General features: G+C 45.4%; 10 protein-coding genes, 1 long non-coding RNA gene and 2 pseudogenes across 16 annotated transcripts; 9 read left to right on the forward strand and 4 right to left on the reverse strand.

Moving 5' to 3' along the window:
• Window positions 1-9,217: 9,217 nt before the first annotated feature.
• LOC142872908 (uncharacterized) lies at window positions 9,218-17,506 on the reverse strand. The gene is made up of 2 exons (XR_012920998.1): window positions 17,422-17,506; window positions 9,218-9,409 (listed from the first exon to the last, which is right to left on the reverse strand). It is a non-coding gene; the product is annotated as an uncharacterized LOC142872908 (long non-coding RNA).
• A 174-nt stretch (window positions 17,507-17,680) lies between these two features.
• Window positions 17,681-140,922, forward strand: CTDSPL (CTD small phosphatase like). The gene is given in 8 exon segments (XM_020285516.2): window positions 17,681-17,735; window positions 17,738-17,998; window positions 105,547-105,701; window positions 121,323-121,424; window positions 124,948-125,004; window positions 128,485-128,577; window positions 132,256-132,441; window positions 137,209-140,922. Coding segments are annotated over 8 exon segments (1,020 nt in total). The 5' UTR covers window positions 17,681-17,695; the 3' UTR covers window positions 137,335-140,922.
• Window positions 140,923-146,165: 5,243 nt separating this feature from the next.
• On the forward strand, window positions 146,166-166,043 carry VILL (villin like). Of its 2 annotated transcripts, XM_020285483.2 has the most exons (20): window positions 146,166-146,221; window positions 151,001-151,067; window positions 151,224-151,298; window positions 151,636-151,841; window positions 153,056-153,164; window positions 154,504-154,614; window positions 154,922-155,121; window positions 155,498-155,576; window positions 155,676-155,774; window positions 156,374-156,512; window positions 157,924-158,024; window positions 160,408-160,545; window positions 160,650-160,808; window positions 161,332-161,511; window positions 162,300-162,445; window positions 163,273-163,417; window positions 164,652-164,837; window positions 165,043-165,111; window positions 165,267-165,530; window positions 165,791-166,043. In XM_020285483.2, the coding sequence occupies exons 2-20, from the start codon at window positions 151,002-151,004 to the stop codon at window positions 165,902-165,904; spliced, it is 2,586 nt and encodes an 861-aa protein (XP_020141072.2). In that variant the 5' UTR covers window positions 146,166-146,221; window position 151,001; the 3' UTR covers window positions 165,905-166,043. The 2 variants fall into 2 exon arrangements, with proteins under 2 accessions (XP_020141072.2, XP_075862492.1); XM_076006377.1 differs by lacking the exons at window positions 146,166-146,221; window positions 151,001-151,067; window positions 151,224-151,298; window positions 151,636-151,841; window positions 160,650-160,808 and having other exon boundaries at window positions 151,978-153,164.
• A 273-nt stretch (window positions 166,044-166,316) lies between these two features.
• PLCD1 (phospholipase C delta 1) lies at window positions 166,317-189,871 on the reverse strand. 2 transcript variants are annotated; one of them, XM_012756384.2, is made up of 15 exons: window positions 189,734-189,871; window positions 181,483-181,647; window positions 177,821-178,049; window positions 170,751-170,880; window positions 170,408-170,639; window positions 169,251-169,452; window positions 169,018-169,162; window positions 168,791-168,940; window positions 168,542-168,700; window positions 168,150-168,309; window positions 167,840-167,956; window positions 167,264-167,442; window positions 167,048-167,180; window positions 166,823-166,972; window positions 166,317-166,676 (listed from the first exon to the last, which is right to left on the reverse strand). In XM_012756384.2, exons 1-15 carry the CDS (start codon window positions 189,765-189,767, stop codon window positions 166,591-166,593), a joined length of 2,271 nt encoding a protein of 756 aa, XP_012611838.2. In that variant the 5' UTR covers window positions 189,768-189,871; the 3' UTR covers window positions 166,317-166,590. The 2 variants fall into 2 exon arrangements, with proteins under 2 accessions (XP_012611838.2, XP_012611836.2); XM_012756382.3 differs by lacking the exon at window positions 189,734-189,871 and adding an exon at window positions 185,043-185,199.
• Window positions 189,872-198,623: 8,752 nt separating this feature from the next.
• DLEC1 (DLEC1 cilia and flagella associated protein) lies at window positions 198,624-273,994 on the forward strand. Its single transcript, XM_020285457.2, has 37 exons — window positions 198,624-199,231; window positions 205,026-205,176; window positions 212,038-212,148; window positions 213,334-213,533; window positions 213,756-213,970; window positions 215,179-215,257; window positions 232,425-232,512; window positions 233,156-233,329; window positions 234,119-234,255; window positions 235,950-236,042; window positions 240,294-240,384; window positions 241,111-241,273; window positions 242,425-242,617; window positions 243,423-243,481; window positions 243,981-244,149; window positions 244,947-245,040; window positions 245,270-245,400; window positions 245,514-245,672; window positions 248,708-248,847; window positions 259,360-259,513; window positions 260,161-260,271; window positions 261,247-261,377; window positions 261,881-262,063; window positions 263,311-263,381; window positions 263,855-264,006; window positions 265,715-265,833; window positions 266,322-266,392; window positions 267,843-268,042; window positions 268,146-268,262; window positions 268,358-268,483; window positions 268,591-268,685; window positions 268,901-268,985; window positions 269,165-269,383; window positions 271,868-272,029; window positions 272,983-273,136; window positions 273,454-273,577; window positions 273,671-273,994. Exons 1-37 carry the CDS (start codon window positions 198,704-198,706, stop codon window positions 273,792-273,794), a joined length of 5,373 nt encoding a protein of 1,790 aa, XP_020141046.2. The 5' UTR covers window positions 198,624-198,703; the 3' UTR covers window positions 273,795-273,994.
• An 87-nt stretch (window positions 273,995-274,081) lies between these two features.
• Window positions 274,082-285,188, reverse strand: ACAA1 (acetyl-CoA acyltransferase 1). The gene is made up of 12 exons (XM_012756388.2): window positions 284,912-285,188; window positions 284,639-284,732; window positions 283,934-283,991; window positions 281,941-282,020; window positions 281,607-281,649; window positions 279,606-279,704; window positions 278,505-278,585; window positions 277,188-277,378; window positions 276,856-277,035; window positions 276,502-276,557; window positions 276,240-276,385; window positions 274,082-274,486 (listed from the first exon to the last, which is right to left on the reverse strand). The coding sequence occupies exons 1-12, from the start codon at window positions 285,098-285,100 to the stop codon at window positions 274,411-274,413; spliced, it is 1,293 nt and encodes a 430-aa protein (XP_012611842.1). The 5' UTR covers window positions 285,101-285,188; the 3' UTR covers window positions 274,082-274,410.
• Window positions 285,189-286,628: 1,440 nt separating this feature from the next.
• MYD88 (MYD88 innate immune signal transduction adaptor) lies at window positions 286,629-291,244 on the forward strand. The gene is made up of 5 exons (XM_012756389.3): window positions 286,629-287,039; window positions 287,905-288,039; window positions 288,405-288,585; window positions 288,773-288,864; window positions 289,118-291,244. The coding sequence occupies exons 1-5, from the start codon at window positions 286,712-286,714 to the stop codon at window positions 289,270-289,272; spliced, it is 891 nt and encodes a 296-aa protein (XP_012611843.1). The 5' UTR covers window positions 286,629-286,711; the 3' UTR covers window positions 289,273-291,244.
• A 26,878-nt stretch (window positions 291,245-318,122) lies between these two features.
• On the forward strand, window positions 318,123-413,774 carry OXSR1 (oxidative stress responsive kinase 1). 3 transcript variants are annotated; one of them, XM_012756391.3, is made up of 18 exons: window positions 318,123-318,525; window positions 330,448-330,560; window positions 336,463-336,571; window positions 346,971-347,112; window positions 364,986-365,041; window positions 373,038-373,147; window positions 375,407-375,508; window positions 379,672-379,805; window positions 384,505-384,553; window positions 385,226-385,291; window positions 392,792-392,914; window positions 400,151-400,186; window positions 403,119-403,265; window positions 404,722-404,786; window positions 407,291-407,343; window positions 409,219-409,287; window positions 410,182-410,246; window positions 410,629-413,765. In XM_012756391.3, the coding sequence occupies exons 1-18, from the start codon at window positions 318,456-318,458 to the stop codon at window positions 410,701-410,703; spliced, it is 1,584 nt and encodes a 527-aa protein (XP_012611845.1). In that variant the 5' UTR covers window positions 318,123-318,455; the 3' UTR covers window positions 410,704-413,765. The 3 variants fall into 3 exon arrangements, with proteins under 3 accessions (XP_012611845.1, XP_075862529.1, XP_075862537.1); XM_076006414.1 differs by lacking the exon at window positions 409,219-409,287 and having other exon boundaries at window positions 410,629-413,766; XM_076006422.1 differs by lacking the exons at window positions 318,123-318,525; window positions 330,448-330,560 and adding an exon at window positions 338,706-338,842 and having other exon boundaries at window positions 410,629-413,774.
• LOC142872911 (E3 ubiquitin-protein ligase RBX1 pseudogene) lies at window positions 353,110-353,525 on the reverse strand (annotated as a pseudogene).
• Window positions 413,775-414,087: 313 nt separating the features above from the next.
• On the forward strand, window positions 414,088-414,683 carry LOC105866818 (TLE family member 5 pseudogene; annotated as a pseudogene).
• Window positions 414,684-432,726: 18,043 nt separating this feature from the next.
• SLC22A13 (solute carrier family 22 member 13) lies at window positions 432,727-446,310 on the forward strand. Its single transcript, XM_020285455.2, has 10 exons — window positions 432,727-433,179; window positions 440,433-440,536; window positions 440,756-440,910; window positions 441,035-441,203; window positions 441,416-441,536; window positions 441,614-441,708; window positions 441,934-442,148; window positions 442,325-442,433; window positions 442,935-443,150; window positions 443,396-446,310. Exons 1-10 carry the CDS (start codon window positions 432,802-432,804, stop codon window positions 443,487-443,489), a joined length of 1,656 nt encoding a protein of 551 aa, XP_020141044.2. The 5' UTR covers window positions 432,727-432,801; the 3' UTR covers window positions 443,490-446,310.
• Window positions 446,311-467,167: 20,857 nt separating this feature from the next.
• SLC22A14 (solute carrier family 22 member 14) lies at window positions 467,168-480,921 on the forward strand. Its single transcript, XM_076006429.1, has 10 exons — window positions 467,168-467,665; window positions 468,386-468,489; window positions 468,688-468,842; window positions 470,034-470,202; window positions 474,948-475,068; window positions 475,308-475,405; window positions 475,659-475,923; window positions 477,925-478,028; window positions 478,686-478,886; window positions 480,567-480,921. Exons 1-10 carry the CDS (start codon window positions 467,249-467,251, stop codon window positions 480,733-480,735), a joined length of 1,803 nt encoding a protein of 600 aa, XP_075862544.1. The 5' UTR covers window positions 467,168-467,248; the 3' UTR covers window positions 480,736-480,921.
• Window positions 480,922-504,765: 23,844 nt separating this feature from the next.
• Window positions 504,766-551,436, forward strand: XYLB (xylulokinase). Of its 2 annotated transcripts, XM_012756408.2 has the most exons (19): window positions 504,766-504,914; window positions 506,879-506,961; window positions 512,759-512,828; window positions 518,290-518,370; window positions 520,887-520,973; window positions 521,945-522,073; window positions 523,026-523,091; window positions 524,428-524,500; window positions 526,654-526,772; window positions 530,049-530,130; window positions 531,899-531,939; window positions 532,542-532,657; window positions 533,828-533,943; window positions 534,637-534,710; window positions 537,543-537,639; window positions 542,216-542,274; window positions 543,735-543,822; window positions 546,568-546,662; window positions 551,037-551,436. In XM_012756408.2, exons 1-19 carry the CDS (start codon window positions 504,858-504,860, stop codon window positions 551,112-551,114), a joined length of 1,611 nt encoding a protein of 536 aa, XP_012611862.2. In that variant the 5' UTR covers window positions 504,766-504,857; the 3' UTR covers window positions 551,115-551,436. The 2 variants fall into 2 exon arrangements, with proteins under 2 accessions (XP_012611862.2, XP_075862547.1); XM_076006432.1 differs by lacking the exon at window positions 520,887-520,973 and having other exon boundaries at window positions 504,772-504,914.
• The last annotated feature ends 15,099 nt before the right edge of the window (window positions 551,437-566,535 follow it).

Below are 566,535 nucleotides of genomic sequence, written 5' to 3' on the forward strand. Positions count from 1 at the left end.
GCGCGGTGGCTCACGCCTGTAATCCTAGCACTCTGGGAGGCCGAGGCGGGCGGATTGCTCGAGGTCAGGAGTTTGAAACCAGCCTGAGCAAGAGCGAGACCCCCGTCTCTACTATAAATAGAAACAAATTAATTGGCTAACTAATATATATAGAAAAAATTAGCCGGGCATGGTGGCACATGCCTGTAGTCCCAGCTACTCGGGAGGCTGAGGCAGGAGGATTGCTTGAGCCCAGGAGTTTGAGGTTGCTGTGAGCTAGGCTGACACCATGGCACTCACTCTAGCCTGGGCAACAAAGCGAGACACTGTCTCAAAAAAAAAAAACAAACAAAAAAAAAACCTACTCCTCAGAGTCTTGGAAAGAGAGATAGGAGAGGGAAAAAAAAGAGAAAAAGGTAGAAGGAGAGAGTAAGAATTTGCCTTCCTACCTTGTCCCCATCTGCCCAGTTTCTTAACCATTCACCTTACCTCCTCCACCCCCCCCCAACTGACCACGGTTATTTGTTCCTTATGAGTCCATTCAGATTTTTTTAATGTACTTACAAGCAAAGATAGAGTATAGATTTTTTGTTTTTTTCTTTTATATGCAAAAGGTAACCTACTATACACACTATTCTGCACCTAGTGTTTTTCCCTCTTCATTCATAGATGGCATCCTTATTCTTTTTATAGCCGTATAATACTCCATTGTTCTAATGATGGATAAACCATTATTTATGTACTCAGTCCCTTTTTGATGGACATTTAGGTTCTTTCCAATCTCTTATTATTACTGCAATAACTAACCCCGTGCATTGTCATTTTGTCTGCATGCAAATACACTTTAGGACAAATTTCTAGAAATGGAACTATAAAGATAACTGGTACTATGCATTTGTAATTTTTAACAAATCTTGCCAAGTTGCCCTCTGTAAGGGCTGTGCTGGTTCTACTTGATGTATTTGCAACGGTTTTCTGAAGATGGAACGTGCTTTGATGGTTTCTTATTTCCTATCTCTGCATATTCCTTTACTGAACAAATATTACCCAGTAACAGCTAGGTCCCAAGTGCTTTTCTGAGGCCCTGGAGACACAGCCATGAACAAAGCAGACACAGATCCCTTCCCTAACACTGCTATGGTGAGACAGAGAAGTGGAGGACTAAGGGTGGCCTGAGATACACTTTCCTGCTCATTTACAGCCAGAGCCACCAACTCAGATGCCACACAGGGAAGTTAAACGTGTGAAGAAGGCCAGCAGTGAGAGGTCAGGGAGCATCGGGGACCTGCCTACAGGTGGCTGTTGCTTCTCTGCTCTCCACTGTGAGGTCATGTGGAAAGAAAAGGCCCATGCGACAGAGCTTCCCAATTTTCAAGAGAAACCGGAAATCCAGATTTTCTTGTGATGTCTCTCCATTTTAAATGTTGGAAACTCATTAAAAAAAAAAAATTTTTTTTTTTTTTTGAGACATAGTCTCACTCTATTGCCCGGGCTAGAGTGCCAAGGCGTCAGCCTAGCTCACAGCAACCTCAAACTCCTGGGCTAAAGGGATCCTCCTGTCTCAGCCTCCAAGGTAGCTGGGACTACAGGCATGCGCCACCATGCCCAGCTAATTTTTTCTATATATTTTTATATAGAGAAAATATATTATTTACATTTCTATATATTTTTAGTTGGCCAATTAATTTCTTTCTATTTTTAGTAGAGACAGGGTCTCGCTCTTGCTCAGGCTGGTTTCGAACTCCTGACCTTGAGCGATCCTCCCGCCTCGGCCTCCCAGAGTGCTAGGATTACAGGCGTGAGCCACCGTCCCTGGCATTCATTCAAAATTTTGAGAACACTTTTTGAGGACAGTTTGTTTTTTGTTTTTTTTACTGATGTTAGACAAGTTGATACCACAGTTTATATGGGAAAATAAACATGCAGGAATATCTAGGAAAATACTGAGGGGAAAAAAAACTGTAATGGGGGTTGGAGAGTAACCCTAGTACACATGAAAACATACATACTATAGGGAGAAGGAGAAGGAGGCAGGCCAGCAGAAAGTAAAATAAAATTAGATTTTAAAAACATACTATAAAGCCTCTATAATTAAAACAGCGTGGTATTGATGCATGAATAGACCAGCACAATGGAATAAAAAGCCCAGAAATCAACCTAACTACATATCGAAAATTAATATACAATGAAGGTGGCATCTCAAATCACTAGGGTAAAGATTGACTGTTTAATAAATGGTACTAGGACAATGGGTAGCCATGGAACAAAGATAAAACCAGATCCTTATTTGACACCACCAAGGGAATAAACTCCAAGTGAGTCAGAGGTCTAACTGTAAAAGATGAACCCATACAGATAATAGAAGAAAACATGGATGGAGTCCTACATAACCTGGGGCATGGAGAAAGGCTTTCTAACTATGACTTAAAATCTGGTGGCAATAAAAGAACAGACTGATAAATTTGACTATATAAAACTAAAAAATGTTTTCTTAGCAAAAAAACAAAAAACAACACCATAAGCAAAGTCAAAAGACAAATGAAAAAATGGGGGAAAATATTTGCAATCTGTCACAGATAAAGGGCCAATATCCTTAACATAGAAAAAAATTTAAAAAATGGGACAGGTGAGTTTTTTTTTAAAAGCCAATCAAAAAAATAGGCAAAAGACATAACAGATAATTCACTAGAAAAATATATTAAAATGGACTTAAACATATGAAAATATGTTCAATTCATATCATAAGAGAAATACAAATTTAAGCTATGCTGAGATACCATTTCTTTCCCAGCAGGTTAGCAAAAATGTTTAATGTAACAGCACGTTGAATGGTCAGGCTGAGGGAAAGTGGCACTCTCAGACATTGCTGGTAGAAATGCAAATGGAGACAACCTTTCTGGGACGAAATTGTTTTTCTTTTGACTCAATTTTCCAGGAATTTACCCTTAAGATGTTTTTCCAACAACAGAAAAAGTACGTATTGCAGCATTGTTTGTAATACCAAATTCTGGAAACAAACTAAATGCCATACATGGAAGCCTAGTTGAATAAACTATGGAAAATCCACATAATGGAATACTGCACAGTGGTTAAAAAAAGAATTAGGAAGATCTCTATGAACTGCGTAGAGTGATTTGCAGGCCATACTGGAGAAATGAAAATAGAAAGGTACAAATGAGTATCTATTGTATGCTACCATTTCTGCAAAAAATGAAAAATAATAATATATACATGTGTCTGCTATTTTTATAGAATAAAAAAAAAACAGGAAGGAAAAAGCAGACACTAATGAGAGTGATTACCTAAAAGTGGTAGGGCCCAAGCCCGGCAGGGAGGATGGTGGAGCGGGGGTGCAGTACAAAGGCCAGTCACCCTTCTGTGATGATACCTTTCTGCATAGTTTGGACTTCTGGAACCATCTTAGTGTTTCACTAAAATACAACAAGGGCTGGGTGCAGTGGCTCACACTTGTAATTCCAGCACTTTGGAAGGCTGAGACAGGAGGATCTCTTGAGGTCAGGAGTTTGGAACCAGCCTGGGCGATATAGGGAGATCTAGTCTCTACAAAAAGAAAAAAAAAATTAGCTGGGCATGGTGGTATACACCTGTATTTCTAGCTACTCAGGAGGCTGAGGCAGAAGGAACGCTTGAGCCCAGGAATTTGAGGTTACAGTGAGCTATGAGCATGCTACTGCACTCTAGCCTGGGTGACAGAGTGAGACCTTGTCTCTAAAAAAATGAAAATTAAAAAATAAATCAACAAGGGTGGGGTAAACACTAAAATAGAATACCAACACAAAAGTAAAATGACCCTAATTTGGAGGTGAAGGAACCAACCCAAGTAACATTTGAATAAAGTATTTTGACAAAAGGCAAAGAGAAGTATAAACAAATATTGGACTCTACTTATTGGGTTGAGTTTTTTGCAGTGGAATGGGTTAATGATTCTGAAGCTACTTTCTGGGCATGCTAAGACTGAGTACTACATATAAATAATATATTGTGGATAATAAGAGTCAAGTTTTACTATATATAAATAATATACTGTGGATAACGAGAGAAGGCAGTTACAAATATGGCAAGAGAGGAGACTGTGCTGAACCACGTGGTATTAGATAGGGATTTGAGGTGTCCCTATAAACTCATAGTTTTAGTAGCTTGAATATAGATAGATGATATGATAGGTTGATCGATAATATAGATGCAGATAGATAAATTAATACAGATAGGTGATAGATAAATAGATCAATTTGTATAGCTGTGTCCACCAAGGGAGCCTAGAATCAATGACACTGCAGTAGCACAGCACATCCAGCACCCAGATGTTGGTTTCTGAATACTATTCTCCACTAAAAAGAATCAAGGATCCTTAGAGAAATAACTGATACCAGGGCTGGTGCAAGGAAAAGACAATGTGAGCCTGGAGTATCTTGCTATACCAAAGAGTAAGGAAGAGCTTAAAGAATAATTTAGGGGACATATCACAGGCACACAAAGATCAACGTGAACAAACTCCCACTGACCAAACTGGGAATATCTGATAGCAATAACTGATCAAGGCAGGAATCATCAACCGATGCTAAAGCTAGAGCGTAAATGTTTGATGAGAATAAGGGTTTTTACATCATCTCAAAGTACCCCCCCCATGCACGCACAAAATGTTTTTTAATTACAAAGGGAAACAAACAAAGGGATAACATTTACAGTGAAGAAACCTTAGAGACTCTGCCTTAACCAAGCGATCAAAGTTAACATTACCAATAGTGCCACAAAGCAATATCACCTGCCTCCTCATGTGATGCCTTGGTCCTCACAACATCCCTCCTGGAGTGTCCTTGCCAAAAATGCATAATCTGAATCTAACTGTGAGGAAACAACAGCCAACCCCATATTAAGGAGTATTTCCCAAAATAAGTGGCATGGACTCCTCAAAACAGTCAAGATCGTGAAAGACAAAGAAAGAGGAATTGTTTCAGATATAAGGAAACTGAAGAAACAGGACAACATAATCTTAAATTGGACCCTAGACCAGAAAACATAAATTTTTCCTTTCGCTATCAAAGACAGAACAGGCCAATTGGTGAAATGAGAATAGGGTCTGTAGATTAGATAATAATACTGTATGCATGTTGATTTCTTGATTTGATCATTGTATTGTGGTTGGTTATATAAGAGACTATCCTTGTTTGTTAGGAAATTTTGAACTGTTGAGGGTAAGTCTGCAGCTTCCTCTCAAATGGTTCAAATAATAACATAGGAGAATAAAAAGTTAACACTTGGGGATTCTAGTTAAAAGGTATGTAGGAATTCTTTATTCTTACAATGTTTCTGTAAGTCTGTAATTATTTTAAAAAAGAAAGAAAACCCATTGTGAGAGTCTGTACTATACAGGCAAAACCAAAAAAACAACAAGAACAATAACAAACCGTGTCTGTGAGAGCATGGGCTGGTGGGGTGGACTTCACTGCCAGTTTGCAGTCTGATTTAGAGCTGTTTTCTTGAGTTGATTCTGAGTGAGGTCTTGCTGATAACCACTGTTGCCAGGGCTGGAGAATGCTTTGCTGCATCTGGAACTTTTAAACCAGCTTAGCACCAGCGAGGAAGCAGAGACAGCCCTTATATAAATAACCAATTTGACAACAAAGCAGTTTAAATCTGCCGGCAGCCCCAGTCCTCCTCGGAGATGACTGCAGGGCCGTGGTCCAGACAGTCCTCCCCCACGGAAGTCCTGCACTTCATTAGCTGCCTTGGAGAGGTGCGAGAGATCTGGCTTCCTGGTTTCTGGTCTCAGCCATTCACAGCGCTAGAGGCTACCTAATCATCTTTCAGAACCTCACTGTTGAAGGAAAAAAAATGTTTGTATAAATAAAAGGGAAAAAAAAAAAGAAACTTTAAAGTTGAATGAATGAAGTTATGGAGGAAGAAAAATGCGTGTCAATATTGGAAAGGGAGATGTTGTTCTTGGCATATCAAGCTTTCCTGTGCAGGAAGGAGAAAGTAGTGAGCAGCAGGGCCTTCTAAAGGGGCCCCTGTGCAGCATATAAGAGGGTCACATCTAGGGTGCCGCCCAATCTGCCAGAGCCAGGATGTGTTAAAGCAGTTTACAGACTGATCTGAGGCCCATTCATGCTACTTCTCCCTTCCCAGACTGCCATCACTCTTTACTGCTTATTAATAAGTCCAAAGGCCAAGGGGAGCACAGGCCAGCACAAAGCACGAAGCACTAAGCTCAGAGGAGGAGTTTCCCTGATGATCTGGGCCTTAAGAGGCTGGAAAGAGTTATTCAAGGTAAAGAGCAGGGAACAGCATTCTTGGCAGAGGGACAAGCATATGCAAAGGAGAGGCATGATAGATATGACATAACTTTGGGCCTGTGTCTTAATCTCTTGCCATTTCCTCTGATCGCTTCATCTCTCTCTCTGGGAACAGTCCAACAGATATGCAGTTAGGAGTCGTGAATTTAGCTGCCTGAGGACATGGCAGCCCAGTGAACACAGATCTAGTAGATACTGGGTTTCAGGACTCACTATCCCGAATGCAGGAAGTGTCTGTCTCAGCCCCTGATCATGTGCTACTCGCCCCAGATAAACACATTTCCACCCAGGCTGAGGAGGTTTTATTAATTATTATGTTTATTCCAGAGCAATTTTCTGGATTGCTGTCAATGCCATCCCTTCTTCAGAAAATCAAGGAGAATCATTTTCTGACCCCTGCCGTATTAAGCACAGTGTGCAACAGTGGTGGGAGCTTAAAGTCAAGATCTGGATTCTCCTTGTTAAGGATTTGCCCTATAACCTTGACCCAGACACTAGCCAGTCATTGCCAGCTCAGCTTCATGACTGAGCAAGTCACTCAACCACACCGGGCCTGCTTCCTCATCTGTAGAATGGTACTATTCATTTCTGTCCCACAGAGAGGTTGTGATGACCGGTGAAGACAGACCCCTGTGACAGGGCTGGACGCATCTCCCGGTGCCTTAGTCTCTGCCCAAAGCAGGAGGCAGGTGTGGGGTCTTCTCTACACCTCTGGAAACACTTTCCCCGTCCACAGCTGGTGGGACCGGGGCAGGCCCACCTCTGACAGTTGTGGGGTGAGAGAACAGCAGAGGCCAATTCTCTATGCCATGGGGCTTTTCCTCATTCCACCCAATCTACACCAGGAAACTGCAACAAAACCTGAGGCAGAAAGACCAGGTTTGAATTTTAAAAGATCAGATTCCTTGGGGTGCTGCAGGGGAGCATGACGGCACAGCGAGAGCCGGGTTGGGCTCCCGGTCCCCAGCCTGCCCCCCATCTCTCCCCGGCACACTGGCCCCACACTTGTGCCCATGGGATAGGAAATCCCAGGGTCCCAGGTGTCCAAAGGGTGTTCTAGAACAGGGCAGGTGGATGCACAGACTTCAGGTAGCCACTTGCCCTTGTGTCCTACAAAGTCCTCATCCCATGGAGAAGGGAACAGCTGGACAAGGGCTGGAATGAGGACTTCTAAAGCCCCAGGCCCAGGGCAAAAAGCCCCTCTTCTTCGGGTCTAGCAACAACACTGGGGTAGGATTGGACATCTAAACAGCCCCCACGTTGACCAGCCAGTGAGCCATGAGGTGGCCTGGCATGAGGAGCTGCCCAGAGAGGATGACTGTGGCAGACTGTAATGTCCAAGACTGGCCACCACAACCTTTCCACTCACAGGCTCTTCTGTCACTGTGCCACACCTCTGCAAGGGGTGGAGTCTGCTTCTCCTGCCCCTGAACCTAAATGGGACTTTGTGATTGCCTTGTTATACTCCCAGATCCCAAGAGAAGGGGGTGTGCCATGCTCTGGGAGGGGGGGGCACACGGGGAAGCTTTGGGGTTGGTGAGAAAGCTAAGGGAGAAAGGGGGGCTATGGCGACAGCCTTTATTGTGGTGTCTATGGAAAGAAACAGATGAGATGGGGCAAGCAGGTTCAGGATTAGCCAGTTTAAATAATTGCAGTGAGCTCTAGGGTACAGGAACTGGCCACAGTTGTCTGGTATCTGGCCCTGGGGTGACTAGGGCAGGGGAATGGTGGCCCTGGAGTGGAAGAGCTTGGTAAAGGCACAGGTGGCTGGGAGCACAGGCTCTGTGATTGGTCGGTTTGCATATGAAAGACACCCTCACAGGTGAGTTGTGTGCTATCTCTAGGAATCAGCTCCCCCTGAAGGGGGGCAGTAGGTCCAAGGTCAACAAGGGCCCAAGATGTCAGAACATCAGCAGGGGTCCTCAAACTACAGCCCGTGGCCAGCTGAGGACATTTATCCAGCCCTCTGGGTGTTTTTGCTGCCGCTGCCTGTCCTGCTTAGCAGCCGACTCCTCTGGGCCCACAGTGCGCATGTGTGGAATGTGCGCCGCGCTCTCCAACGGTCTGAAGGACGATGAACTGGCCCTCTGTTTAAAAAGTTTGAGTACCCCTGCATCAGAGTATAGAAAATAAACAGCCCGACAACCCAGAGGCCTCAGCTGACAGCCAGCATCAACTACGACCTGAGAAAAAATGAGAAAGTGAGCCTTCGGGGGATTCCGGCTCCCGGACTTCTAGCAGCCCAGGTAGCACCATGCAAAGCAGAGATGAACTGTCCCCACCATGCCCTGCCCGAATTACAGATTCATAAGCATATAAATATTTTTGTTTTAGAGTCACTAAGTTTTGGGGGTAATTGTTTATATAACCACAGTAACTTGACAAAATGGTAATGAACTAAGCCAAACAGATTCTCTCTCTCTCTCTCCTGAATTTAAACTGGGATAATTAGTGAGCTGCTAACAGGAGGACGGGTGGTTAGACTCAAAGAGAAGCAGCGATGGAAGATGCGGCTGAGTCATGTTCTTGACAAATGACTTGTCTGGAGTAACAGGCGTTCTGTCTGAAGTGGCCTTGGTCACTGAATGGCCCAGTTTCCTGAGGTCAGCTGGTCATCGCTGAGGCCTGCCAGGCGGTGGGTTTCTCCATGGTCTGAGCTGAGTTCCTGTGAGGCCTTGGGTGGGCAGAGACCCCCGTCCAGCTCCCTCATGCCGGCCCTTCCCCAACACGGTCTCCATTCCCTGCAGCCGAGGGAGGCTCTCACCCCCGGGGACACATGGCCCCCAGCCAGAGCTTGGTGTGCACAGTCAGCAGGCAGGATGGGTGACACCCACTCCCCTTCATTTCTCCTACCAAGAGCCATCAGGGACTCACAGACACAATAAATTTTAAAAAGCCTTGTGAATTCTCAAGATCTCTCCAAATCCATGTCGCTAATATCTTTATTTCTCCAAAACATTTTCTTTTAATGTTTTAAAAATAATTTTGAATGGAATGTCCAGAAATTTTGCTCCCTTGGTCCCGTCTATAAGCTCAGACCAGGACAGGGGCTGCATTCCGCTTTGCACTCATTCCAGGGCCTTCCGGGCAACAGACCGTCATTGGCATGTTCCTGCCTGGAAAAGTAAGGCCCAGAGAAAGGATGTCACTTGCCTGTTGCCTCCTCAGCCCAGGGTCCCTGCAGGCCTCCTTCTCCACCCACCCCGGCCCGGCACTCAAGTGTGGGTCACAGGGAGTGTCTCCCACGGCCAGGGTGGGATCAGAGGCAGACTGGGTAGACAATGGCAGTTCCTTGGTGCTAAGAGCCCCTTTTAGGAAGTGGGTTTAGCAGTGTATGTGGGGAGAGGGACCGTGCGTATCGGGCCACCTGAGTGCGTGTGCTAAGGGCAATTAAGGAGGAATGTGTGCATGTGTGTGGAGGGCGGGGAGAGTGGAATCAGGAGACAGACTGATTTACGGTGGTGTTATTTTTTTTCTGTATTCTCGCCTACCCCGGTCCCCAGCCCTCTCTTGATCCAGGCGTCTGGGAAATTTGTGTAAAAAGTAGAAATTGCCTGCAAACACTCCCTTGCTCTCATCTGTGATCACGTTTATGGGGGAGGCTCTGAGAACCTGTCCAAGAGCAAGAGGGGCGCCGAAGGGTAGGGTGGTGCTTGTCAGGGTGGGACCTACAGGGCCAGGGAGGGAGGGACAGGCAGTGCCAACGTGGAGAAACCGGCCTGGGCAGAGACAGCCTCATCACGTGTGTGCCTGTGTGCTGGCATGTATGTGAGCCCATGTACAAATGAGCATGTAGCTGCATGCTACATGTACGTCTGTGACCAGACCTACTGGCAGAATAGCTCCTCGGCCTGGCCAGGGCCCCGCCCGTGCCGGTGGTGCCAGCAAGAGGTGCAGCTACAGCAGCCTCCTGTCACAGCTGACGCTGAAGGTAGCAGGCTTCCCAGATGGGACTGCACACACACGCACGTGGACCTCTCTAACATACACACAGGCACGCGGTTTAGCACACGTAGTTTGGCTCTTCCTCTTTGCCAGCAGCCAGGGGTGACGGGTGGCACAGAACTCATGCCACAGGCTGTCCCCATGTCTGGGTCTGTCTGCCTCAGCTCTGACACAGCCTCTGCAGGCACAGGCCAGGGAATAAAGGGGGTACCTGTGCCTGGGGAGCCTGGGTGAGAGAGGCCATGGATGCCAGCAGCCAAGCAAGGTAGCCCCCACCAGCCTGGCCAGGTGACACCTGGTACCTAACATATAGGAAACTCATCAAAGGGAAAATCCACATGGGGACTAAAAGTGCGGGGTCCCACCTCAAAGGGCTCAATGGCTCCAGAGTCACCAAACCAACTTGAGACTCTGTGACCCCTGCCCTTTCGGGAGCCAGCACCAGTGGGCTGAGGGCACACAGGGCTGTCCTGCCCCCTCCGCTCCAGGGCATTCCTTTGTAACAGGGTTTCAGGGTGCCCTGTCCTCCCCCCGACCAGGGCTCTCAGGGAAGACCTGAGACAGGGCTATGTCTTCTTTTTGTACCCAAGTTCTCTGGGTAGGGCAGATCTGTAATTTGGAGGTACAGGGGAAGTGGCAGGGGTGTCCTTCTCCAGGAAGGCTTCTTGGGTTTCTTAGTACCCTGAGAATGTTCCAGCTCAGCCCCAAGGCCCCAGAGTCTATCTTAGACCAGACTGTGTCTTGCTTTCAAATTACCCAAACGCTTCCTGACACTTATGGCAGCTGTCCTTTTCTCTCTGTGCTCAAGACCCCAGCTGACTGCCCTTCCCTCCTTCACCAGCAGCCACTCCACCTTTTCATCTCCCTCGCCAAGACTGGCTTCCATGTGGGGCACGTCAATCCAGTTCCCCTGCTTTCTACCCCCTCCAGACAGGAACACGGGCCCTCACATTCCTGGGTGATTTTCTGCTAATGCCCTGGGGAAAGCTGAACAAGAGTACAAATCATGACAGCTAGATAAAGTGAGAGACATTACCGAGCCCTCTCAGGCTATAGTGTACCCCAAGGAGCTGGCAGGGAGTGAGGCCTTCCATGTCCAGTTGGACACATGGGAAGGACCTTACCACATGGTGGCCACCAGGGGGCGGGCTACACCTGCTGGACCACCGACCCACTGGGGGGCCTTATTCTGGGGAGTGTCTGCAGGTGGGAAGGATGGTGTACACAGGCCCCACCTGGGGACAGGTAGAGAACATCCCTGGCAATGAGGGCAGAGGGAGAAGACTGCTAGGAAGCCCCAGTTGTCTGTGGACATAGGCATTTGATTGGAAGAATCCAGGTGAGATGGGGAGAGACAGCCTTGGTAAGGAAGGGTCAGGATGTTGAGGAAGGAAGAAGGGGTGTAGAGGGCAAAAGAATGAGCTGTTGGGGACCCTTTACAGATGATGTCTTGGGGCAACCAGAGTGGGGAAGACAAGGTACCTGGGGTTGTGAGGACATCCTCCACTTTTCCTAATAACTTGATCCTCTTGGTCATGGGGAGAGGCAGCTGGAGTTCACATCCTTGCACTAGGGACCTTGACCTCCCTGCTTCTGATGTGCCACTTGCAGACCACTCTAGCCCAGGCATGTAACCGTGATTTGGTTGCATGAATCAACATAGTCCCCACTGTTGCTTAAGCTGGTTTGAGTTTTGACTTCAACCTACCCATCTGAAGTAGTTTCTTAAGGCATACCTGTTTCTTGCTCAAGAAGTAACAATGGCTTCAGATTACCCTCAGGTTCAATTCCCAACCCAGCCTCTCCTCCACACTACGTCCTGCTGCTCCTCAGATGCAGCCCGCTCTGGGACACTATGGATGGAAACGTCCTCTCACTCAGAGAACCGAGGGCTCTGAAAATGACTTTGTTAGCATCATCTCCTCTGTGGGGACTCCCTGGACTGCCAGAATAAATTAGTTCTACTCTGTGCCACCCTCTGATTATTCCTCTGCCTCCTCCACTAGGCTGTGAGCCCCTTAAGGGCACTTTGTCTACTGCATTTGGCCCAGGCCCGGCACACTGAAGGCACCTAATACATACCTGGTATGGGTGTGGCACGGCCTGCCTGGGCTAGCACAGGCCTCTTTGGAGCTGATTTGAGGCTCTGGGCCTGGTTCCCAGTAGGAGGGAAGAGCTGCTGCCCAAGGTGACCCCAAGAGCCAGGCCTGTGAACAGGCTCAGGTTTGTATCCACTTGACTAACCACCAGGAATCTCTGCCCACATCCTAATTCTGCTCTTTTACTAATCGATCTGCTGTCTTAAGGCCCAGCTCTGAAAGAAGGTGCTGGGAAGACTGAGCCAGAGGCACGTGAAGCTAGAGACAGAGACACAGACCAAGAGATGAGTCTGAGTAATGGACACCCAGAACTTGAGACTGAGATGCATACAGAGAGGAGGCAGAGCAGAACAAGAAACAGAGCTTGGAGGGGGAGATTCAAAGATGGAAAGCAGGGCAGGAGCATGACGGGGAATGACAGATCCAGACAGCATCTCACAGGGCCCTCCACTCTGCCTGGGCCCCCAAGCTAAGAAAGTTGGGGGGGGCATTTCCTTCTTGCTCACCCCTTACTCCTCAAGCCCAACCCATAGGCAAGACTTGTCCATCCTCCTTTCAAAATGTGTCTGGAATCTCACTAGCTCTCTCCATCCCCACAACTACCATCACCTCCTTTCTGTATTAATGCAACATCTTCTATGGCTTCTCTGCTTCCTGCACTGCCTCAGACCCAATCTGTTAGTCAGCAGGAATTTTCTAAACACGTATCTGATTATGTCATTCCCATGGCCCCCAAAATAGAGCCCAGATGCCTTTCCTGGTTTCTAAGGCTTTGTGTGATCCGAGCGCTGCTCAGCACCAGAGCTCTAAGCCCCAGCCATTGCAGACTTTTCCCAGAGCTTGCTCTTCTTGCTTCTAAGCCTGGGAACATGCTGCTGCTCCTTCTACCTGGAACACCCATTCTGTACTGCCCCTCCCCAGTTCCCTTTTCCTCAAATCAGCATGGCACTTGGATCTCAATGCCCAGTGCTCCTTCCTCAGGGCCAGCCTCTCCCTATCTTCAACCTCCACCCAGCACTCCCAGAGCAGTCTTCCCCAGCTCCCACCTTTGAGTCCAAGTGTTCCCTCCCACACCGGAGCTCTACCAGAGACTCCAGCCTCGGTTGCCCTTACCAGTTCCTTCCATCTTCTTCTCTGCTCCTGTCCTCGGCCCCTTGGAGTTGTGCTTCCCAGGCTCGGGTCCCCCTACCCTTGGCACCCCAATCTCTGCTCCCTTGCTCTTTGCAGCACTTTCTTTCTAGAGTCATAGTCTTTCTTTTATTTTCCATTTGCCTTTTCTAAAAAAAAAAAAAAAATCTTATCCACTACTTTTCTATTTAAATAAAAAATAATTTAAAGAAAACCATTAAACCTGTCCTTGTACAGGTGGTACATGGACACTACATGATGGGAGTTTTGAAAATACAATTTCCACCACACTTTGGTCCTCTGTCCTGATTCCCTTGGACCCCTATTTTACTGTTTCTGGACATCCCTCTCTGGGGCTTGATGTCCTTTGGTCTCTAATGGCTGGCACCTGTCCTCAGGTCACCAGGGCTACTTTGCTCACATTCCCAGAGAGCCTCAAAGTACCTTGAGGCTTAAGGACCCCCAGGACAGCCCTTAGCTATGCCTGACTTGTGTGAGATAATAGCTCCATTCACGAATCCTTTTTTTTTTTTTTTTTTTGAGACAAAATCTCACTTTGTTGCCCAGGCTAGAGTAAGTGCTGTGGCGTCAGCCTAGCTCACAGCAACCTCAATCTCCTGGGCTCAAGCAATCCTCCTGCCTCAGCCTCCCAAGTAGCTGGGACTACAGGCATTCGCCACCATGCCCGACTAATTTTTTGTATATATATTTTTAGTTGGTCAATTAATTTCTTTCTATTTTTGGTAGAGGCAGGGTCTCACTCAGGCTGGTTTTTGAACTCCTGACCTTGAGCAATCCGCCCCCTCAGCCTCCCAGAGTGCTAGGATTATAGGCGTGAGCCACCACGCCCAGCCTAATCCTCATTTTGGACAACTCTAAGATCCCCAGTGTCTAGAACAGAACCTTGCACATAAAAGGCACTCATTAAATGTTGAATGAACACATGTAGCCAAATATATCAATCTTATCCTTTGTAATTTGTGAAGTTTCTGTCACTCTTAGTTAGGCCTTTCTCATCCAAGGTCAAAAAGCCCTTACCCATATTTGTTTTTTAATATTTATCTGATCTATCTTGAATATGCTGTAAAGACTGAGGTGCAGATATATTTTCATGGCTAATCAGTTGTCCCAACAATTCTTGAATCTTTCCTTCATCTGTAAAACCAAGATGCTGTGTTATCTAAGACTTTTTCAGTGAGGTATTATGTAATCATTTATAATGGTAGTTATAGTGATTATGTTATCACATGGAGAAACACTAACCTTGTAATTTTAACTATTTCTTATAGCTACATAAAAATTATGTCAGCATAAAGGCAAGGACTGGGAGAAATGGAGGAAATTAGAGATTGATTTAAGAATGGTGATAGGGGCTGGGCGTGGTAGCTCACGCCTATAATCCTAACACTCTTGGCCTCTGGGAAGGCAGGAAGATCACTTGAGCTCAGGAGTTGGAGACTAGCCTGTGCAAGGGTGAGACCCTCTCTCTACTAAAAATAGTAAAAATTAGCCAGGTGTGGTGGTGCATCTGTAGTCCCAGGTACTTGGGAGGCTGAGGCAGGAGGATCGCTTGAGCCCAGGAGTCTGAGGTTGCTGTGAGCCAGGCTGACGCCACGGCACTCTAGCCTGAGCAACAGAGTAAGACTCTGTCTCAATAAAAAAAAAAAGGTGATGGGGTATGGGTGATATATTTCTATTAATATTTATGAAATAAATAATAAATTGAACATTTGAATGAGTCAAATATTTTATTTCTATTAATATCTATGAAATAAATAAATTGAACATTTAAATAAACAGCATATGGGAGGAACAAGGACATAAAAGATAACAGGCTGCTTTGAGCCTTAGCTAAGTGAACAAAACCTCTGGAAGTATCCCCTCATCCCTCCAAAAAGAGATCCAGCCCTCAAGCATGTGAATCAATGAGTACAAATGCTCTCATCACCTGTCATCAGTCTTCACTGCTGGACTATTTGGGATGCTTCATCAAACAGGCAGCAGAGATGCTGACCTCTGCCGTTATTTACCAAAAACTGTAGGAGAACCATATCCCCAGGCCCTCCCTACACAGCTATGTCTGGAAGATCCTTCTCTGACCCCTCAGAATTCAGAGAACATTGAGTTCACCAGGCCCCAGGCCAGCCCTCATACCAAATGTGAAGAGCATTAGAAGCTGGAACAAGAGAAGTCCTGGGTGCCATGAGGCCCTAATCTGGTCCATACTTGGGAGGATTAGGGAAGGCATGCTCTGGGAGCCCGGGCTACTTACAGTAGGAATTGGCTTCCTAACCAAAATGGCACTTCACTTCAACCTTCAGCCCCAGGCGACTCACTAAGGTCCCATAGGTGCCCTTAGGAAAGCAGCTACTCAATCGTGAGCACACCCCAACGGCAAGCGGCACCACCAAGACTAATGCCACTCGAGGTCCTCAATGCTGGGGCAAAATGCTCACCTCTCGTCTAATACCCACTTTTTACAGCGGTTCCCCTGAAGCTGGCTTTCCCACCTGCCTCAGCCACAGGAGCCCTCTCCCAGGGCTGTCTCCCACTCCTGGCTCCCCCAGGTACAGAGACTTCCGGAAGTATTCTTTAAAACTTTGGGGAGGCAGGCGACCTGGCCGCATCCAGCCCGGAGTTTTCATAGGATGCAGAGAAGTGAGGAAAGTCCCAGCCTAGCCTCCAGAAACCCACGCTGGTGTGAGGGGGCCGGACCTGCCCGCCAGGCCCGAAGTGCGCGCGCACCCCGGCGGGCGGAGGCAGAGCGCACTTCGCCGCAGGCCGCCCACTGAGCCCTGCCCACCTACGCCACGCTCCGCTGGCCCTCCCAAACCCACCTGATTGGTGGAGAGCGCGCGCGAGCGCTCCCGCCCCGCCCTAGGACCCGCCTCCCCGCGGCACTGCCCCGCCCCCTGGTTTACAGAGCTGCGAAAGTGGCTCGCAAGTTGCAACCGGAGGGCGCGGGTGCCAAAGGGCTCCGACTCTTCGAGGCTGAGGCGGCACTTTTCCGTCTCGCCCACGCGCTGGCTGTCGCCCCAGGCCTGACAGTGGCCAGCTGCACTGCACAAGCACAGTCTAAGCCCGGCTCTGCCCGCCACTTGCCTCTTCCGCTCCTCTGCCCTCAAAGCATTCCCCGGCCCCCTTGCTGCAGAGCACCCGGAAATGCCCATTGCACAGGCTCCCCTCGGCGTCGACAGCCTCACGTGCCAGGTGGTTGGCCCAGCTCCGCGGCCCGCCGGCCCGCATGCTCTGGGGCTGAGTGCTGATGCGGGCACCGCCGGCACCCGCACGCCCCGAGCCTCCGGCCCACTTCGCAGAGTCCCCCTAGCACAGACCACTCCTCCTTCCAGCTCACTCCTAAGCCCCTCAAACCAGAACCCCTCCGCCACCCCGCGCACCCCTAGGTCCCTCCGAACATACCCAACACTCCCCGGCTCTTCATCCCACCGGGGCCCCGCCCGGACCATTCCGTGGGCCGCCTCGGTGTAGGGACCACTCCTTAGCAGCCCCCCACCTCCACACACCGCTGCCCTCCGCGCCCACAAACCAGACTCCTCGGTTCCGGCGCCGGGACACCCCTCACCCCGCACCTCCCCCAAGACACCCTCACAGCACCCACCCCACAGGTCTACTCCCTTCTGCCTCCTCCCGGTAACTTCCCTCCTCAGGCCCCCTCCTCACTCCTGCCTCCATGCGATCCCTCCTTGGCCCCCACACTGCACACCCCTCCAAATCCTATCCCTACACCTGCGGGTGCCTGCTCAGCCCTCCCCGACGCGCCTCACCCCACCCATCTGCCCCAGACTCCTCCCCACATCCCTCACACCCCAGCCCCCCCACCCCTCACATGTACCTCCGGAACCCCTCCGGCGGCCCCTACACGCCAAGCCTTCACCCCAGTCAACTGCTCAGGACCCCCTCCGCCACGCGGACGCCCCCCACCGCCCTCCGCTCACCGCCTCCGCGTCGGCCCCGCACCCCTCTCCCCCCGGGCGAGCGGGCAGCGCCGGCGGCGGCGGAGGCCTGTCCCCGGGCCGGGACACACCCACCCGCCAGCCCTCCTTCTTTCCCTCCCTCCTTCCCTCCCTGTCTCCCGCCCTCCCGCCCTCGCTCGTCGCTCGTCGCTCGCTCCTTCCCCCTCGCCAGCCCGCCCGCTCCCGCTTCCAGCGGCGCCGGGCCTCCCGCTCCGCCTCCCCGTGCGCGGCTCTCCCGGGCGCGGCTCCGGGGTTCATGGTGACGAGGCGGCGGCCGCTCGAGCCTAGCGGCGGCGGCGGCGGGAGCTGGGGCGCGGGCCCGGGCCGCCTCTCCCAGAGCGCGGGGCCGGGTGGCGGGCGCTCCCAGGCGGCGGCTGCGAGCGCCCCCCCGCGCCGCGCCCCCGCGCCCCCCGCGCCGCGCCCCCGTGCGCCTGGCTTGCGGGGGGCCGGGCCTGCGGGCGGCCGCCGCGCCGCGCACCCATGGACGGCCCGGCCATCATCACCCAGGTGACCAACCCCAAGGAGGACGAGGGCCGGGCGCCAGGCGCAGGCGAGAAAGGTGAGGGGGGAGCGCGGGACGGGCGGGCGGGCGGCTGCGGGCCGGGGGCGTGTGCACACCCCGCGCTGCTGGAGTTCGCTGCCATGCGCCGGCACGGGCCTGGGGGAGGGGTGCACCCGGCCAGGAGGGTGCGTGGGTGTGGGGTGCGCCTGGAGGAGAGAGGCTGCGAGTGTGCGTGTGCTGACTGAGCAAGTGTGAGTGTGCATGCGCTGATGGAGAGGTTGTGAGTGAGTGTGTGTGCTCCTGACGAGGGTTAGCTCACTAGGAGGTTGTGAGTGAGCTCAACGAGGAGGTTGTGAGTTTGTGTATGCACTCCCGGCAGCGGAGAAGTGAGCGTGTGTGCACCTGAGAGATTGTGAGTGTATTGTGCATCTGAAAGATTGTGCGTGCACATATATGTTGCGCGTGCACAAGTCGACAGAGATTAAGAGTCTGTGTGCACCTAACAGGGAGGTTGTGAGTGTGTGTTCTCCTGACAGGCTGTAAGTTTGTTGTGTGTACCTTATATAGAGGTCTGTATGTACCTGATCGAGGGGTTGTGGAGTGTGTGTGCATGGGTGTGAACCTGCAGAGAGGTCGTATTTCTGTTCATTCCTGAAAGAGTTTGTGTGTGTGCACCTCCCTGCTGGCGGATGGAATGTGTTGTACCCCTTCACTGGGAGGGGGTATACGTATGTGTGTTCTCACACACAGTGAGGCTTTGTGTGCATCTATGCACCTAACCACTAACCTGTGTGTACAGATGTGTGTGCCTGCCTGTGCACACGACAGAGGCCATGTGTCTGGGTATATTTAGTTGGTTGTGCAATTGCTGGGGGGAGGGGAGCAGCAGTGCTGAGCCATCCCCCTTCTCCACTCTGAGCTGTTTCAGGGCTACCAGCCTATAAGGCCTGGCCCTCCCTGGGCCCAAATGGGCACTTGGGGAGCTCTTATGGTGCCAGGAGTGCCCCTTCCCACAGACCTGGCCAAGGGCTCAGCCAGGCCAGCACTGTGCTGCTGTACCTGGTTTGATTTGGGTACATTTTGATCCCAGTCCCCCTCTTCTGTTTCCGTTTTGCTCTTTTTTCTTGGTATCTCTGCCCCCTCAGAGGCTTGGTATCGCCTTCTCTTGCATGCCCTGCCTTCTGTGCCTCTAGTGTCCTGAGGTTTGGACAGACTGTTTAGAAGGGCCAAGAAATATGTCTTGTTTTGTACTGGTGACTAAAGCTTGCTTCTTTTCCCCTCATGTGTCCCGAAAACACCTGGACCAATGTCAGGTGCAGCCCATCAGGACCCCTGCCCCCTTTCAAAGCCTGACCTGGCCACAGCAGACTTTGGGAAAGAGGTTTCTTTCCATGTGCTACCACCCTTGCTGTACCAGTGGGCGAGGTGTGCACCCCCTACTAGGAAGCTGGGCAGGGGTGAGCGAAGTACTCTGTTCCCCAAGCAGTGGCCACTGGGCAAGCCCACCAGGAAAATGGAAGGAATCACCAGAGAGGTACCCTTGGGTTGGGGATTTGTCAACCCATTTGAACTTTTGTAAACCATAAACATTGTATGTGTCGGTGGACTGGATTTCTTTTATGTAAAATAAAGAATTCAAAATCTTCCAGGCATATTTCTATACCTTACACATGGTCTAAAAAGTCCTGCAAGAGGATGCTCCAGGTGAATCCCTGTGTCTTCCCAGGGCCCAAACGGGCAGCGCAGAGGTGGTCTGGCCTTCCTGCCATATGACTGTCAGTTCTTGGGGCCCCCGGCTGGGTGTATCCCCCCAGGGAGGGTTTGGTTGGAGTCACCAAGGAGGTTTGCTGCCTGTGCTCCTTATCAGCTGTGGATTGAGTGCTTTGTGTGATGCTTTGCCAGAGAGAATCCACAGCTCTTGTCAGGAGAGGTGTGGCATAAAGCAGGGAAATATTTGTCAGAGCCTCAGCCCTCCTGCTGCCACCCCCCACCCCAGGAGCAGGAGCTTTGCCAACTTTCCCTTTTCCTCTAGCTGCCAGGATTTTTAAAGCAGCGTCAATGTGTTCAAAATCCAAAACATGTACAAATACTCAAGGATACACTTGTTCTATTCAACTTGTTTACATTGCTTTTCATGACAATCTTTTATTATCTTTAACAGCCTATGTTGTTTGTTTTCCAGTGTCAGATTGGTTGGTTGTTAACTGATTAGGCCTGGGAATTCCTTACCTGCTGCCATGGGGTGGGGTGCCTCGCTAATAGGTCCTTCTTGCTGAATCATTGAAATCCTACTCATTTTAGGTTTTCACTTTCAAAAATGGAAACGATTTTGGTTATGTATAGTGTGGCAATAAACGTTAGAGCCAGATTTTGGAGCAGCTTCTTCAGATTCATAAACCACTAAACAGGTTCAGCAGCGTTTCTAGCTTAAGCATGTTGATGTCTTCAGGTAGGCACATCAAATTATGTAAAAAATATATTTTGCATAATTTTAATTTGAGATAGACAACCATTTTGTTTTTAAAATATTAGGCCTGGAATTTTTTAAGTTTTTGTGGTAGGAAAGAGACTGTTGATTTTATTTATTTATTTATTTATTTATTTTTTGAGGCAGTCTCACTTTGTTGCCTGGGCTAGAGTGCTGGGGCGTCAGCCTAGCTCACAGCAACCTCAAACTCCTGGCCTCAAGTGATCCTTCTGCCTCAGCCTGCCGAGTAGCTGGGACTACAGGCATGTGCCATTATGCCTGGCTAATTTTTTCTATATATTTTTAGTTGGCTAATTAATTTCTTTCTAGTTTTAGTAGAGACAGGGTCTTGCTCTTGCTCAGGCTGGTTTCGAACTCCTGACCTTGAGCAATCCTCCCGCCTTGGCCTCCCAGAGTGCTCGGATTACAGGTGTGAGCCCCCATGCCTGGCCAAAAACTGTTGATTTTAAATGTTAACTTTTATCATTTATTCTGTAAGATAGGAATAATAAGGACTGCCTCTTAGGTTTGATGCAAGGGTTATTTATTTATTTATTTATTTATTTTTTTTTTGAGACAGAATCTCACTTTGTTGCCTAGGCTAGAGTGAGTGCCATGGCGTCAGCCTAGCTCACAGCAACCTCAAACTCCTGGCTCAAGCAATCCTTCTGCCTCAGCCTCCCAAGTAGCTGGGACTACAGGCATGCGCCACCATGCCCGGCTAATTTTTTCTATATATATTAGTTGGCCAATTAATTTCTTTCTATTTATAGTAGAGACGGGGTCTCGCTCTTGCTCAGGCTGGTTTCGAACTCCTGACCTCGAGCAATCCGCCCGCCTCGGCCTCCCAGAGAGCTAGGATTACAGGCGTGAGCCACCGCGCCCGGCAGATGCAAGGGTTAAAAGAGATGATATATGTTAAGGACTCTGCCTAGTTCACTAGTGTGTCACTATTCCATAAACCTTTCTTCAGGTGTATATTTACAAAGGAAGTACTAAGCACGGGCTGTGGTGTGAGTTGAATTACTTGTTAATACATTGCCACGTGGTGGTGCAAACACTCAGAGATGACTGTCACTGTCAGCCTGGCCTGTCATGAAGATTTATTTCTTACACTTGTGTTTGATTTGATTGATAGTATAAAGATAAAGAGACAAATTTCCCTGTAAGTTTAACTCAGCCCACTTTGTGATTTGGAAACTTCCTCTTATAAATCAATAAGAACAAGTCAGACAATATAGTAGAAAAGTGGACAAGAGATATGAATAAGGAAATCATAGAAGAGGAAATCTGAATGGCCAACAAATGTGTGAAGTGACACTCAGCTTCTTGTGAAACGCTTTTATGCATCAGATTTGTTATACATCTAAATGACTGCCAGTATTCAAAGTAGATAAATGTTTGAGAAATGGCTACTTTTAATACACTTTTGTGAGGGAATAAAGTGAGTACAGACATTTTAGAGAGAGCTGAATCAGTTAAGAATGCATTTGGCTGCAAGTAACAGAAAACCATACTCACTGCATCTTAAATCAATGGTTTATTCTCACATACTAGGCAGTCTGGAGTGGGCTACTGGTGGCTTTGGTTTAGCAGCTCATTGATATTAGGGCCAGGATCATAGTGATTCTCTTGGCTTTCCCTCATGTTGTAACATGGCTGCCGCCGCACCAGACACCACAGACAGCTTCATGGCAGGAAAAAGAGACAATGCCAGTCATGTCTATCCCTTTTATCTGGAAAGCAAAAACATTCCTAGGGACCGCCCCTCAGTGTTTTGCAGATGTTTAATTGGCCAGAACTGGGTTACCTGGACACCCCTACCTTGCAAACTATAATGAGTGAGTTTCTAGCTTTTTCAGCCTTTGTCGTGGGAGGCAGGATTGGGGAAGATTGGGAATAGGTAGGAACAGGTGTTCAGCCAATCAACAGTGTTGACCACACCTTGAATGCTATTGTTTCATTTCTAAGTTTCTCTCATAGAGAAATAACCTCATTTGTGCTCAGAGAAACATGTACAAGGATGTTCACTGCTAGCTACGTTGCTTGCAGTAGCAAAATTTAGAACTATCCTAAGTGTCAACAGAGGAATGGTTAGACTGTGGTACATCAATACTGATTCTGCAAGGCAGTTGAAAAGAATGAATTAAATTAGATCTAAACATACCGACATGTAAATTTCCAAGACATTTTAAAGGGGGGAAAAGAATTTGAAGAATGATATAAACAGTATGGTCTTTTCTTTGTAAAAAAAAATCACATATACACAAACTGTATATATGTGTAGAAATACACAAAAAATAATCTGGAAGGAAATAAATTGACAACAGTGATTATCTCTGGGGAGAGGACTGGGGTGGGAAGTGAGGGAACTTTGCCTTGTTTAAATATTAATGAAATATGCTTGTGTTTCACAGAGGAATTTTTTTAACTAAAAAAAGAAATGTCCCATAGCTCTTTGGAGAGAAATAAATAATTTGAGGGAATTGAACAATAATAAAGCTAAAAAACCTCAATTAATATACAGTATTACCAAGGACATATCAATGCTAGCTAAACAGTTAATTATTTTGTAAGCTAATACATGTACCTGATGAGATTTTTGCAGGCGAGTTTGTTTGGGCAGATATTTTGGCTCAAGATGCTAGCTATGTTTCCCCTAAATGTTTGCAACATTTAACATTAACTCAGAAACTTTAACCTTTGGGCTGCTAACAAAATTATAGGCAAGGGAAGCCTCTTAGAAGCAATAATTATTTCAGATGACAACATATTTGAAATAGATTCAGTTTGATTAACTTTCTTAGATTAAACCTTTTATTTGAAGATAACTGTATATTTACATGCAGTTGTAAGAATCCCAGCTCTTTTGGAGGCTGAGGCAGGAGAATCCCTTGAGGCCAGGAGTTTGAGGCTGGAGTGAGCTATAATCCTGCCACTGTACTCTAGCCTAGGCCATAGAGCAAGACCCAGTCAGAGAGAAAGAGAGAAAGAGAGAGAGAGAGAGAGAAGAGGAGGGGAGGGGAGGGGAGGAGAGGAGAGGGAGAAGGGAGGAAGGGAGGGAGGGGAAGAAAAGAAAAGAAAGAAAGAAAGAAACAAACAAACAGAAAAATTCCATCACAAGAGGTTCCCTCCCATCTCTGCCCCCTCCTTAGCCCAACCACTAATCTGTTCTCTGTTTCTAAAATTTTGTCATTTTAGGAATGTTATCTAAGTGGAATCAATCAGTATGTGATCTTTTGGAATTTCTTTCTTCATTCAATGTAATTCTCTAGAGATTCATCCAGGTTGTTTGTTCCTTGTATTAATAGTTTGTTCTTTTTTATTGCTCAATAGTATTCCATGACATGGATATACCATAGTTTGTTTAACTATTCACCCTTTGAAGGACATTTGGATTATTTTCAGACTTGGAGTATTATGAATAAAGCTGCAATAAACATTGGCATACACATTTTTGTGTAAATCTAAGTCTTCATTTCTCTGGGATAAATGCCCAGGAGTGCAACTGCTGGATCATATGGTAGTTGTATATTTACTTTTTTATGAAACTATTTAATACCAAATTGTTTTCTTGAGTGACTGTACCATTTTACATTCCTACCAACAATGTATAAGTGATCCAATTTCTCCACATTCTCACCAGCATTAGGTATTGTCACTATTTTTTCAAATTTTTATTTTGAAATAATTATAAACTCACAAAAAGTTGCAAAAATAATAGAGAAATCCATGTATTTATCATCTATTGTCTCCAATGGCAGCATCTTATAGAATTGTATTACATTATCAAAACCAGGAAATTGAGAATGGCACAATATAATTAATTTGACTTAAGGATCTTGCTCAAATTTCAGCAGTTTTTACATGAACTCATTTTTTGTACATCTTTGCATATAGCTTTATGCATTTTAACACATGTTTAGATTCATATAGCCACTATCCAATCAAGCTACAGAACTGTTCTGTTACCAGGAAGGAATTCCCTATTACCCCTTCTTTTACATTTTCTTTTTTTATTGATACATAATATTTGTACATATGTATGGGGTGCATGTGATATTTTGTTACATGCATAGAATGTGAAATGATCAAGACAGAGAATTTAGGGTATCTATCACCTTGAGTATTTATCATTTCACTGTTTTTTATATTAACTATTCTGATAGATGTGTAATGATGGCCCATTATGGTTTTAATCTGCATTTCCATGATGGCTAATGATGTTGAACATCTTTTTATGTGCTTATTTTCCTTTTATGTATCTTCTTTGGTGAGATGTCCCTTCATGTCTTTTACCCATGTTCTAATCAGAGTTTTTCTTTTTTTTTACTGTCAAGTTTTGAGAATTCTTTACATATTGTAGATATTAGTCCTTTTTCAGATGTGTGGTTTGTAGATATTTCTCCTAGTCTATAGCTTGTCTTTTCATCCTCTTAACAGAGTCTTTTGCAGAGCAAAAGTTTTAAACTTTGATAAGATACAATTTATAAATATTTCCTTTTATTGATTGTGTGTGGGTCTGTTTCCAGGTTCTTTATTTTGTTCCACTGATCTATGTGTCTGTCCTTCTGCCTGTACCATACAGTCTGTATTACTGTAGCTAAATAGTAAATCTTAAAATAGAGTAGACTGATCCCTCCAACTTTTGTTCTTTTTCAAAATTGTTTCAACTGTTCTAATCTGTTGCCTCGCCATATAAATTTTACAGTAATCTTATCTACAAACAAAAATCTTCTTGAGCTATTGATAGGTATTAAATTAAAACTGTGTATCAATTTGGGAAGAATTGACATTTTTACTCTATTAAGTCTTCTAATCCATGAACATAATATGTCTCTCCATTTATTTAGATGTTCTTTGATTCTGTCTTCAGGGTTGTAGGGTTTTCAGCATACAAGTCCTATTAATGCTTTATTAGATTTACCTCTAAGTGTTCTTTTTAAAAATATTTTATTTTTTAATTGACACATAATAATTGTACATATTCATGGGATGCATGGTGATGCTTCAGTACATACAATGCCTAGATGATCAGGCCAAGTGGTGGCACATGCTTGTAATTCCACCTACTCAGGAGGCTGAGGTAGGAGGATCACTTGAGCCCGGGAATTTGGCCAGCATAGCAATACCACATCTCTAAAAAAAAAAAAGTTATAGAGCTGTTTAAATTATCTTTTTCAAATTGGGTGAATTGTAGTAATTGCTTTTTGAGATTTGATCCTTCTCATCTAAGTTGTCAAATTTATGTGTATAAAGTTGTTTAGAATATTATTCCCTTATTATCTTTTTGATGCCTGCAGAATCTATGGTTACGTGCCCTGTCCTGATATTGGTAATTTGTGTCCCTGTATCTTATTTTTTTTGTTGGTCTTGTCAGAGATTTCTCAACTTTCTTGATCTTTACAAAGAACTAGCTCTTTGTTTCATTGATTTGTTTTTTTAAATTGCTTTTCTGTTTTCAGCTTTATTGATTTTTATTCTTACCTTTATTTCCTTCCTTCTGCTTGATTTGGGTTTATTTTGCTCTTCTTTTTCTAGGTTCTTGGAGGGGAGTTTGGATGATTGACTTGAGACTTTCCTTCTTGCATACATTTAGTGCTACAAATCTCTCTCTCAGCATTGCCTGAGCTGTGTTCCACAAACTTTGATATGTTGTAGTTTCTTTTTCATTGAGTTCAATATGTTTTCCAAATAAGCTTTATTTTTTAGAGCAGTTTTAGGTTCATGGCCAATTGAGCAGAAAGTACAAAGTTCCCATGTATTCCCTCACCCCATATATGCAGAGCTTCCCCCACCATCAACATCCCACACTAAGTGGTATATTTATTACAATTGATGAACCTACGTTGACATGTCATTATCACCAATGTCCAAAGTATGCATTGGGATTCACACTTGGTGTTTTATATTCTATAGGTTTCCAGGGGTCCTCAAACTTTTTAAACAGGGGCCCAGTTCACTGTCCCTCAGACCATTGGAGGGCCGGACTATAGTTTAAAAAAAACTATGAACAAATTCCTATGCACATTGCACATATCTTATTTTGAAGTGAAAAAAGAAACGGGCAAAAACACCCACATGTGGCCCGCAGGCCGTAGTTTGAGGACGGCTGGTTTAGACAAATGTACAGTGACATGTACCTACCATTATAGCATCATACAGAATAATTTCACTGCCCTAAACATCCTCTGTGCTCCACTAATTCATCCCTCCCTCACCCTAATCTCTGACCATCACTATCTGTTCACTGTCTCCATAGTTTTGTCTTTTCTAGAATGGCATATAACTGGAATCATACAGTATTAGCTTTTTCATATTAGCTTCCTTTACTTAGTACTATGCATTTACACTTCCTCCATGTCTTTTCATGGCTTGATAACACATTTTTTGGAGGTGTATAATATTCCATAGTCTGGATGTGCCATAGTTTTTTTATTCACTCATCTACTGACGGACATCTTGGTTGCTTTTAAGTCTTAACATTTATGAGTAAAGCCGATATAAGCATCTGTGTACAGATGCTTTGTGTAGTTTTCAACTCATATGGGTAAATACCAAAAGGCATGATTGCTGAATCTTATGATAAGGTATTTAGTTTCGTGAGAAACTGCCAAACTGTCTTCCAAAGTGGCTATACCATCTTTAGTTTTCAGAACTTTAGTTATGGTGCATCTTGGCATGGATTTCTTTGAATTTATCCTGTTTTCAGTTCATTTAGCTTTTGGGGTTTATGTCTTGCCAAATTTGGGGAGTTTTTAGCCATTATTTCCTTGAGTACTTTTTCCACCCTGTCCTTTCTCTTCTCCAGTGACACAAATGTTAAATCTTTTGTTATAGCTCCACAGGTTTATCAATACTGACTGTTCCTTGTTTTTCAGTCTTTTCTCCTCTCTGTCACGTGAATTGGATAATTTCTGTTGTTCTGTCTTTAAATTCATTGATTTTTCCTTACTTCCTCCATTCTGGTATTAAGCCCACTGAGATTTTTATTTTAACTATTATATTTTTTAGTTCTAAATTTTTCATTTGATTTTTCTTTATGTCTTTTACTTCTTTGCTGAGACTATTTCTTTGCTGAGACTGTTTTCTTCATTTGTTTTAAACATGCCCCGAAGTGCATGTCGAAGCATTTTTATCCTGGCTGCTTTAAGAGCTTCATCAGCTAAGTGTATGTAGCATTTTGGTGTTGGCATCTATTGATTGGTGTTTTTCTTTTTTAATTCATTCAGTTTGAGACTTCCTGGCTCTTGGTATAACGTGCGAATTACAGTTGAAACCTAGACATTGTGGTGTTGTGTTATGAGACTCTGCGTCTTATTTAATTGACTTTCTCTGACATGCCTTTATCAGGGAAGGAGAGGCACCATCTTGTTACCATTAGGTGGGGGTCGATGTCAAGGCTCCCCACTTGGCCTCTTTTGAACTACCCCTGGCAGAGAGGGAGTTTCAGCTCCCACCTGGTATCTGCTAGGCTGCAGTGGGAGTGGTCTCATTACCACTGGGTGTGGTGAAAGCCCTGACTCTTCCTATATCTCCTCTGACACCACCCTGTGGGTGGGGAAGCACCTCACTACGCTGGGTGAGAGGGTGGAAGTCCAAGCCGGCCATGCTGGTAGAGGGGGGTTCATTACTAGCTTTCAGGGATGAGTGTCCCTGCTTCCTACTTGGCCTTCGTTGGTAGCACTCCAGCAGGGGTAGTGGGGTATCTCATTTTGCACCCTTATGAGAATGGAATTCTAGGCACCCATTAGATTTTTGGTGGCATGGTTAGAGGTGGTGCCACAGTGGGGTAGGGAGCAGGGAGAGAGAGCGAGAGAGACTGTAGTAGAGTAGCTGTTGTCTGTCTTGCTGGACTAGACTGCGTCTTTTCTGGTCCTTTGGTTACAGAGTAGGCCTTTGGTACAACTCTGCAATTGTTGGTTTTCTCCCATAGCTAGCTTCTTTGCCTCCAAGTCTAGGATCTATGGGGCAAAAAGAAAACCCAGAGAAATCACTACCATAATGTTCCTCAGGTCCCAGTGTCCCTAAATGATCTGTTTTCTTCTCCCCACCTTTCAGAGTCTTTTTATGTTTTATATATAATGTCTAGGGTTTGTAGTTGTGCTTAGTGGGGAGAATAGGAAGAAGTATGTCTGCTTCATCTTCCTGGAGGCAGAAGTCCCCTGATTCACTTTTAGACCTATCCATATTAAGTATGTTGTTAAGGAAGACTAGAGTTGGAAAGTTGTCATTTTAAAGGTTTAGTTCAACATTGTGCTAATGACCAATGTAAAAGTCAAATTCAGTTAGTGCGTTGAGAATCTTTATTTTCCCCTAAAAAGAGAAATGATAACGAATTCAGTGTGAAATCAAGTCTGGATCAGTGACAACTATTACTTAACAAACCTTAACAGGATACTTTCATAAGCTTAACACCCAAATTTCAGCTTCAAGATCATGAATATCCTCATTTAAATCTATTTTTTATCTAATATTCTGTTTGGTTAGCAAGTGTGTATAGCCTCATATCTTTCCATTCGTTTCTCAGTTACAAAAGCATCCATTTGAGTAAACAGAAATATCTTCTTGGGGCAAGCACAAAGGAGCTTGTCTATGGATTTAGCACTCTTGGCGACCAGACAGGGCTTGCTGGCCAGTGACTGGAAAAGTCTGCTTCCAGTCTAGACTGCCCTGGAAGTGGGTCTGTGGGCTCCAAAAACTTGCCCCAGGCTGAACTTGACTGGGGCATTCCAGACTGGGGAGGAACCCCTTTTGGAATGGCAGGCCTGGGTTTTCAGAAGGGACCACATAGCTTCAAGTTTAATTCTGAGGTAAATGGCTTTTTCCCTTTTGGTGACACTGGGGGTGTGGGAAGAGGGATGCATGAACATGCCAGTGGGCTCACCAGGCCTTTCAGCCCATAACTGGCAGAGGTCAGGAAACAGTCTGGCCACAAATAAGTCTGGGTTTAAATATATACACAAATACACAAACGCACACGGGTTTTTTTGTTTTTGTTTTTTCCTCATTTGCTTTGACAGTAATAATATGGTGCCAAGGCCTGTAGCATCTAGATACTGAAAAGGGGAGGATTCTCTCGGGCAATGTTGAAGATTTAATATATACATTAGAACTTACTTTCTAGATCTTGAATCCTGACTCAGTAGACATTTAAAGTTCAATGTTTTTAATGACCTTTCTTTTAAAAATTCACTTAAATAGTTCTTTCTTTACTTTGATCCCTTAACATACATTTTCCTGTTTTTTAAAAACTGAGGATGCATATTCAGCGCTTTAGTTAAAATAAAACTAAGCAAATATTTGTCCTTATGGCTCTGAAATAGTAACATGCAATGGAGCAAAGTCTCGGGAACTGCTTGTGGCACTGGGTTGGGATGTGGACATTTTTGTATTTGGGATCAGGACTGAAAACACTGGTGATATAGTCCTCTGAATAAACAGTGGTCTTTATGGATGCTAAGGATTATGTAATCACCTAAGTAATAGCTCATTTTGGTTCTGAGTAGCTGCTTCAAGTTAAAAACTGAAAGCTTTCTTTGTAATTATAATTCGTATTAAGGCTATTTGCCAAAATGTTTTAAAATCCTGCTACTTAAATCACTTTAAAAATTGAAGAGAAGTGGCTTCATATTTAATGACTGATGCTGTTCTTACCTTTCAAAATTAGTACTTAACCTAAGCTTTTAATGTTTCGGGGTGTCTTGTAGAACAGACTGCACCACCTTGTCAACTTGGCTTGAATAAATGTAGCCTTTTAGTACCACTAAGAATGCATACTGTACTTTAAATTGTATGTAATCTCTCTCTCTGTATTCTGGTCAAGATTTAGCTTTTATGCTTAGCATATCAGAAATTTGTTTTAAGTATTTGGCTCACTTATGTGCAAATCAGAAACCATTGACTTTAATTCCAAGACTTCAGTCAGAGCCATATTTTCTTTCCCCTTTTCGAGTAAATAGCTGAACATAATCATTTTTGTTTTGGTTAGAACAATACATTTCATGGTCAGACTGTAAATTAGTAAAACCTCTATGGAAAACTGTATGGAGATTTCTCAAAGAGCTAAAAATAGAACTACCATTCAATCCAGCAATCCCAGTGCTGGGTATCTACCCTACAGAAAACAAATCATTGTATTAAAAAGATACCTGCACTTTTTTATTGCAGCACTATTCAGAGTAGCAGTGTCATGAAATCGCCATTAAGTGTCCATTAGCGGATGATTAGACACTTGAAAATGCGGAATGCTACTTAGCCATGTAAAAGAATAAAATGTCATTTGCAGCAGCATGGAATAACTCAGAATCAGAAAGTTAAATGCCATATGTTCTTATTTAGAAGTGGGAACTAAAAATGGGTACACGTGGACATACAGAGTAGAATAATAGACACTGGAGACTGCAAAAACTGGAAGAGTGGGTTGAAATACATATAACATTAAATTTATCATCTTAACCATTTTTAAGAATACAGTTCAGGGGAGGGGTAGCAAGGGCAATATATGTAACCTTAACAATATTTGTACCCCCATAATATGATGAAATAAAAAAAAAGAATACAATTCATTGGGTTAAGTACATTCATATTGTGATACAACCATCACCACCATCCATCTCTAGAACTCTTTTCATATTGCAAAAGCAAAACTACCCACTAAATAATAATTCCTGGCCAGGCATGGTGGCTTATGCCTATAATCCTAGCACTCTGGGAGGCTGAGGCAGGAGGATCGCTTGAGCTCAGGAGTTGGAGACCAGCCTGAGCAAGAGTGAGACCCCGTCCCTACAACCAAATAGAAAAATTAGCTGGGCACAGTGGTGCGCACCTGTAGTCCCAGCTACTCTGGAGACTGAGACAGGAGGATCACTTGAGCCCAGGAGTTTGAGGTTGTAGTGAGCTATAATGAAGCCGCTGCGTTTTACCAGGGATGACAGAGCCAGACCCTGTCTTTAAAACAAACAAACAGGCCAGGCGTGGTGGCTCATGCCTGTAATCCTAGCACTCTGGGAGGCCCAGGTGGGAGGATCGCTTGAGGTCAGAAGTTCGAGATCAGCCTGAGCAAGAGCAAGACCCCATCTCTACTAAAAATAGAAAGAAATTAATTGGACAACTAAAAATATATAGAACAAATTAGCCAGGCATGGTGGCGCATGCCTGAAGTCCCAGCTACTCGGGAGGCTGAGGCAGGAGTTTGAGGTTGCTGTGAGCTAGGCTGACGCCACTCTAGCCCTGGCAACAGAGTGAGACTCTGTCTCAAAAAAATACATACTAAATAAATAAATATAAAACAAACAAACAAAAAACAATTCCCCATTCCCTCCTCCCCCAGCCCCTGGCAACCACCATTCTATTATACTATATGTCTCTATGAATTTGACTACTCTAGCTACGTCATATAAGTGGAATGATACAACATTTGTCTTTTTGGGACTGGCTTATTTCACTTGGCATAATGCCCTAAAGGTTCATCCACGGTGTAGCATTTGTCAGAATTTCCTTTCTTTTTAAGGCTGAATGGTATTTCATTGTATGTATATGTCACGTTTGCTTATCCATTCGTTGGTCAACAGACACTTGAGTTGCTTCCACATTTTAGCTACTGTGAATTATGCTGCAGTGAACATGGGTGTACAAATACCTGTTTGAGTCCCTGCTTTTAGTTCCTAGGGGTATATATTAAGAAGGAGAATTGCTGGGTAATATGGTAATTCTATTTGTAATGTTTTGAGGAACCTCCATATTCTTTTCCATAGTTTACACACTAACAGTGCTCAAGGGTCTCAGTGTCTTCACATCTTTGCCACATTTGTTATCTTGTGTTTTTTGATAGAAGCCATCCTAATGGGTGTGAAGTGTTAGCGATGTATTTTGGAGAGCAGAAATTTATAATTTCGATGAAGTCAGTTTTTCAGTTTTTTTCTTTTATAGATCATGGTTATGGTGTCATACTTAAGAAATCTTTGTGAACTCAAAGTTATAAAGATTTTCTCCTGTTTTCTCTAGAAGCTTTTTATTTGGGGAAAGAAGGGAGATTTATATTTAGTCCATTTTGGATTAACTTTTGGATATGGTACAAGGTATGGATTGAGGTTTGTTTGCATATATGGATGTCTAATTATTTCTGCATCATTTATTGAAAAGACCATTCTTCCTATATTGTATTGCCTTTGAACTTTATTAAAAATCAGTTGACTATATATGTGGTGCTATTTCTGCACTCCATTCTCCCCTTAAATTTTGATCACTTTCCTTAATGTGGAGCAATGTTAAGTTTAGTATAGTCTGAGGCTTCTCTGAGAAGTAAATTTTTGGTCGTGATTTAAGCAGAAGAGAAGATTAAGGCATTTTATAGTCTGTCAGGACAGATTTATTCTGCATTTTGCAATGAGGGGGACTGTGAAAGGCAAGACCTAGCATTTTCTCTAGTCTTTATTTTAGGAAATTACCCAAACAGATTTTGTATAGCATATCTTTTTTCAGGTTTAAAATTGAGACTGAGAATTTCTTCTATTCTTGAGTATCCTTCTGCAGAAAGTTAATACAAAAGTATAAGATAATTAAGCATTTGAGTTTAAACTATAATTATACAATAATATAAACATAATGACTGTCTTGATGAGGTCTAAGAGAATGGAGGAATTGAATATCACTAGAGCCAAAATGTACTGAAGCCTCCACTCTGCAGAGAGAGCCTGGGTTCCTGAGGGCATGTGGGACACCCTTCGGACCATCCACCAATATCTACAGAAAAAAAGGAAGTGGTTACATTACCTGAAACAAAAAAATGGAAGAACTAGGCCCATTCTCTCAGTGGCTTGAGTGTTATCACCATCAGGTGAAACTTTCCTGAGAATGGAATCCTTATTCAGGAGTTATAACCTAGTTCATATAAAAGTCACAATTCTGTTGGCCGCGAATTTCAAGACATGGCCGAAGTCTCAGAGGTGGCAGAGGCTTGGCAAGTGGCTAACATTCTTTTCTACCTGTCTTCCTGCCTTGTCAGGGCTCTCATTCCAGTTCCTCCTCCATGGGGCTGCTGGATGTAGATCTCTAAAGCATAGCCCTGATCATGCCAATGTCTGATTAAAGGTGTTTCTCAGGGACTCCAAAATAAAAACATAAGTTTCACAGTCTGTAGGCCTTCATGGTCTGGTCCAAGACCACCTCTTCAGCCTCCTGTCCAAGAGTCACCTTTGGTGCCGTAATGAACCACTAGTTGAGCCCACACATGCTGTGTTTTTTCACTCCATTGTGCTTGTACTGGTTCCTCTTACTGGGATGGCTTTTCCCTGATGGATTCTTAGTTATCCTCTAATATCCAGCTTAAGTGTCACCTTCTCTTGACACCTTTCTGTACTGCTTGTGCAGGATGCAGTAAGTAGATCATAATACTTAAGATAATGGGCTTAGGTTTGAATCCCAGCTATATCACTTAAGAGTTGTGTGAACTCTGACAAGTTACTTCATCTCTCTGAGCCTTCATTTCATGGTAGTAAATACCTTACAGGGTTAATATGAGGATGAATTAATGTTTTATATATATAGTGTACATGTCAAAATAGATGAGCATTTAATAAACATTGTTCATTATTAATATTATCTCTAATTCATTTATTCATTAAACATTTATTGAGCACCACTGTGTGCTATTCAGTTGTTCCAGGTGTTTGGGATGCACATATAAATGAGACCTTGCCATTGTATTTGAGTTGCTTAAGCACAGTTCTTTAAGAAATGTGCAAAGTGCTATGGAAGCTATCATTTATTTTGTGACTACTGTATGCCTAGTATTTTACCTGTGTATCTCATTTCATCTTCCAACAACCTTAAGATATAGGTATTATTGTCCTCATTTTACAGCAGAGGAAACTGAGTCTCAGAGAGGTTAAGTAAGTTGCCTATGATGTAGATATGTACTTTTCAAAGAGTAGATCAAAATCCTAGCTCTTGGGAGGCCGAGGCGGGCGGATTGCTCAAGGTCAGGAGTTCAAAACCAGCCTGAGCAAGAGCGAGACCCCGTCTCTACTATAAATACGAAGAAATTAATTGGCCAACTGATATATATATAAAAAATTAGCCGGGCATGGTGGCGCATGCCTGTAATCCCAGCTACTCGGGAGGCTGAGGCAGAAGGATCACTCAAGCCCAGGAGTTTGAGGTTGCTGTGAGCTAGGCTGACGCCATGGCACTCACTCTAGCCTGGACAACAAAGTGAGACTCTGTCTCAAAAAAAAAAAAAAAAAAAAAGAATAGAAATCAATGCAATATACACAGGTTCAATCCAGCCTAAAAAAAAAAAAAAAAAACAAAGAGTAGATCAAAGAGATAAACCTAGTCTGTTTGACTCCCGTGTTAAGAGGAGACTTAGGAAGTATTTGGAGACTATCACAAGTCCATTCAAATTTACATCTTGAAAGATAGAAACCAGATTTTTCCAAAAGATGCCTCTTTCTGCTTCTGCCATAGATGGCATACTTAAGAGGATAAATTCTAGCCTCACCCAAGATAATGGGCTACATTTTCTTATAGTGCGTATTATTCTGTTATTTTTGTACAAGTTCTGTTTCCATGAGTCTTTTCCAAGAGTTGTTAACCCTTGACCCTTTTCATATTCTTGTGTATTAGCATGGTAGAAGTGAGAGAAGTTAAAATTTATAGTAAAGGTCAAGAATCCAATAGTATTGATGTTTAAAATTCTAGAAGTGGTGATAGGCCTCACTCTTACCACTTATAACTATTTCTAAGTGTGTAGCTAAATAAAAGTGGAGTTTTGAGTTGTTTTTAGAAGCAAAAATGTGCAAAGGAGGCTCTTAAAGATGCTTATATCCCATTGTATTGGTCAGAGTTCTTAGTTGCAAACCACAGAATCCACTTAAACTATTTTAGATAGAAGGGAGTTTGCCAAAAGATTTTAGTGGCTTGCAGACCCCTGGTATGGCCAAAAAATCAGACTGGGCTGTTTCACAGTCAGGAAAAATGCTCAGCTACACCATGGAGCTATTCTACTGAAATATACTGCAGCCTTTACCTGCTCATGATTCAACTTAAACTTGGTGTTCATTTACTAGAAACTACTAGATATAAAAGGAGGCCAGTGTTACAGGCCCACTTGATTCTCTCTATGTTTTTAGCTATATAGCTAAATAAATTGATAAGCTACATATAATTTATCTAGGATTTTGTTTATATGATCTCTTCTAACTAGATCTTATTTACAGATTTACATCTATAAATAGGCTGAAATCTGGTTAAAGAGATTATATAAAAAACAAATCCTAGATAGATAAATTGAGGCATGTCCAGACAATGAAATTAAAAGGAATAAACTAGAATCACATCTATTAACATGGCTAAACCTAAAAATGTAATGTTGAACAAAAACCTCCAATTCCATAATAGCACAGACAGTGTGATACCATATATGTAAAGTTTAAAAACATGCGAAAATAGATTCTGTATAATGTATGAGTGGGGAAACTAAAAAGGCATGCTTAGGAATTATGAATAACAGGAATGATGGATAACAAATTTATAATAGTTATTTCTGGAGAAGAAGGAAAGGGAGTGGGATCAGGGAGGACTACAGAGGGAGTTTCAGTTATATCTTTAATGTTTTGCTTTTTACAAATGGTTTTCTTGAGACAAATACAGCAAAATGTTAAGGAGATGTGCTAGAGCTGGGTATTTGAGTAGTCCAATATATAGGTTTTTTTTTATACTTATTCATACTATGTTTAAATATTTAATAATGAAAAAATTGATATTAAACTCTAGTTATTAGGACTGAAATTTTAATATGTTCCCTCCTTTACATAGAGATGAACTCAGAAGAAGAGGTAAAGATGCAGTTATATAGCATTTAGTTGTTTCTGCCCCCAGTAGGAGAGCGGTCAGGAAGATAGCCAAGAAAGTTGGTAACTGAGCGTCCCAAAAGAGATTCAAGTGATCCTCAGTGCTAGCTCAGCCTGTGCCAGTATGCAGGCTGGAGCCATGTCAGACCCCAGTATTAATATGGTTTACTCAGGTGACCTTCTGAAGAGTGTTGTGAGTGCTTGGTCTGGAGCCATGTTGGCTTTGTGTAGCGTTCTAGCCACAAGATGGTTTAAAAATGTTCTATTTGAAAATGCGTAGCCAAATAAATGGTATGGGTCTTATCAAAGGAATGATTTGCTTGATTTGCCAATTCTACCCTGTTATTGTGGGACTTTATTTTGGGAATAAAGAAACTGAAATGTTTAGGCAAGTGACACTACTTTCTATTGAGCAAAGTAAAATCATACTGGAAAGACAACAAAGAAATATGTGAAATGCAAAATCAGAAAGAGTCAGCTTAAATCCAGTTGAGAAAAGTATTTGAAGACCTGTGGCATCCTGAGCACAAAGGCCCCCACTAAAGCTTTAAACTGGTGGGATTTCCTCTTGGACTGGAGCTCTGGTTCCCCAGTGGTCTAGGATGGTTCCAGCACTGTTTTTTTTGGGCAGGAATTTTTCTCCTGGAGTCCTCAGATCCCCAAGTGGTCCATGAACAGAATTCGGGAAGTCTATGAACTTGGATGGGAAAAGGATTACATCTTTTTTTTTTTTTTTTTTTTTTTTGAGACAGAGTCTCACTTTTGTTGCCCAGGCTAGAGTGCCGTGGCGTCAGCCTAGCTCACAGCAACCTCAAACTCCTGGGCTCAAGCGATCCTCCTGCCTCAGCCTCCCGAGTACCTGGGACTACAGGCATGCCACCACCATGCCCGGCTAATTTTTTGTATATATACTTTTAGTTGGTCAATTAATTTCTTTCTATTTTTAGTAGAGATGGTGTCTCGCTCAGGCTGGTTTCGAACTCCCGACCTTGAGCAATCCGCCCTCCTCGGCCTCCCAGAGTGCTAGGATTACAGGCGTGAGCCACCGCGCCCAGCCAAGGATTACATCTTAATTTTCATTGACCTCTAACTAAAATTTAGCATTTTTTTTTTCACTTATCAAGGTAGGCAACAAACCACTATAGTATTTAACAGTGCCAGTGATTTTATCATCATGTTCAAAAGAGATTGGCCTGTGATTTTCTTCTCTTTAAATGTCCTTGTGAGGGCTTGGTATTAAGGTTATGCTGGCCTCAGTGAACAGGTTGGGAAATTTTATTCTTTGGAAGAATTTGTGTAAGGCCAGTGTTATTTCTTCCTTAAATATTTAGTAGGACACTCTGGTGAAGCCCGTTGAGGCCTGGAGTTTCTTTGTGAGAGGGTCTTCAAACATAGGTTTAATTTACTTAATAGATATAGTACTGCTCAGATATTCTACTTCTTGTATCAGTTTTGGGAAATTTCTTCTTCCTAGCAATTTGTCCATTTCATCTACATTTTCAAAATCATGGGAGAAACTTGTTTAAAATATCCTTTTTAGCCGGGCGCAGCGGCTCACGCCCATAGTCCTAGCACTCTGGTAGGCCGAGGCAGGCGGATTGCTCGAGGTCAGGAGTTCGAAACCAGCCTGAGCAAGAGTGAGACCCTGTCTCTACTATAAGTAGAAAGAAATTAATTGGATAACAGATATATATAGAAAAAATTAGCTGGGCATGGTGGCGCATACCTGTAGTCTCAGCTACTTGGGAGGCTGAGGCAGTAGGATCAGTTGAACCCAGGAGTTTGAGGTTGCTGTGAGCTAGGCTGATGCCATGGCACTCACTCTAGCCTGGGCAACAAAGCGAGACTCTGTCTAAAAAAATATATATATATATTCTTTTTAGAATGTCTGTAGAATCTTTAATGGTATCCTCTTTTCCATTCTTGATATTAGTTAGGTATAAACTATAAATAATAACAAAACTCATGGTTTTTAAGGGTTTAGGGAAATGATCACCATTGGCAGGAATCCAAATTAGTACAACTTTTCTAGAAGACTGTTTTACAGTATAGATAAAATATAAAGTGTGAGTATATTTTAATCTAATAACCACTTTTAAGTAATCTGCCATAAATAGTCTTACAGATACAGAAATGTTCAACACAGTATTATCTGTAATAGCACAAAAAAAAAAAAGGAAGCAAGCCAATAGAGGATAAGGAAGTAATTATTTACATTCTCTAGAATGCCTTCTAGCTACAAAACATAGGGTATTGACATGTTAACATGGAAGGGGCTAGGGACCTATTGTTGGTTAGTTAGTAAAAGCAAGTGACAGAAGAAAATATATATTCATAGTATAGCCTCTTCTATGTTAAAGTGTTTACTTCTATATGTGAATGTGTACATATAGACTAATTTGGAAGCATGGTTATCAAAATTCTAATAGCAGGTGTCTATGGGTGGTAGGATGTTGGGTAATAGTTTTGTTTTTTGCTCTCCTGTAATTTTTAAAATGTTTGCATGAGCATGCATCATTCCTACAAAAATAGCAAAACTTTATAAAGATCTTTGCAGTAGCAAGAAGATGAGAGGGTGGTAGGGGAAGGGAGTGTCAAAACATTTTTGTTGCCTTGTGGGGAACAGCCAGGGAGGGAGAGTTTGGAGTGCAAGAAAGAGGGGGTAACCAATTGAATAAAGCCCTTAGAAAGATGGAGGGCCCGGACCCAGACACAGAAGTCAGCCTTAAAAAGGCAAGACAACATTTCTTCCCAGAAAGGAAGAAAAGATGATTGAAGATATGGAGAACTTCAGAGCTGGAGAGAAGGAAAAATTATATTCATAACTCATGACTTCTAATTTCTTGGTGAAATCAGAGGGAAAACCATTTGCCAAGAGTGGGGAAAATGAGGGTAGAAAGGGGGTCTGAGGAAAGTGGTGAGAATCTCCAATAGAACTGACAGTAGGAGAGGGATTTAATGGAGTGTGAGTTGCTGAGCTGACCAGGGGACCTTCCTGGAGCTGTAAGCCCTGCATTTATGAGGGAGCCCAACAGCATGGCTGGGCAGTCTTTCTATAGAGGGACTCGTGATTGGTACAGGGTTAGACGGTGGCACAGCAGGCTTGGCAGAGCTTCAGAGGATGAGAGAATTCAGTATATTGATGAGGGCGATTTAAATGATTAGATCCCAAGATGCTTATGGGAAAAGTGAATTAGAAAGAGTCTCAAGGAGTGGATAAGTAAGTAGTTGGAATATGGATATCTAGGAAGCCAAAGGATAGGAGTTCATGGTCAAAGTGAGGTTTTTTTCAGAGTTTGACATGCTATAGGAGTTCTGGGGAACACAGAGTTTGCTGGGTGCCCACGGGAATAAAGAACTGGTCACAGAAGTTGTGGAGGTCAGAGGGTCGTGGTGCTGGCAGGTTCAGTGTTCTTCCTCATGGATGGGAGCATTTCTCAGGGAGGTGACAGGTGTTCTTTTGGAGAAGATTTTTATGTAGGTACTCAGAGATTGCCTTCAACAGTGGAAAGAAGATTAACTCCTCGGAGAATGCTTGATGAAGAGAGAGGTGGTAGAGTCCGGGTCCGAGCCACCGTGGGATAGCAGGGAGTTTGCTGGCCCTGTCTCTCAAGGTCAGGACCCTGGACTCAAGGCTGAAGGGCAAAGCTAGGTTTGTAGTACAGGAGGATGGCAGGAAGAATGGTCTGGAAAAGAAGGAATGCTCTGCAAAAGCATCTTAGCAAAGGGACAATGGGTGTGGGGTACGGATGAGTAGGCAAAAAAATATGAGAAAGGACGTTCTAAGGAGAGACAGACCAGTGAGAGAAAGGGCTGAGCCGCAGAGGGGTGGAGATTTGTATGCAGGTTTTCCAAAGGAAATGCTGAACTGTGTATTTCTTTTGCTTATCACAAAGCAGTATCTGCTCACTACAGAGAGAACCAGACAAGCAAAAACAAGTAAACAAAAGAAGTGTAAGAACTGCCCACAATCTCAGGGTCACAGAGCTTTTCCTGTTGTAATGTTCCTCCCCTCTAGTTCCCACTGCCACAGCTTCAGGTCAAGGCTACATCATCTCTAGAATAAGCTCGTCCTCTCTGGCTCATAAATGTCTCTCCCTAGCTGAGCCCCAGGCCTACCCCAACCCCCTCCCATTCTTCCCTTCCTGTATGAGCTACCACAGTCATCTTCCCAAAACACCACTTTCCTTAGTCACTTCTCTTTTTAGGTTCTATCATATTCCACATTCCCTCCCTGGCTCTCAAGGGCATTGGGAACCTGGAGCCATCTTACCTAACCACCGTGTTTGCAAACCTTCACCTTTACTTAGATATGCCTTCACCCTTTCCTCCTGACTCAGGTCCCCCTCTGCCTCACTTCTGCGTCTCTGTCCCCATCACTAGGGTGCCTGCCCCATCAGGATGACTACCCCTGTCCAAATTCTCCCAGTTGTCAAGACCCCACACCCCACTCCAGACTATGATGATCTTTTCCTTTCCAGGAACTCATCTGACTACTCCTTTTAGGACTTACATCAGTTCTGTTTCAGTAAATGCTTGGGGAGGAAGCACAGGATTTACAGCTAAGTGAAACCCAGTCCCCTGATCTTACTAATGAGGAGCCTGAGATTCAGGGAGGCCAAGGGACATCCCCAAAGTCAACCAGGAAACTATTAGTAGAGCTGGATACTAGAACCCTGATTCTCAGACCTGAATGCTACTTGTTGAATTGAAAATTGCTTTCCGAATACATCTTTTCTCTGATGCCTGGCCACGAAGCCCCAGAGACTCAAAGAAAGCAATGGTTATCAGTATTTCGAGTACATCAGAATAACCTGGGGAGATTTCTAAAAGTCCAGACTCCTAAGCTCAATAGGGGAGAACTCTGACTCAGTAGGTCTAAGATAGGACCTGGGTATCCACAAAACATAGCCTCCCCGGATGATCCTGATATAGGGAGCTTTCAGATCATCCTTTGAGAAAATCTGCTTTAGAGCCCATTCTTTGGTTTTGCCTTCTTTTGAGCTCTCTGATACTGGCTCTGTCGACACTGATAAAGTTTTCTGAAGCTTTCTCATCATCTCAGGAGCAGGTTTGGACTACCCCATCTCCAGATTTCCATCCAGAATGTCAGAACAATGGCTCAGTGCTGCAGCCTGTGTACCTTCTCAAGTTCACACTGGCCTGGGCCTCAGCTGCTGTCTTTCTCGTTAATAGGGGGCCTGGTAGTCAAATTATTTTCCAAAGTAGTTTTAGGCATCCCGTGGCAAAATATTGAGTATAGTAGAATTCTCGTGGGAAACACTCCATCTGCCAAGGTGTTTGTGAGCACCTCCTGAAGCGTGGCTGCCTACCCTCTGTGGCCTGCCAACTGTCTATGCCACAGGTAAACCAAACCCAAACTGTCTGCACCCAAGTAAACCAAACCCAAACATGTGCCTAGAGCTTGCCAAATCCTAGCACACGGAGCCCTGGGCCAAGATTAGGAGGAGGAGAGGCAGTTTGAACGGTGATTAGGGCAAGGCTCTGGAGCACACTGCCTGGGTTTGTACCCCAGCTCCACAATTTCTAGCTGTGCAACCTTTTACATGTTTCCTGATCTTTAAAATGAGAATAAAAACTATAAAATGATTATAATTATACTATAAAGATAAAAATAATTCCTACCTCGCAGAATGGTTGTAAAGATAACAAATTAATGCATATAAAGCACTCAAAACCATCCCTGTTTGGCACACAGTTAGTAAGTGTTCAATAAGAGCTTGCTGTTATTATAGTTATTTCATAAAAACTGGGATGAAATAATTAGACTCTAAAGAGATGACTCACTGCTCTACCCAGTTATCAGTCTGAAAGTTACCAGTCCCCTCCTTGTAGCATGAGCATCGATCAGAGGAATGACTAGCAATGTAGTAATAGCTCTTGCAAATGCTGCCTGGACCTCGGAAGACAATTAAGAATGCTAGGTATTGCCCAGCAATAAAGTCAAGCCTTGCATAGTTTAAGAAATGTACAGCAGTTCTGCGTTTTGGTGTGTTGATAAGGTGGCAGTTATATAACAGGCTGCAACCACGCAGATGAGCAGAGCCAACGGTGGGGGAGAGAGTGTTCCTAAAAGATGGGTGAGTGTTGGAGTGAAGGGTGTGACAGATGAAAGACATGGCAGCAGCTGCAGTCTTCATCAAGTTTGGGGCTGGGAGATGCACGCATGCCCTGTGCCATTAAGGGTGTTGGCCTGACAGCAGGAAAAACATCTCTTGACATTTACTGTCAGGCCAACACCAATGGAGGAATGAAAGTTTGCTTTATATTTGCCATATTACCAATGTTTTCTTACTCCTTGGTAATGTTTTTAAGCTTAAAGTAAGATTGCATCAGTCTCTAACATGACAGAAATTAATCTCTGAAATTACATGTTTTATCAGACATCTGTAAAAGGCTCAACTTAGCCCGTTGCCAAAGCATCACTTTCCTGTATCACATTGCCAAGTTAACCTTCCTTGGTGCTCAGACATTGCAGTGCCATTCTCTAGCTTCCAAGTATGAGGAGCCCTAGAGGAGTGTTGGGAAAGCAGGTTCTAGTAGCATATTACAGTTTTGGGGTGGGAGATCCTAGTCCATGAGCACTTAGCAAGAGATCCCATGTGCTAACCACTAAAATACTTAGACTGCCCTGTTTGAGTCATACAATATCTCTTTTTTTTTTTTTTTGAGACAGTTTCGCTTTGTTACCCAGGCTAGAGTGAGTGCCATGGCGTCAGCCTAGCTCACAGCAACCTCAAACTGCTGGGCTCAAGCAATCCTTCTGCCTCAGCCTCCCAAGTAGCTGGGACTACAGGCATGCGCCACCATGCCCGGCTAATTTTTTCTATATATATTAGTTAGCCAATTAATTTCTTTCTATTTATAGTAGAGACGGGGTGTCGCTCTTGCTCAGGCTGGTTTCGAACTCCTGACCTTGAGCAATCCGCCCGCCTCAGCCTCCCAGAGTGCTAGGATTATAGGCGTGAGCCACCACGCCCGGCCCAATATCTCATTAAAAGGGGACTGACTAGTTTAAATAGATTGCTTGGTGTTTTCACAACATAAGACTCAAACTTTTGGAGACCAGAAAGCCAGTTTGTTTCTGATCTCTGGGTCTTTTAAAATAAGCAATTTTTAAATATTTATAAGTGAGAGCAAAATTTGGAACAAATATTTTCTTTTTTATTACTGCCGGTCCAACCAATGTGGGAGATCAGAATGCTAGCTTGATGAGGCTGAGTGGTAGGCAGTAGGCAGGAGGCCTTAGCTAGCTATAACTTTTATTTATTCATGTTGTACCTCTTCAGTGGAGGGCATGGACCACACTGAGCCATAGAGGAAGGACAATGACATAACACAGTCTCACTGAGCACATACATGGAAGACATTAATTTGAATACCAAACTGTTTGAAATTTCATAATAAAGTTTTTAATAAGTGACTTAGTGGCTGGGAGTGGTAGCTCATGCCTAAGTACTCTGGGAGGCTGAGCTGGGAGGATCGCTTGAGCTTAGGAGTTCAAGACCAGCCTGAGCAAGAGCGAGACCCCATCTCTACTAAAAATAGAAAAATGAGCGTAGTGATGTGCACCTGTAGTCCCAGCTACTTGGGAGGCTGAGGCAAGTGGATTGCTTGAGCCCAGGAGTTTGAGTTTGCTGTGCTGTGAGCTATGATGACGTCAGTGCACTCTACCCCGGGTGCAAGAGCGAGTCTCAAAAAGAAAAAGTGACTTAGCATATTTGAGAAAAAGATGTCAGAAAATAAAAATATAACTAAACAATTATAAAATGTAATAGAAGGAGTAGAAAATGAAATTGGGGAGTTTGCAAAAGATAGAATGAAAAGATAAAGGGATAGAAAATAGGAGAGAAATAATAAATAAAAAATTTAAATGGTACATCCAAGAAGTTCAGTATCTGGTTAATAGGAGTTCTACGGAGAAAGAACACAGTGAATATAGAAAAGGAAGTTATCAAAGAAATAATACAAGAAAATTTTCAGAACTGAAAGTTAAGGCATTCTATTTTGAAAGGTACTTTCAATCTAGAGCCTGTACATTGAATGAAAAAAAAATTACCTATACCTAGGTACATTATGATCAATATCCAAAATTCCAGAAATAGTGAATTATAGAAGCTTTTAGAAAGGAAAACTTGTCATAGACAAATAAGTGAAAATCAGAATGATATCAGATTTCTTTACATCAGTACTGGAAAGTAGAAGACAGAATAAAGTCAACAAAATTTTGAAGGAAAATTATATTCCATGTGGAATTTTATACTCAGCTGTATTTTCAATCAAGTGTAAAGATAGAACAAAGACATTTTAAAATCTGCAAGAACTCAGAATTTTACTTCCTGTGGATCCTTTTCAAGGAAACAACCAGAATAAGTACTTCAGCAGAATGAGGATAAGTCAAAAGCAGGGAAAAACAGAACCTCGGGAAGCAGGGAACCAACACAGGAAAACAGGCAGGAGAAGCTCAGTGGTATGTAAAATGGGCCCAGCTACTTAGGAATTCCCAAATTATATGATATACTTGGTCATCTGGAAAATAATACATACATACATATATATATATATATATATATTAAGGTAAAATATTTGGAAAAATTTGAATATAGGTACAAAGAAAATTAAATGAAATAAAGAAGAAGTATTAAGGGAAAAATTATACATGGAAAAATAAAACTCTGGCTTTTTGATGAATAGTTCTTTATTATCTTAATAGTATAAGGGAAGGAGAAATGTGGTAGATGATGTAAAAGCTAAAATATAAATGATTATGACAGTAAGTTAATAGTGAAGGATAAAATAAAAGTCAAGAAATGACAATATTAGCATACTGTTTGGTTAAAAAAAAGCTGAAAGTGTTTGCCTCAAGGTATAGTGCCTTTTATCTTTTTTGCTTGAGCAATTTGATTTAAATCCATCAATAGAAAACTGAAGCCTGCATTGTCCAGCAAGCTTCTGCCACCACAAGCATCCCCAGCATGGTGGGTGACAGCACAGGGTCACAGCCACTATCAGATCCAGGCTCTCTGCCTCGAGGTTCCTCCCCACAGGACACCCTCCCTGTCTATTGGCAGGTAACTGGGCTGTCTCCTGCCAGAGTCATACCAAGTTTCATATGAGGTTATGAGGCTGAGCGCAGGGGTGTATATCTCATAACAGGAAGGGAGGAAAGAGGAAGGAAGGAGAAAAATCACCTTCATAGATGGATTTAGAAAATGGTTTGCCACTTTGTTATTGAGACAACTCCAGGGAAATTCCATCCGAGAGGCACCAGCCAGCTAAATATGATATCAAATGACAGCTCCACTTCACCTTCTGAAGCTTGACTCAATAGTGTATCTCTTTGCCAGCCCCAAGGGTAGATTTAAGCAGTAGGCATACTGGTCTCTCCCATTCCTACCCTGTTCCAAATTGGAGTTGGGATATGGTGGTACTAAGGGTTCCAGGCTGACCTAACCCAGGGATCAGTCTAGAGAACATAGAATGGGCCGGATTTCCCTCCACCTCTCCTGCTCCCTTGGAGGGTGACCGTCTCTGCATCCATCACCACTGCTGACTCCCAGCACCTTACCATAAATCTGGGGCCTATTCCAGACAAGACAAACCCATGTCTGGGCTCACTGATTATGACTGGACCACCCAGAACATGGTGGTACTCAAGCAGCCATTCACCTCTCTATACCCTGCTTCTGTTGACCCGCACTGTCTGAAAGAAGTGACTGTAAAGGGAAGAGCCTTCCTACTCCTACACACAGGTGTGCAGGACACCAGGCCAGCCGCAGGCGAGGACACAGCTGTTTGTGTAGCCTGGTCAGTATCAAAGCCCAGGCTACCGCCTTCTACTCCAGACTTGGCGTGCCATTTTCTAGTGGAAACTGCAGTACTGAACTCTTCATTAGGGAGGGCCTCTTGCACTTTGAATTAGTTGTCACTTAATCTGTTAATGGAAGCATTTTCCTTTGAAAAGGACATCCTTTATTTTTCAATAGTTAGTCACTTTTTAAAAATTTTGTTTGTTTTCTTATAGAAGTAATACGTGCTTACAACAGATTGGAACAACACAAAAGTATTTTAAAAGAAGATTGTCTCCCCATCCTATCGATCGAGAGAAAGGATGGTGTATTTGTCTGAACAACTTTGTATAACATAAATATGTATGTCTACATGCAGGTATACAAAATATATATGTATTTACATGTATACCTTCACAAACAGCTATGACTATGCATGTATAGTTTAACAGAAAAATGAGATCAAGGCAACATGTTTTTTCTGTTGACATATATTATAGACATCTTTTCCTATCAGAACTTACAGATCTGCTTTATTTGTAAGAATATTCTTTGTACAGATGGACCTTAATTCATCTAATCAGTCCCTTATTGATGAACATTTAGATTTTCCCAGGCTTTTGATATTTTATCAGTGCTGCAATAATACCCTTAACTCTGAAGTTGTAGAGACTTAGTTCAGATTCTAATACCCAATTCACTTACTTTGTGACCTTTAACAAGTTATTTAAACTCTCTGTGCCTCAGTTTCCTGATTTGTAAAATGGGAATCAAATTGTTCTCACAGTGTTCCTATCGGGGAAAAAGCTAAATATATTGTAATACATAAATAAAGATAATAAATATAATGCACTTAGTGTATTATAATAATGATAGCTAACATTTATTGGGTACTTTACTATCAGCCAGGCATTGTGTGGATAAACAAATAAATACCACCTTGTTTCAAGCCTTTTAGTCTTATAACATATTTTTTAATATTGTAAAGCAAGTGCTCCATCATCATCATCATCATCATCATCATCATCATCATCATTAAAATAGCATTAGCTATTCCTATGCATTTACTCCTCCAGGTAGATTTTAAAATCAACTTTCCACCTACCTCCCATCAATGTGACAAGTTTTTTGAAAAAAAAAATCCAGTTGGAATTCTAAAGGGTATCTAAGGTTGCCAGAGTAGAAAGACCCTTGGACTTGAGTCAAAGAGAAATGTTTGCTCTCCTGGTGTCCCTCCAAAGCCACGTGATCATAAGCAGTTCATTTAAAGTCTGAGCAACTGCAGCTTCCCTACCTGTAAAATGGGAGGGATAATCCTTACGGGAGGTGGAAAATAGTTTAAGAAAGCCCTGGAACAGTGCTTGACACTTAATAAATGTGCTTGCTTCTGAGACAAGTGTTTTTATTGTATCTCCTGGTCCTTTGTCACCATTTTCAGTGGCAGTCCTAAGATGATCTTCAGTAAAAAGAGTTGGTGTAAGAGCAAGAGCAGCAGTGAACATGCAGGATGAAGCATAAGGCCCCCACTTCCTGTGCAAGGCAAGCTGAACATTTACGACCAGTGAAGATTAGCCAAGAGGGAGGAAAGGGAATTGGGACAAACATAGACTGTTCCATTGTGCCGGTATGTGCCACCAACCGTGGAGTGGACTTCCTGCTGCAGGACACAGCTGACCTTTGGAGAGTCACTGTCTGGGTGAGGCTGCCCTTTAGCAGGACAGAACACAGCTGTTGTTTAGATGTCAGAGGCTGGTTAATAACTGCGTTTGGCTGTCAGCTCAGGATGTTAATGGCTTCTAGGTTTAAGGAAGGCCAGAAAAACAGTATGAAGGGAATCTTTGTATTACCAAGCAGGTTCTTTAGTAATCCTTCTTTGAACAAAAATTAACACTTCACCACAGCTTTAGAAAGTATTAAGAGAACTCATAAAAGTCAGAGCAGATGTACAGGAGATCACACTTCCAGAGTTCTCTGGGGAACTATTTCTGGACTAACAAGTCCAACAAATGTGTTAATTCAGGTTGAGATTTCTAATGCAAATATTGACTCAGTCTCAACCTTTGCAGTTCATTCTCCAACTTGAATGTATCCTTTCAGAATACCTTACCTATCTATTTTCTTTTTTTGTGCCTAATAATTTGCCCACCTTTCATTTTGAAGGTGGTTGGCAGGTGGTTTTCTTAAGGGTGAGTTCTGCATTCTTTCTCTAGGTCTCAGTAATGTTTAGAGGAGTAAATATAACTATTCCTTCATTTTCTTAGTGGCATAATTGTGGGAAAGGAGGGAGAAAAGATAGGCAAGATAGTTTAAGCCAAGAGATCTTAGCAGAATGTTAATTATCCTGAGTGTTAGATCAGATTACATAAAAGTAACTTCTTGCCCACTCTTCAATATTAAAGAAAAAACTGATGATAAATTATTTTATTGATGTTTTTCCCCTAGCCCACATAATATTTTTAATTACTGTTACTTTTAAAACATGTGTTTTAAGGTTTGTATGAATTGATATGCAAACTGCTACATGGCTAACTGACTATTAGTTGGTTAAAATAAAATGTTTTGAATAAAAGATATGACAGGAGATATATATGTGTGTGTGTGTGTGTGTATGTGTGTCTATATTTATTTCACTTTCATTCTTGAAGGATATTTTCACTGAATATAGAATTCTGGGTTGATATTTTTTCCCACAGATGCTGTTATACTATCTTTTGGCATCCTTGGTTTCTGATGAAAAGTTAGTGGTCGCTTGGAATCATTGTTACCTTTATGTAATAATGCATAATTTTTCTCTGGCTGCTTTAAAGATTTTATTTTCTTTATCTTTGGTTTTCTTTGTACTTAGCCTGCTTGGAGTTTATTGAGCTGCTTGAATCTGTAAATTTGATGAATTTTTGGCAATTCTTTCTTTAAATATTTTTCTATCCCATTCTCTTTCTTTTCTCCTTCTGGGTCTACAGTTAAGTCTGTTTGATCTAGTCTTATAGGTCTGAGGTTCTATTCATTTATTTCCAATATTTTTCCTCTATATTCTTCAAATTGAATAATTTCTGAGTCTATCTTCAAGTTCACTGATGCTTTCTTTTATTGCTGTTCTGTTAAGCTCATCCAGTGATTTAAAAAATTTTTTTGTATATTTTTTAAATTCTAGAGCTTTCAGTTGGTTCTTTTATAGTTTCTATTTATCTCTGAAGGTTTTCTGCATATTTCATATATTCCTTTATGCCATTGACTATAATTATAATAGCTACTTTAAAAATTCTTATCTGCGAATTGCAACATCTGGGTTATCTTGGGATCTCTATAGATTGTCTTTTTCTTACAGATAGGTTGCATTTTTCTATTTCTTTATATATTGATTAATTTTGGATTGTATTTTGGACATTGTGCATATTACCTTGTAGGGACTCTGAATTCTATTATATTCTGCTGTAGAGGTTTTTTGGGGAGTAGGAGGTTCCTGTTTATCTTCTTTTTTGCCTTAGCAGCAATTAGCTTGGTTTAACTAAAACCACAACCTCTGTGTCTTGGGTACCACCCCAGTTCTTGGTTATCATTTTATCCCTAGCTAGGTTGCGTGCATGGTTCAGGGGTCAGCCCAGAGATTTGGGCAGTTTTTACACAGAATTTGTGGCTCTCCCTTTCTGGCTCTATACTTACTGGATTCTTCCTTTACTCTGTCCCCCAGGAACTGCATGCTTTCCGTGAGAGCTTTAGCCACCCAGCATGGCACTGTCTGCAACCTGCCACCAGGCTAGAAGCCATAAAATTGAAAAACATGTCTAGATCTTTTTTCATCTTCCAAGTGTCACCCCCTCCTCCAAAATCTACCTACTTTCTATCTTTCTATAGTGACTTCAGATAGTTTTTTTCACATTTTGTCTTTAGTTTATAGTTGTTTTCTCCAGGGGAGACAATCCAGGAAGGCAAACCTAGTCTGTGGTGGAGGTGGGGGCGGGAATCAAAATAGTACTTTCCTAAAGAGGAGTAAGGGTTTACTCAGGTGTGTGTGTCAAAAGTCAGTGAATGCACGCTTAGGATTTGGGCACATCACAGGATATAAATTTTACCTCAAAAGAAAAAATTAACATTGAACTGTAGCTAATGACAAGCACGCTGAATTATTTAAGGGAAGTAAAATAATATCTGTAATTCACTTTGAAATACATCAGAAAAATTAGGTAGATTAGATGGATGGAAGAATGGATGTGTGTATAGGTAAGTGGTAAAGCAAGGATAGTAAAATGTTAATGGTAGAATCCAGGTGGCCTCAAACACACTTTGTTGTATGTTTGAAAATTTTCAGAATGTTGAGAAAAATGAGGAAAAAGCGTACTTTTTAACTCCATGTGCACAGAATTTCCGAAATGCAGTTAGTTGAGCCTTCGTTGGGATCTGCTTTTATAAACAGACAAGAAAAATGTGTTATGAACATATTTGTTCTCAGTTTCTTGAGAGCTACTATAAGCAAAGGACTGTGGAATAATTAATATGAATCAAATATTTTCCCTGCCTTCTGGAAACTTGCAATCTAATGAAGGATATAAAACTAATATATATATATAGATGATTGAATACAGAATATGATGCATCCTCCAAGAGAGATACAACCAAGCTGATGTGTGTGTTCAGGAAAGTGAGAACATACAAAGTTTGAGGGACCGTGGAGACTGCATGGAGGAGGGAGTATTTTAGAATAACAGGACAGGGGAGAGGGTATCCCAGGTGCAGAAAGGAGCCTGTGTTAGATGTTTGGAGTGATGTGAAATAAAGCTAGAAAAGTAAGACCAGGGCCTTGAAGACCGGGTTTGGGTTTTATTCAATAGATAGGTAGGAGATGTGTCTTTTAGCGAGGGCAGGAGGTGAATGCTTTAACATTCACTTATTTACCTGGTACCTAGAAATGCAGGACTCCCAGGTGGGAGCTCGTCCCCTCATCCCCTGCACCTCACTCCCCCTCACTGGGATGCTGTATTCCAATCACACCAACTTGGTGGGGTACCCAGGCTTGGGCTTTAGCTGGAAGGAGTTAGACTAGAGAATCTCCACAATCCTTCCAGTTCCGGCATTCTGTGATCCGATGGCAGCTTGTTTCTCCGGCCGGGCGCGGTGGCTCACGCCTGTAATCCTAGCTCTTTGGGAGGCTGAGGGGGGCGGATTGCTCGAGGTCAGGAGTTCGAAACCAGCCTGAGCAAGAGCGAGACCCCGTCTCTACTATAAATACAAAGAAATTAATTGGCCAACTAATATATATAGCCGAGTATGGTGGCGTATGGCTGTAGTCCCAGCTACTTGGGAGGCTGAGGCAGCAGGATTGCTTGAGCCCAGGAGTTTGAGGTTGCTGTGAGCTAGGCTGATGCCATGGCACTCACTCTAGCCTGGGCAACAAAGCGAGACTCTGTCTCAAAAAAAAAGAAAAGAAAAAGTTGTTTCTCAAACAGATTAAATATTTCCTCTTGCAATGTTATTTTGCTTTACTAGCCAAAGCTTTCTTCGTAAGGTCTGGATTGTGCTGTTAGGTGTCCAGTATTACAGGCTCCATATGCGGAGTGTCACAGCTCACGTGCTACTTCTGTGTGGCAATGTTGCCTTTCACAGACTGGAACATTTCAAACTATTGAACTTTCACGTAATAAAAAAATGACTATTGTTTAACTACCTGGGGTTATAGGGGAAAGCTTATATAGTTTCTCTTACGTGGAGATCCAGTAGTTCTGCACATGTTACAAATGCATCTGAATAATTCCAACTAAAAATGAATTGCTCTTCACAGAATACTTATATCATCCTTCTAATTCCTGAATGCAAGTAAGTGGGATCTTAAAATTGTGTGAGACGGCACAATTTCTTTTTTTTTTTTTTTTTTTGAGACAGAGTCTCACTTTGTTGCCCAGGCTAGAGTGAGTGCCGTGGCGTCAGCCTAGCTCACAGCAACCTCAAACTCCTGGGCTCGAGTGATCCTTCTGCCTCAACCTCCCGGGTAGCTGGGACTACAGGCATGCGCCACCATGCCCGGCTAATTTTTTTTATATATATATATCAGTTGGCCAATTAATTTCTTTCTATTTATAGTAGAGACAGGGTCTCGCTCAGGCTGGTTTTGAACTCCTGACCTCGAGCAATCCGCCCGCCTCGGCCTCCCAAGAGCTAGGATTACAGGTGTGAGCCACCGCGCCCGGCCACAATTTCTTTTCTTGAAAAGAAAATCTCTTACTGTGTGAGTTTTTGGTAATTGTTTTATTGTTATTATATAATGTAATAGATGTTTTGATCTTTGTCCCAGAAATGAAAGCTCCAAACAATGTATTGAATCATTGGGTGAGTGATGAAAAATTAACTCTTCATCTCTAAGCATCCAGGTTTAGGTAGGCATCTGCTTGTGTCAGGAGTGAAGGCAAGATGCTGGAAATATTGTTATTTTCAGACCACTAGGGTCAAGCATTTGATGTGAGAAAGGAATGATATGCTAAAAAAGTTGTGTGATTTGGGGACATAAATTTTTTGAGGGGAAAAACAGAAAGAAGAATAGCCCAGAGCCCTCCATGAATAAGTTTGCCATTGCTGTTGTGTTTAATAACTGCCTTAGACTCGGTTTCAGAGACTCAAGTTTGACTCTTTACGGAATGCTCATTATACAGAAGAGAGATCTGTTGCAGAGAAAGTGTGTTTCTTATCTTTCATTCACTTTTCATTATTAGGAAGAGATCATGTCCTGACCACATAAAAACCATTTGAACCCAAAGGCACAACTCTCCAAGTGTCTCATATATTTGTTCTCTGAGAACTGGGCAAAGATGGTCAGTATTCACATTTATTGATGGAATGAGTCCAGAATAATTTCAGAAGCAACCACGGTCTTCTACCAAGAGAGTCTTCTCTTAGAGAACCACAGAGGGAAGGGTGTCAGATCAGAGCTTCCTCAAAGAGGCAAGGATGTATCTCTAGACCCAAGTCCCAAAGAAGGGAGGAAGGTGCTTCTTTGCCTCCGTCGGAAAATGAAGAGTACTGCATTAGAGGCTTTCTTCTACTTTAAGAATATTGCACTGAAATATGCACCATGTGGTTGTTAGCAGACAGCATGTTTTGAAACCATGTATCTTGTCAAATAATAATAACAATATTAGGTTGAGCAGTATGAAATTGCTGTCCTGCAGGTAAAGAGAGTTCAAATACTAGCAATATCATACGGTTTAACCTAACAATAACAATAATAACATTACTTCTGCTACAGTAGTAGCAGGAGCACAGTAGTAGTAGGAGTAATGCTGGGGCACCACCGATGCTCCAAAAGAAGCAAGAGTGAGAAGGCTGAGACTCAGAGAGGTTTAGCAGACATTGAGTGTTTACTGTAAGTGCCATGCCAAGAGCTTTACACACAGGACCTCACTTATTCCAGTTATATTAAATACGTTACTCATTGCTGTCTTGACCCACATTCCATTTGGTGGTTCAGCAAATATTTACTGAGGACTTGCTATGTGCTAAGTAACATACAACAATGACTAGGACAGAGTTCTTGCCCTCATAGGCTTGATTATATAGTGGGGAGGGCAGACAATAACAAGTGAACCAAAAAAATTAATTAATTACAGATCCTGGTAGGTCCAGGAAAGCAATAAACAGGGAACTGTGATAGAAAGTATAGGGTAGGCCGGCCGCGGTGGCTCACACCTGTAATCCTAGCATTCTGGGAGGCCGAGGTGGGCGGATTGCTGGAGGTCAGGAGTTCAAAACCAGCCTGAGCAAGAGCGACACCCCGTCTCTACTATAAATACAAAGAAATTAATTAGCCAACTAATATATATAGAAAAAATTAGCCAAGCCGGGCATGGTGGCGCATGCCTGTAGTCCCAGCTACTCGGGAAGCTGAGGCAGCAGGATTGCTTGAGCCCAGGAGTTTGAGGTTGCTGTGAGCTAGGCTGACGCCACGGCACTCACTCTAGCCTGGGCAACAAAGCGAGACTCTGTCTCAAAAAAAAAAAAGAAAGAAAGTATCAGGGTAGGCCTAGTTTTATATGTGGTCTTCATACCTGAGAAGCTTCATGCCTCAGGGGGAGGTACCATTAAGGAGCATTCTAGGCCAAGAAAGCAGCAGGTGCTAAAGTCTTACTGTAGGAAAATGCTTGGCATGATCCAGGAGCCAGTGAGATCCCAGTGAGTGAGTGAGGAAGAAAGTAATTTGAGATGAACCGGGGAAGGAAGCAGGTGCAGGTCACATAGGGAGAGCCATGCAGGCCCTTCTGTTTCAGGCACGTAGAATTTGAGATGTCTGTGGGACTTCCAGGGAGAAGTGCTCAGTAGGCAGTGAGATCCTGGGCTGGAACCGAGAAGATCAATCTTAGCATGAGATATAAATTTAAGACCTCAGCATATAGGTGGTATTTAAACTCATGGGAATGTGGAGCTCACCTAGGGATAGAAAGTAAACAGTCCTGAAGAATGCCACCATTTAAATTATAAAGTGACTCTTCACACCTTCGGCAGCCAGTCCATCCCAAAGCCAGAGACCCTGCTCCTTGGGACATCTGTCCTTGCAGGCCAAGGGGTCATGCTGTGGTGTGTAGTCCTGAACCACTCTCACCCACTACTAGGATCTAAGGGGGAACATGCAGGAACTGCCAGTTCATGACCTGAACACTGACCGTCCTGTGGTGTGATCCAAACACAGGAACCAATCAGGCTGCTTCCTCTGGAGTTTGGCCTTGACAGACACTGTGCTGGCAGTGGGCCATGAGAAGGCGGAGCCCAGAAGGTGTGAGGACAAGCTCAAGCAGAAGGCACGAGGGTCAGAGAAGATAGTGGAAAAGAAATTGAGGAGGCCGGACACCACAGGTGCTCCAAAAGAAGCAAGAATGAGAAGACTGAGACTCAAAGAGGTTTAGCAGCTTGGCCAGAATCTTTCACCACAGGGAAATATTGCCTTCTGTGGAAATGAGAGTTTGTGCTGCCTTTGAACTGTAGCATTGAATCATACCTCTGGTTAGAACCAAGCAAGTTAGTTCGTGTTGTTGACGCCACTCTGGAGAGGAAGGCTTGAGTGTGAGCAAGGAGGATGTGGAGCTGGGGATTGTGTGGTAGAGAATGTTATACATCTACGCAGAGCGTGGGTGTTGCTTGGGGGACGTCTTAATGGGAGGTGGAAGACAGTAAAGTCAGGATAAAGGAATGCCTGATATGAAGGAGGTACACAACCCCTGATGTTCTTCACAACTAGAATCAGCAGTTCTTCAAATCAGCTTTGAAGTTTTGGATAACATTTATTGGGATTAGTAAGGGTCAATTTTTGACAATGAAAAAAATGTTTAGCTTCTATTGATATGAAGGTTTGAGGAAACAAAGGGAAAGTATGTTCATGACAAGTTGTGACATTGCTTTAAAAAACGTATTTGTAAGGATTTTTTTAATGGTTTTAAAAGGAACTATAGGAATCTTATAAAATACAGAAAATCTTATAACATAGAAAACTATAGGGATAAAACAGTCATCCCTAATACCATAACTTAAAGATATTAACCATTATTAGCTTTTTAAGATTGTTCTTCTTGCCTTTTGAATTTCTCTTGTTTATATATATATATATATATATATATATGCATAAATATCATAAGGGAATCATAGGAACTACCCCAGATATAGCTTGGTATGCCAGCTATTTTTTATATACCATGAAAATGTTCCCATGTTGTTAAAAACCATTAGAAAACATCATATTTAATGACTGTAGAAGATTCATTCTAGTTTGTGGCCGTAGGATCACTTTTTTTTTAATGATACTTCACATAAGACATTTAGATTTTTTTTTTCCCACTGTTTTCCTATTATAAAAATGGCAGTATCCTTTGTTTCAGGAGGTACACTTCTGTGTCTGGGAAGGAAAAGAAATGTGCGAGTTTGCCAGGGTGCCTTATGCCCCTAACTGAACCTGGTCAGCCCCCTTCTCAGGGCCTCTGACTTTCTTTTTTTTTTTTTTTTTTTTTTTTTTTTTGAGACAGAGTCTTACTTTGTTGCCCAGGCTAGAGTGTGTGCTGTGGCATCAGCCTAGCTCACAGCAACCTCAAACTCCTGAGATCAAGCAATCTTTCTGCCTCAGCCTCCCGAGTAGCTGGGACTACAGGCACGCATCACCATGCCTGGCTAATTTTTTCTATATATATTAGTTGGCCAATTAATTTCTTTCTATTTATAGTAGAGACAGGGTCTCACTCTTGCTCAGGCTGGTTTTGAACTCCTGATCTCGAGCAATCCGCCCGTCTCGGCCTCCCAGAGTGCTAGGATTACAGGTGACTTTCTAAGTATGTTCCAAAGGGACCTGGGTCCAGTCAAATGAACAAGAAGGAAGTACTCAGATCCACTGATCCTACCAGGGGTCACTCTGGCCTCTGTGTCTGTGCCATTCTTCCCAGGGGTACAGGCAGGCTCTGGGAGTAGGAGTCCACCTCAGTGGACATCCCTTCTGCCCCCAGTCACCCTATTAAGCCAAAGGAGCCCTTCCCTCATTCTCTCTTCCTCACAAAGAGGGAAACCTCTTTCTGAGTTCCTATTTGTCTGTAGTGTAGGGCACTAAAACAAAGGAGCATTTAGTGGCTTGGACCGTGCTTGGCCTAGCAATAATAATAATAGTGGCCAGTACTGATTGGGCATTTGCTATGGTGTGTCATACAGCATCTTGTTTCATTTGCAGACCTCTTGTTCTGAGGTAGTGTCGCCCAATGGAAATAAGCAAGGTAGACTGTAGAGTTGTATAGATCTTGGTTAGAGTTGCAGGTCTGCCATTCACCAGCAGCTCCAATGGCTTAGGCAGGGTTATCAGTCAGAAAGGCATTCAGCTGCAAAACTCAGAAAACCCAACCCAGAGTGGCTTAAATAAGTAGGTAGTTATCTTTCTTGCATAATGAGAATTCTGGAAAGAGCCAATCCAGGGCTCCTATGGTGCCATGAGGGATCCAGTCTTTCATCTTCCTACTGTACTGTTGTTGGCATGTGGCTTGCGTCCTCATGGTTGCAAGATGGCCGCTGCCTCTGAGGCCTCTTCTCTGAGTGGTCCAGGCAGGAGGAAGAAGTAGAGAAGGAGGAAGGGGTGATCTTTGTGTATCAGGAGAGAAAAAGCTTTTTTCTGGAAACTCTCTGCTCATGTCTCGTTGGCCAGAACTGTGTCACATGGTCACCTAGCTGTAAGCCAGGGGACAGTTTTAGCTGGGCACATTGCCATCCCTAAAGAAATCAGAGTTCTGTTAGAAAGGAAAAAGAGGCAATGTTTGATGGGTCAGCAGCCATCAGTGTCTGTATCAGCAAGTCATTTCATCTCTTTGAAGCTCAGTTTCCTCTGGTGGTACTATCTCCCCATGCTAGTCAGGCTCTTTCAGCTTACAAGAGGTATACCAAGCTTGCGCCAGGGGTGAAAGTTGGCATGGGCTCACAGCAGCATTCACTGTGGGGCTCTGTACTTCCCAGGAGGCCCATTGGCACCTCATTGTTCAGGATATACTGGAAGCTCTGGGGACCCTCCATCGTGCCATCCTGTTAGACTTGGGCATCCGTGGCTCTCCACCCTAGAAATTCCTCCAGGAGTGTCAGTGGTCTCTGCCCACTGCTTCCTCTTGCTTCTAAGCCTCTCTCTACAGTCTCACCCCAACTACTGTCTCTGCTGCCACTGCTGCTTCTCACATCCAAGCCCCTCAGAAGAGACAGCTTCCTTGGGATGGTCAGTGGCCACCCGTTGAGAAACATTGTAGTTGGTCAGAGTCTTACACCAGCCTGTCCCAGGGGTCACAAGTCGCCTGCTAGCCACAGGACACATTTTGGCTGTTTTCCTCCAACACAGGCTTGTGGCAAGTGCTCACTGGATCTCATATCCTCCCCAGTAAATTACCTCGCAGAGTTTCAGGTGCACAGTATTGCACAACTCTAGGGGGCACCATCTACGTTGAAACCTATGTGAATTGTGCTCCAGGAGATGCCAGTCCCTTGAAGCTGAGCAACAGGGTGGTGCTGGTCCTAGGTGGGCCATTAGAGAGCCAAGCACAAGCCTGGGCAACTGGTATAGTAACCCTACGGGCACAGTGGAGCGTGGGTTCTGTGAAAAGATGGAAGAAAGGACTTGGGGAAGGGCCGCCGGTCTGAGTGCTGGCATTCCTGAGGCAGACCATGCTTGTCGTTAGAAAAGGAGGCTGCTGTGAGCTTCCCCCTTCATTCCAAGCTGCTAGGAGGTGAGGGGCAGTTGTCAGGACAAATGAGGGAATGTGTGCGCACATACTTTGAAACAGTGACTCATTGGAGGAGCCTTCATGTTGCTGTTATTACAGCTGCTGCTGCTGCAAAACAGCTTTGAACCCTGAGGTGTGAGGCTGATTTTGGAAGCAGGGGCAGGGAGTAGGGGAGAGATTTTGGCAACACAGGATGTGAGAGCTTGCATTCAGTGACTGGGGATGGGGACACGAGGAGGACTGAGGAATAAGGCTCCTCTGTCTCTTCAATAGTGATTTTAGGTTATCTGTGTAATTTGGGGGCCCCCAGAGTCAAACACAAGAGACAGGAAGGGATGGCCTTGCCGTCATAAGGGTTATCACAAGCACGTCCGGATCAACAGAGTCAGCACACCCTGTCACATCCCCACCAGACACTCTCAGTTTGGGCCATGAGGTGGCTTCCTAGTACTAGGCACAAGTTGAGAGCCTCTTGGGAACAGAAGTCCAGCAGTTCCTCTCTCTTGTCCACCTTGCATTTGTCATCCTCCCCAAGGAAGCTGCAGTGGGCCAGGCCGCTGCCACTGCTGGGGCAGAGTTCCTGCCAAGTCCACGTGCACTTGCTGCTTGCTGGTGCCAGGTCCCCAAGCCAGCCTTCCCTGCCACCGCCAGTAGGTTACTGGTGTATTCAAGCTGCCCATGCGGGGGCTGTAGCAGTTTAAGCAGAAAATAACCAGATGGCACTGCCTCCCTCACAGAGTCCCTGCCACGTGCTCTTGAGGCTTCAGGACTTATTCAGCCCACCCAGGGCTGGAAGGCTGCATAGTAAATCTCCTTACCATGAAGAATTCCATAGAATAGAGTTGCCTTCATGGATTGGCTGCCTGTCAGACTGCCAGGGGAATAGCCTTCCGCTGAAACATTGAACTTGATCATGTGACATTTTGCATCTTAAGCAGAGAAGAAAGCCTGATTGCTGAGAAGAGTCAAGCTGGTTATGGTTCTTCCTTTGGCTATTATTTAGCACTAGTTCCCTTGGGGAGTGGGTCCACACTTGGTCCTTTCTCAGGCACCCAGGAGAAGGAGGAGCGGTGCGCTCGATGAGCCATCAGAGGAAAGGACCCACCTGGTGAATGGAAAACCCCCCGGTACTGATTTCACCCGAGCTGGGAAAGAACCTTGCAGCGTGAAGAGCTTTGCAGAGGCAGAACTAGCTCACCAGGAGGTGGTGACTCAGTGGAGCAAAGTCGGGGGGGCTCTGTCCGGGGCCAGAGGTCCCCTGCTGAAGCCCTGGTCAGAGAACTAGCACACCCAGGCTCCCAAGGATCAGCACCTGTGGATCCCAGACCCCGAGACTACGCCCTGGGAATGGCACAGCTTGCCCTTGCCTTGGCGCTCAGCCTGTGGCTCTCTGCTCAGCCTCCTTTTTATAGAGGAAATGTCTCTGTGGCCATGAGTCCCTTCCTTCCCACATGGCCAGGACACATCTCCTCCTGCATTATTCGGACCTGATCCAAGTCTTCTGCTACTTCCTTCTCTGATCTGGGAAAGTCGTTTTTCTGCCCGTCCTCGCCTCTGAACTGCAATATTAAACAGCCTCCTAGCTAGGCTTCCTGCCTCTGGTTCTCCTCCTCATCATCCTGTACATCTTTCCCGTGTAACTTGCCAAAACATGACGCAGTCTAATCGCTCCTCTGTTCAGAAGCCTTCAGTGCCTCTTCACTGCCTACAGGAAACAAGAAGGTGGAAGAACCTTCCTCTGTGATTTGGCTCCCACCTGCCTCTCTGAGTCTTCTTATACTTTGTTCTGCCCACAGCTCCAAGCACAGGGACTCAAGAAGCATTTAGAGTTGGATTGAATGAATACAAGAATTAGGAAGCTGAACGAGAGTTCTCTGGTGTTTTTAATTTTGTAGTTATAGAGCTATCATGCTAATATCTGCATGAGATTAATCATTGACAGTTTTCACAGTTTCCTTGATGCTAGCCTGTTATCCAAAGAACAGAGAAGCTTGCCTTGCTTCATGAAGGAAGCAAGGTTTATAGAATATATAAAGGAAATGGATAATCAAATAATGTTTTGATCTTTCATTTTGAATTTGTAGCTCAGATAATGCGTACAGAAAGGATCTCAATGATTCATTCTTTTTTTAGCCAGTCTAGTTTAAAAAGGCTTGGAAGAACATGTGATTTTTAAAATATCCTGGAGTATTTTTCCAGGCCTGGGGAACTCGTGGGTCAATGCACAGCTATTTCTGTATGTGAGAAGGGTGGGAGAGTGCTCCGTCAGTTCACTGAAGGCCAGGGCCCAGTTATCTGAACTGGGCGCTTGGGTGGAAGGGCTTCCCTCCTCCCTCGTGCTATAGCTGGGCTTCACTATAGAGCTGCAGACATGTTCTCCAGACCCACTTATGTTTGCATACCTATCCCTGCTGCAAGGTGTTTATTCTGAGCTGTGGTCCCTTTAAATTGGGAAAACCTTGACTCTCGTGTCCAGCGTGTGGCACGCAGGTATGAACAGCACGGGCATTGGAGACTGCCGTGGCGGAGTGGCTTTGGAACACACCATCCATAAAGGAGAAATGAACAAATTCCAGCTGATTTGAAAGCCTGATGTTTTTCCAGGTTTGGATCGTGATAGGAAAAGGTGTCCTCAAATCAAATGGGGAGGAGAGGAGTGCGGTCTGGCACTCAGGGATTGAGTCCGCAGCCTAGCTCTGCAACTCATCTATTGATTTTTCTGGGCCAGGCTTTTGCCCCCACAGAGGCGCAGAACATTTCAAAATCAGGAGATTGAGCTAGTTAGTTCTTGTGCCGGATGTTTTCTGTTTGACCCTCTGGATAGATCTACTCTCCACCTTCCTCCGATCTACTCTTTACTCTGTGCCCTGGAAGCCAACTAGCGGGGACTGTATGAATGGGCTCCCTCGCTTCCTGGCCCCCTATTGTGTTCTTTGCCCAGTGGGGAGCACTGGCAGGAGATGGGAGGAAGTATTGATTCTCCAGGCCCCACCCTGTGGCATCACTGAAGGTCTGGGCTCCTGGCAAGCAGCCCTCTCCACAGGGCACTCTGTGTCAGGGGTCCAGGAGCCTCCTCCCTCACCCTTTCAGGCCTGCGGGTGCAAGTAGGGCCCGGCGCACTGCACTTTGGTCCCCTCTATAAATGGTCTCCTTATTCTACTCTCCTCAAATTGCCCATTTTGAAAGTGCCATCTGTTTCCTGCCAGAAGCCTGGTGGATAAGGTTCCTAAGACCTTTTCCAGCTCCAAAATAAGATGACCACAAGCAGGGGAGGAGCCAGCCCTTTGGGGCTCCCATTTTTCACTGTGCCTCTCTGAATGTTTCCCCAAGATCCTGGGAGGGGGAGACTGGTAGAAATATGCTCTCTGGAGTGCAGAGTCCCTCGGATGAGAGCCACTGGTGCCCGGATAGGCACAGACTGCTGGAGTCCAGACTCCCAAAGTGCACAGGCGGTATGCTGCCCGCTGTGTTCGAGGGGAGAGGGCAAGGGACGATCTCACCAACTGGGGCTGGACTGTCACTCCCACCCCTTACTGCCTTTGTGACTTGTAGAACAGGGCCCTCTGAGCCTTACCCTCCCTCCCAAACCAAAGCTGGTAACACCCATCTAGCCCACACACAGTGGTACGGGGTGCAAATGAAGGCGTCTGTGTGAACCTGCTTTGTTGAATATAAGGTATGGGACTAAACAGAGTTATAATCATAAACAGCTTTTACTGCAGCAGGGGTCACAGGTAGGGCACAGAGCCCCGTGGGGACATTACCCCTGCTCCTGTCCCTGCTAAAAACTCCACTTCCTTTTACTCTTTCCTGGTATGTGCACTTGCTGAGATATCTACGGATGGCTCCCAGTATGTCAATTTTAGGATCAAAGCATGACCTCAGAGACACCAAAATTACAAAATCATGCCATCAAATAGCAGCGGCCACCTTCCGACATCTCTGGAATTTGGGTTCTGACCTTGAGGGTCTTAGGTGGCCGTTTATGGCCCTTCTAAAAGCAGCTGCTTCAAAATGGGTCTAAGGGAGGATGAAGGGAATTAAGGATTTTTAAAAATCTATACAGTCTCAATTATTAAAGTTATCACAGAGACTTCTTGACATACAAGAAGAATACATTCTTGAAAACCACATATGTCAAGTGCAATTTTCTCTTTAAGAAAAAATAAAGGGACTTAAAGAACTTGAGTGCTATTCACTGGACACTGTTGACGTTATGTTGGCCCATGTGCATACAGTGCACGTGTAGGGGGTGAGGGGAGGAGCTGAGGGAGAAAGGAATGAAGGAGTGACAGGCTGAGAGAGGACACCCCATTAAGTGCCTGGGGGGTACGCACCATGGGGTATTTATTACACAGCTAGGAACCGTGTGTGTGGCGGTGTGGGTGAATCTTAAGAATACGGTGCTTAGTGAAAAAAATAAGAATGAGATGCACAAGCTAATATTTCCTGAAGTTAAAAATAGGTGCTCAGAGAAATACAGTGCACATTTTGTGAGCACTCCTGCAAACAGATACACTTTAGGCACATTAGAAGGGAATGGAAGTGGGCTTCGGGGATAAGAGGAAATAAAAGCATGTATATATACAGGGCATTTGCCTAGATGATGTTAATAGTGTGCCAGGAACTATTGAGTATGGTAAATACAACCCTGTGTTCCTGAGGTGCAAAGCAAACAAACAGAAGGTCCCCAGGTGAGTGTGTGTTTAAGAAATTTGAAAACGTCTACAGTTTAGTTTGTATGGTCTTCCCTATAACCTTTCATGTTGCAGCCAAACCACAAGTGGTTAATAGAACAAAATGCCCTTTGTAGGGTCAGAACACAAAACACAGCACAAACACTGCCTAGAAACCACATGAAAGAAGGGATGCTGTGAGCCGCCCTTCAGGCTCACTTCTGGAAACTCACCGCCCAATAGCGCCCACAAAGTGGGCCCATGTCCATCGCGCAGCAGGCAAGGGTATTCCAAATGTACTTCCCTTTTGTTTAAAAAAAACGCCTAATAGAAAGTGAAAGCTATGACAGATGTATGGAAACCTATAAGAAGAGGCAGCATAAAATATTTTGGATGATATACCCTCTTTTCTCTTTTTGGTATGTTTATGGTTTCATCATGGATAAATTTTTTGCATAAATGATACCACATCTCTACCTAATCACATTTTACATAAATCACATGTTTACATCCTCATCTCAATTATACTTTCCTGATGTTGCAGTTAACTGTATTTTTCCATTTTGCTACATTGACCCTGTCACTATCATTTTGAATGGCTGAATAATATTTTAATGACTAAGTATACCAACATTTATTAGCCATTCCCTCTTTGTACGACATTTAGGCTGCTTTCTGAATATGTCACTTGTAAGTAAAACAGAAAGGAAGGTATCCATGCTGCATATATGGCTTCTTCATATTTTGAATTAATCCCATAGGATAGACTCAGGAAATGGAATTACTGGGTAAAGAAGTATACAGAAACATCTATGACATGATTCTTGGTACAAATTACTAAATTGCTTTCCAAAAGGCTAGTAGTAATTTGCACTTCCACTAGCATTATTAGTTACAACAACATTGTGTTCTCAATTGCCAGTTTAGTAGCTAATGGACAGTGTTTTTATTTTTACATTTCTTTGATTAATATTGACATTTTTCCAAGTTTGTTAGAGATTATTATTTCTGTTTATATCACTATTGGGGTGGTCTTGGGTTATTCTTTTCAGTTTATCTGTAGACTTTATCCAATATTGATATTTAGTCTTTGTCATAATTGCCACAACTATTTCATCTGCCCTTTTAAAAATATTTGAGTTTTGCTCCAACTATTTTGTTTTTCTTTAAAGAAACTGATACCGATCCGTTGGTGTTTCTCTTTGTTTTGTTAGCTACATAAAAATCAAGATACCCTTTTGGCTAAATTCAAGAAAGAAATTTCACAGTGTGGCATCATAAAAAATGCATCCAATTGAGGGCTTTGCAAGAGGACAAAGTCTGGTTCCAATCCCTGCCCCCTTGATGTCCTGGCTGAGCAAACCACTGAAGCTGTCTGAGCCTCGCTGAATTCATTTACACCATGGAAATCATGATACCCAACTTCCAGGTGTGGGACTTCAATTGTGATCAAACACTGGCGTAGTTGGTTGCCCAGTAAACCTGGGTGTTCTTCCCATTCCTCGCCTTCCAGATCCTAATGCTGAGCAGGTCTCTCAGGATGGCTGAGTGGCTAGTTCAGAGAAATGGGCTGCAGGGCTCACCCCAAATGGCCTGTGGCCTGCCCAGCACTGCCCTGAGGGTGGCCATTTCCTTCCAGGTAGAAGGCCCAGGGACATGGCAGTGACTGTGCTCCTTGGCAGTAAGTATCTCCGAACAGTGAAGTTGTTGTTCTGGCCTATCTGGTAACCAACCCGCTTCCTGTTTTCCCTGGTGTGGTGGCGTTCTCTTAGTCAGCAGCAGCAGGGAAAGAAACAGTCCTGGATGGGTAACCTCAGTTCTCTAATCCTCCCGCAGCGGGAAAGCCTGGCTCTGATCACAGGCCGTTTGACCTTGAGGTTGGCCGTGACGCTAAGAGCGAAGGGACAGCAAGTCACCATTGCTGTAATTCAGGGTTGTGGTGCCCATGAGCTAATGCTAATGGATTGCAAATATATGCTGATTAAACATTAAACTTTTATTTCCCACAAAGCGAATGCATCACACATTCTTGTCCTCCTCACATTCTAAGAAGGATGGTTAAGGCATGAGCACTGGACCCAGACCGCCTGGATTCACATCCCAGCTCCATGGCACTTATTAGCTGTGTGACTTTGGGCAAGTGACTTAACGCCTCTAGGCTTCAGTTTTCTAATCTGTAGAACAGGGAGAATACTAGTAACTACCTCAGAGTGAGAGGTTCCATCAGGTAATGTGAGTGGAGTATTAGCAGCGTTCCAGGACACATAGCAACCACACAGTAATTAGCATAAGGTCTGAAGATTTTGCTTACACGGTTCTCAGAGGCTGGATTGCATTCTTTTTTTTTTTTTTTTTTTTTGAGACAGAGTCTCACTTTGTTGCCTAGGCTAGAGTGAGTGCCATGGCGTCAGCCTAGCTCACAGCAACCTCAAACTCCTGGCTCAAGCAATCCTTCTGCCTCAGCCTCCCAAGTAGCTGGGACTACAGGCATGCGCCACCATGCTCGGCTAATTTTTTCTATATATATTAGTTGGCCAATTAATTTCTTTCTATTTATAGTAGAGACGGGGTCTCGCTCTTGCTCAGGCTGGTTTCAAACTCCTGACCTGGAGCAATCCGCCCGCCTCGGCCTCCCAGAGAGCTAGGATTACAGGCGTGAGCCACCGCGCCCGGCCTGGATTGCATTCTTTTGGTCAGAGATCTGGAAGTTCATTTTAAAGGTAACTTGGTGAAATTTCTTAGCTCATTAGAAATAGTATTTATGAGGAATCTGCATTAAGAGTATATTAGGCCGGATGCAGTGGCTCACGCCTGCAATCCTAGCACTCTGGGAGGCCGAGGCGGGAGGAGTGCTCAAGGACAGGAGTGTGAAGCATGTCTGAGCAAGAGCGAGACCCCGTCTCTACTAAAAATAAAAAGAAATTAATTGCCCAACTAAAAATATATAGAAAAAATTAGTCAGGCATGGTGGTGCATGCCTGTAGTCCCAGCTACTTGGGAGGCTAAGGCAGGAGGATTGCTTGAGCCCAGGAGTTTGAGGTTGTTGTGAGCTAGGCTGATGCCACGGAACTCTAGCCCGGGCAACAAAATGAGATTCTGACTCAAAAAAAAAAAAAAAAAGTATATTAGATGTATTTCTAAAAACTTGTCAAATATTATAAAATAAACATTTTCTTTTTATCTGCTTTGATTTTTAAAATTCAGGGCAATCTTCCCATGAACAATTTTGCTGGCTGCTGAAATAAATGCCCCTTTGTCGCAGGGAAGCACCTAGAGGCTGAATTACTCCATTCCATAGGGTAGGGGCCAGGGGACAGCGGTGGTGAGAAGTGTGAGCTCACCACATGTGAATGTGGTCCTTGCTGTCCGGGGGGAGCAAGGACCTGGGTTACAGCTCTTCTCAAGCGCTGGCAGTTCCAAGGTTGAGGCTCCTGCCCTGCTGTGGGAAGTCAGGTGCCTGCCCCTGCTTTAGGATTGTAAATGGATTTGTTGGAGGATGTCCTCCCATATTTGAAGGGTGCTAACAGAGATGCAGACCTTAAAGTGAGCACGTACGGTCATTTAAGCCACTTAATGCCCTTTGCATTCCTTGCTTCCTTCAAAACATCCCTCACAGAAGATTGACTTGTTTTACTGCTGTACTCAGGAAATCAAAGTGGAGGGTGAGCCCTAGATGTGATTACAGTGACCGCTGCATTTGCTTTTCCAGTGTGGTTTGCCAAGGTGACTGAAGGCTAAGTTAGAGGATAGTACTCTTCAGGTTTTACAAATGGGGCAAGATCACACCTTTGAGTAACAACTTGCAGTGCATTTGGAGCTTCAGAACCGAGTCAGGGGTGCCTGGTGGTGACTTCCCTTTTGTTACTCAGCGAGAATTGGGAGAGAATTCAGAGCAGAGCCAGCAAGGTGTGGGAGGGCAGAGCCTTGCGGGAAGTAGAGCTCTGTAGCTGGTACAGAGAAGGCTGAGGGATGAGGGAGTAAGGAAGGTGTCTCAATCTAGATTAGCTACAAAATAGCTGTTTCCAATTCCACTGAACATCCAACAAGAAGAACCTTTGGGAAATAACAGATCTCATTAGGAAAAAATGTTTTACAATTGTAGTAGGTCTCCAGGACAGATTTTTGGATTCTCTTACTGGGAAGGGCAAGAAGAGGGGTAAGCAGGTAGAATGAGGAAGCTGTCTAAACACCTGCGTGGCAGGTGTAACCCTCCCTACAGTAGATGAAGTGAGGAGAGGATTCTGATATGCTTACCAGTCGAAAACTGTCATTAGGAAAACCTCTTCAGTTAATTACAGATTGACACACTCATCTGTGATTTTAAAAGCATCTTGGTGTATGGTATCTTGGAGGGACTGAGGGGACCTAACCTCCTTTCACTGCCCTCAAGGTGGGGTCCAGAAGTGACGCAGGTATCCCAGCAGGGAGTGAGTGAGATTGGCATGGCTGCCCTGGAGGAGAGGGGACAAGCTTCTCCTTGCAGTGAGCCCTGGCCACTCCTCCCTTCCAGGCAGGTGTTTTCAGGAGTGAAGTGTGAGATCTGGAATAGGGTCCAGCCTTTGTTGGTTTGAATTCAGGAGTCTCTGGTTAAGAGCGAGGTTCAGTAAACCATGTAGGTGTTAGGCAGCAGGCTACCCAGGCATCAGATGACCGACCGCACGAGGCAGAGAAGCCCTGCGTGTTCAGGATGGGAAGAAAGGGAGGCCGGGCGTGGTGGCTCACGCTTATAATCCTAGCGCTCTGGGAGGCAGAGGCCAAGGGAGGATTGCTCGAGGTCAGAAGTTTGAGACCAGCCTGAGCAATAGCAAGACCCCATCTCTACTAAAAATTGAAAGAAATTAATTGACCAACTAAAAAAAAAAATATATATATATATATATACAAAAAAATTAGCTGGGCATGGTGGCACATGCCTGTAGTCCCAGCTACTCCGGGAGGCTGAGGCAGGAGGATCTCTTGAGCCCAGGAGTCTGAGGTTGCTGTGAGCTAGGCTGATGCCACGGCACTCACTCTAGCCTGGGCAACAAAGTGAGACTCTGTCTCAAAAAAAAAAAAAAAAAAAAAAAAGGGAAAGGATGTTAGCTGAGGCCAAGTGTGACTGTGTGTGCGTGCGTGTGTGTGTGTGTGTGTGTGTGTGTGTGTGTGTGTGTGTGTGTGTGTGGCGCTAGGGACAGGGGAGTGAGCCCTGTCTTTAGTAATAATGTGGGCAGAAATGTATTGGGAATTCAGTTATCATTTTGAAGGGAGACTGACACTATAAACAAGGGGACCTTGACTCTAAGGATTTTGTGACAGCCTGGTATGTTAGTAATTTTCCTATTCCACTAATATTTATTGAACGTGAGTTCAATAAATATTCATTAGGCACTATATGCTAAACCCTCACAAGGCTAGTTTGTTATTTCCAGAGAGCTTAAGCAGTTTGATTAGAAACTTGATAAGTGTGTAAGTGAAAAACAGTATTTTAAAACTTTAGTCTCACTACCTTATATGCCTTCTAAGTGAACAAACAGTGCAAGACCCAGTGGGCCATATCCTCTATACTCAGGCTGGCTGCCTAGAATATTTTGGACTAAAATCTGAAGGTAGCAGGGGCTAAATCCCTGCTTTGCTTTTTTCCTTGAAAGCAGCGGAGGAATGTTGTTTGGTTTTTTTAGAAGATTGTCTTGCTTTTAAGTGGAAATGAAAACTGGGGAGACCCTGCAGTCTGGAAATGCTTATTAATCTGTTTTTTTTTGAGACAGAGTCTCACTTTGTTGCCCAGGCTAGAGTGAGTGCTGTGGCATCAGCCTAGCTCACAGCAACCTCAAACTCCCGGGCTCAAGCAATCCTTCTGCCTCAGCCTCCCGAGTAACTGGGACTACAGACATGCGCCACCATGCCCGGCTAATTTTTTTTTTCTATATATATTAGTTGGCCAATTAATTTCTTTCTATTTATAGTAGAGACGGGGTCTCGCTCTTGCTCAGGCTAGTTTCAAACTCCTGAGCAATCTGCCCACCTCAGCCTCCCAGAGAGCTAGGATTACAGGTGTGAGCCACCGCGCCCGGCCTATTAATCTGTTTATTCTGATTTCAAATCAGAATTTTGGTGACCTGGTCCTACTGCTTCATGTTATAGATGAAGAAACGGAGATCCAAAGAGGGGAAGATCCTTGTCAGGAATTACACAGAGAGTGAGGATGTTGCTCCAGGAATCCAGGAACAGTGATCTCCCTCTGATAAATCTGTTTGTGGGCTTTCTATTACATTGCTGTGTTTTCGATTCTTTTGCCAAAAATGACACTTTCTTCATTATTGTTGCTCTATAATAAGTTTCGGTATCTAGCAGAACAAGTGTATTATTGGTCCTTTGCATTTCCACATAAAGTTTTAAATCAGCTTCTCTGTTTCCAGTTTCCACAAAATGAATAGACAAAAACTGTTTTGGTTTTCATTGAGACTGCATGAAATCTACAGATGAGTTTGGGGAGAATTGACATCTTTACAGTATAGAATCTTCAAAACCATGAACATGGTATAGCCCTCAATTTATTTAAGGACTTTTAAAATTTCTCCAAACAATATTTTAGAATTTTCTGTGTAGAGGTCTTACATATCTTTTGATTTTCTCCTATATATTTTATATTTTGATGTTACTGTAAATGACAACTTAAAATTTTTTCCTTTTCTAAATATTATATTTTAAAATCTTATATCTCCCAACTAGTTGTTGATTCTATAAATTTATCTGAAGATTTTTTTGGATTTGCTGTGCATATAATATCATCAAAATTTCTGTGAATGAGAATTTTTTCCTTATTCCTATTTTTTCCCAGTATGATATTGAATAGAGGCAGTGATGTACCATGATGAGTGCTATAGATATTTGTAAATATCATTTATCAGGTTTATGAAGCTCCTAGCTAGTTCTACTTTATAAGGAGTTTTATCATAAATGGATGTTGAATTTTATCAAATTATTTTCCTAAATGTATGGATATGATCATTTGATGTTCCCCTTTTATCCTGTTAATATGACTGCATTCTTGCAATAAAATTAATTTTCCAGTGATATATTATCATTTTCATATATTTCTGGATTTGTTTTTCTAATATTTTATTCAGGATTTTTGCTCATGAGAAGGATTTTTTACTACAATTTTACTTTTTTATAATGTCCTTATCAGATTTTTGTGACATGGTTTAGTTAGATTTGTAAAATGAGTTGGGAAGTGCCTTTTTTGTTCTCTGGAAGAGTTTAGATTAATATAAGATTGGTGTTGTTTCTGTCTTAAGAATTTGTTTAACATTGGTATTACCATTTTTTAAATGTTTGGATATTTTCTGTCAGTATTTTGGTGACAATCTAGTGCCTTCTCACTTTTAGTATGCTCCTTAAGAAATCAGTTATCAATCTTATTGTTACTCCTTTGATGATAAACTGTTCCCCACCCCCACCCCCACCCCACCATTTTCTCTTTGTCTTTGGTGCTGGGCAGTTTACTATGATATGCCTAGATATAGTTTTGTTTTTATTTATCCTTTGTGTGGGGGTCATCCATTTAAGATCTTGAATCTGTGCTTGATGTCTTCAGTTTTGAAAATTCTTTGAACTCTCTAAGCATGTATTTTTTTAAAATTTCACATCCGATGACACCTTTATCTGTAGCTCTTGTGAGCCATTCCTATTATGTCTTCTGCTCCATTAATTCTCTTTCTTCTCTCCTGTGACTCTAATTGCATATCTATTAGTTTTTCTAACTGTATCCCCTACATATCTTACCCTCTCATCTTTATTTTCTATTCTTATATCTTCGTTTCAAATTAGATATTTTCTTTTGACCTATCATGTAATTCACTAATTTTCTCTACAAGCAGTGTTTAAACTGCTGTTAAACGCCCATATTGAATTCTTGGATTTTAGGTATTTTAAGCTCTGGAATTGCTGTGTTCTTTTTGTTTTGTTTCGCATTCTCTGAGAAACTTCTCGATTTTATCTCTTACTTCTTGGAACTCTCTAAGCATATTTTTTTTTTTAATTTCACATCTGATGACACCTTTATTTGTGGCCCTTGTGAGCAATTCCTATTACCTGTTGTTTTACTTCATATTGTCTTATAACCTCATGTGCCTAGTCATTTTTTATTGAGTTTCAGACATCATAGATGAAAACTTACAGAAATAATCTGAGGCCTTGGATGATGTTATCTTTCCTTTGGGAGAATTTATACTTGCTTCTGGCACGCACCTGGGCCCCCAGCGATCTGGTACCTCTGCCTTCCAGAAGTGGCAGGCATTCCTACAGAACGAATATTCCTAAATACAAGGCTCATTTCTTTGAGTTTCTTTCTTATCTGGAATCTTGGCCCCATTATTCTTCTTTACCTACGAATTGTCCATAACTTTAAGCAGAATGTTTTTAAATATTTTTCTAGTTTTTCTCATTGTTCTCTATAGGAGAGGTTAGTCTGAATTACCTAGGCCAGGCGTCCTCAAACTACGGCCTGCGGGCCACATGCAGGTGTTTTTGCCTGTTTGTTTTTTTTACTTCAAAATAAGATATGTGCAGTGTGCATAGGAATTTGTTCATAGTTTTTTTAAAACTATAGTCCGGCCGTCCAATGGTCTGAGGGACAGTGAACTAGCCCCCTGTTTAAAAAGTTTGAGGACCCTTGACCTAGGCTAATGTTATTTCAGTGGTTTTTAAATGTGTTGCTTTTATTCTCATGGTACTTGCTGTGAACTGTGTCCCCCAAAAAGTATGTGAAAGTCCTAACCCCCAGTACCTCAAAATGTGACCTTATTCGGATATAGGGTCATTGCAAATGTAAGTAGTTAAGGTAAAGTCATACTGGAGTAGGGTGGGCCCTTACTCTAATATAACTGGTGTCCTTATAAGAAAAGAAGAGACACAGAGACAGAGGTACATGGGGAGGAGATGGCTGTGTTACAATGGAGGCAGAGATCAGAGTGATGCATCTACAAGCCAAGGAACACCAAGGATTGCTGGCAAACACCAGAAGTTAGGAAGTGGCTAGGAAGAGGCCTGGCCCTACCAACAGCTTGATTTTACACTTCCAGTCTTCAGAACTGTGAGACGATACATTTCTGTTGTTTTAAGCTACCCAGTTTGTGGTACTTTGATACGGCAGCCCTAGAAAACAAATATAGTGCTTTATAGTGTACAAAGTACTTTTCCTATAAACCGCCTTGTTTGTCTGCACAACTCTCTTGGCAGGGAGGCAGGAGTACAGGGGGTGCAAGATGGGATCAGAGTTAGAGAAACAGAGGCCCAAGAGGAGGCATCAACATTCTGGGTTCCATGAGTCACTGGCTAAGTTCGGATAGTACCTGGGTGTCTTGCTGTTTTCTACTCCACCGAGATGCTACAGTTTTTCTCCAACTTCCTATCTTTCTAGAGTCCAAGGTATAAGGAAGTTCCCAGTGACCTTCTGCTGGTGCCCATTGCTTTGTGGGTGAAAAGGACAGACTAATTCCTGGAATGGGTAGTACACACATTCATCTGTTCAGCAGACACTTAACTGAGCACCAAGGTCCTATGCCCAGGTGAGGGTTGGGGCATAGTACAAGGAAGGACAAATGCAAGAGGTACAGAATAAGGATTCAGTCCCTTCCCTCAGGAGCTCACAGTTGAGTAACAGAGAAGAGACATGTTCTCACTTACATGTTTCTAGCTTTTAAGATAAAACTTAGTTAGGGGTATGAATAATCTTGCTAATGTAAAGTGAACTTTCCTTCTGGTTTATATACAAATGAAAAGTAAGGAGGCATTTATATATCCTGTTTAATATTTATGACACATCTTTTGCCCTAAAGTGTTAGACACTTACATTGTAATTATTTAGAAAATTATCTGCTGATAAGTTGTCCTAAATTATATCCCAATATAGATGAATAGATTTAGACCTGATTAGTTTGATGCCATCTAGTTGAAAATGTAGCCTTACAGCAAATGCCAGACCACAATGTACCGATGTAGTTTCACTATTAAATGTTTCCATTTAGTACACAGTGTCACTGAGTCATCAAATTTTTATTTAGAACTTTCAGAGGGGTATAAAGGAAGCATCATGCAGTTCCCACTGTTAGCCACAGCCATAGTAGAAGCAATGAAACCTTCATTCTTTGGTTCATTCAACTTTAATTTGAGTGTCCAGGCACTGGGGATATGGTATTGAATAATACATGAATGAGCAAAGTGTAACATTTATTGCTATTATGTTTGACAGCAGACATTGGAGAAAAGAGCCAGATGAGCCAAGGGCCCAAGGGCATGGTAGGAATTAGGGAAGAGAAGTATGGGTTAGAATTTTCAGGGAAGAATTTCCCAACTTTCATAGAACTAGTACTTAAAAGGTAGGAACGTGTAGGGGATAAAGGAAGGTCTGTGGGAATACTGACTAAGTGAGGGGAGTGAGGAGCAGATGCAGAGGCAGGGAAGAAACTGGAAATATACAGAAGGGTGCCACAGGGGGCCACATGCTAAATATACCCAGTTACATGCATAGTTGCTCGTTCAATAAGAGAACAGGCCTCAGTACCTCAACCTAAGTTACATTCTCCTGCCTCTAACCAACTCTGTTATCATGCAGATCATTTCTCCACGTCTTTATTAAGGAACTCAAAAATCTGTGTTTCAGGGATTTCCTCGAAGTCTAAATTTTAGGGTCCCTGTTGCCTGTCTCATCAAGCCAAGGCCTTTGCCAGCTTTGGAAGTCTCTGTGTCTGCTCCAGACAAGCTGGGGTCCTTGGGGCCTCCTGTGAAATAGCCCCTAAGCCTTCTTGCATTTAGTGTATTTCGTGGAGCCCCTAGTCTGCCTGTAGGATTGTCACCTGAACTGACATTTCCAGAGAACTCTACTTTCATTCTGTCCTTCCAGTCACGTTCTGTTTTCATACCAGTTGGTTCTCATAGTAGTTCTCCTCCCATGTTTTCTTGATATTATATGATCACAGACTTCATCTGGGTAGAGCAAAACTCATATATATTGCCTTACAGTAAGGGATTGTATTCTTTAACTGGGGTAGAGTTTTGTTTTTTCTTTCTTTCCAATAGAGGCTTAAATAAAGGACAATGCCTGGAGCTTGGAAACAATTTGATTCATTCACAGAGCAGACATTGAGGACTGTGTGTGATCCGGGCCCTCTGCTGGAAGCTGGGTCCAAGTCAGGAAGAAAACGTTATTTCCCCTCCTCCCCCTCTTCTGTTCTAGAAGGGGAAACGGGTCCCACAGTGTGATAAGAGTAGATGCTAAGGGATGTTGTAGGGAGTAGCATTTGTCTTTAATTGTAATAGAGTGTGTGGCAATGGGATTATTTATCATTAAAAAGATTATATGTCATGTAATAATTAGGTTCTGTGTCATTGTGGTTTTCGGATGGCTCTGAGAATCCCTTGTGGGCCGAGTGGGTCCTCCACGGTTCCTCTGGCCCCCAACCCCAGCACACATGGCAGCTCCTCTCAGCTTTTAGTGTTTTGCATTAGGTGACCTTGGAAGAGTTATTTTTTAAAGTAAATGCTATCCATTAATAGCATTGTAAAGTTTGGAAGCTGTGCTTTACTATAGAAGACACTTCAACCATGGACTGTCTTAGGAAACTGTGTTGAGGGCACCCCTCACCTTGGGACATTCGGAACAGAATCCTCAACAGAGAATCTAAAACTTTCCCTTCTCTAGGAAAACAGTATTGGGATTTTGCCTCAGGTTAATTGTTAACACAACGTGACAGAAGAACAGGATCTCTGAATATATTTTCACCTCCATCTTTATTTTAAAAGTGAAGTGTGAGGTAGAAACCAGAATAGGAAATAGATGGGGCGAGTGTTGAGGGTCATTTCCGGGAAGGAAATTATTTAATGACGGTAGGTTATTTCTCATCCTGAACCAGGTCCTGGAGAAGTTGAGGACTTGGTGGAAGGCTGTAGTCCCCAGAGCTGGAGAGTTGGCTAGCAAGTAGAAGGTTCGGCGGGGATGGCATGGGAGAGGGGGCCTGGGCTCCCCTTCCTGAAAACAATGGTGTCTCCATGGGCATCCGGAGGCTTCTGCGGGGTTCTAGGAGCTGTGCTTGGCAAGGCCCTGAGAGAGACAGAGAAGGAAGTTTGGTTTGCCCTAGTGAGCCAAGCGAAGATGCCACAGGCTAGTTGGAGAGGGGTGCTGGCTAGCGTCAGGAGGCCAGAGAGCTCCTTTATAAAGATGGGGAGCTGTGGAAGCCCTGGGGTGGTTCCTTCTGCTGGAGGCTTGCGTTGGTTCCTATGGCTGCTGTATAAAACCACCACAAACCAAATGGCTTAAAACAACACAAATTTATTCTCTTACGATTCTGTAGGTCAGAAGTCAAATCATTCTCACTGGGTTAAAGTGACAGTGTTGGCAGGGCTGGTTCCTTCTGGGGGCTCTTGGGAAGGATCTGTTTCCTTACCTTTTCCAGCTTCTGGAGGTCACCTGCATTCTTTGGTCCATGACCCTTTCCTCACCTCACTCCAGCCTCTTACTTCCACCTCACATCTCCTGCTTCCTTCTTTGACCTTCTTGGTTCCCTCTCATAAGAACTCTTGTGATTATTACATTTAGGGCCCATCTAGATAGTCCAGGATAATCTCCCCGTCTCAAGATCCTTAAATTAATCAAATATGCAAGTTCCCTTCGCCATAGCCGGTAACTTTCACAGGTTCTGGGGATCAAGATATGGCTATCTTTGGGGAAAAAGCATTATTCAGCTTACCGTAGGGCAGAAGGAATTGTTCAGAGGAACAATTTCTAGATGAAAGATGGGGATTCATGATCCCGACTTGAGGTCTTTGAGGATATGCAAGGGTACCCTGTCTTAGGGGCTGAGCTGGCCTGGCCTGTTGCCAGAGGTGACATCCCCAAGACCTTCCTTCCAGCAGATGGAATGTGCCCTGGTGTGCACCAGGTCTTGGTGAGACTGAGCACTGTGTGGGCAGCTTTCTCCAGAGTTGAGTTGTTTGGTGCTGGAAGCGGGAGTGTGAGCTACTGCAGCTGCTTAAGAAGGAAACAGTTCTCCAACTTTTAAAGGGCCACTTTGGTGTGCTCTGCACACAGTTCTGCAGCTGTTTCCCCACGGTTCAGCTGTGTTTCCCCAGGCTGTGGGACATCTGGCCTGATGGTTTGTATAACATCAGGGTGGGGGGCTGGAGAGGCACTGCCAGGTGCCCTGAAGGAGGAATGTGGACCCCTTCTTCACTTGAGCCTGCAGGTGGCTAAGGGCCAGGCACTGATGACGTTTTCAATGTGGAGACATCCTCCTAAAGAGTAGGATTTTCAAAACGTGGGTCTTTTGTTAGGGAAGAATAGCATCTGGTTTATGATCCTGCTTCCACTTTCACCTAATTACTGCAGTGCTTTTGGTAACTTTAGGGCTGCAGCCCCCAATCCCCAGGCCGCGGATCCCTGCTGGTCTGTGGCCTGTTAGGAACCCGGCCACACAGCAGGAGGCCAGCGAAGCTTCATCTGTATTTACAGCCAATCCCCATTGTTCGCATCACCGCATAAGCTCCGCCTCCTGTCAGATCTTAGGCAGCATTAGACTCTCATAGGAGCTCAAAGGCTACTGTAAACTGCGCGTGCTTTCGATCTATGTTGCGGGCTCCTTATGAGAATCTGATGCCTGATCCCAGGTGGAGCTGAGACGGTGATGCTAGCGCCGGGGAGTGGCTGCAAATACAGATCGTTAGCAGAGACGTTTGACTGCACAATAAACGTAATGCCCTTGAATCATCCCGAAACTATCTCTCTGCACCTTCTGTCTGTGAAAAAATTGTCTTCCATGAAACCGGGCCCTGGTACCAAAAAGGTTGGGGACTGCTGCTTTAGGGGATTAAACGTGGGTGTATTTCACTCGCAGTGTGGCACGGGGCTAGCGATTTGGTCTGATTAGCTCACTCACGTGTCAGATGATCTATTTCATCCCAGTTCTGATCTTTTCCTTTCCCTTAAACTACCATTGAGACCTACTTCCCTCTGTACTTCCTCAGCCCTGTGGGCCAGGATCCAGCCTATCCTGCGTCCTCAGTACCACCTGTAGGTTCGAACCAGTGCCTGTTGGGCCTCCGGGCCTCAGTAAGCCGCAAGCCAGTGCCTTCATCACAGGAGAAAGAAAGAGAGGGAGCCAGGAGAGGAAGAGCAGAAAAACAGCCACCTGTTTTTCACCGCTTCCACCTGTGCCCATTACAGTTTTCTGAGACTTTCTTAGTTGTTGTTTTATCTTTTTTTCACAACATCTTCTGGAGGTGGGCAGCACCAGGCCGTCCTTTTTCCCAGATAACAAAGTTTAGCCTCCGAATGGCTAAATGACTTGCTTGAGGAGTAGGCTGTTGGAGACTGGATGCTGTCCGGAACTCTTGCCACTGTTCCCATCTGAAGAGTGGCCCTGGCTGTGCTTGGCAGACCTGCCCAGCAGCGCCCCTGTCTCCTCCACCATCAGGACAGGGACCCAAGGGTTACAAGGGACCAGTGTCTGCTCTGCCAGACTTGTTTGACTCATGTCATAGTCAGCACCTCCAAGTTTAGAGACTATGATAGGTCACTGGGTGTGTGTCTCTCTCTTCCCACTAGTTTGGGAGCTCCCTGAGGACAGGAACATTTCCTTAGTTAACTGTTTCCTCTCTCTTGCTGCCTAGTTCAGCACCTGGCAGATAGTTGCTGAGAGAAAACAATCCCAACCCCCACCATCCACCACCACACACTCCCTGCTTGCAGCTTTGGTGCTGATGTTGAACTGTGATGACTTTTTGAGGTCTATGAGCCCTCACCCTATGGTAAGGGGACAGACCTCCTATAAGGGAGCAGTTGTCACCACTGCTGGTCATCCTGGGATAAGGATGGAGAACTGTTTCTTCTCTCTGTGCCCTATTGTCTTCGGCCTTGCCTCTGCGGAGTCAGGTGTGCTTGAGGATTTCTTCCCAAGTCATGGGGAAGGAAGACCTCTGCTTGGTAGCTGGAGACAGCCCCAAAGAATACCCACGAAGAGGAGCCTGGGGGCAGCCCCTGTAAGTTGCCCTCTGAGTTTGATTCCTGAATGCTGCCCTCAGCCTGGAGGCTTGCAGCGCTGTACAGCGTGAAGGCAGGGGCCGTGCCCAGACTGATCCTGTGTGGTCTGGAAAGCAGTACCCTCGGGTCCCAGACACAAGGGCAGCAATGACCATAAGATTCCCAAAGGGAAGGTGGATGTCAGGACAACAGTTGGTCCAGGAACTACAGCTGCTGCATCCCATGGAGAGATTCTTCCTCTTCTGCCCAGGGTGGGAAGATCAGGATGTTATTTTATTAAAGTAGCTAGCAGGACCTGGCTTCGTCATAAAATGGATAGCACATTGGACACTGAAAGGAGCTAGCAGGCTTCTTTATATTAGATGCCAGATAAATCTTTGCTAAATAGATTGCCATTCTTTTTCTTTGCAAATGTGCCCCTGTTGAGTTATAGGTTAGATCAGTCCTTATGGGCTATCATGGGCATCTCATCAGTGCTTATCAGATGGTATTTATGGGAAATAGCATCCCAGGTTCCAAACAACTGACCAGCAAGTGAAGCTTGTAAACACAGCCTACTCACCAGCAGGGGCCTTGCCACTCCCTGGCCTGAAGCATTAAGAACATTTTTTCTGTGTGAGGGTTACCTTCAAGGTAGCAGCCCAGCCCAGGCTCCAAGCCCACAGGCCTGGCAGGAATAATCCGGCCTGTGGATATCTGATAAGCCAGGGCTGTGTTTCCATCGTGGACAGTAAGGGGTGAGTTCGCTGAGCATCCTTTGCTACCCTGTGTTATTTTATCTTGTGTAACATTACAGCAACCCAACCTGAGCCATGTGGAATCAGGGGCTATAAGCAGGAAAAGGGGCTAACCACACCTACGTTTCAGAAAAGATCACTCTGGAATTGGGGGAGAGAGAGACTTGGAATCAGTCAGACAATTGCAAAGATCGAAGGTCCCAAGAAAGGAGGGATGGTGGCATGGGCCAGGGTGATTGCTGAGCAGATGGGGAGAAGAGCCTGGGCCTAGCGTCTGCCCAGCTGTGGGGGCTGCAGGAGGAAAGCTGAGGGTGGTGTCTGCATTTCTGGTGTTCTTGGAATGACATTGAAGTAGTCAGCTGGAGACAGGAGATTTGAGCTCTTCCTTTGGGAAACCTTGAAAATGCTATGAAGACTTCCGGAGAACCGCCATCCCAACTGATAGTTCTAGTGTGTTCTTAAAATACCTGATCTCCTTGGCAGAGTGGAACTCTGTGTAGGAAGAATCACATGGTACTTCTTTTTTTTTTTTTTTTTTTTTTTTTTTTTTTTGAGACAGAGTCTCGCTTTGTTGCCCAGGCTGGAGTGAGTGCCGTGGCGTCAGCCTAGCTCACAGCAACCTCAAACTCCTGGGCTCGAGTGATCCTTCTGCCTCAGCCTCCCAGGTAGCTGGGACTACAGGCATGCGCCACCATGCCCGGCTAATTTTTTATATATATATCAGTTGGCCAATTAATTTCTTTCTATTTATAGTAGAGACGGGGTCTCGCTCTTGCTCAGGCTGGTTTTGAACTCCTGACCTTGAGCAATCCGCCCGCCTCGGCCTCCCAAGAGCTAGGATTACAGGCGTGAGCCACAGCGCCCGGCCCACATGGTACTTCTTATTCCATGTTCAGTCCCCAACCTGTGGTGTCTATTTTGAAATATGTGGTTTATGCAATTTTATCTAGAGAGGTTTCTTGGGGTCATTTTTTAATATTTTCCCATTTATAAAGATATTATATCCTAGAAAATTCCTGGTTAAGAAACAGATGACTTTATAACATTTCTTTAAAACCATTTTTATCAAGCCATACTCTTAGGGGAATTCAAATTGTACAATTAAAAACTACAGGCTGTTGACAGTGACATTTTAACATGCGTATTTCCATCTGAATTATTAAACTGTTAGCTAGTTAATCCAAACAAGCCTTCTAAGTATTCCTTGCTTTTCTCTATTTTTTTAAATGAAACAACACACTTACAAACAATACAAAATTCAAACAATATCAAGTCATTCATTTAGGCTATCAGAAAACTATGATAGCAGGAAGGGAATAACAGGAACATAGGATTTGATGACATTTTCAAAATTAATCTGAAAACATCTGTGCGTATGCGTTAGAGCTGATGCCTGTTTGAATCTGACTGTCACAAGCATAAACTCTTCTATTTTACTCTTTTCTTGTTAAAGTGAAACAGAAGAGTTTCTGTGTTTGAAAACTGGGAACAAGGACAACAGGCTTCTTGCCGTATGGCATTCAAACTAGTCCAAGGTGAGATTTTCTTTGTCCTGAATTCTCGAGGTAGGAATTCAGAGTTCATTATGATTCATACTAAAGCTTTTTCCATGATTTTGCCTAAAGAGAGAAGACTACTCTGTGTCTTGCTTATATGAGGAAAATGAACTTCTCTAGGCCTGCCATTTGCTCTTTTGTTTCTTATGGTTTGCTGTCCCACGATTGAAGACTTGTTTATCCATGTGAAAAGGAAATCAAAGGGTCATGAAATGCAGAGTTCATATTTGAGAGACGGAAAAACAGTGTGATGTGTACAATGCCAAAAGCTTTTACTTTCGCTTGGAGACTCCCTTGTCATATAATTGCCAACTTTTCTAGCAAGAGTGTACAAGAGGGCACCCTAAGAAATTATCCTGGGGGGTAACATGTAAAATGTCCTGAGGCTTATATTGATCTTCCCAATGCCACAACAGAAAAATAATGACAAAAGTAAATATTTGGGGCCAGGTTTATTTTGGTCAGCCAAGTTCCAGTCTGGATTCTAAAATTAGGGATTCTGTGGTATGCACGTGGTTCGGGGCATCCGCCAGAGAACTTTGTCTCAGGGATGTGCATTTCTCTTATTTGTTGTTGCTTGCTTGGTAATGTACATGTAAACCTTCTCTCACGTCTGTCTGTCTGTGCAGACCCACTGTCTGCCGATGGTAGGAAGGCTCTACCCAGCTAATCTTGCTAGGCTCTCACTCCCTGCACTCACCAGCATGTCCTCTCCTTAGATGAGGATCTGAGTCTGCCGTCTGTTCTTCATACACTGCAAGACAAGTCCTCCAAGAGCACATCTCTCATCCTGCCCCTGACCCTTTTCAAAACATTCACTGATCACCACCACTGCTATCTCCACTGCCTTTAGGCTAAGGTCTTCCCCACCAGGTGGTACCTCTTCTACCACCAGCCCAATTGGCTTCCTTGTTGTCTTCCAAACACACTGTAACTTTCCATTTCTCCCATGTAAACATCCGTCCCTATCCCCTCTCTTCATCCTTCCCTGCTCAGCTGCAGTCCCACCTCCACGGGCAGACTGCCCTGCTCAAGGGAAGCCTTGGTTGACCACACCGAATATTTGCCTGCACCATCCATCGTTGTCTCTTTCCTTCAATGTTCAATGCAAAGGAGGCACTCAGGAGACTCTTCTGTTTAGCCCTCCCTTTGCAGCATAGGTTTCCCCTTCCTGGAAGCTGTCCTTACCCTGTAAGAGGTATGCCCTCTCAGCAGTGGTTCCTGGGCTTGTCTTTGTCCTCCATGCAGACTCATCCAGCCCTTCCTTGAATGCAGCAATGGTGGCAATTACCCTTCACATCCCACTGGGGTACGTTGGAGGGGGTGGGGCCTGCATTCACAGGGCCTTGCCTTCACCTACCTTCTCAGGTAGAACAGGAATAAATACGGCTGGCTTCATGGGCTAGCAACCTGTGCCCTGTAGAGGTCTTACCCTTAGTTTAATACTGCGCTGTTATCATCCTGAAATTCTTACTTTTTAAACAAGGGGCCCTGTGTTTTCATTTTACACTGGGTCCTGCAAATTACATATCCAGTCCTGGGAAAAGAGCAGATGCTGACAGACAGGTAAGGGTGCAGTGATGTCATAGGAGGGTGCTGGGTTGGGTTCGTGCAGAGTCCAGGGGAGGATGTGTGACAGAGCATGGGAGAAGGGGAGGTGGAGAGATGAACCAGGTGTGAAGCACGTTTCGCTCAGGAGTGACAGTTCTCCAACACAGAAAGCCAGGAGTGATCCTCAGGGGTGGTGACGCCACAGGTCCTGATTTGGCCCTACGTAGCCTTATTTAATTTCTGTCACAAGCCTGCCATTTTATGGAATATTCTAACCACAACCTTCCCATGTCACCTAGAGGAAAAGGCAAGTCCTTCCAGTGGCCTGCAGCCCTACCTGACCTGGCCCTTGACCTCGGACCACCTTTTCTACCACTGCACCTCACTCCGCTGCAGCCACACTGGCCCCCTCCCTGTTCTGGAACATGCCAAGAATGCCCCACCTCGGGGCATTGCCATCTGCTTCTCAGCCTAGAATGCTCTTCCCTGGAAGACTCACCCTCACCTCCTCTAGATGTCACTTTTGTCAGTGTAGTCTTCCCTGAACACCCTATTTAAAATAACACACATCTCACCACTCTTGAACCTCTTCCCTGCTTTGCTTTGATGCACCACACTCCTCAAAATGTGACATACTCCATATTTTACATGTCTGTCTATCTCTTCCCATTGGAGCGTGAGCTCAGTGAGAGCAGGGATGTTTGTAACTGTTCTCTACTCTATTCGCCAGTACTTGGAACACCACCTGACACATAGTAGACACTAAATAAGCAAGTGTTGGATGGGTCCACTGCCCTTTTGGGGCTGCTAGTCCTGCTACTTGGGGTGACCAGAGGAGGACTGGTGGTAGCGGGGGAGAGGCCTTTGAGGCCATGGGAAAGTTACAGAGGAGACCACAGACCAGCTGATGAAAGGAAATTAAAAGGTACCACACAACTAAGTGGAGCTAAGACTAGAAGTGCCCAAATGAGCAGAGCAGCAGGAGCTAGGAGGAGATCATCCTCAGAGCCATGCCAGGGAACTGAGAGCAATGCTATGGTGGGTGATAAGATCATAGGTTTCCAGCCCACACAAGAAACACTGTTATGGTTTTCATTCCTGTCCCCATCAGAAACCACATGTCAATGCTATCAAATAAATTATTTATTAAGGAATTAATTTTTCTTTTGGCTTAGGTGATGTCAGTTCTTTGAGAAAGACTATTGAGGATTCTTGAGGCATGATTTGAGGTGATTATTCCTTTATTCGGCTTTGAACCAATTTTTGGAGTGACTAGATAGCAGAATGTAGATATGATCACATTTTCATGTTAGAACCAGCATAGCAGTAAAATATTCTGGGTCAACTACCTTACAGTTTTAATGAATAATTCTAAACATCATGGGAAGAAGTTTGACCCAATCATGGCAATTTTTTTGTGGAATTTTATTAGTGAATTGTGGCCTTTGTCTACAGATAAGTAAGAATAAGAAGCAACTACATGCATTATCTAGAGGATACTTGCAGTGTCCAGTGTTAGGCAGTGGTGAGCCGGGAGTGAACCATCCCCTCAACCACCCTGCTCTGGCTTGGATCACTTATAGGCCAGAGGGAGTGGGAAAGATATCCCATGGGGTGTTAATCATAATGACAGAGGGCAAAAACTATAAGCTTTGTAATCCAACAACCCGGGAGTTCAAATTCCAATTCTATCAGTTGCTGTGCCCAAGGATGTTTGGGCAAGGTCTGGGTGCTTCACTTCTTGGCCAATGGTACAGGTTGAGCATCCCTGATACAAAAATTCAAAATCAGAAATGCTCTGAAATCCAAAACTTTTTGAGCGTCGACACGACGCCACAAGTGGGCAATTCCACACTTCACTTCATGTGATAGATCAAAGTCAAAACTTTGTTTCATGCACACAATTATTTAAAATATTGTATGGGACCAGGTGCAGTGGCTCACACCTGTAATCCTAGCACTCTGGGAGGCCAAGACAGGAGGATTGCTTGAGGCCAAGAGTTTGAGACCAGCCTGAGCTAGAGTGAGACCCCTTCTCTACAGAAAATAGGAAAAAATTAGCCAGACATGGTAGCACGCACCTATAGTCCCAGCTAGTCGGGAGGCGGAGTTAGGAGAAATGCTTGAGCCCAGGAGTTTGAGGTTGCAGTGAGCTGTGATGATACCACTGCACTCTAGCCTGGGGGTGCAGAGCAAAACTCTGTCTCAAAAAAATATATATGTATATATACCATATACATATATATGTATATATATGAAATATATATTCATATACAGTATGAATTTACTTTCAGGCTATGTATATAAGGTGTATATGAAACATAAATGAACTTTGCGTTTAGACTTGGGTTTCATCCTGAAGATATGTCATTATGTATCTGCACATATTCTAAAATCCAAAAATATCCAAAATTTGAACAATTTCTGGTTAGTGCCAAACATTTTAGAGAAAGGATACTCAGTGTATCTGTACGTGGTGAAGTGTGCATAAGGTTGGGCAGGTGAGCCATTGGCACCATGCAGCAGGCATTTTGTCATCAGTAATTGTGCCTTCCCTACAGGGCCACTCTTTTTTTTTTTTAATTGTAGTAAAAAACATATAACGTGAAATCTGCCCTCTTAACAAATTTTTAAGTGAACAGTACAGTCTTGTTAACTACATGCATATTGTTTTACAGCAGATCTCTAGAACTTTTTCATCTTGCATGACTGAAACTCTATACCCGTTGAACAGCAACTTCCTATTTCCCTCTCCCACCATTCTACTTTATGCTTCTGTGAGTTTTACTACTTGAGATACATCATGTGAGTGAAATCATGCAGTGTTTGTCCTTCTCTGACTGGCTTATTTTTTTTAATGCCGAATTGTGTGTATATATTAATACCATATTTTCTTTATCCATTCATCCATTGCTGGACATTTAGGTTGCTCCAACCTTTTGGCTATTGTGAATAATGCTGCAATGAATATGGAATGCAAATAACTCTTCAAGATCCTGTTTTCACTTATTTTGGATAAATACCCAGAAGTAGAATTGCTGGATCATATGTTAGTTCTACTTTTAATTTTTTGAGTAACTTCCATACTGTTTTCCATAGCTGCTGTACCATTTTATATTCCTACCAGCAGTACACACGGGTTTCATTGCAGTTTCATTCATTTGCATTTTCCCATCACCATTTTTTAGGAGATTATCCTTTCCCCATTGTGTAGTCACCACATGCTAGGAAAACTTGTTTTTGTTTTTCGATTTTTATGTAACAGACATCTTAATAGGTTGAAAGTGGTATCTTATTATGGTTTTGATTTATCTTTCTCTGATGATTAATTATGTGTTAAGTATCTTTTCATATACCTGTTGGCCATTTATATGTCTTTGGAGAAGTATCTGTTCAAGTCCTTTGCCCGTTTTTTAATCAAGTTATTTGGGGTTTTTTGCTATGGGTTGTAAGATTTCCTTATATATTTTGAATATTAACCCCTTGTCAGATACATGTTTTGCAAATATTTTCTCTCAGTCTGTACGTTGCCTTTTAACTTTGTTGATTATTTCCTTTGCTGCAAAGAAGCTTTTTAGTTTGATGTAGTACCGCTTATCTATTTTTGCTTTTTTGTTGCTTATGGTTTTTGTGTCATATTCAACAAATCATTGCTAAGACCAGTGTTATAAAGCTTTCCCCCATGTTTTTTTCTAGATGTTTTCTTCTAAGTGTTTTATAGTTTCAGGTCTTATGTTTAAGTCTTTAATCCATTTTGAATTGATTTTTGTGTACAGTGTGAGATAAGAGTCCAGTTTCAGTTATTTGTATTTTCTCATCACCACTTGTTGAAGAGACTGTCCTTTCCCCATTATGTAGTCATGGCACCCTTGTCAAAGATTATTAGAGCTTATGTGCCTGGGCTCTCTATTCTGTTCTACTGGTCTACATGTCTGTCTTTATGCCAGTACCATACTGTTTTAATTACTATAGCTTTGTAATAAGTTTTGAAGTCAGGAAGTGTGAGGCCTCCAGCTTTGTTCTTTCTCATGATTATTTTGGCTATTCAGGGTCCTTTGACTCCATATGAATTTTAAGATTATTTTTTCTATTCCTCAAAAAAAAAAATGCCACTGGGATTTTGAGATAGAGATTATACTGAATCTGTAGATTGCTTAGGATAGTTTGGACATTTTAACAATATTAAGTCTTCCTCTTGATGAACACGGAATGTCCTTCCATTTATTTAGATCTTCTTTAATTTCTTTCAGTAGTGGTTTTTAGTTTTCAGTGTACAAGTCTTTTACTTCCTTAGTCAAGTTTATTCCTAAGTATTTTATTCTTTTTCATGCTCTTATAAATGAGTTTCTTTTTTCTTTCCTTTTTGGATTGTTCCTTGTTAATGTATAGAAACACAACTGATTTTTGTATGTTGATTTTGTAACTTGGCTAAATTCATTTATTCCCAATACTTTTTTTGTGGAATCTTTATGGTTTTCTACATATAAGATCATGTCATTTGCAATAATTTTATTTCTTCCTTTCTTATTTGGATGCCTTTTCTTTCTTTTTCTTGGCTAAGGCTAGACTTATTACTAGGACTTATTAGTATGTAACATGTTGAGTAGAAGTGGCAAGAATGGGCATCCTTGCCTTGCTTCTGATCTTAGAGCCATATGTGAGCTTCCAGTTTATCCCCATTGGTTATGGTGTTAGCTGTGGGCCTTTATTATGTTGAGGTAGTTTCCCTCTATTCCTAGTTTGTTGAGTGTTTTTATCATGAAAAGCTATTGAATTCTGTCACAAATGTTTTTTCTGCCTCTATTGAAATGACCATGGGGTTTTTATTCTTCTGTTAAGGTAGTATATTGTGTTGATTGATTTTTGTATATTGATTGAGCCATCCTTCCATCCCATGGATAAATCCCACTTGGTCATGGTGTGGTCCTTTCAATGTGCTATTGAATGCAGTTTCCTAGTATTTGGTTGAGAACTTTTGCATCTGTATTCATTGGGAATTGATATGGTTTAGATGTTTGGCCCCTCCAAATCTCATGTTGAAATTGGATCCCCAGTATTGGAGGTGGAACCTGGTTGGAAGTGTTTTGGTCATGGAGGTGGATCCCTCATGAATGGCTTGGTGCCCTCCCAGTAATAATGAGTGAGTTCTTGATTTATTAGTTCACAGGAGAGCTGATTGTTTAAAGGAGTCTAGCACCACCTCCTCCCTATCTTGTTCCTTGTCTCACCATGTGACACACCTGCCCCTTTTGCCTTCTGTCAATTGGAAGCTCCCTGAAACCCTAACCATTATCAGATGTTGGTGCCATGTTTGTACCATCTGTAGAATCGTGAGCCACATAAACCTCTTTTCATTATAAATTACCCAGACTCAGGTATTTCCTTTATAGCAACTCAAAACAGACTAATACAGGTATATTGGCCTATAGTTTTCTTTTCTTATAGTGTCTTTGTCTGGCTTTGGTATCAGGGTAATGCTAGCCTCATAGAATGAGTTAGGAAGTGTTCCCTCCTCTTCAATTTTTGGAAAAGTTTAAAAAGAATGAGCATTCATTCTTCTTTAGGTGCTTTTTAGAATCTGCAGTGAAGCCGTCTGGTCCTGAGTTTTCTTTGTTGGAAGGTTTTTTTCATTATTGATTTAATTTCCTTGCTAGTTATAATTCTGTTCACATTTTCTGTTTCTTCATGATTCAGTCTTAATAGGTTATATATGTTTAAGAACGTATCTGTTCTGAGTTATCCAATTTCTTGGCACGTAGTTGTTCCTGGTAGTCTTTTATAATCTTTTTTATTTTTATGTTATCAGTTGTAATGTCCTCTCTTTCATTGCTACTTTGAGCCTTTTTTTTTCTTATTCTAGCTAAAAGTTTTCAATTGTGTTGATCTTTTCAAAAAAGCCTACTCAGTTTCATTGATTTCTTTTTTTCTTTTTCTACTCTCCATTTCATTAATTTCTACTTTCACATTTATTATTTCCTTTCTTCTACTAACTTTGGGCTTAGTTAGGTTGGGTTTAACTTTGGGTTAAAGTTAGGTTGGCTTTAACTTTGGGTTAAAGTTAGGTTGTTTACTTTGGTATCTTTCTTATTTTTTAATGTAGGCATTTACTGCTGTAAACAGGTCTCTTAGTACAGATTGAACATCCCTAATCCAAAAATCCACAATCCGAAATGCTCCCAAACCTGAAACTTTTTGTGAGCACCAACGTGATCCTCAAAGGAAATGCTCATGGAACATTTCTGATTTCAGTTTGCAGATTAGGGGTGCTCAACTGTTATAATGCAAATACTCCAAAATCTGAAAAAAAATCCAAAATCTGAAACACTTCTGGTCCTGAGCATTTCTTTTCTTTACTTTTTTTTTTTTCTTTTTTGAGACACAGTCTCACTCTGTTGCCCGGGCTAAAGTGCCATGGTGACAGCCTAGCTCACAGCAACCTCAAACTCCTGGGCTCAAGCAATCCTTCTGCCTCAGCCTCCCGATTAGCTGGGACTACAGGCGTGTGCCACCATGTCTGGCTAACTTCTTTCTATTTTTAGTAGAGACGAGGTCTCGCTCTTGCTCAGGCTGGTCTTGAACTCCTGAGCTCAAACAATCCGCCCACCTCAGCATCCCAGAGTGCTAGGATTACAGACGGGAGCCACCGCACCTGGCCCCAAGCATTTCTGATAAGGGATACTCAATCTATATTGCTTTTCTTGCATCCCATAAGTGTTGGTAATGTTGTGGTTTTGTTTTAGGTTGTTTTAAGATATTTTCAAATTTTCCATTTGATTTCTACTTTGACCCATTGGCTGTTCAAGAATGTGTTGTTTAATTTCCACATATTTGTGAATTTTCCAGTTCTCCTTCTATGGATTCTAGTTTCATTCCATTTGGTCAGGAAAGATACTTGATATGATTTCAATGTTCTTAAATTTTTTAAGGCTTGTTTTGTGACTTACCACGTGATCCACCCTGGAGGATGTTCTGCAGATGCTTGAGAAGACTGTGTATTCTACCGCTGTTGGGTGAAATGTTCTGTATGTGTCTCTTAGATCCATTTGGGTCTCAGTAGAGTCATTCAAGTTTTCTGTTTCTTTATTGGTCTTCTGTCTGGATGTTCTATCCATTATTGAAAATGAGGCTTTGAAATCTATTATTGTGTTGCTTTTTCTCTCTTCAGTTCTATCAGTGTTTGCTTCGTATATTTTGATGCTCTGATGTTTGTATATCTGCCTAGGGAGTTGACCCTTTAAATCATTGTATAATGTCCTTTGTCTCTTGTGACAGCTTCTGACTTAAAGTCTATTTTGTCTGATGTAAATATGGCCACCCCGCTCTGTTTGGTACCATTTGCATGGGATATCTTTTTCTGTCCTCTTTCACTTTTAGTCTATGCATACCCTTAAATCTAAGGAGACTCTTTTAGACAGCATATAATTGGATCTTGCTTTTTTCTACCTTCAGCCACTTTATGTCTTTTGGTTGGGGAGTTTAGTCCATTTATGCTTAGAGTAATTATTGATAGGAAAGGATTTAATATTACCATTTTGGTAATTGTTTTCTATCTTGTAGTTCTTTTCCCTTCTTTCCTCACTTTCTGTCTTCCTTTGTGCTTCATTAATTTTTTATAGTGACATGCTTTGCTGTTCACTTTAAAAGATATTTACTAGAAGGAAATATAAGTAGATAGTAAATATATTACAGTGAGAAGGAACCTTTAAAATGAAAAGATTGTTAGATTTGACTTCCTAAAATCTTAAAACTTCTGCACATCCTTAACCACTATAAACAAAAGTCCTTTCCCATTTTCTTTTGTTTATCTCCTATAGGTATTTTCTTTGTGGTTACCATGGGGATTACATGAAACATTTTGTAATAATAGTAATCTATTTTAGGCTAATAAACAAGGCTACTTTTAATCTTGGCACAGTTTGGGGGCCTAAGATATAACAAATAGATTTTTTTTTTTTTACTTTTTCATTTTAACCTTTATTTAATTGCTTTAAATAGAATCAACTAGAATAAGTGAATATATATTTTATGAGTCCAATGCAACTAAATCCCAGTGGTATTTTTTTAGAACTTGATAAAGTGACTCTGACATTCATCTGAAAGTATAAAGGGTTAGACTAGCCAAAAAATTTTTGAAATAAAAATAAAGGGGGACTAGTACTATTAAATATAAAACAACAAATCTACAGTAGCAAAGCTGTGTTTTACTGGCACAAGCAGGGGAATGGAATCAAATCGAATAGTATAGAATAGAATAAAACAGAATGCCCAAATCAGTGTATGAGGATGAATTGGTTAATAAATATGAGGATGTTTGATTAAACTTTTAGAGGGAAAGGATAGATCCATATATCCTACTGTGTACCAGAACAAACCCCAAATAGCAAAATGTTTGTTTTAAAAGATGTTTACTAGAAGAAAATACAAGTGGATAATAAGTGTATCATATTAGATTAGAAGGAACCATTAAAACGAAAAGATTGTTAGATTTGACTTCCTAAAAACTTAAAACTTCTACACATCCATAACTGCTATAAACAAAAGTAAAAGGCCTAAAAAGCTGAGACATATTTCCAACATACAGAACAGTCAAAGGGTTACATCTCTGATGTATGACCAGTGAACTCTTAAAAATTAGAGGAAAAAAACAGAAAAATATGCAAAAGTGTATATATAAATACAGTTCTCAAAAGAAGTATTGATAGAAATGGCCCAAAAGCATACAAGAGATTGTAGAACTTGGATGCCAATCGAAGAAATGCAAATTGAAGCAACAGTGAGTCTCAGTTTTCACCTTTCAGATTGGTGAAGGCCGTTTAAATCTCTGTCTTGGCATCGGTGTTCCTGTGGGCACAGCTTTAGTGGAACGCCCTGTGGGTGGGAGTACACGTTGGCACTGCCTTCCTAAGTGGCAGATTGTCCCTAGGTATCAAGTGGAATGACATTTTTTCCAAAGACTTTGGTCCCAACCATTACACTTCTAGGAATTTCTTCTAAGGGGATAATCCAATGTGCACATAAATATTATGTACACTGATGCTCACTGCAGTATTATTTTGGGTGTTATAAATTTTTACTTAAAATAATGCATGATACAGAATTATTATTTTAATACATGATACAAAATTCAAAGAATACAAAAGGGAATAGAAGGAAAAATCGTTCTCCTTCCTCTCCCTCCCATTCTGTCCTCTATTTTTCCAATTTCTCTCCTACAGGGCAACCAGTTACTTATAAATATTTCCAGAAATACTCTTTGCACACATAAGAATATACACATACATGTGTTTTTTATTTTGTTCATATTTTGTGTTTAGGGGTTTTGGTAGCATGCTAGATGCACATAGCATGCTACTGTCTGTACCTTGTTTTTCTCATATATTGTATCTCCGTGTGTGCTCCATTATCAGTAGGCAATATAGTGCACAGGGTGAGAGCACAGACCACCTGGGTTTGAACAAGCTCTACTATTTACTAGCTATGTTATCCTGGGCAAGTTTCTTAATTTCTCTGGGTCTTTGTTTCTTCATCTATAAAATGAGTCTAATAATAGTTCCTGCCTCCTAGGCATAGGATTACCATAAGTTTTTTTTTGTTTGTTTTTTCTTTTGAGACAGAGTCTCACTCTCTTGCTTAGGCTAGAGTGCCGTGGTGTCAGACTAGCTCACACCAAGCAACCTCAAACTCCTGGGCTCAAGCCCTCCTCCTGCCCCAGCCTCCCAGGTAGCTGAGACTACAGGCACGCACCACCATGCCCGGCTAATTTTTTTCTGTTTTTAGTTGTTTGGCGAATTTCTTTCTATTTATAGTAGAGATGGGATCTCACTTTTGCTCAGTCTGGTCTTGAACTCCTGAGCTCAAGCAATCCTCTTGCGTCAGCCTCCCAGAGTGCTAGGATTACAGGCATGAGCCACCGTGTCCAGCCTACATAAGTATTAAATGAGTAAATGTATGTAAAGTATATAGAACAGTGCCTGGCACATCTTACATAAAATAGGTGTTAATGATTATGAGCACATGTGGAGCTGCATCCTTCTTTATAACAGCTGTATAATATTCTACACTGTAGATATATTTTGCTTTACCAGTCCTGTCCTGATGGACTAGATCGTTCCCAGCATCGCTATTACAAACAAACTGCAGTATTTCTTTCTTTCTTTCTTTTTTTTTTTTTTTGAGACAGAGTCTCACTTTGTTGCCCAGGCTAGAGTGAGTGCCGGGGTGTCAGCCTAGCTCACAGCAACCTCAATCTCTTGGGCTCAAGCGATCCTCCTGCCTCAGCCTCCCAAGTAGCTGGGACTGCAGGCATGCGCCACCATGCCCGGTTAATGTTTTGTATATATATTTTTAGTTGGTCAATTAATTTCTTTCTATTTTTAGTAGAGACAGGCTCTTGCTCAGGCTGGTTTTGAACTCCTGACCTTGGCAATCCACCCGCCTCAGCCTCCCAGAGTGCTAAGATTATAGGCATGAGCCACCACACCCGGCCAAATTGCAGTATTTCTTATGACATGTATTTTTTAAGGAAACAACATAAATGTCCAGAGTTAGTTATACAGTGGAATATAATAGAACCAGTCAGAATAAGGTTGTAGAAGGACATTTGATGATATGTGAAAATGCTCACGTTTTATTAAGTAGATATGAACATTTTGAATATTTACTAGATTTTTCCCATAATAAACATGATTTAGATTGTAAGACATTTAGAAAGGATAGAAAAGTATAAAGAAAAATAATAAGCACTGTAGCTATGCTTAAAATGTTGGTGTATTTTACACAATCTCTCCTGAAAACTTGTACTAATTATTTTGTAGGAAGCAGGAGTTACCATCTTAGCTGAAAATTTGTGGAATTTGGAGTGAAGGCAGGCAGCACAGGGCCTCAGATTCAGAGTTTCTCTCTGGAAATAAGACCCAAATCCAGGAGAGGGGCCCAGGAGAGGCAGAGGGGTGGCAGGAGAGCTGGGAGCTCCAGCTTCTGTGAATTGGGTTCCCCAGATGGGGGGGTTGGCCATAAGTGGGTGATGTAGGTAAAAACTACTTGGAGGAGGGAGGCTGGCTATTGACAAGAGGGTTCCCAGGAAAGTGGTATAGTTTGAGCTGAGCATTTCTTGAGGGATCACAGGAGCTATTCCTATTGAATGTATCAGTCAGTTTCATTGTTTTGTGTTTCTGTCCACACATTCATCATTTCATAAGCATTTATTTTATTTTTATTTATTTTTTTTGAGACAGAGTATCACTCTGTTGCCTGGGCTAGAGTGCCGTGGTGTCAGCCTAGCTCACAGCAACCTCAAACTCCTGGGCTCAAGCGATCCTCCTGCCTCAGCCTCCCGAGTAGCTGGGACTACAGACATGCGTCACCATGCCCTGCTAATTTTTTCTATATATTTTTAGTTGGCCAATTAATTTTGTTCTATTTTTAGTAGAGACAGTGTCTGGCTCTTGCTCAGGCTGGTTTCGGACTCCTGACCTTGAGCGATCCTCCCGCCTCGGCCTCCCAGAGAGCTAGGATTACAGGCGTGAGCCACCACTGCGCCCGGCCTCATAAGCATTTATTACAGGCCTGTTTTATACCAGCATGTTTCTAGGTGCTAGGGACTGAGACATGAGCAAGATAAGTATGGTCCCTGTACCCCTGAAGAAACTTGAACAGACACACATCCCAGAGTTACAGACACACGGTGTACATACAGGGGTCTGAGATGCTTCATTTAATAGTGACCATAAACACTTAGCTATGTATCTTCATAAGGATCGTCTCTGTGGCTGCTCAGTATTCTTTCTAGTTGGTATGTGCTGATTTAGTTAACCATTCCTACTCTGTTGAGCATTCATGGTCTTTGACACGTTACTCAACTGCTTTTCAAATGGACGGTTCCAGTTTATAGATTTACCAGCAACGTGTGAATGAATGGGCCTTTGCTATATCACAACCTTACTTTTTTTTTATCATTTCTGTTCATTTAATAGGCACAAAACTGGGCCTTGTTGTTTAAGCCTTCTTTTTGTTTGATTACTGTTAAATTTTAACCTCTACTTCCTCTGAAGTGCATTAGCTGTTTGAATCCTTTGTTCCATGACTTATTTTGGCTCTTGATGTGTAAAACAGACTCTATAGAGTGATGGTTAAGAGTTTAGATTCTAGACTCACAAAAACCTGGTTTATCTCCACCCTGCTACTTAGGAGCTATGTGGCCTTGGTCACAGGGACTTAGGGAAGTGCTGAGACAAGGAAGGGCATTCCCAGCAGAGGGGCCATCCTGGGAAGCTGAATTACTGAGAGGTCAATGGTCTGGGGTACATTCAGGGCATGGTGGGACAAACCCCTGTGTCTGGCTTCATCCAGTAAGGCATCTGTGAGTATTATTTGTTCATTCTGGAGTTTTCAAATTTGTGGAATTTGGAGTGGAGGCAGGCAGCACAGGGCCTCAGATTCAGAGTTTCTCCCTGGAAATAAGACCCAAATCCAGGAGAGTGGCCCAGGAGAGGCAGAGGGGTGGCAGGAGAGCTGGGAGCTCCAGTGTCAGGCCATTCTGGCTTTTAACCCCAGCACCTTTGATGCATAGTTAAGACCATGTACTGCAAGTTTCCATTTTCTCATCAGAAAATAGAGTGGTCATGGCAGCACTGCATACTGTAAAGACCAGTGATGATTTATGCCAGGGGGCTCACACAAACGAGACACTCAACAAACGTGGGCTGTTTCGAGCCAACAGTGGATGGGGAAACACATCTGCCATCGTGCAAGATGAGGTCAGAATTCTTCCTGCCCAGTGTTTCGCCTTCAGCCTTGCTCCTTCCCTTGGTTTCTCACTAATGGAGGGACTGTCGCCAGCACAGGCTGCAGTGGGAAAATGAGCTTACAAAGATAGGTTTCTTTTATGGAGTTTCTAGGAGAATTCCCTGGGGAAATTTATCGCATGGAAATAGAGTAAGGGCTGATTGGATATCTCAAAAGGTAAAGTCTCTTAGTGACTAAGTCTTTTTTTTTTTCTAGGAGAAAAAGGATGTTTAGATTTTCAGCAGCCACATCTGCCTTTGAACTCTGTGCAGTCTGTGCCCCGGCCTCTCCCCACTCTCAACACTCCCCCTTTTATTCAAACAGAGGAAAGTTGTGTTTGTTGACCACTCTTTCAGGGTGGGAAAGGAATGTAATGTATGCATAGACCGCCCAGAATTTCCTGTTAGACACCCATTCCAAACCACGGGGCCCTGGGATGCATTCCAGAGATTGCAGCCCAAGTCTAGAAGAGAAGAAATGGTGCATTCATTTAAATGCCGGCCTTTGAGAAGAAGGACCCCTTTCCCCCCTTAGAAAAAGGTGTTTAGCTTTTTCCATAAGAACGTAATTGTGAATTCAGCTGTATGGCCTCTTCAGGGTTGTAATGGCTCTGACATTCCCATGTGTGAAGAAATAGCGTTAACCTGGGTGATTTCAGTGTTCAGTTTTGTAGCCTCAACAGCATTGATGTCCCCATGCTTGGTACAGGGCCTATTTTTAATGTTCTGCTGTAAATACCTGGACAGTATAAATCTGCTATTTATTGCTTTCCTAATTCTGCTCTTGTGGCAAGAAAAGAAGCTAATTTTTCGAGGGCAAGTTTTTGGTGCTTTGACACATTAACAGTAGACTTGGTGTATTGTCAGAGAAAACCAGAGCTGGGCAGTTGTTAAAACAGCAAAAACAGATTTTATTCAAGACGATTGCAGTAGGGGGAGAGAGACCGCAATATGGAACCAGGCTTTATTCAGAATACAGCATGGGCAGTGAGAACTTACAGCCAAGGAGTAGGGTGTGGGGGTCAGTGGATAGAAAGTTACTAAGAGGAAACATCAGGAGTAAGGAGGGGGAATTCTGGCTAAACCAACTCCCATGGTTTGGATATGGTTTGTCCTCGCCAGCGCTCATGTTGAAGTTTAATTGCAGCAGAGTTGAGGGGTAGGGCCTAATGGGAGGTGTTTGGGTCATAGGAGCAGATCCCTAATGCATAAATTAATGCCATTTAGCAGGAGTGAGTCCTTGCTCTTTCAGGATGGGATTAGTTTCCCTTCAGAGTGGGTTATTAGGAAGCAAGACTCCTCCTTGTGTTTGCTCTCTTTTTACATGCACCTGCTTCTCCTTCTGCTTTCCACCATGAGTTGAAGCAGCAGGAGACCCTCACCAGATGAGCTGCCTGGTTTTGGACTTCTCAACTGCCAGAATTGTGAACTAAATAAACTTCTTTTTTTATATAAATTACCCAGTCTCAAGTATTCTGTTACAGCAACACAAAGCAGACTAAGACACCACCTAACAGATTCTTTTTTTTAGAGACAGAGTCTCACTTTGTTGCCCAGGCTAGAGTGAGTGCCGTGGCGTCAGCCTAGCTCACAGCAACCTCAATCTCCTGGGCTCAAGCAATCCTTCTGCCTCAGCCTCCCGAGTAGCTGGGGATACAGGCATGCACCACCATGCCCGGCTAATTTTTTCTATATATATTAGTTGGCCAATTAATTTCTTTCTATTTATAGTAGAGACAGGGTCTCACTCTTGCTCAAGCTGGTTTCGAACTCCTGACCTCAAGCAATCCTCCTGCCTCAGCCTCCCAGAGAGCTAGGATTACAGGCATGAGCCACCGCGCCCAGCCTAACAGGATTCTTGATGAAGACAGGCCAGCGTAGATCATACCTTACCTGGGATGTGGTGGAGAATGAGGAATCCAATTAAATATCAAGAGTACTCAGATATGGAGGATGAGAGATTCTTGTGAAACTGACTTAGCAGAGTTCTTGCTAAATTTGGATTTTACAGGGAAGTGCACAGATGGACCTAGGAGAAGGCTCAGGAGTCTGACTAAAGTTTGGTCATGCAAAGAATCTGTCAGTGTTAAGTCAGTTTTCTTCTGAAAATTACATCTTGCTGGGTCTCCCGTGATCCGGCCCCTGTGCTGGCACATTTATACCATGAGAGGCTGGCTTGGAGCCGTAGAAATTAAAGGCAAGCTTTCTTTGTTTTCTGTAGATACCAAGATGCAATTTCTTCATTTGGGAAGAAACTTGAATGATTAGGGATGGATTTGTAGTGAGTAGCAAACATTTCCACCTACATTCCAGCTACTTCAGATCCTGAACTACTTTTTTGATTGTGTAGGGAGGGGAGTGGGGCACAGGGAGTTTTAGATCATACCAATGATAAGGACAGATGAAAGCTCTGTGCGTGGTGGGTGGGGGGTATGCTCAGGAAAGCAAGTATGTGAGGCTCTGAATAAGTACAGACCCCAGAGATTGGGTCCTGAAGTCAGGTTAAGAATGGTTCCAAAGCCTCCCCACATCTTGACTCTAAAGCAGATCAAAAGGAAAAAATCATAGAAGGTTGGTGGTTATGTGGAATGGGCACATATCACACGAACTAAGAAATGCTGTTTGGGGTCAACATTTCAATTTCTAGATACTAAGGGGAACCAGTTAGGTCAGCAAGTATAAGAGGATAATCAGAAATGCACCCTCAGGCTGGACACAGGAGCTCTGTAAGCCTAGCATTTTGGGAGGCCAAGGTGAGAGCATCACTTGAGGCTAGGCGTTGGACATTAGCCTGAGCAACATAGTGAGACCCCCATCTCTACAAAAAAAATTAAAAATTAGCTGGGCATGGTGTTATGCGCCTGTAGTCCAAGCTTCTCGGGAAGCTGAGGTAGGATTGCTTCAGCCCAGGAGTTTGAGGTTGCAGTGAGCTATGATGATGCCACAGCACTCTAGTCCAGGCTATAGAACAAGACCTTATCTCAAGCAGAAATGCCCCCTCAGCCTGTGCATACAAACTGGTTGTGGAGCCACTTGAGCTTCTGTTGGCATAAACACAGTTTAATAGCTCTGTTCACATGCTCTTTAGAGAAGTCCTCTTGGACCACTAAAGGGCCGAACCCCACTGTCAGCCTCAGTGGACTTTGCCTGGACATTTAGTGTTTTTTAATTACAATACTTTCTTCCCAACTATATTTAATATGCAATTTCCTTGAAAAGGCGTCGAGTCCTAGGGTTTGTTTTAAGCCTCACATGTGAAGCTGCTTTTTTGTTTGTTTAGTTTCTATCATTGGCATTATTATTATACAGAGAAACCTTTACTGGATAGGAGGTAAAGTTTTAAGGAGCTCCTTAATGTTCTAAGTTTAGAATTCGCATAATCACAAACAAAATAGGTCTGCCTACGTATTTTCTCATAAAGCCAGGTTGTTTGTTTGGGAACGGATGTTTGGATACAAGCTATATTTTCAGTGTTCATAGTGAGACGCTGAACTGTACCTAAACCAAATGTAATTTTTTGTTACATTTTAAGTTACTGGTAGATTTCCTCTCTTACACAAATATACCTATTTTTCTATATCCATACAACAGTCCTATGGGGCAGGTATTATTATTCTCATATTACTGTTGCTGCTTAGGTGAAGTCATACCAGCTAACAAGTGGCACAGCTGGGACTTGACCCCAAATGTAACTCCACAGCCCATATTTTTTCCATGTATCTTATATTTAAAGTCAATTCCTAAATAAGAAATTCCACTCTAGGCTCTTAAATGGCCCAGGTGTTTGACTTGCAAATACTTTGGATCTTTGCTGCAGGTTAATAGCCTGCATTGGTCATAATTTAAAATTTAAACTCAGTGATTCCAATTACAGAGGTGAAATGGTGACATTCATGGTCCAGCTCTGATCCTGCCCCTTCCCTTTTCCATACAATCAGATCCAAACTCCTCACCATGGTTTACAAGGCCCTTGCTGTCATCACCCATCTCACACTTCTCGCCCCTTCTGTAAGTTCTCGAATGTTCCGTGCTCTCTGTCACATCCAGCCCTTTGCACATTGCTGTTTCTCACTTCCCTGGTCCCCCTACCTCAACAATTTTATGAAACTCTGAGCCCAGCTTAGAAGACACTTCTAAGAAGCCGTTTTTGTAGCCCTCTTCATGGTCCCCAGTCTAGCCTATGTGCCCTTCTTTGGGCTTGCCCTGCCCCATCCTAACAAGACTCATTCTGTACCAGAGTGCTTATTCAAATGTCTCTCCCACTACACGTGAGCTTCACGAGGTCGGCACACCCTGCTGTGTCGTTCGTCCGTGTTTCTGCGCTGCCTAGCATAGGAGCTTATGTTTTCAGAGATAATCCTTTCCATTGCAAATAACATAAACCCAATTATATTGGCTTAGGAGTAAAGGGGAATTTGTGTCTTACATAACTGGAAATTCCAGAAGGGTCTGGTTTTAATAAAACCAAATCTTCAGACAGTGTCACCAGAGATCTGTCCCTCTCCGTAGCTCAGCTACTTTTCTCTCGGTTTCGGCTTCCGGCTCAGAGAGGTGCTTCTCACTAGGTACCATCTTAGGGAATGTAGCGAAAAAGAGGACTCACTCCTGCTAAATGGCATTAATTTATGCATTAGGGATCTGCTCCTCTGACCCAAACACCTCCCATTAGGCCCTACCCCTCAACTCTGCTGCAATTAAACTTCAACATGAGCGCTGGTGAGGACAAACCATATCCAAACCATGGGAGTTGGTTTAGCCAGAATTCCCCCTTACTCCTGATGTTTCCTCTTAGTAACTTTCTATCCACTGACCCCCACACCCTACTCCTTGGTAAGTTCTCACTGCCCATGCTGTATTCTGAAGTAAGCCTGGTTCCATATTGCGGTCTCTCTCCCCCTACTGCAATCGTCTTGAATAAAATCTGTTTTTGCTGTTTTAACAACTGCCCAATAGCTGTCACATGAATCCAGGGACAGACTCTCCTTGGCCTTGGGTGGGTTACGAGCCCATCCTTAAGCCAGTCGTGTGGCTCTGATTGGCGAGGCTTTGATAATGGACTGAACTTTGGTGGGGTAAGAGTGGTTCCTCAGAGGAAAATTGAGGAACTTTTACCAGAAAGAAGGGTGATAGATTCTGGCAGACAAAAAGTTACATTCCCCAACTGGTGCTTTGAAGATACAGGTTCTTGCTACAGCACTCTGCCCGGCACTCTGCCCCGAGAGACCAGGAGGGTATTTGGGAGGCCTCCCTTTAGAGAGGAAGGCAGCTGTCTAGGTGTCCAAATTAAGCCTCCTCATTCATAGGCCCTCTGTAAGCCAGCTGCTGGCAGATGGGAGGTCCCTAGTCCTGGGGGGAGAAAGAGAGAAATGCATATGAGTAGGCCTTTATTTGCTGGGCTATAATGATACCAAGTCCAGGGGCCTAGGCAGAAGCATTACCTCCAGGGCATATCAGAGCCAGGAAAACAGAGCCAGGTACCTGTTTTCCTCAGTGTAACACCACTCCTCCAGTGACACACAGGGACCAGGGGTGAGGCCCATGCCCAACATCTCTAGCTCTTCACAACTGTCCCTGGGATTTCTGCTCCACCCAGGTCTGCTCAGGGAAATGGAGGAAGTTAAGTCTTAGGATCACTTCATGTGCCTCTGCCAAGGATCTCCCTTTACTCAGCCTATGGGGTATCTATACCCATGTCCCAACCATTTGTGTGTGCCGGGACCAGCCAGGGGGATGTCTTCATTAGCAGGGTGGTCCTTCTGCCAGGGCTGCACTGAGCCGCCTTGGGGAAATGGCAGCATGTAACAACCTATTAAGGGAGCTGGCAGGGAAGACTACACTGGGCCTGTTAGCCTCCCCTTAAGGTCCTCTTCTGCTCCTCCTTGCACGGTCCTCCTCAATGTTCCTTTCTGGTGTACAACTTGGGGCAGAGTCCCTGGGATCAGTTGCAGACTGGGCAAGGCATGATGCTTAGCAGAGGAGAGAGCTAAGCTGCAGCCCCAGAGGTAGCTGAGTATGCGGGTGGGGAGGAGGGAAAGTGTATGCTTCCTCCCCTCCACTTGAAAGCATTGTGCTTTTTCTAAAAGAAAACAGCCCCAGCAGAGCTCATCTGGACACTCAGCTCCTCCCATTTCCTTCCCCATCTCTGTATCCAATTTTTAGAGCAATTGAGTAGAATCACTTCCTGAGATTTTTTTTCTAGTTTTGCTTTTTCCATTGCAGTTTATGTAACCAAATCTGATACAGTAAGTTAAATCTCCTAGTTGTCAGATGCCAGGGGAAAAAAAGTATGCCAACAGAATCCATCCAACCTCTGATCTAGGGTTTACCTGTAGAACCCCTACTTCTTTATGAAGCAAAAGCTTTTAAGAGAATAATGACAATAATAAAATCTAGCATTTATGGACTGCTTACCCTGTGCTAGGCACTGTTCTGAGGACTTTATAATAATTCATTTAATTCTCACAACAAACCTATAAGATGTGTACCTCTGTTTTCCCCATTTTACAGGTAAGGAAACTGAGGCAAAAAGAAAATAGTCATATGCTTACCCACATCCCATATTATTGCTGGTTGAGCCAGCATTCAAGTTGGCATTCAAGCCCACACTTGTAAACCACCACACATTCTACTATACCAACTTGATGGGCGTTACTTAGGTGGGTCATGTGAGGAATTAATTTTGGATGCAAAATTGGCTGCAGAGAGGCAAGTCAAAAAGCTGTTGTAGTGGTCCAGGGGCAAAATGATGAGGACCTCAGCCAGGATAGGGCAGGGGCAAGGGCTTGCTGGGGCCAGATGTCGGAACTGGTTAGGATTTGAGAACCAGCAAGGCAATGAGAGAGGAGGAGAGGTGCCTAAATTAGACTGGTTCCCCTTGTGCAGAGGAGAGGGGGGAGCCCCATTTAGACATGCAGAGGGTGGGCATCCAGAGGAGATGTCCAGCAGAGAGGTGGATAAGTTGGCCTGAAAGTTAGGAGAGGTATGAGCTGAAGACATAGCTCAGTCATACACACGTTCATTTGGGAATTCAGTGACCAGGGAACAAATCATCTCCACTGGGGCTGTGGCAAAGGCTTCCTGAGAGAGGTTGGCTTTGAGCCAGGCCCTGAAGGACAGGAATGCCTTGACAAGTGGGGGTGCGGGGGGAGGAGGAGGGAGGGAGGGATGTCAGTGTGATGAGGGGTCTACCATGGAGGAAACTGGGGAGTAGGGTGGGCAGGTGCTGGGTATGGACAGGATCGGAAAGGTTGTCAGAGAGAGGCAACAAGAAACTCTGAAATGACTTGTGATGACTTCTTCCTCCTAAGTTTGATAAACAATGAAAACTTTTATGAAATGTCTTAGACCGATACTCAAAGTTGCTCCAAAGTAATTTCTTAAAACCAGTGTAACGAGGAGATGTATGCATTAAACTGTCTTTAATATCGTAAAAGGCCTCGTTCCTGGCTAGCCGGGCCACCGGGAGACCTCTCATGTGTGTCTCATCAGTGGAAACATTTAAAGGGGCAAGCAAGGAAAGGTGGTGAGAGGCAAAGTCCTGGTGGAGAACAGAGAAGCATCTGGACTGTGCTTGTGTGTGCAGGGAAGGTGAGTGGTTGGGCCAGGCTGCCAGATGTGAAAACCGATGGGAGAATCATGCCAGGGAAGGGACACTTGTTTGGTACCATCTTTTCACACGGGCCTCCTCTGGTGTTGAGGTTGGTAGGTATGTTCTCTCTTGAGGACATTGTAGGCAGGAGTGGCTGTGGGCCGTGGCAGTAGCCACATTGACTTCCTGCAAGGCTTAGAGCACCTCTGGCGCATGGTTTGCTTCACAGGCTTGGCGTGAAGAAGCAGAGGAGTAAGTCTGAATGTTTAGGATCAGAGGTAGGATATGGTTTCTCCTGAGTTTCACACAGTTGCCGCAAGTTGAACAAGACTATTTACTTTCCCCCCCCCCCATTGTCAGAGCAATATATACATTACCATAAAGCACTGGGAAAATGTAGAAGAAATGTGAACACCCATGGTCTGACAATGACTGTTAACATTTTGGCATGTTTATAGCCACTGTTTTCTCAATTATCATCTTTCTTTGTTTGCTTACTTATGATTAAATCAGATATACTATTCTATGTCTGGCTTTTTTTATCTATTTTATCATGTAAACACTTGTCCATTAAACTATGGATTTTAATTTCATTTATCAACCAAAACTCTTTTACCAGATGATGAGCAAATCAAGGGCCTTCCGGATTGTAGCTGGGGGAGAGGTAGCGGCCGGGCTGGAAGGCAGTAGGGTCACTGGACCAGAGGGTGCACGACTTGAGCCCTGTTCAGGAACAAGTGAACACGGAGGGTCGTGAGGCTAATAATGCTGGTCCTGAGGAAATCCTTCTACTTCCTAGTCTGGCCTGATTTTAGAGTCCCAGACCAACCCAAGAGTGATTAGAAAATTTGAAAGTCCCTGAGCCTCCCAGAGGTTCCTGCAGGCCCTAGAGCTAACCTTATTTAACAGGAAAAGGCATAGAACCTCCCACAACTGTGGAAGTGAGGCTGCCTGGGCTACTTCATCTCCTCCTACAAAGAAGGGAGAACCTGAGTAAGCTGCCATTACCCTCTGCCAGGGGCGTGGGGGCCTCCCAGTGACTCAACTAACCAACTTACCGACTCCCACAGCTCTGTCTGTAGCTTCTATATAGTAAGTCATCATATGGTGGAAATTATAAGTAGCTTCCTAGTTGCAGGTTTAGGAATATTTTTAGTATATACGTTAGTTTGTTAATGAGTTAGCTAGTTAGTTATGGGGAAGATTTGTGTGATCCAAGGATGAAAATGGGATCTGGGAAGGTACTTTTTGCAGGCTGCTCAGTGTCTCCGAGACGTGAACAAACATCGAATTTACTTGCAGAGAAATGTGCTATCAGCAAGGGAAAAGTTAGATTTCTTTCTTCCCCTGGATAAATTACTTGAGTGTGGCATAAAAATTAAAACACCCAGAGTAACAGTAAAACAGTTTAGCCAATCTTTTATATTAAGTGCAAGTTTATTGCAATGCTTTTCTCCCCGTTGGCATGCTCCCTCCTTCTTAAGCTGACTTAAATTGTTTCAAGATTGTCTTCAGCATGGCACATGGGGAAATCACACACTTTGGAAGCAGGCCCACTTGGGTTTGAATCCTGGCACAAGCAATTACTGGTTTTATTTTCTCAGCAGTAGAATGGAAGCAATAACACCTATCTCCTTGGGTAGCCGTGAGGATTATGTGAGATGAGGTTTGTGAAGTGTTGGAACCTAGGGGGTTGGCCCTGGAAAACAGTGATCATGGTGTCCTCCCACCACTGCCACTTGGAAGGTCCCCATGCTTCGTAGTCCCCATGGCTGGTCTGGCCTGGCCTGCCTTTGGGACCTGAATGAGATGACTGGTGCTCTGTGACAGGTATCCAAGGATTCATGGGAAAGATAAAAACAGCCAGCTTTCCCAGGGACTTACTGTTCTAAAGCTCATCTTTTGTGAGTAAGGATCTTAAATTCATCCTTACTGGGCCATTTGCCCAAACCTAGGCTAGAAACCATCCATATCTATGGAGTTGCTGGAAAAACAGCTTTCCTTTTTTTTTTTTTGAGACAGGGTCTAGTTCTGTTTACCAGGCTAGAGTGCAGTGGCGTCATCATAGCTCACAGCAACCTCAAACTCCTAGGCTTGAGTGATCCTGCGACCTCAGCCTCCCAAGTAGCTGGGATTATAGGCGTGCACCACTGCCCCTGGCTAATTGTTCTATTAAAAACAGCATTTCAATCCTTTTTCAGAATTTCCATCTAAATACGTTTGGTTTTGCTGCTGGCAGAAGAGAACCCCAAAACTTTTAGCAAAGGTTCTGTGATCTCTTGGGAGGAAAGGTACTATACACATCACTTATAAGTACACAAAAAGAGAAATTGTGCCAGAATTGCTTTTTGAGAGAGATAAACTTGAATAGTTATCACGGGGACTTAAATCATTTCCTGCATTGGCAATTTTCCCATTAACCCTAAACACGGTCCCTTGCTGGTGCTCGGAGCACTGCTGACCCACCCAGACGTGGTATGTGGTGGGACAGCCTTGGCTGCATTCCCAGGCAAAGCTCCTACCCCTCTAAGTCGTCAGTCCTTCCCTGAGGGGTGTTTTTCATCTACACCGATTTTTGCCTTTTATTTCTGACTTGTGGCAGCTTGTCTTGAAGCCTGGATAAACAGAAAGGAACCGTCACTCCCTCCAGTGCCTTCGTTTGTGCCCTGGATTCATGAAGACGGGGCTGTGCCCCGGCTTGCCCTGCCTGGGCGGAAGCACGTGCTCTCGTCCCACATCTCCTGCTGCTGTGTTTGAAGTGGAATGGAAGCCTTCATCCCTGAGCTCTGTGGGTCCCCCATCAACTTCTCGACAACTGGAGTTTAAGAAGGGGCTTCCTCTGTGCCCTTGCATATCTTACCTCTTAACCCATGAAGTTAGACATGTCCAGAGTGAGCAGGGAGTGTCCAAGAACCCACATTCAGAGCAACTCTTTCTTGGTACTTGTGATGGAGGGATGCTTCCCAGGGAGTGTCAAGTCTGATTTGTGCCTGAGAAGATGTTTATTTTGCAGTCGTGTGCAGCGTGGGGCGGGAATACCATCTGCTGGATCCAGGAATGTAGGTGGTGACTGACCCTGGGGACGGGTCAGTTGATGATCGAGCAGCCCCTGCTGGGCCGAGGTCAGAGGGGTTCTGTCCAGCCAGTGGGATTAGACTCCATGGACCAGCTGGCCCCTAGGATTTGCATGGGATTAACATTCCTTCAGAGTAACTTCCAGGGGGCCCCTCATCCTCTCCTCCTGAGCAGCCCCCACCCCCACCCCCAATCAGGCATCTGGGAGGCAATCACACGTTCAGATTTTACATTGTGTTACAACTACCAGGACTTGCTGCAGTTGGCCACAGTGTGCTCTGTTTCTCTTTCCAGCCTCACAGTGCAACGTCAGCTTAAAGAAGCAGAGGAGCCGCAGCATCCTCAGTTCCTTCTTCTGCTGCTTCCGTGATTACAATGTGGAGGCCCCTCTGCCCAGCAGCCCCGGTGTGCTTCCCCCGCTGGTGGAGGAGAATGGTGGGCTCCAGAAGGTCAGTGCTGATGGGGGACCGTGCGCTCCCCGAGACCACCAGCATGTGTGTCCCATCCCTGACGAACATCCCTGATAAGAGCATGTGACAGTATGTGTGCAGACATTTACTTAAAGATTTGAAATCACAAAAAAATGTAATCTTTCAACATGGCGCCTACTGTCCAAAAAAAAAAAAAAAAATGTAATCTTTTGGGATAAAAGGCTCTCCCAGTCATTCCCATTTAACAACGAAAGAACATGTCTGATGGGAGTTGTAAGAGTCACTTCACTTTTTCATGACATTCTCTCTTGGGAAGTTGAATGCGTGAAATGGTTAAAGAACCCGTAGCAGATACAGAAACGGAAAGACAAAAAGCGAAACAGAGACGTGGAGGAAAGCTGACAATAAATATCATTGAGGTTAACTACCTTGTTGAATAAAAAACACATATTACATATTCTTTTGTGTGTATCAGATTTTAAAAAGTCACAAAAAGTTTTTGTCACAAGAGATCAAAAGCCAAAATCCACCCACATGCTGTCTAACAAACACACCTGAAACAAAGTGACTCAGAACAGTTAAAAGTATAAGAAAAGATGAACAAACAGATATAATACAGGTATAAGAAAGAAAACAGGGGTTACAATGTTAATTTCAGTTAAAATACAATTTCAGTTAAAAATCACTGAAAAAGGCAAAGAGGATTATTCATCATGAAGATAGTTGAGATAGAAGACACAAAAGTCATAAAACTTTATGTCCCAAATAACATGAGCAAAAAACGTGAACAGGTAATTCACAGAATAAGAAATACTGTTCATAAAACACATGAAAAAATATGAAAAATGTTGCACATATCAACATATGAAAAAATGTTCAACATGACTAGTAATCATAGAAATGTGAACTAAATAATGAGATACCCTTTTCCATCTGTCAAATTATCAAAGATATTTTTAAAGATAATATTTGGGTTTGGCATATGGTAGTGGGAGAGAAGTAGAGGATGTAAATAGGTTATTGGGCAAGAATGTTAACCGCTTACATCTTTCTGGAGGAAAATTTGGCAATATGATCTAAAACCTTAAAAATAGCCCCATTTGTTGATGCATGCAATTCTACTTTATGAACATAATTATGAATGTGCAAAGATTCAACCATGAATGCCATCCAGCATAGACTATAATATTGCCAAATTATAAGTACCATGATGTTCAGCAATAGGTAATTAGTTTAAAAAACAGTAGAATAACCATGCAGTCAAGTAGCATATAGCCCTTCAAAATGACTTGTCATAAATATTACTAATATAAAGAAATGTTCACAATATGTCATTTAATAAAAAAAGCAGGCTAAAATATCACAGGTGAGTATATTCATAAGTATGTACATAATCTTTCTCTTCATCTCACATATACATACACACACATACACACGCATAAGCATTTATAAGACCAGAAGAACATATGCCAAAATATGAAGATGTTATCTCATACTAGTAGGATTATATATAGGATTTTCTCCTTTCCTGTGTGCTTTTTTTCCTTTCCTAGTTTTCATAAAATAAATTTAAATTACTTCTATGATTAAAAAATAGTTATTTTAAAAGTACCTATGAATATAAAGAAGGGAATTCTGGGAAGACGGCAGCCTGAGCATGTGGCTCTGATGGTGAAAATTCTCTCTCTGGATGAACCCGTGTGGCCTGCTGGTGGAGATGGGAAAGTGCATCAAGGCCCCCTATTTTCCTGACATCTCCAGGGAAGAGAGCAATCACAGGATTCACTCCTTCTGGAACTCAGGGAGAAGCAGGGAACCAACATAAGAGAATGCTTGTCTCTCCTAGAGTCCTCAGACTAAAACTTGAAATTTATAGTCGCGTGAGGTCAACCAGCCGGCAGGAACCTATGGACTCCCGGGGAAAGGGCCTGCACTGCCCACTTGATGTGTGTGGTCCTTGCAGGGGCTGCCCTGGGAAGCTGGATTGCTTTTAGTTCTTGTGCCCTAAAGGAGCCAGTCATTTAGAGGCTTTCTTCATCTCTTTGTGGTTTGTCAACATTTGGGCTCTGCAGGGCCATGAGAACAGAACTCCTTGCTGGGCCTTTCTGTATGCCCTTACTTGCCACTTCCAGAGAGCTTGATGGACTGAACTGCACAGACCTCAGGGAGCACACATCCTTGTGTGAGCAAAGGAAAATGCAGCCTCAGCCAAGAAAGTCCAAGTTGAAAAACTGGAATGAGTCCCCTACTTAGGTAAAACTAATGGACGAGATTGACGAGAACTTTAACAGATGATGCAGCAAATGAATTATGAGTACCAAAGTAACGTTTGGAACTTTAAAAAAAAACAAAAAAAAACCTCATGATTTCTAAATATATATGTAGTAAACAAACAGAAAAAGGAGAGAGAACAAGAATGGTCACTACTGAGAACGGAATTCATGTTCTGGAAAAGCAAGTGGAAGAAATATCTTACAGTTCACAAAGATGCTAATTGTGAGATGAGGAAAAGGGATCTGGGAGACCCATTGTGCAAATAGAAAGAGACAAAGTGTAGAAGACGTTTTTCTTGGGCTGAAAGCAAAGTTTGCATCCACAGATTGACAGTGCTCTCCAATCTGCAGCAGGATTAGTGGGGCAGGGAGGGGGCACAGGCCTAGATACTTGCTACTGAGATTCTGAAATCTAACCTTACAAGCTACCAAAATAAGTTATTTTCAAAGAAAACAATTATATTAGTATCAGACTTCTCATCAGCAGTATTAAAGCCAGAAGACTATGAGAAAATGTTTACAGCTACTGAGAGGAAAAAAAATTAGAAACCAAAAATTCTACATGTGACCAAGATACCGCTTATCTATTGAGGAAAAAGTAGTACATTTTCAGATATGTAATGATTCAGAGAGGAGGCAAAAAATAAAAAACTGGGTGAGATTTAATACTCAGTTATTAATATACTTATTAAAATGCAGAAATATGACTTGTTAGGAATAGAACTGTAACAATTGGAAAATAGATCCTCAAAATTCACAGAGGGATAAAGGAGAAATAAAGAGAAATGTGAACAGGCCATCAAAATTAAGGTAAGGGAAAAGGAACAAATAACAGATAACAAATAGTAAACATAACAAAGAAGTAGGCATAAGACCAAGTTTAAATGAATCAGATTCTCCTAATAAAAGACCAAGACTATATCAGATTGGCTTGACAAATTCAGCTGTATGCTGTTTCCAAGAATATACCTGCCATCAGATAGGAATGATTTTTGGCGGCAAGTAAAAGAAAACTGACAGACAATAGCTTAAACAAACAGGGGATCATTTTTCTCTATAAAGAGCCTGCGCCAGGCAGTTGCCGGGATTGGTTTAGATGCATGGTGCTGCCACTGGGAACCCAGCCTCTTTCCGTTCTGGTGTCTTCTCATCTCTCTGCTCCAGCACACTTGGAGTATTTGCCTTCATCCTCATGCTTGTTTGTGATCTCAAAGTCTCAAGTTTCAAACATCTTATCTACGTTTAAGGGGAAAAGACCAGGAGGGGCGGCAATAGCCATATGTGTCCTTCTTATGGAAAGTAAGTGCTTTCACAGAAAACCCCAAGAGATTTCTGCTTACACCTTATTGGCCAGAACTCTGTCACAAGCTACCCTGCAGCAACAAGGGAGGCATGAAAGGGAAGAATGTAGCCCAGCGTATTCCTGCTCTCATCAAAATCAGAGCTCTTTCTCCAAGGAGGAGAGAGAAATGACTGATAAGGAGATGTACTCGTCAGTATGAGTTCTGTTATGCTTCAGTAACAACCTCAAAACCTCAGAGGCTTAAAACAACAAAAGTTTATTTTTCACTCATGCTACTTGTTTATAATGGATTGGCTGAGCCTTCTGTTCCATGGCATTATCCAATAGAAATATAATGTGAGTCCCATATAGAACTTAAATTTTTTTTTTGTTTTTGTTTTTGAGACAGAATCTCATTCTGTTGCCCAGGCTAGAGTGAGTGCCATGGCATCAGCCTAGCTCACAGCAACCTCAATCTCCCGGGCTCAAGCGATCGTACTGCCTCAGCCTCCCGAGTAGCTGGGACTACAGGCATGCACCACCATGCCCGGCTAATTTTTTTTTTCTATATACATTAGTTGGCCAATTAATTTCTTTCTATTTATAGTAGAGACGGGGTCTAGCTCTTGCTCAGGCTAGTTTCAAACTCCTGACCTCGAGCAATCCGCCCACCTCAGCCTCCCAGAGTGCTAGGATTACAGGTGTGAGCCACTACACCCAGCTAGAACTTAAATTTTTCTAGTAGCCACATTTATAAAAATATTTTTAAGATAGGTAAAATTAATTTTAATAATATAGTTTATTTAACCAACTATATGCAACATATCAAAAGAAAAAATGTTAATGAGATAATTTACATTCTTTTTATCTAACTAGTTCCTCAAAGTCTTATGTGTATTTTGCATTTATAGCACATCTTAATTCACACTAGCCGCATTTCATGTGCTCAATAGCCACATATGACTAAGTAGCTGCTGTATGGGATGATATAACTATTGTATCCTTATCCATGGACCTAGACTGAGGAAGGCCCCATCTCTTTGCTTCCATGATTGTCACAGCAGAAAACAGGCAATGTGATAAACCACACTGGTTCTTTTTATTATTATTATTATTATTATTTTAAAGACAGGCTCTCACTCTGTCACCCAAGCAGGAAATCAGTGGTATGATCATAGTTCACTTCAGCCAGAACTCCTGGGCTTAAGAGATTCTCCCATCTCAGCTAGCTAATTTTAAAAAACTTTTTTAGAGATGGGATCTCACTATGTTACCCAGGCTGGTCTCAAATTCCTGGGCTCAGGCAATCCTCCTGTCTCAGCCTCCGAGTCGCTAGAATTACAGGTGTGAGCCACTGTGCTCAGCTGACACTGGCTCTTAAAGTTTTCACTCAGAAGTAACATGCCTCATTTTAACTTATATTTTATCAGCCAAAGTAAGTCACATGACCACACCTAACTTCAAGGGGCATGGAAGTGTAATCCTACCATGTATCCAGAAAGAAAACTGGGATTATTTGGTAAACAGTGCTAATGACAATTAGAGTAGGCAAATAATAGTTTCTGACACAACATCTAGCATACAGTGGAAATAGAAGGTGGAAAATAAAGAGATGGGCAAAATATGCAAGGCAGATCAAACAGAAAGCAAGAGTGGCAATAGTAATATCAGGCAAAGCAAAATTCAGGATAGGTCAAAAGCATTAAATAGGTTAAAGAAGGACGTTTCATAATGACAAAATATATGAAGTATATAATAGCCCATAAACCTTTATATATAATCATAATGCAGCCAAACAAGAAAAAACTATTTAAACATGATAAAAAGCTGTCTTCTAAAAATAAATAGCAAGCAACATAGAAAAATCATTGTTAGTTTCTGGCTAATAGAATAAGAGAAGAAAATGAAACAATTGAGATAAATACGGAAAAGACACAAAACTAGTCTTATTGGAAACATTATTGTTTACATAGAAAACCCAAAAGACCCTACAGAAAATTTATCAGAATCCTTAAAAGATTTTGATTTGGTGGCTTATGGAGGAATGCACTGTTTCTAGAAAGAAAGACTTAAGTTCATAAGGAACAAAATGTCAAAGAATAGCTAAGAAATTTTTAGAAAGAAAATAATGAAAGACAACTTGCCTTGCCAGATATTAAATCTTACTCTACACTGTTGTGGAAAAATATATCAGTGGAATATGTATGATGAGATTCTGCTGTAATCTGTATCCCAGCCCCAGACTCTGATACCTCCTCTCAGTGTGCTAGCCTCATACCCTCCCTTCCCCAATTTAAAAATCGCTTTTTAAAGAGAGAATTGCTGTTAGTGAAAGGAACACAGTTTGTATCCTAGGCCTGTAGAGGAAGAAAAAAGAGAGGAGAATTGCTGCTGCTTAAAAGTTACTTAAAAATAGTACCTATGTAGGTGATATGAGGAAATAGCATTGCACTCCTGGAAGGTTTCCTGCAGTGCTCAGCTGTATCTGTCAGGGAATAAAGGCCTTTAAAGGCAATTCCTCTTGGAATTGGTGTTCATGCCTGGACTTCCTTCTGTCAACATTTGTCAAAATGGCTTTTTAAAGAATTAAGTTAACTTTGAGTTAAGTTTGTTAATCTGCGGTGGGGATGATGCATTATTTGCGTAACACTGAACTGTGCCATCTGTGTGACCAGTTCCCAGAAAAAGAGCCATGTCAGAGTGGGGCAGCTAATTCCCAGAGGGGACCCTCTGCCCCTTGCATTCAGCTTGATCAGGACACACAGAACACAAAGCCCAGGCCCATCAGATGAGAAGCAGATTCTAGGCCCAACTCTACTGCTGAGTCCTTGAGTATCCCTGCCTCTCCGAACTCAGCATGCTAGAGGAAGAGGGGACACCATGGACTGAATGGGACAGGTGACCTCTAGGGTTCCATCCATGCTGCATATTTACTTTGCCCTGGACAAATGAGGATTTGGAGCCTTCCAGTTAAAGCTGTTTCTGCAACAGTGGCTTGGGGTAGCAGCCATTGCCACCATCACAGCTATAGCCGGGGCCTATAGGCCAGTAGCCTCCAGAGCCTAGGAGGAGTCAGCACCCAGAAGACTCCCATGATCTAAGGGTGAGGACAACGTAAAGGGTTTGCTGGATTCTCACAAATACATGCATACCCCACGTATATACACACACATTTGTATGTGTAAGCCTCTAGGGCAATTTCCAAGCCCAAATATCTTTCTAGATTAGCACCTTTGCTTGCTCATAGTCACTGTTTTGTCAAGCCCTTCAGATGTGTTGTGGTTTCTTGCATTGGTGATGTGCTCATCTCATCACACGTGTGGCTCTGAAGGTACACACGTGTGTAGGGCCTGTCTGCACTCCTACTAGAGCCATGCTTCTCAACCGGCATAGTTTTGCCCTGCTGGGAGCATTTGGTAATGTCTGAGGACATTTCTGATTGTCACTACTGGGGGGTGAGGGGTTCTACTGGCATCTAGTGAGTAGAGACCAGGGATGCGGTTAAACATCCTACAATGAGCCAGGTGCAGTGGCTCACACCTGTAGTCCCAGCTACTGAGGAGGCTGAGGCTGGAGGATTGCTCGAGGCCAGCCTAGGCAACGTAGTGAGACCCTGTCTCTAAAAAATAAAAAATAAATCCAGCAACACACAGGACAGCCCTCACAACAAAGAGTTATCAGGCTCAAAATGTCACTAATGCTCTTGTTGAGAAAACTTACTCTAAAGTAACCAAGCAGGCTTATGAGCTTCTAGTTAAAATCTCTCCCACCAAGAATAGTGACCTGATCCGAGGTCCAAATGTATTGGGAATGATATTGTTTAAGAGCTTCTGAAATGAATTTCTCTGGGCAAGTCCTTGAAAACTGGGATGTGATTTGATGGTACCATCTGTTGGAGAGCAGCCTAGCTGCCTTGAACAATGGCAGAAGGCTGTTCAGAATCTCCTGTAAAAGGAGAGAGCCATTGACTCATCTCAAGAGGTAATGGTAGTCGCTGTGGCACTGCAGAGGTGTGACGACTAGAAGCTGGAGATAATCAAGAAGCTGCTAATGATTCCTGGTGTCAGAGCAGAGCTCGGAAAGGTGCCAGCCACCTGCCTTTGCCAACCATCAGGCTTGGCCCCTTCTCATGAGACCTTATCACTGTGACCTCCCCTCAATAACAAAGGACCCATCTTTTCACAAATCCTTCACTGTGCAAGGCATGAAGCAGTGCGTCTCCTTATCAGGCCATCTGAAAGAGAAGAGGAAACACAAGCTGGAAATGCTCAGTGGAAATAGATTTGTTTTCTTATTAGCATTTCTTAACAACGCCAAAATGAAGTGTTTCCATCAACCATCTTTGGAATGGCTGGCATTTGGGGCTGAGAGGAATGGTCGAGGCCCTTTCTTGGGGCCTGAGTTTTCCTAACGCTGCCTGTGAATACACATTCTGTTCCCCTTAAAGGATAAAGCTTCCCCCAGAGTCTGTGACCTGGGAGGGAACTCCTTGTACCTTGCCAAGGGTCCTCACCTAGAGGAGGACCTGGAATGCCCAGGGGGTTTCTTGGGATCTGGTGGAGCTTGTCTCTCTGTTCCTACATATTATATTGACTTAGTCTTTTTAGGGAAAAACTTGCTTTAAAAGAAGAAACAAACCAGTTAGTAGAGAAAATGAAGGATTAAAGTATGAGCTTTCCATACTTGTTTTTAAATTAAGGAGCACATTCCTGGGAGTCAGGGAAGCACTGTTTAAATAAACAGGATGGTTAATGAGCCTCAGGAACCCAGCCTGGTGGGGTGGGGGTGGGGTGGGGGGGACTGTCTGGTAGACAGAGTGGAGCTCGGTGCCCTAACTAGGGAAAATCTCTGGGTTCCTCCTGTTCATTAAACACCACCAAGGTACAGAGAACAGGAACTCACACAGCTGCTGTTCTCAAGAGTGCTTTGAAGTTTCTTTTGGGAATATATGGTCTTCTCTTCCAACCTGACAATGATTTTTTTGTTTGTTTGTTTCTTTTTCCTCAGGGTGACCAGAGGCAGGTCATTCCCATACCAAGTGTATGTATATTTATCCAATTTTATTGAAACATTCATAGACTCTTGTGGCTTTGGGCCTACTAATAACAAAAGGTTTTTTAAATGTTCTTGCTTATGTTGAATTTTATCGTGTGGTATAAACAGCTCTGTTCTATGACAAAGAAAAATGAAGCTACGTTTCAAACTGTGAGCAGGAATTTCTATACAGAGACAGTTTCCTTTCTCAGGAACAGAAGGACAGCTAGTATCTATTAACCAGATTCTCCTCTCTCCTTTCTCTCTGGGAAGGGCCTTCCAAGCTTTCTAAGGTGAGGTAGCTTGGAGCCCTGACCCCCACCCCAACACCTTAGCCCCAACTCCATGAATTGGGGAGAACATACTTTTGCCCAGACATGGTTCTTGGCAGTAGGTTGCACCCCAGTGGAACTGGGCCCACATAGTCCCAGGTGACCAGACCACTTCCAACTTAACAGCATTAATAGCTTGGCTATTAGCTCTGACATCAGAGAAATCACCCTAATTATTAATATATTCCCTGAACTTACAGGACCCACCCCACAGGCCAGCTGTGTTGCAACCCTACCCCAGCTGAGCACTCCCCTGGGCCTCTCCACTTCTGTTGTCAGCCCTGGAATTTTGGAGAGAAGCTGCGCCAGCATTCCACCCCAGCACGGGCATGCACCGGCCACCCCTCAGCCATTCGCTGCCCCCACTGTCCCTTCTCTTCCTCCTGCTTTGCCAGCAGAGCCACCCAGCCTGAGGCCGGTCAGCAAGAAGCACAATGATGACTGACTCACAAAAGAAGTTTGCAGGCAAGGCGTCTATATCAAACAGTCCTGCGTCCTTAGAGAAGGGTTTAGGTTTCAAAACATGTCCATAAATTGATTATTTTAGTCTGTAAAGATCATCTGATTCAGAATACCCAATTCAAATCTGTTCATCTGTTTTTCCTTGGATTTTTTTTCACATATTTTCTGGGAACATCCAAGAGACAGAGCACTCTTACGTTAAAAAGAATGGATTTTATAAGTGGATTTCAAAGGCTTACAAATTACCCAGAAAGTTTTAGATGAGTTCGTTTTTCTCAAAACTGTAACTCTCCATTGAGTAACAGGTTGCAACAGTTTGTCGAGTAATTCTCACTTTGCCCACATGCTTGGGGTTGGGTTTTGTTTGGGAAAACTGGCTTTGATCAAAAAGATTGATCAACACAATTTTTTATCCAGTATTTGAGGGAGATACCTAGTGGAGTTAATACCAGGGGACTCTTTTTAACTTTTGTACAAAGTGGTTTCATATATTTTTCCTGCAAAGGTACCTACATTAAACAGATGGCAGGTAGTATCTCTCTCCCTGCTACTACTATTTTTTCTCGAAGATAGTTCACAGCCATCTGTAAAGTTGAGTGCCAAATGAAAGCAGCTTTAAGTATAAAAATCCCACTGAAGAAACTGACCCTTTTCCCACAAATCTACACTCAGCCATATACAGAATTCCAGAATAAAACAAATAAGGACAAGAAGATCCCTTGTGTAATTTATCCCCACATTAGATCAATGAATTGCTGACTGTATCCTTCATGAGGGATGCTGGGTCAGGCTGCAGGAACCTTTGAACTATCTTGCCAAAACCCAGAGCCTATTTAAAGTCACCTGCCCTTTTGAATGATGACCTCCAGAAAAGCAGTTACACTGAGGTGCACATTAGGACTCCCACTGCCCTTTAGCATGCAGTACTGAATGAACCCCAGTCTACCTGGGGGCCTGCTCAGCCCTGGAATTCAAGTCTTGGGATCCCCTGCAGTATCTGTACCTGCCAGAAAGGGCCCCAGGTCACATAAGCTGTGGTCCTGCACATTCTGGACCACAGGGGGACCCAGTCTGTTGCTGGGAGCCCTGAGAGCCCAGGATGCTGCAGCACAAGGCCAGAAATCCAGGTTTGTGCTAAGCCTCCAAACCAGGTTCCACAACCCCCTGAGAGCTTTCTTGGGGCCCTGAAGGTCAAGAGCAGGGGTCCTCAAACAGGGAGCTTTTTTAAACAGGGGGCCAGTTCACTGTCCCTCAGACCGTTGGAGAGTGCGTACTGTGGGCCCGGGACAAGTTGGCTGCTAAGCAGGACAGGCAGCAGTGGTAAAAACACCAAGAGAGCCGCATAAAGGTGCTAGGCAGCCTGCATGTGGCCCGTGGGCTGTAGTTTGAGGACACCTGGTCTAGAGTGTCTCTGAGCCTATTAGTGCCCAGAGAAGCTTCAGCTGGGGTCCCCGTCTCTACTTGTCACCTTACACCCCCTTCTTTTCATTTGCATGCTGCTCTGTTCATATGTGCGGGTTTGATCTTTTAATTTTTTTGGTCTTGGAATTTTTTTATTGAATTCAAGCTCATGGTTAATTAAAAAATACTGAAAGATTAAAGTAGAAAGAAAAAAAATCCCTCAACTTAATCCTACTACCTACAATAACCACTTTTAATATATATTGTATCCATCCAGAAATGTCCCAAACACAAGCATATTTACACAAATGAAGTTGTACCCACTATTCTGTAAATTGCTTATAGCTTTTAACAAGACATCCTGAACATCTTTCCAAATATTAATTTGTATGTATCTGCCTCATTGTTTAATATGCCCTCGATGGCATTTTCTTTGTTTCCACTTCTATGCTATTATAAATATTTTCCTTACGAGTATCCATGTACCTGTGTTTTTATAGACTTGTATGATAGTTCTGTGTGATCAGTTTTATATATGAAATGCTAGGTCAAAGGATATATTTTACATAGTTGGCACATTAAAGCCAAATTGTCCTCCAAAAGCCTATGCTAATTCACATTCCCACAAAGAGTCTATGAGATTGCCCCTTACCCTTACTTAAATGGTTACCAAATATCTTAACCTTTGCTAATCTGAAAGTAAAGAATGATATCAGCTTATTGCTTTGATTTGAATTTCTTTATGAATGAATTTGAACAGATCTTCACAAATTCATTGGCTATATGTCTTTCTTTTCTATTCATTTCTTCTAGTTTTTTTTTTACGGTGCTGTTCATTTTTTTTTAATATTAAGGAAATCAGTACTTTCCCCCAAATTTATTATATATTTTTTTGGCCTTGTTTATAATCCCTCTGGCCACAAAGAAATTTTAATTTTATATAGGTAAATATTAATCTCACCCATCATGGCTCCTGGATTTTACATTTTCTTCTAGTATTTTAATGGTTTCATCATTACATTTAAATCTTTGAATTTGGAATTTATACTGGAGTAAGACATGAAGTAGCAATCTATCTTTTTTTTTTTTTCCAAATGGCTGCTCAGTTGTCCAAGCACCATTTATTGAGTAATCATCCTTTGCATACCTATTGGAAATGACATCTTTATCTGTACTGTTAAAATCCCACTTAGTAACTAGCCTATGTCTCTCAGGTATGGGTTGGGGATTTAAGGGCCTTCTTTACGGGAAAGCTTCATGGGATGTTTGGTGAGAGTCAGGTATTAAAGGGTGAGGAAAAGATGCAGAGGGACAGAAAGCTTAGAAACCACAGAAGTTTGGGTGGCCATGGCTTCAGGGGAGCACTTGAATGCTTTGGCCCCGGGAAGGAATGCCACTGGGGCTGTGACCCGAGTCCTGCTGTTGCCTCACTCTTGCTTAGATCACACGCCACACTGGTGCTCACAAACACAAGGCTGGCAGTGCAGTGAGCCATAAAAATGTTGGAAGGGGAGAGGAGGATTTGTTTTCTAACACTTAGGTTTCTGTGCTATTTGCCTAAGGCTTTTAATAAAGTAGTAGTCCACTTCTTTTCACTAAAACTTTACAAAGAACATATAAGCCAAACAACTATTCTGGTTAAACCCAGTGTGGAGTTTCCCTTGCTTCCCGCCTAAGTGCTCCGAGATCTCTGCCCTGAACTCTGAGGCTTGGGGGGCGGCGTGCAAACCCTGAGCCTGAGAAATCTTAAGAAAACAATAATCTGATGTACCAAGAAGAGGTACTTCATCTATGAGATGTATGAAGGTTTGTGGGGTGGGTACTCCAGAGGAAATAACCTTGGTGCCGGCTATTCATGGCTGCCGTTTCACTGCCAGGGACAGGAAATTTCAAGATTTACTCCCAGGAAGAGAACTGAAATGAACACTATTTCCAGACCGTTAGATGGCAAAGCCGTGGTCCCCTCCCCCCTCCGTCCTGCAGTGCTCTCTGTGTGTATTTGAGCAAGTGATTTTGTATACAAAAGGCCTTTCTTTACATAACTGGTATTTCTCTTGTTCTTTAGCTTATGATGGCCTCAGAGAAAATTTGGTTCAGGACATTTTTTAGTTAATGAGTCGAGCATCACCTGAACAGATCAATTGAAGTGACAACGCACTGTGAATTGCCACTGTAGAGCATCCTTGCATTTCCAAGGGCACAGCTGTCCAGAAGATTTCTTACCAGTGAGCTGAAGAATTTGCATTAATCTAAAGCCAAACTCTCAGGGAAGCTGTGTGCACTTAGGAAATGATGGAGGATTAATGGAACCCTCCCAGCCCATTGCTCCCCAGCTTGGCCTTGTTCCCTGTAGCACAAATGCAAAATCAATAGCTTGTTTAATATGAGTCTCACCTTTCTTGATCTTTTCTCTCTTAGATAGTACAGTGAGAGGTTTTATTTCCTGTTAACTCAGAGAATGCTTGTAAAGTGTGGGTTAAATATGCTAAGAAAGTCATTTTCATTCTTGGGTTTGGAAAATAACTGAGCCAGTTTTAGCAGATCTTTGGTGTTTTCAGATACTCTAGGGATAGGATTTCTAGATCCTTATTTTCCAGGCTAGCAAGTAAATTAATAAGTTAAAATGTTGTTTTAGTAGTATATAAGTTCATAGGGGAAGGACTGGATAGAAGAAACACACTAAAGGAAAAAGAGGGACATTGAGAAGGAACACTTGTGTTTTTCTCTCACATGTCTGTGTTCTTTATAGTGAGAATGTGGTTTTATTACATAATCGTGTAATAAAAATTAAATTAAAACAAGTTTTATTCTGGTCACAAGCATGCTTTCTGCTCTTTCGCAAGCTAGCAACAGAAATAACCCAAATCCTCTCCATTATGTTTACTTGAAGAGCTCATCATACCCTCCCTTTTTAAAACACTTTTAGATACAAAACTTCTTCTTGCGAGTTTAATTTTTAAAAAATAACCCGCTGACTCACTGGCTTATAATGAAGGATAGAGTCCTTTTGAGGTCCCCGAATTCCATGCCCATCTCCAAGGCACACCCCATGTGCCCCTCAGTGCTACAGGATTAGGGAGGACTGCTTGGGCAGCTTTAGTTAGAGCTAAGAGTCGGGAGGCCTTAGGCTTTTTCTTCTGGATGATATTAGAAAAGGATAAAACACCCGTGCTCACTAGAGAGAATGTCTCTGTAGTTAGAAATGCTCATGTCCCCACACATAGCCCTTCCTGGACAGCCCTGGACAGTCCCTTTCTGCCAGCGTGATCATTGTTCTTATAAATTTACCTAACTTGTTGACTGCCTATGTTACATTCACTGTTGAACCAGCTAAAGTCCAAAATTAACTTTTGATCATTGATTAACTTTCAGTTTAAACAGGAAAAAAAAAAGAAATAGCCACTTAAAAGGGAATACCTCTTGGTTTCATTTTTTTCTTTTTAATTGGATAAACTAAATTGTCTATTTTCAGTGGCTGGGGACGGATTGTTTTGCATCAAATATTAAACAGAGTTTGACCTTCTTGCAGGACACAAAATTAACTAAGTTAACATTGGACGTTGACTATATCACAGAGTAAACTAAAATACTTCAAATCATTTCTGGAATGAGACAAGGCCCAAAGAAATAAATACTCTAGATTGAGTGAGGTTGGCTGAAGATACCTAGCATTTTATAAACTCTTTATGACTTCTTTATCACAAGATTAGAGTCAGCTACTGTAAAGGCATATAAATAGGTTTTCTGGTTAACACACAGCATGTGGATTAAAGTATAACTTTCAGAGGCAAAGAATCCAAGGAATAAAACGCCACATTTACTCATTTTTATACCACAGTGGGGCAGGCACTGTACCTAAAACCAGTTTTATTTCTATTTCCTAGTATTGGGGGTAACCTTATGTTGCATTTTGCTGGTGGATCTGTATTTCTCTTCAAGTTTTTTTTTGTTTTGTTTTGAGACAGAGTCTCGCTTAATTGCCCGGGCTAGAGTGAGTGCCGTGGCGTCAGCCTCGCTCACAGCAACCTCAAACTCCTGGGCTCAAGCAATCCTCCTGCCTCAGCCTCCCCAGTAGCAGGGACTACAGGCATGTGCCCCCATGCCTGGCTAATTTTTTCTATATATATCAGATGGCCAATTAATGTCTTTCTATTTATAGTAGAGATGGGGTCTCACTCTTGCTCCGGGTGGTTTCGAACCTCCTGACCTCGAGCGATCCGCCCGCCTCGGCCTCCCAGAGTGCTAGGATTACAGGCGTGAGCCATCGCACCCGGCCATCTCTTCAAGTTTTTTAAAATCTCAGTCATGGAAAAAAAATATATAACTGTGGTTCCAACATCGCTCTAAAATGTACTTACAGGCCACGGTGGATGTCAGGCAAAATATAACCTCAGGAAAGGGGCCCTTGTAGTTAGAGTATCTGTTACAATTAAACACTCATCCTTAGTGTAATCCTTTTTAATAACAATAATAGCCACCAATATATGTGCCAGGCAAAATGTTGAGAGTTTTACTGCCATTATAACTAATAACGGCAACCTTTCATGGTAGGAATTATTATCCCAATTTATCACCAAGAAAGTGACAGAGCTAATATTCAAACCCAGGTGTGTGTGGTTCCAAAGCCCATAGTTGCCCTTCAGATAATGGAATGGCACAGTATTTGTTTGATAAAACTTCTCTACTTCAGTTGCAAACCACTTATTTCTATTGTTCTTAATAAAATTCCATGATGTACTTGACCAAGCGTTTAAATGTTTGCTTTCATGTATACCTTCATTAACACAGTATATATAATGTAATAATAAGGGAATTGGTTTGTCTTTTACATATTGATTTTTTTTTCCCCTTTTAGCCACCAGCTAAATACCTCCTTCCAGAGGTGACGGTGCTTGACTATGGAAAGAAATGTGTGGTCATTGATTTAGATGAAACATTGGTGCACAGTTCATTTAAGGTAAATCAGCACAAAAAAAAACAATCTGTGATCTTTGTGATTTGATCACCATTGTATTAGGAAAGGAAAAAATTAAAAGGATGAAAGCTTGTCGATGTTCGCGTAGGACTTCACTCTTCATGAAGAAATCCCAACAACAGCTGCTTATTAACCCAGGTGAACATTAACGAAAGTTGTTGAATATTAACATAATTAATTTGGAAAAGAAAATGCTGGGCTGCCATTATCACCGAGACCCCATTCTTGGGAGATTTGAGGTTTCCAGCACTCTCCCCTATAGAAATAGTTTTCCAGTGGCACAAGGCAATCCATGTCCCAGGGCACTATTTGTGTTTGTCAGGTTAACCAGAGTGCTGTGTGTTTTATAGAGAGAGGCAGGGGAGGCACTATTGGAGCCTGTCAAGCGACCTGCTATCCTGGAGGTTTTCCCAGATCAATTTTTGAAAGATGTCCAACCCTGAAGAAGACTTCAGAGTTAACGGCATCTGAATGGAGTCAGCCATTTATTTTGACCATTTTCATGACCAGAGGTTGCTGGGGTTTTTTTTCTAAGCTTCACAGCTAAATGAATACCCCCCTACACGACTTCCCTCATGAAGGGTGTGGAGCTGCAGGGATGATGTCAGATACTCTTCCTTCCTGTTCCCTTCCCTGCTCTCCATCCCTTGGCCAGAAAATAGCAAAAATGGCAAGTTACCAAGGGGCCTCCATGCAGGAACAGCTGTGCCTACACTATTAAGGAATGAGTTAATTAACCATTTTTTGCAGGTAGAATCAATTGTTTAAAAGAGGCAAATGATGAAAAGTTTGGAAATACGGGGTTGGCATGTTGGGAGAAGAAGCGGGTGTTTAGAGTTCTGGTCCTATTTTCTTTGAATTTCTGAAGATGGAAATGCTCCACTATCACTGGTCAGTTAAACCACCTTCCTCTTTTTACCACAGCCTGGGACACCCCCTCCCCTTTACTTCCCTGAGAGACATGAAAGGCACCATCCGTGATGGGGCATGTGTCTCTCATGAACCATAGTCATTCCGCCTTAACACCTTTCTATCAGAAACACCCTTCCTGTGCCTACTTGGCACAAACAGAGACCTTCTAATAGGATAAGGCCAGGACATTATCTTTGAGTCCTTTGGAGAGTGGAAGAGGGACCACTCTTAGCTCTTTTTTTTTTGGAGACAGAGTCTCACTCTGTTGCCTGGGCTACAGTGCCGTGGCATCAGCCTAGCTCACAGCAACCTCAAACTCCTGGGCTCAAGCAATCCTCCTGCCTCAGCCTCCTGAGTAGCTGGGACTACAGGCATGTGCCACCATGCCTGGCTAATTTTTTTATGTATATTTTTAGTTGTCCAATTAATTTCTTTCTATATTTTTTGTAGAGATGGGGGTCTCGATCTTGCTCAGGCTGGTCTCGAACTCCTGAGCCCAAACAGTCCGGCCACCCCTGCCTCCTGGAGTGCTAGGATTACAGGTGTGAGCCACCACGCCCGGCCACCCTTACCTCTTGCAGTGAGAAATGGCTTCATTCTAGCCACTGGGACACGCAGGGATCACCTTGTTCCCCTGCATTTGAGGGCTGGGCCCTTCCGGGGTTAGTCCAGGAGTTGTGGTGGCCTTAATGTCCCAGCTTAGCCCTGGACAGCACTGGAAGCCTTTTCTCCCTCATGGGCAAGTTGCTCATGACTTTTTTAAGTCCCTCTGGAAGAAAGCCCCTCAGAAGAGCAAGGGTCAGTTGCCATCACAGCATAGAGAACTTACTCCCAGGCAGCCCTGGGAATGTGGGCTACCCTGGCCAGACTTTCCAAATTTATGGAGGTTCCTGGCTCCAAAGGCAGAGCCTTGGCAGCCCCAGGCTCTAGAGCCTGTTCAGAGGGTATTGATGCCACAGTTGATGTGAACAGCATTTCCTCATTTCTTCCCTCCCCTGTCCTGCCTACACTCGCAAGCAGAATATTATTTATTGTGTGGTTTTTAATGTTGTTGGCATTGCAAGGACCTTTCAGAATCTGAAAGCTGGGAACCTACTCCCTTCAAAAGTGTACATCACACAGGTTCCTGGGTCCCAGCTTAAGAACCCTCACTCTAACAGAGACTCCTGTACAGCAAAAGATGAGAGGAGATTAAGGGCAAGTGCTTGCGGAAGCTGGGGAATGGTTTTTCTCTTTTAATATACTCTATGGAATATGGTTTCACAATCTAATGCCATGTGAGAGTCTCTTCCTTAAGCCTTCCTTTGTTTTTAGCATGATTCCATATTTTAGTTGTGAAATTATGAAATATTGAACTCATCCTTGGCCTTCCAACCCTGGGGGGTAAAAATACTGTAATCTTAGGCCTCAGATGCTCTACTGAGTGCTCAGTAATGGTGCTACAGCCTAGTATTTTCCACATCTTTTTCAGTTTACATACCAAAGGAGGGTATTTGTGTGTACAGGGATGGGCTTAAAGGCAGACCCCACTCAGTCTGACCAGAGATTCTACACCCCACACCCCTGCCCAGTGGCCAACACACACACACACACACACACACACACCCCTTCTCCTTCCCTCTGTCTCTTTCCTCTTGTGCCAAGGGTTTGCAGGCTACTGACTTTTGGTGGCCTGTTCATGTAAGTAGATTTCCACCTGATTTGTGGAATTCCATTCAGAACTGTGTATAAGTTCATCACTGAGAACATAGTGACCGTTGCAGAATCATGTTTGAGTTTTAAATGTCATTAATGCTTTCAAAGAGTTGTTTTAAATATCCAGAAATTTGTGGGTTTGCTGGATGTGGTGTTCCTTAGAGCAGAGCAGTCTAGGGGGGGGCACTGGTTCTTCCCCACCTCTGACCCCAAACCCCAAGGCAGGAGGCGGTGCCAGGTCTCCAGGCAGAGCCCGAAATCGCTGATTCTCAGGACTGGGGGGGGGGGGGAGCTTTGAGCACTCTTCAGACCCATGGCTATAGCGATGGGAGAGAGGAGAGACAGGTCCAGAGGGGGGAAGAGCCTGCCCAACACTGTGGCCTGTGGCCTCTGATTTCACCCCATGACCCCGTATCCTGCTTGGCACTGCTTTGGATCCACGCTCCAAGCAGCCCATCACAGCCGCCACCTGTGGGTCCAGGTGCAAATTGTTTTCCCCGCAAGCAGCACTGTGCTCTGGCCAGTAGGAGGCTCTCCTCCTCCCCCTGGTGGCCAGCAGTGGCTCCCTGGTCATCCCGGTAGGGATCTGGGCAGGAGCTGGCGTTTCTGAGGAGCCCCGTTCTGTAGCCAGCCTGTGCCACCCTTTGTGGTTGAGGCCAAGCAGGTGATAAAGAGGTTGGCCCAAGATGCTGAAAATGTAATGACATTCAGGACAGAAAATAATATGCTTTCCCGCTTGTGCTTATTTTAAGGAACCAAGCCATGCTTCAACATCCTCCTCCTGAACTGTTTTTTCCAATAATCAAAACATTGGTCCAGGCAAGCTTTTTTCTTGCTAAAATTTCCAATTTTATTTTGTTCTTTCAGACATGCTAATTATAGTTTCTTTTCTCTCTAGCCTATTAGTAATGCTGATTTTATTGTTCCGGTTGAAATCGATGGAACTATACATCAGGTAAGAAATCAAGGCTAAGTCTGAGTCTCAATTAGGATTTTTTAGTAATTACATTTCCTATGAACTTTGTTTCTAAATTTTCGTTTCAATAATGTGCTACTGAAAAAGGAAGCATACTTGGTTTAATATACAGTGGTTCTCTGCTTTTATTCAGTCAGATTATTTTATACTGAGTTTACAAAGAAAACTATAATCCATTCATAAATATTAGATGCAGTTGCAAGTTCAAATAGTTTTTTGATTTGATGCAGACTTTCAGAAGTTCCCATATCCCCAAACCCCCTCTGGCCTAGCTTGATGGTCTAATTAACTTCCTCATGTAATTGCTTTCGGCTACTCTCCTAGCAGGCAACAGGAAAAGCCACAAGTCACCACTTATGGTGGATTCTCGGGAAAAGGTGTCCATTTCCAAGGCCAGCTGCTTGGGACTGATCTTGTCACTCCTGCATCGTTTTCTCCAGTGACTTTTTTAGCAAATACCCAACCCAAAAGAACAAGGGGGAAGGGCGTGGATCCACAGGCTGCTATGAATAAAGATGCCGTAGTCAGTTGGCATGCATCTTCATTCTTTCTGGGTTGTTTTTTTTTTTTTTCCTTATCTGCATAAAGCTCTTCCGGAAATAGCTTCATTTATGAGCATATTGGAAACACTGTAGGAAAACCAGGCTTAGAGGTTGAAGGAGGGGAACTTTTGTCAGGTTTTTCACAGGGTGATCTAACCATCTTCTTTGTCAACTCCAAGGTCTTAAAAGGGAGAGTATCTGGCCTGATATCCCAGGAAGGAAAATCTTTCTTGGTACTTAAGCCACAACAGGATGTCTTTCCTTAGTGATGTCAGTCGTCTCTTTGGTTCTTGAGTGTAGGGCATCAGAACTAGTGAGGCCTTGGAAATCAGCTGGTCCAGCCACCTCATCGTCCAGATGGGGAAACTGAGGCTTATCCAGGGAAAGGGTTGGTTTAAGGTCACACAATGGAAAGAACAAAATGGAGACTTTCAGTCTCCTGCCTCTTTTGCTGATACTCAAGTCCCTTCCCTCCCCTCTCCTTGCTTTCTCAAGCCTGTTCTCTGGCAGGTCCTGCCATGAAATAGTCCCTGGGGAAGGGCAGCTTATGTCTAGGGTCGCCATACCTCATGATTTTAAAAGCATCATGGAACCAACACAGCAGGCACTTGGGCATTTAACAGTTGCAAAAGCATCAACTGAATTAACTCCGCATCTGAGAAGCAATTGAGGCTTCTGCATTTATTATCTTGGCTTGTGTTACAAAGTGCTCACCATGAGACAAAGGAGAGGCTGCCCAGTGGCATGGCAAGAATTAGGAGAGAAATTAATCCTTCATACCACGTGACTGTGAGCGTGACCAGCCTGCCGCTGCCGGCCCATTTTTGCAGGAGCCACCCCAGCTCCCCCAGCCTCCTTCTTGACTGTGCCGTGATAGCCCCGGGTCCTCTCCTGAGGGCATGAAGCCACGAGTACCAAGAGCAGGAGGACCAAGGCCCTGGCGAAGGCCGTGGCCTCGTTCAAGTAATCCAGGATAGGCTGTGCAGGTCCCAATGGGCCTATTCTTGGTTACTTGCACGGGGACGCGGGCCTGGACGCCGGCATCCGGGCCCAGGACCCTCCTCTCTGCCAGAGGCACCAACGCCAGAGTTCCCAAATCAGTCTCCTGCCCTTTGCATGTAGCAACGCTTGCTTCCCAAGCACTACGCCCAGGGAGACAGGACCACAGGTTGCACCCGTTCACTGGCATCCAGGAGCCCCGTGGGCAGAGTAGGGCCTGCAGCTGCTGCTGTCTGACCCCACCCCAGCCTCCCAGCCCCTCAGAGCTGGGTGGGCACCCCTAGGCCAGCCCTGCCTCAGCCACACACCTGTGCCCGTGCTCTTCCAGTCAGCCCCGAGTTCCCCACTGAGTCCTGGTCCTCTTGAACACCTGCTTCTGGCACCTTGAAAATGACTTGGTCCTGTGTGGAGTCCTCTGCCAGCACCTGTCCTTCGAGTGGCGCAGGGCCCCCGTCTCCCCTCCGTATTCCTGCAGTCTGTCTGACCTGCTCCACCTGCCATTCAAGGCCCTAGCGGCCCCCTTTGCCCCCACGCTTCCTCTCCCAGCCCCCCTCCCCGCTCCCACCCCTGCCTCTGATGTGCTGGGCACACAGGCTCCGGCATTCTCTAGCACCTCCAGCGTTTGCAGGCCTCCAGGCCCCAGGCTCGCACTGTTTCCTCCGCCTGCAACCTCACTTCTTCTCATCCTGATCCACCTGGTGAACTCCTGTTTACCCTTCAAGGTCCAGGCCAGATGTTACCTTCTGTCATTCCCTCCCCTTGAGAAGGGAGTTAATTGTCCTTATTTTATCCTTCTACTATGACTTTCATTCTGCCGTGTTTGTTTTGATATATTTTTGCATATGTCTGTTGTAGACTGTGAGCTCTTCAAGGGCAAGGCCTGTGTTCGATTCGTCTTTGTAACTGCAGCAGGCTGAGCACTCAGCTGGGGCTCAGGAAATATGTTGAATTGAATTTTAAAGAGTTTGATTTATTTTAGAGAAGTGGCTAATTTCAAATGGAAGTTATTCCAGTTTGAATTAGTTCCTCCCTCCTCCCACTTCCTCTGTCCTCTCTCCCCAGCTTTGCCTTCTCTCCCATCTTCCTTGTTTCCTCAGATTCGTTCGGGCTGCCTCGTCAGGAGCCCGCGTGTGGGCTGTAGCCTGGCCTCCTTACAGCCCGCCCCGGCCTCACCAAAAGGGTACACAGAGCCCAGCTATTCTAGAAAAGGCTTCTTTTTGGCCACACTATGCTCAGAGCTCCTCCCCCCTCCCTGCGGGCTTCCTTCTGGGCCCCAGGAGTAGGATGGTTTCACATCCCCTGAAGTGTGTGTTTCTGTACCAAGCCCAGGTAGAGTAACCTTCATGGTGCCAAGTAGACGGCATCCCAAGCTGACAAGGGAGGCTCTTCCTACAGCTTTGCTGAGCTTGTGCTTCGCCCCAGGCCTTCCCAGTGAGGGAGGTGTTCCATCCAGAATAGAAGGTGGCAGCCGGAGCAATCCCAGGCCTGCTGGGCAGCGGGCCAGGCCTGGACCTCCCAAAGGACAACACCCAGACCGGGGCCTGTACCCACATAGGCCCTAACCCTCAGCAGGTGCCAAGAAACACGTGTGGAATGAATGCATCATTTCACACAGACACAGTACAATCCCTCCACTCGCTGTTTCTGAAAACTCTCAAGACCCTTGATGCCATGTCAGCTTCCCTTTCTTCTTTGGGAGGGACATCTGCACCGAACTCAGACCCGGAACCCAGTCTGAGGAGTGATGCATCTGACTGTACAGCCCCTCACCCGGTCTGGGCCTCTGCATGCCACACATAGACCTAGGGGCGGGAGGCAGGAGCCTTTGTGGCGTTTCTTCCCACAGTGGGCACTTGGGCCCTGGGCCGTCCCCAGCAACTGCCATGACTGACCAGCCTACTGTTTCCTGCCTTTGCAGGTGTACGTGCTGAAGCGGCCGCATGTGGACGAGTTCCTCCAGAGGATGGGGCAGCTCTTTGAGTGTGTGCTCTTTACTGCCAGCTTGGCCAAGGTGAGTCCTGCTTCCCAGCCCCAAACTCCCAAGCCTGGCACTCCCAGGCCCTCTACCCACCCCCAGGCTGTCATGCAGCCCTTTGTTTTGGTGGGGGAAGCTATTTCTATGGTGACAGGTTCCCAGCCCAGATGGGATGGATGCAGGCCATGTGCACAGTGCCAGCCTGAGAGGCTTCTGGGTTACCATGGTGACAGGGAGCACTTAGAACAAATGCTCCATGAAGTTGCTATATGCAGCTACCTGAAGCTGGCTGTCCACACACCAGGAAATCACAAACCTGTCTGGTGTAACTGAGAAAGGATGGCGCGCCTCTCACGTGTTGACTAGCAACCAAATGCTAGAGGTCCCTGTGTCCTTTGGTTTAGCTTACACAGGTTTGACAGGCAGACAAGTGAGAGATGAGTGTGAAACGTTCACCCACACATGGGTTGAATGAGAGGTCTGACCGCCCTGATGTGTCATGTCATCTCAGGAAAATTACTACATTTTTCTCACCTCAGTTTTTTCTTCCATAAATTGTCGCTAATTCCATCTACTTTGTGGGGTGGATCAAATGACATAATGGATGGACAGGGCTTAGCACAGTGCCTGACTCATTCAGCAAGTGTTCGTTGAGCTCTTGCTGGGTTCCACATACTGTGCTGGGCACTGTCACATGGCAAGTACCCCTCATGTCCATTGTTCAGTATCATAATTATTAATGGCAATAAAATCATGCAGACATCTTTTGGTGCTAAAGCTTGGTAGGAATCTCTGACCCAGCCTCTGCACTGGCTCTGATCGCATAGAGTAGTTTCTTTGTCCTCACCACTGTTTGAGGAAACTAGCAGGTTCCCAGGCCCCCAGTATGGTTTAGTGGCCCCTTCACAGGTGTGACAGGGTGCCTGTGCCGTGTACAGGGCAGGCAGGACAGGCCCTTGCTCCTCCCTGGAGGTCCTTGCCCTGACCATCTTCCAAACTCTGACTCAGATGGGGCCAATGCTATCCATTTGTTGGTGGCCCTGCCAGCATCTCCATGGGCACCTCAGGGACTCTGAGTGGCACCAAAGATGAGTTCTGTGGGGCCTTCCTGACTCCAGGAAGTCACACAGCAGCTCCTCCCCCACATCCTGCCTCTGGATGGTTCCCTGGTGCCCCCACTCCCTTCTCTTCCTGTGCATGTTTCCCACTGCTTTGCTGGCCTGGGCGTCCCTGGTTAGGACCCTCTGTCTGTAATAACCAAGGTGAGAGAGAGCTCCACCTGCATGAAATTCTGCCAGTGGCCCCAGAGCATGAGCCGGTGGAGAAGGGAATACGAATCCTGGCTTTAGTTTTGCCTGCCAAAAAGATAACAAGGCCTCAGGAAAAACACCATCTTCCCCAGTGGGTAATCTTTCAGGTGAGTGGCGCCAATACTAATTGTGTCTGTAGCTTTGATGGTTCTTCTCACAGTGCTCTGGGGTGCGGAGGAGACTGAAGTAATAACCAAAGAAATAACAAACGGGAAGATAGCACCGGTGGAGGTGGACTGAGAGTTGGTTTTTTTTTTGTTTTTTTTTGTTTTTTTTTTTTTTTGGCAAAATTGAAAGCACTCTTCCTTGGCATTGTCCCCAGCATTTGCTTAAACATCCTTGTTCGGTTTCTCTTCCTGGACTGTTCCCACCTGCCCCTCCATCTGTCTCTCCAACCTTTCTCTTGCTGCTACTCCAGCCTAGCTGAGGCGGATCAGCTCCTGAGAGCAGCCTTCCACGCTCTCTCCTCCCTGGTGTACAAGTTCTACTGAAGGGTGGTCACTGTCCCAGTCCTTGGCTCTGGGCTCAGCTCCCAGCCAATAATGGCACTGGTGCAGTGGACCTCCTTGCCCACCGCCCCCCTGCCGGAACTTCAGCTGACTGTCAGAGCCTTTCTGTATCTGCTTCCTCATCATACATTCCTTCATTCTCCTGGCAAATATTTACTTAGTACCTACTATGTATCAGGCATGGTACTAGGTACGGGGGATATGGCAGAGGAGAGAAGAGACAAAGTCCCCGCCCCCGTGAGGCTTACGTTCATCGTGTCCATCTCGGAGGCCTGGAGGCCCCAGACTGAGACACTTTCTTGAAAGATGGGTGCTACCACCAGTGTTAAAAATTATGAAGAAACAAATTATCTTTTTCCATCCAGAGTCAGCCCTCTACAGTCCTCCCCTGGGGCCCTTAGCTAGCCTCATCCGCAGAAAACGGTAGTGCCTCGTGCTGTCACCCCACTTGGAAGTATAGTAGTAACACAGCTGCTCCTGTATTCCTTCAGGAAGTCCTTGGAGACAAAGGACTTTCCGCTGCGATCGTGGCCACAGCTCACAGCCCTTAGCCCGTCCTGCAGCTGCGCGGGCACCTGCCCTGCCCTGGAGCTGCCGTGCGTTCCGCGGCTGGCCCTCCCGGCACCACCAGCCCCGGGTGCTCTCTGCCCCCCTGCCGGATTCACTGGGGCCCTGGTGATGCCTGCTGTGCCCTTCACCTTGGCCATGTACAGAGGCCTGGCCTTGCATCGGGCTTGGAACTGCCACTGCTGCCTCCAGGCACAGCCTCTCAGTATAGCCCCCTCTTTTAGTTATCTTCATTTTCTAAGGATGTTTTCTTAGGAATACCTTTATTTCTCTATCCAGTTCACACTGCTTGGGGGGAGATTCCCCAGGCCATGAGAGACAGCCAAGCGGGATGGATCCCAAGTATGAGCTGGGCTCAAACTCCCAAGCTCCTGGGTGCCAAGTCCGTGAGAGCGAGTGGCAAGGCACCATCCGTGACAGCTGGGGCTGTTCTGGCATGACTAACCAGGAGACCTCTAGGGGGCAGTGTGGGCTCATGCCACGCCAGGCAAGATCCAACCAGCTCATTCGTGTGTGATGAAATTAACATTTCCTGAGCCCCTGCTATGAGGTAGGCACTCTGTGAGGTGCTAGAGATATAGGGGTGAACAGGACAGGCAAGGCCTGGTCTTGACAGAGGAAATAAAGCAATCCCACATGGTGCTATGCTCCGGAAAGGAAGTTACTGTGAGGCAGTAAAGTAGCCAGAAAGGAGGATGGAGGCGGACTCCAGATAGGTAGGAATGGGAGCCAAGACCTGGAAAACAAGAAGACAGGAACGTTCATGCAGAGAGCTGGGGAGAGAATGTTCTATGCAGGTCCTGACCGTGTTGGAAGCCAGCATGGCTCCAGGGGTTCGAGATGGCAGAGATCATTCCGCGGTGGTTGTACAGAACATGGCAGTTGAGGATCATGGGCCTTACTCCAAGTGCAGTGGGTAGACAGCGGAGAGTCTTAATCAGGGGAGTGATGCGATTAGATGTATGTTTTGCAGTGGCCACTCTGACAGCTTTGAGATAAACGGTCTGGGAAGGAGGCTTAATGGGAAAAGGGAACCTCCTTAGGAGGTTCATGCAGCCATCCTAGGCCTGGACCAAAGGCGGCAGCGATATAAATAGAGAGATGTGGGTGGATTCAGGGTATTTTGGGAGATGAAACTGACAAGAACTACTGATGGATTGGATGTGAGACAGTGCCGTCTTATATACAGAGAGGAAAATAACCAGGATCCGATAACACATCCAATTATTAAATCGCTTTATAGGAGGTAATCTGGATCTTGCTGCAGTAGGTCAGGGTTTCTGGGCTCTTTCGGGCACGCAGCCTTCACTGTGGCACCTGCTTTCCAGTATGCAGACCCTGTGGCTGACCTCCTAGACCGCTGGGGTGTGTTCCGGGCCCGGCTCTTCAGAGAGTCCTGTGTTTTTCACCGTGGGAACTACGTGAAGGACCTGAGTCGCCTTGGACGGGAGCTGAGCAAAGTGATCATCGTCGACAATTCCCCTGCCTCGTACATCTTCCACCCCGAGAATGCAGTAAGTAGCCCCAAAGAAAGAGAAATGCGGGGCTCCATCCAAGCGTTGTCTTGCCAGGCAAGCACCACTTTTGAGCGCCTACAGATGAAGGTCCCTGGGCCATTTCCTTGGTGAAATCCTAACTTTTCCACTTAGCAGTTGCATGTCACGGACCCTGTTCTTTAACCTCAGTGAGCCTCGGTTGCATCGTCTGTCAAATGGGAATTGTAGGAATGTTGATCTCATGGGATTGTTGGAGGATTCAGGGTAGCAATACACGGAAAGCACTTAGAAAAGTGCTTGAGAGTGGCAAGTGCTCAGTAAGCCCCTACCTTCTTCTTAGCTTTCTTAGCATTGTTACTGAGAAAGGCTCTGCCGGCCATTAACCTCCTGGAGCTGGCTGCTGCCCAGGACTTCATGAACCCTGTAGACTCAGGAGGCCTTGGTGACCTCCTCGGCAGAAGTATTTCTTAAATAAGGAGGAATAAAACACTTCAATAAGAGCCGGGCGCGGTGGCTCACGCCTGTAAGCCTAGCTCTCTGGGAGGCCAAGGCAGGCGGATTGCTCAAGGTCAGGAGTTCGAAACCAGCCTGAGCAAGAGCGAGACCCCGTCTCTACTATAAATAGAAAGAAATTAATTGGCCAACTAATATATATACAAAAAATTAGCCGGGCACAGTGGCGCATGCCTGTAGTCCCAGCTACTTGGGAGGCTGAGGCAGGAGGATCGCTTGAGCCCAGGAGTTTGAGGTTGCTGTGAGCTAGGCTGACGCCACGGCACTCACTCTAGGCTAGGCAACAAAGGGAGATTCTGTCTCAAAAAAAAAACAAAAAAAAAAACACTTCAATAAGGACTTCACATAAGGCTGCCAAGCTTTGCCACCTTATAACAATGTCTACTTTTTTTTTTTTGAGACAGAGTCTCGCTTTGTTGCCCAGGCTAGAGTGAGTGCCGTGGCATCAGCCTAGCTCACAGCAACCTCAAACTCCTGGGCTCAAGCGATCCTGCTGCCTCAGCCTCCCGAGTAGCTGGGACTACAGGCATGCGCCACCATGCCCGGCTAATTTTTTTTCTGTATATATTAGTTGGCCAATTAATTTCTTTCGGTTTATAGTAGAGACGGGGTCTCACTCAGGCTGGTTTCGAACTCCTGACCTCGAGCAATCCACCCACCCCGGCCTCCCAGAGTGCTAGGATTACAGGCATGAGCCACTGTTCCCGGCCTCATAATGATGTCTAAAAACCACACATTGGGAACATTTCCTACATAAAGCTCCCTGGAGTATGGCAGCTCTCAGTGCCTACTCACTGGGTGCAGCACAACTCTCCAGGCAAGAGGGCCATGACCTCCTTCCTCCCATCTGACATTTCCAGGGGAGAGAGCCCAGCCAGGCTGGCTGGTGACTGCAGAGCCCGCAGCAATAGCCATCACACCCTCAGGCAGGTTTCTCTGGAGAGGAAGCATCCTCAGCACAGACATGTCAGACTCAACAAAAGCCTACAAAATCCTTTCCTTGAATTCAGAAAGCTGTAGCTTCACCTGTAACAACAACAGAAAAGAATTCAAACTATTCCATTGGCTAGTGTTATAATCATCATTTGAATAAACACTCAAGATGTATCATAGGTAAACATGTTCATTTTACTGGATAAATCAAATTCAACAGGATGCATATGGTAATGTGTCCCTAAGAGATATGGATGACTTTTTAACATAATCACGATTCTACAATCACATCTAACAAAACTAATGGTTTCTTACATCGTTATATATCCAGCCTGGGTTCGTATTATCCCTACCTATCATCTCAAAATGTTTTCTTACGTTTGGGTTGTTTGCATCAGGATCCAAACAAGGTCCATGCATTGCTTTGGTTTAAATGGCTCTTAATTCTTTTGTAATCTTAACGCTTCTCCTTTTCCTCCCCTCTTCTCTTTTATGCCATTTATTTGTTGAAGAAGCCCTGGTTATTTGTCTTACAGAAATTTCCTACATTCTGGATTTGTCTTGTTGCTGCCTTGTGGTGGTGTTTAATATGTTTCTCTAGCCACCCTATGTCCTTTAAAACAAGTAATTAGGCCGGACGCGGTGGCTCACGCCTGTAATCCTAGCTCTCTGGGAGGAGGGCGGATTGCTCAAGGTCAGGAGTTCGAAACCAGCCTGAGCAAGAGCGAGACCCTGTCTCTACTATAAATAGAAAGAAATTAATTGGCCAACTAATATATATACAAAAAATTAGCCGGGCATGGTGGCGAATGCCTGTAGTCCCAGCTACTTGGGAGGCTGAGGCAGGAGGATTGCTTGAGCCAGGAGTTTGAGGTTGCTGTGAGCTAGGCTGACGCCATGGCACTCACTCTAGCCTAGGCAACAAAGCGAGACTCTGTCTCAAAAACAAACAAACAAACAAAAAAAAACCAAGTAATTAGAGCTCTACTACTTGACTAGATTCAGGTTCAATTTTTTTTTAAGATTCATGGATTTTTTATAGTTCTAATCCAATCCATTTATTATTCTTTCGGATGCTCAAATTTTCACCTTTTACCAATGGAGACCCCTTCAAATAACAGTAGTTTTTGATTGGGGAGCTTTGCCACCTCAAAGGTTGAATATTCCTTATCCAAAATGCTTAGAACCAGAAGTGTTTTGGATTTGGGATTTTTTTAGGATTTAAGAATATTTGCATACACATAATGGGCTATCTTGGGGATGGAACCCAAGTCTAAACACAGAACTCATTTATGTTTCATGTATAACTTACACACATAGCCTGAAGGTAATTCTGTACAATATTTTTAATAATTAGGTGGATGCTGAATAAACTGTGTGTTGCTCACCTGCACTTTGACTGCAACCACTCACATGAGATTGGGTGTGGAATTTTCCACTGTGGTGTCATGTTGGCAGTCAAAAAGTTTTAGACTTGGAGTATTTCAGAGTTCAGATGTTCAGATGAGGGATGCTCAACATGTAGCTTCCTTGCTTTATGGTCATAAAGATGTTCCAGGCTTGGCCGGGCCTGGTGGCTCACGTCTGTAATCCTAGCACTCCAGGAGGCCAAGGCGGGTAGATCGCTCAAGGTCAGGAGTTCGAAATCAGCCTGAGCAAGAACGAGACCCCGTCTCTACTAAAAATAGAAAGCAATTAATTGGCCAACTAAAAATATATAGAAAAAATTAGCCGGGCATGGTGGCGCATGCCTGTAGTCCCAGCTACTTGGGAGGCTGAGGCAGTGGGATCACTTGAGCCCAGGAGTTTGAGGTTGCTGTGAGCTAAGCTGATAGCCATGGCACTCTAGCCCAGGCAACAGAGCAAAATTCTATCTCAAAAAATAAAAAAGATGTTCCAGGTTCATCTTACATATTTTTTGCCTCAGCCCTGGAATCAGCCATTGTTCTATAGAGTCTGGTTTCTATTAGTGGAAATGGTATTTAGAGACCACAATTTGGGTGGACTTTCATTGCTACTGGGATGTCCTTTACTCCTAGTCCATACTACAGGTCTGAGCTAAAAATTTTTAGAAAGAAAACTTAATCATCAGTTCATATTGGTGTTTCCAATTCAGCATTAAGGTTAACAGTTTTTATTTACTTCTTTGTTTTTGTATTTATTTCTCTTTCTCTTATGCTAAAACTCTTGATTCCTAAAGATATTAACATAAGTACATATTTGATTTATTCTATATGTTTAATAATTTAAAAATAGAAGTACTAATATTATCATTAATAATAAGACAACTGAATGCAGTTTAGAGTTCTTTAGAGAGATGTACAATCAGAACACCATGTTTGTAAATCACTTGAAATAATTCTCTGGTGTGTCACCAACTTTATTTTGAAGATATATTTATATTTATTCTGAATCTATACCCTTAGGTTCATTTTTTTATTGCTTTATTTCTTAATGGTTTGACTTTATTTTAATTATACAACACATTTACACAACACATCAAAACTATCCAGGGTAGATTTAGAGAAGTCTGTATTCTTTTCTGCCTTCTCCCTATTCTCTAGGGATTAGTTATGTTTTTACTATCCTTACATTGTTTAATTTTCAAAATTGTATGATTTATGTTCTAAGCTGTTTTTAGATTTGTAAAAGGGCCTAAATGTTACTTGTAAACTTTTTTGTTGTCCTCAAATTTCTTTTTAAATGTCTTTGTACCCCGGCTGCCACCCATTATCACCCTTCCCTGCTCTTCTGCCTAAGACTAAGGAGAAATCCTGTCTGTGCCAATAGCTTCAGAATGTCCTGACATTTTACACTTCTGCTTTTAACTGATCACTACTAAGCATAAGAAGGAAAATTTAACACTTCTCTTTACCATGCAGCATTACACAGTGACCCCCAAGTGGAAGCTCTTCTGTGCCCCGCATGTCAGCTCCCCAGTGTCAGTGGTTGGCATGTAACCACTGGCTCCGAAGTGCAAGGAGCTAATTTGGTGCAGGAGAAAGAGCTCTTTGAAATTAGCAAGTGGCGAGGCTAGTTCAACTGTATTCTGCACTCTGGCCACCCTTTCTGTGGCAGGAACATAAAAGAGGCAGATGCGCACAAACTGGCTACACTTAATTTTGCCTCCCTGAGACATCTCTCAAAACACATAGTTTTGGATTGGCCTTGGTTGGGACAGGGGAGCAAACAAAATAATGATGATGAGACGGTGATAGTCGCTAGATCCCAGTCCTCCTCAGCAAAGAAACTGTTAGAAATGCGGGGACCCAATCGGGTTAGGAAGCGGCCCCAGCCCTGGATGCAGTCCCACTGCCTCCCTCATGCGCTGTCTTCCAGGTGCCTGTGCAGTCCTGGTTCGATGACATGACGGACACAGAGCTGCTGGACCTCATCCCCTTCTTTGAGGGCCTGAGCCGGGAGGACGACGTGTACAGCATGCTGCACAGACTCTGCAATAGGTAGCCCTGGCCTGGGCCCGCGTCCCGCCTGTGCACTCTGGAACTTCTGGCCTCGGGGGACCTGGCTGCCCTCAGCTCCCCAGGAGCCGACCGACCGTGAGGATTTTCCGCGCTCCAGGCCACAGGGTGATTGTGGCCATGCCTACCTGTTTTGTTTTTTAGAAACAGAAACAACTATTTTAAAAAAAAATGAACTCTTTTAACAGATTTCATAAAGGGACATGCATTTTACTGGATTTGCTTTTCTTAAAACATACCAAAAAGAAAAAAATGGAAAAAAAAAAAAAGCTTGGTATCTATCAGACTTCCTTCCAACTGTCCACCCCTCCAAGCAGACCAACTGTCCCCTTCTATTCCAGCTCAGAGCAGCTGACCCAACTCAGAATCTCTTTCCTACAGGATGAAGTGCCTTTTGAATGTTATTTTAAGCTGAGAGTTAATTTTTCTACATATTTCCAGACATCTTTTAGTCTTTTATTGTCTTAGATACTCTAAGATGAACACGACAATTTTCTAGAACCTGGTAGTGTGTGTGTGTGTGGTGGGGGCAGGGGTGGTAAGGGAGTGAGTCATAGGAGCCTGTCTCCCAACAGGTGGGACTTTTCTCTGACGACCTGTGGCATGCTGCAGGGTCAGGCTCCTGATAGGAGTGTTTTGTGACTATGTCATTGTCTCCATGCATTTCTGACCCAGTTTGGAATGTATCTGCAATTGTGCGGCTCAACACTTTAGGAAACAATAGATTCTTTTATATTATTTTAGACGGTGACAAATTCGTCTGGAGGTCACATTCTCCCCTTGAAAAGTGACGTCATGTCACTTCTCTCACATACCACTGCCATACTTCTGTTTTTTGTTGTTTTGGGTAGAGCAGTTATAAGAAACCCTACAACCCTTGGATATGTCTTTAAAAATCTGTTTATTGAGTTTTAAATCTTTCCTTTCCAAAAGCTGGATATACATGGAGCTGTTTGGGAGTTTTCTTTGCTGCTACCACGCTGCCACCAAATGGAATTGACCAGCGGCTGTTACACTGTTCTTTGCCACTGTGCCTATGATCAGAATATGCTCACTGCTAAGCTACAAACTCGGACAGGGTCAGAAACATAGGTGTCCCACCCCACTGCAGACTGCACCAGCTGCACCCGTTCCTCGGCACTGGCCACTGAAGCGTACAAAGGCAAAAGGGCCAAAGCACCACACAGGAGTGGCATTGATGTTCAGCTGCAGTCCACATCAGATCCTGCTTGACGAGCTGACGGTCTGTTCTCTCTTGAGAACACGTGGCCTCAACCAGCCACCAGGCCCATACGGCCCAAGTCCATCTCTCAGTCTTCTCCTTTGAAGCACAGCCTGCTTCTGAGCCAAGGGTTGGGGAAGCCTGTCTAGATGTGGGACTCCTTGCCCCAAACCAGCAAGAGGGGCGGCTCCCTCCTCTGGGCCTGGGCTCTCTTTGCAGCCTTTCCCAGTTTGGTGTTTAAGCAGTGCCATGTTCCTTGTTTGACAACAAGACAGTCTGTAAAGTATTGCTCTTAAAAATAATTTAGAAGAACCCTTTTGTGTTGGCACCATTGCCTTAGTCCTCTGTGGGTTGGTCCTCAGCCAGAGTTCTGGTGGGAGCGACCGGCACTTAACAAGACTGGAGATTGGGGGGGGGGGGGGGTCCAGAGTAAAATTTCTTATTTTTGCTTTCATTCACAAAGTAATGAAACCAGCTGCCAATCACGTCCTCCCAGCAGCACTTCGGTCTGTGGACTGCTGTGCATTCAGAAGGGAAGTAAGTATTCAGGGGGTAACCAGGTCTCCCAGCATTCTGAGTGTTCTGAACCCAGTAATCCCCATGCCAATTCAAATAGTAACAGCCCCTTGCTAGGCATCACCACAGATGATGACAGTGACATGGTAGATCTGCACGTGCCACAAACCTTTATTTGGAAAACCAGTCATTAAATGAACCCGCTGCCTTAAATGTCTTGAATGTTGCGTTCAAGTGTCTGTCGTGCTGATACCCACACAGAACCAGGCCCTGATGACAGCCTTAGACCCTCGCCGTTCCCCCCTCTTTGTTGGCATCGTAGGGCCTTAGTCGGAAGAGGGGGCAGAGAGGATTGTAATTCCAAAATATTTCAGGGGAAATGAATCTGGGAATAGTGCTCCACTTCTGACAGATGGAGTGAAGACAGTTGGCAGGCTTGAGCCAGACACTTCACCTAGTAGTTCCTGAAACTGTGAGCACCAGTGCACTAATCCAGTGTGGGGCTGTTGAGGACAGAGCCCAGTTCCTGCCACCACAGACACAGAATGTCTTGGGAGGGCGAGCAAAAGCCCTCTAGGGGTTCTGGAATCTGTGCACCTTATTTGACTACACTCCAAAATTCCGTTTTTATTTTAACCCTTGAATCTGCTCTATGTACATAATCAAAATATATCTATATATATTTTTAATCATCTACATGTAAATGAAGCAATAGAATTCTAACATAAGGCCAAGAAATGAGGTGAATGTTTGGGGTTTGTGTTTTTTAAGGTAAATACGGGTATTGTTTTTAATTATTACCTTTTATTAAATTGTGGGCTTTAAAACCTAATGAAACCTTTTTAGCTACTTCTCTGTGCCATATATATTTTCCATGTTACCAAAACACCCCCAACTCTTTAGCCAAAAGAGAAGCCTGACCTCCTGAGTTTCCTCGGTCCTTTCTGTACCAGGTTAAAATGTAGTCTGCTGGACAAGTATTTCTTTGCATTAAGATCTGGGGCAGGATGCCTTGGGTTCGTGGACTCCAGCCCACTATGTGTTGTGACTTCTCTGGCCAGGTCTCAAGTGGAGGTGCCCAGGCACTCCTGATGTCCTTAATGCTCTGTCTTCCATTTGCTTTGGAATCTTATGTGTTGGTCTGTGGTTTCACGCCTTAGCTGTTTGTAAACAATGCATTTGTATACTAAAAAGGGACACGGCCTGTCACAGTTGATGGCTGGTGGGGGGAAGCTCCTTTGATATGGTGCAATTTTGATGAGATGACTTTGGGGACATGAGGATGCCCTAATGGCACTGACTTGTCATGGTTGCAGCATTCGAATTTTTGGTGTCAAAAAGAAATCTGTAAGTCTATATATAACCTGGCAACATTTTACAACCCTGTATTTTTAAAAATGGCTTTCTATTAAAATCCAGAACCACACAGCCCTATGGTCAAACACTCCTGACGTTTGTGCCTCCGCTTTTAAAAGGTGCTGTGCTGGACAGCTGGCATGCCAGGGTTCAAGAAGAGTGGATGGCTTGAAGTGTACTTGCAGTTACCTGTGCAGAATTGGCTGGCTGCCTCTGTTCCTATTTTACTGTAAATTTGATTGTGTCTGTTCCTGTTCCATTCTCCCAGGAGCTTCTCTGCAGACTGACACCCCCCGAGTAGTGGGGATGCTGGTGTCTGGGTAGTTATGGATTTCTGTTGGACATTTGAATGTGATAAACAATCCAGCATTACTTGGGAAATGCTACATGTGGAATGTGCACGTTTCCAGGGGCAAGTATTGTCAATCAAGAGGTTTGCAATGATTTCCTTCCTGCCAAAAATAAACATGCGAAACAGCATTCTCTTGTGGATGGACTGCTTCTCTAGCCCCCTCACGCCAGTACTTTGGATGTCCTGGTGTCCCCACTTCTGGGGAGCAAGGCTGGGTGGGAGCGGGGCTGTAGGACCCCAGAAGCTACAGACCTTGACCCCAGGGAGAGCTAGAAAATTATCCTGCCCCGATTGCCTGTCCCCTAAAACATACCAACTCTTGGGCTCTCTGGCTTCCTCTCCCCAGACAGAAGCAGCATGGCTCACTGGACCCCCCCAAGGATGCCAGCCCTACCAACAGGCTTAAAAATGCTGTCTGAGAGAACCGGAGCCCCCCACTCCACCCCATAGAGCCACGGGCATTGTGCATGGTGCCTCAACCCCTGCCTGCACCCATGGGTACACCAGCCGAGATGCTGTGCTTACCAGGTGAAGCATGGCATGGAATGGGAAAAAGAGTAAGGATGGAGCAGACAGTTTGCTCACAGAGACATTTTGTCAGCATTGCCCCCAGCCTAGCCCTTTACATGCAGATGAGAGAGGCAAGTCCTCTTCTGCTAGGGACTCCTGGCAAGGACTTAGACACAGCCATACCACTGTCAGCACTGGGTGTCTTCCTAATGAAACCTAATTCAGATAACAAAGAACACCAACGTCAACAATCTGATCAGATAGATCTTATCCCCTTTTTTTTTTTTTTTTTTTTTTTTTTTTTTTTTTTTGAGGCAGAGTCTCACTCTGTTGCCCAGGCTAGAGTGCCATGGCATCAACCTAGCTCACAGCAACCTCGAACTCCTGGGCTCTAGTGATCCTTCTGCCTCAGCCTCCCAAGTAGCTTGGACTACAGGCATGTGCCACCATGCCCAGCTAATTTTTTCTACTTTTGGTAGAGACGGTGTCTCGCTATTGGCTCAGGCTGGTCTTGAACTCCTGAGCTCAAATGATCCACCCTCCTTGGCCTCCCAGAGTGCTAGGATTACAGGCGTGAGCCACCGCACCTGGCCATTCTTATCCCCATTTTATGGATGAGAAAACTTGAGGCCAGTGAGACAAAGCTCTGTAGTGTCTGCTCTATCATGAGATACAGGGTTCTGCCAGGCATGTTTATTTATCCCAAACAACACAGCATGTGTATCAGCCCAGGGGACCTAATATTTATCCAAATACCCCACAGCTAGTCAGTGCTGTGCCCCTAGGTTCCTTCTCTTCCCAGTGGAGCAGCTGGCCAGCCAGTCACTACAGCTTCCTCCCCTGGTTCTGACTCCTATGCTGAGTCCACTCTGTTCCCCAGCCCTCTCCTTCCTTCCTTTCACCCTCTCTGGCATCAACCGCATGCCCCCGACTGCTTCCCACCTTTGCACAGAAGCAAACAGATAAATGGCTGAGAACTATGGCAGCCCTGAGGCCGAAGCATCCTCAGGAGTGTCCACTGATCCCCTAAATAGTGGGAAGGAAAAACAGGTCGTCAAGCGGGCACTTATTTGGGACTTGGACATACTGAGATTTCCTTTCCCAATGTTTTTTTGGTTTGAGCACAAATCATCTCTCTGTTATTTTTTGTTTGTTTTTTTGAGATAGAGTCTCACACTGTTGCCCAGGCTAGAGTGCCGTGGCATCAGCCTAGCTCACAGCAACCTCACACTCCTGGACTCAAGCAATCCTGCTGCCTCAGCCTCCCGAGTAGCTGGGACTACAGGCATGCGCCATGGTGCCCAGCTAATTTTTTCTATATATTTATAGTTGTCCAGCTAATTTCTTTCTATTTTTTAGTAGAGACGGGGTCTTGCTCTTGTTCAGGTTGGTCTTGAACTCCTGAGCTCAAACCATCCATCCGCCTCAGCCTCCCAGAATGCTAGGACTACAGGTGTGACCACCATGCCCAGCATCATGTCTCTGTATTACAGGACTAAGGAATGAGCAGGAAGCCTGGGAGGGTGGGAAGGAATGGCTGGGAAAAGCCAGCCTGGGACCAATGGCACATTAGCTGACAGTCTGTGGAACTCATGGATATGGTGTGCACTGGGCTTGTGGCAGTCCCTGGAGTAACCTGGGCTGCTTGCATGGTAGGCCCCCTGTGCCAAGGCCATCAGCCTGACCTCTGAGAGCTGACTGGACACCCTCAGGCCATAATGAGGACATGGTCCCAGAACTTTCTACCCCAAACCTCCATTACAGCGCCATTTCCTGGCTCAGTGACTGTCAGCTCTGGTTGCACTCGCAAAAATACAGACCTGTGAAGTCCACCCCAGACCATTCAAATTCAAATCTCTGAGGGTGAGGGACCTGCATCATGTTTTTAAGTGCCCCAGATGACTGGAAAGAGCAGGCAGGGCTGAGAACCCCTGCTCTGCCTGGCTGCGGAGGAAAGGCCAGTCCCCTGAAACTTCCAGGCCTGATGCCTGGCAAAGGAGCTATGGGTGTGGCTTTGGAGGAAATGGCACGCATTGCTTTACCCGAAGGATCAGACATAGGGTTCAATGGTAAAAATTCAAGGAATCCAGACAAGTGTGGAGAAAACCCCTCCTGGGCACCAGGAGCCTTTTCCAAGGCAGGGGTGAGGTTGCAGGGTGAGGAGGGGGACCTGACAAGAGCTCTGCATGGGTGACAGTGGCTGCTTTCCCACAGAGGTGGGGGGCAGAGCCCCCACTGCACATTGAAGCCCAGGGTCCCACTGCCCACTGGGAACCAAACCCAGCCTGGCACCACCACCCCCAGCAGGGGTGGGAGACTGTCCTGACCCAAGCTGTGCCCCGATGGGTGGGTGTGCTACAGGGTGGGCCCACACACCCCTGCCACAGTGGGCAAGGCAGTGACACCGCCTCTTTGCAGGGGCCTAGGGTTGGTCTTTGGTCTGTCCTGTCTCCCTGCAGTTCCCGCTGGCACCGTAGTGGCTGTGTCACTGTTCTTCCTGTGGCCTGAAGCCCAGAGAGCGACCACCAGATGTAGGGGCCCATTCGGGCCCATGGCTGCTCCCCTCCAGGAAGAGGGGCCAGGGAGTATCCAGACAGTGGGCTCCAGGATCTGAGTCAGCAATTCCCTCTGCCTACCACTTGGGAGGGTCGTCCCCGTCCCCCACCGCAGGGCCCAGACTGCCCTAAAGAGGCAAAATCCTGCACCTGCCTGGGAGAGACTCATGGGAGCCCAAGCCCAGGGGAGCTGGAGGGGCGGGGTCCACTTGGGGCCACTCCTCAGCCTGGGTCAATATTGACACAGAGCAGGCTGGGCGTGGGAGATAAGGCTGGCAGGAACAACTGCAGAGTCTGAAGCCCTGGGAACCTGCCAGGTAGGGGCAGACAGCGGATCGCAGGGGCCTGGGAGGGGAATGGGGAGCCCGTGTTTACTGGGCGCGGTTTCAGTTTTGTAAGATGAAAGAGTTCCGGAGATGGACGGCGGCGATGGTCGTACAACAGTATGAATGTCCTTAATACCCCAGAACTGTACTCTTAAAAATGGTCCCGATGGTAAATTTTAAGTGTCTTTTGCCACAATAAAAAAATTGGGGGAAAAACAAAAAGATGCCTTTGGCCACTGTGGGAGGACAGACGGGACAGACGCAGGACCAGCAGGCCGAGAGCTGAGAGCCGAGAGGGAGGCTCGAACTGCCAGCTGGTGGGAGGCTGGTCCAGGGCAGGGGCGGAGTCGGGAGGGGCTGGCCAGGCTCAGGATCACACATGAAGCAGCCAGCGGCTGGCCAGCTGCAGTCGGGGAAAGAGAGAAACCCAGGACGACCCCAGATTTAAGGCTGGAGCAACCCACTGGCCGTTCATGCTGAAGGAGCTCCTGGGGCCCAAGAACGGTGATCTGAGAGAGGCCTGAGGGGGATGCCACGTGTGAGGCCAGTCATGCCAGGAGAGGGGCGACCAGACAGCCGGCGAGGTGTGGGGCTGGCTCAGGGAGACTGGAACTTGGCAGGAAACTGGACGCAGACAGGCCTGAGCTCTGCCCGCTGACATTTAGAGGCCCCCAAAGAGACAGATGAGGCTGGGGAGATGGTGGCAGAACTGACTACCAGCTTTGGGGAGAGAGAGGGGGTGCCGATGACCTAGGAAAGTGCCAGCTCCAGGGAAGGCGGGAACAGAGCGAAATAGAGTGGCCCATGTGGAGTATGGGAGCCGAGGAAGTGGGGAGAAGTGAGTCTGCAGAACTTTGCTGGGCACGGGGACAAAAGGAGACGGGAAACAAGCATGCACAGGTGAAGCCAAATATACGCCCATGGTCACAGACAGGGACAGACACACTGTCGTCACACGTGGGAATCAGACGGGCCCGCCATGACACAGGCACACCCAGGGACCTAAACCACGGCTGTTAAACACAGCCACACACTGGCTGCAGGTCTGCTGGGCACAGATGGCCCCAGAGTTCCCGGAGTCCCCCTACCCTGTGACAAGGACCTCTACGGGGTGAAGACTGGGCACAGGGAAAGGGGCCTGGCCGGCGGGCAGGTTCAGCAGCGTGTCCTTGGAGGGGCTGCCCACCCTGGCTGGGACTGAGGCCTGTGGCCTAACGTAAGGGGAGGCTGTGCCCTGGAATTTCTGGAAGGTTCTACTTCCAGCAGCTCCTCCACCTCACAGTCACAGAGAAAGTGGCAGTCGGGGTGGCAGCCGAGATGTGGGAGCGGTGTCTTCCCTGCCAGAGCTAGGCTGGTCTTCAGCACTGTGATAGTGGTTAAAAAAAAAAAAAAAGAAAAGAAAGAAAGAGGAAAAAAGAAAAAAAAAAAGAGCTGGGCTGGCCTCTCCCACGATGGGTATCAGGGCTCCCTGGGGAGGGCTGTACCAGGCAGTGAGCCAAGTTTGGGGGCAGGGACAGCAGAGATGCCTAGAGGGCGCCCTGGCCACCTTCCGCCACCTCCTGAAGCTGCCTCAGCCCCACAGAGCCTGACCCCACCACCCAGCCTGGGTCCTACTTCCTCCTCAAGTTTGCTGGAGTGGCCTGGCCCTCTGGGCCCAGGGAGAGTCCCCCGCCCAGCAGGTGAGGAGGCAGGGGCCCGGCAAGGCTCCCAGAGAAGGAAATCACACACACCCTCCTTAGCCCAACCAGGTCTCCATCGTCTGCCACTGGTACCCAAGAGGTGAGGCCTGGCCGACTCAGCCCCGGCCTTGGCAGGGCACTGGCTCCCAGCCGCCTCAGTCAATATTTGTAGACTGACTAATTGATTGACCAAGTTTGAATGCCCAGCCTGCTGAGTGCTAAGCAGCGGGGTGTGTCCTGCTGGGCAGGAGCTGGGATTGAGTTACAGTGGAGGGGGGCAGTGGGCAGAGCCTGGCCCCGTGCCAGGCCCAGCACTGCGGGCAGGAAGGGGGAAGGCGTGGGAGCGGTTTGCAGCAGGTAGGCCTGGGGGGGGGGGGCTCCCGGAGCCGGCAGGGAGGGGTGAAGGGGGGTGCTCGAGTCAAGGGTGTAGGTAGAGACAGGGTCCGGGGCTCAGGGGCGCAGAGCAGCAGCGGAGGAACTGGGGAGGCCTCGGAGCAGCCCAACAGGTGAGAACACTGACGGGGGCAGGGCAACCGTGGCCCTGGCAGCCCAGGTGGAAGAAAGTGGCAGATTTTTCACTTGGGTGGGGATCTCCGTGGCCCACAGAGTCGATGTGCCTGCCCCCACCCCCACCTCGCCCCCTTCCCCCTTTCCCCCTCCAGCAGGCGCCCTTCCCCCTTTCCTACAAGTTGAGCGAAGTGACCTCGGGGCCTGCAGGTACGCAAGGAGGAAGGAAGGGCACTCCTGGCGGAGAGAAAGGGGCGCCAGAGGAGGGAGGCTGCACCTAGGGAAAGGAGAGGGCCTCGGGAGAAAGAAGGGGTGTCTGGAGGAGAAAGAGAGCACCCTGGGGTGAGGGGAGAGGGGAATTCAGGGCAGAGAAGGGGAGATCAGGGGAGGGAAGCGCTGGGGGGAAAAGGGGCACCCAGGAAAGGAGGGGGTGCCTGGAGAGAGAAGGGGGGGAAAGAAGAGAGTACGGGGTGAGGGGAGGGGAAATCAGAGCAGAGAAGGGGGAGGGAGGGGTACCAGTGGGGACAGCCACAGGGAGGGAAGGGGACCTCAGAGGAGGAACTGGGCATCTGGAAGAGAAAGGGGGCGCTGCATGGAGGGAGCACAACCCAGGGAAGAGAAGGGAGCTTCCAGGGGGAGGGTCCCCACGTGGGGAAATGGTGGAAGAGAGTCCCCCAGGGAAAGAGGGCAGGGGGGTGGGGGTTAGAGGAGGAGGTGCTCTGGAGACAGGGGCCATCCTGGGGGAGAAAGGGACCACAAGGGGAAAAGCAGGGGGTGCTGGGAGAGAAAGGGACCACAAGGGGAAAAGCAGGGGGTGCTAGGGGAGAGGGGGACACTCCCCCCACACCTTTGAGCATTCCTTCCCTGACCTCCCCCAGAGCCCAGGTGGAAGACAGTGAACACAGTGACACGGGGTGGGGCCTCAGGCCCTGGCAGCCTGACAGTTTGGCTCCCCAGGCTGGAGCTGCCTTCTGGGAAGGCTCCCAGCACCCTGGGGGGATGCTGCCCCTCCCAGCTCTGACTTCCTGGCTGCCAGTTTGACTTTCTTGTCTCACCTGGGGCCCTGGCTGCCACTGTTCTGAAGCCTGCCAAGAGTCTTCCTGTCTCTCTGTCAGTGTGTTACACTGTACCATGAGCTACATCTCAAAGATCCTGTCTACACCTCTGCTCGCTGCCTGCCTGGGCCCCTGGGCACTGTGCCTCAGTGGCCTGCAGCAGGGTCACTATTGCATGTCGCTGTGCTCACCACTCGGTGTCCTTATGCTTTCTGTTGCTTGAGGTCACCTATCATGGCCACTGTATCTGCCTGTCACTCACAGCACAGTCACACCAACAGGCCATCATCACTGCTTCCACAGTTCTCAGTGCAGTCAGAATGCACGAGTGACTCCCCGCTCCATTCATTTGCACTCAGTCCAGTTCGTGGGTCACACTCTTCATTCATTCAACGGCGACTTGCTGGGTGCCAGGCCGCTGGGATCTGGCAGTAAACAGAAGGACAAACCCCTGCCTTCAGGAATCTTCTGCTCTGATGAGGGTGACCAGTGCCAACACCATACTTGGTTTCCATAGAGTGTCAGATGCAGCTGTGTGCTGTCGGGAATGCAGCTTTAAACCCCTAGAAGGACCGCCCCTCTGCCTGGCCTGCCCCACAGCCTCCTGACCAGGATGACTGGGACTCAGCTCGGGGCAGCCCCCTTCCCCACTCCCCCCACTTCCATGGCCGCCTTGTTGGGTGTCACCCATAGTGTACCGTGAGCTCACCAGGGCCAGACCCAGGGGTCCTGGGGTAAAGGCACCCTATGGCACCCATAGCACCTATGGCCTTGCCTCTGATTCTGTATCGCTCCTCTCACTTGTTCCCCCAGGTCACACAATGGCAGCAGAGCCAAGGGTGTTCCTCCTGTTCATAAGACATAGCAGAAGTGGAGGGGGTGGGAGTTCACACCACACTAGGGCCAAAGAAGGGATGTCTGGGCCTGTTGAGCAAAGTAGCAATGAGAAGAGAAAGTTGCAGCTGGCGGGATTTAGGTTAGATGTAGAAAGAACCTCCAAGGATGAAAGAGCAGCGAATCACACACGGGTTTTCTGAAGGAGTGGTGCAGGGAAGCCTGGGGCAGTTGAGAGTGAACCATTGAGATGTAAGGAAATCGACAGAATAGAGAGCCCCCTTCTTCCCCCAGATGCCTCTTGTTCCACGTTTCTCTCCCTCCTCTGCACACTCAGAACCCACAGCACAAACTCATGCAAGCTAAATCGCTGTTTGCAGAGCCTGTGGCTGCTTGCAGATCCTTGCATGTGTGAAGAGTTCAGCCCTGTTTCAGGAATTTGTGGAGAGTGCATATTTCCGATTCGCGCAGCGCGCTCATGTCCGCTGAGCCTGCCTTGTGCCGCAGGCCGTCGGTCTTCAGAGACAGTCCTGCGTGCAGAGTCTGTCTGGGCTTTGCAGAACCTTTGTCTTGTCTGCAGAGCCTGTTTCTGCCCCGAGCCTGTGTCTATTTTCAGAGTCTAGGTCTCTTTAAACCATCTGTCCCTTCTTCCCTGTGTATAAGATTTGTTTTTACTGCAGAAGCTGCCCTGAGTGCAGAGCCCATCCCTGTCTACAGAGCTTGTCTGGTGTCCCTGTCTGGGATACCTCTTTCTGCCTAAAGACACTGTTTAGAAAGCTTTGAAGCTGTCTCTGTTGACAGTACCTGCCCCTGTCCGCAGAACCTGTTTCCTTTGCAATCCCTGTCTCTGTCTCCGGGCTATGTCTCTGATGGTAGTGATTTTTCCTATTTTAGAGCCAGGTTCTGTCTGCGGAATCTGAGCCCTTCGTGTAGCATCTATGACATTTCTCAGGGCCTTTGCCTGTTTGCACAGACTATCTGAATTTCCCTGGGTAGAAACTGTGTTTGCACGGTTTGTTCCTACGAAGAGTTTGTCACTGTCAGGGGAGCGCCTGTGTCTTTCTGCAGAGCCTATGCCTGTCTGCACACTCTATCCTATTTCCATGTATACAGAGCATTTACCTATTTTCAGAACTCGCCTTCTTGTATAAAGCCTGTCCCTATTTGCAGAACCTGGGGCTCCCCACAGAACCCAGCCCTGTTCCAAGATCCTACCCATGTCTGGAGCATCTGTGCTGATTTCTCTGCCAGCTCTTTTCAGCAGATCCTGTCCCTCTCTGGAGAAGCTGTCACTGTTAACAGAGCCTGTCTATCTGCAGAACCTGTGTAGGCTCGTAAAACCTCTCCCTATTTGCAAAGCCTCTGCCTATGGAGCCTTCGTCTAAAGGGCCTTTTTTCAGCACTTGAATCCCTTTGCAGAGCTCACGATTGTTTCCTCAGCCTGTTCCCACCTTCCTGCATGCAGGAATTGAGTTTGTCTCAAAGGCTGTCCTGCATGCAGAGCCTGACCGTGTCTAGAGAGGTTCTGCCTGTGTCAAGAGCCTGACCCTGTCTGGGAAGCATTTCTCCGGCTGAACACGCCGCACCTGTTGGCTGAGCCTTGCCTATCTATGTACCTGTCCATATCTGTTCCTTGTACAAAGAATTCCTGTATAAGAGTGTGTCCCTTATACAAAGAGTTCCTGTCTTAAGGGTTTAACCCCATCTTCTTTTGCAGAGGCTTTCCCAGTCTGCAAAGCTCCTCCAATGCAGAACCTGTGAATGTTGTAGAGCCTTTGTGTTCACAATCTTTGCTTCTGTTTGCCTGTCCCATCTGAATCTCCCTGGGTAGAGTCTATGTCTGTTTGAATAGACTGTCCTCCTACACATAGAGGAGCCCCTGTCTCTAGAACTTACTGCTGCCAAAAGAATATGTAACTGTTGCAATACGTTGCAATCCCTTCTTCTGTCTGAGGAAGCTGTCCCTGTTTGCAAAGCCTATGCCTGTTTGCAGAGCCTTTTTCTGTCTAAATAGCCTATCCCTGACTGCAGATCCACTGTCTTTCTGCACAGCCTGTTTCTAACTCCCTGTTTGCAGAGGTTGTTGCTGTGTTCAAAGCCTGGCCCTATCCAGAGAGCTCAGCCCAGCTTTAAGAGTGTACCCACAGACATGGCTGGGCGAGGTGGCTCATGCCTGTAATCCTAGCACTCTGGGAGGCCGAGCGGGCGGATTGCTCAAGGTCAGGAGTTCAAAACCAGCCTGAGTGAGACCCCATCTCTACTATAAAAAAAAAATAGAAAAAAATTAATTGGCCAACTAATATATATAGAAAAAATTAGCCGGGCATGGTGGTGCATGCCTGTAGTCCCAGCTACTACTCGGGAGGCTGAGGCAGGAGGATTGCTTGAGCCCAGGATTTTGAGGTTGCTGTGAGCTAGGCTGACGCCATGGCACTCTAGCCTGGGCAACAGAGTGAGACTCTGTCTCAAGAAAAAAAACAGAGTGTACCCCCCCACAGACAAATGAGGCCCCTGTTTGCAGAGCCTCTATGTGCTAGTCTGTAGTACTTGTCCCGCTTGCTGACATGTGTGCGTTTACAGAGCCACCTCCTGAAAGTCGTTTGATGAAGGGGCTTTGGAGAGCGGAAGGTGGGGAGAGTTCTGGCTTGGAGCGCAGGGTGCAAGCGGTCAGGGCTTGGCCTCCAGCCTGAGAACTCTGGCTCTTGTTCCCTGTGTCCCCCCTCATTCCTGCCTGGCCTAGGATGGACGCCGGCAAGGGCCTGCCAGCCATCAAGAGCCATAGGGAACTCCACATATGGATCATTGAGGTGAGAGGCATGACCAGACAGCAGAGTTGGTGACATGGAAGAGTGTGGGGTCTCTGACACCAGCTTCCTCCCACACCCAACTCAAAGCTCTGGGTGTCACAGGTGGCGGGGGAAGGGGGGTGTCCCGAGTTATCCCTAGACACTCTCCTTTCCAAGAACCTGAAGATGGTGCCAGTACCAGAGAAGGCTTATGGGAACTTTTTCGAAGAACACTGCTATATCATCCTTCATGTGAGTCACCTGGGGAGTCCGTGTGAGCAGGTGACATGGCCCAGGGCTGGGGAGACTGACAGCACAGACAGAAACTCTGCCCTGGGATGAGGCAGGTTGAGAGCCCCAGAATCACATCCGCCCCCGGGCACAGCCATTAAGGATTCTTCGCCCTGCCCTTCCCCCTCACCCCCTCCTGTCCTTGGAAGCACCTTCCCAAGGTCTCCTCCTCTGGGCCCTTGGTACATTCTCTACCTGGACCTGGCTCTTCGTCTACGCCTTAGCCCCCGGTCCCTCACCCCCCCCCCGGGTCCCCTGTCCCCCGCCCCCCACCCACACGCAGACGCGTGGGCCCTAGGTCCCCCAGGGCCCGAAGCCAACGCAGGCGGCGTCCAGCGACCTGCACTTCTGGGTCGGGAAGGAGGCGGGAGCGGAAGCGCAGGGCGCTGCGGGCGCCTTCGTGCAGCGCCTGCAGGAGGCGCTAGGAGGCCAGGCCGTGCAGCACCGCGAGGCGCAGGGCCACGAGTCCCACTGTTTCCTCAGCTACTTTCGCAAGGGGATCATGTGAGTGGCGGGCCGGGGAGGATGGTGGGGTGGAAGAGGGGGAAACAGTGGGCGCCTAGGCTGGTGCAGCCTTGGGGTGTCCATCTTCCTCATCCGCTGATTGGGGATGGGGGCGGACGACGCCTTTATACCCCACGATCCACCCATTTAAGTACAGATCCATTTCAGTGACTTTTAACAGACGTGTGCAACCATCACCACAATTTTAGAACATTGTCATCACCCTAAAAAGAAGCCCCACACCTTTTAGCAGTCACTTGGCATTTCCCTCCAACACTCCCTGCCCTGCCTCAGGCAACCAGGCATGTACTTCCTGTCTGCATTTGCCCGTTCTGAGCATGCAGTGGAAATGGAATCCTCTAAGTGGTCATTCCTGGCTGGCTCTTTCCGCTTACCATACTGTTTTCAATGTTCATCCACGGGGCAGCATGTATTATTACTTTATTTTTTATTGCCAAATAATATTCCACTGTATTGTTATGCCGCATTTTATTTATCCAGTCATCATTTAATGGACTTTGGGTTGTTTCTGCTTTTTGGCTGCTAGGAATCATGCTTCTATGAACATTTGTGTACATGTTTTTATGTGGACATGTGTTTTCATTTCTCTTGAAACCTGGGAGTGGACACCATTGTTGTTTTGAGTTTGCTTTTATGTGCTGGTAGAAATGTTCTGTAGGTTGCTTCAAGTGTTTTGTAAAATTAATAATTGCAATATATTTAGGAATATAGGAAACTGCCAATATTCAACCATTTCCATTTCATACAGTTGTACCTAATACATGCATATAGTATATACATGAACACATGCACACAAGTTTATGTACACATGCAGAAACACATACCACTCCCATGTGTGTCCACCCATAGATGGGCATATGTGAATAGTCATGTCCATCTACACACATATATGCTATTGCCCACTTCCATGCATTTACATCTAGACTTACATGGATAAACATGTACACTATGCCCATGAATGTATACACATGTACATGTATATGCATGTGTCCATATCACTACACAAGGATAAACAAATGCACACTCATGCCTCATGTGTGTACCCATGTACTTGTACATACATATGTTCACACAGACTCAAGTGAATGTATTCAACAGACAGACATCCCCCACATACATACATGTACGTGCTCACATCTGCGCTCATTCGTGCACATTCTGTGTGCTTACATAGGACCCCATTCCCTCCTCAGCTACAGAAAGGGAGGGCTGGCCTCAGACCTCAAGCATGTGGAAACCAACGTGTTTAACATCCAGCGACTGCTGCACATCAGAGGGAGGAAGCACGTGTCTGCCACCGAGGTGAGGGCTGCCAGGGGAGCCTCTTGACCCGAGGTGAGGGCTGCCAGGGGAGCCTCTTGACCCGAGGTGAGGGCTGCCAGGGGAGCCTCATGACCTCTGGACTCAGCTGGGAGTGGGTGTACTGAGGTAGAAGGAAGTGTGAAAATTGGCAGGGGGTCAGGGAGCTGCCAGCATTCATTCCCAGATGGCTTTGTTGGATGAGAAGAGAGGGCGCCAGACGGACTTCTAGCTTCTAGCCCCACCTCTGCCACTACTCCCAGACCCTCGGTTTCCTCATCTGTCTCATGGGCATAGCATACTAAGAATTTGGGCAGAGGAAGCAGGCAAGAAGGCACATGTGGATGATCCTTGTCAGCAGCACCATGGGAGGTGGTGTGATGTGGGGACAGCCTCACACTCACACGCATTGTCATTGTGCGTGCACAGAGTGTGTGCATATGGGTGCATATGCATAGTGGAGCTTAGGGCTACTTTAGTCCATGTAGTGCCCTTTCTTCTACTGCCAGGAAGTTAAAGGAAAATACAGGCCGTGTTAGAACAAGACATTTTGCTGCCATCTGGCTGGAATTTAGTGTAATGAACATTCAGGTGGACGATGTCTACAATGAGAGTGGCCACCCTTGAGTTATGCGTGTTACAGTATGCACAGTATGTGGCAGCCCTATGACACACAGAGAGTCCCACACAGGCTCTGCACTGTCACCCACAGACCCAGTGACCATCATCTCTGATCACCCAGGGACACAGTTCAGCCCCAGGCTTTGCCTATTATCCTGGCATAATAATCATTTAAAGTACCCCCTTTTGCTCTCAACAGTGGCTCAGTTTGGATAACTGTCCTTGTCCATAGGTGTACACTCTCCCTCACACAGGCACACATATGCAGTCATCATGAGCGCACACACTTGCTCCCATCTGACATGCTCCTACATATGTGCATGTGTACATGAAGACACACACAACACAGATAAACAGATACATATACCCCACATGTATACATGTACAACTACAGACACGCACCGAGTGAAAAGTGTCACAGTCACTTTTCACTATGTGACTAGTGAAAAGTCACATAGTAGACCTGTGGGATGCAGCATTACCTACAGCCACACGTGCCTAGAGATGCACATAACCACACCCACAGAGTGACCCCCAAAGTCACATATGGTTCCACAGATGCATGCCTGCATGCCATGACAGGTAGTGTCAGTCACACATACATTCAGTTGCACGTAGCTTCATGCGCACAAGTGACACATTCCCTATGCTCCCCTCCAGCCGGGCGCTGGTGGTGTGACTGACACCTTGTCTCCCTCCCTGCCTCTCCTGGCTCTGGCAGGTGGAGCTCTCCTGGAACAGCTTTAATAAGGGTGACATCTTCCTGTTGGACCTAGGCAGGGTGATGATCCAGTGGAATGGGCCCAAGACCAGCATTTCTGAGAAGTCTCGGGTCAGTGTCTGTCCCAGAAACTGGGGGGTGCAGGGCTTGGGGGGTGGTCTTCCAGGTGCCTATCTTCCCACCACCCCAAGAGGTGGACTTGGCTCCCTGCCATTACCCAAGAAGCACCTACTATATACAGGCTGAGTTCAAACCCTGCACTGGTAGTGTCCCCTGGATGCCAGCATGAGGGGACACTACCAGTGTCCCCATGCCCCAGGCTCTGGGAGCTGAGCAGTGACAGGAGGGCTCTCGCTGGGCTGTGTCAGGAGTGAGGGGAATGCTGGTATAGCCCTGACTGCCAAGTCCTCTCCTGCAGGGGCTGACCCTGACCCGCAGCCTTCAGGAAAGGGAACGTGGTGGTCGTGCGCGGATTGGTGTGGTGCATGATGAGGCCGAAGCCACTGATCTCATGCAGATCATGGAGGCTGTGCTGGGCTGCAGAGCAGGTAGCGTGCGTGCCGCCATGCCCAACAAGAGTATTACCCAGCTGCAGAAGGCCAACGTCCGCCTCTACCAGTGAGCAGAAGCGGGGGCGGGCAGGGTAGGTGGGACAGGCCGGGATTGTACGTCCATGATTACTGCAATAACACAGTCCCTCTAGAAAGCCCTTCAGAAAAGGCTGGTGGGTTTCTGGGACAGGCCATGTGGACCTTGGACCCAGCTTGTATTCTGGCGTGGTGTGTGGCTGCCTTGCTGAGAAACCCATTGTACAGACAGGGGGACTGTGGCCTTGCCTAAGGCTCCACAGCAAGGCTGCTGTAAAGTCAAGACCAAGGCTAGGGAGCCAGCCCCCATGCCTCCATCTTGCGGTGGGAGGGTTGGTATAAAGGGGCTGGAGTGGAGCCAGGTCAGGGAGGGCTGGGTTGGCCACACCTGGGTGCCTGTCCCTCAGTGTCTATGAGAAGGGTGAGGACCTGGTGGTCCAGGAGTTGGCGACCCGCCCACTGACCCAGGACCTACTGCAAGAGGAGGTGAGGAAGGCCTGGCCCCAGCTGCCCCCATCTGCCTCCACCCTACACCCCCCAGTCCAGACTGGACCACCTGCTGACTAACCCCACCTTTGCTCCCAGGACTGCTGCATCCTGGACCAGGGTGGCTTTAAGATCTATGTGTGGCAGGGACGCAAGTCCAGCCCCCAGGACAAAAAGGCTGCCTTCACCTGGGCTGCGGTGAGGCCCTGGGCCCCTCCCTGTCTGAGAGGGACGTAGCACTGCCCTGGGGTCTGAACAGCAGGTAGCCCTGCCTTGATCTGGTTGGGGGGGTGGCCTGCCCTAATATTTGGTAGGGAGGACTCTGCCCTGGGGTCTCAGAGAGGAAACAGCCCTGTGCTGGAGTTCCAGCTGGGAAACATCCCTACCCTGGGGGCTCAAGGGAAGTAGCCCTGCCCCAGGGGCCTTGACTGAGAACGAAGTCCAGGTGGCATCTAGGAAACCATTGTAAAAGGGGATCGTGGCCCTGCATTCGGGGCGGGGAGCCTACTGAGCATCCCTTCCCTTCTGGTGGTGGGGGAAAAGACGGGGCTCTGCCTGGGATCTGTGGGGTCGTCACAGCCAGCCTTTCCTGAGGTCCGGACTAAGGGGACCCTGCCTACCCTCAGGGACCTCAGAGAAGTCAGTAGCGACAGAGTCAATTCGTTAAGTGGGTCGTGAGCTCTGTTAATTAAGGCTTCTCAGACCTGGGCTGTCCCCGCAGCCCGAGCGGAGGTCCCCAGGGGGCGGAGCGGAGCAGTGGGCTCTGGGTGGCAGGCCTGACGGAGCCGCCGCCCCAGGGCTTCATCCGGGCCAAGGGCTACCCGACCTACACCAACGTGGAAGTGGTGAACGACGGCGCCGAGTCGGCCGCCTTCCAGCAGCTCTTCCGGACGTGGTCTACGCAGCGGGGCAAGAGCAAGAACCCGGGCGGGACGAGTGAGCAGGCGGGGCGGGGCGGGGCCGGCGGGGCGGGACGGGATAGGTAAGAGGGCGTGTCGGTGGGGGCAGGGCCGGCGGGGCGGGACGGGATAGGTAAGAGGGCGTGTCGGTGGGGGCGGGGCCGGCGGGCGGGACGGGATAGGTAAGAGGGCGTGTCGGTGGGGGCGGGGCCGGCGGGCGGGACGGGATAGGTAAGAGGGCGTGTCGGTGGGGGCGGGGCCGGCGGGCGGGACGGGATAGGTAAGAGGGCGTGTCGGTGGGGGCGGGGCCGGCGGGCGGGACGGGATAGGTAAGAGGGCGTGTCGGTGGGGGCGGGGCCGGCGGGCGGGACGGGATAGGTAAGAGGGCGTGTCGGTGGGGGCGGGGCCGGCGGGCGGGACGGGATAGGTAAGAGGGCGTGTCGGTGGGGGCGGGGCCGGCGGGCGGGACGGGATAGGTAAGAGGGCGTGTCGGTGGGGGCGGGGCCGGCGGGGCGGGACGGGATAGGTAAGAGGGCGTGTCGGTGGGGGCGGGGCCGGCGGGGCCGGACGGGATAGGTAAGAGGGCGTGTCGGTGGGGGCGGGGCCGGCGGGCGGGACGGGATAGGTAAGAGGGCGTGTCGGTGGGGGCGGGGCCGGCGGGGCGGGACGGGATAGGTAAGAGGGCGTGCCGGTGGGGGCGGGGCCGGCGGGCGGGACGGGATAGGTAAGAGGGCGTGTCGGTGGGGGCGGGGCCGGCGGGCGGGACGGGATAGGTAAGAGGGCGTGTCGGTGGGGGCGGGGCCGGCGGGACGGGACGGGATAGGTAAGAGGGCGTGTCGGTAGGGGCGGGGCCGGCGGGGCGGGATGGTAAGAGGGCGTGCCGGTAGGGGCGGGACGGGTAGGGGCGTGTCCGGCGGGGGCGGGATAGGTAAGAGGGCGTGTCCGGCCGGGCGGGATAAGTAAGAGGGCGTGTGGGGCGGGGCGGGATAGGTAAGAGGGCGTGTCTGGCGGGGCGGGATAGGTAAGAGGGCGTGTCTGGCGGGGCGGGATAGGTAAGAGGGCGTGTGGGGCGGGGCGGGATAGTAAGAGGGCGTGTCGGTGAGGGCGGGGCCGGAGGGGCAGGGCGGGATGATAAGAGGGCGTGTCGGTGGGGGCGGGACGGGTAGGGGCGGGGCCGGCAGGGAGGGATAGGTAAAAGGCGTGTCTGGCAGGGCGGGGTGGGATAGGTAAGAGGGTAAGAGGGCGTGTCGGGCGGGGCGGGGCGGGATGGTAAGAGGGTAAGAGGGCCTGTCGGCGGGGGCGGAACGGGTAGGGGCATATCCAGTGGGGCGGGGTCGGGCCTGCGGGTGGGCAGGGGGCGGGGCAGAACTGGGCGGGATGGTTAAGGAGTGGGCGAGGGCGGGGACAGGGGCAAAGAACGCCACTGACACCCTCTGCCCCACCTTCAGATAAACTGATTCCGGCAAAGCTGGACGTGGGCTTGCTGCACAGCCAGCCTGAGCTAGCGGCCCAGCTCAGGATGCTGGACGACGGCTCTGGGAAGGTGGAGGTGAGTGAGGGGCACTGGCTTAGCTGGGGGAAGATGGGCACATGGGGCTACGCCTCCTCTACAGGTGACCGATATGACTGCTATCTAAAGTGACCCAGGTACATGCAGGTGCACATCCACACACAACCAGGGACACCAAGGGGCATATGTGCATATACACACCCCCTCCCAACAGGCGGCTCATACACGGTCACATCAAGCCTAATTATACACAGCTACAGCCACTCACATAACTCAGACACACAGCACAGTAGCACTTGGACACTTAATTGTGCCTTGTCATATGATACATATGACAATGCAGACACACATAATCATACCTTATAATTGCACATAATCACGGCCATGCAATCACAGCCAAGTATACAACTCCAAATATGAAATTGCCTATACTTGTATACCACAATCACACACAACCATCAACCTGCAGGGACGCACCAACACAACACAGTCACACATCAACCACAGCCCCACACACCCAACCCCCAACATACAGTCATACACTGTCAGCCTCTCATCTGGTCTCAGACCAATGTTCTGGGAGATGCAGGGGTTGGGGGCCAAGTCCAGGCTCTGTATAGGGTGGGGTTGCATCTTGTTGGCTGACTCTAGGCAGAGCCCTTAATTCCTTTAGGTCTTAGTTTTCAAATCTGTATAATGAGTTCATTTCTGCACTATGCTTTCATCTGGCCCCAAGGCGGACATGGGGATGCTGTGAAACTATGAGAACAGGACTACTGGGCCTATCTATGTAAGGGGTCCTAGTCTGAAGGCAGGTGGAGGTCAGAGAAAACACAAGACTTCCTCCTACCTTTGTGCTAATGTGGATGGATGGACAGAGGTGATGAGTGGAAGAGACAGGAGGAGAAGGGGCAAAGGGGGAAGAAGGGGGAGAGAGGAAGACAGGGAGGGGGGACAAGGAGAGACAGGGAGTGGGGAGGGGACAGAAAGAAAGGTGGAGGTGGGGTGGAGGAAGAGCAGGGAGAAATGGGGTACAGAGAGAGGAGAAAGGGGGGCCAGGGAGAGATGGGGAACACAGAGACAGAGAGGGCCAGACCGGCAGAGAGGGAGACAGAGAAGCAGAGAGGAAGGAGAGGAAGGGAGGGAAGGAGGAGTCTGGGACCCAGGCTCCAAGCACAAAGGCAGAGAGGGGTTCCTCCCAGCAGGCAAGTGGAAGGAAGGCAGAGAGGGCCTGAGCCAGGAGCCTGGGCTGCCAGATAGGTGCCACTCTTGGATGGCATGTGGTTGGAGTCAGCCTCTTCTGCAAAAGGTAGGACTCTGGATGCTTTGGTCTGGAGGGGAACTTCCCCAGAGAGGGCTGTCGGGCTCAGTGTAAAGGATGTGTAAAGGGTAAAGGATGCCGTGTGTTGTTTCCTGCCACATGCAGGTAGTGAGGTAGGCGTCACGTTCCCATTTACCAGTGGGAAATACTGAAGCTTAGCATGGTCTCATGGCCAACACGGGGCAGACCTGGGATATGACCCAGTCTGCCTGGCTCCATGCTCAGCTACCCACAGAAACAAGAAATCATGTCATTGAAGTGTTTTCCCTTTAGTCTTTGAACAGACTTTGTGGGTTTTTGTTTTTATGAGACAGAGTCTCACTCCGTCGCCCTGAGTAGAGTGCCATGGCGTCAGCCTAGCTCACAGCAACCTCAAACTCCTGGGCTCAAGCAATCCTGCTGCCTCAGCCTCCTGAGTAGCTGGGACTACAGGCATGCACCACCATGCCCGGCTAATTTTATATACATATATATATATATAGGTTGTCCAGCTAATTTCTTTCTATATATTTTTTAGTAGAGATGGGGTCTTGCTCTTGCTCAGGCTGGTCTCGAACTCAGGAGCTCGAATGACCCGCCCACCTCGGCCTCCCAGAGTGCTAGGATTACAGGCGTGAGCCACCTCGCAGGCTTTGTGTTTTTGAAATGACACTTGAAGACAGGAAATTTTTCCACGAGCTCCAAGTTCTCACTTTCTGCCTCATGTCTGCTGCCCTGGCCTGAGCAGCGAGTGGCTGTGAGGGGACCTGTCACCTACCAGGACTGTGGCCAGTGGGGTCTGGTTGGGGGTGGGCACATGGCAGGGGTCGGAGCCATCTCAGTGGCCTCTGGCGTCCTCACCACTTTTTGCCCAGTTACCACACACAACCCAGAGTCCTGGCTGAGGGCAGGCTGGCGCCAGCATGGTGGTTTTCAGGGGGCCATGGGGAAAAGGGTCACCTGCAGAGTTTGCACAAGCCCAGCATGAAGCACGGGGTGGGCACAGAGCTGAGGGTGAGCCCCCCGCCCAAACAGCTGAGGAATGCTTTGGAGGCCGAGGGGAGCTTTCTGGCTGTTTCAGGTAGAGGAGCCACCTGTACCCACTGGTCCCCTGTTCCCCAGGTGTGGTGCATCCAGGACTTATGCAGGCAGCCTGTGGACCCCAAGCATCACGGACAGCTGTGCACAGGCAACTGCTACCTGGTCCTCTACACATACCTGAAGCTGGGCCGCGTCCAGTACATCCTGTACCTATGGCAGGTGTGCCGGCCTACGGGTGGGGGTCTGCACCTCAAAGCCCAAGAGCTGGGACCTGAGAGTAGGATGTGAGAGCCGCACCAGGCCCTCACTGCCCCCACCTGCAGGGCCACCAGGCCCCCGCAGATGAGATCAAGGCCCTGAACTGCAATGCTGAGGAGCTGGACGCCATGTACTGTGGAGCCCTGGTGCAAGAGCACGTGACCATGGGCAGTGAGCCTCCCCACTTCCTCGCCATCTTCCAGGGACAGCTGGTGGTCTTCCAGGTAGGGTCTGCCTTACTGCCGTGGTGGCAGTAAGGCGGACCCTCCATGTCCCATGCACCGCACCTCCATGTGCCCATGGCCCTTGCACATGCTTGCTAAGCACCCTCTCTTCAGGCCTGGGGGCGGCTTACCATCATCTCCTAGTCCCCTGGTGCTTGTCCAAGGCCCAGGAGTGCCAAGGGTGACCCTCGCCTGAGTTTCTTCCCTTGGTCCCCGAGCCAGAGGAGGAAGTTGAGTCAAAAGGGAGCCAGGACCTTGCCTGGGGTCACACATGGGCAAAGCCAGTCTACACTTTCCCCTTCAAGGCCCGGCCAGCTGTCCCTTGCCTGGCAGAGACGGGGTGGGGGTCCAGTTAGAAAGGGCCTGCTCCCTGTCCTAGCCCACACTCCTCCCTTGAGGGTCCAGAAGATAGTGGTGGCTTCAGGCGAGGGTCCCTGAGCCCTGAGGTAGTTTGTCCCCCACTGGGACAGGGAAGTGGCCCCCAGGAGCCCTTGCCTCAGCCTGAGGCCCAGCCCTCTTTTAGGGGAGCACCGGGCACAAGGGAGAGGGGCAGCCAGCCCCCGCTGCGAGGCTCTTCCACGTGCAGGGAACTGACAGCCACAACACCAGGACCATGGAGGTGGCAGCCCGCGCCTCATCCCTCAACTCCAGTGACATCTTCCTGCTGGTCACAGCCAGCGTCAGCTACCTCTGGTTTGGGAAGGTATGCCCAGCACTGACCACTGACTCATGCCCCAGGGTAGTGGTGCCAGGCTGGGGGTGGGTCCCCTCCACAGGGGATGCAGGCTTCCAGTCCAGCCCCAGATAGTCCAATGGGGGACAGCGGGCAGGGGAAGCCACGGTGTCTCCTCTGGAACTTGGAGAAAGTTACAAAGTGACATGTGGGCTGGGCATGGTGGGCGGGTGTGTAGTCTCAGATACTTAGGAGGCTGAGGCTAGAGGATCAAGAGGCTGCAGTGAGCTAGGATTCCACCGTTGCACTGCGGTGTGGACGACAGAGTGAGACCTTGTCTCAAAAAACAAAAAAATTAAAAATGTTAAAAATTAAAATTTTTAAGAAAACACCAAAGGGACAGGTGGGCACGGGAGGGTCCACAGGTCAGCACCAAGCCAGGCCCAGGTGGCCTCCCTTCCTTACTGCCTTGAGCATGAGGCATGTCCCTTCCAAAGTCTCCTGGGAAAAGGGAGAGGCCTAGTCCAGTTTTCTGGAGTTTTCTCTAATCTTCAGCATAAACTGTGAATGACCCCCTAGCCTGAGGATCCCCAGCCCAGGCTCTAGACACGGGGATGGGGGGCTAGATGCTGTGACCCTGACCAGCTGTGGAGACCGGGGCCCTGGAGGGTGAGGAAGGGAGAGCCCTTGCTCACGCGTGCCCCACCAGCAGCCTGGCACCCCCATGACTCAAGCCTAGGCCCCCTGAGTGGGACGACGTGGCACTGGAGGTGGAGACCCCTCCCCGTGCAGGGCCTGACCCAGCCCTCTGCCTGCAGGGCTGTAACGGTGACCAGCGTGAGATGGCGCGGGTGGTGGCCCCTGCCATCTCTGGGAAGAGCGTGGAGACGGTGCTGGAGGGCCAGGAGCCTAGCCACTTCTGGGTGGCCCTGGGAGGCCGGGCCCCTTACCCCAGCAGCAAGAGGTAACAGGTTGGGAGGAGAGTGTTCTTACGCTGAGGAACTGAGGCCCCGAGAGGGTGGATTACTACTTAAGGTGCACACAGAGAGCTGGACAGGCGAGGCTAGACCTGAGGCCCAGGAGCCCAGCCCATCCTGCACTCCCAGCCTGGGTACGGGCGGCAGGAAGACAACTGGGAGAGCAGGGGCAGTGGCGCCCTCTGCTGGTAGAGTTCCCTCCCTGCATTGTTCCTGTCCTGGCCACAGGGACAAAGCATCATTCCCCAGCCCCACAGTCCCCAGGGGTCAGGGTGCCCGGTGTGCACGCATACAGTGTCATGTGACGTGTGGGTAACTGGCGTATGTGGAGTATTGAGAACAGGTATATGCAGTGGTGTGTGCGTGTGCATGCGTGCATGTGAGTGTGTGAGAGGGGACAGGGTGTGTAGCAGGGTAGGGCAGAGTGAGGCCACAAAGGGAGGAGGGAGCTCAGTCCCAGGTTGCTCCTGGTCTGCGTATGGGGCCTGGCTTGAGCTGCACAACCCCTAAGTCCCCTGAGCTCAGTAGGACTGCCACCCTGTGTACACGTGGGCCCACGCCTGTGGCACTGTCCCCACCTGGCTTCCCTCCTCCCACCAGGGAGGGGGAGACTCCAGCTCCCCCCTCCCCCCATGGCCAGCCCTCCCCTCCCCTTAAGGGCCTCTCCTGGGACATGTGTGGGGCGGCTCGTGTCACAGCTGGACCGGGGTGGGGGGCCCCTGGGGTGCAGAGAGGAGCAGAGTGCTCCTGGAGTGAATTAGCGGGTGGGTGGCGCTCAGAGCCCCGCTCACGGCCTGCTGTCCATGCCGGCCAGGCTCCCTGAGGAGGGCTGCAGCCACCAGCCACGCCTGTTTGAGTGCTCCAGCCAGATGGGCTGCCTGGTCCTCACGGAAGTGGTGTTCTTTAGCCAAGAGGACCTGGACAAGTATGATGTCATGTTACTGGACACCTGGCAGGAGGTACGGTGGCCACCCCTGTCTGGCTGGGGTGTGTCTCTGTTTGTGTAACTGGGTGTATCTAAACGTGTGACTCTGTGAGTCTGTGTGAGACTGTGTCACTGTGCTTGTGACACTGAGCAATTGTGTGGCTGTGGATGTGAGACCAGGGATGAGTGTGTCACCCTGTGGTGGCAGTGAGACTGCTGGAGACATGGCTGCGTGCTGGGACGCAGGGGTCACTGTGCCCATGTAGTTGCGTGTCACTCCCTGTGCCTTACCACAGCGTGTATGACTCCAGGGACTGAGTGCCTGTGTCTGAACATGCATTGGTGCCACATGCGTGACTGTGCATGGAACGCCTGATCATCTACGTGTGTGTGCTGATGCCGTGTGACTGTGCATTTTCCCCCATGGGCGCGGCTGTTTGCAAGACTGACCAGGTCAGTGACTGAGAGGTCATGTAAGGCCAGAACTGGCCAGACCAGTTATGGCTGTGAGCCTGGGTCAGAGAGAGGCTGTGTGTGTCTGCAGTCACATTTCTGCGTGGCCGCATGCCGTGTGCAGCTGGCGGGGTGTGTGCAGCTGTGGGATCGGATGTGATTTCTGTGTGCAGCCGTGTGTTGGACAATAGCAGATGGCGGTGCGTGGCGATGGGTGATCGTGTATCTGTGCCGCCGTGATGATGTGTGTGTGCCTCTGCATCACTGTGTACACGTGGGCCCATGCCTGTGGCACTGTGTGAATTAGTGATGAGGCCTTGGGCTCCCAGCTCACTCAGAAAAAACCAGAGCCCTTTCCCCAGCCCTGCGCCACCTGGCCAGCCCCAGCTCTGACCTGGAGCCTCCTGCGCACCCCCTCGATGATTCTGCCCCAGCCACGACAGCTTCCTTGTGTCCCTGCGTGTGCCAGCGCACTGCTGCCTCAGGGCCTTTGCACCAGCTGTTTCTTCTGGTTAGAACATTTACCCCCAGACATACACATAACTTGCTCCCTCATGGAAGGGCAGGGAGTTTTGTCTATGTGTTGTTGAATCCCAATGCCCAGAACAGTGCCTGCCACACAGCAGGTGTTCAGTAAATGCGCGTCTGTTACCTTGTGCGCTCATGGGTGTGTGGGCGTGGTGGCTTGCCCGGTGTGCGTCTGGTTGGCCAGCGTGTGCGGCTCTGAGACGTTTGATGGACAGGGAGTGGGTAGGAGGTGGCCAGCTCCGGTGGCCCCTCCACCTGCCCCAGGCCAGGCCCCCTCTGTGGCCCAGATCTTCCTGTGGCTTGGGGAAGCTGCCAGTGAGCGCAAGACGGCGGCAGTGGCCTGGGGCCGGGAGTACCTGGAGACCCATCCAGCAGGGAGGAGCCCGGCCACTCCCCTCGTGCTGGTCAAGCAGGGCCACGAGCCTCCCACCTTCACTGGGTGGTTCTCCACGTGGGACCCCTACAAGTGGATGGTGAGTGAGGCCTGAAGCCCCCAACCACACCCTGGTCCGCGGGAGAGGGGCCTGCCCCGGACAGACCATAGGAGGAGCACGGCCCGGGCTGGGGATCCCCAGTGTGTGTGAGGGAGGCCTGGTCTTGTGCTCAGGCCCCTCCCGAGTCCCGCTGGTGCCCCTCACCCTGCCCTGGCCCTGATCCCTGCCCTGTCTCTGCTCCCAGAACCAGCAGTCCCACGAGGAGGCGGACGCCAGCCTGGGAGCCGCACCTGCCGTGTCTGAGCTAACAGCAGTGAGTGCTGGGGCCCCCAGGCTTTCCCGCAGTGGCCTGGGCTCGGGGTGGCCCTGCTAGGCGGATGGAGTTACAGTGGGGACAGGAGTTCAGTTTGGCCTCCCAGTGGGCTGCCTGTCCCCGTCTCCTCCAGCCTGAGGCCCCTCTCTGGACAGGAAGTCAACAACCTCCAGCTATCCAGACGGCCAGGCGATGGCAGGGCAGGTCCCTTGACCCGGCAGGCCCTCCAGGACTCCCCGGACAGCTCAGAGAGTGAGCTGGCACCGCGCCCCAAGGCTGGTGGCAGTCACACCGACACCGGCACCAGCCCCGACATCAGCAGCACCAGCCCCTCGAGCAGTGGGGGCCTTTCCCGGGAACTGCTGCAGCACCAGGCTGCTGAGGACCTGCCAGAGGGCGTGGACCCCGCACGCAAGGAGGTGGGCACCGAGACCCCTGCCACTCACTGCCCCGGCACTGAGGCACCCAAGACTGAGCTGGAGGAGCCCAAGGCGGGGGCGACTGGTGGCAGGCAGTGGGCAGGCTGCCTCGGGAGAGGCGCGTTCTAGATGGGGTGGTGGGCAGACAGAAGTGGGGGAGTCCGAGCCCTGAATGACACTTCTAAATGGGACAGGATTCTGGGACCTGATGACACCTCTCCCTGCACCTTCCCCCTCCTCTCGCCCCCCCACCCCCCCAGTTCTATCTCTCAGACTCCGACTTCCAAGATATCTTTGGGAGGTCGAAGGAGGAATTCTACAGCATGGCCACGTGGAAGCAGCAGCAGGAGAAAAAGCGGCTGGGCTTCTTCTGAAGCCAGGCCCTCCCCTGCCTGTGCCGAGACCCCTGCTCGGACCCCCACACGCAGCTGCGCCCCTGGGGAGACCCTGCTCACACCCCCCGGGAGGCTCCTGGGTCGCCCTCCCCTTGTCAATAAAAGCTGGTGGCCCACCCCAGGTGCGGTATGTGTGCTGTCAAGCCTGGGTCACTCGGTGGGTGCAGCTCTCAGGAGGAGGGGGCCGTGGGGCTGCAGGGCATTAACACTCCAGAAGGACTAAGCCCTCTGACCCTCACCCCTGCAGGCATTTGTCGCTCCAGACACCCCTGCCCCGCTGGAGTGTGTGTGTGGGGGGGTGGAGACAGAGGTGCCGGGGTCCCGCACCCTGGGACACACACACACGCTCCACGGGGGATTTTCTGCTGTCCAGCTAAAGCGACCACAGGGCTTGATCTGATCAAGATCTTTATAAAAAGCCTGACCTAGGGCCAGCCAGAGGGTGGAGAGGGCTGCAGTGTTGTTCCTAACGGAATTGAGGGCAGCTCCAGGGACTGGGCAGCTCCTGGTCCGCAGAGAGGCAGCAGCACAGACAAGAGGCCGTTGCCAAAGGCAGTCCGGGGGCCTCTAGCTCCGGGTGCGAGGCCGGCAGCCACGCCAGCCCTGGCCCTCGGTGCGCACGGAGGGCCCGCCCAGGGCGGCGGACCCCACTGGACTCGCCCAGCCTAGTCCTGGAGGGCGATCTTCACAAAGAGGGTGGCCGACGGATGCTGGTCTCCGTTCTTAGACAGCAGGTGGACGTGGCGGTACCCTGGCGGGCAGAGGGGCAGGGAGGGCACACAGAGCGGTCCAGTCACTCACGGAGGACGCTTCAAGAGATGCCAGGCCCCGCCTCCCCCACCCCCACCCCCACCCCCACCCCCACCCCGGCGGGCCCCGCCCCTGACCGACACTCACCCTGCTTGAGGCTGTTCAGGGGGATGGTGCTCTGGCCCACGAAGTCGTTCTTGGAGGAGGCATCGTAATCCTCCACCACGAAGCGCACGAGCGCGAGCTCAGGCACCGCCACCTCAAACTCGAACTCCGTGTCCCATCGCGGGTTGAAACCTAAGGGGACAGGGCCACATCAGCGGCAAGGACGCCAGCCCCCGAGGCTGGGCCCGGCCCCGGGGCAGCACGTACCGTTGTTGGTGATCACGGCGGTCTGGCGGCTGGCAACGTCCCGGCTCACGCCGTGGATCTCCACCGTCACCTTGGGGTCCACGATGGAATTCTTATTCTTGTTGACTTTTGGCAGCTGCTGCCCTGAGATGACCTGAGGAAAGGCAGGGGACAATTAAGGGATGGTGGGGGGGCAGGGAAGGCCGGGGCACCTGTCCCTCCTGTGGCTGGCCGTACCCTGATGTGCAGCCGCTTCCGAGCCCACCAGGGCCCCTGCGTCAGGGCACGAGAGTTGAAGCTGGAGTTGGGGTCCCTCAGGAAGGCGGGCTTCAGCACGTACCCACAGGCCCCGTTGTCCTGGAAGCGGCCCTGGTACACATCCATCTCTGGCCCCGGTGTCTGGAAGTTCAAGGCCACTGCAGGCAGGACAGAGCAGGCATGAGGCATGGGCTGGCCTTGGGGACCTACAGTCCAGCCTGCTTAGGGAACACGGAGGCCTAGGGTCGCACGGCGCGTTAGAAGGAGGGTCCCGCCGTCACTCCAATGCCTGCTGTCCTCCTGCCACCCTAAGTGACTCGCCACACTGACCACACCTTCCGTTTCTGCTCTTGGCATCAAGGGGCTAAGCGTGCTGACGGGATTTCGGTCACTGTGACCTGCTGGCGGGAAGCTATTTCCAAACTGAGGCTACCAGCTCCACACGCCCCTGCCTCCGACCCTGCTTGGGTCCCCAGACCTCCGTGCATGGCCCTCAAGGCTCCCAGCCCCCGGCCTCAGGTCCGAAAGCCGCCTCCAGCCCCAGGCAGCCCATACCGATCTGGCAGCCCCCGTTCCACATCTCCACGGGGCTGTAGTTGGAGGAGTCTGTTCTCCACCCAGCCGGGTAGATCCTGCTCAGGTGCCCCACGTTGTGGCGGACAAAGCTGTTTCCTGGGGGGAGGGGAGGTGTGGTCAGCAGTGGAGGCCTCCTGGTGGGGCCCGGGACCCTCCCCGCCCGTCCTGTCAGGCGACAGAGCCGGGAGTGCCAACTCTGGTCCTGAGGGGTGGGGGCTGAGCCTGGCCCCGGCCGGCCCGGATGCCCAGCCAGGTGGTCAGCACCCTCCGGCTGCGGCCAGGCGCTCACCTGATTCCTGGAGCAGTCGGAGGGCGCGGTTCTCGGAGAGGGACACCATCTCGTAGAAAGCCTGCCCGAGGGTCCCGGGACTGGGGAAGCCCCCAAAGTGGACACTCTTGCAGTAAATGACCATGTCGGAGAGCTCCTGCGCTAGCCTGAGCTTGTCCTCCTGGGGGCCACGGGGAGGCCCGGGTTAGATTCAGTGGTTGGGGCAGGGTAGGCACTGAGAAAGCCAGAAACCCAGACACAGAGAGACAGAGGGAGACAGACAGAGAGAGGGGGGCAGAGGGTCTGAGTGGCAGCCACAGAGAACCGAGACAAGGCCAACATCCCGGGGCGGACGGGCGGGCGGGGTGGGAGAGGCCCCAGGGCTGCCCGGCCCCCGCAGCTCCCCCGCGAACCTTGGACTTGTGCTGTACTCGGCTCCTCACTGCCTCGTCCTCCATCTCGGCAGCCTCGTCTTCGTCTGACACCACGGTGGCCTCGGAGCCGCCTTCCCCTCCAGTGGGCAGGAGCCCCCCAAACTTCTTCCCCTTCAGCAGGATCTTCCCCTTCAGTTGCTAGGAACGGAGGGGCCACCAGTCAAGCCCCGCCGGCCTCCCAGCCCGTCCCCTGCCCTCTCCTCCGGGCGCCTGCTCCCCACCACGCACCTCGGGGGAAGGCAGGCTGGTGGTGACCCCGTCCAGCGGCCGGTCCAACAGCAGGGGGCCCAGGATGGCCCGCAGGTGCCTCGCCATCACCCGCTGCTGCTCTACGCTGCAGTGGTTCTCCAGGGACAGGATAACGGGGTAGGGGGATGCCTGGAGGCCCAAGGGCAGGTTAGGAGGGCTTGTCCGCCCCCAGCGTCCTGCTCCTCGCCCCCCAGAGGCACGCCCACCTTGAAGGCGTAGTCCCGGATGGCCCGGAGCACGTCGCAGAAGAGGATCTTGGAGGTGAAAGTATAGCCGTGGTAGATGATCGGCTCCTGGTTGGGCCCGTCCCAGCAGTCGAGCTCCAGGCAGCGGCAGCCTTTGCACAGTGCCCTGCAGGACAGGGTGGTGGTGGCTTAGGACCCTCCAGGTCCATATTGAGTCCCTCAGACTCCCACCCCAAGGCTTCCCGGGACCACACCGGATGTAGGCTTCGGTGCTGCTGGGCCCTCTGAGCTGGTCCTCCAGCAGGTAGGTGTTGTGCGAGGAGGACACCAGGTAGTGGCTGAGTGGCTGGTTCATGTCCTGGTAGACCCGCCGGTGCGCCAGGCTGAAGGCGCTGCCGTCAGCTGACAGCAGGTACATGAGGAAGCCGTCCTTGGTCATCTGCCGCTGCGCCTTGGCTGGGAGGGAGGAGGCCACCGCCTGCTAGAGCCGGCCACTGGCAGGGCCCTCCTGGCTGCCCACCACTCCATCCCCTGCCGCCCGTCCTGGTCCTCCAGAGCTCTTGAAAGCGGGATACATCTGAGTCTCCCGACTAGACCATGGCTACCCCAGAGTGGGGTCTGTCTCCTCCTCCTCCTCCCCTGTCAACACGTTCTGAGCCCCTGAGGGCAGAGTCTCCCCTCCTCCTCCTTTGTGTCCCCAGACTGGAGCCCCTCCAGAGCAGGGCCCCATCTCTGCTCTGCCCCGTCGCAAAGCCAGGCCCAGAATTGGCACAAAGAAGGAAGCAGGAATAGTGTCTGCTTTTCTTTTTCTTTTTTTGAGACAGAGTCTCGCTTTGTTGCCCACCTTAGAGTGAGTGCCGTGGCATCAGCCTAGCTCACAGCAACCTCACACTCCTGGGCTCAAGTGATCCTCCTGCCTCAGCCTCCTGAGTAGCTGGGACTACAGGGATGCGCCACCATGCCCGACTAATTTTTTCTATATATATTAGTTGGCCAATTAATTTCTTTCTATTTATAGTAGAGATGGGGTCTCGCTTTTGCTCAGGCTGGTCTCAAACTCAAACAATCCACCCGCCTCGGCCTCCCAGAGTGCTAGGATTACAGGCGTGAGCCACCTCGCCTGGCCACGTCTGCTTTTCCAGAAACCTCTCTCTCTCTGTTTCTTGGGGAGGAGGTCCTTAAAGCCTCCCAAAGGAGGAGCCACGAGGGAAACTGAGGCCCAGTGATGCTGCAGCCCTGTCTCCCATCTGCCTGCTTTCATAAGACAGGCAAGTACTGACCAGGGGGCCTGGGCTGGCTCAGGCAGCCCCTTCCCTCCAGGTCCCTTTTCTCCGGCTGCAGTCTCCTCGCAGGTCTCCCAGCCCGGTGTGGCCCTGGGACCGCAGGTCGCAGGCCCTGGCCAGGCCCTCACCAGTCTCGCTGGGCTCGTAGCGCTCGATGAGGGAGAGGGCCAGGGCAGGCCCTGCCGCTTCCTCCCGCTGCTGGTGCTGCAGGAACGTCACTAACTGCTCCACCGACAGGGTCTCCCCTGAGCCCGCTGCCTCGGCGAAGGTGCGGTCGATTTCCTCCCGCTTCGTCAGCATCTTGTAGAAGGCTTCGATCTCCTCGTCCTCCAAGGAGTCTGTCTGGGAGCGGTCACACTCCTGCAAAAGCCAGGACAGCCGGGGGGTGGGAGGGTTGTGGTTCAGTGCAGGCCTCGGGCCAGCGTCCAGGGCCCGCTGGCGAACAGACCCAGCCCCCACGTCCTGCCTCACCATGAAGATCTTCCGGGCGTAGCCGTCGTCCACCTGGACGTTGAGCTCCTTCATGAAGTTCTGCAGCTCCTTGAAGCTCATCTTGTTGTCTTTGTTTTTGTCGGCTTTTCGCAAGCAGGAGTGAATCCAGCTGGGTGGGAAGTAAGGAAAGCACCCAGGAGCCCTGGGACCCACCCAGCTCCCAGCCAGAGCCGGGGTTCAAGCTGGAGCCGCTGCAGACACAGGTCCCTGCAGCCTGACTTGCCGCACGCCCGCACTGCAGGGACAAGCCCTGGCGGCCCCTCGGGAAGAAAATGTTACATCCTATGAAGGGGTCTCTTTCTATTTGCTGGTTTTGAAACCTCTTGAAGTTTTTGAAAATATTCCTTTTCTTACTATGAAAGGACTCACTGTAGACAACTTAGAAAATACAGAAAAGTAGCCGGGCGGGGTGGCTCAAGTCCTAGCTCTCTGGGAGGCTGAGGCACGCGGATTGCTCGAGGTCAGGAGTTCGAAACCAGCCTGAGCAAGAGCGAGACCCCGTCTCTACTATAAATAGAAAGAAATTAATTGGCCAACTAATATATATATAGAAAAAATTAGCCAGGCATGGTGGCGCATGCCTGTAGTCCCAGCTACTCGGGAGGCTGAGGCAGCAGGATTGCTTGAGCCCAGGAGTTTGAGGTTGCTGTGAGCTAGGCTGACGCCATGGCACTCTAGCCAGGGCAAGAGAAGTGAGACTCTGTCTCAATAAAAACCACACAAAAAACAAAAAAAACAACTAAGGATTAAATAAGGAATAATAGGTCATACATCTGATAGACTGAGGGAAACATTTGTACTACAGACTTGGAAGAATTAATTAAAAAGAAAACAGTATGATGATCCTAATAACTAATAAGAAAAGAATAGAAACTGACCTTTGCAAACATTACTAATATTCAAAGATATTAAAATTTGAAAATAAGATGTGATTTCTTAAACTATAATATTGTCAGTTTAAACATATAGCGCCCAGTGCAAGTAAAGATGAGGTGAAACGGACACTCATTCACTACTGGGGCAAGGTAGATTCGTAAAATATTTGAGAGAGTTATCTGGGGATAGCTAAAACTTTAAGCAGTTTTACCATTTGACTCAGTAATTCCACGTCTAGGGGTCTATTGGTAAGGAAGTACTCTTAAATACTGAAGCTTTCTGGAACACACAAGTTAAATATCCCTCATCTGAAATGTCTGGCACCAGAAGTGTTCCAGAATTTCGATTTTTTCAGATTTTGGAATATTTCCATATACATGATGGGATATCTTGGGGATGGGACCCAAATCTAAACATGAAATTCATTTATGGTCAGGTATACCTTATACACTTGGCCAGAAGGTAATTTTATACAATATTTTTAATAATTTTGTGCATGAAACAAACTTTTGGCTGTGTTTTGACTATAACCGGTCACATGAGGTCAGGTGTGGAATTGTCCACTTGTGGCATCATATTGGTGCTCATGAAGTTTATGATTTTGAAGCATCTTGGATTTTGGATTTTCAGATTGGGGATTCTTTGAGGTGTTATTTATAGTAGTGAACACTAAAGCTAAAGTAAATGTTCAACACCAAAGGAATGGACCACTGATTTATAGTGCACCCACTTAGTGGAATATTATACAGTCATTAAAACTATTTATGGAGATTATGCTAAACACAGAAATAATTATTATTTAATGTTACACAGAAAAATGGTTACAAATGTATAATTGCAAATGGAAATGCAGAAAAAAAGATTAGGAGGAGAATGCAAATATCAGTAGTTTCTGGAGGAGGTGGGTCTTGTGGGCCTTTAAATCTTCATTCTAACATATATATACTTTCCAAATTTTATATATATGTGGGAAAAAATTATGGCAGAAAGCCAGGTGAAAAAAATCAAGTTCAGAATGGTCCAGCCAATCACAGATTCCTGTGCGGAAGACTATTCATCACGTGGAATGGCTTTATGATCTCAAGGTCTTGGAGGCAGGACCCTGCAAAGGGCACAAGATTGCCCAAGGACAAGCCTGTGCAAAAGGAGTGACTAAGAGAAAAGTGCCAGAGAATGGAGCTTTTAAGAAAGTTCAAAGTCAGGCAGAGGCGGCCTTGAGAAATAACACCTAAAAGTCTCTCAAATGCTCAAAAGCACACAGGAAAGGAAAATAACAGGACTCAAAATGTATCCACCAAAGGAGCTGGATATACATTAGCAATGAACGATTTGAAAGCGAAACTAAGAAAGCAGGCTGAGCATGGTGGTTCACACCTGTAATGCCAGCACTTTGAGAAGCCAAGGGGGGAGGATCGCTTGAGCCCAGGATTTCAAGACCAGCCTGGGCAACATATAAGACCCTGTCTCTGCAAAATTTTTAAAAATCAGCCCAAGTGTGATAGTGCATGCCGGTAGCCCCAGCTACTCTGGAGGCTGAGGCAGGAGAATTGCCTTATTCCATGAGTTAGAGACTGTAGTGAGTAATGATCAGGCCACTGCCCTCCAGCCTCAGTGACAGGGTGAGACTCTTGTCTCTAAAAAAAGAAAAAAAAAAAGAAAGAAAATAATTCTATTTCCAACAGCATCAAAATAAATAAAATGTTTTAAATAAATTTTTTTAAGAGACGAGCTCTCACTATGTTGCCCAGGCTGGTCTTGAACTCCTGGGCTCAAGAGATCATACCATCCCAGTCTTCTAAGTACCCTACTTGCTTTGGAATACATTTTTTTTTTTTAATTTTTTATTTTTATTTTGGCATATTATGGGGGTACAGATTTTAAGGTTTCAATAAATGCCCATTTCCCCCCCTCCCCCCAAAAGTCTGAGTCTCCATCATGACCATCCCCCAGATGGTGCACATCTCACTCATTATGTATGTATATACCCACCCCCCTCCCCCCTCCCACCTGGAATACATTTTTTTAAAGTGCAAAATTTATACTCTGAAGACCACAAAATATTCTTGAAAAAAATTAAAGAAGATATAAATAAATGGAATTATTTATCCCATGTTCATGAATCAGAAGACTTGCTATTGTTACACAGGGATACTCTCCAAATTGATCCACAAATTTGACACAATCTCTATCAAAATCCTATTGGTTTATTTGCAGAAATTGACAAGCTGATCCTAAAATTCGTATGGAAATTCAAGGGACCCAGAATAGCCAAAGCAATCTTGTAAAAAAAAAAAGAGACAGAATAAATTTGTAGGACTCACACTTCCTAATTTCAAAACTTACTACAAAGTTACCATAACCAAAAGACTGTGGGAGTAGCACAAAGATAGACAGCTAGACAAATGGAATAGAATTGAGAGTACAGAATAAGCCCTCATATTTACGGTCAATTGATTTCTGACAAGGGTGCCAAGACAATTCAATGGGGAAAGAATAGTCTTTTCAACAAATGGTGCTGGAATAACTGTATATCTACATGAAAAAAAAAATGGATTTCCTATTTCATACTATATACAAAAATTAACTCAAAATGGATCAAAGACTTAAATGTAAGAGCTAAAACTATAAAACTCTAGAAGAAAATATAAGAGTGAATGTTATAACTTTGGATTAGTCAAAGCTTTTATACATTCTAGTTATGATACCAAGAAGTACAAACAATAAAAGAAAAAAGATAAATTGACTTCAAGACTAAAAATGTTTGTGCTTCAAAGAATACCATCAAGAAAGAGAAAGGACAACTCACACAATGGGAGAAATTATCTGTATAGCATATATCTCATAAGAGACTTATTACTAGAATATATAAATAGTTCTTGCAACTTAGTAATAAAAAGACAAATAACCCAATCAAAAAATGGACAAAAGATCTGAATAGATATTTCTTCAAAGAAGATATACAAAAGCACGTGAAAAATGCCCAACTTCACTAATCATTTGGGAAATGCAAATCAAAACTACAACAAGATACTACTACACATTCATTAGTATGGCTACCATCAAAATCCAGAGAATAACAAGTGTTGGCAAGAATGGGAAAAAATTAGAACCCTTGTGCACTGTTAGTGGAATTGTAAAAAGGCACAGCTACTATGGAAAATAGTATGATGGCTCCTCAAAAAATTGAAAATCTATCTCCATGTGATCCAGCAATTCCACTCAACATAAACTCAAAAGAGTTGAGAGTCTCAAAGAGATATTTGTACACCCATGCTCATAGCAGTATTATTCACAATAACCAAAAGGTGGAAGCAACCCAAGTGTCAAATCAATGGATGAATGAATAAACAAAATGTGGTATAGCATACAACAAAATATTATTCAGCCTTAAAAAGGAAGGAAACTCTGACACATGCTACAACATGGGTGAATGAGGACACTATGTTAAGTGAAATAAGACAGTCACAAAAGACAAATACTACATGATTTGACTTATAGGAGGTACTTAAGAGTGGTCAAATCCACAGGCACAGAAGTAGGATGGTGGTTGCCAGGGGCTGGGAGGAGGGGAGAATGAGGTGTTGTTTATTGGGTATAGAATTTTAGCTTTGCAAGATAAAAAAAGTTCTGGAGATTGGTTGTACAACCATGTAGATATACTTAACACTACTCAACTGTACACTTAAAATAGTTAAGATGATAAGATTATGTTTTATATATACTTTACAACAATTAAAAATAAATAGATCTGTTAAAAAGAAGAGCTTAAGAACAACAAGGCTGGGCGTGGTGACTCACGCTTGTAATCCTAGCACTCTGGGAGGCCGAGGCGGGCGGATTGCAAGAGGTCAGGAGTTCGAAATCAGCCTGAGCAAGAGCGAGACTCTGTCTCTACTATAAATAGAAAGAAATTAATTGGCCAACTGATATATATATAGAAAAAATTAGCCGGGCATGGTGGCCCACGCCTGTAGTCCCAGCCTCTCGGGAGGCTGAGGCAGAAGGATTGCTTGAGCCCAGGAGTTTGAGGTTGCTGTGAGCTAGGCTGACGCTATGGCACTCACTCTAGCCTGGGCAACAAAGTGAGACCCTGTCTCAAAAAAACAACAACAAAAAGAACAACAAAAATGGGCAAAGGATCTAGATAGATATTTTCCAAAGAAGATATACAAATGGTCAATAAACACATGCAACTATGTTCAACATCTCTAGCCATCCAGGAAATACCATTCAAACCACAATGAGATATCACGTCATACCCAGAAGGGTATCTATAATCAAAAAGATAGAAAATAGCAAGCATTGTAGAGGATATGAAAAATTAAAACCCTCCTATGCTACTGGTGGGAATGTAAAATGGTGTAGCCTTTTTTGAAAAGTTTAACAGTTCCTCAAAAGGTTAAACACAGAGTTAGCCATACGACCCAGCAATTCCACCCCTAGGTATCTACCCAAGAGAAATGAAAACGTGTCTACACAAAACTTACACACAAATGTTCACGGCAGCATTATTCAGAGGAGCCCCAAAGTGGCAACAACCCAAATGTCCATCAACTGATGAATGGATAAATAGAATGTAGTATATCCATACTTACATTATTAGGCAATTAGAAAGAATGAAGTACTGACACAGGCTACATCATGGATGAATGTTGAAAACATGCTAAGTGAAAGGAACCAGTCACAAAAGACTGCATGATTCCATTTATAGGAAATGCCCAGAACAGGCAGCTATATACAGGCAGCAAGTAGATTAGTGGCTGTCTAGGCTGGGGGCGTTGAAGGGAAATGGGTGGTGACTGCTAAAGGGTACAAGGTTTCTTTCTGGGTTAATGAAAATCCTTTTAAACTTGATTGTGGTGATGGTCGCACAACTCTGTGAATATGCTAAAAAGTACTGAATTGGGTTGAATACTTTAAATGGGTTAATTGTATGGCATGTGAATTATACCTCGATACAGCTGTCATAAATAAAAGGCGCTGGCTCCACGCTAATCCATTCATGCCAGAAGCTTGATCACTATGAATTATAGACTACTGTGTTGTGCAACCAGATTTTTTTTTTTTTTTTTTTTTGAGACAGAGTCTCACTTTATTGCCCAGGCTAGAGTGAGTGCCATGGCATCAGCCTAGCTCACAGCAACCTCAAACTCCTGGGCTCAAGCAATCCTCCTGCCTCAGCCTCCCAAGTAGCTGGGACTACAGGCATGCGCCACCATGCCTGGCTAATTTTTTCTATATATATTAGTTGGCCAATTAATTTCTTTCTATTTAAAGTAGTGACGAGGTCTTGTTCTTCTTGCTCAGGCTGGCCTCGAACTCCTGAGTTCAAACGATCCGCCTGCCTCAGCCTCCCAGAGAGCTAGGATTACAGGCGTGAGCCATGGTGCCTGGCCTCAGATTTTAATTTGTTTTAAGCCCACAGGCTGGTCTGGAGACTCCATCACTCTCCAAAGAATGGCACAGCAGGGTACCATGGCCTCCCCCTTCCCAGAGGGGAAAAGTGTAGTAACTCTAGAAAACACAACTGAAACATCCAAGACTAGGTCTCCTGTTGCAGCAGCCTGCTTCCTTCAGCCTCCCCAGTCTCCTAACTCCACACTGGTTACAAAGGGGGACACGGGCAGTATCAGGGGCTGCAGAGCTGTCTGGCCCCTTGGGGTCAGAGTAGACCAAAGAGGGCTCCGTGCACTTTCCCTGCTTCCCTTCTGCTGTGGGCTGAATTGTGTTCCCACGAAATTCATTCGTTGAAGGCCTAATCCTGATGTGGTGGTATTTGGAAGTAGGACCTTTGGGAGATAATTTGGTTTGGGTGAGGAGGCCACGAGGGTTGTGGGGCCCCCTGATGATGAGATTAGGGCCCTTATATAAGAAGAGACACCAGAGAGCTGGCTCCGTCTCTGCCTGCCGTGTGAGGACACAGGGAGAAGGCAGCTCGCAAGCAAGCTAGAGAGCCCTCCTCGCCAGACTGGCCATGCCGGCACCCTAATCTTGGACTTAGAGCCTCCAGAACTGGGAGAAAAATAAATTTCTATTGTTTCAAGTCCCCCAGTCTATGGTATTTTGTTATGGCAGCCCAGACGGACTACACCTTTCACACCCGCATTGGCCCTGGGACAAGCACAGCCCGAGTGCACAGGCCAGGCCCGAACCCACGGCCGCCAGAAGGATACTGCTGGAGCTTCTGCTGCTGGTCCATGGAGCTCGAGTGGTGGATGATCTTGCGCAGGCCCTGCACCCAGTGCTGGGCGTCAGCCGGCGAGGGGGCGATGAGGTCTAGTGTGTTGCGCTGGTCCTTGAAGACGATGGAGAAGCAGCGGTCCTCGGGCACGTCGCGGGCAAACTTCTCCAGGCCCTCCGTGCGGTGCCCCATCCGCACCTCCTGGATGTCCTCGATGGAGACTGCAAGACAGGGGGGGAGAGGGGACAGAGAATGCTGTGAGGCCAAGCCCCACCCCCGACGCGGCCAAGGGCACAGTGGAGGGGACACAGCTTAGAGACACAGAGCCAGGGCCGGAGCTCAGGCCTTGAGGCCAGAGAGAAAGGACAGAGGCAGGAAGGAGGTCAGACAAGGGGGGACAGCGCGGGGAGGGAGACAGAGACTGAGGCAGAGACAGAGCAGGGGACACAGCTGTAGTAGGCAGGGTGGAGATGCACAGGGAGAGATGGACAGAGACAGGGACAGTTTATAGGGGAAAGGGCACCTGGGACCCCGGGCCTGCTGTCTTGGTGGTGGGGGGAGCAGAGCCCCTGGCAGGGGCCTGGGGCAGGGGAGGGTTCTTACAGATGGGGAGAGACCGTTCTGGAACATGGTGCCTATGACAGAGGGGGGCCACACACCCTCCTGACCATGCTGGCCTTTGGGACTGTCCTCCCCCAACACAGCCACGAGAGCCTCCAGCCCCCCTTTCCTGATCATTCAGGAGACCAGGGCCACTCTCAAGTCCTGCCCTGGGGCTAGGGGCGGATGGCCAGAGACAGAGGGGGAAGTGCCGTGTCAGAGGGTAGCAGGGCCTTGCCCTATGTGTGTCTGCATGTGTCCTGACTTCAGAGAGCCCTTGGCAGGTCACGCAGGAAGGCTCTGCTCCCCAGGGTCCCAACAGGCAGACTGGAGGGTGCCCCTCAAGGGTCTGAGAGATTACATCATTCTGCCTGTAGGAGCCCGGGGGCCTCCTGTCACAGCCCAGCCTTCCAAGCTTCAGGGAGAGGCAAGCCCCTGTCTACCCCCATCCCAATGCCCTCCATGGCCTGGCCGGGAGCCAGTCCCACCAGCCAGGCTCCTGCTGCACCTCCCAGCAGCAGGGCCCAGGCTCTGCCTCTGCCAGCCAGCCCCCAGCCTGAGCCTCCCTCATCCATCTGGCCTGGGTCCTAGACCACCTCTGACATAAAGTCCACCCTGTGCTCACTCCACTCTGAGTGCCCAGGGGCCTCCTAGCCACCTGCAGGCCCCACGTGTGCGTGTAGGCTCTGCAGAGTGGGCCACGTGAGCCCTGGGCCATCTGGGGCACAGAGGATATCCCTGCTTAATCCCTCTGCCAGCGGCCTCCTGCCCCCAACCAGGCCCCACCCGGGGTGCAGCTGCAGCTGCCCCAGGCCAGGAATGAAAACAGGAAGCCCCCAGGGTCAGCGCCCCCACCCTCACGGAGAGAAAGTCCAGATGCCTCCACCGCTGATAATACCTTGTCTGCCTCTGGGAACCAGAGTCGTGGGGGTGGGGAGTGGTGGCAGGATCAAGGAGACTTAGAAAGCAGGAAGCAGAGCCAAGGGGAACTGGGGAGGGCGCTGCTCCACTCCTCCCTCACCTGGCCTCAGTTTCCCCAAAGGTAAAGTGCAGTGGAGGACAGCAGTCTCACTGCTCACACAGAGAAGGGAAGCAGCCAATAGGCATGCACAGCACGAGGCCGTCTCGGGCGCCTATGACCTGGCAGAAAGCCTCTCGGGCCGTGTGGCTTACCTAGCACACCTGGCTCGCTGACCTGGACCTGGCACCCCTGCGCCCATCCTCACCCCTGCACGCTGGCTCACACTGGGTCTTCTGGCCTGGAGTGCCCTTCCTGCCCTTTTGCTCAGAGCTGTCCCAGGGTGAGGTCGTCACCTCACCAGCACAAGTCAGGGTTCCTGCTGGAAAGGCCTGGGCCTCCTACTCTTCTATCCGTCCCTCGCCCACCCCACCAAGAGCTTAGGCACCTACTGGGGAGCCATGCAACTGTATGGGCAGGTGGGTGGGCTTCAAGGAATCCGCCCCCTCCCAGTTCAGAGCGTGAGGTCCCGGGTCCCCTTGTGCCCCACCCACCAGCAACTAACAGGAAACCCCATATCAGGGCAGGAGCCCTGTGAAGGAGCCTGTCTGGCGCCAGAGCTGAGGCAAGGCCAGGCGGTCAGTCCCGTATTCCATGGCGGTGGGCAGACCCGGGCTCAGGGCGGGTGTCTGAGAATGCTTCAGAGCCCCCGTACCCCCAGAACGTGCCCTGCCCTGCGCAGAAACCTTCCACGGCTCTTGGGTCCCACGACGCAGCCAGACTCTCCCCGTCCAACCCTGCTCCTGTCCTGCCTTACCTGGGCCCCGCCACAGGCCACAGGCTGGAAGGCCACACCTTCTCGGGTCCCTCTCCCTTGTCCTGAGACCTGGCAGACCCCTTCCTGGGTTAAAGGCACCCTACTGGGGCACCCTCAGTGGGCTGGCCCTCCCCTTCCTATGCCCTCCTCCCACCTGGGCTTGTCACCCGTGTCTGGTCTTGCTCCCCACAGACCTGCCACGGGTGGGTGAACCAGAGAGGGATTTCCAGGGGTCTGGGCTGCGTGAAACCCAAGTTGCAATGACCTACTAGCTCTGTCCAGTTTAGTAGCCACCAGCCAGCTGTGGCTATTTAAATATTCAATTAGTTAAAATCAAATACAATTAAAAATTCAGTTACATAGTCACACTAGCCACATTTCAAGGGCTCCATAGCCCCAGGTGGCTGGCGGCTCCCATACTGAACAACACAGGCAAAACATTTCTGTCACAGCAGAGTCTTCTACTAGACAGCATTGGTCTGAGATTTTCCCACCAAGTAAAGGTGTAGAGGGGAAACATCTCATTTTATAGAATCTTCAGGGAATTCTTGCACTAAAGGGCAGAACTTAGCAGAGCTTTCTTCTCCCTAGAGCCTTGCAAGGGGCACTCTGCATTTGCTGCCTAAACCTTGTGGATCTAGGCCTTTTTGGAAGCTTCCAGAAAGCCCTCAGACTCACATCCTTGAGGGAGCTCTCCAGCCCTGGGCTCTGCCTTTGTGTCCCAGCCCTGGTCTGCCCAACATACCTCCGGAGGCTCCAGTCCCAGGGAGGCTCTGCCTCCTGCAGCCCCACCTCACACTTTGGCCACTGATACCTGGAAGTACCTTATCTACCTCTGGACTTTGGGCCTGGCTTTTGGCCACACCACACCTGGAGTCCTAATCCACCCAATTTCCCTCCTTCCCACAACTGCCTGGGCGGACACTTGTTAGTTCAGGCAACACTGTCCAGCTCCCACCCTGCTTCTGAGCTTGGCTGTCCCCATCTGTGCTCACGGCTATGTATCCCCAGCCCCAAAGAGCTTTAGCATCTCTGTCCTCGTTCCATGACAGTCCTCTCCAACCCAGACTAGGCCTCAATTTCCCTACAGGCTCTTCTTCCTGACCCCAGCCAGCCTTAGTTCCCTCATTTCTGACCCTGGACACATGAACTTATGCCCCACCAGGCCAGGCCTCAGTTTCCCCATCTGTAGTCTTGGTCTGTGATTGACCTCTACCCTTACCCGAGCCTGGCTAGGTTCCACACTCTGCCCCCTCCCCCATGGCCCAGGGGAACTCACACAACTGGGACTCCGGGGACCGCATGACCTTGCGGGACTCCTGCCAGATGGTCTTGCAGTCCTCCTGCAGCTTGTAGTAGCGCTCTCTCCGCCATGAGTTGGACTTCACCTTCAGGAGCTGGCTGCCCTTCAGCAGGGCCAGCAGGTCCTCGTCACCCTGTAGGCCTAGGGGTCAAAGCTGGTAAGATGTCACCTCCTCCACCAAGTGCCCCGGGCCCCACACTGGCCATGCCCACCGCTGGACCCTCTCGGAGCCCACTTGTCGCCAGCCTCATCCTCAGCTCTGTTTGCCTCCCTTCCTTCACTTCCTCCCTTCCTTCTGGAAGCCACCTGCTTCCAGAGCCGCGCCTCCTCTAGGAAGTCATCTCTTGCTGCCAGCTTAGGTGGTGGCTGCAATCCTTAGGCCACTTACCCACCCTAGACCACATTTATACCCTGTGACCTGCCACCCAGAGCTGAATGGACCAAGGAAAGGCAGCTAATCCAAGCCCCCTGGCTCCTGATGGCTTGGCTCTGAAAGATGGGGTGGGCTCCTCCTGGTCACACTTAGTGGTCAGAGTGACCTGAAGGAAGCTGGGACCAAAAGATCAGGCAAATCAGAAGGAAAAAGGGACAGACGCAGATGGAAATGGACCCCAGAGCATCACGGAGCCAAACAACTTCCCAACTCCAACAGCCCCAGAATCATTTGTGCCTACATTCAGGTACCCTTCCTGACCACTGAGTGACCTGGGCAATGACTTCATGTTGCTGGGCTTCCGCTTTCCTGTCTATAAAATGGGGATAATAATAGCACACATCTCAAAGGGAAGTTCTAAGGTTGAATGAGATGATGCATGAAGCTGTGGAGGTTCTGAGGTAATGGCTTTTGTAGTTCCTGGTGTCAACACGGTGGTTGCTGTGGGGCCCTTGGGCCCATCTCTGCCACCCTCACCCCTGCTGCCCCTACTTCTGCCTTGAGCGGGTCTCTCATCTTTGCCCCCAGAATAGACAGCTGAGCTCACTGTGGCCTGTGTTTGGACTGCTGCGATGCCCTGTCCCTCCCCATGCCACCCCCATCTCTGATGGCCTGGGTCTGGGACCCCTCAGGATACAGCAGCTTTAAGGCACAGTGCAGCCCTTTCAGAAGCTGAGGCGGGGCCTGGCCCAGAGCGCACAGGGAGGACCAGAACCCTGGCTGCTTGCCTCTCTCCTGTCCTGCTCTTTTGCCACTCTGAGGCCCAGGTTCCCAAAGATGTGATGCCCTTTGTCCCGCCAAGCCCAGACAGGAGGCACCCAAGGGACACCAGTCCTGTCTTCTCAGGAGCCCTCACCTCCAAGCAGATCCAGTACCAGCTGTGATAAAGGACCCCCCCACCTTAATCACCCAACTCCCTTATGGCTTTAAGCAACCCCCTTCCCTCTCTGTGCCTCTGTTTCCCCATCAGCACAGGGCGAGAACAGCATTGGAGGAGGCATCTCTGGGCCTCCTCAGAGGTGACAGTCTGATGTGACCTTCTTCTGCCTTTGTCCCAGGTCTGTCTGCCCACTTCCAGAGACGCTCTGCCTCAGTGGGAGCAGTTCCCCTTCAGCCCAAGGGGAGGACGGTGGAGGAGAAGTGGGCTCCTGCAGAGTGACTGGAACCATTGGCTGCATCTGAGGGGCCCCGGATAAAAGGAAGGGGAAGGGGGTTCCCAGGGCCACCTCTGTCCTTTCTGAGGCTGAGGTACAGCTGGGAGGGACATCTCCTTACTCTCTGCCAGGACCTCACCCCCCAAGCTGCACACACTTCAGGGCAACCCACAGCCAATAGCACAGACGGGGAAGAGGGGGTGCCAGGAAGTAGACGGTGAGCCCCACCCTCCCATTCTGGAAAACACCATGAAGAGATGACATGCTCATCCTGTCCTGGAGCCAAGCTGTGGCCCTGTCGGCGGTCAAACAGAGATAAGCCCCCGGCCCGGCTACTGACAAGGCTTCCAGAAGGTACACCTCAGTCCCAAGGTGGGCCTCGATAATTCCAGAAAGGTGGCAGCCACTGCCCTGTGGGCCATTGGGATGCTGGGCAGACACCTCCATCTCAGCCTTAGTTGTGGCCCCTTCATTTCTGAAGCTTCTATGCTGCTCACCATGCTTGCTCCCTTAGCTCCCAGAAAGCCTGTGGACACCCCTCACCCAGCCCCACTCACTGAGCTGTAGTACGTGAGGGTGGCGGTGAGGGGCCTCTGAGCTCAGGGGCCAGCCCCTGGCTTGACCTTGCAGCCTCACCAACCTGCCCAGCCTAGCTGCACTCAGTGGCGTGACCATGTGGAAGGGCCGAGGGTCCTGCAAGTGCCCGTGGGGTGCCAGGAGTCCTGCTCTTGTACCTAGGGTGACACACAGTGACACCTGGGCCTGGGACCCACAGCAATGCATAGCTAGAGAGATATGGCCACACATTTGTACACCACACCACCGCACTCACTCGCACACTGCTACACACAACCTCGAGGAGACAACGAGCCACACACTGTGCCACACTGCCCCTCCCCCAATAACACATTGTCACAGGGAGGTTGCACAGTGTCATACTTAGTCTCTCACAGCCACACAACATGCAGTGCCAGAACATCATCATATTGATGATAACAGCAGCCACCATAATAGTAGTTAATATTTGAATAAAATACTGCTCGTAGTACATATATTTAATCCTCTCAACAGCCCTCTAAGGAAGGCACTATCATTATTCCCATTTTACAGATGAGGAAACTGAGGCTCAAGGAAGTTGCCTGGAAGAGTCAGGACTCAGAAGCGGGCAGCCTGCCCACAGGGTCTGTGCTATGTATGAAACATTGCTTTAAGCAACCACAGCTCAGGGACACACTGCCATGAGTAAAAACATCAGAAAACCTCTATAACACACACCATAACACAGAATGACAGAATCACTCAGTCACCGCGGGTCACCCACTGTCAAATCTGTCATATGCAGTCACACTCAGTTGCACAGCATCACACTGGATCACACACTGTCACACTGGGTCACATGCAGACACCCTCAGTTCCATAATGTCACACACTTGGTTACACAGCATTACACACCATCATTGCTGCACAATGGCCCCACAGTACCACACATGTGATGGAACTATTCAGTTGCCACTGGATCACCTGCTGGGTCACCGACCGTCACACCTGTCACATACAGGCACACCACACTTTTGCACAGGATCACACTGGAGCACACAGCTTTGCAAATCTTGGTTACACAACCATGCCTATTACACATACTGGGCCACATATCCAGTGGTGCCTCGGAAATTTGTAAACAGTAAGGGTTGGGGTGGCGAGGAATGGGGAGATTTGGAGGGGCTGAGATAGATCAGGAAAAAGGGTAACTAATCCCCCCAGTACTCACCCCCACATGCCACTGCTGCAAGCACGGCCCCACAGTGGGGCACACACTCACAGAAGTACTAGACAGGTCCAATCAAAAGCTGAAGGCAGGTGGCCCCCAAGCTCTGGGACAAGTAGTCTGTGTCCTACTCCAGCTACCTTCCCATTCCCTCGCAGATTTTGGTGCTCCCTGCGCCCCTTACCCAGCCTCTGCCCATTGAGCGCTGCCACCTTGAGGCTCTGCTCCTGCAGGTAAAGCTCTCTGGAGCGGCTCCGGTTTCGGCCCCCCAGGCACTGCATGGCGCTCCGCAGTGTCCCGGCCACCACGGAGGCAGGTCCCCGGGCAGTGCCGTCAGCAGAAGCCTGCCCGGGTACAGCGGGTGGAGCCGCCGCCCTGGAAGGGAGCAGGGGCGGAGTTTAGGAGTGGAAGGGAGGGGCTAGAACCCAAGAGGAGGGGCCAAGTCCGGAGAGGCGGGGCCCCGGACCTAGAGAAGGGCGGAGTCAGCCCTGGGAGGCGGAGCCGGCCCCAGCGGGGTGGGACCGATGCCCCCTGGAGGTGGGGCGAAAACAGAAGCCTGGAGTGGATGGGGTGGGAGGGGCCAGAAGACAGGAGGCGGAGCCGAGGAGCCGGGCCTGGGAGGTGGAGTGAGACACATCCATAACCCAGGAAGCACATCTGTGGCGAAAGCCAGAGGCCAGAAAGTGGCCCGGGGGCGGAGCCAGAGCCAAGGAGGCGTGGCAGGGGAGGAGCCGGGCCGAGGAGGCGGAGTTCAGGCTGGGAGCCGCCTCGGGAGGCGACGTGGAGGCAGAGCCATACCCGCCAAGCAAACCGGGGCGGAGCCAGGACCCAGGACGCGACCCCGAGAGCATCCTGCCCTGGAAAAGCGAAGTCCAGGCAGGCAGGGGCGGGGCCTCGGCGTTGGAGGCGGTGTGGGCGGAGTCCGACCAGGGGGCGGAGCCTGAGCCGCGAAGTCTAACGCCGGCTCCCAGCCGGGCGCGGGACCGCGGGAGACTGAGCTGAGCCGAGTCCCGGTGGGCCGCAGTCTAGCGGGGAACCGAGTGGGCGGGGCCAGGCGGCACCGGGGGCGGAGCCTAGGCCAGACACGGAGGCCGCCCAATATTTCACGTCAATTACTCAGTGAATTCGTTGTGACTCAGCTTGCTGTTTGTTGCCTCACTTGTGAACCTCAGGCGGACCTGCTTCCTTCTCTGTTTGCCCCCCTGAGTGATAATCTCCCAGGTGCCAGATGCGAATGGAATTCTTGAAAAAATGCTGACCTTAAAATGAGCCCATTAGCGCAGGCTTGCTTTGATAAATACACGAGAACGACTGCAACTTTGTACAAAACTGTGCTGCCAATATGCTCGAGAACAGTGGGTCCTTTCATGTACATTACAACTTCCCTTTCATTCACCCAGCAATTATTTATTGAGCCCCTACTGTGTGCCAAGGTCAGGACATCACCCGGAGGCCTGACTCGCTCTTTTCCTCTCTCTGCCTCTGAATAATTCCCCCATTCGCTTCACTGAAGCTCCCGTCACCAGCATCAACAGTGAGTCACTGGCAAAGCCAGTTTTTGGCACAGACAAGCACAGCAATAATAAACTGAAGCACAGAGTGACTTGTCTAAGGTCACACCACAGAGAATAAATCATGAGCAAAGGTGTCTTAGTGTAGATGAGCTAAAATATGGACACAGAGAAGCTGTTCTTTGGAGAAGGGGAAGCAGAGTGTAATGGGAGCCTGAGTTACACAGAAACCACACAGGGGTTCTTAACCAGACCAAAGATTCCCCAAGGACCTGTGGATGGAATCACATCTCCACATAATTGGCTTCTTTTTAATTCTTATATATTTTATTTTCTTAATTTAAAAACATGATCCTGAGAAGGGGTCCACAGGCCTCACCCGACTGCTAAAGTGGCCTATGGCACAAAGAAGTTAACATCAGTGTGTATCAGTTTGGGCCTGGAACCCCAGGGACACACAGCTTTGGAACATAACTAAGGTGGGAGGGGAGCTGGCCACCCCAACTTCCTATGATGGCTCTGGAGCCATCATCTCTTGGGACTGGCTTTTTGGGCAACCTAGAACTCCTATGCCCATTAGTGTTTTATCCTCACAGCATCACCTGTGAAATACACTTGCAACCCATGGAGAGAAAACAGGTCAAGAGTCACGCAGTAAGTACAAGCAAAGCTAGGGCTCCCGGGGCCAAGATGAAGCCCCTTTGACTTCCACTTTTACAAATGCCAGCTCTTGCAATGGAGCAGGAGAGATTGGGTGAAGGAAAGGTTAATGGAGGTGTGTTCAGTGAGGGAAGGGCCCTGGGAGGTGAAATCCTTTTGGGCACAACAGGGGACCTGCTGGAGAAGCCAGTCCAGGCCTAGCCAGAATAAAGAAAGCAGAGGAAGGGGGCCAGGGCAGTAGGATGGAGGCTACATCATCAGTCTGAGGGCTTCAGCGGCACCAGAAAGAGCCCCTTAGTTCTTGAATCTAGTTCCGATCATATTTCCCCTGGCTAGGGACTACCCTATGATGCCCCATCATCTCCCAAAGAACTACAGACAGCAACTCACAGGGCACGGGAACTTGAGAAGGGGGCCTCCTGCAGGAACATAGCACTGGCTACCGGGCACGTTGTAACTGCCATATACATATTACCTAATTCAATCCTCACAGCAACCCTATGAGGTAAGTGGTGTTAACATCCCCCATTTTACAGATGAGGAAACTGAGGCACAGAGAAGTCAAGGGATTTGTCTGAGATGAAAAAGCCAAGACGAGCTCAGGTACTCCAGAATCTATGCCTGTAATATTACACTGCGTAAGCATGCATCTGGTGTGAGGACGGAAGGGACATATCATATCTAGGTAAGCCCCATAGTCCCCCAGGCCAATAGAGGGAACCCAGAGGGCCTTTCTGCAGCACCCCACAACTGCCAGGCCAGAGTGTTGTTCTGCAGCACATGCCCAGTGCTGTGGAACCAGCAACATGAAAGGGATGCAGACTCTCCACTGAAAGTGTAGACAACCTGGAACAGAACAGGGCACAGTGACTGTCCCCTGCAACCACCAATTCTCTCTGACAGGTTCTTGTTTCCCCATTTGGTTTGCAGTGTGGGCTTCTTAAGGGAGGCAGTTAAGGAAGGTAGTTTTGGGTGATGAGCTAGAAGTGGCAGGGCCTTCCGGGAAAACAGCTTGAGGTCACAGCATTCATGCCCGCTCTGCAGGAGAAGCATTCGGGAGGCTGGTCTGAAATAGGATGGGCCAGGGCGGCCGAGCCATGCCACAGGACTGGGGGGTTGTGACCGAGCTTCCACGTGTCTTCCTCCCTGGGCAAGACACCAGGGCTGCCCCAGGAGAGAAAGTGAACAAAGGCACAAACACTGAGGATGGAGCCTGTTCCAACATGAGGCTGCTGCTGCGTCAGAAGCAACCAGAGGGCCTGGGGAGTTCTGAGTGTGAGGCAGGCAGGGAAGAGGTATCAGTCTGCAGTGTGAGAGTGAAAGCAGAAGTCTCCACTGTGTCCTCTGAGCAGCCCAGCCTCCTTTCCTGCTAGGCTGGCAGGAGCACTAAAGATGCCTCGAGCCTAAGAAGAGAAGAGGGAGCACTGGAAGGGGTAGGGACCCCAAGACTCATCTGGAGACTTCGAGGAGCCTGGGCTACTAGTGTGAAGGCAACAGATCTGGGCACAGAGCAAAGTCTCTCTGGGCTATGGGGACCAGGTCTGGGCCAACTGGGAACCACAAACCAGACTGGAGGGTCTGACAGATGAGAATATTTCTGAGTCTCCCTAAATTCTAAGGGACTCTAGTTGAGGGCGGGAGGGCTTTGTTCTCCTCTTTCCCATCTATTATGTCCATAAATGGTTTAGATGGGTGGGTGGTGGTCACTAAAGCCTTCAACCCCAAAGGTACTAGAAAAAGAGGGAAGTACAGGTAAGCCGTGATTGGTGGGTGTGAGAGGAGCAGGCTTTGTAGAGCTGGAAGATGATCTGGAGAGACGGGAGGGTAAGGCCCCCAAGAGTGAGTAAGTGAGTCCCCCGCCTAAAGCACAAAGGTACCAGGTCCATGTTACCAGCACCCCCCCCCCAGCTCCTCCCTCCGCCCCCAGCTCCTCCCTCCCCAAAGCCTGCCAGACCTGCAGTCGGGAGCCCAAACTCCCCTCCCTCCAGGAGGGACCGCGAAAGGGCAAGGAGCTGGCCCAGATTCTGCTCACAGATCAGAGGAAACAAAGCTCGCTGGACAAAGGATGGAGCCAGCTGAGACCTGTCCCTGTCCCGCCAGAAGGGTCCGCAGTTCGGGGGATCGGGCTGCTCCTCCCAGCCAGGGCATCGCTGACTATGATTTCTGCGCTCGGCAGTTAAGGCTGCACCGCCCGACCTCGGCTAACCTTGCACACCTCCTCGCCCCACAACCTTACCCCCCACCCTGCCACGCCCGCGCGGCCCCGACGCGATCCAGGCACGCCCAGGCTTTGGGGAGCTTCTGCAGCCCGCCCGGACGGGGCGGGGAGAACTTGGTGGTTCTGGGATGCTGCTTCCTTCCCTCCTCGACCCCTCCGCGTAAGCCGGACAGGGGAACCCAGCCTTTCACCGCCCGGAAAAGTGGGAGTCCCCAAGGCGGAGGTTAGTCTTTACACGCACACCGCCCGCCCTCGCCCCAGGCCAGATCTGGGGACAAGCCTGGCAACGCCCAGGGTCATGCCCTGCAGTCCCACTCGGGGAGCCGCGGGCTGAGATTTCCCTACTTGGCAGAGAGGCCGCGAGGCTGGCCCAGGGCTGCGTGGAGGTGGCCGAAGGAGCTGCGGGCCCCCTGCCGAGGGTCCGGAACTGCTTTCCTGGCGGCTGCCCCTGCAGGGTCTCCCCGCTCGCGCCGGCAGGACACTCACCGTGCAGGGTCAGGAAGTCCCGGCCCGAGTCCATGCCCGACGGGCGGGGCACCGCGGCCCACACGTGAGCGGCGACAGCGCCGGCTGCCTCGGGTCCGAGCGCGGTGCGGTGGAGGGACCCGAATGGACTGCGGTGGGAGGAGGCCGGGGGTGGGCCTGGGACACCGCCCCGCCCCGCTGGGCCCGCGCCCCCGCCCCCTGGGCCCGCCAACCCGCGCCTCTCCCCGCCCCCTCCTGGGGACTGAGGAGGGAGGGCAGAGCTGGGGGCCAGAAAGACCAGCCAACCCTGGCCTGGTCTAGTGGGTGCGCCCAGGCCAAAAATAGCCGGATCCCTCCAGCTTCCTCCACCGCTGCCACCCACGGGCCCCGGGCCCTGTCATTACCGCGGGCGGCCGGGCCCTACGCCCTGCTTGTGGGCGCCTAGACCGGGTCGGGGGAATGCTGGAAAGAATCCAGCGTCATTCTGGAGAAGGGATCGTGTAGGGTCAGACACCCAGCCAGGTTGCTGCCTTAGGGCGACGCGGCGTCCAAGTGTCCAGCCGCATCTCCCGGGTCCCGGGTGTCTGCTTTCCCTTCTGCGAAATGGGTGCATGGGCACGGATTAAGAAGTCTCGAGAGAGCAATATCCAGACTTTATCCGGAGGAGGGTCCTCTCCCCTCCCCCTGGGAGGTTTCTAACCCTAGGAGTGCCTTTGGTGGGAGGTTAGGACCCAAGCAGCAGGCAGGTGCAGGGAGCTCACCTTTGAGCCCCTCACACTTCAAACCCAGGAGGACCTGGGCAGCCGAGGAGGAAGACCCCCAGGGTTCCTTCTTCAGGTGACCTCCCAAGGTCCTGTCTAAGCAAGGGGACCCTATGTGGACCCCTCAACTCTTGGGACCCAGAAACCCTCTTTATAGGGTGCCCAGAAGACTCCCCACTCCCTACTGCACCAGGGAAGGTCTGCAGATCCTGCTGCCTGGCACTGGTTGGGAGAACCGGGTTCTGGGCGTGGGGGAGCCCCCTGAGGACCTCTCAGGATGGGGGGGTGCTAGGCCCCCAGTAAAGCCCCCCCAGGCCTCCTGGGCTGAGAAAGCCAATGGGAGAGTCTGGCAGAAGATAGTTGGACCCCTCATGGAGGAGGAAACCTGGCTCGTCCCAACCCCTCCTCTCCTGGGCCCCACCAGGCCTAGGAGGCCTTGAGTGAACGGTGTGAAACAGGGGGAGAGCAGTCTTTATGTTCTAAGGGTGGGTCAGGACTTTGGGGCTTTGGAGATCGCCGTTCTGCATGCCCCCTGCTACACAGAGAGGCCTTGCCCTTTACCTGGCACTCAGCTCCAGTCCTGTCCTCAGGCCTGGAGACCAGGCAGGCCTGTCAGAGCCCTCCTTGGTTTCCCTTCCACTCAGGGTCACACTCTGTGTTTGTTGAGGAATGGGCAAGTCCACACTGGCAGGCCTGACTTTGGACCCCCAGCCTGGGGGTGGGGAGGATGAGGGGTTCCCTTCTCTGCCCCCTGAGGGGCCTCCTCAGGCCTTGCAGCCTACCACCTGTGCCTCTGACACCCCTGGGACCTGCAAGCCCCTCTTCTTGGCAAGCCAGACCTCCTCAAGCCCGGCCCCTCTTCCTGGGCAGAGCCACAATGAAATTCTGGCACCAGTAGTTGAAATAGCTTCATCTCAATCATCACCTCTATTTATTCACGTCATCTCCCAGCTCTGAGCCCCAAGCCCCAAACCAGGGCATTATCTGGGCTCTTGGCCTCTCCCTCTGCCCCAGGTGTCATGATAGGGGCCCCGCCAGGCTCTTCCTTTGCACAGCCCAAACCCACCTCACACAAGCCCTCCTCTGGCCTCTGCCGCAGACACAGGAGCTGCAGCCTCCCTCCCTGGCCCGACATTCTTGAGCAGGATGGACACAGCTGACTCAGAGCTGGCACATACCGCTGAGTTCTGCCAGAAACAAGGGCTGGGCCCAGCCCTGCTCAGAGAAACCTGGCGGCTGCTCTGACCTGTGGGTCAGCCCTCACTCCAGTCCTCTCCTCTCCTCCCCGGCTGCCTGCCCCTCCTCTCTCGCACAAGCTGGGAGGTACTCTGCTTGTTTCTGCTGGGCGCATGCCTGCGCGGAAGGACTGCGCATCTGTATATGGAGGGGCCAGGGGAGGCACAGCAAGAGGCTTCATACTCAACCACAAAGTTGCTGGATCCTGCCCGCCTGCCCTCAATTCCGGGGCCCTCTGTGGGCCCAGCCCTGGCCAGGTGCCTAAATCACCCTCCTCACAGACCAGTTCTCAGATGCCTCTGCAAGATGCCCTGAGATCCTGTGACTCACAGGGCTCCGCGTCGGGCTTAGTTTGGGTGTGCAAAGGGCCCACACATGCCCAAAGACTAGTTCTGCAACAGTGGAGTGTCAGGCGTCTCACCAACCCTACACAGCCATCCCTAGTCTCCAGTGGTGCTTCTGGGATGCCTGGAGACAGGGGAGAGAGGCATAGTGTTACTGCCACACCTGCCTCAAGTCACTATCCATGGCCCCTCCACCACCACCCTCTCTGGACGCCTGTGGAGGGGGGATTATCAACTCAAGAATGCCAACTTTCAGGATGCTCAGGCTCCAGGTGTGCCTCAGGGCTGGGCCTGCCTAACCCCTCCCCCATGAAACTCAAACCTACACAAGCCCGGGTAGGTGAGGTGGGTCGGGTTTCTTCTGCCCCCTCCCTGTCTTTAGCGCCCCTGTCCCCAGCAAGACACCGGGATGAAGGGGCTGCTTAAATCTTGACTCTGCACTTTCCTGTGAGACTTTGAACAAGTCACTTCGCCTATCTGGAGCCCTGTAATCGGGAGCTATAATCATCCTTGGAATTGGCTGAAATAATGGATGTCAAGTACAGGGAACAAATAAGTACCCTCTAGAAGAACACGAGCTGGAATCCCATCTTCCCACAGCCATGCCCTGTCTGGGCTCCTCGACAGATCCTGGTGGCCACAGAGCTCAGCAAGAAGCTCTTGTTCTAAGGCCACGCCCCTGCTGCCTTCAAGGGCTGGAAAACGCCATCTGGGTTTCCTCCAAAGGGTCCTGTTCCCAAGTCCAGACGCGTCAGGAGGAAAGGTGAAGGGTGTCCAATCAAGGGAGCAGCTATGGCGAAGCGGGGGTCCCCCGGTCCCCCAGGGTCAGGTCCTCAGGCCCTGACCGTGCAGGGATCCAGAATGCTGTGATGGACCACAAGGTTGCAGTGCCTGTCAGTAGTCCCAGGACAGTATAGGATTATTTGGGGCTACTTTTCCCATACTTATCTTTGTGGGATTTCAGTGTATATTCATTTGTGAATGTAACTTGTTTGTTTCCCTGCAGGCTAATCCCTATGCTCACCTCCACCCCATAGGCAGAGTGTAGTGCTTGGTGCGGGGAACAGTCAGGAGAATTGTCCTCAGACCCTTAGCTGAGGGAGGAGGTGCAGGCAGACCCACCCGAGGGAGGAGGCATGCTTAAGGAGTGTGTGAACTGAAGAAGACACTGAAACCTCCATTCGAAAACCGTTCTGCTATTTCACTTATACACCACAAGTATTTATTGAGCAGCTACTGTGTACCGGGCACTGTTCTAGAGCCTTGGGAATCATCAGTGAACAAAACACACCAAAAATCCTACCCTCCTGGAGCTTAAATAGTAAGAGAAAGAAAAGACAACTATCATGAACATAAGAAGTGAATTGTGTAGTATATTAGAAGGTGATAAGGAAATGGAAAAAAGTAGGATAAGAGAGTTCAGGAATGGGACAGAGTTAAACTTTAAAAGTAGGGTAATCAAACTGGATTTTATGGGGAAGGTGACATGTGAACAAAGACTGGGGAGTGACCCATTTAGAGATTTCTAGGGCAAAGGATTCCAGGCACAGGGAGCAGGCAGTTCCAAGACCCTGAGGCAGGAGCGGGTCCACTAAGCCAGAGGAAGAGCAAGGAGGCCAGGGTGGCTGGGCCTTAGAGAGCGAGGGGGAGTGGTAATGGGAGAAGACTGGGAGGTAACAGGGACCAGATTCCTGTGGGGCCTTACAGGGCCTTCCACTTTCACTCTGGGAGAAATGGGGAGCGTTTGGAAAGCTTCAGGCTGAGGAGGGAGATGATCCGACTCATGATTTAGCAAAACCCTCTGGCCAGTGGAAGAAGTTGCCATGGAGGGACAGGGCCGAAGCAGGGAGCCCAGGGAGGAGACTCTTGAGATAAATAATTGAGGCGGGAGTGGATGGTGGCTCAGACCTCAGTGCTAAGATTGGAGGTCGGGAAGAGTGGGAGGACTCCACATCCTTTCTGAAGGTAGAGCCCACAGGACTTACTGGCAGGGGCTGCGAGAAGAGAGGAGTCAAGGAGGGCTCCAAATCTGAGGCCTACACACCTGGAAGGACAAAGCACCCATGAACTGAAATGGGGAAGGTGAGGAGGTGCCAGCTCTCTGTTTTGGACACATTAAGTTTGAGGTCCCTCCAGACATCCAAGGTAAGATGTCAAGCACACGATGGCTGTACAGGTCTGGAGTTTAGGAGGGAGATGTGAACAGGCTGCTCATAATGGCACTATTTATAGTAGAAAAAAAGAAAAAAGTAGTCCTCCATGAGTTGCTATAGAATGTAATAAGTGAAAAAAGCAAACGGCAGGACAGTGTCAATGTATAACATGATTTCATTTGTGTTTTTTAAAAATTAAAACAATGGTGTTATAGATATTGGTGTTTGTGCAGACATGAAAAGTAGCTGGAAGTATACAGAAATAATCTGATAATCTGGGGGGAAGGATTGAAAGAACACTTTTTATTCTTTATGTACTTTATTCTTTATGTACTTTATCATTATGTTTTACCATAATGATATAGAATTTTTGAAATTTAAAAGTAAAATTTTTTTGTTATTATTTTTTATTTCAGCATATTACAGGGGTACAAATGTTTAGGTTACATATATTGCCCTGGCCCCACTCGAGTCAGAGCTTCAAGTGTGTCCATCCCCCAGACAGTGCACACTGCCCCCATTAGGTGTGAATATACCCATCCCCTCCACCCCCCTCCCACCTGCCCAACACCCGATGAATGTTATTACTATATGTGCACCTAAGTGTTGATCAGTTAATACCAATTTGATGGTGAGTACATGTGGTGCTTGTTTTTCCATTCTTGGGATACTTCACTTAGTAGAATGGGTTCCAGCTCTATCCAGGATAATACAAAAGGTGCTAGATCACCATTGTTTTTTGTGGCTGAGTAGAACTCCATGGTATACATATACCACATTTTATTAATCCACTCATATATTGATGGGCACTTGGGTTGTTTCCACATCTTTGCAATTGTGAATTGTGTTGCTATAAACATTCTAGTGCAGATGTCTTTTTTATAGACTGCCTTTTAAAAGTAACATAATTTTTTTTTTTTTTTTTTTGAGACAGAGTCTCGCTTTGTTGCCCAGGCTAGAGTGAGTGCCGTGGCGTCAGCCTAGCTCACAGCAACCTCAAACTCCTGGGCTCAAGCAATCCTCCTGCCTCAGCCTCCCGAGTAGCTGGGACTACAGGCATGCGCCACCATGCCCGGCTAATTTTTTTATATATATATCAGTTGGCCAATTAATTTCTTTCTATTTATAGTAGAGACGGGTCTCGCTCTTGCTCAGGCTGGTTTTGAACTCCTGACCTTGAGCAATCCGCCCGCCTCGGCCTCCTAAGAGCTAGGATTACAGGCGTGAGCCACAGCGCCCGGCCTAAAAGTAACATAATTTTTTAAAGGCCAAAAATGTATGTGGGAACCCAGAGATTAAAAAAACAAACAAAAATTGTGGTCAGTAGAACCGGTTATAAAATGAAGAAGGCAGCTCACAAGGAATTCCATTTGTGCTGATGAAGTCCCCATGGGAAGGGAGCTGCAGTGTGGGTCCAAAGGTGACCTGAGCCCTTTGTTACTGGTGCAGGGTCGGAGACATTCATTTATTCAGCTAGCCAGAGAGCAAACAGAAATTGAATGCCGGGCTCGGTGGAACCAGGGATGAATCCAGTTTATCAGGCAGAGAGATAGTGACAGAGGAAGGACATGAGGGTGGAGATAGGGGTGCACAGAAGAAGGGGGAGAGCAAGGAAGAGAGTGTGCATCAGATGGGAATGGGCTGCAGCAGCAGATGCTGCTGAGAGCTCGAAGAAGAGGAGGACTGATAGGTGGCCATTGCCTCTGGAGGGACTGGAAGGTTGCTGGTAACCTTGGCCTGGACAAGTGCCAGCTGAGTGGAAGGGGCACTCAAAGGCAGGAGGGGCCTCTCCCCAGCTGCTCAGACTCCCTGTGACTGTCTCTGAGGCTGTCTGGAGGCAGGATAGAGGAACCAAAAGTAATGGCAAGAATCCATTGTCTTGTCCTTCCCTAGGACAGGGACGGTAGCCAGGGAGCCTCCATGAGTGGGACTGCTCCTAACCGACAAGACCACCTAACGTGAGAGCAGTGGAGTCCCCCCAGACAGTTCCACTTCTCTTCCTACCCACAGCTCCTTCCTGTACCATCGGGGGCCTCACATACATGTGAAAAATTGGACAAATGACCCCTTTGCCCAAGCTCCCTCCAATCCTGTCCCCTTCCCCCACCAAAGCTATCCCTTCCTGCCCACACCAATCACCGTGGGGGAGGGGGGAAGTTAAAGAAGAGCCTGCACAGGCCCTGGAAATGGACTCAGGATATTTGGGCAAATACTTTTGGAGTCCCAGGTACCTCGAGGGAAAGCACAGAGCACATCACCTTGGCCCTGTGGCCTCCTTACTCTGTGGGGAAGGGCACAGCTGGAGGAGAGCCAGGGCAGGGTCCCCTCAAACACACAGTCCAGGGCAGGGTCCCTGGCTTCCCAGTTCTCAGGACAGAAAAGGTACTGGAAAGGACAGATGAGGGAGCCAGGCCCAACCAAGAGAAGTGGAAGTGGCCCAGGTCTGTGGGCAAGCATCCTGGGACTCATCTCAGGAATGGTCTTCAGGCTGTAAGGCAAACAAACTCCCCCCAGAGTAGAGAGTGGCTAGCTGTGTCTTGAAGCCATGGTGTGCCGATGGTGATGTCAAGCTGCCACCCCAGACAACTGCAGTCCTCTTCCCGTCTCAGTGGATGGTATGATCACCCATGTGCCTGCACACACAGGATACTTGGAAGTCATTCTTGGCCCCTTTTTTACCTCCCATTATCCACCAGCACGTCTTGTCAATTCTACCTTTTAGATGTACCTCCAACCTATTTCCCTCTCACCCAAGCTCCCTTCCCTCTTTCCTAACCTCTGCACTCATTTCCTAATTGACCTGGTGCCTCCTGACTCTCATCCATTCTCACAGCAACAGTAGCAATGTCAGTAAAACAAAGCTAACTATGGCATGCCCCAGCTTAAGACCCTCGATGGCCCTCCTACTGTCCTCAGAATAAAGACAAAATTCCTTAATGTGACCTACAAACCCGTTTATGCCCTGGCTTTTACCTATCAGTTTCAAAATTCTGTCCTCACACTCTTTAAGTTCCATTCCTTTCATTAAAAAAAATAATTTAAAGAGGTTTCTTCTAAGCCAAATGTGTGTGACCAGCCTGGAGCACATGGCCTCAAGAGGTCCTGAGAAAATGTCACAGCCATTCCTGAATTTCTTTCAGTCCCTCTTGCATGTGGTATTCTCTCCCAGCTTTTGCACACCTGGGTCCCTTGCAGGGTGTGCCCTTTTTCCTTCTTCCCTGGCTTACTCCTACTCATTCTTTTTTCGTAACTTAAAAAAACAAATACTGAGGTATAATTTACATAGAGTAAAATTCATCCATTACCATGTTCAGTCCTGTGAGGTTTGACAAATCCATATAGTTGTGTGACCATCATCACAATCAAGATATAGAATAATTCCATCATCCCCCTAATCTCTCATGCCCCTTTGTATCCTACCCTAGCTCCCACCCCCAGCTTCTGGCAACCACTTAGCTGTTTTCTGTTTTGCATTTTCTCCAATGTCCTATAAACAGAATCATTCAGCATGCATGTGGATTTTGGGGACTGGTTTCTTTTACCGAGCATAATGCATCTGAGATTCATTCATCTATGCTGTTGTGTGTATCAGCAGTCTATTTCCTTTTTAATGCTGAGTAGTATCCTATTGTATAGATGTACTACAATTTATCCATTCACCAGTGGATAAGACATTGGAGTTTTCCCCAGCTTTTGGCAATTAGGAATAAAGCTACCATAAACATCTGTGTACAAGGTTTTGTGTGCACACAAAAAGTTTTCATTTCCTTTTGGGAAATACCTAGGAGTGGCACTGCTGTTATGTGTCACTTTATAAGAAACTGCCAAACTGTTTTCCAGAGTTGCTGTACTAGTTTGTATTTCCATTCACAATACATGAGAATTCCAGTTGCTCCACATTCTCATCCGCAGTTGCTCGGTGCCTTTATTTATTCAAGTAAGTTATTTTATTTTTTTTGCCATTCTATTAAGTGCATAATGGTGTAGCATTGTGGTTTGAATTTCCACTTCCCCAGTGACTAATGATACTGAGTCTACTCATTCTTTTTAATCTCTGCTTGGTCTTCACTTGTTCCAAGAAGTCTCGGCTCGCCCTGCAGACTAAGTTCTGTGGTTTCATGACAACCAACATTTATCTCTACCTTGGCCTTAACCCGCTAAACTGCAGTTGTTTTACTGTTCTCCCCACCCACCATACTTTCTCTCTCTCTCTCTCTCTCACACACACACACACTACTGTGTGCTCCCAGAGGGCAGAAGCCGCATCTTACTTCCTTTGGTATCTTCAGCTCCCAGCACCACACACGTGAGACACAATCTCTATACAATAAATACTAAATGAGTGAACAATTGCTGAACCAATCAAAGAATGGATGGATGAAAGCAGGTACCCAGGCAGAAGGATCTGTAATCAGACTGGCCTGGCTGTGTCAATTAACCTCCTCCATCGGCGCCCCGCACTTCAGTAAGCTCAACTCGAGAACTGCGACGCCGACGATGCGAATGTGTGCGACGACACCGATGACGCGACCAAGAGGAGGGCCTGCCGGAAGGGGCGGGGCTCGACCGGAAGCAGAACTGCGCCAGGGAGCGAGAGGCGTCTCAGTTGCCATGGAGACCAGGAGCGCTAAAGAGCTGGGGTCCACCGAGTACTGGGTCTACGACTACCCGGAGATATCGTGGGCGCCGACCTCGAGTCTAGCGTGGTCCATCAGCTCCAGCAGGCCCAGCCGGAAGTCCACCCGGCTGTCCTCCCGCGCCTACTCCGATGGCTTCCACTATAGCTTCGCGCCCAGGCGCCGCCGCCGCCGCTCGGAGCTCGCGCTCGCGCCGCTCCCCGAGCCGCAGCTGCTCCGCCTGCGCCCCTCTTCGCTGCGGACCCAAGAAATTTCGCACTTGCTCACCGCCGTCTTCCGCAACTTGTACTCGGTCGAGGTGATCGGCGAGGACGTGAGCACAAGCCTGATCAAGGCCCGCGGCAGCGAGAATGCTCGCCACGAGGAGTTCGTGGAGGAACTGCGGCAGGTAACGCGGCCCCGGCGGCGCCCCGCGCTGCGGACGTTGCAGGGGACCCGAGGAGGCGCCTGCAGGACCCCGCACGTGCCAGCATCTGCCGAGGGCCGGGCGCTGTCCCAGGCTCTGGGGATGCAGCTGGGAAAGAGCAGATCAAGTTCATGCTCCAGCGGATCCACGTTCTAGCAGAAGGACACTATATACACACACATATCTGTAGCACCTGTCTATATATATAGTTCTCTGCACACATACGTGCATTATAGATTGCATATATGAATGAAACAGCTGGGGCAGACAGCTGAATCGTTGTTCTCTGGAGGGGATAAAGCGAAAAGGCATCCCTTTTTGGGGTGCCTTTGTATCACAAACCCACAAACCACAATCTCGACTGAGACATTCGTGCCCAGATTTTAGGAAGCATGAGCAATCTCTGAACAGCAGCTCTGCTTCCTCCTCTGTACATGGAGGAAACCAGATGACTTGGGTCCTCTGTGCTGAGTCTGCCTCTGCTGGCCAGATTGCTGTTGCCTCCCTTAAACTTTTTTATTTATTTATTTACTTATTTATTTATTTAGAGATAGAGTCTCACTTTGTTGCCCAGGCTAGAGTGAGTGCCGTGGCATCAGCCTAGCTCACAGCAACCTCAATCTCCTGGGCTCAAGCGATCCTACTGCCTCAGCCTCCCGAGTAGCTGGGACTACAGACATGCACCACCATGCCCGGCTAATTTTTTCTATATATATTAGTTGGCCAATTAATTTCTTTCTATTTATAGTAGAGATGGGGTCTCGCTCTTGCTCAGGCTGATTTCGAACTCCTGACCTCGAGCAATCCGCCCGTCTGGGCCTCCCAGAGTGCTAGGATTACAGGCGTGAGCCACCTCGCCCGGCCTCCCTTAAACTTGAGAGCACTCCTTCCCAACCACTTATCCTGTGTGCCTCCTGCCTCCCAGATATTCTGTTTTCTTCTCCACTCCATTCTATCCTCTACATGCCCCATAAGTGACATGCATCTCACCCAGCATATTCATTCATTTAACACATTTATAGAGCGTCTACTATGTGCTGTATTCTGTTCTGGGCAGTGGGAAGGCAGCAATGAATAAAATGCAAGTGTGCAGCTCACACACACAACCTGTCCTCTGTAGCTTACAATCTAACTGGGATAAATAGATATTAACAAAATTAGTATCTGTATAATATGTGAGATACTGATGAGACCAGTCTCACCCTCTCCATGGATTTTAGGCTTCTTGAAATCCAGCCAGGGTCTGTAGCTGGTACTCTCTGCTCTGTTCTTCCTGGGCTACCACATACACTCTGCCAAGATTTCAGCCTACCTAAGCCAGACCTTGCCCTTGAACTTCTGACTCACAATCCTGTCATTCACATGAGCCAGAATATGGGAAGCATTATAAACCTATAAACTCCATGACAAGTCACCCAGTTCATTAGATTCAACCTCCTTAATATCTCTTCCATGAGTAGCCACTATACCAGGGTCTGAACTGCCAAAGAGTGATCCCTATTTCTGGGGGGGGGGGGAAAGCTTTGAATCTCTTCGAAGATAAAGGTAATACATGTTCATTACAAAAATTTCAGAATGCAGAAAAGCTTAAAGAGTGATCCTGTAGAAATACAAATATGCAAAGATACATTGACTTTATCAATTATGATATAGCCACAGTGAACTACTATAGAGTTGTTAAAAAGAATGAATTATACCTATATTATTGCCTGCTGTTTATTTTTTATTTATTATTTTAGAGACTCCAGGCTGGAGTACAGTGGTGTGATCATAGCCCACTCCAGCCTCGAACTCCTGGGCTAAAGTGATCCTCCTGCCACAGCCTCCTGAGTAGCTAAAACTGCAGAGGAGTGCCACCATGTCTGGCTAATTTTTTTTTTTTTTTTTAATTTTGTAGAGACACATTTTCACTATGTTGCCCAGGCTGGTCTTGAACTCCTGGCCTCAAGCACTTCTCCTGCCTCAGCCTCCAAAGTTGCTGGTTTTATAGGTGTGAGCCACCACAACCAACTGCCATTTATTAATTTAGCAAAAGAGTCATAGAACAATGTTATGATAATCCCATTTATTATGATGCTATATATATGCATGGAAAAAAAGCTGCAAAGTTTTCTATCAATATGTGAACAATGCTCTTAGGGGGCATTTAAATTTTTTTTTTTTTTTTTAAGACAGAGTCTCACTCTGTTGCAGACTCCTGGGCTAGAGTGCCATGGCATCAGCCTAGCTCACAGCAACCTCAAACTCCTGGGCTCAAGCAATCCTACTGCCTCAGCCTTCCGAGTAGCTGGGACTACAGGCATGCACCACCATGCCTGGCTAATTTTTTCTATATATTTTTAGTTGTCCAGCTAATTTCTTTCTATTTTTTTAGTAGAGACAGAGTCTTGCTCTTGCTCAGGCTGGTCTTGAACTCCTCAGCTCAAAAGATCCACCCACCTCGGTCTCCCAGAGTGCTAGGATTACAGGCGTGAGCTACTGCACCCAGCCCTGCATTTAAAATTTTCTTTGCATACTTCTATATTGTCTGAACTTTTGCAATGCATGTGAATTAATTTTGTTACTACAAAAAAATTTTGAAAAGAGCAGGCACCTGTCATTCCACCTGTGTGATTCTTCTTGTAACTATATTTCTCTCTCTCTTTGTTCTCTTCCCTTCTTTGCTTCTCTTCTCATTTGTCTGTGGATGTCACTGTCATATGACTGTGTAGGACTAGAATTCATTCTCCCTAGAGGAGCCATAATTACCATCCATTACGGAGTGTCTCTCTTGATTGAGTTCTCCCAGAGGCAGCCTCAGTGGCTGCTGGTCTTCCCCAGCTCTGCCTGTAGAAGTACTGTATAGTCTAATGATTAAGAGCAAATGGTCTAGAACCATACTTCCTGGGTTCAAACCCTGACCCCACATACTACCTGTCTGACCTTGGGCAATCCTTACTACTCTATGCCTCAGTTTCCTCATCTATAAAATGGGAATGATACCTAGCACTCTGGGAGGCCAAGGCGAGAGGATCGCTCAAGGTCAGGAGTTTGAGACCAGCCTGAGCAAGATCGAGACCCCCATCTCTACTAAAAATAGAAAGAAATTAATTGGCCAAATAAAAATATATAGACAAAATTAGCCAGGCATGGTGGTGCATGTCTGGTCCCAGCTACTCGGGAAGCTGAGGCAGGAGGATCGCTGGAGCCCAGGCGTTTGAGGTTGCTGTGAGCTAAGCTAATGCCATGGCATTCTAGCCCGGGCAACAGAAGTGTGACTCTGTCTCAAAAAAAAAACAAAACAAACAAACAAAAAAAAACGGGAATAATAGAAATATCCATTCCATAGGCTGTTTTGTAGATTAAATGAGTCAATACTATAAAGCATTTACAAAATTGAGCATTTACAACATGGTAAGTGCTCAGTAAGTGATAGTTGGTATTGTTGTTGTTTTTATTTGGATAAGATACTCATTCCTACATCCAAGAATTTGGGGCAGGGATTATCAGCTCAAGGCACAAGACACAAAGCTTGGTAGTTTCTATATAAGGAACTGTCCCAGGCCACTGTCTCCTAAAAAGGTGTTTCCTTGTCCCAAGATGATTTAGCCACCTCCTTTTAGCCTTCGTTATATCCTCATTCAGATGCTATCATAGCACTTTTAAGACTCTATTCCACTTATCTATATCCTTGGCAGTTCCCTCCTGTTAAAATGTAAACTCCTGTGAGCAGAAACCATATCTGATTCATTTCTCTCCCCAGATGTACATGGTAAATATACAATAAATCTTTACTAAAAGAACAACTAAATAAACATCTTTGAGGTCCCACCAGCTCTAGGAATACAATAAAGAATACCATCCCCTACACATCCTTTTATTTTTACAAGAGACGGAGGTCTCACTATGCTGCCCAGGCTGGCCTCAAACTCCTGAGCTCAAGAGATCCTCCTGCCCCAGCCTCAGCCTCAGCCTCCCAAGTAATTGGGACTACAGGCACATGCCACCGCACCCAGCTAATTCAGACTATATTTCACATTACGTCACAGACTATATTTCACACCTACTAAGGGAAGGGAGAAAGAGCAGGATTGCGCCATGGAAGAAGTGGAACCATGACGGGCACCCAGCAAACCTCGGCATACGCAGGAGGTTGCTCTGGAGAAAGTAGTGCCTGTGAAAATTTCTCTTGAGTCAAAATGGCCAGGACTTTATAGTCCTGCTCCTCTCAGTCACAGGATGTGGGTGCTACAGAAAGGACATGGGCTGAGACAAGCCCTTTCCAACAGCTCATGTAGACTCTGAGGGACTATCTGCTGACTACGCTCCTGTAACTAGGGAGCAAGTCCTTCCTTGAACGGGGATCTGGGTGGCACTACAGGTAGTGTGCTAACTTGTATTTGGTATTTCACAGTTTGAATGGCAGCTCTTTCTTTCTTTCTTTCTTTCTTTCTTTCTTTCTTTCTTTCTTTCTTTCTTTCTTTCTTTCTTTCTTTCTTTCTTTCTTTCTTTCTTTCTTTCTTTCCTTGCCTTCCTGCCTCCCTCCCTCCCTCCCTCCCTCCCTGCCTGCCTGCCTTCCTTTCTTTTCACTCTGTTGCCCGGGCTAGAGTGTTGCTGTGTCAGCCTAGCTCACAGCAACCTCAAACTCCTGGGCTCAAGCAATCCTCCTGCCTCAGCCTCCCGAGTAGCTGGGACTACAGGCATGTGCCACCATGCCCGGCTGATTTTTTTCTATATGTATTAGTTAGCCAATTAATTTCTTTCTATTTATAGTAGAGAGGGGGTCTCGCTCTTGCTCAGGCTGGTTTCGAACTCCTGACCTCGAGCAATCCACCTGCCTCGGCCTCCCAGAGTGCTAGGATTACAGGCGTGAGCCATGGAGTCCGGCCAGGTATTTCACAGTTTGAATGGCAGCTCTTCCTCTCCTCTCCTCTCCTCTCCTCTCCTCTCCTCTCCTCTCCTCTCCTCTCCTCTCCTCTCCTCTCCTCTCCTCTCCTCTCCTCTCCTCTCCTCTCCTCTCCTCTCTCTCCCCTCCCCTCTCCTCCCCTCCCCTCCCCTCCCCTCCCCTCCCCTCCCCTCCCCTCCCCTCCCCTCCTCTCCTCTCCTCTCCTCTCCTCTCCTCTCCTCTCCTCTCCTCTCCTCTCCTCTCCTCTCCTCTCCTCTCCCCTCTCCTCCTCTCCCCTCCCCTCCCCTCCCCTCTCCTCCTCTCTCCTCCTTTCTTGACAGAGTCTCACTCTGTTGCCCGGGCTAGAGTCATGGCATCAGCCTAGCTCACAACAACCTCAAACTCCTGGGCTCAAGCAATCCCCCTGCCTCAGCCTCCCGAGTAGCTGGGACTACAGGCATGCGACACCATGGCCGGCTAATTTTTTCTCTATATATTTTTAGTTGTCCAGCTAATTTCTTTCTATTTTTTTAGTAGAGACAGAGTCTCGCTCTTGCTCAGGCCGGTTTCGAACTCCTGACTTTGAGCGATCCTCCCGCCTCGGCCTCCCAGAGTGCTAGGATTACAGGCGTGAGCCACCGCGCCCAGCCTGACTGGCAGCTCTTTCTACTGTGGGACCAGGGCACAGGGTACCAAGCTTGGCTCTGTTACTGACCTTACTATGAAGCCTTTAAGTCATTTCCCTCTATGGGTTTGGTTTCAGCTTTCACATGTAGTAGGTTGGACCAGACGATTGTGATAGTTTTCTGGCTATTCTTCTGTGCTTCGCTGGCAGCCCCGATGCTGCGCTGCGGTTGAGTAAAGCTGTGTAATCTCACCGAATTTCTGTGCATTTGCTCGTTCACCCGCCAGATTCGGGAGCTCTATAAGCAGCGGCTGGATGAGGTTGAAATGTTGGAGAGACATATCATTCAGGCCCGGGCGCGGGCCCTGGCGGAGAAGGAGCGGGCCATGACCCAGGCCCAATCACAGGTCCTCGAGGACCTCCTCAAGTTGCCTCCAGGTGTGTATCAAGTTACTCCCATATGCCTGCCACCGATTTCCCAGCTGATACTTTATTGTATTTGCTCCATTGTCCACTCTCCAGTCCTTTTTCAAACATTTGGAGAGCAAGTTGCAGACATGATGCTTCATTGCCACAAAACACTCCAGTGTGTGTATCTCCAAGGACACTCCTCTATAAGCAGCATACAACCCTCCAAACCAAGAAATCGGCATCAGTGCAACACTAACCTCCGACCCACAGATCGCTGTCAACCTAAATGACAGACAGAGGCAGGCTCTCTAAAAGAAAATGGTATTTGTTCGGGAATGGGCAATGCAATGGGAATACCATGCCATTGTAAACTATGTGCATATTCGGGGAGATAAAGGAAGACAAAGGTTTTTAAAGGAAAAATGAGAAAGATAGCACAATTCTTTTGAGATAATCATCCTTGGCTGAGTGAGGTTGGACAGGCAGTTGCTGAGCAGATTTTTTTTGTGTAAGGTTGCAATGATCTTTGTGCAAGATTGTGGGTTTTGCAGAGTCTTTCGTGATAGTTCTTGTCATCAGAACCACCCCTTCACAGCGGCCGTCCCCAAATCCCCTGGTCAGGGTTTTTAGCACTAGCGACTCCATTTTGATTCTGGAAGCTTTCACATCCCACTCAAATACCACCAGCTAGCCCTCTGTGGCTCTGTCCTCTCTGGCCCAGGGTCCTGTCCAGGAAGTCATTGTCACGTCTCTTATTTTAACTCGTTTGTTTGGAACAATTCCTTTTCTTGTCTTTCATGTTCTTGACAGCTCTTGACAGGCCTTTTGTTCTGCAGGATGTGTTGGTGTCATGTTTCCCCGGGACCAAACTCAGACCATGCCACGTAAATTACTCTTTGTTCCTCTCACTGTGGCACATCGGGGAGGCACAGGTGGTAACAGGTGGTATTAACCTCCATCACCTGGGCAGGTTGGAGTCTTCCAGGGTTCTTCGTATTAAATCCTCCAAATTAAATCACAATTGGTTAGTCTTTTGTGGAGAGGTATTCTCAGATTACACCAATGTCTTGTTCCGTATCATGGCTCCATCATCAAACCACCTGCATTCCCTGAAAACTCTCTTAATCAACTACCTCTATGGTGATATTTTTTAGAATGTATTTGTCGAAGAAATTGGTTTGTTTTTCTTATAGACTGGTCCATAGTGTGGATTTTACTGATGTCAGCATTGGGGTGTCATTTAACTCAGCAGTCCCCAGTTTTTTGGTACCAGGGACCAGTTTCATAGAAGATAATGTTTCCACAGATGGGGGTGGGGGAGTCAGAGCTCGGTCTGTGATGGGGAGCTGTAAATACAGGTGAAGCCTCCTGGTGTGTGCCCCCCCCCCAAGTTTCATGGAAGACAGTTTTTCCACGGATGGGGGTGGGAGTGTTGGGGGAGAGGGTGGAGCTCTGAGAACCAGTCCCTAACCCTGGTACCAGTCTGCAGCCAGTGGTTGGCGACTATGGATTTAACTTGTTCCTATGATTAAGGAACATAACTTAAGTCTGTAATAAGTTTTCCTGTAAGTTTTTTTTTTCCTGTAAGTCAGTAATAAGTTCTAAAGACTTTATGAAGTTTAGGTCCAACTGGGGTAGGGGATGAAAGACTACTTCATAGGTGGTGCTGTGTGCTTTCTTCAAGGGGTACATGATACCTGGTTATCTCTTTTTCATGATGCTGGCAGCCTTTTATTTTATTAGAGGTTATAAATGATCATGAAATGCTAATGGTAATGATAATTCTATCATTCTTTTTTCATCAGCTGAAATACTTATATAAAGAGAAACTTTTCAGCAATGAATTTGATTACCCCAAGGTATGAGCAGGATTAATTCTTTCCCTTTATTTTGCCAGTTTTTAAAATAATGAGTTGTTTCTTCTAGCATCTTCTAAAGATGACTAATAAGATTTGTTTGGTTGTTTTAGTATCAATCATTATGAACTCATGGATATTATGATTATATTTATTATCTTTATTGATGCTCATCTTTGACCAGTGAGCTTTTTCAGGTTGACTCCTGACTCTTTTGACGATAGTTGTCTTTGATAACTTCCTTGCTTTCTGGAATGGTGAGATGTTCCAGCCTCATCTAGGATATTTCTGGCTTCAGACCTGGAATCAGGCGTTTTCCCAAGAAGCTCTGGTTCCTTTTATCTTCCCCTGCCCCTCAGAGACTTTGATCTGCCTTCTTGCATTCCTGAAAATTCCAATTTCCAGTGAAGTAGGCAGAAGGGACAGTGTGTTTAAGAGACCTGTCACATGTGTAGCCTAGGGGGAAAGATCTAGAGGGAGGAAGAAGTGGAAGATACAGTCCCTTAGAAAGGCACTTTACTATTATGGGCGCGTGCTAGAGACCATATGCTAAGCTGCTCTGCACAAGTTGTCCCATTGAATCCTTCCTAAAACCCAATGAGGTAGGTTTTCTTTCAGTTTTATAGGCACAGGAACTGAGCAGAGAGATGATCAGATAACATCCCCAAGGCTGCACACCGGAAGGGGTGGGACCTAGATTTGAGCTTGGGTGTGTCTGCTGTCAAAACCCTTCTCTTTCTTTTATTGGAAGGAGGCAGTTGTTGACTGGGCACAGTGTTTAGGGGATGTTGATGACTTCCTTTAGGGTGTGGCCCTGAGCAGGAGAAGCCCTGTCGTTAGGGAGGCCTGGCACCTCTGGGGCTCAGGTCCCCTTAGTGAACTCCCAGGCACAAATCCTCTCTCTTCCTGTCCGTTCCCCCCCACCCCACCCCCCAACACCACCACCACCACAGCAGAGCGTAGCTGCCTGGTCTCCTCAGCTGTGGCCCAGATAACAATGTGGATTTTGGCAGAGATTATGGTTAGCAAATTTGCAGGAGACTTTATTGATTATCCGATGTTCCCTGAGCCCTGGGAGTCAGATACTGTCCCCCCCCCCTTTGTTTTAAGCTACAGATGAGGAGAGATTAAATAATTAACTGTGTGGGTTTTTAAAAATGAAAGTGGAATAAAACATGGAGAACTAAGAGACAAACATCAGTCAGGAGTTTTTCAATGACATTCATTTTATTTTTTACCCAAAATAATATTAAGTTACAATCAGACGTTATCTGCCCTGGTTTCTCAACCTTCTTCTGGTAATGTGTCTTTCTTTTATTTCAAAAGTGGCAGGCATAGAGACCCTAATTCAACTCCACGGACACCCCTCTGGTCTCTGTTTCTCAGAGCAGGGAAAGGTGACTCTTTTATGACTAAGATTAACTGGCAGTGGGGACATTCCCCAGAAACTTTTCTTATTTGAGGCACAGAGGCAATCTTTCTCTGTTGACTGATAAAAATGCTACAAGGTGGAGAACGTGCATCAATTCTCAGATAGAGGGAGGAAAATGAGAATTCTGCAGAACTTCTTGTGCTTTCATTCCTGTCCCTTGCTGGCAGCTTGTCCGAATTACAGTTTGGAGAGGGGAACAGCCAACACCGCGCAGGGCTGTGCTCAGGAGCCATGGGGTCGGTGTAGGAAGCCCACCCTCCCCAGATGGGAGAAGATAGTCAGAAAGCCCAGGCAGGGTTTTGCAAGGCACACCTGGTACATGGCCAGGCCTGAGGAGGAGAGAGATTTTCCTGAGGTCTGATAAACTAACCCTGGCTTCTGCAGGCACAGCACCTAACCACCCACACCCTGGGGGAGGACTGTGGAAGACTGTGGAGAGAATGGTATGTGGCCTTTCCCTTTGTATGGAAGACTTATCTTTTGATATTTCAAATAGACCATCACCAAAGTCCTTGAAAACTGGGCTGGAAAATTGTGTCAACTTGGCATTGCTGCTACTCCCTGCTAAAGTCTCCACTGCCAGGGAGAGAACAGGGACTACATTGTTCAGAAAGCACTTCCCCGCTGTGGTTCCAGGATAGGTCAGCTGATGAGAGGCCCGTGGTGAGTTTTGGAAGGAGGCTTAGTCTCAAGAAGCAGTAGGGAGCAGATGATTGAGTGGCTGTGAGTTGTGAAGCAGCTTCCAGATAACTTACGGTGAAACCCCTGCTTCAGTGCTGCTGGCCGAAGTCGTTAATGATGGTGTTCTTAAGTCTGTGTTGCTATAAAGGAATACCTGAGGCTGGGTAATTCATAAAGACAAGAAATGGATTTGGCGCGTGATTCTGCTGGCTGGAAGACTGGGATTCTGGTGAAAGCCTTAGGTGGCTTCCCTCCTGGCAGAAGGCACAGGGGAGCCAGTGTGGGCAGAGATCACATGGCCAGAGTGCAAATGAAAGTGGGAGTGGAGGTGGCAGGGTCTCCTGGGAGCTATTAGAGGGAGAACTCACTCACACACAGCCCAGGGAGGGCATTAATTTATTCATGAGGGATCCACTCCCATGACCCAAACTGCCTCCCGTTAGGCCCCACCTCCAACACTGGGGATCAAATTTCAACATGAAGTTTGGTGGGACAGATATCCAAACTATAGCAGAAGGCTTCCCTGACCTTCTCTCCCTCATTCTGTAATCTCCTGTATTAAAACCTTTACATTGGATATACATAGAGTGGTTTCTGTTTTCCTGATTGAACCCCAACTATTACAGTAACTAGACCAAACCTCAAAACCCTCAATATATATGATGCTGGGAACATGTATTCTTCACTTGTCTCATCTACACCCTTGGTTATAGGGGACCACCAAAGGGAAAGACCATTCAAAGGCGCTATATCTTCAGATAATGTTGGTTAATGGAACAAGCAACAAAGTTCGAAAACATCCAAGTCTTCCATTTATCCTATTTATTTCTTAATTTTAATCAAAGTAATAAATATACATGGTTTTTAAAAATCAAGTGGTTTAGAAGAACTTCTAATGAAGCATAAAAAGCCTCTACCTATAGATGTCATTATAAATTTGTCCAAATGCATAGAATGTACAGCACCAAGAGGAAACCCTAGTAAAAGACATGGACTTTAGGCAGTGATGATGAGCCAGTGTGGTTTCATGGATTATAACAATGTACCACTCTGGTGGGGGATTCGATAGTGGGGGATGCCCTGTGTGTGGGGGGACAGGGGATACATGGGAAGTGTCTGTACCTTCCTTTTAATTTCTTGGTGAACCTATAATTGCTCTAAAGAATATAGTCTATTTTTAAAAAAATATTCCACCTCACCTCTCCCAACCTCTGTCCACTTGCCAAAGGTAGCCGTTTCTAGTTTTCTGGATACCTATAAATAATGTTATTTATATGTCATATAAACGATATGTCTTTGCTGCTGTTTCTGGACTCATTAACCATGGACATTAACGATTAACTTCCCCCGCTCTGTTAGATGAGATTGATTCATTCTCTCTCTCTCTCTCTCTCTCTCTCTCTCTCTCTCTCTCTCTCTCTCTCTCTCTCTCTCTCTCTCTCTCTCTCTCGTCTGTGGGTCGGGTCAGTGGGGATTGGCTGATCTGACTGGGCGTGGCTGGCTGAGCTGGCTTCAGGCTGTGGCTCCAGCTGGGCGTGGCTCCAGGGGGTGTGGCTCCTTGCTGTTGGTTGGGCTTGGGTCTGCTCCACATGGGTTCATGCTGGGGTCCACGATGAAGGTCAGGGAAGCTCCTGCCACAGTGGGTGGCAGAGGCACAATGAGGAAAGCTCAGCTGGGAAGCACATCCCAGACTTTGCCAATGTCTTATTGGCCAAAGCATGTCACATGGCCAAAGTTAAGGGGCGAAGAAGTGCACTCTGTCTCTAGCAGCAGGGACTGCAAAATCACATGGCAAAGCGCCTGGATACAGAGCAGGGTGAAGAATTGGGGCCATTTCTTCAAATCTGACGTACCATGTTTCCCGAAAATAAGACCTACCCATAAAATAAGCCCTAGCAGGATTTCTAAGCAATTTGTGCAATAGAAGCTCTACCCCAAAAATAAGACCCAGTGTTGAGCGTGGCTGCGCAGCGTATCTGCACAACCCATGCATTTTGTCGCAGAGCGGTAAAGAAGACGAGCAGCCCTTCTCATCTGCCCCATGAGAGCTCTATTGCTCGACATGAGAGATTGGGGCCAATGGTTCTAAAGGAAATAGAGTCGCAAGAAATTCAGGATGGAATTCGGGGTTCAGAGAGTTATGATGATGTCCCAGAAGTAGACGACTTAACTATATTTGAATAAATGTAGATTGTTGTACCGTACTTAAAACAAATAACACATCCCCTGAAAATAAGCCCTACGGTGTCTTCTTGAGGAAAAATAAATGTAAGACCATGTCTTATTTTCAGGGAAACACGGTATAATTTCTCTGAATTATACTTTGTTATAGGCCTCTCTGTGAGTAACAACATTTTAGCTGAAATATTACCACAACACACCTTTGCCCAAAAGTTGGTCTCTTTTAAGTGGCTGATAAATACTTTCTGATTAGTTTTTGGTTTTTTTTGAGACAGAGTCTTGCTTTGTTGTCCAGGCTAGAGTGAGTGCCGTGGCGTCAGCCTAGCTCGCAGCAACCTCAAACTCCTGGACTCAAGCTATCCTACTGCCTCAGCCTCCTGAGTAGCTGGGACTACAGGCATGCGCCACCATGCTCGGCTAATTTTATATATATATCAGTTGGCCAATTATTTTCTTTCTATTTATAGTAGAGACGGGGTCTCTCTCTTGCTCAGGCTGGTTTTGAGCTCCTGACCTTGAGCAATCCGCCTGCCTCGGCCTCCCAGAGAGCTAGGATTACAGGCGTGAGCCACCGCGCCCAGCCTTGATTAGTTTTTTAAATGTTAACATTCTCGAGGGGTTCTGAGAAGGGATTTTGTTAGGTAGTTTAGGAGTGGAGGATGAAGAAAGTTGGGGTGCGGGTTCTTCCACACCAGTCTGGCTTGAAACACCTTTGTCCTCCCCTTCTCTTCTGTGTAGTGAAGACGGTCTTCAGATGGTGTATAGACAGCCAGTTGCTACAGAAACATCATTTGATCGGCCCAGAAGATTACTACAGCGACACAGTGCCATTTTGCTCTGCACCTAAAGGTAATCAATGCTCCTGTGCTCTCTTGGAGCTTCTGATACCATTCCAGGGAGGTTTTATAGTAGCAGGGCCACATTGGCCACCTGTGCTGTCATTTACTTGCTCGTAGATCTTTTTTCCCCTTTTCTTTAAAAATTTTTTTTTTTTTGAGACAGGGTCTCACTTTGTTGCCCAGGCTAGAGTGAGTGCTGTGGCATCATCATAGCTCACTGCAGCCTCAAATTCCTGGGCTCAAGCAATCCTTCTGTCTCAGCCTCTCAAGTAGCTGGGACCACAGGCATGCGCCATCATTCCTGGCTGATTTTTTATTTTTTTTATAGAGACAAGGTATCACTATGTTGCTCGGGCTGGTCTTGAACCCCTTGTCAGCTTTGGAGCTGAGAAGGCATTTGGTGTGGGAGGCTCGGGATCCAGAGAATTGAGGGTGCTGATGAGAAGAGTTCCGCTGATGGCCTGAGGTGCATGGGGGAGTAAGACCAGAAAGGTGTAGAGGAATCAAGTGTCCTGGGGTACTTAGACACTTAGTACTTTAAAGCTAATTGGAAACCCACTATCTCATGCAGGTAAAGCAGGGGTCCTCAAACTTTTCAAACAGGGGGCCAGTTCACTGTCCCTCAGACTGTTGGAGAGTGCGCACTGTGGGCCTGGGACAAGTCGGCTGCTAAGCAGGACAGGCAGCGGCAACAAAAACACCCTGTGGGCCAGATAAATGTCCTTTGCAGGAGGCTTGTGGCCTGTGGGCCATAGTTTGAGGACGCCTGGTATTGAGTATTTGCCAGGCATTGTGCTAAGAGATCTGTGGTGACGCCAGTTTCATTGCATTCTTGCTAGCAATGAATGTTCTCATTTAACCTTTGGGGGATGATCTTATGGGTTTAAAAAGCTAATACAAACTTTGATTCCTTGTGTGAACATCCGTATGTGTGACAATGATCTGTTCATATTGTTTGACTGTGTTGGAAAGCTGGAAAATATTTTAACACTCTAGTCCTAGGTGTTAAATACACAGAATAGGCTCCAGGAATAATTCATATGCTGAAGAGCAATTACATCTGGTGTGGTAAATGTGAAAGCTCAGGAGAAAACATCAAGCTAACTGTGGCTTTGGTGGTTTTGTTTGGTCATCTTAGAAACATCCACCTCCTCAACTTGGTGCGGTAACTCAGTTTGTTTCCTTGGCGCCATAGGCATCTTCCCCCCTGGATGTTCGAAACTGACATTTAGTTGTGCGAGGCGTTCTGTCCCAAGGAAAGAGCTGGACAGGAAACTTCAAGTTCCATGCAAGCCGCAGCTTGCTAAGTCTGAAGATGAGTTAGACCATACTGTGGACAGCCTATCGTGGTACTCGACTTCTAAAGTCAAACAAAGGACCAGAGAAACTGTCAAGGTCAGTTGAAGCCTGTGCACACCAGTGTGTGTGGGCAGTGGGGACAGGGAGGCAGTGACAGGGAGGCAGTTCAGATGACAGCAGAAGTTGTGACGAGTCCACAACAAAATAGAGTTTGCATTGGCCTGCTGTGGGTCTTGCAGTTGAAGATGCAGTTGAAAGATGTCAACACGCACAGTCCCTTTACCTGCCATTGACTCTATACTTTTGTGTGTTTCAAAGAAGGCAAGTCCAGCGAAAAATAAAAGCTGGATGAACCACTTACGTGTGCCGCAGAGACAAATAGAGCGACTTCTGCTTGCCAGAATGGAGAGTCGGAACCAATTCCTAAAAAACCCTCGGTTTTTCCCTCCTAACACTCCATATGGAGGGAAGTCTCTTGTTTTTCCTCCAAAGAAGCCAGCACAGAGAGAATTGAGTGCAGACTCAGAACAGAGGTATGTCTGTCTTTCCTTAACTTGCACTTTCCAAAAATCTGACCCTTTAGAGTAAAACCTAAAAGGTCCTGGGTCTCTGATCGGGCTATAGAGGCACCTAGACTTTTCTGTGGGAGGGTAGCAGTATCAGACCAGAGCTTCAGGGTCACCTACAGATGTGGCCGTTGGACATCTCCCAGAGTCCTGGCTTTAGGCTTTTCTTACCTGTCAGGGTCTTGAGAAATAGGGGTTGGTGTCACCACCCATTATTTATGTCTGAGCAGTCTGGGTCAAATGGGAGGAATCTCTACAACTGTCTGCTCCTTCCATTGGATTCATATGTGTTGGATAATAACAAATGTTTAAAGTTCGATCGGCCACAAATAATTAGTGCAAATTGTGATTTTTCTTTGAGAGAGTGCCTTTGCCTATATTTCAATAATTGTAGTTATGAAAGGAATGAGTTGCTTCATGGATTAATACTTTTAGTGAACCTAAAGCTATTAACATTTCCTTATTAGACAAATAATATCTTTTTATTAAGAAGAATTGGAAAAGACTAATAATATTTGAAAAGAAAAACAGCACCTATATTAAAAACTCAGTTAACATATTGGTGTTTAAGCTCCCAGAGTTTTTCCTATACATATTGAAAATCAAATACATAGTTACAGATGTTAATATCTTCACAAAGATTGGATCATGCTGTAAAACCTACTTTATAACCATTTGTAACCTACTTTATAACAACAATCAAAAAAAAAAAAAACAACAACACCCTAGGGCCAGGTATGGTGACTCACCTGTAATCCCAGCATTTGGAGGCTGAGGCAGGAGGATCACTTGAGGCCAGGAGTTTGAGACCAGCCTGGGCAACATAGCGAGACCTCGTCTGTACAAAAACATTTTTTTTTAAAATTAGCCAGGTGCAGTGGCACATGCCTGTAGTCCCAGCTACTGGGAAGGCTGAGGCATGAGGATCACTTGAGCCCAGGAGTCTGAGATTATAGTGAGCTATGATGACGCCACTGTACTCTAGCCCCAGCAACAGAGTGAGACCCTGTCTCAAAAAAGAAAAAAGAAAAAAAAAAAAAAACAACAAATGACATATTGTGAATATCTTTGATGGCTTGGATGTATTTATTTTTACATTAGTCAGTCACTGCCTGGTATTTCATCACATGGATGAAACTAATAGCCTTTCTTTCCTCTCTTTTTCCCTTCCACAGTTGTACTGATACTCCAGTGTTTCTAGCTAAGCCATCAATTGGATTTTTCACAGATTATGAAATTGGATCAGTTTATGAGGTAGAAATCTTGTTTCTTTATATATCCCACCCTATCTTCTTCCTTATTTTTTAAAGTCTTTATTATGAAATTTTTAAACCAAACTCAAAACTACAAAAGAGTAAAAGACTCAACGACCCCTTGTGTGACCATCATGCAGCTTCAATGGGTATCCACACTTTGCTGATCTGATTTCATCTATTACCCCTACAACCTCTTCACGTGTGTCTAAGTGCACATGCATGCACTGGAGTCTTTTGAGGAAAAGCCTACACATTGTGTCATTCTTCAATTAAACACCTCAATAAGTATCTCTAACATATAAGGACTTTTACAAAGTAACCATAATACCATCATCATACCCAGCGATATTAACAGTGATTCTTTAATATCAGCTAATACCCTTCCTTTTCTGATCTTCCCCCATTTCTTAAAAAAAAAGGTCAATACACCGTTGCTTTCTTTGAATCAGAATCTAAACATTGCATTTGATTAAAATATCTCTTAATTCTCCTTTAGTTGATAATAATTCCTCCCCTACCTCCTGCTTTTTAAAAATGCCATGTATCTGTTGAAGAAATTGCAATTTGTTACATAATTGGATTTGGCTAATTGTGTTATTATGGTGATACTAAACATGTTTCTTCGTATTCTGTATTTTCCATGAATTGGTAGTTAGTTAGATGTAGACGTTTGATTAGATTCAGGTCCAATTTCTTTCTTTTTTTTTTTTTTTGGCAAAAATACTTCTTTGGTGGTACTGTGTATTTTGTATTGCAGTCTATCAGGAGGAAGCATGGTATCTGAGTTTCCCACTATCAGTGATGAATGGTGTCAGGTGTTGTAAGCCTGATTCATTCTTTATAAAGTTCTTATCAATCTTTCACTTAGTGGTTAGCGGCCTAGATGACTGCTAGATGACTGTTGCCCAGATCCATTTTTTCTTAAATTAGGGGTTACAAAATGGTGATTTCTAATTCTGGTTTTCCTTCTGCATTTATCAGCTGTCATTTTCTTTTCTTTCTTTCTTTTTTTTTTTTTTTTTTTTGAGACAGAGTCTCACTCTGTTGCCCGGGCTAGAATGAGTGCCGTGGCGTCAGCCTAGCTCACAGCAACCTCAAACTCCTGGGCTCAAGCAATCCTCCTGCCTCAGCCTCCCGAGTAGCTGGGACTACAGGCATGCACCACCATGCCCAGCTAATTTTTTCTATATATATTTTTAGTTGGCCAATTAATTTCTTTCTATTTTTAGTAGAGATGCTGTCTCGCTTTTGCTCAGGGTGGTTTCGAACTCCTGACCTTGAGCCATCCTCCCGCCTTGGCCTTGTCATTTTTTATTTTAAAAAAATTCCCCTCCAGCTTCTATTCATACATCTCTTCCTTGTACTCTCCTTACCTCTGTCGGCAACTTTTTCTATTAGTTTGGGTTCTTCTATTGTTTCTTTTTGGAACCATAGGAAATATGTATATGTATTTGAATCTCTTCTCTCTCTTACTGTCCTCTGCACCTAAATAGTTTATCCAGTGATTTCTGCAAGGGCAGTATGTACAGACTCTCCTCATTCTTTTTTCCCAGCTTCTTTCTTAATGCTAACCTCACACCATCCTGGGGAATCAGGTCAAGACCAAGCTCAACAGTTGCCAACTCCATTCATCATGTGCAAAGACAGCTAGGCTTAATGATCATAGTCCCTTCACACACACGTGGATTGTACTTTATAGTCTAAACAGCATTTGCATATTCACAGTTCTTCAGGAACTTCGCAACCACTCATGGCAAAAACAGACCAACATGGCAGCTCTATACTCGCTAAACATCAGAGGAAGCATTTTGCTTACTCCTTGAACTCAACCGTGACATATTCTCTTTTGTACTTCTGTACCTGGCCATCATGCTTCCAGGACAGTTGGAGAAGTTGCCAAAGACTCAGAGGAAGGGAGCTAAAATCATCTCAGCTGGGGAGTGGAACAGGGCAAGGGAGAGCTGCTCAAGGACACTGGGGAGATATTTATCTGCAGGACTTGAAGCCTGTGCTCAGAGCCTGGAGATCCCGAGGCTGTAGAAGATGTGGACACAGACTGCCAGGGAACAGTCTTTCCTCCTGTCTTTGCTTGGTGTCTACTGCGCATCCCTTTGATCTTGCATAGTTGTCACCTCTTTAGAAAGTCATCCTAATGACATAATTTTGTATTTATCTTCCCCACTAGACTGTAAGCCCTACAAGGGCAATAATTATTTCTGGGTTTGTATTGTCACTTTATTACCAGTGCCTGGCATATAATAGGCCCTCGGTAAATATTTACTGAGTGAATTACATGAATACTTGGATATTGGGTCTACCCCTCAACCCTCCCTACTCCTCAAAAGGTCAATCAAGAAAGATGCCTTATTTTTATACACACACACACACACACACACGTATATAAATGTATAAATAATATGAGTTCCCAAGGGGTTTTGATACATTAGTGAATGACAACTCACATATGGGTTAGTGAGGTATTTATTCCTTTAGAATGTTGCTAAACATGAAAAATACTTAAATATATGGGAGAGTATATGTAAAATGTTAAATTAAAGTACAACATAATGATTATGACTATGTGAAATCTGGGCACTATGGCTAATACACAGAAAATCATACATAATTAGTGTATTTCAGATAAGGACTTAGGGCATCATTTTTGTCATAAACTTGTATTGATACTAATGAAAATTTTTAAATTTAAAAATATATATGAATGGGAATTAAGTTTCTTACTGTTGCAGAAATTTACAAGGAAGGAAAGGGGGAAGGCTAGAATGAACTCTGTGGTGCTGGATTATAGGTGGATGTGTAAATATGGATTCATGGTTTAAAAATATCTGTGTGGGTATGTATGCACACAGATGGGTAGATACAGGAATAGACATAGATGTATGTGAATGTGTAAGTTAGTGTACATCCATATATTTCCTAGCTGTATTGGCTAAGAGGGATAGAAATAGTGACACTCTAGTAGCAGTAAGCACATCTAGCGTCCAGATCTTGGTTTCTAAATACCATTTTCCAATAAAAGGAACCAGGGGTCCTTGGGGAACTAGTTGATTCCAGAGTTGAAGCAGGGAAAATAAAAGATGAACCTAGAGCATCTTGTGCTACCAAAAAGTATGGAAGTGCTAAAAGAGAGAGAGAGAGATGGGAGTGGGATTGGGGCACATGTCAAAAGGACACAGAGCTCCCAATGGCCAAAGTTGGAAAAATTTGAGCAACAAGATAAATAATGATCATATTAGATTATAGCTCAAAGAATAAAATAAATATCCATGAGTCCATAGTGACATAAGTAAATATATGAATTAATAAATAAATGGGGGAGAAGGGACAACTCTTTGCTACAGAAGAATTCTGATTAATAACGTAGAAAGAATGAGAGAAATAAAAAGTCACCATTAAATACCACGCTAATAATTTCTACAGGCAAGAAATACCAATGTATTGTGCTAAAATTCGTGGGTAAAAGTTTAAGTAGAAACGAATCATTTTACAGTCTCCTCCTCATCAAATCTTCAGTGATTACAAAAGTAAAGACAGTAACTGTGCAGTGGTGAATCATGGAACACACCACTTTGACCAAGTGGTTAAAGCTGACATCTCCAATGACAAGACACATCAGCACCATATGCCCCCATATGACATGCTGAGACAAGCAAATCCCCTCTGTGGCATTCTTCCCAATACTGTTAACCTCAATCTAATCCTGAGGAAACATCAGACAGACCCAAACTGAAGGACATTCTAGAAGGACGTGTTATGAAATAACTGACCAGTACTCTTTAATAACTCTCAAGGTCATGGGCAACAAGAAAGGACTGAGGTCTGAGCATGGTGGCTCACACCTGTAATCCTAGCACTCCGGGAGTCCGAGGCAGGTGGATCGTTTGAGCTCAGGAGTTCGAGACCAGCCTGAGCAAGAGCAAGACCCTATCTCTACTAAAATTAGAAAGAAATTAGCTGGACAACTAAAAATATATAGAGAAAAAAATTAGCCGGGCATGGTGGCACATGTCTGTAGTCCCAGCTACTTGGGAGGCTGAGGCAGGAGGATGGCTTGAGCCCAGGAGTTTGAGGTTGCTGTGAGCTAGGCTGATGCCATGGCACTCTAGCCCAGGCAACAGAGTGAGACCCTGTCTCAAAAAAAAAAAAAAAAAAAAAAAAAAGCAAAAACCAAAAACATATGTGTATATTAGGGACACTTTTTTTTTTTTTTTTTGAGACAGAGTCTCACTTTGTTGCCCAGGCTAGAGTGAGTGCCGTGGCGTCAGCCTGGCTCACAGCAACCTCAATCTCCGGGGCTCAGCGATCCTACTGCCTCAGCCTCCCGAGTAGCTGGGACTACAGGCATGCGCCACCATGCCCGGCTAATTTTTTGTATATATATTTTTAGTTGGTCAATTAATTTCTTTCTATTTTTGGTAGAGACGGGGTCTCGCTCAGGCTGGTTTCGAACTCCTGACCTTGAGCAATCCGCCCGCCTCGGCCTCCCAAAGTGCTAGGATTACAGGCGTGAGCCACCACGCCCGGCCTAGGGACACTTATGGTTAGGGCCATCTACCAAAAATGAAAATTCTGGGACTGAAATTAAGTAGAAGAGCTTAACAGCAGATCAGACACAGATGAAGAGAATACTGGCACATAGGTCAGTAGAAATTATCCAGGCTGAAGCATAAAGAGAAAAAAGATGGAAACATAACAGAAAAGAGCATTTTTAAAAATAAGACATAGTAAATAGGTCGGTTGCGTAATTGAAATCCCAGAAAGAGAAAAGCGACAAAATGGGACAGAAATAATACTTGAAGAGATAATGGATGAGAATGATCCCAAAAGAATGAAGACTATCAAGCCATAGAGTAAAGCACTAGCAACCCTAAGCAGAATAAAATAAAAGAAAATCATATCTAGGCACATTATTGTAAATTTATTCTATAAGCCAAAGGAAACAAAATTTTAAAGCATCTAGGGAAAAGGACCCACTGCCTTCTAACAGACGCTAGAAAATTTTCAAATGTAAAGTTCAAAGTGATGAAAGAAATAACTTTCAATCCATAATTCTAAACCTACTAAAAATATTTTTCAAAAATGAGGATGAAATGAAGATATTTTCAGATAAACAAAAACTGAAATAGGCCAGGCGCAGTGGCTCTTGCCTATAATCCTAACACTCTGGGAGGCCAAGGCAGGAGGATTGCTCGAGGTCACGAATTTGAGACCAGCCTGAGCAAAAGTGAGACCCCATCTCTACTAAAAATAGAAGAAATTGGCTGGATAACTAAAAATATATAGAAAAATACCCCTGAAATAATTTATCACCAGAAGACTTGTACCAAAGAAAAAATGATACCATATAGAAGCAGAGAAATGTAGGAAGGAATGAAAAGCAACAGTAAATGTAAGTTTGTGGAGAAACAGAAATTAACTGTATAAAATAATCATTATAATAATGTAGTGTGCTATTTAAAATATAGGTAAAGTTAAAGGCACGAAAACTGACCCCCCCAAAGTGGGTGGGGTTAGTGGAATTAAAGTGTTCTAAGATCCTTGGATTATCTTTAAAGTGTATAAGTGCTAATTTATACAACTTTAATAATTCAAGGCTACAGTCAGTCCTGCATATTCGTGGGTTTTGCATCCATGCGTTCACTCATTCATCCTTGCATTCACCAACCACAATTGAAAATATTTAGAAAAGAAAAACTCCACAAAGTTCTAAAAGGCAAAAACTTGAATTTGCAATGCAGAATACTACATAGAATCTATGAGAATGAAGTGATATGTACCGTCTATGTATCACTTCATTATATACATAGATATGTACACATGGAGAATGTACTTAGGTCATATGTAAATACTACACCATTTTATATCAGGAACTTGAGCATCCTCGGATTTTAGTATCCTTGGGAGGTCCTGGAGCCAATCCCCCACAGATATGACTGTACCTGTTGTTATCTGTAGGGTAATCACTAATCAAATAGTAAAATAATATAAAAGTAACAAACTCATAGAGGGAGAAGTGGATTTTATAAAATTCTTGTTTAATTTAATAGAAGGCAAGAAAGGATAGAAAAAGGAACATGACTGGTAGTACAAATAGAAAATAAATAATAAGATGGTAGATTTAAACCTAAATTTGTCAGTAATTACATGAAATGTGAATGGATTCCATACTCCCATTAAAAGAGAAGGGTCATTAGACCAGGTAGAAAAACAAAAATCACTAAACGCTGCTTATATAAGATGACCTTAAAAGTAAGGATACAAAAAGATTGAACATAGAAGAATGGAAAAAGATATAGCAGACAAACTTTAACCAAAAGACAATTCATATGGCTATACTAATATCAGAGAAAGTAGACTTTAAGGCAAGAAGCATTAATAAATAATATTAATAGATTTCATACTGATCAAAAGTTGAAAACCCCATCTAAAAGATACAACTATTTAAATCCATATACACTAATGACTTAGCCTCAAAATATATAAGCAAAATTGTACAAGACTAGAAGGAAAACAAATACAATAACAAACACGTAGGAGATTTTAACATTCTTTTGAAACTTAAAGAACAAGTAGACAAAAAAGTCAGTAAAGATGTAGAAGAATTGACAATATAATTAACAAACTGTACCTAATTGAGTTACATATAAAACACTGCACTCAGCAATTGCAGTACATATTTTCCTTTCAAAGTGCACATGAAACACCAAAAATATCTGTGTGCTGGGTCATAGACAATTATCAGAAATTTCAAAGTATTGAAAACATATAGAGTTCTAACCCAGTGAACTTAGTATGGAAAACAATAACAAAAATATAACTAGAAACTCCCCATATATTTGGGAATTAAGCAATTCATTTCTAAGCCATAAGTCAAAGAAGAAATCATAATGGATAATGATTAATTTAAAATGATACATCAAGGCTTGTAGGATGCAGCTAAATCCATGCTTACAGAAAAGTATATAAACTTATATTTACACATTAGAAAATAAATAGGCTGGGTGCGGTGGCTCACGCCTGTAATCCTAGCACTCTGAGAGGCCCAGGTGGGAGGATCGCTCAATGTCAGGAGTTCGAAACCAGCCTGAGCAAGAGCGAGACCCCATCGCTACTAAAAATAGAAAGAAATTAATTGGCCAACTAATAAATATAGAAAAAAAATTAGCCGGGCATGGTGGTGTATGCCTGTAGTCCCAGCTACTTGGGAGGCTGAGGCAGGAGGATTGCTTGAACTCAGGAGTTTGAGGTTGCTGTGAACTAGGCTGATTCCATGGCACTCACTCTAGCCTGGGCAACAAAGTTAAGACTGTGTCTCAAAAAAAAAAAAAAAAAGAAAGAAAAGAAAAGAAATAGTCTGAAAATCAGTTCTCTAGGTATACATCTCAAAAATTAGAAAAGAATAGTAAATTAAACCCAGAGAAGCTGAAAGGAAGGAAATAATAAAGACAAGAAAAGACTTTAATAAAATAGAAAACAAATGTATAGTAGTATTGTCAAAGCCCAAAGTCAAAGATTAATAAAACTGATAAATCCCTGGCAAAATTGATCCAAAGAGAAAAGAGAGAGGTACAAATCACCAATATCAGAGAGAAAGAAGACATCATTACCGATCCTACAGACATTAAAAGATAACAAGAGGTTTAGGAACAAACCTCCTATGCTTAGAAATTTGAATAGGTAGATGACATAGGAAAATTTCCAGGAAGGTACAATGTATAAAACAGATACAATATAAGAAGAGATAAAATATTGGAACAATCCTACATTATGACACTGAATCTATAATTTAAAACCTCATAATGTTCTAAAATTAAATTGTGGTGATAGTTGAACAATCTGTGAATATACTAAACACCATTGAATTATATATACACTTTAAATGGGCAAATTGTATGGCATGTGAATTATATTTCAATAAATCTCTTTAAAAACAACAACAGTAAAAAAAAAAAAAAACTTCCCACAAATAATTTCAGGCTCCAGTGAATCCTTTGTAATAAAATAAGAAATGCAACAATCTTACACAAACTCTTACAGAGAATAGAAAAAGGGAACACAACCCAACATATTTTATAAGACAAGCATAATCTTGATTTAAAAATCTGAAAAAATTATTATTTTTTCAGGCTAAACTTTGTCATGGGCAGAATTGTAGAATTCCTTGACAAAATGTTAGCAAACTGAGTTCAGCTTTATGTAAAAATGATAAACATCTCAACCAACACCACATTAACACAATAAAGAAGAGAACTCATATGGATTTAATAGGTGGAGATAAAATTCAATATCTATTCTTGATTTAAAAAGAAACAAAAACCTCTTTTTTTATGTTATATATATATATTTAGGGCCTTGAAGACAGTCTTATCATGGCTGATCACTTAGGGGCCTGCGGAGGCCAAAGAAAAAAAACAAAACCTCTTAGAAGACCTCGTATAGCCGAAGCAACCTTAAGCCAAAAGAACAAATCGGGAAACATCACTTTACCAGATTTCAAGCTATACAGCAAGGCTATAGCAAACAAAACATCATGAAACTGGCACAAGAACAGAGACATAGACCAATGGAACAGAACTGAAAACCCAGATATAAAACCATCCTGATATTGCCACTGATCTTTGACAAAGCAGAGAAAAACATACACTGGGGAAAACAATCCCTATTCAATAAATGGTGCTGGGAAAATTGGATAGCCACATGTAGAAAACTGAAACAAGATCCACACCTCTCAGCACTCACAAAATCAACTCATGATGGGTAACAGGCTTAACCTAAGGTATGAAACGGTAAGAATTCTAGGAAAAAATGTTGTAAAAACTCTTATAGACATTGGCCTAGGCAAAGAATTTATGAAGAAGACACCCAAAGCAATCACAGCAACAACAAAAATAAATAAATGGGACTTGATTAAATTAAAAGGCTTCTGCACAGCCAAGGAAACAATCATTAGAACAAATAGACAACCTATAGAATGGGAGAAAATATTTGTGTGATATATATCTGATAATGGGATGATAACTAGAATCTATAAAGAACTCAAGCAAATTAGCAAGAAAAAAAATCAAACAACTCCATTACAAAGTGGACAAAACACATGAACAGAAACTTTTCGAAAGAAGATAGACCAATGGCCAAAACACATATGAAAAAATGCTCAACATCTCTAATCATCAGGGAAAGGCAAATCAAAACCACATTGATATCACTTAACTCCAGTGAGAATGGCTTTTATCAAAAAGTCCCCAAATAACAAATGTTGGTGTGAATACAGAGAGCTAGGAACACTCATGCACTATTGGTGGGACTGCAAACTAGTACAACCTCTGTGGAAAGCAATATAGAAATACCTGAAAGAAATAATAAATGTAGAGCTACTATTTGATCCAGCAGTCACACTACTGGATATTTACCCAAAGGGGAAAAAAAAGACATTCTATAAAAATGACACCTGCACTCAGATATTTATAGCAGCACAATTCACAATTGCAAAGATATGGAAACAACCCAAGTGCCAAATGTGGTATATGTATACCATGGATTACTACTCAGCCATAAAAAATGGTGAATACCTCTTGTATTAACCTGGATGAAACTGGAGACCATTCTTCTAAGTGAAGTATCACAAGAACGGAAAAATAAGCACCACATGCACTCACCATTAAATTGGAACTAAACAATCGACACTTATGTGTACGTATGGAAATAACATTCATCGGAAATCAGGCAGGTAGGAAGAGGGGAGGAGGGGATGGGTAAATTCACACCTAACAGGCACAATGTGCAGTATCTAGGGGATGGGCACACTTATAATGACTTTGACTCAAATAGTACAAAAACAATTTTGTAACCAAAACAATTTATACCCCCATAATATTATGAAATAATATTTAAGCAAAATTTAGTCCATTTTTAAAAAAGAATACAAAAATCCCATTAAAGCATCACCAGGTTATGTTGTTAAATAGCATAGTTAATTGTCCAGCTCTGCATATAGGATAATCAATGATAAAGAATAAAATAAAAAAGAATAGTAAAAAAAAAAAAATCTTAGCAAACTAGAAACAGAAATACCTGACTGGGTGTGGTAGCTCATGCCTGTAATCCTGGCAGAGTGAGACTCTGTGTCAAAAGAGAAAAAAATAAATAAAAATAAAAAACAATACCTTTTATAATTTTATAAAATGTACCTACAAATATCAAACTGTCATTATTCATAGATGACATGATTGTGTATCTAAAAAATCCAAATGAATCTACAGATAACTTATTGGAATTAATAATTTAGTAAAAGTCTTTTGATATATAGTCAATATGCAAAAATTAATTTTATTCCTATGTACCAGATAAAATTATTATAAAATGAATTTAAAACATAATACTATTTACTATGCATAAAATCAAATTTAGGACTATATTTAAATAAATATGTACAAGACTTTGATGGAAAACAAAAAATACAATTGAAAGAAATTAAAGGAGACCCAAATAGATGGGTAAATATACCCAGTTTTGTGCTGGAGCCAAGTTATATTAGCCTGTGAGAGCTGACCATGCACATCTCTTCCCAACTCCAAGCTCAGTGATATATATCACACCATGGAAATTGGAAGCACCACCAAATCAGGGCTTTCCCCTACTCACAATAGTCAGTTGTTAAACATTTGCTAGCTCACTACTGAAAAACTCATTAATAGGGAGATGTTGTCAAAGAATAATTCACCCCTATTGCTTAGAGGTATGCAAGGTTCTAGAAGAGCATGTTAGACCAGAAATATCGCTGTGCTGTTTTTAGAAAATGCAATCTGTCACAGTCTATTATATGATTGACTTACATCTAGTGATATCTCTTAGCAATGCAGTTGGGCATATAACTGTGTATATAACAGTTATTTACCCAGTTAAACTGTAAAGTTTAAGGATAAAAACATTTTCCAATTTTCATAGTCTTTAAAAATTTATATTCTACGAATCCTTTCTGAGGAAGCTCCCAGGGAACATGATCCCTCATAGAAGTGAATAAACCAAGAAAGAGGAAGGCAGGGAATGGGGAAACAAAAACCCAATATAGAAGAAAGGTGAAGGAAATCCCCAGGTTAATCATTGTTAAGGGATTTTGCACTTATTATAGTATTGCTGCAAAATAAATTACCCCAAAGCTTAGCAACTTGAAACAACCATTTTATCATGCTTACAGATTCTTTGGGTGAGAGATTTAGACAGGGTGCAATGGGAATGGCTTGTTCCAACAACGTTTGCTGCCATAGCTGGAAAGAATCAGTGTTGATGAGTAACATGAAATTGGGGGCTGGAATTATCTGAGGCATTTCACTCACGTGGCAGTTGGTGCTGGTTGTAGCTAGGCAGCTAAGGCTTTCTGCCAGAGTTCCTACGCATGGCTTCTCTGTATAGCCTGAGCTTCCTCACAGTATGGTGGCCTCACAGTAATCAGACTTTTTACATGACAGCTCAAAATGAGTATCTGAGCTTCTCAGTGACTATCTTAGCAAGCAAGATGGAAGCTGCATCACTTTTTACAACCTGACATTGCAAGTTACACAACACTACTTCCTCTGCATGCTGTAGGTTGCAAGCAGTCATTAAGGTTGGCCCAGGTTCAAGGGGAAAATACATAGACTTTCTCTCTTATTGAGAGGGGTGTCAAAGAACTTATAGATGTGTCCTAAAACTGCTGCAGGACCCAAAGGCAATCACAGCAGCAACAAAAATAAATAAATGGGACATGATCAAACTAAAAAGCTTCTGCACAGCCAAAGAAACAGTCATGAAAGTGAACAGACAACCTACAGAATGGGAGAAAATTTTTGCATCCTACGCATCTGATAAGGGGCTGATAACTAGAATATACTTAGAACTCACAAAAATCAGCAAGAAATAATCAAATAACCCTATTAAAAAGTGGGCAAAGGACTTGAACAGAAACTTTTCTAAAGAAGACAGAAGAATGGCCAACAAACATATGAAAAAAATGCTCAACATCTCTAATCATCAGGGAAATGCAAATCAAAACAATGAGATATCACTTAACTCCAGTGAGAATGGCCTTTATCAAAAAGTCTCCAAACAATAGATGCTGGTGTGGATGCAGAGAGAGAGGAACACTCCTACACTGCTGGTGGGACTGCAAACTAGTTCAACCTCTGTGGAAAGCAATATGGAGATACCTTAAAGCGATACAAGTGAATCTACCATTTGATCCAGCAATCCCATTACTGGGCATCTACCCAAAAGATCCAATGACACTACAAAAAAGACACCTGCACTCGAATGTTTATAGCAGCACAATTCATAATTGCAAGGCTGTGGAAACAGCCCAAGTGTCCATCAATCCAAGAATGGATTAATAAAATGTGGTATATGTATACCGTGGAAACAACGGTGATATAGCACATCTTATATTTTCCTGGTTAGAGCTGGAACCCATACTACTAAATGAAGTATCCCAAGAATGGAAAAACAAGCACCACATATACTCACCAGCAAATTGGTATTAACTGAACAGCACGTAAGTGGACACATAGGTACTACAGTAATAGGGTATTGGGCAGGGGGGAGGGGGGCGGGTATATACATACATAATGAGTGAGATGTGCACCATCTGGGGGATGGTCATGCTGGAGACTCAGACTTGTGGGGGGAGGGAGGAAAGGGCATTTATTGAAACCTTAAAATCTGTACCCCCATAATATGCTGAAATAAAAAAAAAAAAGAACAAGAGCTGATAAGAGGACACAAAAACAACAGCGTAGCCTGTTCCTGCAAGCAATGCCACCTATTGACAGGGAGGACATCCTGCCCAAGTGCCCATCAATCCAAGAATGGATGAATAAAATGTGGTATATGTATACCATGGAGTACTATTCAGCTCTAAGAAACAACGGGTATATATAGCACATCTTATATTTTCCTGGTTAGAACTGGAACCCATACTATTAAGTGAAGTATTCCAAGAATGGAAAAACAAGCACCACATATACTCACCAGCAAATTGGTATTAACTGAACAGCACCTAAGTGGACACAGAGGTACTACAGTAATAGGGTATTGGGCAGGGGGGAGGGGGGCGGGTATATACATACATAATGAGTGAGATGTGCACCATCCGGGGGATGGTCATGCTGGAAACTCAGACTTGTGGGGGGAGGGAGGAAAGGGCATTTATTGAAACCTTAAAATCTGTACCCCCATAATATGCTGAAATTAAAAAAAAAAACTGCTGCAGGGGTTGTCCTGTATGATAACTTAGCAATAGGTGCAATGGGCAACTATCTAAGATCACATGAGGTCAGATGGCTCTAGGAGAGGTTTATTTATAGAGGTGGTTTTTTTTTTTTTTTTTTTTTTGAGACAAAGTCTCACTTTGTTGCCCATGCTAGAGTGAGTGCCGTGGCTCACAGCAACCTCAAACTCCTGGGCTCAAGCGATCCTACTGCCTCAGCCTCCTGAGTAGCTGGGACTTCAGGCATGAGCCACCATGCCTGGCTAATTTTTTCTATATATATTAGTTGACCAATTAATTTCTTTCTATTTATAGTAGAGATGGGGTCTCGCTGTTGCTCAGGCTGGTTTCGAACTCCTGACCTCGAGCAATCCGCCCGCCTCGGCCTCCCAGAGTGCTAGGATTACAGGCGTGAGCCACCGCACCCGGCCTATTTATAGAGGTGATATTGATAAGAATCCCTTATACATCTGGATATAGGGGGAAGAGATTTATAGATTGTAGAGGGACTGAATGATTGATAAGTACATAGCTAACAAAATAATTAGTTGATCATTAACTCCAGGAAAACCAAAAATTGTACAGAGGAGGGAAGGGAATTATAGTTTACCTCCTGCTCAGCTGTGAATAGCCTTTACTTAGTAACTCTAATATGAACATGAATTACTAATCTAACCAGTAGTATGACATAGCCGTATTGGGCAGATGGGTAAAGGAAGGCGTGTCATACGGCAAGTTGGACGTGGAAGAGCAGGGAGTGAATAGCCATATCACCCATCCATAATTAATGCCTAAACCTGAACAACAAGTAGTATGCTATTTGCAGACATGGACATAAATACCAAAATAACTGCTAAAGGAGGAACAAGTGTTTGCCTTTGAGGCGTGGGCAATGCAGGGTAGGGGTGGGGGGGGAAAGGGCAAGATTTCTTTTTTCAAAGCCTTATAGAAGTCTCTGGCTCTTTAAACTATGTGGCTGTCTAACTTTGATGAAAATAACTTTTTAGAAAAAAGCTTGCCACAAGAAGTAATACTAGGCCCAGATCATTTTATGGGTATATACTGCCAAGCATGCAAACTAATCCCTATTTTATATAAACTGTTTCAGAGACTTGGAAAAGAGGGGGAATGTGCCTTTGTTATTAGGTAATGAGCTTAATTACCTTGACACCAAATAAAAAACACAAGCCAGTCTTGCTTAAGAACATGCAGAAATACTAGGTACAAAACAGTAAACCACATCAAACAGGAAAAAACAAAAAACAAAAAACAGACACACATACACACAGAGCAAATTATGTGTAACCCAGGAATCCAAGGAATGTCTTCACAGTGGGCCTTGAGTTGGCAGTTGGCTGCCCTGAACCTATCATTTTTTTCCTCCAAGGCTTCCAATGCTGTTAAGGAAAGCCAGCCCCCGCCACAATCTTCATAATTATCACTGCCCCAAACCTTGCAGTCACCGAAGCTACCATGTGTTCCACTGCCTGACCTTTCACCTGCACCTCATTTCAGCTGCCCACTAGGAAAAGCCCTAGTAATCATGATGTCAGCATACCAGGTCCTCACGCCCTACTTCCCGGCAGCTAGAGTTCTGACAGCCACCATGCTGGTGAGCAAGCCAATTCCAGCACCGCATCCTAAGGGTCTGCTATTTTAGGACCTCTCCGATGCCAGCTGTCATAGCCTAAGTTTCCTGTAAAGCAGCCCCTGAGGGGATCGTACTGTGTGCTAGCATATACAGTTCCGGTGGGGAGCGGGAAAGGGGAAGGAAGGAGGGAAAGCCAATATGAGAATGTATTAGTGAGCTGACTGCCATTAAGTGCAAGTGATTAGTTCGTCTCGTGGGACATTCTCTAAGAAGTCCTATAAACCGCTGGCTCCTGCCTTTCATTGGTTGGAGATTTGCTGAGTGTGGCTGGAACAAGGCTCCCGTGAGGCTGCCTCAGCCGACATGAGGAGCAAGTGCTGCTGGGAGCACCTTGATCTGTAAGACAGCAGTGGCTAGAAGTAGCTTCACGACCAAGGCAACAGCGCATACTCTTGTTAGGGCTGGTCCATGCACATGTGCAGAACTGAAGGTACGAAACTGAGTTTAGCCAGTGAATTTAAGTGGCTAAAAATAGATTTTAAAAAATAATAATAATAAACAAATAAAAAAATGAGTTTAGTATTCTTTCCATATGGAAGATAACTTAATCCCCACTCTATACCCCAAACAAAACACTTTCCAGCAAAGATCTCAAGGCAAAATGAGCAGCATTTTTAGAAGAAAATATAGGAGGTATGGAAAGATTTCCTGAAACTGAAACATGAACCATAAAAGATTGGTAAATTTTCTATTAAAGTTTTGGAAACTACATCAAAAGGCAATACAAGTTTACAAACTTAGAGATGTTTAGAACATATACCTTAAAGAATTAGTATCCAGAATATGTGGAGAACTCCTACAAGTCAACAAGAAAAAGACAAACTACACAATGGCAGATGGTAAAATGATAGGAATGGACGACTCACAGAAGAGGAAACCCAAATGCAAATAAACATATGAAAAGATGCTCACCGACATTAACGATGGAGAAACGAACATTAAAACCACAATATGGGCCTGGTTCACAGATGCGTAGATGCAATGCAATGTGTTATGCTGGCCAAAAGTGGACTTAAATGCTGATTTAGGAATACAAACCTACGAATAAAAACGTGAGGACATACATAGATTTTTATGTGATGGCGAGCTGGCTCAGGACTTCAACTACATTTGTGATGTTTTAGTTCTTAAGCTGGGTGATGGACGGCTTTTGTCATGTTATCATTTATACATTTTTTTAAGTATAAACTTTCACGAAATATGAGCTAGGCACTGTGCTGGGTGCTGTTGGAGGGTTAGTTCCTGGCCACATCGCTAGGGGTCTCCCAGTCCGGGGTAGAGGGAAGAGAAAGTGGAGAGAAGAGAAAGGGGTCTAAGGTGGGGTGAGTGATGGAGAGAGAACCAGTTGCAACCCCGGCATCCGGGTGTCCATCACGCCCCTGGACTGGGACCGTGGGCAGAATGGCTCAGAGGGTTGTGTGGGGAAGAAGGCGGTAAGTAAGAGGCGACATGGGCAAAACTTTGGAGCCAGACATCCTGGGATCAAACCTCAATACTTTCGCTTACCAGCTAAGGTGACTCTTTGAGCTTTCTTCCACTGGGATAAAGAGACAGTTCCCGCCTTTTCTGGTGGCTGTGAGGTTGAGGAGACACAGAGCAGGTGCTCTGGATATAGTAGTGGGTATTTTATTTGTTTATTTTTTTGAGACAGAGTCTCACTGTGTTGCCCATGCTCGAGTACCGTGGTGTCAGCCTAGCTCACAGCAACCTCAAACTCCTGGGCTCAAGCAATCCTCCTGCCTCAGCCTCCCGAGTAGCTGGGACTACAGGGATGCATCACCATGGCCAGCTTATTTTTTCTGTATATTTTTAGTTGTCTGGCTAATTTCTTTCTATTTTTCGTAGAAAAGGCGTCTCACTCTTGCTCAGGCTGGTCTAGAACTCCCGACCTCAAGTGATCATCCCTCCTTGGTCTCCCAGAGTGCTAGGATTATAGGCATGAGCCTCTGCGCCTGGCCTACTAGTGGGTATTTTAAACATCAGTACAAAGAATAGGTCAGATCTATTCCCACTTCCATTTTTACCGTGTATTTTATTTTTTGCTATAGAGACCTTCTGAGACAGACAAAAGTAGATAGAACTGCATAATGAACCCCTAAGTGCCCCTCAGCCAGCTCCAACCGTTACTGGCACGTGGTCGGGCTTATTTCACTCGTACCCCTACCCTCTTCCCATGTTACTTAAAATCAATCCCGGACACCGTATTGTCTCATGCACAGAGGTTGCTGTCTGAAAGTGATCACCTTTACCTTTGAACAGATGGTCATCGCGCTGCAGAACACCACCTCGACCAGCCGCTACCTGCGAGTCCTCCCACCTTCCACCCCGCACTTCGCTCTGGGGTTGGGTGAGTTCGGTGTGGTAGTTGTCTAGACTGCTTCAGATTTATTTGCTGGGCTTGCCGCCAGTCACTGGCCCACCTGGCCCTCCGCTGACTCCCGCTGTGTCCCGCAGTGGTCCCTGAGGCCCCTCACGCTCAGCTGGCCGTGAGTCTCAGCGTGTTGACAGCTCCTTTCTCCTGCTCGCTGGGCACTGGCTCTGCCGTCTCCCCACCCCTCGTGCTGCCACGGCCCTCGGTCCGGCCTTGCTTATTCCTTGCTTAACCCCCTGCAGCAGGCTCCCTGCCAGCCTTCCTGTCTCCATGTCACAGTGTTTGTCTCAAGAAGAACTGTGATCATGTCACCCTTGCTCAGAAATCTCCAAGGGCTCTCTGCTGCCCTCAAATAAATTCTTAGCCATAGGGCCTACCTAACCGTTCCGGGTGGACCGTGTCACTCCCCCGGGGCCCTGGCATTTTAACCTGAGTCCCCCCTTCTCAGCCTGCTCCCCTCGTGTGCATTGGTGGCTCTGCCAGCAGCGTGGCCTCGGCCCGGAAGGCATTTACTCAGAGAGCCAGCCCCAGCCGCAGCTGGTGTCTATAGCAGCTGAGCCCAAGCCCTGGTGGCTAGCTGGTCTCTCGGATCCTCATTTGAGGCCTTTGTCATGCACAGGGATGTTTCCAGGAGAAGGTGGAATGGTAGCTCCTGGAATGACCTGCCAGTACACTGTGCAGTTTGTTCCTGACTGCCTTGGGGATTTCGATGACTTTATTTTAGTCGAGACCCAGTCAGCCCACACGCTCCTGATCCCCCTGCAGGCCCGGAGGCCACCCCCGGTGCTGACATGTGAGTGTGCGCTATAACTTCCTGTGGCTTCGGGTAAGACTGGAGAGTCCCCATAAGGACGGCCTGCCTCTCAGGTCCCCTTTGTGGCAGCACACAGCTTGGTCCTCTTGGGCAGGGGCCCTGGGTCCTGAGGATGAACTGCTAGCGGCTTCTGCAGTCTTCCACAGTGTCAGGCCATAATTGTTCTGCTTGCTTTTGGGTCTTCCTAGTGGAGGTTGCCTTACGGCAGGGGAGGAGGCCAGCAGTCCCTCTAACCAACATAGATTTTGCTAGCTGTGGACACCTCCAAATGGGCCCATGCCACACCAGGCAAGGAAGAAATGCCTGGACACCCCGAAGAGCCCTCAGCAGATGTTATTTCTTATAGCTATAGGTGTGAGCTTCCTTTAAAAGCTGGCTTCGGCTGAGCTCTTTTTGTTACAAGCTTCTTTGGCTGGGCACAGGCTGGGAGTTGGATTTCTGACCCCTTCACTTCTGCCACAGCCTGATGGCCATGTGGGTGGCCCTAGCTGAGGCTCGAGTCCACATGGGCACTGACTCCTGCTGCTGTAGCCAGGAGTGGATAGAGAGTCCCATGCGCTACTGCCATGGGACCCAGCAGCAGCCCAGGAAGAGGCCAAGTGGGTGCGGAAGTCAGGGCATGTCCCCACTCATCCTCTCTGCTCAGGGTGCTGGGCTGGCCCTCCCACAGCTGCCCTGAGCTCTGGCGGGACCTCAGGAGAACCATGATAGCAAGGCCTCTTCAGCATGTCCTGTTGTTTTCTTGTACATCTTTTCCTGTGGCTACAGTGTCACCCGTGTTGGACTGTGGTTACTGCCTCATTGGGGGAGTAAAGCTGACCAGATTCATCTGCAAAAATGTGGGCTTCAGTGTTGGCAAGTTCTGCATCATGCCCCAAAAGAGCTGGCCGCCACCAAGTTTCAGGGTGAGTGATCGCAAAGTGCTATCTGAAAAAAGAACAAATCCGTCCAAGGAAATAACCCCCAGACGGACTTACTAGAGTGCACCTATGATTGCAGACACACAGAAAGAGCATGTCGTGACCTCTCTGTGCAACTGCCATCACTCGAACGAGGATGAATGTGTGTGTGGACCAGTGCTGTAGTTCTGGTTATGTTACTAACACCTGCACAACCCTGGGCAGTTGCATTACCTCTCTTTCCCTGCAAATCCTTGCTCAAATGTTACTGCGTTCACTCATTCAGCCCGTTCTTATTGTAGCAAATGTCTGAATATATCAGAGGTTACAAATTGGCAGCTTATTGGCCGAATTCTGCAGGTCTTCATTTGGCACAATGCTTCCAAACATTTGTGAGCCACCATTTGCAAAATAGGGAGATTCACATAAAAGTCTGTATTTCCAATCTCTTTGGAACATTGGAAGATGTGCAGGCCTAGACCAGGACTCACAGTGACCCTGTTGGCCAGGGTGGGGAGGCACGGCCTGTGCACTCTGTTCAGTTTGCCCATCGCCACCCCTCACTCCAAAGCATCCCCAGCACTGAGACCACCCATCATCATGCTCACACTATTACTGCTCTTACAATAGATATATTCCTCTGTACCCACATGTCCAGAAAACAAGCTATAGATCCAGAGGACCACATGTTCCAAGGCAGGCATTTCACTCATTTCTGTTACCTGCCAGGGTCTTGTATGCATGGATTTGTGTCCCTGGCATACAAAGTAGCTTCTTGTATTGGCACTGGGGCTACAGCTCTGCTAACAAGATGGCATCTGCCCTCATGACTCAGGAGCTTATAGCCAGGGGTAGGTGGGGGGTGGAGGCAGGTGCATACACTGGCACCCACCACACAGGGTGCTGTAGTTGAGAAAGGACAACGTGCTTTGGGAGCCCAGGGGAGGGCCTTGTCAGCCCACCGCCTGAGTCAGGCTTTCTCATACACCACCCGCTTTGTGTCCTAAGTACTTGGCGGTGGTATTTCTTGTACATCCTGCCAGCAATCAGATCTTTATATCCATAAAGATCCATGACTTGCTTGCCTTTACCTTCAGAACCTCAACTGGTGCCTGGTGTCTGGTTGTCTTAGTGCACTCAGTGTTGTTATAAAGGAATACCTGAGACTGGGCAATTTCTAAAGAATAAGAGGTTTATTTGGCTCACAGTTCTGCAGGCTGTGCAAGAAGCATGGCACTTGCATCTGTATCTGATGACGGCCTCAGGCTGCTTCCACTCCTGGCGGAAGGCAAAGGGGAGCTGGCGTCTGCAGAGACGACGTGGCGAGAGAGGAAGCAAGTGGGGGTGCAGGCTCTTTTTAACAACCAGCTCTTGGGGGAACTAATAGAGTGAGAACTCGCTCACCCCCAAGGGAGGGCATTAATCTCTTCATGAGGGCCCTGCCTCTGTGACCCAAACACACCCCACCTCCAATATTGAGAGTCAAATTTCAACATGAACTTTGGAGGGGATAATCATCCAAACCTTAGCACTGGTGATGGTTGAGTCAACGCTGAACAGATGAGCCTCAGTTGGGCTGGATGATCCTTAACATCCTTTAAATTGCAAAATGGATGTCTGGAGGAGAGAGATTTGTAGTCTGGGCACTGGATTTTATAATTTCTTCTATACTGTTATGTAATCTTATGCTTTTCTTTAAGGCCGTTGCAACTTTTGGCTTTGTTGAGCAACTTCCCTTTGGAATCCTGCCTTCAGTGTTTGAGCTGGCCCCGGGGTATGCCACATTAGTGGAGGTAGGTAATTAGACATTACCATATATATATATTTCATCCTCCTTATGATTGGTCATGGCTATTTCCTCAACTACTTGCATGATTGCATTTGCCTCTATGTCTTTTTTTTTGAGATAGAGTCTCACTTTGTTGCCCAGGCTAGAGTGAGTGCCATGGCGTCAGCCTAGCTCACAGCAACCTCAAACTCCTGGGCTCAAGCAATCCTGCTGCCTCAGCCTCCCGAGTAGCTGGGACTATAGGCATGTGCCACCATGCCCAGCTAATTTTTTCTATATATATTAGTTGGCCAATTAATTTCTTTCTATTTATAGTAGAGACAGGTCTCACTCTTGCTCAGGCTGGTTTTGAACTCCTGCCCTCGAGCAATCCCCCCACCCCGGCCTCCTAGAGTGCTAGGATTACAGGCGTGAGCCACCTCGCCCGGCCTTGCCTCTATGTCTTAAGGACCCAAATGTCCACTCCAATTCCCAGTCCCAGCCTTAGTGGTTTCTGGGTAGGTGTGTATTCTTGCATTCTCTAGGGTGATGTCATTTGATTATCTTATGACCTCTCTTGCAAAGCAATAGCAGACAGTCCAGGTATTACCATCACAATGCCTAAGCATTGCTTGTTCATACCTGTAGCCTGAGAGTCACCTCTACCAACATCTAAGCTGCTTCCACGCTCTTTAATCTCTCCCGGGCCCTCCCTCACCCTACCCCACCCCTCTACTATCTAGAGCAGATCTGGTCTGCAAGGCCCACGCATGGGCCAGGCTTTCTGCCCTCTAGGTGTAGCCCAAGCCTTGTCAGAGCCTTGTTAAGGCTTCAAGGAATTGGGGCTGGTCTTCCCTGGATGCTCCCCTCATCTTATGCTCCTGTGATCCCCAAGGAAAGGAAAAGAGTAGCAGCAGCACTCTTTGGGGAGCAGTGAAGAAGTCAGGGGAAGTTTTCTCCTGTGCATTCCTTGTGTGTTTTGTTTATTGGTTGTTTGGGTTTTTGTTTTTAAATTTATTCATAGTTCCAAATGAGAAACAAATTCACATGATTGGAAATCCAAAAGGTACGTATACACAAACAGCTAGATGCTCCCTTTTACCCCAGTTCCTCAGCCACCCAGAGGCCACACCTGACCAGTTTTCTGAGTGCCCTCCCAGAGATATCCTATGCCTATAAGCAACTGCACGTGTGTTTTTTCTTTCCTTTGTTTCCATTTTTCCCTCATACACAGAGTTGACCGCTTTGAACTCTGTTCTGCACCATGTGTTGTGCATTTAACACTGTATCTCAGAGATCATTCTCATATTTTTTTATAACTGCATAGTATTCCACTCGGTGAATAAGCCATAATTTAGTTCAGCTGTTCCCTACTGATGGGCGTAAAGGTTCTTCCAGATCTCTGGCTATTTCAGCAAATAACTTAAACACACCTCACGCCGTCCCAAGTGTGAATCTACCCATAGGATACAGTCTTTGAAGTGGATTTACTGATTCAGGCGTCTGGCCTCTCACAATTATGATCCATGCTGCCAAAATCCCCGCCAGGTGGATTGTACTAGTTTACATTTCCAACAGCAATATGTAGGGGTGCCTGTTTCCTTACATCCTTGCTAATACAGTGTTACCAAACTTTTTTAAAAAACTGCTATCATGGACATTTTTAAACACATAAAAAAAGTAGAGAGAATAGTTTAATGATCGCTCATGTATTCATTACCCAGCTTCAGTAATTATCAACTCTTGGTCAATCTTATTGCATCTACACCCCTCCATCTCCCTCAACAAGTCCTCCCCCTGCCCTTCCGAGATTATTTTAGAAAGAATCAAAACATAATATAATTGCATTCGTCAGAAGGAAAGTAGACTCCTATCTCTAACTAGATACAAAAAAAAAACCTCAAAATGGATTTAAGACTTAAATGTCTAGCCCTCTGGGAGGCTGAGGCAGGCGGATTGTTTGAGCTCAGGAGTTCGAGACCAGCCTGAGCAAGAGTGAGACCCTGTCTCTACTGAAAAATAGAAAGAAATTATCTGGACAACTAAAAATATATAGAAAAAATTAGCCGGGAATGGCGGTATGTGCTTGCAGTCCCAGCTATTTGGGAGGCTGAGGCAGGAGGATCGCTTGAGCCCAGGAGTTTGAGGTTGCTGTGAGCTAGGCTGATGCCATGGCACTCTAGCCCAGGCAACAGAGTGACACTCTGTCTCAAAAAAAAAAAAAAAAAAAAGACTTAAATGTAAGACTTGAAACTGTAAGACTACTAGAAGAAAACATGGGGGGAAATCTTCATGACATTGGTCTGAGCAATGATTTTTTGGACCTGACCTCAAGAACACCGGCAACAAGAGTGAAAATAGACAAATGGTATCGCATCAAACTAGGAAGCTTTGCACAACCAAGGAAACAATCAACAGAGTGAAGAGACAACCTACAGAATGGGGGAAAATGCCGTATTTGCAAACCATACATCTGATATAAGGTTAATATCCAAAATATATAATGATCTCAAACAACTCAATGCCAAGAAAACAACCTGATTATGAAAATGGGCAAAGGAACCTGAATAGACATTTCTCAAAAGAGGACATACAAATAGCCAACAGGTATATGAAACATGTTCAGCATCATAAATTATTAGGGAAATGCATACTCAAACCACAATGAGAAATCACCTCATACCAATTAGAATGGCTATTACCAAAAAGATGAAAGATAAGTGTGGATGTGGAGAAAAGGGAACCCTTGCACATGGTTGGTAGAGATGTAAATTAGTACAGCCGTTACTAAAACAATATGTAATTTCCTTAAAAAATTATAAATAGAACTACCATATGATCCCATAATCCCACTACTGGGTATATACCCAAAGGAAATTAAAATCAGTATGTTGAAAAGATATCTGCACTCCAATGTTCACTGCAGCATCATTCAAAATAGGCATGATATGAAATCAACTTAAGTGTCTGTTGACAGATAAACAGATAAAGAAAATGTGGTGTCTGTACATAATGGAATACTAGTCAGCCTTACAAAGGAAGGAAATCCTGTCATTTGCAACAGCATGGATCAACCTGGAGGACATTATGCTAAGTGAAATAAGCCAGACACAGAAAGACAAATCCTACATGATCTCACTTATAAAAAATGGACCCCAGGCGGGGCGCGGTGGCTCTCGCCTGTAATCCTAGCACTCTGGGAGGCCGAGGCAGGCGGATCGCTCAAGGTCAAGAGTTCGAAACTGGCCTGAGCAAGAGTGAGACCCCTGTCTCTACTAAAAATAGAAAGACATTAATTGGCCAACTAAAAATATATAGAAAAAATTAGCCGGCCATGGTGGCACATGCCTGTAGTCCCAGCTACTCAGGAGGCCGAGGCAGAAGGATTGCTTGAGCCCAGGAGTTTGAGGTTGCTGTGAGCTAGGCTGATGCCACAGCACTCTAGCCCAGGCAACAGAGTGAGACTCTGTCTCCAAAAAAAAAAAAAGTGGACCCCATAGAAGCAGAGAGTAGGATTGTGGTTGCCAGGGCTTAGGCAAATGGGGAGCTTGGGGAAAAAAATAGAAAAAAAAAAATCATTGTATTTATGACAGCTAACTTTTTGCTCTTTTTTTTTTTTTTTTTTTTTTTTTTTTTTGAGACAGAGTCTCACTTTGTTGTCCAGGCTAGAGTGAGTGCCGTGGCGTCAGCCTGGCTCACAGCAACCTCAATCTCCGGGGCTCAGCGATCCTTCTGCCTCAGCCTCCCGAGTAGCTGGGACTACAGGCATGTGCCACCCTGCCCGGCTAATTTTTTGTATATATATATTTTTAGTTGGTCAATTAATTTCTTTCTATTTTTGGTAGAGACAGGGTCTCGCTCAGGCTGGTTTCGAACTCCTGACCTTGAGCAATCCGCCTGCCTCGGCCTCCCAAAGTGCTAGGATTACAGGCGTGAGCCACCGCGCCCGGCAACTTTTTGCTCTTTGCCTGTATGATGAGTGAAAATCTGTTCTTCTGGATGGTTTTCATTGTCATTTCTTTTATTGTGAATGAGGCTACACGTCGCCATGTGTTTAAGTGCCATTTATATTTTGTTCTCTGTGACCTTTACCTTCCTATCCTTTGAGCATGCTCTCTGCATCACTCCGGGGGGAGCCCAGGCTGGAAACCCCCTGCCTTCAGTGTAAAGTGAGCAGAGAGGAGAGGGAGGGGCGTGTGTCTGAGAATAGGCGGGTGGGAGGTGGGGCTGGAAGCCCTTTAATGGGAGGTAACAGACCAACCCTTCTCTCCCCCAGGTCTTGTTCTTTCCAAGGACCCTAGGGAAGGCAGAGCAGAGCTTTATCATCGTGTGCGACAACTGCCAGATACAGGAGCTGGTGATCACAGGTGGGCTTGCTTGTGCTCCCAGGCAGGGGCAGGGCTGGAGTGGCTGCCCCAGCTCCAAGGCCCACCCGCTGCACTGAGGTGGGCAGCGGGTGGGCCTTGGTGGGCAGTGGGTGGGCAGGTGCGCACCCTCTGTGCCAGGGAGCACACTGAGGGGGTGCTGCAGCCCCCAGCCACCTGGGTCCAGCCTTGGGCCCCTCGCTCTGGTCTGACCTTGGAGACCCATGCCAGCGTGGCCACCAGGACAATCCAAGGAGCCTGCTAGTGAGGGACAGAGGGACACCTGGGGTGAAATCTTTCCTTGTTTCACTTTGAAACTCACTTTGATCTCCTTTGGTGAATTGCCAGGGACTCACACAGGAACGACCAGAGGTTGCTCTAGATTTCTGTAGGGTTAGAAGGGGCATCCTGCTGAATCACCCCAAGATGCCCTGTTCCTTCTTTCTAGCCCTCCGTCTGTCCATCCAGTTTCACCCGGCAGTCATTGACTAAGTGCCTGCTATGTGGCTATAAGGTTCCCCAAATCACCTCCTTTTGGTCTGTGAAGAAGTGAGGACGTGAGTCTGTGCTGATGGCCCCCTTTCCCCTCATATGTGCACCCCAGGAATCACGGCCAGGGCCAGTTGCATGTGGCTGATGCCATGGGTCCTGCAGCAGCCTTGGCCATGGAGTCTGGGTTTCAGCCCTAGTGACTGAACCCCACTAACTTCACTACCCTTACTTTGTCAGGAACTGGGCAGCTGGTTGCATTGGATCTGATCCATATTTCCGGTGAAAAAAGTGAGCCAGAACCTGGAGAGCTCACAGACTTAACAGCCCAGCATTTCATACGATTTGAGCCTGAAAACCTTCTGTCCACAGCTAAGAAAGAGCTGACTATTAGAAACGCTACGTGAGTGGCCCCTGTGGGTGGCCCCAGCACACAGCCTTTCTCCCCCCTCCCCTGGCCCTGAGTTCCCAGCAAGGCAGGAAGTTCCTGGGCACAGAATGGATCCAGATTGGATAGAAGGATCCAGCTTTACACAGTCCATCGTGGTAGCCACTAGCCACATGTGGCTATTTAAATTTAAATTAATTAAAATTAGAAGCCCACTCCCTCAGTGACACTAGCCACCTTTTAAGCACTCAGTAGCCACATGTGCTGGTGGCTATCATATTGGACAGTGCAGATATGTGAGATTTCCATCACCATAGGAAGTTGTATTAGTCAGCGATGCTCTCAATCATCCTGGACCATCCCTAGACAGGAACAGTTTTCCAAAGAGGTCATGCCATGCCTGTGCAGGGGAAGCCATCCAAGTCCCAGGGTTAGACAGATGATGGCCTATGGGTTCAGTTCGTACTGCCATTTATTTCCTGACCCACCTCTGAGCACCTCTATTACACCAAGACAGACCTCAGAGAGCCTCTGAGCCAGGGCTGCCCAGGGGATCACAGGCATTACCCAGGATTCTTACCATTACCCGGCATGATAAGAGACTCATCTGCCATCCCCCCCCCAGTGACAGCTGCCCATCAGCAGCATGTCTGGAGCCCTGCCCCTCCTACTGCAGTGGAGTTGTCACTGTTCCTGTGGGTAGCCAGTGGGCACACATCTTTCTGGACACAGCTGTCCTGGGAGGCCAGCTGGAGAGGCAGAGGGCAGGAGTGGTGTCCATGGGACAAACCTTGGGACCTCTTGAGTGGTAGGAGACACTGCAGAAGATCTTTCTGATATCTGGGGAATGCCTTGACCCCTTCAGTTTAATGGTTGGAGCATGATTTCCCATGAGCCACTGCAGCTCCGACCTCTAGCTGCCATGGGTGGGAAGAGAGGGGCTCCCTTACATGGACTCCCCCTTAGACACTCTGACCTGCCCACCGGTCCTTACCCAGCTCCCCCAGGCTCCTCCATGGGGAGGGCTTGAAGGCACTGGCCTAGTCGCTTCCTGTTCCTGGCTCCTTTCCTCCTCCCTCCCAGAGCATGGGGTGGGAGGACCTGGTCCTGGCAAGACTGGGACGTGGCCCTGAATCCACCGCCCACTGTCAGTGTTGCCCCCACAGGCACGTGGAGCTGGCCTTCCACTGGCAGATCATGAAGCCCAACCTGCAGCCCCTCATGCCTGGAGAAACCTACACCATGGACAGCATCAAATACCACCCAGACAGGGAGACCGCCTTCTCCATCGCGCCCGAAAACGGTGTTCTCAGCCCCTACACGGACCACGAGTTCACCCTGAGCTTTTCTCCTCGTGAGGTTAAGATGGCGTCCTCTCAGTAGCCAAACATGCTCCGGTCATGATAATTTGGCCCTCCGTCCATGTCGTCTAATGACACTGAAGCCACAGCTGGGCCTGCCCCTGCCGAGGCCAGCACCTAGCTGAGAGAGTGGCTGGAGGAGGTGCCTGGTGTGTGGGACGCAGCGGCTCGTTGGGCCTGGTCACACCCCAGACACACCCCACCTGCAGCCAGACCCTGGGCTTGTTTCCTCCGCTCTGGGTGTCTTCCCCATTTCTATGTCAGAGAATGTGTCCATCCCGCCTGCCCCACAGCAGCCCCCAGAGAGTGACGTGCAGGGTCTCGAGGGCCAGGTCGGCACAGTGCCGGCCCCACTGTGGCAGGAAGCCCCGGGCGGGTGAGAGGGGAGCTCAAGCTGGGTGTGACAAGGACGCTCTGGGGCTCCTTCCAGTGGGTTAGGGACCAGGAGGAGCATGTCTGCCACTGGACCCAGCGTCCAGACACCTCATTGTCTGCCCGGGGACCATGTGGTGCTTCAGACACATTGAGGGCACCGCCAAGGGGCAATGTCAGCATCCGGAGGCCTTTCCTTCCCGCCCCCAGGCCCGGCTGAGGCAGGCCCCTGAGTCGTGGCTCGTGTCCCAGCAGCAACCCCACTTTCCCTAGGGCAGAGAAGACGTAGCAGGGCAGCAGCCCTGGGGTTACAGCAGGCCTTTCTGGCGGCTAGGCTAATTGGGGCAAAATTCCTGCCACGGCCCCAGCCGTCTCCAGGACAACCTGCTTGAATGCAATTGTGTTTTCAAGGCGCTGTATTTGTCTTGCAGCAGAGGAATTTTCACAGTGTGCTCCAGATGGTACTAGAAGAAGTCCCAGAACCCGTAAGGTGAGCAGGGTCTGGGCCCTGGATGAGGGGTGGGCAGTGGGCCTTCCCTCCCCTGGGCATTGTTCGGGGGAAGGTACCAGGCAACCGGGAACGGGCAGCCTGACTCAGGCAGGCTTTGGGAGTGGGAGTGTTTCCGCCTTGCCCTGGCAGCTGAGGTCTGGAGCAGGTTTGGCATGCTGAGCTCACTGAACTCATGACAAGGCCACCTTGGAGGAACCTTGGTGCTGTGCCCCAGGCTCACTGCCACCCTTGGGCAGCCAACTCGGTGGCCTCTGGATGGTGGTGACTGTTGAGGAAAGGTTTTGTCTCACGTGTAAACTGTCAGAGTGGGACACTTTTGAGGGCATTGGCCGATGCCTCTGATTTTAGGGGCTTGAGAGCTGTGGGTTGAGTAGTGTTTTCTTTTCACAAGACCAAAAATGTGGGACAGAGGCAGGGACATGCAGGGACATGCTCCTGGGCTGTGTGGGATCCCAGCTCATGGTAGGTTTGTGTTCAGCTCAGAAGCGGAGAACCTGGAGGATGTTTCATACTCCGTGGATGACGTGATCGTCCTGGAAATTGAAGTGAAAGGCTCGGTAGAGCCCTTCCAGGTTCTCTTAGAACCATATGCCCTCATCATCCCGGGGGAGAACTACATTGGCATAAATGTGAAGAAAGATTTTAAGGTAGGTCATTGTGTCTCCCTTGCCCGGGCTGGCTCAGGCAGTGCTGGACATGGCGTGGGCTTAGGGAGGGTGTAGCCGGAGAGGAGCATGGGAGTGGCCACTGCATGGAGGCTGGGGCTGCTCCTCGGGCCCTTGAACCCAACTTGGCTTGCACATATGCCTGGGCCACGTGTGTCTGTCTCACTTTATCGGCTTCCCAGAATCCCCTGAAAGTTAGGGCTATGGAACCTATTCCCGTCTTTTTTTTTTTTTTTTTTTTTTGAGACAGAGTCTTGCTTTGTTGCCCAGGCTAGAGTGAGTGCCGTGGCATCAGCCTAGCTCACAGCAACCTCAAACTCCTGGGCTCAAGCGATCCTCCTGCCTCAGCCTCCCGAGTAGCTGGGACTACAGGCATGCACCACCATGCCCGGCTAATTTTTTCTATATATATTAGTTGGCCAATTAATTTCTTTCTATTTATAGTAGAGACGGGGGTCTCGCTCTTGCTCAGGCTGGTTTCGAACTCCTGACCTTGAGCATTCCACCCGCCTCGGCCTCCCAGAGTGCTAGGATTACAGGCGTGAGCCACCGCGCCCGGCCCCATTCCGTCTTTGGCAGGATATGGCTCCCATGTGCACTGCAGTGTGGAGTGAGGGTGCTGCTGGGTTGGGAAGTTCATGGCTTCTGGTGGCCAGGAGTTAGCCAAGAGAGTGTCAAGTGGACCCCTCATGAGCCCTCAGTCCCACAGTCCTTTGGCAGAAACAGCACTGACACGGAGGGGGGGCACCTGGGCAGCGCAATCGCGGTGTGTCTTTCAGATGTGGAACAACAGCAAGTCGCCCATCAAATACATGTGGGGCAAGATCAGTGACTGCCACATCATTGAAGTAGAACCCTGCACAGGGGTCATCGGTACGCTGGGGACAGCGGGAGGGTGGGAGACCGGCCCGGGGCTGGCTGCGGGAGGAGTCGCCATAGTTCAAGGGGCCTGCGAAGAGCTCTTGGTGTCCTGTGATCAGCTCTGGCCACGGCCTGGGACGTATGGCAGATGAGAAGTCAGTGAAGGCCAGACATCTGGGCCCGACCACAGAAAACTGCCCCCCACTCTTCTCTACCTCCCACTGCCGTCTCTCTCTCCTAGAGCCCAGCGAAGTCCAGAATTTTGAGTTGAACTTCACCGGGGGCGTCCCTGGCCCAACAAGCCAGGACCTGGTGTGTGAGATCAAAGACTCGCCCTCGCCAGTGGTGCTGCACATCGAGGCGGCCTTCCAGGTGACGCGGCTGGAGGCTGGGCAGCCAGGGGTTGGGGGGCAGGAAGGTGGCGGGGCTAAGACAAGGAGCCTGTCTCCAGGTGGCCTAGTAACAAGCCGCCCTGGGCATCTCAGGGGCCCGTCCTGGTCATCAACGTCTCAGCCCTCCAGTTCGGTCTCCTCCGCCTGGGGCAGAAAGCCACCAACTCCATCGAGATCCAGAACGTCAGCCAGCTCCCCGCCAGGTGGCAGATGAAGGAGAGCCCTATCTGCCTGGAAGAAAGGCCTCAGGATGTAAGTGGGCACTGCCGGCTCCCATGGTGTCTCCTCCCCCTGCGGCTTTCCGGCCAGAGCCGGGAGAGGATAAACCCTGCCTGGCAGTGGTTTTCCAGTTCTCCTCGTCACTGAGGCAGCTCCTCTCTGCAGCTGAACTTAACCCCACCCCAGCGATTCCTGTTCCTTTCTCTGCCACTGGGTTCAGAAATGGGACGTGGGTTTCTCCCTCATCAGAGCAGCCGAGTTGGGCAGGAGAGGCCTCCAAGGCTGCTGTTGCTAAGGCCACATGCCCTCCTCCGAAGGTTCTCCTCTTCCTGGGGACTGTGCCTGCAGTGTGCGTGCCTGCCACCAGGTGGCACCTGGGCATGGGCTTGAGGCCCAAACGCAAAGGCTTCAAAAAGGAAATTCATGATTCATTCATCTGCATCCAAATAGCGCTTTTCTTTTTGCTATAAAATAGGGGGGAAAAAGTGGCTAAATATTATCATTATCATATTTAAATTGTGTTATCACATGTAAATACAATGTGCAATCTGGAAGAAGACAAAGTTTCAGTTACTGCGTGACTGCCAGCCATGGGTTGTATGTCACGTCTGTCTCTCCACCCCTGATGGCTGTGGCTCCCTGGTGGTTTGCACATGTCAGACCCTGGCCATGTCTTTGGTGACAGCACCCTCCTTCTGACTGCTTCCTGCCGAGGTCCCCATTCTGCCTGTCCATTTGCCCTTCCAGTCAGAACACTACACACTTTTCCTTCCACGGTCAGAAGCTGAGGGAAGACAGTCTGAGCCGCACATGTACTTTATTTGCCAGTGTACCGTCCCTTTCTCCCAGGGCTTTCCTTTCCACCCTGGGGAGCTCTTCTCCTTGCCTGACAGCCTCACTTCTCTAGCCCGGCACTTAGAAGTTATGACAGTTTGCATCGAGTCACCAATGCCATTGCCAATCATCTGTTAAGACTTAGTGCCTCCCTCCCAGGGGTCATTGGTCTCCTAGGGTGGATCCTGGGATCACACGAGGACTGGGGGCAGGGTAGCATGAGTATCTTTAGTGTCCACGTTATGTTTAGCCAGGAACCCTTTCTTCAATGAAACCTTATGCAGAAGTCCAATTTATAGAATAAGGTGTGACTGCTCTGGCCACCCAGAGAGCCCATGGTTAGGTGCCCCCGCTCCATCCTTCCTCTCCCCACATCCCAGTCCCCCGCCCAAGGCACTTCTGAGAAATTCCTGGGATTTCCCAGAGCACAGCTGGAAGCATACAGACCTCAGCCAAGCTCTTCATTTGACAGAGGAGAGACAGGGTGGAATCATATGCAGTCCTGGTCTCTAGTCCCCAGGCTGTGGTCTTCTCCCACTGTGAAGAATAACTACATCTTATAATTGAAATAATTGTCAATGTCATAGTATTTTACTATTTATGTCATAATCGAGGCTGGTGGAAATCCTTTCCCTACAGTTCTCTGCACTCTATTCTTTTGAGCTCCCCAAAATCATGCTGGGATTTGGAGTTTGTTTGATGCTTTCAGGGTAGGGGATCCGGAGCTACTGAAACCCAGCCCCAGACTGCAGCCATCCCCCGAGTCCCCAGGGCTCCAAGGGAGCAACCTGAACAACAAAGACAAAATCAAGCAAAGCAGCTCTTTTCTTGGCAGCTGAGCCTGGGCCCCAAACTCCACTGCCTGAGCTCTGGCAAGCCGGGCCAGAGCACATGGAGCCCTTTTTTTTTTTTTTTTTTTTTTTGAGAAAGAGTCTCACTCTGTTGCCCCGGCTAGAGTGCCATGGCGTCAGCCTAGCTCACAGCAACCTCAAACTCCTGGGCTCAGGCAGTCCTCCTGCCTCAGCCTCCCAAGTAGCTGGGACCACAGGCATTCACCACCATGCCCGGCTAATTTTTTCTATATATTTTTAGTTGGCCAATTAATTTTTCCTATTTTTAGTAGAGACGGGGTCTCCTTCTTGCTCAGGCTGATCTCGAACTCCTGACCTTGTGCCATCCTCCCACCTTGGCCTCCCAGAGTGCTAGGATTACAGACGTGAGCCACCACGCCTGGCCGAGCCCTCTTTTTTCATGAGATTGAGGCCTGAGCTGACTCTAGTAAAGGCCAGCCCACCCCACTCAGCAGTGCCAGGGCGGTAAAACCTCCAGCAAGAGGGTACAGCTCTCCCACCGCCCCTGCCCCTCCGCCAGCCTGTGGCCTGAAGAGGGTATGGTGGGAGAGGCCGGGCCATGCTCCTGTCACCTCCAGGAAGGTACAACCCTGCATTCATGGTCTTGTCTCATGGAAGGGAGAGGCCAAAGAGAGCAATACTGTCCATCCTAGTGTGACCTTTCAATATCCAGTGGCACCTCTACTAGCCAGTGTGGCCCATGGGAGCTCACAGGCTACTCAGTCAGAGTGCCACTTCTCGCAGCTGGGGTCAGGGAGAATGGAATGTAGGGCACCTCCCAGAGGTGGACACTTTTCTCCCCAAGTTTTTCCCTTCCCCTGTCCCTTTGTCTGTGTGCTGGTGTAGGGGGAGGGTGGGCCTGGAGTGAATGAGGCTGGGAGGGTGGGGAAAAGACCGCATGGGCACAAAGGACAAATCTGTGGCCACAGGCAGCTTCTCCCCTCCTCCAGTCCGGTGACCTGGTGGCTTTCCTTGGTTGAACCTGTTAGGGTTCTGACCCATGCCTGCTCAGAGGGCCGCCACCCCTCCCACCAGCATGGCTCCCTGGCTCCCTTCCTGCTCCCCAGCCCTCCCCACTCCCCCTGGGGTACCTCCCTCTGCCTTCTACTCTCAGATCTGGCTCAGGGCATGGGGACCTCCAGCTTGTGTATTTCTTTACCAGGAGATTCCGTTTTTGTCCTCTTTACCCCGAGGCTCATGCTGCTGTGGTTTCCCCCCCACACACACACACACCTGCTTGTCTCCTTCTGAATCCTAGACGGCTCTTTGAAGAACTGGGGGCAGCTTGGGGGGGCGACCCTGGCTGGGCGTGGCCAGCCCTCAGTTCTTCCGCAATTCCAAGTGTGCTCACTTCTTATCCTTCCGGACTGGCCTCCGGATCAGGTGTCTCCCTTCAACATCGAGCCTTCCAGTGGCTACCTTCACCCTCTGGGGGAGTGCAGAGTGGACGTCACCCTGGAGGCCTTGGAGTGCCAGACCCTGCAGACTGTCCTGGAGCTGCAGGTGGAAAATGGGGTCTGGAGGTAAGGAGAGCCTTCGAGACAGACTTCACGCACGGTCACGGTACATTTATTTGTGTATGCAATTGCATATTTATCGCAAGCTATTTCTAGATTCAAAGCTATTGATACATGTTTATGCTATAAAATTAGAAAAATTACAGAAAAGAAAACTAAGATGACTCATAATCCATTACCTAGAGATAATAATTCACTGGTAATATTATGGGGTATATCTTTCTTAAGTTTGTATACTAAAGGGAGGTAAATTAGTACAACCACTTTAGAAAACACTTTAGTGTAACCTAGTATTTTCCCTTGTAAATATACTCCCAGAGAAACTCTTACACATGTGCAGTGGGAGATGTATGCTTATGTAGAAATAAATACTCAGAGCTAGACTGTTCCTGACTATGAAAACTAGAAACAACAAATGTTTATCAACAGGAGAATGGACACAAAAACTTGGGAGGATATTTAAATGAGCAAATACCATTATATCCTGGAAGGAACATGCTAGAGGTTTCAAAGGCATAATATTTCTTCTCTTTCTTCTTCCTTCCCCTTCCCTTTCCCTCCCCTCCCCTCCCCCTTCCCTCTCCCTCTTTCCCTCCCTCTCTCTGTTTTTGTTTATTTCTATTGGCAAACTTCTCCCATATATAAAAATACAATAGTATAATAAGCCTCCATATATTGATCACCTACCTTCAATAATCCTCAACTCACTGCAAATATTGTTTCATCCATATCCTGCATCCACTTCTCCCCCTACCCCCACTTCCCAAATTATTCTGAAACAAATATTCTCTTAAGCTGGCCCATGGCTACATTTTGTTTCTGAAGCTGGGTCGGGGTGGTATGTAGGTGTTCTTTTTATTATTATCCTTTAAACTGTATATATATCTAAGCTGTGTGTGTGTGTTTTATACTCATTTTTGCATGTATTGTGCATTTCATTATAAACATTTAAATGCACATGTCAAATCTTTGTGGATACTCTTAAATTATACTCCAAAAAGGCTGTCATTTTCTACTTCTGCCTACACTCTCACAACGACAAATGTTACCTGACTTTTTGAACTTGACCATCTTATGGTCACTTGAATGTGCTTTTCCATGATGACCAGCGTGGATTTAGATATGAGTCTTCTCACTGGTCCTGCAGGGCACTTTGGCCTGAAATCTGAAAGCTAAGTCTGCCATCAGCTCAGGGAAAATGCCTTCTTTTAAGTCTTTGCTTATTTCCTTTCCTTTTCTGTCTCTGTTCTTGCTCCTGAAAGTACCTTGCATTAATCAGAATGTTTATGGTTGCAGGTGACACAGACATAACCAATTTAGGCAAAAAGGAGAAGGCATTGGCTCATGTGCCTGGGCATTCCTGCCCTGCTGAATCCAGGGCTCAAACCTTTTCCTTGGTCTGGCCTTCTGCTTTCTCTCATTCTCCTCCCGCCTTCCCTCTTCCCCACCTCCATCCCAGCTTCAACGCTCAACTCTGCTTCTCTTTCTTTGTTGGTCTTTGTCTCCCCTATTGGCAAGGGCTCTTAGCCACTCTGCCCTGGGGAAGGGCCATTCAGAGCTCCAGGCTCACACACTCCCAGCTGAACAACCTCAGTGAAAAGTGAAACCGGCTCCCTCCAGAGAGAGCCCCGAGTGGTCCTTTTTGGCTCATGTGCCCACCCTTTCTCCTGGTTGGGGCACCCGGGGAAGATCTGTCTCAAGAAGAAGTAGGAGAGCTTGCTGGGCAGTGACAACAGTAGCTACCATGGTCCACCGCAGACCTGCCAGATCCACACTGTTTTTCTCATGTTTCCCATTTCTCAATGTTTTTGTTCCTCATTCAGGAAAGATGTCCTGGCCCCGCAGCTCACCAATTCTGTCTTCGGTGGTATGTCCTTCTTTTGGCAATCATGTTTTTAAATTTCAAGCTCTTCTTGTTCTTGGGGAGTTCCTTTTTATAGTAATCTTTTATTGTCTTATGGGTGCAACAGCCTCTCAAATTTCCCCAGGGAAACTAATTTCTGTTTTTTTCCCGATTTTGATTTGGAGTTCTCTTCCTTTACTATATGGATTTTCTTCTGCTTCTAGTAATCCTCGGTTGTCTATTCCTGCCTTTGGAGGAGGAAGTTGATTTGCATAAGGAGCTGGTGGTATAAGTTTCCTCTGAGTAATTGGGGTAGGTGTGGAGAGCACCCGCTTCCAAAGAGTGAAGTGTACGTGAGTCACACCCTCAGAGCACACAGCCCAAGCCCCATGAGAGGAAGGGTCTTTGGGGGAAAACAGCCCTAAACACTAGAGCAAATCCACACTGGCCAGCTACACAAAGCAATTCATTCCTTCATTCATAAATAGGAAGTGAAAGACCCAGGCCCAATGTTACCGGCTCTGCCCTGGCCATTCTCCAACCCAAGAGAATAGTGTGGCAAACGCTGGGGCAATCCACTCTCCCATGTGCTGCCCTGAGCTCTGGGGCTGTGACGCTGAACTCAAGGCCCAGACCAATATCCTGGAGTGTTTCCCCTATGGTTTTTTTTTTTTTTTTTTTTTGACAGCCTAAAACAGCATCCATCTATTATCCCACAGTTCTGTGAATTACATGTCTACCAATCTGCAGGCTCGATTGGATTCTATACTTAGGGTCTCACAAGGCTGCCCAGTGTTTTTTTTTCCTAGAAGCTTCATAGTTCCAAGTCTTAGAGTCAAGTCTTTAATCCATTTTGAGTTGCCTTTTGTGTATGGTAAGAGATAGGGGTCTAGTTTAATTCTTCTGTGTATGGTTCTCCAATTTTTCCAATACCAATTACTGAAAAGACTAATGATATGTTCTTGGTGTCTTCGTTGGTTGTAAATACATGTGTCTTCGTTGGTTGTAAATACATGTGTCTTCGTTGGTTGTAAATGCATGTGTCTTCGTTGGTTGTAAATGCATGGAATTATATCTGGGTTCTGTATTCTGTTCTATTGATCTATGTATCTGTTTTAATGCTAGTACCATGCTGCTTTGCTTACCATAACTTTATAGTATATTTTGAAGTCAGGCAGCGTGATGCCTCCAGCTTTGTTCTTTTTGCTCCGGATTGCTTTGGCTATTTGGGTCTTTTGTGGTTTCATATATATTTTAGAATTTTTTTTTTCTATTTCTGTGAAGAATGTCATTGGTATTTTGATAGGATTTGCATCAAATCTGTATTACTTTGGATAGTATTGTCATTTTAACAATATTAATTCTTCTAATCCATGAGCATTGACTATCTCTATTTTCTTTGTGTCTTCTTCTATTTCTTCATCAGAGTTTTATAGTTCTCCTAGTATAGGTCTTTGATTTATTTGGCTAGACTGATTCCTAGGTATTTTGTATTTTTTGTAGCTATTGTAAATGAGATTGCTTTCTTGATTTCTTTTTCAGATTGTTTGCTTTTTCAGATTGTTAGCATATATAAATACTACTGATTTTTGTATGTTGATTTTGTATCCTGCATCTTTACTAAATTTGTTTATCAGTACTAATAGTTTTTTGGTGGTGTCTTTAGGTTTTTCTAGATACAAGATCATGTTATCTGCAAATAAGCCTAATTTGTCTTCTTCCTTTCCAATTTGGATGCCCTTTATTTCTTTCTCTTACCTGATTGTTCTAGGCAAGACTTCCAAGAGTACGTTGAATAATAATGGTGAAAGGGGCATCCTCATCTTGTTCCAGTGTTTAGAGGAAAGGTTTTCAATTTTTACCCATTCAGTTCAATGTTAGCTGTAAGGGTTGTCCTATATGGCCTTTGTTATTTTGGGATATGTTTCTTGTATACTCATTTTGATGAGGGTTTTTCTAGTAAAGGGATGTTGAATTTTATTAAATGCTTTTTGACATCTATTTAAATAATCATTTGGCTTTTGTTCTTGATTCTGTTAATGTGGATATATCAAGTTTATTGATTTGCATATGCTGAACCATCCTGGCCATCCCTGAGATGAATCCTACTTGCTCCTGGTGAATGATCGTTTTAATGTGCTGTTGAATTTGCTTTGCCAGTATTTTGTTGAGGAGTTTTACATCTTTGTTCATCAGTGATACATGGTCTGTAGTTTTCTTTTTTGTGTACATTTGTTATGTTTTTGTATCAGGGTAATGCTGGCCTCATAGAATGAGTTCAGAAGTAGTCCCTCCTCTTCCCATTTTTTTTTTTTGAAGAGTTTTAGGAGGATTGGTATTAGTTCTTCTTTAAATGTTTGGTAGAATTCAGCAGTGACTCCATCAGGTCCTAGGCTTTCTTTGATGAGAGACTGTTTATTATGGCTTTCATCTTGTTACTTCTTATTGGTTTGTTGAGATCTCTATTTTTTCATGGTTCAATCCCGGTAGGTTATATGTGTATAGAAATTTATCCGTTTCCTCTAGGCTTTCCAATTTTTAAGTGTATAGTTCATAATAGTCTCTAATGATTCATTGTATTTCTGAGGTCTCAGTTGTTATGTCTCCTTTTTTGTTTCTGGTTTTATTTACATGGGTTATCTCATTTTTTTGTCTTAGTCTAGCTAAAGCTTTGTTGATTTTGTTTACCTTTTCAAAGAACCAATTTTTTCTTTTGCTGATATTTTGTATTTTTTGGTCTCAATTTTATTTATTTCTGCTCTGATATTTATGATTTCTTTCCTTCTACTAATTTAAGGTTTGTTTTTTTTCTTGCTTTTTTTTTTTTTTTTGAGACAGAGTCTCACTTTGTTGCCCAGGCTAGAGTGAGTGCCGTGGCGTCAGCCTGGCTCACAGCAACCTCAATCTCCGGGGCTCAGCGATCATTCTGCCTCAGCCTCCCGAGTAGCTGGGACTACAGGCATGCGCCACCATGCCCGGCTAATTTTTTGTATACATATTTTTAGTTGGTCAATTAATTTCTTTCTATTTTTGGTAGAGATGGGGTCTCGCTCAGGCTGGTTTCGAACTCCTGACCTTGAGCAATCCGCCCGCCTCGGCCTCCCAAAGTGCTAGGATTACAGGCGTGAGCCACCTCGCCCGGCCTTTTTTCTTGCTTTTTTAATTCCTTGGAGTACACTGTTAAGTTGTTTACTTGAAGTCTTTCTACTTTTTTGATATAGGCATTTATTACTATAAATTTTCCTCTTAGTATTGGTTTTGCTGTGTCTCATAGATTTTGATAAGTTGTATTTATGTGCATTTTCATTTGTTTCAAGAAATTTTTAAATTTCTTTCTGAATTGTTTCATTATCCATTGGTCATCCAGGAGCATGTTGTTTAATTTCCATGTGTTTGTGTATTTTCTGAGGTTCCTCTTGTTATTGATTTCTAGTTTTATTCCATATGATCAGGAAAAATACTTGATATGATTTCTGTGTTTTTGAATTTGTACAAACTTGTTTTGTGACCTAAGACATGGTCTATTTTGGAGAATATTCCATGTGCTGATGAAAAGAATGTGTATTTTTCAGCAGTTGGATGAAATGTTCTGTAAATGTCAATTAGGCCTATTAGATCTAGTGTGTGGTTTAATTCTGCTGTTTCTTTGTTAATTTTCTATTTGGATAATCTGTTCATTACTGAGAGTGGGGTGTTAAATTCCCCTACTATTATTGTATTGCAGTCTATCTCTTCTTTTAGGTCTATTAATGTTTGCTTTTTGTACTTGGGAGTTCCTGGTTTTAGGTGCATAGATATTTATAATCATTATATCCTCTTGCTGAATTGACCCCTTTATCATTACAGAATGACCCTACATGTCTTTTTTACAGTCTTTGATTTGTAGTTTATTTTATCTGATATAAGTATAGCTACTCCTGCACTTTTTTGGTTTCCAGTTGCATAGAATAACTTTTTCTACCTCTTCACTTTCAGTCTATGTGTTTTTAATAGGTGAAGTGGGTTTCTTGAAGGCAACATATGATTGGATCCATTCAGCTACTCTGTTCATTTTAATTGGAGAATTGAGATCATTTGTATTCAGTTTATTATTGATAAGTAACACTTACTACTACCATTTTGTTGCTTGTTTTCTAGTTGTTTTGAGACTCCTCTCTTCCTTTCTTACTGTCTTCCTTTGTGGTTAAATGATTATCTCTAGTAGTATATTTTAATTTGTTGCTTTTTATTTTTAGTGAATCTGTTATAGATTTTTGTGCTGTGTTTTCTGCCCCTTGCATTTGCTTATCTCCCTCTTGAACACCAAAAATTCTTAGATTTGGCCTTCTGAGGTAATTTTTTATATCTTGTATGCAGTCTTCATTCGTTTTCATTCTATTTTCTCCTCTATATATTTTGAAATAGATGGTCTTTGACATCACTAATTCTTTCCTTTGTTGGTTCATTCTGCTGTTGAGAGCCTCTAAAGAGTTCTTCAGTTCAGCAAATGTATTTCTCAGTTCCAAGATTCCTGTTTGATTTTTTTTAATTATTTCAATCTCCTTGTTAAATTTTTTTCTTTCTTTCTTTCTTTCTTTCTTTCTTTCTTTCTTTCTTTCTTTCTTTCTTTTTTTCTTTCTTTCTTTCTCTCTCTCTCTCTCCTTCCTCCCTCCCTCCCTCCCTCCCTCCCTCCCTCCCTCCCTCTCTCTCTCTCTCTCTCTCTTTCTTTCTTTCTTTCTTTCTTTCTTTCTTTCTTTCTTTCTCTCTCTCTCTCTCTCTCTCTCTCTCCTTCCTTCCTTTCTTGCTTTCTTTCTCTCTCTCTCTCTTTCTCTCTCCCTCCCTTCCTTCCTTCCTTCCTTCCTCCCTCCCTCCCTCCCTCCCTCCCTCCCTCCCTCCCTCCCTCCCTCCCTCCCTCCCTCCTTTCTTTCTTTCTTTCTTTCTTTCTTTCTTTCTTTCTTTCTTTCTTTCTTTCTTTCTTTCTTTCTTTCTTTCTCTCTCTCTCTCTCTCTCTCTCTCTCTCTCTCTCTCTCTCTCTCTCTCTTTCTTTCTTTCTTTCTTTCTTTCTTTCTTTCTTCTTGTTTTTGTGGGGGTTTTTTGAGACAGAGTCTCATTCTGTTGCCCAGGCTAGAGTGCTGTGGCATCAGCCTAGCTCACAGCAACCTCAGACTCCTGGGCTCAGGCGATCCTCCTGCCTCAGCCTCCCAAGCCAGTAGCGGGGACTACAGGCATGCGCCATCATGCCCAGCTAATTTTTTTTTCTATATATTTTTAGTTGGCCAATTCATTTCTTTCTATTTTTTAGTAGAGATGGGATCTCGCTCTTGCTTAGGCTGGTTTCCAACTCCTGACCTTGAGCAATCTGCCCTCCTCAGCCTCCCAGAGTGCTAGAATTACAGGCGTGAGCCACTGTGCCCAGCCTCCTTGTTAAATTTCTGTGACAACTTTCTGAATTCCTTTTCTGTGTTATCTTGAAAATTACTGAGTTTCCCTAAAACTGCTACCGTGTTTCCCCGAAAATAAGACCTACCCATAAAATAAGCCCTAGCAGGATTTCTAAGCATTTGCACAATATAAGCCCTACCCCGAAGATAAGACCTAGTGATGGGCGTGGCTATGCAGCATATCTGCACAACCTATGCATTTTGTCGCAGAGTGGTAAAGATGAGCAGCCCTTCTCATCTGCCCCATTAGAGCTCTATTGCTCAACATGAGAGATTGGAGCCAATAGTTCTAAAGGAAAAGAGTCACAAGAAATTCAGAATGGAATTCGGGGTTTGGAGAGTTATGATGATGTTCCAGAAGAAGACGACTTCACTATATTTGAATCAATGTAGATTGTTGTACCGCACTTAAAACAAATAGCACATCCCCTGAAAATAAGCCCTATGGTGTCTTCTTGAGGAAAAATAAATATAAGACCCTGTCTTATTTCGGGGAAACACGGTATTTTGAATTCTTGGTCAGAGAGCTCACAAATCGCCATCTCATTAGGGTCAGTCCCTGGATTTTTACTTTGTCCTTTTCAGGAGGTTCTGGTTCCCTGTCTTCTGTTGTTTCTTGAGGGTATGCATCAATTTTTATGCATTGAAGGATTAACTGTTCCAGTTTTCTCTGTCTGGCCTGTTTTGTTTTTACTGAATATGTATGCTCAGCAAATCTTCACTGCTAGGTTACTGCCTCCTTTTCAGCTCTTGGTGGTGTCTTAAGCTCAGGTTTGCCTCAGCTCTAGTAAATAGCCAGAGCACTGACTGTCCCGATGGGTTCCAAAGGTATTATCCTATCCTGGCAGTGTGGGAAGGTTGGCTAGGGGTTTATGCCCAGGGGATCTCAGGAACATACCTGCTGCTGAACATACCCACCACTGATTTGGCGTCTCCTTTGGCCAAGTTATACAGCAGAGTTTTGGGACCTGGGGCTGAGAATCCTGCCTCCCCAATTTATCTCTATCTGTCCTCAGGGATATTTCTCCCTTCAAGCAAATGCTAGCCATGGGTTAAGGCAAAGACAGGTCTCCTGCCAGGGAACCCAAGAAGGTGGGGAAGCTGATTGACAACTTCAATTTCACTTTGAACTGTGTCATTCTTACACTTGAGCTCTGATTTGTTGCTGGTTTAGATCTTAGCACTGTTTGATTTTATGGGGAGGGTGCTAGGATTACAGGTGTGAGCCACCACACCCAGTCTTTCGTTATTTTCTTAATGGTTGCCCAGGGCATTATAGGTAGTGTTATAATTTTAAAGGCCTGGTGCAGTGGCTCATGCCTTTAATCCTAGCACTTTGGGAAGCTGAGGTGGGAGGATTGCTTCAGGCCAGAAGTTTAAAATCATCCTGGGCAACATAGCAAGACCCTTTCTCTCTCTAAAAAAAATTCAAATTTGTTTGGCATGGTGGGACATGCCTGAAGTCCTAGCTACTCAGGAAGCTGAGGCAGGAGAATTATTTGAGCCCAGGAGTTTGAGGCTGCTGTGAGCTATGATTGTGCCACTGTACTCTAGCCTGGTCAACAGAGCAAGACCCAGTCCCTAAAAAAAGAATAAAAACCCTAGTTTGTATTAACACCAACTTAATTTCAATAGTATGTAATATAGCTATTTTCCTTCCCCTTCCTTTGTTCTATTATTGTCACACAAATGACATCTTTCTACATTATAGACCCATTAACACAGTTTTACAGTTATTGGTTAATACAGTTGTCTTTTAAATCAGATAGAGTTACAAACAAAAATATATTTATTCTGTATTTTATATTTACCTATGAATTTACCTTGATATGGTTGTATCAGTCAAGATTCCACCAGAGAAAGAGAGCAAGACTATATTTACTAAGAAATGTATTGCAAAGAATTGGCTTACATGACTATAGGGGCTGGCTAGGCAAACCCAAAAATCCATACGGCAGGCCTTTAGGAAAGGCATGCTTGAACCCTTGGGCATGAGCTGAAGCTTCTCTGTACACATGGAATTTCTTTGTCTGAGTAACTTCATTTCTGCCTTTAAAATCTTTCAACTGATTGAATACGACCCACTGATATTATCTGGGATAATCCTCTTTACCTCAACTCAACTGACAATGAACATTAATCACACCTACAAAATCCCTTCAGCCATCCGGACAGGTAAAGAGCTTGCCCAACAAGCTCCTGCCTGCACAACAAGAAAAGCTGAACAAACAGAAAAACAATGACTTTTCTTAGATCCATCAGAGAATTGAAGTCCCAGGAAAAATAACCACCCCCAAAAACTAGAGAGGCAAATACAGAGGATAAAGATCAGTTTACTTGAAGCAGAAGCTACTGGAGCCAGCAACAGTAGGAACATTTAAACCGTAGCTTCAGCAAATTCTTGGAGGCTGAGTGTTGACTCGCTTAAGAGTTAAAAAGTCTTGGATGTTCAGTAGGTTCTTCTGGTGAAGACTGGAAAAGATTCTCTCATTTGGCCAGGGTGGGACAGGAAGGGGAAGTAAGCATCCTGAAATAAACCCAGAGTGTTCACAACAATTTCTCTTATACCTAAGTATTTCAATTTTTGGAGTAATTAATAATGATTTTTAGTTTTTTTTTGAGACAGAGTCTCGCTCTGTTGCCCAGGCTGATGCCCATGGCATCAGCTTAGCTCACAGCAACCTCAAACTCCTGGGCTCAAGCAATCCTCCTGCCTCAGCCTCCTAAGTAGCTGGGACTACAGGCATGAGCCACCGTGCCTGGCTAATTTTTTTTTTATTTTTTTATTTTTATTTTTATTTTTATTTTTTTTTCTTAATAATTCACCAAATGCCTGAACTAATTTTTTTCTATATAATTTTATTTGTCCGGCTAATTTCTTTCTATTTGTAGTAGAGACGGGGTCTCACTCTTGCTCAGGCTGGTCTCAAACTCCTGACCTTGAGCGATCCTCCTGCCTCGGCCTCCCAGAGTGCTAGGATTATAGGCATGAGCCACCCCGCCCGGCCTATTAATGACATTTTTAAATTTCTGTTTCCACACATTCATTGTTAGTGTACAAAAATGTGATTGATTTTTGCATGTTGATCTTATACCCTTTGCTGAACTCTGCTGACCCCACTCATTAGTTCTAGGAGTTTTTAAAAATACAGATTCCTTGGGATCTTCTGCATAGACCATTCTGTCATCTGTAAATATGGACAATTTTATTTCTTCTTTTGTGAGCAGCATGCCTTTTATTTCCTTGTGTTCCAGCTACCTTCCTGTGTCTGCTGAGGTGCAGAAGCCCCACGTGTACCTGCAGAGCAGCCAGGTGGAAGTCAGCAACCTCTACCTGGGTGTACCCACAAAGGCGACCGCCACACTCATCAATGGCACACTGCTGCCCACCCGCTTCCAGTGGGGCAAGGTGAGTGAGCCCACACCACCGAGCAGCAGCGGGTCTGCAGCGCTCGGCAGCAGAGCCCCGTGTGGGGGGTGGCGTTCTCCCCCCAGCACTCCGCCCCAAAACAGATACTCGGCTTCCCTCCCACGGCCTGTCCCTCACTCCGCAGTGCCCAGAAAGGCTCCTTGAAGGGGTAGCACATCTGGTCCAGCTTTTTCTTGCCCCGAATTTAGGGAATTCCAGTTCCCTGCCAGAGTAGGGGTTTTTGTGAATTCTCGGGGCCAGCGCAGATGACTGGCCCACGCTGCTGTTGGGAGCCCAGCGGTGGCCCTGCCCCTGTGGCTGACTGTGGAGCTTGCCATGAGTGCCGCGGGAGTCAAGGCCACGTCCATGTGCATCAGAGGCAGCTGCCCTCTGTTCCCCGTCACTCTGGGCCTCGCAGGGCAGCTTCTTTAGTCCAGGCAACCTCCTGACAGGTGGTGACATCCATCTGGGTCAGGAAGGAGAGAAGCGGCCTGTGGTTTATCCCCAGAACGGAGCACCCAGCCCTGTCATTCCTGCTGCCTGCCAGCCTCCAGGGTTGCATGCAGCAGTGCTGAGCACTCTGTCTGGATGCTGCTCCATTCTGGGGTCCCCGTAAGTGACAACAGGCCCATCCATGTGTCTGCCAGCTCCTGGGGTACCAAGCAAACTTCTGCACAGTGACAATGTCTCCCAGACAAGGCCTGCTGGGCCCCAGTAAGGAGTGCCAGATCAAGTTGCACCTCACTACTCATACCCAGGTGAGTCAGGCAGTGTGGAGCCTGGGTGACCAGGAGGGCACCCTGCCAACTCTTTGCTCCTGTGTCTCCAGGTAGGTCCTACTCAGGCCCCACTCCTGGTCCTCATGGGTGGGAAAGAGATTTCTTGCATTTGGGTCTACGGTCCCCATTCCTGCTAGGCCTACTCCCTAGGGACAAAGGATAGGGGGCCTAGTGCAGGCCTGGATGTGCCCTGAGACCCATTGGCTATGCTTGGCCTTTGGAACCAGCTTCTGCCCTTCCCAGGGAAAAAATTCTGTGGCCATAGGTGGGCCCAGCTTTCCAGTTTGCCAAGAGATCTAGGGCAGAGCCGCTGCTCACAGCAGGCACTGTGCTGGGTGCTACCGGAGGAGGCGAACTGGTGGCCAGGCTCCTCCCAGGACAGGCACCGGCTTCTCCCTGGAGTGGCCCAGAGGAAGGCGATCGGGGCGGAACATGCTCAGTACGTGGGCCATTGATGACTATCTCTTTGCGGTTCTTGTGGGAACAGAAACTCCTTCCTTGTAACGACTTGCAGACTCAGGTCTCAGTTCCTCACTGGCAAACATGGGGATAGTGGGCCTGAGCTCTAGGACGACAGGCAGACAGGCCCAGGCTTGGCACAGAGCAGAGCTTGCTCAGGAAGGGTTTGATTTCTAGGCTAGCGGCTCCATCAGAGGAAATGTGCAGCCCCTCCAGAGAGAGGTCCGCTTCATGCGGGCATGCCAAGATCAGGCCAGAGTCGGACAGCAGGAGCCCGGGGAAGGGGTGGGCCCCCTGGGGGCAGGGTGTGGTCCGCCAGGCTGTGCTCACAGGAGGTACTGGAGAGCCCTTCTGCAGAGGTGAACCTGAACAGAGGTCAAGCAAGGCCTTTGTGTCGAGCCCCCCACAGCAACCTCCTCTTCTGTGGAAGACCATCTGGGCTCGTCTTCAGAGGTCCTGTCCCTGGGTCTCAACCCTGGCTGGGCTTTCTTGTAGGAAGAGCTGATCGATCTGGTCCTCCCCTGTTACGTGTCAGGCATGAAGAAGCCACTGGTCCTAGGCATTTCTGGGAAGCCCAAGGGACTGCAAGTGGCCATCACCATCTCTATGGAGGGCTCTGACAGCAGGTGAGCCCGCGGCTGGGGCAGGGGCCTGGGGGCTGAGGCAACCGCACAAAGGATCAGCACCGCACTGTGCTCCAGCCCGCTCCCATGCAGTTCCTGCAGCCGGGAACAGGGCGCAGTGTTATTGCGGCCCCTCGCCACTTCTGCGGGGACGGCTCCCTTTACCCCACACCTGCCCTCCGTGTGCTCTCTCCCCACAGAGGAGGGGAGGCATGGCGTCCAGGCAGGCAGGGAATGGCAGGGTTTAGGCACCTTGGGCTATCCCACAGGAGGCCTAACAACTGGGAGACACTCAACTGGCCAGGGTCAGTTTGTGCAGAGTTTGAGGCCTCTCTCAGCGTCATGGGTGGGCAGGAAAGGTGGGTCCGTGGGCTGGCAGTGAGGAGGGAGTGTGAGGATGAAGCCTCATGTCTGGGCAGCTCCTGTACCTCCCCACCCCCACCCAAGGTGGCTCTCTGGGCGGGGCCAAGGGTGGCATGTAACGTGGTGTCCCATGGTGTTTTCAGCACACAGCAGTGGCCAAGTCACCCAAACAACCTCTTCCTGGACTTTGGCTCGACAGTGCCACTGAGGACCTGTGTGAATTGCCAGCTCATTCTCACCAACTGCTGCCCAATACACACCCCTTTCACCCTCAAGTTCGAGTACTTCGGCAGCTCCCCAGACATCCTGAGCAAAAAGACCAGCCTGTAAGTCTTGTTTCTTTCAGAGGCAGTTCCCAGGACAGATGAGGCTGGTCGCTGTGAGAGGTGGGAGTTTGTGTTTTCACAGGGAGACTTGGGGAAGAGCAGAGAGGAGATGGCTCCTGCTGCCCACCGCTCGGACCCTGGCTGGGCTGTGGGAAAGGCTGGGGTTGTGGCCCCTTCCCCTCGGCCTGGCCTGCTGGAGTGGAGGGCTTCCCACAGGCCGGACAGGATGTTTTAGTGGGCGAGGGAGAAGTTACCGCAGACAGGGGAACTTAGGGCAAGGTGTGGGAGGGAAAGTTCAGGAGCAAGAAGCTTTCGGGGACACTGAATGGTGTGCCTGGGCTGACATGGAGAGGTGAGGTGGGAAGAAAGGCCCCATAGATAAGACAGACATCAGCAGAGCTACCATGGTCAAGGGCAGAGGCAAGACCTAGAGCACTACTTACTCATAAATACATACACACACGTGCATACACACACATGCATGCATACACAAACACACATATACATATGCATGTACATATACATATGCCACACATATACATATATACATATGCATATACATATGCAACACACATATACATACACACATAGACACGCACAAACACACATATACGCATACATACTCACACACAGTGGTATGCCCAAACCAGCTAGTACTGACTCAGGAGAGCCGATTATTAAATATTCAGGCATTTTGCAAGGCTGTAACTTGAAATCAGCCATGGTGAAAGTATTTACACCACGGATATTAGTAAGCACTATTAATTTAGGACCTTTTTTCTCTGGAGTTTTTAAGCCATTAACTTTCCACTCCCCAAAGTTAGTGTACACCTGATGCTAGAGAGATGTCAGCAGGAAACACTGGGAACAGGGGCCTGTTGCAGAAGTCTGGGCTAGAGATAGGGAGTCTGGGCTGGGTTTGCATCCAGGGGTAACCAGGACACAGAGCTGGGGTGGGGGAGGGGATCCCTGCCCTGGAGCCCTCCTGGGTTTCTTGAAACGCAATCCCTGCAGCTGGTGGGTGGCCTGCAGCTGGGATGCTCTGGGTCAGGGGGTACTGTGGGAGCAAAGACCAGAGAAGGAGATGAAGAGGAGATCTGACCAGCTCTCCCCTGGGGAGGAGCAGGCAGGGCCACCTTCCTCTGCTGGGCACCTGGTGGGATGCCGGTTTCCATAGGACATGGCCTGGCAGGTCTTGGGACAGGCTTGGCTACCTTAATATTATTTCTGCATCTCCATTTGTAAAGTCCTGACATGCCTCCTGCCCTGCTAAAGACGGCACGAATCCGAGAGCAGTTGGCCAAGCGAGAGCACCTGGGTAAGAGCAGCCAGGGTGGGGTTGCTGGGCCCAGGCCGTGGCCAGAGCTGGGTTTGGCATGGCCTTCTGAGGATGTGGGCCAGCAGCCTCCAGGGGAGGGGACCAGGACCACAGACCCCTCTTTTCCAGCAAGGGCCCCAAGATGGCCAAGGGTCTCCGCCCAACAGTGCCTTTCTCTCGAATGAGGCCGTTTCCCTGCCATGGCATAGGCCCATGCACAGAGCCTGGGTTTGATTTGGGATGGTGGTGGCTCACGAGAGAGGGCTCCCACTGGGGCCTGGCCCCCAGGAGGTAAGAGAGGCTGGCCAAGCAGGGCCCTGAGCCCCTGGGTTCTGGGCTCCCAAGAGGAGGGCATGTTTAGCCTGGCCAAGGAGAGAGTGGCTTGTCTGCGGCAGTGCTTTGCTAACACCTGAGAGTTTGGGCCTCACTCCCAACCCCAGGGCCCTGAATTCATGCTCCTGATTCCCCCCCAGATTTTATGGAAAACATGTTGTCTCACGGGAAAGGAGCTGCCTTCTTTGCCTACGTGTCCGAGGGCATGCTGGGGGCCTACCAGCAGCTGAGTATTGACATCACAGGCTGTGCGAACATGTGGGGCGAGTACTGGGACAGCCTCATCTGCACGGTAAGGGCACACGGAGGGGGGGGGCGTGGCCGCCACAGCCTTCCTCTTCCGGCTCCCAGTCCTTCAACACCTGGCCTTTAGCCTCTCAAACCTCACCAAATTGAGTGGCGATAACCACCAAGCACGGAATGGGTGTTCACGTGTGACACAACCTCCGGAACTGAGGCTGGGACAGTTCAGTCAGGTGAGGTCCTCACATGCAGTAGAACCTTCCACACCTTTTCCCATGAGGTGCAGGGCTGGGTCCACACCGAGGAGGGCAGAGGAGTCTGTAGGCTGCCTGCCTGGGCCGGGACCCAAGACCTGGAGGGACAATAGCAGCCTCCCAGAGCCACGCCCTTGCCCAGCCCTCTGTGCATTCATTCATTCACCCAGGAGTCCATTCGTTTGCTCCTGCATTTAGCACAAATGGAGCACCTGCAGTGTACAGGTTCCTGTGTGGCCCACTATACTGTGGAGGACACAGGGAGCAATAAGATAACAGATGACACCAGCAAGGAGCTCTTAGTTTAGTATGGAGGGATAACACGACATACATCGTCCTACACCGTTTAGTTGTTGCATAGAAGATTTTCAGGAACTACTTAATAAACTGAACAGGTTAATTATAGTAGATATTTGCTCTAAATTGTTTGTATTATGTATGACAAATGGTTGGTCTCATTAATATACAAAGGATTCTAAATAACAGTAGGGGGGAACAAAAAGTATCCACCGTGGGCAGAGGGTTTGAATAGACAATTCAAGGAAAGACAGATATAGATGGGCAGTAAACATATGAAAATCTGCCACCACCACTGGCATTTATAGAAATGCAAAGTAAAATAACTATGAAATACTGGTTTTCATCAGAGTAGCAAGGTTTAGAAGTCGTTGCTGAAGATGCAGGACAAGGGTGCTTCCAAACACAGTGGGCACGAGAGCCGCCCTTCAGAGGCACTTTGGGAATGTGCTGTGTTCGAATTTAAATTTTCCCCAAGGAAATAAGCAGATAAATGGTTAGATGACTTCGTGCCAGATTTCCCTTTTTTTCAGCACTGTTTATAACAGAGAAAAAATGAAAAGGAAATAACCTCTGGATCCATGCCCACCAATAGAGGATTAGATAAAAAAACACTGGGTCACATCCCTGCAATGGAATTCTATACAGCCTGTTATATGATGCTATAAACTTTTCATTAGTAAAATTGTCTTACGTTGTTAAGATAAAAGAGAATGTTATTAAAGGAAAGCATGTTGTCCAGTCTGCTCCACATTTATATCTGTGTTTTGTGTATAAATGAGAATTGTACACAGTTGTACCCTAAAACGTTGACAGTGAGTCATGCTGCAGGGATAGGATTATAGGTGGTTATCATATTCTTAAATTTAAAAAAAATATGCATTTATTCTTTTTATTGGCAGAGAAAAATAATAAAGTTCTCTCCATTTAAAAGATGCAGAAATTTGATCAGTGGGGCCATGAGAGCCCAAAGGTCCTTAGGCCGCAGTGCCAGGAGGACGACCAGCGATTGCAGGAGGGGAAGGGAAGCTGACGCTGGGAGGCCAGGCAGCCTGGGCTGGGGGTGTCGAGTGGGCATCGAATGGTGCAGAGTGAGGCTGGGACCAAGCTGTGGGGACCCAGGGCTGGCTAGACAAGTGGAGGCCTTTCCTGGGAGGAAGCGTGGTGGCAGCCTGAGGCAGGAGCAGCAAAGGTGTGTGTTTGCAGGTGGGAGACCTGCCGCCGGCAGTCATCCCGGTGCACATGGCTGTGGTGGGCTGCCCCATCAGCTCCCTGAGGACCACCTGCTACACCGCTGACCAGTTCCAGAAGGAGCCTATCATCAGGTGCCACACCCTCGTCTTCTCTGCTCCCCGACGCTCCCCCCCTCCCCGGGAACCCTGTCAGGGCTGCCCACGCCAGCTCGGTGCTCTCCAGCTGGCCCAGGGCCATTTGGTGCCACCTACAAGAAGGCTCCAGGGCAAGGCAGCCTGGAGGAAAGGGTCTTGGGGGGCATGGTTGCTATGTATACATCTTTGAGGGCTTTGGGGGCAGAAGACCTGACTCCCTCACGCGATTGAGCTGGAATCAGCATGGTCAGCTGAGGGTGGGCAGGATGGGTTGCCAGGGCAGTGAGCAGCCTGGGAGTGCGGTTCACCAGGTACTGCATGGGGAAGGCCCGCAGCCCGGGGTCTCAGACCACTGCGGTGCCTCCTCCCTGCCTGAGCCCCAGCCCCAGCCCCAGCCCCAGCCCCAGCCGCCCTCTGTGAAACAGCCCTGCCTGCCAGGTGGACGCTGGCCGTGGCTGTGCTGAATCTGGTCTCCCTGCCTCCAGGTTTGGCACTCAGGTCTCTGGAGGAGAGACAGTTATCCGAACGCTTCGCCTGAATAACTCCAGCCCCTGTGGTGAGATGCTCACGAGCTAAGTTGGGGCTCTTGCCATAGGCTGTGCCTGGTGCTGAGCCAGGCCGGGAGGGAAGACGGGGCTGGGGAAGCTGACAGCTCATGACCAGATCCAGGAGTCCAGGCGGCTGTGGTTACCCAGGGAGGCCCAGAGAGCCAAGGCGGGGCACTGCCCGGGCCAGCCTGGGGTTGTCAGAGAGAGCCACTTCCATCCTGGAGGATGGGACTTGCCCTGGCCCAACCTTGGGTCTCCCAGTGTTGATGGGACTGCAGATGGCCTGCTGTCACCAGGGTCACTGCACATAGGGACAGAGACTTCTAAGGAACCCCTTTTCTCATTCCTTCAGCCAGCAGGACCTGAGCTACATGTCAGCTGCTGTGCCAGGTGCTGGGGCTATAGGACAGCAGGGTCTCTGCCGCAGGGCTTACATCCCGATGGGTGGGACAGGCGTGACTGTGGCCACAGGGTGTTGAGTGTGTTGAGTACGGCTGAAGGGGCAGCCAGAGTGCTAGGAATGTACTGGGGCTCCAGGCTTCCCCATAAGACATGCCGGCCGAGGAAGGGTGAGCCGACGTGGCTTGGGCGAGCATATGGGGTGGAGAGCACCGGGCCTGGGGACGAGCTAGGAGAGAGGCAGGCTCTGTCACTGGAGAGAGGGGATACTGGCCATGCTGGCCCCTGCGGAGGGGCAGGAGCAGGACTGAGGCAGGAGGGGTGGGGAGGATGGGATAGACCAGGCAGATGTGGAGGCTTGGGACAGGATTTCAGGGACTTCTCAATTTGGGAGCTCCTGGGAGACAAGTGGGGCCATCAGCCGGGTATTGGGGAGGAAGATGGAGGAGCTGGAGGACAGCAGGGACAGCCTGGCACTGGGCTGCTACAGGTTGGGAGGGAGAGCAATGTGGGCCCAGTTTAGGTTGGGGACAGATTTAGGGGGTGGCATTCTGTCCAGCTGGGAACTTTCTTCCGTGGTTCTCAGAGGGATGGTACAGCTCGGTTCCTAGAGGGTCAGGCTTTGCCTGGTGGGGGCAGCGGGGGCAAAGGGAGCTCTGAGGGTGCTAGCAGCCCCCAGAGACTACCCTGGCCGGCGCAGGAAGTGAAGGCAGACAGGGCTGCGTGTGGACGGGGAGGAGGGCAGCAGCCTGTCAGCAAACAGGCCAGAGAGAGAGGAGGCTGTGGGGAGAGGGGGGTGCTTGGATTCGGGCGTCTGGACATGGAGACCTGGTCTGGTGACCATGAGGGCTTCAGGCAGTAGAGCCAACGGCATAAGCCTGTAAAGACTATTTTTTAAAAATGAGAATTGCCTGGAAGTGGCATTAGAGAGGCAGCGAGGCCCCCTCCACCCTAGGTATGGGGAGCGGTAGCCTCTGTCTGAGGGGTGCGGGGAGGGAGGCCCAGAGGAGACGGCCTGCTCCTCCCTCATTCCCCGCCCTGCCCCCGTGCCTGCCCCAGACATCCGCCTGGACTGGGAGACCTACACTCCGGAGAACAGGGTGGACCGGCTGGTGGAGCTGCTGGTGTTTTACGGGCCACCATTTCCGTTGCGGGACCAAGCCGGGCATGAGCTCGTGTCCTCAGAGACCCCTGAGGACAGCTTCTCCCTCTGGTCCCCAAGGCCCTCCAGTGAGTCAGCGTCCAGCCCTACCACATCGGTGAGCAGGAGTGGTGCGGCAGGGGGCTGCCATTTTGGCTGCTGAGGTGTGGCCAGTGGGCCAGGTGAGCCCGTGTGAGCCTCAGTGACTCCTTGGTGGATAGGTAGAGGACAGCCACAGCACCAGCAGCATGGCGGGAGAGGCGTTCATCTCAGTCATCCTGCGGGAGCACGACGGCGTGCCCTCCAACCACGTGTACTGTGTCAGCCCCAAGCAGCTGGTGAGTCCGGGTGGGGGCTGGGAGCTGTCGAGTGGAGTCTGCACTGGCCAGTCAGTCGGCATGGGGCAGAGCTGAGGCTGCTGTGTCCGTGCCAGGTGATCCCTGCTGGGGGCAGCAGCACCATCCTCGTCTCCTTCACACCCATGGTGCTCAGCCCCGATACCCTGCACAAGGTGGAGTGTATTGGCTACGCCCTGGGTTTCATGAGCTTGGACAACAAGGTGAGCCTCCTGGCGTGGGGTGGGGACCATAGCCACCACCTCTCTCCTGGGTTGCACATGGCCTGCTCAGCCTAGAGACTGCCAGTGACCAGGCTTGGGCTTGGCAGGTGGAAAGGGAGATTCCAGGGAAGAGGCGTCGCCTGCAGGATTTTGCTGTGGGTCCCCTGAGACTGGACCTGCATGGCTGTGTGAGGCTGGCACAGTGAGTCGGCTGGGCTGCCCTGTCCTCTCCACCCCCCTGTGGGGAACATCCTCACCAGGCATGGGTGGGGACAGACAGAGTCCTCGGGAATGGGAGGGAGGGGACGCCAGCAGGGGGGCCCATGGAAAGGCTGGCCCCAGGCCAGATGAGCAGAGTGGGGGCAGCCAGGAGGCCCAGATGCTGGGCCTGCCCCAGCAGTGCCTACTGCCCCGCAGGTTAGGTGTGGAGCTAGACTATGACAGCTGCATGGAATTCCGGTGCCAGGCCAGTGACCTCATCCCCGGGCAGCCCTGCTCTGGGGTAAGTGCTGCCACCCTCTGGCCCTGCGAATTTACCTGGACCTCACATGTCCCTCTGAGGCACAGGCCTGACAGTCTGAGTTCCCTCCTTCAGCCCTGCCACCTCCCCCCCACCCCCCCAGGGCCGTGGGCTTGAGGAGAGGGGAAAGATGCATCCCTAGCCTCCCCCCACTTGCCCAGGTGCTGAGTGAGCTGGTGACCACCCGCCACATGAAGCTGAACAACACTACAGAAATCCCACACTACTTCCGGCTCCTGGTCTCCAGGCCCTTCTTCGTGTCTCAAGATGGGGCTAGCCGGAGCCAAAGAGCTTCTGGCCCTGGCCGGAAGCAGGCGTGCGAGGAGGAGACAGCCTCGTCGGACAAGCTGCTAGTGCTCCACCCTCAGGAGAACATGCTGGTCCGTGGGGGTGGGGGGCAGGGGGCAGGGGAGGGTGTCCGCAGCCCCCACCTTGATGGCACACACTCACGTGTGTACAGACAACGCACCTGCACATCCTCATGTCTGCACTCAGACGCGGACTGCACACGTGACCCTGCGCGCCCTGCACAAACGGTCCCAGGTGCACTCCCGTCGACATAGCACTTTCAGTACCTCTGCACGGGTGACTTCCACAGGCACGGACGTCCAGGCGTAATGTCCACCCACACGCCTGCTGCAGAGACTCACCCAGACACCTCTCCCTCCCATCCCCTGCTGATGTCCTGGTGCGGGCCGATGCAGCCCTGTGAGCACCGCCACGTCCCACGCACACTCCCTCCCCTTTGCCCACGGTTCGCGCCCTGGCAAAGGTGAGCCCGTGGCTGGACTGCCATACCTGAAGGGCACTCCAGGCCCCAAAGTGATCTTGCCTCTTCTGACAAAGCGTCAGTGAGAGCAGGATCCTAGATTCTGAATTTGGTGTGGGGGGGGGGGTGGCGCCAGGGCCCAGGTGGGAACCACTGACTTCTGCCTCCTTTGGTCACCGAGGCACCTGCAATGAGGATGGGTCGCAGGCCTCTGGGGGGATGGGTGTGTGCACCCCCACATCTGCACGGTGGCCCCCCGCTGTACACGGGCAGGCCAAGGGTAGACAGCCAGGTGGGGTGCCCTTCTGCTTCCCCTTCTGCCTCAGAGGCCCTCCTCCTCCTCTCCTTAGGCTCACGCTCCCTAGAGCCCCAGCCAGCCCTCGCCCACTCTGCACACTCCTGGGGTACCTCGTCCACCTCCAGAGCCTTAGGGAACAGCCATATTCTGTCCCATGTACACACCACACTGTGTGAGGGCCTGCCGTGTGCTAGATGCTTGGCGAGGTGATGGGCCTCCCCCACCCCTCTTCAGGGAGGTAGGGGACACAGATGCAGACACGCAGAGGACAGAATCAAGGGCACCCTGCCCCACTGTGCTCTTGCTCCCTCCTTCAAAGGGGTAAACCAAGAGGAAGCCAGAGCACAGCCAGAGGTCCCGTTCCACCGCAGTTCCCCCTGGGGCTTTGCTGTTAGCCACCAGTTACTTAAGAACCCTAGGGCAGCTCTGGGGAAGCCAAAAGTTTCCCCCAAAAAAGAGCATGAGGCCGGCCGCGGTGGCTCACGCCTGTAATCCTAGCACTCTGGGAGGCTGAGGCGGGAGGATTGCTTGAGCTCAGGAGTTCAAGACCAACCTGAGCAAGAGCGAGACCCTGTCTCTACTACAAATAGAAAGAAATTAGCCAAACATTAGCTAAAAATAGAAAAAAAACTTAGCCGGGCATGGTGGCGCATGCCTGTAGTCCCAGCTACTCAGGAGGCTGAGGCAGGAGGATCGCTTGAGCCTGGGAGTTTGAGGTTGCTGTGAACTAGGTTGACACCACGGCATTCTAGCCTGGGCAACACAGTGAGACCCTGTCTCAAAAAAAAAAAAAAAGGTAACAGCACTGAATCTCACCCTTGTCGTGCTAACAGTGACCAGGCGTCTGGCTCCTGACCAGAATTCTCTCCCAAGTTCTAGAAGCAAACTCAACCTGTCCAAACCGAATTGCCCATCCATTCCCTGCCCTGTCCTGCCCACACCTGTGCCTCCTCTTCGTAGCGGCCTTTCACCTCAGCAAGTACCACCGCCCTCCACCCCCTTGCCCAAGACCCGCTCTGACACCCATCCTGGACTCCTGTCTCTCTCCGACTACCCACTGAGTCCTGCAGATGCCGCTCCTGAATCCCTGTCCACACTTCTCCCTGCTCCCCATCTGCACCCCCATCTTGGTCTAGGGCAGCGGTTTCCAAACCTGGCAGTACATCATTGCCCTAAAAATACAAGCTCCCAGGCCCACCTCCAGAGATGTGAAGGTCTGGGCTGAGATCCCAGAATTTATATTTTTAACAAATGTGTCAGTCCACTCTGATGAGCTTGTACTAACGACCCGTGTCTGGGAGGCAGGAGGCCGAGCTCCACCTGTCCAGCCTGAGTGACGGTCTCAGCCTCCGGACGGGTGTCCTCACACCCACGTGTGCGCCCGCAGCCCACCCCCGACAGAGCTAGTGACCCCGTGGGAGGCGAAGCTGACTCTCACGTTTCCCTGCTTAAACCCGGCAGAGGCTCTTCAGGGTCCTCGGGATAGAGACCAAGTCCCTCCAGAGCTCAAGGGCCCAGCCACAGCCTGGGCATGCGTGGTGGTAACGGGTGGCTCGCTCGCTGTCCCTTCCCCTCTGGCCTCTGACCCAGAGGGCAGGCACGGCTTGGCCCAGCAGGAGCAGGGTGCTGGGCTCAGTGGGTGCTGGGCAGCGTCCGTGGGACGGAAGCACCAGGCGGGGGTGCTGCTGGGCAGGGCTGGGCCCGGCTGGGCCTGCAGGGCTGGGCCGCAGCTGCAGGTGGGGAAGTGGCCGCCTGCCCTCAGCAGCCTGGGATGACGCTGCGCCCACGTCCGCCCAGGTGAACGTGTCCTTCTCGCTCTCCCTGGAGCTGCTCTCCTACCAGAAGCTCCCGGCCGACCAGATGCTGCCCGGGGTGGACATTCGGCAGAGCGCCAGTGGAGAGAAGGAGATGGAGTTTGCTCAGGATCTGCTCCTGGAGTACACCAACCACACCACGCAGGCGAGTCCCAGCCTGCCGGCCTGGGGAGGTGCAGCCGGCCGGGCTCTGTGCTGGCCAGAGGAGGACAGCACCGGCAGGCCCTGCCCGGGGGCTCAGTCTGGCCTGGAAAGAGGCCCGCCCTGAGCACAGAGAGATGAGGGTCCTCATCCTCCCCTGTCTCAGGAGCCCAGAGCCTGGTGAGGGGCTGGAGGGTGGGAAATCAGGGACGGCTCCCTGCAGGAGGTGGCACGTGAAGCCTGTACACGGTTTAATCGAGGGAGAAGGGAAACACTCTGACAGCCAGGCTGCGGGAATGGCCTGATGGGTGGGGACAGTGAGCACCCGAGGCAGCTGCTGGGGACGACTCTCGGGCTCGTGTGGGGCTTCCAGCACCAGGGGAGCACCATCGGTCAGAAGGTCCCCGGCCAGAAGGTGGTGCGGAGGCTGAGCTGGGCCGCAGGTGCGGGTGTGAGGGACGGGCCCAGGGAGGACTGCAGAGGCCAGAGCAGCTGCTGGGGCGCAGGTGGGGGGCCCAGGCGACGGGGTCGTGTACAGCAGGCAGCACCTGAGGGTGATGCGGGCATTGTCAGGAGCTAGAGCAGGACACAGGTGGGGCCTGAGGCTGAGGGACAGTGCCAGATGGCCCAGGGCCCAATAGGGACTGAGGGCCAGACCACAGGAGGCCCCATGGCAGGAGGGTGGCCCGACTGGACCTGGAACAGGGACCAGAGCTTGGTGGGAGGGTGGCAGGGATGGCAGGGGGAGCAGAGGGCGCCGTCCTGGCCCATTCCTGGCACAGAATCCAGCAGCAGCCCCTGGCCTTTGATGGTGTCGCAGCGCCCTGCCGCCCGCTGGGGTGCTTCCTCTGCCGTCCTCAGGAGCATCAGTACTTGGGGCCAGCAGGGTTCCCTGTGTCGTGGAGACCCCAGCCCAGAGCCCAGCTGGAGTGGGCTAGGTCACCTGGTCCCACGCAGGTGGTGCCCCTGCGGGCCATTGTGGCCGTGCCAGAGCTGCAGCTGTCCACCAGCTGGGTGGACTTTGGGACCTGCTTTGTGAACCAGGAGCGAGTCCGGGAAGTCTACCTGATGAACCTGAGTGGCTGCCAGAGCTACTGGACCATGCTGATGGGTATGTCCTGCCCTGCCGCCTGCCCACCGCTCCCCTGCAGGGCTGTGGCAATAATACAAGACCCACAGGAAGGGGCCTGTGTGCCCTGTCCCTGCAGGCTGGCTCCCAGGGCTGGCACACCTGCAATTCATGCAGAGACAGCCAGTCCCCCCATCCCAAGTGACCCCAGGGTTGCCCTGGCCTGTGGTGCTGGCCGAGACCAGAGGTGCACCCCCGAGATGCGGGCAGGCCTGGGAGGGGGGCGGGGGGTGGTGAAGACTTCCCAGGGCGGCACATGGAGCTGCCTGAGCTGGCGTGTCCTCTTGCCCTCGTTACAGGCCAGCAGGAGCCAGCCAAGCATGCTGGGGCCTTCAGGGTCTCCCCAAGCAGTGGGCTGCTGGAGGCACGGCCCACCAATGCACCCCCAACCTCCGTCACCCTGCAGGTTTACTTCACTGCCAGGTACAGCCCCTCTCGGCCTCCCCCGCACTGTCCACAGGGCAGGAGCCCCTGCCCAGGGTCCCCTCCTGACCTCAGCCCCGCCGCTCCCCACAGGAGCAGTGAGCTGTACGAGTCCACGCTGGCGGTGGAAGGCGTGCTCGGCGAGAAGGCCTGCGCCCTGCGGCTCCGGGGCCAAGGCTCTTACGATGAGAGATACTTGTTGCCCCACCAGCTCTGAGGCTCTGCCCGCCCTCAGCCCCAGGCCCCTGCTGTGGAATCAATGTGGCCCCGGGCTGAGAGCAGGTCTGCTGGGCCAAACACAGACTGGACTTCTGAGCAGCTCCTGGAATGAAGGAGTCCCCCTCCTTGACCTGGTCTCAGCCTAGGCCCTGCACACTATGTCCTTGGAGCTAATGTAAACGATAGGTGGGGACCTTAGCAGCTAAGAATCAATACTCAGATCGAGCACAGAGAAGACCAGCATGGTGAAAACTGGCCCCTAGGAAAGAAACACAGCCACTAAGATAAGTGAACGCACATTTACTATGTTCATTGCAGTCTTCATCCATGAATCTCCTTTCCCCCAGGAATTACACGATGGCCTTGTGGCCTGGGTGACCGTGGCTGACTTTGGCCCAGCTAGAGGGGGCCTGACAGGGGGTGACCCAACACCCCACCCACTCCTGTATTGTGTCATCAGTGTTAGTATTTTCCAAATTAGTTCAAGTGCTTTGATTTCTCTGCTTCCACCATCACCAGTGCTGAATTTCCCCACGTGGTTTGGCTTCTGTAGTGTCGCTCCCCTGCTGCTAGAGCAGGACTGTCTGCGCAGCGCCTCGAGCCCGGGGCCTCACTCAGTTCCCCGGGTATTCAAAGACAGCAGCGGCTCCCATTCCAGTCCCGATGCACATGGACACCACTCCGTATGCCCTGTGGGAACAAAACTGAGTTGGCTGGGCAAAGGCATGCTGGGCGGAGGCCCCACCACCAAGCTACACCCAGACTAGGCGGAGCTGGAATGGACCAAGGCTGTCATGGACCATGACAGGATGCAGAACCATCAGACCAGATGTGGGGGCAAGCAGTACCCTGACCTTCCACCTAGGTGCACACACAGGGTGGCAGATGCCCGGTGCAGGCCAGGGGCCCTTTCAAGCCTGGCCCTCAGGGAAGACAGGGATCATGCCCCTGCATCCTCAGTTCAGAGTGTTTATGTGCACCTGCCCCCCTCCCCAGGAGCTGATCATCATCCCAAAAGACAAAATCCTGAACACCATAATCCCGAATATTCAAATCCTAAAAGATCAAAATCCTGAAAACATAGTTCTGGAAAAAATAAATATCTTTTATTTGCATTTTTAAAAGGGGATTTGAGAAACAAAAACACAACAGAACACTTCCTAGGCCATTTTACACAATAAAATAGGCAATAATAATATACATATTTTTGTAAGCATATACTCAGGTATACCAATGACAGCTGCACAGGTTTGTTACGAGCAGATGAACCATATTCATAAAGAAATAGGTCAAGGCCGGGCGCGGTGGCTCACGCCTGTAATCCCAGCACTTTGGGAGGCCGAGGCGGGCAGATCGCTCGAGGTCAGGAGTTCGAAACCACCCTGAACAAGAGTGAGACCCCGTCTCTACTATAAATAGAAAGAAATTAATTGGCCATCTGATATATATAGAAAAATTTAGCCAGGCATGGTGGTGCATGCCTGTAGTCCCAGCTACTGGGGAGGCTGAGGCAGGAGGATTGCTTGAGCCCAGGAGTTTGAGGTTGCTGTGAACAAGGCTGACACCACGGCACTCACTCTAGCCTGGGCAATTAAGCGAGACTCTGTCTCAAAAAAAAAAGAAATAGGTCAAAAAGCAAAATTTATAAACACACATCATTATGGTTGGTGATTGTGTGCACCCAGCTTTATAACTGGCTGTAGAAATACTGGGATGGACAAACTAAGTCTTTTGACAAGATTGATGGAAAACCATGGGGTCACCCCACAGCACATGCAGTTGCCCGAGAGCCAAGAGATCGTGAGAAATTTCATTTTTCACAAATGCTGATGTACAAAAAGGACATCTCTTCGTTTACTGAGGAGGTGTCAATGTTTTCACATACACGCACAATGCTTACACACGAAGTCAACGTTGTGGTAATGGACTTTCATGGACTCAAATTTCTGATTTCAAGGCAGCAGGAGAAAAGTCTGTCCCAGCTCTCAGGAGAGAGACCAGTTCACCTTCCGTATTTGTCCTCTCCAGGCCCCCAGCCAGTCGATGGTGCCACCAAGACTGAGGGCAGAGCTCCCCCACCTAGCGCTCTCAGACGCACACACTAACCTCCTCCGGAAACACAGACACAGCCAGAATCAGGCTTTACCAGGTTTCTAGATATTTCTTAATCCAGTCAAGCTGACACCTCAAATGAAGTCCAAAAAATTCACCCCTTGTCAACTTGACACCTATACACATTGCCTTAAACCATACTTAGTTTCCAAATAAAGACAATAACAGGTTCCACCTAACATGACGCAACTATCCTACGTACAACCGAAAACATGCTAATCCCTTCCCCAGAATATAGCTTTCAGGATTTCAACATTTGGGATTGTATCTTTTGGGATTATGATCCAAACCCCATCTCCCCTATCCTGTGCCCACGAGGAGCCAGCCTTACTTCTTTCCGCGGCGCTTCAGCTCGTTGAGCAGCGTGATGACCTGTCGTGCCCCAGTGCAGCCCAGTGGGTGCCCCAAAGCCACTGCACCCCCTAGAGGGTTCACCTTCTCAGGGGGCAGTCCCAGCTTCTCCACACAGTAGACAGCCTGGAAGGAGGCAGAGCATCAGCTGTAGCTCTGTCACCCCCTCCCCTGTACCCCATGCCTGCTTGTTCCACCTAGGCTGTCCACGGCCAAGGCAATGTTGAGAAACTAGGGCTCACCTGGCTTGCAAAGGCCTCATTGATCTCAAAGATGTCCACATCATTCACTGTCAGTCCTGCAAGCAAGGTAAAGATCTGAGCTGACACAGTGGCCCCTTTAGCAGGACCCTTAGTCTCCCCGGAGCCCTGCCCCAACCATAAGCCTACAGGCTGCCTGGGTATGTTTCTTCCAGAAAGGTGAGCAGGTCCTAGCTTTGGGGTATGGGGTGCTGGCCTGCCCTACCTTTACTCTGCAGCACCCAAAGGGCCCCACCACCACCCACCTGTCCCCTGCTACACGCCCAGCAACAGCATGCAAGGCAAGAATAAGGTCCAAGTAGGGCTCAGATCTAGGGTGTGAAGGAGCCACCTTACCTGCTTTTTGCAAAGCTACAGGGATGGCATAGGCAGGTCCAATGCCCATGATGTCAGGCGGGACCCCAACCACTGCATAGGACCTCAGGACCCCAAGGATCGGAAGGCCCAACTCTTCTGCCTTGGACCTCCGGGCCAGCAGGATGGCAGCTGCCCCATCACTCACCTGGCTAGAGTTTCCTAGGGGCAAATTGTGGCATCAGAGCAGGCTTGAAGAGATCCAGCCCTCCCACATCCACCTTACAGAGAGGCCCAGTCTGCTCCAGACCCCCAGAGCAGAGCCCCCAGCATGCGTGCCCCGTTTCCTCACACCCTTCCCAGCCTGGTCTCACCAGCTGTGGTAGAGCCGTCCTTCTTGAAGGCAGGCTTCAGTTTGGCCAGGCCCTCCATGGTGGTGCTGGGGCGGATACCCTCATCCTGGGTCACAGTGATGCTCCTCTCAGCGCCTTTGTCATCATGGACCGTGGTGGTCACAGGCACAATCTCAGCTTGGAAACAGCCCTTGCTCTGGGCTCTTGCTGCCCTGCCAGCACCAGGGACAGCCAGGCTCAGGCTCCCTTCTTCCCTGCCCCCACCTGCTGCCTATTTGGGCAGATGCAAGCTGAGACTGCTAAATTTGGGGACTATTTAGCCTTAGGGGAGCTCTGAGGGATTGGTGGGGGCTCCTCACCACCCCCACCTGCTCCTGGGAGTTGGCATGCCCAAGGCCTTACAGGGCCTTCTCTGCCATCAGCCCCAGATCTCCAGATTATGGCCAATCCCAAACTCAAGGGGGAGGAGGAAGTTTGGAGGTGGTGTACCCACCTTAGAGCCCTTCGTCCAAAAGGGACTAAGCCTGCTTGGGTCTCTCTGCTAAACTGAGGATGGAGCCACACAAATATCTGTGCTGGTTCTGCTAACTTTTCTATTTAAATCTAACAGCTCAATTTCATCCATCCCCCACTTTCTACATATTTAAAATGACACTTACTAAACTACTTGATGCATTTTTTTATTTAAACAGTTTTACAGCACAAGGCATTCGCAATCATGTGCAAAATATAAATGCTCAGGGGCATTCCAATGGGAAGGAATCAGATGCTTTCCACAAATTTTCCAATGGTTACCTAAACCCAAATGGTTAAGAATCACTGCCTCAGAGAAGTCCACCTGGCCCAGATACCACTCCCTTCCATTGCTGTCATTTCTCTGGACAGCTGGGGCTTACTAACCTAGGCTGTCCCTGGCAGAGGCCTGAGGCCCTGGCATTTCTATGATGTTATCCCCAGCTTCTGCCTCAGCACACTACCACCAACACAGCATGGGCCAGAAGCTAGGATGCCAGGGTCCCTAGCACTGCCGGCCCCACACTCCAGGCTACCCAGAGGAGCCTGTGGCTGCCATATTCAATCACCAAACCAAAGCCAGTTAGAGAAGAAAGTTCTGGCCCTCATTCTTCTCCCAATAAATAGATGGGGAAACTGAGGCCAAACCAGGGAGAAAACACTCTGGGTGAACAGATAGTAACAGAACCTGGACCTGCTACAAACCTATAGTGGCTCTGGTCACTGCCCGGCTGTATCCTCAGGACAGCACTATGTCAAACTACTTAGGAAAGCCTCAGCACTTCACTCTCAGCTCTCTCAACAGCCCCCCCAGGCAGCACTCACTTCTGCTGGGAAGCCAGCGCAAAGGTATCCTGCTTCTCCCGGGAAATGCCAAACCGCTCGGCCACATTCTCCGAGGTTATCCTAGAACACAAATGGCAAATAGTGTGGGCACTTGTCTGGCAGCCTGGGGACTGGACCAGGCTGTAGAGCTGTGCTGGGACTCTGGGTGCTAGGGCTGTAAGCAGGGGAGGACAGGAGGGCCCATCCATGCCACAGAGACAGGAGTGACCACTCAGGATGCGGTGCACCCTCCCCAGGGTGGATGTAGTAGCACAGAGGGAGTCAGCAACGCTGGCCAATCCAAAGAGACCTTCTTCAAGACAGAGGGCAGCCTGCATGGGAGCTGGGGAGGGCGGTTGCAGAAAAGAGTTCATTCCCATTGAAGAAAACCGCTTTAACGTAGGGAGATGAGAACTCCCACACCCACTGTGGAAGGGCCAAACCTAGGCTTTCTGGTCGCCTTGGCTGGGGCTTATTCTTATCCTGGGAGCCCAGAGCTGTAGGTAGGCCTTCTCGCCTAGGATTCTGGCTTTATAGGCTTCCCTTAGAGATATGGTATGTGGAAGAAGCCAAGGCACTGCCCCTCTCCAAGCCTCAGTCTCCTCACATATCATATATCCACTGGAGCCAGGCCTCCCTCCCCATGGACCTTAGAAGCTCAGAACATGGGCTACAGAGCTAAGGTGCTCCGGACAAATGCAATGTATTTTTCATGTTGCACCTGACAGGGCCTGAGTTCCCCCAGCTGCACATTCAGTAATCAAAAGGTCCCCACCTCCCGCTCAACTTTCTAAGCCTCCAAGGATTTGGAGTAGAGCTGCCAATGTCCTTCTGTGACTGAGCACCTGAGTGTGGGGGTGACAGGGTGGGCTGTGTTTGGAAACTCGAGGGCACAGAGAGGACCTGGAGGGCTCAGGAAAGGGAAGTCATGGGCAGCATCAAATCCCACCCCCAGAGTCCGTGCAGAGCAGACCACGCCCAAAGGAAGGAGGCCAAGGCTTGGCACTGCCGGCCACAGCGATGATAAAGTTCCTCGGCCCCTGCTCCAGGCCAGGCAGAAGCTGAGGGGGCACAGGCACAGGGAGCTAGGGGTACACTCACCCCATGGGAATCAGGCAATCTCTAGCCTTCTCGTTCTCCACCAAGCGGGAAGTAATATTTCCGGGATTCCCTCTGTCGGCCAGGGACATGGACTCCACCCTGAGGAGAAGGAGGAAGTGAGCAGAGCCCTAGCAGGACTCCCCCAGGGATGGCTATACATTTGGCAAGTGCTGGGAAATAGCCAGAGAGCCCTTGGGAAGCCCAGTGGGCTGTCTGGGAGCCACGGGCAGGGCACGTGGCCAGTAAGGTATTGGCAGAGCTGGGGGTGCAGGACTGCTGAGCCCTGTCTCTGCCTCTGCACCCATCCCAGGACACAGCACTGCCCAGTCCACACTCCCAGGGGCAGCGCTGTGCTTCCCTACATAACTGCTAACTCAGCCAACAGGCAGGTCGGGAGGACAGTCTTCGGGTGTCAGCCACAGTGGAGGAAACACATCCAACAAGCCCGGGCCCTGCCCTCTGGGCCCACAAATTCAGAGGGGAGAAGAGACAAATGTTTTAAAAGTAACCACAAAACTAAGATCAAAGAGTGATCTGACCTGCATAGAAAAGGAAGTGCTACAAGCTGAGAGCAAGGCGAGCTCCCCAGCTTAGTGTGGGCTTAATGGGCTCCCAAGAGGTGGGGGACCATCAGGCCTCAAGGGATGGTAACAGGTAACCTTGACTGAGTGCTTTTCATGTGCCCCGCACTATTTTGAACTCTCTGCAGGTATGAGAGTACTTCAAACCATGTCAGTTACATGATATATGTCCCCTAGTGTTAGCTGCTGTTATTCCATTTAGTCGTCTCATCAACTTCAACAGAGCTGAGGCAGGTATCCCATTTCATTGATGAAGACACTGAGGTCCATACAAGTTGAGTAACTTGTCCACAGTCACCCAGCCTGGATCCAAATTTAGGTAGTCTGGCCCTAGAGCCTACTCCCAACTAGGATGCCTTGGGCCACACGTCATGATCAAAGCTTATGGGGAATAAGCTATGATGTGAGTGTCAGTCCTGGCCCAGATCCTTAATATCCTAGTACCAGGGTCCTTAACCTACTTGGGGATCTGATGTCCTCTAAGAAACTCACGAAGGCCCCAGTCCTTTTTAAGTCACTCACACCACCTCTCCCCCAGTAACACAGAGGGACATGAGAGAAATCAAAGGGCAGTGGCCAAAGTCTCTGCAGAGGCCTCTTTGGCCTTATTTACAACTGCAGACATAGGGCAGTCCGACCCAGTTCCAGTTAGCATGGCCCTGGGACAGGGGCTGGCAATGCTTCTAAAAGAAACACTATCTAGAGGCTTAGAGAGGCAGCAGGAGCACGTCAGAACCCTGGGGCTGCTCCCGTCCCCAAGCCTGCCAAAGCCCTCACTCCCCCTGCCCTCCCAGCACCAGATGCCCCCCAAGCCCGGGCCCCAGTGCCCTTCTCTTCCCTGAAGACACTGCCAAATATGACTTCTGCAACTCCATTCTTTGCAGCCAAAGATGGAGCCACAATCCTGGTAGAGGTGACAGTGACCAAACCACCAAAAATTTAACCATATCCATCAGAACCCAGTAGGCAGCTGGAAGACCAGGTAGGGGACAAGGAGACAGACAGCCTAGTAAGATGAACGAACTGGTTATAGAGTAGGCAGCTGTCTCTGGCTCTAGGGAACCAAAACTGCAACTTCTCCCTCAGCAGCATCATGAATCAACAAGGGCCACAAAAGGAAACCCAAGTGCTATATTTTCTCAAATTTCTTGCCCACATTTTCCAGCCTGACATATTTCCAAGGAAGAAAGCTTTCAGAGGCCAACTGCTCTCCCCTGCCAGGCTGAGAGGTGTGGGCAATTTCTGAAGCAGCCGGAGTCGGGAGCCACTCCTAAACTCCATTTGTGAGAACCCACTCCCGGCCAGCTGCCTAAAGGGGACAGAGGAATCCTGAAATCATGGCCTCCGAGAAGTCAGGAGATGAAAATTAGTTTTATTGTCATAAGTTGGTTAATAAGCTCCAGCAGAAAAAAATTCTTACCCACAGGCCATGCCAATGTCATAAGACCCATTTCTGATGCCACCTGCAACAAAAGCATTTCATAAACATCCTCTGCCAGAGTCCATCTGTTCTGGAAGCAGCAGAGCCTCTTCCCCACCGGGTCTCTAGGTGGGACTCAGCCCCAGCCTCAGAGAGGAAAGGCCCAGGAGTGTTCAGTAAAAGGCTTGGGGTATTCCTTCACTCTTTCTGTGGTTAGAGTCCTCTCAGAAATCCTGATTGCTTGCCCAGCAATCAGCGACGTTGCTGACCTAACCCATGTGGCCAGAACCAAGGCCAGGCTGGGTCAGTGGGCACCCACTCAGTCCCAACTTACCAGCTATGCTGGCCACTGCCTGTAGCCCTGATGAACACTGTCTGTTGACAGTAGACAAAGGCACAGTCTCTGGGATGTCACTGAAACAGAAGGTAAGACAGTAGAGTGAGTCCCCTCTCCCCTGCCAGGCTCTCATGGAAGTCGGGCCTGTGCTTCTAACTGCCCCCAAAGACCAGGGAAACAAACCCTGCAGCCCTGACCCCATGCCAGGCCAGATCCATGGAATGGGGAGTGGGCAACTACTGGGGGACCCCATCTCTGCAGGCTCTTGCTCCCCAGGGTCCCACAGGCATATGTCCTCCCTTCTATGACTCTCCTCAACCAAAGGCCAACCACAGTCCAAAGGCAAGAGAAGCCTGTTTGGGCAACAGGAATCCTTCATTTTCTCTTTTTGAAGATTCAAAATGAAAACTATGCATGTCTGTTTCCCCCAAAGAAGAGAGAAGAGGGCCTGTTACTGGGACAGAGCACCAGAGCAAAAGGAACGCCTAAAGTCTGAGGCCAGAGGCCATCCTCACTCTTTCAGACTTACTAGTAACCATACGGCTAACGCTTCACGTTCCCATTCACTCCTGAGAGCCTGTTCCCAGCTGGATAAAGAAGTCTGATGGACACCATGTAGTCTAACATCCCTTGCTGGGGGGGGGGGGGGCGTCCCTCAGGCTCTCACACTGGTCTGACCCCTGGATGCTAGTAAGGTTGTCCCTCCTGATGTAACCTGCCTCGGCCAACAGTACAAAGCCCTAGGGAAATCTCTAGGCCTTCTGCAGACCCATGGCCTCAGAACAGAAGGGAGTAAAAGTACCCTGGTGATTCTGGTGTGCAGCCAATGTTGGGAACCCCTGAGCCAGGCCAGGCTCTGCAGGCCTGTACAGCCTGTTTAACGCCTCCCAGGTCCCCTAACTCCCTATTATCTAGTTCCTACTCCTTCACCCAATCCACCAAAGGTTCACTAAATACATACTTAGCACGAGGCACCACTTGAAGGATGCTGAGATGCTTAGAATACTGTGCCCTAGCAACACACAGAAAATGAATCAACTAGCAGAGACTGAAATAACAGGGCAAGATGGCAAAACCACGTCACAAGGAAGTACTTGGCTAGCTACTGGAGGTAAGAGGCTCTTATTTTAAGCCTGAGAGCTTGGCTAAGTCATGCTACAATGGTGAGACTGTATTTGGATAGGCTTTAGCTAAGGCAGACAGAGGAGGTAGGGATAGCACTTCCAGGGGACAAAATGACCAGAAGAGGGAAGGATAGTAGGCAAACAGGCTGGCTGAAAGAAGATAAGTCAAGGCAAGTAAGCAGCTGGGAGATGAGGCTGGAAGGTAAGTCTGGAGCCAGATTGCAGGTGGCCTTGAACTACAGGCTAAAGTCTGAACCTCTCCTGGTTCCTAGAGGATTTTGTTTTCCCTGTTGCTTCACCGGCTAATGTTCCTATTATTTCTCACCAAGCAGATGGAAGTACAAAGCTAAGAAATTCTTAAATCTGCACATGAAAATAACTTAAGCACTGCTCCTCCACCTTGGGACAGCAGGTGTTTAAGTGCAAGTTTCCCAGGGTTGCCTCCTTCTCCAGAGTTCTGTCCTATCTCCACGTCTGCTGATATGACTAGAGTTCCCAGCTTGCTCAACTGGCATAAAGGCTCAAAGTCACTCTTCAGCATGCCTACTTGGTTATTTACATGACAAATGAGTACAGAGTCCACACTTTAAATAGGCAAGCAACAAGCTGGCTTTGGCTAAAAATCAAGCCACAGAGAACTTTTGCTTCAGTCCCCAAGGCCCCAGCTGTCTTGGCTCAGCACTGGGTAATACACCCGTGCTTCAAACTCAGGAGAAAGGTTGAATCTACCAGAGGAAAGTGCTAAGAATTCTGGTTGCGTCAAGGTCTAACATCCAATGGGATCCTCCCCCACCCACAGGCCAAGTTCCCTGGGCCCTGGGCCCACTCACAGTGGCCAACCCAGAGCTAGAACTAGAAAAGTTTACCTCAGAAATTGGGCGATCCGGGCCATGACTGCCCCGGCCCCAGGCTGAAGCACATTTCCTGTGGACAACAAACCTTTATTCAGTGCCTGGTGACATTCTGGGCACTAAGATATAGTTGTGAATACCAGAGAGGAGACATTCCAGGTCTTCAAGACTAGCCCTTAGTAGGTACGCTCATTTGCCACTCCAGAACTTCAGCGTTTGGAGCAGGGAGAGCCAGCCATACAACAGTTTGTCCTGGTCATACACCAGCTCCTGTCCCTGAGGGTCCCAAGCGCACTTGCTCATGCACCCTGCTTTTCCAAATCAGCACAGATGGGCAGGTTACCTGTCTTTAAAGGCAACATGGAAGACTTTAAGGAAAGGATGCAATGCAAAACTTAAAGTCTAACAGAACTGATCCTGTCAGTTAGAGAAATGAGTTTCTGAAAATGCACACCTCCCTGAGCGTCCTCCCCCAAGCCCTGCAGTCACTCTAGAGAGGCGGAACCGATTCCTGACCTAGAGGAGGCACCGACTGGACGAGACTCTGGCGCCATATTATGTTGTTATATGTCAAGGCTGCAGGTGTAGGGGTGGGAAGTAGTGTAGGACTGAAGGTGGAGGCCATCGATGTTCCCCTCAGTGAAAATTCAATGTGGGGTGGGCTTTTCAGGAATGGGAAAGCGGGGAGGGCTCAGCGCAGGGCCTGGGTGGTGCGCTCACCTACGCAGATGTCCCCCAACTGCTCCGGCCTCAGCTTCACGTCCCGGAGAACCGCCGTCATGACGGCCGACAGAAGCTCGTCGGGGGTGGTGTCCTGCAGCGGGAAAAGGAGCCGCGGTGACGCCCACTCCCCTACGCCCACCCCGGGAGGCAAAGCGACCACAGCTCGGGCGCGGAGCTGCCTCCGGCGTCGAGGGGAACCAAGCAGACGAGCCGGACCCCAGCCCGCCCGGCCGTCTTCTCACACTCATCGCCCGAACCGATGGGCCTCACCTTGAAGCCACCGCGGCCCGCTCTGCCGATGGCCGTGCGCCGCCCGTGCACCACCACCACGTCCGCGGCGGAGGCCTGCGGGTGGCTGCTCAAGCACGGAGCGGCCTGCGGCTCCCAGCCCGAATCCGGCTGGCCCTTCAAGTGGCCCAGCACTACCTGCAGCCTCCGCATCGCGCCGCTCGGCCCCATAGACCAGCCACTTGCCCGGGAACTGACCGTCGGAGCTAACAAACCGCTGCCCGCGCAGGCGCAGAACCACACCGCAGCCCCGAGGCCTAAACCCCGCCCACAGCCCTGCGGACCAACGCAAACGTCCTTCCACAAGTCCCGCCCACCTCACCGCAGCCAACCAGAAGGCGAACTGCCTTAGCACCCGCCCCCAACCCCTACCGTTGGTCACAGGCCCTCCGAGGCCAAGCCCAGGGTCTCCACCGAGAGGAGCGTTCCACCCAAAGCCCCGCCTACCGTAGCCTCCCGCGGCCAACCAGGAGGTGGGTCCTTCTGAAGTCCCGCCCACAAATGAAGACCATAGCCTTTCCACTTTCTGCAACCTTTTGCTGCCAAACCCGAGGCGGGACTCCAAAAGCCCTGCCCACTGCCCGACGTCAAACAGAAGGCGGGAGGGCCAGGAGCTCGGCCTATGACTTTGTGCTCGGGGTGGAGAAGGAAGCTGGGACTGGAATTCCTCTACCCTGCTCCTAGTCGGCTCTGCCATCCCCAGGGGCCCAGCTCCCGAGCCAGGGGACCTAAATACTTCCGAGACGCCCCGTGGTTGGACTTTGCCAGAAAGTGTTTGGTGAAGACCCGAATAGTTGAGAATTCCAGGCCAGCAGGGAGAACCGACAAACTTTCTAACTGGAGAGGGAACACCCCACGATTGTTTTACCAATGTTATACCCAACAGGAATGATTTGATTAGTGTCCACCTTCCCCACTAGGCTGGGGTCTCCACCAAGGCAGAGAGGTACCCTGTGTCCGGGGAGCCTGCTACGCACTTGATTGACACTTAGTAGATGATCAATAAATACCTGTTGAATAAATGAATGAACCAGGGCTCCCCAAGTCAGAACTGTGTCCTCAACCCTAAAGAGCAAGGTCACGTGCCGTCTTGACGTCCTATGGCAGGGGCCGTGTGTTTACCTGAGACCCTGGAGAATAGTACTGGATTTTCCCTAGACACCTGTGATCCCCAACGCTGAAGGGCAGGGTCGCAACACACACACCTCTTTCGAGGGCAGGCCCACGGCGTGCCTCGGACCCCCGCTTTCCCACTCCCACCTCGGGGGCACAGCAGGTCTCCCCCATACTCCTGCAGAAAGGACTGCGCCTTCCCAGTGATCCTGGGGTGCAGAGCAGGTGCCTCTTCCCTTGTCTCTGCCAGCCATCCTTGAGGGCAGGGCCGTATGTACCCCTCGGATCCCCAGTGGAAGGGATGTGATTCCATCAGATCCCAAAGAGCAAGGCCCGTTTCCTACAACCCCCAAATGAGGGTCGTCCCCCTTCGCCCGACCCCGCTCCCCGCCGCCCACCTACGACCCTCGAGGGCAGTTACGTGGACCTCCCGAAACCTCAAAAGGTAGGTTCCAGGTTCCAACATCCACCGGCCCCCCGAGACCGCGAGGGCAGGGATGGGGGCCCCCACCTCCGCACATCTGCACGGGGCTCCAGATTGTAGGGCTGGGCGGTACTTCTCGGAAAGCGAAAGCCGGCGGGGCGGGGCGCGGTGGGAACCCGAGGGGAAAGAGGAAGTGCCGGTTGGCTCCGCGACCCGGCAGCGCCGAGGTTCCAGCGCGGCCCGCCATGGCTGCAGGAGGTCCCGGCGCGGGGTCCGCGACCCCGGCCTCCTCCACGGCCTCCCTACCCCTGGCTGCGCTCAACATGCGGGTGCGGCGCCGTCTGTCGCTGTTTTTGAATGTGCGGACACCCGTGGCGGCCGACTGGACCGCTCTGGCGGAGGAGATGGGCTTTGAGTACTTGGAGATCCGACAGCTGGAGACGTTCGCCGACCCTACGGGCAGACTGTTGGAAGCCTGGCAGGGACGTCCCGAAGCCTCGGTAGGCCGACTGCTGGAGCTGCTCGCCAAGCTGGGCCGCGACGACGTGCTGCTGGAGCTGAGACCCAGCATTGGTGAGGACAACCCCCTCCTGGCCTCATACCTGGGGTGGGGGTGGGGGACGGGTGAGGGGGCTGACCTTCACCTGCCTCAGCATTCAGTCTTCTCCGGAGAGGCCCCCGTTTCCTGCCTGGGGGTCTGGAGAAGCCTGCGGAGGAAGAACTGTGAGGGTCCAGTTCCCTCTCCATATCCAGGACATGATAGGGACGGGAGAAGGGCTGCGAAGGCCGTAAGAGGCAGAGATGGGAAGGAAGCAGCTTAGGCAAAGACTTTCAGGTAGGGTCAGGAGTTAGAATCAGGTTTCTCTGGGGGCATCTGGGCTGTTTTAAGTAGGGCAACAGGGCAGGTGAGGGACTGGAAGCTGACTGTCTTGGAAACCTCAGGTCCTGGGAAAATGCAGCCCGTTCTGCCACTCGCCGGCACTTACATAACATACATGCTTAGGCATTAGGTGCAGCTGCCCGCCAACAGGCACACGTTGCTGGGTTGGGGCCCGCACTGCCCGCACTGCACTGTAATGACTGGGTCTCCTAGCCCTTCCTGCATGCCAAGCCCCTTGCTCTCATTTGACCCTGGATCCTAGAATAAGCCAACCTACCTTAATTCATTCTTAGAACCCTAGAGAGGGACAGAGAAGTATAAGCCTCACCTTGGTGGCTTCCCAGATAGCCAGAGCACTATTGGCATCCCTTTGGGACAGTCAGAACCAGTGGGAGCTCAACTTCTCAGAGCTGTCAAGCTGCAGATAGCACCCGTGGGCTGGAGAAGCTTTAGAACACAACAAGGCCAGGCGAGGTGGAACAGGGGCTGGATCCTGACTGTGGGTAGAGGGGTGGGCCACTCCTGGGGAGCCTGCCACACCCTGTCTCTTCCCCACAGAGGAGGATTGCCAAAAGTATATTTTGAAGCAGCAACAGGAGGAGTCTGAGAAGCCCTTGCAGGTGGCTGCTGTAGACAGCAGTGTCCCACGGACAGTGGAGCTGGCAGGCATCACCACACTCGATGATCCCCTGGGTAAGAGTCTGACACTGTTCCCATGGGACACGTGGAACAGGTGGGCCATAGGACACTGTGGTGTTAAAAGCATGGATGTTGGAAACAGATGGGCTGTGGGACCATGGTGATGTCACTTAACGTTTTTGAGCCTCGGGGTTGATATGAGACTCATGAAATGATGTGTCTGTCTTATGGTTAATCCGGAGCTTGGTCCACAGGAGTACTCATCTTTCCTCTCCTGGGAAGGGCCCTTTCTCTGACTAGTCATCTTGGGATGGGTGTAGGGCCCAGCACCTGGGTTGCCTAGGCTGAGGACGCTTGGCTAGGCTCCTCTCCAGCCTTTCTTTGGAGCTCTGACCATCACCCTTGTGCTTTGCACCCAGGGCAAATGCCCGAGCGTTTTGATGCCTTCATCTGCTACTGCCCCAACGACATCCAGTTTGTGCAAGAGATGATCCGGCAACTAGAACAGACAAACTATCGGCTGAAGTTATGTGTGTCCGACCGTGATGTCCTGCCTGGCACCTGTGTCTGGTCCATTGCCAGTGAGCTCATTGAGAAGAGGTTGGCTGGGGGACCAAAGGGTGGGTAGGTGGGTGGCTGCATGAAACCCAGGGGTCCACATGCTGGGTGTCTCCTTCCAGCTGGGCACTGTCTAGCCTGGGCACAGTGAGCCCCTCCAGAGGCTGTCCCCTGGGTGTGTGCTGAACACAGTCTCCACAGGGCCTGCAGCCTGCCCACTTTCCCCTAGGTGCCGCCGGATGGTGGTAGTTGTCTCTGACGATTACCTGCAGAGTAAGGAATGTGACTTCCAGACCAAATTTGCACTCAGCCTCTCTCCAGGTAAGCTTAACCTTGCTCTGGCCAGAGAGGAGTGGGTGGGTGAGGCCTCAGGATGCTAGTTTTCCCTCCCCAAAGGCTATGGATGCAGCACCAAGGAACTCCTGCAGATCTCTGCACACCTGAGCGTGTGTACACGTGTGTGCCAGGGTGCCTAGTTGGGGGAGGGCTGCTGTTAACCCTTGGGTTGGGCATTGGGCTTGCCCTACCATGGGGCAAGGGCCTGATGCCAACGTGGTACCCCCCTGGCTTGCAGGTGCCCATCAGAAGCGACTGATCCCCATCAAGTACAAGTCAATGAAGAAAGAATTCCCCAGCATCTTGCGGTTCATCACTGTCTGTGACTACACCAACCCCTGCACTAAGTCCTGGTTCTGGACTCGCCTTGCCAAGGCCTTGTCCCTGCCCTGAAGACTGCCCTGGGACCCTGGCTGTGTATGCATCTATCTGCCTGTCCACGTACTTCTGCCCCTGCTTCCTTCTTCAGTTGTAGGGAGAATCTGTGCTCTACTTGCCTCTTAATTCCTGGAGATGCCAACTCCACAGACACATCTGCAGCTGCCGGGTACCATTACATCCCACGCCCTGCATGGAACCCGTGGCTGTGAGTGGCACGTCTACTTGCTGGGTTATCAGCCAGGACAGTGAAGAACAGGACCAGCTGGTACTACGAGGAGGACCAGTAGGGCTAGCTCTGAGCCATACATCTTTGGCCTCAGTTTCCCCACTTAAGAAGTAGGATAGGAGAACAGGCAGTAACTGAACGATTGATTGGAGGAAATGGTGAAGCATTGCTCCGAGTCTCCTGGGGGAGATAAATCTTGGCTGAGGGAGAGCTGGCTGCTGCTGGGACCCTGGCAGCGGCTTCCACAGTGGTGCCCACTGACGCATCAGTGCATTGTTGCATGCCTCACATTCTACTTCCTCCTGCCCACTGGGCAGTGGGGAAGCAGGCTGGCCCAGCACGGGGAGATCCTGCCTTGAGCCCGATTCCCTAATGGGTCCATCTCTCATTTGCATCTTTGACTCCTCCCAGCCTCTGCCCCACCTTCAGCAGTGTCAAGTCCCTGAAGAGACTGGCATGTACAGCTGGGGCTGCTTTTCAGTTCCACCTGTCGACATGCCTGTGGTCACCTTCTCAGCTCCAGCTGGTGTGAGATAGGACCCTGGCCTCTGGCATACCATCAAATATGGATTCTGGGGCTGGGTCACCATAGCAATATGAGCAGGGAACTTTCCTCCATGGCCACACACAGAAAACTTTCCCACCAACTTCTGCACCTTGATTGCCTTAACACATTTGTTTACAAACAGCAACCACAGAGGCCAGGCATGGTGGCTCACGCCTGTAATCCTAGCACTCTGAGAGGCCGAGGCGGGAGGATTGCTCAAGCTCCGGAGTTTGAAACCAGCCTGAGCAAGAGCGAGACACCGTCTCTACTAAAAATAGAAAGAAATTAATTGGCCAACTAGAAATATATATATAGAAAAAATTAGCCGGGCATAGTGGTGCATGCCTGTAGTCCCAGCTATTTGGGAGGCTGAAGCAGGAAGATTGCTTGAGCCCAGGAGTTGGAGGTTGCTGTGAGCTACGCTGACGCCACGGCACTCTAGCCCGGGTAACAGTGAGACTCTATCTCAAAATAAAAAAAACAAAAACAAACCAGCAACCACACAAGAGCCCCTGCCCAAAAACTTGTGGGCATGTGGGCACATACAAACTCACACACACAGACATATATATGCATGTACATGTACCCTCACACACACAGGCACCTGCATACATGTTTGCCTGGGTACAGCTCCCAGCAATGGCTAGGTGACCTAACTATCTCTCTAAACAAAGATGGGGCACTCTTGTATTCCTTTTCTCTTTCTTTCCTACTCATTGAAACCAAACTCTGGAAAGGACCCAATGTGCCGGTATTTATATCCTCAGTGAAGCGAAGGGAGAGGAAGAGAGCTGTGTGAACTCACAAAACAGGTGATCTCCCTCCCAGGGCAATTTTTACATTACTCTCAAGCTCTCCTCCTGGGAGAAAATGTCATGGTCTCGGGTGTCTGTTCCCCAGGGCAGACCCCAGGACCCTAAATCCAATAGAAAACGAGTCTATTCTTTGCTCTACCTCCAGCCAGGTTGGAACAAGGTGCCTTCCCTCGGGGTCTCGGGAGGGAATGGAGGCCCCTCTCTGCATCATCTTGGCAGCTGCCATGCACCTGTCCACCTTTGATAATGGGCATTTTAAAAGCAATTTCAAGAAAGCATCTTCTACATCTGTTTTGTATGCATTGTGAAAATTTCAAAGATATCTGAGAAATGCCTTGTGTTTGCCATTCCTCCTGTGTCCTGGGTTTATAATTAAAGGACATTCTATTTTGGGAACATGTGTGTGTGTGGAAGGAGTTTGGAAGTAATAACATAGGGTAAGGCTCTCCTTGGCAAAAGAAGCTAGCCCACTGGGTGGGTTCCAGTGGGTTTGGCAAGGGCTTCCTGAAAGCTGAGCCCCTCTTCATAGGTTAGGCCAAAGCAGGGCTGCAGGCAGAACCAGAAATACTGAATTCAGCTCCTGACACTCTGGGGACTGCTTGCTTCCAGCCATGCTGAGTCATCTCTGGGTTGCGCTATGCTCCTGTCTGGCCCAGCCTGTGGATAGGGGCTGACCTAGAGGCCAAGGAGAGTGTGGAGGACCCCCACTCCGGCCACAGATCTCCTGAGAACTAAGCTATTATTACTAATGGTCTCCTTTGGGCATAGCTATGTTAACCCTAAGGGTATTGATCTACTTTTAAAGAAAATGTATTCATTTTTCACTCTTCATTCAAGAAAATTTGGAAAATATTAAGGAAATAAAACCCCATAATACTAATCACAGAGATAAACTCTCATGACATTTTAGAGTGCTCAGACACTATCATCGGTGCCTGTAACTTTCTTTCCTCTCAATGGTGCCTGTAACTTTCTCTCCTCTCTCTATCTGTTACCACATCCTGGCTCCTGAACCACTTGGATGCTGTAGGCTCCCCAGCCTTGCCCCGTGCCCCCAGGGACTCCTGGGAAGGCCCTGTGTACTCAGGGCAGCCCTGAGATAGGACCGTCCTCTCCAGCATACCCTGGGAAGCAGAGCCACCATGTGGCCCTGGCAGTGCCACCCACAGCTGAGGAGACAGTCCTGGGCCTGCTTCTGGGCATGCGGGGTTCTGAGTAACACCAGTCCCCTCATGGGAAAAGCCTCTGCTCTCTCAGGCCAGGCTATTGGCCCCAGTGTGCACTCCTCACAGTCTCTGACCCTCACAGCCCTCACACCTGCCTCCCTCCAGAGCCCACCTTCCCATTGGCTAGGTTCCCAAATGTGGGTACAGCTTCCTCTTCTCATTTTCAGTTTTAGTCCTCTAGGAAACTTTGACAGAGAAACTTTCATCTTCCGATAGGGAAAATTTGCTGCTGAAATTAACAAAGGCAAAAGCAAGAAATTTTGGAAGGCAGCAGCATAGTTAAAATAAAACACTATAATTCTAGGCCAGGCGTGGTGGCTCACACCTGTAATCTTAGCACTCTGGGAGGCTGAGGCAGGAGGATTGCTTGAGCCCAGGAGTTCAGGACCAGCCTGAGCAAGAGCAAGACCCATATTTACTAAAAATAGAAAAATTAACCGGGCATGGTGGCATGCGCTTGTAATCCCAGCTACTCGGGAGGCTAAGACAGGAGAATCCCTTGAACCCAGGACCTTGAGGTTGTTGTGAGGTAGGCTGATGCCACAACACTCTAGCTCAAGTGACAGAGTGAGACTGTCTCAAAAACAAAACAAAACAAAACAAACTGTAATTCTATATGACAGTGGACCTGGATTCTGCCACAAGTCAATGACAAGGGAGAGAAACAGAAAGAGGATTTCCTCCAGATTGGATAAGACTTGAGTCATAACAATCGAATGTATAATACTAATATGGTATGAATTTGTTGGATCCTGGTTCAAACAGACCAATTGTAAAAAGACAATCTTAGATCATATATCCAATAAGGGGTTAATATCCAGAATATGTTAAAAAACACACAAAAAGACAAAATTCAGCACCCTTTTAGGATAAGAACTCTTAACAAAATAGGCATAAACAGAACATATCTCAATATTATAAAAGGCATACATGACAAACCCACAGCCAGCATCATACTGAATGGGGGAAAAATTGAAAGAATTTCCACTTAGAACTGGAACCAGGCAAGGCTGCCCACTGTCACACTTCTAATCAACATAGTGCTGGAAGTCCTAGCCAGAGCAATCAGGCAATAGAAAGAAATCAAGGGTATCCAAATGGGGCAACAAGTCACTCTTTGTTGATAATATGATCTTTTTTTTTTTTTTTTTACTTTTATTTATTTATTTTTTGAGACACAGTCTCACTTTGTTGCCCAGGCTAGAGTGAGTGTCGTGGCGTCAGCCTAGCTCACAGCAACCTCAAACTCCTGGGCTTAAGCAATCCTGCTGCCTCAGCCTCCTCAGTAGCTGGGACTACAGGCATGCACCACCATGCCCGGCTAATTTTTTCTATATATATTAGTTGACCAATTCATTTCTTTCTATTTATGGTAGAGATGGGGTCTTGCTCTTGCTCAGGCTGGTTTCAAACTCCTGACCTTGAGCTATCCACTAGCCTCGGCCTCCCTGTAATGCTAGGATTACAGGCGCGAGCCACCGCGCCTGGCCCTGGAATTGATTTTAAAAATTCAGCAAAGTCTCAGGTTATAAAAACTATGTAAACAAATCAGTAGCATTCATATACACCAACAACAGTCAAGCTGAGAATCAAAGACTCAATATCCTTCAAAATAGCAACAAAGAAAATAAAATACCTAGGAATATATTTAACCAATAAGGGGAAAGACCTCTACAGGGAGAACCACAAAACACTGAGGAAGGAAATCACAGAGGATATAAACAAATGGAAAAACATATCAAGCTCATGGATTGGCAGAATCAACGTTGTTAAAATGTCTTATACTACCCAAAGTGATTCACAGATTCAATGCAACCTTCATTAAAAAACAAATGTCATTTTTTGAATATCTAGAAAAAATAATTCTGTGTTTCATATGGAACCAGAAAAGACCCTGAATAGTCAAAGCTACCTTAAGCAAAGAGAAAACATCAGGAAGCATCACTTTACTAGACTTCAAGCTATAAAACAAGCAACCAAAACAGCACAGGACTGGCACAGGAACACAGACATAGGCCAATGGATCAGAACAGAGAATACATATATAAAACCATCCTCATATTGCCATCTGATCTTTGACAAAGCAGACAAAAACATACACTGGGGAAAAGAATTCTTATTCAATAAATCATGCTGGGAAAATTGCATAGCCACATGCAGAAGACTGAAACAAGATCTGCACCTCCCACCACTCACAAAAATTAATTCATGATGAATAACAGACTTAAACCTAAGACATGAAACTATAAGAGTTCTAGAAGAAGAGGTTGGAAAAACTCTTATAGATATTGGCCTAGGCAAATAATTTATGAAGACCTCAAAGGCAATCACAGCAACAACAAAAATAAATAAATGAGACCTGATTGAATTAAAAGCCTTCTGCACAGCAAGGAAACAATCAATAGAGCGAATAGACAACCTACACAATGGGAGAAAATATTTGCATGCTATACATCTGATTAAAAAAAGACATTCTTGAGACATTTGGGGAAATTGAGTATTAGATAATGCCAAAGAATTATCACTGATTTTGTTAAATATGATAATAGTCTTGTGGTTATATAAGAAAACTTCCAAATGTGTTAGAGACCAATTCTGAAGAATGTTAGTTTGAAATAACTGTCTGGAATTCGCTTTTATTTTTTTTTATTTATTTTTTTTAATTTTTTTTATTTCGGCATATTATGGGGGTACAGATTTTAAGGTTTCAATAAATGCCCATTTCCCCCCCTCCCCCCAAAAGTCTGAGTCTCCATCATGACCATCCCCTAGATGGTGTGCATCTCACTCATTATGTATGTATATACCCGCCCCCCTCCCCCCTCCCACCTGCCCAATACCCTATTACTGTAGTACCTATGTGTCCACTTAGGTGCTTGGAATTCGCTTTTAAATACTTTTAAAAATTAAGAGAGAAACATTGAAAAAGATAAATGAAGCATATGTGACCATCTACTATTAGTTGCTAAACTAGAGATTCATTTCTTCTCTTAATATTTATGTGTTTGAAATTTTTTGTAATAAAAATGTTTTCAGTTAAAAAGTACAAGCATTGTTGCTACTCCATTTAGATAAATGTCTCTTTTGCTGCATCTCCCTAACGTAGGTACAGTATTTTAAAATCATTAATTAGGAATTACTGAAATAGAAAATTATCTTTTCCTAGCTGGACAGGAGAGTGGAAGGAAAGTTCGATAATATATTCTGAGACATCTGATAATCTCATTTGTGGCAATTGTTTTAAGAAAATTATTGATTTTAAGGTATTTTTGTTTGTTTGTTTTTAGAGACAGGGTCTTGCTTTTTTGCCCAGGCTGGAGTACAGTAGTGTGATCATAGCTCACTGCAACCTCAGACTCTTGGGCTCAAGTGATCCTCCCACCTCAGTCTCCTGAGTAGCTGGAATTATAGGCACGTGCCACCATGCCAAGCTCATTTTTTGCATTTTTTGTAGAGACAAGGTCTTGCTATGTTGCCCAGGCTGGTCTCGAACTCCTGGCCTCAAATGATCCTCCCACCTCAGCCTCCCAAAATGCTGGGATTACAGGAATAAGCCACCACACCTGGCTGATATTAAGGTTTGAAAAAAGTGTTCCAAGGTCGGGCGTGGTGGCTCACACCTGTAATCCTCGTACTCTGGGAGGACAAGTCGGGTGGATTGCTCAAGGTCAGGAATTCGAAACTAGCCTGAGCAAGAGCAAGACCCTATCTCTACTAAAAATAGAAAGAAATTAATTGCCCAACTTAAAATATATAGAAAAAACTAGCCGGGCATGGTGGTGCATACCTGTAGTCCCAGCTACTTGGGAGGCTGAGGCAGGAGGATTGCTTGAGCCCAAGAGTTGGAGGTTGCTGTGAGCTAGGCTGACACCATGGCACTCTAGTCCGGGCAAGAGAGTGAGACTCTGTCTTGGAAAAAAAAAAGGGGGGTGGGTTCCAAGAATATTTTCTGTAACTCATAATATTTTTCTTTAACTTAAAAATGATTCTCATGAAGTACATGGCATTTGAATCTAAAGGACCATTGGGCACTGACCCTGGGCAGAGGTAGAAGTGCCACAGTGCTTTTGCAGCCACACTGGGAGCCTTGCTTTGTGGCAGAAGAGGACCATAGCTCTTCACCCAGCCAGGGAGATGTGAATGGACTTCTCTCCCTCAACAATGTAGCAGTAGCTTCTCTGAGACTCTGTTTGACAGTGAAATCTGAGTCATGGGGCTAGAAATTGGCAAACAATGGAAAACTGGAGAACGCCTGTTCAAGCTAGGCTGGAATGATTCCAAATTCCAGAAGGTGAACTTAGAATCACAAAGCAGAACACAGGCAAGGCCATTGGGCTGGAGAGGGTAGAAGAGGAGGGAGCTCACCATCAGTTCAGGGGAACATTGTCCCCACTGGCAGCTATTTGCCAGATGATACAGAATAAATGTTCTAAATGCCCTTGGGGATGTCTGTTTCTGGAACAATATGGAGTAAACACACGGCTTCCTATTCCCTCTGCTAAGTACCCTGGACGTTATATATAGAGCAAACATAAGGAGACTCTGAAAGATGGAGAAAAAAAGATAGAATGATTAGGGGCCTTGGGATCCATGGAATGATATAGCACTGATTCCCAAGGTTTTCTTTTTGCCTCATGGATCTCAGGCTAAGCTCTGGAGAAGACAGCAATTCAGAAACTTATGGGTACAAGCAACCAAAAGAGAGAGAGAGGAGAGAGAGAGAGAGAGAGAGAGAGAGAGAGAGAGAGAGAGAGAGAGAGAGAGAGAGAGAGAGAGAAAGCCTGCTCCCTCTAGCTAAAGGACCAGGAAGGAGCAACATTGCAAGAAAGAAAACTTTTAGACAATAACCACTCCACTCCAGCTAAATCACAGAAAAAACTGTAATACTATCTACACCCTGCCACTCAAGGGCAAATGGAGGCCATGTGGGAAGCAGTAACAAGGCAACTTCTCCCTCCTAGCCAGGGTGGTATCAGCAGAAACTTAGTGGGCAGCCTGTACTTCCATCTTCACCCAGCAGTAACTAGGCATCCTCCTCATTCCTTCCCCTCATCCCTACCCTGGGATGTCAACAGAGTAACCTGAACTTCTGCCTCCACTGGATAGCACTGGTTTGGTGTCAGAGAAGCCTAGCTAAAATGGAAGATTTAAATGAGATCTGGAGTCTCATACCATAGTACCCAAAATGTCCAGGGTTGATAATCTCTTGTCATACTAAGAACCAGGAATATCTCGCGTTGAGTGAGAAAAGACAGTCAACAGATCCCCAATACCAAGATGACACAGATGTTAAAATTATCTGACAAGAATGTTAAAGCAGGCAGTATAATAATTGTGAACGTGCTTGAAACAAATGAAAAAATAATCTCAGCAAAGGATCAGGAAGGAACAGGCTTGTAAGAAATAGAAGATATAAAGAATGAAATAGAAATTTTAGAACTGAAAATAAAAATAACAAAAATTAAAAACTTCACTGGATGGGTTCTAGTTGTAAAATGGCAAGAGAGGAAAGAATTAGTGAACTTTGAAGATAGAACAATAGAAATCACCCAGTCTGAACAACAGAGAGAAAATAGACTAGGAAAAAATGAACAGAGTCTCAAGAATTTGTGGGACTATAAAACAAGGTCTGGCATGTATGTCACCAGAGTCCCAAAAGTAGAGGAGAAAAAAGTTGGAGCTAAAAAAGTATTCAAACAAATATGGTTGAAAATTTGTCAGATATGACCCCCCAAACCCACATAAACGTACAGATTCGAGAAGCTCAGAAAACCCCAACTATGATAAATAAACTCAGGTGGGGTGGGGAACTTGCAATCTTGGGGCCACATGTGGCCTTCTGGATCCTTGAATGCAGCCTTTTGACTGAATCCAAATTTTACAGAACAAATCCTTTTATTAAAAGGGGTGCAGCAGAGAATGATGAAACTTTTCTTGCTTCCTTTGGTGCTTAAAAAAGAACAATCTTAAAATCAGAAGACTGCAGCTTCCCCATCCCTGATGGGAAGACAAAAAAAAAAAAAAAAAAAGAAAGAAAGAAAAGAAATTGCAAGCCAGCCAAGAGCCAGAGAGAAATGATGCCTTACCAATAATGGAAAAAAAAATATTTGAACAACATCAAATTTCTCATCAGAAGCCTTGAAAGTCAGAATGCAGTGGCACAACATAAATCAAGTTGACAGAAAAGAACTGTCAACTCAAAATCTCATACCCAGTAAAAATATTTTTCAGGAATTCAGAGGAAATCAAGACATTCTCAGATGAAGAAAAACGATAAGAATTCGTTGACAGCAGATTTATCCTAAAAGAATAGCTAAAGAAAGTTTTTGAAATAGAAAGGAAATGATAAAAGAAGGAATCTTGGGATATTAAAAGAAGAACATTTCCATCAGTGTTTAAAAAAAAAGAAAGAAGAACAAAAGAGAGTAAAAATATGAGTAAATATAGTATACTTCCTTTTCTTGAATTATTGAAATTATATCTGATGGTGTAAGCAAAAGATTAGTTTAGTGGTTGTGTGCAAGATAGATTAAGGAAGTGGATAAGCACAGTGGTAATTTCTACTTCAGGCAATTTCACAAGGGAAATGACTACTGGCTCTGAGAAAGGACTCTGGGGTTCCCAGAATTTCCTCTTTCCTCAAAATATCAAACCCCTCCTGGTCCCCCCATCCTAAGCACCCATGTGTTGTCTGTGTGCTTTTCAATTTATGTAGAGAAAATATTTAAGGCAGTTATAAATAGGAGAGAATAAAGGGATTGAAAGCAAGAAAAGGCCTCTATATCTCACCGAAACTGGTAAAAATGTCGACATAGTAGAAGAGTAATGCACATATAATGTTATATACCTAGAGCATCTACTAAAAAAAAATCTATACGGAAAGATACTCTCAAAACACTATAAATAAACTGAAATGAAATTCTACTTGACCAAAATTATAGAGATGGAGAATAGATTATTGGTTGCCAGTATTTAAGGATGGTGGGGCAAGGGGAGTAGGTGTGATGACAAAAAGTAGAGCTTTGACTGGTTACACGAATCTACACATGTGATAAAATGGCATGGAACTACACACACATATAGCAATGTCAAGTTCCTGGTGTTGATATTGTAATATAATTACATAATACACGTCTATTGGGGGAAATTGTGGGAAGGATACAGGAACTTCTCTGTACTCTTTTTTGCAACTTCCTGCGAATCTATAATTATCTCAAAATGAGAAGTTAAACATTTTTTAAATTGACTATAATTAATATATGTTAATTTGTATTAATGTTATATTGAATATTATTTGATTTATTAATGAATAAATATAATTACTTTATTAATGTTTATGCTTAAATGTATTGATATTAAATATTCACTGATATTTTATTAATAATGTAAAATTGATATAATTTTAAATATTTTAGTTTTATAAATAAAGTAAAAACAAAAGCCTTTGGGTGCTTATGCAATGACTAAGGCTTAATTTTCCATCTTGTTTTTTAAAAAAGAATACTTTTCACTATAAAAGCAATCACTCATAACGTAAATTTATGCACATGTAAAAGTGCATGTATTTTTAACCACCATTTCATTTTATCCTGGGAAAATGAACCAACTTGGTTTTTGAGGATCTACTTATGACATTGGTCCAGGCCAAAAGCAGAATGCAAAAATCAGCTAGGCATGGCTCTGTCCTCAAGGAGCTCCTAATAAAACCCAATGGGAAAATCCAGGGACAAAGGCAGGAAAATCTGAATAACTTGAGAGTTAGGCAACAGAGCCCTCCGTAGCAGTTGTGTTGGCTTGTGCCAAAGACAATGTGTCCTACAAGTCCTGAAGACAAGCCTCTGAGCTCTTGAAAAGGCTTCTGGGGGCAGACAACCTTGAGGTGGGCTTTGAAAGGTGGTGGAATTGTTAGGGTAGAGACCAAGACGGGGAGAAGGAGATTCAATTCGAGCAGTAAGGGCATAATTTAAGCAAACAGGGAAAGTGAGAGGCACATTTAAGGGTGGAGAATAGACTAGTAGGACAAAACCCTCCAGGTTCAGTAGGGATGACTGGAGACCCTGGAAATTTGGGCTGCAACAGGGTGCATGGATTGTATCTGGTTAGAAAAGAACTGTTTGAGTGTGGAGAAAATAAGTTTAGTGGTTGTATGCAAGGTAGATTAGGAAGTTGATAAGCACAGTTGTAATTTCTGCTTCAGGCAACTGCTCAAACAAAAATGAGAAATGAAGTGACTGCTGGAATAGATGTACCATTCCAGTGTCCCTTGTCCTGTGCATTCATGCATCAATTCAATTTGCAATTACCTAACCCTGAGGTCATGAAGGCCTGAGGGTGGGCCAAGTCCAAGGACCCATGAGGTAAGTTTCACAGGGCTATGGTTTAGTTAGGCTCTTCTGGTTGCTTATCCATAGGTGAAAATGGATGCATTTTGAGAACACCAGCCTCATCTGCTTCAAGAGTCACCTCTTTCTAAAGCAGGGATACACAACAGCGATATAATCTGGATCACATACACAATTTAAAATTTGCTAGTAGTCGCATTAAAGAAGTAAAAAAGAAGCAGGTGAGGACGGGCGTGGTGGCTCACGCCTGTAATCCTAGCACTTTGGGAGGCCGAGGCGGGCGGATTGCTCAAGGTCAGGAGTTCGAAACCAGCCTGAGCGAGACCCCGTCTCTACCAAAAATAGAAATAAATTAATTGACCAACTAAAAATATATATACAAAAAATTAGCCGGGCATGGTGGCGCATGCCTGTAGTCCCAGCTACTCGGGAGGCTGAGGCAGTAGGATTGCTTGAGCCCCGGAGATTGAGGTTGCTGTGAGCTAGGCTGATGCCACGGCACTCACTCTAGCCTGGGCAACAAAGTGAGACTCTGTCTCAAAAAAAAAAAAAAAAAAAAAAAAGAAGCAGGTGAAACTAACTTTAATAATATATTTTATTTAACCCAATATATTTAAAATATCATTTTAACATGAATCTATTTAAAATTGATGAGATTTTACATTTTTGTGTGTGTTGACTCTTTAAAAAATTCAGTGTGTATTTTACATTTACAGCACATCTCCACGTGGACTAGCCACATGTCAAGCGCTAAATCTCTACATGTGACTACTGGCTACCATATTAGATTATGCTTCTACAGGATTCTGCTGCTCAAAGTGGGGTTCCTGCACCAATAGTACCAAAATTACCTACTAGAAGTAAGGACTCCCAGGTTCTAACCAAGACCTAACTCATCAGATTCTGCACTTTGGTAGGATCTCCAAGGGATTCATAGGTACGGAAAGGTTGAGAAGCTCTGCCCCACGCATTTGGGAAGAGAGATACAGGATGCATGGCGTTTTGGCTACTCAATGTCCACATTAATCCTCCTCATTCAGATTCTATGCCACAATTTCCCTCTGCCCCAGCACCAGAAACAAACCTAAGCCAAGAAGCACCCTTGCTTCCCCTGAGCACTATGATTGGTTCAGGCATGCCACATGACCCAACCAGAGTCAGTGAGACACAAAGAATCTTTTGGTAGATACCACTGTGATTGAATGAAAAAGGCTATGAGTTCTGGAGCCACTGCAGAGCCTGATGGGAGAGTTTGTTTGTGTATGAAGCTTGCAAATGGAGGAAAACCAGATGCTGATGACATCATGTGAGCCCCTGCTTCAAACCTTACTGCTGGAATTTCCAGATATATGAGCCAGCAAATCCCCTGTTTGTTTAAACTAGTTTGGGTTGCGTGCTAGATATTATCTGTCTTCTCCTTGACATCTCCTCCCCTTGTTTTCCACCAGGCTCTTCAAGGATTATATCTATCGGTTCCCCTTGCCTGCTGGCTTCCTCTTGGGCTTGGCCACTGGGAGGCACCAGTAGGAGATCAGAGATCAGGAAGTGAATGAAGTCAGGGTATGTATTACCTTGCCTGTCTTCTTATGGGATTGCTGAGGGCCCACTAGTCCTCTCTGCCAAAGGTTACAGCTACTTTCAGGCAGCCTTCTCCTTCACCTCCTTACTCTGGTCCCAGTAGTCCTCTATCCCCTTGCTCCTTCAGGCGTAGGGCTGGTAATGGCTCCCTGAGCTTGCCAGTCCTAGAGTACTGCACTATTCTTTTTGGTTTCCCTACACCGTGCCCATGCCTTTGCAAATAATTCCTTTATTAAACTGTCCTCAAATTATCCATTTTGAATATCCCTTTTGTTTCCCATTGAGACCTGACTGGTACAGTAATTGGTATCAAGAGTGGCCTTAAAATAGGATTCCAGATTTGAGTTGCTCATGTATATGAGGAGGGCATGGATAGTCTCTTTGTTGGGGGTTGGGGACTGGATCCTGGCAGTCCATGTCATTCAGTGTCATCACAAATACACAAATCATCACTGGTAGTGCGTGGGACAAAGCAAAGGTAGGGCACAAGACATGGGGAGATTCGACCAACCCACAGTACGTGTCATGAACTGGGTATTGTCTGGTCCATTGAACCATAGAATTGGACAGGTATATCAGCCTGCTATTATAAATAGAAATGGTATATACTGAGTAGGTCCAAAGGTACAGTGAACTCCTCTCATATCCAAACCCACTGGCTAACTGTCTCCTTTCATATACCACCTAGGTCCTCAAAGGAAACATATATGGTCAGTTAACAGAGGAAAAGAAAGTCCAGGCCTCTTTTAGACATGAACCTACACAGTATGCTGGAACCATCTGGACAACTGTTGCACCCCAGCCCACTCTAGAGTGGCTTCAAAAGCAAATGATGAAGGGATGCTCTCTAGTGGGCAGTACTCCACTACAGATCTACCTGAGGTACATATCTAATATGGTCTAATATGATTCATGGGCAGTGGCTAATAGGTTAGCCAGCTGGTCAGGGGTTTGGAAAGAACAGATTAGAATATTGGTGACAAGGAGGTCTAGGGAAAAGATACATGTATGGACTTCTTATAAAATACAGAATATAAAGATATTCATGTTCCACATAAATGCTCATCTAAGGGCATCTATTGTGGTTGAGACTCTCAATTATCAAGAGGACAAGATGACCCAATCTGTGTATATCAGTTGGCCTCTTTCTCAGATGATCTGGTGCTTGCTCAATAGGCCCATTTACAAAGTGGCCATGGTGACAGGGAAGGAGACTATGTATGGCATTAACAACATAGACTTGTGTTGACCAACATATCTGGTGACTGCCACCATTTTCTTTGTGGGAAGGATTTTAACTATAAATTCAAAATTTTAAATAGATATAGAGCTATACACATTGTCTATTTCTTCAGTGAGCTTTGATAGTTTGTGTCTTTCAAAGAATTTGTCCATTTTATCTAAGTTGTTAAATTTATTGGCATAAAGTTGTTCATAATAGTGTCATATTATCCTTTTAATATCTGTACAAACTGTAATGATGTCATCTTTCTCATCCCTGACATTGTAATTTGTGTCTTCTCTCTCTCTCTTTTCTGATCAATCTGGATAGAGGTTCAACAATTTTGTAGATTCTTTTTTTTCAAAGAACCAGATTTTGGTTTTATTGATTTTTATCTTTTTTAAAATTATTTTATTGATTTCCACTTGGTTGCTATTATTTCTTTTCTGCTTGCTTTGAGTTCAATTTACTCCCCTTTTTCTTTATTTCTTAAGATGGAAGCTAAGATCATTTGATTTGCAACCACCCTTCTTTTGTAACATGTTCATTCAGTGCTCTACCATTTCCACAGTGTCAATTTTTTTATTGCTAAGTGTCAAATTTTTTTATTCAGGCTGTGCCAAGCCCAGAAACCAGCCAAACTCCTGGTTATTGAATCTCTTTCAACATATTAAGGGAAGTTGTTTGTCTTTATAGGAACAGACACATAACATGGATGCGGATTTGCCTCTTCTGCCTGCAGTATTTCTACCAGTACCATTAGTTTATAGACCTACCATTAGTTTATAGTGCCTTATCCATTACCATGGCATTTCACATGACACTGCTTCCATCTAAGGGGCATTTGTGGCAAATAAAGTGTGACAGTAGCCTCACGCTCTTAGAATTCCTGGTTTTATTACATGTCCTCTCATCTAGAAAAAGTTGATTTGGTAGAATATTGGATTGATCTATTTAAGTCTTGGTTCATAAGCCTTAAACCAGCAGCCAATATTTGGTGCCTTCTCTTCCATAAGCAGAATTCATGGCTTTGGGAAATGTCTTAGTCCATTTTCTGTTGCTGCAATAGAATATCTGAGACCAAGACATTTATAAAGAAAAGAGGCTTATGTTGGCTCACAGTTCTAGAGGCTGGGATATCCAGGCTCAGGTGGCCACATTTGGTCAGCTTCTGGTGAGGGCTTTGTGCTGTGTCATAACAAGGCAGAGAAGCAGAAGGGGAAGCAGACATGTGCAAAGGGGTAAAATATGATGGCTGGCCTCATTTTATAACAACCCACTTTCACAGTAACTAATCCAGTCCATTGAGAGCAAAAACTCACTCACACTCAGGAGAATCAACCCAGCCCTACAAGAGTGGCATTGATCTCTCTCTCTCTCTCTCTCTTTTTTTTTTTTGAGACAGAGTCTTGCTTTGTTTCCCAGGCTAGAGTGAGTGCCATGGCGTCAGCCTAGCTCACAGCAACCTCAAACTCCTAGGCTCAAGCGATCCTTCGGCCTCAGCCTCCTGAGTAGCTGGGACTACAGGCATGTGCCACCATGCCGGGCTAATTTTTTCTATATATATTATTTTGCCAATTAATTTCTTTCTATTTTATAGTAGAGACAGGGTTTCGCTGTTGCTCAGGCTGGTTTCCAACTCCTGACCTCGAGCAGTCCGCCCGCCTCGGCCTCCCAGAGTGCTAGGATTACAGGCGTGAGCCACCGCGCCTGGCCATCATTGATCTCTCTTAATGACTTAATCACCTCTCAAAGGCCCAACCTTTCAACACTGCCACACCGGGGACTGAATTTCCAACTCATGAATTCTGGGGGACACACTCAAACCATAATGGTAAATAAGGGGTACCTGTGTACTCACTGTTACACCAAATAAACCATAAAGGAATTTTTGTGCTTCCCATCTCTATAGTCATGTAAAGTCTCAATGACTGGATGGCTTTGGGAATCCTAGTGCCAAAGGGAATGATACTTTCATCAGGAAACACAACTATGATTCCATTAAACTGGAAGTAAAAATGGTATCCTGATTTATAAATGTTGTAGCAGAGACTGACCCCAGCCTCTAGGTATATGACCACCCTGCTAAAGACCATATTTCTCAGAGTCCTGTGTAGCTAGGGCTGGTAGACTAGATTATTACTTATAGAACATTTACTCCTTTCCTTCTTATAGGTCTTCATGGAAGTAGCATATCACCTGCTCCATGATGTTGGGCTTGGTTATATGATTTTCATTGGCCAATGGGATGTTAGCAGACATGATCCAAGCAAAGACTAAATATTGCTTGCACAACTAGGTGGGCTCAGGCTTTCATCTTGTCATCCTGACCACAGATAGGAGAATGCAGAAGGGAATGGGCTCAGGCCTGTGGCAGGTCACCAATCTTGCCCTAAGGCCACCTTCTCTACATGGCTCCTAATGTATGTATTTGACTTACAAAGGCATATGTGTGCTGCTATTACTATGAGAGTCATTTCCATGAGGAGCACATGTCCTGGGTATCTTGCTGGTGGCAGAAGGTGAGAAACACATGGAACAGACTTGCATCCAAGCTGCAGCCTGGAGCCAAGCCCAGCTGCAATGTGGATCAGCCAAATACCAGCTGATCTTCAGACACTTGATCAAGAAATAAGTGCTTACTCTGTCTGCCACTGATACATTGTGGTTGTTTGTCACATACCATCTTTGTGGCAATAGATAACTGAGGCCCTACATATGGCCATGTGATTAAGGTATGAGCAATGGCATGTAAGAGGAAGTGGTATGTTCAACTTTTAGTTCATGACCTTAACAGAAAGGTGTGTGCTCTCTGCTTTCCCTACCTGCTTCACGCTGCAGAAATGTGGGTGTGGTGGTGGGAACTAGAAGCTATGTGATGAGGAAGGCAGAGACAGGATGGGCAGAGCCTGGGTCCCTGACACTATGGAGTTAAACTATCAGCCCAGGACTGCTTACACTCAGACTTTTAGGTCAGAGAGAAACGGATTTCTATCTGGCCATTGTTACATCAGGAATGCTGGCATCCTAATACGGTTTGGGTTTTCTGTCATGAACAACTAAGAGTCCTAACTGACAAATGGGTTTGTCACATGCCCCCGCCACCCCACGCAGTGCTTATGTAACCACAGCCCCTCCATATCCACTGATGGCCTGCTTCCTGTTCTGCTGTGAGTCCTGCCCACTGTGCTGTGGAACACTGGACACATAGTCTGCCCTGGATCACTACTGCTCCTGTCACAAGTGCCCCCTTTCCAGCTCCCCTGCTAGCTGTGCGAGTATATATAGTTTCAGTGACAGGGTGGCTGTCACTGGACAAATCCAGTACCTGGCCTAGAGTAGTTTAAAGCACGAAGTTAGGCAGGGTGTGGTGGCTCACGCCTGTAATCTTAGCACTCTGGGAGGCTGAGGTGGGTGGATCGTTTGAGCTGAGGGGTTCGAGACCAGCCTGAGCAAGAGCGAGACCCCGTCTCTACTAAAAATAGAGAGAAATTAGGTGGACAACTAAAAATATATAGAAAAAAAAATTAGCAGGGCATAAAGGCATGTGCCTGTAGTCCCAGCTACTCGGGAGGCTGAGGCAGAAGGATTGCTTGAGCCCAGGAGTCTGAGGTTGCTGTGAGCTAGGCTGACGCCATGGCACTTTAGCCTAGGCAACAGAGTGAGACTCTGTCTCAAAAAGCAAAAGAAAAAAACAAAGCAAAAAGAAAGAAAGAAAGAAAGAAAAAGCACAGAGTGAGAGTAGGGATGCACATGTACTCACCCTATAACTCAGAGGTACAAAGACAATGTAGCTCCTTTGTTTTCCATGACCTAATCTTTCCCATGAGCCCTCACCCTGCTGGGGGGGGGGGGAGGGAAAATTTAGGCTTGCCAATTAACAATATATGAGATTCTTTTGGTTCAAACAGTGTCTTTGTGGGTAACTTGGGCTCTCTTAGGTAAGTGTTTTTTAGGTCAACCTCCCTTTCCCCTTTATCTTGCTAAGATCTCCCCCTTTAGCTTGCTAAGATCCTGTCTGGGAATGTGGGAAAGAGGAGGCTCATGTGACCTGGTGGTGGAGGGAAAGTGTTATCTTGGATCTCTGTGAGCAGGTCCTTGTTCTGTCCTCTGCCTCTGCCACGTGAGGCTGGCCTGTTCCGATACCTGAGTTCCTATGTGTCACCTGCTGAGATGCAGCAGGCCTCATAAGGCCTTTGGAATGTGATGCCATGACCCTGAACTGAAGTCCACACTTTTTAACCATTTTCTTTCAGGAACAAAATCCCACCTCTGCAGGCTTTTCATTCTCTGTACAAGCCTCTATGATACTTCCCCATGCCTTCATGGGGCACAGGGAAGCTTTCTCTGTCTAGGAATTGAAGGGGTTAAGTTCTTGCACAGGGCATTTTGTAGGACACTTTTATGTAATTCTATGTAAGGAGTCAATGTGAGGCTTTACTATATACTCTTGCCCAAAGACAACGGGGAGAGGGGTAGTATGGGGAGGAGGGTACTAATTGGGTTAGGATTTACCTAAGAGAGATCAAGTTACCCCCAAAAGACTATATGAACCAGAAGAATCTGATAATAATAGAATAATACCTTCTCTGCCTGCTGGATGGGGTTGTCAGAACTTAGACTCTGCGCTAAGATCATAGGGATTCCTTCCTGTGTCATGGTCCGCTGCCATTCACCAAGGAAAGGACACTGATTCTGGGGCCCAGGACCCCTTGAACAATGGAAGATGATCTCATCAGGTATACTGCTCACAGCTGTGAACATGGAGGATGGTTCATAAATGTTTGTGCATTGCATTCCATTGAGACCAAAGGGCACTTTAGTTTCCCTTTTAGTGTCCTAACATTTCCAACTCGATGCTCAGACAGGCAGAGAGGCCTCTCTAACTTTGGTAGACCCTAAACCCTAAGTCACTCATTCAGCTTGGGTACTGAAGGCAAAAACAAGGCAAATAAGGCTCCGCACTCCACTGGGAATCAGTAAGAAAGCTTTTAGTTCCATAATCAGATTTAGCAATAAGAAATTAGGCGGTGCCATGGACAAGCAATGATGCAGCATGGTATGCTGTGAATGACATCATGCAGATGACTGTTTTTCCTGTTTTTCCTGAGTAAGCAGACCTGAGTCAAACCATACAGCAGTGTTGCTCAACCTCTGTCTCTGTAATGCTTTCTTACTCTATTCCTACCAATTAATAAATAGCAGCTATCACCTACTCAACACTCAAAATAAGCCAGGTACTACTATGCTGAGCATTTCCAGGAATTTCCAGAAGCAAGTTTCTTAACCTTGCTGAGTTTGTTTTCTTATCTGGAAACCTGGCATAAAAAACCTCACAAAGCTATTTTACTGATTAAATGAGATATTTATATGCCTCCACACATAGCCTGGCGCATTATAAGCACTTAAATCTAACTTTTGCTCTGACGATTTTATTGGGCTTTTTATCTGAATTTATGTTATGAAATTAGGCATATATCCCATGCTGTCTGAATCTATTCAGTTCCTGAGTTTAGAGAGGGGGAATACAAGTTATGAGAAGATATGAGTATTCAGTTCCCGTGTTTAGATAGTGATGGGTACTGCAGTTTTGAATGTTTTTATAAATTACACATGCCCCTCAGAGATTCTGATACTTCTATGTTTGAAAATTAACTGGTGTATACATTTTTGCAGATTTTCCCTAAAAGGAAAGAAAAGCAGTTCTTCATAAATTTCCAGATTGTTATTGTGCTGCCAGGGCTTACGGTGGGCAAAACCCAAACCCCCTAGAAAAATGCTTTTCTAGCCATAGGGTATCCCCACTGCCATTCTCCAGGGAAATGACACCAGGGCACCCACAACCTAATGTGAAATACAGAATATTCACAAAAAGAGAAGACTATGGGCACACTGCAGGGCAGGCTAAGTGCTCAGAAATGGTCTGGGTGAGGTGGTAAGTGTACACAACAGCCCTCAGGGCTGGAACAATCTCAGAAAAAGCCTTTAAGGGGCAGGGGCTGAGAGGGGAGGGTGGGCCATAAACTGAACCTAGCAGAGCAGGTAAGACCTGGGCACGTGGATCAAAGGAAAAGCAGCATTCCTGGAAGGAGGCATGGCCTGAGCAAGGGGGTTGAGGGAGGCACAGTGAAACTGGGTTCAAATGGAGAGTGTCAGAAGTCCCCTAAGTGTGAAAGGGGATGAGCAGGAGTGGGAGTGCTGGACACACTAGATTACTGAAATGTGAGAAACCAAACTTTAAATTATGAAATACTCAGAAAGAGCATATAAACACTTAAGAATAGTCGGGCACTTGTGTACCTATCACTCAGGTTGACAAATACAACATTTCTGTCTCTTTTAAATCCTTTGTGTGCCCTACCCTGGCTGCGCCCCCCTCTTCCCCCTACACTTAATGACTAAACTGAATTCTTTTGTGTTATTGTTTCCTTGCTCTTCTTAAGATAACTTAACTTTCTTTGATATTTTTGGGAATGCAATCATATTCCATGTATTTTTCCCTTACTTTCTATCAGCATTGTTTTGAGATTCATCCAAGTTATTCTATATAGCTGTAGTATATTTCTGCTGCTGTATAATATCTACTGCATGAATAGTTTTACATTCTATTTGGGTGGTTTCCTTTACTTATGTAGCCATTACAAAACATGTTGATGTAAGATTTCTAGCATATATTACTTAGAATAGATGTACAAAAGTTTATTTTGGATATATACTTAGGAGTGGAATTGCTGGGCTGCAGGGGAGAAAAGTTTTCACTTTGCTAGGTAATATCAAACTATTTTCCAAAGACTTTGTAAATTTACATTCAAGACTAGCAGAGGATGAGAGTACCTGTTGTTTCTCATCTTGGCCAACTCTTAGTACTAATATTATCTGGCTTTTTAATTTTTGCCTATTGTTGAGGGGTCAAATGATATCTCATTTGAGTTTTAATTTGCATTTTCTTGATTATTAATGCAGCTGAGGTTTATGGGCCCCTGAAATATTCCTGTGGAATCAGTATTAGTGAATTGCTTTAAAGAATTTAAATTACATTGTGTTATGTAGTATTTCTCTTTATAAAGAGTTCAAACAATACACATAAAGCAAATGTGTATCTCACCTCCATGTACCTCCTAGACTTTATTTTATATACTTAACATACATGTAGAAATCTTATTCTACAAATTGCTTGTTTACCTTAATTATAGATCATATTATTCCAGTATGTACAGATCTACTTCAATCTTGCTAATTATTGTATAATATTTCATGGTATGGATGAAACATAATTTTATCAATCCTCCTTTTTAAATTTTTTTGAACAATATTTGGATTTACAAAATCCAAAATGTAAGGCCGGGCGCGGTGGCTCACGCCTGTAATCCTAGCACTCTGGGAGGCTGAGGCGGGCGGATTGCTCAAGGTCAGGAGTTCAAAACCAGCCTGAGCGAGACCCCGTCTCTACCATAAAAATAGAAAGAAATTAATTGGCCAACTAATATATATATATATAAAAATCAGCCGGGCATGGTGGCTTGTGCCTGTAGTCCCAGCTACTCGGGAGGCTGAGGCAGGAGGATCGTTTGAGCCCAGGAGTTTGAGGTTGCTGTGAGCTAGGCTGACGCCACAGCACTCACTCTAGCCTAGGCAAGAAAGCGAGACTCGGTCTCAAAAAAAAAAAAAAAAAATACAAAATGTACAAAAGGGTATACCCTTCTGCTCCTTTTCCTTAACAAGTCAGTACCCCTGGCCTGGAAACAACCAAAGTCAGCTGAAATTGGCTCAATGTTCACCAGTTCCATCTGTTTCTTCTTCCTGAGCACACAGAAGCCATTTCTCAGTCTCCCTGACTTAGGTTGGAGTCAGACAACTGAGTCTGACCAATACAATATGGGAAGAGGTAACAGATACAACTTCCAGTCTTGGCCCACTTTCATGGTGTTCTCTCAACTGACTGGCTGACCATATGCAGAGGATTCAGTGGAAGACTCCAAGGAGGCCCTTAAAGATGATGGTGCCACAAGATGGAAAAAGTCCAAATCTCTGATTCTGTTTGAAAAAGAGGGACCAGGGAACTCTACATTGGACTTTATGTGTGTAAGAAATAAGTTTTAGGGTTAAACCATTCAGAATTTTTTTTTTTTTTGAGACAGAGTCTCACTTTGTTGCCCAGGCTAGAGTGAGTGCCCCAGAGTCAGCCTAGCTCACAGAAACCTCAAACTCCTGGGCTGAAGCCATCCTCCTGCCTCAGCCTCCCGAGTAGCTGGGACTACAGGCATGTGCCACCATGCCCGGCTAATTTTTTCTATATATATTAGTTGGCCATTAATTTTTTTCTATTTATAGTAGAGATAGGGTCTCACTCTTGCTCAGGCTGGTTTCGAACTCCTGACCTCGAGCTATCCGCCCACCTCAGCCTCCAGATTTTTTGGCTGTTACTTCAGCGAGCATTAATTACGCGAACATGTGTTTCTCATGTATCCTGAAATGTTCCACATCCTAGTAGGTCATTAAATATGAAATGTCCGATTTCAAACAAACAGTTTAGTTTATTGTATCTCAAACAAGAAGCAGTACAATTAATCAAAGTATGTGCTTAAACTATTGACACAGTTTTGACATCTTAAAGGTAGCTTTATGCCAGCAGCGAAGAAGCCTGGAGAGCGAGTGGTGATGAAATCGCTAAAGGCGTTTTCCACAGCTTGTTGAGAATCGAGTATTTTTCCTTGCAAGAAGTGGCCCAAAGCCTGGAAGAAGTGGTAGTCAGTTGGTGCAAGGTCTGGTGACTGTGGTGGATGACAGAGAGTTTCCAAGTCTAGCTTCTGTAGTTTGAGCAGCGCTGTTTGTGTGACATGTGGTCAAGCGCTGTCTTGCAAGAGGATTGGCCTCTGTTGGCAAATCTTGGCTGCTCAATCACAAGCAGCCTCATCATTTCACCCAATCGGTTGCAGTAGACATCTGCTGTAATCGATTGACCAGGTTTCATGAAGCTGTAGTGGATAATAACAGCGCTGGACCACCAAACAGACCTCGTTAGCTTTTTGGATGAATATTTGGTTTTGGACTGTGTTTTGGCACTTTATCTTTATCCAACCATTGTGCCAGATGCTTGTGACTATCCAAAAGAATTCATTTTTCATTACACATAATACAGTGTAGAAATGGTTTGCATTTATGTCATGACAGCAAAGAAAGGCGTCAAGATGATTTCTCTTTTGATGCTCATTTAATTCATGTGGAACCCATCTATCCAGCTTCTTTATCTTGCCTGTTTGTTTCAAATGGTCCAATATTTTGAAATAGTAACATCAAACCTTGCTGCTAATTCATGTGTAGGTTGAGATGGATTCACTTCCACTACAGCTTTCAGCTCATCATTATCCCCTTTGGTCTCAGCTTACCCATATGGCTCATTTTCAAGATTAAAATCACCAGAATGAAACTTCTCAAAGCATTAACATACTGTGCATTCATTAGCCACATCCTACCCAAACACTTTGTTGGTATTTCAAGCTGTCTGCGCTGCATTGGTTCCATGATGGAACCCATATTCGAAAATAAGATGAATTTTTGACTTACCCATGGTTTCACAAACATTGCTCCAAAAAAATATTTGAAAGATAATCATAAGCCAAAATGTGTGTTTAAGGTTGGGCGCAGTGGCTCACGCCTGTAATCCTAGCACTCTGGGAGGCTCAGGTGGGAGGATTGCTTGAGCTCAGAAGTTTGAGACCATCCTGAACAAGAGTGAGACCCCGTCTCTACTATAAATAGAAAGAAATTAGCCAAAAAAAAAAAATAGAAAAATTAGCTGGGCATGGTGGTGCATGCCTGTAGTCCCAGCTGCCCAGGAGGCTGAGGCAGAAGGAATGCTTGAGCCCAGGAGTTTGAGGTTGCTGTAAGCTAGGCTGATGCCACGGCACTCTAGTCCATGCAAGAGAATGAGACTCTGTCTCAAAAAAAAAAAAAGAAAAGAAAAATTGTGTGTTTAAAAGAATGATATACCTTCTCACACACACAAAATAAGTGTCAAAGTGAAATGTCAGGAATATCAACTGTCAAACTTAGTACTTAAGGAAATCAGACATTCTATACTTAATAACCTCATACATACAAATAATTATCAGTCCTCAATGGATATACAGGTTGTTTCTACATTTTCCCTATTACAATAATGCCACAATAAAACTCCAATGAAGTAGGTTTTCAGAAATATTAAACTTTCAAGAGATAATGTTTGAAATGCTGCAGGCACCTCAGAACCTGTTCCATTCAGGTATTTCCCATCTTTCACTCAGTTCAGCTTGAGCTTGTCAAGTTGGCATGGTGCCAGCCTAGGAGACCATGAAGCTCCTTTCTGGATCAAAACCCAGTGTGATGCCCAGACACTATTTGCTGCATGGACTGATTTTATTTTTCCCCTATAAGAATCTTTATATCTACCTACTTCTCACAGGTCCTGAGTTCTTGTCACCTTAGACATTCATTTCCTGGGTTTGCCAAGCTCTCAGTTTCTCACCAAGCTCTAGACTCCTGGCTTGTTCATGTCTCCTCTACTGTCACACTTAACCTACTTAACCAATACCATGTCTGAGTATGTGCCTCTGCGGGTGTTATTCCAGGCACAAAGCAGAAATCACACCTATGTGAGGCATGGCTGTTGTCCTCTCTTATAACAAGGGATAGTATCACTTTGTCTAACATGTGATAAGGGATAGATGGGCAGGAACAGATTCTAGCAGTCCATAATTGGTATTGGTACTGACATGAAACTGCTGAGAAAATCAGCTCATGATAGAGATATGAAATTGTGCTTTTCTTTATATTTAGGTTTCTCACATAGGGTACACATTACTTTCTAGAATTCAAAAAGTTTCTTTCATCAAAGAAGCCTATAAAACTTGAATTATTGCAGCTGTAATTACCCACTTCAAGGCATCACTAGTCTTGAAATCAGCTTTTTTTCCTCTCTATCCTACAGGTGCTAAAAGCAAAGCACATTTAAAGGCAACAAAGTTAAGAAGGGGAAGCATGAATATACTTTCACTCCTGGTTTCTTAGTCCAGACAGGGATTCTTTTATTTTAATTTTTTTTTTTGAGACAGAGTCTCACTCTGTTGGCTGGGCTAGAGTGCCGTGGTATCAACCTAGCTCACCGCAACCTCAAACTCCTGGGCTCACGCAATCCTCCTGCCTCAGCCTCCCGAGTAGCTGGGACTACAGGCACGCGCCGCCATGCATGCTAATTTTTTAGTCACAGCTAATTTTTTCTCTATATATTTTTAGTTGGCCAATTAATTTGTTTCTATTTTTAGTACAGACAGGGTCTCACTCTTGTTCAGGCTGGTTTTGAACTCCTGACCTTGAGTGATCCTCCCGCCTTGGCCTCCTAGAGTGCTAGGATGACAGGCGAGAGCCACTGCGCCCAGCCCAGACAGGGATTCTTAACTTTTAGGTTTACACATAGTAGTAGATGCTGTGTATACCAGGCTCATATCCTTTGCACTTACTCTGGAGTTTGCTTTCAGAGAGTTCTAGTACAGGAGGACTGCCTGTGTCTGCTGGAGTGCATTCTATGACCTTAGGAGGGTCCTTTTCCAAGCACCGAGCTGGGTAGAGGTGCAGGAGTGTTGACCTTCAAAGACGAAAGGGGTTGGTGGGCTAATGCCTCAGCTCCCTTGCCTCTCAATGGGACAGTTCTGAGGTGTGATCCACAGTTTCCCAGATGGTTCACAGCAGGAATTAACTCAGTGGCACAAACAGTGACCCCTCTCTAATGAATCCTTAACCACTATCCTTCCTTTCTTGTCTCCCTTCTCCACTTCAGACTGTTTCTTGGAGTCACTTCCTAAACAAACTATTTGCACCCAAATCCTGGTCTCAGTGCCTGATTTGGGGGGAACCCAAACTAAGACAGGGATTACTTTGAAAATGTGAAGAAAAAGAAGGTCCTTCTACCTAGGAAAATATGCCATACTTTCAAGAAACCTATGCAGGATTTGTTGAAATTTTGATATAAGAAGAGCCAGGGTTCCAGAATCATCCAACCTTGTGTTTCCCCCTCACCTCTCAAAAATTACTGAGGGAGCCATATACAGAGACTGGCAGCATAATAGGAATAAGAGTATTACTTTATTAAAAGCTTCAAAAGTGCCAAAAATTCCACTGTACTCTGTTTTAAAAAATGTTGAGCCTTGACTCTCCAAAAATTTTACTACTAATAGCCTACTGTTGACTGGAAGCTTTACCGATAACATAAACTGGTGGTCGCCAACCTTTGGCACCAAGGACCAGCTTCACGGAAGATAATTTTTCCACAGAACAGGACAGGGGAGCAGTAGAGGCAGAGCTCAGGTGATGATGTGAGTGACAGGGAGCGGGAATGGCTATAAGTACAGAATAAGCTTTGCTTGTTTGCCTACCACTCACCTACTGCTCACTCAATGTGAAGCCTGGTCCCTAACAGGCCACAAACCAGTACTGGCCCTTGGCCTGGGGACTGGGGACCTCATAAACAATTGATTGACACATATTTTGTAGTTATATGTATTATATATTGTATTCTTACAATAAAGTAAGCTAGGGAAAAGAAAATATATTAAGAAAATCATAAAGAGAAAATATATTTATTATTAAGTGGAAGTGGATCATCATAAGGTCTTCATTCTCATTGCCTTCACATAAAGTAGGCTGAGGAGGAAGACGTGTTGGCTGGTCTTGTTGTCTCAGGAGTGGCAAAGACAGAAGAAAATCTGTGTGCAAGTCGACCCTGCAGTTCAAACCTGTGTTGTCCAGGGTCAAATGTACTCTTTGTGTAGTTGGCTCCCTATTCCCGTATACTTGATGCTGTGATACTACATGATTTGCTTAGTTGTTTACTGTTCTCAACCAGACTGTACACTCTATGAAAACAAGAACTAAGTATACTTTGGTCAGCACTGTATACCCAGTGTTTATGATAATACTATCACAGGGAAGAGACTCCATAGGCTGAGAAAGAGGTTGATGTTTGGGCTCTGACCTCAAATAGCCACCAATTCCTTGATCATTAAAATCATGGGATCATAACCTCTCCCAGGCCATGTGAAGAAAAGTCAGGGAGACAAGGGAAATAAAATGAACAGATACACAAAATCCATCAAGCTGTCTACGTGCAAGAGGTAGAAGAGAATCCATTAATGAATATATAGCGACCTGCCCACCAAGAATTTGGGCCTATTAACATGTTGAATTTTCACCCTTAGATTAGTAGCTCCTTTTCACTGGGGAAAGGGAAGAAAGGAAGGAGGAAGGTTGCCAAAAATCTCTCCCTGAAGTATATACTATCTATTATGTATATAATTTCAAGGGAGTATAAAAAAAAATCTCAAATCTGTCCATGGTCCACACAGCCAAACAATCCCTGGTTAAGAAGTTCTGGTTTATGGACTTTTCTATTGGTACAAACCTTGAGATTTCTAATCTTTACCATCAGATTTAGCTCCTCTCTGATATAGTTGATCCCCATTCCTGCAAAAAGAAAGGCAGCACATGCAGTAAATTAGGTGTCAGGAGCAATGACTGAAGCCAATTTCTATAAGGCCTGTACGATGCTTCCTGGAACTGTGGCACCTTTGTTGTGATCGTAGTAGCCTATTCTCTCAATTTATTCCTGTTCAAATCAGGTTAATTCTGCAAGGCCTGGTCCAAATGCCACCTCCTCCATGAAATACTCTCCAATCCTACCAACCAGGTGGAAACCTGCTAACATCATCTAGCTGACTGCTTTGGCTTCATGATCAGTGGCCTTCCTACGGCAGAGCTCAGCATAAGGCTTCCAGTGCTTGGCAGGGCCTGGGTTAAGGTCTTTTCTTCAATGACTGCTACTGGACTGAAAGGAGTTCAAATGAGAACAGTTTTGCACCTACCCCTAACCCTGTTGATGCTCTATTTTCCATCTTACCAAGTGTGTTCACAGTCTTCAGCTCATTCATTTCTCCAATGGCCCTACGTAGTCAACCTGAGGAAGTTTCTGTGAGAGTGCACAAAAGCCAAGGCCCTTGATAGACCCCAAACTGCGTGGGCCCACTCTCACTTGTTTCATAGCCCAAGCCGTGTCAGGGGGAAAGAACCAACTTCCCCAGGTCCTCACGGCAGGTGCTCATTTGCGCTCCTGACCTAAAGCAGAGAAACGCCAGAACTCCCTCCCTGCCAACACCGGAGGGGTCCGTGGGAGAGAGAGCCGCGACAAGCGCTGCGGGGAGAACGGCCTCCTTGAAAAAAGTGTCACGGGGCCAGCTTCCGGCTCCACTCCGCAGGTAGCCCAAGGCCTTTTAGCCTAGTTGGCAGTTATCCACACCCAAGGGCTACCACACCCAGCAGCTCCCTCGGGCTTCTCCACACCTTGCGGAGCCGTTTGCACGTCTCCAGGGTGTGACGGCTACGCCGTGACGTCACTCCACAGGAAGCGGTAAAGCGAGCAGGGTACCGGGGCGCTTGAAAGACTGGAGTCCTAACGCGAGGAAGCGCGCCCAGAGGCTGAAGGCGGGACTAACTTATGACTGACGTCCACAAACACCTATTGCCTTCCTAATTCCTTCTCAAACAAACCAATGAATATGACGACGAAGACGGCAACGTGCCCCAGCCGCTAGAAGTGGCTCCGCCCCCTCCATTTGGTAGCTCCTTGGTTGCCATGTTTAGTGTGGCTACTACCTCCGTGTTTCGTTAGTCTCTTCAATGGCTTTTCGACGGCTTCGCCGAACCCCTCGTGACAATTTCTTTCCTTTCATCGTCAACTTCCACTTTCTCGGGCTTCCAGCTTGCCTGTTGCACATCCAGCCACACTTAATATGGCGGCGGGAGGCGGGTCTGAGGTGGGGCGTGACTGGCGCGGTGACGTCATCGCGCTGCGTGCCGGCAGGTGGAGGGAGAAGGGAAAGTTTGGCCCGTGCGTGGGGCTCGGGTGGAGGGCGGGACAGAGGGGCTGGGCCCAGGCGAAGCTTCTGCCGCTGCCGTTGCGGAGGCCGAGAACGGGGTGTGGGCCGGGCCAGGGAGTGCCGGACGCGGAGGAGCGGGAGGCGAGGTCTGCTGGAGCTCTGAGCCCCCGCTACTCTGCCGTGCGGTGACCCCGTGCCCCGGCGCAGTCCGATCCGTGGCTGTTCCGCGGCGGCTGGTGGGGGCGCGGTGGCGGCAGTTGGGGGTGGGGAGCCGCGCGGCGAGGAGACTAGAGAGGTCAGCTAGTTTGAGGGAGAGCCGAGGGCGCTGCTGCCGTCATGTCCGAGGACTCGAGCGCCCTACCCTGGTCCATCAACAGGGACGATTACGAGCTGCAGGAGGTGATCGGTGAGAGCAGGCGCCGCTGAGGGGGGAGGCGCCGCGCTAGGCGGCGGCTGACACGCGGGAACGTGGGGAACCGCGGGAGCTTGGGGGAGCGCAGCGCTCGCAGGAATTCGTGCGGCCGGGGGGCTTGTAGGGCGTGTGCGTGAAGCACCGGGGTCGTGGAGCGCGTGTGGAACGGGGCGGGGGTTCGAGGCGCGCGCCTGTGAGGCGGGGTGGGGTTGGAGGGGCTCACGAGAGATTCGTGTACACGTTTGACAGATGTGTGAACATGGGAGAAGAGTGCGAGAGTGGGACAGGCCTTTTCGAGGCTATGAGAGAAAGGGAATACTGGAGTTGTGGGCACAGTCACCTATTTCTGGGATTGTGGCGCTTTAGTTCATTCCCGCATCCACGCGAGAGCCCCTTGAGCGCCACGAAATGCCAGGCATTGCTGGGTGGAGCTGGGGATCCTCTCCAGGTGGAAGCTGCTGGTACCGGGCTCGGCAAGGTTGACCCAACTTCTGACTCCTTGCAACTGACTTTGTAGTCGGGGAGGTAGACGTTAAATAAGTAGACAAAAAGACTTGAACAGGTTTTGGCAAGTGCTAGAGAGAAGAGAAACAAGATATTCTGATAGAGAATAACCTTGAGACCTAGTTAGGGTGATTTCAAGGAAAATTCTTTTTCTGAGGCCGTGACATTTAAGTTGAGCCCTGAAGGATGAGAAGTGAGTCTTTAAAGAGCCCAGGGAAGATTTTCCCTACTGAGGAAATGCAGTGGCCTTGAGAACGGAAAGAGCTTGATGCGTTTTAGGACCTGAACAAAGGCTAGCAAGGATAGAGAGGTAAGGGAGGACTTGGGAACGTTCTCAGTCCTGGTAAAGATTTGGGAATTCTAAGTGTCACTGGAGGGCTTCAAGCAGCTCTCTAACGTGCTCTGATAGATGGGGCTGCTGTGTGGAGTAGAGTTGAAGGGGGTCTAGGAATACCAGTTGGCAGAGACCAAAACTTGGACAAACATGGATTGTAATTCCCAGAGAAGCATACTGATTGGGGGAAGGCTGGGGACTGGGGATAAGGGGAGTATTTGTTGGATAACAATAACCCAGTGACCTTGGAAATCAAAAGGGGGTGGGTTTAGCTAAACAGAGGCTCTATCCAACCTACATGAGCAGACCCCTGTGTATTGGAGGAAGGAGAATTGTCTACTTTGCTAGCATCCTGTCCTAAAATTAGTTTTATAACAAAGACCAACTGAAAACTCCTTCACTGCTTTGAGGGTGTCAGTATTTGTTGCAATGTGTCTGTGTTTGGAAGAAACCTTGTCAAATTAATTTTTTTCACTTTACTTCCCTCTCTTTTTAAAACAGTATGTGCTAAGTTTTATCTGAAAGACATCACGTCGTTTTCCTTAAGCCACTTCATGGGTCTGTGTCCTTGCTACATGCTAGGTCTTTGACATATACTGATTGGTTCTAAGGACAGGCTAGGTCGCTGTCTTGACTGATTGCTTCTGGTTCCCTCAATGAGAGTTTCATATTGAAAGAAAGAAGGTATTAAATGGGAGATTCCAAAATGATGTCAGGAAAGTAAAGAGGAGAGTCCTTAATCATTTTAGAAGAAGAATTGTCCTTCCTTTTCTGGTAGTGTGTATATCTTTCTAGGTTGAAGAGGATGGTTGTAGCCTTTGCTGTTAAGGTGACATAGTATTTCAGAGTTGCAAGGGCTCTAGAGATTTAGTGGTTTGTTAATTTGGTGTCCTCAGACCCATAGGATGTCTGTGAGTGGGCAAAAGGGAGTCTCTCAATCCTCTAAGATAGGGTTAGTGTTTATCACATTCACAAAGTGGTCTATGGTTCATAAAAGGTTGAGAACTCCAGTGTCATTTGACCACCTTAGTTAATACCATAAAATTCACCCATTTTAAATATAAAATTTAGTGATTCTTGGTAAATTTACTGTATTGTACAACCATCACTATAATCCAGTTTTATAATATTTCCATAACCCCAATGAGATCTCTTTGTGCTTGTTTACAGTTAATCCCTCTTCCTACCTCTAGCCAACCACAAATCTACTTTTTGGCTCTATAGATTTCCCTTTTCTGGACGTTTCATATCAATGGGATCATATAACATGTGATCTTTTGGGTTTAGTTTCTTTCACTTAGCATAATATTTTTTCATCTTTCAAAACAATTTTATTGAGATAGAATTTACATACCATAAAATCTATTTGATTAAAGTGTACAATTCAGTAATTTTTAAGTAAATTTATAGAGTTGTTCAGTCATTACCACAATCCTGTTTTAGAACATTTCCGTCATTCCAGAAAAATGCCTCATGTTCATTTGCAGTCCCTCCCAGTTCCCACTCCCAGTCACAGGCAACCACAAATCTATTTTCTGTCTCTATAGATTTGCCCTTTCTGTGCATTTCTTGTAAATGTAATCATAGAATATGTGTTTTTGTGTGTGTGTTTGGCTTCTTTTATTAATACTTTGCATAATGTTTTTTGAGGTTCATCCATGTCGTAGATTATAGCAGTACATAGTTCCTTTTTACTGGACACTGGTTGAGGGACATTGAATTGTTTCTGCTTTTTGACTATTTGGAATAAGGATACTATGGGCATTCACATCAAGCTTCATTGTGAACATGTTTCATTGTCTTTGAATGTATACCCAGGATTGGAATTGCTGGATTTAACTTTTTAAGAAACTGCCAAACTATTTTCAAAGTAACTGCCATTTTATGTTCCTATGAGCGATATATGAAACTTACCATTTCTCTACATCCAGGCTAACATTTGTTGTCCTTCTGATTACAGCCATCCTAGTGGGTATAAAGTAGTGTCTCATTGTGGTTTTGATTTGTATTCCCCTAATGACTAGTGATGGTGAGCCTCTTTTTATGTGTTTATTAGGCTTTCATGTATATTCTTAAGTGAAATGTCTATGCAAATCTTTTGCCAGTTTGGGTTGCCCATTGGGTTGTTTGTTTTCTTATTGAGTTATAGGAGTGTGTGTGTATACATGAGTTCACATTCATTCTGGATATGGGTCCTTCATCTGATATGATTTTAATTAAAATATTTTCTCCCGGTCTGTAGTTTTTTGTTTTTTTCTTCATTTTCTTTTTTTTTTTTTTTTTTTAATTTCCTTTTTAAATTTCAGCATATTATGGGGGTACAAATGTTAAGGTTACATATATTGCCCTTGCCCTCCCACCCCCCTCAAGTCAGAGCTTCATGCGTGTCCATCCCCATGCCCTCCTCCCCCCTCCCATCTGTCCGATGCCCGATAAATGTTATTCCTATATGTCCACTTAGGTGTTGATCAGTGAAACCAATTTGCTGATGAGTACATGTGGTACTTATTTTTCCATTCTTGGGATACTTCACTTAGTAGAATGGGTTCCAGCTCTATCCAGGAAAATACAAGAGGTGCTATATCACCATTGTTTCTTATAGCTGAATAGTACTCCATGGTATACGTATACCACATTTGATTAATCCACTCTTGTATTCTTAATGGTGTCTTTCCTCCCCCCCCCCCCCCCCAGACAGAGTCTCACTCTGTTGCCCAGGCATCAGCCTAGCTCACAGCAACCTCAAACTCCTGGGCTCAAGCAATCCTAATGCCTCAGCCTCCTGAGTAGCTGGGACTACAGGCATGTGCCACCATGCTTGGCTAATTTTTTCTATACATATTTTTAATTGTCCAGCTAATTTCTTTCTATGTCTTTTAGTAGAGACAGGGTCTCACTCTTGCTCAGGCTGGTCTTGAACTCCTGAGCTCAAATCATCCACCTACCTTGGCCTCCCAGAGTGCCAGGATTATAGGTATGAGCCACTTCGCCCAGCCTTAATGGTGTCTTTTAAAGCACAAACATTTTGAATTTTGATATTTATCACTTTTTTCTTTTATTGATTTTGCTTTTGTTGTTGTATCTAAGAAATCCTTACTAACCCAATATCATGAAGATTTTTTTCCTATGTTTTCTTCTTAGTGTTATAGTTTTAGCTCTTACACTTAAGCTTCTGATACATTTTGAGTTAATTTTTGTGTATAGTGTGAGATAAGATGAACCACCTTGTTTTACAGTTGAAGACATTGAAACATATAAAGGTAAAATGACTGCCTACAGCCATATAACTAATTAAAGGTAGGAGCCAATGTTGGCATCCAGTGGTCCCATTGTCTAATTCAGAATCCTTATTCCTGCATCTGTATTGATCATTTTTTTGGACATAAACTGGAAGATGGGGATCATTGTCCCACCGATTAGGGGAAATAGCCTTACAGTGAAAAAGTGTGATAGGTGTTCACACCTATCAGATCCTTCCACTCCACACTTCGCGCTCTTTCAGTCCATCCTCCCAACAGGGAGGGAAATAAAGTTTTTTCTTGAACTACAGGCTAGTAACAAGTAGCAAGGCTCAATAAAGCATTGTATTCTTATTCTAACTTTGCTTCCATACCAAAATATTTGGAACACAGTATTTCATAATAAGCTGTGGTCTTCAAAATGAATCTTTGTGATTTCTTCAGATTACACTTAACTTTTTCAGGAGACAAATGATTGGAGTCTGGAAAAAAGGGTTTGGGATCATTTAAATTTTGTTTTCAAAGGATTGTATTCTAGGAAAATCAGTGTAATGGTATCTCTTTCTTCATCAAAACACATACATATTTTTGAAATTTAATATTTTTCTACTTAGCACTATATTATGGGCTGTTTCTCACATTCTGTTTTGTTCTCCCTCTTTCTGGTAAAATCCTGCAGGAAAAAGAAAAATCTCTTCCTAGGAACATTTTGAAAGCATACAGATTGGGAATTCAAAGGACTGCCTTTTAAAGAATTGTATCATCTTAAGCATGCTTTGGCAAGATTTGAAGTTCTTTAAGTATGATTATTTGTAAAAGGTGTTAGTATCATTCTCATAATTACTCATTGATATTTTCAGTGTTTTTGGGCTAATTCCTAGCCCTTAGTCTTGCATTAGAATTTTCTGAGCATGTATTATATTCTATTTGACATATGCTGAAGCATCTGTAAAAGAAAGGGCTTTGGGGTTAGACTGACCTGGCTTCAAATCCTGGTTTTACCTCTTACTAGCTATGTGATTTTGGACAAATTATATAACTGGTGTTAGTGTCAGCATTTTCTCTGTAAACTAGGGATAATGGTACCTGTGTGCTTGAGGCTGTTATGCAGATTGAGTGCAATTGTGGGAAGTATTAGGCTCATATTAAGTGCTCCATAGAATGGTAGCTATTATTACCTCTGACTTTCTTTTTGTTTTCTTTTTCTTGTCCTTACATTTCCCAATCTTTGGTATTGCCATGAAATATGAATTACTATGAGATTTGAAATCTTATAACACTTAAATATTTTGAATTTATTTTTAATGCTTATTGGAGCATCACTGCATCTTTTTTTTCTTGGTTCCAGGTCTCATTCAAGTTTAGATGGATTCAGGTATTTATGTTGGACATAGTAGCATAGCTGTAAGGCCCTGCCACCATGATATTGCCAACAATACAATATGATGGCAAAGAGGACAACCTGCCTGACAAGGGCTGTGCCATGTGACTTTTATTGTCATGCATCTTGAAAAGTCTCAGTAAATATTTACTGTTTACCACAGACTACAAAATTGAAAACTTCAGACTAGGTTTAAGATCTTTTTTTTAGTAAGGTATGATTCACCTAGCTTTGACACTTTGGTGAAGGCAACTCACTAGCTCTATTCTTTACTTTCCCTTCTCTCCTTTTTTATTTTCATTAATAGTTCACTAGCCCCACATTTTGAATCTAAAATAGTGGCTTCTGAATACAGATTCCAGGGCCTCACCTCTATCCCTTCCATAAATGTAAAGGACTTCATGCTCTGAATAGAGTGATGCTTAATAGTTAGTGTATTTTTCTCCTGATTGGGAGACTCAGCCAAGGTGCCATTTTCAGTGAGGCCAGCATTGGGCCAACCTCTTCATTGGTTTGAATCAAATAGGGCTTGTATTTGGATGTAATGGAAAATGGAAATAATAGTGGCTTAATAAAATACTTTTTTTGCCTGATATAACAAGAAGACTGGAGGTGGCAGCCTAGGTCTTGTGCTGTTAGGCACCCAGGCTCCTAGTTTTTCATGCCAACACATTTAGCACGTGACTTCATTCTCATGGTTGTTTCACCACCTCTAGCCTCATGCTTGTGTTGTAGGCCAGAAGAATATGGGAAAAAGACAAAGATACATGACAGCTGAGTTGGTTCTTTTTTAAAGGGATTTTTTTCTTGGATTCGTTACTCAGAGACTTCCACTTCTATTTTATTTACCAGAACTGTGTAATTTGGTCATTTGCAAGAGAGGCTGGGAAAGAAGCTTTTTAACTTGGTATATTATTATTTCAAACAAAATAGGTCAAGGTTCTCTTATTAATGAAGAAGGGGAAATTATGTGTTGGATAAGCAACTAAAAATGTTGGCCTCAAGTTTTTAAAAAAATTAAAATAACTAAGTAAGACATTTTGCAAGTAAATAACCTGACACATAGTATTCAGTTAATAAATGTTAGCTTTAATCTGAAGAGGCAGTTGCTTATCAGTTAAGAACTAATACCATGTAGTTTTTGGTTTCAAGGCCTTATTCTGACCTTTACTAACTGTAGGACCTAAGTCTTACCTTACTTACTGCTTTACTTACATTGCTTTGTAAGACTAGTAATGCCTAACTTCTGGAATTATTGTGATGGCTAGGTGAAAAAATTGTGAGTAAGGAAGGTACTCACCATAGACTTGGCACACACAGTGCTCAGTAAATCTTAATGTTCATGATGGTAATAATGAGGTAATGCTCATGAAGACTGGATTGTTTTTGTTTTGCCCCCCAAAAAGTAATTTTTTTTCTTGAAATATATTCCACTTGATTGGTTAATTCATTTAACAAATAGTGAACTCTTGTTATGTGCCAGGCACTGTTCTGGATGCTACAGATAAAAGAGTGAAGAAAGCAGACAAAAATCCCTGCTTTCATGAGTTTATAATCTAGTGGTAGTAAAGGAGAAAAATAAAGTGGAAGAGAAAAGGGTTAAAGACTATTAGGGATAGAGGTGGGATTGCAATTTTAAATAGACTAGGGAAGGGCTCACTGAGAAGGTGATATTTGAAGAAAGATCTGAAGGAGATAGGACACAGACCAGGTAGCAAAAAAAAAGAAAAAAAAAATCTGAAGGAGGTAAAGAAGTGAATGGTGTGGTTATATTCAGGAAGTTTGTTCCAAACAGGGAACAAGAGCAAAGACTGTGAAGTAGAAGCATGCTGATGTGATTAAGGAATAGTAAGGCGAGGATGGCTAGAGCAGAGTGGGACAGAGGGTAAAGAGACAGATAGGTGAAGAGGTCAGAAAGGTAAGGTGGCAAGGATGCATGGTCCTGACGTCAGATTGTAAATCATTGTAGAAACTTGGCTTTTGCTTTGAGCAAGATTGAAAATCATTGTGGGGTTTTGAACAGAGGTTTTATATGACCTGACTTATGTTTTAAAACTTGGGCTGCTATGTGGAGGATAGGTTTATAAGGGTACAGGGTTGGGAGGAGAGGTTATTCAAGGGAGAAAAGTAGTAGGGGAGGTGGTGAGAAGTTGTCAGATTACGGATGTATAATATTTCTAAGTTAGAGAATTTGCTGTTGGATTAAATGTGAGGAAAAAGGAGAGATAAGATGATTCCAAGATTTTTGGCAAGAGCATCTGGAAGAAAAGAGTTGCCATCCGCTGACATGGGAGATCACCAGAGTGAACAGGAGAGCGAGTGATGATTCATTGCAAAACCATCAGGCTGCTTGAATAATTACTCAAAGCATATGGCAGTGTGTCTTTATTTTCATCTTTATATGGGGAGAATTTTATGATGAGGACTATTCTTATAGCTGTTTCTCCAGTTCTAGGAGCCTTAATTTTCAATGTGACTCTGATAAGAGGCATTATTTAGAAAAAGGGTTTACACAATTATAAATTCCTGTGTTTTTTATGGTTCAGGTAGATATGCCTCAGTTTTTCAGAATGAATAGTCTGGACTAGTGCTTTTCTTTAGTGAATGCAAAACCTTACAAAAAAATACTTTAAAAAATCTTTAGGATACATACTTATTATGTGATGACTGGCCAAAATTTGGGAGAATGTATGTTCATTAGATTTGATTCATTTGATTTATCTTTTCTTCACAGGTAGGACTAATATCCATTTTTATATTCTTTCTTAAATTTCTGGGTCTGATAAAGTAGAGAGAGACTCTGAAAAAATATTTTAGTCTACCTCATGCTTGGGCAGCTCCTTTTCTGTCTCAAGGGGGTTAGAGTTACCCAGTTTGAAGGATTTTAGGAGAAAGCTCATCCACATTTTTGTACATAATCTATTCTGGTGGATTAATATTAATATATGCTAACATTGCAGTTAAAGAACTAACTAGGAAAGGACAGAAGTAGGGTGGAAGAAGTAGAGTGGGGCATTGAGCATGCACACCAGTGTACAATAGTGAAAGCCTGAATTAGGTTGTTTTACTGGAAATTCTTTTAAATTTTCCATTGTATTAGTCTTCATATGAGGCCATTGCTTAGTCGAGGGCATTAGGGAAGTAGCTTTCATACTTGGACTAAACCATTCCTAAGAGATACCTTTTACTCATGTGCATGCATATTTATGCTGAAGTAATAGTTTTATAAAATAACATTTATCTTTACTATGTGCAGTGCATACTGATGTTTTCTATTTGATTTTATTTATGCTAAGAAAAATGATGATAAACCTCATAAATTGGCTTGTAGTAAAAAACTCTGAATTAAGGAGCCTGCTTTAAAGTAGAAGTGAAACATTTTTTATTTGTATCTCTACTATGTTATTAGATTGATGCAAAATATTGGAGAATAGTTAAAATAATTTTGAATACATTTTTAAGATTTTCTTTCTTATCTTATTTACATTATTAATTACTATTTTCTGTGAAGCAAATTTTTTTCTAATGAAAGAACATCATGGGCTATTCTGAATTAGTGGTGTTGAAAGTAGGTAGTTTTTACTGCATTACCATAATCCTTCATGTTACAACCTTAAAATATTTTTCAATTGCCAAACAGTATATTTGTTTTGGGAAGATAATGTGAAGATGGATGTTAGAATAGAACTGGAGCCTACAAGTGCCTTTTTATCATTGAGTGTTGGAAATGTTAGCAACTTGTCATTTGGTCATTTGTTGAATCACACGAGAACTTAGTATCTTTCTCCTAGGAGATTTGTTCTTTAAGTGAGTGAATCTTGGAGGGAAAGAAAGATACTTTAGTATATAAACAATTATGATTGATAATACTTAGGTTTGGTGTTTCATTTTTAGAGAAACCAATTCTGTGTTTAATAATGACTAAGAAATAATAACTAAACTTAAAATCAAATATTCTCTTATCTATATTTTTAACCCCAGTATGGTTTTGGTTTACATAAGACATGCCATTAATTATCATATTAAAGCTGATGTTTAAATTGCTTCTGCTTTCTAGTAGAGTAGTACGATTCATCTCCTTAGTAGATAATTGTATTGTTTACAAATATTAGGACTTTTTGCTTTTTTTTTTTTTAAATGGCACCCTAGATGAGACTTGAACCCACAGTCCCTGGCTTAGGATGCCACTGCGTTATCTATTAGGTGACTGGGGCTATTAGGGCTTTTTGTTTGAGAAAGGGGCCATAGCTTGAGTAAGGGCAAAACAAAGAAAGAGTGAAATGCTCAGTGAAGAGTTTTAAGTCTGGCCACAGCTCCTGGAGTAGGAGGTAGGGGCTTTAGAAGGGAGAGAACAGCATGAATAAGTCTAGTTTAAGAAAGAGGTCAACGATGTGGAGACATTATTTGTGACAGGGAATGGCTAGTAAATGGTTAGTACTGTGAAGGCTAATCTTCTGATGTTCTGTGCTATATTATCTCCCCAGTACCCTAAATCATCAATAAAAGTCTGTTAAATATGAAAAAAAAAATAAAGCTGATGTTTCAGGTTTTGTATATGTAAAATAAATCAATATTGGATTATCTAGGGGTCAGATACTTGGTTTGAGAATTAATATTGGTTAAAAGAAATACTACTAGATAATACAATTTGTGAAAATTAATATTATAAAGAATTAGTGAACACATCTGTGTATTAGAAGATGTCTGTTATGTGGGACCAAAGGTACCTTTTACCTTCATTCATGTTGTAGCATGTATCAGTATTTGTTCCTTGGCTTGGGTATAACTCCAGCTTCTGCTTCCATTTTCTCATCTCCTCTGACTCTGACCTTCCTGTCTCCCTCTTTCATTTATAAGGACTTCTGTGATTTACATTGGGCCCATCCAGACAGTTTAGGGTAAGCTTCCCGTTTCAAGATCCTTAACATCTGCAAAGTCCTTTTTTGCCACGTAAGGTAACATATTCCCAGGTTTTCTATTAATACATAATACATGGATTTTAGATCTTTTATTGTTATCCCCTACTTCCTAGAGCTTTGTTGTTGTTCTTTTTTTTCAGTCTGTTTTCTCTGTGTTGTGTAGCTTGAATAAACTATTGATCCTGTCCCCAAGTTCACTGAATTTATTCTCTGCCATCTCCACTCTACTATTGAACCTATCCAGCAAACGTATTAATATTATTTTGGTAATTGAATGTCTCAGTTGTATAATTTCTATTTGGTACTTAAAAAAAAAAACTTCTGTTTCTTTGCTGAGATTTTCTATTTTTTATTTGTTTCAAGAGAACTCCTAATTGTTTGTAGAAGCATTTTTATGATGGCTGCTTTAAAATTCTTGTCAGATAATTTCAACATCTGATTCATCTTGATGTTGGCATCAGCATGATTGTCTTTTCTCATCTTTTCTCATTCAGATGTGTTTTTCCTGGTTCTTGTATGACATGTCTTTTTTTATTATATTCTGGACATTTAGGTTATTATGTTTGAAGACTCTTGATCCTATTTAATTCTTCTATTTTAATAGGCAGTTACCCTAGTTAGGTTTAGTATATAGTTCCTGTCCTATTTTTGTGATTTGTAATTCCTATGGTAATTTAACTTTCAAATGTATGACAGTGCTTTTGTTTTCTGCTTTATTCTTCTGTCAACACTGGAACTCCTGTTCCATCTCTACAGGTGCTACTTGGGGTAACTGGTGGATGTGGGGCCCTGGCTTTGCTTCTACTAAGGGCAGATTGGCTTGACATTGCCACAGGTGTGGGCTGGGGGCCTAGCTGCCACTGTGGTGAATCTGGCCTGCCACTCTTTCACATGTGGGGTGAAGACCCTGCTGATGCTGACGCTGTGATGCACTGGGCCCACCAGTGTCCTGAATGGGGACCAGGGCATATATCTCTCCACCAGGTCTCTGCTGAGATACCCCTTTTACAGTACTTTGGCCAGAGAGCAGAGTTTTCTCATTTATTGTTTGTCTATTCATCCATCCATCTCTGTTGGTGGTACTAGGTTGCAGGCCTGTCTGATGTTCCTTCCAGAATATGTAGGAGATAAAAGGAAAACTCAGCAAACTCGCTGTGCTGCTTTCTTGAAGTCTTGAGTTTCTTGGCTGGTTTACTTTTTATGCCTTTCATAGTCCTTTTATGATGGTCTGTTGAATTATTTTTAGGATATTTAGTTGTATTTGGAGGAGAGGAGCAGGGAAATGTGATCCTTTGCCATCAAATTCTATAACTGGAACCTCAGCAATTTTGAATTTTTTTTGCACTGGTATTTATTGACAATTAATATGAGGTGATTGAAGCTTTTGCTTTAATTGGCACTCTTTAGAGTGTTTTTCTGTATCTGTTTGTTACTCACTGTAGGAACAAGATAAAGATTATTCTCTTCAAATTGTGTGGGAATTAGAAATGTCATATTTTATATATCCATTTATTTACTCATTTATGTTTTTATTTTTAGGGAGTGGAGCAACTGCTGTGGTCCAAGCAGCTTACTGTACTCCTAAAAAGGAGAAAGTGGCAATCAAACGGATAAATCTTGAGAAATGTCAAACTAGCATGGATGAACTCCTGGTATGCACATCTCATATTTTTCATATATGTTCATGTTAGAGTGGGAAATAACTTGAAGTTTTTGATATGTTTCTTTTAAAAAAAGTTTTGTGATTTCTTTATTAATAAATAATGTCTGTCATAAAATTTATAAAATCTGGATAAGTAGAAAGAAAAAATTAGGTATAATCCTCCTACTCTGAGGATTATGTAACATTTGCTATATAATCTTTCAGACTGTGAACATTTAAATATCATTGTATTTTTATTTAAATATAATAATATACTTGCTCTTTTAATTTATCATGGAACTCTTTCTGTGTCTGTATATATGGATCAATGTAACTTCTAATGTATGTGTAGTATTTCATTGAATAGGTAGACCACAATTTATTAACCTGTTCTCTGGTACTGGATGATTACCTTGTTTCCCTCTTTTTTTATTGTTACAAACAACACTTGCTTCTCTGTTTCCTTAAAATAATATCATAGAATTATGATTCCTGGGTCAGATAGAATATCCTTTAAAAGGTTTTGGCCTCCTAGAAACATAGTACCAATTTATTCTGCCCATTGATACAAAATGAGAAAGAAAGTGAACCCCAGGCAGCTTTGGCTTCTCCAAAGGCTAGGGAAAGGATGAAGAAAAGGGAGTCCCAGGCAAAAGCTTTAAGAGGTGTTCTGTAGCATTAAGATGTAAGCACACAGAGATTGTTTTATACTTTTATGCATTGTAACACCCAGAATAGTTTTAAGTATGTGCTCAGTGAGGGAAATTAGATAATTTTAAAAATCATTTAAGGTTTTAAATTTTCAGTTTCCTTGGATTAACATGGAAATAATAATACCTGCTTTGGATACTTCATATGATTTCTCTTGAAGCTCAAATGATACAGTATTTGAAAACTAACCTGCCATACAAATATGAACTGATATTGTTATTTTATTAAGTAATTTCTCTAAGAGCATATATAGTTAGTGATAGAAAAGGCAGGGATTAGGACCAGGATGACCTGCTCATCCAGAAGTTTTTTCACTCTCCCAAGTTGGATTTAATTTCTGGTGTTGTCTGTACTGAGTATTAGGGAATAATTGGAATGAAAGAAAAAGAGGTGATAGAATTACGTAGCAGATGAGACAAGTGTATCCCTTCAGGAGTTGGTAATGCATGAGCAGAAGCTGAAGGAGTGGGTTGCTGGAGTGATCTTGAGCCATGTTTGATGAGAGAATACACACTAGGAAGGAAATTTTGATTGGAATCCTATTTGAAGATCTTGGATTTGTAGATGTTGGCAATACCCTAGAACACCACTTCGACATTTGAACTGCAGTGATGATAAAAGAAGTCTGTAAACTAATTTTGTTAAAGAAAAACAAAATGTCTAAGTTACATATTAAGACTGGAATTTGAGAAGCCCGATATGAATACCTATCATTTGCCAGTTATTGTATGTAATTCATAAGGGTAGTGTTAAGATCAATGAAAGCCTTATTTACTACTTCATGACTAAAGAAATGGAGATTCAAAGTTTAAATAACTTAGCTAAGTTCACATGATGATAATAATAGCAAATACCTTTCAGTACTAGACACCTAAGTGTACTTTAACCTTGTAAACATCTCTGAGGTAGTAGCTTTATTTTATAGATGAGAAAAGTAAATCATAATAAGTGATAGAGTCTGGATTAAAAATCCAGTCTTGGATTGAGTCTTTTTGACTCAAGCGTATTACTGTCTACTTAGTATAATACTAACAAAATGATTATAATCTTAGTTCAAAAGTAGAAAGAACACTTCTTTTTAATTATCAGTTGACATTCTTGAAAGCAATATTTTTGCTATTATGCTGGGGCATTTTTATTGAATTAAATTAATACTACTAGTACATTCATTCCCAAAAGTGGAGAAACGTGACTTTTAGTAAAGCAAATTTAAGATAATCAACTTTTCTGGGGGAAAAAGGAGCAGGTAAGTAAGATCCCACTGGGCCCTAAAGAAATATCAGGAATATAAAGAATACCTGATTTATTTATGATTTCAGGACATATTCTACAGGACACTGAGATCTGAGTGCCAGGGGCTCTGAGAGATAGGAAACCCTTTAGCTTACCTTAAAGAATATGAAATCAACATACTAAACTTTTGAAGTTGTGATATTAAAATTTATTTTCAAAGCTCTCTTTATTGTAATACAGAAAGGGTGCTCTGGGTTCTCCAAAGAGTGCTGATGTAAACTGGGCTTACAGGTGTGTATCACCTGTGGCAGTTGTTAGTGAGGAGGCAGTATATTGTCTTCCTTTTGTCAAAATAATTTCTGTAGGATGACCTTTGCTAAGTGTGATGGGAAAATCAACTATCAAGTCTTACTACATTTGTTATCTCTAGAGATTGTGTGCATAGGCCTTTCTGTAAGAAAGGCACACTGTGCACTATTTTGAGATTTTCTCTTCTCTGGTAGATGCTAGGACTAAATTCATTGGACAGACATCAGAGGGGTCATCAAGAGAAAGTGTCTTTCCTTCTATCAAGAGTCTCACAATCTAGTTGAAGAATTAAGGCTGTTGCCAACTGTATAAGGCAGAGGGTACAGATGCCTCAGGAAAGGTATGAAGTAATGTGGAGGAGGAAGAGAGCTTCTAGTTTTGAAAATGGAGGCCTTTGTGGAGACGTTTGTGGCGTGGGCCACCAAGGCTGGGTAGACTTTGAACAGGCAGAGATGGAGACCCTGCCAGACAGGGGTTTAGAATCAGGAAAGAATAGCAGAGAAACTAGAGACCATAAAGAAGAAATAATGGGTGAAAAAATTAGGATTTTATTCAATAGGGGATGATGGGTATAGAGGGATGTGTCTTTGAATATATATTTTTTGAACAGAAATGACTTAATCAGAACTGAGTTTTAGGAAGTTTAGTTCTATGTTAACAATTTATTAAAATAAATTCATCTATAAAATTCACATACTATAAAATTTATCCTTTTAAAATATATAATGCTGTGGTTTTTAGAATATTCACAAAGTTGTGCAACTATCACCACTATCACCTTCCATACTCATTAGCAGTCACTCTTCATTATTTTCTTTTCTCTAGCCCTAGGCAACAGCTAATCTACTGTCTGTCTCTATAGATTTGCCTATTTTGGACATCTCATATAAATGAGATGTGGCCTTTTGTATCTGCTATTACTTAGAATGTTTCCAAAGTTCATCCATGTTGTGGTATGTATCAGATATTTATTCCTTTTTGCCGAATATTCCATCATATAGATACACCAGTCATTATCCATTCATCAGTTATTGGACATTTGAGTTGTTTCCATCTTTTGGCATTTTTGAATAATACTTTGATGAACATCTGTGTACAAGTTTTTATGTGTACATCTGTTTTCAGTTCTCTTAGGTATATGAGAAGGAGTGGAATTGCTGGGTCATATGGTAACTCTGTGTTTAACTCTTTGAGGAATGGCCAAGCTGTTTTCCAAAGTGGCTGCACCATTTTACATTTCCACCAGCAATGTATGAGGTTTTCAATTTATCTGCATTCTCAGCAATACTTTTATTGTCATCTTTTTGATAATAGCCATCCTCGTGGGTTAATTAATTCCATAACAGTTGGCAGAGTGAATTGCAGAGAAATAAGAGACCAGAGGCAAAGAGACTAGTTAGTAGGCTTTCCTGTAGTCCAGACCAACAACTTTAAAGCTTTTTTCATGATGACCCACACTAGGAAATATACATTATATTATGACTCAGTAGTATTTAGATATATATATATATATTCATAAGTATTAATATAACTGAAACATTTTCATGAAACAATTCTTTTTTTTTTTTTTTTGAGACAGTCTCATTCTGTTGTCCAGAGTAAAATGCTGTGGCATCAGCCTAGCTCACAGCATCCTCAAACTCCTGGGCTCAAGCCATCCTCTTGCCTCAGCCTTCTGAGTAGCTGGAACTACAGGCATGTACCACCATGTCCAGCTAACTTTTTCTATATATTTTAAGTTGTACAGCTAATTTCTTTTTGATTTTTTGGTAGAGACAGGGTCTCACTCTTGCTCAGGCTGGTCTTGAACTCCTGAGCTCAAACAATCCGCCTACCTCGGCCTCTCAGAGTGCTAGGATTACAGGCATGAGCCACCGCGCCTGGCTGAAACAATTCTTAATTATGTGAAATTTGCTGTCATTTTTTTATTCTCTCTCCTCTTCTTTTTAAAAAATCCAATCCACTAAGTTTATTTTGTGACCCATATAGGTTGCAATTCATGGTTTGACCCTGGGCTATGCAGAAAAGTGTTGACTCTAAATTCAGGCAGTGGCATTGGTAATGGAAAGGAGGGCACAGATTTCCTAGAGGGAAAATTTGTTACTACTAGAGTGAGCACTCCATGAGGGCAGAGACTTTATTTTGTTTACTGTGTATGAATGAATGAATGAATAATTTAACATTTACATGAGGACTGATTGAATTGTGTGAAATGGAAGAAAACTGTGTACATTTGAGTAAATAGATAACCAGAGAGTAAGTGGTAGAAATCAAGGTAAGTGAGTTTTATAAGGGAATGAAAAGTCACTATTTAAAAAAGTGCTTCAGAAAACTTGAGGTGGAAAACTGAAAAGTCCAAACAAAAAATCTGGCATTAGCAGATAATAAAGGACTTTCAAGAAAGCAGTTTTTCATTAGAAGGGGTGGAATTCACTTTATAAGTGTTGAAGAAACTTCTGGGAAATTTGAATCAGAATTAATAGACTATTCTTGCAAATCATTTAGGTATTTATTTTTGTTTTTGAAAAGAAAGGGAAAAAGATATCTCTTGTGGGAATTAAGGTAGGGGAAGATTCCTCCTCCTCCTTTAAAGGAATAGAAGGGAAGAAAAGAAATATTTAAGGCCGTTCTAATCTTTGAATTTTATGGTTCTTTGATAGTCCTCTGTTAAAAAACCCTTGTAGTACTCCCCTTTTCAGGTTAAAGCTCAAAACCCTTAGCTTGACACTTAAGACCCTGCACAATTTGACACGATGTAATATCCTAGTACATTGTACCATGATGGGAGGAGATATACATGGTGTTTGGAAGCTAAGAGTAGGGGCTCCTGAGTCATCCTGGGGAGCTGGTTGGAAATGAATCTGGACAGAAGAAAGAATTGGAGTTAGCTAGGCAAAGATGATGGAGGAAATATATTTGAGACAAGGGAGTAATAGGATTAAATGTCCAGAGTTAGAAGCAGCATTGCTCACTCGATGTTTTCTGTGGCTGAATTATAGGACAGGTGTATGAAGGGGGATAGGAATGAGATCAAAGAGGTAACCAGGGCCCTAATCATGTAGGACTTTATAAAGCATTTTATCACACCAAATCTAATTTAAATTTATAAACTGAGATAGAGTGAGCTTAGACTTATGGCTCAGGTTTCTACTCTGGATTTAGTTTATGACCTTGTCTTATTTTAGTTTGTTTCTCTTTTGTGTGAGAACTATTAATCATTTCACAAAAATTGAGTAAAGTAATATTTTATTAAAAAATAAATAAAACCTACACAAACAAAAAAACCCACTGTTTATTTCTAATTATTCTCTGTGGTTATAAAACCAGATTACCCAAGAGGATTCTGCAGGACACCTAGAAGTAAAAATATGTGTCCCAATGGAGGCCTCCTGTGATGCTGTGCCAGGTGTGATAAGTAGTGCATACTTCTAGTTTCAGAGATCACTACTGTAATGAATGAGTGGAAGGAATAGAGTCAGAATGGACTGAGGGAAACCAAGTGGGTTTTTTTGTTTAACCATTCTTGAAGAGATCAGAGCCATGGAGACATCAGAAAGGTTGTGACATAGTCTTTAGATTCCCAAATTTGGATTTGCTAACTTGCATCATTTGTTTTAGACTTGTATGTAATGAACTATCACATTTTCTCTTCTTTGTAGAAAGAAATTCAAGCCATGAGTCAGTGCCATCATCCTAATATTGTGTCTTACTACACATCTTTTGTGGTAAAAGATGAACTGTGGCTAGTCATGAAGCTGCTAAGTGGAGGTGAGTAGAGTACAATGAAATACTAAGTTCCATGGTTGAAAAGTTAATACAGTTTTCCTTCTTTTTTATCATGATTTTGTTTTCATGGATATTTGCATTTGAGGAGATATTGAGAATGTAGTATTTGTTGAAGATGCTAATATAGGAGGTGAAACAGGTTTCACATCTTGTATTTGGTTGTCATGTTTCTTAAATCCCTCAATTTAGGCTGTATCCCTCTCCCTTCTTTCTCTCCATGACAGAAACTTATTGAAGGATCTGGTCTAGTTATCTTGTCCCATATTCTGGATTTATCTGATTATTTCTTCTTGGTGATATTTTACTTGCTCTATATTCCTCTATTTTTTGTGTATTACAAATTAGATCTAAAGGCTTGATTAAATTCAGGTTAAATAATTTTGGGCAGAATACTTTGTGGGTGATGCTGTGTAATTTATATTGCATCACGTCTGGAAATATTTGCTATCTGGCTGTATCTTTAATAGCGATGTTAATTTTTTTTTGCTTAAGATTATGGCAGCCAGACCTCCCCATGGAAAAGTTAACATTTTTCCCTTTGCAGCTAGCAAGTAATCTGTGAGATGATACTTGGGCATAGTGAGTATCCAGTTCCCCCTAAGCCTTTTGTCTGATGATTTTGGCATTCATTAATAGTTCTTATTTGAATCAGTTATTTCATGAGAGGTTGTAAATGGTGACTTTTCTTATTGCATCATCTCTTTTACATTTATAAATTGGCTTTCTTCTGTGAAGAGGAATTTGTCTTATCAACTAGGGCTCTTTGATTAATCTGTACTGTAGTTCTTACTGAAAAGGCAGGATAAATAATTGATTCATTTTTTTAAATGACCAATTTTCAGAGTAAAAAGTTGATAGAATAATTACCTCCAATGGTAGCAAATGAGAGGGTTTTTTTTTTTTTTTTCCTTTCTCCAGTTGGGTAGAGCCTTCGCTTTTTTGAGTATCATTGTAGATGCAAGGATTTCTATATATTTGATGTCTTTCAAGCAGTTATAGTCTATTCTTTTTGATGCTCGGGTTGTCCAAAATTTTATTTGTGAGAGTCCCTTCAGGGTCACTCTTGTGTCCTTTTGACACAAACCCATCCATCTTTGATTACATCCTTGCTTTTTAGTTCAAAGATTTCCTAAGCTCACACTTATATTCCTTTCCCCAGACCCAGAATCAGCTAATACTGTAATGAACTCTGATATTTTTAACTGGAGAATGATATTTAGAAAGCATAGCTGAGATGCTTGGGGTGCTCATTGCTACTACAGTATCATTGCTTCTAGAGCTTGGAAATATAACATTAAAAATAAATCATAATTTGACCTTAATATTTCTAATTCAAGTTTAATATCATAGACTTTTAAAACTTTTTTAATATTATACTTGCATCTCTTTTCTCTTACACAGAAAATCTTGGTCCCCAGTATTAGCATAATTACTTACGTGCTTTATCCTTATGTGCTATATACAATTATTTCTATTTTATCCTTATGATAAAATGTAAGTGTTGCTGACTGCAAATAGTGGACCCTTGGCATATATAGACAAACATTTTGTTATGGCTATTTGAAGGCCCATGTTGTGTAGTAAATTAGGTATTTTGCCAAGGCATGCATTTGAATCATGGTGGCAGGACTGGTAGTATGAGTGAATGATGGAGCCACCCTAGCCTTCCCATCACTATGTTGTCAGTTTTTGTTTACATATGTATCTTGTGGGGGAGTATGATTTTCCATTTTAGAATGTAGAATTACAGAAAAGAAAATCTATCTTTGTTTAGTTTGCAATTTTAATACTGTGCCTCACCTTCCTTCCCCAGAGAGGCTGTAAAGGAGAAAGCATAGCCTTTAGAATTAAATTTCAGCTCTCCTACTTGGAAATTATATGCCATTGGGAAAACTGTTTGAATTTTTTCAACCTTTTTACTTGTCTTTTAAATGGGGATACGTTTCTGATTTCAAAGTATTGGTGAGGCGTAAACGTGATGATGTGTGTAAAGCATCCACCACTGTGCTGACATATAATAGATGCACAAGAAATTGTACTTATTAATAGTAATAATCCCTTGCTATTTGATGCTTTCAGAGTAGCCAGAATCACCTTTTTGTTTCAATCCCATTAGTGACACACTGGAGAAACTGGATTGCTTTGTTAAAGGCCCTGTTCATATGATGGTTGGAAGCCTTGCTAACACCAACCACCTTTCAAGATGGTGGTCAAGCATGGTTCTTTCAGTATGGAGAGATATGGGAATATTAGGTAATACTGTATCTTTCATTATTGATCACCTATAGCATAATTTTATTTATTTGTAATTTACAAAAGTGTATAATACAAAATTTTTAATATTTTGCAAAAATCCTAATGAATAGGGTGAATAAATTGTCTGCTTGATTTTCTCTTCCATACCTGTATGCTAGCCCATCCTTTCTGTTACTTTTAAGTAGAATGACTTTTTTTTTTTTTTTTTTTTGAGACAGAGTCTCACTCTGTTGCCTGGGCTACAGTGCCATGACATCAGCCTAGCTCACAGCAACCTCAAAGTCCTGGCCTCAAGCAATCCTCCTATCTCAGCTTCCCAAGTAGCTAAGACTACAGGCAAGCGCCACCATGCCCGGCTGATTTTTTGTACATATATATTTTTAGTTGTCTAGCTAATTTCTCTCTATTTCTTTTAGTAGAGACAGGGTCTCACTCTTGCTCAGGCTGGTCTCGAACTCCTGAGTTCAAATGATCCACCTGCCTCGGCCTCCCACAGTGCTAGGATTACAGGAGTGAGCCACCATGCCCCGCCAAGAATGACTTTTTTGTTTTTAAGAATTCCTGTTCCTCTCTCAGTGAACATATGTCCTGATCACGGAAGGGGCAGAAAATGTAAATGCGTAGGATATCTTTTAAATGTAGCTCTTTATACCTCCTCGACTTAAGATTTTCTGGGACAGTGCCCAGTTTTTCCAGCCTAGCACTCAGGAAATTTCCTAGAGGATAATTTTCAAACATGTTCTAGTCATAACTTTCTATAGTTACTTACATTTTTATGAGTCAACATAACCATTATATCTAATAACTCTTTTAAATATTAAAAATTTTGTATTTTTTTAAGGAAAAAGAAATATTTTGTTATAAGTGAATAAGCATTTAAAGAGATACATTAAACAATATTTAGAAAACAAAAACTAGAACACAGCTTAAAAAATTTTTCTAAGTAGGAAACTGTGTCAGGATTATAGCTCAATTAAAATGCCATTAATCAAATACTTATTTATCACTAGTACTGTGGTGAATAAAACTGTCAATTTCTTGTTCTCAGGGGTCTTTTAGCTAATAATAAAAGGTGAGAATTAAGTAATTCAAGTGAATAGAGTACTGTGAAGAAGTACCAGGTGCTATGGGAGCAAGTTCCAGGAGAACTTAATCTTACTGAGGGAGAATGAATGTGGTGGTATTAACAGAGGCTTTCCTTAGGAAGTGATGTCCAAGTGAGACCCAAAGCATAATTAGCCAAGTGAAATAGGGGTTGGAGGTGGTGTCAGGGGAAGAGAAGGAGATATGATCCAGATGAGGGAACACTGCATGAAAGGGGACGTGGGCAGTATGGAGGACAATGGAATATCTCGAGAACTGATGGAGAGTCATGTCTGGGGCAGAAGAAGTGAGAGAAGAGGACCATTGGATGAGGCTTACTGATAAACAGGGACTCCCTTTGAGTAATTAAAAAATATATAAATAATCAGAGTTAACAGAAATATGTGTAAGGGACCTTTTTTCATATTAACTTTTTCCCTCAAAATATTAAAAGCATATTTTTGATGTAGCAACATTGTACTGATGTAGAATTTAATAAACTAATTAAATCATAAAATGAATAATAACGATCACTCTTAAATCCATCAACCAGGTGGACATCTGGTTAAAATAAGTTTAAGTGTGTCACTATTATCTTTTCATCATGCCTCCTTATAACTGTAATATTCTTATCTTTTGCTAATTAAAATCCTGATGTTGTATGTTGGGACTTATTAGTACCAGAAGTTAAACTTTAGAAATTAGAAGCACTTTTGGTCTAAAGAGCTATTTCTACAATTTATTAGCACCAAACTGCAGTGTAAGAGTTTTAGAAATCAAAGTAATTAAGAAAACTTCTGAGAGGAAAAAAGAGTACCTATAGCACTTAAAGGGAGTAAGTGTAAAAATGCAGAGATCTAATTTAAATTCATTGTCTTAGATAGTGATTTAGGAATGCCCTCAATTTTGTTATTTTCTAAGACATAAAATGCATAAGGACTTCCTTGTTTTAGCAGGATCCAGGTGAAATATCTGATATTAGTGACCAGCTTTGAAAGTTCAAGCAGCAGTAGAGGGTTTTTAAATTTCTGCAATGTCTTTTGGTCTGAAATGGAATACTTAGAGAAAGCAAGCAAATTTTGGCCTTTCCAACTTTCTGTGGCTCAGAAAGATACAAACAATAACCCCTAGTGGATAAAGATTGATTAAAATTTCTTAGTGGAGATACTAGTAACTAAATTGAACAAGTTCATTTTGTATTCAAAGAGTATCTTTTCATAGAAGTAAATTGAGAAATTGACATGTTAACCAAGTAATTGATTTGACTGAGCTATAATTGTCAGATTTAACATGTATCTTAAGCCAGTAGCTGCTTCACTACTTTGTCAATATTATTATTATTATTTTGTCAGTATTATTTTGATATTCAGTAATGATTTTCCTGGAAGTTAAAGTTTTGCATTGCTTTTTAAATATTCTGTGCCACAGGCTATGAAGGCTGAGAGCAGATCTTTTTGAGGGAATAGATGATCTACATTTAAACTTTTTGCTTTGTTAGAAAATTTGTACCAAATACCCTTATTTTCCATTATTTGATTTATTTGCTTTTGCTCTGAGAAATGCTTAGAGTTTTTTGTTTGTTTTTGAGACAAAGTCTCGCTTTGTTGTCTAGGCTAGAGTGCCGTGGCGTCAGCCTAGCTTACAGCAACCTCAAATTCCTGAGCTCAAGCAATCCTCCTGCCCCAGCCTCTAGAGTAGCTGGGACTATAGGCATGTGCCACCATGCCCGGCTAATTTTTTCTATATTTCTATTTTTAGTAGAGACAGGGTCTCACTCTTGCTCAGGCTGGTCTCGAACTTCTGAGCTCCAAACAGTCCTCCCTCTTCAGCCTCCAAGAGTGCTAGGATTACAGGCATGAGCCACCATGCCTCAGCCATGCTTAGATTTTAATAGACAGCTTTCATCAAAGTAGCCTAGGTTGTTAAATGCCTTTTAAAATGCAGCTCTTTAAGCCTTACCTCAGATCTCTTAAATGACAATCTGTATGTAGGGTCTAGGAATTTGCATTTTTTTGCTAGCTTGCCAAGTAATTCCTTCACATGTTAAAGTTTGAGAACTGATGACCTCTGTGGAATATTTCTTACAAATTGTGCCTGAGGACATAATATCATATATGCTATTGTAACCTTCCCCTGTCATTCCTACATTTCTTCAGGCATTAACTTAGTCATTCAGTGACAGTATGCTTATCACATGGCATATTTTTTCTTCTCCTTTCTCTTAGTTGACATGAAGAATTTAATGTATTTTTTTTTTTTTTTTTGAGATAGTGTCTTGTTCTGTTGCCCAGGCTGGAGTGCAGTGGCCTGATCATAGCTCACTGTAACCTCAAATTCCTGGGCTCAAGCAATCCTCCTACTTCAGCCTTCTGAATAGCTGGGACTTTAGGCATGTGCCACCATGCCCAACTAATTTTTTAAGGGTCTTGCTATTTATTGCCCAGGCTGATCTTGAACTCCTGGGCTCCAGTAATCCTCCTACCTCAGTCTCCCAAAGTGCTAGGATTACAGGCATGAGCCACTGCACCTGGCCTATTTTGTGTAATTTTGATGTTTAAGGAAGGAGGATTGCAAGCACCATCATCATCTAGTTAGAGGTTACAAGATGCTGAAGAAAACAAATGGATAAGAAGGGGGAACCTTCCAGAACCAGTATCTGTCAGTTAAAGATGAAGGTCTTAATGGCATGATAATTCCTCCACCTGCAAAAATTATTTTGTCGGGAGGAGACTGAAACCAAAAAGAAATTGTCATGCCAAAGAAGAGGAAGTTTCTTATGTAAGCTTTGTTCAGAATGTCTGTTCTGGACATAGACTGGGAATGTGCATTGCTTTCATTTCCCTGTTGCTCATTGGATAATGTGAAATCAATAAAAATCTTCTAAAATTTTGAAAAGGAACTCCTGCTTCAAGCTCTTTACAGATTAGTAACTTTTTAACGTGCCTTAAAATCTTTGTTGCACCATTTCTTTGATCTACCAGATTGGAAGTTCCTTTAAAGTAAGCCATCATGTCATATGTATCTTGTCATATTCTGTGACATCTAGTTGTAGATTTTACATATAATATAATAGGGCTTAATTGTTAAATGAATAGATTGTGTTCATTTTTAATTTCCAGTAGGAATTTTTCCTTTGCATTCCTTATTTTAGGTATTCTTTGTTACAAACATGGAACTTGATCAGTGTTTATATGAATGTCTTCTTACTAAGCAGTACTTGTGTGGCCAGGGTTTCTTGGAAGAGTGGAGCATGTGGCCCATTATTATAATCACTTTGCTTTGGAGATTAATGTGTGGGTCATTGAACTAAGTAGAACAAACTTCTCCCTTAGGCCTCTCCCCTTTTAGATCACCAACTTGTGAATCCCAGCAATGGAGAGGGGAAAGAACCAATGTAATAATGTATTAGGAAAAGCTATCTGGAAACACTGTCTGGCACCTCTCTGGTTCATTGTCTCTAGAGACTAAACTGCCTATCTCCTACTGGAGGTGGAGAGTATTAGTGGGTTGGCTTACAGGGAGGAGGAGGGATCTGGGAATCTTATTTTCCCTTATCTGAACTTTTGACTAGTTTTCCTGTTTTCAACACTTTCTTTCACTCTCTCCTCATTTTCCCTTATGCAGTACTTTGTTTGTGTGTGTAGTTCTGAACTCTTACTGGGTAGGGATCACTATTCCTTTTTTTAATTTCAAAATATTAAGGAGGTACAAATGTTTTAGGTTTCATGGATCACTTTTGTAATGCTTGAGTCCTGGCTGTAGGTGTGCTTGTCACCCAAATAGTGTTCATTGTACCTACCCATTAGGTAGGTTTTTGCCCCGCATCTCCTCCCCCTTTCCCAGGTTGATTTCCACTGAGTTTTACTTCCCTCCGGGCGCATGTGTGCTCATTGGTTAGTTCCAATTTAATAGTGATGTTTGTTTTTCCATTCTTGAGATACTTCACTTAGGAGAATGGTATCCAGTTCCATCCAGTTGATTCTACATCTTTGCAGTTGTGAATTGTGCTGCAATAAATAATCCAGTGCAGGTATCTTTTTGATGAAAAGTCATCTTTTCCTTTTGATTAATACCCAATAGTGGGATTGCCAGATTGAATGGTAAGTCTACGTTTGGTTCTTTGAGGAATCCCCATACTGTTTTCCGTAGAGGTTGTACTAATTTGCAGTCCTACTGACAGTGTATAAGCGTTCCTTTCTACATCCATGCCAGCCTCTATTGTTTTTGGACTTTTTAATAAAAGCCATTTTAACTGGGATAAGGTGATATCCCATTGTGGTTTTAATTTGCATTTCCCTGATGATTAGTGATGTTGAGCAGTTTTTCATATGTTTATTGGCCACTTTCTTCTTTTGAGAAGCTTCTGTTCATGTCTTTTGCCCACTTTTAAATAGAGTTTGTTTTTTTCTTGCTGATTTGCTTAGTAAATTCTGGATGTCAGCCCTTTATCGGATGTGTATCTTACGAATATTTTCTCCTATTCTGTAGGTTGTCTGTTTGCTCTGTAGTTGTTTCCTTAGCTGTGCAGTAGCTTTTAGTTTAATCAAATCCCATTTATTAGGTCATTTATTAATATTAATTTTTGATGTTGTCATGATTACTCTTGGGGTCTTAGTCATAAATTCTTTGCCTAGGCCGATATCTATAAGAGTTTTTCTTACATTTTCCTCTAGAATTTTTATGGTTTCATGCCTTAGATCTAAGTCTTTTATGCCTCTTGAATTAATTTTTGTGAGTAGTGAGAGGTAGGGATCCTATTTCATTCTTCTGCTTGTGGTTATCCAGTTTTTCCAGCACCATTTATTGAATAGGGCTTCTTTTCCCCAGTGTATGTTGTTTGCTTTGTCAAAGATCAGTTGGTTGTAGGTAAATGGTTTTATATCTGGGTTCTCTGTTTTGTTTCATTGGTTTGTGTCTCTGTTTTTGTACCAATACTATGTTGTTTTGGTTTCTATAGCCTTGTGATTCACCACATAAACAGAAACAAAAACAAAGACCGTATGATCATCTCCATAGATGCAGAAAAGGCATTCAACAAAATCCAGCACTCTTTCTTGATGAAAATCCTCAACAGACTAGGCATAGAAGGAACATATCTCAGAATTATAAAAGCCATATATGACAGATCCACAACCAACATCATACTGAATGGGGAAAAATTGAAAGCATTCCTCCTAAGAATTGGAACAAGACAAGTATGCCCACTGTTACCACTTCTGTTCAACATAGTGCTGGAAGTCCCACCTAGAGCCATCCGGCAAGAGAAGAAAATTAAGTGTATCCAAATTGGGAAGGAGGAAGTCAAACTATTGCTCTTTGCTGACAATATGATCTTGTATCTAGAAAACCCGAAATATTCCACCAAGAGTCTCTTGGAATTGATAAATTAATTCAGCAAAGTCTCAGGATTCAATACCATTCACAATAGCTACAAAGAAAATAAAATACCTAGAATATACTTAACCAAGGAGGTGAAAGATTGCTATAAAGAGAACTACGAAATTCTGAGGAATGAAATCACAGAAGATACAAACAAAGGGAAATACTTGTGCTCATGGATAGGTAGAATCAACATTGTTAAAATGTCCATACTATCCAAAGTGATTTACCAACTCAATACAATCCTCATCAAATTACCAACGTCATATTTCACAGATTTAGAAAAAATAATGCTACACTTTGGAACCAGAAAAGAGCTTGGATATCCAAAGCAATCTTAAGCAAAAAGAACAAATCTGGAGATATCACATTACCAGACTTCAAAGTATTCTACAAGGATCACTATTTCCTAAATGGCACACATCCCCTACATGCACTGACGTTCATATTTCTCCATTCTGCTTAGTCAGTTTTTCTTTTTCTGTATTCTATTATCCAGAATATTGTTGCCATCTCTCTTATGTTATCTTTCCTGTTACTTTTTTTCATTATGGGTTTATGCCTTTTTTAAAAATCAAGTTTAATAAATTAGTGGATTTTAAGTGGGAGCTAAAGTAAGCTCGTGTTCAATCCTTCTTGTTTTTGAGAATTCCGTCTAGACCACTTCTTTCCGTGTATTTGGAATTTTTAAGTGGGTGAAGTAAAAGTATCCAGTAGGGTGAGTTTTCAACAGAACTGTGTAAGTGGTTGTTTAGATTTTAGTCTTGAGCATTGAGGTCTTGTGCCAAGAAATGGATATTGAATCTTACTAGTGCAGTCTATGTTATGTTCCAGACATCTTGGCACAGTTTCTAATATTGGAGATTGTTTTGTTTTAATTCTGTGATCTTTTATGGGCCATCGTACTGCCATAAATCTTATGAATCTTGACAGATTTTTTTGATTATAATTATCAGTTTTGGTAGTCAGTACTCAGTGATTTTAATTACTATGTGCATGTCTTCACACCCTCGCCCACCAGTCTTTAGTAGGAGCATTATTTCCTATCCTAGGAAGAATGGGATTGATAATGTATCTGGTCTGTTATTTAAAGGGAACTGCCATTTTTATTCTTTTCATATTTGTCTTTGCCTTACCTATTTTCTTTCTATCATTTATTAACCTGAAAAATAATTTTAGCCCTTAAGTTAGTTTTTATATCTATGTGATCTTTCCAAATATTTCATCTCTGATTTGATTTGCACTTCAACTATGTTTTTACATCTTTACTCAACACAGCATAGTTGAATCTGGTGTTGAAAGCCTACACTGGTTTGTGGTATCTTATACTGGGGTGTCATTGATGGGTGTGGTTTACCTAAGAATTCTTCAGGGGTGGGTGGTTAAATATTCTCTACTACCTTTTCCAAATTCTTATTAGAAGTCAAAAGGAGATGCTGACATAACATACTATTTGGATATTAGCAGGCTACTTTTTATGTTTTAGATTGGAATTGAGAATAAATTATTAATTTTAAACTTATATATTTCCTCACATTTGCTGTTTTTCCTTTCCTACACAATTCAGTTTATGAAAAGGTTCATGTATGTTTTGATTCCAAAATGGATCTGAATTATATTGAATAAGTTAAACATTTTAAAAAACTATACCTTCTGTTTTCAGGTTCTGTTCTGGATATTATTAAGCATATTGTGGCAAAGGGGGAACACAAAAGTGGAGTTCTAGATGAACCTACCATTGCTACAATACTTCGAGAAGTACTGGAAGGGTTGGAATACCTACATAAAAATGGACAGATTCACAGGTATGTAAAAGATGACATTCTTGTGCTATATCATTTCATTGAAGATGTTCCCATTCTTTTACAGAATTAATCGTGGTCTTTGAGTGTTAACTTTTTGTATCACTAGTTGTAATACATTGTGGTTTGAATTCTAATTATACACTGGTAATATTACACTAGGAAGTATTTACAAAGTAACGGCTACTTTAGAAAAATTGGAAAATATAAAACTAGCAAAAATTCTTAAGTTCTTACCAGGAGGCAATCACTGATAACATTTTGGACATTTTGGAATTTTTTTTCTGGAGACAGAGTCTCACTCTGGTTGCCGCGGCTAGAGTGCCGTGGCGTCAGCCTAGCTCACAGCAACCTCAAACTCCCGGACTCAAGAGATCTCCTGCCTCAGCCTCTCGAGGCTGTAGCTACAGGCATGCACCACCATGCCCGACTAATTTTTTATATATATGTTTTTAGTTGTTCAGCTAATTTCTTTCTGTTTTTAATAGAGACAGGGTCTCGCTCTTGCCCAGGCTGGTCTCAAACTCCTGAGCTCAAACAATCCACCCACCTCGGCCTCCTAGAGTGCTAGGATTACAGGCGTGGGCCACTGCGCCTGGTCACATTTTGGAATATTGCTTTCCATTTTCTTTTATGTGCTTAAAAATATTTAAAACAATATTGTATATATAATTTTGTTTTTTAAATTTTATATTATGTCTTCAGTATTTTCCAAAATTATTGATAGTTCTTTATAAAAATAACAGTTTTTTATTAAAGTTTTTTTCTTTTTTAATGAATAATATATCTATATATATATATATTTAATTTATTATATTGTTTTTGAGACAGAGTGTTGCTCTGTTGCCTGGGCTAGAGTTCCGTGGTGTCAGCCTAGCTCACAGCAACCTCAAACTCCTGGGCTCGAGCAATCCTTCTGCCTAAGCCTCCCAAGTAGCTGAGACTACAGGCATGAGGCACCATGCTCGGCTAATTTAGTTAGGTTGGATATAAGAATTCATAGTTGACAGTTGTATTCTTTCAGCACTTAAAAGATGATGTGCTGCTGAATTCTGGGTTCCATAATTTCAGAGGAGAAATCGCTATTTGAATTGGTGTTCACTTATAGGTAATATGTTGTTTTCTCTGGCTACCTTCAAGATTTTTTCTTTGTTTTGGTTTTCAGAAGTTTAATTATGATTTGTCTTGATGTGGATTTCTTTGGATTCTTTTTAGGGGGAGGGTTCCCAAAGCTTCTTGCATCTGTAGGTTTTTGTCTTTCACCAAACTTGTGAAGTTTTCAGCTATTATTTCTTGGGATACTTTTTCAACCCTATGCCTTTTTCTCCTCTCCTTCTGTGAATTGATGATACAAATATTAGCTCTTTTGTTATTGTACCATTATCCTCAGACTCAGTTTTTTCCAGCCTGTTTTTTTTTCAGATTGAGTAAATTCTGTTAATTTTTTCTGAAGTTCACTGATTGTATCCTCTCTATTGTGTAGCACATATTCATTGATTTTTAAAATTTCAGTTGTAATTTTTCAGTTCTGTAATTTTTATTTGGTTCTTATTTATAACTTCTATTTCTGGGCAGAGATTTTGTTTTTCATTTGTTTTAAGACTTCCAAATTACATGTTGAAGCATTTTCATGATGGCTGGTTTAAAATTCTTGTTAGATAATTTCAACATCTGATTCATCTCAGTGTTGGTATCAATTAATTATCTTTTCTTTTTCAGGTTTTTCAGGGTTCTTTGTATGATGAGTGATTTTTATATTTTTAACAATATCCTGAGCATTTTATATATTATGTTAGGGAGACTCTTGATCCTATTTAAATCATCCATTTTAGTAGGCAGTTGCCCTGTTTAGGTTTTGTATATAGGTCCTGGTATACTTTTGTGGGCTGTGGTTCCAGTGATAATTTGATTTTTGGAGCCTATGCAGTGCTTTTCTGATCTGATTTTTATTGCTGGGTCTTGCATTGAGTTCCTGCTCATGCCACCTTCGATGTGGAGTGGACTTCCCTGGGCCTAGTACTGGTAGGTGGAGAGTTGGGAGGAGATGCTGGGCTCATAGATCTGTGAGCACTCTCCCAAGCCCATCATGTGGGCTGCCATCTGGCTCCAGTGGGCTCCCATTCAATCCCTGTTGGTATTACCTGTGAAGATGGAAGGCTCTTCCACTGGGCCACTTTTTGTTGCTGGGTAGGGAGTTGGGAAACATTGGATCTGCATCAGCCTTTGCTGCTGGGTGAACAACTGAGAAATGCCAGCTCTGCCTACTAGTGCTGCTGGTGTGGTTGGTATGGGCCTACCTTCTGCTCTAGAGGTGGGCCTGGGGATGAAGTTGCCCTGTCTGGTCTTAATTGGCACTACTTGTTCTGGCATAGTGGGTGCTCCTGCAACTCCAAGTATGGAGTTCAGGATGCGACTCCTCTCCTGGGTCTTTGCTAGACTGTCCTTTTCCTTCTTAGGGCAAGAGAAGAGAGAGCAGGCTTGGTATTTTTTTTTTTTTTTTTTTACATCTATGTCTGTTGACAGTTCTGTGTTTCAGGACTTTCTATTGCCCAATGTGGAATTATAGCAGATTAATAGAAAACTTGGGAAATTTAATGCCGTGTTGTTCTTCAAGTCTTGAGTCCCCTGGCCTCTCTGCTTTCCTCTTTTTACCTTTCAGAGTTCTTTTGTGATTGTCTGTTGAATTATTTCTGGGAATTTTAGGTGTATTTAAAGGGAAAGAGCAGGGAAAAGTAAACCTATATCATTTGTTTTGGGACCAGAACTAGCCCTGGATTTGGAGTAGCACTACAGTTTTATTTAAATCTATTTTGTTCTTGAAGTCACATTCCGAGTGTGTAATATGACATGTTGTTATGTGATATATGGAACCATTCTCCAAATATTTTATAGTTATATTGTTTTTAACATTGTGATGAATATCTTCCTCTGTGATTTCTATTATTTTTAAAATCTTCCTTTCTATAAGAGGTCAAAGGGAAAACACATTTTATGGAATCTTAAAAGAGATTGCCAAATTGCTTTTTTCAGAAATGTAGTGATTTATGCCCCTGTTAGCAGTGTATGAGAATGGTAGATTCATTGGACCCTTGTTAGTCTTGCCTATCAAATATTTAAATTTGCAAATTTTGATGGATGAAGAATGGTATTAATTTTGAAATACTGGATTATTAGTGAGGTTGAACCAGATATGGAGCAGTTGGTATTTCCTTTTGTGAAGTGTCTGGCTTTGCCTATTTTTCTATTGGTTTCCTACTCCTTTTTTTATTCTGATATTTTTATATGTTAAAAGTCATTCTTTCTCAGTTTTTGACTTTTAATTTTGCTAAACATGTGCTGTTTGGGTCTTGGGCTATTTGTACAACAAAAGGGCAAGAAGGAATCAGTTGCCAGAGTGTGATTAAAATCTTGAAAACAGAATGGGGCTAATGGAAAATCAAGACAGATCAGTGAATTGGTGATGCACATATATGCATACATTAGTGAAGTCAAAGAGTAATCATAGTGAAGTAGTTGAATAGTTATCTAGAAAAATTGGGGTTATGGTTAGAAGGTGGGGTACCTGAATTACTGATTTTGTAATTGGGTCAGTTTTGGTAATAACAACATAAAAATTGAGGAAGTAGAGAACTGAGGTAGAGTAGAGAAGGTTTTTAGTGATGGCTTCAGTAAACCAAGAGGCAGGGTTTGCATGGATTGTCTATGTGATTATTGAAGTTTCTTGGCCTAATGGCAAGATGATTTGGAAAGCAAGGTTGTAATGAACAACTGGGAAATTGAATGATGGCAGCAACAAAGGGAGAGAAAGTGTTAAAACTGAGTGACATGATTCTGAAGGTAACTGATTTTTTTTTTAAATAAGAGGAAGGGGAGAACAGTGATAAATAATAGGTCTTCACTTTTGAAGGATAGTTTTGCTGAATATAGAATTCTCGGTTGACTATTTTATGCTTCAGCACTTTGAACATGTCATCCCACTAACTCCTGGCCTCCATTGTTCTGATGTTAAGTGAATTGTTAATTGTATTGATGTTCCCCCTACAGGAAGAATTGTTTTTCTCTTGCTGCTTTAAAGATACTCTCTTTGCATTTGGGTTTCAACAGTTTGTGTTGCATTTGGGTTTCAACAGTTTGTGTTGCTGTTAGATATAGATCTTTTCTTTTTGTATTTATTCTACTTCTGGTTCATTGAATTTCTTGAATTGGTAGATTAGTGTTTTTCCTTCAAATTGGAAAATTTTTGGCATTATTTCTTCCAATATTTTTTATGTCTTTTTCTCTCTTTTTTCTTTTGAAGACTCCTATTATATGTATGCTCGATTTTGTTCCACAGGTCTCTGATGCTCTGTTCACTTTCTTTTAATCTTTTATTCTCTATATTCTTTAGAATGATAATTCTGTCTTTAGGTTTATTGATTCTTCTGTTCTCTAGAACTTACTGTTAAGCCCCTCTAGCAGACTTTTCATTTCAGTTATTATACTTTTTAACTCCAGAATTTCCTTTTGGTTCTTTTCTTTAGAATTTTTATATTAACTTGCCTGCGATAACTATGAAATCTGTTCTCCCCTGTGGCGTGTATCCACTGATATAGGTCTCTGCCTAGTTGTTGTGTTTTTAAAAAAAAATTCTTGTTTTTATTTTCAAGTCTGGTTTGCCCTGTGTCTGTGTAGCCTAGAGATCATCCAATTAATGGATGGAGGTTGTGCTCAAATACCACAAAGGAGTAAGGCATCCATCTTCTACTGAAGGATCTTTTTGTGGGTTTAGAAATGAACATTTTCAAAGTTCAGGCTATTTTCCAGTTTGCCTTTTGGACAGGTACTTAGGGTCTCACTTTTGTACAGGTACTTAGGAGTCTCCAGTGCTCATGTGCACATCCTCAGGTTAGCTAGAAGTATGTGAGTACAGGGTCCTCTTTGTCTCTACTATCTTTGGCCAAGAATATCTATTTTTTTTTTGCTCATTAACATAAATATTTTTATTAAAATTATTTTCAAAATAAAAATTAGTAAGAGTAGCATTGTTTTACATTTTTGTAAATCTCTTTTATTTCTGATTTAATAGAAGACAATTGGATTCTCACGTCTGCTTCTTCATTTGACACACTGCTTTGGTTGAAATATATAAAGAAAAACTAGTTTCACATAGACTTGCAGTTGGAGGTAGAACTTCATGAACTCCTAGAAAGGTTTTCAGTTACCCCCAGCAATCATCAGACCATACTTCGAGAACCACTGCAACAAACTATACTGCTTCTCATTTAAAGATTCTATATAGCCATTGAATTAATATTAGTATTGGCAATTGCTTCCACAGCCCAAGACATTTTAAACAAATTGTGAAGGGGAGGTGCTGGTCAAGGAAACTTGAACTTTTTTGTTAATTCAAGTGACATCAAGTTTTAACTTTGAGTTCATAAATTATCCTTTTGCCAACTAAGATTACATTTTTAAGAATTTTCAAAGTTTATTTTTCTAAGGTAAGAAGAGTAAGCAACATGTCATATACAACCATAGTTAATATTTTTATAGTGGTTTTACATTTTACAAAGCCTCATTCTGTACCCAAATGATACTACTTAGTCCTTAGAAGCCCATGTTATAGGATGGAGAGAGGCTGCCATCAGTAACCAGGCTGTGGAAACAGGACTCATTGGATTTGATGACCGAATCCCATGTTCTTAGAATCCCTCATTCAGCTGCCAGCTGCTGTCATACAGGAAGAAGACAGGGCTTACTGCTGTTTCAGGTGCCAGTGACCCACACTCCCCTTTGTTCCTCACGACTAAGCGATGTGCTCATAGGACAACCCTGCTCCGGTTCTAACGAACAAACATTTTACTTTCAAAAGCTGGCTTTTCAGCCTTGGAAGAGGGGACGCTTCATTTATGTTCACTGTTTCACATACACAAGAGACAGCGTCTATTCTAGAATCCAACTGGACTTTGACACAGAATACAATATGGCTACAGGAACAGCAAACCAAAAAGACAAGGCAGAAAAGACACAGTTCTATCTAATTTGTATTTTAGTAACAGGAGGACAGGTCATTAAATGAATAACAAAACAGTTAAGCTTGATGGAAGAATTCTTTTTCTAGTGCTCATACTTTTGGAATTCCTACTCTCTGTTGTCCATTGGACACACCTGCCTCGTTTTGAGCCAGCGAGATACACTGTGGAAGTGAAAAGCGTGTTCCAGATGCCCCATGCGATGGTGCACTCTTTTGAAGTGGCAGACGCCTGGTTGGCCTGACATTCTATGCAAAGATCCATAATGTGGTTCCTGCAGATGGCACAGTTATCAACCACAGTATCCCAGGCCCAGAGGGCTACTGCATTCCACTTTTTCACTTCAAAGCGCTTCTTGCCCGCGCCGCTCAGGGTATCCACATCCATCACTGCCGCCATTTTAGAAACACACAGTCTGTCGTCCGGCCATTGCGCCTGCGCAGCAGCGCACGCCTCATTTCCCCGGCGGCCCCCAAGAATATCTTTATCTTAATCTAGACTGCAGCCATAGGCTAGTCGAGCCACTGTTGACCCTCTGGTGCTAGTCAGCCTTCAAAGAGTTACTTCAGTTGACAGTGTCACAGGATGTAGGTGTTAACCCACCCTTCTAATCAAATGAGCCTCTTTCAACTGTGGCAGAGAAGCTGCCAGTCATCATGGTCTGTCTACCCTAGTGGAACCTTCATGTGGACTGAGCTGGGGCTGGGGAGTGATGGAGTTAGTCCTAGATGGGAACACCACCGTGTCCCATTGTTCTTACCTAAAATGCAGCTGATTTTCAAGCATTAATGCTTCTCAGGTTGATTTGCAAAGTAATGAAGTGGTGGTTTTGTCATTTGTCATATTTGTCCAGTTTTAAGCTTGTTTTTAAGGGGGTAGATTTACCTATTTCTTCACTCAGCTGTAGCCGGAGGATCCATTTTTCATGTGCTTTTTCTTGCCTTGAGATTGTCCTAAGAATAAGTTTTTTTTCCTATCTGAAGAAATATACTAAAGAAAATCTCTAAATAAAAAAGTTGTTATATTTACATTTTGTTTCTTAAAATTAATTCCTAAATAAGAAAACTTATGTGTTACCACATTCACGAGCAATATTAATATATCACTATTATTAGTCTCATTTTGTAGATGAAGGAAAGAAACTTTATTAGGAAATTTGCTCAAGCTTACAGAATTTTCAGTGGCTTTTAAGTTAACTTGTAGGACAATTTGGAATGGGGCTACAGGCACGTGCCACCATGCCTGGCTGATATTTTTCTATATATTTTTAGTTGGCCAATTAATTTCTATTTTTAGTAGAGACAGGGTCTCGCTCTTGCTCAGGCTGGTTTCGAACTCCTGACCTTGAGTAATCCACCCGGCTCGGCCTCCCAGAGTGCTAGGATTATAGGTGTGAGCCACCGTGCCTGGCCCAAAGTAATGCTTTTTAAATGGCAGACTCTTAGGTCACTTTTAAAAAGGATGTTACTCATTTAGTTAAATGAGAGCTGATATATTTTACAAAGTAAATGTTACAATCATACGAAGTAAAGCGAAGACTGAGTTTCTTTGTACCTGAACTTGATATGAATCAGCTTGCTACATTCTAAAAAAGGCGGTGACCTTTATGTTTACTTCAGTGTGTACTGAGGGATAATTTTACTGTTGACTAGAAATTCTCTATATGTAAAGATTTAGGAAGAAGAATATACTTTTATCAGTGCTCTAAAGTAAATACTTTGACTTTAAAAAATAGACATGTAGATATATTAAATAAAAGAAGACAACACAGCATATTCAAAGAATATTAATCCCAGTGGCAGACCCAAATTCTATTGAGTTAGCGACTAAAAAGTGTAACTGATACTGAGTCCATGTATACTTCATTGATTAGCACAATCTTTCTTAGCAGGCTTTGGAAGCAGACTGGTTAGATGCAGATCTTTGCTCTGTCACTTGCTGGTGACTTTTGGCAAATTACTTAATTTCTCTTTGGCTTGTTTTTCTTATCTGTAAAATAGGGATGATAATATAATAGTACCTACTTCATAAAGTAGTTGTGAAAATTAAATGAGATAATATATACAGTATACTTAGAATGGTATTTAGCACACAAGAATTAGCGAATGCTGATGGTCATTATTATATACAGAGGTTGGCCAATCTTTTCTGAAAAGGACCAGATACTAAATATTTTGGGCTTTATGGATCAGATGTTCTCTGTCACCACTACTTTGTAGTATGAAAGCAGCCATAGATAATTTGTAAATGAATAGGCAGGGCTTTATTTATTTTTTTAAACATGCAGTTGGCTAGATTCAGCTTATGGCCGATAGTTTGTCAACCTCTGATCTACATGGCTGTAGAAGGTTGTTTTGTCTTTCTCTCATGTAATGGAGTCTGGGCATAACTGTCATCAGTCCAGTGTGGTGACTCCATAGATTCAGGGACTCAGACTCCTATTTTCTTGCTCTACCATCTCTAAGTTCTTGCTGCCTGGTCCAGGTTGACTTCCACCACATTTACATTTCAGTGGAAGGAGGGAAAAGGGCAATAGAGGTTATGCCATTTCCTGTTAGCAGTGGTTCTCAGGACATTTGGCAATGTCTTGAGACATTTTTCACTGTTACAATAGGGGCTGGAGGTGGGAGGTGGCACTGACATGTAATGAGTAGAGGCCAGGAATGCTGCTAAATATATCCTGCAATACACAGGACAGCCTCTATAACAAAATTACCCAGCCCAAATGTCTACAGTGCTGGAGTTCAGAAACCCTGTATTAAGGGCACAACTAGGAAATAGTACACAACACTTTTGTTTACATCACAGTGGCTGGAACCTAAGTCACATGAATCTAGCCTGCATGGAAGGTTGTGAAATGTTGTCTTTCTTCTGAGTAGTCATGTCCCCAGTAAAAATGCCTTTTTAAAAATTCTACAGAAAGAGACATATTGAGGGCCAATTAGTAGTTGCTGGCATTCAGAACTGAGGCAATTTATTGAATTGTGTTAATTGCAAGTATCAAGGTATTCGCACACAGAATTATCATACAGAGGGCTGTAATCTTCTGTTTTTCAGGGCATTTTTTCTTCTTGATAGTGTTGGAAATACATTCCCAAATGTTTACTCTTTGGCCATACCCCTTTTAGGGATCTGTTAACACATTATTTTAACTAGGTATACTAGGTATACCTTCGTACCTTCAGTATTTCCAAGATTCCTAGTTTCTGTTATTCCTTAGAGTCAGTTGTTCTCATTCATGCCCATAAAAAGAGAGTTCCTTTTCCTTTGTAAGACTTAAGCAAGTTGGAAAATTTAGACAACTAGAAAGAATGATTTTTTCTAGAGTAGAATGTTTCTATAGATGGGTGATTTCACCTATTATACATGGATTTTTTTTTTTTAAAGCTGTTCTTCTAAGAGTAACCTAATTAAGGTGTGTCCACACACCTTTTTAGGGGAAGAGGGAGGGATATGGTATCTTGCTTTTTTCTTCATATTCTGTTTACTCATTAAAACCTCAGTTTTACAACTTAGTAGTTGTCTGATCTTTCATCAGTTACTTTTCAGGGCCTTTGTCTATTTGCTCAAGGATTAGAGTAAAGTGGTTGATTTTTTAAGATTACATCTTTTTGGTCTTCCATTCTCTTTATGTCTTCTTTGGTTTTAATGGCACATTTTATATGATTCCATTTTCTCTCTTAGGATATCAATTATACTTCATTTTTTACTTTTAAAAACTTAGAGTATATGCCCCATATACATTTTACAATTTTACTACCAGTATATGCCGATACCATATACATTTTACAGCTTATCCACGTCCACTTTCAAATAGCACTCTGTTGCTTCGTGGGTTGTACAAGTGCCTTACAACAGAGCATTCCTGCTTCCTCCCTTATAATATTTTTATCATTCATGTTTGGGGGATGGACACGCTTCAAGCTCTTACTCGAGGGGGGTGTGGGCATGGGCAAAATATATATAACCTTACCACTTGTATCCCCGTAATACGCTAAAATAAAAAAAAATATTGTTGTCATTCATGTCATTTATCAACAAGCTATAATCACAAATACATTGTTGCTATTATTATTTTGAATGAAGTGTTATCTTAGATCAATTAAGAAAAATAAAAGATTTTATTTTACGTTCATTTATTACCATTATTACCATTTATTACCATTATTTATTATTCATTATTACCTTCTCTAAATGTTCTTCCTTACTTTGTGTAGATCCAAGTTTCTGATCTATATCTTTTTCATCTTCATTTATCTTCTCTCTAGAGAACTTCTTTCAACATTTGTTGCAAGGCAGGTTTACTGACTACAAAGTCTCTTAGTTTTTGTTTATCTGAGAAGGTAGTTCTGCTTTACTTTTGAAGGATAATTTTGCTGGATACAGAATTCTAGGTTGGTGGGTTTTTTCCTCTCATCACTTTAAATAATTTACTCTCTTGCTTGCATGGTTTCTGAGAAGTTGGATATAATTCTTAGCTCTGTTCCTCTATAGGTAAGGTGTTTTTTTTCCTTTGACTTCTTTCAAGATTTTTGTCTCCCCTGTTGTTTTTGGGTTTCCTTTGTGATTTCTTAAATGAGATTTGAGACAGGACGTTCTTTTCATTGCAGTTTTAAATAGGAGCCCTATTGATATGATGATAAGGTGTACAGAGAGGGGAAGTGTTTTATAGGACTATGATTAAGTCTCTGTCTTTTAAAAAATTATTTATTTATTTGTTTGTTTTTAAGGGACAAGGGCTAATCACAGGTGTGATCCCAGTACTGATTAGCACAGGAGTTTTGACCTGCTCCATTTCTAAACTGGGCTGGTTCATTCCTCCTTAAGGCAACCTGGTGGTCCCCTACTCTTGGGAGGTCACCAGACTGATGCTGAACTTAGTGTGGACATCTGATAGGCATCGCACACTACAGCCCAGAACTGGGCTCAAGCCATCCTCCTGCCTCAGCCTCCTGAGTAGTTGAAACTACGTACAGGGGCCACTGCAGCCAGCTCAGTCTTTTTAGTGAACCTGTGCTCCCACACTGTGCCCTTCACAAGCGCTACTCGGTTTGCCCTGGGTGAGGTAGGAAGGCTTGAAAAAACTGAAGTCAAGTATTTCCTCTGCCCCAGGTGAGTTAGGTTCTGGTAAAACCAAGGTGGTTAGGCTCTTATAAAGTATTTCTTTTGAGAAGTGGGTTTTTGTTAGGGAGAACAGAATGCTCCAAGCCTATTTCAAATTGGTTACTTTTCTTCTTTTCCTGTGGGAAGTAGGAGGGAAATTTTCTCGGATCTATACCCTGAGAACCTGGTGGGGCTGCAGGAGGGTAAAACTTATCCAAGTGTAGGAGTTCCCCTTAAACTGGGTCTTCTGGGGTTTTTAACTGTCAAGCATCCACACCAAGCCTCCATTTGTTAATTACAATTTAAGTTTTTCTGCCCCAGAAGTGGCTCCAGTAGTAGACTTCTGTTGCTTCAGTAAGCTGTAGTTCTATTTTACTGTTTCTACAAATTTGTAGGCAGTGGTTACCCCTGTGACCTCAGTTCTCTGATCTAAGAAGAATTGTTGGCTGGGCATAGTGGGTCACACCTGTAATCCCAATACTTGGGGAGACTGAGGCAGGAGGATTGCTTGAGCCCAGGAGTTCAAGACCAGCTTGGGCAACATAGCAAGATACTGTCTCTACAAAAAATGTTTGTTTTTTTTTTAAATTAGGAGTGATGGCATGTATCTATGGTTCCAGCTGCTCAGGAGGCTAAGGCAGAAGGATCGCTTGTGCCCAGAAGTTCAGGGCTGTAGCGAGCTATGACCATGCCACTGTTCTCCAGCCTGGGCGACAGGGAGACCCTGTCTCCATAAAAAGAAGAAGAGTTGTTGATGTTCACTTTGTTTAGGTTTTTTCCCCATTATGAGGACAGAAGTGACGGTTTCCAAGCTTCTTACGTCTTGGACTGGATAAGATTACATCTTAAAATTCCAGAGTGCCTTTAATCTCTGATATCTAAAGCTTTTCCTGTACAGATGATATTCCGATGTCTTGTTGATTAGCAAGTTAGTGGTTGACTTTGGGTATTATTATACCTGTGCCAGCAGGGATGGCTGATAGACACAACAAAATTCAAGAGCCTTCTTGCCAAGTAAAATTTCATGGGATTATTTGGGCAGATTCATGATGCTCAGTCCCTCTGGCCATTGAGGGAAAACTGCTATCTGTTTGACTCTCCCTGTCCCCACCACCACTATTAATGAGGCTTAGTACCCTATTTGGACTTGTTAGGCATTAGACAGTATGTGCCTCACTTGGGCATTCTGCTTGGTCCTTCATATCCACTAACCTGCAAATCAGCATCCTTTGAGGGAGGTCTGGAATATCAGGCTGCATTGGAAGCTATCCAAGAAGCTGTGGCATATTCTCTACCTTTGGAACCCTATAACCCTAATGACCCCTTTGAATTATAGTTTTCTGTGATTCAAGATATATTTTACATACGTACAGGTTCAGAATTGTTATCTTCCTGGTTGAGTTATTCCTTTTGTTTGTATATAATGACCCATTCCTAGAAATGATTTTGTATTAAAGACAATTAGTTCTTTTTTTTTTTTTTTTTTGAGACAGGGTCTCACTTCTGTTGCCCGGGCTAGAGTGCCGTGGCATCAGCCTAGCTTACAGCAACCTCAAACTCCTGGGCTCAAGCAATCCTCCTGCCTCAGCCTCCCAAGTAGCTGGAACTATAGGCATGAGCCACCATGCTCGGCTAATTTACATATATATATATATATATATATATATATATTTTTTTTTTTTTTTTTTAGTTGGCCAATTACCTTCTTTCTATTTATAGTAAAGATGGGGTCTCACTCTTGCTCAGGCTGGTAGGTCTTATTTTAATAAAGCTGTACTAGCTTCCCTTTGGTAAGTGTATCTTTCATTGTGGTCCAGGTTTTCTAGGGTCTTGGCTTTATGAAGGGGTCTCAGTTATAGCTCTCAACCTTAAACTGGCCCAGTCCTGTGTTTTCTATTGAGGTGTGGATTTGAAAACCTGAGCCTCTTAGCCACTGGGGCAATATCTTTGTTCTCCACTGTCAGAGCTTACTGCTCTGCCTCTCAAAAGTATCTCTTTCATTTCTGAACCTTGAGAATTTTCTTTTCTTTATTTCATGTTCAGCTATGTGATAATTTTTCCCCCTAATTTATCTAGCAAGGGATAAGTGTGTAGCAGGGTAAAGAATGTGTTTTGGGGTGAAGGCCTGGGTAGCAGTGTTGAAAATCTCTGTTTTCCATGCAGTTTGCCATGTTACTGGAATGGAAATTTTCTGTTTCATACTTTAAATCATAAACTCTCAACCTTGGCTACATACTGGAATATGGAAAGCTTTAAAAATTATTGATGCCTGGGTCCACCACCAGAAATGTATTTAATTGGTCTGGAGTGAGGCATTGGCATTGAGGCTTTTAAAAGTTCCCCAGGTAATTCTAATGTGCAGCCAAGGCTGAGAACCACGACTTTGACTTTAGCAGTAACCAACTCTGTGATACACTGAGACTTAAACAGGCTTTGGAGAAAGTTGTGTTATTTTGAAGCTGAAACAGGTATTTTTAGTAGGTTTTGCTACTTCTCATATCTTTAAAGTTTAGTTGTTATTTCAGGTAGATTCACCTAATATGGCCTGGTGGATCAGATCAAATAATTTTCTTCCATTTCTACTATGTTTTCCCCTTGACCTCTAGGCATTAGAGATTTTGACTAGGATGAACAGGTTTCTGAATTAGATTTATACTTTTCTCTCTGTTTCTACCTACCCAAATATTTTTCCCATTAAAGAGGTTGGCTCTAACAGAAATGTTGGATATTTTAAGTCAATTTGTGATGCCTACATGTAGTGTATTTACAGTTTTGGTTTTGATTCATTGCTTCTCTTGAACTTTTTCAAGTTTTCCATAAACTGTGCCTATTGATGAATAATGAAAATTATGGGCAGAAACTTGTGTTTTGTATTAATGAGAAAGTCAAGCATGTCTATGATATTCCTTTTAGTTTTAGAAGGAATATGTAATTTGGGGGCAACAGTGACATGTGAGAAATGGCAATAAACAGTGAAAAACAAAACTCATTATTGCTATTTAAGAGTGGATAGAGGATTTAACTGTTGGGCTGCTGAGTTGCTTGATATTCTTTGTGGCAAAGTAAAAGATTATTTAACTGAGAACTACATTGATTTCCAGATATTTAGTTACAAATCTTTTCCTTGGAAGGTCAGTTGTCCTGTTTGAGGACAAAATGTGGTATTTTTGATTGTCTAGTGAGTCATGATACTCCTCTGCTTTTATTCCTAGAGACTATTCTACAGATTGTACTTTTGGTTTCAAAAAGGATACACGGATTGATTATTTGGGAAATTGATCAGGAAAAGTAGCCACTCAAAGTGTAGACTGTACTGAAAATGGATTACTGTCTCTTCAGTTATGAAAGACAAAAACTTATAAAACATTATTTGAATAAATAATACATATACATGGCCTACAAAATTCAAACAGCACAAAATTATGTATGGTAGAAAACAAATTTTCTCAATGTGACTTGTGCTTAAATTATGTTGATACTATGTACCCTTGATATAACTTGATGAAAATTGCACTTATATGATTTTCCCTCCAAAAACCCACAATACCAATCTAACCATGAGAAAAACAGCATCAAAATTCCAGTGGAGGGATATCTACACAATACTTGACTAGTATTCCTCAAAACTGTTATGGTTGTTAAAAATAAGGAAAGTCTGTAACCTAAACATTTGTACCCCTGTAATATGCTGAAATAAAAAATAAAAAACAAAACAAACAAAACCAAGCAAAGTCTGAAAAAATCACAACTAAGAGGAGCATAATGGCAACTGAATGTAATATGGTATCCTGGATGGTTTCCCAGGACAGAAAAAGTATGTTAGGTAAAAAGTGATGTAACATTTTACTCTGCCACAAAGAATATCAAGCAACTCAGCAGCCGGACAGTTAAATCCTCCATCCACTCTTTTTACCTAACTAGGGAAATCTGAATAAACTGTGGACTCTAGTTAATAATGATTTGTTAATACTGGTTCATTAATTGTAGGAAAGTACCATACTAATATAAGATGTTAATAATAGGGAAATTGAGTGTGAGTTGTATAGGAGGAGCTCCTCTGCACTAACTTCTCAATTTTTATGTAAATCTCAAACTCTCTAAAAATAAAGTATTAAAAAGAAATTCTCTTCTTTCCCTGAATCCCCAATATCCTGGTCCAAAGGAAATTGCTTCTTGCGATTTTCTTATGACTCATTTGAGAAAGATTTTATGCCAATATAAACATAATGCATCTATCTCTCTCTATCCTGCTTTTTTTTTTTTTAAAGAAAACACAAATGGCCAAATACTATATGTAGTATTCTTTTTTCACTTAAGAATACATTTGGAGATTGTTCCATATAAACATATATATTCATTAGTATTTTATGGTATGGATATATCACAGCTTAACTGATCTTTTGATGGATAGTTAGATTGTTTCCGTTTGTTGACTGCAGTGTGTTAACTTATAACCCTAACATTTGAAAGAGTTAGGAGTGGGGAGTGGGGGATGGGGCAGCAGGGAGAGAACAATCTATTATTTTTTTTAATGTTTATTTAACATATTTTATTTTTATTTTTTTAATATTCTACTTCTTTCCAGAAGAGGATTTGAGGCAAGTTGTCTCCTATGTGGTTATTTAAATCCATGTCATGAATATCTGGGAGATGCCTCTTGTTTACTAATTGTAATATTAAGTAAGTGCAGGTGATACAGTAATATATTAAGATATAGGCCTGGATCTATCTCATGATGAAATGAGGGAGACAGAGATAGAAATATGGTCAGATAATACACTATGCTAACACTAGTACAGCCTGCTGCAAAAACTCAAACTATGCTTTTTCCCCTATTTCGTTTTAGATGAATTCCGAAAAGGGAGTTGGAAGTTAGTGGTTAACTCAGTTGGATGATATTTGTCACCAAAGGAAGAAAATGTCCTCAATTCTGTCCTGTTTGTAGTGTCCAGAGTCAGAGACTTACTTTCATAGAGCAAAGCAGACTGGCCTCTGCGCTACTAAGTCAGCCTCTGAGAAAGTGACCCTATAAACTGCTTGGCTTCATAAGCAGTACAGAATACTCAGTAACATGATTGATTTCCTTATGCTTCAGTATATATTTAGGAAAGGCATCGTATGCTATGGTATAACGATGCTGCTGCACACAGTTGTGGAACACAGTTGTTCAGTGTTTGCCAAGGAATGGTTATATCTAAAGATAGAGAAAAAAAGGGATAGGGACAGGATGAAGTGTTGTGTTTTTCTAGCCTCAAGGCCTGCCTTTCTTTTGTTTATTTAATTATATTCATTTTAATTTACAAAATGACTATATACGTTTATTCCCATGAGGTATTAAAATACTGTTCCCCTTGACTTCAGTTCCACTCATCTCCACAGAAGGAACCATTTGTTGCTGTCCATTTGGTATACATGGGAAGGAATATGTGTATGTTTGTAACATTCATGGTGTCATATAAAATGCACTGTCCTCCCATTTCATTTGTTCGTTTAACAGTGTGTGTTAGAGGGCATATCATGTCACAACTTGTTGAATGACAATTAACCTTTCTACTATTGTTGGCTATTTGTTACCAGTTTTTGTTTTTTATTACAAACAGTGCTGAAGTAGAAACTCCTTGTACATTCCTTGTACATTTATGAGAGTTTTTCTGGGTTATCAACAAATGGATTTGCTGCTTTTAGGATTTAGGTTTTTTTTTTTTTTTTTTTTTGAGACAGAGTCTCGCTCTGTTGCCCAGGCTAGAGTGAGTGCCGTGGCATCAGCCTAGCTCACAGCAACCTCAAACTCCTGGGCTCAAGCAATCCTGCTGCCTCAGCCTCCCGAGTAGCTGGGACTACAGGCATGCGCCACCATGCCTGGCTAATTTTTTCTATATATATTAGTTGGCCAATTAATTTCTTTCTATTTATAGTAGAGACGGGGTCTCGCTCTTGTTCAGGGTGGTTTCGAACTCCCAACCTCGAGCAACCCGCCCGCCTCGGCCTCCCAGAGTGCTAGGATTACAGGCGTCAGCCACCATGCCCGGCTGGATTTAGATATTTTTAATTTTGCCAGATTACTGACATGTTGTTGTATGAAGCAACAAAACAAGTTATAGATTTGAAAGGATAGTATAATATCATTTATGTTGGGAGAAAAGCCCAGGTATGTCAAGGTATATATTCTATTAATCAAACCGGTAACAGTTGAAAACTTTGGAGAGAGTACTAGAGTTGAGAATAGTGGTCAAAGGGACTTTGGCCTTTTTTGTGGTATTTAGGTTTTTATAACAAGAATATATTCATCTATTACTTGAGTCTTTATAAATAGTTAACAATAAAAATATAGAGATGTCTGAGTATTTTATATTAATCTTTTTGCTACAGACATAGAATAGCTCCTGTTTTCAACTGCATGCTAAATCGTTTAAAAAATTTGATCATTTATTAGGGTATAGAAAAAAAGTTTATTTCAAAAATAGAATTATGTGAGGGTCACATTCTGTGGCCACTGTTACCATAATCAAGAATATTTAATTACCTTGGATTTTCTGGATATTTTAGGAAGCTATACTTTATTGTAGCTTTCTGTTTAATGTTCAGATTCTAGTACAAGTGACTAAAGTTTTAAAAATTTTACTATTGTCCTTAATATCCTTTGATGTAATATATAACACTTATATATTGCTAGTGTTGTGTGAATATAGTAAATAATTGCTTAAATTATGTTACTTCAAAGGAATAGGTGTTTTTTGATGTGTAATTTTTTTTTTTTTAAAGAGATGTGAAAGCTGGAAATATTCTTCTTGGAGAAGATGGTTCAGTACAGATTGCAGGTAATGATTAGTATTTCTTTTTATTTTGATTTAATGGTCAGTAGAACCACATTACTTTTATGTTTTCTTAATCCTTATTTTCTCCTGTTCCTTGGACTGTCTCTATTCAAGCATCCTCTGTTGGCACGTCATAGGATGCTACTGACTGTCAAGATATCTTCTAGTACTCATCTTTCATTTGAGATCTTAGACCTTTTTCTGACCATTACTCATTACCTTCCATTTGTCCATCCTTACCCCTTTTAGTATCCTCTGCGATGGGTTCTCATAGCATTCTGCAGTTTCCTTTAAAGGAAAAATAGTCAAGAATACTTTACTGCGTTTAAGAATAAATATGCTATAGCGAGATTTTACAGAGCCTTCTTTCCTGGGAGAAATGATTTATTTGTTGATTAGGAAAAGGCATCTGAGAAGTAGCAATGCACTTTTGGCAGTTTCAGGGCTGAAAGGATAAGAGTTGGAGTCTGGGGCCTGCCAAAGGTGGCTATCCTGATGAAACACCCCCTCCTCCAGGCTAAGACTCCAGAACAACTATACCCAGGGATTGTCTAGCAAGTGGTTCATCTGAGAAGAACTCAGCTTGGTCCCAGACTATTAGAATAGACAGGTGTTTGGTTTTGGTAGGAGGAAGTTAATCACCCAAACCTTAAATTTTTTCTTCAACTTTAATAATACAAGCCATTTATGACAGACTCATAGCCAACATCATACTGAATGGGGAAAAATTGACAGCATTCCCACTTAGGACTGGAACCAGACAAGGTTGTCTTCTATCACTGCTTCTAGTCAACATAGTGCTGGGAGTCCTAACTAAAGCAATCAGACAAGAAAAGCAAACCAAGGGCATCCAAATGGAGGCAAAAGAGGTCAAACTATCTCTCTTTGCTGACAATATGATCTTATATCTAGAAAACCCCAAAGATTCTGCCATGAGACTACTGGAATTGATAAATTCAGCAAAGTCTCAGGAAAATCAGTGTACAGAAATCAGTAGCATTCCTGTGTGCCAACAACAGTCAAGCTGAGAACCAAATCAACAACTCAATACTTTTCACAATAGCAACAAAGAAAATAAAGTATCTAGGAATATATTTAAGAAGGTAGAAGACCTCTGCAGGGAGAACTGTGAAATACTGAGGAGGAAATAGCAGAGGACATAAACAGGTGGAAAACCATATCATGTTCGTGGGTCAACAGAATCAACACTGTTAAAATGTCTGTTCTACCCAAAGTGATCTAGAGATTCAGTGCAATCCCTATTAAAATACAAACATCATTTTTCATAGATCTAGAAAAAATAATTCTATACTTTGTATGGAATCAGAGAAGACCCTGTATAGCAGAAGCAGTCTTAAGCAAAAAGAACAAATTGGGAGACATCAATTTATCAGATTTCAAGCTATTCTACAAAGCTATAGTAACTAAAACAGCATGGTACTGGCACAAGAACAGAGACATAGACCAATGGAACAGAACCGAGAACCTAGATATAAAACCATCCTCATATAGTCATCTAATCTTTGACAAAGCAGACAAAAACTTACACTGGGGAAAAGAATCCTTATTCAATAAATGGTGCCGGGAAAACTGGATAGCCACATGTAGAAGACTGAAACAGGATCCGCACCTTTTACCTCTCACAAAAATCAGCTCACAGTGGATAACAGACTTAAACCTAAGGCGTAGAAACTATAACAATTCTAGAAGAAAATGTTGTAAAAATTCTTCTAGACATTGGCCTAGGCAAAGAATTTATGAAGAAGACCCCAAAGGAAATCACAGCAACAACAAAAATAAACAAATGGGACTTGATCAAATTAAAAAGCTTCTGCACAGCCAAGGAAACTGTCATGAGAGCAAACAGATAACCTGCAGAATGGGAGAAAATATTCACATGCCACACATCTGATAAAGGGCTGATAACTAGAATCTATATAGAACTCATGAAAATCAGCAAGAAAAAATCAACCCTATCAAAAAGTGGGCAAAGGACATGAACAGAAACTTTTCAAAAGAAGATAGACTAATGGCCAACAATCAGATGTAGTGTATGTATACAATGGAGTTCTACTCAGCCACAAAAAACAACAGTGATCTAGCACCTCTTGTATTATCCTGGATAGAGTTGAAGCCCATTCTACTAAGTTAAATATCCCAAGAATGGAAAAACAAGCACCATATGTACTCACCATCAAATTTGTTTTAACTGATCAACACTTAAGTGACATATAGGAATAACATTCATCAGGTGTCGGGCAAATGGGCATGGGGAGGAGGAGATGGGTACATACATATATAATGAGTGCGGTGTACACCGTCTGGGGGATGGACACGCTTGAAGCTCTGACTCTGGTGGGCCAAGAGCAATATATGTATCCTAAACATTTGTACCCCATAATATGCTGACATAAAAAAGAAAAAAAAATATAATTTAGGCTAATATCTTCTTGCCCTTCAGGTAAGGAAATATTTTAACCAAGTGAGATAAAGCTCTAACATAAAAGATTGATAAAGTTAACTTATTTAAAATTAGCAACTTCTACTCATCAAAAGAGGAACAAATGGCTTATCACTATTAACAGAGTAAAAAGGCAGGCCGCAGAGTAGAGAAGGTGTTTGCAGCATAAATAATTGTGAAAGGGCTGAAATACAGGATGTATAAAGAACTCATTAAGAAAAAACAATAGATAAAAAAGTGGACAGAAGCCTGACATATTCACTTATGAAATGAAGACATCTAAACATAAATATAATAAAAGGTCAGGCCAGGTGCATTGACTCGTGCCTGTATTCCTAGTACTTTGGAAGGCTGAGGCAGAAGTATCACTTGAGGCCAGGAGTTCAAGATCCATGTAAGCAGGCTCACAGGACAGCAGGAATGTCCTGAAACCAAAAGGTGGTCAACAACAAGGAAGAGTGTGCCCATTATGGCTGGCACCCAGGGTCAAAGGAAGTGGGGAAGAGAAAATGAACCTAGAGAATTGGGGACAATGTATAGATTAGGTGGGGCCTTTGGCTTTGATATTGCAAAAGACAGAAAGCCACTGGAGTCTTGTGAACAGAAGTGGTATAACCTGAGTTACACATTAGAAGATTATTCTAGCCACACACTGTGGGGAGCATGGTGGCAGCACGAGAACGAGACAGGAGCCCACCACCAGAAGATGATGCTGTTTGCAACAGAGAGTTAGTAAGGCATGCCCATATTATTTTTACAGAGATACATAAATATCACATATAAAAAAGTGCACATATCCTAAATATATAGATTCATTAGTTTTTACCAACTAAACATTCAGAACCTGCCTTCCAGTCATTAGCCTCCCAGAGCAACCTCACTTGTAATAGCACAGGTTAGTCTTGTCTGTTTTTGTACTTTATGTAAATAAAAGCATAGAGTATATATTATAAAAAAAAAAAAAAAAAAAAGACCAGCTTGAGCAACGTGGTGAGACTCAGCCCTACAAAAAATTTTGAAAAAAGAAAAATTAGCAAGGCATGGTGGCTTATACCTGTAGTCTCAGCTACTCGGGAAGCTCAGGATTGCTTGAGCCCAGGAGTTCAAGGTTGCAGTGAGCTATGATTGTGCCATTACACTCCAGCCTGAGTGACAGAATGAGACTCTGTCTCTTACAAAAAAAAAAAAAAAAAATTAAATAAAAGGGTTTAGCCTCCCTAGTAATTTATTAAATGCAAAGTAAAATCACTTTAAATTGATTGACCTGGCAGAAATATCTGACAGTACCAATTTTTGGTGTGAGTATAAAGCAAAGGGAAAGAAAAAAAGAAACTCATGTTCTGATGGTATGAGTATAAATTGATACAAACATTTTATTAAAGTTGAAGATATACATATTGTAAGACTTTGGCTCTTAGGTGTGTGATCTAGAGAAACTCATCCTTAATGTGTGCTACGGTGTGCATAATCATTACAAATTTGAGAAACCTATTGCCCTTAATTAGAATAGAGAAATACACTGTGGTTAATTTATATACTGTAATACTATATAGTGATGAAAATGAATAGACCTACAATTACATACAAAAGCATTAATCATAAAAATATAATATAGGGGATGAATCGGACCTGGGTTTCCTTATCTCACATGAATGGCACCATAGCCAGCCACCTGCATGAACTAGGAATTTGGGAACACTGTGCTGTCTTTCCTTCACTCATGTTCAGTCTATCACCAGGCCCTGCCAACACTGCCTCCTTAGCTCACTCTTTTATTTTTAGCCATTTTTTTTCTTGTGGTAAAATATACATAACATAAAATTTACCATTTTAACCATTTGTAAGTTTATGGTTCTGTAGCATTAAGTATATTGCTATTATGCAGCCATGACCACCATTTATCTCCATAACTATTTCATCTCTCGACTCAAACTCTGTCCCCATTAAAAAACAATTCCCCATTCCACTTCTTCCCCCAACCTAGGTGACTTCATTCATCTTTCTGTCTCTATGAATTTAACTACCCTAAGTATCTGGTAAGTGGAATCATACAATGTTGTTATTTTGTGATTGTCTTATTTCATTTTGTATGTCTTCAAGGTTCATCCATGTTGTAGCATGTGTCAGAATTTCATTACTTTTTAAGGCTGAATAATAATTACATTGTATGTAAATACCCATAAATAGAATTGATGCCTCATATGGTTATTCCGTGTTTAATTTTTTGAGGAATTGGCATATCATTTTTCACAGCATCTGCATCAATTTACAATCCCACCAGCAAGGCACAAGGGTTCCAGTTTCTCCATGTCCTCACCAAGACTTGTTAGTTTCTTTCTTTCTTTCTTTTCTTTTTTTGGTAGTAGCCATTCTAAGGGACGTGAATTGCTATCTAGCTTACTGTGGTTTTGATTTGCATTTCCCTAATGATTAGTGATGTTAAGCATCTTTTCATGTGCTTATTGGCCATTTGTATATCTTCTTTGGAGAAATGTCTACTCAAGTCCTTTGCCCATTATTGAATGGGATTTTTTGTTTTTGAATTATAAGTTCTTTATTATATATGCTGGATATCAATACCTTATTAGATGTATAATTTGTGAAATATTTTCTCCTACTCTGTGGGTTGTCTTTCACTCTGTTGATAGTGACCTTTGATGCATAAAAGTTTTCAATTTTGACGAGGTCCAGTTTATCTACTTTTTCTTTTATTGCCTGGAATTTGGTATCATATCTAAGATATCATTGCCAAATCCAATGTCATGAGCATTTTCCTGTACATTTTCTTTTAAGAGACTTATATTTTAGCACTTATAATTTTTTCATACCTTATTATAGACAGCATTTATTATAAAGGATTGTAATTGCCTGTTCTATATTAGAAGTTGCACAAAGGCAAGGACCTTGTTTTTCTTGATCATCCCTTTTGATCACATAGTAGGCACCAAAGTCCATCTTGTACTTTAGTTGAAATTGTGTTATCAAAGGAACTAAAATGATTTCTTACACATTTTAGTTACTATTTCTCTTTAGTTAGCAATTTAAAACAAAAGGCAAATGACATTTTTGCCACATGGTTTCTGTTCTTAACTTTATGGTTGGATTATGTTTCATTAGCATTGTAGCTGTGCAGGTTATTTAATAGGAAAGTTTTGGTAAAGTGGGTATTCTCACATTCCTTAGATAAGTGTTTTAACTAGAGTATTCAGGGTTGTTAAGTCCTACTTGGAAACAAACAGAGGTATACCCGCTGCAGATCCAAAAAGTCTGGATTGTTATTAAATTCTGGATTTTTTTTTTTAAAGACGTGGTCTCACTCTGTTGCCTAGGCTGGAGTGCAGTGGCATGATCATAACTCACTGCAGCCTCAAACTCCTGGACTAAAGCGATCCTCCTGCCTCAGCCTCCCGAGTCTCTGGGATTACAGACGTGAACCACCACACCTAACTAAATTCTGGATTTGAAATTCTGGATATTTTAACTATTTGAAGGTTTTCAGTAGGTTTTAAGAAATTAAAGAATTTCATAATTGAACCTAACATACATATTATATATAACTTTATTGAGTATTATATTTGAGTATTTGAGGCATAGCTTTGTCCCACTAGTTAGTAATAAAAATGATAGTGCTTATTGAGTGCTTAATATATTACAGGGACTGGCTGGGAGTGGTGGCTCACACCTGTAATACTAGCACTCTGGGAGGCCAAGGAAGGAAGATCGCTTGAGGTCAGGAGTTCAAGACCAGCCTGAGCAAGAGCGAAACCCCATCTCTTCTAAAATTAGAAAGAAATTAGCTGGACAACTAAAAATATATAGAAAAAATTAGCCAGGCATGGTGGTGCATGCCTGTAGTCCCAGCTACTTGGGAGACTGAGGCAGAAGGATCGCTTAAGCCCAAGAGTTTGAGGTTGCTGTGAGCTAGGCTGATGCCACGACACTCTAGCACAGGCAACAGAGTGAGATACATACATATATATATATATACATATATATATATATATTTACAGGGACTGTTCTAAGTATATTATGAATTCATTTAATCCTTAAAAACAACTTTATTAGGTAGGTGCTATTATTGCCTACTTTTTATAGTTTAGCACAAATATCGAAAGTAACTGCCCAGGTTCAGCTAGGTAGTGGCAGAGCTGAATGCACCGAATTGTATAATACTTCCCCCCATTCACTTTCAGTAAATGTTTACTTTTTGTTATTGTTAATTTTACAAATGGAGCAACATTTTAAAGTTCCTAGATATTTGCCAGTTCACGAGCATCAAGAACCGTTAAAATTTTTTTTTCTTTTAAACTGTATTGTGTTGTCTCTCCCTTTAGTAGATGTGTATTTAAAAAATCAAAAAAGAAAAAATAAATAAACTGTATTGTGTAGACTTGCTGTTTTACACAGTGATGAGAAAATAATTACTTCAAGATGGCTGAATTTATAGACTTCTGAATCTGGAATTTTCAAGTTTGCAGTGCTAAAATTACCCTTTTTACACTGGACTTGTCCTTAATTTATTGTTTTCAAATATAGATCATTTTATGTACTGCGGAGTGTTCTGAAATACACATAAACCAAAGGGGAGTCAGGTAAGGTGTATAAAAATTGCATAAGCTGTATGAAAGACTCACTGTGTTACTTAATGTTCTTTCAGTTGCATCAGAAATTATCACTGGCTAACTTAACAAAGTAGGAACTTTTGAAATATACTGGGAAGTACACAGAATCATAGAATCAACTGAACAGCTAAGCCTCAAGATAGGCAAGCACCCAGTTGTGCTGTTGACCTTTAGGATGTGGCTGTTAGCATGACTCAGCTCCAGTGACCCTCAATTTTCTAGTCTTTCCATTCAAGCTCACATTTCCAGGAGACTGTGATTGGCCTAGCTTGGATTAAGGTGTCTAATCATGACTCAAATTAGCTATGCCCGGGGGTCAAGGTCAGGGAGCACAGACACGTGCTCAGGACTATTTATAGAGAAGAAAGAATTAGGGTGAGACAGGCTGTCCTCATCAGTGACTAGCATTTTGGCTCCAGTATTGTGGGATAAAAACTTTGTAGAGAAAATCTTGAGGCTTAGAGAGGTGAACTGAGTTTAGCAGTGTCACACATCTATTAAGAGGTAAAGTTAGGATATGAATTTAGTATTACTAACTTTAATTTATTTGGTTCCAGGTTCTTGATAACTTTTTGATTACGAAGCTGAAAAGATTAGATTTCATTCTGTAGGGTTTTTGAGCTGAAAGGGCCATGTCAAAGTGATAATTAAAAAATGAATGAACGAATCAGATAGTGATATGTAGAATGGATTGGAGCAATGAGGAAAATCTGAGGAGATGACCATTAGTGGGGGTAGAGAGGAATGGAGTGAGGGACCTGTTAAATTATGCCTTAATTTAGTCAAAAGTTCAGCAAAAATGAAACTGCCATGCTGTTTATCCTTATTTACATAAAAGATGTTGATTACATTGTATTATTATCTGTTTGTGATAGTTAATGTACTTTTAATACCTTGCTGTTGTATTCTATTTCAGACTTTGGGGTTAGTGCTTTTTTAGCAACTGGTGGTGATATTACCCGAAATAAAGTGAGAAAGACCTTTGTGGGCACCCCCTGCTGGATGGCACCTGAAGTTATGGAACAGGTACCGTGTTTTTGTCTTCTTAAAATGGTTTACAGTTTTATTATGAAACTGAAAATACTTAATAGTGTTTTCTTTTGTTTGGTATACTAGGTTAGCTTTGGGAAATATCTGTCTCTGCTTCTTGGTTAAGACTTTAGTCCACCTTTGAAAACAAAACAAAACAAAACAGAAACACTCTAAAACTTTACAAAGGACTTATGAAACTCAGGAATAATATAATTAAGATTGTTTTAATAATTTTATTAGTACAAATTAGATGACGTAATTTTTTACATGTAGTTTTACTGCTGTTTCTTGAAGAGCCAGTTGTCTCTACATCCCCATTTCCCATTTGCTCTTCACACAATTGTAGTTGGGTGTCACTCGTCACATCACTTTAACTCTGCCACTTCTCAAATCTAGTGCTTATTTCTTATTCCTTATCTTACTTGTCCTATTGCTGGTATTTGAAACTGTTGACTAGTGTAACTTTATCCACTTCCTTAGTGTAGTTCCCTCATTCTTCTGCTTGTTACACTGTATCTCTGACTTCTCCTCTGGCTCTCTTTCTACTCCTAAATGACACTGTTTCCCAGGACCTTTATCTTGGGCTCTTCTCTTCTCTGACTGCAAATCCTCACTAAATGTTCTCATCTGTGCTTCTAGTTATTAATGATTTCTAAACTATATCCAGTCCAGTCCTGTTTCCTAAGCCTCCAGATAATTTCTAGCTCTTGATGGATGCTTTCCATAAATGTCTTATAGGCATATCAAACTTAGTATGTTAAACACTCAATTCATTTCCCCCCCCCCCTTTTTTTTTTTGGAGATGTGGTCTTGCTCTATTTCCTGGACTAGAGTGCAGTGGCATTATCATAGCTCACTGCAACCTCACACTCCTGGGCTCAAGTGATCCTCCTGCCTCAGCCTCCTGAGTAGCTGGGATTACAGGCATGTGCCACCATGCCTGACTAACTTTTCTGTTTTTTTGTTTGTTTGTTTTAACAACAGGATCTCACTGTGTTTGTTCAGGCTGGTCTTGAACTCCTGGCCTCAAGTGATCCTCCCACCTCAGCCTCCCAAAGTGCTAGGATAAAAGGCATTAGACACCATACCTGGCCTCTTACTCCGTTTTAATCACCTATGTTCATCCTGTTGGTGAGGGAAAGATTCCCACCCTACAATTATGGGGGTGGCTGAATACATAACACCTAATACTGAACAGATGAGATTAACAGCAGTTTATTAGTCATATATACACATATCCTGTAGAAGAAAGACACTGTATGCCTCTCAGAGACCCACAGGGTTGCACTGATGAGCAGAAGGAACAAAAAGGGACTTTGGTTAACATGCTTTATAGTACCAAGAAAGTGAGATGCTTCTTGGTTTCCTTAAGAGGATATGATTGGCTGGCAGGGAGCTGAAGCCTGCTGCTTGGGGAAAAGCAGGAACTATACCTATTCCATTTGATAAGGAGGATGGTTGGGCTAGGGGACATTATCCCTAGAGGCAGGGTGTGGGGAGGAGAATTTGTACTTTAGGTCATTAGAGGCCCTCATATTTTATCAGGTGGCAAGGCAGCATATACTATTGAGTCTTCATTTTAAGTCTTATATACTATCTTATATACCTATTTCTCCTCCTGTATTGCTCAGGATGGAAAATTAAAATTTATAACCATTTAATGTGGTGGTGACAGTGTAAAAGGAGAGAAATTTGGCATCGTACTCACACCAACAACTTAAAAAATATTCATACCCTTTGTAACATTTTTCATTATAGAAATTAAGGTGATAAAATAATACCATAATACAGATTCTTTGGAAAACAATTTACCCCCACTGTGAAACATTTTGTTCTAGTTCTTTCTAGTCTTTTAAAATAGATTATATACCTGTTTGTAAAAGTGTCAAAACTTATGAACAATTTTGTGTTCCTTTTTTCTTCATGTTTTATCATAAATTTTTTTTATATTTTCATAGAGAATTCAGGAACATTGCTTTTAATTGACTATATAGTTTAAGTGAATATGCCATACTTAACAATTTCCCTATTGTTCAGGCTGCCTCTTTTTTTTTTCTATTACCAAATATATTTAGCTTTTACCTACTTTAAATTATTTTATTGGTTTAACGCTTATGAACACTTGCATTGTTCTTGATACATATTAGAAGCCAACTTTTGAAAGTTCTTTGTTCTTGATACATATTAGAAGCCAACTTTTGAAAGTTCTTTTAGGCTGGTGAATATAATCATGTACATCTCTGTTCTTTGCAGGTCCGAGGTTATGATTTTAAAGCTGATATCTGGAGTTTTGGAATTACAGCTATTGAACTGGCTACAGGGGCAGCTCCTTATCATAAGTATCCACCAATGAAGGTGAGGCTCACATTCAAAATACTATTCTAGCCCAAGTCCTAATTCCTTTTCAGAGCCTTTCTTCATTTGCCATTCTTTCCATTTTTTTATTGTGGGAAAATACACTTAATATAAAATTTATCATCTTAACCATTTTTTTATTATTATTATTATTTTTTATTTTTTGAGACAGAGTCTCACTCTCTTGCCCAGGCTAGAGTGCCGTGGCATCAGCCTAACTCACAGCATCCTCAGACTCCTAGGCTCAAGCAATTCTACTGCCTCAGCCTCCTGAGTAGCCGGGACTACAGGCATGCGCCACCATGCCTGGCTAATTTTTTGTATATAGTTTTAGTTGTCCAGCTAATTTCTTTCTATTTTTAGTAGAGACAGGGTCTCACTCTTGCTCAGGCTGGTCTTGAACTCCTGAACTAAAATGATCCACCTGCCTTGGCCTCCCAGAGTGCTAGGATTATAGACATGAGCTACCATGCCAGGCCCATCTTAAGAATTTTTAAGTGTACGGTTCAGTGGTATTAAATACATTCATAATGTTGTGTAGCTATCGTCACCATCTATTAATATAGCCAAGCTTTTTTCATCTTCTAAAACTGAAACTCTGTACTCATTAAACAATAACTGTTGGTTCCTGCTTTCCTCAGCTCCTTGGCAATCACTATTCTACTTTCTGTCTGTATGATTTTGACTAAATACCTCATGTAAGTGGAATCATAAAGTATGTGTCTTTGTATGACTGGCTTGTTTCACTTATAATGATGCCCTCAAGATTCATATGAGGGCATGTTTTAGCATATTGCCAAAGTTCCTTCATGTTTAACACTGAATAATATTCCATTGTATGGATATACCACATTTTTTTATCCATACATTGGAGGACACTTGGGCTGCTTCCATGTTGTAGCCATTGTGAATAATACTATTATGAACTGTGGGTATACAGGTATTTCTTTGAAACTCTGCTTTCAATTCTTTTGGGTATATATGCAGAAGTGGAATTACTGGATCATATGATAATTGTATTTTTAACTTTTTAAGGAACAGCTATACTGTTTTCCACAACAGCTCTATCATTTTACATTCCCCCCAGCAATACACAAGGATTCCAGTTTCTCCTGGCAACACTTTTTTTTTTAAATTGGTGAAAGGTGGTATCTCATTATAGTTTTGATTTGCATTTTTCTAGTGATTAGTGATGTTGACCATCTTTTCATGTGCTTATTGGCCATGTACATGTACATGTCTTTGGAGAATTGTTTATTCACATCTTTTGCCCAGTTTTGGATATGATTGTGTTTTTGTTGTAGAGGTGTAAGAGTTCTCTCTATATATTGGATTTTAATCCCTTATCAGGTATATGATTACAAATATTTTGTATTTTGTGAGTTGCCTTTTTACTCTGTTGATAGTGTCTTTTGATACATAAAATTTTTAAACTTTCCTGAAGTCTAATTTAACTAATTTTACTCTTGTTGCCTCTGCCTTTAGTGTTATGTTTAGGAAATTGCCAGATCTAATATTGTGAAGCTCTTGCCTTATGTGTTCTTCTAAGAGCTTTATTGTTTTGGGTCTTACATTTAGGCCTTTGATCCATTTTGAGTTATTTTTGTATACATTGTTAGGTAAGAGTCCAACTTCATTGTTTTGCATGTGGATATCCTGCACCATTTGTTGGAATGGGTCTTTTACCCATTGGATGATCTTGGAAGCCTTGTCAAAAATCATTTGACCAGGGTCAAATGTGTGAGGGTTTATTTATGGGCTCTCTTTTACTAAGTTTCTAAATAAGGAAGTTTTGGTCCTCTAGCTTTGTTCTTTGTTTTCAAGATTGTTTTGGTTATTCAGTGTCCATTGAGATTCCATGTGGATTTTAGGATGGACTTTTCTACTTCTGTCAGTGGGATTTTGATGGAGATTGCTTTGAATCTGTAGATGGCTTTGGGTAGTATTGACATTTTAACCATATTAAACCTTCCAGTTCACAAACATGGTACAGTATGTGTTTCCATTTGTTTATGCTTTTTAAATTTCTTTCAGTAATTTTTAGCTTTCAGTGTACATATCTTTCACTTCTTTGGTAAATTCCTAAGTATTTTGTCCTTTTTGATGTTAATGTAAATGGAGTTGTTTTTGTAATTTCCTTTTCAGTTTGTTCCTTTTTAGTGTATAGAAATATAACTGATTTTTGTGTGTTGACTTTGTATCCTGCTACTTTGTTGAATTTATTTATAAGTTTTAATATTTTTTGTGTGTCGAATCATTAGGATTATCTCCATATAAAATCATATCAACTGCAAAGAGAGATAATTTTATTTCTTCTTTTCTGATTTGGTTGCTTAATTCTAATTTGGATGCTTTTTCTTGCTTAATTATTCTGGCTAGAATTTCCAGTACTATGTTGAATAGAAGTGGTAAAATGAGAATCCTTGCCTTGTTTCTGATCTTAGAGGAAAAGCTGTCAGTTTTTCACTATTAAGTATGTTGCTGTGGATTTTTCTCATATGCCTTTATTATATTAAGATAGTTTCCTTGTATTCCTAGCTTATTGAACCTTTTTATTGTCAAATGGTATTGAATTGTCAAATGCTTTTTTCTACCTCTTTTGAGATAATCATGTAGGGTTTTTCCCTTCATTCTGTTAATGTGGGGTATTACATTTGATTAATTTTTGTATTTTGGACTATCCTTGTATTCCAGGAATCAATCCCACTTGGTCATGATGTATAATCCTTTTAATATGCTGTTTAATTTGGTTTGCTAATGTTTTCTTGAGGATTTTAGCATCAATATTCTTAAGGGATATTGGTCTATAGCTGCTTTCTTTTTTTGTGGTATCTTTTTGTCTGGCTTTGGTATCAGGGTAATGCTGGTCTAATAGATTTAATAGCCAATGAAATGGCTTAATTTTTAAAAGGTGGTGGTGAGTAGGAAAGGGTGAGGTTTACTTTTCCTCCATAGTAGGCTGTTTCTCTTGCAGTTATAGCCAGACATATACCTGTTAAATTATTTGCTCAAAATGAGAAATACTGCCAGCCTTACTAATTCCATTTCAGTAAATATAAATTGAATCAGAAGAGAAAGTAGTAAGTCTAATCATTGCCACCTTTTGTTTTTAGTTTTGACTTTGTATTTACAAAAATGACATGTGCTTTTATTAAAAAATCCAACAATATAAGAAAACACAAATCACCCAAACCCCACCACATAAATATGACCTCCATTCCTTATTTCTCTATGCATCTAGTTAGTATGTTGTCATGGAAGTCAGGAAGGAAGAGATTTTGGATGGACAGTAATCAAGATTGTCAACTGCTGCAAGGAAGACAGGAAGAATGTGGCCTGAAAAAATACATAGCTTTGTTTACTAGGACATCAGTGATGGAAATATTTGAAAAGTTCTAGGAAGAGAAGGCCAGATTGCAAGGGGTCAAGGAAAAACAGTGCTATGAATAGGTAAAGTCAGCAAGGTCGTACTTTTAATTTTCCTATGGTTTTATTTTAACAGTAGTTTGGGCAATATAAGAATTTGGGAAGGGGACATGAAGAAACAAAGGATTCTAACTAAAGAACATAGCAAAGCTGGTACAGTGGGCCCTTGTGGATGAGTCTTCTGGGAAGCCAACCATCTATAGCATTATTATTTATGTGGAAGACACATAAATAATTCTGAGTTTTAAACAACTGATCTAGATGTGAACTTTTAGAAAATAAAATCTATTTGTATGCATGGGAGGGGTTTTACTTATATTAAAAATCTTTGGCCGGGCGTGGTGGCTCACGCCTGTAATCCTAGCACTTTGGGAGGCCGAGGCGGGCGGATTGCTCAAGATCAGGAGTTCGAAACCAGCCTGAGCGAGACCCCGTCTCTACCAAAAATAGAAAGAAATTAATTGACCAACTAAAAATATATATACAAAAAATTAGCCGGGCCTGGTGGCGCATGCCTGTAGTCCCAGCTACTCAGGAGGCTGAGGCAGTAGGATCGCTGAGCCCCGGAGTTTGAGGTTGCTGTGAGCCAGGCTGACGCCATGGCACTCACTCTAGCCTGGGCAACAAAGTGAGACTCTGTCTCAAAAAAAAAAAAATAAATAAATAAAAATCTTGACCACAATAGTTAGTTAAACTGCTGAGTCATCAAGTTTATACTATATTGAAAATTCTTACAGGTGTTAATGCTAACACTGCAAAATGATCCTCCTTCTTTGGAAACTGGTGTTCAAGATAAAGAAATGCTGAAAAAATATGGAAAATCATTTAGAAAAATGATTTCATTGTGCCTTCAGAAAGATCCAGAAAAAAGGTAAAATATGAAAGTTTACTTTTCTCTCCATCTAATATGTAAACCAGTGTGGGAAGGCTAAGAATCACATATGTGTATGCACAGGGAATTATTTGTACATATTCAAAATATAAACTTTTAAAAAAGTACACAGAGACCATTACACTAGATTGGAAATAGGAATTGATTTCTACCTCCTTTGTAGTATATGGTGTACCCTAAATAGTCCAGCTATTTCCTGATCAATTTTTTATAATTCTACAATTGTACATTGTGAATTCTATATTAATAAAATGACAGGTTAGTGTGAGAGGTTTGTTTTCAATTTGCAATTTAAAATTTATAAATAAATATTTTAATGCTATTTACAATATTAAAAACAAAAGAAATAGAGCAAATTTATATTTAGTGTCAATCATACTTATTTTCATGTTAGAAGATATTTTAGTAAGCCAACCAAAAATTCAAATAGCTTCCGTGTCAATACTAGGTGGATTGAATGGCAACTGAGCAAATAAATATGAATACCTAATGTGTGTAACTTTATGAATTAGAATCATAGAATGTTGGAGTTTATTAAGTACAACCTTTTACTTTTGAGGTCACCTGTTACCCTAGTCATAGAGGTAGGACTTGAATCCAAAAGTCCTGATCCTAGTTTAGGGCTCTGTTCCCACCGAATTTTATTTTTCTGTTTCGCATATATTTCACTCAGCTTTTTAGCACTGAGTTCTTTAATTTTGGTTCTTTTAAAGATCAACAAAAATAAAAGACTTTGCCATTCTTGATCACAACTCTAGTATATATATTGGGGCTTTAGAATATATTGTTGGAAATATTGGAAAGGATAAGAAAAACAGAGGCAGCAGAGTTTATGCTTGTGTTTTTGGAAATTTTTTTCTGTTTCTGAGTAAATGTTTTAAAAAGGTAAGGAACACTTTTACTTTTGCCAAATTAGTTAATTAAAAGAACAAAACTCTGTTGTTACAAATACCTAGAAATGCCAGATAAAATCTATCAAACTTAAAGATCCTCAATGCCAGAAATAAGGAGAAAACTATAAGTGAGAGAAGAAATATTGCGAACTAGTTCAGTGGCTGCCCTCAGTGAGATACTATTTATTCCAATAACCTACTGGTTTGGATTTGTTACTTCCTTGTGGAGAATGGAATTGAGATCTTGGGCCCATCCAGTGGGAATTTGAACTGAGATCCCACTTAAAGCTAAGACCTTCAGACATCTGCATCCTTAGTAAAAGGATAGACCAAAATAAAAACTGTCCATCATCACCAAGAGACAACAGAAATCTCTCTTGAATAATTAAGCCCTTTGATATGGACATTCCACAGGTTTGGAGTCTAAATATGTACTACCCATGTCATCCAGAAACCCACAGGATTAGAAAGTAAAAAAAAAAAAAAAAAAAATTATCACCAAACTGTTTTATTTTCAGCAGAAACAATCACAGAACTGGAAGAACACTTCCAAACTTCAGGTTCCGTGGGATTCTTAAACATAATACTCCACTGAAGATAAGATCACAATCCAAAATTATGAAACACACAGTGAAACAATGCATTATGAACTAGAGTTAGTAGACACAAGCAGAAGGATTTGTGCTCTAGGAAATTTAGATAATGCAGTCATAATCAGAAAAGATATAAAATAAGTATGTTTAAAATAATAAATCATAAAGGAAATCAAAACCACAAGAAAAGACTGTGACTATCACAAAATAATCAAAAAGCACTGCCAGAAATGAAAACTATAATAATTAAAATTTAAAACGTAATGGATTCCCATGAGTGTGGGCTGAGCTTACTGCCTTGCTTCTTGTGAATAGAGTATGAAAAAGGAAAAATAGCAACTTCACAGTGAAGAAACTTGGTAGATACCTTCTCCACCAAGTGATTAGGGTTAACCTCACCATTAATAAAAAACATACTGATATTATGTAGCTGTGTACCTCCTGATGTGATACTATGAGAAGTGCACACCACCTATGAGGTGTTCTTCCCCAAAATTCATAGCTTCAGTATATGTTGGGAGAAATCAGACAAAACCAAATTGAGGAATATGCTACAAAATACCTGATCAGTACTCTTTAAAAGTGTCAAGGAAAGGAGAAACTATCACGGATTCATAAAGACTAAATGCAACAAGGTGTTTGTTGTATATTAGATCCTAGAACAAAAAGTGGATATTAGGGGAAAGACTGGATTAATCTGAATTAAGTCTGTAGTTTAGTTAATAGTATTGTACCAGTGTTAATATTTTAATTTCTTGATAATTATACTATGTTTATGTAAAATGTTAACATTAATGCAAGCTGGTGAAGGATATATAGGAACTCTGTACTATCTTTGCAACTCTTCTATAAGTCTAAAAATTATTTCAATTTCTGTAAGTCTAAAATTATCTTAAAACATTTTTAAAAAGTAAAAAAAAAAAAAAAAAAACCCAAACCCTAGAAGCTATAGAAAATCTATTCTAGTTTGTAAACCATAATTAAATTTTATTTAGAACATTTGTAAGTTGAAGTAAAACACAACAAAATCTCTCAGTGGACTAGTTAAAACAGCCAGCAAAAAAGATAATTATATTTATTGATTCATCAAATACCAAGCACTGTTGTAAACACTTAACGTATATCATCTCATTAATTCTCACAGTAATCCTCTGAGGATGGCACTATTATTTTCCTCTATTTTACAAATGAAGAAACTGAATCACAGAGAGGTTAAGTAGCCTTGCCTGAAGTTACATAGCTTATAAATGGTGGCCTTAGAATTCTAGCCCATGTTATTTGACTAGAGAGCCTGCTCTTAATCACACTATACTGAGGAAATTGCTCAGAATGCAGCACAGAAAGATAAAAGATGGAAATATGAAAGAAAGATAAACATTTAGAGGATACAATGAGAAGATTCAGTGTGTGTATGCACATCCACACACATATCTATATACACATAAATATGCACTAACCAGGAGAGATTAGAGAGAATGTGGGAAAAACAATATTTAAAGAATTAATGGCTGAGAATTTTCTAGAATTGATGAAAGATCTATAGCCTCAGATTAAAGAACCATCTCCCTAAAATTCTAAGCAATATCCCCCTGCCCCCACTTCTATACATTGCAAAACTTCTAGATACAAAGCAAAGATAAATTGTTACATGCAACCTCAAGAAACAGATTACCAACTGAGGATTAGCAGGTAGATTGACAACCACTTTCCAAATAACAACAGTTGAGGCCAGCATTTAGTGAAATGCTGAGAGAAAATACAGTTATACGTCACTTAATGATGGGGATACATTCTGAGAAATGCATCATTAGATGATTATGTCATTGTGCGAACGTTATAGAATGTACTTACACAAACCTAGATGGTGTGGCCTTCTATACACCTCGGTCACACAGTGTAGCCTATTGCTCCAGCCACCGTTAGATATGTGGTCTGCTGACCAAAATGTCATTATGTGGTGTGTGACTGTGACTGTTAACCCAGAGTTCTCCATCTATTCAAACTATCATTCAAGAGTGAGCATGAAATTAAGATTCTTTTCACACAAAAATTGAGTTTTCCAGTCACATTCTATCATTTAAAAAACTCATATAAGGTGTACTTTAGAAAGAAGGAACTGTATGGAGAAGAAGGAATGAGTGATAAGCAGCAATGTTGTGCAAATTGAGGATATTGAAATCTTGACTGAATGAAAAAATAAGAATGGTAATGTCTAATTTCATTTTGCGTAGAACTTGCACATTTATTCACCTTTGTCATCTTTATGATAATCGTCTGAGGCACTGAGTCTCAAGTTTGAATGCACATTGAAATTACCTGGGCTTTTTAAAAACTACTAATGCCTGGATTTGCCCCCAAAGATCCTGCTTTAATTTGTATGAGGTACGGCCCAGTCATTGAGAATTTTAAATACCTCCCAGATATTTGAGTGCACAACAGTGTTTAAGAACTATTGCTTTTAGGGAGTTGGCCAGGTTAATACTGAACCTTTGAGAACTTGTGGTTTGCTTGGGATCACAAGGGAGGCAAAATCAGGTCCAGTCTCTTTCTTAAGTGTAGAATTCTTTATTCTGAATGATATTCTTTTAAAAGGTTATAAAATGGACAAGTATGCCTTTACTCAAAAGGCAATAAGACCAGGTACAGTTAAGTTAAAAACTGAGTTTTAGCTAAATTTGGGTAATGTACTTTACTTATAGAATCTTTGTTTTTAAAAGAGAAGTGTGAAATCTATTTTTAAGACTCTGAGTTACCTAGGTTGAAGGCTTGCGGGCAGCCAGGTGGTAAGAAGCAGAGGGCTTGATTTGATCGGTTTCCTCTTTGTGAGTTTAAATATATTTTTATGCCTTGATAAAACTATTAGATAGTGTCTAGCTTACTGCTTGGGAAATAATAACATTAAATAGCAAATATATTGGAAGCCACTAAAATCATGCTTCTTAAAGAAACATTTCACTAATGAATTTTTCAAAGAATCTACAATAAATATCAGAACATTTCTATTTGAATTTTTTATTCTGGTTAATGTCTCGTACCAAGTTTATTTTTACTTTTTGCTTTTTAGCGAGTTAAGGAAAGTAGAGTATACTGAGTTTTTATTTTGCTGCTGAAAAGATAATTTTCTCATTTTTGAAGGTGGAAACTCACATGACACTTGAATTAACTGGAAAACTTTTTTTTTCCTGATTTTAGACCAACTGCAGCAGAACTGTTAAGGCACAAATTTTTCCAGAAAGCAAAGGTAGGAAATTCTAGCTTTTCATTATATGTGTTCATATGATGCTTCAATTAATTACCCAAATTATGTTCACTGTTCAGAAGTTGCCTTTCTTAAGATGATTATGTTTGGAGGAATGATGATGAACAAAATAATTGTAGAAGGGACTATGTATACAATTTTTTGTAATTAAGATACTTGCTTTGGAATTTAACTAAATTAATTAGTTAAAAATTAACTAAGTTAATGTACTTTTATGGAAATTAAATTTCAGGTTAAACTTATAGGAAAAATGATTACTAAATTTTGCTATCATAAATATAATCTGTATCAACTCTCATTTCAAGTTTTATTATTGCATTAGTAAACATCTGATTTCCCAAAGATATCAGATAGTGGGATGTTACTTTAGTTGGAAATGTGAACCATCATCTCAAAGGACATAAATTTAGTATAGCAAACTTTTCATAGATAATGGTTTATACAGTACACTGAAGCTCAATCTTCTGTCAATTTATAAAACCATGGGACTAACATACTAAAGGAGCTTCAGAGTAAAAGAATGGAGGTTTTTCTTATACTTCTTTATAAAACAGTTACTATTTCACATTTTAATTGTGGTGAACATTTTTGTGTCAGTTTTATTGGTTTGATAAAACTTCTTGTAAGAACAAAACATTTGCTTTTCCTCTCCAGAATAAAGAATTTCTCCAAGAAAAAATATTGCAGAGAGCACCAACCATTTCTGAAAGAGCTAAAAAGGTAAATGGGAATTCAACTCACTTTTCATGAGAAATTGCAGATTCACTTTACTCTTGCATTTTGAAATTATATGTTAAGTTATACTTTGTTAATGATATACGAGTATTATTTGTTTTCTTTCAGTCTTTTCTAAGGCATTCTTTACCATGTTCATTCAAATATCACTGGTCTACTATATGCCTAGGTATTACTCTGCTATCTACTAAGGTGAAAAGTTATGCTAGGCAGCAGTTAGGGAATTAATTCTAAACCCTGTTGAAACACTGTTTCCATCTACCAGACTGAGATGTGATTTTATAACATACCATTTATAGCTTTGGATGTAAGTCATAGTATCCTCTTCTACCTCCAAATTTTCTCATGCTTTTACTAAAAGGCCAAAAGAATCTTATTGTGCATATGTAATTTCTAAGAAGTTTGCTCATAATGTGAGTGTAGAAAAATGCTTTAAGATCTCAGGGCAAAATCCTAGTACTCTGGGAGGCTGAGGCAGGCGGATTGCTCAAGGTCAGCAGTTCGAAACTAGCCTGAGCAAGAGCAAGACCCCGTCTCTACTGTAAATAGAAAGAAATTAATTGGCCAACTAATATATATATATATAGAAAAAATTAGCCGGGCATGGTGGCGCATGTCTGTAGTCCCAGCTACTTGGGAGACTGAGGTAGGAGGATTGCTTGAGCCCAGGAATTTGAGGTTGCTATGAGCTAGGCTGATGCCACGGCACTCACTGTAGCCTGGGCAATAAAGTGAGACTCTGTCTCAAAAAAAAAAAAGATCTTAGGGCAAAACATAAGAATTTTCCATTCCATGAAACTTTTATGAACCTCTGGAACAGTAGGAAGAACAAAATCCTCCCTTTTCCCTACTCTTATGTCTCTGCTCAAAGCAGACTTATCCACTGTGAAGAAAATGAGGCAGTTTAGGCTTTTGCTGATGATAGACTTGAAGAAGGTAGAGGTCCTGTACCTTATAAAAAATACAGTGGTAGCTTTTCCAGGAAGTTAAAATAATCAATGTCTAGTGGTGGCTTATTCTTTTCCATAGATCTCACTGCTTGGGAATTCTGATATTATTAAGAAGGTTTTACATGATAAAGAACCAGAAAAGTATATTGAACACTTTGAAATGATGTCTTACTAAGCACAATTAACTTGTCTCTATCTTAGAGATATATTTTTCTGCAAATTTAGATATTCAGTCTAGTAATTAAGGGACTCTCTTTTCTTCCTGAAGAGTTCTTTTTGAAAAGTACCAACAAGCTGTTGTTTTCTAGTTTTTTTCTTAGACTTAAAGTTATTTTTCACTTCTGGAAAAATTTCCTCTCCTACATTGGATCTTTTCACTTTCTATACTTTTTTCCTTGGATGTGTTTTCCCTTAATCAGTGGTTATAATTCACTGTTAAATATCCAAATCACCTGGGGACTTAAAGGGGGAAAAAAAAGAAACATAAAGAGTATCATCCCAAACCAACTAAAGTCATATCTCTGGGGACTGGGGACTGGGGACTGGGACCTGGGACCTGGAAGATTGCTCTCATGGGTAGCCACTGGGTTGAACACTCATTTAACTCATTCCTCCACTTCATTGCAGGTCTCTACTTAAGTGGCCCTTCCTCAGAATAATTTTCTCCAACTAGTAAAATAGTACTCTCCCATGCTTTTGTATCCCTTTACCCTACTTTATTTTTCTTTAAAGAACTTATCATCATCTGACATTTTATATTCTTTCTATACCATTAGAACAAAACCTTAATGAGAACAGGTACTTTTGGTCATTGCTATATCTTCAGTATACTTAGAGCCATTTTATCTACTAAAATAACAGTTAAGAGAATACAAAGAAAAGTCACAAACCCCAAATGGACAGAAAAAAAAATATGGGAGAAGTGAAAGCTGCAACCAAATTTTCTAAACTATGATGCCAGTAAAAAGTGGTAAGTGACTTGGCAAATCAGAGGAATATAATTGCTGAGCCAGCATTCAAGAAAGTTTAGAAGCTACCTTGTACAACAGAACTGCAGAAGGCAAGGGAGTTAGTACCAGGTACCTCCAGAAATGAGAGTGAAAGTAGGGCTAAAAAATAGGAGGATTGGTTGAAAGTCTTAAGGTAGAGTTAGATTCTGGTTCCCCTCTCTCCCTCCATGCTGGACCCCAGGAGATGTCTGGAGGTTTATTCTGCAGAAAGGTAAAAGAAATGGTCTCTGAACTGAAGGACACAGTTGAATAGTGGGAACTTACTGAAAAGGTGCATTTAAGTGAATGCTTACATGCTACATGTTAAGAACCCCTAGTCATATTACTTCATTCAACTCCTAGAACACAGCATTAAAGCTTATTATCCCCAAGACAGGACACTGGAAGATCTTTATGTGATTTATCTGACTGGCCCAAGAGGAAAACCTTAATGGTACTGACATTGGGGTTCCCTCTGAGAAATGCTCACCCAGATCACTCTGTAGTGAAGCTCATAGTCAGAAAACTCCACCTACTTAAAAACTCAGTGCTTCCAATGAGTGTTTTAGTTTCTTGCTCTTAAATATGAGCAGAAATCTAGGATCACAGGATATCTGAGGAAAACTTCTTCATATAAAAGATAGAGGACAAATAAACACAGGAAGAAAATTTAGAGAAAATAGAGTTATGATTTTATTAGGTCATTAAATATGAAATGTCCCATTTCAAATCAAAAGTTTAGTTTATTATATCTCGAACAAGAAGCAGTACAATCAATCAAAGTAGTATGAGCCTAAAGTATTGACACGGTTTTGCTATCTTGATGGTAGCTTGTTTATGCCAGCAGCAAAGAAGCCTGGAGAGCAGTAGTAATGAAATCGCAAAGGGCCTTTCCTACAGCTTGTTGAGAATTGAATATTTTTCCTTATAATACGTGGCCCAAAGCCTGGAAGAAGTGGTAGTCAGTTGGTGCAAATGGTGGATGACAGAGCGTTTCCAAGTCCAACCTCTGTAGTTTGAGCAGCATTGTTTGTGAGACATGTGGTCAAGCATTGTCTGGCAAGAGGATTGACCTGTCTGTTGACCAGTGGTGGCTGCTTAATCACAAGCATCCTCATCATTTCATCCAGTTGGTTGCAGTAGACATCCGCTGTAATCTATTGACCATGTTTCATGAAGCTGTAGTGGATAATACCAATGTTGGACCACCAAACAGACAACATTAGCTTTTTTTAAATGAATGTTTGGTTGTGGACTGTGTTTCTGCACTTCATCTTTATCCAGCCATTGTGCTGCTCTTGCAATTGTCAAAAAGAATCCATTTTTATCACACATAACAATACAGTGTAGAAATGGTTCACCTTCAAGTTGTAACAGCAAAGAAAGGCAAGCTTTGAGAGATGATTTCTCTTGTGATGCTCATGTTATTCGTGTGGTACCTATCTATCCAGCTTCTCTTTACCTTGTCGATTTGTTTCAAACAGTTCAGTATTGTTGGAATAGTAACATCAAACCTTGCTGCTAGTTCATGCATAAGGTGAGATGGATTCATTTCTACTATAGCTTTCAGCTGATCATTGTCCACCTCGGTCTTAGGTCACCCATGTGGCTCATTTTCAAGATTAAAATCACCAAAGCAGAAATTCTCAAACCATCAGCATACTGTGTATTCACTAGCCACATCCTTCCCAAACACTTTGTTGATATTTCGAGCTGTCTGCATAGCCTTGGTCCCACCACGGAACTCATATTTGAAAATAAAACAAATTTTTGACTTGTCCATGGTTTCATAAAAATTGCTCTAAAAACAAATTTGACAGATAATCACAAGCCAGACTATGCATTTGAAGGAATGAGGATGTGCCTTCAATAAAAATAAAATGAGAAATGTCAAAGTGAAATAGAGATATCAACTGTCAAACTTAGTACTTAAGGAAATCAGGCATTTCATACTTAATAACCTAATATTTAAGTTGTCTTCCGTCAATTTAAATGAAATCATGACTCTTTTGGAGATAAGAATTTGCATTCATAAAAAATGAAGATAATGCTATTTAAAAAGAAGCATTTGGCCAGGACAATACAGTGGGTAAAGAATAATCTTCTACAGCTGGAACCCATTCTACTAAGTGAAGTATCTCAAGAATGGAAAAATAAGCACCACGTGTACTCACCAGCAAATTGGTATTAACGGATCAACACCTAAGTGGACATATAGGAATAACATTTATTAGGTGTCGGAAGAGGGGAGGAAGGGATGGGTATATACAGCCACAACAAGTAAGATGTGCAACGTTTGGGGGATGGACACACTTGAAGCTCTTACTCGAGGGGGGAGGGGGGCATGGGCAATATATGTAACCTTAACACTTGTACCCCCATAATACGCTAAAAAACAAACAAACAAAAACAAATATTAGATGTATGTGTAAGCACATATTATAATCACATGATAGATAAAATAACTGTACTGAAAACACTATATACAATATAATATGTATATATGTATGTCAGTATGTATGTACTGAAGACATTATTTGTGTTTCAACATAATGTGTATATAGTGTATGTGTTACAATATATATAAAATCTTAACTGAGAAAAAAAATAAATAAAAAATAAAAATAGTTCAAAAAAAAAAAGAAGAATCTTCAGCAGATGGTACTGGTATAACTGAATATCCCCATGCAAAAGAATGAAGTTGGGTCTTTTCCTCTTACCTTACAGGAAAATTAACTCAAAATATATTGTAGACCTAAATATAAGTGGTAAGGCTATAAAACTCTTTAAAGAGTATAGGAGTAAATCAGTGGGAACTTGAGTTAGGCAAAGCTTTCTTAGATATAACAAAAATACAAGCCATAAAAGGAAAAATAAATTGACTTCATCAAAATTAAAAACTTTTGTGCTTTAATAGACACAATCTAGAAGGTGAAACGACAGCTTAGAGAATGGGAATAAGTATTTGCAAATCTTATATCTGATAAGGTGCTTATATCTAGAATATTTAAAGAAGTCTTAACAACTCACTAATAAAAAGACAACCCAGTTTACCAAATGGGTAAATGATCTGAATTGACATTTCTCCAAAGAAGATATACAAATGGCCAATAAGCACAACAAGATGCTTAATATTATTAGCCATCAGAGAAATCAAAACATTAATGAGGTACCACTTTATACTCATTGGGATGGCTATAATAAAAAAGACAGTAACAACTATTGGTAAAGATGTAAAGAAATTGGAATTCTTTTAACACTACTGATGGGAATGTAAAATTTGTAGCCACTTTGGAAAACACTCTGACAATTCCTCAAAAAGCTAAACAGAAGTATTATATGACCCAGCTGTTTTACTCCTGGGCATACCCAAGAGAATTGAAAACGTACATAAAAACATGTACACAAGTGTTCATAGCAGTATTATTCATAATAACCAAAAAGTGGAAACAACTCAAATGTCCATCAACTGGTGATTGGGTATATAAAATGTGGTATATCCATACAATGTAATATTATTCAGTAATAAAAAGAAATAAAGTTTTGATTTGTGCTATAATGTGGATGTAATGTAATGTGGATCCTTTAAAACATGCTAGTTAAAGAAGCCAGTCACAAAAAAACAAATAATGTGTGGTTCCATTTATGTGAAATGTCCAGAATTGGCAAATGTGTAGAGACAGAAAGTAGATTAGTGGTTGCCTAGTACTGAGGGTTTTGGAGAGAAATGGGCAGTGCCTGCTAAAGGATGTGGCATGTTTGGTGGGGACAGGGAGGGTTGATGATGAAAGTGTTCTAAATTTTTAATTGTAGTGATGGTTGCACAACTCTGAATATACTAAAAATAATTGAATTGTGTACCTTCAGTGGGTCAGTTATATAGAGTTGAATTATATTTCAATAAAGTTATTATTTTTAAAGGGGGGGCATTCACCAACAAAAAGCTCTTTTAAAAAAAGCCAACAAAAGCCATTGAAAACAGAAGAAATGAAAACTTCAATATAAAGGTTGTGGGATAAAGTTGAGGGAATTTACCAGAAAGGAGAGCCAGAAGGCCCAGATATAAATAACAGATTTGAAAAGAGGATCATATGAGAAGGTTCAGCATTTGATTTGAAAGAGTTCCAGAAAAGGAGAACTTAGAAAAACAGAAGAAAGGAAATCATTGAAGAAATAATTCAAGAAAAATTTCCAAAATTGATGGTCATGAATTTCCAAAATGAAGGATCCTGAGTACCCAGCACAGTGATTAAAAATAGACTAACACTAATGCACATTACCATGATAGGTCAGAATATTGTAGGCAAAAAGAAGAATCTATAATTTTCCAGAGAAGGGGGAAATGTCACAAACAGGATCGAGAGTCATGATGACCTCAGGAACACTTCTGGAAACCAGATCACAATGCAGCAGTTATCTTCAAAATTAATGAAAAGAAATGATTCCTAATCCAGCCTTTTTTTTTTCCTTTAACCAAAGTATAAAAGAAGTATGGGGATAGAATCAAGGTAAATTCATAAACGCATGGCTTTAATAAATGCACCATGCTAATAGTGGAGAAAGTATTTAAACTTAAAACAGAGAAATCATGTGATCCAGGAAGCACAGTCCTCTGGATGATGGTAGAGTACAATCTGAAATAGCAGACCTGGCATGAAATCAGCCTAGGGTGGAGCAGATCAGGAGGCTTTGATGAGAAAGTCTTCTCGAAGAAGATGATACTGATAGAATACTTAATTGAATGTGGTGAGAGGAGATTTACACAGCTGAGAAAGAATAAATATTAACTCCAGGGGAAACAAAAAAGGTATGCAGGAAAGAAAAGTAATGGTAATATACAATAAGGCTCAGCCATGAGTATCATGTATATAATTGCGTATGCAAACTAAATATTGATCTAACCAAAATTACAGTATATCTTGAGAAAAGAATAGAAGATTGATAATAGAGTTAAATTTTCATCTTTTGTGGGAAGTCCCATAGATAATTCCTAAAACCAAAATATGAATGAATAATGATAGGAACACATTAGAGAGAAGAATATAAATTCTAAAATAATAAGCTAAAATGAGTTGAAAGTGGTTGCTACCCGTGGAGAAGATAGGGGTTAGGAGATTTCTCTTTTCCTTAACAAAACTTGCACAGCAGTTTGAAAAGTATTAATATAAGCAGTATAATTTTTATTTAAAAACTTAAAACACGACATATTCTTTGTCTTGAGTTTATTTTGAGGACTGAAAACCTCTTTTATTTTTTCTCGCTAAATGTCCCAGGGCATTAAAACATTAATCATATTTGACCTATGACTTCACATAGCAGGATTTTGATGTTTGGGCTCAGAGTAATAGAAGTGCAGGGAAGGTTGGTGGTTGTGGAGACAGCAGAGGCTATGAACAGAGAGGGTTAGAATATACGAATTTATGGGAGTGCTTATGAGGAGAAGGATTATCCACTTAATGGGTTGAAGTGATAGAGAAATATGATTGTGTTTTCTGTTTAGTAAATGTGAAACGCTACCATAATCCACGTTTCTTCCTAATGCGCAGGTTCGGAGAGTGCCAGGTTCCAGTGGCCGTCTTCATAAGACAGAGGATGGAGGCTGGGAGTGGAGTGATGATGAATTAGATGAAGAAAGCGAGGAAGGAAAAGCAGCAATTTCACAACTCAGGGTAAATTTTGTTAAACTGTATGATTTTTCTAGAACTCTCTGTGGTTCTTATTTAGCGCAATCAGCTAAAATATAAAGAGTATATAATTATTAGTGACAGAATTTCCTTGAACAACTTATTAACATCAGGAGCCCATAATTCTGCATGGAATATTAGACTAGCACATATATTTGAATATGATAATATTTAGAGAATATAAAAATGACCCAGATCTATAGATGAAAACTATAATGTCTGAAAAATACACTGGATAGAATTAATTAAACATTTCAGAAGAGAAAGTTAGCAAACTTGAAGGCCTAGCAGTAGAAACTTTGTCCCTGAAGTCTGTTATCCTTCTACCTGAAGAGGAACAGTGTACTTCTTCTTTAGCTGGTATATCCTAGATATATGTCTGAGAGGTGTGTGTGTGTATGTGTGTGTATGTGCGTACGTGCCTGCCTGCCTGCCTGATGTCTGTGTGTGTGTGTGTGTGTGTTTGTGTTTGCTAAAAGCAATGAAGACAAAGGTCTTCTGCTTCAAGTTGACTGGTGTGTGTGTGTTTGCATTTGCTAAAAGCAGTGAAGACAAGGGTCTTCTGCTTCAAGTTGATTGTCAGGACTCAATCCCAAGAATAGATGTGTATATAGGAAATATAAGGGTTGGACAGTATGACGCCTTCACTCGGGACTTTTTTTGTGGGATGAATAGTGGGTCTCTGCTTTTAGGATCTACTTTGGTGAAAGCACTTATGACTCTGTTGATCAACATTGAGTATTTGTTGACCTCGTTTATCCAATGAGGTCTTTGAGTCTAGTCCTTTTGTAGAGCTAAGTTTGTAAAGGCTTTGCCAATGAAAATTGGCAAAAATTTATTAAGCTTTAAGTTTGGAAATGTTCATAAAACATATAAACATTTATCTCTATACAATTGTGAGTTTAATGTTTCATTATAAATGTGATACTATGGTGTCTTCCTTACTTTTTCATGTGACTCCTTTCTGAATTGACACTGTATTGTAATCAAATATTAAAGCTGCTGGAGGAAGCGAGAACTACATAAACCTTATAGTTCTAGTTTCCTATGAAAGAGATGATGATGCTATTTTTATTCTAACAAATATTTGGAAAGATAAATTATAGCTTTCAATATCTGATTATTATTGCCTAGCCATTTGTAGGAAATTTGGTAGTTCTGAAATAGTTATAATAGCTTCTCTATAACCTATACACTGGTATCTAATATACTGGCAAGACCCTATCTACTGGCATCTGTAGATACTAGTATATACAAAAATATATATACAAAAATTATACAAAAATATATAAATACATATACAAAAGTATATACAAAAATTATATATTTTGTCCACAGAATAAGTAGCTTTTTCTCCAGTATTTTTCATGTTATCTTCATAGCCATTTTTGAGATCATAAACTCTTTTTTTAAAAATGAGTCTTATAAAACTGTATTGAACTATATTAAGAAAAGAATATACCATGATGAAATGGGGTGGGGTAAAATGATGGTTCAATATTAGAAATCTTGTAATATTAGTAGAGCTGAGAAGAAACCCTATTTTTATTTTCATAGATTCTGAAAATGTCTTTGACAACATTTAGCACATATTCATAATAAAGACTCTTGTGTAGATCCAGATTTCCATCTTTGTATTATTTTTCTTATGCCTAAAGAACTTCTCTTAATATTTTTTGTGTTGTAGGTCTGCTGGCAATGATTTCTTTAAGGTTTTATGTCTGAAAATTCCTCTCATTCACCTTTATTTTGATAAGACATGTTTGCAGAGCATAGAACTCTAGATTGGTAGGCTTTTTCTTTCAGTACTTTAAAGATGTTTTTCACCATTTTCTTTTTTTTTTTTTTTTTTTTTTTTTGAGACAGAGTCTCACTTTGTTGCCCAGGCTAGAGTGAGTGCCGTGGCGTCAGCCTAGCTCACAGCAACCTCAAACTCCTGGGCTCGAGTGATCCTTCTGCCTCAGCCTCCCGGGTAGCTGGGACTACAGGCATGCGCCACCATGCCCGGCTAATTTTTTTTATATATATATATCAGTTGGCCAATTAATTTCTTTCTATTTATAGTAGAGACGGGGTCTCGCTCTTGCTCAGGCTGGTTTTGAACTCCTGACCTTGAGCAATCCGCCCGCCTCGGCCTCCCAAGAGCTAGGATTACAGGCGTGAGCCACAGCGCCCGGCCACCATTTTCTTGCTTGCATGTTTCCACTGAGAAATCTGGTGACATCCTTATCTTGTTTCTGTATAAGTAATATGTCTTTTTTTCTCTGCCTGCTTTTAAGATTTCCTCTTTATAAATACGTAGGTATATTTTTCTTCATGTTTCTTGTGCTTGGGGTTTTGTTGAGCTTGTTCAATCTGTGGGTTTGTAGGTTTTTATCAAGTTTGGAAACTTTCAGTCATTATATCTTCAAATATTTTTTCTGTCTTCCAATAACATATATATTAGCTACTTGAAATTGTGTCATATCCCACTGATTTTCTTTTCATTTTTTTAAAATTATTTTTTCTCTCTCGTCATTTTGTATAATTTCTATGCTGCCCTTCAAGTTCATTTATCTTTTCTCCTGCAACTTCTGCTAATTCTATCAAGTCTATATTTCAGAATCTCAGGCATTGCAATAGTCTAAAAGTTCAATAGATTTTTTTAAACTTCATCCATGTCTCTACTTAACTTTTTAAAGATATGTAATATAGTTATAATAACTATTTTAATGTCCTTCTCTGCTAATTCTAACATCCGTGTCAATTCTGGATTGGAAAAATTATCAATAGCTGGGTGTGTGGTGGTACATGCCTGTAGTCGCAGCTACTTGGCTGGGTGAGGTGGGAGAATCACTTGAGCCCAGAAGGTCAAGGTTATAGCGAGCTGTGTGATTGGGCCACTATATTCCAGCCTGGGCAACAGAGCAAGACCCTGTCTCTTAAAAAATTCTGGATGGATTTTATTTGATTGATTATTCTCTTCATTGTGCCTGTGTCTTCATACCCGGTAATCTTTGATTGGAAGCCAGACATTGTGATTTTTACCTTGTTTCATGCTAATAATTTTGTATTACTATGAATCTTGAGCTTTATTCTGGGATACAGTAAAGTTAATTGGAAATAGTTTAATCCTTTTGGGTTTTGCTTTTGTGATTTGTTACTTGGGTCTGGAGTTGTGTTCATTCTACAGCTATTTATTCCCCATTACTGAGACAAGATTTTTTTGAGAATACTACCTACCCAATGTCCTGTGAGTTATTAGTTTTTCCATTCTGGCTAGTGGGAATAGATACTGTTCCTGGCTCTTTGTGTGTGCTGCACTGTTCCCAGTAGCCTTTTTTGATGTTTTTTGCCTCAGTCTCAGGTAGTTTCCTTACACACATTCATTGATAAGTATTCTGCTGAATGTTCAAAAGCAACCCTCTGCAGATCTCTAGGGTTCTTTCTCTATGGAGCTCTCTCCTCCCTGCTGCATGTTAGGGAATGGGATGTAGGCCTCTGTGCGCCCCGCCCCCATCCGTGGAAAAATTGTCTTCCATGAATGGTTGGAGGGGAGGCACTCATCAGGAGGTGAGCGGTGGTCTAAAGCTTCATCTGTATATCTGTATTTACAGCTACTCCCCATTGCTGGCATCACCACCTGAGCTCCTCCTCCCTTCCCCCTTTCCCCCTCCATAGAAAAATTGTCCTCCATGAAACCGGTCCCTGATGCCAAGAAGGTTGGGGATCCCTTCTGAAAGAGAATAAAAAGAAAGAATTAATTCAGGTAACCTATGAACACAGTATCTGATTAGCTGCTCTTAGTCTTAGGCGTAGTTATGAGAGAAGGAGAAAACTTCAGAGAAATATTGAACTCCTTTTACTAGGATTGTTTTTCATAGTTACATATGCATAGCAGTTCTGAAACTCTTGTAGATGATTTGTAGGGTTGAGCAAATGAGTAAATGTCTTGGTGTTTTGGGGAGCTAAGATTCTCCCTGTAGAAGAAGAGACATACAAATACAGAATGGGGCAAGGTGAGAAAGAATCGTTTGGGGATAGATTTGAATTGGAGGTTTTGGTGTGAATTCAAGCTTTTTAAAGGAGTGTGTGTGTGAGAGAGAGACAATGAGAATGTCTTTGTCCCTATGTATGTATATATGTGTGTATATACTTGCATATATCTCAGCTTTGTCTACTGAGGGGCCTAGAAGCAAAAACACACCAATAATAATAAGCATACCTTATACCTAGATCATGGTCTCTAATGCAATTCTCCACTTAAAGAAACCAGGGCTCCTTTGAGAAATGGCTGGTTCCAGAGCTTGGGCAAGGAAAATATAAGATGAATCTGGAATATTATCTTTTGCTAGAAAGAAAGGATGCTTAAAAATTAAAAAACACACAACTAATGGACGCAGTGAGCATTATAGAGGGGAAGGGCATGCCTCTAATCCTTGCTTGGGTGAGGCAAAGACATAAAATGTAACCAAATTGTCTGTACACTCATAATATCCTGAAATTAAAAAAACATTAAAAACCTCATAAGAATACAAGTGCCTGCTTGAAGGAGTACCCACTGACCAACTCTGGGCCAATTTAACCATTAAAATTATTAAATGCAGTAATCATTTAAAAATGGGAATATATAAGTCCATATTAATTATAAGTAGTACATAAATAAATGGAGGAACTAAAGGATAGTTCATGACAGTAGAATGCCAAGTGCTGACTGGTAAATGTGAAGGAGTGTTAGAGGTGGAAAATCCTCATTTTACAAACATCATCACAAAGATAGGATCAGGCAGGAATTATCAATGATGCCAAATATAGGGGGCAGTTTTGCTGAGCAGGATATTGTCATGGTCTCAAAATGTCTCCCTACAGATTGCCTATTAGTTGCAAGGGAAAAACTAGTTACTATACACTGGAGTTACTCTCTATATATTGGAGAAATAGGACAATTCCTTGAACAGGTGATTAAAATTAACTTTGCTAACAAGGGGCAGATGAACTTGTGGTACCCTAAGAAGGACACGATCACTATGTAGAATCCAACTGGAAATTCATTTAAGACTAGTAACAAGGAAACAGATAAACCCCAAATGAGTGACATCTATCAAAGTATATAGTAGAGGTGGAGGGACTATATTCTTCAAAAATGTTGATGTTCCAGATTTTACAAATCTAAGGAAACATAACAGCTAACTGCAATATATGATTTTAGACTGCATCCTATACTGGAAGAAAAACAAAAGGCTACAAAGGACATTAAGATCAACTGACAATTAGACTATGGACAATAAATTAGATTAAAATATCATTGTTAAATATGCTGATAACTGTAGTGTCAAATTATTTAAGAACATATTTCTATTCTTAGGAAATACACGCTCTGATTAATAAGTGGCAAACAGCCATGTTACATGCAACTTATTTTCAAATGGTGCAGGAAAAATATGATTAAATAATTTAGAAAGAGAAAGTGAGCACTCAAATGATAAAGCAGATGAAGAAAGAAAGGTTAATAATAGATGAATTAGGCTAAAGGGTTTACTGGTGTACTTTGTATTGTTCTTATTCTAGCAACTTTTCTATAAGTTTGAAATTATTTTTAGAGTTTTTTAAAAAGGATTTTGGATTGGCTACTTACTTGCTGTACTACATTAGCTATTATCTAAACCTTGATTCTCCTTAATAAAATGGTGATGAAAATTAAAAAAAAAAAATCCCCAAGTTGACCTTTTAAGAAGTCTGGCTAAATCCATTTTTGGTAGAATTTACCATAAATTGATATTTGTTTGGAGGTAGGTTTTTGGTAAACTACAATGCCTGTATCCAGAATTACTACTAACTGTTATGATTTACCAGATAAAGTTAGCTTAGATTTTTATACACACAGATTATAAATGTTCATTTCCAAATAAATGTGATTCACATCAGGCACTTGAGACCTCACCTCAATTTGTATTAACATATCAATTTATTTCCACTAACCATTTTTTAATTTTTGGACAACCCACATTTATTTACATACCAGATCCCTAGATATCTAGCTACAAAAGTAAGGGTAGTAGTAGACTCTTGAAGTGCAGCTTTCATATTGATGCGGAAAATGTCGGGCTCCGGGATGCAGCCGCTTGACGCCTCCCCGTCACTCCTCGTCTGGGGGGACCAGCGCTGTGCATGGCCAGTTGGAGGGCATGCTGCTGGGGCAGGACCCCGCATCCCGCAATGCCCCCAGGCACACGTGCTGCTGCCTGTTTCCAGCCCCGCTGCTTACGTGATCCTGATTGGGTAATTTTTGAATCTCACTGTTGTTGATTGGATGTTAAAGCTTATTATTGATTGGATGTTAAAGCTTGTTGTTGATTGGATGTTAAAACTTGTAGTTGATTGGATGCTTTTTGAGCCCTACCAAGGGTATAAAAGCAGGAACAGACCACCCGGAAGGGGCAGAATATGGGAAGACATGAAGAGAGCTGTAACACTAGGTGTGCTGAGCCTGCTGTAGGAGAATAAAGGCAGTTCCGACTCTTCGTGTGCTGCTCAGTTCTTTCCCCTTCAAAGGAATAAGAGCTGTAATGCCAGCTGTACACATTGCTGCAACAGTATCATTGTTTTTTAATTTTGCCTCAAGAGTTTTCTCCATTAAAGCCCATAATCAGAATTACTCTACCTTGAGAATGTGTTGGATAACTAGCTTAAAAGTTTAGGTTTTGGTCTGGGATCTTATGCACTTAATATGTTTGTGATTAGTGGAAAGAATTTTCCTTTGAAGAATGTAACTACACTACTGCCCGAGAACTCAGTCCCATTATGTTTGCTTATACAGCTTCAAGTTGTAGAATTTTAAAATACTATAAGTACATTGATGCATTTATTATAGGCTATCTAAACAAAAAAAAATACAATAGTATCAGGACAGTTTTCTTTTTCCAGAAAACTCATTTGAAAATAAGTTGCATGTATCATGGCTGTTTGCCAGTTATTAATCAGAGTATATATTTCCTAAGAACAGAAATATTTTCTTAAATAATTTGACACTACAGTTACCAGCATATTTAGCAGTAATATTTTAATCTGATTTATCGTCCATAGTCTAATTGGCAGTTGATCTTAATGTCCTTTGTAGCCTGAATTAATGTATGGATCAGAATTAAATGGAGTTGACTTACATTCGGCATACTTGCAGTTTGGGGCTGACTACAGGTAACCCGAGTTCTGAGTTAACAAGCATCATTTTTGTATTTCTTTTAGTCTCCTCGAGTGAAAGAATCCATATCAAATTCTGAGGTAAGTAATTGTGATTATTGTTTTGGTTTGGTTTTAATTTTAAGCACTTTTTTTAAGTGTGTATACCAAAATGGGAATGAGACTTTATACTAGTCAAATCTTAAAAGTTGGCCTAAGGGCCTAGAATGTTCTTCCTTGCTTGTTTGACTTTATAAACTGCTTTTATGGCTTGGACTGCTCGAAGTAGAAGGTAGAAGGTAGCGGGTTAATCTGTCCAGGAATTTGTCATATGCTGCCTTCCTTTTTAAAATTTTTTTCCAAGCCTCTTCTCTTGTGAAATAAATTCTATTTTCTTTAGTTACTGTGTCACTATGATAGGAAATCCTACTAAACAGAATCCTGTTACGCTGACTTTCCTTATTCTCACTACCCAAGGAAACCAACTGTTTCCTAGGTCTATTCTGTCATACATTCTTCCGTCTGGCAGCATTTTTATTCTGAGCTGAGTTTTGGTCTAATGAACTACATCTCTGGCTCTTAAACCAATTCTATTACTCCCCTATGCTAAAAAGCAATAATTTTTCCACTTTTTTTGTGTAATTAATACCCAATTTATATACACAATTATGTACACAATTTGTCTACCTAAAACTGTATTAAGACTGCCAATAAATACTGTACCTTGGTATCTTAACAGGCCAGTGTCTGACAACTTATATTAGAACTACTATTCACTAATATGTCTGGCTTTTCATCTTGGTACATGACAGGATTGCATTTCCTAGCCCCTTGAAATTACACATAATTATGTCAATTACTTTGGCCAATGACATACTATCTAGAAAGAAGAGCTACTCATGATTACCTATTTCCTTACCCCTGCCATTATGACTTGCATCCCTGAGTGAAACTTATTAGCCCCTGCTGGAAAGAGATAGACTTCGAATGTGTGCAAGAAATAACCTTTGTTGTTTTAATCCTCTGACATTTTAGGATTGTTACTTCTGACTTAACCTATCTTGACTAATTCATAATTTCTCAGAAATTGAGTGAAAGGGTATTTTATAGATTGTCCAAAGTTTTCTTTTTAGTCTCTTTTGTTCCTTTGCCTAAATATCATTGCCACATGAGTTCTCACATACTTATATTCTGTGGTTAGTACTTTGTTTTTTTTTTAACTTGTGACAAAATTCATATAACATTTTGCTCTGCATAGTAAGTACTTAGAAAAAATATATATATATAAATTTACATAACATAAAATTTACCATGTTAATTAATCATTTTCAGTTGTACACTTCAGTGGTATTAATGTGTTCACATTGTAGTACAACTATCACCACTATTCTCCTCCAGAACTATTTCATCTTTTCAAATTAAAACTCTGTGCCCATTCTTCCCCACCCTCATTTTCTGTCTCTATGAATTTGACTACACTAGCTAAGTACCTCACATAAATGGAATCATATGGTATTTGTCCTTTTGTGACTGGCTTATTTCACTTGGCATAATATCCTCAAGGTTCATCAATATTGTAGCAGAGAGTCCTTCCTTTTTAAGGCTCAGTAATATTCCAGTGTGTGTGTATATACACATATCACATTTTTTTATTTATCTGGGGTCAGTGAGCACTTGGGTTGCTCCTACCTTTTAGCTATTGTGCATAATGCTATTGTGAACATGGGTATACAAATATCTCTTCAAGAATCTGATTTTAGTTCTTTTGGGCATATACCTCGAAGTGGAATTGCTGGGTCATATGCTAATTCTATTTTTAATTTTTTGAGGGACCACCATGCTGTTTTCCATAGAGGCTGCACCATTTTATATACCCACCAATGGTGCACAAGGTTTCAGTTTCTCCACATATTCTCATTACTTTGTTTTACATATCCTTTATTTCTTTACTATAGATAAACATATGTGCATACAATTTGGAAATTAAATATACTTTTGAGGTAGTACTAACAATCAACATTTCCAAAAGTAATCCTAAAGTTCTATTTTTCTATACAAATCTAGAACCAATGACTGATTTCTGACTTTCTCTTATGTATGAAGTTAAAGGAACACAAAATTTTACTCCCCTGCCTCCTTGATTTTGTTATATATCATCAGCTATTAGGCTTCTAATTTTACCCTTTGAATTTTTTTTCTTTCAACTGTACATTTTGGCCATTGCATTGGTTTTTTTTTCCCACTAACTATATGATTTTGAATATGTTTAACTTGTCTTTGTACCTCACATCAGTCTTTTCTCCCAGCTATATAATTAAAATTTATAAAATAATTCAAACATACAAAATAATATGTATATAATATCTATGTTAGTTATAAAGCTTCACATCTATTTTCAAAATACATTTCAGATTTGGTTAATTATCTTTGTAAGTAATAGAAAATCCCCACACAGAAAAATGTAGCTTCTATATTTTTGTATTATATATTTAAGTCTGTATTTTGGAGGTGCTATTTTGCTGGCCAAAGGGGATGGAATAGATGTGGTTAAAAATAAATATAATGCTAAGTGAAGAAGCCAGACAGAAAAGACTACATATTACATGATTCCATTTTTATCAAATGTGCAGAAAAGGCAAATTTACAGAGATAGCAAGTAGATTAGTGGTTGCCTAGGGCTGGGTGTGGAGGCAGGAATTAATTATAAATGAGCATGGGAGAACTTTTGGGGGTGATGGAAATGTTCTAAAACTGAATCGTGATGTTTGCACAATTCTATACATTGTGCAAAAATCATTTAATTGTATACTTACCATGGATGAATTTAGAGAGATGTAAATTATACCTCACAAGCTGTTAAGAGTTAGAAAACCTAGAAATACTTGACTTCCATTTGGAGTAGCTATATTGAAAGAAGTAGTGATTTACAAAAATTACTTTGAAAATGTAACCCCATAAGGGTACACTTGGCTGTCAGTAGACCTGCTTCCCTTTCCACTCAACTTAAGCAACACCGTATGTGTTTTTCTTATAGCTTTTTCCACCAACGGATCCTGTGGGTACGTTGCTCCAAGTTCCAGAACAGATTTCTGCTCATCTACCTCAGCCAGCTGGGCAGATGCCTACACAGCCAACGCAAGTCTCTCTCCCACTCCCTGCAGAGCCAGGAAAAACAGCTCAGGTAAAGTGGGATGTGCTTTTAATGGACATCCTTGAGGCTAGATGAAAAAAGCAGATATTAACATGGAACACAACCTAATGTAATCAGGTTGATGTCTTTGTAGATTTTGAAACAAGTTAAAAATTCTATCTTTACAGTTTTTGTATGTGCAAATACAAGTTTTACAAGGATCACACAGGTTTTTAAGCAACAAAATAGGTTAATGATGGAAATATTCCAAACATCAAAAATTTTTGGCTAATTTCTTGTCAGCTCTGCATTAAATCATTATTACATGTAACTTCAGAGTGTATTAATAGCTAATAGAGTTTATATAGAAAATAAGAGAATTAGTGGCTGTACTATTTTATTTTTGCTCACTTAGGCTTGTATTATTTATTAATACTCTCTACTATCCATGGCTTTTTTTTATTACTCTTTTTAAGATGTTTGTCAATTATGTGAGAGTTGATCTATTTAACACCTAGGTATTGTAATCTGTAAACCAATTTAATCAGGCACATAGAAACTATTAAAATCATATTATGCTGAAAACAGCCAAGTGAATGAAGGCCCCACTGTGAGCCACTGCATGTTATGCAACTCACTCTCCTCTCAAGAATCCTCAGATGCTGAATGCAACATGTAACTTTATGCCACCTAGTTAGATAGAGTTAAGGCTTTTAGTGTCAGTTCACTTATTAAATATGAAATATCAGTTTCATTTTCTTTTGTAACATTTTAGATGAAAAATAGAAATTAAAGTTTTGGGTTTTTTTCTTTTGCATCCCAGTGGATCACCTCGTGTTCTGTCTCTGGAGATCACTGCTTTGAGCACTTCCAGTTAGTCATGGCACTGACTTCATTAATCTTTTCATCTCCTGAGCTTTTTAGTTCTGCCCATCATAAGGGAAAAGATAGAGTTGTCTTAAGAAAACTAATGGAAAGATTGGATTCATTTTATAAACAACTTAAATAGAATGTATGTCCTCCCATCAGCAAGGGATAGCTGTACAGTTTGCAGAGAGGATTAGTTTAGCCATAAAAAGATCCTAACCTATGGGTTGGATGGATTCCTGAAGGGCAGTTGGTTCAGGCCCTTCCGTTAGTGCCATATGGTACGCTGGCACATTTTTTAAAGTGAGAAACTTAGCTTCATGTTTTTCACCCTTGTAGAAGAGAGCAATGGTCTCAGAAATACAAAATGTAAATGTGGCTATATATGGCATTTCATCTGGGTTTGAGAATTATCTTCCTAATTGTGTTTGACTTAGGCTGACATTCAGCTTTTCTTTGCTGCTGTGGAGTACATGTCCTCCCACAGCACCACAACAGGGAATGTCCTAGCGATTAGGATGACCTCAGCTGGAGTTGAAGAAAATCACTGCCAAGTGGATGATTCCTCTGCAGATGACCATTAGTCACCTCCACACTTAATGTTCCAGGCAGTGACTTTATACCTTTCAATGCTTTTTAGGCTTTGTCTTCAGGAGCAGGTTCACAAGAAACCAAGATCCCAATCAGCTTAGTACTAAGATTAAGGTAAGTAGACAATTTTTGTTCTCTGAATATTCTGCATACACAAGAATAGTGTGTGCCTGAGAGTAATTGGACAGGATTGTGTGTTCTCCTAGGTTGTGTTATTTGGTTGCAGATGTATTATCTTCCTCAGAAATAATGGTAATAGCGTGAAGACCTGAATGTTAACAGGTGCTGTGACTGACTGATGCATGTATTGTCTTAGTTATTTCTACACTAATAATGATGAATTTGTGTATTTGAAGTATAGCTAGTTTGGGTTAGGAAGCATTTTCTGTAATTGAGGAACAGTTATTAGGGGAGCAGCATTAGCTGCCTTATCTGAAGATCAGTCTTATAATCGTGACCCTATAAGCACCATGGATTCTGAAATCAACTGACCCAAGAGTGGGAGGGACTTTTTGATTGTGATAGAGCAAGTAAAGGCCTTGTTCTTAAAAGTTAAAAAGAAGACTTCTAAATGTACTTTTAGTCTATTTCTCTGTTTTACAGCAAGTATTCTAAATTGGTGGTTCTTGGTGGGGACATATAATGAGGTCCTGACAGCTTGCCCACTAGGTAGCAATCTGTTCATTTTAACCCCCTGCCTCTGCCAGTAGTTGGATTAGGATTCCAGTGCTTTCTTGTCAGAATAGCTATGGCTGTTGTATTGCTCTAATGAGATTTCTTTCTACTCATAAATGCATTTGGGAAAAAAATTAATATTAAAGTGTTACCTGAGAGAGCTGAGGCCTGTTTAATGTGTTACTAACATTTTAAAAAAGAATTACACTAAATTATCATGGACTCATCTCCCTTCCACATGTGAATTCCTAGTCATCATCTCAGTAAGGTTGTCTTTAGAGATAGAAGCAGCAAAAGCTGTTTGGAGAGTGTTTTTATCTTACCACTAGGAGCAATGAAATTATGCCATAAATATGAAGAAAGCAGATTGAGTTACCTTTCCTTTACAGAAGCCTATTCAATATACCTGATCCCATCTCAAATTGTTCTGAATTAATAGGATGTCTTGGTAATCTTGTGCCATTTTAATTATACATGAAGAATACCACTTGTCTCTATAAAAACATGGTTTTGAGGTCTTATAGCAGTTAATATACAGTACAAAAATTCTATTTGATGTGTGCCTCAGGAAGATGGAAAAGATACTTTTAGGTGATGTAGTTAAATCACCACTTTTCTTAAAGTGGTGATTTAATGAACTGTGTTACAGACTGTTTATGGAAATAGAGGCTGGATTCTTATTCTCAATGATGAAGATTTTAAAGTTAAATGACCAGAAGAGATGATAAGAAACACATGTAATTTACTTTATCATGTTGTTGTCTTTGAAGGTATTTGTGCCTGGTGTGCCAATCACTAAACTTATACCAAACATTTTGATCTGAATTTTATTCATCTTTCAGGAAGAATAGATTGAACAGTATGTATTAAGCACAGACAATGTAGACCACTCTTAGATGCTGTAGTAGGATACTGAGAAAAGAGAAAATTTAATAACTCCCTTGGTAATCAAGTCAAGGTTGGAAGTTGATTTGTAAATTTCAAAAGCAAATTTCAGGTAGTATATATGCAGAAATGTAAGTCTGTACATACCAGTGTAGAGAGAGGGCAATGCAAGGGAAAATCCTTCAGGGGCAGGTTGTATATGAGATAGTTCTATTTGAAGCACAATTTCAGTAACATCCTCAAGTATATTATTTGTCAAATAGATCTAAGCCTTCTACATTGTTTAGATAAAATGAATTTAGGTTCTAAATAATCAGGCACGTCTGCCTTTAGATATAATGTTCTAATTTTACCTGGTTAATCGCATTACATAGTCTGGTAATCACTATAACTGTACCTTACAGTTATATTTGGATTTCTGGAATCATATGTTAACTCTGCTACCAGTATGAGCCAATTCCTCTACCCATCTTTTCTGCCCACCTAATTCTTGCCTATCCACTAAGTCCTATCTAAAAACTGCCTCTAAAGTTTTTCCTCATTATCCCAATTTCATGTATTTTCATCTGAACTCCTGTGGAATTTGAGGGAGTATCATATATTTCATTTTATGAGTCTGCTGAGACTGCTCACCAGTGCTAGGCAAGGTGCTCTTCTACACACAGTGGGCATGTGGGAGTGGGGTTAAGGACGAAAAAGGCATCCAGTGTCATTTTTAATCACACCTCCCTGTGCTCATACAGATTTTCCTCTTAGTTTGATATGCTCACTCATCTTAGTGGGAAGAAGGATGGGAGTGGGCATATAATAAGAATCTCTTCAAAGGTATGAAATATTTATATCGATCAAAGAGGGACATAGATTAAAAGGGTTGTAGAACAATTAGATTCTGAGTTTTTTGCTCTGAGCCCTGCAGCATGAACACATCAGGATAAATCCTATGATCTGTGGGATCAGAATAATCTTTCTTGAGGCACAGCTTTCCTAATATATGTTGGCAGAATCTCTATGCATAAATTCAGAAATTCTTATTTTTCACATTCTGCTTTCTTTCATAGGAATTCAAAGAAAGAACTAAATGATATTCGATTTGAATTTACTCCTGGGAGAGGTAAGGCATCAAAAAGATTGAAAACAAAATAACTTCTGATTTGTTATTTAACAAAATGTTTTTGTCGTTTACATGCGTTTTGGCTTTTAAAGGATGATAAAACTTTTTCTGGTTTTGGGGAACATATGAATAATATAAAATATAATAATAAAAAATAATATAAAAATGCTATTTTTTTCCTACTAAACTCATTTAGAAAACCTTATATAATGCAATAATGAATGTAGCTCCTATTTACTCCCTACTATAGGCCAGTCATTATGCTAAGTATTATCTCATTAAATTCTCACTAGACACCCCTAAGGAAAAATTATTATCCCCATATGGGAGATGATGAAATCAACACTTAGAGGTAAAGCAATCTCTTCAAGGTCACACAGCTGGATAGAGGTATAGCTGGAATTCAAACCAGATCTGTCAGAGTCCAGAGTTCTTGCTTTTATCAATGTACATGCGTGCCCTCCATGGTAGTAAAGAAGAAACAAGGCCTACATTCTCCTCTCTCCTCACACAGCAGCTGAGCCCTGTCATGCCCTGTTTGTGAACTTCTATGAACTTCACCTTGGAACAAGGCTTGTTTTCTTTCTTGCCTTTATTACTCGTGATTCAGATGTGGGGAGTAGCCAGCAGCCAGCAAATATCTCTCCTGTATATCACACTTACTTTTCTGCTATCTCAGTATCATTAGCAACTAACCATTAAAGAAAACCAGATGGGCCGGGCATGGTGGCTCACGCCTGTAATCCTAGCACTCTGGGAGGCCGAGGCAGGAGGATCGCTTAAGGTCAGGAGTTCAAGACCAGCTTAAGCAAGAGCAAGACCCCGTCTCTACTAAAAATAGAAAGAAATTATCAGGAAAACTAAAAATATATATAGAAAAAAGAAATTAGCTGGGCATGGTAGCACATGCCTGTAGTCTTAGCTACTCGGGAGCCTGAGGCAGAAGGATTGCTTGAGCCCAGGAATTTGAGGTTGCTGTGAGCTAGTCTGACACCATGGCACTCTAGCCCGGGCAATAGAGCAAGACTCTGTCTCAAGAAAAAAAAAGAAAGAAAGAAAACAGATGCAATTACACAGAAGTGTATCTGTTTTACTTTGTTAAAGTCAGGGAAAGCCACATTTTCAGGAATTAATTCAAATTGCTGGTCATCTACATGAGTGTGTGCACACCCGCTCCTCAGCAGTCCTCCCGTTCCCTCTGACAAGCACAGTGTTGAGAACCAGCACCACTGAGTTGGTTGGTGATGAGGTTAATTGGGGATATTCTGTCCTTATCTTCTTAGTTTCAGTTATACCCATTGCTCAGATTGTACCACCTGAGAAAATTAAGTAAGAAGAAAAGCCCACCAGAATGAAAAAGGGAAGTGACTTTAATAAAAATTTGGAGTATGACTCCCAAAGAGAAGAGATTGCAACTTGTTCTCTCAAGTTTTAATTGAGAATAAATTATTCTGTTTTATTAGCTTAAGAAATGTTCCACGTTCAACATCATATCTCAGAGCACAGAGAGCTGAGGTCCAGGGTTGTGCTTGAAAATAGGAATTTCTTGTGTAGCATCACTGTTGGGTGTTTTTCTGACACAGGTCTGAACCCATCTAAATGATATCATTGAGAAAGTTATCTTTACATTGAGCTGATGTTTGCCACCGGGTTCACATGGATTCTGCCCTCTAACTAGATCTGTGAGAGTTCCTCACTTGAAATAATCCCAGTCGTAGGAAAAATCCTTTTGTGGGAGGACACCGCCTGCCTTCTTGGTTCTGTGGATTTTGCAGTTAGATTGGGCCTGACAGTGCTGACACCCAGGCTGGCTCTAAGAGCTAACAGTGACATGCATGCACAAAAACTGAAGCACTTTGTTCTTTGTCCTTGCAGATACAGCAGAGGGTGTCTCTCAGGAACTCATTTCTGCTGGCCTGGTTGATGGAAGGGATTTAGTAATAGGTAACTACATTGTGCTCTGCCACTGTACCCCTGTGTCTGTCTATATACTTAGTTTCTAGAAAAGCAGGTTTTTACTCCACTAAATAGGTTGAATCGTGAATCTTGAAATGGTTGAATCGTGAATCTTGAAATGGTTCTTGGCTTTGCTGAAATTATGGGTATTGGGAACATTTCTTTACCAAAAATTTTTAAAATTTCACTTTCGAGTTTGCTTTGTGACCTCCAGTGATAGTAAATGAAAGCATGCCCAGGCCTTTAGGAGACTAAATAGAAATGATGACAAAAGTCACAAGTTAAAGTACACTATTCCATATCTAATCCATTTTGTCTATCTAATCTTTATGGCTCAGAGGTGAGCAAAACTCATTTAGAGATTTAGTCCTAGAAAAAGCAGTAAGAAAGGGAGAAGGCACAGTCAGGCCACAGGTACATATCACAGAAGGAAAAGACCATTGTCAAGGGCAGGTGCGCCCTAGACACAGTGTCATGTGAAAGGCCAGATAGTAGTTTAGGCTTTGTGGGCCTTGTACAGTGTCTGTCATTTTTAAACCATTCTTAGCTCATAGGCAGAACAAAAACTGCTATAGTTGACTCCTGGTCTGGGGCTTTCTGATCCATAAGTAAACAAATCAGACTTCTTTCACCCAATTGTCTTTCCTAGGTTAATATAACATTTAAAGAAAGTTAATTTGACAATGATTCAAGATTTACTTGTACTACTTAGAGATAAGTTTAAAAGATACTTTCATTTGAGTAGTGATTATTTGATCTTTCTGCTTCCATTTTGATTGTATGTAGAATATTCTTAACTGCCATTTAAGCTTTTAAAATATGGTTGAAAGTGGATTTATGTAGCTTTTCATTCATTACTTTCTCTGTTTTGTATGATTACAGTGGCAGCTAATTTGCAGAAAATTGTGGAGGAACCTCAGTCAAATCGATCTGTCACTTTCAAACTGGTATTCATCCCCTTTTCCTTATTAAAACATCTTACCTTTTACACACCAGCACCCTCTGCAGACCAGCTTTTATATTCCCTGAGTGATGAGAATATTAAAATATGGTGGGTGGATTGTGCTCATTCAGCCTCCCCAAGGCCCTGGGCCTGATGTCTTCCTTTGAGTGGCCTCCAGTCCTCTCTCCCTCTCAGGAAACCTCTGACCCCAAACCCATGACTACTCTCAAGGTAAATTATTGGCCAATCTTACTGTAGCTGTGTACCCAGACCCATTGTTTCCTGGAAGAAATAACTGTTGCCCACTGTCCCATGTCAGTTTTATTTGCTACGTGCACTTTTGTTTTTCTGAATAGCCACAGCTTCTCATTTTGTTTGGTTCTTAGGCATCTGGTGTTGAAGGCTCGGATATTCCTGATGATGGTAAACTAATAGGATTTGCCCAGCTCAGCATCAGCTAAACCACAGCCCTGGAAGAGGCGGCCTAAGGAGATTCCACACATGCACATCTCTGTTGCTTCTATTGGTCTAAACCCACTACTGCCAAAGAACCCGGCAACAAATCTCCCGGCTAGGAGCTTTAGAGGTCTTTCTTTATGTTCTTCCTGCCGTCATTCCTCCTTTTTCCTACAGGGAAAGAAAAGTTGGATCACCAGTGGCCAGCATCCCCTTAAAGAGTTCCGTTAGTAGACTTACTCCATATGTCCCATATCTTCCTCCATCTGAGAAGTGGCCCATGTGCCTCAAGTCCCAGGAGGGAGATCTGTCAGCTCATTCTTGCCTTACTCCAATGATGGCCCAAGTGGAAAGTAGCGCTATATTGGGCTTCCTCATCCTGCCTGTTCTCCCACACCTGCCAGGATGTGGGCATCTAGGGATATCTCTGTACCACTGAAGTAGCAATTGAAAGTTGATTGTTCAGCTGGAGCCCAGAGAATTTAATTTAGTGGTTTTTTTTTTTTTCCTTTGAACCTGATGTGAATTCTAGCAACCTTTGTTAGGAAAAAGCACAGCCTCAGATGGAGGCAGCCTAAACTGTGTTCTTGTTTTGTTCGTGGTATTTCTAAGCATTTTGCTGAAGCTGCTCTCAGGCACCCGGTTCTTCATTGCTCCCTCCAGAAAGGGTTGCTAGCCTTAACTTCAGCTGGTGCAAAACATCTGACTGTAGCCAAACTTCAGCCATTGGATCCTTCAACACGGAACTTAGCACTGTTATTAGAGAAAACATCAAGTAATGGCTCATAAAAGTTTTTTTTGCCAGAGGTGGTTTTTGAACAGGAATCATAATTCAAATTAAATTAAAGCAAAACTCCTTGATCCTCCCATGAAAATCAAGTTACCTGGCCTCCAAGTCACGAGGAAATGGGTGTGCAAGGCTGAAATTTCTACAGCAATAAAGGAGACTCACAATCAGCCAGAGAGGCCTGCCTTCTGTCCCCTCTCCTGCACTGACCCTTTGGAGGGGGTCCCTGTGTGCTGAAGCTGACTCAAGACGGAAAGTGAAACCACATGTGCCGTGACCTTTAGGTTTTATGAGTAGACAGTGTTCATTTGATTTTCTACAGAAATAATATAAATTATTCTTTTGGTTTATAAAAGAGCACTCATAATGCAATATGTGAATAATCAGTGCGGTTGACTTTTCTTTTTTCCTACTGTTTCATAGTCAGCCTTTGTCTAACTGCTAATAATCCTACTAAGTTTTATATATGAATGGAATACTCAATCTGGCCTTAAAAAAACACACAAAGGTAGGTTGTGGGCCCTGGAAAGGTTAGGGTTGCCTTTTATAGAATCACTCAAGCCCTTTCCAGCATTATTGGTCTGATGAACAAGATTGCTTTACCTAATTTTCTCCTGGAACGTATCTGAAAGCTTTCCCCATAACTAACTTGTCACACCTTTTGTTTCATTCTGAGTCTGTAGTTTTAGTCATAGGTTTTCTTCACCTGCCCTGGGTGAGGAAACATTTGGGAAAGGGATGGATGTTGGGTAGGAAGAGGTGGGGGATGGATTTCAAATGAGGGTTGAGAGGAGAGTAGATTAGAAGACCAGACATCAAAGGTCAAGGTCCCAGCAGACTTGGTAAAGGTGAGAGCCTGTTGAACTGGGAGGAAGAAAGGAAGATTAACCAGCTTGCTAGAAAAATCTTTAGCTTTTCTTTTTCTCTTTTTTTATTTGGCTGGGGGGGGGGAGTAGGCATAGTGGGGGGAAGCAAGGACAGGGAGGTGGGAATGAGGTATGGAAAAGAGATAGTGTCCTTTTGACACACAAATAGTGGCTTACCTTAGAGTCTGGTTTTTGTTTGTTTGTTTGTTTCAAACAAACCCATCATAATCTACTTATTTATGAATCCAAGGGGTAGTGGCATCACTCTTACAGCTTTCTATGTGGAGGTGGTCTGGCACCCAGCTGGCAGTGAGCAGCAGCCCATCCCCCGGTTCACTTTCTCCAGCCTGCCATTACCTTCGAACTGCAGTGGGGTAGGCATAGGCATGACAAATAGAAGTGGGCTGGGGCTTCCTTTTTCTTTTCAGTTTATTGTTTGCCCTGCTGGGAACTAGAAGACAGATAACAAGTCCCAGGACAGTGTTATTTCTTCTTCTGCATCATGTGTGGTGGACTCCCTTTGCTGGCTTGTGCAGTGATGCTGAGAAAATAAGTGAACAGAAACTACCCAGGTGGGACAGCACATAGCCTGGTGAGCGACCTCATTCCATTCCAGGAGTGGTGGTTTAGGGTTCACCTTTGTTGCTAGGTCCCCGGGATCCCCTTGTCCCTGGAGTAGGGACTCACTATAGCACAAAGTAATATGTGCCAATGCTATTTGTGAAATGTTTGGTTTTTCTAAATGACTAATGGATTTGTTTGGGGTTTTTGCTTACGTTTTGAACCAAATTCTAGAGCCAGCTGATACTATTTAATAATCTGGAAGATAGAATAATGATGTATCAATAAATGGAGATTCCTCCTTATGACATATGCTAGATTATGGAAGATGTAAAATATTCAACTTTTTCTTCCTTTTTTTGGACTTTGTATTTTACTGCATGTTTCTTTCATTTTTAATCAATAAAGAATAAATTGTCCTTAGTAGTATATGGATGCTTTATTTTAGTGGCTGTTGGTGAGGAGCTGTGGGTTGTGGGTCAAGGAATCAGTACTGGCCAGGCGTGGTGGCTCACGCCTGTAATCTTGGCACTCTGGGAGGCCGAGGCAGGAGGATTGCTCAAGGTCAGGAGTTCGAAACCAGCCTGAGCAAGAGCTAGATCCCGTCTCTACTAAAAATAAAAAGAAATTAATTGGCCAACTAAAAATATATAGAAAAAATTGGCTGGGCATGGTGGTACATGGCTGTAGTCCCAGCTACTTGGGAGGCTGAGGCAGAAGGATTGCTTGAGCCCAGGAGTTTGAGGTTGCTGTGAGCTGGGCTAACACCATGACACTCTAGCCCGGGCAATGGAGTGAGACTCTGTCTCAAAAAAAACAAACAAAAAAAAAGAATCAGTACTAACTTTAATTTTTCATGTGCATAGAAGCCAAAGTACATATAAACTATAAAATGTGTTTATTGATCTGCAGATTATCTAGAACAGCTTAAAATCATTGTATAGTTGGATAAACTGAAACCCTAAAAGAGGGATACAAGGTAATCCCAAGGAAATTTTTATAGGGTAGGATGTATGGCTTCTATCTTTCCTAAATTTTTGGTTCTGCTCATGCTGGTGGGCAAGTGAAGGAAGCCAGATTCAAGCCCTTGGAAGTCCATTTTTTGAAAGTTCACAGCAGGGGGCGCTGCAGCTGCGCCGGCCGCGGCCTCCCCTCCCTGAGGGCCCTGCGGGAGAGGGTGGGCTGCCGCCCCCGCCTGGCCCTGACCCCGGCTGCCCCTCCCAGCACCTTACCCAGCAGCTCAAATTCACCACCTCGGACTCCTGCGACCGCATCAAAGACGAATTTCAGCTGCTGCAGGCGCGATATCACAGCCTGAAGCTGGAGTGTGACAAGTTGGCCAGCGAGAAGTCGGAGATGCAGCGTCACTATGTGATGTACTAGGAGATGTCCTATGGCTTGAACATTGAGATGCACAAGCAGGCTGAGATCGTCAAGAGGCTGAACGGGATTTGTGCCCAGGTCCTGCCCTACCTGCCCCAGGGGCACCAGCAGCAGGTCTTAGGCGCCATCGAGCGGGCCGAGCAGGTGACGGCTCCTGAGCTCAACTCCATCATCCGACAGCGGCTCCAGCTATCGCAGCTGCGGGCTCTGGCCCTGCCCCTGACGCCCCTGCCGTGGGGCTGCAGCCGCCCTCGCTGCGGGTGGCGAGCGCGGGCACCGGCCTGCTCTTGCTGTCCGCGCTGGGATCGCAGGCTCACCTCTCCAAGGAAGACAAGAACGGGCCGACGGCGACGCCCACCAGGAGGATGACAGCAAGAAGTCGCATTAGCAGGCGTTGGGGACGGGGAGGGTCTGGAGGTGGGGGGACAGAGGGGACACCGAGGCCCGGAGAGAAAGGCATGTTTAGCGCGAGACGCAGCGTAGCTCGGGACTGGCTCCACTCTGTAGTGTTTATCGTGGCCGCCCGCCGGGGCCCTGGCCCTGCTCTGGTGCCACCTCCTCGCTTTGTTCCTGTCCCCGGGTCCCGGCCTCTTCCCTCCTGCTCCCCTGCAGCCCGATAGGGGAATGGGTACCTGCTCGTGACACAGATGAGGCAAGCTAAGGCCTGGAGGGGCACATGGGGGAGACCAGGTCAGAAAGGAGCAAAACCTAAAGAAATCCAGCACCCCCAGCACTTCCCTGTTCCCAACACGTGTAACCGACAGTCCTCCCGCTGGGCCCTAGGGCACACGCCACAGCTCCCGCCCTGGCACTGCATGCAAACAATGCTAGCTGTCCCTCCCTGTCCTGGGCACCCGGAGTGTCCTCCCTGGGTCCCAGACCTCTCCCACCTCCACCGCCACCTCCTGCCCCGCTCACCACCTCCGCTAGTTCCAGACACCCCCTGCCCACCGGTCCCCTCCCCTCGCCCATGAAAGAGGCGGGACAAGCTTAGCTGGGACAAGCCGGGTGAGGGCAGGTGACCCAAGGACTTCTCTCCTTCCCAAATAAAGATGAGGGTACTAAAAAATACCAAAGTTCACAGCAGAGCTGAACTTGTCCCTTTGATACTGCAATGGTGGGGTTTCAGGTAAGATTCTAGGTTCTAGGCTCCTCTGTACTTTTGTCATCCTCCTCCTGGATGAGTAATCTGCTTCCTCATTATCTTTCCCAATAGCAATGGCCTTGGGTCCATGATAGGACTCGATCTGGGTCCTGGTGTTTCAGAGTTCAGGGCTGTGGAGCCTTGGAGTTGACAATGCCGTGTGGCAGCTGGTTGAGTTTGCTTTCAAGATAAGCAGGTTATAAATGTGAACTCTGACTATTGTGGGGACACGGAGGAGGTGCTGGTTAATTAAAAGTGACTGTGGTTTATGTGGAGGGAAGTGGGCAGGCTCAAGAATAAATCGAGCCTCTCTACTTAACCATTCTTTCTAACAAGATCAGATGAGATCAAGAGGCTTGGTTCCTTAGCTTTACTTACTGTATAGCAGCAATACTCAGTACAACGGTTCAGGGATTCCTCCTTTGGGTCAGTCATCTAGCCCAAGTTTTTGTGTGTTTGTGTGTGTGTGTTTTTAAGAAACTTCAGAGTATTTTTAGTTTTACACAAAATTGAGTAGGAAGTACAGAGTTCCTGTATATCTCCTGACCTATCCATGAACAGCCTCCTCTGCTGTCAACATTCGCTATCAGAGTGGTGCATTTGATAAGATTGATGAAACTGCATCTTTATCACCCAAAGTCTGTAGTTTACACGAGGGTTCACTCTTGGTGTCATATACATTCTATAGGTTTTGACAAATGTATAATGACATGTGTCCCCACTTGTAGTATCATACAGAATAATTTTCACTGCCCTAAAAATCCTGTGTGCTGCCTCTTCATCCTTCCCTCCCCCACTGCCCCCTGGGAAACATTGATCTTTTTACTATCTTTCACTTTTTACAAAATGTCATATAGTTAGAATCATATAGTATGTAGCTTTTTCAGATTGACTTCTTTTACTTAGTAATATGCATTTAAGTTTCCTCAATTTTTTTCATAGCTTGATAGTTCATTTCTTTTTAGCAGGGAATAATGTTCCATTTTCTGTACCATAGTTTACCCATACTCCTACTAGAGAACATCTTGATTGCTTCCAAGATTTGGCAATTATGAATAAAACTGCTATAAACATTTGTGTGTAGGTTTCTGTGTGGACAGAAGTTTCGACTCATTTGGGTAAATACCAAGGAGTGCAATTACTGGATCATATGGTAAGAGTATGTTTAGTTTTATAAGAAACTGCCAATCTTGTCCATAGTGGCTGTACCATTTTCATTCCCACCAGCAATGAATAAGATTTCCCGCTGTTCCACAGGAGCAACTGGTGTTACTGGTATTATGGATTTGGACATTCTAGTAGGTGTGCAGTGGCATGTCGTTTTAATTTGGAATTCCCTAATGACATATGATGTCCATCTTTTCATATGCTTATTTACTATATCTTCTTTGGTGAGGTATGTGTGTTCATGTTTTTGTCCCTTTTGTCCCTGCCAGATTTTAACTTTTGATTTTGAAATAATCTCAGACTTACAAAAAAGTTGCAAAAGTGGTACAAAGAATTTCCGTGTATCTGTCCCCAGATTCCCCAGATGTTAACATCTTCCATGACTACATACAATTATCAAAACCAGGAAATTAACATTCATAGTATATATTATTGACTAATCCCTAAACCTTATTGTCAGTTGCCCAACCACTACTTTCTTTCTGGTCCTAAGATTGAATCCCATATTGTATTTGGTTGTTACAATTTCTTAGTCTCCTCCAACCTGGGACAACTCCTCGTCTGTCTGTATTTCTTGTAGCCTTGACACTTTTGAACAGTAATGGTTAGTTATTTTGCAGAATGCCTCTTAATTTGGGTTTGTCTGATATTTTCTCATGATTAAATTCAGGTTATAGACTGAGTGAGGTGGCTGGAGCCTATAATCCCAACACTTTGAGAGGCCAAGGCGGGAGGATCACTTGAGTCCAGGACTTCAAGACCAGCCTAGGCAGTATAGCGAGACCTCGTGTCTGCAAAAACCTTAAACATAAGCCAGGCATGGTGATGCGTGCCTGTAGTCCCAGCTACTCAGGAGGCTGAAGTGGGAAGATTGCTAGAGCCCAGGGGTTTGAGGCTGCAGTGAACTATGTTTATGCCACTGCCCTCCAGCCTTGGTGACAGAGAAAGACCTCATCTCTAAAATAAAGAAAAGAAAAAAAATTCAGGTTGTGCCTTTTGAGGAAGAAAACCACAAAATTGATGCCAGGCTGTTTGCTGTACCGTCAAGAGGCACGTGATGTAAATATATCTCATTGCTGGTTAGGTTAACTTGAATCACTTGCTTAAGGGGTGTCTACTTGGTTTCTCCACTGTAAAGTTACTATTTTTTTCCTGTGGTAATTATTGTTTTATGGGGAGATGGTTTGAGACTGTGTAAGTCTCCTATTACTCATACTTTGCCCACTGATCTTAGTATCCTTCGATGATTCTTGCCTAACACAGTTATTACTGTGATATTTACCAAATGGTGATTTTCTATTTCCATCTTTTCTTCTATATTTATTAATTGGAATTCTGTGAGGAAGAGTTTTCCTTTCCCCCTCACTATGTATGAGTTCAATTATTTATTTATATAAGCATAGACTGGCCAAACAGAGTGTGTTGTCATACTTTTTAATTTTTTGCTGGGCTGCTAGGGGAGAAATGATATCCTGGTGTTGGTTTAATCTGATTTCTCTAATTGTAGTGATGTTGGAAGGTTAAAGGGGCATTTATAGATAATAGACTTATGCCTATTTTTAAATCAGGTTCTTTTATTACAGTTTTAAGAGTTCTATGTACATTTTTGATAACAGTCCTTTATCAGATATGTCCTTTGCAAATATTTTCTGTCTGTGGCTCATCTTCTCATCCTCTTAGCAGTGTCTTTCAAAGAACAAAAGTGTTTAATTTTAATGATGTCCAGCTTTTCAATTATTTCATAGATTGTGTTTTTGGTGTTGTATCTAAAAAGGCCTTACCATGCCCAAGGTTATCTAGGTTTTTTTCCTATGTTGTTTTCTAAGACTTTTATAGTTTTGCATTTTATATTTAGGTCTGAGATCCATTTTGAGTTAATTTTTTTGAAGGATGTAGATTTGTTTGTAGATTGAGTATTTTTGCATGGGAATGTCCACTATAACAGTGAACTCACCTGATTCTCCATACATTTCTATCAGTTTTTGCCTGACGTATTTTGATGTTCTGTTGTTAGGCACATACGTATTAAGGATTGTTGTGTCTTCCTGGGGAATTGACCCCTTTATCGTTATACAGTGCCCTTCCTTGTCCCTGATAACGTTCCTTGCTCTAAAATCTGCTCTGTCTGAAGTTAATATTAAATAGCTACTGCCACTTTGTTTGGATTAGCATTTAGTACAATATATTTTTCTCCATTCCTTCATTTTTAATCTATATGTCTTCATATTTAAAGGAGGTTTCTTTTAGAAAACACATAATTGATTTTGGGTTTTTTTTATATCCCTTCTGACAGTCTGCCTTTTAATTGATGTATTTGACCAATTGATGGTCAACTATTGATATAGTTGGATTAACACATATTTGTTACTGCTTTATATTTGTTTCCCTTGGTTCTTTATACCTATTTTTGTCTTCCACTCTTTTTCTGTCTTTTATAGTTTTGATAATTTTTTGTGATTCCATTTTATATGCCAGATATACTTTTTTTTTATCTTTGTTTAGTGATTGCCCTAGAGTTTGCAATATATATTTATAATTAATTTAAGTCCACTTTCACATAACACTATACTACTTCACAGGTGGTACCAGTATAAAATAATCCTATTTCCTCTCTCCCATCCTTTGAATTGTGTTATATGCATTCATTTCAGCTATACACAAGCATGTACATACATAAGCAAAGATAATCTAATTTATTGCCATTATTATTTTGAACAAATTGTTATCTGTTAGGTCAATTAAGGTCAAGGAAAATAAATATTTTATTTTACTTATTTCTTCTACAATATTCCTTTATGCAGAAATTTCTGATGTAATTTTCCTTTTCTCTGAAGAATTTCTTTTAATTTTCTTGCAACAAATTCCCCCAATTTTTGTTTGCCTGAGAAAGTATTTCTCCATAACTTTTGGAGGATAATTACACAGGATACAGGACTCTAACTTGGTGGATTTTTTTCTCTCAACACTTGAAATATCTCACTCACTCTTGCTGCTTATATGATTTCTGAGGAGAAGACAGGTGCAATTATTATCTTTGCTCCTTTGTAGGTAAGGTGTGTTTTTTTCCCTCTGGTTTCTTTCAGGATCCTTCCTTCCTCCCTCCCTCCCTTTCTCTCCTTCTTCCCTTTCCTTCCTCCCCTTCCTTTGTTTCTTTCCCTTCCTCCCTCCCTTCCTTCCTTTTTAAAATATTAAGGGGGGACAAGTGTTTTCGTTACATGGATGAATTGTATAATGCTGAAGTTAGGGTTTTTAGTGTACCTGTCACCAGAGTAGTAAACATTTTACCCAATAGATAAGTTTTTATCCTTTACCAACCTCCAACCCTCTCTACTTCTTAGTTTCCAATGTCCTTTACACCGCTATATGACCATGTGTGCCCATCATTTAGCTTCCATGCATTAGTGGGAACATATGGCTGGTTGTTTTTTCATTCCTGAGATATTTCACTTAGGATAATCTCCAATTCCATCCAAGTTGCAGCAAAAAATATTATTTCATTCCTTTTTCTGGATGAGTAGTACTCTATGGTATGTGTGTATATATAATATATACACATATATGTGTGTGTGCGACTACATTTTCTTTTATCTCCTCATCAATTGATGGGCGCTTGGGTTGATTCCATAACTTTGCAATTGTGAATTATGCTGCAATAAACATTCAGGTACAAGTGTCTTTTTGATACAGTGACGTCTTTTCCTTTGAGTAGATACCCAGTAGGGGGACTGCTGGATCAAATGGTAGGTCTCCTTTTAGTTCTTTGAGGAATCTCCATACTACTTTTCTTAGAGGTTATACTAATTTACAGTCACACCAATAGTGTATAAGCATTCTTTTTTCACCTTATCCATGCCATCTATTGTTTTTTGATTTTTTAAATAATGGACATTCTGATAGGGGTAAGGTAATATCTCATGGTGGCTTTAATTTGGATTTCTCTGATAATTAGTGATGTTGAGCATTTTTTCATACGTTTGTTGGCCATTTGTCTATGTTCTTTTGTTTTTTGTTTTTTTTTTTTTTTTGAGACAGAGTCTCACTTTGTTGTCCAGGCTAGAGTGAGTGCCGTGGCGTCAGCCTGGCTCACAGCAACCTCAATCTCCTGGGCTCAAGCGATCCTACTGCCTCAGCCTCCCGAGTAGCTGGGACTACAGGCATGCGCCACCATGCCCGGCTAATTTTTTGTATATATATTTTTAGTTGGTCAATTAATTTATTTCTATTTTTGGTAGAGACGGGGTCTCGCTCAGGCTGGTTTCGAACTCCTGACCTTGAGCAATCCGCCCGCCTCGGCCTCCCAAAGTGCTAGGATTACAGGCGTGAGCCACCATGCCCGGCCTGTCTATGTTCTTTTGAAAGAACTCTGTTCATGTCTTTTGCCCCCTTTTTAGTGGGGTTATTTGTTTTTTTCCTTGATGATTTGTTTTTTTTTTTTTTTTGAGACAGAGTCTCACTTTGTTGCCAGGCTAGAGTGAGTGCCGTGGCGTCAGCCTAGCTCACAGCAACCTCAAACTCCTGGGCTCAAGCAATCCTCCTGCCTCAGCCTTCTAAGTAGCTGGGACTACAGGCATGCGCCACCATGCCCGGCTAATTTTTTGTATATATATTTTTAGTTGGTCAATTTCTTTCTATTTTTAGTAGAGATGGGGTTTCACTCAGGCTGGTTTCAAACTCCTGACCTTGAGCAATCCACCCGCCTCGGCCTCCCAGAGTGCTAGGATTATAGGCAAGAGCCACCGCGCCCGGCCTGTGCAGAAACTTTTTATAATTAAGTCCCATTTATATATTTTTCTTGTTGCTATATTTGCTATTGTGGTCTTAGTTATAAATTCTTTCTCTAGGCTGATGTCTAGAAGAATTTTTCCTATGTTTTCTTCTAGAATTTTTATGGCTTCAGGTCTTACGTTTAGGTCTTTAATTCATCTTGAATTAATTTTTGTATATGGCAAGAGATAGGGATCCTGTTTCATTCCTCTGCATGTGGCTATCCAGTTTTCTCAGTACCATTTATTGATTGGGATGTCTTTTCCCCAGTGTATGTTTTGTATGTCTGCTTTGTTGCAAACCAGTTGGTCATAGCTATATAGTTTTTTGGTTTTTGTTTGTTTTTGAGACAGAGTCTTACTCTGTTGCCCAGGCTGGAGTGCTGTGGTGTCAGCCTAGCTCACAGCAACCTCAAACTCCTGGGCTCAAGCAATCCTTCTGCCTCAGCCTCCCAAGTAGCTGGGACTACAGGCATGCGCCACCATGCCTGACTAAATTTTTCTATATAATTTTAGTTGGCCAATTAATTTCTTTCTGTTTTTTAGTAGAGGCAGGGTCTTGCTCTTGCTCAGGCTGGTTTCAACTCTTGACCTTGAGTGATCTGCCAGCCTCGGCCTCCCAGAGTGCTAAGATTACAGGCGTGAGCTGCCACGCCCAGCCCATAGCTATATAGTTTTACTTCTGTGTTCTCTATTCCATTCCATTGGTCTGTGACTCTACCCTTATACCAATACCTTGCTATTTTGATTACTATAGCCATGAAGTATAATTTGAAGTCAGGTAATATGCCTCCAGATATGTGCTTTTCGGTGAAGATTGCTTTATCTATTCAAGCTATTTTTTGTTCCATATGAAGTTAAGATTATTTTTTCTAGATCTGGGAAAAATGACCTTGGTATATTGATGGGAATTGTGTGCAGTCTGTAAATCCCTTTGGACAGTATGAATGTATCAACGATGTTGATTCTTAATTCTATGAGTATGGGATGTTTTTCCATTTGTCTCATCTAAGATTTCTTTCATCAGTATTTTGTTCTCCTTGTAGAGATTGTTCACCTCCTTGGTTAGGTATACTCCTAGATTTTATTTTCTTTGCAGCTATTGTAGATGGTATTGAGTTCTTGATTTGACCCTCAGCTTGACTGTTATTGCTATATAGAAATGCTACTGATTTGTATACATTGATTTTGTAACCTGAGACTTTGCTGAATTTATCAATTCTAAGAGACTTTTGGTAGAGTCTTTAGGAGATCATATCATCAGCAAACAGGGATAGTTTGACCACCTCTTTCCCGATTTCAGAACCCTTTATTTCTTTCTCTTGTCTGATTCCTCTGGCTAGGACTTCTAGTACTATGTTGAATAAAATTGTTGTCAATGGGCACCCTTACCTTATTCCAGTTCTTAAGGGGAATGCTTTCAACTTTTCCCCATTTGGTATGTTGCTGGCTGTGAGTTTGTCATATAGGGCTTTTATAATTTTGAGGTATGTTCCTTCTGTGACTAATGTGTTGAGTGTTTTTATTATGAATGGGTACTGGATTTTATCAAATGCTTTTTCTGCATCTATTGAGATGACCATGTGGTCTTTGTTTTTACTTCTGCTTATGTGATGAATCACATTTCTTGACAAGCATGTATTGAACCATCCTTGGGATGAAACCCATTTGATCATGGTGAATTATCTTTTTAATGTGCTATTGAATTCAGTCTGCTAGTACTTTGTTGAGGATTTTTGCATCTATCTTCATAAGGGATATTGATCTATAGTTTTCTTTTTTGTTGTATCATTTCCTGGCTTTGGTTTCAAGGTGATGCTGGGTTCATAGGATGAGTTAGGAAGGATTCCCTTCTTCTCAATGTTATGGAACAATTTCAGTAGAATAGATGCCAGTTCTTCTGTATAGGTCTTATAGAATTGGACTGTGAATCCATCTGGTCCAAGACTTTTTTGTGTGTGTTGGGAGATCCTATTTTATTACTGTTTTAGTCTTGCTACTTGTTATCAGTTTGTTCAGAACTTGTATTTATTCCTGATTCAGACATAGGAGGTTGTACATTTCTAAAAATTTATGCATTTCCCCTAGGTTTTCTAGTTTGTGTGCATAGAGGTTTTCATAGTAGTCACAGGTAATATTTTGTATCTCTGTGGTACCAGTTGTCATGTCTTTTTTATTTCTGAGCTTATTTGAGTCTTTTCTATTTTTTGTTAATCTAGATAGTGCTCTGTCAATTTTGCTTATCTTTTCAAAGAACCAACTTTTTGTTCTGTTGATCCTTTGTATTATTATTGTTATTTGGTTTCCATTTAATTTACTTCTACTCTGACCTTTGTTATTTCTTTTCTTCTGCAGCTTTGGGTTTGGTTCGTTCTTCTTTTTCTAGTTCCTTGAGATGTGACATGAGGTTGTTAATTTGTGATCTTTCTATCTTTTCAATGTAAACACTTAAGGCTATGAAATTCCCCCTTAACATTGCTTTTGCTCTATCCTATAGATTTTGGAAGCTTGTGTCCTTTGTCATTCAGTTTGAAAAATCTTTTCATTGCCATCTTAATTTCATCATTGACCCAAGGATCCTCATTCAGCATTAAGTTGTTTAATTTCCATGACTGTGTAGAGTTCCTCCTGGAATTGATTTATAGTTTCTTTTCACTGTGGTTGGAGAAAATACATGGTATATTTTGATTTTTCTGAATTTTCTGAGACTTGTTTTGTGACCTAACATATGACCTACATTGGAAGATGTCCCATGTGTTGATGAGAAGATGTATATTCTGTAGTTTTTGGGTTAAGATGTTCTATAAATGTCTGTTAGGTCCATTTGTTCTAGAGTCTCAGTTAAGTTCCTTATTGATTTTCTGCCTCGATCTGTACAGTTGTGTCAATGCAATGTTGAAATTCCTGGCAATTATGATGCTGTTGTTTATTTCTTTGCTTATATCTAGTAGAATTTATTTTATGAATCTGGGAGCTCCTGTGTTAGGTGTATATATATTCAAGATTGTTATATCTCCTTGCAGAATTGCTCCCTGTATCATCATATAATGGCTGTCTTTGTCTTTTTTAACCATTGTTGATTTGAAGTCTGTTTTATCTGATGGAATAGCTACCCCTGCTCACTTTTGGTTTCCATTTGTGTAGAATATTTCTTTCTTGAATCTGTGAAGAGTCCTTGCAGGTTAGATGAGTTTCTTGGAGACAGCATATAGTTATGTTGTATTTTTTCATCCATTTAACCAATCTATATCTTTTGGGTGGAGTATTAAGACCATTCACATTCAGTGTTAGTATTGATATGTAGGCTACTGTTTTGTTCATCCTGTTGAACGATTGTTTGTTGTTTTGTTTCTCCCCCCCCCCCTTGTGCTACTTTTTAAATAAGAGCTATAAACTTTAACTTATGGGTAATTTTATACAGGTTGGTATCAACTGTTCTGTTCCATGCATAGAGCACTTTTGAACATTTCCTGTAGGGCAGGTGACACATTCTCTTAGTGTTTGCTTGTCTGGGAAAGAATTTAGTTCTCCTTCATTTATGAAACTTAGTTTTGCAGGATACAAAATTCTTGGTGGGCAGTTGTTCTGTTTAAGAAACCTAAAAATGGGACCCCAATCCTGTCTTGCTTGTAAGGTCTCTACTTAAGAAGTCTCCTATTAGTCTTACAAAGGCTTTTCCTTTATAAGTTGATTGTAGCTTTCCTCTTGTAGCTTAGAGGATTTTCTCCTTCATTTTGACTTTGGCCAGACTGATGACTATGTGTCTTGGTGATATCCTCTTTGCTATGAATCTTCCAGTTGTTCAATGACCATCTTTATCTGAATAGCTAAATTTCTGGCAATACCAGAGAAGTTTTCTTCAATTATTTCCCTGCTTTTTGCTTTTTCTTCTCCCTTAGGTATACCTATGAATCTTATGTTAGTTTGTTTTACATAGTCCCATATTTCTCTGAGTGATTCTTTATTCTTTATTCTTTTTTCTACATTTTTGACTAACTAGGTTTATTTGAAAGCTTTGTCTTTGGCTTTGAAATTCTTTCTTCTGTTTAGTCTAGTCTGTTGGTAAAGCTTTCTGCTGTATTTTGAAATTCCCTATATGACTGTTTCATTTCTTTAAGTACTAGTATATCTTTTCTTATGTTATCTATCTCATCAGAGAATTTTTCATTCATATCCTAAATGATTTTTTTGGTTTCATTGTGTTTTCAACTTTCTCATCAACCCTATTCACCTTATTTTCACCCATATTTTTAATTTCAACCCTGCCATTTCAACAGTTTTCCTTAGGGTGAGTTTTGTTGCTGGAGACCTAGTGTGATTCTTTGAGGGTATTGAAACAGCTTGTTTTTACATGTTTTCATAGTTCTTATGCTAGTTCCTTCTCATATGAAACATCTTCCTCAGCTCAAGACAGATAAATTTGCAGTTCACCTGTTCTTCTCTGGTGAGAACTCTCCTACTTAGTACAAAGAAGGAGAGGGCCCTGGATGGCGTACTTGTGTCATACTCTGGAGGATTGACCCAGCAGAAGAGGGGCAGATGCACTGAGAGCCTGTAACATGGGTCTTCTTCTGTATCATTCCATTCCCCTCAGTTGTCACGGTCGAATTCAGTGATGGGGGATATTCGTGCAGAGTGGTGGGTTAGTCCCCAGGCTGCTGTTGGAAGCTCAGGTAGAGGGCTGGCTGTATCCCTCTGCACAGAGGTGGGTGGCATGGGAGTTTGCTACACCTGGGATTCCCTATGGCAGTAGCAGTGGTGGTTGGGTGAGCCTATTTGGATGGTGGCCAGGGGTGCCAGGGCTGTAGGCATTCACTCTACCCAGGTCTATTGCTGTATGCAATGGTGGCATACAGCAAGGGGCAGCTGAGGTGATCAGGCCATAGTGGCAGTTGGAGCCATGGAGGTACATGATGCATGGCAGGCAGGACCATGACAGCACCCAGGGGGCAGAGCTGTGGTCCAGTGGCACTCAGTAGGCAGGGCAGCTGAGATGTGCAGGGGAGCAGGGCCACGGTGGCCAGGTGGCAAGATTTTTTCTTTATCTGTTATTTTCTGTAGTTTGAAAATGTTATGCTTAGGTGTAGTTTTTGGCATTTATTCTGCTTGGGTTCTCTGAGCTTCCTAGATCTGTGATTTTGTATCTGAATTGAATTGAGGGAAATCCCTAGTCATTTCCATTATTTCTTTTGTCCTTTCTTTCTTCTCCTAGAATTCCCATTAAATATATATTATACTTTTTGTAGCTTTCCTATAGTTCTTTGCTATTCTGCTCTATTGATTTTTTTCCTAATCCTTTCCTTTTTTTCTCTTTGCTTTCAGTTTTAATAGTTTTTATTGAAGATATTCTTAAGCTCAGATATTCTTTCCTCAAGTATATCCAGTCTACCAATAGGCCCAGCAAAGGCATCTTAATTTCTGTTAATGTTTTTGGTCTCTGAATTTCTATTTGGTTCATTCTTAGAATTTTTCTCTCTCTACTTACATTGCCCATCTGTTCTTGCATGTTAACTACTTTATCCTCTAGAGCTCTTAGCATCTGTCATGTTATGAGATACACACACACACACACACAGAGATACACATGTGGGTGTTTTCATCCATGGTTCCTGTCTCCTGTAACATAGCCCTTGTTACAGTAATCAGATTTTCTCTGACCTCCTACCATCCTTTTACCTGCACACAGCAGGACTCTAATCTGATTGTGGGTCATACTGCCCTCATTCCAGAAGGAGTCCTGTTGTATACTCTGGAGGAAAGAATGCTACACAGAAAGGCCAAGAAGAATCTGAACATACAGGCCTTTCTGGGTTTAGATCATACCTTTTTTGTCCAATTACATTTCAACACTGTTGTCCATGCTTCAATTATGCATATTCAGTGAAATCTCTATAAAAAGGCCCAAGAGGATGGGGTTCAGGGGCTTCTAGAGAGCTGAACATGTGGAGGCTGATGGGAAGGTGGACAAGAGCTCATCCGCATGCTGGGAGGGTGTTGCACCCCAACTCCACAGGGACAGTGAAATTCCTGTGCTCAAGACTCTTCCAGACTTCACCCTACATATCTCTTCATCTGGCTATTTGTATCCTTAAAATAACCTCTGTAATAAATCAGTAAATGTAAATAAGTATTGCCCTTAGTTCTATGAGCCACTCTAGCAAATTAATCAAACCCCAAGAGGGATCATGGGAACGCCAACTTGAAGCCAGTTAGTCAGAAGTTCTGGAGGCCTAGATTTGTGACTGGGATTTGCATTGGGGGTGGGGGGAAGTCTTGGGGCCCAAATCCTCAACCTGTGGGATCTGATGCTGTTTCCAGGTAGATAGTATTAGAATTGAATTGGAGAACACCTAGCCCAGCTGGTGTCTCCTATAGAACCGATCGCTTGCTTGCTGATGGGGGAAAATCCCCATATATTTTGAGGTCACAGAAGTCTTTGGTGTTGACTGTTTTCATGTTGGTGTGAGGGCAAAGGAAAACAGTTTGAGTTTTTCCTAACAGTATTTTAATCATAGTTGTTTTAAATTCCCAGTCTGATAATTCCAACATCCCTGCCATATTTAAGTGTGGTTCTGATGTCTGCTCTGTCTCTTCAAACTGTGTTTTTGCCTTTTAGTACGCCTTGTAATCTTTTGTTGAAAGCTGGACATGATGTACTGAGTAAAAGGAATTCCAGTAAATAGGCCTTTAATGATGCAATGGTAAGATGTAGGGAGAAGGAAAGCATTCTACAGTCCAATGATTAGGTCTCAATCTTTGAGTGAGCCTGTGTCTCCAGGCTGTTAACTTCACAAGTGCTTCTCAATCTCCCACCCGCTCTTAGGTGGGACAAAATGGATAGAATGGGCTTGAGTTGGGTATTCTCTCCTAGTTAGGTTAAGGCCAGTTAGAGGGCAGGCCTTATTAAGAAGAACAGAATGAGGCTGAGGTAGGAGGGTCACTTGAGGCCGAGGTGGGAGATTCACTTGAGGCCAGGTGTTTAAGACCACCCTGGGCAACAGCAAAACCCCATCTCCACAAAATTTTTTTTTAAAAATTAGCCAGGTATGGTGGCTTGCACCTGTAGTCTTAGCTACTCTGGAGGCTAAGGTAGGAGGATTGCTTGAGGCCAGGAGTTTGAGGTTGCAGTGAGCTATGATGACAGCACAGTACTCTAGCCCAGGCAACATTGTGAGACTTCATCTCAAAAAAAACAAAAACAAAAAACCAGAATGCTCTGGTTTATTTCAAATGGTTACTTTCCCCCTCCCCTTGCCAGAAGCACAGGGGGATTTTTCTTTGATTTTTCACTTTGTGGACCCAGTAGAGATCTTGGAGGTAAAACTCACAGAAGTGCAGGGTCCTTTCTCTGGAGTTTTTTTTTTTTTTTTTTTTTTTTTTTTTTTTTTGAGACAGAGTCTCGCTTTGTTGCCCAGGCTAGAGTGAGTGCCGTGGCGTCAGCCTAGCTCACAGCAACCTCAAACTCCTGGGCTCGAGTGATCCTTCTGCCTCAGCCTCCCGGGTAGCTGGGACTACAGGCATGCGCCACCATGCCTGGCTAATTTTTTATATATATATCAGTTGGCCAATTAATTTCTTTCTATTTTATAGTAGAGACGGGGTCTCGCTCTTGCTCAGGCTGGTTTTGAACTCCTGACCTTGAGCAATCCGCCCGCCTCGGCCTCCCAAGAGCTAGGATTACAGGCGTGAGCCACAGCGCCCGGCCTCTCTGGAGTTTTTAACTCTCAGAATTGTTCACATTGAGCCTCCAGCAGTCTATGAGTTACAATTCAGGTGCTCTTATCCCAGCACTGGTACCTGCAGAGATTTCTTCTTGTGGATTTCTGATCCGGTAAGTTGTCATTCTCTGTATTCACCCATCTGTCTCGAACTTTGTGGGTGGCAATTTCCCATGTGACCTGGCTTCCTGACAGATTGAAGAAGAGATGTTAGATTTTTCAGTTCCTTCAGCTTTTTCCTTGTTAAAATGGAGTGGTGACTTCCAAGCTCTGCATGTGCCAGACCAGAAACCAGAAGTCCTACCCTGTGTTAGTCCACTGTGTGTTGCTGTAAAGGAAATACATGAGGCTGGGTAATTTATGAAGAGAAGAGGTTTTTTGGCTTGTGTTTCTGCAAGCTGTGAAAGAAGCATAGAGCCAGCATCTGGCTTGTGGTGGAGGCTTCAGGGAGCTTCTAGTCAAGGCAGAAGGCGAAGGGGGACAGGCATGTCATGTGGTGAGAAGAGAGAGAGGGGAGAGAAGAGGAGGAGATACCAGGCTCTTTTGAACAACCAGCTCTCGTGTGGACAGAGAGAACTCACTCACTACTGTGGGGAGGGCTTAAAGCTATTCATGAAGGATCCGCCCCCATGATCCAAACACCTCCCACTGCACCCCACCTCCAACACTGGGGATCCCATTTCAGCATGAGATTTGGAGGGCCCAAACATCCGGACCATGTCATACCATAAGCTTTTATTTATAAGAATCATTAATTTGCAGGCTGGGCGTGGTGGCTCATGCCTGTAATCCTAGCACTTTGGGAGGCCAAGGCGGGCAGATTGTTCAAGGTCAGGAGTTCGAAACCAGCCTGAGCGAGACCCTGTCTCTACCAAAAATAGAAATAAATTAATTGACCAACTAAAAAATATATATACAAAAAATTAGCCGGGCATGGTGGCACATGCCTGTAGTCCCAGCTACTTGGGAGGCTGAGGCAGTAGGATCGCTGAGCCCCGGAGATTGAGGTTGCTGTGAGCCAGGCTGACGCCACGGCACTCACTCTAGCCTGGGCAACAAAGTGAGACTCTGTCTCAAAAAAAAAAAAAAAAAAAGAATCATTAATTTGCAAATTGGTTAGAGATCTGAGACACCTTCTAGTCCATCCCTGCAGGGGACCTTCGAAAGATACCCCCCTCTCCTCCCGCGCCACGCACCAACACCTCCCCGAATTCCCCGGACATGATTGCCCATGATCCTCCTGACACTGCCTCTGTGGAGAGTGTATTCATTCTACTTAAAACTGCTCTGGTGGCTAGAAAACTCTGTTACACCTCTCTTTGGTCTTAGTTGCGGCCTTGAATGAAGGCAGGTGCAAGGAGAGGAAGCTGAGGGGGACGGTTTGCTGGCCCTCCCTGATGGGCCGGAGGCAGCCCTAACCCCGTCCTGCTGGCACTCAGCGGGGGAGACGAGGCTGCTCGGGGAGGTCAGAGCCCGGCGTGCATGCTGGCGTTGGGCACAGCCTCCCGTGTCGGTGAGACCGCAGAGCCCAGAGAGGTGCCTGGAGCTGCAGCAAGACTGGGAGTCTTCTTCAAAGAGGAGAACTCTAAGCATCATGGGGAGCCTCTGGCAATCTTCTCGGTATTGAGCGGGGAGGAAGGACAGGGTAAGGACAGAAAGAAGTAAATGAAAAAAATTAGGATTTAGGGAAGGTAGGGGTAAAGTGCAATCAGTGACATTCAGTGCCTGAGTACCAAGATTTGGGGATCATAGTTTCAACTGAAGATTGACTCTAAGAAGGTCTTTGGTCATGTCTCACTCCTCTATTGGGAGTCTTTTAATCATTCGCCTTTTTCTTTTTTTTAAGACAAGGTCTTCCTCTGTCACCCAGGCTAGAATGCAGTGGTATAATCAGCTCACTGCATTCTCCAACTCCTGGGTTCAGGCGATCCTCCTGCCTCAGCCTCCTGAGTAGCTGGGACTAAAGGCATATGCCACCATACCTGGCTAACATTTTTATGTATTGTAGAGACAGGATCTCACTATGTTGCCCAGGCTGGTCTTGAAGCGATCCTCCCCACTTGGCCTCCCAAAGTGCTGGGATTATAGGTGTGAACCACCATGCCCAGCTTGTCTCTGTTTTAGAATCACACACCAAGAGGTGGAAGCATCCTTAGAGATGATCTCCCTCAAGCTCTCCCTTTACTCACATGGGGAAATTGAGGCCCGGGGGGCAGGGGGAATGCACAGACAAATCAGCAGCAGAGCCCACATGTCCTACCTCCTAGGTGTAGTTCCCTTGGCTACTTGGAGACAAATAAAGCAAGAATGCTTTTCCTGACTTGAGGGAGGAGGTGACGAGAGCTGAGGACAAGGCTCGTGTCTCCACCTCAGTTCTCCCCCATGAAGGGAACATTAAACTGAGCAGTGGCAACTGGTAGTGACCGTTTTCTTGGCAGTTCAATGGAGGCAATTCAGAGAATGGAAACACTCAAGGAAACTAGGTGAAGGATAAAAGGGGACAGCAGGGAGCCTCGTGGGAGAGCCTGGGATGGGGTGAAGAGCAAAGCATTCTCCTTATACAGTGTGGCCGGCCTGGCCTCTGCCCTCCACTGTCTGCCCTGCCTGGACCCGTACCCAGGCTGGCTGGGGAATAGGCTGCCAGCAGCTATGCCAGCCGGGTGCCCAGACACAGGCACACTCCATCCAGGGCTGCCCCGCACGACCTTGCTTCCTTCCTTGTATCCCCTCCACCCATGCTCATCTCCTAAAATAGTCCAAGATATAGAATGTGGAGATGGTTTCTTATGCAGATGTGTTTGTGTATGTGTGCATGTGCACACACTGTGGCAGAGGGAGACTTTGTCCTGTGTTCCTTTGTTATCGCTGAGATTGCCCAGGGAGGCTGGGGCTCCTCTGGGGCAATTTGAATCCTTTTTTTTTTTTTTTTTTTTTCTTTTTATCTCACTAATGTGTTCTTGTTTTCTGACTTTGTTCTTTCTACTCTCGATTATGGTAGAGCTCAACATGAAACCCTTGGCTCTTCTGTGATTGCACTGTGTTCTTGGATTGTCTTTGGCGCTGGAAAGGAAGGGCATTGTGCATATTTGGTGGGGGGGCTCTCCCGGCCTGCAGGGTACCTCCTGGGATGGGCTGGTTTGCAGACCACCACATGGCAGAGACCCACGGGGGAGAGACCACCAAAGTTAACATGCAGGCTGGGTGCCTGCTGCTCCCCTGACTCACCCCCCACTGCCTAGTGTGGGCTGGTCCCTAGGAGGGACCTTTGTGTCACTCTGAGAGTTGCAAGTACTTCTCTTAGAATTTGGATCTACAGTAATGGCGGGCATTTGAGCAGGATGGGAATTGTGTAGGATGTTGCGATTGGAAGCAGGGATTGGAAGCTGCTGTGAGCTGTATAACGTCTGACTAAATCTCACTCCTGAGCGCTGGGCCTGAGAAGGTCCTCCTGGCTCCTCTTTTGACACCTGTATCTCTTACAGTCAATAAAACATCCTCAGATGCTGCAAGCTGAGTGGACTGTTTTGGTTTTTTTATCATGTTCTATCCTTCCCAGGCCACACCTAGTGAGTCTAAGTGTGACAGGTGGAGCTGGGCAAGGCTGGATTAAACATTAATGCAGCTATTACCACAAGCCAGATGAGCAAGTGCCACCAAAGCCAAGCTGCAGAGCTACCTGGTATCTCCAGGCTGGGGAGCTGGTGACCAGCAGACATGTCTCAATTTGCCCAGGTCCTGGCTGAAATAGGTGACTTTGGTCGCTTCCAGATACAGCTAATGATCCTGCTGAGTATCCCCAACTTCCTATATGCCTTCCACTTCTTTGCCCAAGTCTTCATGGTCCTGGACGAGCCCCACCACTGCTCAGTGGCCTGGGTCAAGAACCACACTCTTAACCTGAGTGCTGCTGACCAGCTGGCGCTGGGGGTGCCTCTGGATGCTGCGGGCAGCCCCGAGCCCTGCCTCATGTTCCGGCCACCCCCCGATGGTGCCAGCCTGGAGGACATCCTCAGCCACCGCTTCAACCAGACGCAGCCTTGCGATATGGGCTGGGACTATCCTGAGAACAGGCCCCCGTCCCTAACGAAAGAGGTAGGGCTGTCCTCCTGCCTGTCTGCCTGACCCTTTGCCTCCGGTCACTGGCTGTGTCTCTGTCTGTGCCCCGGTGCTCACATGGCTGGCCATCAGTATGCGTGTTTTTCTTTTTGCCAGTTATCCTGTTTTTGTCCCCTGCCTGTCGGCCCTCCTGCCTCCACCTACCTCTCTGTCATTTCCTCTGTCTGGTCTGCCTGCCTAGATGTCTGTCCATTTTTGCCTGTCCTTTTGCCTGTCCCTCTCTTGGCTTGTATCCAGTCTCCGGCCTTCCTTCCTGTCCTCTCCTGTTCTCCTGTCTTTATGCCCTTCTCTCCATCCAGTGTTCTCATCTGTCGTTCATTTCCTGTGTCTTTCAGTCTGCCCTGCACTTCTGCCTGGCTGCCTGTCTTCTGTGCTGTCCTAACTCTCACACTGTCCCTCTCCCTGTCCACTCTCCGGGCTGCCTGTCTTCTGTGCTGTCCTAACTCTCACACTGTCCCTCTCCCTGTCCACTCTCCAGTCATCCTGCTTGCTTGACTCGGGCTTCCTACATTTCAGCTTCTCTCTCTAGGTCCCTGCCTGCCTGCCTCTGGGGTGCTGGAGAGCAACCATGACTCTGGGACTTGTCCTGTGGGTAACTAAGCATTAGCTCTGCTAACTTCATTCCTTTGGCAGAGAGCCAGGAAGAAAAACAGAAAGATTCCCACTCCAGCCACCTCAGAGCAGGAGGGCTCCTCTGAAATCATCTAGTCACGCTCTGTTGCTTCCCAGACGGCGGGGTTGAGGTGCAGAGTGGGGAGATGACTGGGCCAGGGGAACGTGGTGAGTTGCCCCTAGAGCTAGGGCTGTCATGCCAGGCGCCTGCCACCCAGGTCCCTGCAGGTGTGGGAGGCAGCACAGATAGTCCAGACCCCCAGGGGGCATGGGTTGTTCAGGAGTATCCGTGCAATTCTCACCCAGAGATTGAACATTTACTTTCTTTTACCCCTATGGTTTAAAAAGCATTTCTTTAAAGGCTTTCAGAGGACAATGTTTTAACCAAAGTCTGACTTTTACTTTTTAATGTGTGACTATAAACCTGCCCCCAGGACCCTGGCCATGTCCTGCCTGTCCTCCTGCCTCTTCCCCCCTTCCCCACAGGGAGAGCTAGGTAACCTCTGAACTCTCCCGTCTCCGGACCTAGCCCAGCCCAGCCTTCGCTGAGCCTCAGTGGCCTCTCTGTCATCACCTCCATGGGGGGCTCCAGCCTTCACTGGCGCTAAAATATTGTGGTACGTGCTCATCAACTCCCTGCCAACCTGACCAAATGTCATCAGCCATCAGGCCCAGGAATCCTTCCAGATTTCTCAGACCCTCCTCTAGCCCTTGTTCACACCCCATGTGGACTGTTCATACAATTCTATTCAGCCAAAGCCCCCTAAGTCTCAACTATGTAGGGAACAGTCAGAGAAAGGAGGTACTTAGTTACCTTTCTATAAATACAAGAGTGCCTGGTGGTCAGGGCAAGGGCTGAGCCCCTCGCAAAAGATAAAGGGCTGGGTGGGCTCTGAGGCCCAGAACTTGCTTCTTCAGGGGGAGAGAATGGGCAGGCAACTTCCTGAAGGAGGTGGTATGTGAGCTGGGTACCAAGATACTAGAAAAATGGTGCTAGAGAAGAGAGGAAGGCCTTCACAGGCAGAGAAGTCACAAGAAAGGCTGGCAGCAGGGAGCAAGTCTGGGGAGCAGCAGACAACTTCGTGTGCCTATAATAGGGGCAGGCAGGGCATAGGCAGTGGATGGGATCTTTTCAAAGATTTGAGACCTCTTTTTGTTTGTTTGTTTTTGTATGTTTAATACAGCTGAAATAAATGCATATACATAGAATTGACACATGAGAAAGCATGGGTTAACACCAACGAATCTGTAAGAATTAGGATTTGGGGAAGGTGGAAGAGATTGCTGAAACGTTTTTTTCAAAATTGGAAACCACAACCAAAATAAGCGGATGGAATCTCTATGAACACTTATGAAGAGTCTTTATAAGACTCTTTCCATGATTTTTATTAAACTAGAGAGCCTTAACTGGCTGTTCCAGGGTTCCTCGCATGCCAAACAGAAATGAGGGGAGTCCCCTGACTGGTCCTCATGTTGTTAAGTGTTTTCCCCGCCCCAGTCCGCTCCCAGCTTGCTAACGAAGCAGACCTCCCTAACTGGAAAGAGGGTGTGAATCATTCCAGAGACGTCTGTCTTGTAGCACCAACCTCACGTTCCCCCTCTATACGAGACCTTCAGCTGTGTTCTGGGATCACCATATCAAACACTATTAGGCTGCACATTTATGCTAGGCATATAAGACCATGATGGACAGGGGGGAAACTTTTTTCATATGTATGTTTTGAACTTAATCCATTTGGCGTATTTCAAAAGGTGTAATACTTTTCTCTGTGTATCAGTGAAAGAAGTTAGAAACTAACTTCAAAAACTCAGCAAACTGCCAACAAATTTCTCCAAAAGTCACGTTGCAGCGCATCCTAGAAACAAATACTGGGTCTACTTGAGGGTGAAGAGAAAAGGCAACTTCCAGAAAGGAGTGTGTTGTTAAATGAGGCATTCACTACACTCCAGCCTAAGAGCACCAGCCAGGGAACGTGTTTCCTAAACCAAATCCAGGAAGCGGAATGTGGAATGAGTCCATCCTCCTCCCCTTATGGGGCTGTCCTCTAGTTAATGAATCAAAAAAATAAATAAACAAAAGAACACAGGACTGAAAAACCGCACACACGCTCCCCCTACCACCACGCAAAAAGAGAACAACAATAACACTAAGACGATGTCCCACTTCAGTCCCTAGAGTGGGACCGAGGAGCAGCTTCAGCAATCGGTGTGCTGGAGCGTCATCACAAGCATGCCTTGCTTTCAGATGAACATTTCGTGGGAACAACAAGATGAACTAGTACCGACCACTTTTCTGAGGATAGACAGTGACTCAAGGTCAGCTCGGATTGGGAGAGGGAAGAGGAGGCACACCTATGTGCCTCAACTTGCATGAGGACGCGAGGCTCGGTGCAGGACCTTTGTCACGATCCCAGAAAGTGAACTTCAACTTTTAATCTTTAGCTCGATTTAAACATTGCTTTCAGGCCGGGCACGGTGGCTCACACCTGTAATCCTAGCACTCTGGGAGGCCGAGGCGGGCGGACTGCTCGAGGTCAGGAGTTCGAAACCAGCCTGAGCAAGAGCGAGCCCCCACCTCTGCTATAAATAGAAAGAAATTAATTGGCCAACTGATATATATTGAAAAAATTAGCCGGGCATGGTGGTGCATGCCTGTAGTCCCAGCTACTTGGAGGCTGAGGCAGTAGGATCGCTTGAGCCCAAGAGTTCGAGGTTGCTGTGAGCTAAGCTGATGCCATTGCACTCACTCTAGCCTGGGCAACAAAGCGAGACTCTGTCTAAAATAAATAAATAAATAAATAAAAATAAACATTGCTTTCAGTATGATGCTGGCACCGGCTGTGCAGAAAGGGCTGTGGAGGGATGTTCCAGCCGCACACACCAGTGGCTGTTATTCGGTTCTACAGGCTCAGGGTCAAGCACACTCTTCGGGCCTTTTGCATGAGTGCAGAGCACTAACCACACGCGGCAGCCTTCAGGCAGAGGCCAGCTTTCCGCAGCCTCTGCGGTGACAGGCCTCCGTCTGCTCTGTTTGTTCTTGGCAAGTTTCTCAGTAGTACAGGGGTCATCTCTGACATCAATTTGGATCCTCGCAAGGAAGAAAGGAGTCTTTGCAGGGGTGAGTTATCTCAGGCCCCTACTTTTCTTTTACATTTTCAAATGAGGACAGAGATAACAATGACAACTGGCTAGAAATACATCTGTCTGTGGACACTCAGCAGTTGCAATCTGTCATGGTCCTCTTGTCCTCCTACAGTGTACAAAGTCCCAGGGTATATGCTCTGCACCAATCATAACTGTGACTGCGTGGTTGTCTGAAATGGTACATATTCAGATGGAAATTTGTTTGTAGTTTAGGATGTCAGGAGATATGCTTTCCCAATGCACAATTGCTCACAGCAACACACTCAATTGTCTGCATTGCTGGAATAGTTTTGTACCTGCCACTTTAAATGTTTCTAATGCAATGTCAGCCTCAGCCTTTCCATGGGCATTGGTAGCGCTCAGAAACCTCTCTGTTTACCCTCAGCCATCAACCTAGATTGTGCTGATATTGGGGTTGGGCCTTGGCCCTCTTGTGTTACCCTGACATGCTCCCTCCCACCCTCACCCTCCCAAGCACTGTGACTCCCAAGGGAATGTCCGCTTTTGGTACTTTGTGCCCTGTGTCACATGATAATCTTAAGCTGGGTCCCGGAGTGGAGCTGTCTTGGTGTGAGACCTTCTACCTCTACCTCCTGTCTATGAGGAGGGGCTCTGCACACCTACTCAGAGGACCCTAGCTGAGCTGACATCCCCAGTTTCCTTATTATAAATAGCAGCTTCATTTTAAAACTGAAACACAAAACAATATGCATTTGAAAAGAAAAGAGCACATTTCCTTATGCTCTGTGTGCTCTTGAAGGTCAGGGTACGTTTCTCCTCCTCACCCTACCTTGCTCAGCATTTCTGGGTGCCCATCCTTGGTAAAACACAAAATGACTCCCAGCCCTGTCCAAGGGGAATGTGGGCTTCCTCCTAGAGACCGAAGGCAGCCACTGAGGGTTCTGGAATAGGGGAGGGGCAATGCACTGTGCTCCCCGAAATGAAGATGGAATTGTGCAGGCTGCATAGCAGGTCCCAGATGGAACCACTGTGGCATTAGGGCTGGGGAGGGTGATGACTTGCATCCAAGCTGGAGTCCTCTCATCTCTGTACCACCTGCAACGCGACACCACCAGGTGAGCTTGAGCACAGCTTGGCACCTCTCCAAGCCTCAGTCTCTGCTGCTGCACCGTGGAAATAAGCCCCCATGAGGTTAGAATGAGGATTTAATGAGTAAGGCTATGTGGCCATCAGGGAGGGCGTGAATGGTGGCTGTTACCTACGGGTGCCGCCTTGGCACTCATCCCTGCAGAGCCCTTGTGTCGGAGGTGTCTATGTAACCAGTGGAGACCTTCGTGGGCACAGGGGCCAGCACACCTTCATCCTTGCTGACATGAGCTGAGAGCTTCCCGTGAACAAACACGGACTTGAGCATGTTGCATGTTTAATCCATCTGATCTTTAACCGCATCAGATGATACTATGTAGTATGTTTTATTCCCATTTTGTACCTGGGAAACCAAGGCACAGACAGATTGGCCACCAGGCTCAAGGTCACACAAAGCCACTCAATTCTGACTCCAGAGCCTGACAGCAGCAAGTCTTCTTATTTTAAACGGCATCTCGCTACAAAGGAAATCTGTGGCTGCTGGACAGCAACCAAACAGGACAGAAAGGGGTAGGACAACGTCAAGCCCCCTGTCCTTCCCTACTTGGTTCCCAGGGGCAGTCAGTTAATCCTTTGGCACATATTGGAAGGTCTTAAAAATTAGCAGTTGTCCTTGAGAACAGAAGTAAGAGCATAATGGTAACTCTTGGATTGGCTAATTGCTCGCTAAGTGTTATTATAATAAACCGATGGTGATTGGCTAGTTAGCTAGCTGTAGGTATTAGTTCATTCATTCATTCAGCAAACGTTCTCTTAGCCTTCACTCAAACTCATTCCCTGTCTAGGGCAATAGAGACGTCTCAACCTCACCAGCTGCCACCCAGCTGCTTAACCTTTCTTTCCTCCCTCCGGGAAACATAAGGCGAGGATCATGGTTAGAATTCCTCGAGGTGATGCCTGGGAAGCATTTAACACAGTGCCCGCACAGGGTAAGCACTCAAAGGCATCCGTCGTGGCTGCGGAGCTGGAGGCGAGGTCACGTGGCATGTTCCCACACACACGTTTGTGTACGGAAGCGAGCTGTGTGCAACGGGACAGAACACCCCCCTGCCCCGCCCCAGGACCCACAACCCGGTGGGGATGAGGGGCAGCCAAGGGCCATACTATAGACATGTGCGCAGAGCTAGATGGACCTGGACATTGTCTCCTCTTGCTTTCCAGGTCTGTCTAGAGCAGGGGTCCTCAAACTTTTTAAACAGGGGGCCAGTTCACTGTCCCTCAGACCATTGGAGAGTGCACACTGTGGGCCCGGGACGAGTCGGCTGCTAAGCAGGACAGGCAGCGGCGGCAAAAACACCCTGAGGGACGGATAAATGTGCTAGGCGGCCCGTCTGTGGCCCGTGGGCTGTAGTTTGAGGACGCCTGGTCTAGAGGGTTCTCTCTGCAAGTCTCTAAGTGGGCTAGCATCTCTACTCTCTCTCCTCCTGCTTGCTAGCTGCTCTCTCTTGCTCTCTCATTTTCTCCCTGCCTGTGTGTGAGTGTGTGTGTGAGTGTGTGTGTGTGAGTGTGTGTGTGTGAGTGTGAGCTCCCCCGTCCTCCCTGCCTTCCCCAGGTCGTGTGTGAAGGCCCCTTAGCATTCCGATTGCCTGTGCATGGCGGGCAGATTCTCGGGGAGATTCTGCAGCCACATGGGAAAGCGTGGAGAGGCCCAAATGGGTCACACGGTGCCTGGCTGTGGGGAAGAGGCCCCGTTCTCAGGAAGCAGCAATAAATGGTCCATCAGAGGTTCCCAAACTTTGCATCCTTAATGTGTCAGTCACTTCCCATGGCACCTCCGGGCCGAAGGAAATACCTAACACTTCTACATATTAAGTAATGAACTCCAAGCCACAGGTGTTTGTGTCCTAGCAATTTAGTAATTATTTTTTTTAAAAAAACAAACACATGAATTGAAAGAAAAAATATTTTAATTTCATACTTAAATACATACAGTTACTGGCTAATAGGACATATAGCATGTACCTGCCTGGCACCGCACGGCTTCTCAGTGCTGCAGCGCTGCCACCTGTTCCTGTCCCAACTGACTTGCATATGCGGCTTGCTTTTATTTCACAGCAGCTGCCCAAAACAGGACTTCCCAAAGATACGATGTCATTGAAAGGAAGGTAGTATGATCTCACGATGAAACCGTGAACTCTCCTGAGTAGTTGTGTGATGTCAGACCAATGTCAAGCACTGTCGTATTTCCCTTCCAACTTTTAAATATCCTGCTGTACCCAGGGAGTTCGCTAGGGCACCCCGGGGTGCCGTGGTGCACATTTTGGGAACCACAGGCATCTGCCCTAAGAGGTTTGTGCGGGGCTAAGTGGGGAAGGACTTGCCCTCGGTGCTGCCCCTAGACTCACGTCTGCCTGTGTCTGCCTCAGTTCAACCTGGTGTGCGATCGGCAGTACCTAAAGGAGACCTCACAGTCGGTGTACATGTCTGGGCTCCTGGTCGGGGCCCTCATCTTCGGACCCCTCTGTGACAGGTAAGAACCTGGCCAGCGCAGCCCGGCCCTGGTGTGCTGCTGGGCTCCTGGCGCCGGCCACGTTTCCCGCTTGTGCCCTCCCGCTGGCCTTTAGGACAAGGCCGTGCCCCCTCCGTCGGACAGAGCCCCCAGGGCAGGGCTGGGGCTCCCTTGCTCCCGGCCCCTCAGGTGGGTTCTCAGGGGGGCCCCCTCCCCTGACCTGCACCCTGGCCCCCCCAGGATTGGCCGCAAGGCCGCCATCCTGGCGCAGCTGCTGCTCTTAGCCATCATCGGCGTGTCCACAGCCTTCGTGCCCAGCTTTGAGCTCTACATGGCCCTGTGCTTTGCTGTGGCCACCGCCGTGTCCGGATATACCTTCAGCAGCGTCACCCTGCGTGAGTATCTGGGCCCCGTCAGGCACCCTGCACCCGAAGCGGTCACACCAGAGCTTCCTTGGCCGGGGAGTGACAGGGACTGAGTGGGCAGGGGCTGGCCCAGTCTCACCCTCTGTTCCCGCAGTTACAGAGTGGGTTGGGCCCTCGTGGAGGACCCAGGCCGTGGTCCTGTCCCAGTGCGCCTTCTCCCTCGGGCAGATGGCACTGGCAGGGCTCGCCTATGGCGTCCGCAACTGGAGGCTCTTCCAGATCGCGGGCACTGCGCCTGTCCTGCTGCTCTTCTTCTACATCTGGTGAGGGGCGCTGGCAGCAGCAACCACCTGGCTGGTGGTGCTGTGGTGGGGTGGGGGTTGGAGTGCAGCCCTCACAGTCGTGGGGGGCTCACAGGCTGGGCAGGGAGGGGGAGCCTGTGAGGCCTGGGGAAGGGGCTCAGTCTGCCCTGGGACTGCTGGGAAAGCTCTGCAGGACGCCCGGCCCCAAGGTCACGGCCACTCTCGGCCCACAGGGCTCTGCCGGAGTCTGCCCGGTGGCTCCTGACCCGCGGGAGGATAGAGGAGGCTAAGCAAGTGATCCGGAAGGCGGCCTTGGTCAACAGGCGGAAACTCTCCCCGGAGCTCCTGAGCCAGGTACTTCCAGCAGACCCCGGCCAGCCCTGTCCCCAGGCGAGACCCGCCCTGGGCCTCACTCTGCACCTTCCTCCCAGCTGGCCTCAGAGAAAACAGGCCCCTCGGGGAATGCCCTGGATCTGCTCAGACACCCCCAGCTCCGGAAGATGACCCTGATTCTCTTCTGTGTCTGGTGAGTGCCCGGGGCCCGTGCCCCTCCCTGTGGACAGAGCCAACGGCCGGCCGCTCCCTGGTGTGTGTCAGTGGAGTAGTGGCGTGGCGGCTCCCTCTGGCTGGGACAGCCTCCCCCGGCTGTGCCAAAGTCTCTGTTGTGACTGCCGACTGAGGCAGACTCTCCCTCTGGGTGCAGTGGTGTCTCGGCGCCCAGCAGTGACCAGAGCCATTGGGTGCTTTGTAGGTTTTCGACCAGTGTGGTGTACTTTGGCCTCAGCCTGAAAGTGGGGGACTTCGGCCTGGACATCTACCTGACCCAGCTAATTTTTGGAGCAGTTGAGGTGCCTGCCCGCTATTCCAGCATCTTCATGATGCAGAGATTGGGCCGCAAATGGAGCCAGCTGGGGACCCAGCTTCTGGGGGGGCTCATGTGTATCAGCATCATCTTCGTCCCAGCAGGTACCAGGGCTGGTTGCCCCCTCCCCTTGCCCTAGCTCCAGTTGCCAGGGGCGACCAACAGTTCTGCTTTCAGGAGTAAGGGCTTCTGGGGGTGAGGAGTTTGGGTGGGAGCCCAGGGGCAGGACCTAGGTTCTGGGGCATCTACCCTTCCGTGGCTGACCAACATTGTCCCCAAGATCTGCCTGTGGCGGTCACCGTGCTGGCCGTGGTGGGGAAGATCGCCACATCTGCCACCTTTACCATCGCCTACGTCTACTCTGCCGAGCTCTTCCCCACGGTCGTCCGGTAAGAGCTGCCGGCGTGACTTTTGCGCGCCTCCGCTCCCGACACCCTGGTTTTGTTCATCCCTCCTCCCTTGAACCACGGTTTCACAAACGGCCAACAGGGCTGGCCCCAGGGCATCAGTGCCCGGCAGGCCCAGGGCAACTAGAAATCTAGCCCAAGCCTCAAGTTGTCCCCAGGCTAGTGGAGGACAAATCATGGAAGTAGGCCACGGGCTGGCCTTGCCAAGACGCCTAAGAATGCATGGCCTGGTGGGACAAGGTGGTCAGGAGGTACAGCCTTTGACCTGGGACCTGCGGGGTGAGCAGGAGAGTAGCACGCAGAGGGAGAGGCCTGGAGGTGGGAGAAGCAGCCAGGAGCAGAGCACAGGATCGCAGGATGGGCTGGAGGAGGCTGGGGGACCCAGCAGGAACGGGTCTGGGCTCTCCCGAGGGAACACGCCGGGGCAGAGCTGTGGCCTGGAGGTGGGACCGTGTCTGCTCAACCCTCGCTGGCCTTCCCCAGGCAGACAGGCATGGGGCTGGTGGGCATCTTCTCACGCATCGGCGGCATCCTCACACCGCTCGTGATCCTGCTGGAGGAGTTCTACGAGCCCCTCCCCATGCTCATCTTCGGCTGCATCCCCATCGTGGCAGGCTTGCTCTGCATCCTGCTGCCAGAGACGCGTGGCCAGGCCCTGAGGGACACCATCGAGGACCCGGTGCAGGGGCCCCACGCACGGTGAGCTGCTTGCTTGCTCTGAAGCCAGGACCTGGGCCTCACCGAGAGGACCCCCTCCGTGTGCCCAGGCCTCCACCTTGCCATCAGTCCATGGCTGCTAAGAGGCCAATATGGGACCCTCCAGACTCACAGACGTTTGGCTGGCTATGGCTTACGTTCCCCCTACTTTGGGGCAGGGGATGGTGGGAGACACTGTCATGGGACCAATCCCTGGACAGCCAGTGACAGCCTTCTGCCCCCTCCAGGGCCCCCAAGCCAGTGCCACCAGCAAAGGAAACGGACGCCACAGGAAGAGCCTCCAGCCCAGGGGTGGCCTTTGTGAGCAGCACGTATTTCTGATGGAGGCCTCTGAGAGCTGGACCACCAGCAGCAGGGAGCTGCCCCAACCTCCCCCTGGACGTGGCCGAGACCCATAAGGACAGAGGGACAAGACCAGCCTTGCTTATGGAGGCAGCACACCACAACCCGGCCCCAGCACCTGCCGCCCACCACCTAGCCCAACCGCGAAGTGTCTGGACATCCCCCCTCACCTCCGGAGACCCACCTCCAAGCCCCGCCTGCGCCAAGGTCTCGGGCGTGTCTGGGGCTTAACTCATGGCCTGATAGTCTCACAGCAGTTTGGCTCTCCGGATCCCCTCAATCTGACTCGCTCTGTCCCCAAGCACAGTCAGACCCAGACGAGAACACGAGGTAAGGCCTTTCCAAGCTGTGGGGCAGGAGGAGAGGCACAAAAGTGCGAAGCTGTGGACTCTACCCAGGCAGGTGGATGACGGGGCTGTGGGTGAAGGGTCGTGTCTCCTCTCAGTGGGTGCGTGAGACCCTCTGGCTAAGGAGCGGCCCACGGGCCATTCCATCCCACAGAGAGAAGCCTCCCTCAGTGTCAATCGAGGCTTCCACCTTGCATTCCCTTCAAAGCCCTCCCAGCCCCGGCCCCGCTCCCAGCTCATGCCTAACCTGAGTGGGGCAGCAGGGGCGTTGGTCCTGTGCCTCCCCGGCCACCCGAGGGCTCTGCTGCTTCTGCGTCACACAGGGCCCACGCGGGGGGAGGAAAGAGGCCAGGGGTCTTCGTACTCAGCCACTGCCGGCCATCGTTCTTCCAGGCGTACACTGCTTGCCACCAATCAGTGCGTTTTGTCAGGTCTCTAAGAGCTGGCTCTTCCATGGGGCATCTTTGCGGGGTGTTCCAAAGGTCCCCTCGGAGCCTCTGCGTTGTGCCTTACTATGGGCAGCGTGCTCCCAGCTCTTCTTGTGACCCCTGTGCAGCCCACCTCTCCTCTCCTAACGCCCGAGTCCCCTTGCCCCTGCAGAAGGCCTTCTTTCGTGGGCTCCCATCAAGAGACCTCAGGGCTGACTGCCTTCCCCAGCATCTGCTTGGCCCACGAGAACACCACACATCTTTGTGCCACCCAACAGTGGGAAAGAGCTTGCCCAGCCACTGCCCCTGGCTCCAGCCCACCTCCCACCAGGCGGAAGCTTTCATGTCCCTTCCTACAGGCACCTCTACACAAGGAGGGCTCCTTCTGAAGCCCCCTCCCTCTCGCTGTTCACGTTCTCTTACGTAGCATGGGGGGCGGGGAGGTTGCGCTGGACCAGTCCCTAGAAATCAAGCACGGAAGAGCTCAGCACCCCTCTTTCACATGTGTGTTTCTTACAGGTCTCAGCTTTGCAGTGATGGGCAAAAGTTCTACCTAGCTTCCTACTGCACACCCATTCACAGAGTCCTCTCTTGGGGAACACTCATGAGTCTTTCTTGGCACAATGTGTCACTCGGGCTAAAGCTGCTATGGTGTGGGGAAAAAAAAAAGGCTGGGTAGAAGTAGGGAAAGGGCCATTTCCAAGCTGAAGGCAGTTTCTTCCTCAAAGAGGTGCAGACTTGCTCTCTGTGAGGCGGAATGACAATCACTCCCGGGAAGAGACTTAAATGCATCCTTTATCGACACAAGCATGAATGCAAAGATTCACCTGTTGCCTTTGCATGGGTCTTTGGAGATTTTTTTCTTTAGGATTGCAGGCAGTTGGGGAGAAAGGTGTTTCTCTGTGTATTTAAAAGCATCCTGCAGCTCGATCTGGCTAATGGGTGAATGTGTCTCAGCAGTAGCTGGAAGCAGTAGCAGTAGCTGGAAGGCCAGCAGCTGAGACCTCTGGGACCCCAGAGGGGAAGACGTGCAGGCCCGATCCCCACTCCACCCTGAGGAGCACCACAGGGAGGGGCCCTTACCGGGCAGTGGCCAGCATGTGCTGAACCGTGGCTGTTCTCCAAAGGGTGTCATTGAACATACAGCCGCCCAGATTTAGGGGACACACTAGCAGTGGGCACATTTCACAGGGCCGTGGTTAGCTCTGTGGGGACTGGTGCAGGACTCAGATCTCAGGACTTGGAGCTCATCGTCCTCAGCCTCAGCCTTCCCATTTTAGAGTGCACGACTTTCTGGTGCCCTTTACGCTAATCCTCGAGGATTCTAATCTTGGGTGCCCCGGCTAGGCATGAAAGGCAACGGGGTCCAGCCGTCTGCCCCCAAGGTCCAAGAAGATAGGAAAGATACACCAGGTCTGCAGCCCCACCCCAACGTCCCCCAGTTCGCTGCCTGGCACAGAGCAGGGCTGAGTCTGCGAGATCGGCCCTGACCCACACACGCCGGGCCTCTGCCTCCCTCGCTTACCCGTCCACCTGTGCACCGATCTGCTGGGGAGATTCCATGTCACCTGCTCTGCATGCTGGGACTGAAGATCTGCAATTCATCTGCAGCTATCAGACTGCTCCCCAGAGCCCTGGGAGAAGAGCCGCAGGCGGAGAGGAGCGGACATGGTGCAAGCAAGGCAGCTGGTCTGGCGTACAGGGCAGAAGGCCCTGCTGAGGACAGGTGTCAAGGAGGGACCAAGGCCAGGTGCAGAAGAGCTTTCTGTGTGACCACTGGCAAGGAAGGGTTTCTGGGGGCTTGAGGAACCAGGTACAGGTGGGGCTGGTGAGACCACGTCTCTAATCTTGGGCTTTTTTCCGAGGGGGATAAAAGCCACTGGTTTTCTTCTTTCTGTAAACAGGGGGATGGCCAAATAAGATTTGTATTTTAAAAATCATTCTGTATCTGACCAATGTGTTGGGAGAGGGCAAAAGTGGAAGCAGACAAACCAGGCATGGCGTCATTGCAACAATAAAGTAGCTCATAGCAGGTGTGTACTACCTTCTTTTATCGTCACAACATTCTGATGACGGAGCGGACCGGTGGCCGTGAAACTGGGAAGTGGCTGGATGTCAGAGCCAGTTAAGAGGCAAAGCCCTGTGATAACCGCACCCCTGGCTGTGTCCCTGTGTGTCTCCCCAGAGGAAGCCCCCTGGCTGCTGGGCCCCATGGCTACCCCCTTCCAAGGGACCTGGGAGACCGAGACCACTGTACTACCCACCTTGTGTTCTCTACGCCCCAATGTCCAAAGCCTCAGTTACCCCTGACTTCCCCAGCCAGCTACTCCTCTGCCTTGGCACTGTCCTCACTGACTGGGGCTCCACTCCCCCATCCCCCACCTCACCAGTTCCACCCAGGGACGCAACCTGTGTCTCTGGCCCCGTGGCTGTGAGTCTAGCAGAAGCCGGGTGTCCTCAGCCCTTGTCAGCAGCGGCAGGGGGCGGGGTGCTCTCATCCTCTGCCTCTCTGCACCCCGCCAGCCAGCCTCGACCTACCGTACATTCTGTCCCAGCTACAGAGCGGGGGTGGGAGGCACGGCTAACCATGGCCACTTCCATTCCCTCTCCTGAAACCTGCTCTGTGGACACCGGTCTCTCTCTTCCCTGCGCCCACCTCGGGACCTCGAAATCACACAGCCTCTCCCACCTAGAACTCTGCTGCCTGGTTCATGGTCGTCCCTTCCACCCCAGCCCCTGCCATCAGCTTGGGAAGACCCATCCCCACCTGCAAAATCTCACCAATGTCTGGCATGTAAGTGAATCGATGAGCGGATCTCTCGAATGCCTCGCTCTCTGGCCCCAGCCTCCCGCCCTCCTCGCTCGTTTGTGGATGGTTCGCATCTATCTCTGTCAGCTTTGGCCCCTACAGCATGCCGCAGACCAAGTGGCTTCCAAACAGAAATGTACCTCTCACAGTTGTTTTATTTTCCCCCCAACATTTAAAGGAATTTCATAGTGACCTATTCAAATATTGCAATCATCTTGGTAGTGAACTTATTTAAATCAAACATCACTTAAGCTTTATAAAAAGCCAACATAATTGAAAATTGGACTCTTCCTCTAAAGCCTTAAGTATGCAAAGCTTGAAACGGTTGATTTAAAACTAGGCAAACAAATAAAACAACAAAAACCCCCTGCAGCAGATCCTGCTGAAATACTTTTTAAAAAATCTAAATGAGCTTAATCTTTACAAAAGTTATTTTAGCTCAAAAGCTATAAAATCAAAGTTATCTTAATTCTACAAAGAAGGGAGAGGGTCTTTGACTTCATGCCACCATTTCCTTAGAACCTTATCTTTTCCATCAAATTTGGCCACAAATCAAATTTCTGTGTGCCACTCTTTTCAAGAGATTCTTCTTGCAGAAGAGGCCAAGTACAAACATGGAAGGGTAACTGCCTAAGCAAGTAGGAAAGTGTTGTATAATAGTGTGCAAAGAATGTAGAGTTCTGGGTTAATCTCTAGAACTCAATCTGGACCTTGATCTTGACTTTTTTTTTTTTTTTTTTTTTTTTTGAGACAGAGTCTCGCTTTGTTGTCCAGGCTAGAGTGAGTGCCGTGGCGTCAGCCTCGCTCACAGCAACCTCAGACTCCTGGGCTCGAGTGATCCTTCTGCCTCAGCCTCCCGAGTAGCTGGGACTACAGGCATGCGCCACCATGCCCGGCTAATTTTATATATATATATCAGTTGGCCAATTAATTTCTTTCTATTTATAGTAGAGACGGGGTCTCGCTCTTGCTCAGGCTGGTTTTGAACTCCTGACCTTGAGCAATCCGCCCGCCTCGGCCTCCCAAGAGCTAGGATTACAGGCGTGAGCCACAGCGCCCGGCCTTGATCTTGACTTTGAGCCTGATCTAGAATGGGATCTTGAAGTAGCTCTTTCGTGGAGGGGACACAGAATGAGCCTCTGTAGGGGTGAATTGGGACGAGACTGGCTCCTTGATCTGCATTTTGACTTTATTTCCCCTTTTCTGTTTTCTCTGGGGGATTGAGACCATGACCAAGACCTGCTTTAAGATTTCTTGTACTCCTTAGATCTGCTTCAGGAATGAGACCAGGAGTCCTGATCAGACTTGGGCTTAGACTTACTCTTTGACCTACATTTCCTGCCTTTCGATCAAGAATGTGATTGAGGGGAGGGGGGGAAATGGGCATTTATTGAAACCTTATAATCTGTACCCCCATAATATGCCAAAATAAAAAAAAAATTAAAAAAAAAAAAAAAAAAAGAATGTGATTGACCTTTGCTCCATGACCTGGATCAGGAGCGACTTTTCAGGATACTCCCAGATCTACTGTGGCTGCTCCTGTGACTGCTACTTCGTGACCTTCTTCGAGATCGAGACCTAGGTCTGCTTCCAGAATAAGCCCACCTATGGCTCGTGCGTGGCTATTTTCTCCCAGTTCTGGAGGCTGGAGCCCAAGATGAGGTGCCAGCATGGGCAGGTTCTGGGGAGGCCCCTTCCTGGCTTGCCAGGAGAAGATACTACCTTCTTTCTGGGCCCTCACATGGCCTTCCCTTGCTGCGTGCACGTGGAGGGAGAAAGAGAAATTCCTCTCTCAACTGCTGTATTTCTTTTTTTTTTTTTTAGAGGGGGGTCTCACTATGTTGCCCAGGCTGAACTAAAACTCCCAGCCTCAAGGGCTCCTCCCACCTCAGCCTCCCGAGTAGCTGGGACCACAGGCACAGGCCACCACAACCAGCATTCTTCTTATGGGGCCACCCTCATGACCTAATTTAAATCTAATTACCACCCAATGGCCCCATCTCCAAATGCCATCCCACTGGGGATCAGGGCTCTTATATGTGAATGGGGGAGACACAAACATTCTTTCCATAGCACCATCCGTAAGCCTCGTTGGGCCCTTCGGTCTATTGGCCCTTTTCCTTTCTCCCCACCTCTCACTGTCCTCTCTACCCAGATTAGAGGGTGTAGACCATCATTTTCATTTCTGTTGAGAGACAGAGATCATTTCTGTCTCTGTTGCCAGCACCCTACACTTTAATCCTTTTATCATTCAGTTGTACCCAACTAGCAAAACCACAGCAGCAAATGAGCCCAATTATCTGCCCTCTCTTTCCCTGCACCCCAGACTGCCGGTCATTGCTATACAGAGTCACTCCCCAGAACTCCTCAATGAGTTCAAGGTCAGCAGCCTCGACTGGATCTTTAGCAGGGCCCAGAATTCCTACCAGCCTTTTCTAGGCAGCTTGTTCTCCACCTCTCAGCAGTGGCTATTTCTAACCTCCGCTCTGTGTACCTCCCTCCTCCTACCTCCTGTTTCCAGAGATGGCAGAAGCCATCACACGGTAGCTCCCAAACTTCCTTCCCCTGAATCTTTAGCCTCCCCCTTCACCTTCCCTTCTGCTGCAGTGAAAGAACTGTCTTGCACAGAGATGGGGGTGAAGCCGCTGTGGGCAAGGCCCTTACCCCTGCTCCCACCTCTGCCCCCCAAGACCTGGGAGCTGCTGAAGGTGGGGCGTCCCTCTCCCCTGCCTCTCTTCTCCATTCCCTCCACTGCAGGCATGTCAGTGGGGAGCCTCTCAACTGAATTTGCTTCTGCCTGCAAGTTCTTTGGAGATGAGAGACGCTAGGTCCTTCTGGGGTTTCACCTGCTCCCAGAGGTCTCCAGATGAGCCAAGGGTTGGTGTCAGGCACAGATGGTCCACTTGGGTGACAGTTGTCCATATCGGAACAAGGAAGAGCCCAGCTTCCCAGGTGCCCAGCACCTGCCCAGGGTTCCCTGGGGCTGGCCCTTGCCCCTGCAGGGTGGAGCTGGTGGCCTCACTGGCCCCTGGCTGCCTCCCTCCTTGCCTTTGCTCCCCAGAGACTAGGGAATGGGGAGCACTCAACCCAGGTGTGAGAAAGGACCCTGATATTTACTAGTTTTCTTAATCTGTAATCAAGGGAAACAAAAATGATCTTGTGATTTTTTAACTGAAATAATCAACATTCGTAGCTGGTATGAACATTAATTCTGTAAACCTATATCTGTAAGAAACACCATGTTTCTTTAAAACATGAGCCTCCCTCTCGCTGAGCTGATTGGAGATTCGAGCTCAGCTGTTGTTGGACCTCTCCTCTGCCCGGAGATCACGCCAGTGTTGTGGGGTTTCATGTAACCAAAGCAAAGGGGTGCTCCCAGCCTAGTCGTCGGCCTCACTCATGAGTGCTGGGTGCTCGCTGTGCCACCTGCTTGGTCCTGTCGGCCCCATGAGTGCTACTGCTTAAGACTGGGGACCTCAGGCCAGGCACGGTGGCTCATGAGGCCTGTAATCCTGGCACTCTGGGAGGCTGAGGTGGGTGGATCGCTCAAGGTCAGGAGTTCAAAACCAGCCTGAGCAAGAACGAGACCCTGTCTCTACCAAAAAAATAGAAAGAAATTAGCTGGACAACTAAAAATGTATATAGAAAAAATGAGCTGGGCATGGTGGCGCATGCCTGTAGTCCCAGCTACTCGGGAGGCTGAGGCAGGAGGATCGCTTCAGCCCAGGAGTTTGAGGTTGCTGTGAGCTAGGCTGACGCCACAGCACTCTAGCCCAGGTGACAAAGCGAGACTCTGTCTCAAAAAAAAAAAAAAAGACTGGGGACCTTTAGGGAGCCTGAGGGGCCCAGGACTAGCCCCTGAGGTGACCCACAGACCCCAGAGGGTGCCTAGTGAAACATGCAGGATTTGATACCCCAAATACCAAAAGGACTGGGGGCCCTGCCCCCACATACGTGACTACAGAAGCCACATTCAACTGCACAATAGCCCTAAGCAGATTTCCCCATGATTAATTCCTTGATAGCTTTTTGCGAATATAGTAGGTTCATTCAAACTTTTTTCTCAGTGTTTTAGTGCCTGTGTTTTCTGTTGCTTATAACAGAACACCTGAAACTGAGTGTTTTATAAAGAAAAGGAATTTGGCAGGATGTGGTGGCTCACACTATAATCCCAGCACTTTCGGAGGCCAAAGTGGGAGGATGACTTGAGGCGAGGAGTTTGAGACCAACACAGGCAACATTGTGAGACCCCCATTTCTACAAAAAAAATAGAAAAATCAGCCAGGTGTGGTGGTGGATGCCTGCAGGCCCAGCTACTGAGGAGGCTGAGGTGGGACGATTGCCTGAGCAAGAGTTGGAGGTTGCAATGAGCTTATGATCACACCACTGCACTCTAGCTTGGGTGACTGCGCGAAACTCTGTTTTTAATTAATAAATGAAAATTTTTAAAATTAAATAAAAGAAAGAAAGGAAATTCTTTTTTTTTTTTTTTTTAATCACTAGATGATGCGGGAGAAAAGGAATTCTTATATTTCTAGAGGTTGGGAAGTCCAAGCTTGAGGTGCTACATCTGGTTGGGGCCTTCCTGCTGGTGGGGACTCTGCAGAGCACCGCGTGGCAAGGGGACTCAGCGTGCTAGCTCACTTGCGTCTCTCTTGTGCTTCTTATAAAGCCACCAGTCCCACTCCCGTGAAACCCATCCATCCATGAACCCATTAACCCACTCATGGAGGTGAGGCCCTCGGGACCCAATCGATGGCCCAGTCACCTCCCCAAGGGCCCCACCTCTCGACACCATCACGCTGAGGCTTATGGTTCAGTGACTTTGGAGGGGACAAATATCCAGACCACAGCATGGCCCCAGTTTCGCCGACGTCCTGAGAGCGCATGATGAGTCTGTTGACTGGGTGATCAGGCAGGCCTGGGCCCCAGCCTCCCTTGCTGCTCTTCCTTTTTCTCTCTAGAGCGTCTCTGGGTGACATCCTGGGCAGGGGCGAGGGTGGGGGACTGTCGCAGAGACAGAGCAGAGGTGTGCGGGGCCTGGACAGCCTCCTCCAGCCGTGGGTCAGGGTGGCTAGCAGGAGAGCCGACCACTGAGTGACGCCTGGAAGGGTGGGAGCGAGTCCCTGAGGGGACAGTGGGCACTCCGGGTGCAGCGAACAGTCTGCACGGAGGCATGGGGCTGGCTCATGTGGCGGGTTCCCCTGCCTGCCTAGCCCAGTGTGTCCTTGGGGGCTGTGGCCGGTTGTGCCCCTGAGTAGAATGCTGCCCCCACCAATCCTAGCCGGCCCCAAGCACCTCCCTGCCCCATTGTGACTCCAGTGGAACCCAAGGGTTCCGCTTCCAAGGGTCCTGCTCGGCCTGGAGTGTGGTCCTATCTCCAGGGAGGAGGGACGCGGAGGCTGTGGAGGGTGACAATTAGGTGACGCCTGGCAACTGTGGGGCCACACGCCCAGCACACAGATGTGAACAGGAGCCTGCCTGGGCCCGTTTGCCTGTGGGGAATCCGCGGAAGGAGCGGGCTGCCCTCCCAGGAAGTGTGAGTTCTCAGGTGGGGCATCTGGCCGTTCCCTGCCCTCAGGTGGAGTGCCGCTCCTGGCTGTACCTGTCCAGGCCTCAGTTTCCCCTTTTGCTCGCTGAGAACCAACTGACTCACCTGTCCACCTGGCAGGGGCCCTGCAGGGTCAGTAGAGGCAGTGAGTGCTCTGGGTCCTTGCAGACGGCTAGACCACTGTGGGTGCTCAGGTGAGGGGTAGGGAGGACATGGGAGGGGGCCCTGCTGGGGGAGGAGCGGCTGGTATGGAAGCCAGACCTCTGTGAGCAGAGCAAAGGTTTTCTCCCTCCCTCCCTGGGAGCTGCCTCTCCCCACCGCCATGCCCTGCAACCCTGCACACGTCCACCCTGGCAGTCCCCTCCGGCCGCTCTAACAAATCACCACACTTAGTGGCTTAAAGCAACACGAATTTATGCCCTCATACGGCTCTGGCGATGGCAAGTGCAAAACGGGTCTCGCCAGGCTAAAGTAAGGCGTCGACAGGGCTGCGTTCCCGTCTGGAGGCTCCGTGGGAGAATCATTTCCCCGCCTTCCTCAGCTTCCAGGGGCTGCTGCCTCCTCGGCTCCAGGACCCCTGGTGTCTTCGAAGCCCGCCGTGGCGGCTCAAATCCTTCTCGCGCTGGATTTCTCTGGTTCCCACTCCCCTGCCCCCACCCCCACCCATAAGGATTCCGTGGCCCCACCAGGGAATCCAAGACGGTCTCTTTCTTTGCTTGAAAATCAGCTGATTAGTAACCTCAATTTCATCTGCAACTTTAATCCCTTGGCTTGTAAGGCAACAAATTCACAGGTTCTGGGGATTGGGACATGGATTTCTCTGGGGGGACCATTACTCAGCCTCGCCCCCCACACCCGACACACACACACACACCCCTAAGAGGGCTCTTCCTGTCGTGTTCTCTGCCTCCCGTGCACCTCCTATGTGTGCCGAGGACGGGGATCCTGAACTCTGGGCCAGGCAGCAGCAGAACGACAAGGGCAGTGGTGCCGCCCTGCCGGGCCGCCTGCTGGAGCAAACCAGAAGTCCCAGGACCTGGCGAAGCAGAGCAGGACTTCAGTGTAGAGAAGGGGCCCTGCCCTACTTTGCCAGCTCTAGCCCTGTGGGAATGCTGGCCCCAGTGGTCTAACTTCAGAAAGGAAATGCCGAATTTATGTGAAATCTCCCGTGGGCAGCTGGTTCCCATGTACCCAACATACAGGGAGGCGCCACATGGGCTAGCCAAGGGAATTGTGTCTGCAGGTTGGATTTGTCGCCTGGGCAATGAGTCGAACACCTGTCACCTGGATTAAGGGACAGCAGAGTCGCAGTATGAGAAGGAGGCAGCCCTCAAGTGTGACTGATAGGAATCTGGGGTCCCAAGAGGGAAGGGCTGTGCTCAGGGACGCAGTTTGTCCCTGGTCCAGGTGACCAGACCTGCCCCTTCTCCCCAAGCAGACAGTGAGTTGCTCTCCATCTCCACCCAGCCTGTCCCCGAGTGGAGTGCAGGGCTCGTGGGGACTTCTGAAAGAGGTCCTAACCTTAGCTGGGGTGGGCAGGGCAGCTTGGTGGCATGCCCAGGTGAGGGGCGCCATGAGGGCTGGTGGCCAGGCTGGGGAGTGGATGCAGTGGACACAACTCAGCCTCCCCAGAGCCCCCCACCCCCCAGCCCATCACTGCTACCCTCAGCCAGGCGAGGGCCCCTCCTCTGACAACTTCTCTGGAGAAACGTTCCTGGAACACTGGGAACCTTCAGGGAGCTTGGCAGAGCTGAGAGCTTGAAAGGACATCCCAGTTTATCATTCAAAATATATCATCTTGGTGTGTCTTCTTTAGTGGACAAGTTCCCATCAGACGAGGGGCCAAGGCGTAGGAAAGGTGACAATGTGTGGAAGTGTGTCCCCTCAGAGGTCACCTGACTTGACAAGGGGAGGGCTCAGCCTCCAGCAGAATAAAAAAAAAAAAAAATCGCAACAGAGACGAGGTGTCCCATCATACCTACAAAATGACCCCAAATCAATACAAAGTGTAGAGCCCAGTGCTGGTGGCCCTGTAAGGAAATACACGCCTCCTGGGCTGTGGCAGACTCTGAACCGCTTTGCTCTTTCTGGAGGACAATTTGAACATTTGCTACGAGAGCCGTAGAATGATCCCGGTCCTGGGGCGCTAGCCCAGGTGCAAAGAGAGCCTTCCGCAGGGGGATGTGCACAGAGGAGTTGTCTGGGATAGCCAGTTCTCAGCCGCGAAGCTACCAGAGCCTCAAGGAAAATCCTGCGGCCATTGACGTGATCAGTGTGCAGATGAGTGTGGGCAAGAAAACACTGGGAGCAAGCAGCAGCGGGCAGAGGCTGGGTTGGCAGGCTGTACCCTGCGGTCACAGTGGGTGACTGCTGCGTTTATCCGTCCCCATCAGAGGAGAAGAGGCCCTGCGGGGAAGAATGAGTGTTGTGTTTCAGGAGAGGGTCCTTGGGCAAAATATTTTCCTAAAATAAAAACAGACACCTGTGCGCCCATCACCCGACCAAAGACCCAGAGCTTTACTAACGACTTAAATTTACCTCTTCCCCGACATTGTCCCTCTGCCTCCCCACACAGATGATTTCCTGAATTTCATCCTTGCGTTAAAAAAAAATGTGTACTTTTATTGCACAACTTACCTAAACAATATCTTATCTAGTCTTGCTTCTTTTATACGTTCTGTTTTTTATTTTTAAAAAATGTCTAATTATTATGGTTGCATAGTAGTTGTGTATGTTTATAGGGTCCATGTGATATTTTCATACAGGCACACAATGTGGATTAATCAAATCAGGGTAATTGGGGTATGCATCACCTCAGGCATTTGACGCTTTTCGGTGTTAGAAACATTCCATTTCCACTCTTTTAGTTATTTTAACGTATACCCTAACTTATTGTTGATTATAGTCAGTTTGTTGTGGTAGCAAATATTTTTCATTCTATCTAAATAGCTAACTATGTTTTTGCACCCACTAACCATCACCCTTTTATCCCCGATCCCTGCTACCCTTCCTAGCCTCTGGTAACCGTCAATGGCAACAGCGATATTGCTGGGCCATCTAGTAGTTACAGTTTAAGTTTTTTGAGGAATGTCCACGCTGCTCTCCATAGTGGTTGCACTAATTCACATTCCCAACACCAGTGTACAAGGGTTCCCATTTCTCCACATTCTCAGCAGCATTTGGTACTGCCTATCTTTTTGATAGAAGCCATTTTAACTGGGTTAAGATGATATCTGGTGGTTTCGATTTGCATTTTTCTGATGACTAATGATGTTGACCCTTTTGTCATATACCTATTCATCTAGTCATCTGTCATTCGTGGATATTTTAGCTATTTTCACCATTTGGCTACTGTGAACAATGCTGCTATGAACCTGGGTGTACAAATCTCATTTTGAGCTATTGCTTTCAATTCCTTTGTGTATATACCCAGAAGTAGATTGTTGGACCAAGTAGTAATTCTGTTTTTAATTTTGGAAGAAACACCATACTGTTGTCCATAGTAGCTGCACAGTTTTGCACAATTTTACATTCCTATTTTACATTTTACATTCCAATTTTACACTTGTGCACAAGTGTGCCAATTTCTCCACATCCTTGCCAATACTTGTTTTCTGTTCTTGTTTCTTTTGTTTTGTTTTGTTTTGTTTTGTTTTGTTTTTGAGACAGATTCTTACTCTGTTGCCTAGGCTACAGTGCCATGGCTACATGAGACCGAAAAGTGTCAAATGCCTGAGGTGATGGATACCCCAATTACTTGATTTGATTAATCCACATTGTGGCCTGCATGGAAATATCACATGGACCCTATAAACATACACAACTAGTATGCAACCATAATAATTAAAAAACATTTTAAAAATAAAAAATAAAAAAACAAAGAGAGCGTAAAAAAAGAAGCAAGACTAGATAAGATATTGTTTAGGTAAGTCATGCAATAAAAGTACATGTAGCCTGGTTAAAGTGCTTGCTATCAGCCATGTTTCTTCACCACACTTATCATTTTCCCTTGGTGGATGATAAGTATCTTATGGAAAGATACTTTGAGACTATGCAAATATGTGTTTCTTATCATATTTTCATCCTCTAATTTAATATCCATCAATTATTTTTTTGTCTTCAACAATAACTGTGGTTATCTGTCAAATGATGATTTTGTATTTCTATCATTCTTTCTACATTTATTAATGTAGAACCCTACAATAATGCAAATTAGCCTAGCTCACGGCAACCTCAAACTCCTGGGCTCAAGCAATCGTCCTGCCTCAGCCTCCCGAGTCGTTGGGACTACAAGCATGCGCCACCATGCCTGGCTAATTTTTTAAATATATTTTTAGTTGGCCAATTAATTTCTTTCTATTTTTATTAGAGATGGGGTCTTGTTCTTGCTCAGGCTGGTTTCGAACTCCTGACCTCGAGCATTCCGCCCGACTCGGCCTCCCAGAGTGCTAGGATTATAGGCATGAGCCACCACGCCCAGCCTGTTCTTGTTTCTTTGAATATTAATAATAACCATCCTAAAGGGTATCCCGTACATATTTTGTTAGATTACTTCAAATTTATATTTCGATATTATAAATGATATCTTTTTAAAATTTCCCTATTTTTAAAGACCTTTTCAGTTTGAAATATTTGAGAGTTATTTAAAAAGTTGTAGGAGAAGTACACAGAATAAATTGAACCTACATCTAGCTTCCCCTAATGGTAGCATCCTACTTATCTAAGCCAGGTAATTGGCATTGACACAATACTACTAAGTAATCTGCAGAGCATGCTTGAACTTGGCCAATCATCCCACTAACGTTCTTTTCCCGGCTGAGACCCGATCCAGGACCCCACACGGCATGTAGTTGTCATGTCCTCTCAGTCTCCTCCTGTCTGGGAGGGTGCCTCAGCCTTTGTGCTTTGACACTTTGGAAAAGTACCAGTCAGTTACTTTGTAGAAAGCTCCTAAATTTGTTTGCTCTTTTCTCGTGATTGCGTTAATATTAAGGTTATGGTTTTTTGGCAAGAATAGCTCAGAAGTGCGGTTCTGCCCTTCTAGTGCATCCTATGAAGGGATATGTGACATTAACATGTTCCATTACCGGTGACTTCAATTTTGATCACTTGGTTAAAGTGCTATCAGCCAGGTTTCTTCACCACACTTATCATTTTCCCTTTGCCGGATGGTAAGTATCTTATGGAAAGATACTTTGAGACTATGCAAATATGTGTTTCTTATCATATTTTCATCCTCTAATTTTAATATCCATCAATGATTTTTTTTTGTCTGCAACAATAACTGTGGTACCTGTCAAATGGTGATTTTGTATTTCTATCATTCTTTCTACATTTATTAATGTAGAACCCTATAATAATGCAAAGATGTCCCTTTTCTCCTATTTATTTATTCAATTATTTATTTTGATTATTTCTGGATTCATATATATTTACTTTATGGGTTATAATCTATTACGGCTATTATTGATTTTGTTGCTACAAATTGTCCCGGATGTGGCCATTGTGGACTCCTTCACTTTGCATCCTGTGTACTAATGAGAGGCCCCCATTATTTTAGGGGCACTTCCTTACTTTCTGGCACCACAAGATATTGAATCACCATCTTGTACTTTCCCTGCTCCAGCCCTGGAATCAACCGTTTCTCCAAAGAACCCTGGTTCTTTCGTTTTGAGGCCAAGATCTGAGTACTAGGTGCGCTCATTGCCACTAAGGCGTTATTTCGTCTGGGTCATCTCAGTGGACAGAGCTAGGAGATGTCCATGCACACACACGTCCCCATGTCTACCGTCTATCATCTGTCTGTCCACACATCCATTGTGTCACCTTTGATTCTAATCCAATGCCACAGTCTCAATTCTGGTCTTAGTTGTGACACCTTTCTCCGACAGAAACCTAGTTCTTATTATCTACAATACAGTTCCTTATTTATACTTAAATCCCCTATACACATACAGTAGTTTCACAATTGCAAATCCACCCTGTGATAAATCGGCCAACTAGGGAGGCGACATTTGTGTACAGAGGCCTTTTCATCCTTAGCTTCACAATATGTAGTCAAAATGCTATTTTTTGTGTGTTGCTAGTTTTTCCAGATTGAAAAAAAGAAAAAAGAAAAAAATAAATAAAATACAAAATGCTATTTTTAGGAGTTACTTGGATTAGTTCTTTTCCTCCCCACCCTCTTCAATGCAGTCATGGTGTCTATTTGTAGTACAGTTAGGTTTCCTTGTTACTGTTTGGGTTCCCTCTTTATCCTGATTGGTTTTTATCAATTACTTATCAGCAGACAGGGTGTATGTGAAACTTTGCTATGGTTCAAAGAGTCAGAATTATACAAAAAGCTATACTCAGAGAAGGGTCCTTCCCCTCCCATCCCACCCACCCCATTCCATTCCCCATTCTTTTCACCTGTTCCCACCCACTCACTCTCATGGATAACCAGGTCATTAGTTTGTGACTTACCTGCCTGTATTCTTTCACAAATGAGAGATACATGCACATTCTCTTATTCACTCATTTATTATATGAAGGGTAGCTTACCATAGGCATTATTGACTATTTTGACTTCTCTACTTACCAACATGGCCTGGAATTCATTCCATATCAGTTCATAAAAATGTTCTTCATCCTTTTTTATAGCTGCATGATATTGCATTGCGTGGATATACCACACTGTTTATTCAATCATTCTCTTATATATGGACCTTTCCATATATAAGGCTGTTTCCAATATTTTGTAATACAATCAATGCTACAGTGAATAGCCTTGTACATAAGTATTTTCCTTAGAGTTGAAAGTGTTTCTCCAGGCTAAATTCCCAGATATGGGATTGCTCAGTCAAAAAGTAATTGCATATATATTTTATTTTTTTATATTTGTAGAGACAGGGTCTTGTTATGTATGACCTGCCCAGGCTGGTCTCAAACTCCTGGCCACCTGCCTCTGCCTCCCAAAATGCTCCGATTGCAGGCATGAGCCACTGTTCCCAGCCTCATACATAGTTTTTTTTTTTAGTTATGTCAATGGTCCCAAGACCACCCTAGGTTCTGTGATTCACTAGAAGCATTCACAAGCCTCAAAAGTTTTTATACTAACTGCTACAATTTATTACAGCAAAAGGGTACAATGCAAGGTCAATAAAAGGAAAAGGCACATTGAGTGGAGTCTGGAGGTACCAGGTAGCATATTCCAATAGTCCTCTCCCAGTGGAATTACAGAGCATGCTGTTACTCCCCTAGAAATGACCTGCAACAACACCTATGAAGTCTTTTCTGCCAGGGAACCTCCTTGAGCCTCAGAGTCCAGGGTTTTTATTGGGGGTTGGTTACATAAGCACACAGAGCCTTCATGACTAAGTGTAGTCACTGAATCTTCCTGCCCTAATCTCAGACTTCAAGAAGTAAAGGAGATGCTCAGCATAAGGCACAAACTATCTAGACAAGTTGGTACAGTGTATTTCAAGGCTCCAGACATGCAAAACACTGTTAATGGTAGCACAGGGAATACTCCAAGAGCTCGATTCCCAGAAGCCAGCCAACGACTAGTCACTCAAGCAGAACCTTCTGAGAATGTGCAAGCAAGTCAGGGTGGCTGGGTTAACTCTGTCTAGCAGACCACATATTGCCAGACTGTCCTTCAGAAGGGTTGTGCCAGTTTGCATTCCCGTCAGCAAAGTATGAAAGAGCTTCTTTCCCTGCAGCCTCTCCAACAGAACATGGTGTCATACTTTTTAATTTATGACAACATATTAGGTGAGAAATATTCTCTCAGTATTCCTATAATTTGCATTGCTCTAATTTTGAGTGAGTTTGAATATTTTTTTCATTGAATGGTATGTTTCTACAAATTACATTTTCTAATTGTTTTGGGTTTACAGAAATGCAATTGTCCTTTATGTATTCACATTATACCCAGTTACCTTTCTAAGCTCTCCAGTTATTTCTAATGATCTACAGTTTCTTTGTGTTTTATTGTCTTTTCAATCTTTATGCCTTTAATTTCCTTTTCTTATCTTATTGCATTGACTAGGGCCACCAGTATAATGTTGAATAAGTGATTGTGGGCATCTTTGTCTTTTCTATGACTTTAAAGGGAATAATTCTAATGTTTCCCTCATAGGAATTTTTTTTTGGTGGGATATAGATTTTTCTCTGTTAAATGAAAGAAGTTCAAATTTTTCTAAGGAATTGCTGAAAAATCATGAATCAGTGTTGAATTTTATCAAATGCATTTTCTGCATCAATAAACATGATCATATGCCTTTTCTCCATTAATCTATGAAATAGGAGTATTTATGTATTTTCTAATAGTAAAACCATCTTTGCATTCCTTGGTTAAAACTGTCTTGGGTGTGGTTTCTTTTTCTTTTCTTTCTTTCTTTCTTTCTTTCTTTCTTTCTTTCTTTCTTTCTTTCTTTCTTTCTTTTTTTTTTTTTTTGAGACAGAATCTCACTCTGTTGCTTGGGCTAGAGTGCCTTGGTGTCAGCCTGGCTCACAGCAACCTCAAACTCCTGGACTCAAGTGATCCTCCCACCTCAGCCTCCCAAGTAGCGGGACTACAGGCATGCACCACCATGCCTGGCTAATTTTTTATATATACATTTTTAGTTGTCCAGCTAATTTCTTTCTATTTTTTTAGTAGAGATGGAGTCTCATTCTTGCTCAGGCTGGTCTTGAACTCATGAGCTCAAACGATCCATCTGCCTCAGCCTCCCAGAGTGCTAGGATTACAGGTGTGAGCCACCACGCCCAGCCTATTTTTCTTTTAATACGCTATCAATTTTTTTTACTTGTTGAGGAGTTTGTCATTTATTTTAATGAATGAAATGGATCTGTAGTTTCCTTTTTGTATTGCAATGTTCTAGTTTTTGTTATCAAACTAAGAATGACTTGGTAATATATCTCTGCCTATTCTCTAAAAAAAATTTGTTCCATGAACGTTTGGTAGAATAGTGTTTTCTTTGTGGGAAGAGCTTCACTTCTACTTTAATTTCTTTAGCCTTTACAGAACTTTTAAGGGTTTTTATTTCTTCTTAAGTCTATTTTGATTAATTTTATTTCAGGAATTTGATTGACCTAAGTTTTCAAACTCATTGGCATAAAGTGGATGTTACTATTCAGTTAATATTTTTAAACGTGCTGTAACTGTATATTCTTTTTTGCATATACAAAAGATTTCTTTCTAGCTTCTTTTATTCCTTTACATAATGTCACCAAAGGATTGTCCACTTTATTAATCTATTTTAAGAAGTAATTTTGGACTTTGTTATTTCTCTTATATTTTTGTTTTCCATTTCCTTTATTTTGGTTTTACCTTTATTATCTCCTTCCTTTACTTTCTCTTGATTTATTCTCTTGTTCTTTTTTTTTCACTTCTTATGATGGATGTTTAGTTAGTCAATTTTCAATATTTCTGATTTTCTATTATAAAGCAGTAAAGCTATAAATTTCCCACAAAGTACCACTTTTGTATAATACCCATAAGTTTTGATATGTTATAGTTTTTATGACTCATTTGTAAATATATAAAACTTTCCACTATCATATCTTCCTTGACTTATGAAGTATTCACAAAAATTTTTAAATTAACATATGATGATTATCTCTATCTATCTTCATTCCATGCTCATAGATTAGAATACTTGATATTATCATTAGATATAAATTCTTGCCCACTTCTACAGATTCAATACAATTTCATCAAGAGTACAGCAAGCTATTTTGGAGATATCAACAATGGATTATAAAGTTCATATGGTAAAGCAAAGAGTCAGATAGCCAACATAATAGTGAAGAATAAAAAGTTAGAGGACTCATACTACCTGGTTTCAAGACCTATTATAAAGCTACTGTAATGAAAAGAGCATGGTATTGGCAAAAGAATATACACTTAAGTTCATGGAACAGAATAGAGAGCCCAGAAATAGACCTATACAAATATAGTTACCTGATCTTTGACAAAAGAGCACACATAATTCAATGGAGAAAAAATAGTCATTTCAACAAATGGCCCTGGAATAACTGGATCTCCATCTGCAAAAACATTATTATAGACACAGATCTTACACCTTCTACAAAAATTAACTCGAAATGAATCATAGAACTAAGTGTAAAACAAAAAAGTATAAAACTTCTAGAGGAAATCATAGGAGAAAACCTAGGTGATGTTGGGTTTGACAATGAGATTTTAATAGACACGAGAATGAGATTTAACAAATAGAACACCAAAAGCAAAATCTATGAAACAAAATTGATAAGTTGGACTTTATTAAAAGTAACAACTTCTTCTCTGCCAAAGACACTTTCAGAATGAAAGTCCAAGTCAGACTGGGAGAAAATATTTGCAAAACACTTACCTGGTAAAGGACTTGTAATGAAAATGTACAAAGAACTCAAAACTCAACTATAAGAAAGCAAACAACCCAACTAATAAATGGTCAAAGATCTGAAGAGACAATGTAACAAGGAAGAGGTACATATGGCAAATAAGCATATGAAAAGATGCCCAACATTATTTGTCATTAAGAGTTTCAATTCAAAACAATGAGATACCACCACATATCTATTAGAATAGCTGAAATCCAGTAAACTGACAATATCAATCGCTGACTAGGATGCAGAGCAACGGAATTCAACTCTCATTCATTGCTAGTGGAAGGCACAATGGTACAGTTTGGCGGTTTCTTACAAAGCTAAACACACTCTTTACTCTTACCATATGATCCAGCATTCATGCGCCTAGATACTAACCCAACTGCTTTGAAAACTTACGTACGTGCAAAACCTGCATGCAAATATTTATGGCAGCTTTATTCAAATTGCCAAACACTAGAAGCAACCAAGATGTTCCTCAATAGGTGAATGGATAAACAAACTGTGGTACATGGGTATAGTGGAGTATTACTCATTGACAAAAAAAGTGGTACTAAGCCACAAGAAGACATGGATGAACCTTAAATGCCTATTACTAAGTGAAAGAATCGAATCTGAAAAGGCTAGAAACTGCATGATTCCAGTTTTATGACAGTCTGGAAAAAGCCAAATATGCTGAAATAATGGCTAGGTGTGGTGGTTCACACCTGCAATCCCAGCACTTTGGGAAGGCCAATGTGGGAGGAACTCTTCAGGCCAGGACTACGAGGCCAGCCTGGGCAACATAGTGAACCCCCTGTCTACAAAAACAACAACAACAACAATTAGCCAGGGGTGGTGGCGTGCACCTGTAGTCCTAGCTAATCAGGAGGCTGAGGTAGAAGGATTCCTCAAGACCAGGAATTCCAGGCTACAGTGAGCTATGATCACCCCACTGCAATCCAGCCTTGGCAACAGCAAGACCTTGTCTTCTCTCTCTATCCTCTCTCTCTCTCTCTCTGTCTCTGTGTGTGTGTGTGTGTGTGTATGTGTGTATGAGTGCATGTGTGTGTGTGTGTATATATATGTGATCTGTAGTGCAAGAAGTTTGAGAGGAGAAAGGAGGATTGAATGTGGAGTCCAGGGATTTTTTAGGGCACTGAAACTTCTGTATGATACTCTAATGGTGAACACAGGACCCTAGGCATTTGTCAAAACCCATAGAATTTTGTAGCATGAAGAGTCAACCTTAATATATATAAATGTTCAAAACTCATTTAAGAGATTGAGGGATCCCAGTATAGAATGTAGACTGTGACAAATGACTCTAATTGGATTACAGATGGATGAAAACTACATACAAATTTTAAATTAAGCTATTAAGCTGTTTGTTATTGACTTCTAATTTGATTGCATTGTAGACAGAAGACACTTTCATATGATACCTATTCTTTGAAATTTGTTGAGGCTTCTCTTATTGCCTAGTACCTCATAAAATTCTACAAATACTCCAAGGAGGCTTGAGAAAAAATGGGTATTCTGAGGTTATGAGACACAGAATTTTATGAGTGGACATTGGATCAAGCTTGTTAATCATGCCATTTCAATAATCTATATCTTTGCTAAATTTTTGTATATTTGACCTCTTGAAAGAGATGCGTTAAAATGTCCCACTGTGATATTGGGGCTGTCAATTTTTCCTATTAGATCTATCTGTTATTGTTTTATATAATTAAAGACATTTATTAAGTTCATGGACATTTAAAAATTAACATTTTCTGGTGTACTGAACCTTTTATCTTTAGACAGTGAATCTCTCTATTCTAAATGATGCTTTATCTTTATTTTGTTTGCTAGTAATAGAGCTACATCAGCTTTCTTTTGATTAATGTTTGCCCAATAGAACCTTTCCCATTCTTTTATTCTTCACTTTTTCATGTCCTTATGCTTTAAGTGTGCCTTCTTGCAGGGTGACCAAACTGTTCTCCAAATCATGTTGCTCTTAGAGGAAAATGGAGCCCTGTCAACAGTACACTAGCACAACCGACATAAATGGGGTATGGCCGAGGCCAAATGGAAGATATTGGCCACACTATTTAAAAATAGCATTTTATTTTGACTTTTAAAAAGCTCCATCCCAGCATCTCTTTTATTTAACCTGTGATAATATTCTTTCACTCATTTTACCAATTGCAATTACTGCAATCTACTCTTTTTTGATTCATTTTTTTTCTCTTTTCTTGACATTTTGTGCATTGAGATTTTGTTTTTGTTTTCCCCTTAATCTATCTTTCTCCACTACTGTTTTCTAGCTATTTTACTGTAGATATTCTTCAAATTTTATCATGCGAATATAACTTCAGAGTTTTGATTCCTTTCCTGAACAACAGCAAAATCCTCAACAACAGAAAGATTTTAGGATACTTTGCTCTCATCTTCCCCCTACTGACCTATGTATTATTGTTGCCCAACATTTTATCTGTTTTTGAGCTCCACAATTTGACAGTGTTTCTAATTATTTAAAACAATCAATATTTGAAATTGCTTACGTGTTTACCATCATGATTCCTCACTATAGCATCTCCAGAGATAATTTTCCCTCTTATCTTTTAGAAGTTCCATTAAATCAGGTCTTTTGTTTGTATGCCCTCTCAATTTCTGGTTTTCTATAACTATGTTTATTTCACCCCAGTTCCTGACAGATCGTTTTGCTGGGTAAACAATTCTAAGTTGCCTGTATATTTCTATCCACATTTGAAGATAGTTTTCATATTGTCTCACTTCCTTGATGTTTAAAAAGCCTCTGCTTCTTAACAGCAGACTACTGAGGCTGCTCATTAGTCAGTGATCTGTCTTCTCTCCAGCTGGTTTCAAGATCTGTCACTGGTGTCTGGCAGCTTCATTACGCTGTGTCCACCATGGGTTCTTTTTTCTTTATCCTGCTTGAGATCAGTGTTTCCTGAATCTAAGGACTCATATTTTTGAAGTTTTAGAAAACGTATTATATTTACTCCCTTAAATACTGCTTCTCCCTTTCTTCTTCTGGGGTTCCAGTTGGATACATGTTAAATCTTCTGTCCATCAAGTCTCTTTGCCTCTTCTTCTCATTTCAGCCCTATGTTCCAACGTACTAATTCTTTGGGTCAAATCTGTTTCACCTTCCTTTTAATGTCAAAAACAACAACTTGTCATTCAATCAGATTTCATCTTGAGAATTGTACTGTCTTCCTTCCAAAGGTGTCTTCTTTCTCTGAATTCTTATTGTAAGTTCATGTTTGTAATTATATCTTTTATTTCTTTAGAAAGTTCATGGTATCTCTTCTGCACTCTGTATCTGGCAATTCCAACATCTGCAGTCCAAGTCCGTTGTTTCTGTTGACTGTCATAGTGGCTTGCCTTCTCAAACCATGCTCTTCACTGGCTCTTCATCTCTGAGAGTCTTGCAGGCTCAACTTGGAGAAATTTTCCTGCAGAGAAGGCTTGCTTCTGCTTCTGTTCAGAGCCAAAGCGTGCCCTTGTCTAGGATCTTTTAGCTCTGCTGACAGTGTTGGCTCAAAACAGTTTTAGGCTTGGTTTACCCTCCTTGTTGCTATTCCAAGGTAATATTCTTATAGGAGGAAGGTAATGCTTACCTTTCTCCTCCCCCTTACCTGGCTTTGCAGTGTGGCGCCGTGTGGCTTTCTGTCACCTACCATTACAGTGTCCCCTGCAGCAGCCTTGGCTCCCCACCTGCCCTGGCCTTTGCTTCCAGCCTCCCACATTGGGGCCTCAGCTCCTACCACTCCTGATGCAGGTCTTTGTTTGTTGTTGAAGAAAGGGTCTCTTCTGCCTTTTGCAAGACCACTGGTGACTCAGTGCATGTGTACATAAAGTTTCAGTTGTGGGGAAATTGCAGGAGGCTTCCTAAGATCTTAGTCATTCATGACAACGGAAGCATACCATTTTCCAACACATTAAAAATCTTAATTTGCAGTAAAAGTCAGGGATGGTTGGACCAATTGGGGACAATTATATTAGCTAAGACACATCAGAAGCAAAAGAAGGAAGTACTGAGAACACTGGGTTTCAAGCCAGAGGCCAATTTCTGGGCAGTGGCTCCCATGCTAGTCTCTGGTGTCTAGCAAGTGGTGTCAGGAGACACTGAGCTCCATTCTTTCTTTGAACAGATGGCAGAAGACAACTCCCAGGTAGATCCTGGATCCCAGGACACTTTCAGGCATGAGGCATCACTGCAAACCCGTTCCCGGTCTATGGAGACGCTGTTACGCAGATTGAGGGCCATTGATGCCAAGAAGGGTGACACGTTTGCTAACATCCTGGATGTGGTGGGGGAGTTTGGCACATTCCAGAGGAGGCTGGTGGCCCTCACCTTCATCCCCAACATCATATCCGGCTTCTTCGTGTTTATTGATTCGTTCGTGTTTGAAGCCCAGAAGCCGTACTGCAACACCAGCTGGATCCTGGCAGTGAACTCCAACCTGTCAGAGGCTGAGCAAATGAATCTGACCGTGCCCCGAGAACCCGATGGCACTTTTCAGACATGCCAAATGTACTTACCTGTGCTGTGGGATATAGATTATATTATCCAATTTGGCCTCAACTATACAGACACATGCCAAGATGGGTGGATCTATCCTGGTGCCACAAAGCGATCGCTAATCAATGAGGTATGCCTTGCCCTGGGATCTCTGTAGCACCCCACAGTGCCCCTTCCCTCACTGAACAGGTGGGGAAAGTGAGGCTGAGATACAGAAAGCCATTAGCCTGAGGTCATCCTACAGAAGCAGTGCCTGGGCAAAAAACTGAGGCTAGCTGCTGCCCAGCCGTGGCCCCGCCTGTGCATTATAGAGCACATTTCAGGTAGAGACAGGTGTTGGATGGCAGGGTGTGCCATCTGCCCAGGGAGTTGCTTCTATACTTGTGGCTCTGCCCTTTGAACTCAAAGAAGATAGGGAATGGGGAAAGAAGCAGCTTTACTCAGGTATCTCTTACAGGGTTTCTCAACCTGAGCTGCAACCTGGGCCTTTTACAGCACACAGCTGCCTCATCTGGATCTCTAGGCTGGAGCCCAGCATCTGCCTGTAGCAAAGGGTCTGCACTCATTCCTGCCTTTGCTCAGTTACCTCCCTGCCTATCCCCACCTTCTCCGGGATAAGTGTCTGGCTGCTCTCCAGGGGCCTGTGTGCCAGTGTCTGCTGGGTGCAGGACAGGATGCAGAAGCAACAGAGCTGAGGCCCAGCTGAGACACGCTGCACACACAGTTCCCTGCCCCTACTGCCAGGTCCCCGTGCCTGTACGCCCCACTCCAGGGTGAGGCTCAGTCCCTGGAGCCAAAGGCTGCCCTGGCTGGAAACCCATTACTGACCGATCCCCTATCTGACCTGCAGTTTGACCTGGTGTGTGGCAGGAAGCTGAACAAGGGCACCGTGCACACCATGTTCACAACGGGGCTCCTGATAGGCTGTTTCATATTCGGAATCATAAGTGACAAGTGAGTCCCCCAGAGTTCCCCAGGGCATCCTGCCTCCTCCTCGTGGGCATTCCGAGCTGAAGAGTTTCACGGCAAGGGAGGCATCGCTGGCGGATTTCTGGGGTCCCATGGGGTGGTTCAGGGCCTGGCCCAGGTGTCCACCTGGGGCCAGCCAAGGAGATCCTGGCGCACGGTGCAGCCGCCCTTCCTCGCCTGTAGGATGGGCCGCTACCCTGCCATCCTGCTGTCGCTGCTGGGGCTGACCATCTGTGGCTTCGGGATGGCCTTCGTGAACGATTTTCACCTGTATTTGTTCTTCCGCTTCTGCGCCTCACAGGCTTTGGTGGGCTATAGCATTAGCAGCATGAGTTTAGGTGAGACTGGTCCTCCCACCGAGCGAGCGGGGTGGGGGCCGGGCGGAGGGAGGTGCGGGGTGGGGTGGTGGGGAGATGCGGTGGCAGTGGCAAGGGGGCGGGGCTTGCCTAGGAGGGGCATGGAGGCGGGGTCTGGGTGTGCTGTGCCGGGCCATTGGATGGGCCGTAGGTCAGCCTGGGCTGGGTATGGCAGGGAGACATGGGAACAGAGTCTGCCCTAGGCTGGACTTGGCAGGGTCTGGCTGGTGGCAAATGGTTGGGGTGGCACTGGGCTGACCTGTACCTGCTGGAAGCCCAGAAGACACAGAGTCAGGCCCTAACTGGGCTGGTAGCAGTGGGAAAAAAATCTCCATTCTTGGCTGCCTGGAGATGCCCAGAATGCACCACTTCCACCTTCATCCTCCATGCTAAACCCCTCACAGCTCACACATTCCCTGCCTCCCAAACTCCTTGCACACCCGCACGCCCACAGAGTACATTTATGGAGCCCTTAAGAAAGGCCAGGCAGCCACTAAGCCCTTTAGATACATTGTTTGATTTCATCCTGACAACACTATTCGGTAGGAACTATTCTATTATTCCTTGAGCTGAGGAGGATACTTCAGAGAAGTTAACCAACTTGCTCAGGGTCACACAGCAGTTAAGTGAAGAAGCTGGGATTGCATCCTGGCCTATGTGATGCTAGAGCCCTCAGTACACCCTTCTAGCTGCAATCACCTGGGGTGTTCGGGGTTCCCCTGGCAGGAGACCTCTTCTCAGTGGGAGGTCCTCTGAGAGCCCCAGGCCTAGATGGCCAAGGCACTGATGCACTCAGAGCAAAGGCAAGGACAGTGATTGTGGTCAGGCCACGAGTGGGGTGTTGTGCCTACAACCAGGCCCTCGCCGTGAGAGGCATGCGGTTGGGCAGGAGGGGTTCAGAGGGAGCAGCCTGGTTGAGAAGGGATGGAAGGCTATGGATGAGATTGGGAGGTTGAGGCAAGGGGCTTGGGGTGTGCTCTGGGGAACAGAGGCACTCTTCCTGGTGTTGGGGGGCTGTCTCTGGACCTAGTGCAGGTCACAAGCAGGCAGAAGAACCTTTGCCCAATCTGAACTGTCCAGAGCAGGGTGGGTGTCCCAAAAGGCTAGATGGGGGGGGGGCTGCCCTGGGGACCTTGAACTTACCATGGTTTTGTCCTCTTGGCCTCTGCACAGTCACCGAGTGGCTAGTGGGTGAGCACCGGGCCCACGGCATCATCCTGGGATACTGCTTTTTCGATGTGGGGGCCCTGTTCCTGACCGGGCTTGCCTACAGTATTTCCCACTGGCGGCTGCTGTTTCTGGTGGGCGGGTTGCCTGTGTTCTCCCTCATCTTCTATATCTGGTGAGCAAGCGAGTCCAGGCCATGCACAGGGCTGGGTCCGGTGGGCTGCATATGGTGGGGGGTGTGGAGGGGCCCCGAAGCTGGGGGAGCGGGGAGGATTTCACTGGGAGAAAGTGCCAGCGTCTGGGAGAAGGAGCCAAGGGCAGAGCCTCTGGAACCCCGGCATTACGACGCCTCGGAGGAGACCCCAGAGAGATGTCCGAGAGGTGGTGAGAAAACCCGGAGGAAGAGTATTGAAAGGCAAGGGTTCAAAGACAAGGGAAGGGGTCAGGCTTGAAGGCAAGAGAGGTGAGTCTGGGGAAGGGTCTGCTGGCCGCGGTGACCGTCTTGAGGTGGCTTCCCTGCCGTGGCAGGAGGTTAAGGAGTCTAGGAGCTGAAGAAATGGAGCCACCCGGGGAGATGGCTCTTGTGGGGAAAGAGGGAGACAGTGACGACTTGTGTGAGCAGCCAAGATGGCGTCAGGGAAGGGCCCCTGATGTCTTCAGTTCCAGGGGAGTCACAGACAGGAACCTGAGAGCTGTGATGGAGCAGCACTTGCAGAGACAGCAGGAGGGCTGAGGGGGACAAGAGTGAGATGGCGTGGGTGGCCGCGGCCACGTAGAAGGGGAGGGACAGAGGGAAGGCAGAGAGGGAGGCGTGAGGGAGACAGCTGAAAGAACTCACTGGGAAATAGGGGTTCATGGCTTGACATTAAACATTTAATAAGTGTTATTAGTGTAATATGATCGAAACTAGATTAAAAACTAAATAATATTGACAGGTTTGTGATGAAAAATAAGCCTGATTTCAGCTCCGCCCAGTCCCTAATTCATTCCCCGGAACTATCACACTGAACTCTGTCAGCTCCTTCTCAGGGTCCATGTCTTCATAGTCCTTCGTGCCACTCACAGACAGCTTCTTGAATGGGCGGAACCCAGCTGAGTACATTTTTTCTTCAGCCACTGTCTTCAGACATGTCCTGTCAGTGTCCCTTCCATGACACTTGACGAAATACCTTGGGCAGGCTCCATCTCCTTCCAGCCACTCTTGGTGGCAAGAATAAGTCCCATCTTGATAAGAAAGACTCACTTTCAGTCATTCAAAACTCCGGCCCAGTTTCATTGAAAATGGCAGCCTTCCATGAAATCCACAGCTGGTGCCTGGCCTCTCCCTGAGGCTCGTGCCCAAAGGGGACAAGGTCGCTTCTGACCCAAGGTGCTTCCTTCTGTGTCCTCTGTTCCCAGTTTTTCAGCAGGGCAGGGTGCATCTGAGAAGAGAGACCAATGACTTACATGACTGGGGCGGTCACAGTCTGTCAGTGACCTGCATGGGTCGGTGGTCAAATGCCAGCTCTCTCAGGTGCCCCTCTGTTGGGCTCCGAGAGCAGGAGTGTCCCAATGGCCCCAGCTGTCTCTTGTTTCTTCCCTCAGCTCCTGTCCCTGCAACCCACTGCACAGCCTCTTTCTGTAGGGGTCTCCTCGCCCAGCACATGGGGCGCCTTTAAGACAGCAGAGTTCACTTGGCCAGGAAACCTCACTGTCCCCCAATCCCACCCTGCCGCGGTGCACTGTTTCCACCAACCTCTTGCTTTAATTATACCCAGGCGAGAGAAGGGCAACGTGCTCCGGGTTTCCGTGGGCCCTCAGACTTCAGGAGCCACATATGAACTCTCCCATAAACTCCCTTACTATCTGGAGTGCCAGGCCAAGCCCCTAAATCTCGGAGTCAGCGAGCTCCATCCTGAGCGTGGGACGACGGCCAATGCCCTTTTTTGCTTCCAGAATGCAATGGTGGGGCAGGCACCAGGATAGGAATTCCCATTGCAAAACGGAGACATAGGAAAGAAGACAAGGATAATAGGTCCCCACCAAATCCAAAACCCAACAGGGCAAGCATTAAATCTCAAGGCTCCAGAATAAATTTCTCTGAGTCAAAGTCCCACATTCTGGACACACTGGTGCGAGGGTGAGGCCCCAAGGGCCCTGGGCAGCTCTGCCCCTGTGGCGTTGCTGGGTGCCGCACACATGCAGCTCTCACGCATCGGAGTCGAGCACAGCAGCTATCCCAGCCTGGAGTTGCACGCTGGTGGCTCTGCCAGTTTGAGGTCTGCAGGCTGGACCTGTCCCCACAGGTCTGCTGGGCATTGCCCTAGGAGGGGCTCTCTGGGGCAGCCCTGTCCCTGTGGCCATGCTCTCCCTGAGCTCCGAGACTCTTCAGGGCTCCCTATGACATGTGGGTAGAGACAGTCGCATACCCACAGCTCCTGCACCGTTGGCACCACGCGAACACGGCCATGGTTCACCCTGTGACCTCTGCAGGGATGGCCATGCAGGCTGCACCCCAGTTAGGCCCACTGGAGTCACACCGGGGTGGCTAAGGAGTGCTGCACCCAAATGCGGGAGCAGGGACTTGAGGCAGCTCCTAGCAGTGACCCTGATGTTCCGAGGATGCCCCTCGTCCCTATTTTGACATAGCTCTGTCGCCTAGGCCTTGGTAATCTGCACCTGTGATGGGAGGGATAGCACAAATAATCTCCGAGATGCCTTGGAGGCCATTCTTTTAGAGTCTTCCCTAATAGTGCCTGGCTTCTGCCGATCCAGACCAGCCTCGTCATCAAACAGCAGCTTGGCCACATCCGTGGTGTTCGCTCCAAACACACGTTGGTGATCATGAGAAAGGAGTGGACAATGTGGCCAGGCTGAGAATTTTCCAGATCTTTAAGTTCTGCTTCTCTTTTGATTATAAATCATGTCTTTAATTTCTTTCTCTCCTTTTGCATTTTACAATAAACAGGAGAGATAAACCATGCTGCACCTTCAAGAGTTTGCTTAGAGATTTCTTCTGCTGAATGTCCTATTTCATCTCTCACAAGTTCCTTCTTCCACAAAACAATAGGACATGAATATAGTTCAGGCATATTCTTGGCCAATCTTTCACAAGAATTGCTTTGCTTCCACTTTCCGATAACAGGGTCCTCATTTCCATCTGAGACTGCATCAGAATGTCCTTTACTGTGCATATTTCTATCAACATTCTGTTTGTGAGCTCTTAGGTAATCTCTAAGGAGAATGAGGCTTTCTTTGTACCCCTCTTCTTCTGCCGAGCCCTCACCAGATCACCCTGAACATTCCATTCATGGCTATTTGGGCTTTTCTATGCACCTCCAAACTCTTCCAGCCTCTGCCCATTACCCAGTTCCAAAGCTGCTTCTGCATTTGTTAGAGCAGCACCCCACTCTGGGTACCAGTTTCTGTCTTCGTACTTTTGGGCTGCTACAATGAAATGCCTTAGGCTGGGTGGCTTATAAACAACAGAAATGCATTGCTCGCAGTTCTGGAGGCCGTGAAGTCCAAGATCAAGGCGCCAACAGATTCGGTGTCGGATGAGGACGCTCACAGACGGCAACTTCTTGCTGTATCCACACATGGTGGAAGGCTCCTTGGGCTTCTCTTATCTGGTCACTTATGCCATTTATGAGAGCTGTCCCCTCGTGACCTAATCACCTCCCAAAGGGCCCAGCTCCTGATACCATAGCACTGGGGATAGGTTTCAACACATGAACTTTGGGAGATACCAACATTCAGTCCATGGCACCTGCTGACACAGTCAGAAGTACTCCTTCATTTCCCTTTGGGTTTCAGTGCATCTGTTACTTCTCTCTTACTGTGTCCCCTGTCCCATTCTCATTGTTCTTGAGAACTGGTATCTTTCATTTTATTCTGTTTTTTCAAGGCACATGTGGTCAATTCCCCATTTTGGGAATCATCAGTTTGATGACTTTTGTTAGGAAAGTTCTTGAGCCTCAGGGTGGAAAAGGATGATTGACTGCTGGACTCTGGGGGAGGGAGGAGGAGCAGGACAGTAGAGGGAATGAAGTTGTCTCCAGTGTCCTGAGTGTATGTTTGTGGCCACTGGCCTCATAGTCCAGGTCAGGAAGGGAGCGCGGGTGCAGGAACTGAGCAGGGTGATGGCATAGTTTCGTAAGGAGGTTGTTCCTTATGGAACTGAGGTTATACCTTCTCTGCCTCAGTGACCTTGAGCAAGCCCTTATGCCTTGAGGCTGGGAATAAAATGAGGACAATCACGCTGGGTCTAGATGTGGGCAAGGATGAAACAAGACCATATGTACAAGGACGCCAAGCTCAGTTCCTGGCACATAAGTTCTTTACATGTGCATGGATTCTGACAAACTGGGAGGATTGGGGGAAAAAACTGAGAGGTGAGAGTTATTCTGAGGCCACAGGCAATGGAATGTGGCAGGGGAGAGGCAGGATGGAGTGGAGGCCTTCACTCACCCCTCCCTGCACCCAAGCAGGGTCAAGACCTGGGGCCAGATTCAGGGTCCTGCCCCCTCATGCTCTCCACCTGCTGGGGAGACAGGAGATGTCCCAACTACAGGGATGGGGGCTTGACTGCAGGGAGTGGGCTTGGAGACCGGTGGCCTCCACATGCCTGGGCAGATGGGCTCATCCCTGAGCTCTTAGAATGACTGAGAGTAGATAAAGGAGGCTGTAGGCAGAGACACAAGCGCCAAGGATGTCCCCAAACAGCAGTGGGGTGGCTGTGTGTGGCCTACACAGGGGGAGGGCTGACTGCCAGGGAGGAACAGCGGGCAGCTTGAGATTGGGGGTGGCCTTCAAGGCCCTGACATCTGAAGTCACTTCATGCTGGAGCAGGGTGGCCACAGCTGAGGCTGGGATGGGGCCAACTTGGGTCCCTGGGGCATCCTGCAATACTGAGATAAGAGCGGGCTGGGCCACGCACAGGATTCTCCCGGAGTCCCCACGGTGGCTGATGATGAAAGGGAAGGTGAAGGAGGCCAAGAAGTTGCTGTGCTACGCAGCCAGTGTGAACAAGAGGACCATTCCTTTAAACCTGCTGGATGAGGTGAGAGGCTTCAGGCCAGGAGTGGGGCAGTGGGCTGTGGAAAGGCCCCTTTCGTCCCCATACAGAAGGTGTCCCCAGCCCACTGCTGGGGACAGTGGTGACAGCAAAATTGAACCCTGCCAGGGGCATGTTGAAAGCCAGCTGGCACCGTGGGGGCGGGAAGGCTTTGTGGGTCCTGGGGTGCTGGGGAGTGAGCTGGGTCTCAGCCCTCCCTCTGGCTGGTCCTGCCTGCCCTGTAGCTGCAGCTGCCCGGAAAGCAGGTGTCTACGGCCACTGTCCTGGACTTCTGTAGCAATAGGCAACTCTGCAAGATGACCTTTGTGTTGAGTGCTGTGTGGTGAGTGCTCAGAGCTGGCTGGCAGGGGGACTGTGAACAGACCGGCAGGCCAGAGACACCCTCGAGGGAGAGGGGACTGAGGTGTGGCCGGGCTGCAGGGCAGAGGGCCGGGTGACACACAGCATGGGGTTCTGCGCACCTTCCTCTAACCCATTCATCCTCCCCTGACCCTCTCTCCTCTGCCTCCATCTTTATGCCTGGCTCTGTGACCGTGTGTCTGTGTCTGTGTGTGTTTTTCTTCTGGCTCTTCCAGGTTTACTGGCAGTTATGGCTATTTCACCCTGAAAATCATGATGAAAGAGATCTGCGTCAGCATCTACCTCCGACAGATGGTCTTTAGCCTCATGGAGTTGCCTGCCCGGCTGTGCTGCATCTTTCTCGTGGAGCAGATTGGCAAAAAGTGGAGCCTGACTGTGACTCTCTTCCAAGCTTCCATCGTGTACCTGATCCTCATTTTCCTCCCCAAAGGTGGGGCTCCCCTTCCCCAGGGCCTGCCCAGCCTTCCAGCTTCCTCTGGAGTCCCTGCCAAGCGTTTCTGCCCAGGCCAGCCACGGAGACACCCTGGGAGTCATCTCCTGCACCCACAGCTCACCGCCCCACTACTGCCTCTCCAGAGCAGGTGCCAATCCCTGGAGCACTGCCCCTCCCGGGGGGTGTCCCCCCGAGACAGGGCACCCACAGTCTCAGAGGCCTGAGAGAGCAGGATGTGCTGTTCTTCGGAATCCTCCTTGGGTGGGAGACCGGGAACCTCCTTCCTGCTCATTCCAATCCACTCCCCAGCAGATCTAACAGTTAAATGTGAACACATGGCAGCAGAAATACTCTTGCAACTGCTACGCCAGCACCCGCCTCTCAACTGCAGCCCCTTTGCCTGGGAAATGCCTATTATCTGCCCCTCCACCAGGAATAACCTGACCCTAAAACTGAGTGTGATACCGGGTTTAACTCTCAGGGACTATTCTTGCATGGAGGCATCTCCTTCCCAGGGGCTCAGGGCCCTGCTCCTGTGGGATTGGCACTAGCAAAGGAGCAGGGGAGGACTGGTAGCATTTTCAAAATCTCAGCAAGCCCTAAACAATGAACATGCGCCAGCACACAGAGCTACGCTGCCCAGGGCGGAGGTGGCAGTGTACACCCACTTACGCTTACTGACTACCAGAGCCCTCTGGACAGTGGGGGCCAGGGCAGGGGAGGCTGCTTCAGGGTCTTCCCTGAGTGTCTCTGTCCCTTTTCATGGATGTCAGAACTGTGTGTATCCACTGGGACCCTTCCTCTCCCAAATGTTGGCAGTGTTGATTGGCTAATACAAAATGGGGAAACGAAAACATTCTTAAACATCTATTGCTTGGGAGGTGGTATTTCCAGGGGTGGGGGAAAGGGGTTGTGGGGAGGTGGGGACAGAGTCTTGCTCTGTACCCGGGCTAGAGTGCGGTGGCATCATCATAGCTCACTCCAACCTCCAACTCCTGGGCTCAAGCGATCCTCCTGCCTCAGCCTCCAAAGTAGCTGCGACGACAGGCGCAGACCACCACGCCCAGCTAATTTTTCTATTTTTTGTAGATACCGAGTCTCACGCTTGCTAAGACTGGTCTTGAACTCCTTCCCTCTAGCAATCCTCCTGCCTATGCCTCCCAAAGTGCTAGGATTAAATGCAAGGGGTACCACCTGGCCCTTGGTGGATTTTTTTTAAAAAAGTAGATCTATACTGAGTTGCAGCAGAAATAAGAAAAACTCTTAGATGTGTGAGAGAAACTAGCAACAGAGTCCCCAGTGGATAAAAGTAGATCTCTGATTACATCTCCAAGTACAGAAAAGCCAGCTCCAGGGTGGGGAGTGAGGCTGGGGCAGGGTCCGAGGAGGCTGACAGAGCAGGCAAACAAGGACTCCCCCTTCGCCTGCCTTTCGGAGTGGGGTTCCTGGTCATACAGCCTGTCCTCACTGCCTCGGGGTGCACAGCCAGCAGCCCAGAGTCAGGCATCCTGGGATGATGAGGACCAGCCCCAGCTGTCAGGCCCCAGGGCCCAAACGCCGCCCTGCCCGGACCGCCTTGCAGAGCCCAGGTGGGAGAGCCCTGGGCAGGACCCTGGCACGCAGGACACAGGCCTGGCCCGAGGGGATGCCTGAGAGGCAGCAGGCAGGTGGCATGAGGGACGCAGCCACTGAGTGACGCAGAGGAGCAGAGGACAGAGCCCTGTAGGCAGAGGCGTGGGGGATGGGTGCGACAATGCGGACTGTGATGGGAGAGGCCATGGGGGCCATGGGGGAGGCTCCCCATCCCTGCTGACCAACCCTCGCGCTGCAGGCGTACGAACTCCCAGCTTGGCCGGGCCTCTGGCCGACTGCCCCTCCTCCCACTGAACGCCTGAGCCGCCGCCCAGCCGAGCAGGTGCTGGGGGAGGACCGTTCAGATGCCTTCTGGGAGGGGTGGAGACAGGGCTGATATCAGCGCAGCCCTCCCCGCTGCCTTGAGGGCAGCTTGGTCCCGGTCTCAGGTGACCGTGTTTCTAGCCACAGAGCAGAAATCCATGATGATCTTGGTGATCGTGTTTGGACAGTTCAGCCTGGCCGTCAGTGCCACCGTGTTCTTCATCCACACTGCCGAGCTCTTCCCCACCGTCCTCAGGTAGGGGGCCTGGTGGCCCAGGGGGTGAGGGCGGGGAGGGACAGTTGTGAGATGAATGCAGCGGCTAAGACCGAGCGTTGGCGTGGTGATGAGCACTGCGCTAAGGGGCTCACGTGCATCATCTCCTTTAACAACCCCAAATCCAAAACGTCCTGCAGACGCTTGCCATTTGTCTCAAACCCTATTTGAGACAAGGAAACCAGAGAGAGAGGAAGGCACGTGGCCAAGGTCAGACATAGTAAGTGGCAGAGCTGGGCTTTGGCCCCAGGTGGTCTGACTCCGGTCCCCCCAGCCCGTCCTGCACCCACTGCCTGGAACGTGTCTGGGCCACGCTGAGCCTCAGCTGCTTTCTGAGGCTGGGGATGGCGGCGGTGTCTTCCTGCCCCCAGCATCACGGCCCGTGCCTTCTGCCCCCACATCCACAGTCTGCTGCATGGTCCTTCCCTGTCCCCTTCCTGACCCCCTCCCCCAAGCGACGCCTGAGGCAAGGGCTGCCTACTCGGAATCAACGTAGAGCTAAATCCCCCACAGTGAGGGACACGCGTTGAGATGGGACATGGCGGAGACTGGAGGGGTGGCCTTTCAGGCAGCCACGTCCCCCACCCCAGCCGCCTCTGCCAAGAGGCCCTCCAGATCGGCCCTCTCCTCCACTTTCAGGTCTACAGGCCTGGGGCTGGCGACTCTGTCCTGGGCGGCTGGAGCCATCTTGTCCCTGGCAATCGTAAGACTGGGCCCCTCCATCCTGCCCTTCTTCCTCTGCTTCATCTCAGCCATCCTGGCCTTGGGCTTCTCCCTCCTGCTGCCAGAACCTGGAAGTCAGCCCCTCTGCGATTCCCTGGAGCACTTCCCACAAATAAGGTACATGTGCCAGGCCCCAAGTGGCCTGGTTCTGAAGCCACTGGCGCCGAGAGAACGTCATGCATGGTCCAGCCCAACCCCTCTGCCAGAAGGGTCTGTGCCCACAGCAGTCTCCCCGGCTCTTCTGGATGCTGCTACCTGCCCAGAGCCCGGGCCCAGCCTCTGCCACTGCCGTCCTGCCTGGCTCTCCTGACCCAGCCTGGGCAGGTCCTCTCCTTTCCTTGCCCCTGTCTGCCTGTCTGGACTGGGCACTGCCCTTGGGGACACCTTCCGGGAGCACCCCAGAGATGCCCTGGGCTCCTCCCCCTCCCAGGGCACAGGACACTGGCTCTCTGAGTACCTACCGCTCCTTTCCTGTCTGAACTCCTGGGTCCTCCTAAAGGACCCAGGTTTCACTAATGACTCTGGCCTCTTGGCCCCAGCAGCCCCGGCCCCCATTTGGGACCTGGGCTCCACCCAGCACCTCCATGGGCATTGTTGGCCTCTGGTCTCCTAAGTGTCCCCTAAAGAAGGCTTGTCATGATTGGCAGAACCATCCCTTCTGGAGGTTGTGCCAATGAGCCCATCACTCTCTCCCTGGACCTGAGGGTAAGCACCAGGGAGGACCGGAGGTGGCCTGAGGTCCTACGGTACCCTTTGCTCTACACTATAGGAGTCACTGCCTCTGGCCTTCCTCTGCCCTCCTCCCCACCATCATCCTCTTCCCTCCCTCCCTCCAACTCTCATTGGAGCTACATGTGCTAGACATTGTGCCAGGGCTAAACTGTCCACAAGAGGCCAGAGGTCCCCGCCCTTGAGCAAGCCATAGTTTATGAGGACACAGATATGTAAACAGTTATCACTAGTGGACTGTGACTGCAGGATGTACAGGACTTGTAGGAGTCTAATAAGGGTGGAACTTTAATTTGGAGGGAGTTGGGGAAAATGTCACAGAGGGACATTTGAGTAGGGCTTTGAAGGATGAATAAGAGTGCAACCCACTGCAAGGAGGGGAAGTACCTTACAGCAGAGAAAGGGTGCATAGTGCTTAAGGACATAGGCTCCGGAGCCAGAGAAAGACATGCATTTCTGTTTCTGTGCTACCATTTCCTAGTGTGTGCACAAGGAAGTCACCTCATACCTCTGAGACTCAGGTTCTTCCTTTGCAAAATGGAATGATAACACAGTCATAAAACTAGCTAGGCTTTACTGAGTGTTTACCACATGTCAGATCCTCTTCTATCTATGCCTCATCTCACTTTGTCCTCAAACCCACCAGAGAGGCGAGGTAAGTCCTGTCATTATCCCCCTTTTACAGATGAGAAAACTGAGGCACAGAAAGGTAAGGCCAAGTAGTCCAGCCTTCTCTCCCATAGCATTTTTGAGAGGAATAAACCCACAAAGAAAAGTTGGCACAGGGTCTGGGCACGTGGCAAGGGCTCAGTAAATGCTAGCGATGAAGATGGTGGCCCAAGCTGGAAGGACACAGAAAAGTGAAGGGTGTGGCTGGAGCTGAGAGATGGAGCCGGCCTGATCCTGGAGGGGTGGGTCCCTCCTAGGCCCACTAGGAAGCTCGGCTGGGGACCCGCGGCAGTGAGAAAGCCCCACCTCTCAGGAATGCAGGGTCGGGCTCAGCTGAAGGTGCCTCCGAGTGGCTGTTTTCCTCAGCTCCCAGCACTCACCCTCTGATGGTTCCTTCAGGAGGAAGAGCAAGGAAGACATGTCCGATGACATGTCTGATGACGCGTCTGTAGAAGTGTCCAAGAACACCGTTCTCAATGCCCAGATCCCAAGACTGGACTCACTCGCTATCTCCAAAACTGCCTTGGAGAAACTCAGAGGCCAGGATGAAAGCAAGCAGGAGCCCTGAGGCCAGGTGCCCAGACCTTCTCCGGTTGGAGTCGAGTGGCTGGGTATGGTGTCTTGGATTCCAGGCCACAAATCCCAGGCCCAGACCAGCCTGGGGGCCAGGGCCAGGCCTCCAGATGCAAAACTGGCCCCGCCTGGGGAAGCGAGGCTGGGATTCATTCCAATAAAAGTACCATGTTGGTCTTGAGATGCCAGGTCAATGTTGGCTGCGTCCGAAGCCAGAAGCCCTGGCCATTGGAGGGCAGGTCAGACAGGCCCCCTAGACTCCTAGTGTCTTTGGCTAATCCTTCGGGGACAGTGAGGAGATCTCGGGGTGGGGCCAGGGGGTCACATGCATGAGGACCAGAGTGGACGGAGGGTGGTCCTGCACCTCCACGCCAACCACACGCTGCAGCCCAGGCTGGCGTGGGTGGGCTTCCGGCTCAAGCACAGGCCCCAACTCAGGTTCCAAAGCCCCATTTATGCCCCAGTCAGGGCAGGGGTGGGATGGGAAGAAATAATTAGATCTTCTCCCATGTGTCCCAATCACAGGGGACATTCTCACTCTGTTTTCCTCTGATGCTCCTACATAAGCATGGCCTTGAGGATTATCCATCTCAGTCCTCCTCGGGCATGCCTTCCCGGGTGGCTCCAGTCTAGCTGACCTCTGACCTCCACTACCTGTGGACAGGCCCCCACACCCCAGCTCACAGTCCCCACTGCCCTGCAGGTGAGCCTGCCCCTCCCAGCCAGCGTGGGGGCTCCCCAGGCAGAGCCCAGAACTCCTCAGCCAGGTCGCCAGACTGGAAGCCTGGGGGCCAGGCCCTCAGCGCCACCTCCTCTCTCCCTGGGAGGAGGGGAGGTCCTGAGGTTGGGCCTCTCATCTGCGCACTCCTGCCCAATTTACTGCAAGGTCATGAACTTGCAGAGTAGCTCCCCATCTAAATTCTCAGAGCTCATAAGAGAGGAGGACAAAATCTCAATAGTCCTCTTGGAGCCAGAGCCTCGGTGGCCCCAGGGCAGGGTGGAGTGCATGCAGTGCCTTCTTTTTTCCGTATCATTTTCTGGTCCCTCCAGTCTTTCCTGGGTTCCCTAGGACGACCTCCAAAGTGGAGTTTGAAGGGCCCAGAAAGAGTCTCAGAAAGCATCTGCTCGTAAAACTACAGGAGGCTTGGAAAATCTCCATGGCTTCTTCTGGGAGACGCCCATATGTGAGCGGTGATGGTGGACACATTAGCCACGTTTAAACTCCTCTCCTCAAGTTGCTTTGCCAGAATGAGTCAGCCAGTGCTGCGGGGAACAGGAGGAAAAGAGAGGTGGGGACAAAAAGCTGCTGGGGCAGAGTGGGTGTGAGCAGTTGGCAGCTGGTGGCGGGACCTAGTGCAGCCCTACACGGCTTCAGGTTTTCTTAGGTGGCCACGGTTTGTTAGTCCTTCCAGACGGGACCTCCCTAGTTGTTTACCTAACACATGGCTAATGTCACTTAGAGTTTGACATTATGTAGTTTAATGGACTAGACCCAGGCTGTCCCATGCAGCAGCCACTAACCAGATGTGGCTATTGAGGGTCCCAGGGGTGGCTAGTCTGAACTGAGATGTGTTATAACTGTAAAAAAACACACTGCATTTCCAAGATGGGTACGAAACAAAACGTAAACTATCTCACCTGTACTTTTCATATAGATTACATGTAAAACTAGTACTTTTGCTATATCAAACTAATATTAAAATTCGTTGCACATTTTTAGAACATTTTGAAATACGGCTACCAGAAATTTTAAAATTGCACATATGACCTTCATCTGTGGCTCACATTATATTCCTCTCAGACAGCACTGGACTAGAACATTCCTTTGACCGAGCTCGCACATCATTCTTCTCATACAGGTTTCTTAGTATACTACTGGAAATTAAATGCCATGATTGCATGAAATTATATATTTTCAATAAATTCTCTTTCCCACAAGTGCGATGTTTTATGGCACGCTAGGGAGCATCTCACGTGTCCGCAGGGTCTCCCTGTGTGCAAAGAGACAGGTGAGTCACCTGAAACTTGTGGTGGTTCCCATGGACGCCTGCGCGCTCTGGTGCTGTCATTTCCCTGGTCACTGATTACCGGCTTATGTGCAATTCTCATCTCATCCGCACCTTTCAGCTGCTCGTATATTTCCACCCAGGCATTGACTTAAATATGGGACTCAGCCTCTTCTCCTCCGTTTATCCCCTTTCATCCCCACCCTCGACACTGGAGGCTGCTTGTGGTTTACCAAAGGGTGCAGGCGCATGGTGAGGAGCTGTATATGGGAAGTGAAGCAGCTCAGTCCTGAGCTCGGCCCTCAGAACATGGGTGGAGGCCGGGCGCGGTGGCTCACGCCTGTAATCCTAGCACTCTGGGAGGCCCAGGTGGGAGGATCGCTCAATGTCAGGAGTTCGAAACCAGTCTGAGCAAGAGCGAGACCCCCGTCTCTACTAAAAATAGAAAGAAATTAATTGGCCAACTAAAAATACATAGAGAAAATTAGCCGGGCATGGTGGCGCATGCCTGTAGTCCCAGCTACCTGGGAGGCTGAGGCAGCAGGATTGCCTGAGCCCAAGAGTTGGAAGTTGCCCTGAGCTAGGCTGACACCATGGCACTCCAGCCCGGGCAACAGAGTGAGACTCTGTCTCAAAAAAAAAAAAAAAAAAAAAATGGGTGGAAAACTCAGCGCCCTATGAATGGAAGCCCCAAGCTCAGAAACCAACTTAAAAACTTGTGAATCCTGTTAACGTATTGGCAGAAGCAAAACACAAAACCAGTGCATAGCAAGGTCGCCACAACAATCCAAGAGGCATAGGGCTTTCTAGGGAAGAGGAATCTCGATGAAAATGACTTGTAAACAAAAATTGCTGAGCAGTTGAAGAAACAAAATGGCATAAAAGCAGACAAAATAAACCAGAGTGTTGGCCATCCATGAGCTAGCGGTGATAGAGCCCTCCTGAAAAGAACTTTATGTTTGTTCAAAATGTTCAGAGATGAAGTAATGTAACTCCTAAGACACAAATTTGGAAAACGGTGCCCATGAATCTTAGAAGTGAACATTATAGTGACTGAATTAAAAAACACAACAGAGAAGTGAAATTGGAATAGACACAGCCCAAGAAAGTGAATTGCTGAATATTCTTTTGTGGGCTATTTCTTTTATTATGAAGGGTCATCCCTCTGTCTCTATTAATGCTTTTTGCCATGACTTTTTTGTCTGATACTTTTACACCTATCTTTTAAACATTTAAATTTAAGAAAAACATACAGAGAAGTGCATACATCTTTAAATGTATGGTTTTGTGAATTATCACAAAGCACACACTTAGAATTCATCACTGGTATCAAAAAAGAGAAAATTACCAGCACCTCAAAGCTCCCTCCTCCTCTCCCAGTCACCTTCCTCCCTCCCTCCAAGGTAATTATTCACCTTCTAACAACATAGGTTACTTTTGCCAGTTTTTGAACTTTTTAAGTCACAGTTTGAACGCTTGCTTCTTTCACTCAACTCTGAGATTCATGCATATCATCACGTGCAGGAGTTTGGTTTTATGCTGTACAAATGTTTTATGCTGTACAAATGTACTACAGTTTGTTCATCCATTTGTCAACAGAAGCCAAACTCTGTAAAATAATTTTAAAGAGATTTATTCTGAGCCAAATTTGAGGACCAAGACCCAGAGCAACACTCAAGAAGCCTTGAGCAAGTGGACTCACTGTGGTTGGGTTACAGTTTGGTTTTAAACACTTCAGGGAGACAGGGGTTACAGGTGAAGTCATAAATCAATACATGGGGTGGGGTGCAGTGGCTCATGTCTGTAATCCTAGCATTCTGGGAGGCCAAGACGGGCAGAACGCTCAAGGTCAGAAGTTCAAAACTAGCCTGAGCAAGAGCGAGACCCTGTCTCTATTAAAAATAGAAAGAAATTAATTGGCTAATTAAAAATATATAGAAAAAATTAGCCAGGCATGGTGGTGCATGGCTGAGGCAGGAGGATCGCTTGAGCCCAGGAGTTTGAGGTTGCTGTGAGCTAGGCTGACGCCACAGCATTCACTCTAGCCTGGGCAACAAAGCGAGACTCTGTCTCAAAAAAATAAATAAATAAAATCAGAGTAGAAGACTTCCTGTATGTCACATCCTTGACAATACTTAATGTTTTCAGACCTTTACATTTTACCCAACCTGTGGCTGTGTAGTGGTCTCTCTTGGATTTAAATTTGCATTTCTCCCATTCCTAAGTAGGTTGACCACCTTTTCATAAACTTATTGGCCACTTGGATTTCTTATTTTGTGAATACCTAGTCAAGTCTTTCACCTATTTTTGCATGAGTTGTCTGTTCCTGTCCTTAGGGATTTGCAGGAGTTCTCTATTCCTGCCACAAGTCCTCTGCCATTCACATGCATTGCAAACGCCTTCTTTCCTTTTGGTTTGCCTCTTCACTTAAGAACATTTTTCTTTTTGCCTTTCACATTTACATCTCTAATTCCCCTGAGATTGTTTTATCCTGTATGGTCCAAAGGAGGCTTAGAGTTTCATTTTTTAAATACAGATGCCTGATTTTTCCAGGGTCCCTTATCCAAAAGATGGTTTGGTGTTTTTTTTTCCCACTAGCCTCAGTGCCATCATTAATCAAGTGACTGTACATGTGGGTCTGATTCTGGTTCCCCGTCTTTTTCACTGTTTGCCATTCTTGTGTCAACACTACACTTTCTTAAGTAGTGGTATGTTAACGTCTTAATATCCAGGAGAGTAAGTTCTCCCACATTGTTTTTCTTTGAAAGGGTCTTGGCTTTTCTTGGCCCTCTGCACTTCCACGTAAATCTTAGAGTCCGTTTGCGAAGTTCCACAACAGCAACAACAAATAACTCGTTGGGGTTTTGTTTGGGATTGTGAGGACTCTATGGAACAATTTACGATATTGAGTCTTCCAATTCAAGAACATGCTATAGTGTCTCTATGTTTGTTTAGGTCTTCTTTAAAGTCCTTTGGTAAAGTTTTAGTTTATAGTTTCCTCCATAGAGCCCTTGTATGTTTTGTTTTTTATTTGGGGGCGGGGGGATGTGGGGGACAGAGTCTCACTCTGTCGTCAGGGCTAGAGTGCCGTGGCGTCAGCCTAGCTCACAGCAACCTCAAACTACTAGGCTCAAGCGATCCTTCTGCCTCAGCCTCCCAAGTAGCTGGGACTACAGGCATGTGCCACCATGCCCGGCTAATTTTTTCTATATATTTTTAGTTGGCCAATTAATTTCTTTCTATTTTTAATAGAGACAGGGTCTTGCTCTTGCTCAGGCTGGTCTCGAACTCCTGAGCTCAAACGATCTGCCCTCCTTGGCCTCCCAGAGTGCTAGGATTACAGGCATGAGCCACTGAGCCCAGCCCCTCGTATGTTTTTGATGCATTCCTGAGTACTTGATATGTCTTAAGCTATTGTAAATGCTTTTGGTTTTTTTAAATTTCATTTTCCATTGATTGCTAATATTGAGAAGTGCAATTTGACTTTTGTATGTTGATTTTATATCCACAGCCTTGTTAAAAATTGTCTTTTCCTTTCCAATGTTTGTCTTATATTTCTTTTTCTTGCCTTATTGTACTAGCTAGTCCCCCTGTACTAGCTAGTTTGCCCGGTACAACATGGAAACGAAGTGGTGGATGTGGGCATTCTTGCCTTACCCTTGATTTTTTTTTCTTTTTCTTTTTTTCCTTTGAGTTAGAGTCTTGCTCTTCTGCCCAGGCTGGAGTGTTGTGGCATCATCACAGCTCACTGCAAACTCAGACTCCAGCCTCAAGGGATCCTCCTGCCTTGGCCTCCCAAAGTGCTAGGATTACAGGCGTGAGCTACCGCACCAGCCCTTACCCCTGATTGTAAAGGGAAATCATTCACCATTTCAACATTGTGTGCTTTTTTTTGCTAAGTTTGTTGTATATAGCCATGGTCAGATTAAGGAAGTGCTTTACTATTTCTACTTCACCAGGAGCTTTTTTTCTCCCTTTGGATATTTTTTTTTTTTTTTGAGACAGAGTCTCACTTTGTAGCCCAGGCTAGAGTGAGTGCCATGGCGTCAGCCTAGCTCACAGCAACCCCAAACTCCTGGGCTCAGCGATCCTACTGCCTCAGCCTTCCAAGTAGCTGGGACTACAGGCACATGCCACCATGCCCGGCTAATTTTTATATATATATATTTTAGTTGGTCAATTAATTTCTTTCTATTTTTGGTAGAGACAGGGTCTTGCTCAGGCTGGTTTCCAACTCCTGACCTTGAGCAATCCTCCCTCCTCGGCCTCCCAGAGTGCTAGAATTACAGGCGTGAGCCACCTCACCCAGCCTTCCCCCTTTGGGTATTAAATTGTAGCAAATACTGCCCTTTCTGAAAGGATCTTCCTCCATCCCAGGAGCTGTTCAGAGTAGCTGCAGGCCTGAGGTACCAGCTCACCCCCTTTCTAGTTTCCACCCCACAACCCCAATTTATGACCTGGTCCAGCCCCCTGCCCAGCAGACCTGCTCTCAGCCCGGGGCCACATTGATTCCACAGCAGGGGCCTGGGGCTGAGGGCGGGCAGAGCCTCAGAGCTGGTGGGGCAACAAGTATCTCTCATCGTAAGAGCCTTGGCCCCGGAGCCGCAGGGCGCAGGCCTCCTCGCCGAGCACGCCTTCCACCGCCAGCGTGGACTCGTACAGCTCACTGCTCCTGTGGGGAGCGGCGGGGCTGAGGTCAGGAGGGGACCCTGGGCAGGGGCTCCTGCCCTGTGGACAGTGCGGGGGAGGCCGAGAGGGGCTGTACCTGGCAGTGAAGTAAACCTGCAGGGTGACGGAGGTTGGGGGTGCATTGGTGGGCCGTGCCTCCAGCAGCCCACTGCTTGGGGAGACCCTGAAGGCCCCAGCATGCTTGGCTGGCTCCTGCTGGCCTGCAACGAGGGCAAGAGGACACGCCAGCTCAGGCAGCTCCATGTGCCGCCCTGGGAAGTCTTCACCACCCCCCGCCCCCCCCCCAGGCCTGCCCGCATCTCGGGGTGCACCTCTGGTCTCGGCCAGCACCACAGGCCAGGACAACCCTGGGGTCACTTGGGATGGGGGGACTGGCTGTCTCTGCATGAATTGCAGGTGTGCCAGCCCTGGGAGCCAGCCTGCAGGGACAGGGCACACAGGCCCCTTCCTGCAGGTCTTGTATTATTGCCACAGCCCTGCAGGGGAGCGGTGGGCAGGTGGCAGGGCAGGACATACGCATCAGCACGGTCCAGTAGCTCTGGCAGCCACTCAGGTTCATCAGGTAGACTTCCCGGACTCGCTTCTGGTTCACAAAGCACGTCCCAAAGTCCACCCAGCTGGTGGACAGCTGCAGCTCGGGCATGGCCACAATGGCCCGCAGGAGCACCACCTGCGTGGGACCAGGCGACCTAGCCCACTCCAGCTGGGCTCTGGGCTGGGGTCTCCACGACACAGGGAACCCTGCCGGCCCCAAGTACTGATGCTCCTGAGGACGGCAGGGGAAGCACCCCAGTGGGCAGCAGGGCGCTGTGCCACCATCAAAGGCCAGGGGCTGCTGCTGGATTATGTGCAGGGAATGGGCCAGGACGGCGCCCTCTGCTCCACCTGCCATCCCTGCCACCCTCCCTCCCACCAAGCGCTGGTCCCTGTTCCAGGTCCAGTCGGGCCACCCTCCTGCCATAGGACCCCCTGTGGTCCGGCCCTCAGTCCCTCTTGGGCCCTGGGCCATCTGGCGCTGTCCCTCAGCCTCAGGCCCCACCCGTGTCCTGCTCTAGCTCCCGACAGTGCCCGCATCACCCTCAGGTGCTGCCTGCCGTACACAACCCCGTCGCCTGGGCCCCCACCTGCGCCCCAGCAGCTGCCCAGGTGCCAGCTAGAGAGCGGCGCCACCACTCAGCCTGCTGCTCTGGCCTCTCTGGAGTCCTCCCTGGGCCCATCCCTCACAGCCACACCTGCGGCCCAGCTCGGCCTCCCCACCACGCTTGGGGACCTTCTGGCCGGCGGTGCTCCCCTGGTGCTCGAATCCCCACAGGAGCCCGAGAGTCGTCCCCCCCAGCTGCCTCGGGTGCTCGCTGTCCCCACCCATCAGGCCATTCCCGCAGCCTGGCTGTCAGAGTGTTTCCCTTCTCCCTCGATTAAACCATGTGCGGGCTTCACGTGCCACCTCCTGCAGGGAGCCTTCCCTGATTTCCCACCCTCCAGCCCCTCACCAGGCTCTGGGCTCCTGAGACAGGAAAGGATGAGGACCCTCATCTCTCTGTGCTCAGGGCGGGCCTCTTTCCAGGCCAGACTGAGCCCCCGGGCAGGGCCTGCCGGTGCTGTCCTCCTCTGGCCAGCACAGAGCCCGGCCGGCTGCACCTCCCCAGGCGGGCAGGCTGGGACTCGCCTGCGTGGTGTGGTTGGTGTACTCCAGGAGCAGGTCCTGAGCAAACTCCATCTCCTTCTCTCCACTGGCGCTCTGCCGAATGTCCACCCCGGGCAGCATCTGGTCGGCCGGGAGCTTCTGGTAGGAGAGCAGCTCCAGGGAGAGCGAGAAGGACACGTTCACCTGGGCGGACGTGGGCGCAGCGTCATCCCAGGCTGCTGAGGGCAGGCGGCCACTTCCCCACCTGCAGCTGCGGCCCAGCCCTGCAGGCCCAGCCGGGCCCAGCCCTGCCCAGCAGCACCCCCGCCTGGTGCTTCCGTCCCACGGACGCTGCCCAGCACCCACTGAGCCCAGCACCCTGCTCCTGCTGGGCCAAGCCGTGCCTGCCCTCTGGGTCAGAGCCACCCGTTACCACCACGCATGCCCGGGCTGTGGCTGGGCCCTTGGGCTCTGGAGGGACTTGGTCTCTATCCCGAGGACCCTGAAGAGCCTCTGCCGGGTTTTTAGCAGGGAAATGTGCAAGTGAGCTTCACCTGCCACAGACTCACTGGCTCTGTGGGGGGTGGCCTGCGGGAGCACACGTGGGTGTGAGGACACCCGTCTGGAGGCTGAGACCGTCACTCAGGCTGGACAGGTGGAGCTCGGCCTCCTGCCTCCCAGACACGGGTCTGTAGACCTAGCTCGGAAATATTTACCTAGAGCACCTGTTGGAAGTACAGGTGCAAGAGCAAATCAGTAAGACTCTTTATTAAGATCTTAGAAAGGCTTGACTATGCCTCCTAGACCCTTTCAACTAGAACATTATCGTTTAGTAGAAGCTTCTGCACTGTTCTATATCAATGTTGTCCAATACAGGCGCCGTTAGCCACATGTGGCTATTGAGCACTTGAAATGTGGGCAATATAACTGAGGAGTTGAATTTTTAAATTTATTTGAATGATTCAATATAAATAGCCACCATAGCTAGTATCTACTGTAATGCAGGGTCTCACCCAGAAATACTGAATCAGAGCTGTGGTGAATAGGGCCTAGAACTCTGTGTTTTAACAAGGTGATTCTGATGCTCAAGTTTGAGAATCACCAAGTTAGAGTTCAGTAACAAAAAGGTCAACGTTTTCGGAAATTTTGAAACAGATTCGGAAAGTTTGAAACATCTCTAAACAACTCTGGGTCTTAGAAGAAGACACTACAGAAATTAGAAAATATTTAGGACTGAATGATAACAAAAAGATTGTCTACCAAATTTGTGGGTTACGGCTAAAACAATGATAACAGGAAAACTTAAGAGTCTTAATGCTTATATTAACAAAGAAGAAAGGCTGAAAATTAATAAGGGAGGTATTTCAATTTAAGAACTTAGAAATAGGCCGGGTGCAGTGGCTCACGCCTGTAATCCTAGCACTCTGGGAGGCTAAGGAGTGAGGATCGCTCAAGGTCAGGAGTTCAAGCTCAGCCTGAGAAAGAGTGAGACCCTGTCTCCACTTAAGAAAATAGAAAGAAATTAGCTGGACAACTAAAAATATATATAGAAAAAATTATTCGGGCATGGTGGTGCATGACTAGAGTCCCAGCTCCTTGGGAGGCTGAGGCAGGAGGATCGCTTGAACCCAGGAATTTGAGGTTGCTGTGAGCTAGGCTGATGCCACAGCACTCTAGCCCGGGCAACAGAGTGAGACTCTGTCTCAAAAATAAATAAGAAGTTAGAAATAGTAGAGCTACATACACCCATCAAATATGTAAAAAATAAAATGATAAAGAGAAAAGCAGAGACCAATGACATAGAAAACAAAGATATAACATAGAAGACAAAGAAAGTCAAAATTTGGCTGAGAATATTAATTATATGGACCTGCCAATATTCTTTAGAAAACAGAGAAGGTACAAATAAATACTATTAGCAGTTAATAGGGAAAGAGGCTTCTCAAAAGGCCACAAAATTATCATATGGCCCAGCAATTCCACTCCTAGGTATATACCCAAGAGAAATAAAAACACATGTTCCCACACAAACTTATACACAACTGTTCATAGCAGCGTTATTCATAATAACACAAAATTAAAACAATTTAAATGTCTATCGATCGATGAATGGATACATAGATGTGCTATATCCATATGACAGAATATTTTTTGGGAAAAATAAGAAGGAAGGGAGTACTGATACATGCTATAATATGGATGAATCTTGAAAACATTGTGCTAAGTGAAACAAGCCCATCATAAAAGACCACGTGTTGTAAGATTCTGTTTATTTGAAATGCCTCGAATAGGCAACCCCCTAGAGACAGGTAATAGATTAGTGGTTGTGGGGGAATGGGGTTTGGGGATCATAAGGGTGACCCTATGAGGTATGGGGATTCTTTTGGAGGTGATGAATATGTCCTAAAATTGGTGGTGGTGACGGTTACACAATTCTGTGAATGTGCTAACAACCCTTGAGTGGCATAATCTCAATGGGTTAATTATATGGCATGTGACATAGGTCAATAAGGATGTGAGTTTTAAGTAAACGAAGATTAGTAGAAATCAGAGAGTGGAGAAGTAAGGAGTAAGGCGTTGTCTCTGCACGGGGCTAGAAGTGCAAATCGTGCACCCTTTCTGCAGGGGAGTCTGGCAATGTGTATGAATATGTAAAATTTGTTTATACCCTTTGACCCAGTAATTCTGGAATTTACCTGAAGGAGATAATTACACAGATATGAAAATATGTATGCACAAGGATGTTCATTAGTGCTTTGTTACATTAAAAATACAGAAAAATTGAAAATAACTTTAAGTCATTGCTAGGAGACACTATTGTTCAGATGAAGTCATCGATGTCATTTATAATAAAGTTCCATATTTACGGACATGAAAGATGTCCATGACATAATGTTGAGGGAAGTAATCAGTTTAGCGGAAACCCACATGTAATATATGTATGGTGGTTATATAAACCTTAGACATTTATTTATACACAGAGGGATGTGTTAAGAGTGGTTTCCAGGCCGGGCACGATGGCTCATGCCTGTAATCCTAGCACTTTGGGAGGGCAAGGAGGGTAGATCGTTTGAGCTCAGAAGTTCAAGACCAACCTGAGCAAGAGCGAGACCCCGTCTCTACTAAAAATAGAAAGAAATTAATTGGCCAACTAAAAATATACAGAAAAAAATTAGCCAGGCATGGTGGCACATGCCTGTAATCCCAGCTACTCGAGAGGCTGAGGCAGAAGGATTGCTTGAGCCCAGTAGTTTGATGCCACGGCACCCTAGCCAGGGCAACAAGAGTGAGACTCTGTCTCAAAGAAAAAAAAAAAAAAAAGAGTGGTTTCCACTAGACAGAGGGGTTTATGGAAATATTTAAAACATTTTCTTATTTGTATTTTTCTGTAATGTTTGAATTTTTTAAGATATGTATCATGTTTATAAAGACATCAAAGTCATTCCCAAAAAGGGAAAATAATTTTTGAAAATTGTTTAAAGAAACAGGTGTGAACCAAAATAAAATCTTAAGCCCCCTCAGCCGACTGAATGGACCCCCTCTTGGCCCAAGGGACAAGCTCTCAAAAAAACCTTAAAGCTGAGTTGCCGGCCATGAGCAGAAGGGAGGTCAGACATACCTAGTCATGCCCTGTCCCTTCGGAGTTATTCTTTATAACAATAAAATATTAATACAAAGTCATTAACAACTCTAAGGCCATGTAAGACAAAAAGGTTAAACCACACCTGTAGGTCATCAATTTCCTTAATAGATCACTTGAGTCTTGGTATATGTCCAGTGTATGCCCGGTGGCTTATCTCTGATTAACAGACTTCCTTATCTTACCTTAAAACATTCTAACCCTTTAGGTAAAAGCTTCATTTCTTTAACCAATTACAAATCAAAGGGTCTTTAAACCCACTTATAACCTGTAATCCTTCGCTTCAAGATGTCCTGCCTTTTGGGGCCAAACCAATGTACACGTACCATATACTGATTTTTGACTTTACATGTACTTCCTGTGTCCCTGAAATGTATAAAACCAAACGGAAACCCAACCGCAGCAAGACCATGTGCTCAAGGCTTCGTGGGAGTGGCTCTCGGGGCCATGGTTGCACGTATTCAGCTGAAACTAAACCTCTTTATTGTACAGAGTGTGGGTTCTTTTCCATTGACAGAGGACAAAAAGGCAAGTTCTACTAAATAGTTGAGGAATATATTATCCAACCTCACAGCAATTTATCCAGAAGATAATAAAAGAAGATCCAATTTATGAGGCTTACAAAGGCTTGATTAAAACACACACAGAGATTAGGACATTAAAATAGGACAAATGGGGTCAGGCACTGTGGCTCACGCCTGTAATCCTAGAACACTGGGAGGTCAAAGTGGGAGAATCACTTGAGACCAAAGTTCAAAAACAACCTGGGCAATAGTGAGACCCTGTCTCTCACAAATATAAAAAAATTAGCCAGGTGTGGTGGTGGGCCACAGTAGTCCTAGCTACTAGGGAGACTGAGGCAGGAGGATCACTTGAGCCCAGAAGTTGGAGGTTGTGGTGAGCCATGATGATGCCATTGCACTGTACCCAAGTTGGGTGACAGAACAAGACCCTGTCTGAAAAAGAAAGAAAGAAAGAGAGAGAGAGAGAGAGAGAGAGAAAGAAAGAAAGAAAGATGAATGTTAATCTCATTTGCAAACATAAATATAAAAACTCCAAGCAACATATTTATAAATCAAATCCAACAAATATAAAAAAAGGAAATTATATTTTGAAGTGAAAACATGGTTTGACCAAATTTAGTTTATTCCTGAAATGCAAGCTTGGCTTAGCCTTAAAAAACAGATTTAATCACATTAACACATTTAAAAACTCAACATACATTAATTTTTTAAAGTCTTGGCAAAAACTCAAGATAGGAGAGAATTTCTTTAACTTAGTAAAGGGCATCTATACAAAATTGATTATACTTAATCAAAGCAAATATTATACTTAATGTTAAAATGTGAAAGCATTACCCTTGAGATCATGTACTCTGCTCTCACTGCTTCTACTCAGCAAGTACTAGACATCCAAGCCAGTGATGTAGCACAAGAAAAAGAAATACAAATATAAGGATTGGGCGGGAAGTTAAAACATTATAATTGCAGACAATATGATGGTCCATGCAGAAAAATGTTTAAACTCTATGCATAATTAAAATGAATAATAGAGCTAGCCAGTCTCCAAGAAGGTTTTCAATCTAAATTCATACACTGCTTGTGAAGTTCTTTTTTTTTTTCTTTTTTTTTTTTGCATTTTTTTCCTAACCTCCTGAATTATAGTGTATTAGTTTCCTAGGGTTACCATAAAAAAAAGTACCACGGCCGGGAGCGGTGGCTCACGCCTATAATCCTGACACTCTGGGAGGCCGAGGCGGGAGGATTGCTCAAGAACAAGAGTTTGAAACCAGCCTTAGCAAGAGCGAGACCCTGTCTCTACTAAAAATAGAAAGATAGCCGGCAACTAAAAATATATATAGAAAAAATTAGCCGGGCATGGTGGCGCATGCCTGTAGTCCCAGCTACTTGGGAGGCTGAGGCAGAAGGATCGCTTGAGCCCAAAAGTTGGAGATTGCTGTGAGCTGGGCTGATGCCACAGCACTCAACACCGGGCAACAGAGTGAGACTGTCTCAAAAAAAAAAAAAAAAAACTGGCCGGGCGTGGTGGCTCACGCCTGTAATCCTAGCTCTCTGGGAGGCCGAGGCGGGCGGATTGCTAGAGGTCAGGAGTTCAAAACCAGCCTGAGCAAGAGCGAGACCCCGTCTCTACTATAAATAGAAAGAAATTAATTGGCCAACTGATATATATATAAAAAATTAGCCGGGCATGGTGGCGCATGCCTGTAGTCCCAGCTACTCGGGAGGCTGAGGCAGAAGGATCGCTCGAACCCAGGAGTTTGAGGTTGCTGTGAGCTAGGCTGATGCCACAGCACTCACTCTAGCCTGGACAACAAAATGAGACTCTGTCTCAAAAGAAAAACAAACAAACAAAAAAAAAACCCACAATCTGGGTAGCTGAAAATGGGGATTTATTCTCTCATGCTTTTGGCAGCTAGATGTCTAAAACAGGTGTCAGCCGGGCCATGCTTTCTCTGGAGGATGAAGGGAAGAAGCCTTCCCGGTCTCTTGTAGCTTCTGGTGCTGGCCAGCAACCCTTGGGGATTCCTCAGCTTGTAGATGCCCCATCCAATCTCTGCTTACATCTTCACATGGTCATCTTCCCTGTGTGTCTGCCTAAGTCCACATTCTCTGCTTATCAGGACACCAGGCATTGGGTTGGAGCCCTCCCTAATCCGGTATGACCTCATCTTAACTTGATTACATCTGCCAAGACTCTACTTCCAAATAAGTCACACTCACAGGTACTGGGAGTTAGGACTTAAACACATCTTTTTGGAGTACACAATTCTACCCACTACATGGGGTTAGTTAATTTACTTTCACTCTTTAGTGAAAGTATTCAAGAATATGCATTTACCTGCAAGGATATCCTAAAAGTGCTGATAAGTATGTTTTCATTTTCCTGCTTTCTAGATAGTGTTTTCTATTCTTTTTTTTTTTTTTTTTTTTTTTTGTGAGACAGAGTATCTCTTTGTTGCCCAGGCTAGAGTGAGTGCCGTGGTGTTAGCCTAGCTCACAGCAACCTCAAACTCCTGGGCTCAAGCGATCCTCCTGCCTCAGCCTCCTGAGTAGCTGGGACTATAGGCATGCACCACCATGCCCAGCTATTTTTTTCTATATATATTAGTTGGCCAATTAATTTCTTTCTATTTATAGTAGAGACGGGGTCTTGCTCTGCTCTTGCCCAGGCTGGTTTCGAACTCCTGACCTTGAGCAATCTGCCCGCCTTGGCCTCCCAGAGTGCTAGGATTACAGACATGAGCCACCGCGCCCTGCCAGTGTTTTGTATTTTTATTGCCTCTTTGACATATTAATGATTTGAGAGAATAATTTAAAAGTTCTAAGAAGCTTGAGATCCTTTAATTATTATCTTGTTTTTCTTCTTCTAGTCCAAAACTTAAAAGTTCAACAATACTGAATAAATTAAAATGTAAGAGTCACCTTCTACCCACCAGTTTCTAAACCCATTCCCTCAGATAATTATTATTGATAACTTGGAGTCTATCTTTCCAGACCTTTCTTTCATGTATATAGAAGTACTTGGCTTTATTATCTGCCTCAAATGCTCATGGAGTGGGGGAAGGGCAGATCCCAAGGGCTGAATGCAGTAAAAGCAGAAAAGTGGAAGATATTCACAACAATATTTAATTTTCCTAAGCCAAATTTGCTTCTAAAGTGAGTACAAACACATAAACAGCAATTATGTTCACACTTTGGTGAAAACAAGCACTTTTCTCTTCAAAGCTCTTTAGAATCTGTTTGCTTAAACATCAAAGTCCATCAAACTTCTCCAGATATAAACACAAAACCGGTGTTTGAAAATCTTAACCTCAGCTGCCTAAGTTACTCATTTAACTGGAGGCAGGCTACTCCCACCCACAAACCTGAACAAACAAATTGGTGTGACATTTGTTTTGCTATGGGCTGTAGTTCAAAACATTTGTTTTCACTCCTAATGGCTTCCCACTGATCGTACAAAAAATTTTACTATCTCTGGGATAGAACAGACAGAAGAAATATTTAATTTATCCCAAGATGAAATCTTCTATATATAAATATATATGTGCTATAGAATTTCAGATACATACATTAGTGAATCTGAATTTATAATTAATTTGTCTATTTCATCCCTAATTTCTGATTATTTTTAATTCACTAATTTTATCTTTGTCTTGGAAGTAGAAGGATAGGAATTAAAACTACTAATATGCTCCCAACTTTTCACTTTAAAACTACTTATTCAGAAAAATATATATAAACTTGAATGGTTTCAATACTTATCAATATTGGCCAGGTGTGGTGGTTCATGCCTATAATCCTAGCACTCTGGGAGGCCAAGGTGGGCAGATCGTTTGAGCTCAGGAGTTCAAGACCAGCCTGAGCAAGAGTGAGACCCTGTCTCTACTAAAAAAATAGAAAGAAATTAGCTGGACAACTAAAAAAAAATATATATATATATATATCAGCCAGGCATAGTGGTGCATGCCTGTAGTCCCAGCTACTTGGGAGGCTGAGGCAGGAGGATTGCTTGAGCCCAGGAGTTTGAGGATACTGTGAGCTAGGTTGACGCCATGGCACTCTAGCCCGGGCAACAGAGTGACACTCTGTCTCAAAAAAAAAAAAAAAAAAAAAAAGTAGTTATCAATATTAATGAACACAGAATTAGGGATGTGTGAGATAAAAACAACTAGTCTGCTATTTTTACATTAACAGAGCTAAACATTGAAATTTGAAAATAATGTATCTTTATGAAGAAAGTACATGTTCTTAAGGATTTTTCCAAAGAAAAAGTTTTACTTTGAGAAAAATCCATGTTGCATGTGGCTGCAAGCCTCAAAGAATGAAGAGATAATCTGGTGGTGTTTCACTGGAGACCAAACTATAAGAATTGTATTGACGTTTGTCTCTTTTTTCTTATTTTACAGCAAGTTATCATTATTATATTTACTAAAATCTTTTTCTTTCTCTGAAAAGCTTACATCTAGTGTTTACCCTCAGATGGATTAGTTTTCACTGACTTCTTTTGTTTTTTTATTTATTTTTTTTTTCTTTTTGAACTCCTATTGACTCTGAATTCACTGACTTCTGTTATGACATAATTTGTTCCGCTGAAAAACACCAAGATTCAAAGAAAACTCAATAACTCAAAACCCAAAGACCTTGCTAATAGAAGAAAATTTGGGCTAATATTTTTGTAGAAAATGTAGGATCATATCTTTGTGGGCTGAGGGTGGGGAAGCATTTCTTAAATGAGATAAAAAAAATCTGGACAATAACACAAAAAATTGATGTATTTTATTATATTCAAATTAAAGATTTCCAGTCAACAAAGGGCAAGGTGGACAAAGTTACTAGATAAATGACATTTTTTTTTTCACAAATATACAAACCATTTTATTTATGATAAAGGTACCAATGCGATTTAGTAGGGAAAAGGATGATTTTTTTTTAACTAAAATAGTAGTTTTATTTTATTTTTTTATTTTTTATTTTTTCATAAAATATCATAGGGCTTGATGTCCCTATGATATATATATTTTTTATTTCGGCATATTATGGGGGTACAGATTTTAAGGTTTCAATAAATGCCCATTCCCCCTCTCCCCCCACAAGTCTGAGTTTCCAGCATGACCATCCCCCAGATGGTGCACATGATAAATGACATATTGAGAGAAGATATTCACAACATCTAAAACCACACTTTGACATACAAGAAAATTCTGCAAATCCACAAGAAAAAGTAAAAAACTAGTTGATTGAAAAATGAGCAAAGTATATAAGCAGGAGTTCACTGAATGGCTAAAATGAGTCTCTACGAAGAGATGGTCAATTTCATTAATAATGAGAAAAATACAAATTAAAACAACAATGTTCCTTAGATTTCAGTTTCTTGAGCAAAAAAAAAAAAAAAAAAAAAAAAACAACAACAATGAAGGCTGGGTACAGTGGTTCACACTTATAAATCCTAGCATTCTGGGAAGCCAAGGCAGGAGGATCACTCAAGGTCAGGACTTCAAAACCAGCCTAAGCAAGAGCCAGACCCCGTCTCTACTAAAAATAGAAAGAAATCAATTGGCCAACTAAAAATATATGGAAAAAATTAGCCGGGCATGGTGGCGCATGCCTGTAGTCCCAGCTACTCGGGAGGCTGAGGCAGTAGGATTGCTTGAGCCCAAGAGTTTGAGGTTGCTTTGAGCTGGGCTGACACCACGGCCCTGTAGTCCAGGCAACAGAGTGAGACTCTGTCTCAAATAAATAAATAAATGAAAAACAATAATGAGAAATCACTCCTCACAGAAGGATGGAAATGCCAAGTACCATGCATGGGATGTGGGGATAGAAGTGACCTTGTGCCTTCTAGGTAGGCACCTTGACGGACACAGCCATCCTCAGGAGCAGTCCAGCACTGTCTGGTCAAATCGGCTGTGCACACGAAGTACAAATCCTGCTCTCAGGTGGTCTAGAAACATTCTCTCACACAGGTCCATAGGGCCTGTGGAAGAGGACGCACCATGCAGCACTGTTTGTATTGAACAAGAATCCACCCAGGTGTCACTTACTGGGAACCAGAATAGAAAAATGTGGTGTCAGCTATCATATCTGAACCAACTAGAACAGAGGTTCCCAAATTTCCTCACTTCACAGCACCTTTAGAGTCCTAAGAATCCACTTGGCACAATGGCTCACGCCTATAATCCTAGCACTCCGGGAGACCAAGGTGGGAGGATATCTTGAGCTCAAGAGTTCAAGACCAGCCTGAGCAATAGTGAGATCCTGTCTCTATTTGAAAAAAAAAAGAGTCTCAATAATCTTTTCACAGTGCTCCTAAGCCAAAGGAAACAGCTAATAGTGTGGTTAGCCACTTTGTTCTGTTCATGATCAGTTAGGTCCAAACAGCTAATATGTATTTATGTCCTAATAACTTAGTACCTGTTTGAAGAAAACAATGCACATAATTTGGAGGAGAAAATAATATTTCATTTCTTTTTTTCTTATTTTTATCTTTTTTAAAAATATTTTTTGAGACAGGGTCTTCCTCTAAATCCAGGGCTAGAGTTCAGTGCTCATCATAGCTCACAGCAACCTCAAACTCCTGGGCTCCAGTGATCTCCTGCCTCAGCCTCCTGAGTAGCTGGGACTACAGGCATGAGCCACCACGCCTGGCTAATTTTTCTATTTTTTTGTAGAGATGAGGTCTCTCTTTTGCTCAGGCTAGTCTGGAACTCCCGGCCTCAAACAATCCTCACACCTCAGCCTCCCAAAGTGCTAGGATTACAGGCGTGAGCCACTGCACCTGGCCCCATTCTTAACATAACCAGAATTATTTACTGAGGGGATGTGTGTGCCTGCTGGGCACTGCACAACTTCACAAATGTTGGGGTCAAATTGAACATTGTGCCCTTATTTTCTATTTCACCTTGATTTTCATGCAGTACACTTGCTTGTCACTGCCACTGCTGAGAATACAGCTTCACAAAGATATGATGTTATCAAAGGAATGTAGCTAGAACTGCAAACTTCCTCAAGTTACTAGTTCCCATGGTGCCTGACAGATGTTAAGTATCACTATGTTTCCCTAAAAAGTAATATCTCACAGCAGCCCTACAGGTTCCCTGCAGCTTCCAAGAGCACCTTAGTGCACAGTTTGGGAACCACAGGATTAGATATCTACGTAGCAATATGAATAAATCTTCAAAGCAGTGTTTAATTCAAAAAATACCTAAGTTGTTTGGGGCTGAATGTTTGTGTCGCTCCAAAATCCACTGATGCCCTAACCCCCAAAGCGATTGCAACAGGAGATAGGGCCTTTGGGAGCTAATAAGATTTAGATTAGCTCAGGGGGGTGGGGCCATCATGATGGGATTCGTGCCCTTTTAAGAAGAGTAATAGATGAGTCTTCCCTCTTCCCGTGTTCACACACCAACAAAAGACCACGCGGGCACACAGTGAGAAGGCAGCCGTCTACCAGCCAGGAAAGGAGCCTTCACCAGGACCCAAATCCACCAGCACCTCGATCTTAAAATTTCCAGCCTCTAGAACTGTGAAAAATAAACGCTGTTTGAGCCACCAATATATGGTATTTTGTTAGAGTAGTGCAAGCTGACTGAGACACCCAGTGGGGCCCACTGGGCTCCACTCAGCCTGCTCTTGCTGAGGCTTCTGTGATATGAATCCACCATCTTCGCTGCTAAATCCGCTCCTTCTCTGAGGGATGGGTTTCTAGGCAGCATTTGACCCTGTCAAAAGCCCCACCTCTTGGGAAGGCTCTAGTGGCTTCCACCACATGCCTCCCTCTTGGACTCTTCCCATGTCTTTGACTTGTCCCTCACAGCCTCCCCTGGGCTCTCCAACCGTCCCACACTGAGCCCTTTCTCCACAATCTAACCCATCCCATTGGCAGCTGAAAACACCTGTCAAAAGACAAAATTATAACACATTTTAGCTTAAAGGTCTTAATTGGATTTTGTGTGTGATTCTAGAATTGGGCAACATCTCATTCTGTACAATAGAATGAGTGTTCTGGTGAGCTGAGCAGAGGAGGTTGGTTTTTTGGACAGAAAAGAGCAGAGGAAAGCAGAAACAGAAACAGAAAAACAGATTGGTTGTTTCAAAGTCACTTTCATTGTAAAGATTAAAGCACAGAGGGCTTCCTTATCATGCCAGCTAAAACTGGCCTGTTTGGGGATTTAGCTATTATCTGTCTTTCTTCCCATTTCTCACAAGGTCAGGTATACCACTTAGTTTCATCGTCATAGTGGTGTGGAACTTCAGCATGAGTGACGCCATTTTGGTTTGGCCCGCTGGGCCCATGCAAGGATCTCAGTCCAAACCAACGGCCTCCTAGACACTTGATTTAACACTCCCAAACCATTGTTTTCAGCCTAGACCTCTTTCCTGAGCTGGAGGCTACATATCCAACAGCCTGGTCACATCTCCACTCAGATATCCCACAGGGACCCCAAACCTACCATGTCCTGACTACACTCACCATCTCTCCCAGTCTGCTTCTTCCCCATGTCTCCTAAGAAGATGGAGCCCCTCCCCTTCTGGTGGTATCCTATAATAGACTGCATTGTTTTCCTCACCCCTCCTTGCACCCACACCCTGGCCATGGCCTCGTCCCACCAGGTGGCGCTGGGCTGGCCACAGGACGTACTTGGCCAGAGCACAGAGGCGGAAGTGCGGCATGCCAGTTCCGAGCCCAGCCTTCAGAGTCCTCTTCTGCTCTGCCATGAGAAGAGCATGCCCTGGACACCCTGCTGGTTCCAAAAGAAGGATGAGTGACACATGGAGCAGAGCCTGGGTCCGCTGAATGCGACGGACAATAAAAGATCTCTGTTTGAAGCCACCAAGTTGGAGGGTGATTTGTTATGCAGCAACAGTTGCCCAGCCTGCTCTCCTAAACCAGAAACCTGGACACTCCCTTTGACTCCTCCCAGCCTTCACACTGGGCATGGTGTGCCCAGAGCTTCCTATATCTGGAGGAGGTGGATCCAGAATCCACCTCCTCTCCCTCCTCAGCACTTCCGCCTCAGCCCAGGCCTGCAGCGCCAGGGAGAACTGAGAACTTCCCCTTCCTCCTAGTTGTCCCCATCTCCCCATCCTCCACACAGCATCCCGGGTGATCTTCCTAATCTGCAAATCTGATCAAGGACTTCCCTTTGGTAGATCAACTTTGCCCTCAGGTTGGGCTATCAGGGGTCTCGATGAGGGAAAAAGCCAGGCTGGGGACTGTAGACAACCTGGCCACCTCCAGGCAGTGTCCGTTTTGTAACCAAGTCAGTGCAAGGGGTCCTTAATAGGTCCTGTGCATGGAGCTGGCTAGGAGTATGATAAGCCGAAGACCCCACCCCAGGCCATGGGGATTCCAGCCAAGCAGCACTGCCTGAGGGTTTCCCCGAAACCCCTCTACTACTGGGTATGCCTTTTAAGGGCATCCACAGGGAGGACAACTTGATCGGCAGTGGTAACTTGGAATGAAGAGATCTGTCTTCATCCCTTGATAACAGATCAGATCAGCAGTCTCCTTATATAGGCAAATGCACTCTCAGCCTTCCAGTCTTCCCTGTGGCCACAGTGGGATCAAAAGAGAGGATGGATAATATAAGCAGTGCTAACTCACTGTTTGTACTCTCATATTTTCCTGAAATTAAAAAAAAAAAAAAAAAGGGATGGGCTGGCTGTAATCCTAGTACTCTGGGAGGCCGAGGTGGGAGGATTACTTGAGCTTAGGAGTTCAAGACCAGCCTGAGCAAGAGTGAGACCCTGTCTCTACTATAAATAGAAAGAAATTAGCCAAACAACTAAAAATAGAAAAAAATTAGCCGGGCATGGTGGTGCATGCCTGTAGTCCCAGGTACCCAGGAAGCTGAGGCAGGAGGATCGCTTGAGCCCAGGAGTTTGAGGATGCTGTGAGCTAGGCTGACACCATGGTACTCTAGCCCAGGCAAGAAAGTGAGACTGTCTCAAAAAAAAAAAAAAAAAAAAGAGAGGATGACTCACCAGGCTGGGATAGGTGCACAGCCCATAGGGAAAAGCACCCCTGAACAAGACAAGGCCTCCCTGTGAGGCAGCTCTGGAAAGCCAGTGGCCTTGGCCTTCAGGAGACGTTCATATATTGCCATAGGCCTTCACACAAGGCTGCCCACTGATTCACTCTATCATAATTGTCTTATTTAGTGGTTAAACATGGATTTTGTAGTTCATGGCTACAACTTCATGGCTTTGGGCTTAGCTCTGCCACCGATTTGGGGACCCTGGGCCACGTTCATTAACTTCTTTATGGCTCAGTTTATCATTCTACAAAATGAGTATGATGATTTATACAAAGTTCAAAGTGAATCTATATTGGTAGGTAGATATCAGAATAGTGATTACCTTGAGGGCTATTGATGGGGAAGGGTCATCAAGGAAACTTCTGGAGTGGTGGAAATGTTCTATGTCTTGGTCCCAGTGGTGTCTATATGGGTGTATAGACACAGTTTTAAAATCCATCAAGCACTTAAGATCAGTGTACTTTATAAACTTTACTGTATTTTATACCTTAATCGAAAAGTTTTTAAAAATAGAGATAATAGTACCTACCTCCCAGCATCATTGTGAAGATTAAAATGTACTCAGCAGGTTACATAATTGCTCCTGACCTGGTAGCCAGCATTTGGCTATTGTCACAGGCGGTGACTGTGTCCCCATTAATCTGTGAACAACTTGGAAGACAGGCCCTTTGTCACCTTACTGTTCTAGCAGTGAGGAGGATCCCACCTGGGCTCTAAGCAGTTCAAGTTCAGCAAAGGAGAGAGACAGGTCCTCAGACCGTTGCAGGCGTGAGAGAAGGCTCTGGAGAGCTGGTATGCTCCTAGCAGAAGCCTCTCACATAGGTGTTGGGGAGGACTTCTGGAAAGAAGTCAGCCCTAGGGACAAGAAGATGCAGCCAGCCAGGAGGGATGAGGGGAGGAGAAGGTGAATACCATGAATACCAGCTGGCTGCAGGAACGAATGAGCTCCTGCATGTGGGCATCAGGACCTCTGATTTTAAATACAGGCGTGGTCTGTGACACGCCAGGCCTGAGCCACTCAGATTTGCTGGGTCTGGACAGGGTATGTCAGAGCCCGATGCCTCCAACCCCCAGGCACTGTGACCTGTGACCCCTGAGTCACCACCCTGTGGGGGGAACAGCTGCTCCAGGACGCAAGAAACAGCCAAGGGGGACTCCAGGTGCAGGGCCACCAGAGGGACAGGCAAGAACAAGCCGGCTTACAGTTGAAACTTCTGGCCCAGGTGTGCTCCGAGGGAAGCCAAGCCGCGTCAGGGCAAGGCGGTTGCAGCGTGAGGTTGCAGGTGAGGACGCGGAGAAGGTGAGGACGCGGAGGCGCGGAGGGGCGGGCTCCGCAGGGAAGCCGGCTGCGCTGGGCAACCGTTCGCTGCGCAGGTGAGAAGCCGAGGCCCGGGCGAGGCCGGCGGCGGTCCCCGCTCCGGTCCCCCAGCAGGCGGCGCCAGAGCGCAAGGCCGCCTCGTGACTCGGGTCCAGAGTCCGGTCGGGCGGAGCGAGGGGCGGGCCCCTGCGTCTCCGCGCGTTGGGCGCCGCGACAGACACGCCGCGGGACGGACAGACGGACGGACGGACGGACGGACGCGCAGCCTGACCCTCCAGGGCCATGGCCGAGCGCGCCGCCCGCCGCTGCTGCCTGGGCTGGGACTTCAGCACGCAGCAGGTACCGCCGCGGGGCCGCGGGTGGGGCCGCCTCCTCCGCGCCGCCGGGCGGGCTGGCACCCGCGCCCGGAACCCTGGGCCCCGCCGCGGGCGCGCCTCGGCTCGGGCTTCCCCGGGCTCCGGGTGCGTCGCTCGGCGATGCCCTGCTAGTGCCGCCCGCCCGCAGGATGCGACCTCCGCCCGCCTGGACCCCGGCCCTTCCGGAAGTGGCAGGCGTCCCCGGGCGGGACCCCGGGGGCCCAGAGGGGCCGGAGGACCTGGCGGGTTCGTGCACTGTCACTGTTCGTGCACTGTCATGGGCACTGAGTGACAGGGACCCGAAGGAGCTCAGCTGCTGTAAAGCAGGAGCACAGACGTGTAGCAGGGCAACAGGTAGACGTGTGCACATGCATCACCGGTGACCTGGAACCAAATAACTGCCTGAAACATTGTTTCTTTTTTTCTTTTTTTTTTTTTTTTTTGAGACAGAGTCTCGCTTTGTTGCCCAGGCTAGAGTGAGTGCTGTGGCATCAGCCTAGCTCACAGCAACCTCAAATTCCTGGCCTCAAGCGATCCTCCTGCCTCAGCCTCCAGAGTAGCTGGGACTACAGGCATGCACCACCATGCCCGGCTAATTTTTTCTATATGTTTTTAGTTGGCCAATTAATTTCTTTCTATTTTTAGTAGAGATGGGGGTCTCGCTCTTCCCAGGCTGGTCTGGAACTCCTGAGCTTAAATGATGCACCTGCCTCGGCCTCCCAGAGTGCTAGGATTACAGGCCTGAGCCACGTGCCTGGCCTGAAACATTGTTTTCAAAAGTGAAATGGGTACAGTGTACAGATGGACTTCGCCCTTCCCTGTGACCTACCTTGACTGGCACCAGTGTGCCCTGGTCTGCAGACACGGGACTGCTGGCCAGAGGAGGTCTGTGCCACCCCCAGGTCCCCTGAAGACAGGGCGAGCAGAATCAAAATTTGCCTTCAAACTGGCCAGAGGCTCCTTCTTATTTTTTATTTTATTTTAATTTTTTGAGACAGAGTCTCGCTTTGTTGCCCAGGCTAGAGTGAGTGCCATGGCGTCAGCCTAGCTCACAGCAACCTCAATCTCCTAGGCTCAAGCAATCCTCCTACCTCAGCCTTCCAAGTAGCTGGGACTACAGGCATGCGCCACCATGCTCGGCTAATTTTTTCTATATATATTAGTTGGCCAATTAATTTCTTTCTATTTATAGTAGAGACGAGTCTCACTCTTGCTCAGGCTGGTTTCAAACTCCTGACCTCGAGCAATCCGCCCACCTCCCAGAGTGCTAGGAATATAGGTGTGAGCCACCGCGCCCGGTCCCAGAGGCTCCTTCTTAAAATTACTTGGGAAATATACACAGTTGCGGCCAAACTCCCTCCTCAAATGGGTCAAAGGAGGCAGCTCCCTGAAGGGAAAGTCCTGGGGGCGTGCGGAGGAGCGGAGTTGCCTTGCTAGGCCTGTTTTCCCAACTGTCCAGGAAAGGAGTTATGCTCCTGAGCTTGGAGACCTGCTTCCGTGGGATATGGTGCCTCTGGGGGGCGATCATGGCCTGGGGGAACATTGCCTGGCGTCTCAGACCCCAGCAGACAGGGACCCCAGAGACATGGCCCAACTTTGCTTCCCATTCCTTCCCCTCTGGAACTTTCGCAGGCCCCCGCGTCACATGCGGGCGCTAGCACTTCTCATCTGTGAACGTCTCCCTCTAGCGGGTCTCGGCTCTGGCTGCTTGGGAAGCCCAGACTCCTTGCGATAGGTGGGTCTTTCCGCTCAGCCTGTTTCTTTATTTTACCAAATCTTCGCGTATATTCCCAGATAAAGCCTCTGTTGCTACGATTACCATGACACATCCCTGCCTTAAAGGAGATCTCTAGACTGAACCACGGCTAGGGCCTCACCTGGTGATGGCAGTACCCCTGGACCAGTATAGAAGCTGAGAAAAATTCTGTTCTTTAAAATGCCTTCCAGGTGAAAGTTGTTGCTGTCGATGCAGAGCTGCATGTCTTTTATGAAGACAGTGTGCATTTTGACAGAGACCTTCCAGAATTTGGGTAGGTACCGTGTGTGCATGTGTGTTTGCGGGGAGGTGGTGGTTTGGGGACCTCCCCACAACCTTTTGCATTCACAGACCGCACTGTTTTGGCTTCACCAAACGATAGGAGTGGTGGTTGTGTTAGACCTCCCAGCATCTTTTTTCCAAACCTGGAGTGCCATCTCCCCCATTCCTTCCCAGTCGCATGCATGCATTCGTTCATGCATGCAGTAAGTATTAGTTGAGACCACTATGTGCCGAGCGTTGTGCTGGGCCCTGGGATTGATGGTGTACCGGAAAGAGAAATGGTCCTTGCTCTCCCAGAGCTTCCCATTGAGTAGGGAGGCTGATGTCAATCAGAGAATATCAAGAAGAGTATTTGGTTATAAACTCCAAGAAGGCCTCTGAAGGAAAGGAACTTACTTCGCCAAGTGCCACCCAGACTTGGGCGGAGGAGTCCAGGAGGGTCCCTAAGGAAGTAGTGCTCCAGCTGAGATCTGAGTGAGTGAAGTTAGCCAAGTGATGGAAGAGCATCCCAGGCAGAAGGAACAGTGTATGCAAAGGCCCTGTGTCAAGAAAGAGCACAGTTCATTGATGGAATTAAAGATAGCCAATGTTTCTTGAGAGCAGAGAGGAGAGAAAGCTGGGCAGAGCCCTACAGGCCATGGTACAGAGTTTGTTTTGGTTCTAAAAGCCGTAGTCAGCCATTGAAGAGCCATAAGGGGTAGGGATGAGGTGTGATAGGTTGTATTTGTGTTTTGAAAAGATCTCTTTCGGTGCAGCGGGAGAGTGACTGGGGGATGGCCAGAGTCTCGAGACCATTGAAGAGGTTTTTATAGGTCATGCAGACAAGAAATGGTGACTATGAGAGAATGAGAGAGCTGGGAAGTGAAATGGACAGGTCCTGGTGCAGAATTGAACATGGGGTGTGAGGCTGATGTTTCTGGCTGACCTTCAGGATGGATGGTGGGTTGTGGGAAAGTATGGCTTTTGGAGAGAAAGATCTTAAGTTCAGCTGTTATATTAGCCTGCTAGGGCTGCCATAACAAAACACTACAACCTCGGTGGCTTAACACATTGATGGCCACGCAAAAAAATCAGAAACTCTTCCATGGGGCCACAGTGTTTTATTGCGAAAATAGAATAAAAACTTTGAGTGTAATTTAAAGGTAAACGTAAGTAGAAATATGAAAGTTATTGACTTCTATTCATTTAATCCACATTTTTTAGAATTAAATTGTCCATATTGGCCGGGCGCTGTGGCTCACGCCTGTAATCCTAGCTCTTGGGAGGCCGAGGCGGGCGGATTGCTCAAGGTCAGGAGTTCAAAACCAGCCTGAGCAAGAGCGAGACCCCGTCTCTACTATAAATAGAAAGAAATTAATTGGCCAACTGATATATATAGAAAAAATTAGCCGGGCATGGTGGCGCATGCCTGTAGTCCCAGCTCTTCGGGAGGCTGAGGCAGGAGGATCGCTTGAGCCCAGGAGTTTGAGGTTGCTGTGAGCTAGGCTGACGCCACGGCACTCACTCTAGCCTGGGTAACAAGTGAGACTCTGTCTCAAAAAAAAAAAAAAAAAAAAAAAAAAATTGTCCATATTAAATGTAACAATAAGAACATCAACAAGTAAGATTTTGCTTATGCTTCATGGAGCCCTGGGGTCAAAACTAGAGGAAGTTAAATGCAACTCTCATGACAGTTAATGTGTTAAACAGCAGACATTTATTTTCTCACAGTTCTCGAGGATGGAAGTCCAAGGTCAAAGTGCTGTGAGCCTTGTTTTCCTCTGGCCTCTCTCCAGGGCTTGCAGATGGGGTCCTCTGGCTGCCTATCCACATGGGGGCGCTCTGCGCAGAAGTGCTCACTGCCTTGTGTCTGTGTCCTCCTCTCCTCTTCTTATAAGGACATCAGTTGTACTGGATTAGGGCTCACCCTAATGACTTCATTTGAACTTAATTACCTTTTTAAAGGCCCTGTTTCCAAAAACAGTGACATTCTGGGGTCCTGGGGTTTAAGATTTCAGCATATAAATTTGGGGGATACCCAATTCAGTCCATAGCAGCTGTGGACTTGTTGATTTTGAGGTAGCCCTGTGAGGTCCTATTAGAATTGTCCTTTCCCATCTATGTTAGACGTACTTAGTCTCTGAAGCCTTCCCTGTTGGCCCTTGTGTACCTCTTACTACCCGTCACATCTTGTTACCATCTCTTTCCCCCTAGCTAATGTGGGCACCGTGAGCTGAGGTTGGAAGCTGTCTTGCTTTCCTACTTTGTATTATTGCAGGCCTTGTATGTTTGAGCTTTGGTAGTTTGTGTCTTTCAGGGAATTGGTCCATTTCATCTAAGCGATCAAATGTGTAGCTGTAGTGTTGTTCGCAATATTCCTTTATTGTCCTTTTGATGTCTATGGTATCAGTAGTGGTGACCCTTCTGTCATTTCAGACATTGGCAATTTATGTCTTCTCTCTTTTTTTCTTGGTTAGCTTGACTAGAGAGGTTTATCAATTGTATTGGTCTTTTAAAAGGGCATATATATAAAATTTAGCCGGGCACATATATATTTAGTTGTCCAGCTAATTTCTTTCTATTTTTTTTTTTAGTAGAGACAGGGTCTCACTTTTACTCAGGCTGGTCTCAAACTCCTGAGCTCAAACGATCCTCCAGCCTCCGCCTTCCAGAGTGCTAGGATAACAGGCATGAACTACCACGCCCAGCCATATGTTTAACTTTTTAAGAAATTCTTTCCCAAGTGGTTGTTTAATAAGAAATATTCTATTTTGTTAGCAGGCATTACATGCACTTGGTATATATTTCAAAAGAATCAAAAAGTATACAGTGAAAAGTCTTAATCCCACCTGTGACCTCATCTCTCTCCTCCCTCCATCTTTTGCAGATTACTTCTCAGTTTGTTGTGTATCCTTCCAGTATTTTTATATGGAAATAGAAGAAGATGTGAATATTATTATTTTCTTTTTTTCTTACATGAAAAAGTACACACCATTCTGTACTTTGCTTTATTCACTTCACAATAATTTGGCTGTTTCCAATGTCGGTGCATAAAAACTTCTATGTGCTTTCTATAGGTACATAGTATTAATACCATTTCCTATTGAAGGATATTGGCTTGTTTGCAACGAAAAATGATGTAGTGGATTACTTTACATATGTCATTGCAGACGTGCCCATTTCTCTGTCAGATAAATTTTTGGAAATGGAATTGCTGGATAAAAGAGCAAATAGATTTATTTATTTTTTTATTTTTATTTCTTTTTTTCTGAGACAGAGTCTCACTTTGTTGCCCAGGCTAGAGTGAATGCCATGGTGTCAGCCTAGCTCACAGCAACCTCAAACTCCTGGGCTCAAGCGATCCTACTGCCTCAGCCTCCCGAGAAGCTGGGACTACAGGCATGTGCCACCATGCCCTACCAATCTTTTCTATATATATTTAGTGGGACAATTAATTTCTTTCTATTTTTAGTAGAGACAGGGGTCTCGCTCTTGCTCAGGCTGGTTTCGAACTCCTCACCTTGAACGATGCACCTGCGTTGGCCTCCCAGAGTGCTAGGATTACAGGCGTGAGCCACCGTGCCCGGCCTCTACTCCCATTTTCTAGCCGATGTGGGTATCCAGAGCAACCTTGGAAACATTCACTGAAGATAACAGAGCTACCATCGACCTGGGTCCCTGAATAACTGTGTGAGGCAGAGTTTCACTCCCCACTCCTGGTCCTCACTCACCACCTACGGATTGTGCTTTACATGATTGAGAAGTGAACTTCAACTGTGTGAAGCCATGGATTTTTTTTTCCTTAACTAATATAGATTCCCCCCCCCCCACATATCTTTTTATTTTAAAATATGGCTCTATGGAGATATAATTCACCTGCCATAAATTTCATCGTTTTAAAATGTGCAATCCAGTGGTTTTTAGTATATTCACAGAACTTGTAACCATCACCACTAATTTTAAAACACTTTCATCAACTCCAAAGTATACCCTGTATCCATTAGCAGCCACTCCGTGGTCCCCTCCTTCCAGCCCTGGCTGAAATTACCAGTTTTAAGTTGACAAATAAATGGTGGAATATCTGGGTAAAATTTTCATCTGTTTTGTAAAGGCATCATTTTTTTCTGGTGAGTTTTTTTTTTTTTGTCTATAGGAAAGTTTTGCTTCTCTCTTCCACCTTTTTCCAAAAACACCAGTATTATTGAGTATAACTTATATACCAAAATTGGCATCCATTAAAAACATATAATTCAGTGTGTTTTGAGAGATGTAGGCCTATACCTGTGAAACTACCACCACAATCAGCATACAGAATGTTTACGTCTCCCCCAGAATATTCCTTGTACGTTTTAGCCTATCCCTTCCCCCGCCTACCCCCACTGGACTTAGACAACCACTGATCTGCTTTTCTCACTATTGATGAATTTGCATTTTCCAGTCTGTTTATATGAATGGAATCATATGATATGTATTCCTTTCTGCCTGGCTTCCTTCACTCACCACAGTCATTTGAGATTCATCCATGTCGATGTGCATATCAGTAGTTTATATTTTTTATTTCCTCTGTTGCACAGCACCACGTATATATACCACAATGTATCTGTTTACCTATTTAGGACACCTGGGTTGACTCCAGTTTATTATTACAAATAAGGCTGTTGGGAACATTTGTGTACTAATCTGTCTGTGGACTCATACTTTTCATTTCTCTTGGCTAGATACTTAGGAAAAGAATGGCTGGATCACAGGGTTATCCTGGTGTGGATTCTGAGCCTGGTTTTCTCTTTTCAACTCATAGTCGAAAGGGTTGGACTTATCGGCTCTTTGCACAAGGGTCTTGTAGGGGTGAGGAGGGTGGGGAGAGGGTTCTAGGTAACCTTCTAGGGCTTGCAGTCCAAGGACTTGTAGGGGTGTAGGTCTTGTAGGGGTGAGGAGGGTGGGGAGAGGGTTCTAGGTAACCTTCTAGGACTTGCAGTCCAAGAACTTGTAGGGGTGTAGGTCTTGTAGGGGTGAGGAGGGTGGGGAGAGGGTTCTAGGTAACCTTCTAAGGCTTGCAGTCCAAGGACTTTTAGGGGTATAGGTCTTGTAGGGGTGAGGAGGGTGGGGAGAGGGTTCTAGGTAACCTTCTAGGGCTTGCAGTCCAAGGACTTGTAGGGGTGTAGGTCTTGTAGGGGTGAGGAGGGTGGGGAGAGAGTTCTAGGTAACCTTCTAGGACTTGCAGTCCAAGAACTTGTAGGGGTGTAGGTCCTGTAGGGGTGAGGAGGGTGGGGAGAGGATTCTAGGTAACCTTCTAGGGCTTGCAGTCCAAGGACTTATAGGGCTGTAGGTCTTGTAGGGGTGAGGAGGGTGGGGAGAACCTTCTAGGGCTTGCAGTCCAAGGACTCCCTGGTCTGTTGCAGTAGCCAAGAACTTCTTCCCACAGACACAACACCTCCATGTGGCCACCCCTCCCCTCCCCTGTTTCGGAGGGCTTTTAATCCAACCCTGCACTCCCCTAGTTCCCTCACGACTGCTACATCAAGTGACATGGAGCCCGCCTTCCAGGGTGAGCCCCTCATATAGCTAGAGGCTTATTTAGAAGGTGTTTTCTAAGAATTTCCACCTCTGGGCCACTCTGGGAAATTTGCATGCCTTCTCTTTCCATCTTAGCAGCTCTCATGCCTGTTCGGTCTACAGTTCCCACTGGAGATTGGGAGAAGGTTCTCCTTCAGCTGGAGGTGTTCAGAACCATCTACCACTGGGCCCCTGAGGGCTCTGCAGTGCTCTGAGGCTGCTCTGAGCCTGTCCCACACCCTCTCTTGTTCTTGCAGGACTCAGGGCGGTGTTCATGTGCACAAGGATGGAGTGACAGTCACTTCTCCAGTCCTGATGTGGGTCCAGGTAAGTGCAGGGATTCTTGTTCCCCTCTGTCCCCAGCCTGTCTCTCCAGCAGACTTGGTGATTTGCTAGGAAGTGCACAATAAACAGTTCATAGTGTCCGTTGAGTATCCCAGGTCCTCTTCTACGTGGTTCCTGGGCGTCAGCCAGTCAGTACTCCCAGGCTGTGGTATTGGAGCCACAGCAGCTACCAAGTGCTGCCAGTAACCGTCTTTAAGATACTACAGAGAAAATCTTTCCCAAACACTCTGTAGTCAGGCCCTGTGTGTGGCCTCTTTTGTACCCTAAGATCCAAAGATAGCTCAGCTGCCCTCAGCCCAAGGTAGGGGCACTCAGCATGATAACTTATGGCCTGACCAGTCCAGCTCAGACCAATCCCAAGCCAGGCCTGCCTGCTCAGGATCAATAAGAAAAGAAGATGCCCGTGGCCAGATCTGGTGACCCGTGGGGCCACAGGACCAGGATGGGGACAGCACAGACAGGCACGACAGGGTTGGGGGCTGCCTCAAATGCCACAGGGGCCCTGAAGTCTCTGAAACTGGAGGCCAGCCAAAGCAGCACGTAGTGTGTCTGCCAAAAGCTTTGCTTCAGTCCTCCAATGCGTGTTTAACAAATTCCCTGTATTAAATTCTTTCTGTTAAAAATAGCTAGTATGATTTCTTTTTTATTGGCCTAACCCTGACTCATACACTGGAGAATTGGGGTAAAGGAAGGATTTTATACAGACAGGCTGGCTCAGGGGTGGGAAACCTTTTCATGTTGGAAGGCCACATTAATTTAGCTGTAATCAAATAAGGCCACCTTTAAGAAATTTCAATTAGGTGTACTTCAAAATGTACATTATTTTGTAAAAATCTAACTACTAAGTACTTAATAATTTAAAAAAATTAAAACTGTTAATTTTAAAGATAACTAACCTTTTAATGACTTTGTTGTGTCTCCTTTTTGTTGGAAAGCATTTGAATATTTGGTTCCAGCATGGAGGTCCGCAATTTCAGTTGATCACCTAGATGGGTATCGGTCATTTGTGACCTTAAGGGCATCTCGATTGGGGTTAGGTATGAGAATGTAGATTCGCAGCAACAAATGGTTAAAAGGCAAGAAAACATTTTTTGGACATGTTGCCAAAGGCGTGGGCATTCTACTGCATTTTTCCTTATTTCGATTGGATCTTTCCAATCGAACAATGACTTTAAACTGTCCTCTATTGAGAGCTCAATCAGTTCCTTCTGTAGTTCTTTAGGTGCCTTGGTGATATCAACTAGGTGAGGCTGAAATGCTAATTTGTGTGTGCTGTCATGATTCTCAAAGTCAGTGAACTTTTCATTGTATGATAGGTCTATAACAGCTGCACATTCTTCAGATAATTCATATATCATCCTGCTCATCAGTGACCTTGGCTAACTGGGGAAAATGTTCATACACCATTTCCTTTTGAAGAACAAGTGTTTAGAAAAAAGATAACTTTTTTAGAAATGCTTGGATTTTTTTGCCATGGATCATATATAGACTTAGTTTTACCTTGCAAAGAAATATTCAAGTCATCTTGATTTGACATGATATCACACAGAAATGAGCAATCCTTGCAGAGATAAAATTTTGGCTAACACGTGTCCCTGCAAAAGCCAACATACTTTATTTATGCCTTTTATTTTTTTATTTTTTGAGACAGAGTCTCACTCTGTTACTCTGTTGCCCAGGCTAGAGTGCCATGGTGTCAGCCTAGCTCACAGCAACCTCAAACTCCTGGGCTCAAGCAATCTTCCTACCTCAGACTTTTAGCTGGGACTACAGGCACATGGCGCCTAGCCTGGCTATTTTTCTATCTTTTTTTTTTTTTTTTGAGACAAACTCTTACTCTGTTGCCCAGGCCAGATTGCCATGGTGTCAGCCTAGCTCACAGCAACCTCAAACTCCTGGGCTCAAGCAATCCTGCTGCCTCAGCCTCCTGAGTAACTGGGACTGCAGGCATACGCCACCATGCCCAGCTAATTTTTTCTATATATTTTTAGTTGGCCAATTAATTTCTATTTTTTTTTAGTAGAGACAGGGTCTCGCTCTTGCTCAGGCTGGCTTTGAACTCCTGACCTTGAGCGATCCGCCCGCCTTGGCCTCCTAGAGTGCTAGGATTAGTGCGTTAGCCACTGCACCCGGCCATTTTTCTATCTTTAGTAGAGATAGGGTCTCACTCAGGCTGGGCTCAAACTCCTCAGCTCAAGGGTTCCTCCCACCTCAGCCTCCCAGAGTGCTAGGATTACAGGTGTGAGCCCCCACGCCTGGCCACCAATGCACTTTAGAATGATAGAGCAAATCCACACCGAAGATCTCATTAGTTCCACTTTAAAGTGTCACTTAAAATAGTAGGTTTAGCACAGAGATTTTGCTGATGCAAGATACAATGAAAAGAAATGAGAGCACCTGGATCTCTTAATACTTTTTTTATCTGTGCAATAAGCCCTTCATGTTTCCTTGTGATGGAAGGTGCACTGTCTGTATATACACTCACTAAATTTACCAAATTCAGTCCAACTTCAAGGCATTTATCTTGAAAGTTGTTGAAGATATCTATTCCCTGTGTTCTGTTCACAAGAGTACCCAAAGTGAGTAACTCTTTGTAGCAAAGAAAATCTTCTGTTATGACCCAAGTGAAGTATAAAACCTAAGTCAGTACTATCAGTTGATTCATCCATTCATCCAGTTGAATGATACGTATTTTCCTTTTGAAGTATTGCATGGAGTTGTTCTGTTAAGTTGAAGGCTAATTCATGCTGCCTGTCAGTTTAGTTCTCTTTGAAAGATGCAGTTGTTTGTACCTTAAAACATTATTGGGCTCCAAGCACCCTAATATGCGTTTGACAATGCATTCTTTCACAGTTTCTACATCTCTGAATGGCTTCCCTTTTTTCCTGAGTATATAAGCTATTTTATAAGTTGCTTCAGTGGCATTATTTCTAGGTTTTACCACTCTTGAAAGAATTGTCAGGAAAGGGTAAATTCACACCTAACGGGCGAGGTGCCCACTGTCTGGGGGATGGGCACGCTTGTAGCTGTGACCGTGGAGATGCAAAGGCAATTTATGTAACCAAAGCGTTTGTACCCCTGTAATATTCTGAAAAAATTTTTTAAAAAGAATAGTTTTCCAGAATTAAATACTGTTCATCATTCTAACTGAAGGTCATAATAAAGAAATTAAGTTCATTTTTCTGTTTGGTAATTGCTGAGATTCTTTTCAAACTTTAAACAAACAAATTTGAAGTCCTACTTTAAGGCTTAAAAAAAATAAAGAATTGTCTTTGCTTTTGCTTTTTATCTTTTAAGTTCTGCAATACAACCTTCTGCACCTCTCCCTCTAATTTAAAATATTTGTGGTCCTTATGAATGTTATAATGCTGATGAGCATTGGATTTCTTTAATGTCCATATTGCAGTATCATAAAGCAAGAAAATCATCTTATCTTTAGCAGAAACAAGATAATACTGCAATTCCCAGTCCTCATTAAAAAATCTGTTTTCTTTCTTCAGCGTTCTCTTGGTCTTCTTTGACATGATAGGCTATTAAGCAGACAGAATTAAAAAATACCATCAAGCTGTACAACTATTCACAAATTCCTCTTCAAACAGTAACACAGTGCACCATTGTCAAAAGCTGGTAACAGACTGGCATGCTTGACCCCATATAATCTCACCAACCAGCCTTGTGCAGTAGTGGTGCCAGTCAGGCAGGGGAAATTAGAACTAAATCATGAGCGTAGCAGCTGTCAGTTTAGCCTTGATGGCTCACTAATGTTCTAATTGTGTAGGTCAATGAGGGAGGATATTTTGTTGAATTTATTATTTGGTATTTTAAGTACATTCCTTTTAAAAATAAAATAAAAAGGCCGGGCGCTGTGGCTCACGCCTGTAATCCTAGCTCTTGGGAGGCCGAGGCGGGCGGATTGCTCAAGGTCAGGAGTTCAAAACCAGCCTGAGCAAGAGCGAGACCCCGTCTCTACTATAAATAAGAAAGAAATTAATTGGCCAACTGATATATATATAAAAAAAAAAATTAGCCGGGCATGGTGGCGCATGCCTGTAGTCCCAGCTACCCGGGAGGCTGAGGCAGAAGGATCACTCGAGCCCAGGAGTTTGAGGTTGCTGTGAGCTAGGCTGACGCCACGGCACTCACTCTAGCCTGGGCAACAAAGCGAGACTCTGTCTCAAAAATAAATAAATAAAATAAAATAAAAATATAAAAGACAAGGGCAATATACATTACCTAAACATTTATACCCCCATAATATGCTGAAATAAAAAAGAAAAAGATCAGTTTGAAATGAAAAAAAAATGTATTAATAAAAATAAAAGGATTTGTTCTGTAAAATGTGGATTCAGTCAAAAGGCCACACTTAAAAGACCTAGAAGGCACCTGTCGTCTTGAGGCCACAGGTTTCCCATCCCTGGGCTGGCTGGAAGGGCTGAGTCAGACCGAGGGGCAGAGGTGGGAGGGTAGGGGGTCAGAAGCAAGGGTTGGTGTCAAGAGGTCCCAGTGATGATGTCAAGGGCATCTGATAGGCGAAGGCCTTCACCTGGGCAGGTGAACGGGGTGAGAGATCCAGGCTGGGGTTGTGACCAAGGTGATTTCTGATCCTAAGCTGCCCCCAAGACTGGACCTGTTGCTAGCTTTGCTGATCCCTGCTCCAGCTGTGCCCCCACTCCCTTTGGAAAAGAGGGCTAGAGTTGGCAGCCACGGCCAGGACTGAAAGGAGCCCTTCTAGGATAGGGTAGGGATGGTAGAGTCAAGCAAAAGCTGGAGTGGCTTCTCTGTCCTCAAGGAAAACGTAGGCCGGGGTGAATCTCTCATTCCTGCCGTGAAATATTAGGAGGGGTCATGTCAAGCTCTGTTGGGCACTGCCATCCATCCCACTCTTGGGGACTTGCTAGAAGGAAGAGTCCAGCCAGACAGTGGGGATGAAATGGGGGCTGGGGGGAGATGGCCAGTGTCTCTACACACTCCCTCCAACCCTGGGCTCCTGGACGCAGGGCATCGGGGCCTGGAGCCCCACTCTCACGGGAGCCCTCTACTTTGTTCTTCACTTCCCTGTGGCAGTGAAGTCAGACCATTAACATGGTGGGTTGAAAATGCAAACAAAAGAAACCAAAATTTGAGCTGCCTTACTTTTTTTTTTGCTCTTCCTGAGTGCTTAGAAGTCACAAATTGGAGAAGCAAAATTCAAGGATGTGTGGTTTGTGATCAACTTTATTTAAAATATTTTTAGCATAATTGACCTTTTTATTTGGTTGATGCCTACTTGTTTAATTAGCGTGTTCTAGTGCACACGACATCCCGATCCCTCAGGTCCCTGTTCATCGTCTGCCCAGGGCCCTCTGCTGAAATGGCGGGCGCTTGCATTTCAGTGTTGGGGCTTGTGTGTTTGGTTGATTCAGTGGTTCAATATGGTCATGATGGATTCTGTTTTTGTTCTCAGGCTCTAGACATCATCTTGGAGAAGATGAAGGCTTCAGGCTTCGACTTCTCTCAAGTCCTAGCCTTGTCCGGGGCAGGCCAGGTTCGTCTGCAGCAGTCTGTCTCTGCCACGTGAGGGTGGCTGTCTCGGGCAATGGTGTAGGTGCTAAAGTGACAGCTCCCCTAGAGGGAAGGTGCTCGTTCTCAAGAGCCACTGCACACATTTCACTGTTAGCAAAAATCTCGAAAGCTATTTTACCTTGGACACTCTGTAACTGGCCTCCTTGCAAAAAGATATGAGACAGTTCTTAGGATCAAGTAGCATACAAAATAGGACACTTGGACTGAAATGAGGTCCTCCAAAGGGGGTGGAGGAAGCATTTTGACAAGAATTTATCACTGCCTGGGGACACCCAAATTGCTTTTTCATTTCCTAGAAGTAAAAGCAAGGAAATGATAAAAGTAAGAAATGATAAAGGTAAGAAATGATACTGGTAATGATAGTAGTTTCAGCAATAGAAAGAGTATAACGATAATATCAAGGAACATTGAGCACTTAGTGTATACCAGATGCAGCAGTGAGGCCTTTATGTACATTACCCACCTTCGTCCTCACAGCGATTCCACAGGGTGGTGCTGTGGGGTGGTTAGCGCAGGCTCTGGGCACCTTCCTGGGTTTGGTCCTCGGCTCTGCCATTGACAACCAGTGGCCCGGGCCATGTCATCCAGCCTCCTGGTGCCTCGATGTCCTGTGTCGTGGGGTCATTGTGAGTGTTAAACATATAGAACAGTGCCTAGTACCTAGGAAAGCTTATTTAAGTTTTAGCTACTGTTGTCATCAGATGTTTTTGCATGAGGCACAGAGAGGTGTGTCACTTGCCTAAGGTCACATAGCTGCGAGAAGTCAGGACCTGGGTCCAGGCTCACCCTCCAGTCACTTTGTCATGCTGGAATCACTTTTCTCCTTGACTACCACATTTTAACATCCTCACTAGAGAACACTTACTGATTTTTCTGAAGATGCCCTTTCTCCCCACTCACCTAACAGAGATTTATTGTTCTGATCCTTGTTAAACTAAACAGAAATTCCCTAGGTGATCTTTCCCACTTCTCTCACCTGAAGCCCAGCCCTGGACACCCATCTCCATCCCAGACATCCCCCTGTTGCCACGGCCGGGCATCCTCGAACTGAGATTGTCCCAGACTGAGCTCCCTGTCTTCCCCAGACCCGCCCTCTCCCTGGGTTCCCTTCCTCAGGGGATTCGTCCCATCTGCCCAGGGGCACAACTCAAGTGTCATCCCCAGCTCCTCTGTCTCCCCACCCCATGTCCAAGGGCCCCCACGTCCTGCTGACTTGTAGAGGACTTTTGAATCTGCTGTCTCTTCTCTAGCACCACCTCTGTCACCCCAGGCCAGTACTTGTCATATTTCTCTGGGCCTGCCTGCCTCCAGCCTACCTTCTCCATGACTTCAAGCCCTGGCCATGTCACTCCCTGCTAATCCAGGGTTCCCACCACCTCCAAGATAAACTCCAACCCCCAGAGCATGAGTTTCAGGCCCCTGGTACTCAGGATACCACCTCTCTACCCCATCACCTACCCCCTAGCCCAGCCTCGGGCCTGCCACTTAGAATGCCACCCTTCCCTGTGCCAGGCTGTCCCCTCCTATGGATGCATAGAGCACACACCCTACTCGGGGACTCTTTCCTGTACTCCCATCCACTGCTACCCATCTGTACCCCGGCTGCTTAGGAGCCTCTTCCTGTTTCCACAGCCCTCTCACTGCGGCTCCTAGGGTTTTATAATTGTACATTTGTGTCTTTTCCCCTGACTCAACTCCAGTAGCCTAAAGAATAGGGACAGTAATATCTTATCATCTTTCCCAAGCCTGGCATGATCTATGTGCTCAGTAAATGTTTCTTGAATGAATAAATGGGGTTACTGAATAAATAAATGAATTCCAGATGATATTACAAGCAATATCTTTTTTTTTTTTTTTTTTTTTTTTTTTGAGACAGAGTCTCACTCTGTTGCCCAGGCTAGAGTACCATGGCGTCAGCCTAGCTCACAGCAACCTCAACTCCTGGCCTCAAGCACTCATTCTGCCTCAGCCTTCCGAGTAGCTGGAACTACAGGCATGCATCACCATGCCCAGCTAATTTTTTCTATATATGTTTTTAGTTGGCCAATTAATTTCTTTCTATTTTTAGTAGAAATGGGGTCTCTCTCTTGCTCAGGCTGGTCTCGAACTTCTGACCTTGAGAGCAATCCATCCACCTCAGCCTCCTAGAGTGCTAGGATTACAGGTGTGAGCCACCTCGCCTGGCCATGCAAGCAATATCTTTAAATACAATTTTACCAAAGGCACTAAAGTCCAGACCAATAGTTTTTCCTTGGTCCCTTTCTATAAGTTTTGGGGTGGACAGGGCAGAGTTCCTCCCCATTTTATCAAAATAGAAATTGAGTCTCATAGAAGGAATGAACTCTGTGACTAAGAGGTGGCAGGGGCGGGCTTGGTACCCAGTTCGTTGGCGTATGGTCTGGGGTGTTCTGTGCCTCCAGGAGGCTGTGACACCAGTGTGTGGCCATATGACCATGTGCTTGGGTTTCCCCTCAACAGCAACACGGGAGTATATACTGGAAGGCCGGGGCCAGTCGGGTGCTGACAAGACTATCACCAGACCTCCCACTACACCAGCAGCTGCAGGTAACTGGCCTGTTGCATGAGACTGAGAAACTTCTGCAAAGGGGGAAGAAGAGAGACCTGCAGGCCCTGGGGGCTGGAGGTCCTGTGCATTGTCGAGGTGTAAGAAGGTGGCTTCGGCAGTAGTCCTGTGAGCATGGTCTGCCCTGTCTCCCTGGATGGGGTCCGCCTGGTGTCAGCACAGAGGGTTAGGTGCTAACCATCATCATCACATGAGTCCCCTCCTGCCCAGAGCAAGTTTGGGTCATCCCCACACCCTGGTCAGGAATCTCCCTGGTGCACGATGTCTCCTGGTGAGGCTGCTGGGAAGGCCGGGCTTGGGCTTCTCTTTTCCCACTGGGTTCCAAATGCCTTGGAAACCCTATGCTCTGCTACAGTGGTAGCTCTCTCTGCTCACTCCTTGTAGCTATTGTGCTCACTCTTTTTTTTTTTTTTTTTCTTTTTTTTGAGACAGTCTCACTCTTTTGCCCAGGCTAGAGTACCGTGGTGTCAGCCTAGCTCACAGCAACCTCAAACTCCTGGGCTCAAGCGATCCTCCTGCCTCAGCCTCCCGAGTAGCTGGGACTACAGGCATGCATCACCATGCCCGGCTAATTTTCTCTCTATATATTTTTAGTTGTCCAATTAATTTCTTTCTATTTATAGTAGAGACAGGGTCTCGTTCTTGCTCAGGCTGGTTTCGAACTCCTGACCTTGAGTCATCCTCCCGCCTCAGCCTCCCAGAGTGCTAGGATTACAGGCATGAGCCACCGCTCCCGGCCTGTGCTCACTCCTTGTAGCTACTTCTCTCACCTCACTGGGTAACCTCAGGCTTTCGGAGGGAGACCCCACCCTGCCAGGCAGAAGTTCTGGCATGAAGGGCTTGCCCATAGGCCTCCAGGGTCACCTGGGAAGCTGCACCCGCTGTGACAGGTGCGGCAGTTCTCCAGGTCAGTGGACAGACCTCAAGCCTGTGCCTTTGCCTCTCTTTCCAGGCCTGTTTCTCCATCAGCGACTGCCCAGTGTGGATGGACTCCAGCACCGCCACCCAGTGCCGCCAGCTGGAGGCTGCCGTGGGTGGGGCTCAGGCGCTCAGCTGCCTCACAGGGTCTCGCGCCTATGAGGTGGGCAGGGCCCGTGCCGGGCTGGAAACTGGGAAGATGGTCTGGTTGCAGGCTCTGGTCCCTTCTCCCTGGGTGTCTGGGAGGACATAGCTGGCAACCTGCCTCTATGTGGGAATCATGCGAGCTCACGGGGGTGTCAGCCCTGCAGAGCCTCGGTCCTGATCCAGGCCTTCCCGCCACCCTGTGTGCCTGCGGAGCTGGGGCAGGCCCCCTGTGTGTCCCCAGGCCTGGCTGGAGCATGCACACGGCTGTGCTCCTCACATTGAGCTGCTGTGCATGGGGGTGAGGATGGCACTTCTGTCTCAACCTCTGTGACCTGGGGATAACAGTGGGACTTACATTTTGGGTAGATTTGAAGCTGAGAGCAGTCAGTGCATGTAAAACACTCGGTGCAGTGCCTGGAAAAGTTAAAAAAAAAAAAAAAAAAAAAGAGTGCTTCCATCCTGCTGGCTTTAGCTACAGTCCCAGAGGTTACTTGCTTCACCCAGCTGGGGTCAGCTGGCCTCACGGGAGTAGAGGTTTTGGGGATAGGGCCAACCCTACGTAGGCCACCTGAATAAGAAGAATGTGCAGTGGGGAAATAAATACCTGAGTCCCCTGCTCTGGTACCCTGGTCTGAAGAGCCATCTTGCTGTGTGAAGAGCAAGGGTTGTCCACAGTGTTGTCCAGTCCTGACGTGGGAGAGGCTGTCCCAGGAAGTCCTGTGGGTGCAGAGCTATTGTTACTGCCTGAGTATTTGGTCACCAAGAGCATTTTAAGGATTCAAAGGCCAAAATCAGGTTGCCTTGGGTGTTCAGCAGATACCAAGCATTTCCAGATTTGGGGCTTGCTTTTAAAAGCTTTTATTCTGCCCACTAACATGCAGAGCATGCTACATTAAACTCACGTTATGGAGTTGATTATTCATTCTGTGTAGGATTTGGGTTTCTAAGAATTTACACTCCTTTTCCAGCGTTTTACAGGAAACCAAATCGCAAAGGTTTACCAGCAGAACCCCGAGGCCTACTCACACACGGAGGTTGGTTAAACGTTCCTGTTTGACTGAAAGTCACAGTGGGATTCCTTCTGTCATACGTTAGCATAAATATGTCTCTTGTGCAGTGGCTGAAAACACGGATGAGCCAGGCATTTGAAAATGATACATATTCAATTTTCTCATTGTTGGGTTGCTTCCAAAGGGAAAGGAAAGGATAGAATGTGGGAGAGGAAGTCAGGGGCTCTCATGATGAGAAGGGGTCAGGGTCGAGGTCAGGGTTGGTGCTGGGGGGACTGGTATCTTCCTGAGACCCCCTGAGTAGGAAATCTGGGTGTCCTTTGGCTGTTCCCACTCAATTTCCCGTACGGTTAATGCAGGATGGCTACCAGGCACTTGACTGGCAGGGGGTCAGTGTTTTCTTTGGAAGTGTGTAGGTCTGAGTCTTTGCGTCCCCAGTTGTGGCCCTTTAGCCAAAGCCTGCGTCACAGGAACCCAGTTTCATTCCTGGCTCCGCAGTTGCTGAAAGCTAGTGCTTAACACTGCCTGAAAAGCAGCTCCACACCCTGGCTTGTGATTTTCTTCTCGTAACAAGAAAATGATCTGCTCACGTTAAATCAAAGTGCCTTTTTAATCTTGGAAATTAACGTGCAGTTCATTTATTTAATGATTCAAGGTTCCAGATTACTCTGCAGCAGCAGCCATTAATGTGGGCTTTGGGTGGGGGGGGTGAAAACCCTTCCCAAATTCTGTGTGTGGAACCAAGCTGGCCTGATGGGGGACAGCAGGTGACAGCAATTTTCTCCAGGGGACCAAGGCCCGTGATTCTCATCTGAAAGCGCACACCCTCGGGCCGACGTTTAAAACCCATCTCCAGTTCCTCTGGCCCGTGATTGGGGTCTGTGGCTTCTGAGGGGCCAGCTCTCCTGAGCATCTTGGTTAGTTATGGGTCCCCTGGCCACTCGTCCGCTCCCCTTTGTGACCAGATGTGAAGACCGCAGAAATGGCGGGAGGAAATCGGGGCATCACATTCCCCAGCATGTGGATTCTGGATGGAAAACCAGCTTCCTGAAGCATGGCTTTCTCATGCCTTTTGTGTTTTGTCTTTATTGAATCAGGCGGTCGTATGGCCCGTCAGAAACTGCAGAGAGTGAGCACTGTCCCGAGGAGTCGGTTCTTGGTATTCCAGCTGCTCTCCTCTGAGATACTCAGTCTCCAACGTTACATGAACGTTTTGCTCAAAGTTTCCATTTCCTTCCCCAGTTTAAAACTCTTTTCATGGTGTGTGTTGTGAGAGAGAGGGAGAGAGAGAGAGAAGCACCAGTAGCCTAGGGTATGTGGAAGTGAGTCATCTCCCTGGCTGTGTTTCTTTCTTTTACAGAGAATTTCTTTGGTCAGTAGCTTTGCTGCTTCCCTGTTCCTTGGCGCTTACTCCCCGATTGACTACAGTGACGGTAAGCCTCAGAGCGCCGGGCGCCTGGTCGGTGCATGCGGGCACGTGGGCATGGGAGCCCCAGCCACCCTGGGTGGGTGCCAGTCTTGGGGTTACGTTAGCCAGCGTCGGCTGCATAACGAATAGACCCCAACCAACACTTAGCAGCTGGAGACCACAAATGTTTATTTTCTCACACAGTGTCTGAGGGTCAGGGATGTGGGAGCAGCTTAGCTGGGTGGTCCCCTGCTGGCTCAGGATCTCCGAGACACAAGCTGGCAGCCAGGGCTGCAGTCGTCTGAAGGCTCAGTGCGGGCCAGAGGATCTGTATCCGGGATCACGCATGTGACTGTTGGCAAGAGGCCTCAGTTCCTCACGTGTGGGCCGCCGTAGGGCTGTAGACGACATTGCGGGGACAGAGTGAGGGAGGAGGAAGGAACAGGCCTGCAGAGTCGTGTATGCACCAATCCTGAAGCGACACGCCAGCACTTCTGCCTCATCTTGCCGGTCACACAGTGGGTACAGTTGGCCCTGCGAAGTGTTGGGGGAACCCCATGCCATGGGAACACCAGGAGGGGAGGCTCCTCGGGGATTACCTTGGAGTCTGGCTCTGCAAGGAGCTGTTTATGGAAGTTTTTTTTTTTTTTGGAGGCAGAGTCTTGCTCTGTTGCCCAGGCTAGAGTGCCGTGGTGTCAGCCTCGCTCACAGCAACCTCAAACTCCTGGGCTCATGCGATCCTGCCGCCTCAGCCTCCCGAGTAGCTGGGACTACAGGCATGCGCCACCATGCCCAGCTAAATTTTTTTCTATATATATTTTAGTTGGCCAAATAATTTCTTTCTATTTTTAGTAGAGACGGGGTCTCACTCTTGCTCAAGCTGGTCTCGAACTCCTGACCTCAAGCAATCTGCCTGCCTTGGCCTCCCAGAGTGCTAGGATTACAGGCGTGAGCCACTGCACCCGGCCCTATTTATGGAAGTTTTTGTTCACGTTTGGTGAACTCGGGAGAGTTATGAGCTTCTAGAATCAAAACTCCAGCAAGAGCAAAATGCAAATGGTGCCATTGAAGAGGGAAACCCGGGAGGAAGCTGCTGAAAGAACTTTTGGACTAGTCTAAGAGAGTCTGAAATCAGAAAGAATATGGACAGAGCAGGGAGGGGTGCAGTGCGGGTGCCCAGTCCCATGGACGCGCTGCAGAAAGGTGTGGGGGTGCTCTGAGCCTCGAGGGAGTTCACAGGAAGTTTCTGAGGGCTGTTGGTTGCCAGGCATCCTTTTGGCTCAGGGAGAGAAAGTAAGGAGACCGAGGAGTGGTCCTGAGCTTCACTCACAGTCTGGAGGAGGAGACAATGTTCCCTAGCTCGATAGAACTCAGACCACAGAGCCGGAAGCCTGGGGTGGCCTGAGTGTGCAGCTGTGGAAAGTCACGCCACTGCTCCAGTGGTCATTCCCCAGCGCCATGTGGCTCAGCCAGGCCCTCCCCTCTGCTCTCCTCACTCCCCTGGGAAGCCACCTCCTAACTTAGCAGCCATCTAACCCCCGTCCTGGGTACATGACCTCGTCAGCGCCCCAGCCCACCTCTGTCTGCCTCCACCTTGGCCCAGCAAGGAGGAGGTCCCCTCCTGCGCTCTGGTTCTCTGTCCCACCCCATCCTCAGGGAAGCCTGGGGAGCGACAGGTGGTTTTAGGAAAGACTCAGTGGGCTGATCGCAGTGACTAGCAGGAGGAAGTCTGGAGAGGAGTCCGATAGCTTTCCGCAGAGCCAGAGGAGGTTCAGGAATCCCCGAGGGCTGAGCCTTGTCAGCACCGGGGCTGCCTCCGAGTTGGCACCTTCAAACTAAGGGACACGTGGAACGGTTCCTAGTCAGCAAGTGGCTGGCAGTTCCCCAGGCCCCAGGAAGGCCTTGGACAATAGATGTCCCAGCTAACTGTGGTGATTAAGCCTGTGCGGAGTATTTGGAGCAGGCGGTTGTGCCATGTGTTGCCAAGGGCCCTGCTGGCCTCTGGTCCTCTGGTCCCAGAACAAGCATCCTGCAGACATTCTGTGAAGAAAGAGCTCCAGGTACAAGTTTGCTACAAGAGAATTACCTGCTCTCCGTCAGATTCATGCATTTTCACAAAAGATCCTTTTTCAAGATGTTTCTGTTTGTTGGTTTTTTTGTTTTTTTTTCCTTCCTCAGGTTCTGGGATGAATTTGTTGCAGATACAGGACAAAGTCTGGTCCCAGGCTTGCCTTGGTGCCTGTGCCCCTCATTTAGAGGAGAAGCTTGGCCCCCCAGTGCCGTCATGCTCAGTGGTGGTAGGTCCCCTTTCTAGAGAGCAGGCAGCTACTGGCGAAGCACTGCAGTTCTCTCTCTCTCTTTCTCTCCCCTTCGTTCATTCATTCATTCATTCATCATTCATTCATCCATACACTAGCACACACACGCAGGGTTTTCAGTTTGACATAAGTCAAATCGAAGTGTCTGGATCAGTGACTCGCACACAGTAGGTGCTCAGGTGCCTGTATACATTATTGCCTTATGGTGGGGGTGACTTTGGAAAATTCCACTGGAAATTTATTAGAACAGGGAAGAAATTGAAGATGATTGCATACCTAAAAATGCACAGAATGCTGAAATTCTAGAGACCACCAGGCAAGCTTGAAGTAGGCAGTCTTGGGGAGAATGGACGGCAATACTGGGAAGCCTGGCAGAGCGCAGGCCCTGGCCCAGACTGCTTGGGACTGAATCCTGGTTCTACCGTGAGTCGGCTCTGTGAAACATTAGGCTGTGTCTCAGTTTCCTCATCTGAAACAAAGGGAATAATACTATTTATCCTACAGGCCTGTTGTGCAAATTAGATGCGATGGTATGTTTAAAGTGCTTAAGATAGTGCCTGGTCCCACAGGTAATATCCGAAACACGTGCCCGTCAGACTGGCACCACCTGTTTGGAATGGACACCGGCTGTGACTGTCGTGTGTGTCCTGCTGGCCACTCCTGTTCTGGGCTGGCCTTTGGAGACAATGGAGTAGAGAGAGAGATGGGCCCTGCTCTTAGGGCCCTTTGGCGGGTAGCACAGGCTGCACAGCCAGAACAACCGGAAAGGACTCTTGGTGGGACAGAGTGTTGGTGGGAAGGAAGGAGAAGAGGACCCTGTGGCCTGGAGAGGGTCCTGGAGCTGGGAGCTTTGGGCCAGAAGGAGGAAGGGGCTGTCGTGGGTACTCCCCATTAGGAGTCTCAGCCACAGCAGCACTTTTCTTGTAAGATTCACACTGACACGCTGAGAACAGCCTTTGCCACCATGAGGCAGAAGGTCAAAGCCAAACCATCGTTATTGAAAGTATGCCAGGAGGGCCGGGCGCTGTGGCTCACGCCTGTAATCCTAGCTCTTGGGAGGCCGAGGCGGGCGGATTGCTCAAGGTCAGGAGTTCAAAACCAGCCTGAGCAAGAGCGAGACCCCGTCTCTACTATAAATAGAAAGAAATTAATTGGCCAACTGATATATATATAAAAAATTAGCCGGGCATGGTGGCGCATGCCTGTAGTCCCAGCTACTCGGGAGGCTGAGGCAGAAGGATCGCTCCAGCCCAGGAGTTTGAGGTTGCTGTGAGCTAGGCTGACGCCACAGCACTCACTCTAGCCTGGGCAACAAAGTGAGACTCTGTCTCAGAAAAAAAAAAAAAAAAAAAAAAAAAAAAAAAAAAAAAAAAAAATCCGAGTCACGGCACCAAAAAAAAATTATAAAAATAAAAAAAAAAAAAAAAAAAAAAAGAAAGTATGCCAGGAGGCCAGTGCACAGAGCTGAAGGAGGAGTGATCCTGCCCCATAGGAGCTGACAGTGCACGGCTCGCATAGGCTGACACAGGTCAGAAAGACACAGGGAGGGCAGACAGGAAACAGCCTAGCCACTGGGATTGGTGTTCCACGCATGGCTTTTGAATGACTGTAAGTTGAGAGCGATGTTTTGCCCACAGCAGCAGGCTCTGTTTGCCTTATTCCAGGACCACCTGCGTCCAAGAGGGAGCCTGTGCAGAGACAAACAGCTTGAGGAAGGGAAAGAACTGATTCCGAAAAGGCATTTTCATTTGTCACATATGTATCACATGTTGGGGGAAACCAGGCAGGATCCATGTTTTGCATCATCTCTCTTTTTGGAGGCGGTGCCTAGCTAGCTTTCTCTCATTTTCTACAGGAAAATATTTGCAGATATATTGTGCTTGACCCTTCTCCAGCACACCTGGCATCCTCCCGGCTCACCTTTTATGCCAACTGTTGTGGCTTTACGCAGCTGTCACCTGACAGCACCTGCCCGAGCTGCATTCCCCCCACTTTCCACTTTGGGGCTCCCCCAACTCTGTGTGTACTCTGTGATCCTGGGGGTGCAGGGAGTTCGCCCTCCTTGGGACTCCCTTCCCCAGGGGGGGTGAGGGAGGCTGTAGATGGCTGACTGCTCTTGTCTCCAGGTGGACAGTCCTCAAGTCCAGTCACAGCTCCTGAAATGTCCCCACCCCCAGGGGATGGAGCCCCCGTTGCCCAGAGTGGTGACCAGAGCCACCGCACACCCACGTACTAGCTTTCCCTCCTCCCCTGTCCACACTCCCCAGGTCCCCACTCCTGCCTCCTGGATCACAGCCCCAAATAAACCACCTCATGCCAGCCCTGTCTCAGGCTCTGGTGAGCTGGGAGGATGCCAGGTGGGCTCAAGAAGCGTCCAGCACAATATATCTGCAAATATTTTCCTGTAGAAAATGAGAGAGAGCTAGCTAGGCACCACCTCCAAAAAGAGAGATGATGCAAAACATGGATCCTGCCTGGTTTCCCCCAACATGAGACAACTTAGGCCAAGATGTTTATTTTCCCAGGAGATGGCTTATTCTCATAAAAATCCAAAATTTTGCTGGATGGAGTAAAAAATGTTCTTCCCAGGCACCAGCAAGTCTCATCATTTATTTTAAACTTTTGAAACTAAGATGTAGTCAGAGCAAGGAAAGAACATTTTCTTTTTTGTAACTCTGCTTTCTGTAGAATGCAGGCCTGTCCAGAAGGTGTTCCTGCTCTCTGGTCCCCAGGCATCTCTCAGAGGGGCCCTAAGGGCTGTGATTCCTCCATGACTGCCCCCATCCCACCACCCTTTCTGGTTTATTTTCCTTAGAACATTGTTCTCTGTGCTTGCATGTCCGATTATTCTTAACCCAGTCCCTGGGATGGTAGAGCAAGTGTGCAAGGTGCTATCCACGCCCGTGAGTTTGGTCCTGGCGTCCTGTTACTTTTTGTAAATGCTGTCTCCGGAATTTGGAGCCTACAGAGGAGGTACAGGTCAGGGACTGGTTTGTTCTAGCTGCCTGAAATCTCAAGACCGGTGATTTTCAAGATGACCTTGTGCTTTTGGTTCCAAACCTGTGCTGGGCTCCTCTCGCCAGAGGAGGGGCATGCCTGATTTGCAACAGGGAGTGATGTGATTCCGGGCTCCGTAGAAGATTCCTTCAGCTCCTGTGACTGGAGCCTGTAGCACTCTTTTGGCCAGAGGCGTGGACGGCTGCACCGGGCCGGCGGGATTTACCTGAGCAGAGTACGTCTGCCTTCTCTCCTCAGGGAGCCGTTTCTTCCTACTACGTCCAGCGCTATGGATTTGCCCCAGGATGCAAAGTGGTGGCCTTTACTGGGGATAACCCAGGTGAGTACCTCGAGGGTGGTGGGGCCACTCTCCAAAAAGCCTGCCTGGGTCCCTGCTGGACGTTTGAGAATGCCAGCTCAGCCTCTTGGTGAAGCCCTCCTATGGTACCCCCATCCCCCAAATCTGACTCTTCCTACCTGCCCCTCCTGACTCTGCCCCCAGGAGCCACTTGTAGGTCAGGCTGCCCCTCCAGGCGAAAAGTGCTTGGAGATTACAGCAGGCAGCCATGCCCACCCACCCTGCAACCTGTCTTTTCTGTTCCAAGCTGAACGTCTTAGTTCTTCCAACTTTTTCTCGAAGACGTGATTTTGAGTCTCTGCCCTGTCATATGACCTGTAGCTATGACCATTTCTCATCCAGACACCTTGTCTCCTCCTGGGCTTTTACTCTTCCCTCCTCTTCTCTAGGGGTTCCTGAAGCCACTCCTGGGGGCCCTCAGGTCTTTGAAGAAAGGCCCACTGGGCCATGCTGAGTAGCACCCTGTCTGGTCCCCCTCAGCCTCACCCCAGGAAAAGTAGGCCTTTCCCTAATGAGCCACCAAATTAGGGTTAAAATTGTGATGTCTATCCTTCTGTCTTCTTTCTGTGCTCCTAAATAAGCATTGTTTCTGTGTGTGTGTGTGTGAGAGAGAGAGAGAGAGAGAGAGACAAGGTTTCACTCTGTCACCCTGGGTAGAGTGCAGTGATGTCATCATAGCTCACAGCAACCTCAAACTCCTGGGCTCAGGATATCCTCCTGCCTCAGCCTCCCGAGTAGCTGGGACTACAGGACCACACCACCAGGCCTAGCTAATTTTTTCTATTTTTGGTAAAGACGGGGGTCTCACTCTTGCTCAGTCTGGTCTCGAACTCCCAACCTCAGCAATCCTCCTGCCTCAGCCTCCCAGAGTGCTTGGAATACAGGTGTGCCTGGCATAAGCATTATTTTTTTTATCCAACCTGAGCAGTATTTTTTTTGCAACCTCATTTTAACGGTTGTCTAGCGTTCAGTTGTCTCAGCATTTATTTCACCAATCCCCTGTGGCTGGAGGTTGGTGTTGCGCCAGTGTTTGGGCAACATGAATGCCATTGAGACGCACATCCTGTCTTGTCCCTTTGTCACTATGGGATGAGTCCCCAGAGGTGGGATTCCTGGAGCCAAGGCTTCTGGCACGCACTGCTGAGTGAGCCTCACCACGGTGCTTGAGTGAGCCTGCGCCTTCCCCCGTTTCTCCTTCATGCATGTGTTCAGTTGCTCAACATTTAGTGAGCACCTACTATGTGCCAGGCCTTCGTTCAGCCCTGGGGCGTGTCAGCACACAAGGAAGGTAAAGATCGCTGTTGTGGGTCTCGTGTGTAAGGCAGGGCACAGGCAGTGAACAGGACCTCGGCCCCTTCCTTTCCATACCGCTGGGTGGAGTAAAGCCCCTCACGCACCTGTCTAGCCTTCATCTTTCTCTGCCATGTGTCTCCTTCCTGTCTTGTCTTGGCCTCCTTGGTTCTCTGCACTCCTGGGAGTGCCTGACAGTGGTGGGGAGTTTGGACCCCTTCGGGGGAAAAGCTTCTCAGTCCAAATCAGAGGCCCTGACTACAGAGTCTCCCACCCTCTGACCCCTGTGACCTTCTCTTGGGGCCTCCTGAGCCCTCAGCTCACCCTGCTCCTCCCTCTCCCCTAGGATGCGGGTGGAGGGGAGAAGGTGGGTTCTGTGCTTCTGTCTGGGGGCACTGTGGCTTCCTTTGTGGTTCTTATATGGCCTCCAGCTAACCAGAGGCCCTTCTCCCATTCTCAGCATCGCTGGCAGGCATGAGGCTGGAGGAAGGAGACATTGCGGTAAGGTGACTTCTCAAACCCACATGCTCTTTCTGCCCTGGGGGACCAGGGTGCTGGGGCTCAGCAGCGTCTTTGCTTCCTATCAGAGGGTCTGCCTGCCCCAGAAGGTAGCTGAGGGAGGAGATGGGGGGGCCCACATTTCCTTCCTTAGAAGGGCACTGCTCTTTGGGGCAGGACCCCTGCCTGCCTTGACAGTGGCCAGTCTTGGTGGGTGCAGTGGCAGAGGGTCAGACATAGGGCCGGAAGACCGTGAGCTCCCCAGATGAATAGGGAAGACATAACCCAGGCCTTCCTGCGTCTAGCAGGAAAGTCATTTGGGGAACCAGTCATTACCCACGCTGTTATTTTGATGCAGTGGAGGTAAGTTCTGGACGATCAGCACGGAGGATCCATGAGATCCTGTGTCTTGGGAGCTGACTTTTGACTCATTGTGTAGGAAGGTCAGAAGAGGTTTCTTGAGGAAGTGGCATTTCATCTGAGGTCTGCAGCATGCGGAGGGAGGTGACAGGGGCTAAGGCAGGTGGGATACAGAGCACATCGCCAGCAGAGGGAGCCTGAGTGGGCAAAGACGGGGCTCCTCTCTTCTGCCCATGTCTCCCCAGGTCAGCCTGGGCACCAGCGACACCCTGTTCCTGTGGCTCCGGGAGCCCACGCCTGCCCTGGAAGGCCACATATTCTGCAGCCCGGTTGACGCCCGGCACTACATGGCACTGCTGTGGTGAGTCTGGGTGGTGGCCGGCACCGTCCTGGGGGAGGGAGAAGCAGGTGCAGGCAGCTCTGGCACCGTGGTGAGCCCCCACATCATTCCACTAAGCAGGCTCACATGGGCACCTGGAACCCCAGGGACCCATCGGCTCTTGCTGACAGCAGAGCTGGGTGGGGAAGAGCCTGGGACCCAGAGTCCCCCAAGCCCAGGTTCAAATCCTTAATTCTGCTCCTTATATCCTGGATGCCTTTTGGCAAACCCCACAGCATGTCTGAGCCACACTTTCCTGACAAGGTGGGGAGAATAAGAGCTTTTACTTCCCACTGTGACCTGTGCGACACATGGTAGACCCTCAACAAATGGTGGGAAGGGCATCCTGCTTCCTGACAGTTCTTACCGAAGGAAGATGCTGTGTGCTCTGACCACAGGCCTTTGGTTACCTGTCCGAAGCTACCGAGGGAGGAGGTTTCTGAGCGTCCAACCCCAAGAACTGCTGGAGAATATGCGGGTCTAGTAAATCTGGCCAGCCCTGCCCATCGTACAGGTGGTAGGAAGTACAGAAGTCCCAGCTCCCTGTCTCTGTCTGCGGCTCCTTTGTGACAGCCTCCTGTGTAAACAGCCCAGGACAGGGGCATTTCTGGAGCCTCGCGGGGACATGCATGGGGCCTGCAGTCTAGGGGAGAGCCTCATATATCTGAGGTTCAGGGTGCCCGCTTGGCACTGCCTGCGGGGTTGTCCAGCCTGACCTCTAGTCCCTCTGCCTGGGACTCTTTTTTTTTTTTCCCAAACAAAATCTCACTCTGTTACTCAGGCTAGAGTGCTGTGGCATCAGCCTAGCTCACAGCAACCTCAAACTCCTGGACTCAAGCAATCCTTCTGCCTCAGTCTCCTGAGTAGCTGGGACTACAGGCATGCACTACCACGCCTGGCTAATTTTTTCTATATATTTTTAGCTGGACAATTAATTTCTTTCTATTTTTAGTAGAGACGGGGTCTCGCTCTTGCTCAGGCTGGTTTTGAACTCCTGACCTTGAGTGATCCTCCCTCCCTGGCCTCCCAGAGTGCTAGTATTACAGGCGTGAGCCACTGCGCCTGGCCTGCCTGGGACTCTTAACCGAAACTCGTGGGGTCCCGTCAGCGAGGGCTGGCTCCCTCCCTCAGAGTCGTGTGCCACTTCTACAGCTTTAAAAATGGCTCCCTCATGAGAGAGAAGATCCGTGACGAGTCTGCTTCCCGTTCCTGGAGCGAGTTCTCAAAGGCACTGCGGTCCACAGAGATGGGGAACGGCGGGAACCTGGGTAGGCTGCCTGCATAGTGACGCCTGGGCCCGGGAAGGGCAGCGGCTGCCTGCCAGAGGGGCAGGGCCTGGGGCCCCGTGAGTTGGGGAGAGGAGGGCCATGGGGAAGTCCTGTTGTCTACACTGCTCTTCCACAAGCCTCACAGCCTGGCTTGGGACCCTGTCTTCTGTGTGAGGTTACGGCCGTGAGGCTGCTGTTGGCTGCTGCTCCACGTATTGAGTGTAAGATCAGGCCATAGCTGCTTCTTCTGTCCCCTCGAAGCCCCTGGTGACAGCGTCAGAGATGACAGACTCTGCCCTGGTGCCTCGCGGTACAGAGCTTTCTGCCTGAGACCCAGGTCGTCAGGAAAGGTGCCCAGCATCTGGGCAGGCCCTGAGCAGGGCGGGGACATGCTTCCCTTGATCAAACCTGCGTTAGTAGTTTAGGGTATTGGTTGGGCAGCAGCTTCCTGGTCCAGGCTGCCCCGTGGGAAGAGCTGTCTCTAAGAAAAGCTGGCCTAGGCTTCTCCGGTTCCCTGTCCTGTTGGAGAGAAGGAACTGAGAATATTCACAGGTCTCACTTGGGTGACAAATGGGTGCCTAGGGAGACAGGGATATGGGGTGATTTTACCCCGCTCTTGTGTAAGTCTGTCGAGGTGATCTTTTGTTTTTTTTTTAACCACTGACAGCTAATCTCTTCCTGGCCTTATTTCAGGTTTTTATTTTGATGTAATGGAGATCACCCCTGAGATTATCGGGCGTCATAGGTTTAATGCAGAAAACCACAAGGTACGTGTGCTGTTGGCCTTGGAGAGACAATGGCTCCACTTTTTGAGTATTAAATTTAGCAATGGACTGTCAAATTATGCAGTTTTTAGGAACTTCGTTCCTGCAGTCACCCACTGATATAACAAACATTTGTGATGTGACAGGGCACATTCTAGATACTGAGGAATCCACAGGACCTAAGCAGACATTTTTCCTTTCCCTCAAGAAGGAGTGCAGAACACCTGAGAGTTCTCTTCTGGGCTAACATTTGCTAACACTTAACTATCACTGAGTATCGCAGAGCTTATTTCCTTGGCGATCTTTATCCTACAGGTGTCCTCAAACGCCGAGGACATTTATCCGGCCTGCCGGGTGTTTTTGCCGCCGCTGCCTGTCCTGCTTAGCAGCCAACTCGTTCTGGGCCCACAGTGTGCACTCTCCAACCAGTCTGAGGGACAGTGAACTGGCCCCCTGTTTAAAAAGTTTGCAGACCCCTGTACACCTACCAAGAACTTGCAGGTTTAGATCATAAATTTCCTCCTGATTGGAAAGCCTCTGGGACAGGGAAGCACTCACATTTACTGAGCCAGACACCATGCTCTGTACCTTCCTCATTTCCATCTCAAAGCGATTCCGTGAGGTGGGTGTTATCATCCCTCTTTCCAGGTGGAGAAGTTCAGGCACAGAGGCTCAGGCTGAGTAACCTGCCCAGAGTGACAAGGTCAAGGGGGCTCAAAGCCAGTCCTCTCTGTCTCTGAGAACTGTTTTCTTTCTTTCTTTTTTTTTTTTTGGAGACAGAGTCTCACTTTGTTCCCCGGGCCAGAGTGCCATGGCGTCAGCCTAGCTCACAGCAACCTCAAACTTCTGGCCTCAAGCAATCCTCCTGCCTCAGCCTCCTGAGTAGCTGGGACTATAGGCATGCACCACCATGCCTGCCTAATGTTTTCTGTATATTTTTAGTTGGCCAATTAATATGTTTCTATTTTTAGTAGAGACGGGGTCTCCCTCTTGCTCAGGCTGGTTTTGAACTCCTGACCTTGAGCCATCTGCCCGCCTAGGCCTCCCAGAGTGCTAGGATTACAGGCGTGAGCTGCCACGCCCGGCCGAGAACTGTTTTCTTTCTCCTCCACCATGTGACCTCTCCCAGGAAGGATTCAGCTGGTTCTTGCTGCTTGGAATAGATGTTTCTGTTAGGCGGTTACTGGAGAGTCACATTTTGGGTTGGATCTGAGAGATGTTTCTGACCCCTGTAAATATCTGGGAAGGTTCCATAAGATGCTCTCTTTAGTGACTGTAATGGAGTTGGTGGTGGATTCGATGGCAGATGATAGCTTTGCATGGTGGATTGTGAACTGAAGGTTCTGTTTAAGATGTACGAAGTTCATCTCAGTCTTCTGATGGAGAATCAGTTTGGTTTCTGTTATTCAGAAAGAGAAGATATACCTGTTCTCTTTTATGCAAATCATCCCTAGATTTATCAAGGAGAAGGTAGTGATCTTCATTCATTAGTCAATAGATATGTGTGATTGGTGCTAGGCACTGCGGACACAAAGGAGAACAGGACACACGTGTTCTTTGCTCTACAGAGCCCAGCATCTAGGAGGGAGATGGATAGTAGACAGGGGAATAATGACAGCACGTCCTGGTGGGGCCAGAGGGAGGAGCCAGTCTTCCCAGACCCTTTCTAGGCTGTTGAGGGCGTCCTGTCATATGCTGAGGTCCCTAACCTGCCTTCAGCCAGGGAGGGAAATTATATGCTACCCTCTGGCTTTGGTGGGGTTTCTTCATGTCCCAGGTGCCTCTTGGGGACAGTTGATTACAGCACGTATATGGCTAGAAAGGGAAGGACAGAGCGCCGTGAAAGAAGGCAGTGGAAGGGCTGGGGACTTGCCCGAGGAGGGGTCATTGGGCACAGTCTTGCCTCAGAAGGTGGCCCATAGGCTGAGACCTGAAAGGACGAGAAGGATCTCACCGTGGGAAGAGTGGAGCAGACTTTGGGCAGAGGGAACAATTTGGAAACTGGAACAGTGTCACAGTTCGTGAGGGAGAGAGCAGCAGGTTCCATCGAGGGTCTCAGTGCTGCAGAAGCCGGGGTGAGCCGGGGCTTGATGCCCATTAGTGCCAGCTTGAAGGGCACTCCACAGTGGTGGGTTGTCAGCGTAGGCTTGTGGCTCTCACTTAGCGAATGTCAACTGGGTATTCCAGGCTCTTCACCTAATTTGATCACTATGACAACCCTAGCAGACAGGTGCCACAATTACCTCAATTCTGTTAAAGAAAGAAAATGACACTCGGCAAGACTTACATAACTTATTCCAGGTCATGGAGCTGAACGGTACAGTCAGAACTTGAACCCTTGGCTGCCTGAGACTGAGCTCTGTGTTGCCTCTGACTCCCCCAGGTGGTACACATGTGAGGCTGTGAGCTTGTGTGTGTGTATGTGTGTGTGTGTGTGTGTGTGTGTGTGTGTGTGTGTGTGTGTGTGTGTGTGAGACAGGCAAAGTTAGTGGATAGTAGTTGTCCCCAGATATTTTGGCACTAGGGACTATTTTCATGGAAAACAATTTTTCCGTGGACTGGGGGCGGGACAGGGAGGGTTTTAGGATGATTCAAGCACATTACATATATTATGCACTTTATTTCTATACTTATTACATTGTAATATATAATGAAATGATTATACAACTCACCATAGGTTGGGGACCCCTTGGTTAAAGAGCCCAGCTATGAGTTCCAAATCTGAGCTATTGTTTAAAAAGATAAATGCACGCGCGCGCGCACACACACACACACACACACACACACACATCTGCGAGAGAGCCTCACTCTGTGCCCACCTTTTCCTGGAGACAGGTCTCAGCATTCCCTAAGGACGTGGAGGTTCGAGCACTGATCGAAGGACAATTCATGGCCAAGAGGATTCACGCGGAAGGCCTGGGCTATCGAGTCAGTAAGTAACTGCTGGCGGGATGTGTCCTGAGGTGGGGATTCAGGACCCAGCTCACACTCTGGGGCCAAGACTAGGTGACAGTGTCAGTTAAGGCTCTCTTAACAGGGGCCCTGAGGCAGGAGGGAAATGAAGCCTGGCCCTGGAGTGGGGTGAGAAAGTGAGTCAACTGGCACTTGTGGGCAGGCATAGCATAGGGGCAGGTTGTTCCTGCTTCTCAGCTCTGTCTCTAGTAGCCTGACCTCTTGGCCAGAAACTGTAGGACTTGGAAGAAGTCTTCCTTTAACCCTAAGCTTTAAGCTACGGATAAAACATATTGAGCTCTGGACCCCAAGGACATGGGCAATGCAGGGTCTGGCTTGAGGCCATGACTCCACCACTGTGGAGCATCCTTCAAGCTGGCGCTGAGTCCTCCTAGCCTAGCCAGGCCCTACCTGCCTATGGGGCACAGCCTGGGCCTTTCGGCTTAGAAAGGGAAGTAAGGATGTAGTATCCCTGTTGAAACTCAGAAGACTGGTGTCTTAGTCTGTTTTCTGTTGCTTATGACAGAATACTTGAACCTGGGTAATCTACAAGGAAAATGAATTTATTTCTTACAATTATGGAGACTGAAAAGTCCAAGGTCAAAGGGCCACATGTGGTGAGAGCCTTCTGACTCTCTGCAGAGTCCTGAGGTCATGCAGGGTATCACATGGCAAGGGGTCTCAGTGTGCCACCTCAGTCCCGTTCCCATGATAACCCATTAATCTATTATCCATTAGTCTATTAATCTATGAGTGGATTAATCCATTCATGAGGGCATTCGTGACCCACCTCTCAATACTGCCACAGTGGGGTTTAAGTTTCAGCAAGAGTTCTACAGGGGACAAATATTCAAACCACAGAAACTGGCATGGAGAAGGCAGATCCAAAGCTGGGGCAGGCAAAAGGAGGAGAGAGGGATTTCTGAGAACTTGAGCTATGGAGTAGGTAACTTTAGGAGATCAGTGAATTCCCCTTGTTGATGGCGTTGGAGTGGTCTGGGGTTTGGCTGGCCGACGATGGAGTCCAGGTTTCTAAGATATATTTGTCCCTCTGAGCAGCAACTGTTGTCACTCTAGAAGGTAGAAAAACCTCTGAAGCCTCTTTGCTTGAGGGCCTCCTTATGACACTTTTATGGGCAATCCAAGTTCTATGCGGTGTATGTTTTATGTCTTTGAACCAACCAAGAAAAAGGATACTATAAAAATACACATTAGGTAAACCTCTTGGAAAACCTGTTAGCATCTACTAAAGCTGAATCTACACCTACCCAGCAACCTCCCTTCTAAGTACATGCACAACAGGAATTTGTGCACATGTTCACTAAAGAAGTACATGGGAATGTTCATGCAGCGCTATGCCTAATAGCCCACAGTGGAAACAGTCCAGGGCCTGTTAGTAGTGGGCAGGAAAAATGCCCTGTGGTGTATTCACATATCAGGATACAACACAGCAATGAAAATGAACCAGCCCCAGCTGCACACAGCAAAATGGGTAAATCTCACAATGTAATGCTGAGTGCCTGGCAGGAGTCTTCTGGCTATCTGGAGCGGGTACTTGGGAGGGGGCAGCCCAGCGTGCAGGGAGAGGCAGTCAGGGCAGAAGGCCCACAGGGACTCAGGAGGGGCTAATGGGATTATGACGTTATTCCCAGCTTTTAAAGCATTTCTTGCGCAAAATAGCATAAAGTTCCTTATCCTCTTAGCAAGCGTAAATACAGAATCAAACCTGTCTTGCCAGCTCTGCTGGGTGATCACTTAAATGAATATGCTTGGAACCGAACAGGATCACACACATGAGGCATCACTCTCCAGGCTGCCATGTGGATTGGCCAGCTTGATTTTTTGTCCTTGGTCAGTCATCATCTTATTGGGTTTTAATAGAGTCTAAAAAGAATAAAGAGGCACTTTGTGTAAGAAGGATAGTCATGACACTGATAGCTGCCAGGATTTGTTGCGCAAGTGTGCCCGGCCTGGTTCCTCAACACTTCATCCTTATTAACGCAGTACTTCTGAAGTAGGTGCTGGTATTACCCCCACTTCACAAAGTAGGAAACTGAATCTCACAGTGGTTAGCCAAAGCAGTCTTAAGCAAAAAGAACAAATCTGGTGGCATCACATTGCCTGACTTCAAATTATACTACAAGGCTGTAGTAACCAAACAACATGATGCTGGTATGAAAGTAGAGATATAGACAAATGGAACAGAATACAGAACCCAGAAATAAAACCATCTACCTACAACCATGATCTTCAACAAAGCAGACACCATACACTGGGGAAAGGAAGCCTTATGCAATAAATGGTGTGGGGAAAATTGGATAGCCACATGCAGAAGAATGAAATAGGACCCTGTCTCTCACTATATACAAAAATGACTTCAAGGTATAATATCATATCATCATAGATTCAACCAAGAGACTCCTTGAATTGATAAATGAATCCAGTAAAGTCTCAGGATACAAAATCAGTACACACAAATCAGAGGCATTCATATACACCAAAAACAGTCAAGGTGAGAACCAAATCAAAGACTCAATTCTCTTCAAAATAGCAATAAAGAAAGTAAAGTACCTAGGAATATATTTAACTAAGGAGGTAAAAGACCTCTACAGGGAGAACTATGAAACACTAAAGAAGGAAATAGAGGATGTAAACAGGTAGAAGACCATACCATGCTCATGGGTCGACAGAATCAACATTGTTAAAATGTCTATACTACCCAAAATGACCTACAGAGTCAATGCAATCCCTATTAAAATACCATCATCATTTTTCACAGATATAGAAAAAATAATTTTACACTTCATATGGAACCAGAGAAGACCCCGTATAGCAAATGCAATCCTAGGCAATAAAAACAAAATGAGAGATATCAATTTACCAGACTTCCAACTATACTACAAGGCTATAGTAATTAAAACAGCTTGGAATTGGCACAAGAACAGGGACATTGACCAGTGGAACAGAGAACCAGATGTAAAACCATCCTCACTTAGCTATCTAATCTTTGACAAAGCAGATAAAAACATACACTGAGGAAAATAATCCATATTCAATAAATGGTGCTGGGAAAACTGGATAGCCACATGTAGAAGACTGAAACAGGACCCACACATTTCACCTCTCACAAAAATCAACTCACACTGGGTAACAGACTTGAACCTTTTATTTTTTCTAAGTAGATGGCCTATGGTCAGCAAATAATGATAGTTTTATTGTCTTTCAATCCTTATACTTTTGGGGGTTTTTGTCTTATGGCATTGACTAGTAGTATGTCTAGTGCTATGTTAAACAGTATACCGGATACTATGAATCTTTGTTTTGTTTTTAGTTGTATTAATTATCTATTGCTGTGTAACAGATTACTTCAAAATTTCGCAGCTTGAAACGAGAATGCACATTTATTTTCTTACACAATTTCTGTGAGTCAAGAATCCGGGTGATTCTGAGTGAGCATCCTTCCCGAGCCTGCAGTCGGATGTCAGCTGGGACTGCACCCGTCTGAAGGCTTGACTCAGGCTTGAGGATCTGCTTCCAAGCCCAGTTACTCACATGGCTGTTGGCAGGAGGCCCCAGTCACTTGCCATGCAGACATCTCTATAGGGCTGCTTAAGTGTCTTCATGGTGTGGCAGCTGGCTTCCCGCGGAGGGAGTGATCCAAGAGAGTGATCTGTATCACAGCAAGATGGAAGCCTCTGTATCTTTTATCACCTAGTCTTGGAAGTCACTCCATTATTTACACACAGTCCTACTGGGCACATGAGTCGACCCTGCTCAGTGTGAGAGGATATGAACAGTAGGAGGCAGGGGTCATTTGGAGGCCATTTTGGAGTCTTGCTAGCACACAGTCCTTTTTTTTTTTTTTTTTTTTTGAGACAGAGTCTCACTCTGTTGCCCGTCCTACAGGGCCGTGGCATCAGCCTAGCTCACAGCAACCTCAAACTCCTGGGCTCAAGCAATCCTCCTGCCTCAGCCTCCCGAGTAGCTGGGACTACAGGCATGTGCCACCATGCCCAGCTAATTTTTTCTATATATGTTTTTAGCTGGCCAATTAATTTCTTTCTATTTTTAGTAGAGATGGGGTCTTGCTCTTGCTCAGGCTGGTCTCAAACTCCTGAGCTCAAACAATCCACCCTCCTCGGCCTCCCAGAGTGCTAGGATTACAGGTGTGAGCCACCACGTCCGGCCCCACGCTAGTCTTAAATAGAACGCTTCTAAAATTTTCTGCTAAGAATGGTGTTTGTTATCAGTTTTAGATATATGGCCTTTATCAATTTAAGGAAGTTCCCCTCTATTCCTGCTTTGTTGAGATTTACAAAACAAATTGTGCAAAAGTAGGACAGTAAAGGTGGTTGGGGCAACAACCTCACAAGCAAATGACACAGGACAGGCCTGCGTGGAAGGGTCAGCTTTGGATCTCTCCCTAGTCCTGTGAGATAAGCAGGAGGCATTAGCCCATCCTCATCCTTTGTGGCTGAAAAACTCTGGAAAAACAGCTCTTTCTGCCCTGGGGCAATTGCCACAGCTATTTTGGTTTTTTTTCTTTTCTCTTGCAGTGCCCAAGACAAAGATTTTGGCCACCGGAGGAGCATCTCACAATAGAGACATCTTACAGGTAATTGCTGGTGGCGGGCCCTGCACTGCGACCTTTCGCATGTGTGATGCTTCTAAGAACCAGAGACTCAACAGCAAGGACAGCGCCATTGCCACTCCTGCAGGAATGGGGAGCTCACGGTCCACTCTCTCCAGGAAGCAGCTCTGTTGCCTTACAGCTCACACCGTGAGCAGGTTCTGTCTCATATTCAGGCGAGTTCTGCTGCCTTGTCCTATCCATCAGCACTGGCCTCTGGAGTCACATGGAGAGCGCCTGTTCTTCCACACGGCAGACCTTCTCCTTTCCAATTTAACTCTAATTCTCCAACCAGTCCTCTTGTGACACAGTTGCCAGACTCTGTCACTGTCCTTCTGGTCCTCCATTATGCTAGGAACATACGACCCAAAGTGGAACCAACCTGTAGATATCTGACACTCGGCTGTCACATTGTGGGACCATCAGGTCCTCTTATGAGGACACTCTGCATTTTTGGATGTAGCCTGAGGCTTCCCTGTTAGAATAATTGCATCAGTCATTGACTTGTGATATACCTGTCTTAGGTAAGATTTTTCTAGAAGGAGAACCCGAAATGGGAATTCTTCTGTAAGTGTTTTGTTGAGAGTGCTTCCAGGAAGAAGGGAGTGAGGGACTCAGGATAGGATGGGGGAAGAGGGATAAGTAAGCATGTGGTCTTGGCTAGAGTCGGCTTCAGCTCCATCCCAGGGGGAGCTCGAGAGCATAAATTACACCACAGAGCTGGTTCTACCTTGGGCCAAGGGGCCAGCTGTCTGCCCTGGGAAAGGGTTAGTATGATCTATCAGGAGGCTCAGCCTCTGCTCAGCCAAGGTCAGTTCTCTTGAGGAGGGAGTGCTGTGAGCGATTAGCAGCTGATGTCACAGCAGCTAGTGGAGGGCTGCACCCTGGGCCAGTAAAGGGGACCTGGGTAGGGCATCAGTGGCATCTACTGCAATATCTCTGGTCAACTAAGACCCCCACCCCAGGTTTTTTTCCATATGAACTCCTTTTAGTACAGCTCTTCCATTCTAAATGTATGCAACTTATTTTTTGGACCTAAATGGAAAACTTTATCATTATACCCATAAAACATGCTTCGTTAGTTTGGATTTGTTTGAGCTTGTTAATATTAGTCTAATACCCAGATGTCCCAGCTCTAGGTCACTGTGTTTGCTAGACATACTTCCTAAATCTTCTGCCTTGCCTTTGGTAGATGGCTAAAAAGTACAGGAACAGCCTGGTGAGCTATGGCTCTCCACTGGGGACTCCCCCAGGTCATCCTGCCTCTATGATCACAAGGTCTCCAGGGCAGCATGGCCAAGGGCACTCTCCCTTTAGGGCAGTAGAGGTGGAATGGAAGGTCAGAAGACACAGGAGGAAAGAGAACCTGGAAAAAGGCATCCCAAAATGTCCATCTTCCCTCTGAGGAATGACTTACCACATTAAGACTTCTGTGTCCCTTTCAGGTGCTTGCAGACGTGTTTGGTGCCCCTGTGTATGTCATAGACACAGCCAACTCAGCTTGCGTGGGCTCTGCATACCGAGCTTTTCACGGTAGGTTGATGGAGGGCTACAGCTGTCCCTGGAAGTGGTTGGGACACTGGCTGGGCTGAGGAGTGTGGAAAGGGGTGAGCGAAGTCTTCGGGGACACTGCAGTCTTGGGGGCTGTAGCTTCTTTGTTCTCGCTTCCAGCAGGCAAGGATCAACCCATATCCTCTGTTCTTTCGTTCTCTACTTAAAGTGGGGAAAGGGAGGCCGGATCCTAACTGAACTAGGCCTGGTCAGAGTCAGGTTCAGCACAGGGACACTGGAAAAGGACATAGAGCCTGCTTGAGGGCACATGGGCATGGATTTGGAAAGCTGGAGGGCAGGAGTGGGTGAAGTCCAGAGCTGTCTTTTCAGCAAAAACAAGAAGTTGAGACAAGGGGGAAGACTTCGGGCCGAGCAAGTCCAGGACCCTGGACAGCTCCATGGAGGCCAATTGTTCTGAGGAAGGCCTCTCTGAATCTCTAGATATTAAAGGAAGGCCTCCTGTCTAGGAGCGTTCTAGAGGAAGTAGACATGCCCACAAGGGCATTCCTCCTCCAATTTGAATCAATTTGCCCCATCCTCTGCCTGCTCAAAGACTTCCTCCAGCTGCCCATGTACTTCTGGGCTGCATGCTTTCCCTCTAGTGGTTCTATTCTTTGCATGTTTACTCTTAACTTTTTAGCATACCTATTTAAACTTATGTTTTTCTGTCAATGTTGAGAATTAGTCAGGGAATATATTCCTTTCTTAATTAACTTCTTGCTCTTTTATTCCTGTCCCTCCCCACCCCATCCACCTCCTATATCAAGATCACTTGGGAATTTATTTTCAAATTGCTTTGTTTTTAAGTACATTTTGTATCCTGCTGGTTTTTATTTGCACTTACTTATGAGTTTTTCTTTTCTTTTTTTACCTTCCTGCAGTTTATTTCTTCTTCTTTGTTTCTATGCTTCCCCCTAAATAAATATTTTAAGGGAGAACTGGAGATAATTTTGAGGTCTGACATGCCCATGTCCAAAAAGGCCTTTGTTTCACCCTCCCAAAGAATGATTGATAAAAGACTGTGAGTTCAAAATACTTTTCCTGAGAACTTTGAAAGTACTATTCCACAATCTTTTGGCCTTCAGTGTTGCTGCTGAGAAGTTTGGGGTCCACTTTATAGTCCTCTTTTTGCAGAAATGGGAAAGGAATTAATTACCCTTTAGGGACTTCACTACTATGCTGCACTGTTTTGTTTTGTTTTTTTATTTTTCCCTTTCCACACTCATTTAGTTGCCAAAAGATACCTGGGACACTGCCCTGCTCTGTCCTCCAAAACCAAAGCCTGAGCTAAATCCAAGCTCACCTGTCCCCACCCAGAGACATATTAGCCACTTTATTGGGAGATCTCTTCTCCCCAGCCAGTCTGTGAATATGTGTGGAGATGGGACCAGAGTCTTTGGACTCAGTTTCTGTGTTGGCTACCCCACTGCCATTCCATTCCCTCACCTATACCAAGGTGGGGTTTTCTAGCATTTGGTTAGGAGAACTGGCCCTCATATCTTCAGGAGACCCTCCTCCACTCCTGGTGGTGGTGTGTTTCTCTGTCAATCACAGACTGCTGCTTAACTTGCCTAGAAATTCCTCGTCGTTTCTTGTCCACCTGTGTCAACCTTCCCTCTTCTCCAGCCCTGCTACTCATTTGCTTGCTCAGTATTTATTGAGCACCTCCTGAATGCCAGACAGAGTCCTAGGCACCAAAGCTTTGGTGGTGACCCTGGGAGAAAGGCTCTGGCCTCCTGGAGTTCATAGCTCAGCAAAGGAGGGACTTTAAGTAAATAATCACCCAAACATGTGGCCGCAAATTATTAAAAGTTCTCTGAGGAAAAGCAGATGGTGCTGAGGGCTAGGGGAGGGCTAGGAAGGGCCTCCCAAACAAGTGAGGTTCTTAGCTGCAACTTAGCCAAGGAGAAGGGACTCGGTACACGAAGGTGGAAAGAACATTCCATACAGTGACAAGGCACTGAAGCAAAACGAGCAGAGGGAAGACAGGCTGGCCAGAATATGGGGACGAGGGGACAGAGGAGAGGCCAGCAGACCCTCCCCTTCTGTCACATGGTGGGGTTAACTGGCCCATTCCATGGAAGGCACTACCTCAATGAGCAAGACAAACTACGCCCTGTTGAAGACAGGCCTTGCACTTGACATTTTTCTTTTCCTTTTTTTAAACCAATTTTATCAAAGCACAATTCATATGACATAAAAATCACCTGCTTTGGCCGGGCGCAGTGGCTCACGCCTGTAATCCTAGCTCTCTGGGAGGCCGAGGCGGGCGGATTGCTCGAGGTCAGGAGTTCGAAACCAGCCTGAGCAAGAGTGAGACCTTGTCTCTACTATAAATAGAAACAAATTAATTGGCCAACTAATACATATAGAAAAAATTAGCAGGGCATGGTGGCACATGCCTGTAGTCCCAGCTACTTGGGAGGCTGAGGCAGAAGGATTGCTTGAGCCAGGAGTTTGAGGTTGCTGTGAGCCAGGCTGATGCCACGGCACTCACTCTAGCCTAGGCAACAAAGTGAGACTCTGTCTCAAAAAAAAAAAAAAAAAATCACCTGTTTTAAGTGTACAATTCAATGACTTTTAGTAAAAAATCATTGCTGAGTTGTGTAGCCGTCAACATAATCCGGTTTAGAACATTTTATCACCCTATTGAGATCCTTTGTGCTGTTTACAGTTAACGTCTTCATTTGCAGTATACACTCATGTGAAATGACCTTTCCCTTCTAGGCCTTGCAGGTGGGACAGATGTGCCCTTTTCGGAGGTTGTGAAGTTAGCCTCAAATCCCACACTGGCTGCTACCCCAAGCCCGGGAGCTTCTCAGGTGAGAGACCATAAGAATTTGGTCAATAGCATTTGCATTATGAAAGCCAACTAGGTTCTTTTTTTTCCAAAAACATCGCCTACATTTGGTGTGCTCAACTAAAAAGGAAATTCTGCTTTTTTGAAATTATCAAGAAAATGGAGCAAAACAAGCCATGTTGTCAGCTGGAACTCACATATTGCTGATTTCATGGCCAGGGGTCAGATGGATTACTGGGCATATCTCCATTGTTCTGTCTGCCTCAGGGCAGGCCATTCCATGTCACTGGGCTAGAGAAGCTACTGAAAGACTCTGTCCCTGAGGCACAAAACATTCTGGGTTTCTAGCACTCAAATCTCAAATCCGATCCAAGATAGCTGTGCAGTCACCCAGGCTAGGAAATCCCTGTGCGGGCCGACCCCACTTGTTGCAGGTTGGGTTCCCCAGAAGGCAGAGTCTGAGATGTCAACTAAGATGTGCAAGGTTTATTGGAGGGTGCTCCTGGGATCCACACCAGTGGAAGGGAAAAGGAGGAGGCAGGATTGGACAGAGGGAGGCGGCGAGCTGCATTGCAATCTCATGGAGCCCTCAACCTATCCTGCAAGAAGTTCTGAAGCTGAGATGACCCTTTAGAGTTTTACCCAGCTGGGCTGAGGAGCTGGGCCTTTATATCCCCTGCCAATCAGTCATTGCATGTGGGCCACCCCAAGATGAAGTGAGGTAGCTCTCTGTAGCCAGAGCAGTCCCCAAAAGGGGCTCAGCTGAGGGCTGTCTGCCAGCAGTACACCCAACAGCTGGGAGCATAAGTTCTTCATTCCTGAAGGTGAATCTAGATGGTACACCACGGCACTCACCACGCCACTGTACCTGTGTATAGAAGGTGCTTGCAGCCAGGGGCAGGGGAGGGTACCTCTTATAAGGAACTGTGAAAGGTCTGAGACGTACCTGACTTGCAGACTAACAAGTGAGCCTGCCACAGTTTCATAGGTGCTGGGCAGAAGACACAAGACTCCTGGGTCAGAGACAAAGGGCTTTATTGTTCGTAGTATATCAGACAGCATGAGCTTCATGCTTGCATCTGTTTCCCTTGGCCCCCAAGTTCCACAGTGTGATGCAAAGTGGGCCCAGGTAGATACTGTGCATGTAATGTTTGTGTCACAGTGGGGATCCTGAGCTTAGAAAACTCCCAACCTTTGCCCCCAAAGGAGATATTATTATCTTTATTACCCTTGTCAGCAAACAAATCCTTCTGCCCCAGAGAGAGGCACTGTCTGTGTCGCTATGCCTTACATCCTCAAAATGATAGTCTGAAAAAAAAAAAAAGCTATCACAGGGCATGCAGAAACACATGGAGAAGTGTCTCCCAACATATCTTGGAAACAGGAGCTCATGCTTTCCAGATGACCGGACAAACCATACACACTGATGTGCTCAGGCTTCCACCCTTTTCCTGCCGTGTGTCCTTATGTTTAAGAGGCCGCTCAACGCAGTGGAAAGATCCTCCACCGAGATAAAGAGCATTTAGGTTCTGATTCTTATTCTGCCTCTCCTTCACCCTGTGATCTTCATGTGACCTTGAGCAGCACTCTTCGTCTCCTAACCTCTGTTTCTTTATCTGTGAAGTGGGCACAACATCTGTCCTGCCTCCTTTTAACCTGCTAATGGTGAGGCTTTAAAAGAATCCTTGACCAAAAACGGCTTTATTATGTAACAGGAAATCTGAAGGTAACGTGGGTTCAGTGGTTCAACATCAGGGTTCTGGGTCATGTTCCTTGCAATTTCCCAGATCTGTGATGGACGGTGGGAACATAATGCAAGCCGTATATGTCATTTTAAATGTATATTAGTCTCATTTTTTTTTTAGAAATAAAAATAAACAAAATATAGGCAAAATTAAGTTTAATAATATATTTAATTGAATCCAACACATCCAAAATACCTGTCGTTTCAACAGGTAATCAATTAGAAAAGGTACTAATGTGATATCTTACATTCTTTTTTATTTTGTATGAAGCTTTGGAAATTTTGTGTGCACTTGATACTCACAGTTCTCGGCATGTTTCAAGGCTCCCACGTAGGACAGTGCAGCTCTAGATGTGTTCCAGATGGCCACAGGACACCATGTCCTCACACAGCTGTATTCAAAGGCAGGAATCAGAGGGTGGCATTGGGCAGAGTCTCTTCTCACACACTTCTTGCATATCGTCAGGGAAAGAAACACACAGTCTATTACCGTCAATCCCATTCCCCCAGCAAACGCCACTTGATCATACAGTCAACTCTGGTTGTAAGAAAGGCTGGGGGAGGGTCTGGCTCCCTCATCCTCTCCAGAAGGAGGCCGGCAGGAAGAGGGTGATTGGGGAAAGCTTTAGGGCAGCACAGGAGCATCAGCCTCGTTATATGTAGCAAATACTCCGTTCGTCGTGTGTACTGCCCACTCTCCGGCTTGCCCATGGCCAAAATCACTAATAGCTCTCGGAACCTTTTACCACTGAAACTAAATGTAACCTCAGAATCCTCAACAGCAGGTTGCAAAACAGTGACAGTCTGTGATTGTTAGCACAAGTGACCTATTTGCAGACTGCATTTGCAGACTGGTTTGAAACTCTTTGAAAGCAGGACCGCGTCCTCGGTTTTCTCTTTGTGGTACCTACCGCAGTGCTGGTGCTCAAATGGAAACTCAAAGCAGTAATAGTAGCTTCTCTCTCGGCTCAGCTGAACGTTGTAATTTCCTTGGGAGAAAGCAAAGCCCCTTTACCATTGTTCTGTGACTCCCTAATGTTCCATACAGGCTGGGCCTTACTCCCCTCTCCTGTGGGCCTCTTCATAAAGGGTCACCTGCTATCCTTTGCTTCATTTTACTCATGGAGTATATTTCCAAATACTTCACAGACGAATGGTTCACAGGGTTGAGCCAGAACATCAGTTGTATCATCCATATTTGGGGAAGCAAAGGAATTTACCCCCTACTCCCTCAGAGGCAGCTCAAACTTCTGTGGACTTAGAAACCAGCAGGCTGCTTCTCTCTGGCTCTGACAGCCTGTGAGACCAGCCCGAGCCTTCTCGGGCAGAGCTGTTCCAGCTGCACCAAGAGTAGGCCCGAGTTGTGTAATCAGTTAGTAAAGTACTTGAGTTCGGAGCAAATTAAGCCAAACTAAGAAGGAATGGGATTGGCATGAGCTCCTAGTTGTATTTACTCACAAGTCCCAAGGAAATCTGGGTCCCTTGGTCTTAGTGTTGTTGGCTATAAGACAACATGTGCCCACCTGAAGTGCACCTCCATTTCTCATGCGAAATTATAGCCACAGGTAAAAACAGCTAAAGAAAAAAAAAAAAAGGAATGAAAGGTAAGAATGTGGGGTTGTATTTCTTTCTGGTCCTTTCTCCTTTTTTGGTTTGGGTTTGTTACACAGCACACTCCTTTCCTATTCTACATGAGAATTTGACTTTTGGTTAACTGTCTAGCTCTGTTTCCCTTGAGACCTAGTAAGAATGGAATATCAACAGTGTTACCAGACAATGTTGCTTATGTAAAAATGGTATTTGTTTGGGAAACTGCATCTGAACTGGAAAAACTGTAAATGCCTGGTGGAAAGTCTTACTTAGGGCTTCCCTGAGTGCAGTGACTCCTCCTGGGCATGTCCTACTGGGTTATTATAAGAGATACGCCTGTGGGGCATGAGGTTCTGAGGCCAAGATGGTTCTTGCACTTGTATGATGTGGCTCTCAACTCCTTGTACCTGAGCTACAACCTGGGGGTGAGAGTGGGGAACGTGGGAAGGCAAAGAGACCCTCTCCTGGACAGGTGTATGAACTGCTGCATGGTATCCCATTGAAGAGGAGCACCCACAGGCACTCTGCCAACTCGCTGTGTTGCTCCAGTCTGCCCTTCTGAGGGCCAGGGTGTGGCCTTTGCTAGCATCATGAGTCTCAATATTTAGCAGTGTGTTAGAAGACCCTTAGTGGTCTTATATTTAGGGTTATATCCTTAGGAGAGGAGCTTCACAGAAGTAGAATAACTGTATAACAGGCCATGGACATCTTCATAGAAGTATAAAAGTCAAGTTTACTTCCAAAAGGGTTATACCACCAGCTTTCACCAGCTTTTTGCGATGGGACAGCTGCTTTCTGGTACTAGAATGTTTTTAAACTTTTGTAGATTTGGTAACAAAAATTGATTTCCTGTCATCATTTACAGTTTCAAAAATCTTAGAATATAGGTTTGAAAATTAGCATTTCCTTTTTTGTGAACTGATGCTTCCTTTCTTTTGCCCAGCCAAAAAAATTAAATTGCAAGCAAATGGGATATAAAATTTTTAAATCACAAATTGCAACCAGATGTAAGAGGCACCTTCCTTCCCTCCCCATTCTAAACTGTTCTTTCTGCCCCTGCAGGTCTACGAGGCCCTCCTACCCCAGTATGCCAGACTGGAGCAGAGACTCTTGTCCCAGGCCCAGGGGTCTCCAGAGTGAATGCTACAGGCCCAGGCACCCCTGTTACCCCAGCCTGCCCAGACCACTGGTCCCAGACAGTGGCTCTGGACAGCAGGGATCCTCTTCCCTGTCCTGGGCAGCTCTGCCTGCCCATGCTGACTCCTTGGAGTGCTCCAGCCCTGTCCAGGCCCACCTTGAAGCCAGCCTCAGCACATCTTGCTGAAGATACGTGTGCCTTTGAGCCCCAAGGCAGGAAAGCATCCCCCCTTTTCTGTCTTCATTCTAGGAGGGAACTTTCCTTCTAGGATAACACTGAGTCTGGGACACATCCAATAAAAGCTATGACTTTTCCCCTTGCAAAGGCAGAATTAAAGCTAATCTAGGGATCTACATCAGCTAAATGGGGAAAACAAAGCCATCCCCCAGGCCCTAACTTCACCCTATCCCTGCCTCCAGCTCTGACTCTTTGCCCACTCCTCCCCAAACCATGACCCACAGCCAGCTTCATCCCATACCTTGACCCTGCTGTCTGTCCTCTCCCCAGCCCAGACCCCACAGCTTTTGGTCTCCCAACCCTTGACCCTCCCAGCTGCTCCTGCTCTCCTTGGCTCAGCTGCCTAAAGTGCCTCCCAGGGCCCTCTTGTCTGCCCCATGCTCAGCTCTCCATGCTGTCCCCTCTTCTCCTTTAGCATCTGCTCTTGCTGTCTCCTTGGTCTCCCCTCCCTCTCCACACCCACCGAGTGTAACTTACCACCTCCAGCCCAGACACATCTGAGGGGCCTGGTGGACACACTTCCTGTGCTGTCCCTTCAGCTCTGCCCACAGGCTGCCTGACTCCTGGGCACACCAGATCCCTGGGAGGGGCCATCTCCCAGAAAGCATGGGCTAGAACTTTCTCTCTCTCTCTCTCTCTCTCTCTCTCTCTCTCTCTCTCTTTCTCTCTCTCTCTCCCTCCCTCCCTCCCTCTCTCTCCCTCTCTCTCCCTCTCTCTCCCTCCCTCTCCCTCCCTCCCTCTCTCTCTCCTTGCAGTTCACTTGTTGAAGACATTGTATCATTTCTCTGGACAAATTTCCCAAATTCTGGATTTCTTTTTTATTTCGGAGCATTTTTCATCAGCTGAAAAGTTGTGGTTCTCACTTTCCTTCCTATGTTAGTATGGATGGTGAGTTCTTTTTTCTTTCTTCTTCATCCCTCCTGTTTTACTTTCTACCTCTCTATTCCTAGCCCAAATTATTACAAAAGCCTTTCTTTCCATAGAAATTCCTCTGTGACTCCTGCAGAACCCTCCAGATTTTTCCTTCTGTCTCAGGCCCTTGCTAAACTTGGGACTCCAGCTAAACCAGACTACTTGTGGTCTCACCCACGGTGGACAAATGCTGCCGACAGGTTTGCGACCTGGTGGATCAGAGAAGCAGCCAGTGGGAAGTTGAGAGGAAGGGGCTTCGAAAATAAGCAGGACACAGAGGCATCACTTCTGATAGGGATGAAGCCAGGTTGAAATGGAGTGGTGTCCCTTGAAGACTCGGTGGATGAAAGGGGGAAAAGGAAGCAAGAAGCTAAAGATAGCAGCCTATCAGATAAAACAGCAAGTCCAAGATTCAGAAGAAACAGATGACTCCCCCTATTACCACCTAAGCATTACTTGTTAAAGAAATTGTACATGATTGACCCAACAGAAAAAGGCTCTCTTGAACTATGACATAGTAAACTGTAACACAACACGCCAACATGGCCTGGCATGGTGAATCCATGCGTGTAATCCTAGCACTCTGGTGAGGCCTAGGCAGGAGGATCGCTTGAGGTCAGGAGATCAAGACCAGCCTGAGCAAGAGCGAGACCCCGTCTCTACTAAATATAGAAAAATTAACTGGGCATCGTGGTGTGCACCTATAGTCCCAGCTACTCAGGAGGCTGAGGCAGGAGAATCACTCAAGTCCAGGAATTTTAAGTTGCTGTGAGCTAAGCTGTTGCCATGGCACTCTAGCCCGGTGACAGAGCGAGACTCTTTCTGCCGCCCCCCTCCCCCCCCAGAAAAACCCCAGCATGAATTTAAAAATAAATAATTGCGAATATGAAAGAATACCACAGATCAGAATTTCAAAAACTCAGAATAAAAATGAAAGAGCAACAAGCATATGTGACAAAAGAACTGAACAAACTTGGGGAAGAATTTAAACAAAAAGATAAAATCATCACAGATATGAAGACTATACTATATCCAAATGAAAATAGATATGGCTACAAGTATGGTAAAGCACACATTAATATAAGGGAGGCATGAGAAAAGCTAAGACAGCAAAAACAATATAAACAATATAAAGAGCTGAAAAGGCCTAGAAAGAAAATGATAGATAAAGAAGATAGGCAAAGAAAAGTCAAAACAGGTATAATTGGAGCTCCTAAAAACAAAAGATAATATAGTGTAATAGAGTTAATATTTAAAAGTCTACCTGAAAGAAATTTCTGAAAATGAAAGAAAACCTGAAAGTGTATCTTGAAAGGATGTATCATGCTACTTAGAATACTGACTCAGAATGATTAGCTCTGAGGCTATGGTGGTTCCCTCCTGTAATCCTAGCACTTTGGGAGGCTGACGCAGAAGGATCACTTGAGGTCAGTAGTTCAAGACCAGCCTGAGCAAGAGTAAGACCCTGTTTCTACTAAAAATAGTAAAAATTAGCCAGGCGTGATGGCACACGTCTGTAGTCCCAGCTTCTTGGGAGGCTGAGGCAGGAGGATCCCTTGAGCCTAGGAGTTTGAGATTTCAGTGAGCTATGATGACACCATGGCACTCTAGCCAGAGCAACACAGCAAGACTCTGTCTCAAAAAAATTAATAAAAAAGAATAATTTGGTCTGAACATATCCCAGCAAACTCATACTTTGAAGATAAACTATGTAAGCATCTTAGCCAAAAGACTTAGTCTCTTACAAAAGAAGGAAGATCAGTTTGTTATTATACTTCTCAACAAAGCAAGATAGCAGTGGAGCAATATTTTTAAGAAACTCAAAGTATAAACTAAGAATTTTGTATCCAGGAAAGCCGTAATTTAAGTATCAAGGATATAGAAAAAAGTTTTAATCATGAAAGAGCTTAGAGAATATTACACTCACAGCCTCTTGCCTAGGCTTCTACTAAAAGACAAGCTTCATCCAACTAGGAGATGATTGGTGAAACTTGAGCAAAAGGACTGGATGTGAGCATTGAATATCCTTAGTTGTAGATCTAAGATAAAAATAAAAGTGGGGGCTGGGCGTGGTGGGTTGCGCCTGTAATACTAGCACTCTGGGAGGCCGAGGCGGGTGGATCGTTTGAGCTCAGGAGTTTGAGACCAGCCTGAGCAAGAGTGAGACCCCGTCTCTACTAAAAAAATAGAAAGAAATTAGCTGGACAACTAAAAATATAAATATATATAAAAAATTAGCCGGGCATGGTGGCGCATGCTTGTAGTCCCAGCTACTCTGGGGGCTGAGGCAGTAGGATCGCTTGAGCCCAGGAGTTTGAGGTTGGTGTGAACTAGGTTGATGCCAGGGCATTCTAGCCCTGGCAACACAGTGAGACTCTGTCTCAAAAAAAAACCCAAATAAATAAAACAAAAGTGGGATAGAAGAATGGTATCAAATGTTAAACTCTGGCTGGGCATGATGGCTGATGCCTGTAATCCCAGCATTTTGTGAGGTTAAGGTGGGAGAATTGTTTGAGGCCAGGAGTTCAAGACCAGCCTGGGCAACATAGCAAGACCCTATCTCTACACAATATACTTTTTTTAATTAGCCAGTGTGGTGGCATGTGTGTCTGTAGTCCTAGTTACTCGAGAGGCTTACTTGAGCCCAAAAGTTCGAGGTTACAGTGAATTGTGGTCATACCACTGTACTCCAGCCTGGGCAACACAGTAAGACCCCATATATTACAATATAAACAACAAAAAAGGTACATTCTTTGACAAGGTAGAAGTAGCAAAATTGAAAAAGAAGAGACAGAGGAAAGTACAAAGAGTTCTTTGTTGCATAGACAATATATGAGAGTCAATCTTATTAAAAGTTGACAAGCCAGATAGATGAAGCTTAGATGAGGAAAAGAGGGACCAAGCATTAAAGGTATACTATACTATTAAAGGTAATAGTGTAATAGTTGCTAGAATAAAAATGCAAATCTCCCTCAATGCCCAAAGAAACAATAATTAAGGTAATAGATCACATAGTGAGAAACGTGCTGTAAATGTGGCATCATACAGTAAATGCATATGAATCAAATCAGTAAATGTGAAAGGATTTATCTATTAAAAGTAATTTCAGTAAGACATGAAATTACTTTCTTAGTGTCAGTTATTTACAAGACGTATATCTAAAATAGTAATTCAGAAAGGCTAAAAAATGAGATGGGCAAAGATACAGCAGGCAAATAGAAACCACCAAAAGTTAAGATTATAATATCCATATCTGATAAGGTAGAATTCAGGAAAGAAAGGACAAAGAAGGATACTTTGTAATGCTAAAAGCCACAATTCACAATAAAAATATACTAGTTATGCATGTTACAGCCTCAACTATTTGGTTTGTCAACTTGAACTGATAAACATTGATATAAATGAAAGAATAAAAGTAAAATGAGTATACAACTCAAAAAAAAATAGCAAAGGTAAAGAAGTAATGAAGATAAGGACATGTTAATAAGTTAGGAAAACAAAAAATAGAATTAATGAATAGTATTTTGATTATTTGAAAAAATAAATTACTTAAGTAAAAAGAAGAGAAAGCAGAAATAACACAAAAAATAATGGTGAAAAATTAACATTGAAACAGGAAAAAAATTTAATCTTAACCATTTCATACAACTCTATGCAAATCAGTTGCATAAACAAAATTTTTATAATAAATGAAAACATAAATGAAATTGATAATCTAGGAAAATATAATTTACTAAAATGACTCCAATAGAGATAGGAAGTTTTAACAGGCTAATTTTCATAAAGGAACTAGAAAAGATTATCAAAGAGTTACCCCATAAAAAGAGCATTAGGTCAGATGGTTTCACAGGGGAAGTCTACTAAGTCTTCACAGACCAGTTAATCCTAATGCTATATAATCTGTTCCAGTACACTGGAAAAGAATACTTTGAGCATTTTTACTTTGAGTATTTTTATGAAGCAAAATACTTTGAGTATTTTTATGAGGCAAATCTAGCATTGATTCCTATCATAGGTTGCAAAAAATAAGCTAATTCTTCGCTTGCCCTAGATCCACATACTTTGGAATTTTGTCGTGCTGTCCCCACTCTGACTATGGGCCTAGCCATGTGACTTGCTCTTGTCAGTGGGATTTTTCACAAACCTGATGCAAGCAGGGGCTTGAGATTGCTCTCAGTTTGCTCTCCGCCTTTGTCATGAAAGTTGTGTGCGTGAGCTAGCCTGACCAAAGCCATCCAGGTCCAGTCATAGATAGCTGACGGCCCCAGACATGTACGTCCAGAGGAGACCAGGAGAACTGCCCAGCCAAGTCCAGCCTAAATCACCAGTCTGCAGATTCGTGAGCTAAATAAATATCGATTGTTTTAAGGCCTTGAGATTTAAAGTGATCCATTACACAGTAATAGATAACTGACACAGAAATTGGTGCCAAAATGAAAACCTAATATATGTGACATTGGAACTGGGCTGTGGATGGAGACTGGAAAAATGGTGAGAAAACCATTATAGGAGGCTGAAAAAATGCAAGAAAACATAGAGGGGACTGGGGAAAAGGTCAGCTCATGTCACCACCGGTGGTGGCTTGGAAGACAGCAAATGTGCTTTTGGTGCACCCAGTGAACTCCAATCGGACACATAAAACCCACAAAACTTTTTAGAGAGCTCTACTAATGAAAGTGGCATTAACCCGAATAAAAAGTGACTAAATGTTATAGATTCTGGGCCTCCAAATTTCTAAGGGCAGAAAACAGGCTGAAGAAGTTGCTCAAAAGGCATAGTTTCCAATGCCCTCTTCAAAAGTGTTCAAGGAAGGGAATAAAAAGTAAAAGATGCAATAGTGGGTGAAGCCAGGAATCAAGGAGAACATGGATTGGGGTGCCACGTTGGTGTGGCAGACACACTCTTAACATGTCCTGCAATGATCTCTGCCTCCTGGAATTCACATGCCTCCTCTTGACTGTGAGTGGGACCTGTCACTTTCTTCTAATAGGCTATGGCAAAGGTGATGGGATGTCACTTAGTAATTAAATGTACACAAGAGTGTAACTTCCACTGTCCTAGAAGACTAATGACTCTCTCCCTTGCTGGGTGTGATGAAGTAAGCTGCCCTACGGAGAGACCCACATCACTCAACCTCAACCTGGCAGGGGGTCGGGAACAATTGCAGGTAGCATGCCCTGGAGCAAGCACGTCATGGAATGCATTCTTCTCATCATGGAATGCATTCTTCTCGGAACTATAGCTGGAGGGCTGGGTGCTATTTTCGTCTTAGGCTATTTTCCGGGGCGAGGCCTGTGCATAGGACAAGTCCTTGGAATGTGGAGGGTCTTAGTCTCCAACATCTCCCCCTATCTTTATTAATATGAGGGAGATTTACACAGGTTGGTGGAGAGCCTGTCTTAGGCTACGCGATGGGCTTCCGCGACCAGCACCCCAAATATAAGATCGGGCGATCGAAATGACGGTGAGGCCTCTGTCTTAGGCTATGTAGGTGGCATCCAGCTCCAGCACTTCTGATTATGAAGTGTGCCCCCGGGCATGGACCTACAATATTCCCGTCATGGAGTTACCTCACTGCGGGCGGGGTGTGCACCTGGTACGCGGCATCGCGATAATCCCGTCATGGGAGTCTCCACAGCCTTTGGAACCAACTGCGTTCCATGTCTGAGGCAAGGTTAGAAAAATTTAGACCCTCTGTGGCTGAATGGGGAGACTCTGTATGGAGGTCTTCTCTGGAGCCTCTTTGTTCCAGCTGTTGGTAAAACACGGAGACCGATTTTTGCGTGGCTGCGTCTACCTGCCACTTGACAAAGTTGGTTAGTTTTTTGAATGCCCAAGGCCCAAAGGTGAGAAGCAACAAAAAACCTACAAACGGCCCCAAGACACTGGGAAGCAATGTGGATAGCCAGGGGGATGCGGAAAACCAATTTTGATACCATGCCTCACTTTGTTCCCTCTGTTTCTATTTTCAAGGCTTTGTCTAACTTTTTCAATGCTATCTTCTACCAGGCCTGTTTTGTCTGCGTAGAAGCAGCATTCTTCTTTGAGTGCTGCGCACAAACCTCCCTCTTGGAGGAACACTAAATCTAAGCCTCTTCTATTTTGTAACACTACCTCAGAGAGCGAAGCGAGGGACTCCTTAAGATATTTTAGACCTTGCTGTAGCTCTCGGAGGTCATTATCGATGGCTACAGAGAGCTGTAGGTATTGTTGATTGGAGGTGACTAGAGAGGCTATGCCTGTTCCAGCCCCTATGGCACCAAGGCCTAGAACAACTGTGAGTGTTATGGCCGTGATGGGCTCTCTCTTTTCCCGGGGCATTGTGGTGCCACGCTCCCAAAACTGAAGTAACTCATTAGCAGGATGTACAGTGAGTCTGGGAAAGAGCATGACTAATACACAATACTCTCTATGCTCAAGAAACGTTGCAGAGACTACATACGGGGTAAGGCCGGAGGAACAAGCAAAATAAGAGGTGTTAGATGCCTGAATATACTGAAAAGTGGAGTTGACAGTAATTGACTGATTACATATTTTTTCTAAGGGTGCGGGAGGGAGCATTCTTGGGCTAAGAAGGCAAAGACCTAGGCCTGTGACTTGGCTGAGTGTCAGGCCATCATGGGTCTCTAGACCCCATCTGAGTCTGCTGGTGTCATTAGTAAATAATGGCTCACCAAAAGTAGCAACACCTTCATAGAAGGGAGGCCGGGGGAGGAAGCATACCCAACACTCCTGATATTCTGAATTATTAGCCTCTCGGATGGTCCTGACAGAGGCGTTGACTAAGGTGAGAATTAGTTCTGCAGAGGAGGGGGGCCCCTCGGGCAGGGTAGGTCGGTATAGGGAGGTGCTAAATGGAAAAGGGGACACAGCTGAGGAGGAGGGTAGGGCTGTTGGCCATGCCTTGAGGCAATACTCGCCACTGGAACCGCGGGGAGGGTCCTATACAGTTTACTACCGGAAGACTGAAGGCGAAGTGCTTACAGTCATCTGGGTGCAATGGTATGGAGAAAAAGCAGTCTTTCAGATCAATGACTATCTTATAGTAGCCTCTGGGGATAGCTATGGGCGAAGGCAAACCAGGCTGGAGTGCCCCCATGGGAACCATTGTTTGATTAACAGCCCGTAAGTCTTGTAGCAGCCGCCACTTGCCAGTCCTTTTTTGAATGACAAAAATGGGGGTGTTCCATGGTGAAGTAGAGGGCTCTATGTGTCCGGCAGCTAATTGTTCCTTCACCAATGCTGTAGCTGCGGCTAGCTTGTTAGATGGGAGGGGCCACTGATCGATCCAGACAGGTGAGTCACTTTTCCAAGTGATTTTATCTGCCTGAAGTGCAGGGGGATCAATGGCCCTTATAAAAAATGTTCTTTGAACCCTAGTCCTGATCTGTCTGACTTAGGGAGGGTGGTCGGGGTGCTCTTAGTCCCTGACCCTCCTTGCCTGAGCCCTGCCCTGGGAGGAATCCCTGCTTAAGCATTTGGCTGGCTACAACTTCATTGGGGCTGCACATAATGACATTCATTTGTGCAAGGATATCACGCCCCTATAAGTTAACAGGCAGGTTTGGGACTACAAAGGGTTGAGTGGTGCCTTTGTTTCCCTCAGGGTCTTCCCATGTTAAAGTTTTTGAGCTCTGGAGAGTATTATTAGACTGTCCTATACCTTGTAAGTGCGTAAGGGAAGGCTGCAGTGGCCACGATTGGGGCCAGGCGTCCTGGGCAATACCTGTGGAATCGGCGCCAGAATCAAGAAGGCCTTCAAAAAGTTTACCATCTAACTTTAACCGCAGGGTGGGTCGTTTTTTGGTGATAGCTTTTACCCAATAAAGATCAGAAGAGCCAGGGCAGGAAGCACCTCGGTTAGAGGTGATGGCTGGGAAGGATGTATTAAGGGGCAAGGGCAACGCCTGAGCTAAGCGCTGTCCCTTAGAGACACATACAGGGCCGGTAAGCGCACTGGCTAAGATGTTAATCTCCCCGGTAAAGTCACTATCTACTATGGAGGGGTGGACTATGAGCCCTGCAAGAGTGGAGGAGGCTCGGCCCAAAATAAAAAAGAACATATTAGCGGGGGGGGGGGTCCTGAGGGGGCATATTAATACAAACTGAGGGGCAAGGGGAAGCACATGTTGGTCTCTTGAAATTATTAGGAGAAGCTGGCCTTGCGGCCGTCTTTAAAGACATTCTCGAAGCGGACCGCGACACAGGTCGGAGGCAGAATTCTGCTACTGAGAGCAGCTGCTTTTTATTGGGGTCTGAATCTGCCCCTTCAACAATATCTCTGATTAGTCCCCAGTACGAAAAAACAGATACAGGGACGGCATCTGGGCCCTGATTCAGAAGTAAATCGTTTAAATCTCTACCTACTTTTTGCCATTTGTGTGGGTGAATCTCAGGTCCACCAATAATAAACCAAGGACAAGCACAATCAATGAACACAAAAAACTTTACTAAGTCTTTTTTCTTAACTCTAATTCCTCTCTCTCTGAGTGAGGCCTTAAGATCCTTGATAAAAACGGCCTCTTTAGACAATGAATGGCCCATCTCGATGGGATGACAATGTAAAAAATCTACTCACCAGACCGTCGATTCTGTGAGCAGCAGAACGGAGGTCTCTCTAGGGGTTTCTCGGCCGAGGAGCTTGCTGCGGCGTCATCCGACAAAGGTCCGTGCCTCGAGCCCCACGTTGGGCGCCACTTGTCCCGGCCCTCGGGACCTTTTGTTACTCGCAGGGGTCAAGGGGGACCTTGCCTGAAAGAGATGGGCGAGAGAAAGGAACGAGACCAAGCAAATGGTTGTCAAGGTCTACTTTAATTGGATTCTTAGTAGGTTTTATATACAGAAACAAGGAAGTAGAAACAGAAAAATACGGTGGGGGGATGATGAGGCTTGGGTGTGGGCTAATCAGCCCCAATCAGCATCCCAATGGCACCGGAAGCTGTTTGTGATTGATCACTCAACCTCAACCTGGCAGGGGGTCGGGAACAATTGCAGGTAGCATGCCCTGGAGCAAGCACGTCATGGAATGCATTCTTCTCGTCATGGGTTGCATTCTTCTCGGAACTATAGCTGGAGGGCTGGGTGCTATTTTCGTCTTAGGCTATTTTCCCTGCGTAGGACAAGTCGTTGGAATGTGGAGGGTCTTAGTCTCCAACACCAGGTGTGGTGGCACACACCTGTAGTCCCAGCTACTCAGGAGGATACAGGAGCATCGTTTGAGCCCAGGAGTTTGAAGTTGCTGTGAGCTAAGCTGATGCCATGGCACTCTAGCCCAGGCAACAGAGTGAGAGTCTGTGTCAAAAAACACCATGACTGGGAGGATAACAAACACATGAAACAGAGCCTGGTCATTCCAGGGGCTCCAGCCAGCAGTCCACTTGAATCCCATATATGTAAGCTAGCCTAGCCAGCATCAAAATCACCTAGCCAATCACCTCAGCCACATGAGCAGTAAACATTTTATTGCTGTAAATCTCTGAGGGTTTGTAGTTGCTTGTTAGGCAGCATTATTGTGACAATAGATAACTGATATAATACCTAACTTCATGAAGTTTGTACAAAATATTAATAAAACTGCAGATCAAGTTCCTATTAATATCAATGAAATCAATTTTATCAGATTATACATAATATATTTAGTATAAACTATATAAATGCCCCATTCATTAAATATTATCAAATTAATATCAATAAAAAATCTGAATACAGTATCAGCAAAAAGAAACCAATAGGGAATTGAAGATGATATATGATGACCAAGTGCAGATTATTCCCAAATGGTATAAGGGAATGATATATGTATAAGGTTATTGTGAGAAGATAATTGGAGCTGGAAAGCACTGGCACAAAAACTGTTTTCAATGTGCCAAGCGTGGGAAGAGTCTTGAATCAACAACACTGACTGGAAATCTGTTGTAAAGGGTGCTATACAAAGAACTCTGTGCCCAAGGGATCTGGCTATGGCCAAGGAGCAAGAGCTCTTGTTCATGCCCAGCAAAGGTGTAAACCCGGAACTAAGCATCACACACTGAGAATCTCTTCATAATCTAGGCACAGATAATCTTGTAACACTAAACCGTGAAATTCTGTTAAGTACTGTATACCCCTATACTTGGATAGGCTGGCTAACTTGTAGGAAAAGAGCACAGCATCCTTTTGCTTTATTCACCAGCATTTTCAGGAACCATTTCTTTTACATTTTAAATAAAACTTGAGCTTGGGCAAAAAAAAAAAAAAAAAAAGACATAAAAATTGGAAAGGAAGAGATAAAAGTTAAGAGAACTGATGCTAAAACTAATGCAAATGATAAGAAAATTCAGTAAAGCAGCAGAATGTAAAGTTTTAGTATAAAAAGGGTGGTGTTCACACATACTACCAATAATAATTACATGTTGTGAAGTACAACAGCCCAATTACAATACCAACCAAAAATGTTAAAATACTTAGAAGTAGAGCAAACATTGGAAAAAATTTTAAAAACATTCCTTAAAGGTATAACAACAGACTTGAGCAAAAGGATTACTGAGAATCACAAAGACTTAGTGTGACCCAAATAAAAATACCAAACTTATTTTTTGGAAGGAGGTAGATAGGCTTAGATCTAGGCAATGTGATTCTAAAGTTCACTTGATAAAGCACACAAGAAGAAACAGCTAGGAAACTCTTTTGAAAAAGTTCAGTGAGGTCTACTAGCCCAGATAATGAAACACATTATAAAGCTTCTGAAAAACATGTGATATTTGGTTCAGGAATAGAGCCACAGAATAATAAGTCTAAAAATAAACATAATTACATGTAGACATTTAGTATTTGAGAAAGATGTTGGTTTGAAACACAGGGAAAGATGGACTTTTGAATGCATAATGTTAGGAAAACTGGATAGCCATATGGAAAAATATAGAATTAGAATCATGCCTCATAAACCAGAATAAGTTCCAAATTTATCAGAGAACTAAATATAAAAAGTAAAATCAGACAAGTCCTAGAAGAAAATATGGAAGAATTCATTTATAATCTGGGAGTGGGGAAAGCCTCCATGACTCAAAATCCAGAAGCAAAAAATACAAAGATTCATATATTTATGTAAACATTGAATTTTATTTTTGTCATGGAAAAAAAAAAAAAGAACATAAGAGAAATCAAAGGAATGGCAAACTGGGAGAAAATAGTTGCAATTTACCTCAAAGACAAAAAAGTAATCCTCCTAATACATAAAGACTTTTAAAAATTGAAAAGAAAAAAGGCCAGAAACCCAAAAGAAAACTTGTCAGAAACAGCAACAAAAAACGGCCTTCTGCCAAAATAAAAGCAAATACTCTTCAAGCATATTTTTAAATTCTCATTGACAAAAATCCAAAAGTTTGATAAAATTCTCTGTTACTAAGGCTATGGAGCAACAGGCATTCTTACATTTCTTGTAGGAGTGTAACTTTGCATAACTCCTATAGAGGGAAGTTTGGCAACATTTAACAAAGCTAAATGTGAGTATGATTTTAACAATTCCAGTAGGAATCTCCATGAAGACACAATTCCAACATACACAATAGCATATGAATAAGGTTATTGTGAAATTATCAATAATAGCAAAATATTTGGAAAAAAGCAAATATCCATCAATATAAGACATGGTCCATCCACACAATAAAAAACGATGAGGAAGATCTGTATGTACCAATTTGGAGGGAACACCACAAACACAGGACATTTCTCTACTCAGTTCTTTCCTTACCCTCAGCAAAGTTCTATAGTTTTTAGTATACATGTCACATGTCATACACATATGACATAATGTCATACACATATTCTGTTAAATTCATTCCTAAGTATTTAATTTTAAAATTTTTTTATTGTGATAAAATAAATGACATAAAATTTATCATTTTAACCTTTTCTAAGTGTACAATTCTGTAGCATTAAGTAATAATATATTCACAATGTTGTGTCACAATCACTACTGGACAATTCCAGAAATTTTCATCATCCCAGACTGAAACTTCTTACCCATTAAACAATAACTCCTATTCTCTGTCTCCCCAGACCCTGACATCCACTATTCCACTCTACTTTCTGTCTCTATAAATTTGCCTATTCTAGGTATCTCACATAAGTGGAATCATACATGTGTCTTTTTGTGTCTGGTTTATTTCATTTAGCATAATGTTTAATAGTTTAATGTTTTAAAGGTTGATTCATGTTTTAGGAAGGCTACCTAGTATTTGTATAACACATTCTGTTTATCCATTCATCCATCAATGGACATTTGAGTTGTTTCTACCTTTTGGCTATCGTAAATGGTGCTGCTGTGAATATTGATGTACAGATATCTGTTTGAGTCCCTGCTTTCAATTCTTTTGGGCATTTACCTAGAAGTGGAATTGCTGGATCCTATGATAATTCTATGTTTAACTTTTTGAGGAAACTCCATACTGTTTTCCACAGCGGCTGCACCATTTTACATTCCCAACATAAGGGATCCAGTTTCTCCACATCCTTGTCAACACTTACTTCCTTTTATGTACTTATTTATTTTTTGATAACAGCCATCCCAGTGGATGTGAAGTGGAATCTCATTATACTTTTGATTTGTGCTTCCATAATGACTAGTGATGTTCAGCACTTTTTTTATGTACTCATTGGCCATCTGTATATATTGTTTTGATGCTGTTGTAAAGGTATCATGACAAATACATACAGATGGCCAATTAGTACATGAGAAGGCGCTCAACATCAAAAATTTCATTTTCAATTGTTTTTGCTAGCATATAGAAATATTCCGTGGTATTCTATAGCATATAGAATTATTCATTGCTAGGGTATAAAAAGTTATTTTTGTTTGATCTGGTTATCTTGTAATCTTATGAAATTCACTTATTAGTTATGGTATTATTTCTTATCAGAATGTGTAGGATTTCCACATATCATATCATATCGTCTCTGAGAAAAAAATCAGTTTTTCTTCTTCCTTTTCTCTTTTTAAATTTTTAAACTTTTTTTAAGAGATAAGGTTTTACTCTGTAGCCTAGGTGTAATCATAGCTCATTGTGATCTCGAACTCCTGGGCTCAAGGGATCCCCTCAGCCTCCTGAGTAGCTGGGACTACAGGCACACGCCACCACACCTGGCTCCTTTTTCTATTTTTAGCAGAGACAGGTCTTGCTCTTGCTTAGGCTGCACCAGCTTCAGTGATCCTCCCGCCTTGGCCTCCCAGAGTGCTAGGATTACAGGCGTGAGCCACCGCGCCTGGCCCCCTTATGATTTTTCTGAAGATTTTTCTTTTTGTGTCAGTTTTAATAACTTATACCTTTCAATCTTTTTTGATGTGTCAAATTTATTAGCATAAACATTTGTTTGTAATATTCCCTTATTAGCCTTATTTGTCTATGGTGATGTCTCCTCTTTCTCTTCATTTCTGAAATTGGTAATTGGTATCCTCTCCTTTTTTCCTTGATTAATCCTTTCCTTTTCTACATGATCATATCCTTTATCTATTCTATTGATTTCTACTCTGTATTATTTACTTCAGGTTTAATTTGCTCCACTTTTTCTGGCTTTTCCAAGTGAAAACTTAGATCACTGATTTAAGACATTTCCTCTTTCCTAACATGAGCATTTAACATTACAAATTTCATTGTATTCACTGCTATAACTGCATCCCATAAATTTTCATATGTTTCTGTTATCATTCAGTTCAAAATGTTCTCTGATATCCCTTTTTCTTGATTCATAGGTTAATTTCCAAATATTAGGAAATTTTCCAGATATCTTTTTTTGATAATTTAATTGTACTACTTAATGTGGTCTGTATGGTCTAAAAATATACTTTGTATAAATTCAGTGTTTTAAAATTCATTGACATTTGTTTTCTGGCCCAAATAGTTTAATCTTGGGGAATGTTGTATGTACATTTGAAAAGATGTGTTTTCTGTTCTCATTGAACGTTCTCTAAATAACAATAAGGTCAATTTGGTTCATGGTGTTGTTCAAGTCTTTTATATCCTAACTGGTATTTCTGTGTACTTGTTATATCAATTACTGAGAAAGTAGTAAAATCTCCAACCATAATTGTGGGTCTATCCATTTTTCCTTTTAGTTCTCTCTGTTTTTCTTCATGTACTTTGAGGTTCTGTTCCTTGTGCATATACATTTGGGATTGTTATGTCTTCTTGATGATTTGACCCACTTATCATTATTAAATGCTCCTTTATCCCTCATAATATTCTTTGTCCTGAACACTGTTTTTCCTGATATTAATATAGCCATTCCATCATTTGTATG

This window comes from Microcebus murinus, chromosome 1 (assembly GCF_040939455.1).
Source record: "Microcebus murinus isolate Inina chromosome 1, M.murinus_Inina_mat1.0, whole genome shotgun sequence".
In the NCBI taxonomy this organism is placed as follows: Eukaryota; Metazoa; Chordata; class Mammalia; order Primates; family Cheirogaleidae; genus Microcebus; species Microcebus murinus.

Bases quoted from the DNA above. Each gene is read 5' to 3' on its own strand.
- VILL (XM_020285483.2), top strand. From the start codon at position 151,002: ATGGACGCCGGCAAGGGCCTGCCAGCCATCAAGAGCCATAGGGAACTC. The intron at 151,068-151,223 runs GTGAGAGGCATG...CTCCTTTCCAAG, and splicing joins TCCACATATGGATCATTGAG to AACCTGAAGATGGTGCCAGT. The intron at 151,842-153,055 runs GTGAGTGGCGGG...TTCCCTCCTCAG, and splicing joins TACTTTCGCAAGGGGATCAT to CTACAGAAAGGGAGGGCTGG.
- PLCD1 (XM_012756382.3), bottom strand. From the start codon at position 185,139: ATGCAGTGCCTGGGGGGCCGAAACCGGAGCCGCTCCAGAGAGCTTTAC. The intron at 170,881-177,820 runs GTATCCTTCTGG...CTTCCCACCCAG, and splicing joins CAGCAGCAGAAGCTCCAGCA to CTGGATTCACTCCTGCTTGC. The intron at 166,677-166,822 runs GTGAGTGTCGGT...TCTGCCCGCCAG, and splicing joins CCTGAACAGCCTCAAGCAGG to GGTACCGCCACGTCCACCTG.
- DLEC1 (XM_020285457.2), top strand. From the start codon at position 198,704: ATGCGAATGTGTGCGACGACACCGATGACGCGACCAAGAGGAGGGCCT. The intron at 262,064-263,310 runs GTAAGTCTTGTT...CCATTTGTAAAG, and splicing joins CTGAGCAAAAAGACCAGCCT to TCCTGACATGCCTCCTGCCC. The intron at 268,986-269,164 runs GTAAGTGCTGCC...CCACTTGCCCAG, and splicing joins CCGGGCAGCCCTGCTCTGGG to GTGCTGAGTGAGCTGGTGAC.
- ACAA1 (XM_012756388.2), bottom strand. From the start codon at position 285,100: ATGGGGCCGAGCGGCGCGATGCGGAGGCTGCAGGTAGTGCTGGGCCAC. The intron at 283,992-284,638 runs GTGAGCGCACCA...TGTTGTCCACAG, and splicing joins GTTGGGGGACATCTGCGTAG to GAAATGTGCTTCAGCCTGGG. The intron at 279,705-281,606 runs GTAAGAATTTTT...CCTTCTCCTCAG, and splicing joins GACATTGGCATGGCCTGTGG to GGTGGAGTCCATGTCCCTGG.
- MYD88 (XM_012756389.3), top strand. From the start codon at position 286,712: ATGGCTGCAGGAGGTCCCGGCGCGGGGTCCGCGACCCCGGCCTCCTCC. The intron at 288,040-288,404 runs GTAAGAGTCTGA...CTTTGCACCCAG, and splicing joins CACACTCGATGATCCCCTGG to GGCAAATGCCCGAGCGTTTT. The intron at 288,865-289,117 runs GTAAGCTTAACC...CCTGGCTTGCAG, and splicing joins TGCACTCAGCCTCTCTCCAG to GTGCCCATCAGAAGCGACTG.
- OXSR1 (XM_012756391.3), top strand. From the start codon at position 318,456: ATGTCCGAGGACTCGAGCGCCCTACCCTGGTCCATCAACAGGGACGAT. The intron at 336,572-346,970 runs GTGAGTAGAGTA...TTCTGTTTTCAG, and splicing joins CATGAAGCTGCTAAGTGGAG to GTTCTGTTCTGGATATTATT. The intron at 385,292-392,791 runs GTAAATGGGAAT...CCTAATGCGCAG, and splicing joins TTTCTGAAAGAGCTAAAAAG to GTTCGGAGAGTGCCAGGTTC.
- SLC22A13 (XM_020285455.2), top strand. From the start codon at position 432,802: ATGTCTCAATTTGCCCAGGTCCTGGCTGAAATAGGTGACTTTGGTCGC. The intron at 440,911-441,034 runs GTGAGTATCTGG...CTGTTCCCGCAG, and splicing joins CTTCAGCAGCGTCACCCTGC to TTACAGAGTGGGTTGGGCCC. The intron at 441,709-441,933 runs GTGAGTGCCCGG...GGTGCTTTGTAG, and splicing joins CTGATTCTCTTCTGTGTCTG to GTTTTCGACCAGTGTGGTGT.
- SLC22A14 (XM_076006429.1), top strand. From the start codon at position 467,249: ATGGAGACGCTGTTACGCAGATTGAGGGCCATTGATGCCAAGAAGGGT. The intron at 468,843-470,033 runs GTGAGACTGGTC...GCCTCTGCACAG, and splicing joins CATTAGCAGCATGAGTTTAG to TCACCGAGTGGCTAGTGGGT. The intron at 475,069-475,307 runs GTGAGAGGCTTC...CCTGCCCTGTAG, and splicing joins CTTTAAACCTGCTGGATGAG to CTGCAGCTGCCCGGAAAGCA.
- XYLB (XM_012756408.2), top strand. From the start codon at position 504,858: ATGGCCGAGCGCGCCGCCCGCCGCTGCTGCCTGGGCTGGGACTTCAGC. The intron at 520,974-521,944 runs GTAACTGGCCTG...CTCTCTTTCCAG, and splicing joins CACTACACCAGCAGCTGCAG to GCCTGTTTCTCCATCAGCGA. The intron at 531,940-532,541 runs GTAAGGTGACTT...ATGTCTCCCCAG, and splicing joins TGGAGGAAGGAGACATTGCG to GTCAGCCTGGGCACCAGCGA.